Consider the following 529,099-nt stretch of genomic DNA (forward strand, 5'->3'; position numbering starts at 1 on the left):
TGACTTGCAGTGTTGGCGCTGCCCAGGCCTCCCCAGCCTCTCCAAGAGCAGCTCCCAGCTGGACCCATGCCTCATCCTCATCTGTCCCAGCTCCCTCCCTGGCTGCTCTGCGCCAGGGCCAGGCCCTTTGTGGCTCCTGGCTGTGGCCCAGAGCCCAGCAGCCTGTCGGGGCTGGGGGCCAGGCCGAGGTCAATAGTCCCTGTGCCCTGCCGCACCGGCCCTGCGCTTCCTTTATGGGGCTCAGCCCTGCTGAAATGGATTTCTGTTTTGCTGCACACACCGATCTCTGTATCCTCATCACAATAAAGATTTCTCAACCTGTGCCAGTGATGTTTTTGTGCTGTTTTCCAGACCACGGGACCTGGACAGTAGCGGAATGGAGCTTTTGGCATAAAAGATGGAAAAGGCCTGAGGAGGGATTTCCTCCTGCCAGCTTCCCAGTGCCCTGGGTTGCATGTGGAGCTGCTGTTGGATGGACAGGCAGCACTCGCCCGTGGCAAGGAAAAGCACCGTGCCCCTTCCTGGCTCCAGGCCCCTCCCAGGGTGGTCTGTCTCCCTGGAAATCTGCTAGCGCCCAAATCCCATCTTTTCTTGGCTTAGTTTTACTTTGACCTCCCTAAAGCAGTTTTGTCCACCCAAGCCATGGGCTGCAGGCCTCCGTCCCTCTGTCCTGCACCAGCTCCGCTGGCTTTGTGCCAGTGCTGTGGTCCCTGGAAAACAGGTGAAGGACACAGGGCCCATGCCTCGTGCCGGGGCTGCGCGGCTCTGCCTCTGCATGTAGCCACAGCTGCAGCTCAGCCAAGGCAAACATACTTGTCCCGGTTCATCATTTTTCTTTCAGCACACGCTCTCCCCAGTTTGCTCATTCTTACGTCTCTTAACTAGAACTTTCCTCACATTTTCCAGCCTTCCTCTGGTAACAAGATGGCCAGAATTAAAGCTAAGGCACCAGGTGGAGTCTTTAGAGGGCTGGCTGCAGAGGGACGGGCTACTGTGACCTGCATGAGCCAAAGGGGGACAGGGCTGGAATTCATATCCCTCTTGCCACTGTGGCACAGCACATTCCTGTTTGTGCGGTCCCTTCTCCTCCTGCTTCAAGGTCTCTCCGTCTTTGAACATCTGGGATGGGGGGTGGTGGTGGTGGATGATTTGTCCCAGATGTATTCGCTGCATTTTCCAGATTATGTCTTTGTTTACTTCCTGCGCTGTTTCTAAGAGCTAATGTCCTCCATTGTTTGTTTCTGCTTTCATCAGTGTCTTTTAACATGTCAGGATTTATTATTGGCTCAAAGCTTCATTAGCGTGTTGTTTTCCTAGACTGCAACGAGGGCCACGCTAGCTCAGATCAGATGTGCAGTGCATCAGCATTGGTTCCAGCTGCGCGGTGGGTGATGCTTGAGATGGATAGTTGGAGAAAGAGTGTGATCCCCCTCCAGCAGTCAGTGGTTTAGGAAACTTGTGATCAAGTGATTGCATCTGGACTTGTACAATTAATAGCCATAGATGCCCCTGTTCTCCATTAATTCGCATGATCCTCTTTTGCTCTAATTTATCTTCCATCTTCAATGAGGTAATTTCATTGTGCATTGTGTGCAAAATGATTCCTGTTAGTTTGATTTAAACCTGCTGCCTGGTTGTAGGCTGCCTCCATGCCTGTGCTATGGATAACGCTGAGTAATTCTCCAGACCCAGTAGTGCGTGAGATGCATTCTCCACCCACCCCAAATCTTGCTCATGGCACTTTTTTAGGACCTAGCATTCTGCCATCTCTTTTTCTTGTTGTTTCTCACGTCAGCGTCACCCTGTCTCCATAGGAAAGTGCACGCTTTTCCCATGTGTCCCTTGGCAGCACTGCAGCTCCAGCTCCGCCACTGCTGTCACAGGCCACTGAAAACAGCCTGGGAGGAGAAAGGGGAGAGGGAGGCAGCCCAAACATGGGGTTTGTGCGGGTTTACTACAGCCCTGCCTAATGCTCTCTGGCTGCCAAGTAACACCAGCAAGCACTGGAAAGCTGCCCACCCTTTTGGCATTGCCTGGCTTGCTGAAAGACGCGTAGCAGCGGCTCCACGGGAACCCAGCAGCCCTGAGAGCTGTGATGTGAAGGAGGCAAGGGCATTCCCACCACTGCATGGGCTGTCAGCCCTGCAAAACCCCACCAGACGTGGTGTGTTGTACAGCTGACGTTATCACTGCACACCCACCTGACTGCGCAAGCTGCTGGAGCAGCCGCTGCTACAGGGCACAGGTGCTTTGTAGGCGAATGCAACACAGTTTTCCCTCCCCTCTGTATCTTCTTTACCTTGCTCATAGGCTGTCCCCCCTCCATGAGGACAAGTGCTCAAAATGCTGCTTGCCCATCGCTCGGGCAAGAATACAGTCTCTCTCTGCTCTGCCCATGGCCCCAGGTGAGTGAGCTGCCCTGAATTCCCACATGGGAGATTTCACCAGGATATCAATGTCCTAGGGTGCAGACAAGAGACCCCATATCCAAACGAGGACCCTCAAACCTCCCCTGACCTATAAACAAGGTCTCCCTGTTTTTCTCACTGCTCCTTCTGGGAAATTGTGGCAGAAAGGTGGGCAGCAACCCAAGTGGATGTGGAGGACAGGAAGGACAGCAGTGGTGCCAGGCAGCACCGCTAGAGGCTTTGCGAGGGAAGAGGCAGCTAAAGCAACCTTTGTCACAGAGGTTAGAGCCACGCAGTGGGGAGCCACGAGAAGGACTGGTAGCTGTTGAGAACAGCCCTGAGTATGCTGAGAAGCCCATTGCTTCTGGAAGGGGAGGTGGCAGGAGGAGCTTCTTTCCAGGGTGGTCACTAGCCAGCACAGCATGCTCATGTCAGCAAAAGCAGCCTTCCTGCTGGCATGCCCAGGTGTGATGGCAAACCCTTTGGCTGTCGGCTAGAGCAGGGCTTGGGCTCTGTGTCAGAGATGGCCTACTAAACACTCGGGTCAGAGCAGCTAAACTGCTGGAGTTTTAGCCCCACGGGGCGAGGATGCAAAGCAAGACTGTCCCTGTCTGTGGGCAGAGCTGCGGGATCCTTGGGTGACTGCAGTCCGCTAGGGCAAGCGTGGATGTGGCAGAGGGATGGGGGAGGAATCAGCCTCCTCCAAATCCAGAGACAGTCTGCGTCTCTGCAAACAGACGGGGGCATTTTCGGCTGCCTGAAGGCTGTTGAGCTCTCTGCTGCTGCCCGTTGGGTGCTGGAGGGCGCTCAGCAGGCGGGCTTACACCCCCGAGCAGGGGGCTGCGCATCCGACAGCAGGCTCCGCACCGCCCCCTGCTCCCCCTGCAACCTCCCAGCTGGGCTGCCCGGGTAGGAGGGCACGGGGAGGGCGATCCTGGCCCCATCCCAATCGGGCCGGGGCGGCGGGGCCGCATCTCCCCCACTTCCCCGGGAGATGGGGCAGGAGAGCAGCCTCGGGGACCCGGGGGGCACCCACCCTCGCCTCGCCGGACTGTCCCCCCACGCGGGAGTCTCAACCTCCCGTGGGCACGGCGGCGGGGGACGACCGGGGGAGCTCCCCCCAGAAGAACCGGCCCCGCGGGGCGCCCCCCGCCCGCTCCCCGCTCCTCTCCCCCCCCCGTTCCCCGCCCGCCTGTGCGCTTGGCAGCCCCGCCGCCCTCCGCAGCCAGTTTTCCAGCCCTGCTCTTCTTCTGCCGTGACAGCCAGGGGCGCCGGGGGCCTGTTTGCCGTCCGGTTAATGAGTGAGCCGCAGCGGGGAAACTTCCCCGACGGCAGCGGGCGGCCGGGGGGTGCATCCCTGCCCCCGCTCCCGCCGCCCCCCGCCCGCAGGTGCAAGGGGCTGGCACTCGGCGGGGGAACTGGAAAGAGCTGGTTCCAGCGTGCACTTTAGCTCCTGGCCGGGAGGGAGCCGGGGGCCGGGAGGGAGCCGGGGGCCCGGAGCGCCGCCGCTCGCCGCGGGACGATGGCGCGGGGGCTGCGGCCGCTGGCGGGGGCGCTGCTCCTGCTCGAGGTGGCGGCCGCCGTCAGCTTCGTCCACCACCGCTACGAGGAGATGGTGCAGGCCCTGTTCCGCGTGCAGAGCGAGTGTCCCTATGTCAGCCGCGTCTACAGCATCGGCCGGAGCGTCGAGGGCCGGCACCTCTACGTGCTGGAGTTCAGCGACTACCCCGGCATCCACGAGCCCCGTGAGTACGGGGGGACGGCACGGGACGGGACGGGACGCGACGGGACGGGACGCGACGGGACAGTCCCGCTGCTCTCCTGCCACGCGGCGCCGTGGGGACACGGGTGGGGGCTGCCCCCGTCGCACGCAGGACTCCCGGAGGTGCCGGGGGGTTCTGGCAGGGTCCCCGGGGGCGCGTTCCCAAAGGCTGCGTGCGCGCACGGAGCGTGCCGGAGCCGCAGCGGGGCCCAGGCACGTACTTTGGACAGAGCCGTGGGTTTTAAACGCGGGCTGACGCAGGCGAGGTCGTTCCAGCACGCCAACTTCTCCGCCACCCTCTCCTGCCCGAAAGCCAGCCTGGAGCCGCAGGGAGAGGTGGCAGCTGTCCCCCGGCCTGCAGCAGCAGGCAGCGCTGGGGGGGAACAGTCTGGTCCCTGCTCCTCGGGGCTGCACAGCAGAGGTGCTGCTGAGCTCCCGCAGCTTGGGCAGGGTGCATGGAAAAGTCATAGTCCCATGGAAAACAGACGGCAGTGCTGTAGGGGTGAGCGGGACCTGCTGCTGCACACCCCCCCCCCAGTGGAGCATCCCCCCCAGATCCCATTGCACACCTTCCTGCAGCCCAAAGCATCGCTGCCAGGAGTGCCAGGCAGCACGGTGAGAGCCTTCCCACCATGATCACCTCCGTGCCAGCACGGTGCAGTGAAACCCACACAGCACCAGGGAGACCTTGGACACCCCCACAGCACATCGGGGGCTGATTGAAAGCAAGGAGTGAGCAAAGGGCACTGGCGATGCTGTGCTGGGTTTTATATTGGCAGAACCACAGCAGAGCAGCTGGGAGGGCTGCAGGAGGTGACCGAAGTCTCCCTGCCCCAGGCAGAGACTCAGCTTGACCTGCTCCTAGTCCTCAGTGCAAGGAGCCCTGGCAGCGTGGCCTTGTGGCCCTGCTTCTTGGGTGCTTCCAGCTTGTAGCATGGGAATTTGGGGAATCTGTGGACTCCTTTGAAGGCCGTGGAATGTAACTCCAAAAAGTAAAGCCTTGAGTCAGCTGGCTTACATGCAGGAATTAGGGCTTGTGTGTCCACGTGGATAAAGTTTAGGGGTCTGCGAATTGAAAAAAGCTGACAAATCCTGCCTCAGACTCAAACAAAACAAAGGAGGAGTCCCTGCTGAGACCTTCTTTTTTTAAATGAAGGCTGCACATAACCCCAGGACATTTTTATCGATTTAATAACTGGATTACCTAATTAAGTCAGTTCTCATGTCTCCTGAAATCTAACCGGGTCAACACATACTGCCCACCCGCAGCGTCCTTCACTAAGGCACGGCAATCCAAAGGTCACAGGCAACAAACAGGCAAAAGGAAAATCTGGTGCCAAAATTATAATTGTTTTAGAGTCTGTCGTCAGCACATCTGGAAACTTGGTTGGATTTTGGAAGCAGCAGGTGCCCAGCAAGCAGGGCTGCAGTGTCTTTTGCCCCAGCATCATCATGGACACTGGGGATCGCTGCTGGTGGCTGAAAAACTCACAGTGAGTCCTGAGCCCTGCCAGCCCAACATGTGTAATGATGCCCTGTTTTGTCCTTACCCTGTCACATGAAACTTGGGCTCCCTTTTTAGCTGGATTCTCCTGGTATCTTTCATCCTACTGGTGCTGGTTGCAGCCTGCAACTTGACATTTATTCTGTGGCAAGTAACTGCTTTAAAAGCCTCTGGAGCAGGGAAAGCTTAACCCCATCCCTAATGGGTGCTGCCTCTCCTTCAGCAGAGCAGTGAGTCTCTGCTTGCAGACTCTAATTTTAGAAAAGCCGGGGGCAAGAGGCCTTCTTGCTCATTCCAGAGCTGCCCAAGAGGCAGTTTGATAAGCATTCAGCTCAGCTGCTCAGGGCTTCTCAGGGCTTCCTTCCCTGACTCTGGAGGGTGAGGAAGCCCCCAGCCATCCTCTCAGAGGCAGGTGAAGGGGAGGCAGAGGGGAAACCTCTGCTGCCTCCCACATGCATGGAGTCAGTGGGGACCCTGCCTCTCAGTGAAAGAGCATAGCTCGCCAGGGGCCAGGGATTGATTTTATCCTGTGGTGGAATGAAAATCTCCTTAAAGCTTGCCGACCAGGAATGTGCCACACGGGTGAGAGGTACTGACAGCAAACTGCGCATGGCAGAGGCAGCAGAAAATGGCCTGTCCTCTCCTTCCTACCAGCAGCCCCCCGCACCTCAGGGCTGGGGGCAGCAGCTCTCCTGCCACCACCCCCAGTCCCTCTGTGCCACCTCCATTTTCCAAGGGAAAGGGCCATCTCTTGTCATTTACCGGGGGTCTCTCGGGCTTGCTGTATCTCCCTGTGGTGGGAAGGGGCTCCCCGGACCCCAGTCACAGCTGATGGTGCTGCTGCTGTGTTGCTCTCTGCAGTGGAGCCGGAGTTCAAGTACGTCGGGAACATGCATGGGAACGAGGTGCTGGGCCGCGAGCTGCTGCTGCAGCTCTCCGAGTTCCTGTGTGAGGAGTACCGCCGGGGCAGCGAGCGCGTCACCCGCCTCCTCCACAACACGCGCATCCACATCATGCCCTCCATGAACCCCGACGGGTACGAAGTGGCTGCCAAGCAGGTACCAGGCAAGCGAGCGCCGCCTCCAGCTGGGCAGGGGCCGAAAGCCCTCCCAGACGGGGCTCCTGCGGGGTCCCCTTTTCTGGGGCAGTGGGAAGGGGACATGTTTGTGGTGGGTGCTGGTGGATGCTTGCACGCCAGCCTTACCCACTGTGCTACAACTCAAAGCCACCAAAGCACTGTTAGGATGGCCAGTCCCTGCTGCACCCACCCTGTTCTTACCCCCACGATGCACCTTTGTCCTGCAGGGCCCGGACAGCATTGGGTACTTGACGGGGAGGAACAACGCCAACGGTGTGGACTTGAACCGCAACTTCCCTGACCTCAACACATTCATGTACTACAGCGGGGAAATTAGCGGGCCGAATCACCACATCCCGCTGCCTGACAACTGGAAAAGCCAGGTACCAGCCTGGGATGCTGTATCTGAAAAGGATACAGTGGTCCTTTTCTGCACGCAGAAAACCAACGTGGGCCTGCCCCTTGTTGCAGTTCACCCCTTCTTCTCCTCACAGGTGGAGCCAGAGACATTGGCTGTGATTCAGTGGATCGGCAGCTACAATTTTGTGCTGTCGGCCAACCTGCACGGCGGAGCGGTGGTGGCAAACTACCCCTACGACAAGTCTCAGGACCAGCGGTTCAGGAGCCACCGGCGCACAGTCAACACACCCACCCCTGACGACAAGTTGTTCCAGAAGGTGAGGATGGGAAAGTGTTGGTACGTCGTCCTGATGGTCCTGCTAGGACTAGCTGAGCCTTTGATTTTTCTCCATTGTTCAGCTGTCCCAGAAAACAGTGCCTTCAGTCACTGCTTCCATTAGGAAACTCAGAAACCAGCATGAGAATGAGCAAGTCTGCGTTAGAACAGCTAATGAGAAAAATGTCTGAGCTGGAGTCAGCCTTCCTGGGAAGCACAGGGCTTGCCAGAGCGCGCTGGGAGCAGGGCTACACGCAAAGCCAGACAAAGCCTGCAGCCTGGGGCAGAGGCTGGTGGTCCCCACTCAGCCTCAGAAGTCAGACATGCAATGAAGTAACTGTTTTTGTGCTGACAGAGTGAGCTTATACCAGCATCTGAACCATAACACAAGGAATAGAGTGTGCATTAGAAAATGGAAGCACCACTCTCTCTTAAACTTTGTCTTACACAAAGAACAGGCTTTGGATCCAGTGTTCCAGTTTCGACCCTGCCTTCATATCTAAAAATAAACAGCAATATTTGATAAGGGCAATAAATATGAAGATGCCAGAAACACAAGTTGCCCAAACTCTTTCCTAATAAAATTCCCCTGGTAGATGTGATATTTGCATCAGGGTTGACACCAGTTAGCTTCTGTCCTGTATTTACTCCTCCCTTTGGTGCCATTAGCTGGGTGGGAGGGCAGCAGGAGCAGGCCAGAAGCTGTCTGTGCCATCAGCAAGCCCTCAGCTTGCCACATTTCTGCTCTTCCTCCTGCTCTTTCACCTGCCTACATTTCCTAGAGGTCCTGGCCACCTCAGGTTGTATTTCACGGCAGTGAAAGGCAGGATCTGTCTCCTGTGTGACTGCCAGCCATGGTCTTTGCAGCTGGCCAAGACGTACTCGTATGCCCATGGCTGGATGCACCGCGGCTGGAACTGTGGGGACTACTTCGCTGATGGCATCACGAACGGGGCGTCCTGGTACTCGCTCAGCAAAGGTAAGGGCTGGGCAACACCCACCGCAGCAAGGCCCAGGGCTGAAGAGAGGTCAGGGGATAGGCAAGACACTTAGGGAAGGCTGATAGCACTTTTCTGGTGGTTTTACCTCAGAGAGATGGAAGGGGAAATAGAGCCCTGAAGGAGAGAGCTGGGCAGCCACGAGGGGAAGGAGCTGCAAAGAAAGGGAGCAGAGCAGTCCTGGTGGAAGAGACATGTACCAGGACACCCGGGACATGGGAGTGGGAAGGGAAGGGGCTTTGCATTCCCCTGGCCATGGCTGTCCTCTTCCAGGCATGCAAGACTTCAATTACCTCTACACCAACTGCTTTGAAATCACCCTGGAGCTGAGCTGCAATAAGTTTCCCCCCGAGAAGGACCTGGAGCGGCAGTGGATGGCCAACCGGGAGGCACTTGTTGCTTTCATTGAGGAGGTAAGGAGATGGTCCTGCGACCTACACCCCTCTCCTGCAGTTCCCAGCAGGCCCCAGCCCTGACGGTAGGGGGCCAGCAGGCACTGGGAGCACTGGGGTAGGAGGGAGGGGATCATGGACCTTGCTGGGTGCTCTGGAAGGGATGTTGGTGGGCTTTGGGGTGGCTGTTGTGTCCTAGTCCTGGGGAGAACCAGCACAGCCAGGGGTATGGGGAAAAGTGGTGGTGTCCCCAGAGCTCTGCCTTCCTCCAGCACCCAGAAATACCCTCCTGAGCAAAGGGAGGGCCTTAACCCAGCCAGCACTGTCTCCCTGCAGATTCACCAGGGCATCAAAGGGATGGTGTCAGACGAGAACAACAACGGCATTGCAGGAGCAGTCATTTCTGTCCAGGGAATCAGCCATGACGTTACCTCCGGTGGGTCGCCGATCCCCTTACGTGGTGTCCCCCTGAGAGGCTGTCTGGGTTTGTGGGAGGGGAGTGAGGCCACAGTGAGAATTTTGCTCAACACGTTTTGCTTCTGAAAAATGTTAGCTGTGAGAAATGAGCGGTGCGCAGGGTAGTGCTGCTGCCTGTGCCTGCCAGACCAGGGAGAAGGTGGGTTCACAGGCAGCTGGGCCAGGGCCTCAGGGGATGCAACCGTGGTCTAGGAAGTGAGAAAAAATGAAGTGGATTTTCTGATGTCATCCTTTCCTGTAATGGTCTGTTAAAGTGTAGGTACACTGGCCACAGGTCATGTCAGCTACTGTTTGAACAGACAGGGTAAAGATGTAGCTAAGCAGCAATCCTCTAATGTATAATCTATAGAAGGCAAGACAAGGGGGATATAGTGCTGGGTGCTGTGGGGACAAAATGCAAAAATGGAGAGGGCTGAGGAAAGAAAGAGGTGAGAACTGGAAAGCAAACCTTGTTGCCAAGGACTTCAGAGTCCTGTGTTACCTGAGAGAGAGGAGAGAATACCCTTGTACATAACCAAAGAGTAGGTTGAGGGAATAATCTGCTCAAGTATCTCAGTGTCTACCCAGAGCTCAAATACTTGATAGCAAGGGACACAATGGCAGAACAAGATGAAAGGCTGGGAGTTCAAGCCAAACAATTTTATATTGAGAATGAAGTACCACTTCAGTTGATCTGAATTGTGGTGGTTTCTCATTTGCTGGCTGATTTTAACCTCGTCTTCATAATCACCCTTCTCCAACCTGCCTGGCTGCAGAAAAAAAAAAAAAAAAAAAAAAAAAAAGCCAATATTGCAGTTCTCCAGAAGTCAGACTAGGGAATCATCAAAATTAACTTCTGGCCATAGGTCTGTGACTCGGTGGCACTCTAACAGTAAGAGTGGCACTCTTACTGTGCCAGCCAGCTTCAAGGCCATGCTGGTGTCTCCACTCCAATGTCCTGGTGGGCGCAGGATTGTCCCAGCACAGGCTCTGGTCTGACATTGCTCTCTCTCCATCTGATCCCCACTGACCTCCTAGGATGGAAATTTCTGTTGATCTGTCTCACCCTTGTGGTGAAGCTGTGCTCCCTGACACTACCAAGCTGCCATCCATGATAATTGCCCCGTGTACCAGGAGGAGTTTGGCTTCGCCATCCTTGTAGCTGTCCTTCAAGGAGCTGTGAGCAGATCCCCCCCCACCTCTTCCCAGCCAGGCTGAGTCCACCTAAGCCAAAATGCACAGGCTGACTCAGATTTGCAATTCCCGTGCAGTTCCATAGATGGGCATGCGTTCAGATGCTCTAAGTAATCCCTAACGTGCTGCTCCCTCGCTGTTGTCAGCCCCCTGCCCCCCTGTCCCTGCCCCAGCAGTACACAAAGTGCTCCTGGGGCTTTCTTGTGCAGGAAGAATCAGGGGAGCGGTAACCTGGTGAGAGATTACAACTCTGCTGGTAACACAGACGTGGCAAAACTGAATATGACAGGCATTAAAGATGCCTTCTGCATATGCAGAAGGAGTCAAACTGGAGCCATGAATGCCCTTAGGCCTGCTTCTGTGTGACCAGCGAGCGCTCAGATTTGCACCCTCCCTGTGAGAGGGCACAGCCAGCACTGCTGCCTTGTCCCCTTTCACTTGTCTCCTTGCAGACCGACCTCTGCTCCGTGGCGCTAGTGAGGCATCACTTGCAGGCTTCCTGCGTGAATCCAGCCTTGCAGGAGCCAGCAGATTTGGAAGGAAGGCCAAAAATTGTCTGGGTTTTGAAGGCTGCACATCCTCAAGGAAGGATGCTCATTAAGAGCTACTGGAATATATTTTACTCTGCAATCTATGCATCCTGAGTGCTTTCTCTTCTCACCTTGTGTTCCAGGCGATATGGGGGATTATTTCCGGCTGCTGCTGCCTGGCACTTACACTGTCACAGCCTCTGCAGAGGGCTACCAGCCCCAGACAGTGACAACAACAGTTGGCCCAGCTGAACCTTCACTGGTGAGTCAGGCTGCGTAGTCACAAGGGTGCCTCAAAAAGTCTCCTGTGCTCCTTTGCATCTTGGGCATGGGGTGAGCCCCTGGCTGGCCAGGTCTGCTGCTCTTCAGCTCTCCTCCAACCTCCCCACTTTCCAGGACATGATGGTTTAGAGGCAGTGTCTGTTCCCTGAGGCTGTGCTGTCCCCTTTGCTCTGTGGGTTTCAGTGCTCTGCTGCCATCTGCATCGTGCCTGGGATCAATCATCAGACAGGCAGCAAGAGGCTGAGGGCTGCCCCTTTTTCTGCCGAGAGCTGCCGTGGGGACCAGGTGCCAGCAAAGAACAGCCAAACACTCCTTTGGGAGTTTATCTCCTTTGGGAGATAAAGTGAAACCAGCTCTTACAATGCCCTTCTAAGTGCAGGCTGGACAACTCAAAATAGGTTATAAAAACAGTGGTTGGTCAGCCCTTGCCTTCTGAATGCAGCAGGACCTTGGGCATGGTCTTGGCTGAGGACTGGCAAGACCCCCCCGGCTGCAGCATGCTGGCACGCCATGAGCTTCTCTGCACGCACTGCTCAGGCCCTGCCTTAAATACACTGCGGTGGTTCTCCCACCCTCCGTCTCTTCATCCCACCCTACCCAGCCTCTGAAGTTCTTCCAGTGCTGCCTTTTTCTCAGAATTAGAAACCTTCTAATTTCCAGCCTAAATTTATTTATGGTCAGTTTATCCCTATTTGTTCTTATGCCAACACTATGCTTTAAATAGCTCCTCTTCTTCCCTGGTATTTATTCCCTGATGTATTTATAGAGAGCTGTCAAGCCCAGTCCTAGCCTTTGTTTTGCTAGGTTTAGCACCCTGTTTTTTTGCTTTCCTTTGTAAGAGATTTTCCTTTCACCACTGTAGGAGACAGATTTTCTGTAGGAGACAGATTTGTTCCCTGAGGGTCTCGTTTTGCAGATCTCCCCAGGTCCCTCTGCCCCTTCCCTGTTGTGACTGCATTTGTTTGCCTTGTTCCACTGCTACCCCACAGCCATTTGTTTGATCCTTTTTGGTTGGACAGGGGTTTCTTTTGTGGATTTTTTTTTTTGCCTGGATCTACTCAAGTCACTTGTCGCTGCAGGAGTGATTAAGCGGGTTTCAGGTAACAAGATGCAGTTGAGAAGGTCTGTCTGTCCTAACCATTCTGTGGATTAAACATTTACAGAAATGCAAAGCAAAGCTTTTTCTTCATTCTCTGTGAGAAAAGATGAAAAAGGATCATAGCTCAGTCACTTGCCTTTCACAGCTCATCCTCAAATCATCCGAGGACACTGCATTGCCACAAGAGCAACTCCCTATGTAAGAAATGTAGCCGATGGTTGGTACAGTATTTTCCATGGGGAAAAAAAAATATTTCCAGCTGATTTAAGCACTGAGTTCCCATTGTATCATAACACTGAGCCCGTGATTGGCAACGCTTGTCTTGGCCATGAGTTAGCTTAGAATACAGTCAGCTGGGGCAGGTCCTGCAGACCCCTGGAGCCAGCAGGGCACAGTCACTGTGTTACACGGTTGTTATTCTTTCTCCAGGTGCATTTCCAGCTCAAACAAGATGTGGTGAGGAAGCCCCCAGAGCGTAAAGCCTCAGGCACACGCACGAACAATAAAACCCTTCAGAAGAAAGTAGTGCCAAGAGCCACCCGCCGGGGGACCCAGAGATGAGGACAGCTCACTTGGCTGGGAGCTGAGGGAAGCCCTTTGTATGAGGCCTGGCTGAAGACTGCAGCCAGTGAACTTTCCAAAAGTCCAGCATGAAACTAGCCCGAATTATTAGGTTATTAAACGAGGAAGTATTTAATCCCTGAGCAAATCGTGAAGTCATTCACAGCAGAATGCGTCTGGGCTGCAGGCCCCCAGGCAGCATGTCTGGAGCTGCGGAGCTGCCCTCCTGCCCTTGTTCTAACCAGGAGAGCTCTGCTCCCTGCACTCCAGGAATCAGCTGCTACAGCCTGTGTGAGTCATTCAGGCACTGGTGCACAGCAGGGAGAATGAGTCCAGGTGGCGAGTGCTGCCCTCACTAGCAGGGCACATGAATCCTGGCGCTCATCCTCTGGGTGTGAGCACCGTGCTTCTCCCTCAGGTAAGGATGGTTGCTGCCTGCAGACCCTGAAGTTAGAGGAAGGTCAGTTTAAAAGCAGTTGGTGCTCAGCTCTGTGCCCAGCTCTGGACACAGCGTGTCCTATGCGTAGCACAGCTGTCGCTGCGTGGAAAGCCACAAGCAGGAATTCAGCATTGGGTTGTGGTGCTCCAAGGTGAGCGCCCAGCTAGTGATGTTACATCCATGTTGCTGTGCAGATGGGACTTCCTGGTAGCTCGTTTGGATTATTTATAGTGAGACAGGATGAAACGGTACATGCCGGCAAAAGCAATGGATTATCCTGTCTCCGTATGTCTTCAGATCCAAACCAGATGGCTCTCCAAAGGGTCTGCTCGCGCCAACACAAGCAATTAGTCTGAGCACAGGAGCAGCTAGGTGAGGTCTGACAACAAGCGAGTAGGAGTGCAGGACAGGTGATTTGATGGTCCTGTGAGACAGCTTGTCTGAGTCTTGGTTCCGTCAGTGTGCAGCAGGGAAATCCAGATGCATGACTGCCGGCAGTGTGCTGGGCAGGCACAGTGCAAGCCTCTGAGCTGTAATGGGGTTAAAGGTATGATCCAAGGTTCAGCGAGGTGGGGTGCTAGAGGCTGGGTCTTAAAATGCTGCTTGCCCTGTCTGGGCAGGCTTGAAGTAGAAGCAAAAGTGGAAATAAAGCTATTTCCACCCTAAAAGTATCTTAAGCAGGCAAAATCTTTCTGTCATTCTTCATATAAATAAATAATTCCAGAGGGATAAACAGTCCCAACCCATGCATCCCCACAATTTCTTTTTGTATGACTGATTATCCTGAGTTCCCCTCCGTTGCACTGGCTCTCTCCATCACTCAAGCCTCTCCAGGACGTTCCCCCAGACATCTCCTTGCTCCTCCTCTTTTGAGACTTCATCTCTGGAGAGGAACCTCTACCAGCCTACTGCACAGGCGGTATTCTGCACTTCATCCCTCGCTGTCGCATCCTCCCCCGTCTGTGCTGCAAGATGCTAGCGGCATTTTCAGCCCTAGCAGCACACACACGCCCTTGTACCTCTGCCTGCTAACAGAAGCTGTTTCTCTGCCGTGTCTGTTCTTGGAAAGGCAGAGCAAACTGTCCCTCAGAGGGTATCTAGTCAGGCTACTGCAAAACAGTGCCAGAAGCAGTATTGCATGTTACCATGGCTCTGAGTGATTTTGGTCTGCACAGGCCGGTGTGGGCCAGAGACAGTGGCCAGTTCCATGTTCATAACCAAAGCTGAATTCATATTCTTTTTTTCTTTTGGCATCTGGAAGGAAGTGAATAAGGACGGTGAGGCTGAGACATTCAAACTCTGTTGTGTCTTAACACTTCTTCCCATGGCCAAGCCCTGCAGCCTCATGCCAGAGGCTGGACCCTCCTGTTTGAAGCCTTGTGTAGGTGCACATCCATGCAACAGAATTACCAGAGGACGTGCAGAGAGGGTGAGGGAGGCCAGCCTGGCTCCATGCTGCATGCTGAAGGATCTGCTGTCACCATGCATCTGAACCATGTGCAACATACTCCTGCCCCCAACCACGGCATTAGCTCAGCTTGCCTCCGAGGACATATTTGAAGCTGAAAGCAAGGAAGGGGCTTGCTAGGGAGCAGCACTCAGCTGGGATCCTGCCCTGGTTGCACTGCTGGCTAGATCAGCCGTGTGGTCCCTGGGCAGGGGGATGGATGCGCTGCTTGCTCGGAGCTGCTCATGCCACCAGCACCCATCCCAGCATGGTCACAGGTGGCCTTGCGGAGCCTGCTGGTTGCAGGGTGCTCTCATATTGCCCTCTTGTGGTCCTAGAAAATGTAAGACCTTCTCGGTTCCCCTTGCTTTCCAGGGCAGAGTCGGAGCAGGGGGATTTCTTCTGTTTGGAACAGGACAGGCCTTCCAGGAGGCCACTGCACTCACTCTGGCAGGCTGCTGTGGGGTTGTTGGCACAGTAGCGAAGTTGGAGTCTCCATGGAAAGCTTTTTGCCCTATAAAACAGTTCCTACAAGACATAACCTTTTTGTTTTGAAAGCAACTCTCTCTGGGCTGGGATTTGTCCAGCACAATCCCCTCCCAGCTCTGAATATTTTTGTGTTGAACAGTTTGGTAAGGCTCCACTTGGCCATGGCCAAGCTCTCCACGTGAAAACACAGTTACAAAATGTTTCCGAGGCAGCACTCTGTCAAGCCCGCCTCTCAAAGGCTTGCCATGAACTTAGTCCCAAGTGTTGCAAGAAGCATGGTCTAAAAACAATGCTAAACCCTCAGACACATCTGCACTGCAATGATTTCACATCCTTCTTCCAGGCTGCAGAGTCCCAGCCTGCCTGGCAGTTCCCATACCCCTAAGCATCCTCACTGCCCTCCTCTGAACCTTTTTCTGTGGCTTGCATGAAGGAGGCAGAACAAGGGAAAGTACAAATAGCTGAACCCAAAGAAGGGTGAGGCATCTTTGCTGGGGATGTCAGCAGAGGTGGTTTGGTCATGGCCGTGACCTGGAAGGCCACAGGAGGACTGGCATGATGGACTGTCCAGCAGTGCTGAGGTTAAACAAGAGAGAGATAGAAATGGATGACTGTACGAAGAACAGTCAGTAAAATGCTTAGTGGAGACATACAGGGGGACACATTTTACAGCTAAAAATATACAATTCTTTTTAAAGCGCATAGCTTTTCCTGGAACACTGGAAAAGTTGAACTCAAAGCCAAGGAAAGGGTTGGCTGGAAGTGAAGATAGCAATGAAAAGCTCAGAGCCACCACATAAGTAATAGTGGAGGCAAAGGCAAAAGAAGAGGGACACAGACCTGCCCAAATGCATTCAGTTAGTCCAGTGCGAGAGTTATCAGGAAAAGCTGGGCGGCCTCAGAGCCCTACAGGCTTCAGGGTTTGTTGCTATATGCAAGAGTGGTTTGGGACTCAGCTTCCAGAAAAAGCCTCGCAGCTTTCCTTGGATGGTGTTATTTCTGTCTTGGCACGTATGAGTTTAGACTGATTGCGCTGCTGCCTGCAAAGGACTCTGTGCTTTTACCCAGAGGTGCCACTGTATTTACCACCCACCCTTACCCCCTGGCTGCATTTCTGTGCTGTTCCCACAGCCCTGTGAACACTGACACCTGTGCGGTCATTTTACGGTGCCCTGGAGAAAGCTGTGGAGCTGCACCGAGCTCACTCTTAACTGTGTGCAGTTCAGGTCCCCCTCCTGGCTCTTGCTGGTCACATGCTGTGAGCCGGGAGAGCTTCCAAGGAGGCTGTGCACAGCTGCCAGGTCCTTCTGCTCCTACACCGCTGGGTAAACACTACACCTCGCTGGGCAGCACTGGCCATCGTCGAGGCAGACGACTATTTCCCATTGCTACTCAGGGCTACGGTCCTCTAGAGCAGATTGGCTGTTCTTTTTGCATAAAGGATGGAGTACCCTGGCTCAAAACCTCTCAGCTGGCAAGAACAGCAGAGCTTTTAGGCTCAGAGGACAACATTTAAAACCCAGTGGCAGGGTCTGGTGTCCATTCTTCGGCTCCAGCAAAGTGCACACGAAGAACCATACCTGCAGGGAAAAGCACCCAGCTCCTTGTGCAGCCCCAGGACCCCTGCCAACAGCAAAGCGCCGTGGCAGCCTTGTGGGTCCCAGCACCAGCAGAGCAGACGGGGAGTCAGCTCGGAGCCTGTGCACGCACTAACACGACTTTTACAGCGGGGCGTGCGCCGTGCTCTGCGCACCCTGTTCCCAGCTGGTGGCAAGCCAAGCTGTGAGCTCGGAGGTTGCCATGGAGAAGTGTAGCTAAATGCACAAACAAGTGTCAAGCTGCGATATCTGCGCTGGAGGCTGAGGCTCGGGGCTTCACAGCGTGCTGCTGAGGGAGGGTATCCCTTGGGGCACGGAGGCGTTTTTGGCCTGCCAGGAAAACCAGCGCGGGACCAGCTGTGCGTGGTGCGCCCCTCTGTGTGCTGCACAAACCGGCTGCTGCCTTCTGCCGGGAGCTCTTTGTTGTTCTCCATTTGGGGGATCCTACAGCGGGGCTAAGCCGCCAGGGCCAGCTCCTCGCAGCAAAACCGAGACGGCACCAGATGGACGGTGCAGCCCCGCTCCTCAGCTGTTGCCCACGAGGCAGCGAGAGACACCCAGGCGAAGGCAGCAGTGGGGAACGGAGCCCTGGCACCAGTGGTGCCTGCGAGGCACCAACACGTTGTGGGGCAGGAGGCGAAGCACTTTGCACGGGCAGCTGCGGGGGCTGCTCCTGCTCCAGCAGCGCCGCGAGGCTGTCCCGGGGCCGTCCCCATGTCACCGGGGGGGGGGGGTCCCCAGGCTCGGGGCCTGCCCGGTGAAGCAGCTCCGGCCGCGGCCTCCCAGCTCCAGCAGGCCGGGCCGGGCCGTGCGGAGGCGGGCGGGCGGCGGGGCGGGCCGCGGGGCCGGGCGGGCGCTGGGGGCCGGCCCGGGCGGAGCCGGGCGGCCGCGGGGCCGGAGCGGGGAGCCGGGGGCAGGGAGGGGGGACCGGAGGCGGGAGCGGGGACCCGCAGGGCCGGAGCGGCCGCGGCGCCCGGAGCGGGCCGGGAGCAGGTAGGGACCCGCCGGGGGGAGCCGGGCTCCGGCCGCTCGGCTCCCCCCGCTTTGCGCCCCCCCCTTCGGCCTGCGCCTCCCCCGGCGCGGCCCGGCCCCCGCCTCCGCTGCGGCCCCTCGGTCTCTGCCCTGCCTTCCCCCGGCAGGGAGGCGGTGGGGCCGGGCTGCCCCCGCCCCGGGCCTCCCCGCAGTGCCCGGGGCCGTGCCGGCTGTCCCTGGGCACGGGGGGTGCCGCTCGGTGGGCCCGGGCCGCCCCTCGGCTGGGCTGTGGCTGGGCTGTCCCGGCCCCCCAGGGCACGGAGCCGGGTGCTCGGCGTGTGCCGGGGCTCTGCCGGCTCACCCGCTGCCCCGACAGCGTTTCGGGGGGCACAGGCTGCGTGGAGCAGCCTTTGAGCCACCCCGGTGCTTCCCACCCTGCCTTCGTGCTGCCCGGCCGAGTGGCATCGGGGTGGGGTGGCTTAAAACGTGTGTGTGCGGCTGGTGCGGTCTCGGGGTGAGGGTGTGTGTGGCAGCAGACCCGCAGGGAGCTGGCACTGCCAGCTTGCTAACGGGGAGCACCTGGTCCTGGAGAAACAGCACAGGCGTGTGAGCTCCAGCAACCTGAGCGGTGATGCTGTGATGAGGGGCAGCACAGGTGCCCACGCAGGGAGCTAAAGCTGCAGGGTGCAGCGCCGTGCCTTCCCCAGCTGCTCCTCTGCGAGCACCCACGTTGCCCGTGCCAGCCTGGGAAGAGAAACTTCCGAGAGTTTCCTCCCCTTCTCGCTCTAGTAAATGCCAACCGCTGAGCGTTGCTGCCAGCCTGGCAGCACCGCCTGGTACTCTAAGAGAGGCAAGCTGGCAGTGCCTCCTGCAGTGGCCTCGCCAGGGCATGGAGGCTGCATCCTGAATGCCCTCCGAGGGGCTGCAGCTCTGGGGCTGAGCCTGTTGCCGCAGGCTGAGCAGAGCGGTGCTGCAGCTGACCCCGTCCTTGACACAGCTTTGGCCTCTGAGGTGAAAGAGCTCCGCTGCCTTTGCTGGTGTTTGAAGTACTTCCCCCACACCAGTCCTTTCACATCTCATTCTCCTTGCACAGTACCTAGCAAGCCTTTAGTTGTGTAATACATATTGCAAGTAACATCTGTTTTGAGGCTTTTCATGTTTACATGACTTTCTGCTGAAAAAGCTCGCTCTCCCCTTGCCTCTGCCATTCTCTCCTTCGCCGCTTCCATTATGATTCTCTTTACATCCACAAAAGGTCTGAAAGAGTTTGTAGATACAGAATTTGTAGCTTTTTAGGTATTTTGCCAAATTCAGCCTCTGTACTGTGCTGGGAGACGTCACCATCATCCCCCTCATCTTGACTCACTTCTCTGGCTGCAAGTCATGCTGGGCATCGTGTTTAAATGTGTCCTCCTTGTTTTCAAGGCCCTGTATAGCACAGTTAAAGCCCACATCTCTGAGCTGGCTTCTTTTGCTGTTCTTTAGAAATCCTCTGCTCTGCCAAGGACAACATTTCAGTTCTCTCTGCAGCTGCTTCAGTTGCTCCCAGTGCCCTTTTCCCACTTTCCCTGATGCCTGACTGCCACGCCACTGCACCCACTCTGTTGCCATTCCTCTTAGGATTAGCAGTGACATTAACAACTTGTATGTATGTGTAAACATTTTAGAAAAATGTTAAATTTGCAAGGGGCTGGGAGGAATTCCTACAGGAGAGGAAAGGCACGAGCCTCGTGGCCCTGCAGAGCCCCAGGTGTGTTCGCTGCCCTGGGGAGCGTGGCTGTGTGATAATCGTAGGGTTCGCTGTGCGGCTGCGGTGTCTGTGCAGTGGGTGGCTGTTCGGACGGACTTTGTAATGCCAGTGATGTGTGCCTGGGTGGGGTGCCCTCAGTAGTGCTTAGCACTTCACTACCTTAACTGATAATTTCCCCTCAACCTCCAACAAAAATGTATTTCTAATGAATTGTAAATTCATGATGATTGCTTAATCCCGCTTCTGAGTGGCATAGCTTTTAGTTTGTTTTGGTTTTAAAACCTTTGTATTAGGGCATAAACTATATTGCTTCCTTGTCAGGAGCACTTGGAGGCTCTGAAAAGGGTTAGGGCCACATGATAGCAGGTATCAATGGAGTCCCTCCCAGGGGATTCAGCTTCTCTGGAGATAGTGAGCAGCATAGAATGGGCGTAAAGGTGAGCAAAGAGTAGAGCTTCCAGTTCAAATGAGTAATCCCCATATTTCTGCACTCCCTACCCAACAACCAAAGCATCACCGGGGACTTCTGTTCAAAAGCTGCATTGAAAAATACCGGTCAGGGTACAAAGTAAAGCTCTCAGGTGTTGAGGAATGTCCTTGTATCCCCAGTTCAACCTGTTTTGGGGACGTACTGAAGGTACAATGACTAATTTTGTGATTGTGTACTGCCTACCTGAGGGATCCCAGGCACAGGTACTGCACGGCAGAAGGGGTGCAGCTGTTGGGATTTTGTCTGGTCCTTATTCTATATTGTATTTATGTTGTATCTATGTTGTCTGGTCCTTATTCTATGTTGTATCGTTTTAGACGTGTGCCTTGGGGAGGGAGAAGACAGGACTCGGTAAGGGTGTCTGTGAAGTACATGCAGCCACTCAGTACAGTATGGCTAGAACTGGGGAAGCTCTTATCTCCTGAGCTGGTGCTCTGGCCTTTGTGTGCTTAGGGCCACAATGCTATAGATTAAGTATCCACCGCAGTGTCCTTGCTCACATGTTTTGGCAAGGTGCTCTGCTTTGCATTAAAAATTGATGCTGTGCTCAAGTTTCCAGATGACTTTCATTCGCTTGCCATCTGGCCCAACGCGAGCTCCTCTTCCTTCCTCCCCAACCTACGCCTACCCCGCACAAACCCTGCCAGCCGGCACCGAGCCGTGTCCCGCTACCGAGCAGGTGACAGCACTGTGACAGCCAGTGCCCAGCTGGAGGGAAAAAAACGTGGTTTGGGTGACTTGTGTGGTACACGCAGAGCCCCTGTGGCAAACGCCCCGAACTGTCGTACACGTGCTGTGGGGAAGGCAGAGCTCAAGCAGCCGTTGTTCTTGGTGATCCTGGATCTGGGGTTTTGCTGATCCAACCTTGGTGTATTTATTGTAATGATTTCTGTATGTCAGGTTTAAAAGGAAATGAAGCTATTTCTTTTTAAAGCTGGGAGATTCCTCATCCTCCTGGGAGCCATATGGGGTCTGGAGATGGCAGGACGTAAGAGAGATCACGTGTTTCCCACTGCGAGAAGCTCAGCAGGGGGGCTCTGTGGGATCTGTGCAGACAAACAGCGTGTTTTAACGAGAGGCTGCAGCAGTCCGCATGGCCCCGGCAGGAGAAGGCTCCTTTCTTGCACCATTAAGCCTGGTTTTGCCCTGCTTGCTGTCTTGTCCGGTCTGTTGAGGTTTGTAGGGGTGGCTCTGCAGTTTTCCTCAGTCCCTGCATTGGCACCATGTCCAGGGCCTGGCTCAATGGGGTATTGTTTGTCCCACCCGGGAATGTGCAGGCAAGCAAGGACCTCCGGGAGCTTGCAGAGCAACACGTTCTGCTCGGAGCAGGGGGGTGACTGCAGTTGGCAGCTCCGAAGGCTCCTGCAAGTGCTCAGGGTGTGCTCCAGAGTGGGCAATGTCCTGTCCTTGAAGCATGGCTGAGGACTGTGCAGGCCTTGCAGATGCAGCGGGGTAAGGAGGAAGGGAGGAGAGGTGGCCACATTTGGAGGCCATGGGGAAGTGGGAGGAACAGAGGTAAAGGGCAGGGAAAATGCCTCGGCACGTAGTTAGTGAGCTGTTCCTGACACAGTCGTGTGAGAGGCCAAGTGACACTCCTGGTTTCTGCCCTCTGCATGTTAGGTACTGCTCCTGCACAGCGAGCGCTGCAGCAAATGTCCTGTGGAAGCCAGAGCCAGCAGCTGAGCAAGGCAGAGGGTATCGCTGTTTCTGGGGGTGGATTCTGTTTTCGGTGACCAGGCATTACGTTACAGTGAGGGGAAGGAGGCGTGAAAAGACAGAGGTAAAACGCATGGCATTTTTAAATTTAAAAAAAAAGATCAGTGGCAGCGTTTGTTAATATTCTTTAATTGTTCTGTGACAAAGTTGGCTTTTGTGCACTTCTGGGAATCAGACTCCTTCCTGGCTTACTGCTTAGGCTGGCTCTCAGTTTTAAAGAGGCTGAGACATCTGCTGCACAAGAACATGCTTGTCTTGCTTGTGCAAACTGACTGTGCGTGTGGAAGCCTGCACTGCATTTTTTTTCTGTTTGGTGATGTATTAATTTCTTGGTTACTGTGCTGGTGAGTTGTGCTGCAGTGCTGCCCATCGCCAGCTCTAACAGCACTGGCTCTGAGCGAGAAGCTGAGAAGTATTATGTGGAGGGAGGCAGGTAGGGATGCTGCCCATCAGGTTTGGTTCTCTTGCTGCTAAATTTGTGGCATCTGTTCATTATTGCTCTTTATCTCATAATCTGATCAACGCTTTGGGTGTACCACTGGATTAGCTGTCTCAAAAGCCTTTGAGTCTCTCCTTTTACTGGGGCTATTAATGCTGTTTGTAATCAACCTAAAATGATCTCTTCGTGTCACTGCATTATTTTTTAAGTGCTTGAAATCCTTGCTTCAGCAAAAACGGGGAAGAGAGAACTCCTGTTTTGAAGCTACAGAAACTCGTCAGAAATCAATTTACTCATCCTTACGATCAAACAGCCCAAAAGGGCATTTGTATCACCAGCTTCAGTAGGTCTGCTTCCATGTAAGCTATGATCCTTTGAGCAAGCGCCTGGTAATAGTTCACTGTTGTGCTGGTGAGTCCTTTATTTGAGGCATTTTACCCTGTCCAATCTCAGCCACGAAGAGAGAGGAGGGTAAGAGAAATTGTCTGAGTCAGTGTGTAAATGTCTCCTCTTGGCTGCCGTGGCGTGATCTGCGCTGAAGGTCTCACAACAATCCTGTAAGTGAGCTAATAGCTCTCATTTCATTCCGGTCTGGCCTTTCATCAGCCCACACTGCACCAGACATACTCCAGAGCTAATGACAAGAAGGGGTAGGCTGTCTTCCACCAAGGTGATGTGTGCTGAGCATGCATGTGGGGAGGCTGGGAGGAGTGATTAATGCCCTGGGAATTCGCTTCTCTGCCTCGCTACACAAAGCTGTTGTGTCCGGGCACCGGGCGGGCTGCAGCTGGGCGCCAGGAACACGTTACCTAGTTTGCTCAGGATCAGGCACCGAGACAGAGACAGCGTGTTCTCAGCGGGCCGAGCTCGCCGCTGTGCCACAGCTTCATACTTGCACAGTGAGGCTCTCTTTGGACGTGGATCTGCTGCTAGGCGGAGGCAGGAATCCTGTCCTGCTCCAGCTCTGCTGCAATCTCCAGCCCTGACCTCTGCCAGGGTGAAGTCCCGGAGTTTGCTGAGTTGTGGGGGAGCTCTCCCTCCCCCTGGCTGGGAGGGATTGCCCCCCTTGGAGGTGAGAGGGGATGGTGCTTGGCCAGCAGTCAGGAGCCGTGACTCACTGGGGATCACAGGCGGAGCCCTGCTCTCCCTGCAGTCTGCTCTTCCTGCCGGAGCCCCTGCACGAGCAGTTGCTGGATGTTTTTCTCACCGGGCAGATCTGGGCTGGAGCTGGGAGAAGCTCGTGTCCACCATTAAAGCTGAGGAATTGGACTCAGTAAGTTCCCGGTCTGCAAGATGCTGGAAGGCTTCCTTTTCTAGGTGGAGGTTTGGAGAAAATGTTGGCAGTCAGCACTCCGTGGAGTAAGACAAGGCCAAGACCCTGGAAAACATAATATTTTGTGTTCGAATCATGTTACGGAGCAAGCAAGCCCTGTAAGACTGATCCACTGCTTTCAAAGACAGGGGCATACTGTCTAGACTCGGACGGACGGAAAAGGACAGCAAGCAGCCTAGTATTCAGAGGTATTTCACAGTCCCTTGCTGGAAGAGGATAGTTTACCAGGTGCTGGCCCTGGACTTTCAAGGGACAGAGTGATCTGGGAGGTGTTGCCCCAGTAGGACCAGCTTTAGGGGCTTACACTCCCTGCTGGCTGGCTGGTGAGGGGCTGGTCTGGTGGTGTATGCAGGGCAATTTAGAGAAGGATGTGCAAAAGAAGTGTCAGGTATTTCTGGAATACGGGTAAGAGTGGCCACTGCTGTCAGTGACCTGTGTGGGCTCATCAGAAATCCCCAGCAACCTCGCAGGAGAGTTTGTGTGCTCCTGGCTCTTGTCCCTGGCACTGGCACCAAGCCACCCCCGTGCTCGCTGACACTCGCATCCCTCCGAGCCGAAGCATCTGCGCTGCAGCAGTAGGGCTGTGGCTGCTCCCTTCCCTTCGTCCAACAGTCGGTCAGGGACTCCTGCATCTCAGAAGTAAGTTGCTGGATTAGTGTCGTTGTTAGATTGCTCTCTGTTTTCTGAGACACTAATCTCTGAGCTAAAGGAGAGCACTCCCAGTTTCCCTGGGTCCTCCTGTTGTTAATCTGCCGTATCTGCAGTGCTTCTGAACTCTTCTGTCCCACTGAGTTGTGTGTTTTGTCAGGGAGTGATCCTGCTTCTCAGTCCTGCTGAGGGAACATGGGCTTGTTGGGATTTTTGGGGCTGTTTCAGAAGTTGCTTAATGCTTCCTTGCCTCATGGGATGGCTCTCGGGGATTGCTTTTCACATCAATATGTTAGTAGCTGTGTTTTACTTTAAGTGCAGTTAATAGATATGTGTCAGAACAATTGCCGGTGTGCCTGCCTCTCTCAATCTTCTGTCTCGTTTGAAACAGAGCACTTTTAATGAATGAGTCCCCAGAGCTCCAGGTGAGTTAAGGAAGGGATGCTGCTGTTTTCCCCGGCAAGTAACTGGGTCCCAGGCAGCAGGAGGGCCATGTCCTCACAGTGACCATTGTAAAGGGTTTGGGTCCACAGAGCCCAGGCTGTGATCTTTGTATTCCTCAGATCACTCTTACGTTACCCCTTTGACAGAGGAAATGGCAGAAATCCCACTATAATCCTGGAGAACCTACCCTGAGGCAGCAATTTCACCTACCTATTTTTATCTGTTGTCCAGTGCGGCTGTGAAGTGTGCAGATTCAGAATATGGCAAGGGTATGGACCCTGAGCTCAGCAGGTCCTTGTGCCACAGCCACCCCACCTCACACAGCGCGAGGCTGCTTTCTTGTTTTTACTATTTCCAAGCTAATTGAGGGCTCTTCCATCTTTTTCCCAGCTCCACATGGTCATGTTTTTATACTGTTGCTCTTTCTGCCTCAGTAGGTTCCTGCTATCCTGAACTGCAGCTCTTTGTGCTCCCGATTCACTCCAGTCCATTCATCTCTTTTTGGTGGCAAAGTGCTGTCGGCTGCTGGATATTGGGCTCTTTGTTTGCTCAGCCAGCACAATGCTGGTAACAAAGGGGCAGCCTGTGCCCCAAGGAGCTCACGTGCTAGGGGTAAGGCAGTGGCGAGCAATAGGGGTGACGGCAGGAGCAGAGGTGCGGGTGGTGGGAGAGCTGGCCATGCTGGCGGCGGCTGGGGGCGGGCAGGGACGTGCCCAGGACGCTGCGGCTGCCGAGCACAAACCCGCTTTGTTCCCAGGAGGTGAGCCAGCCTGGATAAACAGAGCAGTCCCGTCAGCAGAAAGCATTTCCCTGGCCGGAGCCCCTGCTGGCGCTCTGGCTGGAAGTTTGCTGCCCCTGGGCAGGGCTGTTTTGCTCCTCTCCGTGTTAGCCTGCCCTGCTCCTCCCTCGCCGGGGCTCAGGTGGGACATGCAAAGCTTTCTGTTCATGGCGTGTGTTGCTGTGTGTTGTTGCCCTGCTTTTTCTGCTGCTAGCGAGAGACGTGGCTGCTCCATAGCCATGCTGTGTGCACGGCCAGCTCTGCGTGGCACTGGGAGGGCGACTGCACACCGTGTGCATTGACATCGTAGGGCTCCTGACAATCCTGGACAGAGGCACCTTTCAGTTCCTTTCCTGAAGGGTAAGGGAAGAGGGGACAGCCCAGTGAAGCTGCAGGGCTGCTGCTGCCTCAGTGCAGCGTGGGGCCTCGCTGGGGAGGCTGCTTGGTGCAGGGCAAAGGCGACACAGAGGTGTCCTGGCTCGGCTGCTGTGTGCAGTGGTGGCCGCTGCCTGCCCACAGAGGCCCCAGCACGCTCTGGGTCTGCCCTGGTGTCAGGGAAGTGTGGAGCTTCCTCCCCTCCTCTCGCTTCCTTCCTGACGGGAATTTGCTTCTAGATTTTTTTGCTGCTTCTCCCCCTGGTACAGCACAAACGTGTCCTGGCAGAGGTAGCCAGAGAGGCCAGATAAGGCAGGCAGGACCACAGGGGCTGCACTGCTGGAGACCCCCCCTCCTTTGGCTGCATGGGGAAAGGGCTCACTGAGCTTAGGACAGGGCCCCCTCGGTGCCCCTGCCTCTTGCACTCAGGAAAGGTTTTCCTTTCTGAGAATATTTGTGGTAATTTCAGTTTTTTCCTGCCACTAATGGATTTCCTCTTGTCTCAGCCTTAGGTACCGATCAGACCCCACGCAATGGAGGCTGGCTCTGTGGTACGAGCGGTCTTTGATTTCTGTCCCAGCGTCTCTGAGGAGTTGCCCCTCTTCGTGGGAGATGTCATCGAGGTGCTGGCTGTGGTGGATGAGTTCTGGCTCCTTGGCAAAAAGGAAGGTGTCACAGGTAAGAGCCTGCCCCTGGGTCTGTAGGCTGCCACCTGCCAGCTCAGCATCCACCGTGAGCACCTTCCCTGGCCAGTGCTTTGCTACTGGGACATGCAGGACCAGAACTGTTGTACCAGAGCTTTCACTGGGCTTCACTTGGGACTGAAGGTGCAGGGTCCCTTCCAGCTGCACGTCAGGTGTTCAGATAGCTCACTTGTTCTTTTGAGAGAGATCAGTGGTGTGTCATTCCTTGAGATGGGAGCTTCACAGCACTAGGTGCTACATCCTCTGTGTGGGACAGCCGTTTCCTGGCTAGTTTATGCGCTGACCTGCTGTGGAGTGGAAGGGGAGAGAGGAAACAGATGCAGTGAGGGTGGAAGCGCCAAGTGACCTTGTCAGTTCAAGTCAGTGGGACGCTCAGTGACAGAATCCATGTCCCCCCTGGAGGCCTGACTCAGCCCCGCTTCCTCCTTTTTGCTTTAAAACACTTTCCTGGACAAGCTGGGACCAATACCAGAGTGCCTACAGTAGTGTGCAAGTCTGCTAAACTTTCGGAAGAGCGTGAGAGACTTCTGAAGTACCAAAATGCTCTGAGTGAAACACTTAGTCTCGTCATCCTGGTGTAAGCAGCTCTTTCTCATCTCTACTGAAGTTGAGATGTGAGCTCTCAGGGAGATGAAAACCAGGCCACTTCAAAGCAGAAGCCTGACTCTTTGCTCAGCGTGAAGGTAGGGCTGCACTTCCACGCCCGGCCATGGAGATGGGGCTGCTATTGCAGCCTGGGCTCTGCTACCAGCTGTGGGCTGTCAGGCACCTGTCTCTGCTTAAAACAAAGATGGACAGGAGCAAAGGTGCAGAGGAGGGCTTTTCCCCTGTGCTCCACATAGCTGATAAATGGCACTGGACGAGTGCATGCCTGATCCCAAGCCACTGGGCACAAACTACTTCTGCAGAAATCAGCAGCGGCTTCTTTACCACAGTTTTTTCTCTCAGTGTAACTGAAGTGCTTGTTCTCAAGAGCATGAAGCTGTGAAGGAACAATAAACAGATGTGTATCATAGCTCAAAGATAACGAAACATGCCAAAGTTAAACAGAATGTCTTTTAATGACCTTTAACTCAAAACCAGCTTGCATTCCTGCCTTTCATTGGAACAGCTGTCGTAGTTTTCTGCCCAGTTTTCTAAGCTAACGTTGCAGGGGATTGAAAAAGCACTTCTTAATAGAAGCTGTGTAGGTGCTGCAGCCTACCAATAATAATACTTAATACTCTGGGGAATAATTAATGTAGCTCTGTGGCTTCCTTTCTAACAGTGTTAGGTTGTTTCCATGTACAGAACAGGAAACTCAGACATGGAAAAAGAGGTGGAGTTGGTCAAAACTCTGAAGGAAGCCACTGAAACTAGAAGCCTGTGGACTGTTGGTTCTACCTCAGGTTAATGACAGCAGATGCCAAACTGCCTAATCCTGGTGGAAAGTGCAGGGTGTCCGAGATAGGATGTCTCCAGGTTTTATTGGAGAACATGGAGTAACCACTCAGTGGTTATAACGAGTAAATTCTGGAAGTGCTACTAGCCCATAGTCCATCATTTCTCCTTACCGTGGATTGTAAAAGACAGGAATGACATTTGTAGGGGGCTTTGCAGTGGGCTCTGCCATACCCAGTCCTCCCAGGGCTAAAATCAGTAACAGGGTGAAGTCCTGCGATGGCCAGCTGTGCACAGCCCTGTCTGGTTGTGGCATGGTCGGAGTAGCTGGGCATCCTGCGGTGGGTACCATGGTGAAAGAGCTGCACGAGGTGGTAAAATGGGCAAGGTCACCAGAGCCTCAGCAGGCTCTGCCTCTGGCTCACAGATGTGGCCTTCCTGAGCGTGGCGGCCTGACTTTTGCACTGAGGCCATGCTGGGGCCAGGCCTTGCAGAATGAGGAGCACAAGGTGGATGTGCCCAGTCAGAAGTCTTGTGGTCCAGCACTAGTGGAACTCACAGTCCTCATCGTGTCCCTGGGTTGGGATTCAGGCAATGAAAGTGGAGAAAACCTGATACGTCTGTTCCCAGAAACTCTGCGGATGGTCCTGGTTGCCTGGAGTGAACTGAGGACACAAAATTTTTGTTCTCTGTTAGCTTCTAAGCATTTTAAATATGAGGAATTTCTGCCTCCCAAAACCATTCCTCTTCCACCACACTGTTGAGGCACCCTGGGTAGCTGGGGGCACAGTATTTTCCTTTAGCAAGAGGAATAGATCCCAAGGGTCTGGAAGAAGGGTGGAGGGAGTTGTGGTGAGCTACAAAAAAGACTCATTGTTGACAAATGCTTCTCATTTTAGGGCAGTTTCCTAGCAGCTTTGTGGAACCTGTGGATATTCCCCCTATGAAGCAGGGAGAAAAACTGTTTGTTTGTACCAGTGACTTCACATCTCAAGAGCCAGGGAGCTTGTCACTGCAAAGAGGTAATCTTCATTCCCTTCCTTTGCTTTGCATCTCACAGACCCCTGCTGTCCTACCAGAAGCATAGGGTGAGCCTTGGCACAGCATCCTGCCTACAGTGGCAGGGGAGAGAGGGGAGTTTTCTAATACCCCATGACATGGATCACATCAAAACCTCTGTGGACTCTTGTGTCTGTCCCTGCCTCCCTCCAATGCCAGTTTCTTATGATCTATTGTTACTCTTGAAACTCCAAATACTGGAGTTGTGTGATCACAGTAGGCTTACAGCTGCCTTTTAACTGCCCTCCAATCCCCAAATCCTAGACTTTGGGGGAAGGAAATCAAAGCTTTGGTGCAACTTCATGGCACAGCAGCTAGAAAGTCACGGAGCTATAACTGTGTAACTTAGCTATGTGTGTGCATGAAGCTGCCAATGCTTCGTGCTTTACCTTCAGTCTGTGCTCTGGTACATCCCCAGAACACACTGCAGAATGCCAGACCCTACCCACAGCCAAAAAGGACATGGGGAGGAAGGAAGAGGAGGTGAGAAGCAATCACGAGGGCAATTTTGAACTGGTGTGTCTCATTCCCTGCAGGAGACCTGGTGATCCTGGGGGGTTCCCTGGCCTCCAGCTGGCTCCAAGGCCGAAGCAGCTGGGGTTCAAAGGGCTTTTTCCCCTCATCATGTGTGCGGGAGCTGTGCCTTTCAACTCGGAGCCGTCAGCTGTCCCAGAGCGCTCTCCTGGAGGTGCCTGCCTACTCGTTGGGCCAAGCCCGGGCCCTGATGGACCTGTCTGCTCAGCTGGAGGAGGAACTGGACTTCAGGGAAGGGGATGTGATCAATATCGTTGGCATCCCAGAGCCTGGCTGGTTCGAGGGGGAGCTCCGAGGCCAGAGGGGCATTTTCCCAGAGGGTTTTGTGGAGCTTCTTACTCCCCTAAGAGCAGCAGGAACCTCAGAAGATCCAGAGCCCAGAGGGACTTGTGACACCAATGGGACAGTGGAGGTGCCCACCAAACAGGAGGAGGACAGCAGAGAAGATGGAGGGCAGGAGCCAGGGAGCACCTATGGTGTTGCCCTCTACCAGTTCCAAGCCCTGGAGTCCCAGGAACTGGATTTTGAAGTGGGTGACAGGATTCGGATTGTGGGCATTCTGGAGGATGGCTGGCTAGAGGGGGAGCTGAGGGGGAAACGCGGCATCTTCCCACACAGATTTGTGAGACTGGAAGCCTCCGACCCCTGCAGGGAAAAGGTGGGTGCTGGAGATCCCCAGGCTGGAGTCAGCTGTGAAGTAAACATCCAGCAAGACCCAGAGAGCGCCAGCTCCAAAGCTCTCCCTTTGCCAGGGAAGGATGGCAGGGACATAGAGGATGGCTCCACTGCACACCCTGTGGCTGACACCATTACGTCTCACATGGTAGAGAGGTCGGAGGGTCCTCTGGGCTCTGATCTGAGACAGCGTCAGGCCTTTCCTGACACAGGACTCCAGGGGCCACATCCCAAAGCCACAGCAGACTCCCTCCCTTCTGACTGCACAAAGACAGTCAATGGCCTCCATCCCTCTGCTCAGCTGCCCCCACAGCAGAGCAGCAAGCCTGGGCAAGCAGGTGTGTTGGAGCCTCAGGCCCTGCCCGAGCATGATGGAGACAGTCCCGCCATGCCCCAGCAGGCTCCCTGCTCCCCACCAGACACTTGCAGAAGCCAGGTCATTTCTCCTCCTAACAGCTGGACAGCACCAGAGCCCCAGGAGAACCAGAGCAACACCCAGGACTTGGATGGTTGGGTGGACAGTCAACAGGAGAAGTCCAAATCTTGTTCCTCCAGCTTGGGAGGTGCCCACGTGGGCTCGGACACCTGGTCTGGGACCTGGGGGGAATGTTCCCTGCTCACAGCTCAGGGGGACGGCTGCACGGACCTCGACTCCAAACTGACAGAGCAGCTGGCGCAGTTTGAGAAGAGTCTGTCGAGTACCGGTGCTGAGCAGGACAAGGTCTCCCGGCATTTCTCCATCTTGGACTATAGCTCAGAGAAGGACATCGTTCGTGGCTCTCCCGAGCCTGCCTCCCACGCCAAGCCTCCGGAGAGGAGGAAAGCCCTGAGGCCACCCCCTCCTCGGCCCAGCACCCTCACGACAGCCCCCGTGCCCTCGCAGCCCGGCCGCCTTCCCAAAGGCAGGTCCCTGTCCTTCTCGGTGAAGCCCTCCCGGCCCGCACCTCGGCCTCCGTCCAGCAGTCAGCGGAGGAGCCTGGCCCCTCTGCAGCTGCAGCCCAGCGCCCAGGAGCAGCGTGCAGAGGAGGGCCGCGATGACACGATGCAGACAGGAGCGGCTTCCCCCTGCTCCATCCTGCTGACGAGGATCGGGGAGGTGGAGCGAGACCTGGAGGCTTACGGGAAGACCCGCGCTGAGCTGAGCTTGATGCTGGAGGAGCAGCAGGATGAGCTGGTGAGAGCGGAGACCCTGGAGAACCTGGACTTCTGTGATTCCAACATCGAGAGCCTCAGCGTGGAGCTGCAGGAGCTGAGAGGTGAGTCTGCAGCAGTAGGGGGTAGGGGTGCTTTAGTAGGACAGGTGGCCCCTGCCACGTACAGCCCCTGCTGGAGACAGTCTTTTAATCCTTTTTTTTAAAAAAAAAAAATTCTTGATTTTGGTTGTTTTTGTAAACCCTGTGGCACTACAAATTACGGTGATTTTGCTTTGCACTTGGAGAAGAAGGCTGCCTGCTTTATGTGGGCACATTCGGACTCTGAAAACCCAAAGGTAAGATACAAAGATCAGTGCTGTTACCTCTGTTATACTTCATAATACAACAGAGAAAGTGGAAACATACATCTCCCACAGGCCCTTCCACAGCTTCTCCCAGGAGCTCTTACAGTGCTGTTCTCTTACCAAAACTCATGATGCGCAGGAAATGTGGGCACTGCGTGCGGGAGGTGGAGTGAAATGTCAGCTCATGCCTTGGGATTACTCACTCTGATTTCAGTGCCTCCAGCCTCCCACTACTTAATCAGTATTGTGGGGCCCAGGCGCCTTGCTGCAGGATCGTGTGTGATGCAGAGCACGCGGGAGCGAAGGATGATGTCAGTGCGCTGGGGAAGCGGGGTAACACGCAGCCTCCACACCAGTGGGGTGTGAGAGGGATGCTTGGAAGATTCGAGGCTTGGAGTTAGGAAGAGGCAAATCCGGGAAGGATCTTTCTGGGACACGTCTCCTGCTGTCTCACTGCTTCCTGACAGAGGAAGGTCCTGCTGAATTTGTTCATTACTGAAACTGAAAGTTTTAGGCAGGAACTAACGCACTGGCTTGAGACATCCTGCCTGTCAAGTTATCCCCTTACTAGTCCCAGGGGATTTTTCAGCCCTTCACGAAACCTGAGGAGTGAGAAGCAGCAGCCCTGGTTCTATGATCAGTGTGTCCTACCTAAGGACACAGAATAGGGCTGGCATAGTCCTGGGGGAACACAGCCCATCCATTTGTCGTCCGGGGAGCCAAATGAACAGCAGAAAGGATGTGTTCTTCTAAAATACGTGTTTAAAATGTGCAGGTTGCTTCTCGGCATGTCTTGTGTGTACACTGAAGTTACGCTAATGACCTGACTTGGGCAGGATTAGTGCTTGCCCTCCTGCAGCTGGAGCAGCAGGGTGTGTTTTAATTTTGCCTTCTGCCAGCTGGAAGCATCAGTTGTGCGTACAAGTGCTACAAGATGCACGGATGACCTCCATGGGCTCTCCTGTCTGTTCAGGACACATTGTGGTCATCTCTTGGCTTCTCATTTGAGCTTCTGTGTTTGGGGTATGGAAAACTGGGGAGTGTTGCTCATGTCCTGCTGCTCCTCACCTGTGGGTGAGGGCTGGCAGAAGGATGGGGCTCGGCAGGAAGGTGTGGAGGACAAGGTTGCGTCGCTTGGGCTCCGTGCTAGCTGCTGGAGCTGGCAGGGGTGTGGAGGCGGGGGAAGAAGGAGATCTGATGCTCAGTACCTGGTCTGTGGCTTCCCATGGTCTCACACGCACCTCTTTCCCTTCCCCGGGGATGTTGTTCTTAGGGCACGGCCTGGTGGTGCCCCACTGCACTCCTTTTCGCTGCCCCGGGGAGGCTGCTGGCTGTGGCAAAGCCGTGGAGCCGGTCTGTGCAGTGAGAGCCTCCCCGCAGCCTCCCTCCCGCCCTCTGGGCTGGTTACTGATTACCTTGGGCAGCAGGTGGAGGAGGCTGGGGCTCTGAGCCATTGGGCACAGCCCCATCCTGCTCCTGCGGGCTGGTTTCAGGAAGTGCTGCTTGCCTTTCGCCTGGGAAGAAAGCGCCGGAGCGGAGGGGAGAAACGGCACCAGCCCCAGCCGGGGCTCGGGGAGCAGGAGGACGATGTGCACTTATCCCAGGAGGAACTATGGTGTGGAGGATCCTCGGCAGGATCTTCGGCTTCTCAGCTGGGAGTATGAGGACTGCTGTGCTGCGAGGAGAGGGGACGTCACCGGGGTGGACGCGCTGCTCAGGGAGGCTCACTGGAATGAGAGATCCAGGACGAAGAGGCAGCACCCGGACTGGGAGGGAGCAGACAGAGGCTGGGATGATTATGAGGGTGAGGAGGGCGTCTCTGTGGATGAACAGAGCGTGAACGGAGACTGTGAAGGCTTCTGGAAGGAAGACGACAAGTACATGGACTGCAGGAGAACAGACAGGGCTTGGAAAGGCAAAAGCCAGGACACGGAGGATAGAAACTATGGGGTGAATGAGAGGGAGAGTGTTCAATACAGAGACTGCAACTCCGAGATGGGAGCAGGGCGGTACAGAGAGGACAGAGTACCTGGGAGGTACAGGGAGGGGGGAAGGCGGTACAGGGAGGATAGAGGCCCTGCAGAGTCCAGGGAAGGGGGAAGGTGCTATAAGGAGGACAGAGACCCTAGGGACTACAGTGAGGGTGAAGGACGTTATGGGGAAAGGGAAAGGCAGCGTAGGCAGGGCAGGAGGGGCTCTAGAGGGTACAGGGAGGAGGGAAGGCAGTACGTAGATGCCAGGGACCAGGCAGCCCAAGAAGACTTTGAGCAGCACAGGCAGCCTAAAGGCCATGTCATGCACCGCAGCGATCCAGCTGGAGGCTGCGAAGCTCCTGCGTTTGCAGCCTGGTCCTCGGGAGACAGCAGCACGAGCCTGGAGTCAGGCTCCTGCTACAGACAGTCGAGGACATGGGACGTGGACTGCGACGGCTGTGGGGAGCCAGAAGGAGCAGCCCTGGATGCTAAAGCAGAGCGCTCCAGGGTACGCACGGGCCGGCCAGACTGGAGCCACATCTGGGAGGCGGAGGAAGACAACAGGACGGGCTCCTTGCTGCAGCGAAACAGTTTCTACAGGAGGACGGCTCCCAGCACCCTGCGGCACTCGGAGTTTGTACAAACCAGGAAGGAGAAGCGAGGTAGGCAGGGAACTGCTTGGGAGTTGCCGGTGCGGTGTCCCAGGGCGTTCCTTCACCCTGCCCTAGTGCCCAGACACACTGCTGACGGCACGGCCGTGACCCTCAGCTTCAAGGAGCTTTGTGGGGCTTGCTCTCTTGTTGCAAGGTCACGAGTAGGTGCTGGGGCAGGGACAGCAAGGCTGGGAGGAGGGAGCCCACCTTGGGCCTGACCTCCCCGTCAGGTAATGGTGTGTCTGAGGGCCTGCTGGCTGCTGCGCCCTTTCTGTGTCCAGCCCAGGCACCTGTACGTGAACTGAACTCTCCCTGAGGGGGGTGGAAGCGTGGAGCAAACAGCACGGCAGCGCAGCAGCCACCTAGGTGGCAGTGCTGGAGGCTGCGGCTGGCTATCAGCTTACCAAAAAAATCTGTTCTCTGGAGGTATTTTGATTACGCAGGCTCTGCAGGCTGCATTTCTGTGCTCTCGGCTGCCCTGGCAGGGTGGGACTTTGCTTGGTTGTGTCCCCAGGGTAAGGGAAGGGAGTGGTTTTGCAGTGCCAGGAGGTTCAAAGGGCAGCTAGGAGGGGCCAGGAGCACAGTGGGGAGGGAAGCAGCCTGCAAAGCCCTGGGAGGCTCAAAATGGGGCAGGGGCTGGCCTGTGGGAGCTGCACCTGGGAAATACTGCAGGCAGCTCCCAGCTGGGCCTGAGGAAACCACACACCGTGCTCACCGCTGGTTCCACAGCAGGACAGGGAGAGAGGAAGGCTCCAGGTGTCTTCCGTCTGTCCTACAGCCTGTTTATGGCTGCAGGTCCCTGCTGTGTTGCTCTTGAAGCCTCACTGGGGCCCTGGCCAGCATCAGCAGCATGCCTCTCTGGCAAATGTGCTTAGCCCCTGTAGCTGCACTGACTCTGTGTAAGACCTCACCAGCACCTGGGAGCCTTCCAAAAAGTCATCCCACAGTGCTTGGCAGCAGACACCTTCCTGTCCTGCTGCTAGGAAAAAGTCTGCTCTGCTTTTCCCTCTCTGTGTACCTCTAGGTGCTTTTTACAATGCTGTCTGCTCTCCTAGCCGCCTCCTCCTCTCCACAGAGTAGCAGAATTCAGGACTTGGAAGCCCTGTTAGGGATGACATGGGGACATCTTTTCCACCAGCTGGGTTGTTACACTTCTCGCAGATTTCTCTGTGGTGCAGCCCAGTGACAGCTACTTGGTTAGAGCATCTCTTCGAGAGGAGGCTCAGATGTGTCTGCCTGATGCTCCAACAGAAGGAGACTCCTCCTGACATAGCGGTGCTGCTTACTCACCATCCCTCTTGAATGTTTTGCATGCTAATGTGTTGTATTTCAGCTTTCAACCCCCAACCTTTTTCTACCAAATTACAGCTTTTTAGTTGATGGTATTTTTTTCTCAGACAGGTACTGTAATTACCAGCCTTCAGTTCTACCAGTAATTTTTCAGTCTTCAGGTCTTTGTAATTAATGGTCTTAAAATACTCATGGCACAGGCTCACAGAAAGACCTGACAGTGTTTATTCTTCCCGATCTTCACTTATTTTTCAGTTCCTACTCTTAAAATAGTGGACTTCAAAGCAGCAGGAGACATCCTAGGTGGGTGTCAGCACCTTGCTGCACTCCTGTTCCTTGTTGCAGACCCCTACACATGCTTTTGCTGCAGCAGCACTCTGGGAACTTGTGCTGAGTTTCGGATGACCTGAGCAGAGTCATTAGTCCCCAGAACACAGCCCTGCGTGTGGCTGCATTTCTTATCCCCAGTAATACATTAATGCATTTGTCTATGTTAAACCTACTTGGTTTGAGTAGTTCCATCTTGTCCAAAATACCTTGGCTCAGTTAGCGACTAATATGTGTAAACCTTGTGTGTGATCCTACGAAATCATTTACTTTGAAAATATTATATAGGATCAACTCTAAATTCAGTTTGTGGAGAATGTGATTAGAAATGCTCTCTTCTCTAGATATTCTCCATTGGCAATGGGTTTTTGAGGTGCCAGTTAGCAAGGTCTTATCTCAGCTTTTGAGGTGGAAAGAAGCAGAATATTTATTTTGTATAATTTTGCTTGTCCATCATCTTATCAAGAATTTTACTCTCTCTGCTTGTTATAGAATTAGATCAGTATAAGTATTTCTTTTATCCTGGGTGGAAATAAAATTGGATTATAAAGTAGCACTTTATTCCCTCATTTAAAAAACAAAACCTGAACTCTTAATTCTGCCATCCATGGATTTGTCTTGATATCTTTCTTCTCTTCTTATTTTTCTGTACTTGAAAGTTCCCAATATCTATTGTCTATTGTATGTTTTTTCTATATTCATTCATGTGTTAGTATCTGCTGCCTGTATCGAAGAACAGGCCCAGGACAAATTTTCCATGGGTATTGTTCTCTTTCTTGATTGCATAACAGTGTTTGTTTGGATTATCTGCCTAAAACATCCTTTTAAAGAACTTCCAGTTTTCCTTCCATTTTCTCTTGCTGTTTTTGCTCACAGTCATTTTTTATTGACGTCCTGCCTCGGCGTTGGAGCCCATGATAGCAGAGGGCAGCCAAGAGGCACGTAAGGGCAGGGAAGGCAGGGACAGCCGGGAGGGAGATGGCCCAGGAGGACCATGAGAGCTTCTCACCTGTCTTTGCCAGTGAGCATCTTGTTAGTCCCTATCCTCCAAGATTTGAGCGTGTGGTTTGCTGCAGCGAGGAGCCTGGCAGAGCCCGGCAGCTTGGTGTTGTGTGCTCAAGTCCACCTGTGCCACAGGACGTCAGAGGGCACAATGGGGGAGCCAGAAGGCTCCACGTGGGACACCTTTGAGATGAGACCTCCTGGTGGCCCTGGAGAAGTGCCCCAGTCTGTTCCTGTTCAGCTCATCCTTAAGGTTTGGATTTTTCTCATTGCTCCTAAGCAGTGAGACACTGAATATATTCAGTCTGTTGCTTTTGGAGCAGTGGATATGTTGTGTTGTGGACTTACTACTCCTTGTGTCCAGAGTGAGAGTTTTCACCCCAGGCAGATCCTGCTCCTGGCAGGGAGCTCAGCGTTTCGCTCGGATTAATTATTCCCCGCCCTAGTTTCATCCCCTCTCCTCTCTTGCTAGGCAGTAACCCCTCCCCTCCTGGCGTCCACATACCTCGAATATTTGCAGCTGGTTTGTTTTGTCCTGAGTCACCGCCTGCCTCTGCTGGGCCCTGAGCCTGGGGCTGGAGTCTCACAGGCGGGTGCAGCTCTGCTCGGAGGCTGGTGCTGAGCGAGCCTGCGCGGGGCTCGTCCTCGGCGCTGAGGCTCCTTGGGCTCGGCTTAGGAGGCACGGGCAGAGGCTGAGGGTGCCCAGCCACAGCCGTAGCTGCCGATGGACAGCACATCCCTCTCCGGACAGGGTTAGCAGCCCGGGCCCTCGAGGCTGCGCCGCGGGAGCACGCGGTGACGGGGGATGCTGGCAGGTGAGCCCTGGAAAGGAGAAGTGGGGAGGCGGTGTGCCTCTCTGGGAGAGCTGCCGGGCCCTGCGGGATGGATGCAAATCCTGCTGGGTCTGTGCTCATGGATTAACTCTGCTCACAAAGTGGGGCAGGGAGCTAAGCTCTTAGCTGTGCCTGTGCTCACACTGGGAGCTTGGTTGTAAGAACTGGACGTTTTCTTGGGTTGGAAGAATATCAACAAAAGTGGCATTTCTGAGACGAGCAGCCTGAGCCGTGTGATTGTAGTATTAAAATCATGATCTCCACGGGAAGGGCGGAGGTGGGAGTGTGCTCCACCTCGACACCTCGCTGCCTGTTTGCCAGCAGATGTGTTACACATTGCCCTTGGGCCTTCTGTGCACCAGCAGGTGGATCAGCAAGGCTCAGAAGCAGGAGCAACTGGGAGACTGCCGCAGGCTGCCAAAGCAACAAAGAGAGCTCGTTTGTCACAAATAGCCCAAAAGGGACAGAGAAAAAAAATGTTGTTAGGGATTTTCCTTTGGAGATCCATGTCTCAGAGCTCATGCGAGAGCTGGAAGAGAACAAAATTAGAGTCTCTAAACGTTGTGATTGAGAACACTGTTTTTGGAAGAGTATTTCTGAATGCCCTTTTGGCATCTGTAGAGTGGGTAAACATGAATTTGTCACTGGACTGGAATTTGGTGGCTTCATTAGAAATACCAGTAGCATTCCTGTAGAGTAACGGAGACCAATCCAGCTGTGGTGTGTGTCTCGGGGCCTCCAGAACTGATGGCTTGGGTAGAGCGCTAACATTTAAATGGGAATTTGTTAAAAAAGTATTTATTAGATGACCAAAACCCACAGCTGTGAGAGAGGGTGAGTTTAGTTAAAAGCTTAATAAGCCTCATTTAGGGAATACTGCAATTAGACATATATGAAAATGTAACAAGTAAGGAAAAAGAAAATGGCAGCAATCAAAAGAGATGGTATAAAATACAAAAAGAAGAGTTTTTAAATATGACAAGTCCTGCAAATTGTCCGCATCAATCAGGTGGGAGTGCCAAGTATTAAAAAAAAATAAATCTGTATTTGTATTTTTTGAGCTCTGAGTGTTTGGAAAGAAGCAGGATGGCATTTTGAGATCATGGCTGAAGGAGGATGCTGGGCTGGTGATAAATAGCAAGAGTCATAAGAGCCGTCCTCTGCAGCTGCCTTGTTTTTAAATAAATCTTGAAGTATTCAGAAAGGGCAAGAAGGCCAGAGGGGAATTAATTTGTTTGAGTATTCGGAAATCACAGGCACAATAATGGAAACACTGACACAGTTTAAGTGGGTGGAACTGGCATACAGCATCGCACCAGGTCAGGCAAGCTGCACTAATGACCATTATGGGTTTAAAACTTGTGCAGGAAAGGTTTTAATTTTCCTTCCCCGGGCAGGCTTTTGAGACTTGCAGAGGAAAGGTGTTGTGGAGCTGGAAATCTCAGGAGTGTCAGCCAAAGCCTTGCCTCAGGGCGCCTGATTGAGGTTTTTGTGCTTGGGGTTTGCTCACTGGAGCGTGGGGAGCAGCCGTGGTGCTGGGGATCCCCGGCTCCACTCCAGTGGTCTGAAGTGGGTGCAGAGGCGTGGGTGCAGAGAGGACATTGCCCTGCTTAGGGCAGGGCTGTGCAAGGCAGGGCTGGCAGAAGAGGTGCCTGCTGCTTCTCCCTTAGCTCTCCAGCACGGAGCTGTTGGAAATGCCAGGAGCTAGGATCCAAGGACCTGGTTTACCCACAAGATCTTCCTTGCAGTCAGACTTATTCCCACCAGATAGCTACAGCTGAATGAGGAAGCACAGCAGGATTGTTAGGCAATGTGGTAAAGTCCGAGATTTCCTGTGCAAAGTTCAGGCAGGGTGGTTGTCACTTTGCATGTGGATAAATGCAAAATTCAAATCTTTGGCCGCTGGAAATTTAATCTTTCCCTTTTGAGCTTGAATCAAATTTATTTCTCCCAGGAGCTGGATTTGATGATCCTTGTTGGTCCCTTCCAGCTCGGGATATTCATGGGTCATTTCTGGCTGTTGTTGAATACAGGCTCAGTTTCAGGACTTCCCGTGGCCACCCCATGCTTTGTCAGCTCATTCAGGACGGGCGGTATCAGCTCACACGCCCACCTTGCCTTGGTTTCACTCACCTGTTTGCATTTCAGTTAACACCTTCGTGCTTCTTCCATGTTGCCCTGCCACTTGAGTTTGCTTTCCTGGAAAACAAATGACATTCCTTTAGAAGAAAAAAAAAAAAAATCCGTCTTTAAAACAACTCATTTATTGTTTCTATTTCACTACTGCTTGTGAGCTTCTAGCTGCAGAGAGCTGCTGGACATTTTCAGAGTGTTTCTTTGTCCTTTTGTTGTCTGGTGTTGGGTTCAGACTTTGAGCGCCGTGGCCCTGCAGGACACCTTTGTGGTGTGTTTGCAGAGGACCTTGCAGGGTAGGGCCTGGTCTGTAGCTGAGGCTTTCCAGATGCTTTGCAAATGCAAACAGTGAGTAAATATAAAACCTGGTGTCTGCTCCCCATCCCTCCTCACAGGCTTCTGCTGCATTTGGTTTGATAAAGCTGGCTGGGGAAGTCAAGGCAGCCATCGGTTTAGGTGATTCAATTTCCCATCCCACTTTCACACCACTGCTGGATACTGCGGTTACCCTGTGGGGCCCAGCAGCCCCAGCACCTGGAGGTGGGGAGCACTGGGGTCTGCAGGGGCTGTGCAGTGGGTGCCAGACCCCCAGATAACGCGGAGCCTCCCAGGGCTGGGGCTGGTGTCAGTGCTGTTTTCCCCCCACTCTCGGCCTGCTGTTGCCTGAGGCTTGCAACAGGAGAGGTCAGGGAGGTGGGGATCTGGACGTGCCTGTCCTGCAAAAATACTTATACAAATATAAGAGCTGGGGGCCTGTCCGCAGCTCTGATAAAATCCCGGTGAAATGCAGCAGCTGGCGATGCGTGGGAGACAGCTGGGGCTGGGGAGCATTTGTCAAATCAGCTAATTGCTGAAAACCACGGATCCGAGGCAGACCAGGCTGTGCTGCAAGGGGCTGCGGGCCCCATGGGTGCCAGTTCTGCAAAGCAGCAATTAGATGAAGGAGAGCTGAGTTTTGGGGCCAGAGCCTGGCTGGGAGGGCTCGCCAGCTGAGTTTGGGCCATGCTTTTGCTGTGTTTCTGGCTGGGGGGGCACCTGGTGTAGCAGCAGGCAGGTGGGTACCGAGTTGCTGGGGCCCAGGAATCCGCTGGGATAAAATGTCTGAACCTGAATGAAAATGGGAGGGGGCCGGGCTGGCGGGGGAGCCACAGGTGGGACCGAAAACCAGGAGGAAAACCAGCAGCCTGTGCCTGGAATAGGGAAGAGGAGGAGGGTGGCGAGCCCCCAGACGTGGGGCTCCCTGCACAGCGCTCCCCGTGTCGCACACCAGCAGTTTGCCACAGTCTCTTGTGGGGAGACTGTGAGGGGATGGTGGGCCTGGGCATGGGGCACGTCCCTGGGCTGTGCTGGGGGCACTGGGCCCTCCCTGGCCTGGCACCCACCCATGTCATTGTGGGGTGCATGCGGCTGCCCCATGCCTCTGCCCCATGCAGCCCACGTTGTCCCCCCGCCACCTGCAGCTTCGCCAGGGCTTGGCCTTGGTGCCAGCTGTGGGTCCTGGCCACCTCGATCGCACCCCAGCAAGGCTTTCCTGGCCTCGCACGAGTGCTTCTAGTCACGGTCCAGCTCCAGGCTTTGCCGCCGGCAGCCCCATTGTGGGTGCCTGGAGGCCTTTTCGGCTATTCAGATGGAAATGGCCCAGAGCTGGAGAATGGGGACCCTGTTCCCAGCCCCAGGGGAGGGGACGGCCGCCATGGCCAGGCTGCCATAGCCAGCCCCCAGCCGGCCGCTCCTCTGCTAGGGTGAGGAGGAGAGCAGGGCTCAGCCCCACCGAGAGTTTGCTGGGGCAGCAGAGTTGGGGGCAGAGGTAAGAGAGGGCTGTGCGTTGGGATACCAGTGCCCAGCTGGTGTCACAGGCCTGGGGCAGGTTTGTGTGGCTTGCAGTCTGCTGGCCCCCGTGCCAGGAGCAGCAGGGAAGTGGCCGGTGCATATTTGGATTACCACAACTGAAGATTTGGTACAGGGTGGGCAGGGACAGGCTCTGCAAGCTGTCCCTGTGCTGCAGCATTCAGCACTGGGTCCCCAGTACAGCGGTACCGGTGCTGTGAGGGCTGGTGGTGGAGGCAGGCTGTGGGAGCAGCTGTGGGCAACCTGCTGGCCCTGCTCTAACCATCGTGTTTGGCAGACTCACAGGTTGTGGGCACAGTTCAGCTGCTGCTTGTCTCCTGGCCTTGCCCAGCAAGGGTCAGGTATTGCTGGAGGATGCTGATCGTGCTTGCCTGTCTTGCAGAGATGACCCTCCTGTCCTCCCAGACACCATCCCTGGAGACGTCCTCAGCTGCCACCGAGAGTCCGGAGCACAGGATGCTGGAGAAGAGGTCCAAGGTTATTGAGGAACTGCTCCAGACAGAGAGGGACTACATCCGAGACCTGGAGATGTGCGTGGAGAGGATCATGGTGCCCCTGCAGCAGGCACAGGTAGGAGTGTGGGGGCAGGCTACAGTGTGGCACTGATGGGGTGGGGTGAGGATAGTGAGTCTGCTTTGTTCTTGGAGCAGCAAAGGAACCCACAGGGGAAATTCAGATATGTAGGGTGATTCATGTTACTCCTTGCACTCATAGAAATATCCCATTTGTTTTGGTATCCTGCTGAGCTCCCACTGTTGCTGAGAGCAAGAAAGCTAGCAGCAAGTATCACGGATTAATTTCCTGGGTAGAGCGGGGAACTGTTCTCTTCATTTGTATTGTAGGTTAAATCCATTGTCATGAGAAAGAAAATATGGGGTCCTGGCATTGTGACAGAATTGGTGGGAAGAGAGGGAGAATGTCAGGTGAACAAAGGCAAGGATGAAATTGCGGGGAAAGAGGAGTGGTGGTACACATAAGGAGGGAGAATTTCAATGCACAGTGAGGACGAGGGAGTGAGTACAGTCACTGTGGTGCGAGCAGGCCAAGCTGAGGGGCTGATGGGGAGCTGAGGGCTGGTGGGTTGCAGGAGGGCAAGGGGTGGCTGTTGAGTCTGGCTGGGTCATGTTCTCCCATCCAGGACATCTCTCTTTCCATTCCCCAGGTGCAGAATGTAGACTTTGAGGGTCTTTTTGGAAACATCCAAGTGGTGATAAGCTTCTCTAAGCAGCTGCTGTCCACCTTGGAGGCTTCAGATGCCATTGGTATGAACTCTGCTGTTGCCTTTTCTCAGCAGGCCGGGATGTGATTTGCTAGTGGGGTTGCAGAACAGAGCAGTTTAAATCATGGGAGCATTTCCTCCCTGCTGGTCCCTGTCGGTGCTTATCAGTCCACTGGTGAAGCCGTGAAGACCTGTGTTGCTCCATGGGTCACTATGTTGAGAAATGAGGGCTGGCTATGGCTCCCCCTGGCTCCTTCCCCAAAGAGAGCCCCGCTCCTCACACCTGCACAGGCAACTCAGGCCCTGGGCAGCCTGTGCCTTTGTTCCCCATGTGGCTCTCCACTGCCACTGACCAGTCACCCCCTGGAGAGATGGATCAGTTGAGGTCTCTCTGCCTGTGGTTCCTGGGGTCCCTCTGGGGATCTTCAGCTAGGGAAACAGTCCCCTCAGAGCCTGAGTGAACATGTCCTGGTGAGTTATCACGACATGCCCTTGGTGCACAGCTTCCCATTTCTGTCCCCAGTTGTCCACACCACCCGGTCTGTAGTGACAGTGAAACAGGCAGGATGTGTGGGCATGCTGAGGGTGACAAGGATGCATCCTGGGTGCTCCTGTAGCGATGTCCTCTCAAGCTGTGTGTGGAAGGGACACAGAGTGTCTCACCATGAATTCAGCGTGGTTGTGGAAGGCAAGGGGGGCCTGGAGACACTGACGTCCCACTTTGCTGCTGTGTGCAGGGCCGGTGTTCCTGGCACAACGTGCAGAGCTGGAGAGCGTCTACAGGGTGTATTGCCAGAACCATGACGAGGCCATTGCACTGCTGGAAACTTACGAGAAGGATGAGAAGATCCAGAAACTACTCGTGGACCTGCTGGATAGCCTCAGGTTGGAGCCTCTCACGGTGGTGGCCATCAGGCTGGGGTAGGGGGTTCACTCCCCAGTATCCCTGCCCCTCTGCCCCAGTGCACAGGGCTTGGGACGCCTACCTCCCCAAAGGGTCACCAAAGTAGGGAGAAGGCAGCATGCCCTGGGTTTAAGGTTCTTATTCCCCAAGCCCTGCACCACCAAGGCTGGTGGAGAAATGAGCCACTTTGCCTGCCTCGGCATCTGCCACGTCTCCAGCTGCCACGGGTCAGAGCTGCCATGGCAGCGTCACTGTCACTGCGGGAGGGAGCTGGCTGCGGGAGTGCACGCCTGCTGCACCGTTAACCTGTTGCTTTTCTTTGCTTTTTGGCACTCTGTGGGCCGGCAGGAGCCTGTACAGTGAGTGGTAAGTGCCTCCTTCCTGTTAGTCCCCGCTTGTCCATCTGTCTTGGCCTGGCTGCTCCCTTGTGACTCACCTCCCGCCACCGGCTGGGCGCATGTTTGGGGGTCCTGCCTGCGGCATGGTCGCAGCAGTGGCAACAGGTGGGCTGCACAGGCAGGTGGTGAGGCGAGGGGAGGTCTTTTGGGCTGAAAACAGGTTTGGGGAACCATCAGCTCCAGAGAGGCAGGAGAGCTCCGTGCTGGCTGCAGTCCTGAGCACAGTCTGCCTTGCGCTGCAGGCCAGATCCAGCAGTAGGGTGGTGGGATGGAGTCTGAGGCAGGTGGAGCTCTGGTACATTCAAGGCTGTACCCCTGTGGGGTCCCACAGTGGGTCTGGTGATGGCTGAGAAGGGTCCTGGCTGAGAAGAGTCACCTGGTTTGAGTGGTCTGGAAACCTGGGGCTGATCTGAAATCACTGCGGGTTCAGGAGCACGGTGATTTGGAGGTTTGGAGGTGAGGGTGGCCTGAGTTAGGAAGTACAGTGGATTTGGAAGTGTTGGTGCTCTGGGTCTGGCTGGGGTCAGTTCAAGGGGGCAGAGCTGGATTGAAACCTGTTGCATCTTCTTTGTCCCAACTTCCCAGGGGCTGCACAAACTACATTAACCTGGGCTCCTTCCTCATCAAGCCAGTGCAAAGGGTGATGCGGTACCCGCTGCTGCTGATGGAGCTGCTGAGCGCCACCCCTGAGTCTCACCCTGACAAGGCTCCGCTCACAGCTGCTCTCCTTGCAGTCAAAGAAATCAACGTCAACATCAACGAGTACAAACGTCGGAAGGACCTGGGTGAGTAGCTGGGTAAAGCTGGGGTCAGAGTGGGTGAAGTTGGAGTCTGTCAACTGCACAGTCCTGGAGGGAATCTGACCTCAATAAACTGCACCCTCACAGCAGTGCCATAAGAGAGCTGCTTTTAAAAATCTAAGCATGAGATACGGTATGCAAAGAATAACATAGTATGCATCTGACATATTTCTTGTGATACAGTGATGTGAAATGTACGCAGTTGCTGAATACATAGCCGTGAAATGAAAACAAGAACGATAAGATGAGAATATATATTTAATGTTAACATTGTGCTGATAAGGGTTCTGATTTCTGCTTCAATCTCTCTAGTGCTGAAGTACCGGAAAGGGGATGAAGATAGCCTCATGGAAAAGATCTCCAAGCTCAACTTCCACTCTATCATCAAGAAATCCAACCGTGTGAGCAGCCACCTCAAGCATCTCACGGGCTTTGCGCCCCAGGTAATTTGCATCACCTGCCAGGTACACTTACACCCTGTGGTGCCCAAGGAGGTGGTGATACCTGCTGACTCCCTGCATCCCTTCCCCAGGGAATAGTTCTCATCCAGGCCAGCAAGGCAGAGTGAGCTTAGGGTCTGAACCATCCGTCTCTGCTCCCTGGTTTGTGGGCAGGAGGCCCCACATCTCCCACTCTGGGAGGTGCCAGACTCCTGCATTGCCTCCCTTGAGCTCTTTTCTCCCACAGCTGAAGGATGAAGCCTTTGAGGAGACAGAGAAAAATTTTCGGATGCAAGAGAGGCTAATCAAGTCCTTCATTAGGGACCTTTCACTCTACCTGCAGCACGTCCGGGTGAGTCTTGGTGTGATGTGGGGCTTGCCACGTGCTGCCCCTCCTGCCTGCATGGTGCATACCTGCAGTGCCACTTGGCAATGTTTCTGCCTTCAGCCCTGCCTGGGGGTTGGCCCCTGGGGGTCTGGGCTGCCCCAGGAGTGTGAGCCTGCCCTGGGAGCCCTGTTCTCCTGAGTGGCATGCGTGGCTGTGCTGACTGCATGTCCCTGGTGCAGGAGTCAGCCTGCATGAAGGCGCTGGCAGCGGTCAGCATGTGGGACCTGTGCACGGAGAAAGGCAGCGGGGACTTGGACCAGTTCCAGAAGGTGAACCGGCTCATCAGCGACCAGCTCTTCTCCAACTTTGTGAGTGAGCCTGTGCCCTCGCGTGCTGCAGGCACCCCTCTGGGGCTCTCCCACCCGTGGGTGGCTGCACGGGTAACGCAGCCCAAAATAGGTGTGAGCACCCCCATTCAGCTCCTGCCGCCTGAGAGCTTTGATGGCTGTGGGTTGAGGTTGTGCCTTGAGCATGCCTGTTAGGCACACGTTTTTTTCAGCCCTGCCAGAAGTGTAACATCCTTTCTCTAGCATTTTCCATGCTAGCACATTTATGTAGGATTATTGTGTACTATGTGCTAGAAGGGATCTCTGGAACTCTGGTAGGGTGCCATCAGGAAGGTGGACCCTGTGCTGTCCTGGGGAGGTTGTGTAGCAGAGGGTGAGCAGCTGGTGTTAGAGGCATGTCAGGAGAGAGCACCTCATCTCACCTGCTCCCTGCATCTCTGCCCACCAGAAAGAGCGGACGGAGCGGCTGGTGAGCTCACCACTGAACCAGCTGCTGAGCATGTTTGCGGGGCCTCACAAGCTGGTGCAGAAACGCTTCGACAAGCTCCTCGACTTCCACAACTGCACAGAGCGAGCAGAGAAGCTGAAGGACAAGCGAACACTGGAGGAGCTGCAGTCTGCCCGCAACAACTACGAGGCCCTTAACGCCCAGCTCCTGGACGAGCTGCCCAAGTTCCTGTGCTTCGCCAAGGAGCTCTTTGCCAGCTGTGTGCGGGGCTACGCAGAGGCACACTGTGATTTTGTGCGCCTGGCCCTGGAGGAGCTGAGACCCCTGCTGTCGGTGGGTTCCTGGAGCAGAGACGGTGCTGCAGGCTCAGTGCAGCACTAACCTCAGCACAGGGCTTGTCCCCAAGCTTTCCCTCACTGCAGGGGAAGCTGCTGCTGCTGTTTCAGTCCCTCAGGGAGGGTTCCCATGGGATCCTGTCAGGGCAAGAGCTGCCTGATTGAGATGCAGTTGTGTGGGGAGATGGTGGAGGTGGAACTTGTGCTCTGGCTGCTTCAGGAGCAGTGGCAAGACAGCATTTGCCTGGGAGTACCTCAGGCCATAAGCCTGGGGATCGTGCAGAGCTGTATCCGGACAGAGCTGCAGATCTGAGCCTGATCCAAGTCACAGGCAGGGCTCAGAGCCCCTTTTGGCCTGGGAGTTGGCATGATCCTTGCTGTAGCTTTTGGCTACTTTCAGCAGTAGCTTCCATCTGTGACCTTGCTCTGGTTTCAGTTGCTGAAGGTGTCTGGCCGAGAGGGGAACCTCATCGCCGTCTTCCAGGAGGAGCACAGTCGGGTCCTCCAGCAGCTCCAGGCCTTCACCTTCTTCCCAGAGTCCCAGGCAGCTCCCAAGAAGCCTTTTGAGAGGAAGAGCATGGAGCGTCAGTCCGCCCGGCGGCAGCCGCTTGGTGCCTTGGTGAGTCCCCTCTGCCCCGTGTCAGGGTTCACCGGGGAGCCTGGGACACCATTCATGCCTGCCTTGTTCCTCTGCAGCCCAGCTACCTCCTGCAGTCGGATGACATCCGAGCTGCCCTCCTGGCCCGCTATTCCCCCGACAGCCTCTTCCAGGCAGAGCGCAATTTCAATGCTGCCCAAGACCTGGATGTCTCGCTGCTGGAGGGAGACATCGTGGGGGTCATCAAGAAGAAGGACCCCATGGGCAGCCAGAATCGCTGGCTCATAGACAATGGGGGTAGGTGGCTGCTCCTGCCCTCGGTGCATGCTTCGACTCCCCTCCTCTGGTCCCCCAGGCCCCTGATCTGAGCTCCTTTCCTCTCCCTCTCCGCAGTGACCAAAGGCTTTGTGTACAGCTCCTTTCTGAAGCCCTACAACCCGCGCCGCAGCCAGTCGGACGTCTCTGTGGGCAGCCACTCTTCCAACGAGTCCGAGCACAGCAGCTCCTCCCCACACAGCAGCACCACGCTGACCTTCAGCCCCAGCGGGGCAGCCGTGGCCTTCACTCAGAAACCCCTGCAGGACTCTGCCTCCCCAGGAGACCCGTACCAATCCCCGCAGACCCCTTCGCAGACGGACTCCCCCTCTGTGCCCCAGCTCAGCTCTGGTGACAGGACGGAGAGGCTGGAGGCTGGTGTGGTGACATCTCCACGCCGCTACAGCCGCCCTGAGCCAGGCTACAGCCCCGGCCCTCGCAATGGGCACCCCGCCAAAGCGCGGCTCAGGCCTGTGTCCTCCGTGGAGGACAGAGACTCCGGGCTGGAGAGCAGCGAGCCAGAGGGCAACCAGGTGAGCTCTCAGCTGCCCGGGGGACTGGGGGTGCCGAGGTCTGACCCTCCCCTCGCTTGAGTGGAGGCTGAATCATCCTGGCTGTGATGAGGGAGAGGAGTGAGGTGGGGGTTGCTCTGTTCCAAGGAGCTGAGGAGGAGATGTGCAGAGCCACAGATCAAGGCTGTAAATGGGTGGGTGGGGGCAGCTCTGGCTGTGCCTTGATTTTCTGCAAAGCGCTGCGCACACATCCTGTGCTGTGCAGCATTGAGGCTGTGCTGAGTGCCTGTCTGACCAATGCCTCCCTCTGCCCAGCAGGTCTATTACGCGCTCTACACCTTCAAAGGCCGAAACACCAACGAGCTGAGCGTGTCAGCTAACCAGAGACTCAGGATCCTGCAGTTTGAGGACATCACAGGCAATCGAGAGTGGTGGCTGGCCGAGGCCCACGGCAAGCAGGGCTACGTGCCGTCCAGCTACATCCGGAAGACGGAGTACACGTGAGAGGGGGCAGGAGCCCCTACCCTGTGCCTTGGGACTGTCGGGGGCTCTGCAGCCTCCGCTGCTCACCCCAGGGGGCTGAGGCTGTGCCTCCTTGCAGCCCTGCAGTGCTTCCAGCCCCACCACACTGGCTGCCATGGACAGGAGGAAGCGTGGGCTGGCAGGGCAGGCGGCTTGCTTGAGGGCAGGGGTGAGTTGCTGTCACCCTGTGCTGCTCAAGCCTCCTGCCTCCAGCCAGGAGCAGGGGAGCAGAGCATGGGGCCATGCCCCAGGAGGGAATGACTCAACCAAGGCTGAGCTGCTGTGGATTTAAACTGTGGAAGTCTATTGCTGAGACCCTCTTTAGTGTTAAAAGCAACCTGTGAATGCATTCCCAGTGCCTTCTCGGCAGCAGCAGGAACCTGGTCTATCCTGTCTGTGCAGGACCTCAGGGTGGGACATCTGTGCTGGCCTGAGAAAGCTGCTCTGAGGATTGCTGTGAGTAGTTCAGCTTCAGGGCCCAGCCTTCAGGAGCACCCCCATGGGTGCTGTGTCCATGTGCCTGGTCTCCCAGGGGCTGGGGCCTCTCTAAGCTTTTCTAGCTTAGAACTAGAAACCCCTACTGGGGGGTTTTCCAGGCTATTGGGTTCTCAGCTCCCAGAAGAGCCATAGACCCTGAACACCATCTTCCCTTGTCAGCACAGTGTCTCCAGTGTCCAAGACCTGCCTCTTTGCTCTAGCAGGGCTGCTCTGGAGCAGGGCGGAAGGCAAAACACAGCCTGTCCTGCAGCCTCATGTTTCGGGGCTCTGACCAGGAGTGCCTCACCTGTGCCTGCTGCAGGGCACTGGCGATGGTGCTTGTGTTCTGGGAGGGATGCAGTGCCCTTTGTGGGGTGGTGTGTCTTACATGCTGCTGCCATGTCCTGAAGGAGGAAAGCTCCCTTCTCCTCGGGGCAGTGTTTGTGTCCCCTGTACTGCTGCTCTGTAAATAAACATTTGCCCTTGTATATAAGAAGCACCTGTGCAAGTGTCAGGAGAGATGAGAGGAGCGCTTGGTGCATGCGTGGCTGTGCGAGTGGGGTGGGAGCAGAGCTCACAGACCTGGTGTGCATCTTGCAGGGCCATTCCCCTCTCAGTAGGGCACAGCATGCTTCTGCCTTGGTGTTTTGTGCCAGCTGCAGCTCAGGCACTAGTAAACCCTCGCAGCAGAGGTTATCGTGAAGATGAAGGGATTGCACTTACCTCTTCCCCTGCTGTGCTGCTACATGACTCAGGTGGGGCTGAGAGGCTTGCATCCCTCCTGCTGTTTGCTCTGCTGTACCTGTGCCACTTGATTTGGACTTCCCACGATCTGTGTCTGCACAACATCAGTGTACCAGCTTCCCCCACACACTTGCCAAGCTTTAAGCTAAACCGAGGCTCATTTAGCATACCTTAACATCAGACTTTTAGTTGGAAGATGAAATGGTTACAAGAAGTAAATAAATTATAACATCCACTCTTAGATTAAACTGTAAATTTCATTCCACAATGCTACAGCATCTCTTAGCTAGGTTCCCTTGGTACAATGAACACAAAAACTAAGACCCACAAGGGGCTGTGGTCTCCCTGCGTGATGTAACTTTCCCCTCTCTACTGCAGTAAGTTACACAGCTCCAGACCCTTGTGCACAGCAGGCAGAGTGTGGCAGCAAGGGTCACAGCTCAAGTCCGTATCTTCTGTCCCTGACAGCCAGAGAAGCCACTCTCTCCCCTTCACTTCTCAGCTGCAGAAACACAAATTCCCAGGCAGTCCAGCTGCAGGGAGATCCAGGTGCCAGGTTGGTGAGTCCAAGCAGGAGGGAGCTGCTCACCTGCATGCTGCTCCACTCCACTTACATCCACTCCACCTACAGCGTGGTGGTTTCAGTGTTCGTGATGCCAGCGTCCTTTGCCATCGCAAAGAAGATGCCCTGCTTCTGAAGGAGCTCCTCAGGGCTGTCGTACTCCGCAATCCTCCCTGCGTTCATCACCATCACCCTGGCAGCAGAGAACAAGAACACCTGAGCTCCCACAATCCGAGCCAACGGTTCTGCTGGCACCAGAACTAGAGCCCCACCAGCACACATTCCTCCTACAACCCCATTAGGTGGTTCACTTCTCAGGAGACAGGTGAGGGCTCTCAACCCTGTGCTGGGGGATGAAATGCATGTGGTGTCAACAACCCCACTCCGACCTGTTGCTGTAAAGGGTCCCAAAAATGTTACTCCCCACTAATGCATGGCCCTCCTTCCCATTCTCTGTCCTACTTTCCTGGAAGCTCTGTATATTGCTGTCCTGGGCATTGCAACAACCCCAACCTTGTGTCTGTCACTGGCATCTCCCTCCCCTTCCTAGGAGCCCCATTCCCTGTATCCCACAGTACCTGTTGCTGTCCATGATGGTGTGGAGGCGGTGGGCGATGGTAAGGACAGTGCAGTCAGCAAACGCGCTCCGGATCGTTGTCTGGATTAAGTGATCCGTCTCCAGATCTACAGCTGCCGTTGCCTCGTCCAGGATGAGGATCTTGGCTTTGCGGAGAAGGGCCCGGGCCAGGCACACGAGCTGCCTCTGCCCAACGCTGGATGAGGTGGGGAACGTGAGTTACCAGGCAAACAAGTGGTGCTGAGGACCAGCAGGGCATCTGCGAGCCCACTCGCACACGCCACCCTGACCCCACCACCAGCCGGGACATGCCTCAGCTCCTCTGCTCACCTCAGGTTCTCCCCTCCCTCGCTCACAAGGTGTTGCAGCCTCTCGGGAAGGTCTTGCACATATGTCTTCAGGTGAGCCAGCTCGAGGGCCTTCCAGACCTCTTCATCGGTGTACTGGTCAAAGGGGTCCAAGTTCATCCGCAGGGTGCCGGTAAAGAGCACGGGGTCCTGCCAGGGACAGCACAGAGTGTTCACGTCTGCCATGGCCCTTCAGCAGAGGCGATGGCTCCAGGCCTGTCTGCCCCAAGTTGGCCACAGGCTGCTCGCCCTGCTGCCTGCTCCTGGCAGGGGTGGAGGTGAGGGGATGCCCACAGGTCCTGGGCTCTCTGCAGCACCCAGGGATGGGCTGCCCAGGGCACAGAGCCAGGGGAGGCCGTGCAGCACTGGGATGTGGCTCACCTGGGGGATGATTGTGAGGTTCTGACGCAGGTCGTGGAGGCCGATCGTTGCGATATCCACCCCGTCAATGACGATCTTCCCTCCCGCAGCCTCCAGCACCCGGAAGAGGCAGTTGGTGAGGGAGGACTTGCCAGCCCCAGTGCGGCCCACAACCCCAACCTGTGGAAGCAAATATTTAGACCCGCTGGCAGGGTTGAGGAAAACAGGGCAGGTGATCTTCTCTTGGTGTGGTGGGCCTCCCTGCCCCTGCTCCACAGCATATCTCCCCTTCCCTCTTCACTCCTATGGGAAGGTGTGTGGAGCTGGCTCTACCTTGCAGCCCTCCAGCCCCACATCCAGTTAGGACAGGGTCTGTCTCCCCACGTCTTGGTCCTCTGTGCCATCCCCACATGCAGCTTTGCTGGCTTGTCTGCACCACGGACTGCCAGAGGGCCTGTGCTGGCTGCAGCCATGAACCTTGCTCCCCCAGCAGTGTGGCTTATGCAGGCTGAAGCCATGGAGTGTCAGCACACCCAGGCATGGCAGCAAGCATCTGCAACCACCACCTCCCAGACTACCTCCTCTGGTCCCTTCCCTGCAGCTCTGGAGTCCCCAGGAGCCACATCCACATCACCATCCCTCCCCAGACCACAGACTGCAACAAAGAGAGCAGAACCAACAGAATCACTAGGGAAAGAAAGGGTGCACTGCAGGCAGAGAGGTCCTCACCTTCTCGGTACTCCCAATATTGCAGGTGATCCCATGAAGAACCAGCTCCAGTTCAGGTCGGTAACGAACTTTGTAGTCAATGAACTGGATCTCGCCCTTGCTGGGCCAGCCTTGGGGAGGACGTTTTTCTGTCACCCACGCAGCCTGGGGGCACAGGAGTGTTAGGGAGCTGCACCCTGCAGTCCTGGCTTGCACCGAACTGTGCAGCCGGTGTTTGCCCACACCCTGGTCTTCTTACCTCTCTCTTCACCTTCGTGTACTCATGTACCCGTTCCACAGCCACAATGTTTGTCTCCAGCTCTGAAGACATCCGCACCAGCCAGTTCAGTGTCTGGGTCACCTGCATGGCAGCGCCAGATGACACAGAGCTCAGCAGGATTCAAGAACAACCACCTCCCACCAACAGCCGAGAGCTCACGAACACAGCCTGGGCACGAGCATCCCTGGCAGCCCCTAACTTTCCTCTCACCAGCCACAGCCCCCTTTCCCCAGCCCTTCAAAAACTTTGCTGAGGTGTCTCTGATCCACAGAGAATGTGCTCCTGCCCACGGCAGCAAGCATATCCCTCACACTGGGATGTGTGCTCTCCTGGCTTCAAACTGGTTCCCAGGGATTGCCCTCCCCAGCAGGGAGACCCCAGATAATCCCCTCCCCACGTCAGAGCTGGATGCAGCCAGCCCAGAGCCATCAGGGTGCTGCTCCCAGAAATGGAACAGAAAAAGCCTTCATTGACTCACGTTGAGGGCGGAGGAGATAGAGAGACCCACAATGCCCCCGTCCAAAGTGCCCTTTGAAATCACAGCTAGAAGTGCAGAGAAGAAGACCACCAGGCTCCCAACGAACTCCAGACGGATGGCCAGCCACCTGCACAGGGAGAACACGGCCCCAGCATGGGGCCCACCAGTGAGACCAGCATCCCACCAGCAGCCCTGCCCCTACACAGCATGTTGTTTGTGGCTAATTCTGCAAGCTCTTCCACCACATCTGGCAGTCCCTGTGTCTCACATGTAACTTACAGTGTTGGTAATGCCATATCAGAGGAACCCCAGCTACACAAACCTCACACACCCAGAACATCTACCCAGACACATACCAGCAGCAGGCAGTGCCCCCATCACACCCCCACCTGGCCTGAAGCACCAGCCTCTTCCCAGAACCCAGCAAGAGCATCACAGTCCTCAACAGCACAGACCAACCTGTTCAGGCTCTAGATACTTTATAGGGACCATACTCTACATTTCAGAGTCACCCTAAAAGGTCTCCTTCCCACATTCAGTGGCCCTATCCTAAGCTCCCCCAGTGCAGACTCTCAGAGCATGTCCAGAGATAAAGAGGGAGGACTTCAGCATCCCAGGAACCTATCTCAGGACCAGAGGCCCCTGGATGCAGAGTGCTGTGACAGAAGGAGCAAACTCACCTATTTGAGACAATCCAGGAGTACACACTTTTCTGATTGATGTCCATTGTGCTCTCATTCTGCTTTAGGAACCGCTCCTGGTGTCCATAGGCCCGGATGACAGAAAGGCCTGACACTGTCTCACCAAAGTGGGAGTAGATGGGAGACCTGGTGACAGAGTCCAGACGCCGCAGCTGGCGTGACGTGGAGATGTAGTAGCGCTGAAATGAGGGACACAGCTCAGTTATCCACACAAACCCCGGCAGCAACAAGGGTACTGCTCCGAGCAGGGCAGAAGCTTCTCTCAGGCCCCAGTTACTCACCAGCACAAAATAGTAGAAGATGCCCAAGGGAACGACAATGATAGTGAAGAATGGGGTGGCCAAGGAGATCATGAGCAATGTGCTAATGATAGCCATGAAACAGGAGAGCCAGCTGCGGAAGGACATGGGAATGGTCTCATCTACTGTGAAGATGTCCTAGAGTGTAAAAAGAAGCAGGGAGAAGCAGTCAGTGACCCCAGAGAGAGGAAGGAATCATGAGGAACACATGTATTTGTTCATCAGAAACAAAAAGCAACAGGGCTAGCTCCAGGTCCACGTAGGTGTACCCAGGTCTCCAGCTAGCTATCATCCCTCTTCTAGCTGGGTGTCCTGTTTTGGCCCCAAAACGGGACATAGTATCCAGCCATGGCCTCCCTTGCACCAAGCAGAAGAGAAAATAATTTATTGGGATCCGCTGTCCACTCTCCTGCTATTAAATAGAGCCCAGGAAGTGGTTTACCTCATAGGCAGCCGTGCACCCACCATACCCTTCTACTCCCTTCCAGGCCCTGATCTGGGCACATTTGTGCAGTGCTGAACTTCAGCAGGGATGTGCCACCACCCAATGCTCTCCAGACCAGCCAGAACGAACACCTTCTGGGGATTGTTCTCTTACCTTGGCAAACCTATTCACAATGCGGCCAGTGGGGGTCGTGTCAAAAAAGCTCATGGGCACACGCAGGATGTTGCTGAGCAGTCGCTGATGCATAATGCGGGAGGCCCGCACGGCGCCGTGAGCAGACAGCATAGTTGCAAAGAGCAGGAAGATAGCTGTAAGGAGAGCACAGGGTGGTCAGCACCGGCTTGCGTGTGACGCTGGCCCCATGTCAGTCCCTCTGGCTCATGGGACACACCAAGAAGTGAGGAGGCATCAAGATGCTCTGCAGTGACCCTCTGTGCCAATCCTGCACCTCATCTTGGGAAGCCCCAGTAACTGTGTCCCACCACAGGGGGAGAACATTAACCCTTTGGGAAGGCTGTGGGCACTGGCATCATCTCCAAACTGGTTACAGACTGCAGTCCTCAACATAAGAGGGCAACACAGTCTTCTTGGGTCAGTTTGCTCTGACTTCATGCTTGTAGCTGTACCCAGTCCAGGCAGGAGCAGGAGGGAAGGCACCAGCAGGCAGCTGGACACTGCTGGCTGCAGGCCTTGCAGGCCTTTTCCCTGCTGGGCCACATCACTGAGGTGAGCAGATCCTGTGTCCCCACACTCACCTTGCGACACCCCCAGTGCCCCGAAGACGCCGATCCGCAGGTCTCGCTGCTGCACGGGGTAGGTCTGGTTCTGGTAGCGCTCCGCATCGTCAGTCCAGGCGCTGAGCCACAGGTTGGTCCCCACATAGGCCACGTACTGTGCAACATAGCCCATGGCAACCCAGAACGAATACCCCCAGCCAACGGCACGCAGGTACCGCAGGTACATGGAGAATTTCACCTGTGGACCAGTTCAGATGTCACCACTGTGCAGCAAACCCCAGCCAGGAACAGCCAACACAGCTTCTGTTCACCTTCCCCACCACCCATGGTGCTGCTCACACACACCTCCTCCTTCCACCACCCTGCACTAGCAGCCTGTCCCCCAGCCAAGGCCACCTTGGCCACCAGCTCCAGGCAGCACTGTCCCCTTCGGTGCCACTTGGCTGCAATGGGGCCACAGAAGGCTGGAGCTGGCTTCTCTGGGCCACAGCCAAGGTCTTGCAGGACTGAGCCAGGGCATTATGCTGTCCCTCCTACCCCCTTGCCATCCTCCTCACCTTGCCAGTTTCCACAGCTTCCTTCTCGATCAGCTGCTGGCCCTTCACTTTCTTAGGGGGCTCCTCCTGGGACTTCTTCAAGGAACTGGAGCTCTTTGTACTGAGGCTGCAGGGAGGTGATGGGCACCGTTAGCCACAGGGTGCTGCGTGGCTCCTACTCCCCTGGGGGTCCACCCCTGGGCTGCGCTGGGACACCAGCCTTGGAGCCCCCTGGGATAAAAGTCCTGACGTGCACAGCTTTGAATGAGCTTTGTGGAAGCCCTAGGCATTTGCAGCCGTGAAATCAGAGCCCTTGGCCCCAAAAGCAGAACCAGCCCAGCAGAAGGAGTTTCAGAGAAGACCACAGGGTGAGGCTGTGGCACAACAATGCAAGGCAAGATCAGATGCTCTTTACCCAGCCTAGCTGGTGGTGGCAGAAGCTGACAGGAGGGCTCCCAGTCCCTTCTTTGCAGGAATCCCCCCAGTGAAGCCCCCAGGCCCCCTGATCTCCTAAAGAGCAATGCAGGAGCCAGGGGAGAGGGCTGAGAGCTCTGACTGAGTCCCCACCTGCGAACGAACTCTCTCCGATGGACGCTGGCCTCTCGCTTCAGCGTCGCAGACACCACATCATCGGGACCCTCCTCCACACAAGGCTCAAGAGTTTCATCTCTCTGCTCTTCAACCTCCTCTAAAGCAACACCTACAGACACAGGGGTGACGAAAGGCAGGGTCAGGCACTGAAAAGATCCCATGCACCAGAGATCTGCTGCACTCATCTCCATCCCCTGTTCCAGGCTCAGGCTGCATCCTCCAGCCATGCATCACTCCTCTTCCAACCCTGCTGCAAGCCCACCACAGCAGGGGGAGAAAGAAATCCACTTTGGGGGGAGAGCTGGCAGGTAGAGCAGGGCTAAAGGCCTGCACAGAGGCAGTTCCTGCTGCTGCCTTCTGCCTCAGAGATTTGTGCTAGTTAAGGAGGTGCGGGACCCAGTAGGCCACATCGCTCCAGTTTAGGAGCACCTCTCTGAGCTGAGAGATGGATCCTGTGGGGACAAACTGGGAACAGCCAGGCTTCAGCTGGACAACCACATTATCAGTGTTTGCCCAGGGCTGAGCCTGGGCAGGGCAAGCATCTACCTGACCTGGTGCCACTCCTTTCCGTAGGACTGGGGGAGCTGACAAAGACAAAATATTACCCAACACCACGCTCAAAATAAACTAAAGGATCTTTCTCATCCCAGCATTGTTAAAGTGTACAGCTTGTCACCTCATAAGACTATGGGAGCCATACACATAAACGACCTGAAAAGGCAGTAAAGCGTTAGACATCCGTTAGTGGCTGTTCACAGTAATACCTGGACGCAAATCTTTGGCAGAAAGCCCTTGAGCTGCTGGTTGTGGGCAGCTGGGAAGGACACACAGCAGCCACAGCTGGGGCCTGGACTGGGCAGAGTCAGGCCAGAGTAATGAACAGGGTCATGGGGCTTTCACAGTCTCAAGATACACACACAGCCCCTTCACCTGCCCAGTAGATTTCCAGTACCTGTGGTATTTTTCTCTGCAGCCTCCTCCTCATGGTTGCCATAGGAGTTCAGGAACTGGGCAAAGGCCCCCCTGTTTGCAAGCAGGGTGCTGTAGGAGCCGTGTTCAGACACTGCTCCTGCCACCAGCACCACGATGTTATCAACCTGGGGCAGGAAACTGATACCGTGTGTCACCAAGATCCGTGTCTGCAATAAAGCGGCACTGCAGTTGGAGGGTAGTGAGCATCACAACTCCCCCTGCCCCCCAGCCTGCACCCTGCAGGCTCTCTGTCCTCTCGTCAGGGACCTCTCCATTTATCACCGCCTGCCTGTGGGGACACAGGGCACCCCTTACTTCTCCACACCCCTCTAGGGATCCACAAGGACTCTCCCACCTACTGGAAAGCTGGGGGATCCCTTCTCTATCCCAAGCAAGCAACCCCAGCCTTCCCTGGACAGTCAACACAGTGACAGGGTCATTTCTACCTGTCCTAGTCCCAGGAAGAAGGACACGAGTGCTCACCTTCTTCTGCAGCAGTCCTTTTGGCCCCAGCACGTTCTCGAAAAGGTACTTGCCAACATGTGCATCCACGGCAGAGAGGGGGTCATCCAGGATATAGATGTCGGCGTTGCTGTACACTGCCCGGGCCAGGCTGACCCTCTGTTTCTGTCCCCCACTCAGGTTAATGCCCTGAAAAGGAAGGGACCTCTGTGAGCCCTGGGCTGGCACAGGGCAATGGCTCTTTCTCCTGCTGCATGTGTTTGCCCCACAGTTGTTCACCCCCACCTCTCCGCACAGTGCCCAGGGCTGATACCTTCTCTCCAATCTCCGTCTGGTCCCCTGCGGGCAGCAGCTCCAGGTCTGGGAGGAGGGCACAGGCCTTGATGACCTGCTGATATCTAGCTTCATCCAGCTCTGACCCAAAAAGGATGTTGTCTTTCAGCGTGGCATTCTGGATCCAGGCCTGCTGGGGGACGTAGGCCAGGGAGCCCTGGCAGAGAGACACAAGAAGAGGTTCATCACCAGGGCACCAGCCTGAACACGGCCCCCTCCCACAGCTGGTCCTTGTCCTGGAGCCCCTCTGGTACCAGTCTGGTCCCTGACCTGGGAGGCTGCACGGTCACCCAGTGCCTGCCTCGCTGCCCCCTGCGAGCCCCGCAGCCCTCTCACCTGGATATTGATGTGTCCCTTGATATTCTCCATCTCCCCCAGCATGGCTGACACCAGGGAAGACTTGCCGGAGCCCACAGCACCCACCACAGCCACCAGGCTCCCAGGTTTGATGTCCAGAGTGACACTGCAAGACAAGAGTGTGGAGTAAGCAGCACCACCAGGTCACCCCTGCACAGGACCAACACAGAGCAGAGGAGCATCTCCGAGGGGTGCACCTCTAGCAGCATTGTGAAGAGGTGACTGCCGCCCCCAGCTAACCTTTTCCAAGGAGAAAGACCCTCTCCCCACCCCTCTGACCCCACACGACACAGAGCACTTACTCTCTTATGGCAGCATTCCCATCCTGCTCCCAGGAAAATGTGGCATCCGAGAAACGCACAGCGCTGCCTGCCAACACAAAGACACCTCAGGGCTGAGGAAGCCCTGGACTGCCTCATCTCTGATCCCAACCCCGATGTCCCCAAACCCAGCCTGCACAGCCCCCAAACCCTTCTGCACAGCCCTTCACCTGGTTCCGTCCAGTTCCCACCTCCCTAGCACCATCTCCAAACTAGCTCAGCCCCTACTGCCCCACGGCCCCACTGCTCAGTGGGCAGGGTTGGGCCAGCCCATGACCCACAGGGACTAACACGGAGGTTTGCCTACCTGAAATGGGGTCGTGATGAATAGCTGAGGTGTCCATCTCTTCTCCGCCCAGGTACCGCTCCAGCCTCGCTGTCGAGACGTTGGTCTGTCACGGCAGAAGGAGGATGGCATGGCTTAGCAGGCTGCCAGGAGCCCCGTAAGCACAGCACCACATACACACAGCGCTCACCCAAGCAGCAGCCCCCACCTCTCAGCCCCAAGCCTGTGTCACACACGAGTCTTTTCCCACCCTATTGCCAGCAGAATCCTGTGCACATATCCCTGGGTGTCCAGGGCCCAGGTCCATCACACATCCAAGCCCCATGTGCTGGTTTGGATAGAGGTATCACGAGACCCTCCTGCACCGTGTGGGCACTGACCTGCACCAGGGAAGAGAGGACCAAGGGCAGCATGGACATGGGGAAGCGCAGCACATTGAAAAGGGAGATGGCAGTAAATGCCTTCTGCGCATCCAGGACGTTGTTCGGATCCACCAGTACGTAGACAGCAAAGCTCGCCAAGGACACCTGGGACAGGTAGCAGCAGAGAAAGCCACCATCAGTGTGGTTGGGTGCCCCTTTGCTCCCCCTCACTGCACTCCAGCCGAGGTTCCCCGTCTCTCCCACCCCCTCAAACACAGCCCAGGCCCAGCTCCCAGGGTGGTGCAGCTCTCCCCAGGACCTTCGGCACTCACCAGGAAGGGGGCACATGTGAACACGAAGATAGAGATCGACTGCAGGTAGGTGAAGTTCAGCAGGTCCTTCAGCTCACGTGCCCGGATCTCATTGATTCGCTTCTCAAAGGAGGGCTCCCAGGCAAAAAGCTTCAGAATCTGTGGGGCAACCAGGGTGAGCAGGTGCTGGCCTCACGGCAATGCCCACCCTCACACCCAGCTCACTGGCAGCCAGCACCTTGCTCGGAAGCCTGCTTGCCCACCACATGCCCCCTGGCTCAGAGCACTTTCCCACAGTATTCCCATTCCCCATCCTTGATTCACAGGTCACTGTGAGCCTCTGCCACCACAGCAGCATGCTCACCACTGTGGCTGTCCAGGAAATCCCTGGGATACCCTTTCTGTAATGAAAGTCTTGTTCTAGGTACCCAGGGATTCTCCCCAGCCAGCTTTTCATAAGAAAATTTAGAGACTGAGACTTGGCCACCCCAGAGACCCCAGGCCTGACAGTAACTCTGATTCTGTAGGGTTATTGGGGTGCACTGCCTCTGGTACAGTGCACCAAGGAGAGGGGTGCAGCTCCACTGCTCACCTTGATTCCATTGAGGACTTCACCCATTATTTTCATGCGCTCATCTTTGTTCTTCATGTTCCTCACCTACAAAGAGAAGAGCCACGGGTTGTGTCAGCATCTAAACCAGGCAGAGCTCACCCTTGGAAATACACCTGGGCTGCCCCAGGGAACAGAACGGGGGGGGCTCCAGACCCCAGAGAAGCCATGAAGCTGGATGTTGGCTCCCTGGGGCTCTGGACATTCTGGTAAAAAAACCACCCTGTTATGATGCAGAATCTAGAGCTTTATGTTATGGTTGGTAATATCTTGCTTTCAGTCCTCAAGGCTGCACTCAGACCTGTTCAAGTTCAGATTGATCTCACCTGCCTCCTGCTTATCTCAGGTGCTCATCTCCCCCTGGCTTAAGCTACAGCCCCCCCAGCCCAAGTCAAACTTCCTAGCCTGGGAAAGATCTGCAGCATAACAAGGCAGGCAAGGGGAGTGGGGAAAAGGAGTGGGGAGAACAAGAGCAGGCCTCTGGAGCGGGAGGACAGGGAGAATATTGCCCCCACCACTGACCTGAATGCCTTTGGCCTTAGCAACCAGGAACCCATTGATGGGGATGAGCAGCACCATGACTGCGATGCCAGCCAGGACAGAGGGGCCCAGCTCTCCCCAGAGGAAGACAATGGATAGGATAATTTGCAGGGGGGATGACCACAGCTGGTGGATGAAGTTGGCCATGTCCATGAACCTCTGGGCATCAGCAGACATCAGATTCACAGTCTCTCCCACCGTGGACTCCTTGCGGGTGGCACTGGACATGGTGAGTGCCTGGAAAGAGAAAAAAACAGTCATTGCGGGGCTCTGGGAGCAGCTTGGCAGCCAGCAGAATGACACAAAGCAGGGCACTAGCAGGCCAGGCTGAAACTGCTCCTGGTGCTTCTCTGCTGGTCAGGGGTGCTCTCATCACAGCCTGCACATGGGGAGCCAGCGACACACTGGGAGCAAAGCGACACATCCAAGGACAGGAATACCAGGGGCAGCTGCCCTAGGTGTTGCACTGCTCTGAAGAGAAACCTCTCCTTGGTCCCTGGTAGCCATCAAAGCAGTTTACCCCAAGTTGTTTGGGCAGGCAACAGATACCAGATTCCCCAGCCCAACTGGGAGAAAGCCGACTGGGTGGTGATGGGGCCATACCAACCTTCTTGTAGATGGCAGCGATGAGACTGGCACGCACGTTTGTGCCTAGATGGAAGCACAAGTGGAAGTACTGCTGCAGGCAGAGGGACTGGATCAGTGCCGTCAGGAAGAGCAGGATGGAATACAGGTAGCCTTGCCAGGCAAACGCCTCCTCATCCGACACAAAGGCGATCAGCAGCCTGGAGGGCAGAGAGGGCCATGAGACACCCACCCTCCTGAGACAGCCCCAGGCAGGATGCTCCAGACCAACAGAGGGAGAGCAGCCTCACAGGGGTAGTGACAGAGACCCTGCCCCACACAGCTGGCTGGACACACAGCAAGCTGGGCCCCCCCACCTCAGGGAGACTATTTTGAAGGATATCAGGAGCAAGATCTCATCCTCAGCAGCTGGCAGCCAGTTCAAATCTGCTCGGTTCTTCATTAAACTGTAACCCAAGACCTTCTCTTATTTTTGTCGAGGGCACAGAAAGTCACCAGGGTGTGGGACTGGGAGAGGTGTGTGTGTTGTGGTGGTGGGGTTGGAGCTGTGCACAGAGGAATGTGGTGGAGCTGGGTGCGAGGTCAGGAGAGTGCATGGACAGGGAGAGAGGAATGACTCACTTCAGCAGCTGGGGGCTGACAAACACAAGTCCATCGTGCACCAGTTTGAAAGCCACTGAGAGCAGGAGGTTCTTCCAGAAGGTTTTACCAAGAGCTTTCATCAACCAACCCCTGGGGTAATCCTTGTGAGGGCCTTTGGCCCCCTTCTTCTTCTTCTTTGGCTGCTTCTCCTCCTAGAGGGAAGACGACACAGAAGTAATTGGGTGGGTTGTGTGGCTTCTTGCAGCTGGAAGGATGCTTCCAGGACAGCTCCACAGCCCCCAGACCAGGTTATCCTGAATGAAGGAGCTGCTCGTACTGCAGACTTGAGGGTGGTTCCTGCCCTTCTGTAGGGCAGGAGGATGGAGACTTTCCTGCTCTCTCAAAAGTAAGGGGATCTCCTGAGGACTGGAAAGGCTGTGTCATGGGTCACCCCATCCTTGCCAAAGGCCCCACAGAATCACAGTGGGGAAAACCCAGCACTGGGGCTACAGGGAGCTGACACTATTCCCACAGTTGAGAGAAGGGACTTACCATCACCAAGATGTCTTGGCTCTGGGCCTTGCTCATACTATTCTCATGGTCTGGGTCACTTTCCCGCTGTCTTTTTTTGCGTTTCCGTATCTCCAGTTCTGCTTGGGCCTTCCTCACTGCAGTCTTCATGTTCTTCTCAAAAGCACCATAAATAGCCTGTATCTTGTCTTTATCTTTCAAGTCCCAGACATCCTCAATCTCTAGGGGCTTGCGATAGCCCTTGTAAACCATCCTGTGGGGCAGAGAAATCTCCCCTTAGCAAGTCTCCAGCACTACATCAGCGTGAGAGTCCGTGCTGCAAACTGAGAGCTTTCACACCCAGTCTGGCCCCGACAGAGGGAAGAATGCCAGCTCCCTGCTTCGTGTTCACACAGCCTGGTATGGCTGCAGCTTCTCCTCCTGCTCCCAAGCAGCTGGGCAACTTCTGTGCCACACGTCCCAGCTGTGGCAGATTGCTGCTCCCTGAAAGCTGGGCCCCATGCACCAAGTATCAGTGCACAGCAAGGCAGGAGGGGGCTGAGCTCAGGCTGCACAGACAGCATTGAAAATGACGTCTCTCTCTGCGCTGGCCCAGCCCTAAAGCACCACTGATTTTCACCAGCCCAGACCTCCCGTGGAGCCCTGCTCACCTGCTGTACCACTCGAAGGTGATGGAGCTCAGGAAGGAGGCTGTCACCTCTGGATTCTAGGGTACAAAGCAAAGAGAAGTGGGTACTGGGGCATCACGAGTGCTGAGAAGATGGTGTTGACAAGAATTGCCTTGGCACCCCAACCCCTTCTGGGTTTGAAACCCCAGAGGTTTCAAACAGTGCCAGCTCCAGCCCCAGGAACCCCTCCTCACAGCCAGAAGTGCCTCCTCCTTGGGGACACATGCAGGTGCCCCAGGCTGCAGGCTCCAGATCTCCTTGTGCCCCTTGCTGACATCCCCCAGCCTCACACAGGCACCTCTGCAGCCTGAGGCAGCCCACCCTGCCCTGCACAAAGCCAGCCGGGATGTGCCACCCCGAGTCCCACACCCGCTCCTGCCTGCACCTCATACCTTCTTTGTCATTTCCTTTGTTTCTGGGGCAATGTCTGAGAAGCCTGAGAGAAGGAAGAGCAGCAGCTGAAGCCCGTAGGAGATGAAGAAAAGGACAAACCGCGGCACATCGGAGATTGAGTCCTGCAAGAGTGCAGAGTCCAGGGTGAATCCTGGGGCTTGCCTCAAGCCCACCAAGCCCTCAGTGGCAGAGCATCCCCAGGACAGTGAACAAGCCAGGCCCAACAGAGCAGTTGCAGAACTTGCTCCGGTCCCTGGCTCAGCTTCCCTTCACCACCCCTCTTTCCTTCTCCCTGACCTCCTCCTGGAAGTGCAAAAGGGGATAAAATGGTCCCAGAGAGCTGATGCTTCCTCAAAGGGAGTGGGTGAGTTTAAAGAGCCATTCATCTTCAGGCCTCTTCCAGTCCCCCAAGGTACTTAGGGCAACTGGGACCCCAGTGATGCCACTGAGAGCTTGTCAGGGGGTGAAGTCTGCAGGGACTTCCTTTGGGGACAAAACCAGACTGTTGGGAAGCACCCAGCTTCCTGCCAAACCCGACCTGCAGTGCTCTCCGGATGAGGGACTGGAACGGTAATATCCCACAGAGCAGGGACAGAATCCAGAAGCAGAAAAGTATCCCCGAGTCCCTGCGCAGGCAGAACCGGCGTGTGTCATGGATCAGCAGGACCAGGAACTAGAAGGAAAATCGGTCTGAGCTTCAGGCAGGGCAGCAAGACTAGGTCTTCCCTTTAAACATGCCTTTGGGGCATGTGTCCCAGGATGTGGTCTTCTGGGATTCACTATCCTGAAGACACTCAGCTCGCTGCCAGCCCTATAGGAGCTTTGGACTTAAATGCAAAGAGCAAAGGTTTATTTCAGAAAGATGTAAGATCAAACTCCTCATAGAAAAAAAAAAAAAAAAAAAAAAAGGTCTGAAGGCACACGATACAGCAGGGCACTACTTCTCTGTTAAGAGAGTTTTAGATTTGCTGTGAGGAGTGAATATTGAGTATCACTTATCTCTGGGTGGTCCCCTCGGATTAAAATCTCTCATAAACTTGGCATGTAAAACCAAATGACATGATAAAAGAGCAATTGTTAGCAAACCGGGGTGCTATGTTTGCTTGTAAGTGTAGCTCCTAAGTTTTATGGCTTTAAGACTGCTACAACAGCTCATAACTTCTACGAGAGATCTGCTACTTCTGCACGTATTCCATCACAGCTAACAGCCTCTATGTCCTTAGTTTCCTAGAGGACACATCTCACAAATCGTTACTCATAAATCACATCTTTAATCACAGGTTTTTAATCACAAAACTTTAATCCCAAATCTTTAATTACAAATCTCTACTCCCTAGGAATTCTGTAGCACTTCACAAGTCTTCCCACAAACTTCAGCAGTTACACGCAGGAAACTGAGATATCAGAGCAGCATGCCATGGACTGATGCTCATACTGTGCTATCAGTCCTGTGAAACCCATACTCCTCCCTCCTTGACCTACACTTCACCCTACTGCAGCTTCACCCCTCAGCCCGGCTGCTGAGACACGCAGCTGGGGCCCTTGCTGCTGCAGGGCACGAGGCTGGTTATGGATGGCACAGCTGATCCCAGACCCCTTGGGAGGTTGTGCCTGCTGGAGACGTGTTATAAAAAAAAGAAATCCACAGTGTTTTGCATCCAGTTTCTGGGGCTGCCCCCCATCACTTACCTGAGGAGCAGTCAAGTCCTTTCTGATGTATCCCTGTGCTCAGCCTGGCTGCCACGTTGCCCATAGCTATGCCTAGTGAGGAGCTCTCACCACCCCATCCTGACCTGCCTGGGATCTTCCTTAAAGCAGAAAGGTCACTAAAGCCTCTAGCAGAAATATCAGCTATGGCCACAGGCACTGTGCCTATCCCAATTTTTAGGAAGCAGGAGGGAGCACCACACAGCCAGACACCCACCCTCAGCCTATTCCCTTGGGCACTTCCCATACATATTGAGGGCTGCTCCCTACCCATCTCCCCAGCTGTTTCCCTGCAGAGGCAGCTTCCCCCCATCCCTGTGCAATGGAAGCTTTCTGCTGCTCGTCCCTGCAGTCACATCCTGTCTTTCTGGTGACAACGTCCAGCTAGCGCTTACCCAGGTGGCCATGTACAGGCTGGGGTTTGTGTACCGGACAGCTGGCGGGGAGTCCGGCCCCATGTCCTCCAGAAATGCCAGCACCAGCTCTGCCACCGCCGTCAGCACCAGCAGCACAGTGAGCACCTGCGTGGAGAGGGCAGCGGTCGTGAGGGGAGAGCCAGCCCAGCGGGTGCACTGGGTACCACTGGGAGACAGTGCAATGGGGCGAAAAGCACCGAGCCCCATACAGCACTGCACCCCTCCAACCCATACCTGGCCAGGACAGCTTTCTAGGGCCATCCCACAGGAGCACTGCCATCGTTTTAAGCTCAGAGCACAAGAACCCACAGGATCACAGGCCACAACACATACCTAAGCCCTTCCTGCACATCCCAGCCCCGTTATCCTCTCTGTCCCAGATATACCTCATCATAGGCTTCCCTTTGGGTACCCCCAGCCCATTGCTCCCTCTCTCCTACACTTCCCATCCATCCATTCTTCATCTTTCTCCAACCCAGAGGCTTTCCACTCACCACCCCTTCATCCCAGGCTGCTCCAGCCTGCCCTCCGTGTCCCCCTCAGCCCCACTCCACCTGTTTGAAGATGTAGAGTTTGGTCAGAGATGATTTCCTCTCTTTGCCTCTGCACATGGGCAGGAGCTGCCATGGAGTGAAAACCCAGAGGAAGCCAAGGGGGATCCAGACCAGCACAGTCTTCTGGAAGCACTCCGGCAGGTCAGCATCTGGGCGAGTGAGGTACGAGGCGTTCTGTTGGCAAGGACAGACAGACAGGTCACTTGGGATCACTTAACCCTCACCTGACTCACCGCACAAGAGCCAGAACTTCTAGGGCTCCTACCCACAGTTTCCATCCCACTGCAGCCTCAGTCCCCCACACCCGCTCTCCCAATTTACTGCTCTTCCCTTCCACTGAGCATCCTTCCCCGACAGGCAATGGGGGCCCCGATGCAGCCACTCACCCAAAAGACAGAGCCGCAGAATTTCTCCAGGGCTGCCGACATGGCTTGGTTCAGGCGAGATGAGACGGCAGCTCCTTCTCCTCGCTCTGCCCAGTTGTGAGAGTCCTGGGTGGATACGCGGGATAAAAGTCCCCACACACCCTCAGCTGGTGTTGGGATAAAATCCCTGATGGTACTCAGTTAATTATCAACTTGGTGTCATTGCACAATGCCACAGACCAGCGCACTGACCAAAAGGGCCTCGGAAAACCTCACAAGCCCCAGGGAAGGGAAAAGAGGAAGCCCCAAGAAAGAAAAGGAAGGGAAGCTGCTGTCACAGAGCCGCCGCAGGCTCTGCAGTGCAGCATTGCACAACATGGTCACTGCTCTGAAACCACAGCCTTCGCCGGTGTACACAGACAGGCTTGTGCATGACCACAACACTGCCTTGGTGCAACAAATCTTTCCTTCCAGAACAAGGCTGCTGAATGCTGCCAGAAAGTCAAGCAAAGACTGGTGCCTCAGGAGCATTTCCTCACAGCCCCCAGCAGCAGGGATGCCCAGGACACCAGCAGCGCCCAGCCCTGCCAACCTGCCGAGTGCGGCAGCTGAGCTGCCCTCATGCTGCAGTGGCCTTTGTGAGCCCCCAGGGTCCAGGTTCCTTTTGCCACCCTCTTGCTGGCAGATCCTGGAGATTTTCCCAACTTTTCCTTTTGCTTCTCCCTTTCCCACATCCCTGTGCTCACTAGCACGCAGCTGTGGGTTACAGCAGGTGGCCAACCACAAAACCCAAACCATTTTCCATCTCTGTTCTAAGGTAACCCTCGGTACCTGAGACAGCCAGGGGACCACTCCCAAGGAGGGGGACTGCCACTAAGTCATCCCCCTCCTACTTAGACAGGGCCAGCTGGGGATGGTGCTCTCCTAAGGCTAGAACAGGATTTGCTTTGTCATGCAAGCTTTTGAGGAACATTAGGTAAAAGGGAAAGGTACAGTGACTGAAAGGATTTTGCTGTCTCATTCGTTCATTTAATAGCTCAGAAGTCAAGGGTAATACAATGAGTAATTGCTCGGGAACAGCCCCCTTGCCATCAGCAGCAGAGGAAGGTCCAATGTCTAACTGATTGGTTAATTATTATTGCCTTGTCTGATTAAATCCTCTTCAATTTCTTTATTTATTTTTTAGGAAAGCTAACCCGTGATATGTCCTCCAAGCCAGCACCAATGTACTGCTGATGAGAACAGCAACGTGATGTGTTGGACAAGAAATCACTGAACTGAATCACCTTGTGGTCCACACTGTGGTCTTTCCTGTCACTCCAGCTCACAACCTTACCTTCTGAGCAGTGTTAACTACTCTTTGGCCAACAATACCACACTTCTCTGTGCTCCCTGTTTTTACCCACGTGGTCCAACATCTTATAAATTAAATTTTCAAAAGCAGTGCTCCTTCTTGCCTGTCTCACCCGATCTGGTCTGGGAAGGAGACTTCTGCAAGGCAATCTGCAAATTAGCCCAGTCCTCGCTGCTCATCTCCCTTTCTGAGGAGTTTGTTTCTCTGCTTTGTTATGGTAAAGCACTTTGAGTTCAAAAGTCTCTTTTAAAAAACAAACAAACAAAAACCCTTCATGCAAATTGAACTGCACTCTGCATGTATGATACCAGAGGGCTGTGTCAGCAGAACATTCCCACTGAGTTACAGTCGTGCCACTGTGATAACACAGAATCATCAAATCAGTTAGGTTGGAAAAGACCTCCAAGATATCTTAATCACCACCATGACTCATGAAATCTCACAACTTAAGCCATGAACTCGGGTGTCCAGAACTACAGTGATTATATCCATACATGAAACCACTCCATGAACTCAGGTGGCCTGAACTACAGCATGAAACCATTCCTTCTGACTTTGAATCCTTCCTACTGACTGCACATCAGCCAGTGCTGGAAAAGGCTGTGACGCACACAAAGCAGCCATTCCTTTCCCAGCTCTTATGTTAAGAAACACCACGTATGCTCCTGAGATGTATTTTGGGAAACACTGATGGATCCACGTGAAAGGTGGATGTGTCCTCTGAGATGCAGCTATGTAGTTAGTCTTTTTACAGGTTTTCAACTGCCTCGTTTCGTTAAGGTGCCATGCTGCTGCCACCTTTTCAGATATTACATTCTCCTGTCATCCTCACAGACTGCATGCTACTGCCAAGATGGGCACACAACTTTGAACCCAAATCTGAAGTCTTACGCTTTGTAAGAATCTCTCTGTTGTCAGGGGGATTCTCCTCAGCTTTGTGCATTTCTAGAGAACACCAAGGAGCAAGATTAAAGGTCCTTTATCACTGGGTTTCTACTCTGACGAACTTCTCTGACACCGTTCAGATATTTTGTTGGGCATTTTGCAAGGTAACTGAAAGGAGTCTTAAGGCTTCAGTTCTGACTAGCCAACAGTAACTCCACAGGCTCTTTCCCCCGAGCACTGTCTGAAGAATAAACATATGGTTTGTGCTTCATGTCAAGAAAAGAACCTGGAAACTCCCCGAGAAAAGCCCCTTGGCTTCCCAAGGAATCTCATTATCTACTCCCTGTCCCCCTCGAGCACTCTCACTCTGTAGCCCAGGCTGGCTCCCAACTAGCTCACCTAACCAGTCACGTTGGTAGGCTTCTTCCCATTGTTTACCTCACGTGTTTATCACCTCTGTCACCTCTACGTATCGACAGCTTTTTTGTGCTTTTTATCTAGCAGCTGCTGGATTTCTAATCCCCAGCTATCCACCACAGCAGGCCTTGTCTTCCAACTGTGACTATGTTTCCCTCCCTGGCATTCTAGATTCTAGATGTGATTGTTTACTCCTTTGGTGCGGCCGGAGGCTGACTAATTCTGATGCTTATCTCTGTTCTGCTGCTCTCAGACCTAGCTGTCCTGACACATGACTAGGGTTTTAGTCACATTTTTAGCTCGGTGTTTATTTGCCATTACCTTGCCCCTGGTAAATGTTTGTGTCTCCTGTGCAATCTGCCTCACGTTACACAGATGAGCTCATGTGGACTCCTCCATTCACAGTAACTCTCTAAAAGTGACACCAAAGCACAACGTACTGAACTATATGAAATAGATCACACACTTCTATTTGTAAAATTATAAAAAAAAAAAAAAAAACACGGCAAGAGGGGAGCAGCTGCAGTGTTTATTTGACAATCACATGCAGTGCTACACAAATCGTTCTCCTCTACGTGCTCAGCTCCCTTCTTCCCCTAGTATTGCTGAGCAGCTTGTGGCCACAACATCCAGAAATGAGTCCTTTTATTTAAAATGGCCAACGCCAAGTTTCCAGCCAGGCCAGGGACTGGTCACTCAGGGGAAACCAAGGGAAGAGACGTCAGGCTTTGTCACCTAGTTTGCATCCTCTGCAGCCTGAGGACGGAAGTGGTACACATCTGTCCATGTGGCAGGGAAGACCCTGGAGTCTCATCGCTCTTGTCCCAGCACAGTTCCTTCCATTACAGGATGTTCTTTGCGATTGCATTCAGGGTCCTCACTTTGGCCACATCTGCCACCTTTATGGAGTATTCAGGGGCAGAGAAGGATGCTCCCATGGCAACGTTTGGATTTCTGTAAGGAAAACGAGTGGTTACTAGCTGCAGGTGATACAGGTGAGTGAGATACATTAAGGATACCATTTCTCCCAGTGTCAGCAGTTGCCGGAATACCTGCTAGTCCCACCCAGAACAAAGATGAGAGACAATGACAGAACGAAGAATAATTCAAAGGACAGAAAAAACAGCACCTACAGAAACTCAGCACACACCTGTGATCAAATGTAAACCATTCCCCACTGTGCACAGAGGTGTCTCCCATAGGCCTCCCAAAAGCCACACACAGCAGTTTTACAGGTCAAAGGCAACTAGACCAGAACCTGCCTTCCCAAGCACACGCACACTCACAAACCCTAGGGCAGCAGTAGCAGAGGGAATGCCCCAAGGATCTGGCTGTGCTTGGAGCTTGAGTCCAGATGATGAGCACTGCTGGATGCATACGCTGAAGAACAGAGCCAGGCATCACGATCCCAACCACAAGAGCACAATTAGCACCCAGAAAGCTGTTTGGAATTTACACCTCTTCTACAGACTTATATTCACATGAATCCAGCTTTTCCCTTACACAGGATTGCGAGAAAATAGTCAAAATATAACCAGTTACCTGAACTTCATCCCTGAGTCCCGGGCTGAGCGAGCAGAGCAGTGAAACTCAGAAACAGTAGAGCCTTCCAGAATCCTCTGCAGGTTGCGCTCCGTGATGCCACCCCCTGGTGGGAAGAATCCCTGTTTATGTCACATCCAGCACAGAAAGCACCACCACAAACCCACCATCACTCCTGGGATCTACCTGCTAAGGGATCAGTGCCATCTGCACAGAGGGGGAAGAGCCCTTGGGACAATGGAGACCCTGGTGCTTGTGAAGAGATGGGAGAAGTTGTGGCTCACACTCTCCCACAGATCTAGAACTGTCCCCAGATCCTTCAGTGAGCAGCAGCTGCAGGCTCTGAGGCCTTTACTCACAGCAGGGCAGGAGCACCTCCCTGCTGGGGACCTGGCTCAGAAAGCCCCATGAGGCAGCACAACCCAGGGCAAGGGGCTAAGGAATAGGAGCCAGAGAAAACTGGACCTGTTACAGATAAGAAAAAAACTAATAATTACCTGGCACCACCACAATTCTGCCCTTTGCCTGAAAGAAGAGAAACATGTTAGTGATACTGCCACAGCACCATGTCCCCACGTGCCATTATGTGGTAGCAATGAAAGCTTGTGTCCTGTGTCCTCAGAAAGCTCACGAATGCCACCACAGGTTATGATTCACACTCTCAACCATCTTTTTTGTCCTATTCCCATTTTGACAAAGAAAAGCAGAAAAGCCTTACAGCTGAGGCAACTCGTCACCATCTCCCACTGCCTCTATCTCACCTGACTACCCCTCATAAACATATTGCATTTTCCGAACAGGAACTGAGACACCCCAGAAGAGCCCTCACGCTGCTGCCTGTGCGAGTTAACCATAGCAGCAGCTTCCCAGCCAAGTTTCTAAGCATCAGAGCCCTAAAGAGCAGCTCACACAGGCACTGCTGTCCCAAAGCTGGGATCAAATTGCAGCCAAAGCCGTGTCCTGAAACCAACTCTTACCTCCCTCTTTTTCATGAGCAAGAACAGCCCAATCAGCCCTTGCTGCAGGAGACTTCAGGGATCCAACCCACAGGGACTTGGGAAAACAGACTAAAGCCAAACCAGAGGTGGGGGGAAAGAGCTCCTGGACAGCAGCTCCCTCACAGAAATCAGGGTTACCACACAGGAGCTGCCTCCAGGCAATGCCCAAGAAAAAGCCAGAGGAGCAGAGGTGACCCAGTGGAGCAGAGGGAACACTCACCTGCTCTGCAAGTTTCTTAATCAAAGACAATCCTTCCAGTGCTGAGCTGTCACAGCCACTGGTCAGCACACGCTCAAACCCCAGAGAAATCAGGGTCTCCAGTGCCACCTGAGGGTCATGCACCATGTCGAAGGCTACAAAACCAATGGAACAGTTCAGGAATCACTCAGCTCATTGCTCAAACCCTGCTCCCACCCCCAGCTGAGGGAAAAGGAGATGGAAAGGGTCCTTCTCCCAGCTCATCACCGCTGCAAGGAGGCACAGCTCCCGGCTATGACATCGCCCTGACAGCAGGGCTGCAGTGCTCAGCTCCTTGAACATTTCAACATTTCCTCCCCCCACAGGGCAGTGACACTGACACCAAGCCTGGACCCCCTGGACTTTTTCCCTCCTGGGCAAAGGGCACAGCCACAGCGTACTCTTGCAAAGCACACACAGCTTTCCCCCACCTCCAAAGGAAGACCAACATCCATTAAGCCCAGCTACCTCCCAGCCCCACCTTCCCATCAGCAGACCAGAAGCTGGTCCATGATAGGGCCCTGTGCCCGGTGACTCACCTCGATGAAATGTGACAGGCAGGGGACGACACGCAGCTGCAATAAGAAGGCACATGGTCAGTCTGGGCTGGTAGAGAGAGTCCCTTGTGCTAGAACCAGAAAAGTACATAAGGTAAAAGAGGAAAAACGCCTCTGGGGCCCATTCTGGGGAGCTCAGAACACTTCCAGCACTTGCTGGGAACAGCACAGCTTCAGCTGCTCCTCCTTGTCCAGCTTCTTTGGTTGGGAAAAAATCCTCTACTATTGCCAAACAAGAGTTTCTCTGCAGGAACTAAGTATGGAAGTTGTCTCATCTACCAGGGAAAAGGGACAGGACCAGTGCTCTCTGAAAGCAAGAGATATGATTTTCCCATTTCTTTCACTATCCTTAATTTCTATTCTAAATCAGTCCATAACAAACTTTGCCAATGGTGCTCAACAATTAACTAGGTAAAGGTTATCTACTTCTACAAAAAGAAACCTAACTGCCTCTTGCCCTGAAAACACTGGGCCCAGCAGAGCACCTCATTGCTTTAATGGATGCAAATGCTGGCAAGATCCCTCTCTCGTGCTGTACTCCATCCACCACTTCCATCCTCACACAAAAATCCCAGTTCCATGCCACCAGAGAAAGGCTCAGTGCTCTTTGGCTCAGAACGTAGCTAATGGAAAAGATGTGGAAGCAAATTCCTCTCTTGCTGTACGCTGAGGGTCTGGCCTAACAGTTTGTCACAGGGCATCAGGATATGAACAAAGGGCAAAGAAAATGGGAGGGAATCCAACAGTTTAAGATTCTGATCTGCCAAAGCACTTCACCTAATTCTCTCTCCTTTTGAAGCCCTATATTTGTGTTCCAGGTGGCTCCTGACTCAGTGAGCTGTTTGGGGCAACAGTTCTTGATCTGAAATACTTCTTACCTATTTAATATGCTGCAGGTATGACAATATGTGACACTGGTAAAAGGTGGAGAGAGGAGCAAGGACACAGACAAAGCCTGCAGACCAAGGCACTTACACAGTGCTTTCCACAGCATCACAGAGACCAGCACAGAACTATAACACCTGCTCACGACAGCACCACACCAAGCTCGGTATTCACAGATAGGGCTGCTCTTACCCAGCAGCGCCGTGCAGAGCTCCGTGTCGATGCGCCCATCCTCGGTGAGAGCCCCGAACACCAGCCCGTCAGCCCCGTGCAGCTTGGCCAGGCGGATATCAGCCTTCATCACCTCCACCTCCCGGTCCGAGTAGAGAAAATCCCCGCCGCGGGGCCGGATCATGACGAACACCGGGACCCGCACGCACTGCTTCACCACCTGCAGGAGGCCTGGCGGGGACAGAGAGAGGTGAAGAGGAGGGGAAAGAGAGAGAAGGCGGGTCAGGGAGGGGGTGGTGGCCGAGCTGATGGGCCTGGGGAGGGCACGGGGGGGCGGGTACCGGGGGGAGGGGGAACTGGGAAAAGAGGGAACCGGGGGGGATCCGCGTGTGGGCACGGGGCCTCACCCATGCTCGGCGTGGTTCCTCCCTCGACGAGGCCCGCGCACAGCTCGATGCGGCCGGCACCTGCGGAGAGGCAGCGGCTCACAGCAGGCCCCATCCTCCCCACCACCCCCCCACCCCCCGGTGCCGCCCCCGGTGCCTCACCTCCGCGCTCCGCGTTGACAGCCGACTCCACCGAGTCCACGCACACCTCCATGAGGAACCCATCCTCCATGCCTGCGGGGCGGCAGCGGAGCCGTCAGCCCGAGCAGCGCCATGGCGGCCTCCTCCTCCGTGCCGCTCGGGCTCCCGCCGCGCTTCCGCTTCCGCCTCCTCCACTTCCGCTTCCGGCCTCGCCCCCTCGCGGCCCGGGCCCGCGCCGGAGGGCGCGGGCCCGGGCCGCGAGGGGGCGAGGCCGGAGCGCGCGCGCGGCAGAGGAAGCCCCGCCCCCTCCCCCTAAGCCCCGCCCACCTCCCCCTTAAGCCCCGCCCACCTCCCCCGGCCTCGCCCCGCGCCCTCCCCTCACCTGCGCTGGCGGCGCGCGGGGGTCGCTGCTGGCTCCGGGTCACGTGCCGCGGGAGCGTCATGGTGACGCCCAGCTGACGGCCGGAAGCGCTCCCCTACGACTTCCGGCGCCGCCACTTCCGGGGTCGCTCGGGATGCTGCGGGTGCTGCGCGGCGCCGGGGCCGGGGCCGGGGCGCGGCTGCTGGGCCCGGTGCGGGGCGGGGGCGGGGCCCGGGCGCGGCTCCTCGGCCTCCAGCAGCAGCAGCCGCTGCCTCCCGCCCCGGTCCCGGCCGCCGTGGGGCGGTGGCTGCTCGCCTGTAGCGGCGCCGTGGCCGGGGCCGTGGTGCTGGGCGGTGTCACCAGGTGAGGGCGGCCCCGCCTGGGGGGGGCCCCGCTGAGCGGCACCGGGCGGGAGGTGGAAGCCTCGCACCTGCCTCCGGACATGGCTGTGAGGGGAGAGGGCTGGGGGTGGCAGCTGGGGGTCACTGACAGGGATTTATGGGCGTCCCCCCTGCTCCCTGCCCTTTGCCCAGCTCTGTCAGTGCTGCCAGCGGCTGTGGGTAACGTAACGCTCAGGGAGTGACCCCTGTCTGCTCGCAGGCTGACGGAGTCCGGCCTTTCCATGGTCGACTGGCACCTGGTGAAGGAGATGAAGCCCCCGAGGACGCAGCAGGAGTGGGAAGCGGAGTTCCGGAAGTACCAGCAGTTCCCCGAGTTTAAAATGTGAGCGCTCGGAGATGGGATGGGGCTGGGAGCATCGCTCCTGTGGCTGTGCAGCACTGGGAGCTCTCACAAGAACTGCAATGCCCTCTAATACCATCAGCAAGGCTAGCAGAGCCCGTCTGGTGGTGGCCACACACAGTCACCCTCCTTCACTGTCACCTCCTTCTCTGGAGGAAGGTGATCCCTGGTCGTGGGAAGCCAGACAGTGGCACCACGTTAAGCAGTTCTTTGTTTTAACACCCCTAACAGCCTGAATCACGACATGACACTGACAGAGTTCAAGTTCATTTGGTACATGGAGTACTCGCACCGCATGTGGGGCCGCGTCGTGGGCTTGGCCTACATCCTGCCAGCTGCATACTTCTGGAGGAAGGGCTGGCTCAGCCGCCCCATGAAGGGCTGCGTTCTGGCACTCTGTGGGCTCGTGTGCTTCCAGGTGAGCGCTCTGCAGCCACGGGGAGTGGATGCGCTATCTCCTGTGAACATTTCCTGACTGAGCATAGTCAAAACACTGGGGTTAATGAAAGATTTTTGGGTGGAGGAGGGGTCAGTGCTGGTAAGGTGGTTCAGGATGGAAGAAACAAGTTGTTTGACCCCTAACGTTTCTCTGACTTTCTCTTTTATGGGATGGGGGAGCTGGCTCTCACCCTCTGTTGTTTTGCCAGGGGCTGCTGGGCTGGTACATGGTCAAGAGTGGACTGGAAGAAAAGCCAGATTCCTACGACATTCCTCGGGTCAGCCAGTACCGCCTCGCAGCGCATCTCGGTTCCGCGCTGGTTCTGTACTCTGCCAGTCTGTGGACGGGGCTCTCTTTGCTGCTGCCGCGACACCAGGTACGAGGGGGTGCGTCAGCAGCTGAAGGCACAGCGTAACGTTCGGAGGGTGGGGGATGTGAAGTAAAGGAAAGGGTGTGGGGAGTGATGGTTACTTCCATTTTATCCTGTTCCTGGAAGCTTGTAGGAAGGATATTTGCTGACAGTTATGGGATGTTTCATTTGACTTGTACTGTTACGCTCACACTCAACAGTGATTAGTCTCAGAGTTCCTGCAAGCTCAGGCGGGTGTCCGCCTGCCTGGTTTAATTGATTTATGCTAACACTTGTCCAGTGGCCACTTCAGTTTCTGCACGAGGTTGGACTTGATTACTTGTGGTTCTTGAGGAACCACTGAAATGTGGCTGTGCTGTGTGTTGCCCCCTGTATCCCTCCTGTAAAATACACACCAACCTGTCAACCTGTATATGCAATGAAAGCTTTCCTCACTTGCTGCAAACAGCACTGGAAACACTTTTCCTGAATTCTTTTCACTTTGTTTTACAGTTACCCGAAACACGTCAGCTCGTGCGCCTGAGGCACTTTGCTCATGGCACCACAGCTCTCGTTTTTCTTACGGCTCTTTCAGGTAAGGCTGCTTCATATCGCTGTCCTGTCCATGGCTTGCTTCTCTCTGCCTTGTTTCCCTTCTGGCCTGCTGGGGACTGCAAAAAAAACAAAACCCACTGTGTTCTCTGGGAAAACGTCATTCCTTTCAGGGCACTTATATTCAAGATCTTCCCTTACTGGGAAGTTCTGAGCAGGGAGAGATGTGCCACACCACCTGTGTGCTGCTGTGTGATCTCTGGACATGTTTCCCAGAGAAATTCACGATCAGGCTGTGTTCTTGCGTCAGGCTGCATTTAAGAGCTGTGCCCGGGGTGCCGTCTGTACCTCATCCAGCAGCCTTGTTCTCTGCTCTGGAATTGCAGGTGCCTTTGTGGCAGGGCTGGACGCTGGCCTTGTGTACAACTCCTTCCCCAAAATGGGGGAACGCTGGATCCCAGACGACCTTCTCGCCTTCTCCCCCACGCTGAGAAATATCTTTGAGAATCCGACCACCGTACAGTTCGATCACAGGATCTTGGTAAGTGCCATCTTCCTGCTGTGTCTGCTTCCTCCCGGTTGCTTCGTACAGCCAAGCTGTCCTCTTTGGGCTGTGGCTCTGTCAGTGTGAGTGATATCCAGGGCGTCCTGAGGTCCTGAGAGCTTTGTCACCGCCTTGCTTCCGAAGAAAGAGGGAGGTTAGCACTCGTTTGTTTTTTTCCAATGTGGTCTCCTTCCTTAAGGATGTCTTCCTGCCCAAGTTACAGGCGTCATTTCTTTGTGTCTCGTTTTCCATAACATCAGCTGCAGATCAGGGTAGCCCTCGCTGCGGAAATGTCTGTGGATGTTGTGTTGAAATAAAACTTGGAAATCTGACTACTGAGTGGTGTCTGCTTCCTCTAGCATTTCTCAAGTTCCTTTACACCAACAGTGCCTTGTGGGGAAAAAAGCTCAGAGCAATTTGGATATTAAGTAACACTGCTGGCATTGCTGTGGGCTAAGCCATTGCGAAGACTGAAAGGAAGGATTAAGTGATTTAGAAGAGGAATCATCTGGTGTGGCATGTGTGATGAGATAATGCTGGGGAACTGTGGCTGAGTGGTGAAAATGAGATCAGTTTTCCAGCTGACAGCTTCCACCTTTAATTGTCAAGGTGACAGATGGAGAGAGGGCAAAAACATTGCCTAATGCATTGACGAAATGAGGAAAAGCCATTGGGAAGTAAAGCATTAATTCAGAGAAAATTGAATTCTCTGTAACTTGGGTTAAATTTCAGGGTTAACCTGGTGGGGGGCATGGGAACTCCAGGATTTGGCCTTGGCTATGAACTGTTCCTACAGTTAGTGATCACAGAATTGATTTTGCTCTGTGGAAGGTGCAGCCAAAGGCATCTGCGCCCTTTTCCTTCGGACTTTTCTCGAAGGGCGGTTGTTCCTCCTTCCCACTACAACCTCGTTTCCCTCTTTAGGGAACTGCCACAGTCACAGCCATCACGGCGCTGTACCTCTTCTCGCGGAAGATCCCGCTCCCTCGCAGGACCAGGACAGCAGTGGCTTCCTTACTGGCTGTGGCTTGCATGCAGGTACTTCTTACTCTATTTCGTTTGCAAAAGGCGGTCAAGGCAGACCCTTCCCAATCATGGAAGCGGTGCAAGATCTTCACTTGCACAAAGAGCCTGGAGCTGGGAGGTGGCACTGCTTGCACAGGCTGATGGGGAGGGTGGGAGGTCTGGTTGTGGGCCTTCCTTTGTCACATTTAGTGCTCGGTGCCGTGTCAGCAACCACCCTCACACTTGTTCCTTCCCACCAGGTGGGCCTGGGCATCAGCACCCTGCTGCTCTACGTCCCCACGCCGCTGGCCGCCACGCACCAGTCGGGCTCCCTGGCGCTGCTCAGCGTGGCGCTGTGGCTCATGGCCGAGCTGCGGAGGCTGCCCAAGTGACCGCGGGGGCCAGGATGCACGGCCACAACCACCACCACCACCACCACCATGACCACCACCACCGCAACAGCGGGGCCGGAGGTCGGGCTGCGTGCCATAAAGGAGCTGCTGTCACCCAGCCGCTGGTGTCTGCCTGCTTTTGAGGGGCGGGAGGCGCGGGCTGCGGGGCCCCATTGAGGCCGGGCCCCCCCCCATTGAGGCCGGGGCCCCCCCATTGATACCGCGGCGCAGTGGGAAAGGGGCGGGGCTTCCCCGCGCGTCTCGTCCAATGGGAGGCGGCGGGGCCGTGGCGCGCCGCGCGCTGATTGGTTGCCGTGCGGGGAGCGGAGCGGAGCGGGGAGGCCATGACTGCGCACAGCTTCGCGCTGCCGCTCGTCCTCTTCTCCGCCTTCTGGGGGCTCGTGGGCGTCGCCGCCCCCTGGTTCGTGCCCAAGGGGCCCAACCGCGGGTGAGTGCGGGGGTCTGGGGGGGAACCGGGGGGGAACCGGGGAGAACGGGGCCGGGCAGCGCGCCCTGAGCCCGCTGTCTCCGCAGGGTGATCATCACCATGCTGGTCACCACCGCCGTGTGCTGCTACCTCTTGTGAGTACCCGGCCTGCAGCCGGCCCTCCCGGCCTCCTTCCCTCCCCTCCTGCCTCCCCCCCAGCCCCGCACCTCACGGCCCCCGTCTGTCCGCAGCTGGCTGATCGCCATCCTGGCGCAGGCCAACCCGCTGTTCGGGCCGCAGCTGAAGAACGAGACCGTCTGGTACGTGCGCTTCCTCTGGGAGTGAGCCCCGCGCACCAACGGAGAGCCCCCCGGCGTCACCGTGAGTGGGCAGGGACGGCCGACGTGTCCCCGAAACCTGCGGGTGGGAGCTGCTTCGGTTTGTGGGGCCGCAGGGTGCTGAGCCCAGCGTGGGGGTGCTGCATCCGAGCTGGGCCTCAGCGAGTCGAGCACCCCCACCTGAGCTCTGTCTGGGCACAGCTCGGTGCTAACATCTCCCTTTCTTCCTCCCCCAGCTCCCACCACTGCTCCAGCATCTCCCCTCCCGTCCCAGGCAGCCCCCAGAGGTGCTGGGCCAGAGGCTGGACCCACAGCCCCAGCGCATCCTGAGCTCTGCATCCCCGCTGGCTGCGGGCAGTGCCCCTGGCTGGGATGAGGAGCTCCTGCAGGCAACAACCTCCCTGCCATCAGTCCCTGGCTGCAGCCGCCCTGGTCCCTGCTGAGGGTAGGAGAAGGGAAGGTTGGTGCTGCAGGAGGATGTGGGCTGGGAGGGGTGTGATGCGCAAGGTGCTGGGGTGTGGGGCCGGGGGCTCTGCCTGGCAGCCTGGGGCTGGAGGGGGGCCCTGTCATCTCCTGCCCCAGCAGCCAGGGTGCTGCAGTAGTGTCTAGGTACTGCCGTCATTCCTACCCATGCCCATGTTCTGAGAACTTATGGAGTTGTCCCTTGCCCCTATTTATCAGATATAACTTATGTGTATTTATTTATTTGTCTGTGTTAAGTTTGTGTTGTGGAAATAAATCCTTCTTTTAGTAAGTGATGCTGGAAGCAGTCACTTGCTTGGAGGCAGAGGAAGTCTGGGCTTTATTCTGATTGTCTCCCTTCCCCCGTCACCCCTAGCCCTGCTCTTGTGGTGAGAACAAGGCCGGGATCCTCAGCTGTTGAGGAAAAGGTGGCAGCATGTCTGCAGGGCAGATCTTATCCTTGATGCCACCTGCATGGTAGTCCTTTGGACCAGGGTCACAGATAAACCATGGCATGTGCTGTGGAAAGAGGTGGGCAGCATTATTTGGGAGGATCACAGCTGCTCAGTGAGCTCAGCTGTGCAGAGCAGCTGTTGGCACCAAGGCACCTCCCTTGCCCCACACCAGCAGCAAGTCCCAGCCACGTGAACCAACGCCAGGCAGAGGGCTGCGGGTTCACGGGCATGCCTGCAGCCCCCTGGCTGGATCTCACTCTAGAGCACAAGACAACAGCTGGATGGCTCAAGGCTTTTTTTTATTGCTACAGGAATGGTCATAGATGAATTCAAGTAAAAGTAAAGAGATTGTTTTGGTTGGTCCGGACTCCAGCCCCAGAGGAACAGGACTTGTGCTGGTGCACAGAGGGATGCAGAAGGCAGCCCCAGCCCTGAGCTGCCCCCCCTGCACCCCCAGCACAGCTGGAGTGAGGTGGCTGCCCCCGAGGCAGGCCCAGCCTGCGTTCACGGGGCAAGAACCACTGGTCCTTGCACTTAGTGCCCGATTATCTGTGGGATGCCCCATGCTTAGGAGGGAAGGAATGAAATGAAAGAAGCACAGCCTGCTTTGGTGGGGCCTTGGGAAACAGTCCCTGAGCCCTCAGTGCTGTGCCTGGGTACCGATTGAGGCTGCAGGAGGATTGTTCTGGGGAGGGGAGGCTGCGGCAGACAGCACAGCACCAAGAGGGAAGGCTCTGAGCAGGGTCAGCCCCAGCAGAGCAGCTCAGGGGAACTTTTGGCTCAGGGATTCTGCAGTAATGTTTTGAGCCCCGATGCTTGTACCAGCCTGGGGAAAGGCCAGCCTAGGCAACGGGCTGCAGCACCTCCTCATCGAGCTGCTCTGCGAACTGGGGACTGAGTCAGGATAGCCTGGTCCTTCAGGCTGCAGCCCCGACTGGGCTGCCTCAGGGAAGTCCTGCTTCTCCGAGGGACCAGCAGGGGCTGCAGTTCAACCCTGCTGTGACTGCAAAGGGCTTTTCTCTACCCCCTGCAGCAAGGTGAAGGCCAGGGGCCAAGGAATGTGAAAATTAGGACTGGGGCGAGGCTGAGAGGAGGGCTCCATTGTCCATTGGGCCGCCTCGGCCCCCAGTCCCTGGTTCTGAGGAGGAGATGACGGAGTGCGGAGCTGAGATGGTCCTCAAGGAAGCGTCCGAGCCCTGGGAGCCCAGGCTGGAGTTCAGTCCTGGTCTTGCAGGTGCAGCTGGCCAGCGGGTGCACCCCCAGGGTCACGGCCCGCCCGCCTGGCCCGGCGGTAGCAGCACCACCTTGTCCAGCCACAGCGCGTCGAGCTGCTGCCGCCGGTGGATGCGGCGCAGCCGCAGGAGGTAGAGGACTATGGCCAGCGCTACGACCAGGATGCAGGCGAAGAAGAGATAGTGGTTGTAGACGAAGGAGAGGCGCAGCCACGAGGCGTGCGCTTGCCGGATGTTCTCCTGCCGGAGATCCCTGCAGAGAGGAGAGTTGGAGTCAGGGGGGAGCTGCACTGGGTATGGAGTGCAGCTGAGAGCCCTTGTCCTGCTGCTACCCCTCCCCGCACAACCCTGGAGCTACTTCTCCTTCTCCCCGCGTTACCTGAGTGGCAGAAACCTTGTCTTGTAGAGGATGGCGCCCAGCGTCCACTGCACCTCCCGGTCGTACACCAGCTGGGCCGTGCGCAGGCTGGGGTAGTCCGGAGGGAAGTGGAAGCCCTGGTGAAGGACTTGGTACATCCAGGCTGACTTGAAGCACTGATACCTGCGGACGGCACACGGGAGCATCAGCCAGATGTGGCTGCAGGGCTGGACTCAAAGCAGAGCCCACCAGGGCCCCCCAGAGGTACAGCCACGGCCCCTTACTTCACTCGGTGCTCGTCTGCGTGTGATGAGTAGAGGCCACCGCGGAAACGTTTGGTCAGCACCTCCCACCTCTGGCTGCAGTACTCCTGGGGAAGGAGAAGTCGGCGTTCAGCCCAGAGGAACGTCCCCCGCTCCCTCCCAGCACTGTAACGGGTCGGGGCAGCGCTCACCTGGGCAGCAGCAGTGAAGGTGGGGGCGTTGTAGTAGCCCCCCAGGCGCAGCACGTCCTCGGTGCAGTAGAAGAACTCAGAGAAGCCATAAAACTCGCTGTTGCTGAAGTCAATGGGCGCTTTGTAGGCCCCCGTTAGGGAGTCCTGGCTGCTGTTGGCCCCCCCCAGGAGGGGCTGCAGCAGCTTGGCACAGGCCTGCCAGTCCCCTCGCCCACGCATGTGCAGCGTTCGCTCGCCCCTCGTCACCGTGTCCTCCAGCCCCACGGGCAGGCAGGGGTCCAGGAAGGGGGTCTCGGCGCTCAGCCCCGTCTGCTGGCCATGCAGCCTGGGGAAGAAGCGAGAAATGAGAGGTGAGGAGAGAGCTGGAGGTGGGGACGCGACGGGACAACGTGCTGAGGGAATCCCTGCTGGAGGAGGGGAAGGCAGCAGGCGGTGGCACTGATAAACCTGCCGGGCTCTGAGGGCAGCGCTCGGGCACCATGTGAGGCCCAAGCCCGTACTGCTGGCACCCCGCTGCTGCCAGCGTGGCCGTGGCAGCCGTTATCACCGCAGGCAGCTCCTGGGGCAAATCCAAGGGGGAGCGAGCGCCGGGAAGGCCCCGGTGGCTGTTTCACAACGGGGCGCCTCCAGGTGCGGCAGCAGTACCGGCTGTGGGCGTGGGTCTGGTTCAGCACCAGCTCCTCGTAGCGCTGCCGAGCGAAATTGCCCCCGAAGCCCAGGAAGGTGTTGACGTAGACGCGGTACACGTGGCCGCTGTGCTGCACGTCGCAGCCCAGGTTGAACTCCGCCAGCAGGCTCTTGGCAGCCTCCTCCTGAGGAAGCAGAGGGCAGAGATCAGCCACAGCCCCGGGTTTGCTGCCGGTGCCGTCCCCCGGCCGGGTACGCACCTGCTGCGGGGAGGAGAAAGCTCCGGAGCTGGGCACCTCGTAGGCGATCTGCAGGGAGGCGCCCCCCATGTCCAGGATCCCGACCGTGCGCTTCCGCACCAGGGACTCCGCCTGGTCCCCCAGCGCTACCGTGACCACCGCCGACTCCTCTGCAACCCGCAGCCGTGCATCAGCGAGGGGCAGCGGGGCAGCTCCTGCCCTCTGCTGTCCCCCTGCTGCCCCGCAGCAGCCTCAGTGCACCCTCCGCATGCAGGGACGTGTCACCGCAGGCAGGGCTGGTGCCTCCTCCCCGTGCATGGCGCAGGTCAGCCACCAAAGGGCCGGGCGCTGCCTGCTCCCCCACTCACCGTCCTCGTGATCAAAGCGGCCCAGGACGAAGTTGATGCCGATCCAAGCGTAGACACCTGGGTGGGACAGAAGGGGTTTGCCCCCAGGCAGAACGCAAATGCTCCCACCCACGGCTCTGCGTGCTGATGCCAGCTCTGCGTGCTCCCGGCTAGGGCACGAGGACGAGGCAGCGGAGGGGGCAGCAGCAGCTCCTACCTTCCTGCTTCCCCGAGATCACTTCTGCGTGCGATTTGGAGAAGAGGAAGTCGAACTCCAGGGGTATGTTTTGCACCAAGTCTTCCAGGATGGCAGCTTGCTGCCTGCTGGGGCACAGGAGGGGGTCAGGGGCCGGGGGAGCCCCCGAGAGCTGCTCCCCGCGGAAGCAGCAGGGAGAGGAGCGGTTCCTCTGCAGCGCGCCCCAGCACCCTCCAGAAGAAACAAACGAAAGAAGCTCCAGCTGCTCGCTCCGGGCTCCAAACCAAAGCGTTTCCTCTCGAGGAGGCTGCGAGGCTCCCGTGCTGCCCAAACTTCCCTCCCCATGGGCTCCAACCCTCCTTGAGCCTTTGCTGCTCGTTCCCGGTGCCCCCTCCGTCCTCCCTGTGGCTGTGGCCGTTCCCCACCGCGCTCACCTCTGCGGCAGCAGCCGCATGCCGGCGGTGCACAGCACGTACAGCGGCGTCTCCTTGTGCTTCGGGGCCGGCACGTGGGCGGCAGCGAAGCGCAGCAGGGGCCGCAGGTAGGGCGTCGCTCGCTCCGGCTCCGCCGCCGCCGCCACCGAGATCCCTGCGTGGGCATGGCGAGAGCCGTGAGCCCCGAGCCCCCGGGGGCCAGCCCGGTGCCGCCCGGTGGTGCCGCACGTACCGGGTTTGATCTTCTTGACCACGGGCCGGCTGCCGCGGTCCCGCATCTGGCGGATGTCCAGCAGGTCGTGCGGGTTGCCGTTGTGCGGCGGCCAGACGTAGACGAAGACCCGGGAGCCGCTGCTGCCGCAGTCCACCACCACCCCGTAGCTCAGCGCCGCGTCCTCCGTGTCGGTGGCCGCCAGCTCCTCCAGCCGCGACAGGTACCTGCGGGCACCGGGAGCGGTGTCACCCCCCCAAACGGTGTCACCCCCACCCCGTACCCCCCCGGGCACTCACCTCTCTCCCCGGCGTGGCGGCGCAGCCCAGCGGCGGGGCGCGGCGGCGGCCAGCAGCAGCAGCAGCCCCGCGGCCGCGGCCAGCCCCAGCGCCACCGGGCGCGGCCGGGACCACGGGAACGGGGAGCGGCACGGGCAGGGCACGGAGAGCCTGCGGGGAGAGCGCGGGGTCAGGGCCGGCACCGGACGAGCCCCGGGGGGGGCATAGGGTAGGGCGGGGGGTCCCGGTCCCGGTCCCGGTCCGTGTCGGTGCTCTCCTCTCACCGGGCCATGTGCTGCCGCCGCCGCCGCGCATCGCCCCCGGGGCCCCGCGGCCACGTCACCGAGCGCCCCCGGTCCCGGCAGCCAATGGGCGCCCGCGGAGCCCGGCCCCGCCCCCTCCCCCGCCGCGGCCAATCGGCTCCTCCCCGCGGCCAGGCCACGCCCCCCTCTTCGCCCCCTCCCTTCCCGCTCCCTCTTCCCTCCCGCGTGACGTCACCCGCGGACTTTCGTCCTATCGCGGCGCCCGCCCCGCGGGCCAATGGGCGCCGTCCAAATAAACCGCACGCGCCGCGGGCTCTGAGTGACGCGCGGCTCAGCCAATAGCGCGGCGCCGTCCCCGCGCGGAGCGGAACAGGCCGGCGGACCAAAGGTCGCGGCGCCCGCCGGCCAACGGGCTGCGAGCGGGGGCGGGGCGAAAAGTTGCGGCGGCCAATAGGAAGGCGGGGCCGGCGGCGGGGCGGGCTCCCATTGGGCGGCGGCGGGGCGGGGCGGGGCGCGGCGGGGCCGGGGCGGCGGCGGCGGCGGCGGCGGCGCCATGGAGCTGGGGGCGGGCGCGGGGGCGGGCGCGCGGGGCGGCGCGGAGTCGGGCCGCGTCCTGCTGCTGCTCATGGGCGGCGGCGGCGGCGGCGGCGCGGGGAGGGCGCGGCGGGGCGGGGGGGGCGCGGAGGAGGTGGAGGCGGCGCCCGGGGGCCCCGAGCCGCGCTCGCCGCTCCTCTCGCCGCCCGCCCCCGACTACGAGGCGCTGCCGCAGGGCGCCGCCGTGTCCACGCACATGCTGGCCGGGGCCGTGGCGGGCGTCATGGAGCACTGCGTGATGTACCCCGTGGACTGCGTCAAGGTGCCGGCGGGGGGGGGGAACCGGGCACCGGGCACCGGGCACCGGGCAGGGCCTGGGGGGGACAGGAGGGAGGGGAGGGGAGGGGAGGGGGGCGGGACCGGGGGGGGGAACCGGGAGGGGGAGGGTCCGGGGGTGGGGGACCGGGGGGGGTTGGGCCCGGGAGGTGGGACCCGGGGGTGCTCGGTACCGGGGGTTTATACCGGGGCTGATCGGTACTGGAGGGGTTGGACCCGGGGCTGAGCACTTTGGGGGTGATCGGTCCCGGGGGTGCCCTACCAGGGCTGCCCGGTCCCGGGGGCGCACCCCCCGTTGCCCCCCTCCCCAGGCCGCAGGGGTGACGGGCGCCCCGCCCGGGCTTTGCCTTGCAGACGCGGATGCAGAGCCTGCGGCCGGAGCCCGCCGCCCGCTACCGGAACGTGCTGGAGGCCCTGTGGCGCATCGTGCGCACCGAAGGCGTCTGGAGACCCATGCGGGGCATGAACATCACCGCCACCGGAGCCGGCCCGGCGCACGCCCTCTACTTCGCCTGCTACGAGAAGTTAAAAAAGACACTGAGCGACGTGATCCACGCGGGGGGCAATAGCCATGTGGCCAACGGTACTCGTCCCGACGGGGCCCCGCCGCCCTCCTCCGGGGCCCCGCCAGGCGCACGGGGCGAGCGGGGGCTGGGGACGGCGGGGAGGGGAGCGGGCAGGGGGCTGCGGGGCGGCGGGGAGGGGGCAGGGCAGGCAGCCCCACGGGGGTGGCGGGGCCAGGGATGTGCTAAAGCCCTGTGCTCTCTGCAGCCGCGAGCTAGCGGTGCCGGGCGAAGCGCTGCTCGTGCCTCCGCCTGCTCCTGCGCCCGCCCGAGCTGCTCCCAGGTATCCGTGGCTCGACGCAGGTCAGTGGCCAGCCGCCGGCCCCCGAGGACGGATGCCCGCGGATGGGAGCCGCCGACGGATGAGCGGGGACCGGCCGCGGCCGCGTGGGTTGGTGGTGCAGGAGCCCGCCCAGCGGGGTCAGGGCTGGTGGTGCTGTGGTGCCCAGTGCTTTTGGGCAAGTCCCGTCCTTGGCGGGTGTGCAGCAAAATGCTGTCTGGTTCCTCCTCCCGCGTGGTGCTGGGTGCAGCCACCCTCGTCCTGTGGGACCCCTGCGAGTCGGAGGGCTGGGACTGAGGGAGTCCCAGCCGGCCCGTGAGACTTGACAGACTGTCGCGCTCCTCTTCTTCTCTCTGTTGAACTCTTTTTCGGGTGGGATTTGCTGAGGACCAGCCCGCCTTCCGGACAGGAGATGGAGGCTGCCTTTGGATCTCGCCCTCCTCTGCGGGGGGACTTCCTCCTTTGCTTTGGCGGGGGACTCGGGGTCGTGGTGGAGCCCCGGGGTCTCTCGCCACCTCCTCCCCTCACATGTGGCAGTTCTTGTTTTGCAGGTGCAGCCGGGTGTGTAGCAACGTTGCTCCACGACGCGGCGATGAACCCTGCAGAAGGTAACGATGAGCCTGCCCTGCCGGGGGTCTAGGAGTGGGATCTGGCCGGGCTGCCCCCATCTCTCTGTCCTTGTTGCTCGCCCGACCCCAGGGATCCTTTGGGGGTCAGCATAGGCTGCATTTAAGGAGCCCAGTGGCTGCCACTTACAAAGCTGGGAAGTGGAGGGAATTCGTTCTGGGGAGCACAGCAAACCTCAGCTGAGGAGGAGCAGGGAGGGAGGCAAGGTTTCTTGCTGGAGCAGCAGAGAAAGCAAGAGAGACGTGATCCTTACTCTCAAAGTCGTTCCAAGTGCATTGAAACCAGACAATGCTGTGGTTAAAGCTCCTTGGGAAGATGTGATATGGCTCTAGGTACGTGGTGAGGATGAAAAAGCTGAGGGACAAAAGGCCCCTTAAAGAAGTCTGGAGAAAAGATAACTTAGGGAATGTCTGGAAGGCACCGACTTTGTTAAGCTTGGTTTGAAAACAGGAGAAAGATTTTTAATTAATTAACATCTGTGAAGGTGGCGGGAGGAGCGGGGGAGGGATAATGAGTACAGACAGCGATGAACAGGCTCCTTCCTCGTACAACTGGGAGGCTCGTGACAGCAGGCGAGTAAAGATCCGCGGTAGCAGCTGCGGGCACCACACACACGGTGCTGAGCGGGGCCGTGCCCGCAGCCTGGCAGCCCCGCTGCCAGCTCCAGCTGACCCGGGCTGTGTCGCTCCCGCAGAACCCCCTGCCGGCAGCAAGGCCTCCTCCTGCCTGCCGCTGGGCTCTGCCCCTCGGGAGCAGGCAGCTGCTTCGGCTGGTCGGTTGTCATTCCTTGCCTGGAGCTACTCTTCTTCCCCTGCCTGTAGCATTTGGAGGCGCATCGTTTTTAGCTCCTGCTGGACGTGTTAAGTTAGGGGAGGCTGGGCAGCTGGAGGCTGTGCTGGGCTCCGCTCCTTCGCGGGGGGGGATTTTGGTGGCTGTGTCGGGCGTGCTGCAGATTGGGGGTGGCCGAGGAGGGACAGGATAACACAGACCTAGAAATCTGGGAAATAACAGAGTAACTGCAGGGGGCTTCCTCTGCCTGCACAGTGGGTCGGTAGGGGCAGGTGGGGACAGGTGGGTGGCGTGGGGTGCACACGTCGGGTGGCAAACCTTCCACCTGGGCATGGGGACGTGCCCTGGAGCGGGCTGCAGGGTGTGCAGGTGGTGCTGTGAGGGCGCTGCCTGGTGCAGATGGAAATGGAAATCTGGCCAAGCCCTGCCGGGACGCCGCTGGCTGGAGCCGTGTGCCTTTAGCTCCTGAGCCAGCGTGACTGAAGTGCCGAGCGCCCGCAGGGAGCCTTCACCCTTACCCTTTCTCTCTCCTCTTCCTCTCTGCGCCCGGGTCCCGGCTGCTGCTGCTGCTGCTGCTGCCGCCTGTCCCAAGTGGTGAAGCAGCGGATGCAGATGTACAACTCGCCCTACCAGCGCGTGACGGACTGTGTGCGGGCTGTGTGGCGCAACGAAGGGGCTGGAGCTTTCTACCGCAGCTACACCACCCAGCTCACCATGAACATCCCCTTCCAAGCCATTCACTTCATGACCTACGAGTTCTTGCAGGAGCAGCTCAACCCCCACAGACAGTACAACCCAGGCTCCCATGTGGTCTCCGGGGCCTGCGCGGGGGCCGTCGCTGCCGCTGCCACCACGCCTTTGGACGTTTGCAAAACGCTGCTCAACACCCAGGAATCCCTGGCCTTGAGCTCCAACATCAGCGGACACATCACAGGCATGGCCAATGCCTTCAGGACGGTGTACCAGGTGGGCGGTGTGACCGCCTACTTCAGAGGGGTCCAGGCCAGAGTCATTTATCAGATGCCCTCGACGGCGATCGCCTGGTCCGTGTACGAGTTCTTCAAGTACATCCTCACCAAGCGCCAGGAAGAGCGTCGGGCTGGGAAGTGAGCCAGAGCTGAACCCGACTCCAGACCTGCTTCATCTCCCCTCCTGGTTTGTCTCCTGACCCTCTCCCTTTCGGTTTGGTTTGTGTTGAAGAGAGGGGGCGGCAAAGCCCTTCGGGGCTCAGCAACGCCATTTCTTGCCCGGGGCTGCTGCAGCTCGGCTCCAGCTGCACGGCTGGCTCTCTCCCGGGCCCTCAGAGATGTCCTGCTGGGAGCTGCAGCCCAGGTCACGTCCCCTGGCACTTCGGTGGAGCTGTGCTCCTCTCCTTCCCGTAACAAAAGCCTCCTCTACTGCAAAGCTCGCCCCTGCTTGGAGGGGAAGGTGAATGTCCTGCCCTGCCGCTGGCGGGGCCGCAGCTCAGCTCAGTCGCCGAGGAGGGGGCAGCGGCTCCGCCGGGGATGCTGGAGGCTTTGTCTGGCTTTTGGCTGAAGCAAAGTGTAAGCCTTGCCGTTGTCTTGTAGCACGCACACATGACGCTGACTGCCCTGGTGGTGGTGGTGGTGGGTGGGGAAGGATGGCACTTGAGGAGGGGAGTCGTAGGTTTGTTAATGTTCCTGCTCTTGACACCTCCAATAAAAACAGTTCTGCTCTATTGCCGCGTCCCCTTCTTGCTCTCGGGTGGCACCAGACCCTTCTGACTGCCCAGCACTGGGCTCTTTTTTTGTGGCTCTCCTCAGGGTGGCGGGTGGGACGCCTGGGGAGCAGCAGCGGGCAGATTCAGCCACGTGCTTGGAGGTCCTTGTGTGAAGGGCAGGACGTATTTTTCAGCAGTTTGATGGAGAAAGGCGTTAAATGGTGGAAGAAAGTCCGTGAGGAACGCAGTGCTCTCAGCCCAGCCCCCTGCTGAGTCTGTACAGCCAAGTACCCGTTACTGCAGCCCTGCGCCACTGCTGCCACGAGGCTGGATGGGGCATATCAGAGCGGCTTCACCTCACAGCAGCGAGGCCGAGAGTCCTGCACCACCCATCTGGGGATCATCCTGCCTCTCCCCTGCAGCCTCTCCCCTCCTGGGGCCGTGTGCCAGCCCCACTGGCCAGGCTGGGGGCAGAGCAGAGCCGGGCAGGGCAGCAGCCGTGCTGCGTCCCCCGCTGGCTGCAGGGTTTCATCCAGGAGGGGCCACCAGGAGGCCCCTACAAACACAGTTGCTCAATATTTTCTCTAATTTAATAATATTAAATTACCTTTTTTTTTTTTTTAAAACTGTTTTCTTAGCCATGTTGACACCGATTTCTGTTGGAGTCCCACCCAGCTTGGACCAACAAGGCGGAACCACGGGGCCATGTGCTGAGCACTGATGCCTTGCTTGCTTGTACCGCCTTACAGAGCCCACGGATCCCGTTGTGGGGTGCCGTGGGGACGCCTGGCCCCAGCGGGATGCTCCCTGCGTGCCTGCAGGAGGGGCATCCATCCCACGGACACAGACGGGCCATGCCTGGAACAACTCCCTGGAGGAAATGTGCTCACAGCCGTGGTATGTGCTGTCTGCCAGCGTCCCTGGGGGCTCGGGGCTGCCCCACACGGGGTGCTGGGGGCTCTGCCCTCACCGCTCTGCGTGTCCCTGGGTGCGGAGGGGACACGGGGTTGGCAGCAGCCCCGCGTGGTTGCGTGCCTGCCCGCTGCTCCCCGCCTGGGCTGCGGGCTCCTGTGCCCCGTGGGCTCCTGTGCCCGGCTTGTTCTGCTCAGGCAGGAGGATCTGGCGCTCCTTAAAGAAACCAAAGCCACCGGGAAGCCGGTGAGCCTCCGCTCTCCCTGTTTCAACAGCTGGGGCTTTAAGAAATAACCCGAGGATTGCAAGATTTGGCAGCCCTGCGGCTCCTCCACCCAAGAGGGAGGAATCCGAGCAGCAGAAAAGGCTGGGAGAGACCCAGGGAGGATTAGCGGGCAGCGCGGGGCTGGGCTCTGCCAGCAGCGAGGCAGCAGGAGATGGGCACGACCCAGCAGAGCCGCAGCTTCGCCTCCAGCCCTCGCACCGGGGCCATTGCAGATGCCTCGGAGGGAAAGGCACAAACACAGGCAGGGGCCGGGCGGAGATTCGTGCTGTTAAACCCCTCGGCTGCTGGAAGAGGCTCTATAAATGTCAGCGGGCGAAGGCATGAGTGAAGGTGACTGCGGGGTGAGGAGGGGCGTTTCCAGGAACAACTGCCCGCACACAGGCTGGGGGAGGGAGCGGGACCCCCGGGAAGGGGGGTATCATAACTCAGCACGGCACAGGGGAGATCTTGGCTTCCTCCCACGGGGCCACGGCCTGCCTGCTCTGCTGGGGCTTTTCCAGCTCACCCAGCAGCAGCAGGGCGCTGCCAGTGCCCGCAGAGCAGCCCCGGGGTGGTGGCACTGCAGGGACCGCAGCGCTGCAAGGGAGCATCCAGGGGATTTCCAGACATCCCCTGTGGCCAAGCCATGGAAGAGCGGAAAAATCCCCTGTCCTGCTGCTGTCTCCTTCCATCCTTGGAGCTGAACCTCTGCCCTGGGCCAGCAGCCGGCCCGAGGAGCAGCTCCAGGACCATGCATGGGCCATGGAGGGCAGGAGGGAGCGTGCCTGCTGCTGGCACTGCCTGCAGCGCGTGGAGCTGGGTGCTCCTCGCCACGAGATGGCTTCAAACCAAGCCCAGTGTGGGTGCAGTGTCAGAAACCCTGAATTGAGCATCAGGGATGCACAGGGTGTCTCTTAATTGTGCTGACGAGGCTTCCTTAGGTCCTCTGGTCACCCCCGGTCCTGCTGTGGCTGTGTGCGTTTGGGTCCATCTCAGTTGGACAGAAGTCCCACTTTTGCCACCTCTCTTCGCAGGGTGTCTGGTTGATCCCCTGAGCCCCTCTAACTTGTGGGGTTTTTCCCACTACGGGTAGTGCCAGAAACACCTCCTGGGGAAAGCTGCTGCTCTTGGTTTCTCACCGGTGATGATGGTGCTGTGAGCCCTGGGTGCAGGCTCCTGCAGTGACCAACCAGCCCCATGCCAGCACCTCCAGCCCCTGCTCGTGGTGGTGGCATCCCCACAAACACGTCCCCTGCCTGCAGCGAAGGGATTTTGCCTCCCCCTGGGGGGCTTGGCTGGGGGTTGGGTGCCCTTCCTGGGTCCAGTGACCCCTCCTTGAAGCCCCGCTGCACGAGGCTGGGCCTGTGGCCTCCTCGGCATTTGGCTGTGCTTCATGTGAAATCCCTCCTACAGCCTCTTCTGAGTAACCAGGCTATTTTTGGCCTTCCAGCGAGGGAGCCGTGCTCAGCCCATCGCAGCTCCGCAGACAACCCCATTTCACCCCCCTGCAGGATCCCCAGCCACGTCCAGCCTCTTGCTGTCCTTCGTCCCCATGTCCCGTTGTCCCTCCAGCCTCACCCTGCTGCTGGTGCTGGGTGGGGGCGAGCCCGCAGCCCCCGAGCAGGGCAGAGCGGGGCAGTGCTGCCAGCCCTGCCCCGGGTGATGGATTTGGGGGCACGGCAGCCCCACCATGGCACAAGCCCAAGCTATTTCGGGCAGCCCCCACTTGCCTTGCCAGGAGTAGCTGGAGCTGCAGCGAGACCCAGCCGCTCGCTGGGGTAACTCGAGATGCCTGAGTGCAGGCTCAGGGCAGGGCTGGGGGATGAGCTACTTGGGCCAGGGGTCTCCTCTCCCCCAGGGCAAAATGGGGAGATCCCCTCAGCGTGGCTGTCCTGTGCCTGGGGGGCTCCTGAGCAAATCCAGCCTTGGGTGCTGAGTCCAAGCCACCCCTTTGCCAGCCTGGCTCGGTGACAGAGAGGAGGGGGACATGGGCACTGCCCCGCTGCACCACATCCCTGCCTGCACCCTGCAGTACCCCAAAATTTCCTGCCCCAGCCCCTCTGCCATGGGGCAGCCGGTGCCTGCCAGCCCTGCTCGGCAGGAGGGGGGTGTCTGGCGCCTGCGGGGAGCAGGGGGGTGCCCTCACAGCCTCCCCCAGCCCCGGCTGCGCTGCTTCTGGGATTCCTCAGGGCTCTGTCAGACCCCAATAAAGTTATACAAGTTCTCATGACCCCACGGCCCTGCAGCGCTGGTAAACTCAGGAGCTGGGGCTGCCTGGACACAGAGCAGACGTTGCCCCTGGTGGGCTCTGGGAGGCTGCCTGCTGACCCCTGCTGCTGCTGGAGCAGCTGGGGGACAACCCCTGCCCGTGCAGGTCCTGGACTCTGCCGTACATCGTGGGGATGCAGGCAGGAGGGGAGCCCAGGCTTCGCCTAACAGCCTGAAAGGTAAAGCCAAGGCTGAAAACCTGCTTTGTGGGCACTTAAGAGGCCATCCAGAGAGCCACCCGTGACATCCCATGGCTGGGTCTGCTCTCACTGTGTCTTTGTGTGATGGGAACGTTTGGGGGCTGTTGCAGACCCTTGTTTCCCCGGGGTGCTCATGGCACAGGCGCTGACGTTGCCTTTGGGCAAGGCACTGACCACGTTTAGCACGGCACAGCGTGCAAGGAGAAATGCAAACCCAAGCCGTCTTCTCTGCCCCCAGCACCTTTGGGTGCCCATCAGAGGCGGGCAGCCCATCGCCTGGAGCCCTGCCAGGGGCTCTAAGGGACAGGAGCAGGGAGCTGGGCCAAAATCGGGCCGCGGCTCCAGCAGGGGCACAGCTCCCTCTGCAGCCCGCAGCTGTGAGAGGCTGCGCACAGCGCCCGTCCCCGCTGTCCTTCATGTCCTCGATGTCCTTCGCCGTGTCCTCGATGTCCTTGGGGCAGGACCCGCGGGGGCAGCGCGGTGCCTGGAGGCTGAGGGCAGAGCGGGGCCGGGGAGGGGGCTCTGGGGATGCTGCCAGCCCGGGGGGGCCGGCACCGCTTTGGGGTGGCGAAGGGCTCCCCAAAAAACCTCCCCGGCTCTTACAGAGCCAGCAAGCGGCCAGGCACAAGGACCCGTCCGGGGCTAGGGGAGGTGCTGAGCTGCCCAGCACCAACCCAAACCCAGCCGCGGGGACACGAGGACACCGGGGTGCCTGCCCCCAGCCCGGCCCCGTGCGCTTGCCGATAGGTGGCGGTGGCGGATCTCGCTTGGGGACAGGCCGGTGACAGTGTCCCAGCTGGGAGAGGGGGCGCCCGGGGGTCCCTGCCGGCACCCGCAGCCCCGGCACCTCTGCAAAGCGCTCGCGGCTTTTTTATTGCGCAGCCCCCAGCCGGCCGGGGGTGCGGGCGGCCTCCGGATGGTGGCCTCTGGACAGCTCTGTGCTGGGGGGCGCACGGCGAGGGGGCCTCCCCGGGTGGGTTGCTTCAGCCCCCTGGAGCAGCTCTGCACTCGCTCTCATCAGTGCAGGGATCAGGCTGAAAAATGCAAGAGCCCCCCCTGCTAAGTCAGGCGTGGCCATCTCGTGGTGCGCTGGGCAGGCTCGAGGAGGGTTTGGGGCCATCAGTAACTCATCCACGAAAAACAGGCAGTCCCTGGCGCTTGTGCTGGTAGGCAAGTGGTGTGAGATAGCCTTGCTGCACAGCACAGCCACTGATATTTTAATTTATTTACCTGATCCATGGCTGGCCACAGCTTTCTCAGCACTGGGGAGTGCTTGGGCAGCAACCCCTCGTTGTGTAGGCAGGGGGGAGCTCCCAGTGTACTCCCTCGGAGCACTGAGGGCTCCTGTGGGGTCCCCAGATCCCTTCGCCAAGGCCACAGTGACTGTGGCTGGGTTAGAACGGGGTCTGCAGGCAGCCTGGGCCCCCACATGTCTCGCCCTGTGCCCAGGCGAGCTCCCTGCTGATGCCTGCAAGCACACCGTGAACTGGGAAGGATGAAGTGCACGAGGGAGGAGATGACCACAGGGCTTGGAAGGGAGAAGTGGAAAAAGATGTCGGGAAGTAGAGGAAACCGGAGCACATCTGCAGTGCTCCAGAGGGAGCTGCGCTGCTCCTGTGCAACCCTGGGCAGGACAGAGGCCGTAGGAAACCAGCTGTGAATGGGGTTTGAGCAGCCCCTTCCTGGCAGTCGCTGGAACCTAGTGGACAGAGGCAAGATCTGCTCATGGGCCCATGCAAGGAGTGGACCTGAGGTCTGGTGGTTAAAGTCTGGCCTCCTCGCCCAACCCCTCCTTAGCCTTAAGCCAGCGCGGTGTTTTGGGCAACCTCAGCCCTGCCCAGCGCTTTCAGTGAATCCCTGTTTGACCGGGATGGAACAACACACGACCTCTGCCCCTTGACTATGGCTTTCTGCTTCCTTGATGTTCCTCCAGCCCTGCCACCGCCACCACAGGACCACAAAGGAGGGAGTCCCGCCGATGGTCTGCACCCCTCGTCTCGGGTGCATCCGGCAGCGCCCCGCTTCGGCGCGGGGCGCCATGGGACAAGGTGCGTCACGGGCGGGCGCTGCCTCCAGTGTGGCCACGCAGCGACTTCCCTCCATTGTGTCTCTCCTCCCTGGGCCGCTTGGCCAATCTGCGGTCTCCCACCACCTCCCTCCCACCGGCCTCCGCCGGCTGTTCCTCCTCTTTGGAGCATTTCACTTCCGCCACCCAGCTCCCAATTCCCCAGCACCGCTGGCCGCTCCATCCTCCCCATCAGCTCGGGGGTCTGGATCCCTCCCACCGAGCCCCTGCCCCCCTCCCACTCCCCCAGCCTGAGCTGGTGGGACAGCTGGGATCTATCCAGGAGCGGGGCTTGCTATGGTGGACATCCAGGAACTCCCTCCACCGTGCCTCAGCAGCCTGCAGCCAGGCTTCTTGGCATCCCTTAGGCCCTGGAAGAGCAGCAGCTGCGTGCTGGTCTGGCCCCGGGTGGGGATGGCAGGGCTGGGGAGCACACACGGGTGTCACCGGGCATAAGTGGGGTGCCCATGAGACTAAACTCATGCTTACGGCAATGCTTGGGGCTGTTGGTGCTTCGTCATGCCTGTACTGCCTGGCATTGCCTCTTGCAGCACGGCCATGGGGTGTGTGTGCGTGTGTGTGTGTGTGTGTGTGTGTGTGTGTGTGTGTGTGCCCCGTGCTCTGCTTGAGTGGCCGCGCTCCAGAGAGTGGCTGTAGGTGCGTGCATCTCAACCAGAGCCTCTGGGTGCTGCTGGGGGTGCCGTGTGTTTCTGACCATTTATCACTTACTTGGAGGGGCTGTGCTAAGCAGGCAGCTCTTCTCGCACGCCCCAACTTTGGAGGAGGTTGTTCTGTGGTTTCCGTTCCTCCAGCTTGCTCACCGAGGCGTGAACTCGCACGGGGTCCCCTGTTTTTGCAAACAGCAGTCTGGCAGAACATGGAGGAAAATGCAGCTCTTTCCTACGGCAGAGACAAATCTCAGCTTGCTGCTGCCGCGGAGGGAGGACATTGCCTATCTTTGTTCTTGGCTATCCTGTTTCTACCCACGAGACCGCGGGGCCTTAACCGCTCATCTCCGAAAGCCAAGAGCGGAGCCTGGGCTTCCTCTCCCGCGACACCTTGCTGCCATCCAGCAAACAATCGCCTGGGCGTGCCGCATCCTCTCCCAGCGCCGGCCCCGCGAAGCCTCCCGGCCGCGGGGTTGCCGCGGGACAGGGCTGCAGAGCCGAGCCGTGCCGAGCCAGGGCTGGGGCCGGAGCCTGCTCATAGCCCGGGGCTGTAGCTGCGAATTTCACCGGTGGTTTCCCAACGGTGCGCGCTTCACTCGCACGGTGCAAAAAATAGTAATAATAATAAAAAATATATATATCAGCGCGGGTGTTAGCAGCGCCCGTGGCCGTGAGCTGTGCGGTGGCGTGCGGCAAAGCTCAGGACACGCGTGGGACAGAGGGCAGGATGCGGTGGGCACCGCTGGGCAAGGGGAGGCACACGGAGCCCCCGGGCTGCTGCCGGGGAGGCTGCACACCTCTCCCGGAGCACCGGCGGCGCGGCCGGAGGGATGTGCGGGACGCTGCGGGGCAGCTCCCCGCACCGCCGGGCCGAGCCCACGGGGCTCCGCAGCCGCCCGGCCGCTGGGCCCCGCACGGCAGCGGCACGGCGGAGCCGGCACCGCCCGAGGGCTCCGCGGCGGGGCCGCGCCCGGGCCGGGACCGCGGCTGCGCTCCCCGCGGCCACGGGACGGGACGGGACGGGACGGGACGGGACGGGCCGGGAGCGGCTCCGCAGCCGGGCTTGCGGGTCTCGGCCGCCCCCTCCCCCTGCAGCCGAGCGAAACGGCTGAACATGTAGCAATAATGCCCCGGCATTCAGGCTGCCCGGCCCGGCCGGCCCTAATCAGCGGCCCGCGGACCCCCCTCCTCTCCCCCTGCGCTCAGAGAAAGGGGAACAAAACCCAGCACGTTTCTGCAGCCCCCGCGCATAAAGCGCCGGGCCTGGGCCTCAGTGGGGGGCAAAGCGGCCCGTCAATCTCGGCGCCGGGGCCCCTTTGTCCCTCGCCTCCCTGCCACACCTTTTGTTCCCGAATCCAATAAGCGCCTATTCCCGCTACCTTCCTCGGCGGCTCCTTTCAGCGCCGGCCCGGCGGCCACAATGGGCCGGCTCTGAGCTGCTCGGCCCCATTCAGCGCCTTGGCACGCTCACAATCCCGGCCCGGCCGCCCTGCCCCGCGGGCACGGCGCTGCGAGAGCCCCGCCGCCGCCGGGCACCGGCCCCGCCGGGCCCCGGCCGCCGGGCGAAGGAGGAGCGGGCGGCGGATATTGCACCTGGTTTATTGACTGACTCCGCGAGCTGGCGCTGGCAGTAACCGATACAGAGTAGATAGAGGGGCCGCGGGAGCCCCGGGCCCCGCCGTCGGCTTTTTTACAAGCAAAGCTGCTCCGCTGGCGCGGCGCGACCGGCTCCGGGCCGCCCGTCGCGGCGGCACCTCGGGGCGGCGGCGCTTCGCGGGGAGCTGGGGCAGCCCCGGCCCGCCGCTCCGCTCCGCTCCTCTCCGCCGCCGGCCCGCCCCGCGGTCCCGGGCCGACCGGGGGCCCGCCGCGCCGCCCCTCCGCCGCCGCCGCCGCCTTCGGTCCAGGGCTGCGGCGCGGCTCCCGACGGCGCTGCGGGGCCGCCGGGCCGTGCTGCCTTGTCCGCTCCCGGCCCTGAGTGCGTGCGGGCTACCAGGCCCGGATGCCCTGCAGTGCGCCCTGGCTGCAGGACGGCCCCGCCGCCGCCTGGTGCAGGGGCTGCCCGCCGCCGCCGAAGCCCCCCAGGCCGCCCACGTTCACGAAGGGGCCGGCGGCCGCGGCCGGGCTGCAGGCGGCCTGCATGGAGGCGCCGCCGGTGCCCGCCGGGTAGGTGCAGCCGTAGCCGGGGTTGTAGGAGGCGGCGTTGCCGTAGCCGTAGGCGGGGAAGCCGTTGTAGGAGTAGGGCCCGTTGTACGCCGAGCTGTAGCCCTGCGAGCCGCCGAGGCACGGCTTGCCGTCGCGGACCAGCACGGGCACGGCCACCCTGCGCGGCGGCGGCGGGGCCGCGGGGCCGCCCAGCTCCAGCGACTTGTCCTGCCGCTGCCGCTTGCACTTGTAGCGCCGGTTCTGGAACCAGATCTTCACCTGCGTGGAGGTGAGCTTCAGGCTGCTGGCCAGGTGCTCCCGCTCGGGCGCCGACAGGTAACGCTGCTGCTTGAAGCGCCGCTCCAGCTCGAAGACCTGCGCCTGCGAGAAGAGGACGCGCGGCTTCCTCCGGCTCCGCTGCTTCGGCCTCTCCGCCTCGTCCGGCTTCTCCGCCGCGTCCAGCGGCTTCTTCAGGGCGCAGCTCTCTGCACGGGGGAGCACAGGTCACGGCTGCGCCTCGCTCACGCCGGCCGCCGCCGCTCCCGACGGGCCGCACCGGGCGGCGGGAGCCCCGCGCCGCGCACCGCCCCGTGCCCCGTGCCCCGCCGCTGCGCGCCCGTCGGGGAACCGCGGCTCGAACAGGGAGGCAGCGCCGGGACAGGCACCGGCACCGTGCTTGCGAGCCGCCGGTTCGGGCGGCGGGGCCGGCCGCGTCTCCGCGCCTCCGGGCCGCCTGCGGGGGCACCGCGGTGGCACCGCAGGGCCGAGCCCTGGGGCCGCGCCGCGCTCGGAGCCGGGCACCTGCTGCCCGCCGCCTCTCCCCGGGAGAGCTCTGCCGCACCGGGCGCCGGTTGGGCCTAACCCGGCCCGTTTCTCCCTCCCTCTCCGCTCCTGAAATTTGGGAGCGGGGGTCTGATCCCAGCGGGGCCCGGTGGAAGCGCTTTCCGGGGCCGCGGAGGCTGCGAATTACCGCAGCGTCTGCTCGAGGTGCTCGGGGGACACGGCGGGACCGGAGCTCCGTGCCGACAGACCCGGAGCGAAAGGCGGGGAACGGGAGCGGCCCCGTCGGGACCGCGGGGAATGGGAGCGCGGCGGGGCCGATACTCACTCGGGTCGCGGGCCGCGGGGTCCAGCTCCTCTCCCGGGCCGGGGGCCTCGCAGGAGCCGCGCAGCACGGCGTGCACGTAGCTGTCGGTGGAGATCCGCGCGTCTGCCTGGCCGCCGGGCGCTGTCAGGTAGGACAGTTTGTCCTCCTCCTCTTCCTCCTCGCCGTCGGAGAAGCGGGCGCCGTCGGCGGCCGCCAGCAGGCAGGCGGCGGGGTGGAAGTGGTGCTCCAGGTGGTGCGGGAGCTGGGCCCCATAGTGCGGGTCCTGCTGCTGCTGCTCCAGGTTGAGGATGTCTTTGACAGAGAAGGGGGTGGAGGTGACGGGGCTCGGTAACATCATCGGGGCAGCGAAGCGAGCGGCCGGGGAGTCCCGCGGGCCCGGCGGCGCTCGGGCTGCGGCTCGGCGGGGAGCGCCGCGCCCGGTGCGGGGGGAGCAGGCAGCGCCGAGAGACGAGGGGCCGCGCCTGCTCCTGTCTAAGTTGCCTCCATTAGCCCGGCGCTGGGGGTCTGCGTTTTGTTACAGCTTCTGCAGGGACAGCCAAGGGCTCGGGAGCCTCCTCTGCCCCGGGCCGGCACGTCACGGCGAGGAGGGGCCGGGGGCCGGGGGCGGCCTCGCCATTGGAGGGAGGGGGAGGCAGAGCCGGCCCCCTGCCCGGCTCCGGCCGCCCGGCCAGAAATAGCAATGTATTAAGGCTGCGCTCGGGGAGGCCGCTTCCCCGGAGAGCGCCCCGCCGGCACCCGCCCGCCGGGGCACAGCCGCGGGCTCGGGCATCGTGCGCCGGGGTCGGGGACCCCGGAGAGAGCCGCGGCCGCCGCCGCGCCTCCCAGTGCTAAGCACGTGTAGGTAGGTAGGGACCCCCGCCCCGGCGCGCCCCGCTGGCCCCTGCCCGCGCACGGCTCGGCCCGGCCCCGGGAGGGGCGAACACGTGCGGCACAACCGGGGCCCGGCCCCCCCGACAGCGCGGGCACAACCGGCCGCCCGGTTCCAAAAGTGCCCCGCTGCCGGGAGGTGCCCGCCGCGTCCCGGGCGGACAGCAGCCATGCGACGTACACGTAGCCCGACCCTCCCCGTGTCCCCCGGTCCCCCCCGGTTATCCCGCAGGTCCCCCGTGAGAGGCAAATCACCGCCGGCCACAGCCGGCGCGCACCGCGCCCGCCCCGGGAACGCGCCCTGCTCCCCGCTCCGCCGCGGCCGGATCGGGCCCCGGAGCCCCGCCGGCACCGGGCACCGGAGAACCGGGCCGGGCCGCGGCGGGAGGGCAGCCCGGAGCCGCGGAGGAGCGGGACAAGGGCAGCGAACGCTAACCCGGGCCATTCGGCGTTTCCTTTCGTTTTCTTTCGTTTCGTTTCGTTTCTCCCGCCGGTAACGGGAGGGCAGCGGCTCCGCGGAGCCGCCACGCCGCCGTGTCGGCGGGTAACGCACCGGGCGAGCAGGGCGCTGCCCGCCGAGCCCCTCCGCACCGCGAGTCCCCCCCGGGCCCGGAGTTGCGCCTTCTCCCCGCCGAGCACACCGGCGCGGCGGGGCGGGGGGTGCCGGAGCCCCGCGGCGGGCCCCCGCGGCCCCCGGGAGCTCGAAGGGCTCAGAGCCGCCGCGGCGGGGGCACCGGGCGGGCCAAGTGTCGGGCGGGGGGTCCCGGGTGGGAAATTCCGTTGTGATTAAAATCCTGCCGCCCCGCAGGGCTCGGATCGGCGCCGAGGCGAGGCGGCGGGGAGCCGGGCGCGCACGGCGGGCAGGTGAGTGTCCCGGGACCGGGGCTGCTCGGGGCCTGCACGGGAGGCCCTCTCGGGTCGTTACCGGGCGGCGGCTCCGCCATTTACCGGCCCTGTCGGTGCCCTCGTTTCCCCGTGTCCCACCGCAACGGCGAAACGCATTTACCGGCGGCGCAGCCCCTGGCCGGGGGTGCAGGTCCCGCGCAGACGCCGCAGCTCCGGTGCTCACGGTCCCGCGGCGGGGCCGGTTCCCGTTCCCCCGGCGGAGCCGGAGCCGGCCCGGGTGCACCGGATCGCTCCCCGCCGCGAAGCCCACGCAGTAAATCTCTCCTTCCTCGCCGCTTCCCGCTCCCTCCCGGTTCGGCCGGGGGACCGGGAAACGCGCTAGCCGTAGCCGGGCCTCCTCGGGGCCCGACTCCGCGCACGGCTTCCCGGCTGTACCGGGCCGCTGCCCCGGTACCGAGGAGCGCTGTGTGGCTCTTACGGCCGCCGAGGGTCTCGGCCCGCTCCCGCCCGCCGCAGGGCCCCGCTCCCGGTCGGCGGCTCTCGCCGAGGCGCGGCGAAGGGCCGGGGCTGTGCACGGGGCCGCGCTCCCGGGAGCCCGGGGCAGGGGCAGGGATGGGGCAGAGGCAAAAGCAAGGACCGGAGCGAGACAAGGCAGCGGTGCTCGGCCTTTTGGGCCCTTTTGGGTGGACGCGGAATTAAGGGTGCTTTCCAGCTTCTGACTTTGCAGCCGCCGTGCCGAGGGCCCGGTACCGGGCCCGGACGGCTCTGCCCACGCTCCTTGGCCCCGTGGGCTCGCCTGGCGCCAGCGCGCTGCCGCCCGCAGCTGCACCCCGGACGGGCCGAGCGCCAGGCGCAGCCCGCGGGCACGGGGAGCCCGGGCGGGGCGGGACTGGCTCCCCGGGGCGGCTCGGAGGCGGCGGGAGAAGTTGCCCCGCCGGGACCCGCTTCCCTGCCGCCGCCGGGCCGGCCCGGCCGGGGCCCGCTCCCTCCTGCCGCTGCCGACCCCGGCGGGTGCTCGGGGGACGCAGGCGTCGCGGGTGGACAGGGCAGGTCCCAGCCGGGACACGACACGCGTGGCAGCACCCCCGGTGGCCCCCGCTTTTGTCCCGGCGGGGCCGGATCGGGCCCGCTTCGGCGGGCTGAGAGCGGACCCGGTTCCCGGCGGGGCAAGGCGAGGAAACGGCTCCGGCCGGAGCTCAGCGGCCCCGCACGGCCGCGCCTTGCTCGGCCCTGCCCGGGCCCATCCGCACCGGGGGGGGGGGCGCCGGGGGGCACGGCCGGGGCGAGCGGCGGGGTCCCGGTGCGGGACCCAGGGGAGGGCGCAGCCCCGGTACCTGCCGGCGGGCGTCAGCCCCGGGATGCGGCTCCGGGGCTTTCCCAAGCCGGCTGGGCCGGGGTCACCGGGCTATTAATGGTTATTTTATTTATATCATTAGCGGCGTCCCCTGAGCTCTGTTTACAGCGGGGCCTTGTTGTCCCGGCCGCTCCTGCGCTCTGTTTAGACAGGGGATTATTGTAATGGATGGAGCTCGCCGTGCGGATGCTGCGGCGGAGCCAAGAGCCCCCCCCGGCCCGGAGCGGGGGGGCAGCAGCCCTGCACATCGCGGCTGGCGGGCGGAGCCGCCCCGCACGGCCCCCCCGCCGCCGGGGCCCGGGCGCAGGCGGCCCGGTAGCACGCTGCCCGGCCCGGGGGCCTCGCTCGGGGCGATGCTATCAGCCGCGGGGCCGCTAATTGCTCCATTAGTCTCGCGGGTGCCGAGTGCTGGAGCCGGCCCCGCGCTAATGGCCGTAAACAAACAAACACGGTAATCCGGCCCCGGCTCCGGCGGGGAGCGGGCGGGGACCCCCGACGGCTGCGGGAGGGGACCCCCGGGGGCTGCGCCCACCTGCCCGCCGCCCCGGGCAGCCCCGAGCCCCGCGGGCCGGGGGCCGGTGCGGGTCCGCGCCGCCGGGAGCTGCCCCCCGCGCCCGGCTCTATTTACACAGAGCCTGCCCTTGTGTAAACGCTCCGCGCCGTGGTTTATCTCAGGGCCCGTCTGTTTCTCGTTCTCTGTCAGCAGCGCCCGGTGAAGGATGGCCCTTTCCCAGGGGCTCGGCCCTGATTTATGTGAGAACCGCAGCGCTCCGGGGACGCCCCCGCACGGCGGGGCCGGCGACGCGCCGCGGGGAGGTCGCGGACCCCGGGGCAGCGCCCGGCGGACGGCACCGGCGGTGCCCCGCAGCTCCCGGCCTCGCTGCGGCCCCGCACGCCCCGGCCACCTGCCGGCACGGCCCCGGCCTCCCCGCGGGGCTCCGCGCACCGAGCCCGGTGCCCCGACGGCGGGCGCGCACCGGGAGGCACCGGGGAGAGCGGGCACGGGGCGGCCCCGCCTGCGGCCACCGGGCCGGGACGCGCTCCCCTGGCGCGCCCGCCTTGGCACGGCCCCTGGCCCGGGATAAAGAGCGGCTTTTATCCCAGCCGCGACGCTTTCCCAGCAATGACTCCTTTCCACTCCTGTTCCAAACGAAATGCGTTCTTTAATCCCCGAGAAAGCGGACGGCTCCTGCAGGCGGAGGAGCCGGGTCCCAGCCAGGGATGCTGCGCGCTCGCCCAGCACCGTGCTGCCTTCCTCTCCCACGGCCCTGTCCTGGTCCTACCGGGAATGTCTGCACCTTTCTGCCCACTGGGCCTGCCAGTTGACACCTGCATCTGCCTCTCACCTTCCTGGGAACCCTCCTGGTTTACTCTTGCCAAGAACAACCACCCAGGCAATGCCCATTTTCTGGAGAAATATGTCACTGCAAATATTTGCTTTTTTTCAATATGTTCTTGCTCTGCAATTGGCTGATTTACTCTTGCTTCACAGAGATGTATGTTTTGGAAATATTTCCCCAAACAATACCTCAATGTGAAATGTGTTTTTCCAAGGGTCATACCAAGAGTTTCCAGTGTCCTGAGAAATGCCTAAGTTTCAAAATTGGGAGCTTGATTTGAGGGATCCAGGGTGGTGCTGGATACCAGTAGCTGTGTGTAACATTCAGCACTCAGCATTTTGGGGAATAAGAGTGGCTCTCACAAGGGTGGTGGTCCTTGCAGCAAGGGAATCTCGGTTTATTTGGACACCAAAGGGGAGGCTGCCCTTTATTTCAGACCCTGGTGGAGCTCCAAACAGGAGCCTGACATCTTGAGCTCAGTGAGAGCCAAACCACAGGAGCAGGTAAAGGTCATCCCACAACTGAAGCAATGCAGGATAGGAAATGTCAGCACCAAGGACCCCCTCCTGACTCCTTTGATTCAGCTTCTCTTGCTCACAAAGGATACGCAGGCTTGACAAAGCCACCCTGCTGCACAACACGGCCCTGCGACTGTGGACGTGCAGAGGGTTGTCAAACACCTCTTCCTCTGGAGGAGAATCTGTCATAAATCACAGTTTACCGCTCATGCGACAAGAAGCTCCTGTGCCAGGGCTGCAGCTGGAGGACACTGCTGCAAACACGCGCACACCAGCAAAACCCGCAGCCTTTGCTCTGTGCTTCGGGAGCTGTTGCTGCATGCTTGAGTCCATGAGGTTAAGAACCGGGGCTGAAATTCATCCCTCAGCAGAGGCCCAGCACGAGGCTTGCTCACTGCTCGCATCCCCAGGTCCGCGTACCACTTGCATCCCATAGGGCTTAAGTGGAGCGTAAGTGGACCCTGGGCCTTGCGCTGGCGGCCTGCCCGGCACTGGATTTCAGCTCCGAGCCCAGGCCTGCAGCTCTGATTCATGCACGTAATCCTGCTGAGGTCAGCGGGTTTCATCCTGCTCCCACCGCAGCCAGCGGGACGGTTCACACGAGAGTGGCAGGGTCAGGCTCTGTGTTTGCATGCGCTGTAGAAAATGGAACAATTCAGATTAAACCAATTAAATTTTAACAGGTCTGGAAAGCGTTTTATTACATAATAAACAGGGGGGGATTAGCCGTGTCAGGCTTTGGTGTGTGTGTACTCGCCGAGCGGATCCTTGCTGACCGCGGCACTCGGTGTTCCTCCCGGCTCAGGACCTCCCCGCGCCGCCGCCGGGGCCGGTCCCCAGACAAACACATGGCACTGTGAGCGCAGCTGCACGCTGGCTCCTGTTCCCGTCCGAGGCGTCCCCCGGAGCATTCTGGGTGCAGTGCTTTTCCTAGCCCAAGCAAAGCCTTTTCTAGAAGAAATTTCGCAAGCCGCTCCGCGGCTGTTTCTGCAGGCGTCCTTTCGAGACATGGAAAGCCTCGTGCCTCGGCACAGGCGTGTTTGTGAGGAGCGAGAAGCCAGGCTGCATCTGTGCGAGGTGCTGACACGTCTCATCTTGGAAACAGAGCCGATAAGTTCCTCTTGTTTAGGGCATCTCCCCGGCAGCCAGTCCCCACTTCTCTCGCTGCTTAATCGAGATTCCTCCGGCTGCAGGCAGGGCTTGTTCCCATGCGGGTGAGGCCATCCTGGAAATGGCTGCCCCCAGAGCTGGTAAATGTGCACCACCGTGTACACAGTGTGGCTTTGCCAGGGTGTTCTCAAGTTAAGCAGGCTTCGAAATCACACCAAATCCAGCCTTCCTTCAGCAGAAATCATGCTGCAACTTCGGCTGTGCTGCAGCTTTCCCTGGGGTGCACGCAGGCGGTGCAGAGGCAGTGGCACTGCTTGGTGCGGTGGCACTCCCGTAGGGGCTCCGGGGCCCTGAAGGGCTTCATCCTCTGAGCTGGTAACACGCCACCAGACAGCTCGGCAGCGCTGAGCACAAACACCCCACCTCCTCCAAGAAACCTTCTCGCCTACCTGCAGCCGGGGTGCAGGAGCAGGACATGGGGAACCTCATCCTCGCTGTTCCCAGTGGGCAGCCCCAGGCAGCACGGCACGGAGGGCTCGAATGGAGGGTGTTTTGCATGCCGCTTCCCCAGGCAGCTGCAGGCGAGCTCCCGGTGCCGTGGCATGTTTTTCCCTGGAAGTGGAACGGCTGCCACGGGTGGAGACTGCGGCATGTTGAGGGGAAGCGAAGGAAAACAGCTCCCTGTCTGGCTACTGTGGCTGGAAAGGTTAATTGCGGAGCGTGCACTCGGTCCGCGCACTTTTAATAAACACCCATTCTTTCGTTTTCCTTTAAAATAGTTTTCGCGTTTTGCCATTGCGGCTCATGTTGCTTCCTCCTGCGACAGCTCCTCGCCAGTGGCTGCTGCACAAACAGAGCAGCTCCTGGGTCCCTCACGCAGGCAGGCAGGTGGGAGATTTGAAGGTCTCTGTTAATAGTTTATCTCTGAGTTAGTTTAATGAATTCTCCTCGTAATTACTGCGCAGGAATTGTTAGTATATCCCGATGAATCAGAACTTTCTAACAACAACTCTGGATGAAATTATAAACTGTTTTTCTATCTTGGAGTGGAGGCTTGAGAGAGGATTCCTAATTGTTCTTGTCCCCTCTGGGGCCAGTGCCGGATTATCCCACACAGGCTCACAGGCTTCTCTGCAGACTTGTTTTTAGTCTATCAGTGGGCTCTCTGCCAGTCCTAAGAGATGGGGAACTCAGTTTTCCAGATTTAAATCCCCCCTCCACCCTTCCACTCCACTTACACCTCTAAGGAAGAGCATGGATTAGAGAGGATTTGCCCTTGTGGGGCTTCGGGTTGGGTTTGTGAAGATGTGTCCTTAAAAGCTTGCCTTTTTTTTTTTTTTTCCTCATGTAAATCCGACTCCCATCTTTGCACTGGGAATGGGCAGAAGCTGGGCCGTGCTGCTTGGAGAGCAGACACCTCCCATTTCACCACGAATACTTGCCTTCCAACGGCATTTTGTTTGCGAGGCAATGGCTTGCCTGGGAGGACAACCAGGTGGTCGTGACGCTGGTGTGCCTAGTGCCTGGGGCAGGGCATGGGTGGCACTTTGGGAACAGGACGGGGGTGACCCCTCCTGCTTGCTGTGCTTCAGGCACACATGCAAAAGGCTGGATGGGCCCAAGACTCATCCAAAACCTGTCCCCATGCTGGCAGAGCTGGCTTTCTTGGTGCGACTCATGGCTTATCTTTGTGCCTGTCACGTCCCAGTGCACTGGAGCCCATGGCCAGCCGTGTTGGGTCACCTCCACCAACACTGCCAACAACCTTTACAACGGTGTCACGCCAATTTTTGGGCACACGGACCATGGCAAAGGTGGCTGGGCGTCAGCACGGGGCTAAGGCAGCTCTTCCTTTCCCCATCCCCGCCATGGCGGGGCGGGAAGGGGCCACGCCGCCGGCCATTGCCCGTCCCGCTGACGCCTGTCTGGCTGCCGGGACACCCCGGCGTCCCCATCCCAGGCACGTCCCCAGCGCCCGGCACGGTGCCGCGGGGCCACTCGGGCCCAGGCGCCCTTCTCCAAACATCCCTCCCGCCGCGCGCCCGGTACCCCCGCCGCCCGCCCCCGCTGCCCCGTGCACCCGCCCTGCTGACGGCGGGGAAAGTCGGAGCCGTGTCCTTGCGCCGACCTTCGGCTGACCTTCCAGTAACGCTCGAGAAACCCTCGGAAAGGCTTTCTCATTGTGCAGCCCCAGGGTTTCCAGGGAATTAGTCAGCAGGCTGGAATTGTGCTCTGTGTATGTGACCCCCCCGCTCACCCTCCCACCCCCCCCCCCGCCTCTCCCATCGCTGGAGCCGGACCGGTCCAAGAGATATGTTGCCAGGGTGACAGCGAGGTGTGATGGATGGACAGAGAGTGGCTGTGGAGTGGCAGGGCCGCTGGTCAGTAACCCAGGGCTGTGTTTATAAGAAGGAAGAGGCTGTTTCCTGGAGCTAACATAATGCAGCTCTAAAAAAGGCAGGGGAAATACATCATGCGAGGAGAGCGCAGCCCGGGGAGGGGAGGGCCGCTGGGGAGCCCAGCACCAAAGCGAGCCTGCAGGTCAAGGTGCCTTTGACAGGGGCCTTTTTTATAGGCCATTTGCGTGAGAGTTCGCTGCTGTTTCTCTGCAGCCCTGACAGCGGCTCAAGGCCCAGCCGGGGATCGGGGAGGGTCTAATCTCAACCGCCGCTTTCCAGCCCTTCGGCGTGGGACCCGCTGATTTATTTAGAAAATAAATAACGCTGGCTGACTATTGTTCGGAGTGACAGCCCCCCCGCGGCAGGCAGGAGGAGGTGTGGGGAGCTGGGAAAGGACCGGGGGCTGAAGGAGCAAGGGGCTGGCCTGCAGCCCCCGGCCCGGGCAGGGCGATGCTCCCAGCCCTGGCCCCTGCCCACGCTGGGGGACCCGGGGTGTCCCCAGGACACCTCCCACAGCAGCAGAGGCGAACGGCACGGCGTGGGGACATCTACCCTCCTTCTCCATAGCCCGCTTTGGTGGGTTTCCTCCCTTTTTGTTGAATTGCAGGTGTGTGAGTGCCCGTACCTGGTGTCTCCCACAGGGTCTTGTCCCCGTGTCTGCTGTCACCTCCCAGCCTCAGCTGTGTCTCCCCTGCGGTCACCCGCTCTGTCCCGGCGTTGTCACCACCAGGGTCTGGCTGCTCCGTGCCACTGCACTGCAGGACAGTGCTTGGGCTCCTCTTCTGCAGGAGCCAAGCCCGCAGGTAGCCGTGGCACCTCTGACCCTGCACTGTCCCAGCGCCCCACTCTGCCATGCTCTGCTCGGGGAAGCCAATCGAAGCCCCAGAAAACAGCACTGGATTTTTTTTTTCCCTGAAAAAAAAAAATAATTCAACATTTTAGAAAAGAATTTCACATGCACAAACACAAACCTAACCTCATCTGGCTGTAAGTTGCAGCATTTTCTACATAGGAACAAATTGCTTCTATCGCAGCTGAAAAATTACAAAATCTTAAAAATATTTTTTTATTATTATTATTCTTTCTTCTGCGATTTTATTCTTATAGCTCTGAAATAGCTGAGCAAATGACATTGCATTTATTTTTTCTTTTCTCTTTTTCTAAGAGTGCAAACGCTTAGAAAAGTGACAGCATAGCGAAAACAAGATGAGAAAACAGAGGAGGAAATCTCATGCAAATGTCCGGCTTTCTTCAAGCAGCTTCAGGGTTGGGGAGAAAAAGGAGACAATGGAAATACAAAAACATGCTGTTTCCACATTTTGATTGAATTTCTAGCTTAAGAAACTGAACTAAAAAATCAAAATTTTAATTAAAAAAATAATTTCAAAAAATCCCATAGAAAAGTTAAATGAAAAGCTCTGTTTTCCATATAATAGTTTTCAACTGAATTCATTTTAGGCAAGAAAATTATCAGTAATTTTCATAACTTATTTTTTTACATTTTTAGTAACGATAATTCTACCTTATAAATAAAATTTCTCAATTTCCAACTTTTCAGCAAATATTTGGGTTTGGGTGCTGTCCTCACTGCTGTGGGAGTAATTTTTTATTTCAAGTGGAGCCTCATTTTTGGCTCAGATTTTTGCTTTTCCCTTTTTTCTTCAGAGGAGTGTTATGTCTTCAGTGCCGTTCAGACTTCCCTTCTCTAATTCATGCAAATACCACGTCGTGCACAAATTCCTCAATGAGTTTAAACTCGTTATTATTTATTAATCAGCAAACAATTTTTTTTTTTGCAGCCCCGCCTGATTGCTGCCTGAAAACCGCTTTCTAAAGAAGCATTTGATGAGTATTTGTATATTTAATGTTTGCATTGTTCTAAGTGACTTTTAACATTACGTTCTCTCACCCGCTTTCAGTTCAAACCGGCGTGCTCACACGCACTTACATTTGAACGCGCTTGCAGCTCGGATTTTATGCAGCTGTATTGAACGGCTCGGAAAATAAAAATAATAATAATAATAAAAAAAAATCCATATTGTTGATTTCCTTGGTTTGCCGACACATCCATCACTGCTGCAGCGGCAGCGCTCTGTGCTGGGGACTGGCCGCACCCAGCAGCCCCAGCCCGTGGCCGGGTTTTTCCAAAATGATGTTTTTTGTGAGCTCTTCTCGCTCGGTTCCCACCCGCCCCGTGGACACGGGCTGGCCGGGAGGGAACGAGGCCGGCTCCGGGGCCGTGGGGACTCATCCTCCCAGCTCTGCAGCTTAAGGCCGCCCGGCTCCTCTGCGAGCCTCCCCAGGTGGCCATGATATTTCTAAAGGACTCGTCCCCGTGCCGCAGTAAGCTCATTAGCTAATTCCCTTATTACGCGGCACCAACTGAAGCATGTATGTTTGGGTTTGCAGGCAGCCCCCTCTCGCCTTCCCCCCCCAGCTTGCCTCGCCTCCACCGCGCTCCCTTCTCTTTGTTTTAGCCAGGAAGGCGGGCTTCTAAAATTTCCCTTGGCTCGGCCATTTTGGGCGCGTGCTCATCCCTCCCTCGCCCTTCCTGGGGTGTTTGCTTGGCTCCCGCAGCCCCCAGCCAGAGGGGCTGCAGCCGGTGGTGCGGGCAGGACCCTGCTTGCCCGGCGCCTTCGCCTCCACCAAAGTGGCTTTTCGGGCCCGTTCACATTGCCCTGTCAATCTCGGAGCCCGGCCGGGCGAACGTGCTGAAGGTTTGGTTCAGACAAAGAGAGGCACGGGGCTTTCCAGGCATGGAGGCAGCAGCGTGGAGGCCGGGCAGAAGGATGTGTGGTGGTCTTTGCATTACCCCCACTTTGGAGAGGGCCCGTTGGGTCTTGTGGCTCATCGGCAAACAAATGCCGAGCACGCTGGATGCTCACCCGCCACCACCGAGCCTCTCGTCCCCAACCATGGGGAGCCCGGGGGCCTCTTCCCTCACCGCCAGCTCCGGGAGGAGCCCGGTCACAACCCCTGGCCGGGGAAGAGGGACGGACCCGACATCCCACCCTCTTCCTTCTGGGGGGCCACATGCCGCAAGGTCCACCTCGCGCCGGCGCTTTCCGGCCCTCTGTGAGAACGTACAAATTGTGGCTCCTTCATTGACTTTGAAGAATGTCCCTTTATTCACAATGTTATTTCCTTTAATCACTGTGGGGTTGCAGGAAATCTTCTTGGAAAATTATTTCAGATTGGCTGGAATCACCGTACGGTCGCAGGGATGGAAAACTCACTTGAACTTGTTTTCATTTTACCCTAAAAAGTCACTGTCCCCAGAAGGTTCAGATGAATTTGGATAAACATGTGAGTTCCGAGGATTTTGTTGTTGTTGAGCAGTTTTCTTCCTTTTTTTTTTTTTTCCCAAAACGAACCTCTGCATCTTTCCAAGTTCCTGAGCTTTACTCAAGACCAGGGGTGCAGAGTCAAAGGAAAAATGGGACATTTGCATAAACAGAATGAAGACAGGCAAATACATCATGAAGGGACATGACATGCAAGTAGAGATAACGAAGTAAGTGGCAGCTTTGGCTGTCACCTAAGAGCCACAACTGAATTTTATTCTACTTGCGGATATCTATGCTTGCCAATAGGGAAGACACAGAAGGTGTGCTCAGTGTCGACGTTCACGGGACTTTGGTTCCCTTCCTACATGAAATTCTCATGGGCAAGGGAGAGGAACACGGTCTAAATGAATGAGATCTAGATGGACGTGAGTATGCATTGAAGCAAAACTGTCTGGAAAACTGTGTTGAAAGGGGAGTTACCAGGATTTAACCCTCAGATGGGACCTGCTCTGGACCTAGGCCTGGCCAATGCTTTCATGGGATCTTCACCTTCAAGCAACGCCGGTCTGGGAGGGCCTGCAAGAGTGCAGCTCAGCTTCTCTTGACTAACTGGAGAAATCTGAAAGAAAACTGTAGATAAAAAAAAAATAAGGCTTTTCTTTGAGTTGGGGAAAATCAACTGCACACCCACTAACTGTGCATTGAGCAAGCTTGCTTGGTGGGAAGGTAGCTGGAGGTGATGGTGGGTCCCAAAGGGAGCGCGAGCCAGCAGTGTTCTGAGTGAGAAGAGCGAAGTGAGGCTGGGACATATAAACAAGGTGTTTGTGGGACACCCAGTGTAATCCTGCCTCACTCAAAAGTGTCAGCCTGAGTGCTGGGTCCCACTTTGGGCTGAGCGTCTCAAGTTATGGTTCTGGGAGGAAGCCCAGGGAAGAGCAAGAGTGATCAGAAATTCAGAAAACATGACATACAGGAGGAGGCTGAAGGACCAGGGTAGCTTAGTATCAAGAAGAGACGACTGGAGGGAAATAAGATAAAAGTCTTCAAATGCATAAAGCTCTGCTACAAAGCAAGAGATAATGGGCTATTCCTTTTTTTTTTTCAGGGTGGAAAGAACGAGAAATCATGGGCTCACCCTGCAATGACTGCAGCAAAGGAGATTAAAACTCGTTTTTCTTGGGAGCTGCCTTCACCACTAGCGGCTCCTTGTAGGCAGAGTTTAGACAAAACCTCCACCAGGAAGGGTTTGCCTCCTTCGGCGGCAGGCAGACAGGCTGGGTGACCTTTCGAGGGCCTTCCAGGCTTATTTTTTATGATTCTGTGAATACGGATACTAGAAAGAGAGAAGATCATTTTGCCTCTAGCCAGTCTATTCGGGACTGGTCCTTGCCAGGTGTGTTTTTCCTCGGCTGTGGATGCCGTCCAGGTTTCCGTCAACTCCATCAGCATTTTTGTTATTTAATCTGAAGCACTTCTTCTTCTACATTTTTATTTTTATAAATCCAGTCTTTTCCCCATTTCTGTGGTTCTTCTTCTCCTAGGAAGGTCATACAGGTCATATGCCTCGTGTGGTCCCCACCAAGCCCTGCACAGAGAGACCTCCTCTTCCCCATCCGATTGACCATGTGCCTACGTTGTGGGATCCCAGAGCACCCTAGGGCAGACCCAGCCTTGCTTGTGAATCTGTCTGGTGACAGACCCATGGTGTTGCAAGCTCCTGTCTCGCTCGTGGTTTCGCTCCCACCACAAGGCCCCAGTGGGTCATCCGTGGGCTGCGTGTTTTGCTGTTTGTAAAACAGGGCTCACAACAGTTGCCCCAGTCCATCTGCGGGCCCACAGATGTCAACTCTTCCGTGTTTACGCCAAGTTCATGCAATGTGAATTTCTGTGTGTGTACTGAAAACATGATACATTTTTACTCACGATGTTTAAGAGCAGAGTTAGTCATTAGATCACCTATTCTGATCTCCCCAAGTGCTGCATCTTATTATTCTTTTGGGATCCAAATAACTTGGGTTTTCACTCAAGCATCTGGTCTGGAGAAGTGAGGGAGCTCAGAGATTTGTCTTACTGACTAATGGTTAATCCAGCGGCTAATCAGCATTGCTCAGAAAATGAGTGTCTTATTTCTTATGCAGCTTTGTCTGGCTTTTAATTTCCAGGCATTGATTCTTGTTCTGCCTTTTTGGCTGGAATAAAAACACTTTGGTACATGGTATTTTCTTACTATCAGAGTACTTGTGCATAGCAGTCAAATTTCTTAAGCTTTTTTAAGAAGAAAACAGGTTGAGCTTGATTCTGTCACTGTGGGGTGCATTCTCCTGCCCTTGTGTCTTTTCCGTGGCTGTTTTCTGCACCCTCTCTCATTTCACAGAATAATTTTGGCCTCGGGAGCTCTGGCGGTACAGCCCGCTGGTCAGGCCTCCATCAGTCAAATTTTGGAAATGTCTGAAGATGGAGATGCCACCGTCTCCCCAGTGCTGGTGCTGCTCTCAGTTTTCAACCCACATTCCCCTCCCCTTCCAGCCCTAGTCTGGCTGTGAGGGTGCTGTGGGAGACGAAAATGGTGAGGGGAAAGGACATCTTCTGCAGGTTCTGAAATGGGGCACCAGGCCAGGCCCGGGACCTCCGTGTTGGCCCCCCTATCCAAGCTGTGTTTGGATGCAGGACACCACATATCAGCTCCTGTTCCCCATGCTCCTGGCTTCACATCCCAGGCTGCAGCTGCTTCATGGTCCTGACATCAGGCTTACATGTAGGTTTTGCTTTGACTTGGTCACAGCAGGCAACTCTGTGTCCCTGTCCCGCAGCAGGATGCCAGCAGCCAGTTCGTGCTGCCCCTCGGTCTGGTTGCATCCAGAGCCAGAGCCCTTGAGGGACATTTCTTGACAATTGGCTTTACTTAGGACAAATATTTGATCAGAGTGCTGTAGGATGCTAGGCTAAGCACCTTGCAGATATCTGTGTGAGATATCCACGGCCTCACTGCTCGCTGCTCCTTCGAAGCCGCTGCTTTTGGTCCTTCGGGCAGTTTGCGTCCACACTTCAGTCCCCCATTGAAACCTATTTGTTTCTAATTTTCGAGCAAGAATTCCTAAGAAGATCCTATTAAGACAGCTATGAACTAATAATATCTTCACCATATATGGTGCATTTCACCCTCGGTTTGTGCGCGGCTGTAAGTATATGCTGCAGTGCGTGCTGAACGCCGCCAGCTGCTTGCCACACTGCGGTTCTTACCCAGCACGGCCCCGTGCTCTGCAGGGGCCTGGGGGCTGGCCCCTTCTCCCACCAGGTATGTTTTGGCCAGGCCCCTTCTCTGCCTTTAGTGAGGCATCGAAACTGGCTGTGCCTGGTCTGTGCCGTGCTGGCACTTCTGTGCTTTCACAGCATTGCATTTCAAAGGCCTGGTTGCAAGGAGGCGCATGCATGTTACCTGCAAGTCTGGCCAAAAATCTGATGCTGCAGTGCACAAAGGAACCCTGCAGCTCTGGAGAATGTGCCGTTTTGATGCTCACAAAGGAAAAATCTTTGCTTAAACCTGGGGTACAGCATGGAAAGTGCTAGCATTATATCCCTGCCATTAGCCCTACTCAGTTTTGTTTCTTATTCTCCCATGCATGGCACCACGGCTGGGCTATTCCTCTTCTTGGAGGTGGCCAAGGCAAGAGCGACTGCAAAAATGACAGTGACATGTGCCAGGCGCCAGCAGGTCCCAGCTCCGGAGGGCAGGTACGTCCCCAGGTGCCAGCCCTGCCAGTGGGACGGTGCTGGGACACCTCTGCATGTGCCCCAGCAGGTCAGCCCACCGAAACCTGCCCAAATGTGCTGGGGGCTCTTTAATGGCCAGGCAGGGGGGACAGACCTGGTGCTTCCAGGTCTCCTCTCATGACATCCGCCGAGTCCCATTCCCGCACTAATCTTGTCATTCTATCCAAAACAATTATGGAGGGCTTGTTGTTTTTGGCACGATCCTTTATTTACAAATCCCATCCTGCTTATAGCTCATGGTTTCATTATCCTCTAGATGTTTACAGAGCTCCTTTTCTTAATATTTGTGCCATTATTTTACTAGGGACCCGGGTGAGACTTTCCAGACAGTGATTGTCTGGCTCATCCTCTCCCCCACCAGCTCTTTCTGGAGAAGTGCACGTTCCCCCACTCTTGTCTCTGCCCTGGGTGCCCTCTCTGTTGTACCTGTGCCACCGACAACCTCCCTGAGCCTCCAGCTCCTGATCATCACCTCTCCTCCGCACTGCCTCCCCTGCTCTCCCTGCTCCCAAACTTGGGATGTGGGTGCGTGTCTGGCCGTGGGAGCAGTCCCTCGGCTGGCTTTTGGCTGCCAGAGGACCGTGTCCTGGGAAGGCAGCCGGTGGCAAGCCCGACACTGGGATTTGGGGGTCATTTGCATGGCACAGAGGTGGGTTGCTGGCTTGTGCTGTGTGCCTCGCTCTGATGCTCGCTCCTGCCCGTGGGCTGTCTGTCACAGGGTCTTGTTTAACCTTCTCTGCCACAATATCTCGCAGCCTTTAATCTGTTTATCCTCGTAACCCTGCGATGAGGTAAAGCAGCGTTATCCTCATTTCAGAGGTAGGGAACCGAAGGGAGCCTTTTCAAATGCAGATCAGTGCTTAATGATGCAGAGATAAAGATTTTAAAAACATGCCCGAGACAACAGGCATGAGGCGTGTAACCGAGCTGGCTGCTTCTGCAAATCCCATTAAGCGCCTCTGCCTTTTCCAGCTCTTGTTGTCTCAGGGCAGTGCTGGCAGAGCAGCAGGGACACGTGGCAGGGCCAGGCACGGGGGTGCCCGGCGTCTCAGCCTCGGGGCCCCAAGCAGGGCTGGCAGAGGCAGCAGTTCAGCCTCCCAGGGTGCGCCGGGGTGCCAGGGGACACACAGCCCCCACACAGAGCACACCCTGAGGTGCACCAGTGCTCGAGAGCCTCTGCTGTTTTAGGACTAGGAACTAAAGCAATGGATGTATGCATTGAAATGTGAGGTGGGGAATGTGTGTGAGCACCTGCTTGGCTGAGCTCTGGCCACTAAAAGAGAGGGAGGGCGTGGGGAGCTGGACCAAAGGATGCTCTGCCCAGGAGGAGTTTCTCTTTGGTTACGAGGTGCAAGTGCTCTCTGTCCACGCAAGGCAGGCAGCGCCGCACACGCTGCGCCATGAAATGGAGAGCGAGCGATAACCAGGGGCTCGCTGTGCTGCCCCTGCCTGGGCAGCTGGTGGCTGCAGCCGAGGTGGTTAAAAGCCAAGGCTGCGGGAGGTGTTGGTGCCCCTGCGGGGCTCGCTGCAGGTCTCGCTGCTGCTCCCGGGCAATTGTTGCTGTGCTTGTGGGAATGCGGCGGCTCGGGCTGCGCAGAGGTCAGTGCCTTTGTCTTGCTGCAGGGAGTTTATCTCTGCGGATCTTGCCTGCTTTCCTGGGTCAGGCTTCACCTCCTCTGTTATCAGCAAACGCAGGAACAGCCCATTCCAGAGCCAGGCTGCGGAGGAACCTCTCGACCCCCTTGCAGGGGGAGGCACCCCTCACATCCCATCCCTCCCCTGCTGGCGGGCACCACCAGGCCCTGAGGGACGCGGATGGGACCTGCAGGACCATGGTTGCCGTCCCTGCCTGTGGGCAGTGGGCAGGGCAGTGTGCTGGGAGCAGCAGTGCCGCACGTTTTGCATGGGTGCTCGAGGTCAGAGGCGGAGGATGAGGCAGTGGAGCCGGCAGGGCCATCCCCAGCCTCATCTTTGCTGGGTCTTCCACCCCAAATATGAGGAGGGGATAGGTCTCCATCAGCAGCACCGACGGCACCGACCCCTTCTTCCCCAAGCCGCCCCATCCGTGCGCACCCTCCCCTTCCCAGCAGCTCCTGCCGGACCCCTCCAGCTGTCTCCAAAACTCAAACCATTAGCATTTCCTGTTCAAACATTTCCAATAAATAAATGGAGACATCATGCCACAAGCCCACAAGTGACCCAGAGGCGGGTCCGAGGCCGGGATGGACACGACCACCCAGCGCCCGACCCCCTGGCTGGGCGCCAGCGCTGCCTTTGTTTGAATTCCCGGGTGAGTAAGCGCTTGGCTGACGCCAGCCAAAATGCCATAAGAAAATTATTTTTTTATATTAAATAAATTGTTTTCAGTAAATCTGCTCCTACACCAGGGTCCTGAACCTACCCGCAGCACGGGGTGCCCTGCAAGGAGCCGGGCTCCTCTCCCCTGGCCATGTCCTGGCCAGGCAGAGGGACAGACGCTGCCCGGAGGGGACAGCTGGGACCGGCTGTGCCGTGGGTGCTTCCGTCCCCCCTGTCCCCAGCTGCGCGAAACTCCGTGCCTTGACACAGCGATGCCTCACCCACCCTGGGGCTGGGGATGCTGGGGACCAATAACCGAGTCCCTTCTCCATTTGGTCCTTTGCACCCTTGGGACAGCATCTTCAATGCCCCAGGGCGCTAGGCTTCATTATCTGGGTGGCTCATGCAATCACCGCAGGCTCTGGGCAGCTCTGCTGCCCTCTGCCAGCAGGTGGGTGCTTGGGATCTGTGGCTGTTCCCAGAGCTGGTAGGAGAGGTTGGAGCCCAGGTGGGGGGTGTTCTCCCTTATTCTCGGGAGCACACAGGCCTTGTCCTCGCTGCACCGAGCTATTCTCCAGCTTCCAGAGCCTGGCTTTGGAGCTAGCCAAGCTTTTCATGGTGGGAATTAGGAAAACAGTGGGAATATACCTCCCAGTAATATTTTTATAATTCTATTTTACTGATGACAACACGTCCTGAAGGAACGTGGTGTTTTAGGCAACGTTTTGCTCTTGAAATTTTCTGAAACGTTTAAGGAGGCTGAAGCACTCTTCAAAAGAGGAGATATAGATGTTCTGCTCCTGGGAGAAGCATTCGTTTAGCAGCACGTTGTGCTCTGGCACCATTAGACTTCAGAAACTGAAATGCAGTGAAACTGCTTTTTAACAGATTCCTTTGATGGAAAAACTGGGGGCACCCGCGGGGGTGTCTGGGGGCTGTGCATGGGCAGTGTCCATTCCTGGCCATGCTGGGGGCCAAGCAGCTGCCGGTGCTGGGGCTCAGCGTGAAGGCAGCAGCGGGGCCCCTTCGAGGCTCTGCTGGTGCCCCGTGGTGGGGCCGGCAGCTCCGGCTGCCTCGGGGCTCAGTGCCATCAGCACTCAGAGGTGCTGACAGACGGACCCAGCGAGGGGCTGGTGGGGGCCGGAAACTCCTGATCCCTCTTTATCTGCCCCTCGCCCTGCTCTCTTGTCTCCCCGTCTGGCCTGCTATCTCATGCTCCTGTTCCTGGAGCTCCCTGCCTGCTTAGAGGCTGTCCTCCCCATGGTGCCTGCTCACTCACCAAAGAGCCCCCCAGAGCACCAGCCCTCCGTCCCGTGCCTGCATGCTGAGCATCGGCAGTGGCAGCAGGCAGGTGCCTGGGACGGGGCTCTGCAGCAGCTGTGCACTGCAGGTTGGAGTCTTCCCAAAAGATGCCAGCTGCTCCTGGGTACTGGGTACCAGCCCCAAAACAAGCTCAGGTTTTTCCCATGGCTCTTGTGCCACCCCCGATCCCACCCTGTTGCTTTGCACACCCACTGCTCCAGCTGGGCAGGGTGCTGGTGGGGACAGGGGGGTCAGGATCCACAGTTAATGTAGCTGCCCCTAAACGCGCTGCCAGAGATCAGCTAATCTGATAATTACAGCAACAAAAGCCATTTAGACAAACCATGACCTGACCCCGGGAGCTTGGAATGAAAACATTTTACCCTCCTCTGTCTGGATCCTGCACTGAGAAAACATCTGTATTCAGAGGAGGGCTGGGAAAACGGCCCCGCGCAGCACCGGTGGGAACGGCCGGGATGCTGCCCCTGCCTGCACCCTGCCTGTGCCCAGCCTCGGTCCTCTGGGACAGGCTCCAGGCTGCAGGAGGGCAGCGGTCCCCACGTCCCTGGGGTGCCTGAGCTGTGCGGGAGCCTTGCTGGCTGCCGTGCCCCCGCCGGAGGGGCTGAGTGCGGGGGGCCGTGCCTGCGTGCGGTGCACGCCCGGGGGCTGCTTCGCTCTGGGTAAGGTGTGCGAGCCTTCACGTTGAGTGGCAGGTCCTTGCTGGCTGTCAGTCTGCGGCAGGAGATGAAGGGAGGGCTGCCTCGGGGCCGGCTCCCATGTTTCTCTTGCTTTTCCATGCGTCTTGGTGGCACCCTTTGTGTAGGCTGGGGAGATGAAAGCACAGGGCCAGAGGGATGTTGCTAACGCACAGCCACCCGGCTGCCTTCTCCTTTGTGCCTGTCTATCTCGTTCCTGCATCTGTTCCCAGAGGAGCCCCAAACCATGCAGCCGAGGGCGCGCGACAGCGGCGGGGCTGGGGGCAGCCGCCGCACCAGCCGGTAACTCCTGCCAGCTCGGTGACCCCAGCCTCGCAGGCACGGGCAACGGCACAGAGCACACCAGCACTGCTGGGCTGCCCGGCAGTCCCAGAGGGAGGGGAGCGAAACCATGGCCATTTGGGGAAAAAGCTTTTTTTTTTGTTTTGTTTTGTTTCGCTGCAAGTGGCACCGCTCAGCCTGCCCCAGCAAGTGGCTGTGCGGTGGCTTGGCACAGCCAGCTCAGCAGGCAGTGCCACTGCACTGGGAAAGAGCTTGGTCCTGTCCCCAAGTGTCCCAGTGCTCTTGGAAGAGTGGTCGGATTAGAAACCAGTAAGGGCAGCGCGAGGCCGCCAGTCTGGGGACTCCCCTGCGTTTCTGTCTGCTCCAGGAATGGGAAGCTCTCCGCAGCCTTGGTTGGCCTTTCCCCTCGCAGCCTCCCACTCACAGTTTTGGCCCTTTTGAGCCAAAAACATAACCCAGCAGAGGTGGGCTACCCCCCTTTACCTCTGGTGCTCTTGTTCTCATCTGCTGCTTCCCTGCTCATCGCCTCTGCATTAGCACTGTCCACAGACCCCAAGGAGCCCGAGTGCTCCCCATTAGGTTCGGGGAAGGGTTTGGGTTGTGGTTAGGAGTTTTATTAGGGTTAGTGTTCGCGTTAAGTTTAGGTGCTGTGCAGCACCAGGCCATCAGTGTCACCGAGTGGCGGGGGTCAGGGCTGAGCACGGAACGAGGCAGGCTGGAAGCGGGACGGGGACACCCCCGGGCCGGCTCCGCTGCTGGCGCCCCGCAGGCGCGGCGGGCTGCTGGCGGGGCGGCGGCGATGCACGGGCCGGCTCTGCCCTCTACCGTCCCCCCCCCAGCACAGCCGCGGCTGCCGGCCCCGGCGGGAGGCCGCGGTGCCGCCGGGAGCTCGCCCCCCCGCCCCGTTCCCCCCCGTTATTAACCCTGCCCCGCACCGCGCCGCGCCGCGCTCCGGGCGCCCCCACGCGTGGACACCTCTCCCACCACCAACTCCCGCCGGCGCGCCGCCGCGCGCCACGACGGGGCGGGGCCTCGCGGGCATCCCACCAATCAGCGGCGGCGCGGCGTCACCGCCACGCTGACGTCACCGCGACCGCTCCGTCCCGCCACCGTTCCCCCCTCCCTACCCGCGCCACCTCCCGGTCGGCGCCCGGCCCGGCCGCTGATTGGCGGAGGGCTCGGGGGCGGGGGTCCGGCGGCTCGCTGATTGGCTGAGGCGCGCGGCCGCCCCGCCCCGCCCCGGCGGTGAAGGTGAGCGTCTCCTCCAGAGGCCGCGCGCAGCGCCCCGCACCGGCACCGGCACCGGCCCCGGTTACACGGCCCCGCACCGGCCATGGCCGCCGCCGCCTCCATCTTCGCCGCCGTGCCGCGAGCCCCCCCGGTCGCCGTGTTCAAGCTGACGGCGGATTTCCGGGAGGACGCCGACTCGCGGAAGGTCAACCTCGGCGTGGGCGGTGAGTGCGCGGCGGGGGGCTCCCGGTTAACGGGAAGGGGGGCGGCGGGACCGCGGCTGGCGGCGGTGCTGCTGCTGCTGCCCCCCGCGGCTCGGTAGAGGTCACGGTGACAGCCTTCCCTCCCCCCCCTGCCGGTAGCTTACCGCACGGATGAGGGGCAGCCGTGGGTGCTGCCGGTGGTGCGGAAGGTGGAGCAGATGATCGCCGGTGACGGCAAGCTGAACCACGAGTACCTGCCCATCCTCGGCCTGCCCGAGTTCCGCGCCAACGCCTCCCGCATCGCCCTGGGCGACGACAGCCCCGCCATCAAGGAGAACCGGGTGGGTGGCACCGGGACCACCGGGGGGGTCACCGGCACCGGGGGGTTACCGGCACCAGGGGGGACACCGGGACACAGAGGGCACCAGGACCGGGAGGGTGCTGAGACCGGGAGGGCACCGGGAACCCCCGCAGCACGGGGGGGCAGAGGTGTGGGTATGGCACTGGGAAGGATTTGAGGGTTTTTTCTGGCCCTGGTGGGCTGCAGGGGCTGGGTGCACCCCAATGAACCCCCCCCCATCGTTACGGGAAGGGCAGGACCCCCGGGCTGTGCCCGGGATTTGTCGCAGCCGTTTTTAACGGTTGCCCCCCCAGGAATCTGGAGTCGGGTAGCAGCCGACCTTCCCGGTAATAGGCAACTTCTAGACTGGCTGGGAATCTTTGTGCCGCAAAGTAATAGGAAAAAAACTCCAGAACAGAAAAAAAAAGGCTCTAGGAAAAAAATTGAGCCTAAAGTTAGAGGTGTCGGGGTGGGTCTGGGTGCTGAAGAGCCCTGAAGGAGGGGGTTTTCCCGGTGGGGGGACGCAGGAACCAGCCTCGGGTCCCCTCGCTGGGTGCCCGCGTGCTGACGGCCAGGCTCCCTGTTGCAGATCGGCAGCGTGCAGTCCCTGGGCGGGACGGGCGCCCTGCGCATCGGTGCGGAGTTCCTGCGGCGCTGGTACAACGGCACCAACAACACGGCCACCCCCGTCTACGTCTCCTCGCCAACCTGGGGTGAGTGCCGCTGCCACACGGGTCCGTCGGTGGCCGAGGGAGGCACACTGGGGTTCCTCGGGGTGAGGGCAAACCCTTCCTCTTCTGGGTGAAGGAATTGTCTCTGTATTTTGGGGAATTTAGGGACGTACTGGAGTAGGTGGCTTGCTGGGAGGTGGAGTTCACTTTTCTGAAACGCGATTTCTCTCCCCAGAGAACCACAACTCCGTGTTTCTGGATGCTGGCTTTAAAGACATCCGAACCTACCACTACTGGGATGCCGCCAAGAGGGGCCTGGACCTCCAGGGGCTGCTGGATGACATGGAGGTGAGGACACTGGGTGTGGGGTGGGCTGAGCGTGGTCCTGTGCTGTCAGAGCATCTCTGCTAACAGCACTGTGGGTGCCCAGAGCACCTCAGCCCTCCTGCAGTGTGGGTGCTGAGCCTTGTCAGTGCGTCTGACCGAAACCCGCTCTCTCACCAGAAAGCTCCGGAGTTCTCCATCTTCATCCTCCACGCCTGCGCGCACAACCCCACGGGCACAGACCCCACTCCAGACCAGTGGAAGCAGATTGCTGCCGTCATGAAGGTATGGGCTCCTGGTGGGGCTGCAGCCGTGCTGAGGGACGGGTTGCTCTGGGGCCAGCCGGAGGACTTGCAGCCAAAACTGGGCTCTAGGGAATGGCACGAGGTGTAGCAGGGGCTGGAAGAGTCCCACGGGGCAGGTGTTGAAGGGAGAGGCTGACAGGATGCTGCGCAACTGTGCTGTGAGGATAGAGGGCTCAGAGGATGCAAGCATCCCAGTTCTGCTCATGCCTCCAAGTTTTTATGCCTAAACTCAGTGGAATGGGCTGTGTTGAGGCTTTTCATGCTGGGAAGGTCATCCAGGGACACCTGCTTTTCACAGGTGCTGGACATTACGGTGTAAGACAGCGTATCTTTTGTGTCCTGCCTTATCCTCCAGAGTAGAGTTTTCTCCTACATTTGACCATTTCTTTGCCACTTTGGTCTTCATCATTTTTTGCCCCTAGTAAAAGGAAAATCCACTAGTCTGGTGTTGCTGGGCCATGCTTCTTTTTGTATTCCCCCAGAAGCTCAGTGGTCATTTGTCCCCCAATGGGGACAGCGGGGGGTGAAGTGAAAGCTGTGGGGAAGGGGTTTCCCTCTAACACTGTTCCTCCTTCCAGCGCCGGTTCCTGTTTCCGTTCTTCGACTCGGCGTACCAAGGTTTTGCCTCTGGCAGCCTGGACAAGGATGCCTGGGCTGTGCGATACTTTGTCTCCGAGGGCTTTGAGCTCTTCTGTGCACAGTCGTTTTCCAAGAACTTTGGTCTCTACAGTGAGTGTCCGGCAGTAAGCTGGCCACACCCAGACAGATGGGGCTGGCGTGCGGGGTTGGGAAAGGGGTCGGGGGGAGAGCTCTTGCTTCGCAGCGACGCGTGGGGCCGATGGCTCACGTCTCTTGGCTCGTCCACAGATGAACGTGTGGGGAACCTGACCGTGGTGGGGAAGGACGCAGACAACGTGCAGCGCGTGCTTTCCCAGATGGAGAAGATCGTGCGCACCACCTGGTCCAACCCTCCCTCCCAGGGAGCGCGCATCGTGGCGACTACGCTTACGTCCCCGCAGCTCTTTGCCGAGTGGTAGGTGTCACCAGCAGGAGAGGGAAAGGGGAAGCTGTCTCCACAAGTGTCATGCTCCAAACCAGCTCGGTGCCTGCCCTCACGCTCTGCTTTCCGCCTGCTGCAGGAAGGACAACGTGAAGACGATGGCAGATCGGGTCTTGCTGATGCGCTCGGAGCTCCGGTCTCGCCTGGAGTCCCTGGGGACCCCGGGCACCTGGAACCACATCACGGACCAGATCGGCATGTTCAGCTTCACGGGGCTGAACCGTAAGTACAAAGTGCCCTGGTGCTGCCGTAGGGAGGGGAAAGGAGGATTGGGAGAGGGAAGTGGTATCAAGGGTGAAATGGGCTGAATCAGGCCAGGCGGGGATCTCTTGGGTACCTTGCTGGAGTTCTGGTATCACTGCCTCTGTAGCAGGGCAGGGCTGAAGCATCAGCATTTCAGTGGCCAGTGCTGGAAGTCTCTTGCTCGTTGTGGAAGATCTAAGCAGCCCTGCCTGTTTTTTGGGGGCTTTTCTGGGCTGTGGGGTTACTGCTCTGACCTGATGTCCGTTTGCTTCCCCAGCTAAGCAGGTGGAGTACATGATCAAGGAAAAACACATCTACCTGATGGCTAGCGGGCGCATCAACATGTGTGGCCTGACTACCAAGAACCTGGACTATGTGGCCAAGTCCATCCATGAAGCCGTCACAAAAATCCAGTGAAGCACAGGAACAAGCAAACTTACATGAAGTCACCAAAGTCACCAAAGCTGTAGTGTGTAGTCCATGTATTTCCGTGCTCAGAGCTTGCCTTGTCCACACCTCTTGGGGTTTAATAAAGATGGGAGCAGTAGCTCAATCAGGGATAATCATGACTTTTTTTTTTTTTTTTCCTGAAATACTCCTTGCAATATGGTAAGCCAGTGCCCCAGGAGGTGAGGGCAGCATGAGCTGCCTTGGCTCTCGTTTGACTGACAGTAGCCTGGTCTTCAGGCACTTAGAGCTGCATCTTTAGCACATCCAAATCAACTCCATGTAACTGATTGTTTTGATCTAGGCTAAGGCCAGTGCCAGTGCAATGCGCTATGGGATAACAGCCCAACAGTTGGGCTCATACGGGTTGTGAATTAATGTTACTCAATAGTATTTTGTGGAGGGGCAAGGCCGTTGCTGGCTTTCCCCTACCAATTTCTGAGCCTTATGCGAGCAAACGTTCATAATTGTAATAACTGCTTTGTGTTGCTGACAGAAAATTAAATCTCCATCTCTGAACACTACCCCTGCCTTGTGTGATATCTTCCCAGTGTTAGCAGGTTGCTGCTGGAGGAAGAGCCCACGCTGCGGAGCTGTACCACTTAGCACAGGAAAGCTCAGCACTGAAGGTGACTCCTCTGTACCTTGCTGCTTTCAGGCCGTGTTGGCCTCTTCCAGGCTGAGGTTAAAGTCTTAGCATATTGCTTTGTCTACTCTGTCTCACTCCTTGTGTTTCAAGGGTTTCCCTTTCTCTTTGCAGTGTGTCATATCTGATGATCATGGTTACTACTCAGTGGAGCACAGCCCTGTTGGAAGAGTGTAGTTTGGAGCTCCCTGTGACTCCGTGTGAAGCTGACCAGTTTCTCACGTCTGTCTTGTTCCTTCCTCTTTCTGCCACTGTGCTGTCCAGCTTGCCCTGTCTGCCTGTGCTTCCTTGCTGGATGCTGGCGTGTTACCCCACCATCTGGCCGTCTCTCCCTGGCCTGTGGATCCTTCCTGCTTCCCCTTGTCAGCACGCTGCTGGTGAACTACCACCTCCTATGGCTTCAGTGGGTTCTGCCAGCAACAGCCTGGGTTTCTGGCACTGACAAGGAGCGGGGACCATCTGCTTCTGTGTTTGCAGATCTGTTTGGGAGCTGACATTACCACCTTGATACAGCAGACTCCTGCCAAAACCCTGACGAGGAAAGGGGAACAGGGTTAGTCAGTGACAGTCACTACCGTCCTGATGGATTTTGCTTGTGCTGCAGCTTAGAAAGCAAAGGGGGAAATTGTTGTTTCCTTCCTGTCTGCAGTGTGCCTCTTGGTTGTCAGGGGTCTTTGCAACGAAGCAGAATGCCTTGTGGCCTTCAGGAATCTTCCTTGCCACTGTTATTGCTCCCCTTGTTGGACCAAGGGGACTCGTGTGCCCCGCTGTGTCTGTCCCTCTTCAATCAGTCGCTCACATCCCACAAGTCAGTGAGGCAGAGGCAGCCTTTGTGCAGAGGGACAGGTGGGGGGCTTTTTCTCCTCTTGGTGTCCACCCACAGTAGGGGTGATGATGGTCAACAGGTGACTTCCAGGGTGATTGCAGGAGAAAGTCAAGGAACCAACTTGTGTTAGTCCTGACCTCTGGCTCTACTTCCTAGAGACCTGTAGGTGTGGAGCCTGGCCCACCCGCGTGATCTGTGCTAGCACTTTGCTGCACTTACCAGGCTTCTTTTTTCTAATGAGTGACCTAAATTTCTCCTTCTCTGTGGTGTAAGCTCATTACCATTATCCCACTTACCATGGCAACAGAGAACAGATTATTCCTTTTCTCTTTTCCAAAGGCTTTTTATGTGTGTGAAAACTTCCTCTCCACCTCCTTCACCACCTCAGACGAAGCGACCCCGTTGCCTTCAGCCCCTCGGGGTCGGCTGTTTGCCAGCCCTTGCTTTCCTCTGGCCTCCTGGCTGTTGCTTTCTGCCTCCTCAGCAGGGCAGTCCCCAGGCTGGGGTACACTTAGTCTGGCTGAGGTTTTATCAGCACGGCTGAACCGTGAGATTAGTTATCTGTCAGGCTGTGCTCCAGCACGTGTACCCCACTGCTGTGTTTGTGGTGGTGGATCATTAACTCCTTTCTCCTGCCCCAGTCCTCCTCTGAGGTCTGACCCTGCCCTGCTGAGGGTTGCCTGGTGGCAGGTCTGAGGGAAGGCCTGCCCCCCCCTCCCTTGGCCAGGAGCCTGTGTTCATGGAGGGCAGGGGGAAAATGGGAAGCATTTGTTGATCTGGATATCTGCCTCCTCCCTTGGCACACGTGTGTGAGGGTTTCTGGGCCACTGCAGTGCCTCCAGCCTGACCCAGCCCCCTGGCCTAGGAGGGTGTCCATGTGCCTCCTGTACCCCCCCCCCCCTCACGCAGACAGGGAGACAGGGCCTCACTCGGGGAGAAATCACCTTTAATGCTGATATCCCCGTTGCAGTCAGCTTCTACAAAAACTACGGCCTGGCCTGTGCCCCCCTGGGGGCTCGGCCCGAGCCTCCCTCACAGGGAGGACGGGTGAGCGCGGCGTGGAGCGGCCATCCCCCCCCGGGGAGGGCTGCGGCGATGGTCAGCGTGTGCTGCGATGTGCGTGGCGCCGGGCACGGCACGAACGTGTCCTGGGGCCCTGAGCTGCACGTGGCACCCCCCAAAAAGCATCTTCTCCTGACGGCGGAGACCACGTCCGTGCAGCGCCCGGCACCGAGGGGCTCCGGGCCTCGCGGGGATGGGGATGGGCAATGATGCTGAGGGCAGTTCGGGTCGGGCCGCCCCTCCCTGCGCTGCCGCAGGGAACGCTTCTCCCCTTTTCCTTCCTCCACCTCTTCCTCGGGACCAGATGCTACCAGGCAGCAGCTGGGCGAGGGCCCCGGGGCTGCTGTGAGCTGGTCCCTGCCGCCTGGGTGGTTCGGCTCCCCCAGGGGCTCATCCTTTCTCGCCTGGGGATGGGGCCTGCAGGGAGGGGCGGCGCGGGCAGGCGGGTGGGCAGCGAGCGAGTGCAGACCTGCTGCTGTTGGACGTGAGCCTCGCGGCGGGAGACCCCCATGCTGCAGACCTGGAAGACACACGGACAGCCCCCTGATGCTGCTCGGTCCTGCGGCACCCCAACCGAGCTCTGTGGCACGGGTGCAGACACGTTCCTATCTGTGAAAATGCACGAGTTGGGGGTCCTGCTCTCTCCCTAACCTCTGCTCCATCCCTGAGGGTGGCTGGACTCTGTTGCTGCATGCCCAGCCCCTGCTCCAGCCCCCAGCTGCATGTGCCTGCATGGGGCTGCCCTTACCCATGTCGGCTCTGAGTGGGTCTTTCTGCAGCCCTCCAACTCACATTGCTTCAACAACAGCAAACTTGATTTTCTCACTCTTAAACCAAGTGCCCTCCCCCTTGCTGGGGGAGGAATACCACAAGGAGGGCCAGGCTCTTACCTCTGGTCCACGTGGGCCTCCAGCACCGTGCTCCGGCCACGCTGCTGCTCAGGTGATGAGCGGGGCGAGGTTGGAGCTTTCCTCCGGCACCTTCTCACCTTCTGGAGACTGGCGCTGCCTGCGCCCACCTGCAGCAGTGGCACCAAGGGGGCTGGGGTGGGGTTGCCCCAGGGCTGGGGGCGAGGGTGCTCAGGGACAGGGGTGCAGGGGGTCGGGGGGGTGAGCCCTACGCGCTTCAGACCTGGGCAGAAGGGCGCTGAGCACCCCGGGGCGCTCCCTCCCCGGTCGGTCACTCACTCAGCGATCTCAGCAGCCTCTTGCCCAGGGTCTCCTCGTTGCTGCTGGGAGAGGAGCCGGTCCCAGCCTCCCTGCCCGGGGACTCTGCCTCCAGCCCGGTGCCGCAGCACTCCCTGTCTGCAAGAGCCCAGCCTGGCTGCAGCGCCCCGGGGCAGCACATGGCCTCGCCGCCCCCAGGCTCTGCCCCCGAACGGACTCACCCTGCTGCTTGCTGTTGTCCTCGTGCTCAGGCAGCTCCTCCTGGATGAAGGGGATGGCCTCCATGCGCAGGCACACGGACTCGCTGGGACTGCGCTGCCCCTCGGGCCGGCTGCCTGCGGGGACACGGGGCTGGTGAGGCTGCGGGGTGGCATGGTGGCAGGGATGGGGGCATAAGCACACGTGGCAGGCAAGGGGTGTCCGTGGGGTGACTCACACATGATGCTGTTCCTCTCGTTCAGGAGGGCGGTAGCATCCTCCTTGGGTGTCTGCGGGGTGCCCCGAGTGGTCGAAGCCTTGGTTGAGTCCCTGTCGAAGGCCTCCATGTCGGGGGACTGGGGCGAGCTGTCCATGCGGCTGGCCACCAGTGCGTTCTGGTACTGCTGCCGGGTGACCTGGGCACACAGAGACACGCTCATGGCTCAGCTGGCTCTGCGGGCACCGAGATGCTCCCAGGGATGCAGGAAGGGCCGGGGTGGGACAGCCCAGCCCAGCCCAGCCCAGCCCAGCCCAGCCCAGCCATACCTTGACAAACTGGACGTCGCAGAGGATGTGCACGGAGTAGTCAGGAGTGTAGATGTTGTTGCTGCTGCTGTAGAGCTGCGTGGTGCTGCCCCCGTAGTCGTTGTGCTCCCGATTTGGGGACTCGGAGCGGTTGAGCCCACTGCACCGCGAGGGTGACCGGTTCACTGGGGAGGGCCGGGGCGAGAAAGGATGAGAGGAAAACATTGTGCTGCCGAGCAGGCTTCTGCTGCTGGAGTAGGGCCAGGGGATCCCTGTCACCTCCAGAGGCTGTGCCCTTTGGCTCATCCCCCCTGGAGGAAGCCCTCATGGGGGTCCTCTCTGTCCCCTGCGCACCAGGGCGCTGTGCTCCTGGGGCCACCCCGCCGGCAGGCAGGCAGGCAGGCACGTGTCCCCAGTGCAGGGTGTCCTACCCGACGGGAGCAGGGCTGCAGAGGCCAGCTGGCCCGTCACTCACGTTGACCGATGGCCTCTGACACGCAGCGTGATGGATTTTGTCTGGCCGGTGATTTATTAGGGAACAAAGGCAGCTTGTTCCTTGCACGGGCAATGTCACCATTTTTTTTTGCTGACTGTGCTGCTGGAACGCCCTTCTATTACCTGGCTTCCCGGAAAGCAAGCCGAGCAGGGCAGCGTGCACGCAGAGCTGTGCGTAACCGCGGTCAGCAGCAGCAAGCAGCCAGAAAACTCAGCACAAACAGCACGTGCAGGAATTTAAACTTATGGAAACCACCCAGTAAAAAAAAAAGCCCAAGCCACCTCTGGCTCCCAGTTGCCCCCATCCCTTTCTTCATGGGCAGAGGGGGATGAGGCACCTGTGCAGCTCCCTGTGCCCCTGTGCTGCCCGCTGTGGGGTGCTGCAGGGTCACTGGGAGCTCAGGAGGGCCTGGCACATGCAGGGACCCCTTCCCTGAGCCACGCACCGTTACCTGGTGAGCCAGCCAGGGAGTCCCCTCTGCTGAAGGCGAAGGTACGGGACACCGAGACAGGCACTGCAAGAGACGGGTGTGGGGAAGGACGGGGCAGGCAAGGCACAAGGAGGTGGTAAGGAGAGGGACAGGCCAAGAGGAAAAATGAGGATGAGAATTGTGCCAGCAGCCCCAGGCTGGGCTCCCCTCACCCCCTCAGCTCCCACTCTTTACACCCCCTGGGGCTGTTCTGGGGGGAGGCACTCACCGGCCCTGAGAACAGGGACACCGGGAGGGACACAGACCCCAACGCTGTGAACAAGGCAAGGCTAGGGGGGACCAGCCCCTGCCAGGCTCTGTCTGCATGGTTACAGATCCCCCTGGAGCCACAGAGGGGGCAGAAAGCATCTTCTGCCCAGCAGCCCCATGCTGGCACCCTGCACGCTGCCTGCCCTCCACTGACTGGGCTCAGAGCAGGACTGCAACACCCTGGCAGCCATCTGCCAAATAGTTTTCAGCTACTTCCAAGCCAAAATCCACAGAAAGGTTGCCCCGCAGCCTCCTCCTTCTGATCTCCTGCTCCTCCCCCAGTAACGCCTGGCTGTGTCCTCCCCTGGTCCCAAACTGTCTGCAAATAAATGTCCAAGCAGTGGCAGCAGCACCAGGCGCTGACAGAGCAGCCTCGGCCAGCAGGGAGCAAAGGTCGGGGCGATAACACTGGCACTTGGTGCCCAACCCTCCCGTGCTGTGCCCCTGCTCCAGGCCAGCTCTCGCCTCACACCTGCCCTGGTCGCTGACACCAAAGATAGCCAGGCAATAAAAAGGTTACATAACCAGGGTTAATTAACAACAAGTGGTTAAATGCTGAAGGGTTCATGTCCGCATTCCCTGTTGTAACCCGCTACTCACGCTCACGTTTCTGTGGGGTTTGGTGCAAGCTCTGCACACCCGTGCCTCTGCCCCTGCCTCCTGGCTCAGGGCACACACAAGAACCATGCTCGTGTCCCGTGCCAGGTACAAGTGCACCTCCCATCACCTCCCATCAGTCTGAATTCAGCGAGTTCTGACCCCGCAGCAGAGCCAGAGCTGCTCTTTTGGGGTGCGAGCCCATCGCCCCTCCAGCCGGAGAGGTGTGGGAGCCCCAGCCTCTCCCAAATACCTACGCAGGAAGGAGGACCCAGCCAGGCTGCTCACTTTCCGCACGTCGCTATCTGAAATGAGAGTTGAAGGTGCATGAGTCGCAGAGGAAGTGTCCCATGTGCCATCCTGCCCTGTAGCCACGTCCAGCTCCATCTCCCAGCCACGGAAGCGAGGGCAGGGCTGGAGGGGGCCTGCAGAGCCCTTACCCGAGGAGACGATGGCCATGATGGCAGGGACGCCGTAGTAGGTGAATGCCCCGTTCTCAAACCGCAGCCCTTCCTTGCCAACCTCCACCTCTACTTTTCCCTGGAAGGAGGAGAGAAACCTGCTCAGACGGGGCCCCCCACGCCCCTGCCCACTGCCCCACTGTGGGGTCCCTGCCACCCTACAAGAAGACAGGAATTTCTGCATCCTTTACAAACCCCAGAGCCAGCCCTGCTGCAGAAGCAGCCAAGAGCAAGGCGAGATGGGCCACCCCGTGCCACCACGCAGCAGGGGGCTCCCCAGCCCCTCTGACCCAGCACCTGCAGGATGAGAACGAAGTAGTCGACGGGGCGGTTGCGCTGGTAGAGGTAATGCTCGGCAGCCTTCTTGTTCTTACGGTCGTACTTGAGCTCCTGGATGACGTTGGGGTGCTTGAGGAGCCGCAGCAGGATCTTCTCAGAGAGGTAGGGGGACTTGAAGGGCTCCACTTCTACAGGGGAGGCACCACAGGCTGGCTCAGCGGGGCCAGGACTTTGTGGGGTGCCAGGAACTTGCCACCCCCAGAGCTGAGCAGCCCCCTCCCCACAGCACCAGCACCCCCCTGCACAGGGGAGCCAGACACAGACCGTGCTGGCAGGGCAGAGAGAAGCCTGGGGTGGACCAGGCAAGCAGAAATTGCTGCTGGTGGTGGGAAGCTCAAACGAGGACCAGCTCAGGGGTGCCTGGTCCTGCTGCAGGGAGACGCAGGACCCCAAACACCCGCTGCTGCGCATCGTGTCGCACATATCCCCTGGGGCAAGGGTACCTGTCGCCATGAACCGATGCGTAGCCAGAAGGAGCTGGGGGGAGATCTTCACCTTCATCTCGCTGTCTGAGAGCCTGAAGATGGAGAAGTCCTGGGGCTTGCGGCCCCGGTGGGGCACACGCTCCTTTTTGCGGTTGTCCGCTGTGGGCAAAGAGTGGAAGTTACCCCCAGAGGCCGGCAGCACCCACGTGCAGAGCTCGTCTTGCTCATGCTGTGGTGGGGCTGGGGCAGCAGCGGGGTGGACAAATAGTGCTGGGCAACATGGCCCCAGGAGCAGCTCCCTGGTGAAGCACACTTCTGTGTCGGGCATGAGTCTGATGCTGGTCTGTCTCAAGCACTCAAGACTCCCTAGCATTTGACCAGCATCTCTCCATCGTTCTCGTCTTTCCCACTGCCCATTAAGTGCTCTGGGGAAGGACCGCAATTTGCTCTGGCCCATTTCCTTCCCATATATCTGTCTGTGGGCTCCCACCACCGCAGTAGCTGCTCTGGGACACTAACTGTACAGATCCGTCTCATCCAGGATCTCGGACTTGATGATCTCCTCAATGACATCCTCCAGGGTGACAATGCCCATCACCTCGTAGAACGGGTCTCCTTCCCCTTCGTTGTTCACCCGCTGCACGATGGCCAGGTGGGACTTCCCTGCGGTGGGAGAGCAGAGCAGTGAGACCCCCACCCCGGGGGAGAGCACTGAGACCCCCACCCCACGTGAGGTATCCCCAGCACCGTGGGCTGGCAGGACAGGGCTGGGTGGGGGGCACAGCCACACCTTGAAGCAGTTCCCATCACCCAAACCCACCCCGGCTGTGCTAACCCCGGAGAAGAAGAAGAAGAAGAAGAAGCCATCAGCCACTGTCAGGCTGATGCCTTGGGGGTGTCACAGGAGTCTGCCCAGCTCTTCTTTGGGGCTTCTTGCCTTCTTTAATGAGCAAAGCCCCCTGTTTAGCTCTTTGGCAGCCTCTTGTGCGTACGTTGTGCCAGCTGCATCTTGCTTACCCACTGCCTCGCTGGCACGAGACAGCTCTAATTGAGGAAGGAGACAGTGTCCTCCGACAGAAAGGTGAGCGTGTCCTTGGGCTCTACTGGTTTCCCTCGTCCTCCTGGTGTTTTCTCATTCTGTTGTTAATTATCTTTCCTACCAAATTGCCAGGAACAGCTCCCCCACATCTTTCTATCCATCACTGTCTGGACCGATCCGAAAGTTTTTCTTAAAACGCAGGCAAAGCCTCCAGCTCGGCTGAACAGCAGCTGGTTTTAATGCAGAAATGCATATGTTTGTTTGCAGCTTTCAGCTCGGCTCCTGCCGAACTCTTGGGTGAACCATCTGGATGGGGAGGCTGAGCCCTTTTCAAGCAATTGGCTTGCAGCTGAACGTCTTTTCCAAACCCTGCCCTGAGAGCACCCCGTTACCTTACACAGACCGGGAGCAGGACCTGCCTTCAGCTGCAGGGATGGTGGCTCCTGCTCAGAAGCCACCGTGTCTCTCAATCACAATTTCAGCTTCCTCGCTTGCCCTCAGTAAGCTGGCAGCTGTGCTGACACATTCTCAGGCTTCTTGCTTTTGGCATACTTTAAACATCACTATCTGCTTTCGTGTGTCCAGCTCTGCTCTCTGTAAGCAGTTTTGACTTGTTCAACTTCTCCCTTCCCTTATTGTCTGTTCTGATTTACGCTCCTGTTCAACAGCTTGACTAGAACCCAACTCCCAAGCCCTGCACAACTCCTGGGTTTCCAGCTCAGATGTCACCTCAGACCTGCCAGCTCTACTTACTGTGGCTCCCGCACATTGCAGCAGTGCGCACAGGTTCTGGACCTCTTCTTTTGCTGAAAACACTAAAAATGTCCTTCATCAGCACCACATCCAACAATTTCCCCTCTGTTTCTTCTCTGTTTCCCTGGCGCTAGCCCTGCACAAAGCTACCCCTCCTATGGGCACTGCAGGGCCCTTGGGAATGCTGAAAACACCCTTTTTCCCCCAAAGATGCAGAGCTGAGCTCCTCAAGCAGCAATGGTTACCTGAAAGGGGAGCACTTCCCTTGTGCCTCTGCATCTGCTTCTCCCATTTACACCTGGGCCAGGGGACAGGACCACTATCTGGGTACAGGAATGCAATGTGGGTGGGCTCCTGCCTACTGCAGAGGTTCCTCCTCACCCGCTGGTGACTTCTGCATCCAGGGCAGCCTGGAGCCCCACCAAACGCATCCTTCTGGGGAACATGCGACCTTCAAACAACCCTGCCCTGGATCCGAGGCGAGCAAACGCTATTTCTCAGACGAAGATCAGCACTATACATTTCTCACAGAAAAAAGCTTGGGCATTTTCCACAGTATAAATTCCCTCCTCCTCATACCAAGCTTTTATTGCAAGATTTCAGAGAGCAGCTCGCTGCCTCCCACGCCTACAGAATTAGAAATGAGAACATAACATCACCGCAAGTAGCACTGTTGTTCTTCCCATAAAGCTGGAGATGCATTTTACAAAACAAATCAATAGCCTCAGGGCACTGAGAATTCGGTACGTTCTGCTGGCCAGGCTATTTCCCTCACCTCACACAAGGGTTTGTGCACGTTGTCTGTGTGGCGGGTAATAAAGCAACTCGACTCAAGACTTAAAAAGCAAAAAGAAGCAGAGTTGGCTGCAGCACAGCAGCAACAGCTACGTTTCATCTCAGCAAAGTCCAACTTTCGAAAATGACTCCTTTGCCAAAACCCACTCCCAAACACTGGGGCCATCTGGTCTCCTCCAAGTCCGCGGGTGAGCGAGGAGAGGGGAAAAGTTATTTCTTTTGGCTAAAAGCTTGTTGTTAATGACATTTACATGCAACCCAAAACCACCAAACCCTTACAAAAAGCTTAGGTGCTACTTAAAGGCAGTCAGAGAGTAATGGAGGCAATTCTTTTTTTGGCCAAACACCTACATCGACACTGTAATTACTCTAGGGCGGCCACAGAGAAATGCGATCCCAACCCCATGCTCACAGAGCAGCAAATCAGATTATTTAGAAATAACCTGGCACCACCGTGCTGGGAGGAGACCCAGGGCTTCACCACACTGGGGGCAGAGCCAGGAGGGCTGTTAGAGTGCTCAAGGGTTCTTTATTTTCACAGAAAATAAACACTCAGAGCCACGCTATAAACCCTCTGGTTTAGGTTTCCCGGCTAACACCCACACTAGAAGCAGAGCAGGTACCCAGAAGTGGAAAGTGGCTGCAACTCATGTGGCTGCTCCTGCCCCACAAGGAGAGCACTGGTCTCAGCCCCTGCCTTGCCAGCTGATGCTGGTATCACAAAAATGACCCACACCTCCCTCCCAGCCAGACGGGAGCACTTCTCACTGCTTCCAGCTGCACCCACCTTGCCTCTGATTCCCCCCCGAGGGACCCGATATCACTTTCTAACTGCTGCCCCCACACCTGCCAGGTTCTGCATCTCCTCCCATCGCTCTTTTAAAAGGCCTTTCAGGAGGGCAGCAAGGTGTGCCAGCACTCTGGCTGGGGGTGCTGCTACATGTGGGGGTGTTTGCCTGGCTGTGGGCTGCTGTGGAGCAGGTATGAGGGCAGAAGTTGGGTAATGTTTTGAGGTGGAAGATGTGTCTGAGAGAAGGAGGGTGGTATGGGGATGCAGCTGAGGATGGCAGAGGGTGGCAGTCTCTTCTCCAGCACCACCCTGCAGGTCGGCTGCAGTGGGAGCACAATGAAGAGCAATAAATCACTTAAACAAAACAACAAACTTGATCTAAACCAGCTTTAAGATCTGTAAAACTGATTCCAAAAACTGTGCTTTTGTAATTGTTGCTTGATAGCTCCAGCGAAATGAGTTATAAGGGCGAGCTGTTCCACTGCTAGCAGGCTGTCACATGCAAATTTTACAGGGAGATCACTGCTGCAAGAAAGCACTGGGAAACTCTTGAGAATCAAAGCCTTGGCTTGGCAAATGCTCAAACAAATGGACAATTAACTTTACTTGTCTGAATAGCTCCAGTGGCCTCGGCAGGACTGCTCTCACACAGGAAGTCCATAGGTGATTAAGTGTCTGCTCAGCACGGGATACAACTGTGCTGAATTCTTTATGAGCCACACAAAATCTGCTCTTCTCAAACAACAGCTTCTCTGGAAAGTTAATGCCTCAAAATGCAAAATTACAGAGCTAATATAAAGAGCTGAAAGCTTCCGGAAGGAGCAAGTATCCGAACAGATATATAAAGCTTTTATACCCATTTTTAGGAGCCTTGGGTTTTGCTGGTACCTAAATGACCTTGGGCTCATAGATCCACCTCAAAGCATCCTCCCCAACGGGAGAATACAGTCTGAACACATGGAAATGCCTCTGCTTGTGGGAAAGAAAGTGCTGTTGGCTGCAAATATAGCCCACACTACTTCCTTATCATTTCTTTATGTAGGTGCTCTGCCAGAGGAATGTTGAAGATGCTTCAGTCATGTCTCTTGTTCCACGTGATGAGCGCTCCGAGTACGAAATTTATTTTTGTGAATTTTACTGTGAAGTCTAAAGCTGTTCCAATGAAATCAAGGTACAGGCACAAGCCACAAATAATTTACAGCTACAAAATGGAAAGCAAAAGAATAGTAATTGCTAAGTGAATTGGATTCAAGAAACAACTACAATGCAACTAAAATCTGCTCTCCGTGTGCTTCTCATCAGAGCTCTTCTCTGGGCTGGGGGTGCTGCCAGCAGCTCCGTGCCTCTCTGCAGACTTGTATCTGAACTAACTGGGGACTCTGAGCTGAAAACTTTGAGTGAGAGTGCTCTTGTGTCACCAGGCTCCTGCATTGAGTATAAAGCCACGCGTCTGAGGAGCTGTTCCATGAGGCAACACATGTCTGTACCCAGGCACCAGGGGGATGCCCAGCAGGGCTGCAGGGTGCCTGGCTCTGTGGGGAATCAGCCCTATAAAAGGGGAAAACCACGAATCCTAACCTAATCCAGACTTCCTCAGGGATGAGAATTTCATCTGCTTGCTTCTGTCTTTGTTGGTGTACAAAAGCCTTTCTCAAACTCCGCTGTGGTGCTTTTCCTAATCCTAAGAAAAACTGGGGGAAAGAGGGGACATAAGCTATTTGGAGTAATTGATGGCTTATGGCTGACAACAGATGAGGAGGGTAAGAGGGAGATTAGACCAGACACAGAGTCTCATCTTCCCTCTGCTGTACAAGAGGGCTCTGCCCTCCTGGCTCTCAATCTGCCTGTCCACAAATGCTTTTCTTGCATGTTCCTTGCAGCTAGGGAAGCGTACGAGGGTGTTAAGACTCAAGCTAAAAACCCACGCATTTCCAAAAGGCTGATTGCAAAACTTTTCCATGGTGTCTGTAGCATGGAACACTTCATTCTTTCCCACAGCTCCCAAGAGGCCCAGAGGGCATTGGGCAGCTGGGTGCCTCTCCCGAGGACACAGCTCCCCTCTGGCCCTGCTGGATGCCTCCCCAGGGCAAACTGGTTTCGGGTTTGCTAGGGCGGGGTGTAGCAGCACAGCATTTCACACAATGAGACTTAGCATGGTGTTTTGGGGAAAATTGAAGTAATGTTTCAGGCAGAGACGCAGCGTGAGTCATTGAAACCATCTTTTGTGTATCAGCACCTCACCCACTCCCAGCCTGGCGATCGCTGCTCAGTGCACGTGGATGGGACGGGTCCTGGATGACAACGGGCTCCTCAGCTCGTACAACTGGCTGCAGAGGGCAGGGCTTCATCCCACCAGGATGTCCGAGACAGCAACAGTCCCACTCGCAAAAATCTCCTTCAGGTTGGTTTAAAGCTCAGGCCAGCTTTGTGCTCGTGGTGACTGCGGGCTCGGGAGGAGGGCAGTAAGAAAAGCAGCTGAAATGGGACCGGTCCCCACTCCTGGCAAGCCTGAGCACGGCACCTCTTCCAGCTATGTTCGATTTGTGGAAATCTATTAATAATAGAGGTTGTGGATTGTTTTTTAAGAGCAAAGCCAGACCCTAGGGCAAAATTGTCCTTGACAGAACAGGCTGTTTTCCCTGCTAAGCCAGGAAGCTTGCTTTTGGAGAACTGTCTTTTAGTGTCTTTTAAAAGACACCAAACCACTGAAGAATGATTTGAGTTGCATCTCAGTCTCTGGCCTACTGTAGAAAGATGACTGTAAGAGCAAATTTCCGCCGTTCCTCTGACAAGGGAAGGTTATTTGCTGAAAGGTACCACTTCTGAATATAGAAATCCCCCCAGGAAATGTGCCAGCAGAATCCATAAATGACTTAATAGGCAGAGACCGTGACTTCCCAAAGGCACACAGGGAACAAGGCGGTGCACCTCAGGGAAGTGCTCCCCGTGGAGTTACACCACAGGGCTGGAGGTGCACCATGCATTGCTTTGGTTATCTTCTGGGGGTGGAGGGGAAGCAGACTGCATTGCATTGCCTGCAGCATTTCACACTGAATGTGTGCATAAACCTTTCCTTCTAGTTCAATTCTCCTCAGGTGAAGTTTGTGTTACTGGGACCTCATCTGCCCCTCTACCTTGCCTTACTTTGTTAAATATGGTGCAGCAATTTTCCTGGTGTATGAGGTAACTCCTCCTGGGAGCCTAGAATAAAGCCAGGTACTCTGAGATGACTGAGGAGATCAAGCCAAAACCGCAAGCATTTCCTGCCATCAGCTGGAGCTGCCCCACGCTGCTGTAATGCCATTTTCCAACACAGCTTTAGCAGCTGACCTGTGCTCTCAGGCTGCGAGTTGAAGTCCAAGCTGTTCCTCTCGCAGGCCAGCTCTCCCCTCTGCTGCTGTTTGCAACCTTCTCTGGGTTTGTCCCAGTTCCCACCAGTGCCCCCAGTTTAACCATCCTTCTCCGGGAGACAGGCATCAAAGGATGCCAGGAGCAAGCTTGTGAAAGAGCAGGTGGGAAGGGTTTGGACACATCTCTGCTGTGATGGGGCAAGAGCTCACAGCTGCTCTTGGGCACTGCAACCACACCAGCTCCCCAGGTACTACTGAAGCCCGTGCTGCTGTTTTTATCTGGTTTACACGTTTTTGGAAATTGGATGCTCCAAAGGCCAGAAGTGCCCTTCCCCAGCCCCATGGCAGGGTAATTGCACCTGCCCCAACCCCAGCTCAGGAAAAAGGGGGACTCTGGGACTCTGCTGTGTGTGGGTGAAACTTGAGGCAGACATCAGTGCGTCTGAAGGGAATTGAGCTCAAACACAGTTATCTGTGGGCATACCTAGAAACTAATGCAGGAAAACCTCAAACCCTGTTTGAAGACTGGAAAGGGGGAGAAAACTGGTAATCTTCATAGCTAGGACAGCACAGTGAGAGAAAAATGCATCAGGTAAACAAGGCTAATGCAGCATGATTGCAGAGAGTAGGAGGGGAGAGAGAAAAGGGAAAGCGCTAACGGAGGTGTAAGCAAGAGTCACAAAGTGCTGTATTTAATCATACTCTGACATTTCCAGTAAGAACAAATGTTTGTGTACTATGGCAAGGAGCTCAGGCAGTGAAATTGAATGTTACTTACGCATTATGCAAAAAATGACATTATAGGCACAGTGCATGTGGCAGAACATTAATCACTAGTGAGACGCAGATCCTGAAGTATATACTGCTATCGAGGAAAGAAAGATACAAAATGTGATGGGTATTTTGTATAAACACTGCAATAACCCAAAGAAATAAAGGATACAAAAAGTGTTAATCATGGGAGAAGGAAAAGAAATCTAGAAAGGTCGCTCTAGAAGTTTGTCACGAACCTGGGGACCTGGTTAGCAATGCCCATCATTAGCAGAGACTTTAATTTCCTAGAAAGAGACTGGGCCTTATCAGTGGGAGCAGTTGCTGTCCTGCTGACACCTTGGATGTGTGAAGTGATGAATGCCTTCATTAACCACTCACTGAGCCAACAAGCAAGGAACCTGCTCACTAATTAGAGGTGTCACAGAAGACCTGGCCACGGAAGGCAATCTCGATTGGATCAAGTGAGATATTTTAACACAATTCACATGGACACAGAAAATGAGACAGTGATTAAGATTCTTAATTACAAATGGGAAATCTTTATTTTTGAAATTAAATAGTCAAGTGAACTGGCCTGAGACAGCAGTGGATGTGACTGGAGGCAGCTGGGAGCGAACATCTGTGGTGGAGCAGGAGCTGAAGCAGGAGCCTGTGCTGGGAACTGGGAAATAAAAGTTTAGGAGGGGTTCAGGCCTGGGCTAGGGGTGGACATCTACAAATATGAGGTACTGGGGGTAAACAGGAGGTCTGCAAATAGCGGAAAGATTAATTGGAAGAGAACAGCAACACCCAGGGATAAGAAGATGTGGGGGAAGAACTGGAATTGCTAAACACCAAGCTGAGTTAGGTTGTAAGGCCAAAAGCAAGACTTTTCAGTCATGTGATTTAAAGAAACACAAGGAGAAATGAGATTGGAACAGAAAGAAGTTCTAGGGACAGCTCTACGTGAGTGCTGTAGCAAAATGCCCCAAAAGACCGTGATGGCAAACAGATGTAGGGGAGGAAGAACCCGAAGCAAATTGCTGAGAGTTTAATGGAGCAAGGCTGGAGAAGGCTGGAAAGTCTTCATTTGGGATGAAGGCTAGTACAGGGCAGCGGAAGGCTGGTAGCAAGGCTTGTTAGTGTGCCTGCCACTTGAGGGAGTGACACACACAAAGCATCTTCAGCTAAGAGGAGGAGGGGGAAGGAGGGTAAGCAAAGGGCAGGGAGCTGAGCAACCACAAGTCCATTTATATAGATCTATTGATCCATAGGGTACCAGGCTGTAAAACAAATCTGGAAGGAAAAGTATTTGGATACATCAAAGGAAATCGGATAAAGTGCAGGGGAAGCTGACGAGGAGACTGTGCCCACCTCGTCTGATGTCTTTGGTAACAGCTGACTCTCTAGGCAAGGCAGAGGCAGTGGGGATCTCACATGAACTTCAGTGACATTGTAGCATCATGCAGGAAAACAGAGTTAAGAAAGAACTGCAAGGCACATGAGGAACTGGGAAGAGGAGACACTGCTGGTTGTGTTAAGAGAGGTATTGGGGGGAGGTCCTGTAAATCATCAAGGTCAAACACAGAAAGCAATCGTAATGCTTTTGCTCTCAGCCTTGTTATTAAAAACAGGGGTTTGCTGATTTGCACCACATTGGGAGTCCCCAGTTGTACTGCAGGACAGAGAGGTTGGGTGTTTTGTGCCACACAGAACTCTCCCTGCGATCCTTCTCGGTGCTGGGGACGACTCTGTGCATCTCTGGAGAGGATGCTGACCTGCATGTTTCTGATGATTTTCCCAGTGTGCAGGAAACATCCTATCCCCCAGTGACCCCTAGCTCCAAAAACTAGCATGGGGATGACTCACAGAGAGGCTCCTCTGTATCTGGGATGGACCAGATTGGCCCTTCTCACATGATCGGCTCTGCTTGCAGCAGAGAGGCCACAGGCAGCCGGGGAGCCGAGTGTATCGTGCATTACATAACGCAGGATGTCACTGCTGCAGCCATTTCTTAAAGGTTCACGCACCGTGGTATGACGTACCGAACATCACGCAGCAAAGCGCCTCACAATTCCCAGTGGGGAAAATGCGTGCTGTGTGTATTCTCAAGGTAGGGTTAATGAAACACAACTCTCAGCCTCCGCTGGAGCTGCTGGCAGCTGCTGCATTATTAATAGCATCACAGCTGCAGAGAAAGTAGAGCTTGTTCTAAGGGTTTAGGCTTTTTTTTTCCTCCTTTTAACTACTTGCATGGAAATACTTTCTAGACCTGCTTCTCACTGCTAAGCTGAAAATGTGAGAGCAGAGTAATGAGATGCGATCTCCTGCCACAAAATCCCCCATGCAGACGAGAGCAGTGAGTGCTGCCCTGCCCAGGCAGGGATGCAGGGCAGGCGCTGTGCCCCGTGCCAGCCCTGCTGTGACATCAGGCCCTGCGAGCCAACCTCACCTGTGGGACAGCAGCCTCCGGGGCTGAAGGTTCTGATGGTATCCGTTAACATCTCAGGCATGGGCAGCACTGCAGGCCCTCCATCCGTCCACCCAGGGGCTGGTTCCCCAGGGGACAGCAAGGTCACCACCACAGCAGCGCATGCAGGGCCCGACTCCCCCCAGCATCCCCGGTACCTGCCAGGTCCCACCACGAGGTGATGCAGGGTGGGCCATGGAGGGCTGCTGATCAGGGACCACTGGGGGTGCAGAGGGGGCGCAGGGCTGAGCCTCACCCTTCTTAAACTCCTCGAGCAGCGTGTCGAGGCGCGTGTCGTTGAAGACGCAGTGGAGCGGGCGGCGGTAGAAGCGGGTGACGGTCTGCAGTGGGGTGCAGTCATCGGGGTCGACGAAGGCCAGGTCCTTGACGAAGAGCAGGTCGACGATGTTGTCACGCCGGTCGCCCTCGTAGACGGGGATGCGGGTGTAGCCGGAGCGGAGGATCTCGGAGACGGTGGCAAAGTCGAGCACGGCGTCGGCACGGAGCATGAAGCAGTCGGCCAGCGGCGTCAGCACGTCCTCCACCACCTTGGTGCGCAGCTCCAGCGCGCCCTGCACCATGGCCAACTCCTCCCGCACCAGGTCGCCGTGGGGGCCGGCGGCGCGCAGCGTCTCCAGCAGCCGCTCCCGCGTGGAGAAGACGCTCAGCTCCTGCCGCAGCGCCCAGTCCAGCAGCCGGCTGAGCGGGTAGCAGAGGGGGAAGGCGGCCAGCATCAGCAGCCGGGTGAGGCACAGGGTGCGCGACGCGATGGCCAGCCCGTGCCGCGAGCACACCGAGTAGGGCAGCACCTCGCCGCCCAGGAAGACGGCGGCGGCGCACAGCAGCACCGGCAGCCAGGGCGCTCCCCGCGGCCCTCCGGCCGCCGCCGCCGGCCCTCCGCCGGGCAGCGAGGCGCAGAGCCAGCCGGCCAGCGCCGCGTTGGCCCCGGCCTGGCCCAGCAGCAGCGTGCACAGCAGGTAGGTGCCGCCGCCGCCGCGCACCGCCTGCACCCGCCGCGCCTGCTCCCGCTCGGCGGCCGAGCCGCTGTTGCGCAGGACGCGGAGCTCCAGCGGGTCCAGCGACAGCAGCGAGAGCCGCAGCCCGCTGAACAGCGCCGACAGCCCCAGCAGCAGCAGGGCGCCCAGCGCCCGCAGCCAGCCGGCCTCGGGCAGCGGCAGCAGCCAGGCGCCCAGCGCGGGGGCTGCCGGCCGTACCCGCAGCAAGAAGCCCCCCGCCGCCCCGTGGTGCGCCCAGGCGCGCCCGTCCCAGGCGCACAGCGAGAAGAGCCGCCCGCCCGGCGCCGCCGCCGCCGCCTCGCCCTTGCGGGGCTCCCGCACCCGCACCTCGGCCAGCGCCGAGCCCGCCGCGCCCCCCGAGCGCAGCGGCCCCACCACCTCCACGTCCGAGGCCCAGGCGCTGCGCTCCCGGCACCGCTCCGCCGGGCCCCGCGCCCCCCCCGCCGCCGCCGCCCCCGCCGCCGCCTTGCCCCCCGGCGCCGCCGCCGCCTCCTCGATGAAGACCAGCCGCGGCTCCCGCTCGCCCGCCGGCCCGCGGCTGCCGTTGCCCTCGGGGGGCGGCTGGAAGTAGAGGCGCAGCAAGAAGCGGCTGCCCTCGGCCGCCTGCACCGCGCCGCCCTCCAGGGACACCCGGCCCGGCGCCGTGTCCTCGGGCCGCAGCCCCAGCAGCCAGGCGGCCCCGGCCGGCGGCCGCGGCGACAGCGAGAAGAAGAGCAGCAGCACGGCGCCACGGCTCCGGCCCCAGCCGCCGCCGCGCCCCGGGCCCGCCGCCGCCATGCCGCAGCGCCCGCCGCCGCACCGGGACTGCAGCGGGGAGCCGGCGCGGCACGGCACGGCACGGCACGGCACGGCGCGGCACGGCGCGGCACACGTGGGCCGGGGGGGCGGGCATCCGCCGCGCCACGTGCGACCGGGAGCCGGCGGGAGGAGCCGCGCTGCGCGGAGCCCACGCGTGGCACGGGGAGGGTGGCAGCGGCAGCCCCCCCGCTCAGCCATCCCCGCTGCGGGCGGCCCCTGGCCCGGCTGTACCGGGGATGCCCCGGAGCGCAGCCCCGCTCCCGGAGCCGGGGGAGCCGGCTGGTGCGGGGCTGGGGGCTGGCTGCGCCCCCCCGGCGCTCAGCGGCTCAGTGTCCTCGGGAGAGCACGGTGGCCTTGCCGAGGGATTCGCAGCCGGCATCCCCCTGCGGTCTGCTGAGGCCCGAGCGTCTTGCTTTTCAGCTTTCATCTCTCTTCTTCCTGTGGGAGGCATCGTTATTATTGGTTTTTAATGGGAGAACAGCTTTAAGTTTGTGGTCTTGCTAGGAAACAAATGTATCGCTCTGGAACAAACATTCTTGTGCCTAGACCTGATGGAGAGTGTGGTATGCAAAAGTGATTTATCAGCTTCAGAAGTATGTGCTGAATATCCCCCCCATTTACTTAAGGGGTATTAACTCTTGCTAACAAGTCACCTAGTGCTGGAACTGTTGTGTCTTCCCTGGACCACCACCCAGGACAGCCTTGAAGCAGAGGCTCAGGAACTGGAAAGAGTCATTTGCTTACATCTCTGACAGGCTCGCTAATGGCAAAGCAAGAAGCTAGTCAGAAAACATCATGGAGTTCCCCCCAAATTATTATTATTCATTATTATTCCTCCCCACTCTGTCGTTCCAGGGAAGGCAGCCAGATCCACAGTGACCCAAGACACAACCTGCATCCTTCTCCACCCTGCTGTAGGTCTGATGGAGAAGCTGAAGCCCAGACCACCTGCAAGAGCCACTGCCCGTGTTCCTGGTGCCAGGAGAGAGACTGGAGCAGAGAGTGTGTGACATTAGCACGTCAGTGCTGGGGACCCCCCTCGGAGCCACAAGAGGCTTTTGCTGCCATGGACCTGCCCTGCGGCCCCACCATCAGTTCCTCTGCCTTCAGGCAGAGCCAGGCAGCCCTGCCTTAGCTGCGCAGGGCCGAGTGAGGGATTTATAGGAGGTGGCTGGTGGGGTGAATCAGTGCTGACATTTAACAGCGCTGCCTCCTCCTCACACCCATGAAAATGGGCCACTTTGTGCGTCACTATGTCAGCAGGCACACAGGCATGAGGAGCTACCGGGGAGACCTGTGCTCCTTGCTGTGCTGGGAGAAACTCTCCCCCTCTGCATAAGAGGCAGCTAATTTATTTTTATTTTTTTCCCAAAATTGATTAATTCCCTGGGATTTCATGGGGGCTCTGTGCTGTTTCACGAGCTCTTGCTGGTTTTCCCTTTCTACCTCCCTAGCTCCAGTGGAGGAGCACTGTCTGGTGCTCTACCCGGGCATGACTTCCAGAGGTTAACTCGTAACCTCCTTTACCAGACCTTCCCCTGGGCTGAACTTGTACCACCCAAGGAACAAATTTCATAAATTGCCCTAAACAATACCCAAAGGGACAGGGAGAAGTTCAGTCTGCTCCTGCCTTTCTGTGTGTGAGTGCTGGGGGTGAGCACATGGCTGCTCCGTCCCTATCATGGCCATGTGGGAACCGTTGTCTGACACTACCCCATATTTTTGCAACAGCAGGCTGTCACCAGCCCTGAAATGTCCAAAAACCTTATGCTGAGAATATTATAAAGACAATTTGGTTTTGTGCACCCCTGTCAGCGCTTTGTGTCAGCGTTTGGAAGCTAGGTACCTGTGTCAGTGGTTACTCATCCTTATTAACCTGCAGATTCCCGAGGGATTTCGCAGTGTAGGAACTGACGGCTGCGAACTGCGGGGTTCCTTTTCTTTAGTTAAGTAGGTGCTTGGGAAGCGCTCTTGTCCGTAGTACCCTGGTCGCCGGAGATCCTGAGGCGGCGGGATGCACACCGCTGCTCTGGGGGAGCGCACGGAGCCGTGGCACTGCGGGAGGAGGAACCACAAGGTGGCAATCTCTCTCCGTGCTTCTACTGGCAAAATAACCCTGGGACGAAAAGTCTCGGGCAGTAACGCGGTAAGGCTGCAGAGGCGGTTGGTCACGTCTTGTATTTTCCATGTGCGCTGTCAGGTTTTCTCTTCCGTACGTTTCTCCCTTTAGGATGAAGCTCTCAGGCTCGAAGAAGTGGCACTGGAGGCTGCTCTTTGGTAACTGCTCCATCCTTTGCCCCCAAGCGGGCAGCAGATGCAACTTGTTAGATCGCTAACTACCAAGACTGCTTGTGTGTGTGTTGGCAGAGCTACCGTGTGTGTTGGCGAGGTAGTTTCCTCCTTCACTGGCGGCACTGTCTGTGGCAGCTGCTCCTGAGTATTGCTAACCTCACATTACACTGCTGCACGGTATAGTCGTGCCAGGATCCTGCTTCATGCAATGAGATGCCTCTGCGGGAGCAAAATAACCCTGGAGCTTGGACCAGGCAGTGACCTGCAGGCTGGGTTTTACATACAGTCTGGAGCAGCCTAGGAGGCAAGGGGGCTGCGAAACTTTTGTGGCAAGAGCTCAACTCTGTGCAAAGATGTGGAGGAGAAAGAATGCTCGGTTCGGGGCGAAGCTGCCCTGGTCCTGCAGTCTCAAACACACCATCTGTTGCGATGAGCTGCATCTAGCTCAGGACATAGTTGTGTTCCTGCCAGATGTTAGCTTACATGTGCTCCATGTAAAAGTAAACTGGTGCGAAAGCTGTGGTCTGATGTGCTTTCAGTAGGATTTGACCTGCATAAGTGACGACGTGCTAGCCAGCCTCTCGCCGAGAGGATGCACTCCAGAAGTTGCAGGTGTGTGGCTGGAGCATGTTCAATGATTCAAGATAGGAAATATCTTCCAAAGCTCAAAATAAGACAAAACAAACTGAGCTTTAGCACATGCTCAATTGATTGAGTCTTTGGCAAAGTATGACATGAATTTCCAAGGCTCTCACTGAGGCCTGTCCTGGCTGCATCCTGCCTCTTGAGTCCTTCGGTGAGCACCATGTGGCAGCCCTCGTTTTCTTCGAACACTACAGTCTCCTCCTTTTACCTGTTCTCTGTTGCGACATTGCTGTTCAATTAGCAATAATGACCTTCTCCCTCTGCAGCTTCTGTGCCACAGCTCTCAAGGTCCACGACCCCTGCCTGTGGGGATACCCCTGATCACAGCTGTCCTCCTCCAGCTCTGACAGTGCAGGTCCAGGAGGAGGAGGGAAGCATGGATATGGGGAGTTTGGTAAAGCCCCTTCAGATCAACTTGACTTTGAGGTCTGAAGTCAGAGTCCCAGAGGCTGTGGGCTGCAATTCGCTTCCTTCCTGGTGGAGGAGAGCCCAGGGGGTCTGGTGTCCGCTGGTCCTCCAGAAAGGGGCGAGGAGCCACTGGGGGACTGCTGGTGGGGATAGAAATGTTAGCAATTCCAAATCGTGATGGGAAACAGAAGGAGTAAAGAAAAGCTGGATTTTTCTTTCTTTTTTTTTTTTTCTTTTTTTTTTTTTTCTTTTTTTTTTTTCCTTTTTTTTTTCTTTTACTTCCCCCCACAGAAAGTGGGAAGAAAACTAGCAAGCACATAGCTGGCTTCTCATGGAACATGTCTGCAACGTGATTGTCACTAATGCTCTGCAGCCAGCCAAGAGAAGATACTTTACCCAAGTAAGTGAAATAAGCACTGAGACGTGGGATATATGATAACTTCTGAAGCAGAAGGAATAAGACCCCAGGCAAGGGAGCTCCAATTTTTTCTTCTTTCTGAGGCTGTGGTGTTGAATTAACTCCTTTTCTCTGTGTCCTGGACATGGTTACTGCAGGCTTGCAGAGCTGTACCCAGTCTTCTGGATGTTGACATGTTAAGCGCTTGGTTTGCGATAACCAATTTTCCCCTGAAATGATACCAAAAGGTCTGCTGTTTTGATTTAAAGTGTTTTCCAAGTATTTTGGTTAATAGTTAAAGACAGTCCACTCCAAGAGAATCTAACTTGGGGAAGCCATGAAATTTAATTCATTTCGGCAACTTAAATATATAATCAGGGACATATGGTAATACTAAATACAGGGGGAAATGTCATTGTTCAAGTCAAATTTCTGCATTCAGTCAAAACCCAATAGTTGTAACACCAAACTGTACTTTCCATTGTACAGGAAATAAAGCATCATTTTTTCAAAGCAAATAGACATGCAATTGCATGCCTATTATATTGCTTATATTGCTTTATTTTTAGCTTTCTCCATGTTGCTGTTACTAAAGGGCTAACAGAAGGGAAACTGGGGAGAGAAGAAATGATACAACACCCAGATCCTGGTAGAAAGGACAAAGGAGATGCCCGGATACGTGCTCTTTCCTTGCAATTGTTTCTAGCTGAGAGGTTACTGTGCTAGGGACACCGCACTCCCCCTGCAACCTTTCCCCTTGTTTCTGCAGACCTGCCAGCATTGAAACAGTGCTGAGGTGAGGCTGTGTTGCTGCAAGGGTTGTGGAAATACTTCTCATTTCTCTTCGTCATTGTGCAACTTTTTTCTCCTGCCCCCTTGCTCCTAAGATGTGAGAAGGAACTGTGTGGTTGTTGATGGTCAGTGGGAAGGATGGGTTTGTACCAGAACCACGTGAAGCTGCAGGCAGACCATGCTCTTGCATGGCTGGAGAACCCCAAAAAGATCCTCCAGATTATGTAATTCAGCCTGACATGTGATGCTTGCAGACCTTCCTCTCTCCACCACCACCTTAAAGAGGAGTAGGTCAGGAACTTAACTGTTGGTTTTGAAATTTGTATGTTGAAATTATTCCTTTTTCTGGATTTATTTTAGAGCTTTCACTGGAGAATGGAAGCAGCGGGTCAGTCTGAGGTCTGTCCAGCATCAGCCCATTTTCTCATGGCTCCCTTAGCATACCTCAGCACCTGCTGGCCTTCTGTCCTTGTTCTGTGGTGCTCATTTTTGCCCATCTGATCCTCTTCATCTCCTGAGTTCTTCCTGGGCATCCACTGCTTCTACACTGCCAGCATTTCACTTTGCTCCTCCTTCTTCTACTTGTGTGCTTTTCAGTCACAACCCATAGTTCTCAGTGGCTCCTTCTCTTGCTCTCTAGCTGTGAGTTACACACTTTTCTTCTGATTTCCCTTTGCAGACCATTGGTTTGGAGATTTGACACAGCTGATTTTTCCCATCTCTGTAGCAGGGCAGTGTTCAGTTGTCCTGACAGAGCTGCAGAATCTGGTGGCAGAGGTGTCATAATCAGACAGTCACAGAGGACAGAGCTTTACAATTTTATAATTACCTGACAGATTCTGATTGTTTCTGCCTCCCTGACCCCAGCAGTGTCTTTGACTTGAGAGTGTTTTGGCTGCTGTTTCTTCCTCTGAGCTCCTTCTCCTCGTTGGTCTCCGCACACAGCCCCTTCCTCTTTTTTTTGTAATTGACTTGTTTGCTCCTCCAGCCTTGCACTTCATCCATCTTCCTATTTCCCCTCTCTGATCTACTCCTCATGTCCGCTTCCTTCATTTTTGCTGCTGGAATGTGAAGCATCTCTCCAGAAAAATATAAGGTCTCTGTGAACTTCTACCATCCCCCCCGTATTCCCTCTTCCTTCACCTCTATCATCTCCTCACAGATGGTGGGACAAATACTTGCTTGTGTTCATTCTCAGGCTTGTTAAATTGGCGTATTCTCCTCTTTTTCTTTCACATGAGGATGTGAAATGAGGATAATTCTACCCATTTCTCTGCTCCTCGGGGCTGGGCTCAGTTTGAGGAAAATGTTTATGAGGCTATTGTGATCTTTGGAGCGCTGCAGAGCTACGGGTCTCCTATTGTGTTTGTCCTCTATCTGCTTGGCTGTGACGAATTGCTGCCACATTTGCTTCTACTCAAGATATGAAAGACAAAAGCTAATTCAGACCCAGCCGTTGATTAGCACAGGGATATTCATGGGTCTAAAGGGCATCTTCTGCCAAAAGGCAGTGTTACTCGTGGAGAAGATATTCCCAGTCATTACCCACTTTTTTTTTTTTTTTCTCCCCTTTTTTTTGTTTTGTTTTGTTTTGTTTTTTCCTCCTTGCTGAAGAGGCACTGGGCAAAAGGGATTTCTGGCTGCTGGGCCCAGACAGCACCTGGTTCCACCACCTCCAGAGCAGTTCTCACAGCTTTGTGCAGTTGGTGCATCTCAGCTTTCAGGATCCTCGGAACACCTGTTGGAAGTCAGACACTTTGGGAGCTTGCTCGTTCTCTCCGGAGACAGATCTGCAGGGCTGAGGTACCCTGGGCTTGCCAGAGTATTCCTGAAACCATGCATCAAATTAGGCAGATGAAGGAAAAGAATAAAAACAATTTATTCTAGCAGAGTACATGGTACCAAGCTGCTCACAGAACTGTGAATAAAGTTAGAAAACAAGAAAAAAAAAAAAAAAAGACTTCAGCAGCAGCTGCCTAAAATCCAACTTCAGTCCTTTTGTATCTCATGCATCTTTCTGTGGCATCTGTGTGCCCCAGCCAGGGAGAGCCCATGCACTGGTGCCTCTTTTTGGTTCCTGTCCTTTTTTTTAAAAAAATATATATATTTTTATGGGGTTCTTAATTAGGCAGCTACTGGGTCACTAATTAACTGTGCTGTGGCTAGATTTGGAGATACCAGTTTATGCTCCTTTCACACTGGCAAAAACGCAAAGATGGCATTGCCAAATGTGCTTTTCCTGCCCAGGTGGTGGGTTTTGATTGATGCCTTGCCTTTTGCACTTATGGAAGGAGGAAGCTCTCTCAGTAGGCTTGCTTTCCCTGTGCTGTCGCTCAGCTCCCCAGCCAGCCACTCGTCTTAGCCCAGACAGATGTTTTTGCTTGTTACAGAACTTCACAGAACACCTCCATTAAAGAGTAATGCACGGATACTGCATTAAATCAAGCAATTGTCTTCTGCCTGCTCGCTCAGGTTAGACGTGATACATCAACACGCTAGAAAATTGTTTCAGCAGTGGAGTTCAGGCTGTGCAGCACCCACCTTTGGGCACTGGTAATTTTAGGAGGTTGCATTCCAGACATTAAGGCTCTTGTGGTGAAAATGATGGACACAGCGGTGCAGAAAGAGCAAAAACCTCAATAAAAAGAATCTGCTGTGCTGTTACGGGGTCTGATGACCACATTCATTGTCCTTGCTCTTCTCAGAAATTGTCTGGGGAAAACAAGTAAGTCAGGCCATGGTACAGGGCAGGCATTTAAGAGTCTGAAAAGAAAAGATATTTTGGTAAATTATCTATGGATAGCGTTCTTTACTTTCACTAGCTGAATTTTCTCCTTGCTGGCTTCTTTTAGAGCATCCATAACTCAGGTTTACTTGACAGCACTACAGAAACAGACGTGGCTGATATCTTGGGAATCAAAGACATGATGATTTTTTTTTAAAAAGGCTGTCTAGCTTGTTTTTATTCTTCCTAGCCTAATGGAGGTTTGTTTGGTACAGCACATCCTCTGATGATAATAACTTTCATCATTTATGAGCAGACGTTTATTTTCTAGCGAGCTAAAAATGTTCCTCCTAAGGAGGTTTTCCTATTTTCTTTTGGGTCGATGTATACAGCCAGAGATCCCGGTTTAATTTTTCTTCTTTATTTTTTTTTCCTTTCTATTTTTTTTTCTTTCTGTATCAGCCCTGAAATCCAAAGAGGTTTCCTTTGCTGAAAGCCTTCAGCAACTGATCAGATCTTTTACAACATGCACTTTCTCAGGCAGTAGCTGTGGAAAAGTGAGGAAAAAAATCGCAGTAACTACCTATGATAACAACGTTAAATGCACATTTAAGTGTTTGTGAGCTGTGACTGACTGAAAGGGTGCCAGACATTTTGCAAATATACACAAAAAGACAGGCCCCTGCTCTAATCGGCTTATAAATTAGAAGGAAAGTACATTGGCAAGAGCAGAAGAGATGATATGACATGCTTTAAATAGTTTATTGGGAGCTGGAGAATTGTTGTTTATTTGGTGATGTTGGGAAAATATTTAATGTGCTTTGGTTAAACTCTTTATAGAAATGCTTCTCCTCCCACAGTTTTCTTTCCCAATGACTATTCTGGAGATTAAAAACAGCAAGTTCAGAGTAGATGGAAAATTGAGAAATGTATTTCCAAATGGCCAAAACCGCGAGTAAATCTTTATAGATAGGGTTGTATTTTTTTTTTTTTTTTTTTTTTTAATGCTAGCCAGGCTTTCTAAAGCAATTACCGTAATCCAAGAAAGGAGCGGCTCTTCGAGCCCGAGCCCCTCCGCCGCCAGCCGAGCCGCCCTCTCTCCCTCCCGGGCTACCGGAGGAACAACCGAGCCTCCTCCCTCGCCGGTAGCCGGGGCTGCCCCGACTGCGGGCTCCCGGTGGGCTCCCGGTGGGCTCCCGGCTGCCCGTGCCTCCGCCGGCCGCAGGTGAGCGGCGTCGGGAGGGCTTCGACGGCGAGCCCCCGGGCGGTGTGCGAGCCGCTGGCAGCCGGGAGGCTTTGTGTGCTCTGCTGCTCCGTGCCGCCGGGGCCGGCCCCGCAGATAAAGCACTTCCCAGCAGCCGCAGCTTGTGTTCGGAGCGGGGAGTAAGTGCGGGGGACGCTTCGGAGTAAACACGTTTCCCCTCCGAAGCGGTTTGTTTGTAAGGGAAAAGGTTAAGCGGGGTAAATTGTTTTCTTTCTTGTCCTTCGCTGCAGAACGGGTTCGCGTTTCGTTTTAAAACACAGCCGTGCTTACCAGGAGGCAGGACACGAAATTTCGGCCTGCAACTGCAATGCTTATTTGACCAACAAATGCCACCGGAGCTTTGCAGATGTCTTTTGATAATACGGAAAACCAAAACAAGATAAACAAACAAACCGAAAGATTAAAAACAAGGAAAAGCAAGGCGATGGTTCAGAAACTCGTGTCCCTCCTTGGCGGTGACCCCAAAACCGAGCAACTTCTGGAGGCTCCATGTCCCGGGGTCGGTTAAGTGCTATTGAAAACTGAAGTTGTTTGCAGACGAACACAAATTTCCAAGCTTAAATTGCCTTCTTCCTGTCCCGGGATGCCAGGGCTTTGCACAGCTGAAATTGCACAGCCCTTTCCCCCGGATCCTCTTACTTCTATAGCGCTCGAGTCCCCGCTGCTCCGCGCCTGGCGCCGGGGCACCCTTTGCTGCTTTTTGTCACCGTGTGCGCGCCCGGCGGCCTCTCCTGGGCTGCTTTGGAGCCCGGCCGCGTTCACGGGGCCGTTCCACGACAAATCCCATTTTGTGCATTTCCCGTTAAGCCCCAGCGGAGCTTCCTGCCGGGGAACGGGGTGCGTGGGGGGATGCTTCATCCATCCCCCCGCTACTTCTCAGCGCACGGGCACTCCATGCCCCCTCCTTGCTCGCCCCCGGCTTTTTTTTCCACGGGGCCCGGGACACCGGGAGCAGGCAGCCGTGTGTGCCCGGTGCCCTCGCACCGCTCGGCCCCGCCACCTCCGGACCCCCCGGCGCAGGGGTGGCCGCAGGTGGGTGCCGGCTCCCCCGGGCCGGGCCCGTGACCAGCAGATGGTGCTGCGGGCTCCCGCTGCGGGCGCCCCATCCCCGGGGGCGCGGGGCCCCGACGGCACCGGGAGCTCCGTGCGGCCCGCACCGGGCCCAGCCCCTCTCCGCGGCACCGGGGCCCTGTGAACCGCCGGGGACCGGGGCGGACCACGCCGGCGGCGGAAGGCCCAGGTAGGGCGCGTTACGCGGCCCGAAGCTCGCCGGTTGTCGGTGTGCGGGAGCCCGGGGCTTGCCCGGGAACCGGCAGCCGGCAGGGCAGGATGCCCGCTTCGGACGGGCGCACCGGGAGGTAAGGCATCGCCCCCGGGCAGCTCGGCAGCCCCCTGCCCGGTGCACCCAGCGCCGAAACCTCCGCTGCGCACTGAGCCCGGGCCGTTCCGGCCCGGTACTCGGCGGCGGCTCTCGCCCCGCCGCCCCGGTCCCGCACGGGCTGGCACCGGAGCAGGGAGCATCGGCGGTCCCGTCGAACCACGCTGCAGTTTCGGGCGTCTCCGCACCGGGAGCATCTGCGTGGGTCGGCCACCGGCGGGTCCAGAGGGCGGCCAGGGGCTCGATTCCCCGGGGCCCGGTTCCCCGCGGTGTCCGTGCGCCGGCTGAGCCGAGCCCGGATATCCAGCACGGGGGCTCCGGGCTCCCGCCGCGCCCGTCGGGTCCCTCCAAACCGGCAGCGCTCGGTCCCGGTTGCCGCAGCCCCGCACGAACTCTCCCCGCGGCTGGTGCCTTTAGGGGTGACCGGTTCCCCTCTCCCCTACCCGGGCCGCCGCCGCTGCCTTACCTCCTGCTTACAGCGCTGGGCGGCTGCGCTCCGGTCCCGGTGCCGAGCTCTCCGGTGTCTCGGTGTCCCGGCTACGGCCCGGTTCTGCGCGCTCCGGGAGCTCCCGCGGCGGAAAGCGGCCGCCGGTGCGCGGCGGAGCCGGGTCAAAGCGAAAGCTCGGTGCTGGAGGCGTCTTGGCGGGCCGGCGGGCCCCGAGCCGAGGGGGTTAAACCAGGAGCCTCCCCTTACCTTCAAAAAGTTAAAAATGTCTGGAGCCTGCATCTCTTAAAGGGGCGGTGCTGGCTGCAAGGAGTCTTGGCACCGGCTGCGAGAAAGGCTGGTCAGGGGCGTGAGTTCCCCTCCACCAGCACCAAAACATTGCAAAAAAAGGCAGAGCGCCCCACACTTTAGATAAGGACAATTAGCCACCAGCGAGCCCCTGCAGACAGCGAGTTAATTAGGGGTTTCCTGCTCTCCGGCATGCCCTGTCCCAGCTCCTGCCCCCCCGGGCTCTTAGCCCTGATGGCACCTGGGCTGGCCCTCATGGCCACCTTCTCGCTGCCCTCCCAGGCCGGGGACAGGAGAGCGCTGCCGGTGGAGAAATCTCCAGGTGTGAAGGGAAGGACTCTCATTCTCCTTGATGTCAACACCAAGAGCCCTGTCAGGATAATCAGTGAGAATTTCCTCTCCCTGCAGCTGGACCCCTCCATCATTCATGATGGCTGGCTCGATTTCTTAAGGTAAGGCAGGAGCCCCCCGGCGCCCTCCCCACGCCGCCCGCGGGGCGCCCCGGCGGCCTCAGCCTCCCAGCCCCGCCGGGCTCCGCGCTGCTGGCGGCGCTTGTTGTGACGGAGGGAGCGAGGCCATGGTTTCCATTAAGATGCACATGTTTGCAATGGAGAAAGCATTTCGGAGACTTATCAGTTATGACTGAAAAAATGTCGTGCTCCCCTCGCTCCAACAACCGCCCCTCTGCAAAAAAAAAAAAAAAAAAAAAAAAAGCACAACATGGGGCCGAGGCAGCACAGGGGAAAAAATAATATATAAATAAACAACCAGCAGCAGGAACGGGGCCGCCTGCCGAACCGAGCCGAGCCTTGCCCAGGTCCCGACGGGCGGAGAGCGGGGGTGTCGGTCAGGTCTTCAGAGCCCGGCGCTCCCCGGGACTTCCAGCCCCGCGCTGGGGGCAGAGCCGGGCTGCAGCTGCGCCGAGCTGCCGCGGCCTGGAGGCGCTGGGACGGCCAGAAAGCCCCTTCCCTCCCTGCTGGGTAAGTCGGGGAGGCAGAGCGGGGCTCCGCACGCCCGCTCCGAGGGTCCCGTCGGCCGCCGCCTCCGCCTCGCTGCGCTCCTCCGTGCCCGCGGGACGGTCCGGCACGGCACGGCACGGCTGCGGGGGCGCACCGCTGCCTCCGCCACGCCGCTGCACTTGTCCGGGGGGTACCGGGAGGGGGGCACAGCCGGGTCCCACCGACCTCCGAGCCGCCACCAGGCGGGGCGGCCCCGCTCCCCCTCCGCACCGTTTTGCCGGCGCAAAGCCCCGCAGCCGGGTGCAGCTACGGGGGTGCCCGCTCCGCTCCGCTCCGCGCCGTGCCGGGCCGTGCTGTGCCGTGCCGGGCAGGGCGGCCGAGCCGTGGCGAGCCCTGGATCCCCACGGCCAGCGGGCCGGTGCGGGTGCGCGTAGGGCCGGGCCGTCCCGCAGCCCCCTCAGCCCCCTCTCTCCTCTCCCCAGCTCCCGGCGGCTGGTGACCCTGGCGAGGGGCCTGGCCCCCGCCTTCCTGCGCTTCGCGGGCAAGAGGACGGACTTTCTGCAGTTCCACAACGTGAAGAACCCGGCCAAGAGCCGCGGCGGGCCCGGACCCGATTACTACCTCAAGAACTACGAGGACGGTGAGCGGCGCCGCGGGCCGAGCCGCGCCGGGCCGGGCCGTACGCGGGGGGCGGGCGCGGCTTCGGGGGGCTCCGGGGGGCTGCGGGCACCGTGCGGCCCCGCTCCGCCTGCCCGGGCTCCGTGGCACCGGCAGCGCCGTGCGCCCAGGCGGGGCCGTGCCGTGCCGTGCCGTGCCCGGGCGGTGCTGCCCTCCGGGCACCGTGCGGGGGATCCTCCCCCTTCCCTCCCGTTGCCGGAGTATCCGGCGGGGGCCAGTCCCGGGGAACAAAAGGCCCGCAGCGGGGAGCGGGGCTTTCCCTGTCCCCCCGGTTCCTTTTGCTCCCGCACGGCACCGCAAGCCGCAGAGGGACCGGACGGTCCCCGGGTCCCCGCGGGTCGCGCCCCGCTCTGCCTCTGCACCGCCCTGCCCGGAGCCTGCGGTGCTCTCGGGGATCCCTGCCTTTCCCCGGGGACCCCGGCGTCGTTCCCGTGTTTCTCCGCCCGGGGATCCCCGCCGCACAACCGGGCTCGGTGGCGGCTGGGCCGCCCGGTCCCCGCCTGCCGCCGCCGCTCGTCGGTGCCCGGTGGGGTCGCTCCCCGCCCAGCCCGCCGTGCCACCGCGGCTCTGTCCCAAATTCACTCGCTCCCGGCTTTCCTCTGCTCCCTTCCTCCCCGCTCTCGTGCCCTCCTCCCCGGCGGCTCTGCAGCTGCACAAAAGGTTTTCACCTTTTGTGGCCCTTAATTCGCACAAAGAAACTTGGTAGAAAAGTCAGGGCCGAGTCTCCATCCTCAGGCATTTATTTTAAGAAGCAGAATACCATGTCCGCATGCAAGAATTTATTGATTTTTCTCCGTTGCCTTTTTTTTTTTTAAATAAAATAAAATAAAAATCTTACTTATGACTTAGAAAAATTAGCTGAAGATATTTCCATAAGTAATTTTGAAGGCCAATTAATGCCAGACAGATCCCAGTGGGCAGTTCTGTGGAACAGAGGAAGTTTTGCAGAGATCTAGTCAGCAGCACAGTGCTGAATGGAAAAAGCAGATGCGTTTGCCAGTTTTCTGATGGCTCTCCCTCCCGCTGTTCCCCCTCATAACGTCTGATCTCGGCGAGGTGAGCGTCCCTCTAGTCCCACACGCAGGCAGGTGGGTAAGTCTGTGTGCTCCTTCTTTTGCCTGGTCTCTGACCCGGAGCAGTCCCGATGTTATAACTTGTTTTACTTTTCCTTCTCGTAACAAATCTCCCGTGAAGGGTTTGTTGTAAGCTCTGCCTACTGAGATGAACTTCTGGAGCAATTGCTGACCAACCCTGCCGCAGCCACCTTGGATAGGAGGAATTAAGTGTAGCGCATAAAACCGTGGATGGGATTCATACAAAACATTTGTAGGAATAAATTTTCCTACTTCAGCCCAAAGGTCAATTTTTCAACAACTTGCAGGAGAGAACTTACACTTATTAAATGTCTTCACAACAGCTTTCATGTTAGGGAAGGACTGAAAGCTTTTGTGTTTTTTTTTTTTTCAGTTAGCCTCGTGGCAATAAAGTTGAAATGTAGCAGTCCTTCAGAATGAAGCTTCTCATAGAAGTTGTAACCACAGGTCTTAACTTTTCATCACTTAAATATGGAACAGAACCATTGCAAATGTGGGTGAGGGAAGGAGGGGACACATGTGGTGTGTATCAAGCATCAGTGTAAATCAGAAAGGTGTGGTAAAAGGGATTTCCTGCCTGGAAGCAAAGCTTTCTTATTTGTTCTTAAGATCTGTGTGCAAACTCCGGGGCTAGAATTGCTAGTAGCTCTCATCTTTTTGTGCTGAGGCTGCACCGAGTGCTTCACTAGAGGGATCCAGTTCTCCAAAATGAAATCCTGATGCCACTGCAGCTCTCTGCCCCACTGTACTGGATCTGAGCAGCCATGTTCTCCTTTCGGAGCGCTGCTCTGGTTTTCGTTCCCTCATCTGTGGCTTGTCCGGGATCTGCTTGGGCTCAGGGCATGCACAAACGTGCAACCCTGCCCTTGCTTCGAAGAACTTGAGAGCTGAGCAGGCAGCACAGAAAAAGATGGCAATCAGTATCTGAGCATGGGGAAAGCCAGCAAGCGCCCTGCTAGTTCCCTTCCCCCTCCCCGAGTTATCTGGGGTGATTTGGGTTGTTTTCTCTGTGCGTGTGCTTTTGTTCGGCCAGCAACTATTTTCTGAAATTTCTTGTCTAAGCTTTAGTGGCATGGGTGCGGGAAAGAATTTATGGGGCTTGGTTAGTTAAAAAAGAGAGTGATTAAAAGAAATCTGTGAATGTCCAAGCCTGACACATAACCTTGGTGATTTTTAGTGGTGTGACAAGTCATAGCTCAGTTGTTTTCTGCTTTGAGCAATTGTCTCTTTTCACGTTTGTCCTGTGGGTGCAGACAGACTCCAGGCTTGTGAACCCAGAGCCTGTTCTCTCTTTGCAGCCCCCATGGATGTTCCCGTGCTTTGTGTTTCCACATGGCCCGCACAGAACTGGAAGGGAAGCGCACATCTTATATTCCTCTATCTCCTTGCAGCTGCAACAACTCAGTAATGTGCAGGGCTGAGAGGAGAGGCAAAGGGCATGCACACAAGGCTGCTCTGAGAACTAGCAAGCACCTTCTGTGAGTGGTGCTCACGCTGCACCTCTGCTTGCTCATGCGCTGCCTGAATGCTCTGGCTGGGACATTCATACAGGCAGCAGCAACAGGGCTGCATCCTTCATGGATGCTCTGCACCATGACGATGCTTGCTAGACTTTGAATGAATCTCCAGGCAGGGATCTTTGCATAGCAAATCCTCCTCTGCTACCCCACTGCCCTCCAGATCAGGTTCCTCACTGCTGCCTTGGATCGTTTTTCAGTCCCTGTAGTGCCTCACCTTTCTGATGATCTGAAATTTTCAGAGGTTCTCCCAACTCTTTCCCTCTGTGTAAACTTACATTTATTTCCCTTTCAAACTGTTAAAATCGTGCACACCTCCATCTTTTGAAAATTGCCTTTACCTAGGTCTTCCTTTGGGTTCACCTGCCTTTTTCCTTTTCTCTCCCCCCTGTAACTGAAGGGCAGAAATACACCTTATAATTGTACCTGGTACTGGTGCTTTGGGTTAGGAAGCACCACCTCCCACCCTCAAACACATGCAGTGACAAACACCAAAGTGTACCCATTCACTTCACAGAGCTGGACGTTTGTGTAATTTTTGGAGGCTATATATCAGGAGTAGATGCATTAGGGATCAGCTTAGATGGTACCTTCTTAGGGTGTACCTGGAGGCCCCCTGATGCACAGGTGAGGTGCCAGCACAGGTCAGTCTCCTGCCTTGCCTCCTCAGCTCTGCAGCTTTCAGGCAGGCAAATGCCACTGGAAAATTGCTGGTGTTTGGCACAACAGACCCAGCCCTTAGCAGAGTGCTCTGTAGTGCCTTACAATCCTGGTTTCATCTCCTCTTCATGTTCAGCCTCTTCAGTGGGGCTGGAACAGCTGGGCTCAGGTCCATAACTGATATGGATTCACCAGTGGTAATTTAGTGGTTCAACAGCTTATTCTACAGCCTTGTATTCTTTCCCTGAGAGAGTGTGGGCAAATCCAAAGATTATAGTGGTTTCTTTTTGCTTGTTTCTAAAGTATACTTCATTTTCCTGCAGTAAAGCATTCCCTTTAGGCTTTGGGGTCATTTTTTTCTTTCACAAATTCTTCCTGAAAGCACGGACCTGGACGCATTGTAAAACACCAGGTGTGTATGGCATCCTTCCTTTGTAACCCCGAGCAGCCTCACCCCGCCTCAGACCCGTCATGTCTGGGCAGTTAGGGTAACAGGGCGGTGAGTGATCTGCAGCGGCAGCTTGCAGTGCCCACAGAGAGGGCGTGTGGCAACTCGTTTCGGCGCTGCATATAAAGCTGGCACAGAAATGCCATCACCTGGTGGCAGATTTGTTCATACCTGACAAAGGAACTTGTAAAAGCAGGTGCCTGTGAAAAATGGATTAGGTGCACCCTAGGGCATGGGGTTCCCATTGATGGCAGCATGTCCGTATGTATCCCCTGAACTTTGTGGAATATCACAAGGTTATCTAAATTTTCTGTTACATTAAATCCCTGTGCACAGTGCGCACTGGGTGGCTGCCATCCCGTGTAGCCCATGCTTTGCACAGTCAGTCTCTAAGCCCCCAATTTTGGGGTATGACATTGGCCTGCCTGATGTCTGCTTACAATAGAAAAACAGTTTATCATGTACCAAGCTCTGGTACCAGGAGGTGGGGCTGTACTGGGGACTTTTTGACACTTGCTCAAGAGGTGCAAGGTTTTTGGCCCAAGAGATTTGCATCTCCCTTCAGTGCAGCTTCTCTCTGTGTGCCCTGCTGAGTTTGTTTTTCCTCACCAGCTGTGCTTTGTTAGCTGGAGATGCTTCTCTCCTGCCACAGGCACACGTCTGATCCCTGGGCAGGTGGTTTGGAGAGCTGGTGTCTCTTCTGTTGGTTCAGCAAGGGGTGCTACAGGTGCCATCCTAATCCTAGAGCCTGTTCTGGAAGCTCCCCGCTGGTGCTATAGCATGAGCCTGGTGCGCTGAGGTGAAGCCTCCTGTCCTCAACTGCCTCTTATTTCGAAGCCACAGAGACCAGTTTTGGACAACCTGCACTGACATAAACATTGCTTAGAGTTTCCCTCTGTGCATATGTGCTGTAAAGGAAAACTCAAGGGAAAAAGAGGAGTTTCTTGTAACTGAATTTTTTTAAGATGTGTTGGCCCAAGTGCATGGCCTCTGGGACTTCTTCATCCTTTCACAGCCTATTGGGGGTCTGTGGCTGAGAAAAGACCAAAGGACACTTGCCGCACACCGACAGTGCGGCCCTGTGTGGGTCGTGGGAGGGAGAGGGGAAAGGGAGCACGTATACATGCTGTAGGTAGTGCGTAGGGAAAGTTTTGGAGCTGAAGTGCATATGGACAACACATTTCAAAAATACTCTCTTAATTGCTGGTAAGTTACTTCCTTCTATTTTATTTCCTTTTTTGGAGAGGATACAGGGCATCTGGAAAAATGGCCAATTACCACAAAAACCTGGGAAAAGACATGTTCCTTATGCCTTCCATACTAGTCAGGAGATTTTGCCATATAGTGCGGGAAACCTTGTGCTGTGCTGTGTAATCCTGGCTACTGGGTTTTGTGGGCATCCTTTCAGTCTGGGATCCGCTCCTTCAGACAGCTTTCTATACCTGGCACCACACCTGAGCTTGGAGGTTTGTTCAGCAGGGGGATTCCACCTTCAACCCGTGCCAAATCTGTATTGCACAGGCTGCTTCTAGGATGCTGTGCTTTTAGAATATGTGTGAAAGTCTTAGGCATTGTGTTGAAAGGAAGACAGTAAGCTGCTAACTGACCTGAGGATTCCTTTATATTCTTTCAGCATAAAATTGGCATCTTCTACCTCCTGCACTTGGGCTTGTTAAAGTTACTCCTTTTGCCAAGTGGCACTTCCCTTCACCTGGACCCCAAGTTCTCAGGGTCAAGGATGCAGAGGTGTGTGCCAGCACGCTGCTGCTCCTACCTGCCTGCCCCTTCTGGCATGTTCCTGCTGTCTGCTGGATCTGGAGCCTGAATTTATGTGAAGAATCAGTTCAGGCCAGACATGAAAGGCAGAGAGGTGGTTGCACGCCAGCTAGTGCAGCTGCCTTAACCACGTAATGTGTGACCGCAAGTGCTAAGAAAGGAAAGAGTGCAGTGAAAGGTAGGACTGTGGCAGCATCAGTCTTGGTCAGATTAAATTTGACAAAACTGCCTCCTGAACCTGGTGAAGGTCATCCCTAGGGTATCTGCCACCAAAAATGTTGGTCCCCAGTGCCTTCCTTTTGCTCTGTGCTGTGTCCTGCTGCTGCTTGCCCTGCTGGCTCTGGCACCTTTCTGATCATCTGCCAAACCAGCAGAACACTATTTTGGGAAAATAAGGCACCTGTTTTTTCTGTGGATTTAGTGAGCAGGATGATGAGGGTCACCGGGGGTATGAGGACAGCAGAGCAGTGAGGGTTATTGTCTTGTGGCTGGGATTGCCGCTTTGGCTCCACCAGCTCATAAAACTGCTCTGAGTGCAGCAGGTGTATCCCAACGAGCTGAATCATCCTTTTGTCCCCGTAAAAATAAACAAACAAACGAGCTGTCCTTTACTCAAGGAACCACCTTCTGTTTCTGATCTCCCAGAGCACCTGTTTGTCTGCCTGTGTCCCTCGGCAGCTTAGGCATCTGTCCTCTCCGAGCTCACAGAGGAAACAATTGCTTTTTCACCCTCTGAGTGTTTAAAACACAGCTCCTCTGGGAGGCTCGCAGCAGCTCAGGCATTGCAAGCACTCTGTCCCAAAGACCAGCAGATCCTCTGACGGCCTCTGGTGCTCTGGGATTTGCCAGGCTCTTGTAGAAAGCTCCACATCTTGGTGGGAGCTCTGCAGCAGCCTCCTGACTGCTGGGTCCCAGGGGCTGTAAGCACAGAGAGAGATCCACAACCTGCTCTGCATGGCGGGGGCTTCTGTGGAAGGAGCCCCCATGCTTAGCTGTTTCCTGGGAAATAAAAAACAGCCACAGAAATCACCTTTCATGAGGTAAGGGAGATACCTCTGTGCAGGAGGTGCTTCCGAAGATCGACTGTCTATCGCCATTTTTCTTGTAAAATTTCAAACTGTTTTGCAAGAATTGTGAATGAAAATTGCTTTATAACTGCAGGAAATGGCGCAATCAAACAATGAGATCCTGATTAGTTAGCCATTTGCTGCTATATGGGTGAGACAAAAGATTCCTGTGGTTATATGTTTCATTGTTTCTAATAAGCATCCTAAATTCTCTAAAAAACATTACTTTTTTTTTTTTTTAAGTTCTGCATTTCCTTCTATGCTACATCTTCTCATGAATTAGAAATAATTCATGCAAAATAATGTGAACAGGGGAAATGCGTGCGACTTCCTATACAACTGGGTTCTAAATTGGCTGTTGCCATTCGTGGAAAATGTTTTGAATTTATTATGGATTGTTCTCTGAATGCACTTAAGGAAGTATAAAGCGAATCACTGTTAGGAAGCATTAGGAAAGAAACCCACTGAGAGCATTCTTAGGCTATAAGCACGCTGTGCTATGGTGGGACCACACGAACCCGTGCAAGGAATACATCTGTGTAGGATAAGGTGATGGAGGCAGTCAAAATCACAGCTTTCAGACACAGATATCAGTGTATTTTCAGCTTGGGAAAAATGACTGATGATATGATAAATGTTATGAACTCAGAGGCATGCAGAGAAGACAATTTGGGAATAATTATTTCCTTGCTTTCATTACACAAGAAATAGGGAGCATCCAGCGGAATTATTACATATAAAACAAACAAATATGATTTTTTATATAGTGCGAAATAACTTGTGGAACTCATTGTCAGGGAATTTTCCCATCTAAAGGAAAGGAATGAGACGAATCTGTCAGAGGATTGCCTATTGAAGACAGGCACGATGAGGATGCAGCTTCTGGCTTGAGAAATCTTTAGGCTTTCCACATCGAAGCCGTGCTCCTCATTTCGCAGGCAGTGGGCTCTTTATGACAACTCCGGGAGACCAATCTGAGCCTCAGCGACTTCACGCCAGCCCCGGGGGCAGGCGGCTGGCTCGGGGGGGGGCCGCCAGGAGCTCGGCCGGTGCCGGGAGCTCCGGGCGGGGCAGGGGGGAGCTGTCGCGGGGACCGGCCGGGGGGCGATGCTGCGGGCGGCTCCGGGCAGCCGCAGCTCACCTGGCCGCCACACGGGTGTGCTCCCGGCATACCGCATGGAGGCTCCGGGGCCCGGCACCGCGCCGCCGCCGCCGCCTCCGGAGCGGGGACCCGGCGGAGCGGGGCTGGCCCGCAGCGCCCCGTCGGGGCTGCGCCGCGGGGACCCGCCCGGGAGAGCCGCGCCGAGCCGAGCCGTGCTGAGCTGGCCAGGGTACTGACCCGGCCCGGCACGGCCCGGCACGGCCCGGCCCGGCCGCTCCCTCCCGAGGCAGAGCTGCCGGCTTTGGAAACCATTTGGCGTCCTCTGGGGCTCCCACATCTGGAGTTCTTCTCTCGCACTTCTGGCAAGAGACGCTTGGTTTCTTGTTGTGCTGGGTATTTTTCTTCTCTTCTCTTTTTTTTTTTTTTCTTAATTTCATTTCGACTTTTGGTGTTTGTTTTTATTGCGGCTCCACATTCCAGAAGGCAGTGTCCAGTTTGGGGACTGCCCTGCCCAGCGTCTCCTGGGGGATCCTTCTCCTTCTCCTTCTCCTTCTCCTTCTCCTTCTCCTTCTCCTTCTCCTTCTCCTTCTCCTTCTCCTTCTCCTTCTCCTTCTCCTTCTCCTTCTCCTTCTCCTTCTCCCTCTCCTCGCATCTCTCCCCTTCATTTACTTTCAGACTTGTTGGCCATGGGTTCTTTTCCCTGGGTTGCTCTTGCTGAGGTTCCCCTTGAGCTTTCACAGTGGCTGTGCCCTGCCAGCCCTCTTCCCTCGATGCTGCTGGTCTGTGACCAGGCATTGAATCCTTTGAGGAGCCCTCTATCCCAGGCGTCCACCCAGCATTTAATCTGCAGCTATGATGAGTGTGGGCTTCACCTCTAGCTGTAGGTCTTGGGCAAATCTCTTGGGCCTTTGTGCCTGAGAAGCAGGGACCACCAAATGCCTTGTTTCTGCTTCTTGCACTTTTGCAGTGGCAGCTTTCTGGAAACCCCATGAAGCTGACCTCCAGAAGAGTGTCCTCACTTTCCATGCTCTTCACAGCTCCCCCCTCACCACATCAGCACTCAGCTTCTGTAAAATGACTGGGGATTTGTCTCAATGGGGTTTGCCAACCCCATGCTAATTCCTATTACAGCAACTTCAACACCTAAGGACAGGCACCCAAACACTGCTCCTGCCCCTCATTTCTGGAGACAGTGCATGCAGGGCTGTCCCTTCCCCAGCGTGTGCTTGTTGTGACCCATGGTCCCCAAAGAGAGGGGTGGGGGTGTCACACAGGACTGCTGCCATGTCTCCTTGCACTCTCCAAGGTGCTGCCTTGGCCTCTGACCACAGCGACAGGGCCCCTGGTCCCAGGCCACTGCTTCCTCCTTTTGGGCCCATGTGGGCTCTGGGCTGGGTTTTAGGAGCAGCAAAAGCAGGCCCGAGCAGGAGCGCTGTGTTCTCTGAATGTGGCTATGCCACTGCTGCAGGACCAAGAGCTCACCTCGGCACCCTGCAGATCTCTCCTTCTTCACAGTTACTCTGATCCAGGAAGCTTTTTGTCCCACTGGAGGAGACATCAGTCTGCCTTTTCACCAAACCCATCAAAACTACTCTGGGGTCTTTGCAAACCTCACAGAAATGGCTTGTCCTCTCCAAATCCCCTTGCTGGATCTCCTAGCCTTCAGTTCCTCATCATCTGACAGCAAACAAGTCAGCAGGTTGGCCAGGCTCTTATAGGCCCCCATGGCAGGCCTGGAGTCCTGCTCCTGCCTGGTGTGGAGGTGAGCTGCGTGTTTGTCCTGACCCACAAGGCATGACCTGAAGAAATTCCCTCCATCCCTATAGGGAACAAATTTGTTTTGGTCCAACGCAGATAATGTGGCCTCCAGCCCTCCATGTCACCCTCGGAGGGGGTTCTCTGTCAGCCCAAGGCAGAGTTTGGAACCTAGGTTTGCACAGCCTCAGGCTTGACACCTTGAAAGACAGGAGCACAGCTATTGGAAACAGCTTCGGTGTTTCTTGATGTGCATAATGATAATGGAGCTGGAGAACGCATGTGGAGCAAGAAATGTCTCTCTTCTGATGATAAGCTCCTTCGGAAACTTCTAGCTAGATGGGAATTAAACCAAGGAAAGGGCAACCTTGTGACGCAAAGGGTGACCTCATGCAATGCAATGGAAGGACTCCAACTTCCATCACTCCTTATCACTGCTGGCTGCCTAAGGTTTTGTAAGAATTCGGTACAACATATGGTGCCTGTGGATCTGAGCACATTACAGTGTTCCTTCGATCAGAAAATGGTCTCAAAAAGACTGTTTTGTACCCCTGCCCTGTTTAGAGACCACATCTTATTTGATTCTTGTTCTCCCCTGCTATCCCCAGCTTTTCATTTCCCTGGCAGGTGAGTTGTTCTAGGAGAGGGAATATCGCATTCTTATTCCACAATATGACTTTAAAAATGCTCATATGAAGAGAAGGTAATTGTTAGGTAAGCTTCCTGCCTTCTGAATTGGATGTCAGGAGTTAGAAGTGTGTAGAGACCTGTTCAAAGAGCCATGCTGAGTGAACTGCAGCTGTGATAGCTGCAGTGAGGATAGATAGGGCAAGGAAAAGCCTTCTTTGCTGTCTTTGTCAAGCCATAGTAAATGGAAGATGGGGGTGACCAGAACAGGATTTAGTCTTTTCTCATTATTTAGTATTAAACACACCAGTAACAGCGTCATAACATAAATATTGTTGGGAGACATTTGTACTTTCTAGCAAGGGAGGGGTCGTAGTTGTAAGAGCTCAGCTGGTAGGCAGGTGATGGATGGAAGGGGTGGAAGGCGGTGTGAGCCTCTTAAAGTCAATGACTTGAACTTTCCGTGGGAGAAAAGGAGACCTGAGCAGAGGAGTTTCACTGGATAGGTGGATCCAAGGGGTTTGGACCCTTTTTTTTGGGGTTGCTCATGCTGAGTGATGGTTGTGTGGCTGTCATGTTGGCTGGTTCTGATCCAAGCGTCTGGTGAAAATGAAAGCTGAGGTTTGGCCATCTCCCTTTTTTCTTTCCCTTTTGCTGTAGACATTGTTCGCAGTGACATTGCCCTGGATAAGCAGAAAGGCTGTAAGATCGCCCAGCATCCTGACATAATGTTGGAGCTACAGAGGGAAAAGGCAGCTCAGATGCACTTGGTTTTGTTAAAGGAGCAGTTTTCAAACACATACAGCAACCTCACACTAACAGGTAAGGCTGCAAGACCAGCTCTGGAGCCAGGAGCAGTGGCTAGTTCTTGCTAACTCACAGGTGTGTTAAAACCCTCGGGTGCTTCACCTCGGTATGAATCAGCATCTCGCTGGCTGCCTCCCTTTCTGACCACGATTACTGGGTTCTGGGAGGGAAAGGATCTGCAGGAAATCATGGTGGACTCATAAGGCCTCTGCAGCTGGCACCTCTGCAGACACTCCAGATTTGGTGCCTCTGGACAGAAGGTTTTCCACAGTCTGACCTAAGCAGAATACCACAGCACGTGAAGTGCTGGAGAAATCTCCCTGCTAACTGTTCGTGTCGGTGGGGCTGCAGCAATTACTAAATTTGGAGTCCTTTAAGCTGCAGCTGATTTTTTTATTTTTTTTTTCGGAGCATGCACTTTGTGTGAACCCAGTAAATATTAAAGAGCAAATATAAAGGGATAATGGCCCAGACAGAGCTGAGAGGATACTCTTTTTCTGGCAACTGTTTGTATTATCCAGGGAACACAATCTCAAAGGATGGAGGAGACTGCCACATTTTGGATACACATTTAATGGTGCTTGTAAAGGACTGATGTCTTCAGGCAGTGAGTGGGCAGAAGGATGGGATCCCAGCAGCCAGCAGTGTCCTTTAATAGCTGTTCTTATCACTACAGCTGGATGAGCCACAGACGATGAGAAGGAGGAAGAGGCTAATAAATCAAGCACGATCCCCTTCCCCTCTTGCTGGGTCCTTTCCTGCGGAAGGCAGGGAGGCATCCCATTTTTACGGGAAGGAGGGCCCCGCGCTCCGGCCGGGGGGGTGCTGGCAGACCCCGTGGAGGCCCCCACAGCTGGCTGGGAGAGGCAAGCGGGTGCTGCGCAGCCTCGTATCCAGCCCCCAGCCCTAAGCCAGCACGGGTCCACGTCCTCCCCTGTCCCTGTGAGCCCTGGCACCCCTGGGGACATCGGCTGTGCCGACCTCTCAGGGACCCCCCCGGGGGAGGGGTGGCTGTACTGGGGCTGGCAGGGGGCTCAGCTCCGGGGGCTGGTGGGCACTGGGGCCAGGAGCGTGGCTGAATCGCATCATTCCTGAAAGCCCAGCATTTAAATGGGATCCTCAGAGCCGTTTCTCATTCCCTGTAACGTAATCCACTTGGCTGTTTATTCCCAGTACAACTGCTGGAATCAACATTGTCAGCTTTTCCCCTGACAACTTGCTTACTTTCCACTAAACAAACTTCCCTCGAGAAGAGAAGCTGCTCTCCCCTATCCTCCTTCCCTCCCTGCTTCAAAAGCTCTCAGGCATTGCTCACATACTTTACGGAACCTGCGGAGCAGAGGTGCTACCTGGTTATCAGCTCAGCTCTTAGCCTTTCCAAGTGTGTTTACAGGAGAGTTCACAAGGTTTTAGCTCCAACTCTCTAGGAGGGAGAGAACAATTTCGCTGTAATATTACCCAAAGAACTATTTTAATGTCCTTTAACTCCCTTTGAATGTGAGCAGAGCAACTTCATAATTGTTATGAAGTTTAATCTTTTATTTCATAGACATAGTCTGAGAACATGGACTCTAGACAGCTAAGCATAATATTTAACTGGAACTCTACTAACTTGTGTAAATATTTCCCTTCTCCGTGATGGATCTGGTGTTTGGGGTGGGCAGAGGGGGTTGTACATCTGTTGCAGAAGGGCATTCCTTACCTTCAAAATTCAATCAGCCAGAGTTTGCTTAAGGACTTCTTTTTGTCCTGCACAACGTGTTTGTACGGTGCCGGAGGAAGTCCCCAGGTCGGCAGCAAGGTACACGAGGAGAGGTTCAGGAGCGAGGACACAGACCTGTTTTGGGAAGGGATGTTGAAGGGGATGAGTGAGCAGGGATGGAGCTTCTGGGGGATCCCTGAAGACGAGGGTTCTCCCCTGGAGGGCTGCATCCAGGAGTCACTTGGTCTCATGCAGTGCATGCACTGTGGGCAACCCTGAGCAAGGGAATATTCAGCCCCAAGCCTCTCTGTAAAAGGGGCTCCTGCTCCTGCTAGTTCCTGCCATTCTTCAGTTATACCAAAGGAATGCAAATGGAGTGTTGTGCCCAAAGTCATGTGAGAATACTTACTCCCATACCGCAAGCGTGGGCAAGTGGCATTGGCATCACACTTCCATGCAGTATCCCAATGTCTTTAAGAATGAAAGATCTTAGAATGGGAGGAGCATGATTCTGCAGTCCCCGGGGCACTGATGCAAAGCAGGGGCTTTTCCAAATACAGTCACCAGTTGCACATAGTCCCCAGCGGGCTCCCTGTCCCAGCCACCAGGCAGGGTTGTGTCCTTGCAGCGGGAGTTGAGCTGCTCCCAGCAGCAGGTACCTCCAAGGTAAGAGGCTGTCTTAAAGCAAAATGTGCTTTTTGTGCTAAGACACAACTGAGACTGAGTGAAACCAGGCAGTCTTTCTGGCTCTTGTTCCTCTAGGAACACATGTTGGACTCTGGCTTAGGCCACTTCAATTTCTCTGGACAAGTATGAGCTTTCCTCTGCTCCTGTCTGCAGGCTTTCTCTTGCATCTTGCATTTGTTTGCTGTACGTGATCTCTCCAGGCTTACCGAGCCTGCCTGCCTGAGATGAGTGATAGTCTTTGATCCATGACAGCGCTATTTAAATGCTGTATAACATTTTGAGGCTTATTAATCTTTGCTGCCTCCCCGTGCTGCTCAGAGATAGGTATCTCGTTTCACACGTCAGCATCTCCTGTGCTGCCGGGCCAGCCCGTGGTGGAGCAGGGAGGGTGCACAGAGTTGCCTGCCCTCTGGAAACCACTGCTTGCAGCTCAGCCCTTCCCTACAAACACCTCTCTGCTTCTGCCCAGCCGAGCTAACCAGAGCAGGAGGTGTTTCTTTTATAGCCCCTATCAGCCGGAGTGCAAGTTGCAAGAGTCACAGCAGGCTCCCTTGCTTTGCAGCCCTCAGGAGAAAAGTCCAGGTCACAGTGAGGGGATTTTGGAGCCCTGGTGACCGCACAGCATTGTGCTGTTAGTGTGTGAGGTGTGAGGAACTGCCCCAGGGCAGGGAGGCTCAGTGCGTGCAGGTCTTAGTGGTGCTCTTGGGGGGAGAGTGGAGCAGTAGCAGGCAGAGCTTTGGCAGATTAAGCCTGAAACCCTCCATCTGTGGTGCCAGTTTGTGCTGGGCTGGTGTCCTGCATTTGTGCTTTGAAGAACTGGAGATCTGCACTGTCTGCACCACACAGACTGGTTTCTGTACTGCTATTAAGTAAAGCCTGTTAAGCCTAATGGAAGAGGGAATTGCACGGGAGGTCAATAGACATATGTGAGAAACTGTCCCCTCCCGTATTTGCATGAAGTGTTAAGTGTAACTGAGCTTCCCAAGATACAAGGATGAACCATAAATAGTACACTTGCCTTCAGGAGTTCCCATCCCAAGGAAATAAATAGTGCCCCCCTCCTCATTCTGAACAGCAGAAAAGCATCTCTTTCTGCTCTGCCTTCTGGTCGAAGCTGCAAAGCAGATTATTCCCTGCACCAGGAGAACAGTGCTGACAGCTCTCCAGCCTGTCCTACCACCCCACATCTGCATCGGGAAGACAGGAAAACAACCGCAGGGTGTGTGGTGGGAGCCCCCCACCCTGCCACATCATGAGACACAGCCCCTAAAGGCAGGGAGCAAGAGAGGAGACAGAGACCCTCCCCAAGGTACACAGAGCTCCTGGCCCACCACACGTGTTCCCACGCTACTGAGGGCTCTCACTGAGCCTCTTCCAGCCCCACCGAGAGAAATATGCCATATTTTATGCATCAGTATGCCTTTATTGTCTCCTGTGATGATGGTGAGAGCCCTGCTTGCTGCAGCAGGGAATTGCATGGCTCAGGTCAAGCACCTGTGGCTTTTGTGTTTCCTGCACATGTGGGCCTCCCCTGGTGGGCAGCAGTTCTGTGATTCCTGCTGAGGGACGTTGCTTTGGGAGATAGGGGTCCTGGAGCAGGAGGTGTTGGCAGGGCCCACAGCCCTCCTGTGGGGTGCTGGGGGGTGCTTTGGGGGCTGGCATTGCAAGGGGCTGTGCAGGGAGTGGGGCAAGGGGCTGAAGGTGCTATAGGTGCCTGTCTGCCAGACAGAAAGGCTGCTCAGGTTGTTTTTTGGTACAGTTTCCCCAGACATACAGTTTTATCTCAATTTATAACCAGCTTCCACGGAGGACACCCTGTGGGGCTGGAGGGGGGGGTTGTGAGACTGGACCCAGGAGGGTCTCTGGGCTCCTTGCAGAGGTAAGTGCAGCTTTCTTCCCTTTTTGACACCTTATTTTGGACCAGCCTGAACATGATGTGATCCACACAGCAGCTCTGTGTATCAGCGCTGTTTTACAGGGTGCTGTGGCAGGGTGCTTGGTGCTGTGCTTGCTCCCCCTCTCCCACTTTCTGAGGCTTGGTAACGGGCTGGTTATTGACTTCAGATCAAGCTGCCTGCCCTCCTCTCCATCACAGACCATGATGGTGTACACATAATCCACAGCATCATATAAAATAGATCTGAAAAGGACCTCAAGAGGGCATCTTCTAGCCTTTTCCATGACAAATCAGCTGTACCTGGTTCTGCTCACAGAAAGGTGTATAAGGAGAGGCAATGTTGTTTATCTGACCAGCCAATACTGTTGGAAAAGCAGACAGACTTCTGGGGGCTCAAACCTTTTATCAGAGCTGACACAGGAAAAGCAACATTCAAAGCTAAATACACATTGAAAACATTTTTCTTGAGTTCTTCTCATTGATTAACACAACTGGGGTACTGGTGGAGGAGTCATGCCAGCAAAAGGGAGGCAATGACATTGTTAGCTCCAATGGGGGAGAATATAATTGCCTTGAAACAGAAAGATTTTCCAGGAGAAAGGTTCAGAAAAGCTGTAATATGTCATAAAAGTGATATCTGTACTGGGGCTGTAGATAGTGACTGGCAGAGTCCCTTTTGAAGATGGCTTGCAGGTGTCTTCGGAGATGTCAGCATCAGAGCTGAGGGGGTGGTGCTGGCAAGCACACCACGAAAAACATTCTCTTGTAACCAAGTGGTTTTGTGCCTTTATCAGCTGTTTATATGAGCTCATTCTGAAATGAAGTGGCTGTTTGTTTTCTCTACACAGCTTTCCGAGGGCATTTGGTGTGTGGCTGAAATATATTGTGATCCCGGGCGTGTGTGTGTGAAGCCAGCAGGCTGCAGGGCTCGGTGGCAGGGCACCAGCATTGCGCTGGGTTCTGGGACATCCTCATTAACAGACTTAACTGATGTGGCTTTTAATCTTAAGCCTCCTGCAACTGAGAGTCCATACCCCGCTGCAGCAGTCAGCTCTAGGATGTAATTATTTATATCATTGTGTGGTTGAGGTTTCTAAAATCTCTTGCTTCGCTTTAGGCGCGTTACACCATGTCCTGTCCCTGTGGACAAGCAGAGCCGCATACAGTGCTCCTTTCCTCCTTGCAGAAATCTCTTGCATATTTGAGGCTTGTTATCATGTTTCCCCTAAGACTTTTGTTCTGCACGCTGAACGACTGCCTTTCTTCTGCTCTTTCCTCATGGCCATGTTATTTTCAATTTGAATGACACATGCGTGGCTGATTCTGCCTCTTGAGGTCCCTTTCAGCGCTCTTTAAATTTTTTGTGGTTCTTGTTTGCTTGGTGTCCCTTGGGCTCTCTCCACTTGGTCTGGGCTTTTTTTGAAGTGTCTTGCCTTGAAATGAGCTGTGTTGTGCCGAGCTCTTTCTTGACTGAGAAGAGCCACAGGATTATTTAATGTCTTCTGCGTGACACTCCTGTCTGTGTGCCCCTGTACAATCGTGGATTTTATTGGCATGGTACTGCTTGTTCATGTCTGCATTTTTGTGTACAGTTTCCCAGCCAGTTGTGTGTTCCCCGTATGGAATTTCATCTAGACTCTATTTTCCTAATTTGCTAATTAAAACATTATACAGAACTGAAGTTAAAGCTTCACTAAAGTAAAGGTATATAACATCTGTTGCCTCTATCTCACATATGAGACCCCTTTTCTATGTCAAAAAGAAAGCAGGTTGGCTTCACATGGCATGGCTATTACTTCCAGCCCTTTCTCGCAGATGGGTTGTTTGATGATTTGTTCCAAATTTTTTTTCCAGGAATTGAAGCAATGTTGACTGGCCTGCAATTTCCTTGATTTTTCAACCTGTTGAACATAGCCACTTATATTTGCCATTTTGCAGTGTTCTGAAACCTCATTTGTCTTCCTGAAATTTTCAAAGATAGTTGCTGACGGACCTCAGGCCCATTTAGAAACATCACATTTAAGTAATCTTTCTTCTGCTCCTTCTCTACTATAGCTCACAGTTGAACTCTGCTGCTTTTAATTGCGTTAACTCTGTGGTCTGTTATCATTTTGCGTGAAGTCTGAACCAACAAAAGCCCTGAAACATTTCAGCTTTGTCTCCGTGCACAGCTCTGCAAGTTGTTGGCTATTGTGAAATACCTTTCTTGTGTCCCAATTTATACCTCTCTGCTTCCTGAGACAGCTGCAAGCCACCCCCCTGGGACCACTGCCTTCTCTTACCCTAATTAGTGGTTTTACAACTCATTGTGTGCTGACGGTGTGTGTGTGTGAGAGAGGTCAGGAAGGTGAATCTCTTTTTCAGGTGACACTCTCTAGTCTGTTAAACAACACTTTGGCTTTCTCATTATCTGTTTTGGTTATTTCTTTTGTAACTGTGGGGAATGTGACTTCTTACAGCATATTTAGCATTTATTAAATTCGATTTACCATCCTATTTAACAAGCCTCATAAGAGAAAATATTTTATAAATTGTGTATCTCATAATGTAACTATAATTGTTGATTTTAATATGTAATGTCATTACCAGAACCAGCTTTTTCTGGGTGCTGTGTGGAGAATAAAGAAAACACATAAACCTAACAGAAAACAGATTTCTGTGTGAAGGGGGGAGGGCTGACACGCACTAACAGCTTCAGGAGGGCTTGTGGCGTGTTCAGTGGCATAAAACCATCTATTAACCTTTTCTCCCTGCTCAGGAGGTGATGAACTCTTTGGTCTGTCTCTTCCCACTAATGTAGTTATCAAATGTCTCCTCGTTACCGTTCATGATCCCTGCTGTGAGCAGTTTCTTTTTGAACGCTTGGCTCTTTTCTTTGTCCCCGTTCCCTTGTGCCCTCCCTTTGTACTCTCCCATACCAGTCTGATGCAGCTTCCACTTCTCCTTCGTGTGCTGCAGGTCATTGGGGGTTTCTGATTAGCTCTCATCATACCCCTCTTCCCCTCCCAAACTTGCATTTGTTGCCTTATCTGGCTGCATGTTTGCAGAATACCGTCTTTCCTGAGCTCCCTTTTCCTTCAGCGTGCAATCCTGCTTGCCAGTCCTCGGAGCAAGCTGCAGCTCAGCTCACAACAGGCTGCTTTTATTCTTACTTTCCCTCCATTCCTAACGAGTACAAACACCCTCATTCGGAGTGCCTTTCTCACATTGCTTTCTACCTTCGTACTTTTGCTGGTTCTTTGTTGATCAGAAGCAAATCTCGAGGAGCCTCCTTTCTAGTGCTGTTCCTGTCTCCTCTCTCAATTTTTTCCTCGATGCATTCCAGGAACTTGATGCAAGACTGTGTCTGATGTCTTCCTTTCCCAGCAAATGTGTGGGCAGTTAAAGGTCCCTAATTACCAGCGGGTTCTGTATTTCAGATGCTCCCAATAAGCCCGTGCTTCTGATCTCCCTGATCGTGTAGCCTGAAGCAGACCCCCAGTGTGCCAGTGTCTGGGCTCCTTCCACTCTTATGTTACACAGAGTTTTTATACCTGCCCTCTGCGTGACTGAATTTCACCCCTGCTTTTTTTGCCGGGCCCCAGGCTCATCCAGGTCTTCTCATGGGATGTTTCTTGCTCCCTGTGCTGCTGATGGCTTCCCTCTCTGCCAGCCCTGGGCCCAGCTTTGGCTTCCAGCCACAGGATCCTGGGATCTTGCTTTGCCTCTCGCTGCCCCGTGCAGCGCCTACGTGCAGCACTCGGGGCACTCCTTTGCTTTTCTCTCTTCATAAGTAGAACAGATTTGGCTCCTCAAGCTCTGCTTTGCAAAACTCCAGTTGTAGCTCCTCCTTTGTCTTGTGGCCTTGCAGGACAGACTTTTCCATCCTGTCGATACGAGCTCTGTATTGTTTTCCCGTACGTGTATTATCTTGCACTTGGCTGCATTAAAGCACGCCTTGCTGGACCGTGGCCATGCAGCCATACAAATCGGATCGCAGGGTGAACGCGGTCTGTTTTGTTCGTTATTTACTAACCTGCTTGTGCTATCTGCACGCTGCCTCCAAGGATTTTATATTTATCTAAATGATTGATAAAAACACTGAGTCATGTGGGGTCGGAAGCGAGCTATGAATGTTTTTGTCGTGTCAGCCACTTCTTGCCATCTACTTATGCCGAGTTATTCTTATTAATGCAAGTTCTTAAATCAACTTGTAACAGTTAGATGGGACTTCATTCTGTACGATGTATGTTGGCTGGCAATTAGTTGAGACATGAATATAATGAATTATCGCTAGATTGTCAAATTAGCTTTTAATTAATTTATCTAGGTCTGATGCCAAGCTGACTGGTGGCAATTCCCCAGGCAATTAGCCTGTCCTGCTAAATACCAGCACAGGGTTTGCACTCTTCTACCCATCTAGAATTACTTGGCATTCCAAGATTTATTAAAAATTAGCGTCAATGGGTCAGAGATCTCCTTAGCATACTCAGAGGTGCAAATTATCCAGGGCGGATGACTTAACTGTGTTTATCTAAAGCAGATGTTATCTAACACATCTCTCAATTATTAATAAACTGTGAAGTACATCATCTTATTTGTTCATCATCATATATTTTCCTCCAAAACAAAGTGCTTATATTTATATTTTTGTAGCTTAGTCAGTAATTCTATCATGTGGACAGAATAATGGACCTATATCTCTGTTCATGTTTCCCTTTCTTTTATATTTAAATTCCCACTAATAACTCTGCAAGATATTATATTTTTCTTCACATCTTTAAATACTTCGTAAATTTTCTACACTTCTGAATTTCTAATTGCTTGATATTTCTTTAGCTTTATAATTGTAGCTTATTTTGTTTGCTCTTCCAGCTGTCTATGCCACTTTTTAAGGATGGGTTTTCATCCAAAATTCTCTGCTTTTTTTTGGTGCTGGAATATGCTGCTTTTGGCCATCTAAAACACTTAAAGTTTAAATAGTCTTTTATGCAGTTTTTTGCCCTAATCATTTCCTTATAGAATTTTTCTCAGCCTGGAGAAGCTGAAGCACCTCATGAATGTATTTCTGGATGGTGTTATGTTCAGTGTGCCCAGCTTCACTAGCTCTTCTCCAGTACCCATTTGGAGCCAAGGCTGCCTCTATGGACAGACTGTGTGCCAAGTTCTCCACAGTTTAAAAAATAAATTTAAAAAATCTAGCAAACAGTGACACAGCAACAAATCGTGCCGCAGTCGGAGGAGTATCACCAGGTTCAACGCTCCAGCCACCATCCCAACATATTTTCTCCCCGAGAAAAATAACAGGACCGGTATTTATGTGCTGCTGGAGAGCCTTGCAGCTGGAAATCAGGACTGCATGTCCGCGGGGTGGTTGCCTCCTCTGTGGTGTACAGGATGCATCTGACGGCCCCGTGCTCCGTGGCTGGGCTCAGACGTGGAGAAAACAGGAGAAGGGAGAGGCGTGGGGGGTGAGGAGCTGCAGCCAGAGCCGGGCTCCTGCCTGTGCTGCTCGGTGGGGGCACTGCCTGCTGGTGGGAACGCGGTTGGCTTCCCAGGATCTGTTCTCCGGTTGCTCGTGCTAACCCCTTTTCCATCTGTCCGCTCATTTATTATTTACTGCTTTCTCTTGCTCTCTTCATTAGTGGCTCCTGGTGCTCCTGGCTCAGGATGGGGGACGTGAGGGATGCAGCGAACACCCCTGTACTGCTGCTCTGCCCGCGCCCCTCGCCATGGGGACAGGAGCCTGTGGCATGCACTGTTAATCAAATTCTTTAACTCTTTTCCAAGTTGAGAAAAGGGTCAAAATCCTGGAAACAGGAGGTTCTCCAAGTCCCACCCGCGGTCTGCGGTCTGCTTTTACAGAGGCTCATGCTGGGGATGGGTGCGCCAGGGGTGGGAGACAAATGTGCGAGCCTGTGGAAATGTATGCCCTGCACGGCTGAACGTGGTGGGAGAAGAGCGAGGCTGCAAGGTGTTCAAAGGAAACTTTGGATCTCTTTTTACTTCATTAAGTTTTATATTGTGTTGCTGTGCCAAGAGACACAATCATTGACTTTCTTGAAGAAATAAGAAACTCCATGAATTTAAGTACTTTTTTTCTTTTCTGTTGAGAAGGTGGCAAAAGCAGACGTTTTGTAGGAGAAACTGAAACCAATTCAACTATAATTCTATTAACTAATTAGGGTAGCCCTGGAAATGGGGCTGAGACTCGCAGTCCTTTTTTCTTCTCTTTGCTGGGGCACTCCAAGAGTCGGATCACCTGGGGAAAGCATGTTTAAGAAATACCAGATGGTCTCTGCGATGCTCCAGCTGTGGACAATCACTCCCAGCCAGGCAATCTGCCTTGCTGTCGAAGCCCTCTAAAACTGTGCTGCCCATTTGTCATGCTTCTCCAATTGCAGCGCTCTGGATAGCTTCTTTTTTCCCTGTCTGGCTCTTCCTTTCCAGTTTTTATCACCCACCCCCTCCATGAGCTAATGTAGTAACATCCCTTCATTGGCTATAAATCCATTGAAGAGCCATATATAAAATATTACTTTGTTAGGGAAGATTGGGAAACATCTGTTTTTTACCCATAAGAGTCAGTCTCTACTTGTCTCGTATGACGATGTGACTATTTATATATTTGTAAAGTAAAAAGAAAGAGAAAGATGGGAATCCTAGAAACAATTTGAGTGGAGCCTCTAAATGGAGGAAACTGATTCAGCTCAGGGATTTGCTTGGAGGTTAATGGGAAGGAAAAAATAAGGAAGGTGGGGAACGACACAGTCCAATAAGTTGTTTAGATGTCTGACAAAGTAATAGTTGTACCAAATGCAGAAGGTCCTTCTGGAAACCTTTTGATGTTGGATAGCTGTTGCTTGTCACTCTCTGGCATGTACACCCACAGTCTCGTTGGGTGGGTAATCCTTTTTATGTCATCTGTACAGAGCAGGAACCTGGGCACAGTGACAGCCCTTGGGTCAGAAGGAGGCTGTAACCACAGGTGTTTGTGTATAGCAGTGAAAGTGGAAATTGTACCTCCGGAGGCTCTGCGTTTAGGTGGGTACAAGGGGCAGATGCCCTTTGCCCAGCCTGCTTGGCACTAGTGCCTGGCAGAGCAGCCTGATTTTGTGCACATATTTGGGATAGTCTGTGGTTTTATATATATATATATATGTATATATATATATATATATATATATATATATATATATATATATATATGTGTGTGTGTGTGTGTGTGTGGTTATATATATATGTTTTTTTTTGTTTGTTTGTTCGTTTGTTTTTTTTTTTTTGTTTTTTTTTCAGTTGGTTCTGTGTGGTGCCAGGAGTCAGACTCAGTGATCCTTGTGAGCCCCTTCCAAGTTGGTGCGTTCTAGGATTTGACATGTATGTCATGATTCTACATGCGTGGCACTTAACTGATGTCTCCATGCCCCTCGCCAAGTCTCTGTTGCCCTGTGAGGCTGGCATACAGGAACCAAGTGCTGGAGCTCCTCGTGATGGCTGATCTTCCACACTGCTCTCCTCCCTTCCAGGCTGGGTTCAGTGCCCCCAGCTTCCCCCTTGCTGCACACACATGAGATCCCACTCTCAGGTCTCTCATCCCCAGCGTTACAGGTTGCCACATTGATTTGGATCCAGCTCACTCCTGTGGGGTGGCAATGCCCCACAAAGGACATTCTCCTCATCCTACCCACCACCCCTGTACATCCCATGTAACCTCCACAATGAACAGCTGCCTGCTCTCTCCTCAGCCTGTCCAAAATGCAACTCCATGTTCATCTCCCTCATTTAGCACTCTTCTGCCTTTCCCACAGGGCAGCATCTTCTCCGTGGCCCCATAACCTGCTCCCTCTCCCCTTTCCCTGCACAGCAGCTGCAGTGCTGCCGGGGCTCAGCTGGATCTGATGGATATTTGCCTTCATCATAGCCTCATGGCCCTTCTGCTGGACTCATGGCTTTTCCTTTCTCATCCTCCCTGTTGTGCTCCCTGCTATCATGCTGTGCAGCCTCTCTTCCTAATCAGACCTTGGGCCCTCTTCTCCCTGCCTGGTTGGTGTCAAGCTCTGCTCCAGCCCTGGGCACTGGTGGAAACCCCACATGACACCACCTCCAGCTGGTGCGGCTCCCCGCTAATGCTAGTGATGAGTATAAGGCTATTTTAAAACTGTAAGATATTAAATAGACATCACTGCTCTAACACCTGCTGTATCTCTGTGCTCTCAGTGCCAAAGCCTTCAATTAAGTCGCATTTTGTGTCAGGGGACTGGGGGAAAATCTGCTGCCTGGCTCTTGCAGGCTCCTGTTGTTAGCCAGCTCTGAGGCTGGGAGTGGTATCTGAGTTTTACATGTCCGTGTACTTTGATGCTGGATGTAAATTGGGTCTTTACAGGATCAAAGAGTACAGACTGTATTTGTGAGGTGGAAGTGGTTAATGAAAAGGAGTTGGAGATCTCATGTTGATAATGAAAAAGGAGATGCTGCAAATAGCAGGGTGGGCATGGGCAGCAGTGGCTGGGAGGACAGGCTCTGTTCCTCCCTGTGCCCAAAGGGAGCCCTGGAAGAGTCAATGGGAAGCTTTAACTTTGGAGATGGCATTGGTGAGGCAGTACTGAGCGATGAGTCCAGTTCTCCTGTCCATTTTACGGAAGAAAAGATGCTGTTGAGTTACAGAATATTCAGAAAAGAGCAATAAATGTGACCAAATCCTGGAAATATGGAGTTGCCGACAAGGTTCCAGTGAGATTCATCTCCTTATTTTGTCCAAGGGAAAATTAAAAAGTAACTTGATCATAGCGTACAAGCACCAACAAGGGGAAGAAGGAGCTCAGAGCAAAGAGCTTGAAGTGTTAGCAAGGAAAGGCACAAAGAGAACCTATGATTTAAAGCCTTGTGCAGGACAACCCTGGGCTAATAATGTGCAGATTTATAATGCTGAGAATAAATGTTGGAACACTTCTACCTAGGTATGAGGTGAATTAACAATCAGTCAGCCTTAAATCAAGGCTCTTGCTGAAACTGTTTCAGACAGAAGTTATGGATTTGGTGTGGTAATTATTAGGTTAGCTCCTCTAACCCCTATCAAACAGGAAGCAAAACTATGTTATATTAATGGCCCTTTCCATTCTTATAATCCGAATAAATGTGTAACGTGAGTGTGCCCATTAGAGAAGAGCTGATCACAGTGATTTGTTGCTCCCTGATACCCAACTGAATTAATTAGCCTTTGCTAGCAAATTGGCCAAATGGGCCCTTCACCCTGCAGGGAATGATGCTGAGGTCAGACTATGGTTATTGTTCTGGCTGAGCAAGGATGTGAGTTTAGCCCCTGCCTAGGCCAAAACCTGTCTGGCCTTGGCATCACGTGCGCTCCAAGAAAGATCAAGTGTATGTCTGAGTTGTTTGGCCAGAGTTGGCTGGATTTAGGCAAGCTGAGCTGCTCACTGTTGCCATAATGTCCCCCAGAGAGGAGCTGATGGGCTGACCAGGACAGTGGGGTAGCAGTCATCCTGCCATCAGGTCCTTCCCCAGACCAAGATCCAGAGCCCAAACAGCTGAAATGCAAGAGATTCCCCAGGAGGGGCCTGTGTTTGATACAGTAGTCTTTATTTTCCTGCTTTATTTTAAAGCTTGTTCATTCCACAGGAAAAAAAAAAAAAAAAAGATTTAGCAGATATTTCATTGAATAAGTGTAGTAGAGCTACTTCTGAACTTTGGTGTCCAAAAGTTCATTTATGATCTTGCTATATATAAATTCCCAGATCTAGGGTTTTGACACAGAAATAGTCTTCATTTGATAGAATGCTACAAATTCAAGTTTCAGAAATTATCCTCTTGAGCCATCTCCGTGGTGTTTGGCACCACGACAAGTCATTAGTCAATCCTGAAATAGTCATCAAGCAGAGAAACAGCTTATTTTATATACTGTTTCTTAGAGAGTTAAATATTTCCACATATTCAAGCTCTGATTGGAGTCTTGAATCCTTTCCAAATGTTCAACCTGTAAAGATATTTGAGAACCCCAGGACTTCGACTCTTTCCAAAAAATGATAGATTTCACTTGAATTTTCACAAATGGAAAACCACAACTCCCCATAGCTGCAAAGAAGCAGCTGTCATACCAGGTATGGAGTATGAGAAAACACTTTCTAAAAGCTTCAGGGACTTCCCATTATCTGGAAGTTTTTAGTGCTCTAAAAATTTGTGAAGAAAATAGTGGTGTTTTTTTTTTCAGGCACAGCGTTGCCTCAGATAATCGGCTGCACCTGTTTGGAAGCAGCGCTTTGCGTTGTTCCTTATGTAGGCTGTTGCACGTGTTTTTGTTAATTTTTCCTAGAAACCCAAGTGTCAACAAATCGGAGCCTGCGCAAAATCACTAATTGGTGTTTCTGAAGCACTTTGCAATTGGAAGTCTGATGTCTGGAGCAACTGAAGCAGGCTTCAGAGTTTCACAGCTGAAACCCTGAGGTGTGGGGATACAGGCAAAAAAATAAATAAAAATAATAAAAAAAAAAATCAGTAGCTCCAGATAAACAGCTCCAAACCTAGAGCTGCTTTTGTTGCTGCTGCTATTCTTGTGTGGTTTTAATTTAATTTAATTTATTTATTTATTAATCTCGATTCAGAAACTTCAAAAGATTTAGTAATAGTGGGCTTCCTATAGGAAGGGTAAATGTTGGGGGAGATTCAGCACAGATATGCTAGAAAAAAAGTTGGGAAATGAGGGGTTAAGGCACGATGACGTAAATCGTTGTTCTGCAGTTAAAATAATAGTGCTAGGATAATTCTGGTGTTGGGGCTTCTGCTTTTATTGGCTGATAGGTTGCCAAAACGTGTGGTGTTCTGAATTGGTAAATGATTCCTATTTATAGGACAGGTGTCTTCTGAAGTCCTGAGTTCAGTCTGTTCTGTAATCCCAGATCCTGTTTCTGATCTGTTTAATAACGTGTGACAGAAGACGACAGGAACCTTACAGGCTGAATCGGGCTGGGAATGTTTTTAATTTAGCTCTGCCCAGCAGAAAGGACCGCTTGCTGCAAAGGGTGTCTTTTTATAAGGGGCTTGTCCTTCTAAAATTCATTTTTGGACTTATTTCATCTTGAAACATGTTGTTGTTTGGCTCATTTACATGCAGCCCAAACACTGCTGAGTGTGCCAGCCTCCTTTTGCCCTGACTCGAGAGGAAAATGCTTTCTACATATATTATTTTTTGCACATCTTTTCTAATGTTCATGGGAAAAACAGTGCACTTGCTTTAATTGGAGAGTGTCTTTTGCAAACATCAGTAAAATGTGGTCCAAGGGGCTAATGAGGAGCTCTGAGCATGGAGAAGGGTGATGCTTTCATGGGTATGTGGTGGACAGCCCTGGGAGAAGGGCTGAGGTGTGTGCAAATAATCCCTTGTTTCCACCAACGTCTACGTTAAATAGGTTTAGGATACACAGTTTCATCAAACAGGGGGTTGGATTAGTTGCAATTATTTATGTGACTGTCAAAATGATGGTGGCTTGTGAGGAGCAGCTTGCTGGGGGCTGAACGCTGAGGATGCCGTAGTGCCAGAAAAGGGACTGGGTCTGGGGGAGGGGGCCATGAGAACTGGATGGGAGGTTTGGCTCCTCTTCAAGCTGTTCCTTAGTCTTCTTGGCCAGCTGGTGTGAGATGTTATGTTTGTGTTATTTCTGGAAGTCCCTGGGGAGCTGGGAGTAACTCCGTGCCTCCTGTTCCTCTGCGCAAGAACAGGAGGGCAGTCCAGGAGCAGCACGAGCCTTTGCCTTCACCCCCTGGATGTCGCAGGGTTTGGCCCCGGTGGTGCAAGCACAGAAGGTGTGAGGGGAGGGCTGCAGGCTGCTGTGCTGATCTGTGGTGCCCCTGCCTTCCTCCACCGCCTCCATCTCCTGGGCTTCTTTGGTTTTCATCCAGCCATCTCTCCGTTTCCCCAGATGTGTCCTGCTGCCCAGGCAGGTTTGGGGGGATTCAAGCACCGCTGCACCCTGCAGGCTGGATGTCGCATGTCCAGAAACTCTGCACGGCCACACGTCTGGGGAGCCCAGATGTGTCCGCACATGCGGGAGTCCTGAGCAGCTGCCAAACGCCTGGAGATGTAAGGAGTGCCCGCATGCATGGGAGCCCTGAGCTGCTGCTTGTCTGGGAACTGATGATGCCTTCTTGGAACTGGACCCTCTTGGGGAGCCTTGGATGGACCAAATGTGCGTGTGTTATACAATTGCTCCTAGTGTGCTTGAAGGAAATGCAAGATCTCAATGAGGAGCTGGTCTGCGTGTGTCCAAGCCCAGCACGTCCCCAGCGGGATTAGGCTCGCTGCACATGCACAGCCTGCTCCATACAGACATGCATGCTTGAGAAATCCCAGCCAGCTTGTGCTAGGCCTTTATGTTCCCTTCTGAAAATTGGGTGTTTTCAATCAGAATCAGTAGGAAGGCACTCTGTCATGTCCTGGCTTTGAGGAGGCATGATCCTGGGTATGTCCCGAGCCTCAAACTCTTTTTCCATGCCAGTGCTCTGTGATTACTTACAGACCATCTCTGTCCACTTTCTGTGCAGGTCCCTGCAGGGGTCTGTGTGTTCCCCTCCTCTTTGCAGCAGAAAAGAGCCACAATGTTCACTCCTAGCTCTGAAAAACGAGCAAAACTGCTTTGCTTTTCTCGCTGTGTGGTGTGCCGGGGCTCCCGTCAGCTATGGCCAAGGCACCAGCCGCTCATTCCCTGAGTCCCCCTTCCAGGGGATGAAACTCTCGGGATATTCCCTTCTTCTCCAGGGGAACAGATTTGTTTTGGCATTCGCCCTCGTGTGCACACTCCCCCTAGTGAATTCCAGGGCTAAAAAATCGTGTGGGCTTTAGGCGAGAGCTGCCTCGCTTGTCATTTAATGATTCCACCTCTGAACTGAGACCTTGTTCCTTCCCTTGCTGCCTTGACGATATCTCATTTGTCTTTTCTCCTTTTATTTAGTTTTTCCTACATTTTTCGCACATTCTGTAGATTCTCCTGCATTCCAAGTGTCTTATATTTTCATGCCTCCTTTTATCTCTCTATTCATCTACCCCAGTATAGACAACAGAAATGCTAAGTCCACATAATCTGTAGAAAGCATGAACCGGGTTGTTAGACATTTTCCAAACATTACACTTCATGGAAATATTTTCCTGTAAGATGTAGAAATGAAACAGCTGTCTCCCGCTCTCTCCTGGGCTGTTCCTGTGCAGGCTCTCCTGCTCTCTGAATTTACAGCACCATCCCTTGGACAAGTGACCAATGGCCGGCTCCAGCCCGCTGTATTTATGATGTGCCGGGCGGTGGTTAAGACGGTGCTGTGTTTACGCAGGGTGATTAACGTACCACAAGACACCCAGGGCAATGTTTGCAGAGCAGGGAGTGTTTTGCCAGCTCGATTGTCACTAGGAGATGTGGAGCAGGTCATGGCCGATGGCTCACTGCACACCCCTCTCTGTATGAACTGTTGGCAGTCAGTCTCCTCCTGCTGGGCTGTGGGACGGGCAGGGATGTTCCTGACTTGTGCATCCTCCTTCCTGCCTCATTCTTCTTGCCCTGGGCTCCGATGAGTGATTAAAAACCCTCGAGCTCCTGCCAGGAGCTCGCTGCTGGTGGAGGGAACAAAATGAAATGGGTTCCCCAAGGAACCCAGTGCGCTGGGTGCTGGGGCTGACCCCACGGGGTCCCTGCCCACCTGGACATGCTCCAGATGCCCCCTCCTAACTCCACTACTTATTCTGCCTATGCAACGTCATTTCAGCATGCTGCTGAAGGTGTATTGATTTGCTGAAGGTAATTATTTCTTGATTGTAATGGCATTTTTTGGAAGTTTAATGCATCAGCAGAGTTTTCTGTGCTGAGAAGGCCGATCAGAAAAAAAAAAAAAAAAAAAAAAAAAAAAAAAAAAAAAACGAAAGAAACCGCAGTAAAAATGATTGGGCTGAAACAAGCAATCTTTATCTCCTGGCCTCTGTGTGGAAAGAAGTAGAAGCAGGGCTTTTTGGACAGAAGCGTGAACAGCAGTGTTGGTGTGAGCTAGAGCAGAGTGCGCTTCTGAGCAGATGATGGAAGAGGAGAGAAATAGCGAAATTCGTATGTTACCGTCACCAAAGTGAGCAACCAGAAAAAGAGTAGGAGGGACCAGAAACTGCTTGAAGACTCGCTTCCCTCCAGCATTTTACTGGAAATAAGAGAGCAGATACTTGCAGGCAATATTCCAAGCTCAGGTTATATCTTCAGAGCTTGTTTGGAAAGAGGATTTTTGGCTACAGCCCACCCTCAACCTGAATGACTGGGTGATACCACAGGGAAGAAACCAGCAAACAGTAAACTGTAATTAAATTTTGGCATTTGTTGACTGTGCATCCCTTATACTACTATCTCATAACTCTCCATACCATAATTCGCTGCTTTTAGCTTTGACCTTGATATTATCAAGCAGAACTGCTCTTACCCATCAACACTGCCCACTGAGAAACTTGATGCCTATGGGCAGGATGGGTGCTCTGCTCCTGTGGGAGGACTGAATCCCTGCAGAGGTACCTGGTTGCTCTCCAAGCCCCTGCCTCCCAGATGCACTGTGGACTTACGCTTTGGGAGCTACTGTGGTACATGCACAGCAAGGCATTAAATGGGCTGTGCAGAACATCTCTGGCGTGTCAGAGCTGCTGTGTGTTTGCAGCATCCCTGAATTGTGTGCCATGGACCGCTTCCTACCTTTCTGTCTTCACCTGTATCATATTTATATAAAATGGCATTCTCTGCATAAAGGCTTTTTCTTCTTAATTTCTATGGCAATACTTCAAATAACCGAGCTCCTCTCAGTGGTGGATGCTGCACAGAGGAGCAGGTTGTGTCAGGACTCGGTGCAGGTGCATCAAGGTTGAATAACTGGTGGTGTTGCCCATATGTTCAGGGTTGTCACAGACACCAACGGATACCTACATGTTGTTGGAGTGTTTTTTTTTTTTTTTTTTCTTTTTCTGGGTAGCCTGCAGGGCTTTTCATATCTTTGCCAAGTGCTGTTGTGTTGTCTCACTCTTTTGGGCATGACACAACTCTTGGCACAGCAGCCTTCTGTGCTTTGCCCTTGCAAAGACTCCAGAGTTTTTCCCTGCAATGTGACTCAGAGGGGTACGTGAGGGCTTCCAACACTATGAATGTGCATGTGGACAGCATGAAGGGAAAAAATCAGGTCACTTACCAGTGCCAAACTCTGCAAAACATGCTGCAAAACATGCTGTTCATGTGCACCTCAAGCACTTCCCATCCCTCTTCTCTGCCCTGTTTTCCCCTGACCTCTTGGGGTGGGAAGAAATGAGAGACGCTGGTGATGCACACTTTCCAACTATTTCTGGCTGTATAGATCAGCTGTGGTTTCTCACCTACCTGCTCACCTTTTTGGGGCAGTAGGGGATGTGTGCTGTTCAGCGTGCACAGATGGCAGTACTCCCCCAGCACGCTGGATGGGAGCATATCCAGCCATGCCAGGGCAGCTTGCCCACACGTTAGCAGTCCTCAGCACGGTTCTGGCCATGCCAGCCTGTCTTTTGCAAGCAATCCCTGGGTGTGGGATCGTGGCTGGAACATTTGGCCGCACAAACTTATTTTGGAGGCTGTTAGATAATTACAGTAGACATGGGCTATTTGGTGTAAGTTGGGCTTGGTGCCAGGAATGTCCCTGGACACTTACCAGCACAGACATAACCTCCCTGTCCTACCCTCATCCATCTGCTGGAGACCTCCTCAGGACTTTGCTGAAGTAGCCTGCCTTGAAGAAGCAGGATGCAGCACGTTTTATTTCTGAATTTGGCTGTTTCTCTTGTTTCATAAATCCCAGGTTTGCTCTTTCCTGAAGGGCCAGGAAAGCGCAGCAGGTCTCTGGCGAGGGTGGACCTCAGACAGGTCCTGGGTGTCTCTTACAGAAATACATTTGTGATTCAGTGCTCCTGCCTGTAACTCAGCACTGAAAAGCTGTGGGAGGGATTTCTCCGATAGCTTCTGTTACAGGAGAGTGTTCAGTGAAAATCCCATCCTTTGCCAATGTGGCTTGTGCTGGATGAGGCTGCATGCAGAAGGGCACGGGAGGGAGGGCACTTGGCTTGTCTGCATGTCTCTGAGCACCCTGGATGCTCTCCCACAGGCTTTGGGCTTTGCAGGGAGGTGGTTGGAGGTGTAGCCTCCCACTTGCTATGGCTTTATGGACATCCCAAGTGGCTTCTAACTTGGTCTGTTTGCATGAGCTCTCTGGAATTTTGTGGGTAGGAAGTTCCTGTTTTCTCTGGTTTTTCTGGAGTCTCCTCCAAGTGCATGATGATCTGCTGGCTGTTGTCCGAAAGCTCATGAGCTCCCCATGGCAGCAAGATTTGGAAGTGGACAGCTTTTCAATTTATCAGTTTTGGATAGAGGAAAAGAATAATTCTCTAAGTGTACACGTAGAAATAGGAAAACTCAGAAGAGGCAGCAGAGCTCTGGCAAGTCTCTGGAATTAACAGTCCCGTAGTTCAGCATAACTTGGATGTAACACTGCTGCTTTGACCAGGGACTGTGGCTGTGGATGTGTCCCTGCAAGGAAGTGACACCAACTAAGGACAGTTTTTATATTGGGATGTAAAGTGGGTTACAGACTTCATATTTCTTATTTCTTGCATTTGAGGAATACATTGCTGGATTTGAACACAACCACTGTCAACTGCTATTAAAATGATTTTTCAGAACTTTCCTGGACTTAAACTCACTTTGTGAAGGGGGGATAGCAGGAGGATCAAAGGAAAATGCTCAAGTATATGACTAATCTGAAATGAATATTTCGATCCTAGTATTTCAGAGCAATTAGCAATAATACTCTTCTGGTTGTTTACTGACTATACGAAAAAAGAAAAAGCATTTCCTTCTGTATCTGTTTCATGAAACGTTTGTAACTTGCCTTATCTATGTTGGTATCAAAAACATCATATGTGGCACTGCCTTAATGACTCCTGGGTTGCCTACAATGTCTTCAAAGGAAAGTGTATTCAGCTGTTGGAGATGCTTATAAAGGAGCTAAATTAATCCCTGTTCCTGAGCTTTGCAAAATAGGTTAAACCAACATGCAGTGCTCATGGATATTATAAGCTCAGACATGCATGCAGTGAGGCTACTGAATTGAGAAATAACTGTTGGTTACTGTTTGAGCAGCTTACTGTAATTATCTCTTTATTTTCTGTGTACATTTTGTCAGGCAGAGATTATCAGAAAACTTAAAATGAGCTTAATACTGAAATGTACTGTTTTGCACAATGGCTGTTTGTGCAAAGCCCAAAGTTTCAGCAAAAGCCAAACATGAATGGAGAGCAGAACTTGAGAATATGTAACACAGAGCACACTAGTGTGTTGAAAAGTTGGGCACAAGAGTTGCTCTTCAGTACAAACAGCCAACCCCTGTTTCCACTACCCTCGGCAAATGTTTATTTGTTCCCAAATGCTTCGTCTTGTATGACTAATGAATTTAAAGTGTTCTGAAAATGTTGGCCTCACAGGGCACTTCAATACATGAAAAAGCTTGTGCTTTATGTCTCGATACTAATTCTTAACATTAACTTTTTCAAGTCCTGTTCCATGTACCTTGAGGGGCTCTCACAGGTTGGGAGTTGGATTTGATGATCCTTCTGGGTCTTTTGAACTCAGGATATTCTGTGAAGTTAGTTCTGTGCCACATTTTGTCCATGCCTGATGGCAGGGTGAGTCGTTGACTCGTGTGACTTGGTGCTGCAGCACCAAGACATCCAAGAAGTGTTGGGTAAAAGTCAAGAACGTGTGCAGCCACTAAAAGAAAAACGCATGCATTTTGCAGTGAGTGTAAAACAGATGTTTTTTATCAAGTGTTAGTGCCAGGCAGAACTGGACCCAGGTACACCACAAGGGTTCTACAACACAGGAGGAGGAGAAACAAGCTGGAGAATGAAGGCACTTCTTGTGTTAGGCTCAAACTTTGGCATCCCTTTCATTTTCTAGCATAGTGACTATCTGCTGCTTCCCTCTCATGCAACTTACAACGGGAGTAGCTGCTGAATTGCCAAGTGAAGAACTTGAGACTTGATATCAAGTTCTTCTCACAGTGCTGCTGTTGGTACATGGAGGGACTGCTCTCCAGGGGAACAAGGGCCATCAGGAGCAGAGACCTTAATGTGCATGGCTTTTCTCCTGCATTTTGGAAGCGTGTTGCAAAAGACATGGTGAAGTCCATCTGTGCAGTGCCTCCAGCCTAAGTATGTTTGGAAACCCAAACTGCTATGGAAACGACTTTATATGTGATATTCAGCCCATGTAAGTGGTGTTTAGAGGGCTTGTGTCCTGGGAAGAGTTGCCCAGACCACAGTGCCTCTTCAGGTCAAACCACCACACCTGAACCTCAGCGCTGTGGTCTGGGGCTGCAGATCTACCCTTAGAAGTGCCCTGTGGTGTGCAGCCTAAGGAGAAGCAAAAGCCACTTCTCGTTCTCAGGGGATGTGGCAGAGGGGTTTTGCCTCTTGGCTGCAGCTCTCCCACCGCAGCAGAGCAGTGTGAGCTGGCTGTGAGCCTGAAAGCCCTCCTGGGTGAGCCCAGGACCAGACGTGCCACTGCCCACCCCACAGCTTGCTCCCTGGCCAAGCTGGGCAGCACGCTGCCAGCACCGCTGCCCGAGCTGCTTGGGTCTCAGAGGGGCCTCTGGGGCTGCTGGAAGACAAACGAGTCCCTCCCTTCATCCTCCCCCCTGGAGCATCCCTGTGATTTATGCGACTCCGGGTTTTAGCTCGTGTTTACTCTGCGGAGAGCCTGATGGCTTCTCTGTTTGCCTTGGTGCTTGCCTTAGCACATTGTTCTTGCTGCTGACAGTTGTGCTGGCCGCGGCTCCGCACTAGTTTTATTTGGAAAGTAGCAGGAAGCAGCGAGGAAGATGGCAGTGAGGAAGATGTTGCAGGTGGTGCTGCTGGCTGGAGCTCCTGCCCCATGCAGGCAGCCCCCACCAGCACTGCTCAAGGGGGAGCACAGGGGTGAGGGAACTGAGCAAGTTTGAGATGCTTGGGGCCTGACTTTAACCACCTCCTGGCAGGCAAATCCCCCTGGGAAGCGTCAGGCTGCTGGAAGCAATGGTTTGGAGCAAAAAGAGAGCTGAGGGAGGTGGGGTACAGCCATGGCACTGCATTAGCAGCCCACAGGTAACACACGTGGCTCTGCAAATGGGAAGGAAAGCACAGGGGCTTGCCAGAGGCTCATGCTGGTCTGGTGGTTTTTCTTTTTTTTTTTTTTTTTTTTTTTTTTGGCTCTTTAAAAGAGGACAGAGCTGGAAAAAGAGCCAGGTCTTATGCAAGGCTGTGTGGATCAGTGATTTCCACTGGGGCTGGAAGGAATTCCTGAATTCCCCACGGGTGGATGGGCTTTCTGCTGCTGGAGGTGCATCTTGAAGTAATATGTGGCTTTTGATGACACCTCAACACTTAGTAAATTTGACCTTTTCTTTCACGTGCCATTATGCTGCTTCATGTGGTTGTGCAAGCAGCTGTCACGTCGAGTCCAAACTTCACATTTTTGGGCGAGGAACACACGCTCCTCCCAGCTGAATGGTGATGCTACCGATGGCCGGCTCTTCCCCACCGCCTCGGAGGTGGGAGGTCAGTTGACAGGAATTCTCATTCTCTGTCATCCAGAAGGATGGCCATCCTTCACGCCAAGGCAGCTTTGGTTTATTTTAAGGTCCTTGTACATGTCGAGCCATGCAGGTGCTCAGTCCCTCCCAAGGCACTTAGTGCTGAGTATGGTGTGCTCTTTCCTGGGGTGGCTAAAGAGTGCAGGCTTTTATAAACACTGCCAGAAAGGGCTCTGATTATACGTGACCCTCCCCCCTGCTTTGTGTCATCTCATTCATCTATTAAGTGAAGAACCCTGTTTTGGGAACAGAGTGAATATAGAAATTACACAATGAAATGCATTTTAATGTTCAAACAACTTCTTCTTAATATGAAAACAACCACTTGCCATTTATTTTTCATGTTGTGTTGAGTATTTTCAGGCCAGCATTGAAACCAGACTGGTAATTTTGTCCTCCTTAATTTTGGCACCTGTAGCTATTTTAGAACTACAGGCTGTTTTCTGTGGCTTTACTGCTCTGTAACTCAATACCCTTTTAGGACCTTAATGCTGCCATTAGTAGCAAATTGGCCTCTATTCTGAATAAAACTCTTTATTACATTTGTTTGCTTAATTTTTATTAGAGAAGGACTGCCCAACAACTACAGGGGATGGGTTTCTTTGAAGATAGAGGAGCATGGCCTGAAATCCCTCTCCCAGGGATGAGCAGGAATTGACTTGCTGTAGGACTCTGCTGTTGGGGGGGGTCCCCAGGGTGCCTGATGAGGGCAGGCTCTGGATGAAGGGGCTTGCAGCTCCTCCTGTGTTTTGGGGGGAGCTGCCAGGTTCTCCTGCATCCTCCCTGGCTGGCCTTGGTCCCCCAACCTCCAACAGGGCCAGGAGAAAGGTGTTAGTGCAGGAGGCCAGCAGGAAGGGCTGCACCCAAGGGTGCCAGCTAGCACGGCTCCATCCCACTGCTGCTGGCCACCAGGGTTGCTGCAGTGGTCATGCTGAGCCCCTTCAGCTGGGGATGATGGGACAAGCTGGGAGCAAGCAAATCCAGCCAAGTCTCGCCCCTCTGCTCCACGTGTTTAGTTTTACAGGTCTGTAGCACACGCAGACAGTTAGGGCTTTTTCAGGCAGACATCTGACCGAGAAGGAGCGTGTGGTGCCTGCCTACGCCGGGGCGCTGCCGAGTGCCCCTAGCACAGCAGAGAGCTCACGCTCGCTAATTTCCAGCATCCCTGCTTGCCTAGAGGGGAGAAAAAAAGACCTGAAACCCAGATGTGGCAAAGTGTCTGCCATGTAATTACTGCTCCAGCCTCCTGCTCCCAGCCCTGGCTCTTTGCAGACCAGACGAAGGTCTGCCTTGCTGTTTTAAGGTCCTAAGTGAACGCTCTGCTGCTGGTGTTCGCGAGCTGTCCTGTATGCTCGTGTGATTTCACTACTTCTCCAGTTTCTGTCGTGACAAGTAATCCTAGACACAGTGTCCAAAACCTTCCCTGTAAAGCTGCGGGTATCAGTCACAAACGCTAGAAAATACCCAGGCCCATGCGACCTTAATTCAGTTCCCTTGCATATATGCATTACAATAGTATGTGATCATGTAATTAAAAACTATTGGCTTGGCAGGACCTTGGCGTATTCCTTGTGCAGCACAAGATAGAGGGCTGCAGGAGGAGAGGGAATGTTTACTTGTAGTTAAGGCACTGGTGAGGGATGTGGGAGAACTGGATCCTAACCCTGGCGCTGTCACAGGATTCCTGTGTGATGCTGGGCAGAGCTGGTCCCCTGCGTCCGCAGCGGGTGTTGAACTGAATTATCAGCAGCTCGTGTACTAGGCTTTCCTAGCTCTTGGATGTTCTGCTTTCCAGCCCAAAAAAAACTCGTTAGTGTCGGTTATTTGTATAAGATATGAATCTGAATAAACATATGTGCACACAATTGTAGGGAAAGGATGAAAACCTCTTATCAAGGTTTTATCCCAGATTATTTCCTTCTGTATCCACTCCAGAGCCCATGAATGAGGCTGGCTGTTCTACTGCTAGAGCTGTCGAGCTTTAAGGGCTCTCTGTGTCCAATTAAACAGTAGCATATCTCTTGAATATTAACACATTAAAAGCAATATAGTTCCAGCAAAGAAATCTGATCCTAATTGGCCCCGGAATATTTTATTTTCCAAACTGAGCTGTGAGCCGTTAAGCTTCCCTTTTTAAGACTAAGCAAACATTAGGTTTTTAGGGGAAAGTCAGCCCAAGGAATGGGGGGAAAATAGACTCTTAGCCCCTACCTGTCAATCTTCCATTTTCCAGTGCTTTGCCCAGAAACAAGCACAGGAACTAATTGACTTCTATCCCATTCTGTCTTTTTTTTTTCTTTAACATAGTGACTCAAATTAAAACAAAGATAAAATTCCAGGGGAAGCTGGCATTAATCAGGGTTTGGATTAAATTAAATTAAGTGCTTTTTATTGAACTCAGCAGTATTAGTTATTAAAACCAGAAGGCCTTTCCCAACTAGTGTAAAAAAGCAAACAATGACTCATACTGTGGCATAGATTTTATTGGGGAATTAAAATGCTCATTTTCTCTTATTCTTTCCTCTTTTTCCTTTTTCCTTTTTTCCCCCCAACTTCAGACAAGCACATGTAAACAGACAGGGGGGACCAGAGGGCTTGGTGAGCCTGTGCTGGCAGCCCGCAGCCTGGCAGGCTGTCATTGCTGGCACTGGGGCTGAGGTAGCCGAGTGATACTGCTGGTGCATGGGGACACTTCCCCAGGTCTCCCATGCCCTTGGCGTCAGTGTGCAACTCGTACCTGATGCAAGAACCAGTCCTGTGTGGTGCTGAGCAGAGCTCTGGGCACTGTTTAAGGGCAAGCAAGGCTTGCTCAAAGGCAGCCTGCTGAGGTGTCCCAGCTTTCCAGCATCTCCCCTGCTGAGGGTATGGAACATGTGGAAAAAACATCCATGAGTGTGGGGCTTGTGCATGGCTGGGGCAGGAAACCAGGCTAGGAAAAGATGCTCCAGAGTGTATACAGCTAATCCAGTTTGCCCCAACACAGCTGTGCCTGGCAGTCCGTAGAAGATGGGTTGTGTCCTGGCAGAAGGAGCACAAACACCATCCTTCTTTCCTGAGAATGGAAATCTGGGTAATTATGAGCTGATCATTTTGACTTTGATAATGAGGAAGATGCTAGAGAAAATTATGAACTAATTTAAAAGCACTTTGAGGATAAGATGACAAGAAACATCGGTCTAACCTAGACCAGTCAAGAAAAAATTTGTTTTCTGTTTTGACATCCATTGATCTGGGGAGGTAATAGTAGCTGTGATATATTTTGACTGTGAGGCAGCATTTGTCTCATAAACAATCCAAGGACACTTGGTTTGGATGAAATTTCTACAAAGTGGATGGAAAAAACATATTCAAAGAATAAGTACAGCTAGTTTTCCGTCAAACCGGGAAGAAAAATCGTGCAGGAAGCCTAAAGGGACTAATCCAGTATTGTTCAATAGCTTCATTGAATTATTTCACTTTTGCTGTTCAGATTCGGTTCAGAGGGGTTTCAAACAAACATGTCTCCTTTGATCCCTGGTGGCATGTGTGAAGTGTTTGTTAATGAAGACAGCCAAGAAGGGTGAGCTGTGCCCATCCCTCCCTGCCAGTGGGGCAAGGACTGCATGAGACGCTGCGGTTCCTGACCGGGACAACTTTGGGGTGAATCCTGCCTTTCAGGGTCATCTGGCTGTGGAGTGGTTGATGGAAAACTATGTCTCTTTGGTCTCAGGCAGGTTTGTTACCAGCACGGGGGCAGTGTGTAAGAGGTTACACCATAGCTGGCACAGAAGCATGCCTGGCAGCTAGGGAGCTGCTAGGAGCTTGGCTTTTGTGAGCCATGCCTGACTTTTGTTGTCATTTTTGGACTATTTGCGGGTATTGCAAATGTGGATTGCTTTTAGCTAAGCAGGGATGAGACAGGAGGCTTGCTATGTCTTGCTGTAGAGGAGCACATCTGGCGAAAAGCCATCTTTGTGTATCTGCCTGCACCACGATGATGTGTACGCATGTGTCCCGGGTGTGTACACGAAGGAAGAAAATGTTTAAGAATCCGTGCGGTGCAGGAACGTGGGGCACCTTGTGTCTGGATTTCGTTTGAGGGAATTAAGAGCTGATCCTTAGCTGGAATATGAATCAGATCTGATTTAGTCTGTGTTAACTGAAAGAGGGTGTGTGGTGTGCATAAGCCGGAGTTCAATGTAATGTGGAAAAGTTTGATCCAGAGCTCTGGTTAGTTTAATGCTTGACTATTCTACCTATTTTAGTTCTGATTCAAAGTTCAGCACTCCTTCTCGCAGGCGGTTGTTTGCATTAGCAAAGGACGTGTGTGACCAGGGAAGGACCTTCGTGCAACCAGAGATCTGCGAGTTCAGAAGAAATTAGTGCTTGGGTTCCTAATGTTTGGTCTGTGCTGCTAGAGGGACCTGAGCTTTCCCTTCACCCTGCTGCGGTGATGGGGGGTGGAAATTAATATCCTGCAACATCACATCAAATCCCCAAATGCATTCATAGCACTGGGTTAGTAATCCGTAGTTTTACAGGCTTTTAAACTCCTAATATACTTCAGATATTTTACATCCTCCACTAAGTCTATTGTGCTATATTGAATATACATTAAGAAAAACTCCTGTGATTAGTTTCAGTACCTTTTGATATCTAAATAAACACTGACTGAATAAGAATATCTATATCAAAGCAAAAATTTTCAGAATAGTTCAAAGAAATATAATTTAACTCCCTTAATATCTCCTTTAATGGGAAACCTCTCTCATTACAGTCATTCTTGGCTTTTAGGGTCAGGAGGCACTAACACAAAAATCTTGTCTGTCTTGCATAATAACACTGAACAAAAATTCTTATTCAGAAATTCCTACTTAAAACTCCCAACTCCTGGTGAACCAGAGCAGATTTTATTAAAACTTTCTATTCTTGCATTAAAAAGATAACATGTGATGGAGAATCCTCCACAGTGTAGATAAATTGTTCCAATGATTAACTGCCTTCAGTGTATGTATGTATAAAAAGGAGGCTTATTTCTAGTACATACATTTGTCTTGCTTCATTCTCTGTGTCTAAAAATTGCTCTGGCTTTGATAAATTAAAGTGTAACTTATAATTAAAAAAAAAAATCTTTTTAACATATTCCGGTGGTTAAGCAGTGATTGACGCACTATCTGTCACGAAAATAAATTGAATAGCTTGAAGTTCTTTGGTGTCTCACTGTGGAGTAGTTATGCCAGCTTTTCTAGGAGCAAAGCCATCTTCCATTCATCTGCAAATTTCCCCTTGTCAGAGCCAAATTGAAAGCCCTCATTTCCTGCCCCAAGGAGGTCTAAGTGAAAAAGAAAGCGAGACTTGACTTTTTTAAAAAAAAAAAAAACTAAATATATGAATGTATAATCTATAGGCTGTCTTTTGTGTGGAACATTGAAATTTTCCAGGGGGTTGAAGGATTTGGGTTCATACAGAGAAAATTTCAACCACCAGGTCAAGAAGGGGCACACGAGAGGACGCAGCCAGGCAGCTCTCCCCGTGCACCACCTCTTACTGAGTCCTCAGCAGCCGATGAAGATGCTTTACTCAAAATCGGTGTTTCAGTTCCTTTATGGAGGTATTTTAGTATTTTCCATGTCCTTGTCCTGAAGCTGTGCACCGGAGGCACCCGGAGCTGGGCTGCCAAACTGCAGGGCACTGCCCCTGTCCCCGCTTGCCCAGCTCTGCACACAGCATTTGTGTTTTTTTTGACACGTTGGCTCAGCAGTGGAAACATTCTGAAGAATCAGCTATAGCTGGGTACTTTTTTCTTATTTTCTAATGACCATGAGTGTATAAAAAGTCCAGTTACACAACAACACCTTTCTATAGCCTACACACTTCCACCTCCAACCCTCTCAATTTTCTACCACTCCCATATTTGCAATTTTCCCACAAAAACAATATTAAATTTAATAATACAGCTCTGTCACAGACAGCATTGCAGCAGGCTCCCCTGGGAGGTACCCTGCAAAGCCAAGAAAGTGTTGCTGGGGATGTGTACCCCGGTCCTAATTTCATCATCTGTGGCAGTAGAGCTGGGCTGCAGAGCCCTGTGAGTGGTGATGACAGAATGTGCTCAATACCAAATCTCATAAAGCTTGTGCTGGAAGCAGCCAGGGACTGGAACCAACACAGCTCCCCTCTGCTGGTGGCTCAAGTTTTCTGACTGAGGATATCCAGGGTGGTTGCAGGAGCAGTCCCTGACCTCTAGCACCCACAACAAAATGATTCTGAACCCCCCCCGAGACCAGCCTGTTTCACTGCACCATCTCCCCAACTCTGCTGGTTTTGGAACTTTACTGGGGCCTTTTCTCAATAATGAAATAAAATAAAATAAAATAAAATAAAATAAAATAAAATAAAATAAAATAAAATAAAATAAAATAAAATAAAATAAAATAAAATAAAATAAAATAAAAATAAAATAAAATAAAATAAAATAAAATAAAATAAAATAAAATAAAATAAAATAAAATAAAATAAAATAAAATAAAATAAAATAAAATATAAAGCCAAATTGATAGTCAGGGTGTTGGTGAGGCTCATTTTGACATTCACCTACAGCCTCCCCTCCTTCTGGGGCTGCTTCTCCCTCCCTTTGAGGGGTCTCCTGCCCCTCTCACCTCTGACAGAAAGCCGAGCAGGAGGCGTGCAGAAACGCCAGCACAGCACCTCCAGCTCGCTGCTAATTGCTGATGGGGCATTTCTTCCCACGCCTTCATCTTGGAGCTCGGGGAGTTCAGCCAGCCTCGTGGCACCCACAGTGCCCCTCTGGTAATGAGCTCCTCTGCTTAATTACAAGGGGGATGAGCAGGGGGGAAGCTCACACGGGTGCGAGTTAACATTTCTGCTTTGTGATTTCCCTGCCCGGCTCTGCAAGCCCCTGCACCTCTGCTGGTGCTGCGGCTGGAGACATTCCTCTGGCTCATCCCACGGAGAGAAAGGCTCTGCTGTGGGAACCTTCTTAAGCTCCTTCACACACATGCCAAGAATTAATTTAGCTTTTTGCTGTAGCCTTATCTTTTTGCCTCAGCCATCTACTGGCTCTACAGACTCTCTGGCAGGCTTCCTCCTTTTGATGTACTTGAAAAAAAAGCTTTTATTAGTTTTTAAGGCTTTAGTAAGTTGTTTCTTAAAATCTTTTTGACTTGCTTTATTATGCTTTTACATTTAATTTGCTGGAGTCTATGCCTTTTCTGTGGCTTTTTTTTTTTAGGCAGTCTGTGTGGAGCATTGCCTGGGGAAAAAAGCCTGCTCCTCACCCTGCAATGAGGTGGTTCTCAGGGGTTCATTTTCCACATAATGTCACAACCTGCCTTCCCTTCCCCGTGATCAAAGAGCCTCTATTCAGATATCTCTTCTGATGAGCGCTGTCCCTTTTCTTTCACTTCCATCCTCAGCACAGGACGCTTGAGGGGCCCATGTAGTACAGGAGAACGTGCTATTAAAGAGCCTGGTGTCCCCAAGCTGGGTGCAGGAATGCATCCTGTACATCACCTCCCCTCCCGTAGCTGCAGCCTGCTTTCTCCACGCTGGAAACTGATGGCCAGGATGATTTAGTGCGGCACCAGTACGTGGAGGTCACTTCACAAACAAACCTTCAGTCATTACTTCTGTTCAGCCAGACAGACCAGCCACGTGTTTCTCTGATGCAGTCTGACACTAATTAACCTTTCAGGAAACCTCTCCGGAAAAAAACCTTGTAGTGGACATCAGTTACACCGATACCGTGCGAGCAGGAGGTGCTCGGCTGCTGTGGTTTCTGCTGTGCTCCCTGCGGCGCCCCACTGACCCCACTGCGGTGCAGGGGATGGCACATCTTGCTCTGATTTAATCAGAGTTTAATCCTCTGCTCTGTCAGCGTAGGGAAGTCCCCACTTCCACAATGGCAATGCCTAGCTTGGGTCACATCCATCCCCTCCTCCATCAGCTAGGCAGGGTGCCCTGCCCTGGCAGATGCTGATGTACCCACCTTGAGCCAGCCGTGCCCACAGCTCCAAGCACCTCGCTTAATTTGCCCATGTATAGCTGCTAATGTGCAAGTGCGTATTGCTAATTGCTAATATATAAGTACATCTCCTCTTTCCTTGCAAAGATAATTATTTCGCCATTCGCTCAGACCTCTCTGAACGAACCGCTGCTGGTTTCTGGATTCATGCATGACATTCGATTACCTTTTCATAGGCATATCTTACTTAGCTCTAAGTGCTATTAATGGCCATAAAATTATCCAGCCCTGAAACAAAGTAAAAATGCAATAAAAGCTTTAGCCTCAGTGAGTCCCTGAGAGCGTGAATCCCGCAGAGGGGCTGTGTGTCACGTAGCCACTTGTTCCCTCGGGGCAACCCTGTCCCAGAACCCAGAACTGGTTACAAGCGCTGCTTTAAAAGGCTCGTGTGTGAGTTACCTCATGCGTTTGGGCTGCTCACATTGCCTTTGTAGCAGGGAAGTACATGTGCTTTTCTCCTTGTTGGACTTGTTAGTACCCTGAGCAGTAAATAGAAACAACCTGGCAGTTCTTCCAGCTAGCTCTCGCTGTTAGCGATGCTCCTGTAGTCCCTCTGTCCTTGTTCGCGAGCACTGTGAGGCTGAGCTCCTGCTAAGTGAATTATCCAACTTCAAAGCCCAGCTGCTTTGCAGCAGCAGGGCTGGTGGATGGTGTTTTTATTAGCGTTCACATCACGTTTAAGCCACTTTAAAATGGCAGATTTAAGTTCCAGAAACATGAGGTTTAAGGGGTTTATGCTTTGCAGAAACACTTGACTGGGACCTTGCAGGGCAGATCCACTCTGGTGGCTTTCTGTAGGCTCAGCGCAGCGCCGTGTGCTTTGGCATGCCCTAACTTTGGTGCTACCTCCTGCCTGTGTGCAAGGCTGGGACCCCCCTTGGCAGGGGCTGTGCATGGTGTGGGTTCCTCGGAGTGGCTTCTCGAGGGACAAGCACCTCCAGCACTAATTTGGTGCCGTTTGGGGATGTGCTGTTTCATCTGCCAGCTCTTGACATAGAAACCGTGTTCCCTTGTAGCTCCCTTCTTGGGTACTGAAGGAGCCCAATTCCCACTGATGGAGGAGTTTATGAAAAAAAGTTAGATACAGCCAGTGTTAAGGCTGGGCCTGGGGCCCTGTGGTTTTCTATCCCTCAGGGGTTTATCTCACTGGAAGCACAGTGTGATGGAAGAGAGGAGAGAGAGAATAATGCCAGGTTTTGTGGTGTGTCCTCATTTTGGCTTGTTGCAAGTACAGACAAACACCCAAATACACCATGTGCACTGTGGGGATGTAGCTGCCATGGTGCCTCTCATCATGTCAGATGTGCAGGCTGCTTGCTTGCTCAGCATTTGGGTGCCCTGGTGTGTAACTAACCACAGACAGGAGATTTTATATGCTCAAAAGTAAGCCAAGCATCATATACAAAGGAGCCTGTCTCCCTGTTGCAATTCAAGTGTGACAATGTCTAGGGATAATGATGATGGGAAGGGGACACCTCGGGCTGGTGGTTGCAGTAATGGCTAGTGGCTGCTTGCACACGTGGCTGCTGCTGCAGTTCTGCTGGGGAATGATGCACACACAGGGAGGTTGTCATATTCTGGGGAGAAAAAGAAGGTTTTATTGTAAATAACTCCTGATGGGTGACAGACAGGTGCAAGTCTTGGGTAGGAATGCGGAGGGGAAAAACTGATAGCTGGTACAGATGTTCATCACCAGAAAGCCTGTGATAAGATGAAGGGGTAGGGGAGGCTGTGTGCAAATACGAGTCTCACACTTGAGGGAAAGTGGTGCTTGCTCAGCTGGAAAAAGTGCACGCATCCATACCTAGAAATTAGCCAGGAGCATCACCCACAAGAATTCCATCCCTCTCAGGGTGCTGGTGCCTCCTGGTGTCTGAAGGAAGTGTTTACTGAAGCAATGTAGAGGAGGATGCCCTGACCACTTTGGCTGTATTAATCTCACTGCTTCTTTTAATTAAAAGTCATGCTAGAAATTAAAATAATTGGCCTGTCCCTGCCACCACACCTGATTTTACAATCACATCTGTGTGTCCCTGGCACCTCCCTGTAGTGCTGAGGAAGGGCTATGTCAGGGAACGCAAGGGCTTCTCCATCCCTAGCCCTTACACCCTGTCTGTATAAAAGATACACACAAAAGCAGCTCCCTATTTGTATTTTTTTTTTTTTTTTATCACATGGTGTTTGACCTCTGCTTTGACAAGAAGAAGGCGCACAGCTCTGTTACTCTGATTTTGCCCCTGTTTCTTGAGTGGCTTCTTTTGGAGGTCCAAGAGAGCCTGTGAAAGTTTGATGGCAGCGAGATCCTGGTGACCCCTGCGTCTTAGCCACTCTCCCTGCTATCGTGGCTTTTTTTCAAGCAGCTGAGAAAAACCTTTTCCAGAAAAGATTTTTCCCACAACCTGCCAATTCTTGTCACTTGCTTAATGACTAAGTCCTTGCAATAAAGTGGTGGATTGGCCAGAGTTAAGTTGGAAAGTGCAGTGAAACTGAAGATGCACAGAACCAATACCATAAGCATGTCCTAGCCCAGGAGGGGACCCCCACTTCTGTGCAGTGAGGACCCAGCAGTGGGCTTGCAGCCCCTCTGCATGACTTCTCCAAGGGATGTAGGACAGATGTGGTGAGCGGTGGAGAGCCATTGGGTCTGGATTATCACCAGGCAGGGCTTAAGTGGCACATTATTTCGTTAACCTGCCCGACCCCATGGATTTACAGTGGTGGGGCAAAGGTAAGAAGTGGTGAAATGCACTGGGGGGTTGTGAGGCTGGTTCATCAGCCGTTGCTGCTCTCCCAGGACTGAAGTGCTGTGTCTTGGTTTCCCCTGTTCTTCTGACTGCTACTCACAGCAGCAATAAGTGATCTGGTCCTTTTCTAACCTCTTTCCCCCATTTTCCCAGCCCTGCTCCCCTTGAATGGCCACTGGAATATTGTAATGTGCTTCTTGTCATTACAGCACACATGACCATGATGGAGAGCTGGTCATTTTAGTCCGCTCTGATTCCCTCATTAACATTTCTGCTGTACACCACAAAGAGACATGGATAATTGGGCAAATTATAAATCACCATGTGCTGTGGGAATTGTGAAATGTATTTTAACACCCAGGAATCCCATCACATAGCTGATGGCTTTGTTCCCATGTTGACAGCTCACAACAGATTGTTTGTTCCAGCTGCCCCAGCTCCCAAACCCTCACATCACTGCCTAAACCCTGTACCAGGAAACATTCAACCCTTCATTGACTGGGCAATAACATCATAAGTGGATAGGAAATCTGGTGTACATGTTTTACATTAAAAAAAAATAAAATAGATTTTTTTACAGTTCAGAGTTTGATGAAGGTGTCTCTGGGAGGTACCTGGCTCTGGCTATGCACAAGGTAACCTAGATGATGCGATGACCTCTTCTGGCCTTCGTAAGCAATGATTTGTCCAAGGATTAATTTCTGTGCATTGACGTGTGAAGCATTCACGTGAACAGGAATGGGGCTTTAGATGTTGCTGACATGGAAACCTCAGCACTCCGCAGGCAGTTTGGTGCCGTCTCCAGTCTGCTGTCCTCATTCATTTCTCCCTCCCCATGCACCAGCTGAGGCACGTATCTACTAAAGACGAGCAGTTTGCTATTTCACCTGGATGTGTGCAGGCAGAGGGTGCTCTGTGGGATGGAGAGAGACTGACTTGCTGTGTGGAGGGAGCACCTTCACAAACCCCGGCAGCTTGGTGTATCAAAAGGAAGCCCAAAAAGTTACTTGATTTATGTGTTCTCGGGGAAGAAAAAAAAAAAAAGAAAAAAAAAAAACTTCATAATTTACTGCAGAGTCTGTTAATCTAATGGCTAGAGGCAGAGCAAGAACGAGAGGCTGGAAGCCAAAACCAAAGAATTCCAATTAGAAATGGGACACAAATATTTAACTGTCTGCATAAACTACCTAAGAAGGGGAGATGGGGAGGGGAGAGGACAAAAAAAGGTGGCTTCTCTTCTTCATCTCGTAATGCTTTACATTCAGTCTGGATGCTTTTATAGAAAACACTCTTCAGCCAAATTTGAGTTATTTGGCTCAGCACATGGATAAGTGGGTGAAATACTATAGCGTGTGATGTACAAGAGGTCAGACAAGGTGAGGCGATGGTTCCTCCGGCTTCAGAGCCTCTCAGAAGTTTTCGCATGGCCGGAAGGATGAGGCCACTTAAGGTGTGAGGCTGCGACTCCATCTGTGCTCTCCTGAGGCAGGCGGAGGGGCTGCGTGCGACCCTGCCTCTCGTTCCTCCCAGCTTGGGAGAGGATGCTCTGAAGAGAAGCTAAAGGTTATGAGTTTGGAAGTCATATATAAAGCTGAATTCCCATGTTCTTTTTTTTTTTTTTTTTTTTTTTTTTTGCAACCAGCACTTAAGCCATGCGTGATCCAGCCCCACAGATGAGTTTGAAATGTTCCATCATGTTTTCATTATTTGTTTAAAAGTGGGAATTGTCAAGATCCCTTTTGCTTTAATTACCTGACACTGCAGCACTTCAGAACGCCTTTTTACACTCTCCAGAACGTGCCCCTGGGATGGGACAAGTCTGAATGCTGCAGCAGATGCTTTCAGAAGAAAGTTGTTGGCATGAGTGGCTGAAAATAGAAGCTTGTTTACAAGGCTGGTTTTGCATTATCAGCTGTAGTGCTCCAATAATTAAGGCTGTGAACTTAATTAGCTCAACACTCCATAATTCTCTTCCCCCTCTCTTGGGGCTTGTCTGCATACAGTTCTGCACTGCCTCAGCTTGTGCCGGGAACATCTCTATCCCGGGGGGCTGCGTTCTCGTGAGTACCACCTTAACTGCCATGAATGCCGTGCTCCAGTTTGGAGTACACAAACCCTCCGTAGGGCTTTCTAGAGAGTCCATCCCTGGATTATTTGGCTGCTTTTATTAAAACCATACAGGCAGAAGTACCGATCTCAGCTGAAGCATCAGCAGAACTGAATGATGCCATTGTTACTACTGATTGAAAGGGTGCTTTTGCACTGGCTTGAAACTTGTGTCTGTTCTTAAGTGGAAAATGTTTCTTAATGCTGAATAATGTAGTAACATTTCTGGCCAGCACCATCTTTTTGACAATGAAGCATTGCCACGCGCTTGAAAATGGACTGAGGCTGCCACTTTCACCTCTCGCAGCTGGGCTGGGTGGCTTCAGAGCAGGACCCAACCCTGGGCAGGGGGTGGCCTCCTGCCCAGTCCTGTCCTCAAAATGTCCCTTTCCCAATAACCCCATCCCCATGTGCCTAAGCACGTCCCATGGATGAGACCGCCCCACCGCTGGGCATCGTCTCCCGTGCATTTCCTGATGCTCAGAGCCAACCCACGCACAACTGAGAAATGTTTTCCCTCTCGAGTGCATGAGCTTCGGCTGTTCTGACTATCCTGTGTGTGCGTCCTTCCTGTTTGGACAGATATTTGATACATACACCTCAAATGAAGAGGGCTGGATGTGATTATAATACACAGTCAGGCCACAGGCATCCTTTTTTTACTCAGTGCCCCCCCAAAGTGAATCTGTGGGGTTGTAAGGATATTTAGGGTGTATTATGCAAACTGTTGAGTAATTCTTTAACCAGTTTAGATGCAGAAGGAAAGATGCAAGGTGCTGAATGCTCACATGTGCCTGCCAATAGCATAGCCAAGATTTGCTGAGGTGTTTGCTGTTTCTACAGTAGTATCTCAGCATAAAAAAGTTGAACCTCCCTGATTTATTTGGAATTAAAGTTGGTATGCGAACTGATCAGCTTTATCAAAATACTTGCATTTTTTAAATTCTCTGAACTCTCAGGATAACTCATGATCCAAGTTAACATGTAACATTAACATTTTCCCTTAATTACAGGCTGTAATGAAAGCCTCCCTCCCAATGGGTGCACAGCTCTGGACCCAAGGTGGTTCCTGGTGTGGGATGAGCAGCTCTGGGCAGAGCAGGATGTTTCCTTTGGACATTTGGCTGTGCTGAGGGTGATGGCACTCCTGCAGTGTGTGCTGTCCCATCTCACCCTTGCTCATGTACAAATAAAAAAAATGTATTTTTTCTACTCTTAAAAACAGCACTTGCATAGCTAGAATGCCTTGAAATTCAAGGTAAAAGCAGCTATTCATGTGCAGTTTTTCACGAGCCTTGTTGTTAAACGGTTGCGTATGACGTGGTTGGCAGAACATCAGCAGCTGAAGCAAATGCTCTCATACTCGCTTCTTTCTCACCCATATTTGCGTTGTGCAGGCTTTTTGCTGAAGGCTGCCTGTGGGCACAAAGCTGGGCTGAGCAGATCTGTCCCTGTCGGTGTGGTGGGGAACAAAACAACTTTGCCTTCCACCTTGTCTTTCGTTCTGCTTCCCGAATGCTCCAGAGTTAATTGCTAGCAGAGGCAGAGGGTAGGGAAGAGCCATATGCAAAGGAGGGAAGGGATATTTTCAGCTGGGACCGAGACAAAGACAAAAGCTGTGAAGAGCAGCGATACAGACAGACGGAGCTTTCTGGCCTTGCGTTGGGGAACGTTGTTGATGGGACCGTGAAACTGTGGGGTTGGCTTGCCAAGCGGGAAAGAGAGGGCAGGTCCAGGGCTGTTATGCTACACAGCGCAAAGACAAAGCTTGCTGAACTTATAATGGATAATTTATGATGTAACTCCTACAGCAACGGAGCCCCTCCATTTTGTGAAACAGAATGTCCTTTAGAAAATATTTGCGCTTAGCTCGTACACGCAGATACAAGGAAATTCTTTCAGGAGGGTTTGAGTCTAATAAAACGGGAATGTGTGACCTGGCCTGCAAGATTATTTGCCCGGTTTTATCCCTTTGTTATTATTTCCAAATGTGGAATTCTCATTCTTCTAAAATTCTGCAGGTGAAGCTAGGCCAAGAGAAAACAATGGTCTCAGCAATTAAAGGAACACCTATGGGGGCTGCGAGGAGGCGAGCGGCAGGGGCGAGCGGCCAGCACTGCGCATGCTGCGGGGACATGGGGACATGGGGACACATTCCTGCCAGTGCCCTGCCACCAAGGCAGGACCTCCACGTGGGCTGGGGCACATCACTCCCAGCCCTTCTCAGCGAGCAGATGCATTGCTTCAGCCAAAAAAGAGCGCAGCTTTTGGCTTCGGTGCTCGGAGATGTGATGCTCACAGATGGTCCGGTCCCCTCCCCTCGCAGGATGCATGTCCCCTGGGGCAGGGGTTGTGCCACCTCTATGTGCCTGCATTGTAGTGTCAGGGTGTGTGTGACGCTGAGGACGGGGATATTGTAAGCACGCTGCCGGGAAGCTCCGGGGCTGCTCTAACATTTACAGTTTTACCCACCAGAAGAGCTCCATTTAAAAATGTGAGTGTTCCCACTTCTGCCTGCCAGATACTACAGCAAGAAGAACTGGATCCTTCAAGTGCCTCCTTGTTTTTAGTCATAAAGCCAAATTTGGACGGCAACATGTAATATTTGTGAAAGGTTTCGTGTTGGCTTTGAGGCACAGATGTGGTGGGTCCTGCTGCCCAGTGCTAACTGGTGGCTGCTGGGGCTGGCACCAGCCGTGCTTGGTGTGGGGCTGCAGCAGAGCTGCGGCTGCGGGATGGGGAGCAATCAGGATGAATGCAATGACTATTTTCTAGAATGTAAACACCCTTGCAGCTTAATGGCTCTATTTATGTTGATGGAGATCAGGAAACACACTTTGTTATTTTAGTCTGAATAAGCTCATGCAGATGGTAAGCAGAAGCAATGTGTTTGGAGTTTCTGGTGTTCTCTGACAAGCCAGGTTGCACATGAGTGTGTTAACCTTGCCTTTGAAAAGTGCTTGATTTTATCAGCTTGTTTACCAAACTGTCACAACAAGGCATAAAACCACAGAAGACTCGCATGCTGATATGAGAAACGTGCGTGTTCTTGGTAGCGGAAGAGGAATAGGAGCTCTCTGCTCTTTGTTAAGTGTGGTAACAAACCATTTTTCCCCCCAAACCACGGAGCGAGCTGTCGGCCAGGGAGCTGGGGCAGCCCCGCGGCGAGAGGAAGAGGCTGCATACGACAGATTGCTCTCCTCTGCCGCGGCCTCAAGGCTCTGCAGATGCGCGGGGTGGGATTTGTCAAGTTGCTCTAAAAAAGCCATTCGCCTCATATCGTTTGCCGGCGCCGGAGAGTCCCCAATTCCCTCCTGTGCCGGCAGGCCCACGGGCCGACCGGCGTGGTGGCTGCGGGAGCCGAACGAGTTAAGTTGCTCTGGCTGTTCCAAGTGGGAGCGAAGAGCCATTGCAAAATGTTTTCCCCCCGTTGGCTCTGCGTGTTGTTTTAAAATTAAATTGGTTCTGGTTAGCAAACAAGAACAGGACGACAAAATTAAATTTTCTGAGGAATGTTGTGAATCCTGTGTGAAAAATAAACCCCAAAACGTTTTTCCCTCCCGCGCTCTCCAGCGTGCCTTCGCCCTTCTTTGCCTGCCATCCCTCTCTCCATTCCCTTGTGGGCATGCTGACCACCCCGTGGATGTTAAGGCTAGTGTCCCTCTGCTGAGGAGCTGTGATTAACAGCTGTGGGAGTTCATGGGACCCAAGACACCACGGCTTGGCTGATTGATGTTTTCTTTGTCCCCTCTACTTATTGTCTTGCGTCTTCTTTTCTTGCCCCTTTGTTCTCGCTGGTCTCCCGTCCCTCAGAGGGATGCTGTTGCTCCCTCTCCAGCAGGTGAATACTGTGTGGGTCCAGAGAGTAGTTCAGACACGTAGAGAACATGGTATTAATTTTGGAGGCAGAATTAGACCTATAACATATAACTCAGCTCCATACAGATGTCTACCGCAGGCCATCTGCAATGCTTCAGTCTCGCTGGAGTCCAGCACAGGCTCTGCACTGGAGGAGCTACACCCACATAGGGCTCTGTGATGGACAATACAGGCTTCTCCTCGTCTGCTTCCATCTTCCTTATTTATTTATTTATGTGCAGATGGAAAATCTTTGACACAAATTGGCACTCCTTAGATTCTGTTCCTCTGGAAAGCTCCTGCAGTTCTTAAAAGCTTCTCCTCCATTTGGTCAGCCCTGCAGGCATTCAGTGTGCACTTCATAAGTCATTTCTCTAGTCATTGCTTCAGTATTTGTGTCAAGTCTTCTTGGATCTTTATTTATAATTTGGCGTGGGTTTGTTCTGAGGGCTCAGCACACTTGCTGTTTTGTGTGAACTAGGACATCTTGCTCTCAGACTTTTAGATGGGACAGCAGGTTACTCCGAGCTGAGTTTCGTCATGCTCATGTTGCATATGAAGTGCTGGGGCTGCCGTTGTTTCCTTGCCGTTGCTATTGCTTTTATTCATGAAGTAGGGATCCGGATGTCCTGCAATGCTGAGTGCTTCCCTGCGGCAGTGCTCTGCCCTGCACCTCGGTGGCAGAGCTGCCACCAGATCACATCTCTGTGATGGGTGCCTCTCATGCTCTTCCATTTTCTCTGCCCACTTGCTGCTTCTCAAACCCTTACTTTCCCTAACAGAGGAGGCACACTGGGTCCTCTGCCTATGGTAGAGATGTGGAAGGAAAGTGCCTCCTGGTCTCTGTCCTGGTGAAGGCCATGGAGGGCACCCTGTGAAGAAGCGGTTTTCACACCACCAGCAACTGGGCTGCGAGATGGCTAAAGTCTACAGGGATTCAAAGACTGCTGGAACAAGGTGCATGGTTGCACCTCTCACGCTCTTCTCATGCATCTGCTCTTGGCCATTGCTGGGGACAGGAGAGGCCTCGAATGGCCCACTGGCATGACATGGAGCTGCTAAGGTTGAGCAATCACAAGAGCTTATCTGATGGGGCCAGGCAACAAGGTCTAAGAGAAGAATAAATGTTTCTCAAGGCAGAAAAATGGATTGGAGAGGCAGCATGGGCCTGCCAAAACCTCACTTCCAGGTGGCACGTGAGGACGGGCACCCGGCCCACATGCGCAGCGTTGCTGGGGCAGGGCCATGTGTTGGGCCTCATGTCTGGAACAGGCCTGTGGCTGTCGTGGGCAGCCAGGGAGCACTCCTCCTTTGCCATCAGACCACTAGAATAAATAAAACAGCTCCACTTATGCTGGATGAAATCAAGTCCTCTGGATTGTGGCCTAAACACGGTCAACAGCTCCTCTGGGCCCTCGAGCTGCCAATAGCTTGCACCTCCTAGCGAGTCTGTCCTTGGGAAGGAGCCATTAGAGGCTAAGGAAATTTTGCAGATCTCCATCCTTCAAGAAGTGGGAAATCATCAGTGATAGGACTTGCAGCACCTCTTGTGCCAAGGAACGGGGTATGCAGGAAATGCACGGATTAGAAACCAGCTCTCAGTGCAGTGCCCCAGGCAATGCCCTCCTGCAGCATGACTATCAATAGCACTGCCAAAACTCCTCCAGGGCACAGCAGAGACTGGGTTTCCCTTCTGCTCAGACCTTTTGGTGATTAGATTGCATGAGGGTGAGGGGCCATCAGCAAGCTGATGAGGCTTTCCAGGCCCCTCTGATAGTTACAGGCTTGTGTTGCATTTTTTGTGCCAGGACTTGTGTATGCTGGAGTGCCAACGAAGCTCACCAGAAAAACATAATCATTAACCAGGGCCTGAAGCATCAGTTTGATGCTCATCAAGCTGCCACATTCTCTTCTAACACAAGTGCTGAACTTGAGACTTCTTGATTAGATGGCCAAAAAGGCTCAAAATGTAGTTACCTGTTTGTGTGCACATGCAAACGAAATATTTCACATCCCTTCTTCAGCCACTTTGTGGCCAGAGATTTGTTGCTCAGCAGTGCTCCACCACCAGCTCTTGATGGTGCTTGGCCTGGGGGTCAGTGCTGCTGGGAAGAGGCTGGGGCTACCAAGTTTGTGGCCACTGCTGCCCTCATCCTTGCACCCTCCAGTTTCTTTCCAGGAGGCGCTCCCTGTGCCTGGCCTCACCTCCTGGTTCCTGTCCTTTCACCTTTTTTGTCCCCTTGGTGCCAATATAGCACAAGAGCACATTGAAACCCAGGTTGGCAATTGCAAAACTGTTTTGAGTGTTTATGGTTTTATCCTATGATCTCTGTTTAAATGGGAATTCCTTATGCTAAAGTTTCAGACTGAGGGCTTGAGGAGATGACCTGAAATCTGAGTGAGAATCTGTTGAGTCATTTCTGAGTGCTGTGAGCATAAATATATGTTCCAATTCCAAAAGTGTAACGTTTATCAGCTGTACAATAATGCACAGCCAGCCTCGTTTTGCAGGATCAGGCTTCCAGCATCCACAGACCTCAGCAATAAATGGAGCAAGGTCATTGCTAAGCTGAAAAATAAGTGCTTTTGAAGCATTTCCTCCCAGGACAAGCCCTAGTCTTTTCTTCCAACTTCCAACACCTTCCTTTCCACTCAGAGCAAGATTGTAGCATTTCTCAGATGCGGAAACTTCCCCGTTCTCTGCTGTCAAAAGTTTTCAGCCTTCCTTTTTTGTCTCCCTTTAATCTTCCTCGGCATGCCATGGTGCGTTCATCTGCCTTTCGCTGGGCTCACCTTTTCTTGCACTTCCCTCTCCTAATGCTATCCACATGGTTCCCATTTAACCAAGGTGAGAGCCAGTGGGCATATCCCATATGTGATTGGAGAGGATGTGGTTCTCAGGTGGAGTTACTCAATTAGAGATCGCCATGCAGTTTTAGGGAATATATTTTAATAAGTTGATTTTATTATTTTCCATGTATTTATTTTTTCAGCAGAGATTATGCAATATTCAGAAAGATAACGGTTTACTTAACCAGTGACATAGTTGCACTTAAACCCTGAGAAATTTTGCTTCTTTAGATCAACCTTTATCCCCAAGAATTGTCTCTAAATGCCTTCTCATCTGGCTGGGGGCAGAATCCCTTTCAGAGGCTTAGCGGTGGTTATTTGTTTAGTTGAGAAAGTTTAAAAATCTGACAAGTACATTGCAAAAATCTCAGATCCCTCTCCCAGAAGGCAAGCCAATGATACCATTAGCTTAATCCAGCACCTCATATACTCAATTTTAATATGACTCTAGCTCCAGAATATGATGTATTTTCAGTTGGAGGATTTGTGTTGCAGTAGTAAGAGAGGAGGAGGAGGAGGGAGGGCAGTGCTGTAGGTCACTCGGCAGTTGGGTACACAGACGTGGTAGGAAACATGCAGAGGGTCTCTCTGGAAAAGAGCTAACATAAGTTCTGACATCTAAATCCATTCATTGATTGCAGTAACTCATGGCAGAGCCTTTTGCTGTGTGTTCAGCTGAGCCCCAGGTTTCATGGGTGAGCTGTGCTCCCGTCTGCCTGTTCTTCCTGCGTGACTCCCTGCGTTTTTGACAGCCACCTCTAGCCACAATGCTTGTACAATTAATGGATGGTGTCTGGAGCTACCGTCCTGGCAGGCTGCGCAAGCACCCCTCTCCATCTCCACAGAGAGCGGGGATGTGCTAACTAATGCAGAGGAGTGGTGCTGGCAGCAGTGGCTGTTGTGAAATGTAGCATTCAGCCCATCCAAGTCCACGTCTTTGTAGCATCGATCTTCAGGGCTGGCTGGCTTTGGCTTGCCCTCCAGGGAGATGGAGGGACACAGACCCCTACAGAGTTCACCCAAGACACTTTGGGTGCTTGCTTCAGCAGGAGTCATGCCTGTTCTTCCCTGCTCACCTTAAAAGGGTGAAGAGAAGCAGCTCAGCTGATGACATCTATTGCAGTAAAGCTGGAAGAGATGCATTCCCCCTGAAATGCTGGCAACCTGTGAGAGGAAGCAGAGGGTATCAGGGAATGCATCTGTGTCCAGAGGAGTAAAGCAATCAGTAAACTCCAAGCGTATCAGGAGTAAAGCCATTTCAGTAAAGGGCTGAGAGGGCAGCATTTATTGCAAGAGGGAATGCTGATAATGGCAAAATTCTCAGTGGAAATGCAGAAAAAGTATGTATTGGATAAATATGAAACTTCTGTGTTTGGCAAAACAATCTCACACAGACTTTATAGTGATAACTGAGCACTTTGTGGTTTAGGTATCCTAACTCGTATTTCATCTGTTCCTTCCCTCTTCAGATCTGCTTCTGTTTCACAATTAAAATTAACTTGATTAACTACCATATCACAGTAATTTTTTTCTATGAAAAGCAAAGGAAAGCAAAGAGCTTTCTATATGTCCATACATTGTTTACTATTTTGCATTGAGTTATGGGTTGATATTTTCCTGTTTCTTCCTCTTATTTGTATTTCCAGGGTATTTTTTGCTGCTCTTTGTGCTGCTTTCTCCCCTGGACCCGGAGCACAGCTGTTGCCTCTCCATGTCTCACTGGTTGGGAAATGCTGTCTTAAACTCCCTTCCCCAGAGATCCTCTTGACCTGTGCCCTGAATTTGTTCAAATTTGTTGGTTTTGTTTTTGTGCTTTTTTTTTTTTTAATACATTATCTTTAATCCATTCTTCTTGTTCCTTCACCGTCTTAAATTGCAGAGCTTTGTGGTTTTGTAGGCACTTTCACTCAAATTTGCTTCCAGTTTTGGACTATTAATCAACTTTCTGTCTGCCTCTCTGTTCCTGGGGACATGCAAAGAGTCTGCTTCTCACCTCTGCTCGAAGCCCAACGTATTCTTCATACACACACAAAACAAACAAACAAACAAAAAACAGAACAAACAAAAACAACCAAAAAAAACCACCCAACAACCTCCTGTTCTGTTCTTCTGTTTCCCCTGCAAGTTATATCTTCTTATGCCTATATTGCCCTTCAATGTGTTTCCATGTAGTATGGGTGAGGCTAAATGTTGTAGTTGTATATGAGGGCTTTGAAGCCTTCCTGCTTATTCTCCGTTCTCCTGGTTTTTATGTATAGACATAAAATGTGATCAAAAGGCTGTCCTGGTATTCTCACTCTGAGTTTCTCTCTGATCCGACTGCAATTTCCCTTTCCCCCAACCTGTACTCTAAGCCTTGGTTTTAGGGCACCCAGCAGCTTTTGTGAGTGGCTCCCCTCAGACCCAGTTTCCAGTCCTGCCGGGTTGGAGGGCATTACCTCAGTGCCCTCTCCCTCCTCACACAGACACGACTTTTTGCACTCCCTCTGTCCTCCCTAAGCACATCAATATTGTTTCATGTGATCCTAGATGTCAAGCGCAGTGGAGGTTTGCTGACGTAACTTGGTAGGACTTGTAGGACAGCAAATAGCCACCGAACTGGTTGCAAAATTGGAGAACTTGCCATACTGTGAAGATACAGAAAAGCTGCAAAAAATACTGCTTAATGAAAATATAATTAGGTGTGGCTTGCTCTTAACATTGAGCTACCCCAAAGAAACAAAATCCTAGCCGGCAGTGGTACATATAGCAAGATCCAGTCACTAGGATCAAGACAAGTAAGGCTGGACTAGAAGCCAGGTGCTTATTTTGATCATGGACATTAAGAAATAATTGCAACATGTTTATGGGGATCGGCCGATTTCCCCAGAACAGTTTTTAAGCCTGTAATGGATACTTTTATGAAAGCTCAGTTCCGTCCTGCTGAAGCACCGGGTTTGACTTCTGCACTACTTGCATGCTCCCTGGGCTGCCTCGAGCAGGGCGTCAGGCTCGTGACACCGGTCTTTTCCGGCCTTCTGTCTGTGCCTCAAAAATCGGGTTCAGGCTCCACCCTGTGTGCTCTGGTACAAGATTCCCCAAAGATCAGCTGGGGAGAGCTCCTGCCAAGCCGGGTCCCTCCAGCTGAGCCGTATCTGCCGAGCCCAGCCGCGGCGCGGAGCGGAGGAGCAGGAAGAGCCGGGGCCAGTTCCTTCAAATATTTTACAGATTAAGACCGGGGTCTGGGATCTGTGGGAAGGCAGAGGAGTTCACAGACCCCAGCGGGTTATGGTCCTCGCCGCAGCGCTGGCGGCCCGCGCCAATAATTGCTGTCTTCCCCATCCATCCAGCTTGGTTGTTCGCTATCGTGTTCAAATGCAATGACACTTCGTAATGTGGACAAGCCCTCTGACATTATTTTAGTGCAGCTGGAGGCATCTACTTTAGCCTTGAAAATGCCTCTTTCTTGGCAGTGCTTTGTGTTTATTATAATGCTGTCTGTAATGTGCAAAAGTACATTTCTTTTTTAACTTCCTTCTTTATGTACTAAAGAGTGTGGTTTTAATTAAGGATTTCAGATTGAAACATTTCCGGTTTTATGCGTTGTTTTTTGGTGGGGTGGTGTGGTGTTTTTTTGTGTAGTTTTTCTTTTTTTTTTTTTTTTGCAGGACAGTTTTCAGTTAAAATGTTTTAGAGTTTTGAAAAATACCAGATGCCCAGCTCACAAAGTGCGCGAAGAACCCCAGTCACTCCCTCTTCCTCCCGGGGAAATCAGCTGCTCCGCTGGGCTGGAGCGGCTGGGGAAGGCGGATGGGATGGCAAGAAGGGGGTCGGCAGGCAGGAGACGGGCCAGGACCAGGGCTGGTTGTTTGCAGAGGTGCCTCGTGCCTCAGGCTCCATGCACAATAGGAAATGGAGATTCAGGCTCATAAAGTGCGAAACAACCTGATTTTTCTGAATTCTGGTTTATCCCTCTGCATACGTGGAGATGGTGAGGGGAGCTGGGCAGGCGCAGATCCCTTACAAAGGGCAGAGCATCTCTGCTCGCTGCCTGCCCCTGCCATCCAGGCAGCCCACAGGGATGCAAGGCCAACACAAACAACCCGTAAAACAACACAATTCACAGGAAAAAAAAAGGAACCAAACCAGGTTTTAGCCCTCCTGGTGGTAGAAGAGCTTAAGGATGTCCTACAACGCTCCCAAAATTTTAGAAAACAGCAGGCAGTGAAAATTCTGTTCAAAGCAGGGTGCTTGGGCCAGTCCCATGATTTGGGGGAATTTGACTCATGATTTTTCCATGTCGGGACTTGGCAACACTGAAATCCTCGGTTTGAATTTGTTCCCGATGTGGTAGCTAAAGCTTCCTAATGTGGCTGTCGAGTCCCACTCTCCCCGGCCGCGGGACGAGACGTAGGGAGCTGAGTGTGGAACTGCGCCGTGGTGGCTCCGCGGATGCTGCTGGGTGGATCTGGCTCGCGTCCCTGCACGAGGCTATTCCGAAGCGAGCTGTGCATCTGCCACATGACAGCAGATCAGGCAGTGAAGCAAGAGCGTGATATTGGAGCTGCCAGCCTGGTTTACAGGAATGTGTGGTCTGGATGCACAGCTTGCCCAGGTTAGGCGTTTTGATGGGATTAAATGAACATTAAAAACACACTTGATACCTGGGATCAAGCATGCCTGGGATGTTGCTCAGCACATGCTGTGGCTCACTATTTAGAAGAAAGCACTGAAAACATCCATCCTCTTGATACAGTGATAGCACGTAAGGCACTGTCAGGAAAAAGCTTGTGTAAAGAAAACCTCAGCCTTGCAATGATGGCACCTCGGGATGGTGATGTAGGTGCACCTTGGCTGAGCAGCTTTGTGCAGGGAAATGGGTCCCCATGGTGTCTGCAGCACCCAGCATCACAGCAGGAGGTGGGTGTGAGGACAGGCACAATGCTTGTCCCCGTGTTTGTCCACACCACACAGGGACAGTGGCCATGTCATTTAAGCCCCCCGTGTCACTTACAGCCCTGTCCCCCCCATGAGGTGGCAGGGAGGGCACTCGCTCCTCCCGTCAGCCCTCCCCGTCCACCCCCAGCTGCCTGCCTATTTGGGAGCCTGCAGATCGCTGAGTGCTTGAAGAGCTGACCACTTCTTGCCTATTTGGGAATGCTTTTAAATTGTTCCAGAAACTGCTGTTTGTTGATAAATTGGGGTGATCGTGGAGAAGTGTTTTAGCTAAACTGTGTAAAAGAAGGAATGAGCTGCAGCGCAGCACTGCCAGCTGTCATTGGATTTAGAAACACACATCATAGATTTTGCTGCTTTTCAGACAGCTGCGCTTATAGCTGCTCTTATAGCCATATAAAACAGTCATTCTGTCAGCAAACGTTCTGGCAGCCGAGCTGGGTTATATCTGCACTTGTGTTCCCAGCACCGGCGCCTTCGCTCGCCCTGCGCCCGTAGGTGAAGCCAGGGGAAGGCAGATTTGTCCCACGGGCTGTGACAGCTCCCCAGCACCTGCGGGGCAGCTTCATGGAGATTAAGAGAAAAACACCACCCACACAGGCAGTGGTAGCACTTTGCTGCTCCCTTGGTTATTAGGAATGGGTGTTTGCTGTTCTTATGGGGTGTTTTGGGGTGCTTTACCCCAAATCTGTGGTTGATGCTGAAGATATTGGCTAGCTGGAGGCCAGATTTACAGACCCCAGCTTGCTATAGCAGTGCTTGCAGAGTTCAGCCCTCCGTGGTCCACCCCATTTGGACTTTGGAGCTCAAGCTGAGTCCCAGGGACCAGAGTTAGATTTTCAGAAATTTCTTTGAGGGAGAGGAGGTTGCACTGGAGCATCAAATTTGACATTTTTAACAGGAACAATATTGCTTTGGGTAAAAACCTTGTTAAGGAAAGGCTTCCTGCATAACAGACCAGCTTTAAATGCCCACTCAAAGTGGTGCTTGTATATTTCACATCTATTTTATTAGTTTTCCTTTATATGAAGTTGAAAGACCTCAAGCAAAATATCCTAACTAAATGAGGGAGCAACTCCACAAGTGAGGCTTGAGAGTGAATTCTCATTGCACACGGTGTTTCACACCAGTCCCTTGTGCAAGCAGCGTCAGAAATAAGTGCAAGGCAGGTTGGTGCTGCCTCTTGGTGGGATGAGCTGCCTCCTGCAGTGACCCCGGGGGGCCCAGTGCCGGCACTGCAGGGGACGCTGAAGATCTGTGCCCTTGTCTTCTCTGGAGCAGTTTCCATGGCTAAGCTCAACGATTTGAGGTAGTGCTTGTGAACAGGTGGTGACCACAGCCTCATTTTCTCTTGCTCTGGTCTTCTGCTCTGTTCAAACCTGTAGCCTTCTTGCTGCCCACCTCTAATTCTCTCTGAATATTCTGAAGATGTTGGATTTCATCCTGATCAAAAAGGGAAAATGTCTTAAATCTCCAAGTTATGCAGCACAGGAAAACAGCTTTCCTAGCTGTAATGTGATCTTGGTTCCTGCCCAGGCACCAGGCTGGAACAGAGGGTTTGGAAATTGCCCCTCTGGCCATTATCTGAGCTTTACAGCACTTTGAGATTGAACCCAGATCCCACATCTCTTCTGAAGCTCCATGTCAGTGTACACTTGTTCCTAGAAACCATTACTGTCCTGTGAGCTCTTTACCGTGTGAGGATGGAAAACAGAGCTATTCTGCTCATTTCAGCTCCTTTTTGCATGAAGGCAGAGCTGAGGGTTCATTCTTTTTTCTCACCATCCGAGGATTAAGCCCAATCCTGACTGTTATCCGACCTCGATACCATTTACACACTGAACCCGATGCCTACGGCTTTTATCTGAGCCCTTACAGCATTTGGAAGCAGGCCATGCCCCTTGTCTGGTATCAAAAGCATTATATTAATTTGGGATTCATTCCACAAAATGAGGCTGTCAGCCAGACTCCTTAGCAATTGGATATTGAACCCAGACCTCGTGGTTGTCTTCCAAGTTATATGCCAGCTGGGAACTCAGCCCACAATCCATGGCTGCCAGCCAAGCTCCTTATTGGCGAGAGATTGACACCAAGCCCCCAGACTGCTATTTCTGTACGGTGCTGTTATGGACTAAACCTAGCTCACGTGGTCAGCATAATCACCTCTGGATTGGCAACGAAATAAAATATCTAGTTAAAGACTTGAATGAATATCGAGGGTCAATGTTCAGCTGCTTAAAGACCAGGGATGATGACAACAATTCCCTTGGAACAAAGCCCCCTCGATACTCCGGGGGGAATAGCCCCAGATCCCCCATCTGTCATCCAGCTGGATGCGAAATCCAGCTTCTCATTAACACACAGCGCGCAGCATTGCTTTACTGGCGGGCAGCATTAAAGCCGGTCCCTTCAACTTCCAGGTATTCCTCAGATGGGGTTAAAGCAGATCCCCTTTCTGTAGCACCGTGAGGCTCTGCCAAAGCACTTCTGGTGGCTCAGAGCAGACCTTCAGCACTGCACCTTGCCTTGGGATGCGCTCCCCACTGCCCTGGGTGCAGCACGCCTGCGGTGCTTGCTTGCCAGCAAGGCAAAGAAGAAGCCTGGGTGGTGAGATGAGAGCAAGGGGTGGTTCTGCACACCTCCATGCTCTCTGGGGGACACCAGGAGCTTTGCAAGGTAGAGGGAGCATTTCAGGTGAAATGTCCGTCTGTCTGAGGCGAGCAAACTTTTCCCTCCTGCCAGCAATTTTGCCTGGGAATTCTTGAGCATCTTTACACCGTGTGGTTTTACTGCATAGCAAAACGCTTCAGAAGACTGAATTAAAACCAAACAGCTTCCCAGCTGGGATGGTCATCATTAGAATGCAATTTCCAGCAACTGTGTGGGTTTCTTGGTAGCCTCGAAAGCTTTAAAATTCGCTTTAAGCATCAACTTTGAAAGGATAGTTGAGTATACAGCTTGAATAGAAAAACCTTCCTGTGATTGTGTGGATCAAGCTGGATGTTATGGTGTGTACGGACAGAGGGGATGAGGCTTTTCCTCTGATCTAGTGGTGGTGATGAAGGCTGCTCTGTGGTGCTCTAACTGTGCACATTGTGAACAGGGGGGGAGGTCTGACTTCCCTGTCCGAAACCTTGCCATGCCCGGGGACGGGAGCCATGGGAAGATTTCAAGCCAGTTTTGCAGACCTCTCCCATGGGGCTGGTGTTATTCTGATTGCCTGTTACATATCTTCTGATTCATATTTATTCACTAAGAAAACATCAAGTCCTTGCCACACACATGGTTTTCTGAGGACTTTAAGCCTGAGAGAGCCAGTGCAAATGGGATTCAGCTGGCTATGGTGGCAATTTATTTGTAAATAAATTTTCCATGTGCCCACTTGTTCCTCTGTCAGTGGGAATACCTTTCTTTTTCCATTCATCGTTCTCCCCAGCTTACTCATCTCCTGTCTGAACACTCTGTCCTGCCCTTCATGCCCCCCTCCTTGCAAAGCTGTCCGTGGGCTTCTGTTTGCTCTTTGCCAGGTCTTTCCCAACCCCTTCACAACGCTATCTCCTGCGGGGTGCTGGAGGGGCAGGGGATGCTGCTGCCTTTGGTGCTGGCATGAGGAGCCTGTTGCAGGGATGCTCCAGGCGTTTTCCAGAATTTATGGGTAATGCGGAGCTGAGCACTACCCGTGATTAGTTGAAATCGTTATTCCTAGAACTGCATTTCTTTGCTTTATAAACAGAAGGTCTCATCTGTTGCGCATTTGCTCGGTCTCAGCACTCCCTCTGTGCTTTCTCAGCTAACCTGAGGACGCGGGGAGCGCGGGGCGCTGGCACACGCTGTGCCTGCGGGAGGTGGTGGGGAAGGAGGGATGGGGCAGACGTGGTGAGCAGTGGGATGGAGCAAGAACAGGCTCTTCTCCCCCATCCTCTGGTTGGCTTCCCAGGGTTATGAAAGCCCCCAGCGTGTCATGCCGTGCCATGCCATGCTGTGCTGTGCCCCCCACCCCTCCACCAGGTCTCAGCCTCCCCTTCAGTGCACACACAAATTTCCACTTCTGCTGCACCCTGCCAAAGCAGAATTCCTGAAATAGAATAAAAAATGTGGAAGACTTTCAAACCCAGAGATTACTGAACTGTCCCTCTTACCAAAAGGCAGTCAAGGCTATGTTCTCTATCAAGTCTCCAGTATAATGTTTAATCCAGTAACTGCGACTGGAAACGCTTTCCAATTATTTTAAACTGCCAGAGATGTTTTAATACGCCTCAGATTTTGTGCTGGCATGCCACAGAGTTAAGTGCCATCCATCCATCAGAGAACATTAAAATTTAGCCCAGTGTAAAAAGGAGGAAAAAGGGAAACGGTCTCATAGAACGTACTTGCCCCATGAGCCCCACCACCATTTCTGGCCTCACAGACACCGCCTCCTGCTTTGTCCCCCTCTGAGCAGGGCGAGAGGTCCGGGCAAAGGGCCAAAATCTCCAGTTCCTGTGCAAAGCTTCAGCTGAGGGCAGCACTGGGAGCAGATCTTCACTCATTGCCAGCCAGCCCCATGCTTTGTAGGATGGAATTCACTTTCTAGATGTGTCCAGGCCTCTGCAACCAAGGATGTAAAGGGTCAGCAAGGCCCGAATAGCTTTTGAATTCCCTTTGTGCTCATGCCATGAGGTGCAAAGCTTCTGCCTGCTTGTTCCTGCTGCATGCTGCTCAGCATAGCATCACGATGGCTACCTGGGACCACTGCCTTGGTTTTCAGGTCTACACGCTCAGAATTGGGTGTTTTAGTGCTTTTCTTATCCTGCTGTGTACAGGTTTCTTTACTTTTTTATTTTTTTTCCTTATTCCCTCTGAGTGTGTGCACGTGCACCAGGCGGAGGGGGAGAAGGGGCAGCGAGAGCATCGTATAAATCCAGTTCTGCTCTATTAAGATTCATTCTGGTACAACAATGGCTTTCTCTATTGAAAAGCTTTGTGAAAGCCTTGCCTAATGATCTGTTAGCTGGGGAAAGGTTAAATTCCTGGAAGATTTTCTGTGTTTGATGAAGAAAAAATGGTGCAATTATCCAGAATTCAAAGTGAGCTTTAGCCAGCTGTTAATAATACTGTGATTCTTCGTGTTCTCATTACTCAGAAGTAACGTGGCCATCCCTAGTCATGGCAGTAAAATATTTATAGCCATTTCTTTTGGCCCTGTTTGTACTTACAGAGGGCTGGACATCACTCAAAGTCTACTAAATATGCTTCTTGTTGTGCTTTAGCCACCCATGACAGAGCTCTTCCCACCTAACTGCAGCTGAAAGTGATGGAGATGTAGAGTGGGGTGGCCAGCTGAGGTGGGACTGAAGGGCCTTTGGGCAACCTAATGGTTGGCACCCTGTACCAGCAGGGCATCAAGGCTCTGCAGAAGCCTCCAGAGGAGCTGGTGCTTCCCGATCTCCTCCATCCTACAGCAGCCATCCAGGGTAAAGGAGATAAGTGGGCTTGAGACCTGCCTGATGGCTCAGATAGGACTTGGAGATGTCTGACAGTGTTTCCAGCTCTCCGTGGCCTTACCGTGCTCTGCAGGTTGATGCATGCTAGGAGAACAGTCACGAGAGAGCTGTGTGTTTCCCCAGCTCTCTGCCCTTCTCCGTGGAGGTTTCCAGCCTGGGAAGTCGTGGCAGAGCATGAAACACACGTGGCATCTCTGTGTGCAGGCGCGCAGGAATGAAACAAGTGTCATGGGGAAAATATCATTTCACAGTGGCAGGGCCTGGGCTGGGTTGAACAGCCGGCTTGTTTCCTCTGGTGGATGCATGGAAAATCAATTCCCAGTCCTCTGCAGAGACTCCTAATGATGAACAAAATTCCTCCCGTAGCATTTAAGAACCAGGGCTGTTCTGCACAGTGAAAAGATTTCTTTTTTATCAGGGGAGCTGCAGGTGACACCTTTTGGCTGTCTTTGTGTTGCCATCGAGGTGTCTGTCTTATCCTCTCCATAGCAATTCCATTTCAAGCACAGCTTTTTGCCTGGAGGTCTGAAGTAAATGAGTATTAAGTAACTGTATCTGTCTCTAATCCACTAAACATCCAGAAAACCAGCTAATATGCCTAAGCCAGCGGGATAAATACATTAGGTTAATCTAACTCAGCTACTTTTCGCTCAAACAACCAGTAGCGTTTAGGAAAAAAAAGGCTGTACGAGGATTATTTATTTTCCACATTTTTCCTTTCTTCTTCCCATGCCTTTGCTGTGATCCATTAAACGCTAACCACTCGGCTAACTGATTTCCCTGACCCCCTAAAGCAAAAATCAGCTCATTCATCTCAGACCCTGGGGACTGCCCCACGTTTGCTGAGGCTCTCGGTGGCCAGGAGAGGTGACGGGCTGAAGGCAGACGTAGGGCTGCGTGTGCTCGTCCTGCCTGGTGCAGAAGGCTCACGGCTGTCACCGTGTCCCTCGTGCCGTGGCCCAGCTGTCATGGATTGTCCATGGTCTCCTCCTGTCCTCCCCAGGCTCTGCAGAGGTCTGCTCCAAAAGGGCTGCTGGGCAGGATAAGCAGAGGAGAAGCTGAACCTCCCTTGCCAGGAGCAGATGAAAAGGGACGTTACAAAGTCCCTTGACTCTGGTAACACAGCCCCTAGCTCCGACACGGTGGTGGAGGGCATCCAAGTGTCGTTCAGCCCATGCTGGGAATCCTACCCCGGTCCCAAAGGTCAGGTGCATGTCTGTGGTTACAGACTTTGCAGGGATGGCATCTGACCCTGGCTCAGCCACACAGAAGCCGAGGCCTGACGGACAGGAGGATCGTTTGAACCTCCCCGGATCTTGCTTTCCTTTGAACTACAAGCTGTGTTTTGTTTCTTCCCAGCCAGGTCTCTAGACAAACTCTATAACTTTGCTGACTGCTCTGGCCTCCACCTGATCTTTGCGCTGAATGCCCTGCGCCGAAACCCCAACAACTCCTGGAACAGCTCCAACGCCCTCAGCCTGCTGAAGTACAGCGCCAGCAAGAAATACAACATCTCCTGGGAGCTGGGCAACGGTGGGTTGGGAACGGGGAGCCCCGGGGCGCAGCACCCCGCAGCAGAGCCCTGCTCCCTTTGGAAGGGGTGTTGGCAGGTCCTGGGATGCTTGGCCAGTTGGTTCAGAGGGATTTGGAGGTCCCTGCTATAAGGCAGTGCAGTGCTAGGACAGACCTGGTTTGTGTTAGAACCTCAGCTGGAAGTTTGGGTCAGTTGGTATGAATAAAAGAAATGTTCCTGCTGCCCCAGAGGTTGGGGACAGCTGGTCCTGGGGCGGGCAAAGCAGCAGCTGCATGGATTTGTAGGGCAGCTGCTGTGCCAGGGGTGCAGGCACCCCATGGGGACAGGGGAATGACACCAACGTGCAGGTCCCTCACCCAGCCCACAGCCTAAGGGTCGCAGGAGGAGAAGCCCCACAGCATCCCAGCCCCTCCTGGCTGCTCCTGTGTGACAGCACGTGAGCGCTCTCCAGCACTGGGGATGGGAGAGCAGAGCTGGCAAGCCGTGCCTGTCTGTTCTCGTTTGCCCAGAGCCCAACAACTACCGGACCCTGATCGGCCGCTCGGTGAATGGCAGCCAGCTGGGGAAGGACTACATCCAGCTGAGAAGCCTGCTGCAGCTCATCCGAACCTATTCCAGGGCAAACCTCTACGGGCCGAACATCGGGAGACCCAGAAAGAATGTCATCGCTCTCCTGGAAGGGTAAGTGAGGTTGCTTTGATCCAGAAGGGACCAGAAAGCCCTCCTGGTGCCCCTTGCCAGGCAGACATGCTCTTCGGCTTCCCAGCAGCTGCCAGGACAGCTCAGCCAGCTCTGCACCAGGGGCTTGGGGATGTGGGTGTCTGCTTTCACAAAGGTCCCTGGTGGGATTTTGGGGAAATTACAGACAGAACGAGGTGCCAGTGCATATGTTGGCTCCTGGACACTTCACTCTTCCCATTTGGCAGCTTCTTCTCCCTGTGCTTTCCCCATCTGTGTAGAGGGGGAGCCTGTGGCACCCTTCTCTGATGCCCAAGCCCTCTGCTCCTTCCTAGCCCAGACAAGCCCCACAGAGCAGGGGACAATGCGTGGCACAGAGCCACTGTCACAGCGTTATTTCTCATCATTACTCACATTGATTCTGACCGGGCTACATAAACTGTTTTCCCAACTGTGGCACAGAGATTCAAATCCCTTTCACCAGCAGAGTTCATGACCTGTCTGGGACATGCCCTTTTCTCCCCTCCCGCTGTCCCTCGAGGAAAGGTTTGCCTATCATGTTGTACCTGGGCACCACTCAGTGCTGCGGTGCTGCTCCAGCCAGCACGCCCCAGAATCAAACCCCTGTGATTCCCATTGGTGATTCTGACCCTCAGGCTTTAGATTCTTGGTTTATTTTCACCCCTTTAGGTAAAAACGGCACTCAGGATCTGACAGAGATGCTGGGAGGTGGGTGTGCTGTCTGCTTAAAGAAGTGGGTAGGAAAACTGGCAGGTCTTGGGTGTCGGGAGGCTGGAGAGAAGAGTGAGGAGAAGGAATGGTGACAGAGGGACTCAGACACCTGGAGGTGACACTGGACAGCTACAGGAACCAGGGAGGTGTGGGAGCCTGCTGGCAGCAGGAATTTGGGCCGTGGGGGCTCGAAGACCATCCAGCAGAGGGGAAATTCCCTGCAGGACTATAAACAGAAACTCCAGCGCAGAGGGCTGGGCAGGGGGAGGTGTGGAAGGGGCTCTGCTGGGAGCAAAGCTGGGTCTCGCATTCATTAACATCTGCATGAATGATCTGGCAGAAACAATAAGCAGCACACTGATGCGGTCCCCGGCGAGGCAGGCAGGGAGCGAGGGCCAGATTTTCAGCTCTGCTTCAGCAGCACGAGGAGCCCCTGACGCTGGTTGGCCCAGCTGCGACACCAGCATCCCTCGTGCTGACAGCAGCTCCGGCACCACGGCCCTGGACACGCTGATGCCACACGGGCACACCGCTGGCTGCAGCCCCGAGGGTTAGCTCAGGGCGCTACGAAGAGCTGGAGCAGCCTCGAGCAGCAGGAAGCCTATTAGCGCCAGGAGGAGCGGGCTGAGGAAGGGAAACAACGGGGATGAGAGCCAAGCGGCTCTCTGAGAAGGGGAAGGGACCCAGGAGCGGGGCTGTGGTGTGCCATGGGGTGGGAAGGATGGCAGCAACCCAGCCTCGGATGGAAGGGAAGGAGGTGTATGAGAGGTAGGGTGTGAGCTGGGTGGAGGGGGCTCTCCAGACCCCCACGCTAGTCTAAAAGAGCTGTAAGGAGCACACCCGTCCTCTGAGCTGCATGCTACTGCCCCACTGCCATCCCTGCCTGCCAGGGTGACACTGGTTCCCATTGCTCAAAGTGCTTCTCTCCCCTGTGGGACATCCTCGCGACCCTGTGGCAAGCAGCATGTGCCTCCACAGCCTTAATTAAATGGCAAATTAAATGATGACACAGGGTTAAACATTCATTTGCAGTATTCAGAACCAGAGTTACAATAAGACAGACAAAGAAAACCCAGTGCCTAAGCTGCTTGAGAGCCTGAGCTTTGCTCCTAGCAGCTCCCCGAGGTCTCTTCAGTACTCTGGGTTTGTGCTACCGAGAGCTGCCTGCCTGCTGCAGGAGCAGCACAGAGCTGGGATGTGACAGCCTGTACCTGGAGCTGGCACAGCCAAGGCGTGCCCCTGGAGATCCTGGGGGAGCCCAAAAAGCCAGCAGGCAGGAGAGAGGAGGAGGAATTTAGGAATTTAGGTATTTTATTTTTAAAATGTGGTCAACAGCAGAAGTGAACCAGCTAGGAAGAGAGAAGTCAAATCGAAGATTGTGATGTGAGCACTAAGGCTGGAGATGAGACACCCCCGTGCAGAAGACAGGATGGGCGGCTGGCTTGCTGGGCAAGCAGTGTCCTGTTACATAAAGTGCAGGAGTGAGTTTTGGTGGGGTGGAAATGAGCTGAACTGGGAAGGGAGAGCTCAGAGAGAGCCAGGGAACGGCTGCCAGCAGGAGAACACAGAAGATGTTCTCCAGGGAAAGCCTCCAGAGCTACCTGAAGTGCTGAAGCACCCAGAGAAAAGTCTCACTGCCAAGCACCACATAAAATTACATTTCCCTGTTGCTGCAGAGCTCCTGCACCATCCTGTCCAGGGCAATGGCTCAGCGTGGCCACAGTGCCAACTATAGTGCCAGTGCCACCGCGGGCTGCCCCATCCTCCAGACCAGCCCCAAATCGCTGCCACGGGGATGGGCTCTGCAGTGCCAGAGCACTGCTGTGGCCCTGCTGCACGGGAGGGTAGGCACCGTGTCCTCTGAGTGTGCAGGTGCAAGGGGGAATTTGTCCAGACCCAGCTCACGGTTGAGTTTGATGAGGTGTTAATTAGACCATTCATGCAGCCTGAGCTGTCGGAGAGCAGACCACCTTAGCTACCTACAGGGTCTGTAGGTACAGGCATCCCAGAACTGCTCAGAGTTTGAAAAAAAATAAATAAATAAGTAAAAAAGTGGGATTTTAAGGAATTATCATAGATTTTAACAGCAGATCAGGAATCAGACATAAAGGTTAACACATCACTGAATCACAATTTCAGTGCTGGAAGAGCAGAAACATGAGGGAGAGCTATTAGGAAGGAGAGACGCTGGCATATGTTAAAGCTCACGACATTTGGTACAGATCTCAGGCTGACGTGTCTGAACAGATACGGCTGGGGGTCTTGTCATTTATTGTTCCTCAGCTGGAGGAGCCCAGTCTCTACTGGACGCTCACAGGCTTTGACTTGTGACCTCTGCCGTGGCTAGAGGTGCGGTGGCAGGAGGACAGGGGCAGGCAGGCAGAAAGATGCTGCTGGTGGTGGGGTGCCTGGTGGGTTATGGGGCATGGGAGCACAGCACGTGGCTGTGGGACACACCTCCTCACCCTCAGCCCTGCTCCATGCATCCTCAGATAGTGGGTTTCAGGAAGAAACACGGGTATTTGGCCTGTCCTCTTGCTGACAAGGGCTTCTTCCTTCTCTGCCACGTAAGCACCGCAGCTTCACCCTTTTCCAAACTACAGCTAGGCTTGTGGCACAGGCTGTACCAGGATATTGAACAGGTCCAGAGCAGGAATTTTATGCAAAAAAAAAAAAAAAAGCAAGCCACAGGACAGGAATTAATGATACAAAGGGAAGGACACTGCAGTGTAAACTCAAATTTGGGTAGTGTTAAGCTTGTGAATGAAGGCATTCATAAATACATTGAACTGAGACGTGAGGGATGTGATGAGGCATTTTGCACCTGGTTTTACAGCAGGAATGAAGATCTGAGATATAAGCAAAGGATCTAGCTGTTGCTTTTTCAGGGGGAAAGATTCAAGGCAATTTCTGTGACTCAAATTTGATCTGGCTGGCAAGCCAAAATCTCTGTCACCTGTATAGGGAGAACGAGCTGGTAGGAAAAGACATAAATGAGATGATACCGCTGCATAGGTACCTGGCGTACCTTCATCCCGGCTGCTATCTACAATCTCGGTCATTCAATCTCAGAAAAGCTGTAATGGAACCAGAAAGGCAGCAGAGAGGAGCCAAGGGTGTGCGGAGGTGTGTGACGTCCGCCACGTGAGAGGAGATTGAGTGGGCTGTGCTTTCTCCTACAATTCAGGCAGCGGGTTGGGAGGAAGCTTTGGAAGGCTTTGTGACACGGCGTGCATGGCATTGCAGGAGTTGTCATCAGTGTGAGATCAGAAAGGGACTGGACAAACTGATGGTGGGGATACGTGCCGGTGGTGTGGTGTGATGCAGCCCCAGGAGCCCTGGGGAGCAGACCGTACAGCTGGGTGGTGCTGGCCCTGTTGGGTTTACCAGAAGGGTGGCAAGGCAAAAAAAATCAGTGCAGACGGGAGCATGCTCCACTCCAGGGCCTGACACTGGCCCCATTTTCCAGAGCTGCTCTTCTGGTGCCAAAGCCCTGGCACAGTTTGCTTTCACAGTACTCCAAGGAGTAAGAGATGCAATAAGCCACGTTTGCAACGTCCAGCCCCGGGAGCCGGGACATGCTGAGCCACCTGGGGGCTGCGAGATGGTGATTTGTCTGCCTCGTGCAGCTGTATTCTCTGTTACAGGATCACTTTTTTATTTTTTTTTTTTTTTATGTCAAGGTTGACAATCTGCAATTACCTTCATGGGAAAGAGATTTCCAAACGCAGATGGCTCTTTAATGTATCAGGAATAAGCCTAGGAAGTTCCAGTGGCTGGAGGCTGAAGCCAGACACATTCAGATGAGGAATAACACACTTGGAGGCTAATTAACCATGGGAGCAATTTGCTTAAGGTTGCAGTGGGTGCTCGGGGACTGGCGAGCACTGGATCAGGACAGGAGATGTATTCCCGAGACGTGCCCATGCTCAGATGCGGGTTGTGAGATGCCTGGGGAGGTGCTCTAAGAGGTCAGACCCGAGGTGAGGTTTCACAGCACAGAGGTTTGGGGGCAGAGGCAGTGCAGCAGCCCTCCTGCCCTGTCCTCGTGCCTGCCCTGTCCTCGGGGTGCTGCCCTGTGCCACACCAGCAGTTCCTTTCTGGGCTTCCAGCTGCTCTGGGTGTCTGGTCTGAGCCCCACCAGATTTTGAGGATGCTGAAACTTGTTGGGATTTCTGCTGTGTGGAAGCCCAACCACATCGCATTATCTGGGGTCGGCCACCCCGCGCTTGTCCCTCTGCTCCTAGGGGGTGACTCTCTGCACATGCACCGCGGCGTCGGTCGGTGCTCGCAGAGCCCAGGCTCGGGAGGATGGCAGATTTACTGCACCAGCACGGAGCATCTGGGCGGCACATGTGCAGGGGAGCTGATCCATGCCGGAAGCCTCTGGACCGCTCTGCCTGCGTGGTGCTGCACATGTGCGCATCGTGCGCTCCAGGAAATCCCAGGCAGGCGTGTGCCAGCACTGGTCGGACTGCAGGGCTGTACGGAGCTTCACTGGCCTCAAAATCCATGGCTCGAGCAGTACAGGTGCTAGAGGAATAAAGGGATTACTAACATCTGTATTCCTGAGCTGCAGATATTCAAGTACCTGTGCACCGCTTGGTCTCCACCTGCCCCAGGCTTTCATCTCCAGCCCCAGCAGTACGGCTTGTTGGCTGTTGAGCTGATCCCGGTTCCCTCTGGAGGGTAGAGGCCAACACCCAAGTTGTCTGGGATGCCCCAGGCACAACTCCATCATTAAGGCAGGGCCCAAAGCTTTAGCAGGACATTTTGGTCTTTCTTCTGTGAAAATATCAATAAAAAGGCAGAAAAAAAGAAATGGGAAAAAAAAAATCCAGAAATCAAAATTTGAGCTAGATATGCATCTTTTACGTTAAGATTTAAAAGCGACTAGAAATATTCAATTTATTTCACTCTTATGGAGACAGGAGAGGAAAACTGAGCAATCCAGGACCTTTTCTTTGAAGCCTTTGGTCTGCAGAATGCTGCTTGTGTCTTAGAACAAAATTTTCCCAGGAGCTTATTAACAAGAAGTCAATTATTTTCCTGGGGAGATGGGGCAGGCAGAAGTACTGCTTCTGCTCCAGGGGTGCTGGCCGTTATTGGGGGGTTGCTTTGCTTTCAGGAGCAACCCTGGGAACTGACAGCCCCTGCCCTGCTGGGCAGCGGGAGCGGCAGCACATCAGCGCTATTACAGCGTGTTATTGTTTTTCCATTTCTAATTGTGTCTCTTCCCTCCTGTCCACAGGGATTTATTACCTCTGCCTTTGCCAGTGTCCTCTTCTGCTTCACAGGGTCCAGCTGCCCTTTTGTCCCAGCCTGTAATTGACCATCGTCATTAATTTAAAGTCGGAATGATTGTTTCCGAGCTATATTTAGGCTGAAGTTGCCGCTCTTGTTTCAGACCTGATTAGAGGCTCGTGTGCTGCAAAGCTTGCTGCTGTTCCCTGCCTCGCCAGCTGCTCTGATCAGAGCTCTCCCCTCTCCCCACAAACCTTCCTCTTCCCCTCCCATCCTCGTTGCAGGCCTGGGGGGGGGGGCTGTGGGACTCGCTGCTGTCTTCAGAGAGACCCCCACCTGCCCCAAAGCAGTGCTCTGCTCACTACAAGCATTTGAATTAAATATGATTTATTCTTTCAGTTAAAGGATGCACGGATCTCATCGGAAAGGATCTGACCACACCGTGAGCATGGTGACCATCTCTGGGATCCTGCGATGTAGGATGGGCATCGGCTGTTTTTGCATTGCCCCTGTGCTTATGGACGCCTGTGACAACATTGGGCTTATTTCCTTTCTTCCTCTGTTTCCCACAGGTTCATGAAAGTGGCTGGCAGCACGGTGGATGCTGTTACCTGGCAACAGTAGGTATTCACCATTCCTCCTGCTTTCCTGCACTAACCGCAGCGATCTGACCACGTCCAGGGCAGGACTAATGGGCTGGCTGGGTGGGGAAGGGGGCAGATAGTGGGAGCCACCTCTGCTGTGCTTGCACTGCCTTTAAATAGGAAAAGGAGGCACTGCCCCTCCTTCTGGGGCCTCTGGAGCAAACAGAGGAGGGCATGTGTCCACCTCTACCACTGTGCATGAGGCAGAGGCCCAAACCACCTGCCCGCAGGAAACCAAGCCCTGCTGCGGAGCGCTGCATCCACAGCTTGGGGTGCTGGACGGGGTGGGGAGGAGAGGGAGGGGAAAGATGCACGTGGTGGATCCAGGGGACTGCCTGGGAGCCCTTTTCCTTCCTCCCCATGACCATTGGCCCAAAGCTAAGCTGGGGGCACTCTCCTTTGGAAGCAGAGGGCAGGGTGAGACCCTTTGTTTCCTAAAAAATTGTATTTGCTCTGGTGCTTTGGGCACAGGAGCTGGGGTCTCAGTTCCCGGGTGGGTCCTCAGCAGCCAGCACTCTGGGGGTACTCAGGGGGTTGCTGGAGCAGAGCAGCATGGCAATTCAGGGCTCCCTGGCCAGGGTGCAAAGGCATCTGCTCCGCTCCTGCAGATCCCATTTGCTCTCACAAACCCATCTGGAGACCTGCAGAAAAGAGCTCGGAGGCTTTTAAGACACGAGGATACCTTGTGAGCGCACCCGGGGTCTCTGTGCCATTGCGTGAGCCTGGGAGCCTCCTGCAAAAGCAACGTCTGCGTCTCAGAGTGGTTTATGGCCGTGGGGCCGGCTGGCACCCGGCAGGTGCCGTTCCTCGGGGAGCTGGGGCCGCGGCGCCGTGCCGTGCGGCTTCCCTGCAGCAGCAGCAGCTCGGTGCGAGCGGGGCAGCGGGGTAGCAGAGCTCTTGGAGCAGGATTTGTGTTACTTACAGGCTCACGCTGTGCAATGATGATCTATGTCTCAGCTGGGAGTTTGCTTTTCATGATTACACGATGTGCTGATCGCATTTACTTAGTCCAGGAATTCGCTTGCTGAAACGGGGCTTGATGGCTGGGCCAAGCCCTTGGATGAGCTGCAGGAACAAACGTCCAGCCTTCGCGCAGGGAACTGCCCGCACGACGCCTTGCAAACCCTTCCTGGCAGGAGCAGGGCAAGGTGCAGCAGGCAGGGCGGGTGGCACAGCCCCTGCAGGCAGGCAGAGCAGCCAGGACGTGGCATGCTGAACGCTTCCACGCAAGCACGGGAGCTGCTTCTCCCCCGGCCCGGGTTTCCAGCTCGGGAGGGTTGCACCCGTATGCTTTTGTGAGGACTGGCAATGGCCACGGCTCCAATCTGGGCTTCTGTACTGTTTATGAGTAAATGTCAAAACAGTGTCTCATCCCTCTGCTCCAAACAGCAAAACAAAACAAAACAAGGTCCTTTGTATCCAAGAAGAAAATTATTAGCAGGAAACTGAACTGCTGTCTAACTGCGAGCACGAGCCTTTCTGTTCCAAACCCTAGCGTCCTCCCGGGATATTGGTAATAAATTTGTCAAATCTGTTATTCCTTTGAAAAGGTTGTGCTCCATCCAGAGAGGGAATTGAGTGGGGAATATGTTGCAGGGATCCCTATCATCTGTGCGAAAACACACGACTGTTCCCTCTTCTTGAAATACATCTGACGGAGAAGTGACACTGGGTGTAAATAAGCAGACTTGCCAGCCTTTCTGAGTATGGTTTCACTTACATATGTAACTCAGCATGTGTGCCTCCCTCTTCAGAAGTAATGTGTTGCTGGAGAGGGATGTGTGAATGGCTTAGAAATGCTCAGGGAATTTCCACTAGCAGAGGGTGTGGCAGGTGGGACTGACAGTGGCTCGGAGAGCTTTGGCGTTTCTCGTGCAATTTAGCTTGTGTTTGGTTAGGAGTAAATGCTCGGTTTATTGCAGACCCCCTCTGCCTCTGGAAGCACGTTTCCACCGCTCAGAAACCTTCCCAAAGCTGTATCTCCTCTTGGCTCTGCTCCGGAGCTCGGTGTTCCTGCACACGTTCAAGATTCATTGCCTCCTTAACCTGCAGCCGTGCCTTGGGCCCGTTCCTGTGCGTGGCTGCGCGGCTGGTTTTCCATCTCAAGTGCTGTGCAGGGCTCCAAGTTCGGCTAATTTAATGGGTAAATTCCCTTTGTGCAGCACTCAAATCCCCATTAATTGTGGGGAAGGTAAATGCTCACGTCTCCAAAGCCAGTGGACAGCCGTCCCTTTAGATAATTTGGAGAATACCATGTTACCTTCCAGGATGGAAACTCACCCACGTTGTATGGCAAAGCAGGGGTGCCAAGCACACAGACATGCGTGGGATGCTACTTAAAGTGCTTTAATTGGGCTGGGTTTGGATGACATCCCTTCTGGCCTCGACACGTGGAATATTCAGGCAGAGATGCTCCCGAGGTGGCAGCGGTGGCAGGACCCGTGTCCCTCTTTGGGGAGATGCTCAGGGACGGGGCCACCCGTGTCGGCAGAGGTGTCCCGGTCTGGTGACAGCCGGGTGTGATGCTGACGGCCGGGTTGGCCCCGCTCGTGTCCCCGGCAGGCCCTAATTCCGAGCAGACTCTCCCCGTAGCGGCAGGCAACAAAGTAGATCCGGAAATTCCTGAGCTTTGGGAAGTGGGCTTTAATGTAATTAGCTGCAACAGAAGAAGAGGTCAGATAATAGGGGCAAAGGTTTCTCTTTAAAATGAAAGGGGAGGTAAATGAAACCAGCTGCCCAGGAGCCAGTGCACTGCCTTCATTAAGTACGGTTCGGTGCTTGTGGTGCCAGCAGAAAGCTGTGGATCCTTCCAGAAAAGCATTGCAGGGGTGGCAGGGCAGGGGCGTGCTGCCAGCCCCTCTCCGGCACCGGGGCACCTCCAGCTCAGCCGTGCCCCGTTGTGCTCCCTGCAGTGCTTTTTGGTGGGCTGCTGCCGTTTCTTTGCTCCCAGGCTGTGGCTGCAGCCAGGTTTTAGGGCCAGGCACGGCGTGCTGGCACAGGCCATGGCTCACCCCATGGCTGGGGCCTGCCCACGATGCTGTGTCTGCCTCCGGGGCGATACAGTGGGGCCTCCCCCAGCACGCTGTGCTGAGCCCCTCCTGGGTTCCTGTGGTGTATCTGAATGGGGTTTTCCAGCAGCGGGGTACCCCTTGCTCTGCAATGGGCTCAGCTCTGTACAGCACACCGATCCCTGGGACACCCAAGGAGGCTGCACGTGGCCCTTCCTCAGAGATATGTCTCATCCAGACTTTATTTGTTCCATCCCTCTTTTCCTTAGCCGGCCCTTGTATTCCTGTGGATAGATAGACAGCCTGTCTGCGGGGATGGAGCATCGAACTGGGGGCACACTGAGCCAGCCCTGAGTGCAGCCGCACTACCTAGTGCTCCCTGTACCAGGAGAAACCACGTGCTCTGTGCCCGTGCATCCTTCAGCGCCAGCACCAGTTCCATGTCATACCCAGAACCCATCCATCAGCCCGGGCTGGAGCTGCTCTGCTTGTCCCTGAGCCTCCAGAGACCTCGTGCTGCTCCGGGGGGGGACCTGACCATGCATCTCCTTTGGCCTCAGACCTCAGCAGGGGGGCTGCAGCCCTGGCGCTGCCCCTGCCCCTGCCTGTGCATGGTGCTGTTTCTGCTGCTGCTGCCCGGGGACGTGCTCGGCAGCGCCGGGGCTCTGCAGCTGCTGCTGGCGGTTTCGAAGGTTGGAGCGTTGTGGCTGTTTGGGGTTTTTTTTTGTTTTGTTTTGTTGTAAGTCAAGTGCACTGAGTCATTGTGAATATCAGAAAAGCTGCAGCCTGTGCTCTTGGGAATCATCCACGCCTAACGCTCGCTTCTTCTGCTTTGAGGATCTGTCGCTTGTTTGCGTTCTGTGCAGATTTCTGTGCTGCCCTAGCTGACAGCTGAGGTTCTCTAAAGGAAATGCACTAACATGCCACTAAGCCCACAGCCCGCAGATGACCTCTCTGCCATCAGTGTCCTTCCCTGGTACCAAAGCAGCGCAGACACCCACACCTCTCCTCTCACAGGGCTTGTGCAACTGGTGCCATTTTTCCTCCTAACCAGTTTGGAGGTGTTGAAAGGACTTGTTTTTGTCCCAAAACTTGCAAGGCAGATCTGCAAGAGGTCTCTGGCGATCTCAGAGAAATCCTGGGACTGTCTCCAGGCTCCATGTAAAAACCCAAAGCCACGGTGCTGCCCTCCTTGCTGCCCCGAGGGGCGAGCTGTTAGGTTTCCTGCGACCAAAGCAGGTTGATTTCTGCTTTTCATCCCTGCACCAACCAACAATTTCTCTGTCTGGTTGATGCAGGTGTGAAATAACTGTGAGTAACTCTGCCCCAGGGCTTAAAGGTAAAGCTGAGATCTTGTCCCCTGCTGGCAGCAGAGCTGTAGGTGAGAGCACACCTTGCTGGAGGAGGATCCGACCAGAGGGTGCCAGCTTGCCTTTGGTTTCTGAGGGTCTCTTCTGGGCTCTGAGATTGCGTTGGTTTTACAAGCTGAGCCCACGGGCTGAGGTCTCACTAACTCCATCCTCTCCCACTTCACACAACCTCCCTTTTACAGCCCTGCAGCCAGTTTTCAGCCCAGGTGATGCATGTTTTTTTTTTTGTCCACAGCAGTCCAAAAAATCGTTTCTGTTCAGTTCTTAAGTGCTGTAGTAAAATCCAAACATCTGCCATCCCCAGAGTCCACTGCTTTGTAATTTTGTCTTAAAAAGTGATCTCTGTAAGCCCCCTGGCTGCCTGCTGCTCAGACCCGCTGTCCTCTCGGCAGTCAGCAGCTCGGTGAGCGATGGCAAGCGCTTCCCAAGCCCCCCACCCGGAGATAATCTCTGCCCTTGCAGTCAGCACAGATGTGCCAAAATTTTCTTCCCTATTTCCCCCTGATACAAAACTCTGGGGTGAACCCGGGGTCTGGCTGGCACGATCCTGACTTTCTCTGCGGGACACAGCTGGAACCACGCACCTGGGAGAGGATTTGCAGAGCAGACCTTTGGTGTTTAGGGCATCTGCAAGCTGAGCTGTAATTCGTTCCTGCTCTGGGCTGGCCAGTGCTGGCTGCTCTCTCCCTGCAGCCCTGCACAGCTCCAAGCTTACCCTGTTACCTATCACTGGGTCGGAGCAGTGAGAAGCAAGAATCCTCTCTGAGCATTCATGCATGTTGCACGTGTGCCGTGTGCTCAGGCTGAGGCTGATTTAGGCTGCAGCATCCTTTGGGGGGGGGGCTCCTTCCTCACCTTCCTGCACCCACGTAGAGAGGGGTTTGCTGACAGCGTCTCTGCAAGGAGACATTGCTGCTGCCTCTCGTCTCTGCTGCTCCTAGTCCTAGAGAGACAGCAACGTTCAGCACCAGGCTGTCCAGTGTTCACAAGGGTCTCGCTGTGGGTGAGGTGCTTGTCACAAGGGAATCACCCTGTGAAGGAGCAGGCACCTCCTGAAAGGGGAATCTGCCTTTCTTCAGACCCCAGGACACTGAGGGCAGCATGCAGTACGTACCCACCTGTCTGCAGCAGCATCACCCACAAGATGTGTTACCAAAAAGCCCAGCTGCACTCTTCTGTGTTTATCTCCAAGCTCTGAGCCCTGAGGAAACCTCTTTGCCATTTTTCCAGCTCCAGTGCCAAGGGCGGTAGGGCAGCCCATAGCAAACCCCCCTACCGCTCCCCAGCGTGCCCTGAAAACACCCATGGGGGCAGGTACAGGTGCTGTAAGGTCCGTGCTCCATCACCTCCTTGCTGAGGTGCTGTGCAAGGGGTGAAGGACCCACATAACTCAGATTAACACTAGCCCCCCCCAGCCACTGTCATCCCCCTGCTCCTGCGTCACCCGGCATGGCTCCGACGTGCGCCGGGGCTCGCTGCTGCACACTGCGGATCCGGGAGGAGGAAGTTCACAGAGCTGCTCTTGCAAAAACCATTTATCAGCCAAACGGCTGTCCCTGGGGTGTGTCAGTGCACGCTGCAGCAGGCGTCCTGGTGTCACCAGCAGCCCCTGGGACATCTGCAAGGGGTGCCACTGCTCCTTGTGTGGCAGCAGAGCTGCCAGCCCCGGACACTCACACAGGAGCCTCCAAACAAGGGACGTTTGCACCCCAGGGCAGCCTCCTTCACCTTATATCCCGGAGCCAGGAGCCAGTACTGAGGCATTTCAAAGCCTTCCTCCCACACTTGGAGACAGCTGATTCAGATTATGATTGGCAGCACTAGAGCCGTGTTTTATGTAAGCGAGCACATGGAGAGCAGGAACCATCCCGCTGTATGGGAAGCGCTCTGTGCCATTTCCAGGCCAGCAGGGATCCCTGCAGGAGCAGGACTTCCCTGCAGCATCTGCAGGGTGGATGCAGGGCAGGACGCTGCCTTTCTGCAGAGGGGCACACGGCTGTGGGCTGTGCTGGGATGGAGAATGAGGAAAGTACTGAGCAGGGTTTGCACTGGTGCCCTGGATCCCAAGCCTGTGGACCCCAACATCACCAGTCCTTGCTCAGAAACACCAGCAGGGCTTAGCCAAGAGGCTGCTGGTGCTCAGAGCAGAAGGGAGCGCAGTCTGATGGTCTCCAGGAGCAATGTCAGTGCCCCCGTCTCCTCCCAGGGTGCCCTGATCTTCCTTTTTCCAGTGTGTCTCAGAGAGTGTTTTGCTGTTAGGGATCCTTCTTCTTGGTGTCTATGCAGTGATCTCCTAAGGGGCCCTTCATTTAAGCCTTTAGATGTGTATCTCCCCTTTTGACATCCCATAAAAGCAATCTTCCTGGTAACAAGGAGGCTGGCCCTCTTGTGCACGTGTTTTTTTGAAGCAGAGGGGAGGGTGCTGGTCCTTCAGCAGCCCTGGGTGCTGTCAGTGCTCTTCTGGGTGTAGCTGCTGCTGGAGGAGCAGGGGACAGAGCACCAAGCCTGCAGAGGGGAGCCCAGGAGCTCCTCGGTGCATCCTAGGAGTGCTATCACAGGCACCGTGTCTGAGAGTCCCGTTCTGTGGGCTCTCAGTGCAGAAGGTGCTGCAAAACCATTGGTGTTTTGCTCCTGTCCCTTTGCATTCTGCTCCCAGCATCTCTCTTTCACCAGCAATAGATAAGCAAAACTTCCCGTGGTTTCTGCAGTGTGCAATGCTCCGTGTGCAGGGTGCAACCACCTCACATCCCACTCCAGACACCAAAAGTATCCGCTAGACGTGGGCACAGCCAAAGAGTGCAGCAGGGTCTCTCCTGGAGGAAAAAAGGCTTCTTGGAGCAGGACAGGAGGATGTGGGCTGGGGCAGAGCTCCTGCCAGCGGTCTGATTCTCGCCTTCTTTTTTTCCTTCCAGTTACTACATCGATGGCCGGGTGGCCAAAGTGACCGACTTCCTGAAAACGCGCCTGCTAGACACGCTGTCCGACCAGATCAGGAAAATCCAGAAAGTGCGTGAGTGCAAAGGGTGTGCACAGCGAGAGGCCACGTGCCCACACTGCTGCAGCTCAGCACCCCAACCTGGCACCGCTCAGGGCCCCGTGGGGCTGGCACAGCACCCAGGTGCTCGTGGGGAAGGATGGGGGCAGCCAACAGGAGTGCCCAGGGATGGGAGGGGAGATGGGGCAGCACCACGGCCAGCCCCGAGCAGGATGTGTAGGGTGTCAGGAGGGAAGGTGTGCCAGGATGAGGCAGGACGTGTGGGCAGGCGCTGCTGTGCAAAGCCTTTCCAAAGCAGTCCACTCTCTGGAGTCTTCCACCCAAAAAGGGAGCAGCATATAGAGTGAGTATCCTCCAAACCGTGCTCCCCAGGAAGAGGAGAGGACCAGGAGGAACCAAATCAGCCAGGTGATGACCACAGCCTTGCCTGCAGGGCAGTGGCTCAGGAGAGGACTCGTCCTGATCCCTGCTCTCTGCCCGTGCATGAAGCACTGCTTGCGACGCTGACTGCTGCAATTCCAGGGCGATGTTCGCTAGCAGAGAATCACGGTCACTATGAACAACTGTTTTTTTCCCCCAATGATCGTGTTTTGACTGCGTTATAAAACCCAGCTGTTGCTGTGTCGCAGCCCGCAGCCCTGGCTAGCGCAGCGCGCAGCGAGCCTTCCCGTCCCCGCCGGCCAGGGGTGGCTCCGGCTGCAGCCCCTGTGCATGGGACGGGGGCTTCGAAGGGTCCCTGCTTTGTCTCCTGTAGGCACCAGGGCTGTGGCCTCGCCAGCACAGCTGCCAGTCCAGTAGCTAATGAGGAACGCGTATTAATTGGGGAGGTGATTAAGGACTAGGGGACATGTCCGTCCGCCTCTCTTGTCTAGGTTTTCATCCCATACCAGTCACCACGCTGCTGTAATTCCTGCAGGGAGAGACCATGGGATGAGTAAACAACTCGAAGAGGCCCCGGGAAAGGGGATGTGATGGTCGGCACAGCAAAACTGGGGGAGAGGAGCTGCTTGCCGAGTCCTCCAGCACAAGCTGGGAATCAGCGCGGCATGCGGGAGATCCCCCCATGGCAGGGAGCATGGGATGGGCATGGGGGCGAGCACGGGGCATCACCCCACCCTGCTCCCACATGGAACCAGTGGCACGTGTCCCATATTGGCTATGGAGCCACCACGGGGAAGGGCAGGAGACAGCCAGGATGCATTCATGGGCAGCTGAGTGGTGACAGCCCAGCAGGACGGGGCACAAGCCCTGGGGGTCCCTGGTCCCCATCCAGCCCCCAGCCCGCAGCAGCGAGGAGCTGCCCGCCAGCGGGTGTGGGAGAGGGAAGGGCTCTCTCGGGAATGCCAGTGTGGCTGAGCGAAAGCACAGCGCTGGGTGCTAATAGCCTCCAGCTTGGCTTTGAGTCCGTGCATCCTGCCGGGGCTGATTAGAGCAGCTGGGCTTGTCCACTTCCCTGTTTTATTGCTTCCTCTCCGACTGGGGAAGGTGGCGGGCTTAGATAATTACAGGCAGGATGCCAACACCTCTGGGGCTTCAGTCAGGGATGTCGACTCTCGCAGGCTGTGAGTGGGAGGCAGCCCAGAGCTGGCGTATTTAACAGCTTTGAGGGATCCCAGTCCATCCAGCACATTCCAGCGCTCCTCACTAATGGGGCAGGATCCGTCAGGCTGCGCGGCGCGCTCCTCGGGCCGTGGGGCTTGCAGACATCTGGCTGCGGGAGCTCGTGGCCCGGCCTGGAGAAGCGGGGTTGTCAGAGAGGAGAGGGTTTGTCGCGTGGTGCCGCAGGTTGTTCGGGCTGGGAGAGGGCAGCTCCTGCCACCTGCGCTGTGTCGTTGTGCCCAGCATCTCGCTGGGGCTCTGAGGGGTGGCAGCGTGCCTGGATATGGACATCCCAGCTGTGCCAGGGACCCCGCAGGTGGTGAGGTGGTCCCTGCTTAGCTCTGGTGCTGCCATGCTTGGGGACAGCCACTGTAGTTCCCACCATGCCTTCAAGAGGCTCCAGCTCTTGCCCATGATTCTTGAGCCCTTGATGCTTTCATGCTTGGCTGTGGTGCCGTGTCCCATGCTGCAGAGAGGGTGTGGGTGCTCCCATGCTGGCAGCCACATCCCCTCCCATCGCACGCTGCCCGTGTGCCAACACACCGTGCCCACCTCGGACATAGCCATCCTGTGCTGGAGACAGCAAACCCTGCCCTCCCCCGGGCACAGGAGTGAGGTCTTGTGCTTGCCTTTGTGTCTTGCACAGGTCGTGAACACCTACACACCGGGCAAGAAGATCTGGCTGGAAGGCATTGGCGCTACCTCGGCCGGAGGCATGAACAACCTCTCCGACTCCTACGCGGCCGGGTTCCTGTGAGTACCGCCCGCTCCCCAGCACCAGGGCGCTGCCAATGGGGGGGTGCTGCAGCCGGGGGGTCAGCCCTGTGCCCGGAGCCCCCCTGCACACTGCTTCGTGCCCCAGCAGCAGCCTGGGTGCTGCTCTTTTCTCCGTAGCATCCCTACGACCTGTCTGCCCCGCTGCTCTGTGGGTGAGGGGGCTGCCGGGGACCCCACAACAGTACCCCCAATGTGCCCACAGGGTGTGGGAGGGAAGGGGAGGCTGTGACCTGAGCTCCCCAAATCCGGGGCTTGCACCCCATGGCCTTGCCACCCTCGGCCAGCTCAGGAGCACCCGTGCCCTCTTCCCACTGCAGCCCCATGTCCTTGCATGCGTTCACTCCCTCCTTTGCTCCCTGGGCATTTGCATCTCTCCAGAGCGCAGGGTGCAGGCTGTGGTCTGGAAACCATTTTCCCCGCTCCCCCCGGCTGCAGGTGGCTGAACACGCTGGGCTTGCTGGCCAGCCAGGGCATCGACGTGGTGGTGCGGCACTCCTTCCTCGACCACGGCCACAACCACCTGGTGGACCAGAACTTCAACCCCCTGCCGGTAGGTCTGCCCGGGGGCACTCGCAGAGATGCGCCCTTCTCCTTGATAGTCTTTTTTTTGGGGGGGAGGGAATCTGTTTTTTCTCTTCCTTGCGCAAAGAGCAATGTGTTGCCTTTGTCCCCGACCCCTCTCGCAGACGCCTGGCTTCACCACAGAGAGATCCAGGGCACAGCTGAGGATCCACCTCTGCTTGTGGCCTGTTTGAACTCGGCTCGCAAATGAATTTTTCCAGATCCGTTCCGTTCAGTGTTAATAGGAGGCATTAGTTAATGTCAAGCGCAGCATGTTGGAGGCAGATGGGGGAGCGTTGCCGCTGTGCCTGGAACTTCATCCAGTGCCCAGGGCTCGGGAGCGTGGCAGGGAGGATGGTGACACCGTGGTGACACCAGTTAGGATGGGAGACAAGGAGCAGGGCACAACGGGGACGGGCTGAGGGACAGCCCCAGGCAGGTGCACGCGGCAGGATCAGTGCCAGCCCCATTGCTGGCCTGGGGACAGCAGGGTTGGAGCCTCAGCCCCCACTGCAGGGCTCTGAAATGGAGCTGCAGGGCACGCATGGCTTCACGCGGGGCAGCAGCTCTCAGCAGTGCCCTGCAGCATCCCTCGATCTTCAAAAACTCCTGGGCAGCTGGGGCTTCCCATGCAGAGGGTGCTAATAAAGAAAGCATATGCAAAAGTCTTTTAAAAGCAGCAGGTTTCCTTTTCATCTGTTTATTTTTTTTTCCTTTTTTTCCCCCTTTGGTCTAGTAAATCCCCCACCTTGTAAGCGGAGAAGCTGGCAGGGCGGCTGGGTGCTCTGCACGCCCCGGGAAGGAATTTATGGGGTTGCTGCAGGGCAGCGCCAGGGGAGGAGTTCAGGGAATAAACCCCGGGCTGGCAAAGACAATGAAGGTATTGAGAGTAGATCGTGCTGTTGTTTTAAAGGCAGTTTTCCCAATAAATTAAACACCCCTCACAGCCGCTTCCTCACTCCCCCACATGCTTCAGAGCAGATCCTCTTCCCACCTCGCAGCACCGTGCTCTTGTACAAGTGCCAGTGCTGCTCCCCAGGCCCCTTCCCATGCTTCAAAAGAGCCACGAGCAGGTGCAAATTGGTGCTGGGCTTCAAAGCTGCAGACATGAAAAAAGCCCAGCGAGACCAGACCGTGACCTGCACCGAGGCGCAGCGGCTGCAATTTTCCCGTGGGAGCTATCAGCGGGATGAAAGCGGCTGGATGTACCTGTGCGGGGTCACTGGGCTCTGAAACCCAATCTGGATGTACCTGTGCGGGGTCGCCGGGCTCTGAAACCCAATCTGCCCGTCAGCGGCCGGGACAAAGGCTTTTCCACCAGCAGGCTGGGTGTGAGTTAGCTGGCTGCTGAGAGAAGGGCAGCGGAGTTTCGGGAGCAGGTCACCCCGGGTGCCCAACCACCCTCTCCAATGGGCTTCTCTTGGGACTATTGGGGTACTGAACAGGAGAAACAGGCTGGCACGAAGTGCCTGGACAGGGCACGGATGAGATCAGCCTGGGGAATGTGAATGCTTCTGCTGACCTTAATGCGGCTGATCTCAAGTGCTTTAATGCCTTGTTATTTCTGAGGGAATTTGTTCAGCTATTGGAGAGCTTTTTCTTCTTGAGCGACCGGGGCAGCCAGCCGTAAAATAATCAGGGCTTGACTGCGTGGCACGTGCTCGAGAAGCCCTTCACACAGAGCCCCTGTCCCGTATGTAAGGCTGCACGCACCTAAACCCATCCGAACGTGTGTGGGAGCAGGGAGTGGGGGGAACGAGGGCAGCAGCCCGCTGACATTCACCCTTCACAGGGCAGTGAGTTTGAAGAGCCCGTCTGGCATTTAGTGGCTGTATGCTCATTTTAGGCACACTGTGTGTAATGCTTCCCCCATCTAATATCACTCTGAAACAGTCCCAAATGATGCAAAGCATTTATTCCATTGCAAAGCCCCCCCAGGTAAGTGCGAGCTCTCTCTTTGGGTTGTTAGAGCAGGTTAAACACCCTTGTAGATGCTCCTCCATGTAGCACCCCCCTCTTTTTTACCCATCCTTAGTGCTGATTCCCGTTCCCTTAATGCACAGGGAGAAGTGCTGTGAGGTTATAGCTATGTGTGGAGAAGTTGGGGCATGTTTCTGGGTAGGGCCAGAGCGATTCCAGCCCCACGGAAAGGCCAAAGCTGAAATCCTGACTTACATCTCCCAATAACGTGGCTCCTCTCAGACCTTCTCCCAAAGACTGTAGGTGGTGCGACACTTGGCTCTCCTGCCTAAAGCTTCCTCTCTGTCTGTAAATTTAATACACAGCATACGGAGGCGTGCGAAAGGCCCCAGGGCTGGCGGGGTGAAGCGATGGCAGAGGCTGCCTGCTCAGCTGTGGCAGCAGCAGACAGGGTAATGCTGTGGGGGAATTGATGGTGTCCTTGGGAGAGCAGCGCAGCGCTGCGCAGTGCTCTGCCTGCCGGGGCCGGGATGCTGCGGGTGATTTTTCACCTCCTCTGCTTAGCCCACAGGCACTCGATGGGGAAGTTACTGTCTGTCCCCCCGGCCAGAGCCTCTCCTGCCTCGTGCAGCACAGGAGGGAGCCCCCAGCCAGGGCTGTGGGGGACGCATCCTCTCCCCCTGCACCCAGCCTGGCCCCGCTGCCCCGTGGCCGCGTGCACCCACCCCAGGGCGAAGCGGAGACCCAGCATCTGGGTCCTGCAAATGCTCCCTCTCCCACCTCCCAGCCCCACCAGCTGGCTGTGGGGCCGTGGGGCTCAGCCACACCACGGCACTGACCCGTCTGCACGCTCAGCACTGAGCCACCCCGCTGCCAGGGTCCAGGACCCTCAGCTCGGGGCCGCCCAAATGGGGCCGCGTGGCGCCGGGCGCTGCACAGGCAGAGGGGAAGGCAGCGTCCCAAGGCAGGGAGTGACGGAGGGTGGGGAGAGGGAGCTGGTCCAATGGAGCTCGCACACAGATGGAAGCTGTTCCTCAGGGCCATAAATCTGCAGCGCGGGTGTCTGGCACCCCCATCTGCCCCGCACACTGGAGCACGGGCTCTCGCGCGAGCGACGCCTGCAGACAGGGAAGGGACGGGAGATGCCTCGTGTGGGACGTGGGCTCTGGCTGCGGGACCAAGGGATGAAACCCCAGGCAGATCGAGTGCGAGCGAGGGAAGGGCTCTCCCAGCACAGCTCCGGCCAGAGAGCGGTCCTCTGATGGGCAGAGGGGAAATGGTGCCCTGCAGACATCCCCAGCGAGCTCCCAAACCACGGGTGGGGGCTGCCCAGTGCAGGTCCGAGGGGCTGAGCACCCCTCTGCTGCCTTCAGCCCTGTGCCATGTGCCAAGGACTGCAGCATCCCCTGCTCATCCCCGCCCTCACTGCACTCAGTCTGCCAGGACCTCTGAGCCTGCTCTGAGGCTCCTTTTATCTGCAAACAAGGAGACAGATTTAAAGCGCTTACTCTCTGCTCGCTGTCACATTGGGTTAAGGGGCCTTTCCCTCTTCGTGCGCCATAAAAAAAGCCTCTGAAGTGCGTATGCTTGGACTCTCAAATGCTTCAAAGCCACACTGCTGCTTGCAGCTCGGCCCCCAGACGCTGAGGCTGTGGGACACGTGCAGCGAGGAGCCCCTCTGTGCACAGGCTGTGCGCCCAGCCACCCCGTGCCACCCACCAGCGGGGACAGCGAGGCGCTCCCCAGGGCAGTGCACACTTGCCAGCAGAGCAGAGGGAAGCAGCGTGATGGGGAAGAGCAGCAGAAGAACAGAAAACAGCAAAACAATTTGCATTTGGTTCCCAACACATCTGATCCTGCAGCTCGGCTCCCTTCCTGCTGCCTCCATGGCCTGGACCCTGTTAGGGAGAGGTGATGACAAAGAGGGGTCTGGCTGCTCCTCCAGATGCTCTGCTGGCCGGGAGGGAGCTGCCTTGCTAGGAGACAGCACACAAAGGGCAGCGTTGACCAAGGGCTGCTTCAACCATGCCCAGGCAGTCTGTCCCTTCTGTGCCATCAGTTTTCAGCAGTGGTTCCCATGGCTGCCACATGGATTTTGCCTTAACGTCAGCGTGTGGCCTTTTCCTTTCCCTAACCACGAGGAGATACTCAGCCTGCAGGGGTGGACAGGAGCCAGCCTGAAAGAAGCCCCCATAAGCACACAGGGTGGGCAAGGCAGCTGCAGCAGCAACTCTCCTGCCCCGTGGAGATGCTCCAGCCCTGGCCAGGGCAGCTGGTGCCCACCTTCTCCCCCCTGCCCCTCAGCAGCAGGGCGCTGGGCGAGAAGCACCGTCCAAGAAGCACGCCGAGGACATGTGCAATGTTAAAAGCTGCATCGGCGCAGCCGTGCTGGAGCAGCGACCAGCCGCGTCTTGAACAGGATGCAAGGACCTCCGCAGGGAGAGAGCTCTGGATGCTGCAGATCCTTTAATCTAGTGGAAAAAAGAAAGAACGAGAACCACTGGTTGGAAGCCGAAGCCAGACAAATTCAAGCTGAAAGTAAGGGTTGTTAACAGCGCGGATGTTTAGCTGCTGGAACGGGCTCCATGGGAAGTGGCGGCTTCTCCACCCCGCCAAGCCTCCCGAACCACGGTCACTGCTTCCCTGGAAGGTGCTTTTGCCAAAAACAAGCCATCAGGCTCAGCAGAGGGATGAAAGGGCGAGCTCCTCCGTCCTGCGAGGTGCGGGAAGCCAGATCCCTTATCTCCGTGAGGCTGCTTGGGCTGTAACAATGCTGATCGTGGTGCAGGAATGGAGCAGGCTGTGGAAACCTGAGCATGCCTGAGGGACAGAGGAAGAGGTTGGATGGGTTTAAAAGAGGGAAGAAGCAAGGGGAAGAGGAGAAAAATGTGAGTGCTGATGGTGATGTGGGGCAGACTGGGCACCGTGAGGTCAGCAGTGTCCATCTCAGGTGTCCAGCTGCCTCTGCTGCTTGCAGAGGGGCTGCAGGTCTGGGACTGGAGTTTTTAGGCTATGGCAACCTCTTCTCACGTGTGCGGAGTGCGCAGTTGGACACACTCAGACAGGCTGTAAAGCTGCTTTGCTGCCTGTAGGACAGATCACAGGGATACGCTCCTGCACCCCTCGTAGCGGCCCTGGAGGCAGGAGGATCTGGTTAGCAGCTCTGTCTGAGGGGCTGGCTAATCAGCCACATTTCCAAAAGCTTAAGCTTCTAAAAGCTCCTGCAATGAATTAAAATGTGCAAAGAGATAAAGCGGGACCCTCTGGGCTTTCTCTGTCTGGTGGAAAGCTCTCGGGCCTCCGCTGGCCCCGTGGCACTCAGAAGACGTGGCTGGCCCGAGCCCCACAAATCAGCCCGCGTGAGACAACGGCCCTTCCTGCCCGTAAATCAGCCGTCCCGGCCAGGAGACCTCCTGATGTGCAGGGCGGCTTTGTTCAGGTGCTCCTCGCCTGCAGCTCCAGGGAGGGCTGTAGCAGCAGCACTGCTTAATGGGTCTGCAAAGTAATTAAAGCAAGAAAGCTCCCTCGGATCCCCGGGGACTAATAGCGGACCAGATTCCTTTCTGCTATTCCTCCTCTAACGTTACAGCTGGATAAATGGCTCACAGCAGGAGCCCTCGGCAACTCCAAAACCCCAGTCCTCCCCGCGGTGGGGCTGGCTGGAGCTGAGCACTTCTCCGGACGTGGCCGCTCCATGCAGGGCTCCCTGCACCAGGCTCCGGCGGCTCACTGCAAGGTGGCAGCATTGCCAGGGCATGTGGCAGGGGAAAAAGCCACCCTGGTGGCCACCAAGATGGGCTTCAAGACCAGCTTCTTCCCAAGTTGGTAACCATTTGAACAGAAGAGAAAAGGAGCCGTAGCCGCAGGTGCCCAGCAGCCCCGATGGGATTTTAGTTGGGGCTCGCTCCTGTAAGCGGTCGGAGCGGCCCCAGAGCAGCTGGGGAAGTGCCCGCGCCCAGTGGTTTTGTGTTCGTCATGCTAGGTGCGTGTGCAATTCATCATCCAAATACTCAGTGTCACCAGCTCCTGGTAATTTATTGCAAGGAACATGATTTTGGCCCCTGCTGCAAGCGGGCTTGCGATGACGCGAAAAGCTGCAGCTGTCTTCAGCGCTTCCCTGCAGCAAGCTGGATAGCTCGAGCTCCTCCGGGTCTGCAGAGAAAGGCTCCTCTTCCAGCCCCTGGGTCATTTTTCTGGCCCTCCTTTGAACTCTCTTTGGTATTTCCACATCCTTCTCGAAACACAGGTTTCAGAGCAAGGTATCGCTGCTCTCCCTCTCCTCGTGCAGGTGCTGGAGAGCCTTACTGTCTTGTGGCATCTGCACGTGCTCCTCAGCTGCACCCGAATCTTCAAGGGTGGCCACCAAGTCCCCATGGAGACACTTTGAGTCCCTGGCCGTGGCCTCCGTCGCCCCCACAATTTGTAGGCAAAGGCAGCATCTCGCTGGTGGGAATGTGCAGAGGAGGCGAGAAACCCCACTGGGCTGCTAGGGAGAATTCAGAGCCTGAGCTAACAGGTAGCTCGGGGCGCTGAACTCATTTATTTTCAGCTCACGACCGTGGGGCTAAACACCGCGATCTGTGTTCACCTTTGGCCTTGCCATAAACCCGGGTAATTACTCATCTGTAACGACGCCTGCTAACCAGCACAGCTCCCCGGGGAGCCCTCCGTGCGCCAGGCGCTGCTTATCCTGCCAGCAGCACGCCCGGGCAGGGTGAGCAGCCTCCCGCGACGGGGGAACGCTGGCAGGCACCAAACCTCGGGTGCACAAGTGATGTGCTCACCTCTGCCCACACCCTCACCTCCCCCCTGGGGCCCTGGGTTTACAGAGGAAGCGCTGGCGAGGCTGGTGTGGCACAAAGCCCCGTGGTTTTGGCCAGGAGCAGCGAGAGATGGGCAGGAGGAGGCTTTTCCTCCAGCCCTGTGGCTAAAGCTGAGCCAGCAAGGGGAAGTGGGTTTGGACGTCCCCGTGCTGGGACAGGCGGCACTGCTGGCACGGAGCAGCCTGCTCCAGCAGGTGGGTGAACTCTGGGGGTGCTCCCACAGGCTGCACCCAGGGAAGAAGCGTGGCCCCGCTTGCACACCACGCAGCAGAGGCTCCGTGTCCCCGGTGTCACCCGCGGTGCCTGGAGCAGTGGCAGGGACAGAGCCCCAGCGACTGCAGCCTGAGACTGCCCCTTCCCTTCCCACAACCCTGCTTCATTTACCGCACACCTCCCAGCTTCTGCAGCGGATGAGTGGGGGGCCCTGCAGACGGCGGCCGCCGTCACTGCACAGCCTCGCCTCCCTCCCCGGGGCTTGGGGCCCATCCTGTGTGCTGAGCGAGGCCGTGCCCTGCGGGAAAAAATACTATGTGGTGACGTAATTAAAGGCTGCATCATTAAGGCATGTGTGCAGGGGCTCAACGTTTCCCATTTCTTGAGCGCTTTGGCTTCCCCGCGCTATGGTCATGGGTGCTTAACTCCAAGGGAGGATCGAAAAGAGGAGAAATTCCTCTGGGAAATGGAGCGCCCTGAGCAGTCCCCAAAGTCAGCGTGCCATCAACGTAGCTGGAGAGCATGGGAGAGCTCTAGGGCTACAGAGAGTGGGGTAGAAGGGGACCTGTGTGCTCAGTGAAGGCACGGACTTCATAGACATCATCGTCCAACATGTGTGCAGTGTGGGTCTGCAGCTGGGCTCTGTGTGGGTCCATGGGATTGTGATATGGCACCCACCGTGCTCCCCTCGGAGCCCCACAGCCCAGCCAAAGCCAGGCTCCTTTAGAGAACAGTGGTGTCTCTTTCTTGGTGTGGGCAAAGCCATGTATTCCTTCCTTGATCTCCTTCCCAAATACTGCTATGCCATTTTGGCTTGATCTGTGCAAAAAAAAAAAAAAAAAAAAAAAAAAAAAAAGCAGATGTCTGGCACAGAACATTTTCACCCAAACAGCCCCAAACTCTGCTAGGCTGCAAGCGGGGAAAGCAGCCTGTCCTGGGCTGGTGCTGCTGACTGTCCCCTCTGCCCCGCAGGACTACTGGCTGTCCCTGCTCTACAAGCGGCTCATCGGACCCAAGGTCCTGGCCATCCACGTGGCCGGGCTCCAGAGGAAACCCCGGCCGGGCAGGGTGATCCGCGACAAGCTCCGCATTTACGCCCACTGCACCAGCTACCACAAGTAAGTTGGGATGGGGTGAGGGGGCCTGGGGGCTGTGGGGGCCAAGGGGAGCCCACGCCTGGGAACGGGGACGGCGGGGGACGGAGCGGTGGCTGCGGGGCAGCCCCGGCAGCAGAGATCAAGGGGGTGGATTTCACGAGGGGCCCCCCAGTCGGTCGGGTTACCCGCCTGGCCGCAGTGCCGGGGAGCCCGGCCTGGTTATTGTTTCGCTGATAAGGGCTTTCAAAGCGCCCCAGCGAGCAGGGGGGAGCAGCCACCTCCTCCGCAGACACAAGTTGCTATTGTGGAGGAGGAGAGGCTGTTTCTTTACACAGTCCAGATGCTTTCAACATGCCTCCAGCTCGGTAGGAAACCTTGTCCAGTAACTGACAGGTGCAAAGTGCTTTATAGCCTTTGTTTGGGGCTGTCTGATTAGGCAGGGACAGAGGATCAGTGTCTGGAGCTGTCAGTTCAGTGCCCGGGGCAGCGGGGGCAGACGCCACTCGCGCACAGAGCTCCCGTCCGTTCTCAGCCTCCTCCTTGCGAGGCCCTGGGGGGCTGCCCCGGGACCACCACCCCTGCTGTGGGCACCAGCACAGCACCACCTCGAGCTGTGCCACCCCTGGCTGAGGAGAGCAGGGGATGGTTGGAAAGGTGTCACGATGGGGAGGTGGCATCTCCCCATGGAGGGGCAGCCAGGGTGGCAGCATCCCATGCAGGTGGCTGCAGAAGGCTGGTTCTCACACAGACACCCCCAAGCCCTTTTCTCAGAGGTGACACCCCCAGGCCACGTGCCAGCACACCCCTCAGCTCCCGCTCTCCCCTTCGCAGCCACAACTATGTCCGGGGGTCCATCACCCTTTACATCATCAACCTGCACCGCTCCCGGAAGAAAATCAAGCTGGCGGGGACGCTGCGGGATAAGATCGTCCACCAGTACCTGCTGCAGCCCTACGGCAAAGACGGGCTCCACTCCAAGTAAGTGCCACGCTTACGGCTGGCTCTGCCACCGCCACCCCGGCCCCGATGCCCTGACCCTGTTTTGTCCCCGCAGGTCGGTGCAGCTCAACGGGCAGCCGCTGGCCATGGTGGACGATGGGACCCTCCCCGAGCTAAAGCCTCGTCCGCTGCGGGCCGGCCGCACCTTGGTCATCCCCCCGCTGACCATGAGCTTCTACGTGGTGAAGAACGTGAACGCGCTGGCCTGCCGGTACCGATAGCCCACGGCGCAGAACGGAGCCGGCAGCCCCGCTCCTGCCCCACGCACACCCCCGGGACACGCTGCCTCCTGGGCAGCCCGCACGGCCCCGCGGGGGCTCCGCACCGCGCCCTTCGGCCTCGCACCCTTGGACGCCCTCCTCCTCGGCAGCCTCTCCCAACCCGTGGCCAAAAAAGCTCCGCTCTGCCCGGCCGGAACCGCTGCGACGGCGAACTGGGGGGGGCAGCGGGGCCGCAGCGAGAAGCCCCGGGGCTCCCGGGGAGGGCTGGGGGCCGGGCCCCGCTCCGGAGGCGCCGTGGGCGGCCAGCCCAGCGCGGGCACCCTCCCCGGAGCCTCGCAGCAAGCGCATGGAAGCAGCTCCCTCTGCTGCCGCTCGGCCGCTGCGAGCGCGGCCCGGCCTGGACCAGCGCGGGGATGCTGCGGGGATGCTGCGGGGATGCTGCGGGGATGCTCCGGGGATGCTCCGGGGATGCTCCGGGGATGCTGCGGGCCGGCCCGGGAGGAGGAGGCTGCCGGCTCTGCCCCGGGCCGTGCGGGCAGGGCTCGGGCCCACGGCTGTAAATGTTGGTAATTAAATTAATGAGGCCCGCAGCGGTGAGCCCGGAGGCAGGGGGTGCGCGCCCCGCGGCGGGGAGCTCCCGGCCCGAGCGGGGCTGGCGGAGCGCTGCCCGCCGGTACCGGGGGTGCGGGCTGGAGCAGCCGGGACGCACCGGGACGGGACGGGACGGGAGGGGTAATAAAGCTGGGCTGTCCACCGCCACGGCCTCTTCTGTCCGCGGCGGGGCGGCAGCGGGGCGGCACGGAGCATCCCGGGGCGGCACCGGGAGCGCCACCGGGAGCGGCACCGGCACCGGGAGCGGGGCACAGCCGGTCCCGGCCGTGCAGGGTTACGCCGGGCCACCGGGGGCGCTGCACGGGTGGGCGCGGCGGCCACGGGCGGCGGAGCAGGAAGCGGCGCGGGGCGGGCGGAGCCGAGGGGTCCCGGTGCTGCGGGGTCCCGGTGGCACGGGGGGGGTGGAGGGGCACCATGCGGTGCGTCCTGATCGCCAGCAGCGCCGCCGAGCTGCTCTTCTACTGGGCTGATGCCGCCTTCCTCCGACGGCTCCAGCCGCCCGCCGCTGCCGCCGTGCAGGTGGGGCGGGACGGGACGGGACGGGACGGGGATGGACGGGACGGGACGGGACGGGACGGGGGGCACCGGGGGCAGGGGCAGGGCGCGGAGCTGGGCTGGGGCAGGGGGTGCGGGGGTCCCGGGGTGCTGAGCCGGCCGTGCGCCCCAGGGCCCGGCGGTGGAGGACAGCCTGAACACGCTCTTCGCGCCCCTCATCATCTCCTGCACGGCGCTGCTGGAGAAGCTGTCGGACACCTACACCTGCTTCAGGGCCGAGCACGGGCAGCACCTCCACGTCCTGCACATGGTAGGGCAGGGCAGGGCAGGGGGAGCCGCGGAGGGGGGCGTCCAGCCCGGGTCTGACCCCGCTGCGTGTTGCAGTTTGGGGATTGCTTGTACATCGCGGTCAACGGCGACGGGACGGAGAGCGAGGACGACCTGCGCAGGACGCTCTTCGTGCTGCGGCGCCTGGTGGAGGCTCATTGTGGTCTCGTCACGCTCGACTCCCACCTCATCCGCAAGGAGTGAGCAGGGACCACCAGACGGGGCGGGCTGGGGCGTGGGGGTCTGGGGGAGCTGCCAAACGGGGCGGCTGGGAGCACATCTCATAGCTGAGACCCTCCCGTGCAGTGGGATCCCTGCCTGCTATCTCCTTGCTGGGCTGGCGTTTGGGTTTGGGGGTGTCCACCTGGCCGGGGTGGTGATGTCCCACGCATGGCTCATGCTCTGAGGCCATGGCAGGTTGCGGCCGGTGGATTCAGAGCAGCGGGAGCGCGTCTGGAGCCTGCTGCGGGGCCTGCTGGAGACCTACCTCCGCCTGCGAGAGGAGGACCAGAGCTTTGCCGTGGAGGTACCGTGCGTTGGGACCTGCTGGTCACAGCCCGGGGATGCCCCCCAGGCTGGCAGGGTGTGATGCTGCGTGGGGTCCCGGGATCTGGGGCAGGGTTCTTTGTAGGGAGCCCCCCAAGCCATGGGGTGCACGGGGGTAGGGAGCAGCCCAGGCCTGCCCTGGGGCTGTGTGGCTGGGTCTGGGGGGGCTCAGCCCCCTCCCTGCCATGCCACAGGCCGTGGAGCGGCTGATCCACCCCCAGCTGTGCGAGCAGTGCATCGAGTTCCTGGAGAGGCAGGTGGTGCAGTACATCAACGCCAGCCCCGAGCGCGGCGGGGATGAGGTGGGCCATGCCTTCCTGCTGGTGCACACCAAGCTGCTGGCCTTCTACTCCAGGTGCGCCCAGCCCCGGCCCCACCGACCCCCCCAGGGCGGCTCACCACCCCTCCTGACCCCTCCGTTTGCCGTTCTGCAGCCGCAACGCCAGCTCCATCCGCCCTGCCGACCTGCTCATCCTCATCCTCCTGGTGCAGGACCTGTACCCCAGCCAGAGCGCCGAGGAGGAGCTCAGCCCCCAGGTGCTGGGCAGCGACCAGGGAGCCCCTGGGGGGCTGACATCTTGGGGGCCAGGGCTTGATTTTCTTCCTCTTATCTCGGAAGCCTGAAGCAGGGAAGGTGTTGCCTCAAGGACCCAAGAGAAGCAAGAGCATCCCCGTGAGCAGCCCCGGCTCCCACGGAGCTGCAGAGAAGGAGTCAGACGATCAGGTGAGAGTGGGTGGCTGCCCCAGGGCCCGGCACTTTGGGAGCTGCAGCGTGGGATGCTGGCGGAGCGGTGCCTGCAGGGCACGGCTGATCCAGCCCCTCCTGGCTGGCAGGACACAGATGATCTCTCCACGCCCGAGGTTTACTACACGCCCCAGCCCTCGCCGGGCAGACACAGCACGGGTGAGTGCCTGGCTGGGAAGGAGCCATGCGCCGGTCCTGCAGCCCCACAGAGGGTTTGGGGAGGTGTGGGGGGCTGGCAGGGAGGGCAGAGCGGTGGTGTTCCCTGCAGGCAGTGAGAGCTCGTCCGAGAGCCCTGAGCCAGCGGCTGCTGGGGATGCAGACTCTGCGGATGTCCAGGTGAGCGTGGGCAGAGACTTGCTCCCGGGTCCGTGCCTCCCCAGCCTGGCGTGGTGCTGTCTGCTGCCTCTGCTCCTCGCCGCTTATCCCTCACGAGCAGCCTCCCCTCTGTGTGCTGCTCTTTCGGGATTCCTGGGCGCTTCTTTTGCTGCTGATGTTTTGCTGTGTGGCCCCTCCAGCTTGCTCAGTTCGGCTGTGCCTGGCTGCAGCTCTCAGGACGTTGCTTCTGCCCCCATGTCCCTGCAGGAGGTTCTGGGTTGGTGCGGGCTGTCTCAGGGGGCTGAGCATCCCTCATCTCTGCCCAGGTGGCAGAGGACCTGCTCCAGACCTTGGAGCCCCTGGTTCCTGAAGCTTCAAACCCCAGGAGGATCTTCCTGGATGTCAACATGCGGGACGGCTACTGCCCCTTGCTGCCCCACACCATGCACTGCCTCCCGCTCTGGCCGGGCATCTCCCTTGTGCTGCTGACCAAGGTGAGCTGTAAGGTGCAGGCAGCGGAGCCAGGCTGGGTCCTGCCTCACCCCTCTCCCTCTTCTCCAACAGAGCCCTACGATCCACGTGGCCGTCACCTTGCACCAGCTGCTGGATGGGTTTTTGCTGCTGGAGAAGAAGCTGGAGGAGGGGCAGGAGGTGGGAGCCCCCCGCAGCTTCCCTTTCCTGGCCGAGCTGCGGCAGCGCATGGACAAGTTTGTGAAGAAGCTGAGCGGGCAGGACGTCCAGGTGGGAGCGGGGAGGCAAGGACCCCGTCCTTCTGCCCCACTGGCCAGGCGCTGAGCCCTGTCTCTGTAGTTGCAGAACGCCTGGCTGGAGTTCAAGAACAAGATCTTCTCCCGCAGCGAGCCTGGGAGCAGCCTGGAGTGAGTACGGGGTGGCGGGGGATGCCTGCAGCCCCCGGGGATGTCCCTTTCGTGCTGAACACAGACCAAAAACATGTCCCCTTTGTCCCCCGGCCCAGGCTGCTGCAGGCTGTGGGCACGGTGAAGCGGCAGCTCTGCTCCGTGTACCGCCAGCTCTTCCTCAGCTCCGCCAGCCAGAGCCTGTCACAGGGCCTGCGGGACCGTGCCCAGAAGCTGATGAGGTGAGGGGGGTACCCGCACCCCTGGGGGGCTGCCCCACAGCCCCGGGGGGGGGTCCCGGCCTCTCACCGTGCCTCTCCTTGTCAGGGAGAAGCTGCTGGACTGGCGGGACTTCCTGCTGGTGAAGAGCAGGCGCAACATCACCATGGTGTCATATCCCTCCCCGCGCCTCGGCAGGGCCGGGACCCCCGCAGGGAGGGCGGAGGTGGGCATGGGGGCGAGGTGAAGGCGGTCAGGGGGGGCTTCCCCGAGGCCTGGGGGCTGTCCCGAAGGAGCACCGAGGTTGTTGGATGCCCTTAACCGGCCCCACGTACCTGGAGGACTTCCCTGGCCTGGTGCACTTCATCTACGTCGACCGCACGGCGGGGCAGATGATGGCCCCGTCCCTCAGCGTGGCGGAGAGATCCAGCTCGGAGCTGGGCAAGGGGCCTCTGGCTGAGTTCGTCAAGAGCAAGGTAGGGGCAGGATGCGGCCCGGCAGCGCCTGAGCGGGGCCAGCGCTGTGCAGGCTGCTGGGGCTCAGCCTGCGGGTGCCCCTTGTCCCCCAGGTCTGGTCCCTGGTGGCGCTGGCCCGGCGATACCTGCAGAAGGGCTACACCACCCTGATGCTGCAGGACGGCGACTACTGCTGCTCCTACTTCCTCTGGTTCGAGAACGAGCTGGTAGGAGGGGTGGGACGGGGCTGAGCCCCTCTCACAGCACCCCGGGCCCCTCGTTCCTCCCCTCCCCGGTACGGGCCTGCCCTCTGCTGTCTTCGTCCCCAGGGCTACAAGCTGGAGGTGATGGAGGTGCCCGTCCTCTCCGACGACTCCGCTCCCATCGGGATGCTGGCAGGAGACTACTACAGGTCGGCAGCCCCCAGCCCTGCTGCTTGGCACCGGTGTCTGCCCTTGCTGGGACGGGGCAGCGGGGGGGTACCCGGGTGGTACCCGTGCTGAGTGCCACGCAGCCTGGGGCTGCAGGGATGTCCTTGGCAGGGGCTTTCTAGGGGAAGCTGACCCAAAAGGGGGTGATTTTGCAGACCCATCCCCTGCAGGCTGTGCCATTCCCTGCAGAACACCCCAATTTCCCCCCCCCCAGGAAGCTGCTGCGCTACTACAGCAAGAACCAGCAGGCAGAGGTGGTGAAGTGCTACGAGCTGCTGACCCTGCACCTGGGCATCATCCCCTCCGAGCTGGTGGTGCAGCAAGCCTGCGACTTGGCACGGCGCCTCTGGGAGCCTTCCCGCATCCCCCTGCTCTGAGCCGCCCCCGGGGCCGGGATTAAAGCGGGGTGCGGACGTCTGCTCGTGCTGCTCTTTCAGGGGGTGCACGTGAGCTGGGTGCACGGCCTGGGGGTGGCCACGTGCAGCCTCCCCGTCCTCGGCCAGGGCTGCGCTGCCCGCCTCTCCCCTCCCCGCCTGCTTGGCTGGCACCCAGCAGCCTCCCGGGACGGGCCGGGAGCGGGGCTGAGAGCTTTTTGGCAAATCACGGCCTTGTTGAAAAGCGCGTTTCCAAAGCAGGATTTATGGCGTTGGCTTGGCCCCGCTGCCTGGCTTTGGCCGGAGAACAAAACGCTGCAGCCAAACCTACGCGGTGAACGGCACGGGGTGCACCCCGTCCCCCCCCCGCGCCCCTAAATGTGGGACTGATGGGGTCAGGGTCCCCAAGGGATGGGGTGCACGGGATGCAAACTGTGCCTGCGTGCAGCTCCGGGGCACGGCGGGGCCGAGCTGGGCAGCCAGCACGCGGCAGAGCCCAGGCAGCCCATGTGCTCGCCAGACACGTCTGGTGTCGGTGCACGTGCGAGCCCTCTGGGCAGGCACTGGTGCTCCCCCTGCACAGCTCCAGGGCCGTGCAGCCGCTGCCCCGTGCAGCTGGGGCTGGGCACTGTGGGTCGGGGAGCACTGGACTGCAGCAGGGCCTTTGCCCCATCCTGCCGGGCAGGAATTTGCCCCGCTGAGCACAAGCTGTGGGTCTGGAGCCAAGCCCAGCCCCAGGCTGCCCCTTTCCCAGCTGCTCCGGGGGGGCTGAGCTGCCGGCAGGATCTGGCCCTGCACACTGCCTCTCCCCAGCCTCCCTGCACGCCCCAGGCAATGCTTGGCCGGGGCTTGGTGCCTTGCTGTGGGCACCGTGTCCTGCCCAGCCTCCCCGCAAGCCCCGGGACGCAGCGTCCGGCCCTGCGCCAAGGTGTCCCCTGCCCTGGGCCCCCTGTCCCCTCCCCGTGCCGCATGAGAAGTGTGGCCGTGGAAGCAAAGTCCAGGAGCTGCAGGCACTGTGTGGAGATGGCGGCCGGGCTCCCTGCGAGGCTGGGCACGGGCTGTGCTGCCCACAGGCTGCGGGGACGGCGCCTGGCTCACAGCGGGGCCGCAGCACGGCTGCAGCAGGAGTACGATGCGGTGGTGATCGGGGCAGGTAACACGGGGTGAGGAGCTGGTGGGGATGGGGTGGCCCCCAGTGTGCTGCTTGTGCCAGGGTGCTGCATGGGGGCTGGCACGGATGGGTGCGTGCTGCAAATCCCCAGAGTGCTGCTGGCTAAGGGGTCAGCGCAGAGATGGGGGATCTGTCACCTTTGTCACCAACCCTGCCCCATTGGGGCCCAGGGATGTAGGGTTGAAGAGAATGCTCCCAACAGTGTCCAGAGCTTGTTATTTGGGTGCCTGTGTCCCTGATGTGGGGGGATGTGCTGTGCCATGGGGCTGTCCTGGCTCAGCCGGGCTCAGCTCCCCTCCATCTCTCCTTGCAGGGCACAACGGGCTGGTGGCAGTGAGTACCGGAGGCAGAGCACTCACCCTGGGGATGCTGTGGGGCTGGGGAGGGTCTGCAGCAAGAGCAGGGGCTGGGGGCTCCTGGACGGGTTTGGGAAGTGGTTGGGGAGGTGGTTGGGACCAGGAGGACGTGCCACATGCAGCACGGTGCCACGCTCCCCGCAGGCTGCCTACCTGCAGCGGGCAGGGCTGCGCACGGCCGTGCTGGAGAAGCGCCACGTGCTGGGCGGCGCGGCCGTCACCGAGGAGATCGTGCCAGGTATCCCCACGTGCCCTACGTCCTCCTGGCCCCTGCCTGCCCCCTTTTACTCCTCAGCACCCCGCATCTTCCAGGCTTTAAGTTCTCCCGGGCATCCTACCTGCTCAGCCTGCTGCGGCCGCAGATCTACAGCGAGCTGGAGCTGCAGGTACGGTGCCCGTCCCCAGCTGGGCCACCAGCACCTCCTGGCACACGGCAGGGTGACACTGTTGCCTCTGTGTCTCACTGCCCTCCGTGTCTCACAGCGGCATGGCCTGAGGGTGCTCCCGCGGGACCCCTACTCCTTCACCCCGCTGCTGGAGGACAGGAGCCCGCCCCGCTCCCTCCTGCTGGGGCACGACATGGCCCAGACCCAGTGGCAGATCGCCCAGTTCTCCCAGAAGGATGCTCAGGTACCGCAGGGAGCAGGGCAAAGCAAAGCCCCGAGGAGCTGCCCTGCCCCGTGGAGCAGCAGGGATGCTCGTGGTGGGGTGTCCTTTGCACCCAGCACAGCTCAGCCCCTTCTGGCCACCTGCTGTCCCCTTCCAGGCTTACCCTGAGTATGAGGCATTCATGGGGCGCTTGGTGGCTGCCATCGACCCACTGCTGGACGCCCCCCCTGTGGATACAGCTGCCCTGGGGCAGGGCTCCCTGCTCCAGCGGCTCAGATCCCTGCGAGCCCTGCAGCCCCTGCTGCGGGCAGGTACATTTGGGATCCCCTTGGCAATGGCTGTGTGCCTGCACCCGGGCTCCTGCCTGGCCTCAGCCCCACCAGGTGCCGGTGGCTGTGTCCTGGTGCTGCCATGCAGACCCCAAAGCTGCCTCTCCCCACAGGGTTGGCACTGGGACGGCAGCTGCCCCGCTATTACGAGGTGCTGACAGCCCCCATCTCCAAGGTGCGTGCTGGCTGCAGTGGCACGGAGCCACCCTCCTGGCACCCGCTCCGCATCCCTGCGTGCCCACAAGGTCCCGGCTGCAGCCCAGCCCTGAGCCCGGCTCTCTCCTTGCCTCTTGGGCCAGATCCTGGATCACTGGTTTGAGTCAGAGCCCCTGAAGGCAACCCTGGCCACCGACGCGGTGATTGGAGCCATGAGCAGCCCCCACAGCCCTGGCAGTGGGTGAGGGTCCCGTCCCCTCCCTGGGGCTCACGGCCACGCCATCCCCTCCAGGCCACCCCGCTCAGCCCGGCGTGTCCCCAAGGCTTGCCGGAGTGGCTCAGGGGCTGGGTGAGCTCTGTCCCCATCCCTGCAGGTACGTGCTGCTGCACCATGTCATGGGCGAGCTGGAGGGGCGGCGCGGTGCCTGGGGCTACGTGGCTGGTGGCATGGGGGCCCTGTCCCAAGCCATCGCCCGTGCAGCAGCCAGCTGGGGCGCACACATCTTTACCGAGAAGGTACCGGGTTTCTGGGCACGGGGACCTCCACGGGCTGCCCAGTGGCCCCAGGGAGAAGCCGGGTGAGGTGCTGGCCCCTTCCCCTCTGCCCAGGCCGTGAGCCGCGTGCTGCTGGGCAGGGACGGGCAGGCGCAGGGCGTCGTGCTGCGGGACGGGACGGAGGTGAGGAGCAAAGTGGTGCTGTCCAACGCCTCCCCCCAGATCACCTTCCTGGAGCTCACCCCCCAGGTATGGGGCACGCGGGGCCACCACAGGGCTCGGTGGGCTGTCACCCCCCAGCTGGGCTGCCCGGTGGTGGCCCCATCACCGCGGTGCCCCCGTCCCCCTCCAGGAGCAGCTCCCAGAGGACTTCACCCGGCGGATCCGGCGTGTCGACACGCTCTCCCCCGTCACCAAAATCAACGGTAGGTACAGGGGGCTGCCTCCTCCGCCATCCCAGCTGGGGGGCACACCAGCACAAGGCTGCAGGGCTCCCCAGGAGCCTGCACCCCGGTCTCCTCCCCCCATCCCAGTGGCAGTGGATCGCCTGCCCAGCTTCCTGGCTGCCCCCAATGCCCGCGACGGCCAGCCCCTGCCCCACCACCGGTGCTCCATCCACCTCAACTGCGAGGGCACCCACCTCCTGCACCAGGCTTACACCGAGGCTGCTGGCGGGCACCCCTCCAGCAGGTAGGAGCCCCCCCGCCTCGCTCCCTGCCCGTGGTGTCCCGGAGAAGGGGCAGGACAGCAGTGCTGGGGGATGTTTGGGGTGGCTCAGTCCCGCTCCCACAGGCCTATGATCGAGCTGTGCATCCCCTCGGTGCTGGACCCGGGGCTGGCCCCGCGGGGCTGCCATGTCGTGTCCCTCTTCACCCAGTACACCCCGTACGAGCTGGCAGGTGGGCAGCCCTGGGATGAGCAGGCTAGAGATGCGTATGCAGACACGGGTACGTAGCATGTGCACGGAGCCAGGTAACGCCAGGAGCGCTGGTCCCTGCTGCAGGCACAGCCACCCTCGTGCTCAGGGGCCGGTCACCATGTCCCCTGAGCTGCCTGCCAGTGCCTCCATCCCTCCCTAGTGTTCGACTGCATCGAAGCCTATGCCCCAGGCTTCAAGGCGTCCGTCATCGGCAGGGACATCCTGACACCCCCGGACTTAGAGAGGGTCTTCGGGCTGCCCGGTGGGGTGGGTACCGTGCAGACTCAGCACTGAGCACAGCAAGCGGCCAGGCACAGCCCCCTCACTCAGCCCGGGCGCCGTTTGCAGAACATCTTCCATGGAGGGATGTCTCTGGACCAGCTGTACTTTGCCCGGCCAGCACCATCCTACTCGGGCTACAGGTCCCCAGTTCCAGGCTTGTACCTGTGTGGGAGCGGAGCACACCCTGGTGAGCAGGGCTGGGAGCTGGGGACACCCCGAGGGGCTGCAGGAGGAGGGCAGGGCGCACGGATGAGGACAAGGGGAGCACAAGGTGTGAGCTCTGCTACTCTCAGCCCTGGCGGTGAGGCAGAGCAGCCCCCCTGGTGCAGCCCCCGCTGCTGGGGCCACTGCTCCCTGTTTCTGCCTTGCAGGAGGCGGCGTGATGGGAGCAGCGGGACGCAATGCAGCCCGGGTGGCTCTCGGGGACTTCAAGCACCTGAGACAGCAGCGGTGACGCCAACTTCACCTACATTGGGATGTGGCTGCAGTGAGCCCTGCTGTCCCCAGGCAGAGCCTGCTGTCCCCACCTTGCTTCCCACCACTGCAGCGGGCCAAGCACTGGCAGCAGCACCCCCTGTGCGTGTGGGGCAGGCTGCTGGGACCCAGGCCGACCCCCTGCCCAGCCCACCCCCCCCGTTCCCTGGGCATTGTGGCACCCACAGAAATAAACACAGCCAGGGGCTCCGCATTTGGTGCTCTCCCCATGGTTTTTCAGCTCTTTGTATGGGGTGCATTGGTCCTGGGGTGTGAGCACGGAGCCCACCCCATGTCCCCCCAGCATGGGCTGCACTGTGCCACCTGCACTGCTGCTGGTGCAGCCCCTGTGGCCCTGCTGGAGGGGACCAGAGTGTCAGGGTGAACGGGGACAAGCAGCCCGGCTCAGGCAGCCCACGCTGGGTGTGCCACGCGCTGCCCCGTGCCGCTGCCGGGCGCCGCTCGCAGCAGATGACAGAGCTCACATCCTCTCCCTGCCCTCTTCCTCCCGGGGACAATGCTCCCGATTCAGCTCCCAGCCTCTCCTCCCGCCGGGCCCTAAATACGGCGCTTCCGGGCTGCTCTGCTGCACCTGAGCTGGCTGAATCAATATTGACCGGCCAGGAATAGGCCCGCAGCCCTCTGAGAATAGCCCCGCACGCCCGCCCGCTGCCCACAGCTTCCCGCGCCCGGGGCTGCCCTGCTGCAGCACCGTATTTTTAGCCGCCGCAGGTGCCGGTGCCCGGCGAGCCCCGAGGGCTGGGCTGGGGGTGGCAGCGAGCAGGGGATGCCCCCCAGCCCAGCAGGACACGGTGCCGAGAGCCCCTCGGAGCCCCCCCTGCTCTCTTCTCGCTCCCCCCAGGAGCAGGGTCAGAGCTGGGAGCAGGACCCAGGCGGCCCTACCCGCCTGCAGCCATCCCCCGGGGGCTGAGGGGGGGCTCCTGGCCGCACACTCAGGCAATTGAGCTCCCAAACACCCAGACACCGAGAGCCGTGGTGACTCCGTGAGTCACGAGCTCCGCTGCTGGACCCAGCCCTGCCCTTCCCCAGGGCTTCCCCTGGCCGCCGTCCCGTGGCTGCAGCACAGCCCAGCCGCTGCCCCGTGGCCCACATGGCCCCCCCGTGGCCCCAAATCCGCATTTTATCCTCCCCGGGCACCCCCAGAAGATGCCGCAGCACATGCCGGCAGCCCAGCCGAGGCGCAGGGTTGGGGTGAGGGTGCCCCGCGTGGGGACGCAGGGTGCCGGGGGGGTGCCGAGGGCCCTGGCGGGACGTGGCGATGAGCTCACGGGCTATTCCCGGCCGTGTTGTTCCTGGCTCGTCCCGGCAGGAACCGGCTGCTTTAGCTCCAAACAAACAACCCGGTAGCCACCGGCACATTCCTGGCCAGCCGGTGGCCACGGCCGGGGCAGAGGCGCTTCCTGTTTATCCCCGTCCCGCGGCGGGGCGCAGGCGGTGGGGTGCCCCAGGGGCTGGTTTGGGGGGGCACCCCCTGTCTGTATGGCTGGGGGGATGAACACCTGGGGACCCCCACAGCCAGCCTGGCTCAGGGACAGCCCAGGTGCTGCCCCCTGCCCCTCACAGCCTCCCTTTGCTGGGCTCAGTGCCCCCCCCCACGTCCTCGCCCACCCCATGTCCAAGCACCCCCCCTCAGCCACCGCGTGGGGTGTGGGGTGTCCTCCTGGGGACCCCCCCGTGGGACAATTTGCCTCCTCCAGCACAGCCGTGCTCTGCCTGGCTGGGGGCCAGCCCCACGGTGCAGTGATGCTGGGGGGGGGGGCAGCCCCAGCTGGGGGTCCTGGCTTCATCCTGAGTCTGAGGGGCAGGCTTATGATGGGGGGGCTGTCCCATGTGTGCTCTGCACCCCCCAAAATCTGCTCGGGGTGGGCATGGGTGGCTTTGCCCCAGAGTGGCAGAGTGGGGCTGGGGGGGGGCAGGGTGCAGGGCTGGCCTCTGGGCCCTGCGTGCGGGGGGGCTGGGGCTGGGCTGGGCAGCGTGGGCCCCCACCCGGGGCGTCCCACCGCGCCGCACCATAAAAGCGGCAGCAGGCGGTGCTCGGAGGCAGGAGAGCTGCTGGAGGCCAGCAGGAGCCAGCACCGCGTCCCCACGCCGCTGCCTGCCCCGTATCTGCCCCGTGCTGACACCCAGGGTGAGTGCTGGGCTGGCCCGGGGGGGCTCGGGCACCCTGGGGGGCTGGGGGTGCAGGGGGAAGGTGCGGGGATGGGGAAAGGGCTGTGTGCCGGATGGAGAGGGAACAACCCCTGCATCCCGCACGGCATGGGGTCGGGGATGCCCCTGCCATGCAAGGGGGCACCGCATCCCCCCCACACCACGCTGCTGGGGCACGGGGGGGCTGTGGGAGCACCCCACCCCGCTGTGCTCCCCAGGGGCTCAGAGTCGGGCTGTCCCCAGGCATCCCACCACCAGGAGCTGCGATGGCGATGCCGGCTGGTGCGAGCCCCATGCTGCTCCCCTTGGTGCTGCTGCTGTGCCGGGTGGTGCCCGCTGCACAGGAGCCGGGGGGGCTGCAGCTGAGGCTGGCGGGGCCGCGGGGGCCAGCCGGGGAGGGCCGGCTGGAGGTGCTGTACCAGGGCCGCTGGGGCACCGTGTGCGACGATGGCTTCGATTTCCACGCGGCCACCGTGGCTTGCCGGCAGCTGGGCTACACCGCGGCCATCACCTGGACGCACAGTGCCACCTACGGCCAGGGGGAAGGTAAGGGGTGGCTGGGGGACACGTGCGTGGGGTGCTGAGGGGGTCCCACCAGCGGTGACCCCCAGCCCGCATCCGTCCCCCCAGGCCCCATCTGGCTGGACAACGTGCGGTGCGGGGGCAGCGAGTCCTCCCTGGCCGAGTGCTCCCACAACGGCTGGGGCGTGAGCGACTGCCACCACGGCGAGGACACCGGCGTGGTGTGCTCGGGGCAGCGCCTGCACAGCGGCCCCGACACGGCCGCAGCCCCTGGTCTGCTGGGAGAGGTGAGTGGGGACCAGGCGCCCACTGGGATGGCGAGGGGCTGGGGCAGGTCCCATCATCTCCACCCTCCACCCTGTGTCCCATCCTGGACCCCCTGTGCCCACCCCGCAGGCACCGGGGCTGAGCCTGGAGGAGGTGAGGATCAAACCCATCCTGGCGCGGGCCAAGCTGAGCATGCCGGTGACGGAGGGAGCCGTGGAGGTGAAGCACAACGGGCGCTGGAGGCAGGTGTGCGACGCCGGCTGGACCAGGAACAACAGCCGCGTGGTCTGCGGGATGCTGGGCTTCCCCCAGGAGAAGCACGTCAACACCAACTTCTACCGGTAGGGAATGAGATGAGCCGTGGGGCAGGGTGCCAGTGGGCTGGCGGGACGTGCCGTGGGGCTCCTGGGACGTGCAGCTGGGGCATGGTGGTCAGTAGGGTGAAGGGGGGTGCCAGGGAAGGGGTGCGCTCACGGCTGGGTGTGTGGGGCACCTGTCCATGCCTGTGCCCCCTTCCCGGGGGCTTCAATGGGGACAGAGCTGGGCTGGGCAGCAGCCAGGATGCTCCTCAGCCTTGTCCTGCACAGCGTGGGTGCAGGCACAGGAGAGGAAGCCTTGTGCTGGGGCTATAAATACAGCCCATAATGAGCCCCTGCCGGTGCCAGGCATCGTGCTGTCCCACTGGGGCACAGCTCCGGTGCGGGAATTGCCACCAGGGAGAGGGCCCCAGCATGCCATGGGAGCACCCTCCAGCCCCAGCTGCTGCCGTGGGGTGCTGGGGAGGGCAGGGGCACGGGGTGGGGGTGCTGAGCCCCCCCTGACCTCCATCCATGCTCCTTGCAGGAAGCTGTGGAACATGAAGCTGAAGGACCCCAGCTCCAGGTAGGGCCTGGCTCTGGGCAGGGGGCACCTGCAGGGGAGCCTCTCTCCCCCCGAAATACCTCTGATCCCGCTCCTCTCCCTCGGCAGCCTGAAGAACCTGAGCCAGAAGAGCAGTTTCTGGGTGCACCAGGTGCAGTGCCAGGGCACGGAGCCCCACCTGGCCCGCTGCCCCACGCAGCTGGCCCCCCCGGCCCCCCGCCAGCACGCCTGTCCCCGCGGCATGCACGCCGTCGTCAGCTGCGTCCCCGGCCCTGCCTTCCAGCAGGGCAAGGGCAGGGGCAAGAAACCTCCCCGCAAAGCCTCCCAGGGAAAGGTGAGCCCCGGCACGGCCCCGTACCCCCTGAGGAAGGCTCCTGGGGCCGGGCAGCACCCGGGCACCCCCCCTGCACCCGCTGATGGGGCCATTCCCCATGCCAGGGGCTCCCCGTGCGCCTGCGAGCGGGCGCCCACATCGGCGAGGGCCGGGTGGAGGTGCTGCGCCACGGGCAGTGGGGCACCGTGTGTGACAAGCGGTGGGACCTGGCGGCGGCCAGCGTGGTGTGTCGGCAGCTGGGCTACGGGACGGCAAAGCAAGCCCTGGTGGGAGCCCGGATGGGCCAAGGTGAGGCGGGAGATGGGGCAAGGAATTGGGGCACTGCTGGGCTCGGAGGTGCGCGGGGAAAAGCCCTCTGCGCACTGCTGGGGTAGCCGGGGGTGTGCAGGGGGATCCGGGATGGGCACAGGGGCAGGAGCACCCATGTCCCCCCCCTGCTTCAGGCCTGGGCCCCATCCACATGAGCGAGGTGCGCTGCACTGGCCATGAGCGCTCCCTGGGCGAGTGCCGCTTCCAGGAGGCCGAGCAGAGCGGGTGCCGGCACGAGGACGACGCGGCCGTGCGCTGCCACGTGCCCCACATGGACTTCCAGAGCCAGGTCAGTCCCTGCCTCCCCGACAGCACCCGCTGAGCCCCAGCCCCATTGCACAGCCCCTGCATCAGCACCCCAATCCCCCCGCCCAGTGTGGATGCTCCGAGCGTGGCCCAGGGTATGGGGACAGGCAGAACCACCCAAACCACGCTGGTGTAGGATCCTCAGGATGAGCCAGTGGTGAAAGTGCTCTCATGGGAGGAAGAGGAAGGTGGAAGGAAGGCTCAGCTGGATGGATGGTGCTACTTGACCCACTCCCAGGGGCCTGGGGGGCTGCCCCACGCTCCATTTCAGCCCCTCTTTGCCCACAGGTGCGCCTGGCCGGGGGGCGCAGCCCCGAGGAGGGCGTCGTGGAGGTGCTGGTGCCGGTGCAGGGCAAGCTGCGGTGGGGCGCGGTGTGCGGTGCCCAGTGGGGGCTCAATGAGGCCATGGTCGTCTGCAGGCAGCTGGGGCTGGGCTTCGCCAGCCATGCCCTGCAGGTGAGTTGGATCCCAGCACGAGGGGTGTGCTGGGATGGCTCAGCAGCTGGGACGGGGCACGTGGGGACATGGTGACAAGCCTTGGTGGCAGTGCCGGGGAGCTGAGGGCTGGTCTGAACACCGTGCTCCCCCCTGCCCAGGAGACCTGGTACTGGGCGGGCAGCCCCGACGCCTCCGAGGTGCTGATGAGCGGGGTGCGCTGCTCGGGCACCGAGCTGGCCCTCCAGCAGTGCCAGCGCCACGGCCCCGTGCACTGCCCCAGCGGCGGGGGACGCTTCTCGGCGGGGGTCAGCTGCACCGCCTGTGAGTACCTGGCAGCCCACAGGGCGCCCGCCCTTCTCCCGGGACACAGCCCTGCGTGGCCGGGGTGGCGCAGGCTGGTGGCCACCAGCTGTGTCCCCACCGCTCCCATCCGTGCCAGACGCCCCGGACCTGGTGATGAACGCGCAGCTGGTGCAGGAGACTGCCTACCTGGAGGACCGGCCGCTGGCGCTGCTGTACTGCGCCCACGAGGAGCGCTGCCTGTCCCGCTCGGCCGACAGCATGCAGTGGCCCTACGGCCACCGCCGCCTGCTGCGCTTCTCCTCCCAGATCCACAACCTGGGCAGAGCCGACTTCCGACCCCGCATGGGACGGCACGCCTGGACCTGGCACCAGTGCCACCGGTGGGTGCCCTGCGTCCCGGGGCTGTCCCTGCGCAGGGTCAGGCTGGCCACGGGGGGACCTGGCAGCCCCGTTCCCCCTGCCCAGGGCGGGTGCCCTGCAGGGCGCTTGCTGGGCGCCGTCCCTCCTACACGGCCCCCACCCTGGCAGAGGCTGGCCCGCCCGGGGTAATTAGCAGCGTCCAGGCCGGCACTGTCATTAGGGCTTTATTTGGCTGCAAGGCTGTAATTTGTGCGGAGCCGCTCGCCTCTAGGTGCTGCCTGCTCCTGGCTCGGCGTCGGGGCTGGCCGCACGCTGCCCGTCCTGCCCCGGTCCCTGCTCACCCCCTGTCCCCGCAGGCACTTCCACAGCATCGAGGTCTTCACCCACTACGACCTGCTGACGCTCAACGGCTCCAAGGTGGCCGAAGGGCACAAGGCCAGCTTTTGCCTGGAGGACACCAACTGCCCCGAGGGTAGGTGGCAGCTGCAGGCAGGGCACGGGGACCCCCCCAGCCCCTCCGTTCCTCACGTCCCCCCCCCCATTGTCCCCAGGGCTCCAGCGCCGCTTCGCCTGCGCCAACTTTGGGGAGCAGGGGGTGAGCGTGGGGTGCTGGGACACCTACCGGCACGACATCGACTGCCAGTGGATCGACATCACCGACGTGCCGCCGGGCAGCTACACCTTCCAGGTACAGGCACGGAGGGGCTGGGGGGGACACAGGAACAGGAGGTGAGGGCTGGGGTCCGTGGGCACCACCAGCACTCTGTAGGTGCACGCCACTGCCTGCTTTGGGGTTTCTCCTGGCCACCCACGTGTCCCCGTGGTGGTGTGTGTGTGGCAGGCACGGTGGCACAACCTAGGTGTCCCCAGCCGTGCTCGTTGCCCTCCCCAGGTGGTGGTGAACCCCAAGCACGAGGTGGCCGAGTCGGACTTCTCCAACAACGTGATGCGCTGCCAGTGCAAGTACGACGGGCAGCGCGTCTGGGTGCACGGCTGCCACACAAGTAAGGAGGGTTGGGGGCAGAGGGGGGGCAGTGGGAAATGCCCAGGATAAGGGTGCCGCAGGTCCCAATCCCCTTACCACCACCACCATCACCCTCCCCAGGCGATGCCTACGGCGCCGACGTGGTGAGCGAGCTGGAGCGGCGGGAGCGCCTGGCCAACAACCTCGTGTGAGCCCCCGCCTCGCCACGCTGCCCCCCCGGCACCCGGGGGCCTCCCAGCCTGTGTCCCGGCCGCGGCAGCACCCGACTGAGCTCAGGGACTCGAAGCCTTCTGTATTTATTGATGCTGCCGCAGAGGATGGGGATGAGCATCGCAACCAGAGGGGGACCGAGCCCTGTGCCGCCAGCAGGACGCACGGGGGGGACCCCGGTGCCCCCCAGGATGACTACCTCAGCCTGCCCGCCTGGCCCCACCGCCCCCCCGGGCTCAGGACGGGCCCTGGGCACTGCCACCCGTGCAGCAGTCGCGTCCTCAATAAAGGTGCTGTGCAATGGGACAGGGTGCTGTGTGGTGGCAGAGGGCCACGTAGCCAGTTAGCAGCCCAGCCCAGCTCCATGCACGTCCCCTCTCCCCGCTCCTTCCCCTCCAGGACCACAAAGCTGGGCCCTGCAGGGACAGCTCCTGCCCCCAGGCGGTCCCCTCCCTGCCACCCAGGGCCACCAGCCCTCCTGCAGGCTGCGTGGGGCCGGTGCCAGGCGGCTCCGGCTCCCTGCCAGCAGTGCCCGCAGGCAGGGGCACCCTGTCCCTGAACTGCCTGACCCCGGGAGCAGCACAGAGCAGCACAGCACAGCACGGCCAGCTCTGCGGCAGCGCGGGCCGGCAGCCAGCCCACCGGCCAGCCACGGCTGCAGCCTGTGCTGGGCTTTCCCAGGCTGTTCCTGGCAGCTCCCCGACCCCAGAGCAGCCCCGGGAGCAGGGATGGGGTTGCGCTGCCCCTGGGAGCTCTCACTCCTCGGGGCAAGGTGGGGACAGAGGGGACAACGTGCCCCTGCTCCGTTTCTTTCCCCTGGGTGGTTTCCAGCATGTTATTTTTTTTAAGGATATAAATGGGCATCCCACCTAGCAAGCCACCGGGCACTGCCAAACGTCCACTCTGCCCCATCCCCATCCCAAACCCCATCCCCATGCCCCCGGCTTGCACCAGCCTGGGACAGGGGGGCTACGAGCCCCTGTTCTCCCCCCTCAGTGCCAGGACAGGCTCCACACGTGCTGTCCCCGCACGTGGAGGACCACAAGTGCTGGTAGCCCTGTGGGATGTGGGCGAGCGAGGCCCGTGGCGAGGCGCGTGCCGCCGGAGGCTCACCCCGCCAAGGCTCCCCCTGCTCCCCGCCGTGCCGGGGGAAGATGCTTTCCGTGTGAGCGCATCCTCTCATCCAGAAACTTTCCGCTGGCCCAGCCACCCGGCCGCTCGCTGCCAAGAGCCGCGGCCGAGACGGTTCCCAGCTGGCAGCAGGGGCAGGCAGCCACCGCCGCGGGGTCACGACCAGCTCCTCCGCCACCCAGCTGGGGGACAGCCAGGGGACACGGGGTGGCTGCCACGAGGTGACCCAAAACACACAACCCGCTGGCACGGGCAGCGGAAAGGCAGCAGGAGCACTCCCAACCTGCTGCTGCGGGCACGAGAGCCCCCCAAGACAAGGACCCTGAGAGTTTTGGGGGCTGCGGGGCAGGCTCCGTCGGCAGCAGGGGTGGTTTTAGGGTTTTGATGCACCACAGCCCTGGGAGAAAGGCAGATCCGTGGGGCAGGGCAGGAAGCCCCCCGCCGCCGGGCCCAGGTGCGCAGCCCACATCACAGCCCCGCGCGGGGCCGGGAACAGGGCTGGGGTGGGAACGGGGCCGCCCTTCCCGCAGCCCAACAAGGGCCCCGCTGTTCGGGGCCGTGCATGTAAACAGGGGCCCTGCCAGCACATTCCAGCCCTTCCCTGCCCCTCCTGCCGCTCACCCACCGCCCCGCAGGGGGGAAAGCCCCTGCAGCGGCTGGGGGATGCGGCACACACGTGGCACACGCCAAGGGAGATGCAGGGAGGAGAAGCTGGGCACCCTGCGCTGCTGTGTGCCCTTCTCAGAGGCCAGGCGAGGCAAAATAAATGGCATTTATTAGCAAAATAAAAGACACTCTCGTTCACAAGGCCCGGTGTGGCCGTGGCTGACCCGCAATGCGTGGCCGGCGCTGTCCCCGCCGAGCTCCCCGCATCCCCCTGGCTGCCACCACAGCACCAGGGGACCCTGTGCCGGCAGGATGGGCAGCACCAGCTGGTGGCACCCAACGGGGACAGCGCTCGCACGGTCCCAAAGAGCCCTCGAGCACCCTGTGGCCATGCCCCAGCACCATCCTGCACAGATCCCATGGGGCAGCGGCAGGCACAGCTCCATCCCCAGGTGCCAGTGCCCTGCCTGCCCGCAGAGAGGGGCTCAGGCCCCCGGCGGCACCTCCAGCAGGGCTGAAAGCGAAGGCAGCTCAGTCCCGGCCTTCCCACGCATCCTCCCGCTGCTTGTTCTCCAGCCGCTTCCTCTCTGCGGGGACAAACTGGGTAAATCCCGAGCCCCCGCCACCCCCCAGCTGCCCAGGGCTCTTCCCCAGGATTGGGAGAGAACCCCAGCAGCGCAGGGAGAGGCTCCCGGGGGCAGAGCTCACCCCGAGCCTCCTGCAGCTTCCTGCGCTCGGCGTCCCGCTGGGCAGGGGTCTGGGGGCTGCGCACCCCCAGGGCGCCGATCACCAGGCGCCGTGCCAGGGCGGCCGACGTTTCGGGGCGCTCCTTGGCCGGCTGCAGGTAGTCTGGGGGAGAGCAGAGGGGGCGTCAGCGTGGGCACACAGCCAAGGGGCTGGCACGGCCCCCAGCCCAGCCAGGGCACCGGGATGAGGGTGCTTGGCACGCTGGGGGTGCCCCCACATCCCCACTCACCGGCGTACGCCCTGGCCTTGGCTTTGGCCGCCCGGGTGCCCTGGGACAGCGGGCGAGTCTTCACCATCAGGTGCTTGGTGCTGAGGGCATCGCGTGCTGCGGGGAGGGTGGCGCATTGCCAGGCAGCCCCACACGGCCATGGGGCACGGCTGAGCCGAGGGGTGCGCCCAGACGGTGCCAGGAGGGGTGTCCCCCCTCTGCCCTCCCACCCCGCGGGCTGTTTGGAGCAGTACCTGTTATGGGGCTGGAGAAGATGCCCAGGGCGTGCGTATCATCCACCCACTTGATGTCGAAGCCCTTCTTCCTGCCGGAGAGATTGGGGGTCAGCAAGGCACCGGTGCTGCCAGTGGGACCCAGCGCCGAGCCCGCAGCACCGGGCAGAGCCACAGACTCACTGGTAGCTGCAGAAGACACGCAGCAGGTCCTCGGTGCGGAAATCCGGGGGGAAGTCGTAGATCTCGATGACATGGGGCAGCTCGTCATCGCTGAGGTCCGGCGCGGCCGGCTCGGCCCCGTAGTAGTCGAAGCGGGGCTCCTGCAGGCTCTGCCGGCGCTTCTGGCCCCCCGAGAGCTGTGGGGTGGGAGAGGGACGGTGCTGAGCGACCCCAGCACCAGCAGCAGCAGCTGGTGGACGGCCAGCACTGCCCAGGCTCTCGCCCCTGTGCCACACACCAGCCGTGCTGCTGGATTAACAGCAGTGGGACTTTGGGAGCCAGCCACCGGGACGCTCACACCACGCGGTTGCTTTTCCCATTAGGAGCACCCCACCATGAGCACGGGGATCGGCGCGCCCCGTGCCACCTCCCCGCACCGCCGCCTGCCAGACACCAGCAGCACCACGCCGGGAAAGCCACCGCTCCCCCAGGGAGCCAGTTCCACCGGTTAACTACCTGCGCCGCTACCAATTTATGCCTTATTTCTAATTTGAATTTGTCTGGCTTCGGTTTCCAGCCGCTGGTTCTCGTTCTGCCTCTCTGCTGGATTCAGGAGCCCCGGGTCCCAGGCGTCCCCTCCCCGTGACAGCACTCGCTCATGGTAATCAAGTCACTTCTCAGCCTTCGCCTGGATAAGCTGAGCGGGCTGCGCTCGTTTAGTATCTCACAGCGGGGCATTTCTCCAGCCCTAAAAGATGACGGCTGTAGCTCTTTTCTACCTCTCCAATTTTTCAACCTTCACTTTAAAATACAGGCATCAGCCTCCCACTGCCGGCTGCACAACGCGGCGGGGGCACGCAGCCACCCCGCTCCCCTGTGCCCCGGCAGCACCAGTGCCAATGGGCCCCCCCAGCACCACTCGCTGCCCCTCAGCTTCCCAAAATATGCGGTGCCAGGGGGAAAGGGGCTGCGGCGCGCTGCGGGGGAGCAGGCACATAACTCAGCCGGGTCCCCAGCCCGATCCCCTGAGCAGTCGTAGCGCAGCGCACCACGGCTGGAAGGTTAGAGTCCATAAATCCCGGGCAGCTCAGTCAATAAAAAGTGCTCGTTCCGACAATTTTATGGGGAAGATGGATTCACGGCAGGTGAGGGGGTGCCGCCGGGCCGGCTGGATGCCGGCGGAGGGGAGAGCTGAGTTATGGAGCTTGCGGGACAGCCCAGTGCCGCCGGGCAGGACCGTCTCCTGTCGGCCAAGTGGCTCAGCTGGCTGGGCTCCAGCACCCCTGCCCGCTGCGGGGGACACGAGGCAGCAGGATGAAGCCCTGCCGTGATGCTCGAGGGAGCAGGGCACTGGGGTAGCGCCAGGCGCCGGGCTGATGATTGGAGAGCCGGAGCGCGGAGTGCCGGCGCGGTCCCTGACCTTCACAAATCACCGAGTGTGGCGGGGCAGCAAGGACTGGAGCCGGCTGGCAGCCGGGCTCAGCTGCACGCCAGGCACGGCCCAACAGGTCCCCTGCCCTCCCCTGGCACTGGATAGGCTCTAGGGATTGCTGGGGGACGTGGATGGCCAAGGCAGGACATCCCAGGACGTGAATTGTGTCTGCCATGGCTCGCTGCTCTCCGAAAACCCATCCCACCCTGCTTACACTCCTGCTCCAAGAGGTGAGCCGGAGCAGCACGGAGCAGCTCCATGCAGGTGCTGAGAGGTGCACGAGCACACTCAGGTGCCTCAGCCACCCCCCTGCCTTGTGGGGACGGATTTGGAGAGCTGCTGCCAGCAGCACGCAGTGCCCCAGGCGCTGTCCTCACCCCACGGCTCCTCGTGCAGGGCAGAGCCCCGGGGAGGCACAGCAGGGCCCCAACACACCGACACCCGGCTGGGGTTTCGCCTCGGGAAGCTGGTGGAGAATCCAGCAAGGCTGCAAGGAAATTGTTCCAGCGGTTAATTACCCTCCGTGTTAAAAACGTGCGCCTGGCTTCGAGTCTGGCTTCAGCTGGCTCCAGCTTCCAGCCAGTGGATCTCGTTATGTTTTTTCCTGCTAGATTAAAGAGCCGTCTGCTATCAGAAATCTCTTCCCGACACAGAACGTCATAAATCTTGCTCTCTGCCGGCTATCCGCAGCGCATAAGGATTCAGTTATGACGAAGAACGCTACTAATTTTCTTGTCCTTTTAGTTAATTAACAACAGCTACATCTCCCCAAGAGCCCGAACCCTCCCCGAGCAGGCGCATCTGCCTCCCAGCAGCTCGGAGGCATCGGGAAGCGACCAGGCTCCGAGAGTGGAGGGGGAAATCGGCAACTTTTTATGGATAAATCCCCTTTTCAGGTCCTTTTTCACCCATCAAGCTCCCTGGAAAGGCCAACCCAGACTCAGAGCGAGTGCACGGGGGGTGTAACAGGGGTGCTCCAGAGCTCCTCAGAGCCAGCACTGGCGCTGCGTGGCACAAACTGCCCGCAGCATCCCACGGCCACACCACAAAACGGCACGGCCACGTCCCCGTGCAAGCCCAGGGAACACCCTCCGGAGCTAATCCCATTTCTGCACACCCCTATCATCGGCACCGTCCGCCTCTCGGAGCCCTGCTCTCAGCGAGGGCTGGACATTGGTTTGTAATATTAGTGCTGTTTGTTACTTTGGGTCCATTAATGTCATTGCGAACATTACCAGCTTTACGCCGCTGATTTAAAATGCAATAATGGATTTCCAGGCTCATTGCAGAAGCCGAGCTTTCCCTGCGAGCGGCAGGAGAACGGCACGGCTCCCAGTGCAAGGCAGCTAATTGTAGTAAATTTAGGCACACGCTTACAGGAGGCTATGGTAATGAGCCACAGCTGATTAAGAAGATGTAGTTTTCAGGAAACTTCACGTTGCTATTTCAATGGGAGCCCATACGTCTCAGCCCATTTCTTTATTACCAGCCCTGCTTTCACCAGGGTGCAGTTGCAGTTTACGGCTCTCGAGCACGTTTTACTGGGTGCACTTTATGTACTGCAAAGGGAAGATCCCCCCCAGCCTTCACAGGGCCTCGCTGGCACCGAGGGACAGGACGGGAATGGATCCAGGCAGGGGCGAGGAGCTCCTGGCAGCACCCTCCTGGACTTTTTGGCACCACTCGTGCCCTTGGGGGGTGGCTGGAAGTGCCAGCAGGCTGCACGGCCAGGCAGCACCCCAAGGACAGAGCTCAGAGCCACCCCCTGGCTGTCCCCACGCTCACCGACTCGCCGAGCTCACCTCTTCCAGCAGGCGTGGGTCCAGGCAGTCCCCGTCATCGTTGAAGAGCGCATCCCAGCTCTCCTCGCCGCCCGGGCTGTCATGGCTCTGGGTCCCGGTGCTGGCCTGCCCTGGCTTTGGGGAGCCGCTACGGGGACCTCCCTCCTCTTCCTCCTCTTCCTCCCGGTGCTGCTGCAGCAAGTCTTCATCCTCATCCGCCTGTGCCTGCTCCTCAGCCCAGGTCCTGGCCGAGAGCTGCTCCACACCGCGGCACAGCAGCTCCAGGGACGGCGGGGCTTCGTGGCTTCCCGGGGGAGCCCCTTCCCCGGCGCCACTCTCTGCCCCCGACGCGCTGCTCCCAGCCCCGGTGCTGCCATGGGGCGCAGGGACTCCCTCCCCAGCGGCATCCCCAGCACCGGCAGCGCTCTGCTCCTTGCTGGGTGGCAGCTGCCCCGTGTGCTCTGGCAGGAGCTGGGCTGTGCTGCCTGCGCCCTGCCCCGGTGGCACCAACTCGGCACCCACGCTGCCCCTCGAGCACCCAGCCTCGCAGGCAGCTCCTCCTGGGGCAGCCACGGCGCTGCCTCCCTGCCTCTCCTCCTCCTCCCCAGGGGCACAGCTCTCGCTCTGCCCTGCAAGGAGAGACACCCCATGCTCCTTCATCTCCTCCTTCTGGGCCTCCAGACCTTCACCCTCACAGCTGAGCTGGGGCACACTGCCCGGGCTGCCCTCTCCTGCCTGCTCCAGGGCACCCTGTGCCGAGCACCCGGAAAGGTTCGTGCCCAGCTCCGGGGTGCTGTCCCCCCGATGCTCCGACCCGCCTGGCTCTGTCCGACACACCTCACTCGGCGGAGCTGCCGTTGGGCTATCGGGGTCACCCCCAGGCTCTGGGGTCACCCCTGCAGCCCCAGGCTGGGCACCTTGTGGGGTCAGCGGGTCCAGCACCGTCCTCATCACCCCACAGCTTCGGTCCCTGAGCCCCACATCCTGAGATGCGTTGTCCTGCCTGCCCGAGGGCTGGGCAGCGCTCAGATCCAGGCTTGGCTCCTGCGCACTGGGCAATGCCTCCGGGCCCTCTGGGCTGCCTCCCGGCTCCGTGCCAGCCTTGGAGCCCCGGCTGTGCGTGCCTGGTACCCTTCCATCCCCGGCGGAGGCTGCCCGGGGCTCCTTGGGGCGAGCGCCCACCTTGCTCTCTCTGCCAGCTGCTCTGCCCACGTGCGTCCTGGCCCCGGGGCTTCGCCTCTGCCCCTCGGAGCCGCCCCGGCCGACGTCCAGCACCGGGCGCTGCTTCTCGGGCTCCCGGTGTTTCACAGCCGCCTCCTGCGCCGCCCTCTCCCGCCGCGCTTTGGGCACGTAGAGAGCCATGTCGGGCTTCCTGCGGCGCACCCGGCCGCCCTCCGCCTCCGGCTGCATGGTGCCACCGCCGCCTGCAGAGGAGAGAAGCGTCAGTGCCACCCGCATCCCGGCCAGCCCCCGGGCCAAGCAGCACCGGAGCGGGGTGGGCAGGTAGGAGGCAGACCCAGCGCTCCCATCCCTGGAGCACCAGGAATTGCAGCACGGGGACGAGGGGCAGCCAGCGACCGCGTCGCGCACGGAGACGGAGCTGCAGCGGGGACCTGGCACACGGGTGTGAGAAGAGGAGCTGAGATGCAAATACTGAAGGTCTGGCCGAGCTGAAAGGCAGCCAGCAGAGAGGCAGCCGTGCTGCCTGCAGCGCCTCGCAACCGGCAGGACTCGCTGCTGCAAGGACTGGCACAGCCAGGGGAGCTGGGCAGGGGACTGGGGCTGCCCACGGGGCTGAACACAAACCCACAGCCCCACAGCATCCCTGGTGCCAGCACGCTGAGCAGGTCGGGACGGGGACATCCTGGCGAGGAGCCCTGGCTGTGCCAGGCTCCCGGGCTGCCCCATCCCGGCAGAGATTTATTTTTCATCATCTTTGGCACAACCGGGCGCGCCGCTATCTGCCAGGCCCCGTGCCCCTATAAATATGCATCAGGCAGCGTTTATGGAGACGGATGGGGTGGGGGGCTGCGCTGGGGCTGAGGGGAAGGCAGAGCGGGGCCGGGCCGGGGCCCCGTGATTAATCACTGCCCACTCTGTTTAGGGGTATTCATCACGGGCCGCTGTCAGGTAAATCACTGGAAAAACACCTCTTCAGTAATTAATGTGAAGTGACGGATGGACAGCCCCTGGGCCCATTAATCTGGAACATCAGAGCCTACCGAGATTATGAATGTCAGGATGCATAAACTGCCGGCGGATCAATAGGGCCAGGAATCCGTCCAAGGCTCTCATTTCCGCGGCACCTCCGGTACATTAGGCTCCTCTCCCCTCCCCGTGAACCACGCCGAGCCTCCGGGACGGGCGGCCCCGGCCGGCGGTGGCACGCTCGGTGCCCGTGGCCCCGCTCGGAGAGCCGGCGGTGCCGGGCAGCCGTAGCGCACCGTGCCCTGCAGCTGGCCGGGAAGCCCATGCCTGCTGGATGGACAGACAGACAGACAGACAGACGGCTGGAGGCAGCGCTCCCCGCAGAGCCCTGGCGTGATGGATGGGTCTCTCCCGGCTCTCACGAAACCGCCAGCAAGCCCCGGCACAGGGAGACGGAGACAGCAGGCGGCACGGCAGCTTCAGCGGGGAAACCACCGGCAAAGACCTGGCTGCCCCCTGTTCACACCTCCCAGCCCAGCACGGCCCCCGCTGAGCGGGGTCTCACCCCACACCTCAAGGCTCAGCCCCACTGCTCCCCGGGAGCCGTGCTCCGTGCCCCTGCCTGCCCCATGGGAACTCGGTGCGGGGCAGGCGGGGGCACCGGGGCGCTGCTGCCGCCACCGTTTTTCTCGCTGCAGAAACATATGCAGTGCCTGTCATTTTTTTTCCCTTCTTTGATACACTAATTTTGCTGGCAGAATGGTCCCCTTTATCTTTATCGACTGAGAAGGAAGCAACGCGTCCTATAAACCGTCCAAGCTCTGGGTCGGTCATTTTTCAGCCCCGAGGCGTTATACATTTTCTCACCGAGCAGCAGCCCAGCCTAGCCGTGTGCCGGTGGGGAGGGGGCACCGGGAGCCCCCGGCCATCAGCATTTTGGCACACGCAAGGCTGTCTAACACACACTTCCTCAGCAAACACCTTCCAGCCACGTCTGCTTGCCCACGGGGAGCAGCACCCAGCTGCGAGGCCACACGGCTGATGCCGTTTCAGAGGCACAGCCATGGGGCAGGGGGCATTTTATAGCTAAAAAATAGGGAAAAGAGCTTTCTCCACCACTTGCCTCGCTTTCAGGGCTGCAGAACTGCTTCCACTCTCTCCAAGAGGGAATTTCCCCAGGGGAATGCCCCCAGCAGCCAGGCCTGGCAGACAACGTGGCTGTGCCACCACACCAACCGTGCTACCTACGCCCTGTGCAGGAGCCCAGGCGTTTGGTGCTGCTCCTGCTTCCCTCCACCAAAGGGGGCTGAGCCTGCGGGGGGACTGCTGAGCCCCACCAGCGCTGCTCCCCAGCAGGAGTGAGGATTTCCAGCCCCAGGATGCTGCCCAGCAAGGGTGCTCTCCTTTCCCTGCAGCCACCGCACGTGCCAGCGCCGCTCGGGGAGCACAGCCAGGAGCAGCAGCGCTCCACGCACATCCCAAGTCACCTCCAAGAAAAGCCCTCGCACGCAGGATTTATGGGCTCCTCGAAAGCTTGCCATTCACCTTGCCTCACCCTCCAGAGCAGATGGTGCGGCATTAGCCAGACGGGCGGTGCTGGGAGCATCCTCTCCCTGCGCGGCCGCGCGCTGCCGGGGACGAGCGGCGTCCCGCAGCCATGCAGCAGGCAGCTCCTGTCCCCGGGCACATCACGCAGGGAGCTCCAGGCAAAGCAAGGCACGAGCACAGCGAGGCTGCAGCAGCCCCCAGCAGCCCCCCAGGGACACCGCAGCACAGAGGGCTTGTTTTTTTTTTTTTTTCCCTCCTAAGGGCAGCGCAGCTCCTGCCCCCAGTCTATTACACACTTCATCAGATGCCACGGCCACGCGTCACCTCCAACTGATTTCACGCTCCGGGAGGCAGAGCACAGCCCTGGCTGCAGGTCTCATTCACACTACGCTGGGCAGGGCAACCCCACAGATCCCAAACTTGGGGACCAAGTCACCGCTCGCCCTGCATCTCCTCTCCCCTGCACCCTGCGGGCTCGGCTGGGGCGCACGAGGCTCCGGCACGAGTTTGTGAGGTCTGAGCAGCTGCTCGGGCACCGTGCCGGCCCGTGCTGCTCCTCTGCAACCAGCGGCACCGTGCACGGGCAGCGCTCCTCTCCTCGCTCTCTTAGGGCCATGCACGGATGCCGGGCTGTCGGGCTCGCACGCAGCGTGCCAGTTCCTGGAAAAGTTGAAGTGCCACCCAGCGCCCTCCCAGCAGGCTGCCTCATTTCCTGGCAGGGCGCTGTATTTTTAGCCTTCGAGGTTTCTAATTCCACTCAATCCATACTGCCATCGATAGAGCACATAACCTTAGAGCCTTGACGGCGGGCAGGGAACGGCAACACCTCGGGGGCCGCGGCTGGCAGCGCTGCTCGGGGAGCGCCCCTGGGGGACCGCGCGCAGCCTCGGCGCGCAGCTCGCACGCTGGCAATGTCACTCTTTACTGCCTGCCGCAGCTCGGGTGAAAAAAATCCTACAACTACTAATAAAAACGAAGCTATGAGGAGATTTTAAACAGCCCCGATTAGGAAGCTCACCTCCAAGTGCCTGCTTGGTGCACGGCGCTGGCACCCCGGAGAGGGAACAGGGGCTGCCCGTCCCCACCAGCCACCTCCCTGCGCCCTTTTAGGAAGCTGCAGTGCTTCCCAGGTATCTCCCATCACAGATTTCAGTTGTTCCACACCTCTCCCCCTCTAAGCAGAGCTCCAAGCCAGCAGGACGGGCTCGTGCAGCAGGTGCCAGGGCCACAGAAGGATCTGGGTACCTGGCAGGGTGAGGCTGGGCTGCCTATGGGGTGCCACGCGATGGCACAGAGCCACCGGCACAACGCGACACCAAGCAAAGCGCCCCGAGAGCGGGGGGCTGCTGCCCACCCCACTCCGTGCCCTGCTCCAGGCACGGCACCAGCCACGAGCCACGCGAGGAGACAGCGAAGTGCCGACAGCAGCGGGCTGTCAAAGGGAAACACACGGGGAAAAGGGAGAGATTTCAATCGCGCCTCTCGCTCCCGATGCTCCTAGGAGATACCTGGAACAAGAGAAGGGGGACGTTTCAGGCAGGAGGTGATTTATAGGTCGATACCGTCCCTCAACAGCTGCAGGGTTAAAAAAAAAAAGGATAACACAAAAGCAGAAGGAGTTAGTAGGCGAGGGGGTAGGGGGATACGAAGGGCTTTCCAAATATACCTGGGCAGGATCAGCACAAAAGTGAGCAGGGCTATAAATAAATAAGAGGGGAGGGAAAATTAATGACGGCTCAAAAATAAAGATGACTCAAAAGGGCAAAACTGCCGTTTTTAACCAGAAAAAATGCAAATGAGGCAGGGGCCTCCCAAAGCCAGCTGCAGGGAAGCAAAACCAGCGTGGCCGGGCAGCGCCGGGCACCTGGACACGGTGGGACGCGCCCAGACCCCCACCCGGGACGCACCGGGGGCACGGTGGTGGCAGAGCCCCAAAACCGAGCCCAAAACACCGGAGCCGGGTGGCACAGGCACAGCACCAGCCCCCGCTGCAGGGGGGACGGAGCCCGGGGACGCCCCCACGGGGGGCTCCAGCCCCGCAGGGTGAGGAACGGGGCCGAGCACCATGAGCTATAGGGCAGGGAGAGCTCGGCAGCCACCCGGGCGCACCGGGGCAGGGGACAGGAAGGGGACAGCGGGGACGGGGACGGCGGGGACGGGGCAGGGGGCGCCCCCCCGGGCCGCTCTCGCCCCCGGCCGGCTCCCCCCCGGTGCCCGTGCGCGCAGCGGGTGCCGCCCGTCGGGGGCCGCCCGTCGGGGGGCTCGGCGCGGGCGTTACCGGTGGCCTCGCCGGGTCCCCCGCCGCTCCCCGCCGCCGCCGCCGCTTCCGCCACGCCGGGCCCGCCCCGTCCCGCCGCGGGGTGCGCCGGGACCTGTAGTGCAGCACCGGCACCGCCCCGGACACCGCCACCCGCACCGGCACCGGCACCGGCACCGCGCCGCCGGGGTGCAGCGCGCCCGGGGCGCACCGCGGGGACGCCGGGGACACCGGGGGAACGACGGCAGCGGGTGGCACTGCTGGCCCGGCTGCACCTTCCCCGTTATGGGGGCTCTGTGTCACCCCGGGAGCCCCCCGACGGTCGTCGGTGCTGGAATTTTGGGCGTCCGTGGGCATGGGAACAGCGAGGGGCGAGTGGGGTGTGCTGCCAGAGCTGTGCTGGGGGACAGCGGGACAAGGACATGGGGACACAAGGACATGGGGACACAAGGATATGGGGTGACAAGGACATGGGGCAATAAGGATACGGGGACAAAAGGATATGGGGTGACAAGAACATGGGGACACAAAGATGTGGGGTGACAAGGATATGGGGCAATAAGGATATGGGGACACAAGGATATGGGGACACAAGGACATGGGGTGACAAGGACATGGGGCAATAAGGACATGGGGCAATAAGGACATGGGGTGACAAGGATATGGGGTGACAAGGACATGGGGACACAAGGACATGGGGTGACAAGGATATGGGGTGACAAGGACATGAGGCAATAAGGATATGGGGACACAAGGATATGGGGTGACAAGGATATGGGGTGACAAGGACATGGGGACACAAGGACATGGGGTGACAAGGATATGGGGTGACAAGGACATGAGGCAATAAGGATATGGGGACACAAGGATATGGGGTAACAAGGGCATGGGGTGACAAGGACATGGGGCAATAAGGACATGGGGACACAGGGATATGGGGTGACAAGGACATGGGGTGACAAGGACACTGGGTGCCAATAATGTGGGTACACAAGGACATGGGGACACAAGGACACGGGGTGACACGGACACGGGGTGACACGGACATGGGGACACAAGGGCGCGGGGCTCCGTAGCCATCAGGAGCGGTGGGCGCAGGGCTCCCCCTTCCCGCAGCGCTGCCCGCCGTGCCCCGCGGGAGGCTGCCATTGATTCCCCATTAGCTTTGAGCATCACGCAGGCAGCGGGAGCGCTGCTGGCTGCAACCAGGCGCCCCTCGGGCCGCATCCTGCCTCCTGCTGCGGGGTGCTCAGCGCCTCGGAGGCCCAGACGAAGGGGCGGAGGGAAGCAGGGAGGGAGGGAAGGAAGGTGTCTGCGCTGGGCTGCGCCTCTCCGCATCCTGCCTGGGGTTTGGCGTGGAGCGAGGCCGATAATGAACGCGGCCCCGGCGCTTGCACGCGTTCGCTGCCGGCGTGGGCGGCAGGGGAGCACACCGGGGAGCGGCACAGCCTCGGCTCCTAATGAGGCACCGCCACCGCCGAGCACTCCCGAGCTGGAGGGACGGGGCGCACGGGGACCGGCTGGGCTCTGCTGGAGGCAGGGGACAGCCCAGGGGACACGGAGCTGCATGCCGGCCCCTACGTGCCAGCACAGCCCACAGGGCTCAGCGCCGGGGGCACCTGAGCACCAGGACCTGGTTATTCCATGCTGGGTGGCAGGCCCAGGCGATGATGCCTTTTTCCTTTTATTTCTCTCGGTTTGGGCACAGCGGGGAACAAGGAGGCTCTGCTCCATCACCGCAGCCCTGCGGGATCTCTGCTGGGAGCTGAGCAAGGCAACCCCTGGGCAAAACTCTCACGTGTAGGGCCATCCCTGCCAGCCACGTGGCCACAGGGCAGGATGAGGAGGGCTCACACCGAGCAGGGCCACCCGGCGCCCCCCGGGAGCAGCCCCAGCCCCAGCCCACCATGTCCCAGAGGGGACCGTGGCCCCTCTTGCAGGTAATCGATGGCAGCAGCTCCTGATCGCTTTCATTATTATTATTTTCTTATGCATGTGCGCGCAGGAGATTTATCGCCAGCTACGGAGGCAAAATCAATTATTCATGTTATAAATTAGAAAATGATTTATGTTTGTGGGAGGCCGAGCAGCGTGGAGCCCCTGGCCGCGTGGGAGCTGGGTTTGTCTGGGAACGGCACCAGGCAGCCCCTGCCAGCACTTCCCAGGCCTCTCCAGCTCTGCTTTGCCCGGGGCGTCCCTCCTGGGGTACCCCCACCCCACCACAGCACCCCGCAGCACCCAGTTGAACCCATGCAGCCCACCCAAAAAGCCTAGACTGGGCTTGCCTGGCTGGGGCAGTGCCTGTTCCTGGGTGCCCCTGGCTGGATGTTGGGGATGCTGGGGACAGCGGTGGCCTTGTCTCCCTGGCCGGAGCGGCAGGAGGATGCTCCGCAGGCAGTTTCCATGGCAGCAGCAGCGTGGTCCAAGCGCTGCGAGGTGTGGGCTGCAGGACAAACCCCCCCTTGCTTTCCCCTGCTGGAGACATCCTCAGGTGTCCCCTCCTGGCGTGCTCCTGCCTCCCGCAGGGGACACTGTGGCCCCCTCCAGAGTGCCACAAGGGGACAGGGACCCCTTGTACTGTCACCCTGCCTGCGCCAGGCCCCGAGGCTGGCCACCCCAGCATGGGGCTGCAGGGCTTTGTATGGCCGTGCCCCCACTTCTCCTGGGCTGGGGAGTTCTTAGGGGTCCTGGGAGTCATCCCAGGTGGGGAGAGCGCTGCTGGGAGCTGCAGCACCCCACGGCTCTGCACCAGGGGTCCCAGACCCCCACCTGCACCCCAGCCCCGGCTGCCTGGGCATCTTAACCCCCCCGCACAGCTCAGGCAGCCGGCCGGCCGCTCTCCGCTGATAGCGGGGCTGCCAGAGAGCCTGGATCTGAAGCTGCCGTGCCTGTGCCTCCCAGGGGACGGCAGAGCGGGCCGGGAGCTCTGCCTGCCTCTCCTTGTCTCTTCATCTGCAGCTGCGTCAGCCGGGGCCGTGGGGAGGCACAGGCTGAAAGGAGCAGCGCGGGAGAGAAAGGGGCTGTCGGCAGCCCCAGATCCGGCTCCGATCAGAGGCGAGTTGTGCATCCAGCTCCTGCACACAGCATCCTGTGCTGCACCGAGCCCTGGGGACGGGAACACGGAGGAGAGGTGGAAACAAGGCGACCTCGGCTCTGCCCTTGCTCCCTGAGCAGCCTCTTCTCCCCCAGCCCTGCTGCTGGTCACCCACCCATGGCCCCAGAGCTCCCGTGCGCTGAGAACTTGCCAGCTGGGCACACACATGGTGCATTACAGCAGGGGGGGCTCCCCACAGCTCCCTGCCAGGCTGTGAGCAGGAGGGGCACCGAGAGCCAGGTACAGCGCAGAGAGCTGCCAGGACGACCCGTGACCCCTGAGCTGTGCGTGTCGGGCTTCTTGTGGGAACACCGGGCAATAAGTGGGTCACGCTGCGCAGCCGGGAGCTGGCACTGAGCTCCCACCGTGCCGGGGAGCCCAACCTGGGCCCACGCTCCCCTGAGCACCCGGCTGATTTATTGCTGCAGAGCAAGTGCTCGCGGAGTGCTTTTGATGGAGAAAAGCCCTGGGAGCTGCAGCGGGCACACGGGGGCACAGGGGGGCACACGGGGCATTGCCCATCACAGCACTGTGCGCACGCACCCCAGCTCTCCACGACGCCTGGCCAGGGAGCCTGCAGCAGCCAGGGGAGGGGACTGCGGAGAGCTCGGGGCTGGGGCAGATTAGATCTGCTTTGCATTATTGCACCAAACACCTGGGGACCCGGCGGCTCGTGACAGCGCTGTATAATGCGAGGAAGCAGCCCATGGTGCGGGTAGGCGCCGGTGCTGCCGGCGGCTGGCGGGCAGGGAGGCGATGGGGCTGCGGACCGGCAGCCCTCACCCTGCCCCTGGGAGCACAGGTCTGGCCCGGGGAGGGGAGCGGGGCTCTCCTGCTCCCTCTGTTCTCCGGCACATGGAAAATGAATGGGCAGGGACAGCAGCGCCTGTGCTGCAGGAATCAATACCGCTCCAGGAGCAGCCTGGGTGCTCCTCCCTGCGCTCCCCCGGGAGCCTGCCCCCGAGCGCAATCTCCCTGAGCAATCGCTGTTGTCTCCTTCCCTGCACGCTCCTGTTTGCCAGCCTGCTCAGCAGGACCGTGCCTGATGGCCGTGCAGCAGTGTGGGGGTGTGGGTGATGACCCCTGGGCTGGGGAGCGTGCTACCTGGGCAGCCCGGCTCTTGGGAAACGGGCAGGACAAGCAGGAGAGATGCCTCAGGGGGACACGGGCTGTGCCTTGGCCCAAATTAGCCCCTGTTGTCACTGTCACAGCCCAATCTGATGTGGCTGTGGTCCCTAGGAGGCACCCAGGATGCTACCAGGAGGTGCCTCCTGCCCGCCAGCAGTGCCTGGGTCTCCATCCACGCACGTCTCACCCGGTGCTGGCCATGGCACTGCCACCCATGGGTGACAGCCACTGCTTTTGGTGGACCCTGATTTGAACTGATCCATCTGCGGGACCCACCTGGAGCTGATAAATCCTGCAGGAGCCCTGGCAGAGGAGGCTGAGCGGGGCAGGGCGCACATCTCCCTGCCTCTCCACAACTGCACGGCTCCTCCGATGCCCCACGGGTCCTGCCAGCCCCAGCTGGCTGCCGGCAGCGCCCAGCTTTCCCCACAGCCTTCGTATCCTTTTCCCCATCCGGGCACAGCCCAAGGCCTCCACCCTGCTGTGCCCCCCCCAGCCAGGCAGCCCCATCCCCGTGCCCCTTTATGAGGACCCCATGGCCCTGGCCAAGGAGAGCTGATGGGCCCAGGCCCCATGGGTCCCTCCCCAGCCTTGTGTCCCCTCTGCTGGCACGGGGCAGGGCGGTCCCACACCTCCTCCATGTCCCCAGGTGGGACAAGCCCGGCTCATCCAGGGGACAACGTCCTGCAGGGGACAGGGGCTGCGTCTGCCGCCAGTGCCCTGCCCGAGCCCCCGCAGGTAGGGAGGGAAAGCAGGGACAGGCACGGCGAGGCAGGAGCCGATCGCGGGCAGATCCGGTTACAGGCAGCACGGGGCAGAGAGATCGGCAGAGAACAGCAATGCAGCAAAAAGGGCTTTTAGTGATAATTAATAATTAACATTTCTAATGATGTCCCGGCGACAGGAAGAGTCCGCGTGGGGACCCGGGGGCACTGCGCACGGGGACAGGAGTGGCTGGGGGACGTGCGGGTCTGGGCACGGGGAGAGCCAGGGGCAGGGTGCTGGGGCACTGCCTCCGTGCCCTGCTGCTGCCAAGGGAGCACGGCAAGCCCGTGATGAAAGGGACTGGAAGACGAGGCAAAATGCACCTTGGGGTTGACCTGGCCCCAGTGCTAGCACCTCGCCAGGGGCTGCCAGGCTGGCTGGCAGGAGGAAGGGACCCAGGGTGGGCCGTGAGGATGCCACGGGTGGGAGGCAGCAGCCCCTGTGCTCCTGGGACAGGCGAGTGCCGTGGGACAGTGACAGGGAGGGGACAGCAGGGAGGAGAGGCACGGAGCGAGGAGCCTGCCAAGCGTGGGCATCCATCACCCACAGGCTGTGAGCCACCGTGAGAGGGGTGCGCAGTCATGGGAGAGGCAACAGCCATCCTAGGAGGCACCAGGAGAGGCATTGCTGGCAGGGCTGGGGACTCGCTTGTGGCCCTCTGTGGGTCTCAGGGACCTGTCCGTGCTGGGAGGAGAGGAGCAGAGACGTCGCAGGGCTGCCGGGGGAGGCAGAGCCCGGGGGACCCGCAGCGGGAGGCCGGCAGCTCGTGCACGGCACGGCGCAGGCTGCGGGGGAACAGAGCGCTCACTATAAATACATCAGCGGGGTAAACGCCAGGGAGGAGAAGAGCTATTTCAGCTAAAAGACAACATTAGCACAGGAACAACTGGGGATAAATTATCCATGAATACATTTAGGGTGGAAATTAGACCCTCGGAGCGGGGAGGTCCCAGCACAGCCCCCTCCGGAGAAGAAAGCGGGGCCAGGAGCCAGGGGCAGCTCGGCAGCCGAGGGATCCTGCAGCGTGCTGCTGGCGACATCATGCGCCCTCTTCTACGGTCAAAAAGCAGCGAGGGTGCGTGGTGAGGCCTGGCAGGCTCTGCCCGAGCTGTGCTGGCAGCCACGGGCCGGGGCAGGGGATGCAGCAAGGAGCAGTGTGCATGCAGCGTGCAGGGTGTGTGCATGGTGTGTGCGTGCTGGGTGTGCGCACAGGCTGCACGGGTGCTGGGGCACTGTGCTGGGTGCTCACCGGGCTGTGTGCAGGTGCCTCAGCCTTCGCGATGCTCCAAAAAGAGCAACGCCAGCCCCAGGAAAGTGTCCTGGAGGACAGTGCTCGGAGTCAGCATTGCTCTGCTCACCTGCACCCAGTCCGTGCTGCACCACCTGGGGTTTGCTGGAGGGGACACACTGGGGGGCCATGAACCCAGCTGGCCCCGAGCTGATTCCCGTCCTGCTGGGGGATGAGCCACCAGGCACAGGGCTGCAGGGAGCCAGGGGATGGGTTGGCAGGGATGGGACGAGCACCCGAGGGCCACTGGTCCCAGCACCAGAAGAAGAGAGCCTCCCCGAGCCTGCCGGCAGCCCTCCGTGGAGCTCAGGCTCCCTTCCCCCCGCAGCATGTCTCGCTGCCGCCTCGCTCTAATTTCCTGTCCATTGTCCCCAGCGCAGGCAGGCTCCGTGCTGTGCGCCCTGCCTCGCCTCCCCGGCACAGCCCGGCTCATCTCCTGCCCACCCTCCACTCCCCTCTGCAGCTCCTGGGTGCTCGCCCGTGTCCCCAGCCAGCACGGGGCGCAGGGACTGGAGCACGGCCACCACGGCTGTGGTCCTGCTCTCGTCCCCCCAGAGAAATGTCCCAGCCCATGGGGAGGGTCCTGGGGGGCAGCAGGTATCGGGGGGCACCCTGCAGCCCCACACACATGCCCCAGCCCCATGTGGCCGGTGCGTTCACAGTCACGGCGTGCTGCAGCTGGCTTGCTGCCTGTGTTTGTTTTCTGTACCTGCTGCTCGCCAGGAGGGTGTTGGAAGAGTTTGTGTGAATAATTAGCGGGGTGGTTACCAAACCGGGGACGAGCTAACGGCTCAGCGGGGTGCTGGGCTCAGGCGGGTGCTTGCCCCGAGTGCACACACGTGTGCAAGGCTGCAGGCACAGCGCGCCCACAGCTCTGGGGCACACAAGGACACACGAGCACAGCATTGCACGCACGTGTGCACACTCACACCAGGTTTGCCTGGCATCCTGGCCTCTCCACGGTGAACACTGAGGGCAGCAGTGGTTCCTGCCCCACAGCAGGTTCCCACACCTGGCCACCATCCTGCTAGCCGCGGGGACCCACTGAAGGCATCCGTGCAGAAGCCCTCTGCTCAGGCAGGCACCCTGTGAGAGGGTGCTGGAGATACAGTGGAGGTGTACTTGATGCTCACGTGGAAGCAGCACCGTGGGAGACAAGCACCGGGACTGAGAGCTCTCGAATCCAGCAGGGAGAGGAGAACTGGGACAAACGGGCAGAAGCTGCAGCCAGCCACGTTCCGGTGAGGAACAAGGGGTTCAGCAGGGCACAAGAGCTGCCACTAGAAGCAGCCCAGACCAGTACAAGTGCTGTGGCTGCAGCCTCAGCTGCCTGCGGATGTGCTGTGGTGGGGTGACCCAGGCAGTGCCCCAACAGTGCTGTCCCCATCCCTGCCACAGCCCCTTTCCACATCGGAGAGCTCTGTGCCCAGTCCCACAGTGGCTGCTGGTGAGGTTTTGGCAAGTCCGTGACTTGTATGGTGGAGATGGGGCCCCTGCCACATGCTGCCCAACAGGGCACAGCTGCTCCAAGCCCCCCAGGGAGAGTGGCAACAGCAGAGTGGCACCCACGGGCCATGCAGATGAGGGCATGGGGAGGATGCTGAGTGCTCAGGTGCAGCTTCAGGGGCTTCCCTGTCACCTCCCTGCCTACAGTCACACTGCCCTTGTCCCCAGGGCAGAGGGGACAGGGCAGATCTATCCCTCGTCCCTCACCGTGCCCTGGGTGGAAATCCCCGTGGGGGCTGCCTGCAGGGGGGGGCTCCGCTCCTGAGCACTCGGACCTGTGCCCCCGGGGGTCTCGGGGTCAGCAGGGTGGGATGGGATGGGATGGGATGGGATGGGATGGGATGGGATGGGATGGGATGGGATGGGATGGGATGGGATGGGATGGGTCGGGTCGAGCCACCGCCCCGTGAAGGTTACGAGCCACACTCCCGGCGCATCCCCCAGCGGGTCCCCCCGTAATATTTCGGCTCCGTATCGAGCGGCGCTGCCCGGCCGTGCTTCCACTGCAATTTCGGGCAGTAAATCAGCGCGGCGCAGCCCCACCTCCCCGCTCTCCATTGGCAGCGGCGCCCCTCGCCCCGCTCATTGGCGAGCCCGCGGCCGCCCCGGCCCTACATAAAGCCCGCTCGGGCGGCCCGAGCCGTCGGGAGCCGGGCGCCGAGGAGCCGGAGGCGGGCGGCGAGGAGGGCGCTGCGGGATGCGCTCCCCCCGCCGCCGCCGCGGGGGCACCGGGCAGCCCCCCGCGCCCGTGAGTAGGGGGCGCGCCCCCGCGTCCCGACCCCGGGTCCCATCCCCGGTAACTTTGTCGGGGACTTGGGGTGGCGAGGGAAGTTGGGAGCCGGTGTGGGGAGGGGGCGCCGGTGGGCTTAGGGGGGTGGGAGAGGGGGCGTGGGGTGCGCGGTGGGGTTGGGGGTGCTGGGGACGTGGCAGTGGCGAGGGGCAGAGGGGAGAAAGGGGGAGCCCCTCTCTCGGGGGTATTCCCACCGGGTGGGGGGCGTGGGGAGAGGGGTCTCGGTGTGTCTGGCTGTGCGGGAGGGGGCTGGTGGTGATGCCCCAGCCAAGCCCCCCAAGGACCCGGTGTCCCCTCGGGCTGAGCTCCGAGGCGGAGGTGACTGCTCGTCTCCACACTGCATTAGCTGCTGCTGGCTGAGCCCCAGCGTGCCGGGTCCGGCGCTGAGGAGTCCTGCATGGGAGGGGACAGGGACAAGGATGGGGACAGGCAGGAGCTGGGGGCTTCGGGCCCCTCGGAAGCACCCCTGGTGGGATGCGAGCCTGGGCCGGGGTCTGCAAGGGGGGCATGGAAGGGAGCAGCACCGAGCCTGGCCCGGGGCACATGGCTTCAGCTGGAGTGTTGGCACTGCAGGGTCTGGGCTGCTTGGGGTCGAGGTGCTAGGGAAGGGGTGCTGCTGGCATCCCTGAGGTACCACGGCCCCCGTGGGAGAGGGGCAGCGAGTCTGCAGGTCACCTCCCGGCCCTCCTCTGCCCTGGGAGGCACAGTGGTGGCAGGAGGGGCAGAGCCATGTCCCTGGGACACGGGGCACTGCCGTGGTACCGTGTTGTCACCGCTCTGAGGTGCCTTTGGGGTGTGATGGGGCCCTTGTTTTGTGGTGTCACGCAGTGTCAGAGCAGTGCTGGTGGTGGCTGTGGCCCGGGATGGGATGCTGCTGCAGTGGTGGGGCGTGACACCGCTGGGACGTGCGGCACGGCAGGCGGCGATGCCACGGTGGCACATGGGATGGGGTGGCCGTGCGGGCAGCCAGCTCCTGTCCCCCTGTGCTGAGGGTCACGGGGACGTGCATGGGGAGCCCTGCGGGTATCATCACCCAGCTGTGGTGAGGGGTTTGTGGGGTGCGACCCCCTGCCTGGTCCCACACACCCTGCTGCTACCCTGTCCCCAGCCCATCCTCATGGAGAGGACAATGCATGGGGATGGAAGGGCCCTGAGCCACGTCCCTGCCATGGAGCAGCTGTGGGGCCAGCACCCTGTCCCCGTGTGGGCACCCATGGCGCTTCCTGCCATGCCCCCATCCCCCTGCTCCTCTTCCCATCCTCCGCAGCTCGGCTCGGTGCCACCAGGCTCCGCCATGCAGAGCAAGGTGCCCTGGGGTGACCGCAGCTCCTGGGGTCACCTTGCCTCCAGACACCACGCGATGAGCCAGGGTCAGGACACGACAGGACTGAGCTCAGTGCCAGCTGCATGAGCAGGGCCTGGCATCCTCAAAGCCCTGGTGGAGGCTCCTGCCATGCTGGGAGGCACGGGGCCTCTCCCATCCGCCAGAGGAGCTTGGATCTTCCTCCCTCTTTCCCAAAATGGCCTGGCTCCGGGCCGGGCAGCCCCCACCGTGGCACCCAGCACCGGATCCGTGGGGAAGGGCTCTTTGTCCCCAATCAGGAGCATTGTTTCCTCCTGGAAAAGCTCCATCCAACTTGGAGGGAAGCTGTCTGCAGCTGGATGGGGTGGGGGGGCACACGGGGAGCGGGCCAAGCTGCGGAGAGGGGGAGCTGGAGGGGAGGCAGAGCCTTGCCTGGGGACAGCCACCCACCCGTCCCTGCAGGCTGGGGACAGAGAGAGGGGCTTGGGGTCACAGGGCAGCCCTGCAGCCCTGTCTGTGCGTGGGTAGCTTGTCCTAGTGAGCCCGGGTGGGCTGGGGGGAAAAAACTCCCTTTCCCTTGCTGCTGGACACCCTGCTGCTCCTGGGGAAGTGGGGACAGCAGCCAAATGGCACCACAGAGCCGTGTCCCCTGCTGGGCCACCCAGCTGTCCCTCCAGACCCTCCTGCTCCCAGCCAGCTCACGGGACCGTACCCATTGCCGGGGATGTGCAGCTTGCTGCCACTGGGGTTTTGTCCCCCGGAGGGGACTGCCTGCCCCATGGGTGGCTGTCCCCAGTGCCACCTTGCTTGTCACCTGCGCTACAGCCAGGTCAGAGCCAGCTCCAGAAGCTCCGCAGCCCTGCCAGCAGTGCTGGCAGCCACAGCTCTGCGCAGCCCGGGTTAATCGAGCCTCTCCTCCCGGCACCTCCTGCCCGTGGCCACATCCCTGCGCACACACACACCTTCCCTGCCAGCCGGGGGGAGCTGCCCCCGCGGGGTCCCCAGGAGGAACCGCACCAGCCTGGGCAAGGGGAGCCTGAGGGGAGGCCTCATGGTGGCTGCGGCTCCTCAGGAGGGGAGCGGAGGGGCAGGCGCTGAGCTCTGCTCTCTGGGGACAGCGACAGGACCCGAGGGAACAGCATGGAGCTGGGACAGGGGAGGGGCAGGCTGGGGGTTAGGGAAAGGGTCTGCACCCAGGGGGTGGTCAGGCACTGGGATGGGATGCCCAGGGATGAGGGCGCAGCACCGAGCCTGACAGAGGTCAAGAAGTGTTTGGATGACTCAGGTGTACGGTCTGATTTTTGGTGGTCCCGTGTGGAACCAGGAGCTGGACTCAATGATCCTTTGGGGGGTCCTTTCCAACTCGGGACCTTCTGTGGGTCAGGATGGGGAAACTGAGGCACACCGGAGTCACCCTTCTGTGTTCCCGTGGCCTTCCCAGCTCCGGAGGGTTGGCCGGGCAGGGCGCAACCTCCCCAGCCAGGTGACTGCCTGCTCCCCCTGCCGAGCCCAGCACCAGATCCACATCTCCTCCTGCCGGGATCCTGGGTGCCCGCAGCCCCTTGGGGCAGGGCGAGCCGTGGCTGAGCCCAGCTTTGTCAGCACCCAGTCCCTCCCATGGGATGTGCTCCCACGGCCCCGCTCCCAGCCCCACACTGCTGGCCCGAGGAGCCCGGAGGGTGAGCAGCAGCCAGGCAGGGCTGTGCACATGGGGGGCTTGGGGCTGGAGAAATGAGGGGCTGTGGGATGGGGGGCGAGGAGGGGAGAGAGAGCAGCTCCCGTGCGAGGGCAGAGGGGGGCTGAGGCTCCACGGAGCGGGGAGCCCACAGGCTGCAGGTCTCCCCCAGGTGCCCAGGATGCTGGCGCTGTGCCTGCTGTCCCTGGCCTGGCTCAGCGAGGGCTCGCAGCGCAGCGAGCCCATGTTCACCGCCGTCACCCACCGCCTCCTGCCGCCCGACTATGACAGCAACCCCACGCAGCTCAACTACGGTGTGGCCGTCACCGACCTGGATGCCGACGGCGACTTCGAGATCGTGGTGGCGGGGTGAGTAGGGGCACCCACACACGGCGCCTTGGGGACAGCAGGATGTGGTGGCCCCGCAGGGACAGGAGCTCCTCGCAGCACCATGTCCCGGTGCTGGCAGCATCCCTGCTGATCCCCTTACTTGCTCAAACTCGGTTTTCTCCAAAAAAAATCTCACGTGGTGCCCAGCTGAGCACTCTGACTGTGGAAGGCTTACAGCTCTGCTAATCCCCATCCCCTGCCGAGCCCCTCCAGCCGGCAGGAGGTGTGCGGTGCCCCGGTGTCCCTGCTGGCAGGGCGTCTGCATGGGGTCTCACAGGTGCCTTGAGCCCCGCTCTGGGGCTAGGTACCCTCTGCAGGGTGCTGGAAGCTTCCCAGTGGCCGGGTCCCACCCCGCAGCGCACTGCCAGCGTGTCCCCGAGCCAGCTCGGCTCCGCTGACAGGACTCAGCGCTCTCTGGAGATTCGCTTAATTGGCTGGAGGTTTTTTATAGCCCTTTAGTGGTGTGATGGCTCGGAAGGGCTGGCAGGAACCGGGGAGGCAGGAGCCGTGTGCTGCGCTGCCCCAGCATCAGAGCGGGGCTGGACGCGGAGCAGCTGCTGCCAGCGGGTCCCAGCCGTGGGGACAGCGACACGGGCTGGGTGTGCATGTGTGCAGCACGCTCCTCCACGAGGGAGGCTTGCACACGCACGTGCCCTCACCTGGAGGGGGGAATCCCTCACCCGTGAGCCCTGCCTGGCTGTCCCTTGCTGGCACAGGGCACCCACATGGCCATATGCTGCTGGGTTGGCTCAGGAGCCTGCTGCCCCTGCGAGGGGGGCTCATCCCTGCAGGGACTGGGGGTGTCTGCCCAAGGGAGCACCAAGCCTGGGCAGCTGGGGCTCCCCGGGGGTGCACAGGCCACTGCTGGCAGCCAGCGGTGGTTTTGTAAGCAGCAGGGCCCGTTGTGTAACTTGTTTACTGGTGTGCAGGGCGGGAGCAGGGGGGAGCCTGCGGGGCGCAGCGTGCCGAGAGGATTTGCCCTGCGTGCTGCCTGCCCTGCCAAAGGCTGCAGGCAGGGACCTGTGCCCCATGCTGCTGGGCAGACACGGGATGCCCGATATGTACTGGAAGGGGCCCAGGCTGAGCCCTCCCCGTGGGCAGGCAGACCCACATCTGGGTGCTGAGGGCAGCCTGGGTCCCTCGGCCACCACAAACCATGCAGGTCTTTGCCATGCCCACTGTGGGGAGTGCGCAGTGCCAGGGGACACGGGGACAGGACAGGGGCTTTCCTCCTGTCCCCTACCCCCGGGGACCCATCTCCTGCTTGCACCCGCAGGTACAACGGCCCGAACCTGGTGCTCAAGTACGACAAGGCGCGGGGCCGGCTGGTGAACGTGGCGGAGGACGAGCGCAGCTCCCCTTACTACGCGCTGCGGGACCGGCAGGGCAACGCCATCGGCGTGACCGCCTGCGACATCGACGGGGACGGCCGCGAGGAGGTTTACTTCCTCAACACCAACAACGCCTTCTCCGGTGAGCCCCGGCAGGGGGGAGGCTCCCGGCACGGCTGCCCGCGACCTTCGGCGCGTGAGGGATGTGTGCGGGCTGGAGTTAATTTCTCAGTTGAGTGGCTCCATTGATTGATGGCAGCGCGGGCGGGACGCGGAGCCCGGCCAGCTGCTGAGTCAGCGCTTCCCGCTGCCCACCGCCCTCCCCGCGGCACCCCGAGAGGGACAGCAGTGTCCCCTCGCCGCTGGGGATGCGTGCTCTGGATGCCGTGCTGCCAGTCCCGGTGTGCCTGGCAGCAGCCGTGCCCTCTGGACAAAGCCAGGGGCTGATCCTGCCCTGCTGGTGCTGTCCCAGCTCCTGGGGGTGCCCCTCTTTGGGAGGAGACTTTGTGCCCCAATCTGGCACCAGGCACCCCAAGAGCTCCCCGTGTCTCTGCTCCAACCCAGCTCTGCCCTGTCCCCATCCCACAGCAGCAGATGTATGTCCCTGATTCCCCCAATTACTCAGGCTGCCGGCACACCTGTCCCTAAACCCGGCACTGCCACGGCACTGTGCCGGGCAGCACAGCTCGCTGCCTGCGCCTGGCACCACGGCGGTTTCTGCCTTCCCAGGGATGATCTATGGGGCTGTGCCCTGCTGAGACACATTTTACCTTAATGAGTTGTTTCTTCTCTCCGTCTCCTGGTGGCACTTCAGAGCCACGGGAGCTCTCACAGTGCCGTGAGCAGGGGGCTGGGATGCTCGCCTCGCCATGGGGCTCCCCGCACCGATCCTGCTCTCGGGGAGCAAACTGGGATCTGGCACCACCAGCTCACGTCCCAGGGGGCTGCACGCAGGGCTCGGGGGGGGTGATGGCTGCGCAGCCCCCTGACCCGTGCTCCCCCAGGCATGGCCACCTACACGGACAAGCTCTTCAAGCTCCGCAACGGGCGCTGGGAGGACCTGCTGAGCGACAAGGTGAACCGGGACGTGGCCAGCCGCTTCGCCGGCCGCTCCGTCGCCTGCGTGGACCGGACGGTGAGCAGGCAGGGCAGGGTGGCCAGGGGGTGTCCCCCATGTCCCCGCTGCCCAACCAGCCCCCGGGACCTCTCCCCTCGCGTGGGCACTGTCCCCATCCCACCCTTGCCAGGGCTGAGGGTGTCCCCCCCTCCCAGCAGCCGGTGGCTGTCAGGGCTGCGGGCGCCTGTCCGCGCGGTTGCCGCTAGCTGATAAACGCGCCTGTCGAGGTGATTTATGTTCCTGTCACCTGCTCTTTCTTCTTCCTCCTCCCCCAGCAGTTTGTTTCCAAACGATTATCGCTAAATCAGGGCCCAGCTGCTGCTGCACGGGACAAGGAGGGCGGTGGGGACGGGAGGGAGGGGGCACCCGCACCACTGGGGAGCTGGTGGGACAGGGTGCCCTAAACTGGAGAGTGACAAGGTGGCCGTCCCCAGTCCCATGTGCTTTTAGCCACGGTCTCACCCAGCCCTCACCAGGCACTGCTGCCCGTATGCCATGCACCCAGGCCCTCTGAGAGCTCCCAGCCCCACAGCAGGGAGGATTAAGCCCGACCCCATCCCCGTGGGCCCAGGTTTTGGCCGGGAGGAGCAGGGCGAAGGCGCAGGGCGCGGGCGGGCGCTGAGGCGGTGCCGCCGGCCGCAGGGCTCGGGCAGGTACTCCATCTACATCGCCAACTACGCCAGCGGCAACGTGGGCCCCCACGCCCTCATCGAGATGGACGTGGCCGCCAGCGACCCTGCCCGTGGCGTCGTGGTGCTCGTGGACGTGGCCGCCCAGGCGGGCGTCAGCAGGTACACAGGTACGGAGGGGACAGGGCACAGCCCCGTGCCATGACCTGTGCCACGCATCTGCCTGCCTGCCCCGTTTATCAGCAGCCCCACAGCCCATGGGAAGGAGCTGTGGGACCCCCCCATGCCTGCTGACCCCCCCGTGGCATCCGCAGGGCTTGGGGATGCTGGCAGAGGTGTGTGCCAGCCTGCGCCCCGTGCCACCACTGGGACCGCCGCCGTGCCCCGTCTCTGTGGCGGTAAATTGTCACTAATTAGGAGTGTTGTCACCATGGCGATGGCAGTGATTAGGTTGGAAGTGACACAAACGGCTGCCAGCCCCAATTAGCTCCTGATGAGAGGGACTGAAGGAGGGAGATGGGCAAGGAGGGGGCGCAGGGGGTCCCAGGAGCACCGGGACTGGCACAGGGGCATGCACCCTGCTGGGGCAGGGCGGCCCCCTCACCCCTGGCTGCTGTCCCCAGGGGGCCGTGGGGTGGCCGTGGGCCCCATCCTGAGCGACAGTGCCTCCGACATATTCTGCGGTAACGAGAACAGCCCCAATTTCCTCTTCCACAACCGGGGGGACGGGACGTACCGGGACGTGGCAGCTGCCGTGGGTGAGTAGGGGGACAGCAGGGACAACCCCGGGTGGAGGGGACACGGGGACCGACAGCCCCGCTGACTGCAGGGGATGGCTGATGGCTGAGATTGGGGACCACAGGGCCACGTCCCCAGGGGTGTCCCGGGGAGACAGCAGCAGGGAGGGTCCTGTCTCCCCGTCCCCTTGCTGCTCGCAGGGCTGGATGACCCCTACCAGCACGGACGCGGTGTGGCGCTGGCCGACTTCAACCGCGACGGCCGCGTGGACATCGTCTACGGCAACTGGAACGGGCCGCACCGCCTCTACCTGCAGGCGGGGGCCCCCGGCCGCGTCCGATTTCGGGTGAGGGCTGGGGCTGCCGAGCCCTCGCTGCTGGGGACACCCCAGCTTCACCCCGCTGTGGCTCCGAGCCCCGCTTGCCAGCGGCCTCCTGCTCGCCGTGCGCGTTGGCAGCCCCTGCCCGTCCCTTGCGCAGGACATCGCCACCCCCAAGTTCTCCATGCCGTCCCCCGTGCGCACCGTCATCGCCGCCGACTTCGACAACGACCAGGAGCTGGAGGTTTTCTTCAACAACATCGCCTACCGCGGCTCCTCTGCCAACCGCCTCTTCCGGTAGGGCCGGGGGAACGAGCAGCCCGCGCCGTGCCGCTCCCCGCCGCTGGCACACAGGGGACCCCCGCTCAGGCTGTGCTCGTAGAAGGAGCCATGCCTGAGCCCTTCCCCGTGTCATTACCAGCTGCGGCGGCCGTGCCTGCAGCAGCCCCTGGGGTCCCTGTGCCGCTGATCAGCAGCCGCCTGGAAGCTTGCTCGTGGCTCCCACTAATTGTGGGGATCGATTCCTCGCCGCTGCCTGGTGGCTCCCCCTCGCCTCACCGCTGTCTGCCTACCCACTCTGGGTGGGGGGGGGGGGGTTGTGGGGAGCTGGGAGCCCCTGGAGGGGTTCTCCAGTCCCCAAGGGTTGTGGCAGTGGTGGGGGATGTGAGGTGCATGGCCAGTCCCTCAGCCACCAGCAGCACCCCTGCCAACCCCATGCCCTCCAGGTGCCACCGGGGCTGTGACCTCTCTACCGAGCTGCTCCAGGGAGGAGCAGGCACTTGTCCCCCAGCAGCTTCCAGGCATGGGGACACGGGGGCTGGCACTAACTCCCCCTCTGTGCCCGGCAGGCTCACCCGCAGAGAGCACTCAGACCCCATCGTGGAGGAGCTGAACCCAGGGGATGCGCTGGAGCCCGAGGGACGGGGCACGGGTGGGTCCCCAGCTCAGGGGTGGCTCGTGCCGGGGTGTGCCTGCCATAACGTGCCCTCATAACACAGCACAACCTGATCCTGTCCTCACAGGGGGTGCAGTGACAGATTTTGACGGCGATGGGATGCTGGACCTGATCCTGTCCCATGGCGAGTCCATGGCGCAGCCCATCTCCATCTTCAAGGGCACCCAGGTGAGTCAAGCAGGGGCTCCTTGCACCGTCCCCCCTCCCTGCCCCCTCTCCTGGCTCACCCCCTGCCCATCCAACCCTGGCAGGGCACTGCCAACAACTGGCTGCGTGTCATCCCCCGCACCCGCTTCGGGGCCTTTGCGCGGGGGGCCAAGGTGGTGCTGTTCACGCGGCGCAGCGGCGCCCACCTGCGCATCATCGACGGCGGCTCGGGGTACCTGTGCGAGATGGAGCCCGTGGCACACTTCGGGCTGGGTGAGCTGGAGAGGTGTGAGGGGGATAAAACCCCGACAGCACCCCCAGGCAGCGGCCAGCTCTGCGTCCCCAGCACCCAGGGACCAGCTGTGGGAGCAAGGGGAGGATTTTCCTCTCCATCCCCATCCCGGAGGCGCCCCGCTAACAGGCTGCCCGCCTGCAGGGCGCGACGAGGCCAGCAGCCTGGAGGTGACCTGGCCCGATGGCCGTGTCCTGGTGCGAGCCGTGGCCAGCAGTGAGACCAACTCCGTGCTGGAGGTCCCCTACCCCCCGGACACAGAGGAGCCGCTGGTGCCCACCCCGCTGGAGGTGAGGGCTGGCTGTGGGGCGCAGGGGGAGTTTTGAGGGGCAGGAATGAGGGGCTGGGCTCTCCCGGTTCCTGCCCCATCCCGGCTGTGTCTGCTTCTCCCCCAAACGCAGTGTGGGCAGGGATTCTCCCAGCACGAGAACGGACGCTGTGTAGGTGAGTGGCTGCTGGGGACGTGGGCAAGTGGCACAAAGGATGGAGCAGCGGGGATCAGGGAGCCACAGGGCTCGTGCGTGGCTCCATCCACGCACAGGAGGAGCCAGGGGGCTACCGGCAGCAGCTCCCAGCCCACATCCTTCTGCCTGCAGACACCAACGAGTGCACGGAGTTCCCCTTCGTGTGCCCCCGGGACAAGCCCGTGTGCATCAACACCTACGGCGGGTACCGCTGCCGCAGCAACAAGCGCTGCAGCCGGGGCTTCGAGCCCAACGAGGACGGCACGGCTTGCGTGGGTGAGTGACGGCGGGCACCAGCCTCCCCCAGCCCTGCAGCGGTGCCCCCAGATGGTGCTGCACCCCCCGATGGTGCTGTGCCCCTGCCCAGGGCCCGGCCACCTCCTGCGCCCCGCTGGGCACCTGCCCCATCACCCACACCCCAGCTCCGTAGCTGCTCGTCTCCGTGCCCGCTGGTCCCACACCTCCCCCCCAGCTGCCACTGACTCCCCTTCTCTCTCTCTTTCTCTCTTGCTCCTTCTTTCGTTCTCTGTGCAGCTCAAGTGGCCTTTTTTGGGGGATACCCCTCTGCCGGGAGCTGGCCCTGGCCCCCCCAAGGTGCCCTCCTCCCTCTAGGCTTCGGACTCTGCCTTTGCCTCTATGCACTTTAGCCCCTGCCCGTAACTCGCCAGAGCAGCCTTGGCGGAAGGACCGGCCGCCCTCTGCCTGTCTCTTCCTCTCTCTCTTTCTCTCTCTCCATGTCGAAACCGCCCTGCAAGCGCCGGCTGCGCCGTGCCGGGGCGGCCGCCTCGGGAAGGGCAGGGGAAGGCGGCACCTTCCCCGGGACAGCAGCCAGGGAAAGCAGCCCCAGCGCTCCCCTCGCCTCGCCGCCGCCTCCCCGGCGCTCGCTTGCTCCGTCGACTTGATACCGTACCATGTGCCTGCTGGTTTGGCCTGCGACGTGTTTGCTTCTCCTGTCCCCGCTGCAGCGGGGGGATCCCCCTCCCCGGCACCGCCAGAGGAGGGTCCCCCCAGCCCGGCAGGGGAGGGACCCCCCCGGTTTGTTTTTTAACGTATTGACCCCACTGTTTGGAGTCGGACCCTGCTCAGTCTTCCAGCCCCAGTCCCGGAGAATCCCCCCAATAAACTGTACCCTGTCTATTAACTGGGCTCTGGGAGCACCCCCTGGCCTTGGGGGGAGGCTGGCAGGAGATGCCTGGAGGGTCCCCCTGGAGGGTCCCTGCTCCTCAGGGCTGTGCTGCTTCCCCTCGCTTCTCCCCCACCTTGCCCATGGGTGCTGCTCCCCAGGGCTTGCAGGACTGCAGCCAGCTCTGCACCACCACCCCCAGGACACCTGCATGCTGCTGCTGCTGCTGCTGTGGCTTCTCCCTGGCTGTGGGTGGATGCTGCCAGCCCCCCCTAACCTGCTTCTGCCCCCCCAGCCTCCCTGGGCATGGTCCTGTGCAGGCTGTGCCTGCTGCCACCCGAGCAACCCCTTTCCTGTGGGGATGTGTCCTGCTGGGGCTGTGCTGCTCCATCGCTCCCTTTCCTTTTCCCCCACGCTCACCCTCCTTCTGGGGCTGCCCCCACAGCCTGCTCGGTGCTCCCCGTCGTGCCAGGGGGTGCCCAACCCCAGCACAGCCCCCGGCATCGCTCCGGCACAGGAGGAGGCAGGGCAGGTGGCGGGGATGAAGCGTGAGGTTTATTGAAGGGCTCCATGCAGGGTGCCCCAGCGGGAACAGCGGGGCTGGGGGCCCCACGCGCACAATGACCGAGCTCAGGGGGGGTCCTGGGGGGCAGAGCCCTCCCCCTGTTGCTCCAGGAGAGCCACGCAGGCTCACTTCCACCCTGCACCCACGCAGGGGCTCGTCCCATTCCCAAAAATCCCCACCTGGCCCTTCCTTGCAGCCGGGGTCCCCACAGGCTGAGAATTGGGGTACTGGGGGCAGAGGGGGGGGTTCTGCAAGGTGCAGGGAGCAGGGCACCCCCGATGCAGGGGGGTGAGGGGCGCATGCGGGATGTGTGGGGGCAGAGGAGGGCTCAGCAGCAGGAGCAGGGAGCTCGCTGGGGACGGCACGGGGTCGGGCAGGCAGCGGGGTGCTGCCGGAGCATGTGGGGTGCGCACAGCACCGACACGCAGACGAAGTGGCACTGGGGCAACGGGCCCGTGGCACCAAGAGCAGGGCACCCCGGGGGCACAGGGCGAAGCCCCCCATCCGGGGCACTGCAGGCACTGGGGCGCTGCCCGCTGGGGCTGCTCGGGGCGGGGGCGGCGGCGCAGAGCACCCCGGAGTGGGGGCTGCGGGAGCCCTTTGGCACTGGTTTGGCTCAGTGGGAAGCACCTGGGACGCCCTAGCAGCAGCCCCTGCCCGCAGCGGGTCTGAGCAGGGGCAGAGCCGCTGTGGGGGGCACGTCGCAGAGGGGGGGAGCGGGCAGCCCCCGGGCCCCCCCCGCCCACCCACCCACCCACTCTGGGCTCAGAAGCGGGTGCTCTGGTAGTGCAGCCTGCGGATTTCGGAGAGGCCGCTGTCCCGGCAGTACGAGTCCCTGCAGGGACTCTCTGCCAGTCACCGGCCCCCCGCGCCGCCCCCCCCACCGCCGCTGCTGCTGCTGGAGCTGCCGCTGCTGGAGCTGCCGCTGCTGCACCGGTCCTCGTAGATGGAGATCTCGATCTGGGCACTGCTAAGGACCAGCCGGGGACACGGCAGCCACACACCCACCGCCCGACTGCCCACTGTGCCCCCCTCCCTCACCCTCGTGCCCCCCCAGCGATGCCCTCCCCACCCCGCCACCCTGCCACAGAGGATACAACCCTCATGCCACGCTCCAGGGGGTCGGTGAGCAGCAGCCCCCGCGGTGCGTAGATCTTCTCGTTCTGCTCCTGGATGTACTTGGAGATCTTCTTCAGGACCTGCTGGTGCACAGGGGCATGCTCAGGGCTGCCAGCAAGGACACCCCAAACAGCCCCCCCCTCCAGCTCCCTGTGCCCTCCCCTGGGCATTGGCACCTTCTCGTAGTGCGTCTCCATGCAGAGGAAGATGAAATAGGCGGTGGCGCAGGCCAGGCACCCCTCCAGGTACGAGCTGCCCCCGATCTTCTCCGCTTCGGCGTAGAAGCTGTTAAGAGTTTTCACGGTCTCCTCGAAGAGCTGGCGCTCGATCTAGGGCAGAAGCTGCAGTGAAGACAAACCTGGCCAGCAGCTGCCCCCTGCGCTGTCCCTCCCGCTCCCTGGGGTGCCTCGGAGACCACTTAAACCTCTCCTCCCTGCTCAGTGCTGTCTCAGCTCCCTGGCCCCTGCATGCCAAGACCTGCTGAGCCTCCACCAGAGCCTCCCGGTGCCTGCAAACCCCAGGCAGGGGGGCAGTGACAGCTCACACCCTGCCCCAGGCACTGCCCAGCAATCCAGCTGCATTGGCTGGCTCAGGGCCTTGCAGCACCCCATGCCTTCAGACCCCTCTCCCAGCCCCCAAGCCCCACAGGACACCGAAAATAGGGCACCCCCCCCCCCACACACACACACACACACACACGCCACTGGGTTCCCTACCCGGCTCTCTAGCTCGGGGGGGAACTTTGTCTGGAACTGGCACGTGGTCCCGTCGCTGTAGTCCCGTTGCACAAAGACCTTGGTGGCCAGGGACGCGCTGCGCCGCAGCTCCTGCAGGCTGTGCACCTTGGGGGGGGGGCAGGGGGGTGAGCCGGGGGGGCTGCAGCCGGGGAGAGGGTCCCCAGGCAGCAGTGCCATATCCCCAGGGAGCCCCCGGCACGGGCCATGCGCTTGTCCCCGTGTGCACCGGCTGCTGCGTGCGTGGTGTGTGTCCCCTGGGGTGTCACAGGCGGCATGGGGACAGCCCTCGGTCCCCAGCAGCTTCCCAGCAGGAGGAGGGCAACGAGCTGAGCAGGGGGCCGCAAAAGCAGGTCTGCAGTGGCCGTGCAGCGGGGGAACGGTGGCACAAAAGGGACCAGCAGGGCCCGGCCAGCCCTGGCACCCCACACGGGATGAGAACCCACAGCAGCCCCCTAGCCATGGGTCGCAGCGGGGATGGAGAGGAGGACGGCGGTGCCAAGGGCATGTCGTGCCCCTCGTGCAGCGTGCCATCGCCTCCTGCCACCTGCCCCACACCGCACCCCAGCCCCGCACGGACCCCTCTGGCAAGGGCACCCCGCGCCGACCCCAACCCCGCACCCAGCCGTGCGCGCAGACCCCAGCTCCCAGCCCCAGGCGGGTCCCATCCTGTCACCCCCCGCACCCCGGCGACCCCAGCCCCGGGCAGTGGGGCAGAGTGGGTTTCGGTTCTGTCCCCTCCCCGGGGCCGGTCCCCGCCGCAGCCCCGCACCGGGCGGTTCCCGCACCCACCTCCGTGGCCATGGCGCGCCGTGCGCCCCGGGCCGTGCCGAGCCGTGCCGCGCCGCCCCGGGCCGGGAGATGGAGAAGCGGAGCTGTCCGCGGGGCCGGGCCGAGCCGAGCCGAGCCGAGCCGAGCCGGGCGGGCGGCACCGGCGCTGTCCGCGGTGCTGCCGAGCCGAGCGGCGGAGGCGGAGGCGGGCCCGGCACGGCCCCGTGTGCGCAGCCGCCCGGGCCGGCCCCGAGGCCGTGGGGATGGGCGCCCGCAGCCGTCAGCGGGGAACCCCCGGAGGAGCCGCACCGCCCCGGGGGGGGCGCAGGGGGACGGGGAAACGGCTGCCGGGGGGGTGCCGCCGGGGGTGCTTGGGGGTGGCCGCCCTGGGGAGGGCGCACGGGGCGCTTGGGTGGCTGCCTTGGGGAGGGTGCGGGGGGCGTTTGGGGGGTGGGTGCCCTGGGGAGGGTGCTGGGGGTGCTTATGGGGCTGGCTGCTGTGGGGAGGGTGCTGGGGGGGCCGGCAGTGGGGCTGGCAGCCCGCCCCGCCGGGGCGCGTTGCTGGGTGCTGCTCAGGCAGAATTTGTGGCTGTGGAGAGAGAGCTGCGGTCACGGCGCAGGCAGACATCAAAGGGGAGCGCTAACGAATTCCCTGTTATCTCTGCACGGTGACAGCTCAATTAGAGCCAGGGGAAGGCAAACGGGCAGAAAACAGGCGCTGTCCCCAGAGGAGGAGGAGGGGGTGGCGCAGCAGGGAAGTGGGTGAGGGCTGGTGGCCGGGGGCTCAGGGCCTGTGAGGGACAGAAGGGCGGCCAGCCTGTCCCTCGGTGCTTGGGGACACCGGGCAGGGTGCAGGGTGACACAGCCCTGGCAATGTGCACACAGCTGGGGACGGGCACACAGCTGGGGTTGGCACATAAATAGAAAAGTGCACAGACACAGCTGGGATGCGCACACAGCTGGGAATGCGCAGGGACACAGCTGGGGATGCTCATGGACACAGCTGGGGATGCGCACAGGCACAGGCGTGCACCCACCCTCATGCATGCACCCACCCGTGCACCCACGGGCCCAGGCTGGCACACCCCGGGGTGTCCCCGGATGCCCCCAGAGCCAGGTCCCGCTCGCCAGCCCCTTCCCGTGCCACACCACGTCACCGCCTGGCAGCGGCCGTGCCAGTTTCCATGGCAATGTGTCCCCTGCCAGGAGATGAGGTTCGCTCTCCCACGCGGTGGCGAGGGGCCGACAGCAGCCAGGGGGGGCCCAGCTGTCCCTGCCGCCCCCAGATGCATCCCCCGGGCTCTGCCCACCTGATGCACCCCGCGGTGCTGCCGTCCCAAGGGAGCTGCCGTGCGGCCTCACCACCTAGCACCGAGCCTTGCCCAGCATCAGGGAGCTGCCCCATGGCACTGCCCAGCCCCACGCAGCCCCCTAGAGCCCCCCAGGCCTGCCAGACCCCCCCGCCTGATGCCCCACCGTGGGCTGTGCAGCTGTAAGCAGACAGCCCTTCTCCCCCCACATTGCCAGGGGGCTATTTTTAGGCTGCCTGGCAGCAGAGGCGGGCACGGCTGCTGCAGGAGCTGCCTTTATTCCTGATATTCCTTGCTCCAGAGCCCTCCGCCCCACAGGACAGGGGTGCAGGAGCAGGGGGTGCCACCACTACGTCCCCTGGTGCACGGAGCTGCCCCCCGGCCACAACCCCGACCTTCCCGTCACTCCTGGCACGGTGCATGTGGTCCTTTAGAGGGGACCCCCCCGCAGCCCCATCCTGCACCGAGCCCCTGCCCATCTGGGGGTGCAGAGCCCCCTCCTCAGCCCGCAGCCACCCAGCGGGGCTGTCTGCAGCTCCTGGCTCCACTTCAAAGGGATCCGGGGCAGTGCCAGCCCTGGCAGCTGCCTCGCACGGTGCTGGAGGGGCTTGGATGAACAGCAAGGGGGGGCCATGAGCTCACTGCCCCGCCAAGGACAACAGTGACATTTGGGAGGCGAGGAGGATAGCTGATAACCTTTCCCGGAGGCACCAGGTGTGTGGGTGTGTGTCAGCACAGGGGGGGACGTCCCCCACACCCCGAGCCGCCAGCAAACAGCTCCAGGCACCCCAGTGTGGCCCTCGGTGCGGGAGGTGCTGCTCCAGAGGGACACCGCCCCAAACTGCCCGCAGTCTGAGCACCCCGAGGGAGGTGACACCGCTGTCCCCAGGGCTGGCCGTGCCCACCCGAGAGGTGTGTGGCCAGGGGGGTGCAGCACCAGGTCCCACGCACTGCTGGCTCTGCAAGCAAGTAGACAGGGAGGGATGCGGTTTGGGCAGGAGGTGCCCAAAATCATGGCCCAGCTTCTGCAAAGCTTCCTGCTGGGAAGTCAGGCTGGGCAAGGGCTGGCTCCCACACCTCCCCTGCCCTCTGCACAACAGGACAGGGGGGCGCAGCGCTGCCCGGAGGTCCCCACGTCCCCAGAAACAAGGCAAGGGAAGGGGCTCACCCCCCGGCCTCGTGCCCAGGGGTCCCCACGCGGTCCCTGCCCCATCCCTGCCCCGCACGGGGCCGGGGGTCGGGCAGGCGGCACAGAGCGGCACACACACGGCTCTGTGTGCTCGCAGGATTTACGAGCCGGGGCAGGAGCCGCCGAGGGGTTGGGAGGGCGCCAGGGCGGCCGCGGCCCCGCAGCTGTGCCCGGAGCGCTGCCAGCCGCATTCCTGGGGCCGCGAGACAAGCACCAGTGTGTGTGGGCGCAGGGCAAGTGCGTGGCCACCGCCGATCCTGGCCACCCTGGGGGTCCCGCAGCCCCCCCAGCGGCTCGGTCACACCGTGCCCCCCCTGCCCTCACCTCCTTCCAGCACCCCACTGCGGGGCAAGCTGGGCAGGGCCCCATGCTGGGTGCAACCCGGCACCGGTGCCTTTATGGGGGAGCAGGGCAGGGCCGGGGGCAGCCCCCCTGCAGGGCACGTCCCCTTACCGTGTCCCCGTGGCCGGACGTCCCTGGGGTCCCCACCGCAGAGGGGGCAGCCCCCATAGCCCCCGTCCCGGTGGCAGTGCCGGGCAGGGTGACCCAGGCGGTGGCGGGGCTGGTGGCCTGGCTGCGCCGAGTGACAGGAGCAAGTGTCAGACCTCCGGCCCTCTGCGGGGCCTGGGGACGTGGGCACGGGCACAGCCTGCGCAGACAGGGCGTGGGGAAGGGCAGCACCATCCATCCACACCCCTGGGAGCTGCCACAGCGGGAGGGCAACAATCCCAATCCCATCCCATCCCATCCCATCCCATCAATCCCATCCCATCCCATCCCATCCCATCCCATCCCATCCCATCCCATCCCATCAATCCCATCCCATCCCATCCCATCCCATCCCATCCCATCCCATCCCATCCCATCCCATCCCATCAATCCCATCCCATCAATCCCATCCCATCCCATCCCATCCCATCCCCCTGGCACGGCCCCCCAGAGCTGGGACACATCCCCAGGAGCAGAGGTCCCTCTTCCCACCCCAGTCACTGTCCTTTAAGCATGTTTTCTTTTTTTTTTTTACTTTCGGTCCCTATGAAGACCCTTTGAAGCCCAGCCTCACTGCCAGGAGGTGACTCAGTGGCTCTAATAAAGGCATCATGACAGACGGGGGGCCCAGGGGCTGGCAGGGAGCCCCTTGTCATCCCCCCCCCCGCCACCCCCAGACCCACCAGCCAAGGCTGCTCCCCGGTTAGGGCTCGGGGCAAGGCTCAGCACCACGCACGGGCACCGCACGCCCCCACAGCTCCATCCTTCAGGCTCCCAGCCCTGCCCCTGCAGCTCCTGCTCCCTGGCCCCTTCCCAGCGGAGCGCCCACAGCAATCAGCTCCCCGCTGCCCTGCCCCGGGCCATCCATCACCGGTTAGCTATTTCCCATCACCGTTTATCCCCAGACAATCTCACTCCTCCTGGGACAACCCGAGGCTTCCAGCACCCTCCCTTCCTGCTACCGGGCAGCCCTGATAACGGGGCCGCTCTATCTTATCGTGCTCCCGGTGGTTACACATTAACGGTGCCATCCCCGGGGCTTGGCCCAGGAGAGCCAAATTCAGCCCCAAAGCAGGCAGCGAGCATCCCTGGGGGCTGTGGACCAAGGCACTGAGCCCAGCACAGTGAAAACAGGCAGGGAGAGTGGGCTGCAGGCACAGGCACAGCGTGTGGTGAGGCTGCCAGCACGACCCCATAGCAGATGGCTCCCGGAGGGGTTTGGGGACCGTCCCTTCCCAGGGCAAAGGGCAGCTGCTATCTCCTGCCTGCAGCGGGCTGTTTGCTCTGCCACCCATTAGCAGAGCGCCTTATCCGGTGGGCAGGGGCTGGGGGCGGCACAGGGGCGCTGGCCAGGCTGGGGCATCGATCGTGGGAAGGGGAAGGGGCGCCCCAGATAACCCCTGCAGAAAAATGGGTTTGTAATGGGGTCCTCAGCCCGGCTCCCCCTGCTCAGCCCATCTCCGAGGGGATGGGGGAATGTGGCCCCATCCCGTCCCGCTGGGCTCCGGCTCTTCCCATGCCCCAGGCACCAAAAGTGCCTGGGAAAGGGTCTGCATGTCCCCCCAGCCCCCCCATCCTGTCTCAATGGGGTGCCCCCGGGTGACATAGGGTGACAGAGAGCTCAGATCTGAGGAAGGGGACAGAGCAGGAGCAGAGGCTGCAGGTGGCACCCTGCATGTGGGTGCTCCAGCACCATGGGGTCCCCGGGCTGTCCTGCACCCCTATCCCCTGCACCCCGCACCCCTACTCCAGGAGGGTCTGCCCAGGGGAGGGGGACAGGGCAGGAACCAGGGTCCCCCACCCCGTGCCAGGACCAGACAGGCTGGGGACGTGCTGGAGAGGGAGGCACGAAGCACCCTGGTGCTGAGCCACCCTGCGGGGGCACCCCGAGCAGCGCCGTGCGCCCACCCTGTGGTGCGAGGCAGGGCTGGCGGCGGGGAGGGAGGGAGAGTGGCCTGGCGTGGGGCCGGGGGGCCATGCCCGGGGGGGGCCAGCAGCAGGAGCAGATTGGCTGCCGGCGAGGCCTGCGGGCTCCTTTGAAAGGGCGGCGTGGGAGGCGCCTGGGGAGCAGGCAGCAGGCAGCAGGCTCGGTCCCGCTCGGCACGGCACGGCTGCGGCGATGCCACGGGCGAGCGTCCCCACGAGGATCACGGGCACGGCGCTGCGGGCGCTGCTGGCGCTGCTGGCGCTGCTGGCACCGGGCAGCGGGCAGCACTACGACTACTACGGCTGGCAGCCCGAGAGCGTGCCCCGAGGGCGCTTCTACGGCCGGGAGCCGCAGTGCGTGGACATCCCGGCCGACATGCAGCTCTGCTACGACGTGGGCTACAAGCGCATGCGGCTGCCCAACCTGCTGGAGCACGAGTCCATGGCCGAGGCCAAGCAGCAGGCCAGCAGCTGGGTGCCCCTGCTCGCCAAGCAGTGCCACACCGACACCCAGCTCTTCCTCTGCTCCCTCTTCGCCCCCGTCTGCCTCGACCGGCCCGTCTACCCCTGCCGCTCGCTCTGCGAGGTGGTGCGCGACTCCTGCGCCCCCGTCATGGAGTCCTACGGCTTCCCCTGGCCCGAGATGCTGCACTGCGCCAAGTTCCCCTCCGACCACGACCTCTGCATCGCCGTCCAGTTCGGGAACAGCCAGGCCACCCCGCCGCCAGGTAAGGGGGCAGGGCACGGTGACAGAGGATGGGGACACCACGTGGGGTGCCACCACGGAGCCCCCATCCCTGCTCCTCTAGGAGCACAGCCCCCGGGGGGCAGCAGCCCTGGCTGAGCACCCCTCGCTGCCTGCACAGAGCTGCCCCAGGGCAGCAGGGAGCGGTGCTGGGGGTGCCCACGGGAGCTGTGTCCCCTCACCACGTCCCATGGCAGCAGCACAAAGCACCCAGCCCCGAGCGCTGCACCTGTGCTGCCCCCTCGCACACGCAGGTTGCTGGTGGCTGTCCCCTCGGGCAGGGAAGGGACGTCACCCAAAGGCACACCAGGGTTGGGAGCAGGCACTGAGGGTTGTGGCACCCTCCGCCCCGCTGCCACCCTTGCTGCTGCGCCCCAGAGCATCGGCAGGGTCACCCCGCTCCCCATCCCTCGTGGGAAGCGGGTGCTGGGACTGGGTGCCCCCGATCACCTTGGCACAGCTCCCGGGGCTCCCTCAGCGTGTCCCCACTGAGCTGCCCCCGGTGACCGCAGCTGGTGTCACCCCACAGTGTCCAGGATCTGCACGCAGTGCGAGATGGAGCACAAGGCGGACGGCATGATGCAGCAGATGTGCTCCAGCGACTTCGGTGAGTGCTGGGATCCCCTGCCCCAACACCCCCTGCCCCCCACAGCCCCAGCTGCCCCCAGAGCAGCCCAGGTAGGGGTTTGGCCAAAAGGCACCGCTGTCCTGGGACAGCCCCATGGGGACCCTTCCCTTGGACCCCGTATGTGATTTGGGGTGCCTCAGAGATAGGGCAAGTGTGGGGGACAGGCAGAACGGGGCATCAGGCAGTGATTTCCCCCAAGACCCTTCATCAGGACCCAGCCCCAGGGACTTGTCACACCCCATCCCGCACAGACACCTGCCCCCAACCCCAGCAGTGCCCCCAGCACCCCCCGCAGAGCCCCCCGGCTGTCCCCACGCAGTGGTGAAGATGCGCATCAAGGAGGTGACGGAGGAGAACGGGGAGCGGCGCCTGGTGGCCGCCCAGAAGAAAAAGGTGCTGAAGCTGGGCCCCCTCAAGCGCAAGGACACCAAGAAGCTGGTGCTGCACATGAGGAACGCGGGCTCCTGCCCCTGCCCCCAGCTCGACAGCCTCGGCGGCAGCTTCCTGGTGATGGGCCGCAAGGTGGGCGGCCGCCTGCTGCTCCTCGCCATCTACCCCTGGCAGAAGCACAACAAGGAGATGAAGTTCGCCGTCAAGTTCATGTTCTCCTACCCCTGCCCCCTCTACCACCCCCTGCTCTATGGGGCCGGGCAGCACTAGGGCTCTGCCCCGGGACTCCTGCACTCGCCCTGCTCCGCACCCCTGGGGGCACCCCAGGACCCCAGAGATCCCCAGCTGCATTCAAGGGAGCCTCAACCTGCACCCAGGACCCCTGCCCCCTCCTGAACGCCCAGCTCTGCACCCCCAGGACCCCTGCCCTGCCTCCCTGCTTGTTCCTTGGCTGCCCCGAGACCCCAACCCCCTGCCCAGCTCCTGATGACGTGACTCTGACCCTCAGCCTTCCCCAATCCCTCCTCCAGCCCCCCAGAGCATCCCCATCCCATGTCCCCTCCCGCAGAGCTCGTGCCCCAGCCCTGGATCACCCCCCCCTCCCTTTTCCAGGGACCCCCCCCAGCCAAGGCAGCTCCTTGCTGCCCTCTGTGCCCGCAGACTGCCCCCCAGCTCCCACAGCCAAGTGCCTGGAGGTGCACGGCCACTGTCTGGGCTTCCCCAGCCCTCCCATCCCAGTCAGCTCAGTAGGGCGGAGCCCACCTCCAACCCAGTCCCGCTGCACCCCACATCCCCCCATCCCAGCCTGACCCCCCCCAGTAAATTATTCTGCCTCGGAGAAGCCTGGGTCCTGCTCCCTGTGGTTCTCGGGACCCTGGGAAGCAGGGGATGGGGCAGCCAAGGGTCCTGGCTCAATCCACAGCTCCAGGAGCCGCAGAGGGCTGGGAGCTTTGGGGTGCGCACAGGGAGGTTGGAGATGCTGGATGGGGCACCCCCATCCCCGGGCACCCCCAGGGCGTGGGTGCCAGCAGAACCCCAGGCTGGCTGCTCGGGGGGCAGCAGGGTGCCCCCGTCCTGCCCCAGCCCTGTTTACCCACCTGCCCCACACTGGGGCACCGAACCCGGGGTGTGCTCCAGCCCCGCAGCCAGCAAGGCGCAGGGCGCAGGGGCAGGTGGGTTCTGCTCTGGCCAAGGTGGAAAAAAACAGGGGGAGAAAAACTCCACTATTGCTGGGAGGTATTTTCCGCCCGAGGCTGCCGAGCGCTGCCGTAGGAATGAACAGCAGCAGCTATGTGAGAGCAGAACGGGGAGGGCGCAAATAAATCCCCCCTCCCGCAGCCCGCGGTTATCTGTAGCCCTCTGTGCTTTGCGTCACCGAGCTCCTCCTGCGGGGCCTTTGGGCACACATGGACACGGCCCGCGTCCTGCCAAGGGCTGGCTGCAGGAAGATGAGTAACTTCTCCCTGTGCCCTGGCCCGAGCTCAGCCCCCTGCCCCAGCATCCCCCCAGCACCCCCCCAGCGCATTTTGGGCACGCAGAGTTCAGCTTCTCCCCAAATTTCCCCAGGGCAGGGCTTGAGAGAGGGGTCCAGGAGCCCAGAGGCTGCCCCACACCATGGGGTACCCCAAGACCCGCGCCCCCAGAGCATCCCCCCGCCGTTGGGTGTCAGCCCGGGGGTGGGGGCACTGCCAGCCCCGGGGCCCGGCCCCCCCGGGGAGCTGCAGCTGGCTGGCGGGGGGCCCGGCCGCGGCCGTTCCCAGCTGCACAGCAGCCAGGGTCACATTCCTGGGATAGCTGCGAGCTGCGCTGTTGGCGCAGGGAAAGGTCACCCTTGTGCGGGCGGGTGGCTGCCGGGACCACCGCCTGGGCAGGGCACAGAGCTCGCCCCCTGGCACCGGGATCAGGCCCTGGCACAGCCAAGGAGCAGCCCCCAGCCCTAGTGAATGGGAGACACACAGGAGAGGAGCCAAGGCTGTGGAAACACAAGGGAATGGGACGGTTTTTGTAGGGGCAAGGCGAGGTCTGGCTGGTGGCAAGAGCTTTATTGGTCATCCCCTACGGACACAGCCGGTACCTGCAGCAGAAGCAGCAGTCACTACGCACAGAGCAGCACCAACGCGGAGGGCTCTCGCCGCAGCCCAGCCCTCGCTGACCCTCGGCTACAGCCAAACGGGGAGGGGGACGGGGGCTAAACCTGAAGGCAGCGAGGCCAAGGAGCACGGGAGGGATGAGCCAAGCCAGGACCGAGGTCACGGCTCCTGGGAACGCAGGCAGAGCTCCGACTTGATCCCAAAAGCAGCCACCCCACCCCGCACAGCGCTCAGGCTGCTGTGCCCCTGCCAGGAGGTGGAGGTAGGGCCAGGAGGAGGGAGGACGGCTGCTCCATCACTGGGCAGGGGCCCGGGAGCTCGGTGAGCGGTCACTTGGTGAGCACCTGGTTGCACAGCGCGCACACGAACACCGTCTCCCTCTGAGCCTCCGGGGCTGGGAACGGGGAAATCAGGTGTCAGGCACCCCGCTTCCACCACAGCACCCGCTGAGGGTTTGGGATCGCAGCCACGACCTGCTGCAGACCCCTCCCTCAGGGGTCAGAGGGGGCACACGCTGCCCCCGCCTCCCCCTCCCACTCACCCGTGGCTCCCATCACGGCCTTGGGAACTTTGAAGGAGCAACACCTGGAGCAGAAGCTGTTCCCACAGTTACTGCAGCTCCGCTGGGGAGAGACACGGGTGGGGCATTAACACCAGCACCGGGAGCTGCCCAGCGAGCTCCAGGGCCAGGGCACTGCCAGCAGCATCCCCGGCTGGAGGGGAGAGAGCCCTGGTGACAGAGAGGCAGCCAGAAAACAACAGCAGGACAAGGTGCCCAGGCATGCAAGTATGCTCTAACACCACAGGAGAGCACTGCAGCCACAGGCTCCGGGAGGTTTACAGACTGCAGTTTCCTATGCTGTAATCCTGGAGGGATGCAAGCTCCGGAGACTGCCAAATACGCATCAGACTAACCCAGGAGAAAGGGGAGGGAGCCCTGAGGCTGGAGGTGAGGAGGCAGCAGGGAGAGAGCCATCAGTACCCATCTGGAGCAGGGATGAGGAGTGCTGGGAAGTGCTCAGACAGCCACAGCTAAACCAGGGCACAGAGCAGGCGCCTCGCACGGCAGCAGCACGTGCGGGTGAGCCCGGGGCAGCTGCCCAAGGCACAGAGGCTCCCTGGCAGCAGCCGGTATGTGACAACACCCAGCACTTAGCTGAGGTCACCCGCTGCCACGCCGCGACCGAGGGCAGCCGGAGCTGCAGCAGAAGGGCAGAGCGAGTTGTTCCAGCCGCTGTCAGCAGCTGGCTGGGGCAGTGAGGAGAAGCCGACGACTCACCCTCTTCTTCAGCACCGAGAAGGTGGCTCCGCAGCCCGTGCAGCTCCCTGGAACAGACAGGGCAGGCTCAGGCAGGGCTCTGCTCCCTGGGACCCCCCACGCCTGCTGTGAAGACCCCGCCAGCCCTGCTCATCCCAGGAGGGGTGCGAACACCCCCTGGTGAGGGGGAGGCTGCTGGAGGTGCCAGCACAGCCCCCCCTGAGCTGCGCCTCCCCCAGCAGTGCGCGCCCCCAGCCTCACCAAAATTATTGCTGGGGTAGCGCTTGCGCAGGCGCTCGGTCAGGCGCGACACCTTGCTGCGGATCACGTCGTTTTTGCTCATGAAGCCGTTGTCCGGGAGGCTGAGGTCGAAGTCTGCTGAGCACTGAGAGCCCTCGTCGTCCTCCTGCGCAGAGCAGGGGGGCGGTGGGGGCTGCGGGACAGCCTGCCCCCAGGGACGGGCAGGAAAGCAGGGAGCTCCCTGGCATCACCAAACCAAACCAAACCAAACACAGGCTGCCAAGAGCTGACACCCCCTGCACAGCCCAGCGAGGCGCTACTCACCAGGACCAGCAGCTGGTTCTCCTTCCCCGCAGCATGGGACAAAAGGACAGGCAGTACAGGTGGAGCCAGGCTGAGAGGTGCCTGGCCCCGTTCCTGCCCTCCCCAGCACCGACCCTGCTCCCCCCCAGCAGCCCCCTGCCCCTCTCAGCCACCCTATAGGGCCAACCCGCCCCCCGCCAGGCCCAAACCTCGATAGCATCCTTGAACTCTTCATCGGGCTCTGCCTCCTCTGCCTCCTCCACGCTGCCAGGGGTAAGGTCCTGCAAGAGATTCGGAGTCCTGCCCTGCCCCATCCCTGCCCACAGCAAGACCCCCGCCCCCAATAGCCCCCCAGCAGCCCCATAGGGCGAGTCCCCAGGTGGGGTGAGGCTGTAAACACGCAGTGGGATTGAGCCAAGACCCCAGCAGCGCAGGGCAGCCCCTCGGTAGCTCGGGATGCGCTCTGAGGCCAGGCACACCAAAGCTGCCCATGGGCAGAGGGATGGAGGCACAGCCAGCCCTGGTGGCCCCGCAGCCCCCACCCCACACGCCCCAGCCCTGCCGCCCCTCACCTCCGTGCTGGTGGGCGTGGGGGTCCGGTCCGGGGGGGCGGCAGCAGGCAGGGGCTCGGCAGGCTCCGGGGCACTCTGGAGGGGTTTGGTGCCCAGACACTGCTCGATGGAGGCCTTGAGCTCCTTCATCACTGGTGGGAAGGGACCAGGGCTGGAGCCAGGGGCATTCCCCAGCCCCCAGCCCCCCCGCCCAGCAGCTGGCAGAGCCTCGCAGGGGGGCTGTGAGCACACAGGAGCCTTCCCTGCTGTGCCCTGAGCCCCCCCTCTGCCCACACACCCATCGGGAGCCACTGGGCTGGGGACAGGTCCCATGCAGAGCCCCACACAGGGGCACTGGGACAGGAGGAGGGCAGGGAGCCCAGCCCCAGGGGGCCTCCCCCCAGCCCCCCCCCCCACGCAGACCCCCTCCGGGGAGGGCTCTCACCTTGGTAGAACTGGGGGTTGCCCAGGAACAGGGTGCTGTTGAGGATGGCCATGACCCAGCAGAGCGGCAGCAGGTAGAGGATGCAGACAGAGCCCAGCAGCGCCCCGTAGAACCTGGGATGAGGCAGATCAGTGCCCCCGCAGCACAACCCCCCCTTTCCTCTGTCCCCCCTCCCCAAGCACATCACTCACAGCCCCCCAGACCCCTCCCCGATCTCCACGCGGGGATGCCCACCGCGGCCCCACTCACTGGGAAGACACAGCGGGGTTCTCCCAGTACAGCACCCGGTGCGCCGCCTCGCAGCTGCAGCACAGCGCGCTCAGGAAGCCCTCCAGCTGGATCAGGCTGCAACGAGACCCCCGGCTCACGGACCCCCCCCCAGCCACCGGGACAGCGTGCGGCCGGGCCACCGGGCACCCCTATAACCCCCCGGTGGGGAGCGATGCCCGGTGGCAGGGGACACGGTGGGGACACTCACAAGCCCTTGACCTGGCTGAGGGCCTCCTGGCGGGACAGGCGCACGCTGCGCAGCTCCTCCCTGCGCACGCTGTGCCTCCTGCTGCGGGCCAGCTCCCGCTGCGCCGGCCGGGCACGGCACGTCTCCTGCAGGTAGCCCAGCACGGCGGGCAGCAGCACCAGCACGGCCAGCACCGAGTACCAGGCGGCTGTAGGACACCCCGTTACGCCCCGTTACGCCCCGTTATACCGGGACCAGCACGGGGAGCACCGGGGACCCCCCCCCCTACCCACCTCGGTCCAAGGTGAGCAGCAGGAGGTTGATGCCGAGGCAGGCCAGCAATGAGCACAGCGGCCGCTGCCACCTGCAGGGGGGGATGACAAGGTGCGGGGAGGGGCGGGCAGCACCGGCAGGCACCGGCAGCCCCCGGCCCGCCCCGCACCTACCGGAGCAGGCAGCGCACGGCCTGGGCGGCGTCCCGCAGCGGCTCCAGGTACAGCTCCAGCCGCCGGTAGCTGCGCACCAGCCCCAGCAGGTCGAAGGCGGCCGCTTTGCCGGGGGGCGGCTCCGGGGCAGGGGGCTCGGTCCCGCCCGGCACCGCCTCGCCCCCGCCGCCGCCCCCCCCCGCTGCCGCCGCCGCCGCCTCCTGCATGGCGGGAGCCTGCCCGGGGCGCGCCCTGCTGCCGCGTGACGTCACGCGCGCGGCGCCAATGGGAGAGCGAGGAAGGGAGGAGGGGGCGGGGCCACGCGCGGAGACCCCGCCCCCGTGAGGGCAAAAGGAAGGGCGGAAGTGGCGTCGCGCGGCCACCGCCCCGCTCCCGGTACCCGCCCTGCTCCCCCCTCCCGGTGCCGCCCCCCCGCCCCCAGTGAAGCCCAGACACGCAGGCAGCGCCGACAAAGCCTTTATTGGGGAGCCGAGCCCGGGGGCTGCGGGGGGGACACGGGGGGGACGCGGGGACCGGGCGCGGGGACCGGGCGCGGGGGGCACCGTGCGGGGACCGGCCCGGGCACGGGGCTGCGGGGCCCCCCCCGGCAGCGGAGGAGGCGGCGGGCACGGCCCCGCGGCGCAGGGGGCGCGTCCCCGGCAGGCGGGGTCGCAGCCGTGCTCCCCCGACGCCCCCCGGTTCCGTCGGGGCTGCTCCTGGCCCCGCCGCCGGTGTCCTCCCGGTGGGTCCCGGTGGGTCCCGGTGGGTCGGGGTCGCCGCTCCCCGCAGGGCAGAGCCGGAGCCGGGGAGCTGCGCACAAAAGCCCCGTTGTCCCCGGGGGCAGCCGGCTCCAGCCCCGAGGGCAGAGGCATTCAGCCCCCCGCCCCGCCCCGCCCCGCCCTGCCCTGCCCTGCCCGGGGGGCGGCAGCCGCTGGAGGCTTTGGCGGCGCCGGAGGCTTCGGTGCCCGGCCGCTGAGCGGGGCAGGGCGGGGGCACGGCCGGGGGGAGCTGTGCCAAGCATCCGGAGCGGGCCGCGGGTGTCTGCGGGGCGGGGAGGGGCTGCGGCCCGCGCAGTTGCAGGAAGAAAGCAGACGTGTTCAGGCTGGGCAGGAGGAGGGGCCCGGGCTGGGGAAGCCGAAATCTCAGCCTCCATTAGAGAACAACAACACAAGTGCTGGGCACGGCACGAGGGGCTGCCGGAGGGCTGGGGGGGGCTGTGCCCACCCCTGCCCCTCGCTCGGCTCCTCCAGGCCGGGCTCCCTCTCCCCCTGGGGGCAGCGTTGGCACCCACCTGAGCACGGGGCGTCTGCGGGGCCTGGGGCAGGGGAGTTGGGCAGGGCCCCGCGGGGCTCCCAGAAATCAGGGTCCCGCTCGAGGGCATCCCGTTCGGGTCCTTCGACTCGCCTACGTCCGTCCATCATCCTTCTGTCCAGGGGTGCGAAAGGGGCCCGAGCAGCAGGCGGGTGTCCACGCTGTCCCGGCGGGACGTGGGGGAAGCCGTGCTCGGGGGAGGCCTCTGTCTGTCTGTCTGTCTGTCCACCCATCCGTGCGGGAGTCTCCGGAGGAAGCGCAGTGCAGGCAGCCAGGAGGGGCCAGGCGGCGGGGTCACGGTGTCCTGAAGGGGGGCTGCGGTCCGTCCAGGCGCGGGGAGGAGGGGAGCTGAGCGCCGCGGGGTCTCAGATGATGTCGCGTTGGTCCCGGCAGCGCCGTGACAGGCAGTAGAGCCCGGAGAAGAGGTACAGGCAGGCGGTGATGGCCCCGCAGATGGAGGCGCTCAGGTAGGCGCCGTACAGGCACTGCTGGCTGTAGCCCGGCAGGTTGCAGTAGCTCTTGCGCCCGGCCTTGTAGCCCATGATGCCGGTGGCGGCCGCGTAGAGCCCCACGGCCAGCGCCAGGTCGTGCAGCAGGTTGGTGAGCAGCCAGCGGGAGCCCAGCCAGGGCACCAGCGCCCAGCGCCCCAGCAGGCTGAGGCCGAAGAGGGCCAGGGTGAGGAGCCAGACGAGGACGGCGGCGAAGAGGGCGAAGTGGGCCGCCCCCTCGTACTTGTGGGCCGCCACGGTGACCCAGAAAGCGGCGCCCATCACCAGCTGCCCCAGGCGCAGCAGCCCCAGGGGGCTCCGCAGGTAGGCGCGGTGCAGGCTGAGCGAGCCGCGGGCCGGCGGCCCCGGGGGCGGCGGGGCGGCGGGGGGAGCGGTGCGGGCCATGGCGGGGCCCTGCCTCGCTGCGGAGCGGCTCGGGCGGGACTCAGCGCCCCGGCAGCGATTCGGGCCGCCGGCCGCTGCCAAACATCTGGCGCGTAGCGGTCCCCCCGCGCGGGGCCTCTCTCCTCCTCCCCCGCCCCGCCTCCCGACGGCCCACCGGACGCCCGGGGGCCTGCCGCTGCCCGCCGCCGCCGGGCGGGGTTCGGCCGAGCCCCTCCCGGCCCCTCCCGTCCCCTCCCCTCCGGGCACGGCCCGTTCCCTCCCTCCGGGCCCCCCCCCTCCGTGCCCGTCACGCTTCCTCCCTCCGGGCCCGTCCTATCCCCTCCCCGCCCCTCCAGCCCCGTCCCGTCCCCTCCGGTCCCCTCCCTCCCGTCCCATCCCGTCTCATCACGCCCCCTCCCTCCTGTCCCCTCCGGTCCCGTCCCATCCCCTCCAGCCCCATCCCGTCCCGTCCCGTCCTGTCCCTCCCGTCCCGTCCCCTCCATCCGGCCCCGTCCCATCCCCTCCAGCCCCGTCCCGTCCCGTCCCGTCCCCCCGGTGCCGGCGCGGGGCCGCGGGGCGCTGGCGGGACCCCGCGCGCCGGGGTCCCCCCGGTGACGTCACGCGGGATTCCCCCTCGGAGTGACGCGGGCGGGCACCGCCCAGGGGCGTGGCCGCGCCCCCGGGGGCTCCCCGCCTCCCTCGCCTCGTGACGTCACGGGCGCCACGTAGCCCACCCCTCCGGGAGGCGGTGCGGCCACGCCCCCCTGGGCGCCGATTGGTCGGGGCGGCGAGCGGAGGCCGCGGATTGGCGGAGCGGCGCGGGGCGGGGCGGGGCCCGGCGGGTGAATGGAAGGGGCGCGCGGCGCGGACCCCGCGGCGGGGAGCGGAGCGCAGCGGGACCGGGAGCGGCTGCGGGGCGGGGGCACGGGGCAGGGGCGGCCGCCGCCAGGTCTGGGCGCGGGGCCGGCGGGCACGGGGCGGCGGGGGGAAAGTGGGGCACGGCGGGGCGGGACGGGGCGGGGCGGCGGGCACCGGGCACCGCTCCGAGCCGGGCCCTCCGCGGCCCCGCACGGTACCGGGGGGGGTCCGGTGCCCGGTGCCCGGTGGTGCTGGGCGGGCCGCGATCCGCGCCGCCTGCCGGTGGCGGGCCGGGGCCTGCCCTCGCCTCACGCCGCCTCTCTCCGGTGCCCGCAGCGGCCGGGGCCATGGGCACGCCGGCCTCGGTGGTGAGCGACCCCCCGGGCCCGGCGGCGCCCGCAGCCCGCGGCCGCAAGCGGGCCTCGGGCAACATCTTCCAGGGCGTGGGGCTGCCCCAGCTGCGGAGCCTGTTCCGGAGCGGCGGCGCCGAGCGGCCCGAGGAGCGCGCCCGCCTGGTCTGGCGGTACGGCGGCCAGCGGCGGATGGCGCGGGCCCTGCGGCGGCTCCGGCGGCGGCGGCGAGCGGCCGAGCACGGGCTCGGGACGGCGGCGCTGCGGCGCTTCGGCCGCCTGCGGTAGGTGCGGGATGGGCCGGGCCGGCGGGGGGAACTTGGCCGGGCCGCGCCGCCCTCACCCGCCGCTTCCCCGCAGGATCACCGAGAAGGAGCCGGAGCCCGGCGGCGGCGGGGCTGAGGCGGCCCCGGGATCCCCGCAGCAGCGCTGAGCGGCCGGGCGGCACGGGAACCGGCCCCGGGGGGCTGCGGGACGGCGGCGCTGGCCAGGCTCGCCCCCGACGCTGAGTGCACGGGACACGAGGGCAATAAAAGGGGGCGGAGGCGGCTGCGACCTGGATCCTGGATCCCGGCTGCTGCGCTGGACCCGGCTCCACGGGATGCCCCCCAGCCGCTGAGACAAGGAGGAGGCCAGGCGAACGGCAGCTCTGTTATTCAGCCGGTTGCATGGTTTAAATACATTACATACATTTCTACAGTGCATTAGAACAATACAGGTTGGGGCGGTCGGAGACGCAGCCAGGCCTGGCTGGGGAGCTGGGGTCTCGCCTCCGCTCCCCCGTGCTCGCAGCATCCTCAGCACAGCCGGGGCCGAGCCCCCTCCGCTCCCAGGAGACAGGTGAGCTGCCTTCCCCTCCCAGCCCCCCCAGCAGAGCCCCAGCCAGCCTTCGTTTCCCTCCCACCCCCCCCCGAGGATGGGCAAACAGGGCAGCGAGACCCACCCCCAGCTCTCCTCAGCGACAGGGAAAGCCACAGCTCAAGGCAAGCAGACGCAGGCAGCAGCCCCGGTACCGTTTTATACAACACAGCTCAGCAGCTTCTGGGGAGAGGGGATGCTCGCTGCCTCGCCCACCCACATCAGGCCCACCAGATTGTCAGCACGGGGGCAGCCAGGAGCCTGCACTGGTCCTCATGTGCTCCCAATACCCTCATTCCTGCGTGGCTCCCACCCCATAACAGAAAGAGCCAGCTGTCCCCTGTCCCCAGCAGCCCCCCCATCCCTAGATACAGCAAGGCTGGAGCCATGCTGGCTGGCCCGAAACTGGCTGCACAGCAGCCAGGGAGTTGTGCTGGGAGCAGGGGCAAAAGCCAAGCAACAACAGCTGTGGGGACCTGGTGGGATGGATGGATTGGGGTGAGGGCAAGGCTGCTGCACCCCTACACTTGGGTTGGGCTAGGCTCCAGCACCTCCCAGAGCCGCCTGCTCTTCAGCAGGACGAGCCAGCACCTCTTTCCACTTAGTGTCAGAGCGTACCCAAGCCTGCCCCGGGGAGCAGGCAAGAGCAGGATCCTCCTTACATCCCCTCCTCGAGCCCCCAGCCAGAGAACAGCCGTTCATGATGGTCCCTGCTGCACCAACAGGCAGCAGGAACTCCCCCTGAGGAAAGCAGCTTGCACGGGGTTGGGGCAGAAGAGAGAAAGTGAGGAGGAGAAGAGCACGCTTTTGAGAAAGGGGAGGGCAGTACAACCCACTCCAGGCCTTCCCAGCCCCGGAGCCAGCGGCAGGCACAGCGGGGAAGAGGAAGGCCGGCAGCTGGTGCAAAGGGCTGGACGGATCCCGGCCTGAGCAGGCGTGCTGAGAACCGCATGCAGGCCAGGGAAAGGAGGCACGGGCAGGATCCCAGGCACGCTGCAGCTCGCAGCCACCTCCCGCACCTCCCCCTGAGCTCCTCCCCAGGCAGGGCTGTACGCACACCACGCAGCTCCAAGGGAGCCGGAGCGGGACCGTGCCCAACCCGCCCGGCTCCTCCGCTCCAGCTGCGGGTTCCTCCAGCCACAGCTGCTCGCTCGACCCAGAACATCAAATCCCAGCCACAGGAGCGGCCCAGCTCCTCTCGCAGTGCCAGTCCGAGGCAGCTGAGCCCTGCCCGCGGCTCCCACGGCTACCACCACGAGAAGAAAGGCTTCCTGCTCTGGAAGCTCTGCGTGTAGGACTCGCTGGAGGCGCGCTGGTGGGAACGCGCCGTTTCCACGATCACGGGTGGCATCTGCACCAGGTGCAGGGGGCTCTTCCCGTCCTTCAGCGCCTGAGTCAGGTTCAGGATCTGCACAGCACAACGGAGTGAAACCTGAGCTGCCCCACCAGGGAACAGAGCTGGTGCTCCAGCACCCCCAGACAGACAGACAGACGGGGTGAGGCTCTGGAGCCTCACCGATTTGCCTTACCTGGCCTCTCATGACAGCAATCTGCTTGTGAAACTGCCCCCTGTCAAAGCCAGGGTCCTTCTGCAAGAGAGAGAGACAAGAACATGGTAGTATCCACCCTCTGTCCCACACTACCCAAGAGGTAACTATTTCCCAAGCAAGCTTATCCCCTCTTGTCCCATAGGTTTCCTGCTTCTCCCCAAAACTTTATCTTCAGCTCCTGGCACTGGGATAACCTTGCTATGCTTTGGCCCAGAAATTGTGTGAGGAGCTCAAACACCTTTCTGTCCACCACTGCCTTGACAGGGAACCCCCAGCACCACCCCTGCTTTTCTTCCTCCCAAGCTACCCTCAGCCTCTCCCCAGCTCACCTTGAAGAGCTCATACAGATCTTCCTCCAGGTCTTTGACAAAGTTGGGATCTGAGATCTTGGGGAGAATCAGGTCCTTGATCTCCTGCGAAAAAGGGATTTTGGCCTGGGGCAACCATGCCCAGTAGAAGGGATCTGTGGGAGGAAGCACAAGACATCAGGGTCAGGGAAGGTGCAAGGTGACCTCGGGGACAGAACCCAGAACCACCTGGGACACAAGGTCCAGCGCCCACTTCCTACAGCCCCCCCGAGGCAGGGGGGTCTGTGACCCTGGAAGGGTTGCAGAGGAGCAGCCCAGCCACTGCCTCTTCCAGCCCCTGAGGAAGATACCCCCAGGACAGACAGCTGGGCAGGGTGCCCCAGCACAGCCTGAGGGACTCACATGCTCTCCAGGAGTCCGGGTGCTTCAGAGGAAAGGCCAAGCCATTGTCTATAGCAGCCAGCTTGATGATGGGCTCCTTCACCACCACCCAGTCGCTGTCCTGGAAAGCAGCAGAGCACCAGTTACAGGGCAGGCCGCCCAGCAGGAGTGGCCCATCTCCCACTCCCTGTGATCAGGCCTCAGCACGCCTGGAATCCCAAACCAGCAGGGAAATCCCCTCCCCATCTGCCAGCTGGGGGAGCAGGCAGCCCCACAGACCCCTGCCCAGGAGGAGCTGCTCACCCGCACGCCCGCGCTGTCCAGGGGACAGTCGTACTTGATGAGCCAGTTGTCGTTGCCCCGGTCTGCAGGGAGAGAAGAACAGCTGTGGGGGCCTGCCCCTGCCAGATAACTCCTCCTCTCACCCCGAGGCGAGGCAGGTTTATGCAGACTTCAAGGCCCAACCTCTGCCCCCGAGTCCTTGAGCTTGCAGCAGGCCTGGGAAGCCACATCAACCCCCACACAACCTGCCCTGGATACTACAGAGAGGCACAGAGCCCCAGCTCTCAAGGGAAAGAGAGGGAGAGGTCAGCTTGTGAGCCCTGGAGTGCGCCTCAAACCCATTGCAGCCTGGAATGGGCTTGGATACAGGTAGGATACAGCGGCACTGCCGGGTGCTGGGTGTCCCCAGATCCTTGCAGCTGGCAAACATTCACCCCAGCACCTGGGCAGGTCCCAGCTAGCTCCAGACCTCCTGGAACAGGACGGCCGCGGTGGTGCATAGCCACAGAAGCCGCACTCCATCCAGAGGCAAAGCCATCTGGCAGCAGGCAGGCAGTGCTGCCAGGAGCTCTGGGCACCAGGAGGAGATGCCAAGCCCCTGCCTGGACTTGTGCACGCAGGAGCAGGCAGCTGGCCCTACCCGTGTTCCTGATGATGTAGTCCAGCACCACCAGCCGCTCGAACTGCAGCAGCAGCTGCCGGTTGGTGTTCTCGGGGAGCGGCTCGGCCTCAAAGCGTCGCAGCCAGTAGTCGGCGTCCTTGTAGCCTTCCACAAAGAGCTGGAAGGAGCCCACCTGAGGCGAGGAGAGGCCGCGTTACGGAGGGGTGCGGAGGCTGGGGGGGCAGCCACAGGCGCGTGCAGGACCCGGGAGCCCTACCTTGGGCGGCAGCCCGATGCGGTTGAAGCGCTGCCCCACTTTGGGCACCTTCTCCAGGGCCAGCCTCTTTCCTCGGGACTTCACCCTGTCGATGGCACTGTAGTTAAAGGTCTCGCTGGCCAGATACACCACCTGGGGGGACAGGAGCACAGGGGTCAGCAGGGACAGCTGGCAGTTGTCACAGGCTCGTTGACAAAACAGGACGCAGCGTTTTGCAGGCTCTGCCCTGCACGAGGCTCCCCGAGGCTTGAGCAGGAGCAGTCCTGGTCCAGAGCTCAGCAGGGCCACGCGACGGGGCACAAGCAGAGCCGGGCAGCCAGGTGAAAGCCTCCCCAGGACAAGGTGCCAGCAGCCATCCCCTCACCTTCGTGCGAGGAACGATGTTGAGTTCCAGCTTCTGGTCCACCAGGCTGGCGCCCGCCTCCGACAGGTAGCCCTGGTTCAGGACGAGGCAGTCTCTCCCGAAGCAGCACGGGCAGCACAGCTTCTGCAGCCACTTGGTCCACTTGGGGTTCAGCTGCCCATACGGCTCCTCGTTCTTGGGCTTGAAGACGCCAATGATTTTCTGTGAGCAGAAAAGAGCTGACGCTCAGGGCTTGGCAGGGCCAGGGCACTCACCCTGAGCCAGCGTTTGGCAGGGCCAGGCTGTGCCCTAACAGCACAGCTCAGCCAAGCCCACGCTCCCACAGTGCCCAGCCCTGCTGTGCCCTTCCCGTCACCACCCCCACGTCCAGGAGATTCCTCCCGGGGTGGGAGAGAGCCTGGGGACTGCTGCAGCCCCCCACTAAAAGACACCACCCCTGAGAGCAACTGGGGACAAAACACCCCAGGGTGCTGTGAGCAGTGCCCAAAGGCCTTGCAACCCTCTCACCCCGCTCCTTGTCCCACAGGAGAGTGCTGATGATGCTGTCCCCTGGTAAACATTCCTCCATCCAAAGGTCACTGGGATGGGGCCAGGGGGAACTGCTGCTCCCTGCCTCCATGCAGGGGAGTGGAGGGGGACAGGGCTCCCTGGCTCCAAAACCCATTGAATGGAGCCGATCCCAAACTGGCTGGAGAAAACAGGGCTAAAATAGAAAGCAAGCTGGAGAACCTTAGCGGAAAACAAAGTTTTGTGATGTGGGACCCAACAGAGGGGCTTGCTCTGTATGTAAGAGGTCACAGGAGGTCCCAAACAGGTACCCCCACTGCTGTGAGGGGCTCGGAGGCCCCGTGCTAGGCACCGTGCTGTCACCAAGCCAACTTTGCCAAGCCACACAGCTGAGACGAGGGCTCAGGGTAGAAGCGAGGCCGCCTGCCCCTGGGCCGGGCACCCCAGGGGTCTGCACAGCAGCCCGGGCTCACAGCCCCCTCGGGATGACTCAGCAGCACAGGAGCAGCTCTCCACCCCAAGGGCGGCCAGCCCCGGACACAGTGGGTGGCACTTCCCCTAGCCCAGCTCTTGCCACGGCATGGAAGCGTGACACGTGTGTCCCAACACCCCGGTGGGGCAATCCCACTGAGCCAGGGCCAGAGGCCAGCCCAGGGGAGGTGGGAGCTAGACTGTGTGTCCTGGGAGGGAGGCCTGAGGGAAGGGAGCAGGTCAGCTGTCCCACGGTCACACAGAGAACCCCTTCTGCACTGGCAGAGCCCGAGGGGACAGACAGGCAGTCCCCTTATCAGCCCCACAGAGTCTGCCAACGTGTCCTTGGGTTTGAGCCTGCCGGGAGCTCTGGCAGTGCGGAGCACGGCACCGTGCGGAGGGGTACAGTGGAGCGATGCCAGTCCTGGAGCAGAGAGCGGAGCCTGAGAGCACGGCGCCTGGGGAGCAGCGCTGGCAGCGGCTCGCTCTGAGACCCACACAGCACAGGGCTGCGGCTCCTCACACGCATCCCCCAGCAGCCCCCTGAGCTCCAGCCTCGCAGCCCGGCCTCCCGTGGGGCCGACAAACGGGGCTGCGAGGGGCAGATCCCGGGGAGCAGCAGCGGGGAGGAGCCGGGCGGGTCACAAGACGCCGGGCCCCGTGCCGATCCCGTGCCCGCGGGCCCGGCCGGTTCCCCCCGGCTCCCCCCGGTTCCCCTCCCGCTCCCCGCTCACCCCCTGCGGGTCCTTGACGAAGTAGCTGCCGCTGGAGCCCTGCGAGATGCGCTGCGGGAAGATGCCGCGCTCGCTGGCCAGCTCTGCCCGCCGCACCACCTCGGCGAACTCGGGGTCCTCGGGGAACTCGTTCCGCTCCCGCTGCGCCGCCAGCGCCGCCTGGGCCTGGGCCTGCGCCGCCTGGGCCTGCGCCTGGGCCTGCGCCTGGGCCGCCGCCGCCGCCAGCGGGCCGCGGGCTCCGCGCTCCAGCAGCGGCTGCCGCTCGCGGTCGCGGCCTCCCGGTGAAGCGGGCGGGGAGGGCGGCGGCGGCGGAGGGGCGACCACAGGGGGCGGCGGGGCGCGCACGGCCCCTCCCGGGAGCCCGTAGTCGGGGCCCTGCGCCCGCTGCGGGGACACGAGCGGGCTGGTCTCGTCCATCCCGGTACGGCCCGGCCCGGTACGGCCCCGCCGCAGCGCTTCCGGCCCGTCACGGCGCCATGGCGTCACCGCCCCGCCCCGCACCAAGATGGCGGCGGCCGGCCCCCAGCGGTGCACGGGGAGGCCAATGAGAGGCCGCGTTGCTAGGCGTTGCCATGGGGACGGCCAATAGGGAGCGCGGATGGACGCGGGGCGGCGGGGCAACGCCCGACGGGGCGGTGGGGAGGTGGGGAAGGGAGGGGTGGGCCCGCCGCCGCCCCTCGGCGGGACCCCGGGGGGGCGCGGAGCGGAGCGGGAGGAGGAGGAGGCGGCCATGACGCTCACCAAGGGGTCCTTCACGTACTCCAGCGGGGAGGAGTACCGCGGGGAGTGGAAGGAAGGTGCGGGAGGGAGGGCGGGGCGGGGCGGGGCGGGGTGGGACGGGATGGACGGGACGGGTGGGACGGGACAGGGTTGGACGGGGGGTACGGGAGGGGACAGGAGGGGACAGGATGGAAGGGACGGGATGGGATGGGATGGGATGGGATGGGATGGGATGGGATGGGATGGGATGGATGGGATGGGATGGATGGGATGGGATGGGTGGGACAGGACAAGATAGGGTGGGGTTGGACAGGACAGGATAGACAGGACAGGATGGATGGAACGGGGCTGGACGGGATGGATGGGATGGGACCGGGTTGGACGGGGGGGTACAGGACAGGACAGGAGGGGACAGGATGGATGGGATGGACAGGACAGGCGGAACGGAGCTGGACAGGGCTGGATGGGATGGGATGGGATGGGGTGGGATGGGGTGGGATGAGGTGGGATGCGGCTGGACGTGATGGGACCGGAGGGGATGGGATGGGGCTGGATGGGACGGGACAGGACAGGGTTGGATGGAGGGTACAGGATGAGACGGGATGGATGGGACGGGACAGGACGGGATGGGATGGGACAGGTGGAACAGAGCTAGACAGGACAGGATGGGATGGGATGGGTGGGACAGGACAGGATGGGATGGGGTTGGACGGGACGGGATGGACAGGATGGATGGGATAGGGCTGAACAGGATGGGTGGAATGGGACAGGACAGGACGGGATGGACAGGTCAGGGCAGGATGGGACAGGATGAGACGGGGCTGGACGGGATGGGACAGGATGAGACGGGGCGGCCGGTGCTGAGCCTGCAGGTGCGGGGGTGGCTGCTCCCCACCGTGCCAGGCCGGTCCCGGCTCTGCTCCACTTCTCACCTCCTGTCCCTGTTTCTGTCTCTGCCCAGGACGCCGGCACGGCACCGGCCAGCTGACGTTTGCCGATGGCAGCGCCTACGTGGGGCACTTTGAGAACGGGCTGTTCCACGGCTGCGGCGTGCTCAGCTTCGCCGACGGCTCCAGGTGAGCTCAGCACCCTGCGGGGCCCGCCCTGCCCTGCCCTGGCTGTGTGCACCCCCCCGACACCCATCCCTGTGCCCCCCGTGCAGGTACGAGGGGGAGTTCGTGCAGGGCAAGTTCTGCGGCGTCGGCGTCTTCACCCGCTACGACAACATGACCTTCGAGGGCGAGTTCAAAGGCGGGCGCGTGGATGGCTTCGGTGAGTGCCCGGCACCCCGGGGGGGTCCTGCTGCTGCGGGATGTGCAGCCAGGGGCTTGTGCCCACCCCGGCTCAGCACGTCCCGCTCGCCCCTGCCCTGCTGTGCTGCCCTCCCGCTGTGTCCCACCCTGTCTGCCCAGGCCTGGCCCCCATGTGCGCTGCTCCCGACCCCGTGACTCCCGTCCCTTCCCTCCTCAGGGCTCCTGACGTTCCCCGACGGCTCTCACGGGGTGCCCCGCAATGAGGGCTTCTTCGAGAACAACAAGCTGCTGCGGCGGGAGAAGTGCCAGGCGGTGATCCAGAGGGCGCAGAGCGCCTCCAAGTCTGCCCACAACCTCACGGCGTGACGGTGCCCTGGCCCCACGGGGCGGCAGGACCACGGCGCTGCCAGCCACCCCCCCGGCAGGGCCAGGGGTCCCCCTGCCACGCCGGGCAGGCCCCCGTGCCAAAACCCTGCTGGTGGGAGGACGGACCCCGCTGCCCCCCACCCAAGTGCCCCAGGGCGGCTCTGAGGCCGCCGTGGTGCCTTCTCCCTCTGCCCGCTGCCCTGGTTCTCCCCACAGCCCCCGCTCTGCCCCCAGCTCCACCAGAGCGGGGCTGGGGGTGGCATGGTTGGGGCTGCCACCGTGCCACGGGGAGCAGGGCGGGTGGCTAGGGGCCAGGGCTGGCTCCTGGCCCCATTGCCTAGGGTGCCTATGGGGCGGGCAGCGGGCTGCAGCACGTGCCAGCGCCTGGCCTGCTTTTCCTGCCCCGGTCCCCAGGCAGGGTGGCACCCCGGGGCCTGTGCCCTCGGCGCTGGGTGACACGGTGCCCCCGAGGGGCTCAGCCTGCCCAGTGCCTGGGGGACATCCCCACCAAAGGGGAGCTGGGTGAGGACGGCGGCGATGGCAAGCGAGGAGCTGGGCAAGGGGCTAGGGCAGGGCTGCAGGGGGGGCTCTGGGCTGGGTGGGCAGGGATAGGGGCATGGCAGGGGTGCAGGCAGGGTGCGCGCAGCTCCTCACCTGTCCCCACGGGTGTCCTCCCCACCCAGCTGAGCCCCCCCGCCGCTCTGTGCCCCCACCAGCCCCGTGCCTTGCTGCGCCCCTGCCTTGTGCTGCCACCTGCACGGGCCTCAGCGGAGTAAACCACGTTGCCAAACGCCCGGGCTGTGTGCTGCTTGCTGGGGGCAGGAGGGAGGCTGCTTGCACGGGCACAAACGCAGACACGGAGGGGAGGCAGCGGGTTTATTCGTGGTGCTTTGGGGGGCGGCAGGGCCAGCGTGGGCTTCCACACCTCGGGGCCACCCAGCCCACATGGGGACAGCAAGGGGCTGGGGGCTGCAGGCCCTGCTCCCTGCAGCTGGAGCCCAGGGGGGGTTCTCCTGGGGGCTGGCGGGGCTGGGGGCACACCCAGGGTACACAAGGGTGGCCACAGGGTGCTGAGCTTTCTCCCCACCAGCCCTGTCCAGCAGGAAGGAGTGAGATGGCTCTCTGCTGGCCACGATCCCGGTGTCCCCGCCACATCCCCAGCTCCCGGTGGTCCCTGGTTCAGGAAGGGGCAGGGGGAGGCGGCGCCGCGGGGCCAGGTGCTGGGCGCTCACAACCAGCCGGTGCTGCTGAAGGCGCCCCTCAGCTCCTCCACCTGGGCTGGGCTCAGCGGGGCCAGGGGCGCTCGGCAGGGCCCCCCGTAGTACCCGAACCACTCCATGGCCTGCTTCAGCCCCGGGATCCCGAACCGGCGGGTGACCTGCGGGGAGGGGGGCGCACCAATGCACCCGGGAAGGGGCCACGCGGGTCCCCGCTCATGTAGCATCCCTGCAGCACAGCAGGAGCCACGCCACGGTGGGTCGATGCCCCTGGGAAGGCGCAGCGATTCCCTCCGTCACCGCCTATAAATACCCTGCAGGTCTCACGCCGGGGCTGGGCGGGTGCCCGGTGCCAGGGCACGCGCTGTTCCTGGCACGAGAGGGCTGGCATTTCCCACCCTGCCGCCTCCAGCCTGGGCTTGGCTCCCCAGCCGGGCGCTGCGCTGCCCACCCAGGCTGCCCCGCACCCCCAGGGACCCCCATCCTCACCCCCCCAGCCCTGTAGGACCCCTCACCCCCACCCCGCAGCCGTGCCGGGGGGTGCCGCCCGCTCACCGCCGCGTTGGGCTCGATGAGCCGGTGCTGCAGCTCGCGGGCCTCCTGCCAGCAGCCCTGGCGGCACAGGCTCTCCAGCTGGCACAGCGGGGCCCCCAGGATGTTGGCGAGGGCGCAGACCCCCCCTGAGGCACCTGGGGACGTGGGGGCAGGTTGGCAGCGAGCTCCTGGGCGTCGCTGCCCCTCGCCTCGCTGCGGTGCCCCCAGGTGAGCAGCGGCACCTACCCACGGCGTAGCTCGCCAGCAGGAAGCCGGCTGATCCCGCCAGCACCTGGAAATCCTCCTGCCGCGTCTTGTGCACGATCAGACCCAGGCGGGTGATCTGGGGAGGAGAGGTGTCCCTGGGGGCGCGCATCACCCTGTCCCCACCGTCCCCACCGTGGGGTCCCGGGGGTGGCTCGGGGACGGGTTTGGGGCCAGCCTCGGCTCCCCCTGCCTCACTCACGTCCCCGCCGCTGTCCTTGATGCCGATGACATTGGGGTGCTGCGCCAGGGTGAGGACAGCCTCCAGCGGCAGCTCCAGGCCAGTGTTGGCAGGGACGCTGTAGAGCACCACGGGGATGGGGGACGCCTCGGCCACCTGCGGGCAGCCAGGCGGAGCTGCGGGTGGGATGGAGACACGGGGGGACCTGTCTCCAACCCCACTGCCCCGGGCAGAGCCCCGGGTGGGCAGGGGGCACGGCTCACCTCGGTGTAGTGCCGCACCAGGGCGGCGCTGCTCATGGCCCCCCGGTAGTAGCAGGGCGTCACCACCAGCGCGGCGTCAGCCCCAGCCTCTGCCATGCTGACCGTCAGCTCGACGGTGGCCTGGGTGGCTGGGGAGGCGGCGGAGGGGTGAGGGACGCCCTGTGGGGATGTCCCCCCCGTGCTCCCAGTGCTCCCCACACTCACATTCGCAGCCGGAGCCCGCCAGCAGCAGGCGGTCGCGGGGCAGTGCGCGGCGCACACAGCTCAGCACCTCCAGGCGCTCATGGGGGGCCAGGTACGGGTACTCCCCGGTGGAGCCCATCACCACCAGCCCTAAAACACGAGGCAGGTACCCGAGGGGCTGCCCACCACCCCGCAAAGCCTGGCTGGGGGCTGTGCACAGAGCGCCGGGGCTGGGGGCTGCGCTCACCTCGGAAGGGGATGCTGGCGTAGCGCCGCAGGTTGGCCTCCAGCTGGGCATAGTCCACCTCCTGCAGGGCCGAGAAGGGGGTGGCGAGGGGTGGGAAGATGCCCCCGAGGTCAAGGGTGGGCTCCGGGCCGGGAGGGGTGCTGAGCCCCCGGCACTGCCCGGGGGCTGCCCGGCACAGAGCTGCCAGGGCCGGCCGGAGGGGCGAGATGAGGCGGGTGCTGAGTGCCATGGTGCTGGGTGCTGCGGCCAGCCCGTGCCAGCCACCCCTCCGAGGGGGGTTAATGTTTGACGGGGCACGTGAGGGGGCTGCGGCCCCACTGGGCAGGCAGGCAGACGGGGCTGGGAGCAGATGAGCTCTCTCCTCCTGCAGGAGGAGCCTGCGGAAAGAGCTCAGCACCTCTCCAGGTGGGCTCCGGCTGCACCCACTGCGCTTTCTTGCACCGTGTGTTTTGGGGATGCACTGTGGGGCTGGTGATGCCCCTAATGTCTGAGCAGCCCTTGATGGTTTTCCTCCCCCAGTGTGCCCAGGCGGGGCTGCGAAGCACCACAAACAGCACCTGGGCATCCCGCAGCCACGAGCCCTGCCACCGAGCCACTCGTGTGACCGTCCCACGGGTGTCACCACCCCCACGCTCGGTGTCAGGGCACCCCGCAGCCCCTCCTGGCCCCACCACCTCCCTGGGGCAGCCTGCCAGGGCCAAACTCTGCTCGCTGCTGGCTTTATTAACACGGCTGACTCAGCTGGGTCCCGCTCCTTGGCGCCGAGCCCAGCCCCGGTCCCTGCCCGCTGCCATCACGCGGGGACCTCGGCCTCCCCCTGCGGCTGCTCCTTGGTCTCCAGCGCCTGGCGCGTGTCCGTCTGCCACTGCTGCACCAGATCCGTCGGGGTCTTTCCAGCCTGAGAGCGCGGGCACAGGGTTGGCACCGGGGTGGCAGCGAAGGGCGCAGGCACCCCCGTGCCCCGCGGCGCCCACCTGGTTCCTGGCCATCATGTCGGCCCCGTGCAGGATCAGCATCTTGATGATCTTGTAGCGGCTGAGGCGCGTGGCGTCGTGCAGCGCCGTGTCCCCCTCCTGCGGGACACGCAGCCTGGCTCCGTGCACCCACATCCCCTGGGGGGGGGCACGGGGATGGTGCTGGGAACCCCCCGAGGTGGAGGGCTCCTCCTACTCACCCTGTCCGGGGAGTTGATGTCCACCCCGCAGTGGATGAGGTGCTCCACGATGTCAGGGTGCCCCGTGCGGGTGGCCACGTGGAGAGGGGTGCTGAGCAGCTGGGGTTTGGGGAGGGACACACAGCAGAAGGGATCAGCACCCCCCTCCCTGCTGTGCCCCCAGCACAGCCCCCTCCCCGGGCTGCACCCCCCTCACCTTGTCCTTCAGGTTGAGGTCTGCCCCGCGGTCCTGCAGCAGCTTCACGGCGTCCAGGTGCCCCCCCCGGCACGCCCAGTGCACGGCGGTGCAGTCCAGCTGGGCACCCAGAGCCGGTGTCACCGGGGGGGGCACCACCACCCCGTGTCCCCCCCAACCCTGGTTGAGCCCATGGCCACCTCCGCCCTGTGCCCAGAGGCTCACCCGGTCCCTGAAGTCGACGGTGGCCCCGCTGTCCAGCAGCTTCTGCAGGATGTCCGTGTGGCCCTCCAGCGAGGAGCGGTGCAGGGCGGTGCGGTGGAACTGGGGGGCGAGGTGGCGCGTTGCTGGCTGGCTGTGCCCCCCCCCCCCCGTGACCCGAAGCACACCAGGACGCCCCGTGCTACCTCGTCACACGTGTCCGGGGAGCCACCATCCGCCAGGAACTTCTCGATGACGCGGATCTTGCCCTGCACGGCGGCTCGCAGGAAGGTCTCCGGCTCCACGGGACCCTCCTGAGGGCAGGGCAGGGCAGGGCTGGGGCAGCGGGGACAACGAGGGGGCCCCGTGTCCTGCTCCTCCAGGGCACCCCGGCTTTTTGGGACCCCCCTTCACCTACGATCTCCAGGGGCTCCGGCGGCGGCGGGGGCTCGGGGGTGGCCGCCCGCTCCTCCCGGCGCTTGCGGCGCTGCTTGCGCAGCTCGATGAGGCGCTGGATGCTCCCCACGTCGATGATTTCCCGACGCAGGTCCACCGAGCTCCTCCGCACCCGCTCCTGGCCCTGTGGGGACACGCAGCGCCCCGCTCATCCCCGCTGTGCCCTCCCGCACCCCGCTCCCTGCTCCCAGCCCTCACCTTGATGGCCTCGATGCCCCTGTTGCGGGGTCCCTGCCGCTTCTCCTCCTCCAGCTCCGGGGTGCTCATCCTCTCCACGGCTGGTGGCTCTCGTGGGCCATCGCCCTTCATCCTCTGCAGGGACACGGGGGGGCTGCAGAGCCCTGGGAGCCTGGGGCAGCCCCGGCATCCACCCCCGGGCACCGCTGAGGTCCCCGGGGTGGCCGGCAGCCTGCGGCACCCACCTTCTCCTCCTCCTCCTCCTCCGCCAGCTTCTGGTCGATGAGCTCCTTGGCCTTTTCCACGTCCAGCTCCATGGCAGCTCCGTGTGCAGCCCCTGGCAGGATACGGCCTCTCCTTCTCCTCCTCCTCCTCCTCTTCGGCACCGCGGGCGCTGGCTCCCGGTGCTGCCGGTGGCTGGGCTGGCGGCGGGGCTTTATGCCGCCGGCCCCTCCGTCCCCGCTGCCCAAGGGCACCGACAGCTGTGCCTGCTCCACATGACTGGGGCAGCTTAGCCATGAGCTCACCCTGCTGCTTTCTGGTGCCCCTGGCTCACCTCCTGCCAGCTCTTAAAGCAACCCACAGCCCACCCAGCCGGCTGCCCGGGACCCCCACGCCGGGCTGGGGAGACCTGGGGTGCGCGGAGCCCTCAGGGGTGCTCCGGAGGCTGGATGGAGCTGGGTCATGGTGTGTGTGAACCCACGGATCCTGAGCCCGTGCCACCCATCCCGGGCAGCCGGGATGCTCGCGGCGGCTCCGTGCTGCTTTGGAGGATGACCTCAGGGCCGGAGCATCCCGAGCACCACCTGGTCTGCCCCCCGCACGTGGGGCTGTGGGGCCGGCAGGCAGAGCCCGCAGCTGTTCCCGCTGCCGGGGACATTGCTCAGCCCCCCGGGATTTTACTTTCCCTTTTTGTAAGATGAGGCCAGCGTGCCCCGTGCTGGGACAGTTAATGCGCCGGGACCTGGCCATGGGACCGGGCTGAGGACAGGGGGAGGGACAGATGGGGACAGGGCACCCTCCCAGGCACGGGCAGGTCCCACGGCCACCCCCGGGTGCCGTGTCCCATGGGTGCCACAGCCTCGGGCTGCACAAAGGAAAGCGCCCGTCACACGAGGATGCCTGGGGACAGCCCACACATGGGGCCAGCCCCCGCCTGGCTGAAGGATGAAAAGGCTTTATTGATAAATACACAGGCTATGTACAGAGGGGAGACATCTCCGCACAGCCCCGCGCCCCCCCGGCAGCGGGATCCCGGCCTCGTGGCCGGGGCTGGCGGGTCACAGCCTCTCCCCGAGGGGCAGCCCCACAGCGGGGCCCCCCGGCACACGTCGGTCCCACACCATCCACAGCAAATTTGTGCCCGTGCCTCCAGCCCGGCGGGGCCACCGCGGCACCACGGCCCCGGGGAGGGGACCCGGTGGCTCCGGCAGGGCTGGGACATCCCTGAGGTGCCCCCGTGCTCCACTTTGGGACGGGGCCTCCCTGCCGGAGAGCTCAGTTCCTGGGCGGCAGGGGCTGGTTGACGATCACCTGCACCACGAAATCCTTCTGGATCTTGGTCTCCTGCAGCCGCGTGCGGTCGGTGAGCAGCTTGCCCGAGAAGAACCAGCGCTGCCAGGCCAGCTCGATGCCCTCCTGCGCCTGCAGCTGCTTCTTCAGCTGCCCGATGGTGTCGCCCATGCTGGCGCTGAGCCGCAGGTCCTTGCCGGTGGAGAGCCGCACCTTGAGGGCGAACTCGCGCCGGGCGCTGGGCAGGGGCTCGGCCGCCTCCGCCGCCTCCTCCTCGCCCCGCTCCAGGATCAGGTTGACGGGGGGAGCCAGGCAGTACACGGGCAGCTGGTACCGGTTGCCCAGCTCGTCGTAGCACTCCGTCAGCGACCCTGGGGACAGCGGGGTGAGTGACCGTGCCCCACAGAGCCTCCCCATCACCTCCCCGAACCTCCCCGGCTCCGCACCCCGATGTGGCCTCACCGTGGGGCAGGGTGATGCTGGCTCCATCCAGGATGGCCTGTGCCAGGCTGTGGTCGTTGGCCTCCACGGCGTAGGCGGCCGCCTTCAGGGCGTCCCAGATCTCCTTACGGCCCTCGAAGGCGGGCGCCGTGTCCCAAAACTCGTCCCGCTTGCTGCGCAGCTGCCCGTCCGTCATCGGGTAGTCGCTCTTCCACTTGGGGCGCTCCTTCTTCAGGGGCTCATTGCGGCCTGGGGGGGTGGCGGCAGCTCAGGGAGGGGCTCTGAAACCCCAAAATCCAGCCCCTAATGCCCAGGGAAGGGCACCCTGCCCCATGGGCTGGTGGGGACCCCACACACAGCACTGTCTGTCCCAGCCCCCGGCACAGCAGCTGCCCCCCAGCAGCATCCCTCGCCCCCAGCAGGGAGCAGGGCTCTCCCCACTCACGTTTTGGGGACAGGGGAGGATGGGCTGGGGGCCAGCAGGGTGGCTGCAGGGCCCTTCGAGGCAGGGCAGTATTTATAGCTTGGGGAATTAGCCAGCAAATAAGCCGGTGTGCCAGAGTGGGAACAGGATTACGGGGGCTGAGCCACAGCCCCGCAGAGGGGGGGCTGTGACTTCTGGGGCGAGCACACCGGGATGTCACCCCGGACAGTGGCAAAAGCCCCTTCCCAGGCTGGCAGCACCCCATTGCAGCGGGGGACAAGGGTGTCACCACCCACGGGACCCCCAGGATGGGTGCTGGAGATCCCCACGGGGCACCGGGCGGGCTGGAGCTGTGGGGCAGCCCCACACCAGGCTGTGTCCCCGTGGGAACGGCCCCGTGCTGCCAGCCCCACGGCACGGCCGGACGCGTGGGGCAGGAAGGAGCTGTTGTCACTCCCAGCCGAGCTGGGGACAATGAGTGACAACAGCTCCTTCCTGCGGGGCCGCCAGCCGGCACCGCTCCTGCGGGGGGAAGGGGGGAAGTTTGGGATCCCGGCTGCGCAGGAAGGATGCTGAGCGCCCACCATGGGGCAGGGCGATGCCACCCGTGGCTGCTGGGGACAGCCACCACCCCCGGGAGGCTTGTGGGGGTGACACGAAGCACTACACGAGTTTTCTCCATCCAGGACACGTGGCACAGGGTCCCCACGGGGCACAGGACAGCGCAGTGCCCCCGAGGGCTGGTGCAGGGCGCTGAGCATCCCCGAGCAGGGTCGGGCAGCACCGTGGCTGCGCTCACATCCCCGAGGAGCGAGGGCAGGCGGTGCCGATTCAGCAGTCCCGCTGTGGGGCCGTTGGGATTTGCAGCGTGGCACGGCAAGGTCAGGGCCAGCACCTGCCCCGGGCACCGGGCAGCACCCGCCGGCACCACGGCACAGCCTGGACTCCTTTGGGATGAGCTTTGGGGCTGCAGCGGGGCTCCCGGACCCCAGGACCGGGCAGAGGGGGGCGCAGCAGCATCGGGGGGCTGCGGGTCCCCATCGGGGGGCTGCGGGTCTCTTGCTGCCGCCCAGCCCGGGCCCTGCCCCGTGCCGTGCTATTCCCGGCCCGTTGTGCAACCCGGTGCCCGCGGGGGGCCCGGGGGGGTCGGGACGTGTCCGGCCGCCCACGCGGGGCCAGGCGGGGCCGGGCCGGCAGCCGCACCCCGACGGCACCGGCACCGGCACCCCCGCGGCGGGGCTGCTCCCAGCGCCTCGTGCCCCGACGTGGGGGCCCTTTGGGGTCTCTTTGGGGTCTCTTTGGGGTCGCCAGCACCGCCCGGAGCCCCCCCGAGGTGCCCGGTCCCCCCCCGAGGAGCACCGCGGGGCTCTCCGCTCCCGGGCGGGGGCAGTGGCGCACCGGGCTCCGTCCCGTCGACCCTCCGGGTGCAGCTCCCGGTGCCCCCCCGAGCATCCCACATCCCCCGGACACCGGCACAGGGCAGCAGGGCCAGCACAGCCCCCGGTGCCCCACCGCGGACACCGGCAGCCCCCCCCCGGTGCACCCCGGTGCTCCCGTTCCCGGCCAGCCCCGACGGGGCGCACGGGGCAGGATCCCTGCGGGGCCCGCTGCCGCCCGCCCAGCCCTACCCAGGGCCCGGCTCCCGCACCCGGGCGGCACCGGGGGCGCTGCCAAACCCCTCCCGGTACCGGCGGGGCGGCCCCGCCGCGGGGACACCGGCAGCGGAGCCGCCCCGAGGGCACGTCCCGGGGTCCCCCCCGGTGCCCGGTGCCCGGAGCTCGGTGCCCAGCCCCGCTCACCTGCTCTCTTGCGGGTGCTGCCGGCGGGGGGCCGCTCCCGGCGCTGCCGCCCCACGCAGCCGCCCATGGCGGGGCTCGACGGCGGCGGCGGCGACGGGGCGGGCGGCTCGGCATGGGGCCGGGCCGGCTCCGCGCTGCTCCCGACCTGCGGGGCCCCGGCGCCCTGCAGCCGCCTCCGCCCGGCTCTGAGCACCGGGGCCGCCCCCCCGCTACCGCCGCCACCGCCCCGCCCCCACAGGTGCGCATGTGCCCGCCCCGCCGCCGCCGCCACCGGCGCCGCCCTCGTGCGCGAAGCCGCCCCCTCCCGCTGCTTTATGTCCCTCGCGGGCCGCCGTGCTCCTGGCGGAAGGAGGGCGGGAGGAGAGGGAAAGAGCGGCGCGGGGTGGCTGTGCGCATGCGCCGCGGCTGGCTGAGGGGAGGGGGGCTGCGCATGCGCGCGGCGGGAGCGGCGGGCGGGGTGCGGGTGTCATGGCGGCCGCCGGAGGGGGGCCGGCAGCGGAGCGGCTGCAAAGCATCGTGAGGGGCGCCGCGGGAGGGCAGCACGACGGGGCCGCGCAGCTGGCCGCGGGTACCGGGCGGGGAGCGGGGGGCGGATAAAGGGGATGGGAGGGGGACGGGGATGGGGGTGGGGGGGCTGCGGGCACGGCCTGGGCCTGGGGTCTGGGCCTGGGGTCTGGGCCTGGGGTCTGGGCCTGGGGCTGGGCCTGGGGCAGGGCCTGGGGCTGGGCCCCGTGGGGTTGGGGGGGGCCCCCTGGGGCTGGGGGCGAGCTGTGGCCCTGGGCTGGTGGCCGTGGGGTGTGGGGTGCTGAGGGGCAGGGGCTGGGGGTGGCGGAGCAGCAGCACGGGGGGATGCGCAGCAGAGGGGGAGGTGGGAGCCAGAGCCTGAGGGGGAGGGGCTGGGGGCTGCGGGGCACCTGAGGGGCAGCAGCACGGGGAGGGGTGCGGGGGTGTTGGGGATGGGGTGAAAGCACAGCTGCAGGGGCTCAGGGGGGTAATTGGGGTTTTATAGGGTTGGTCCAGAGCACGGGGTGGGGCTGGAGCTGTGGGGTTTGGTAGAGGTGCCAGGGCTGCTCTGGGTCAGGGAATGGGAGTTTGGGGCACAGGGTGGGTGAGCTGAGGGGAGCGCGAGGCTCGTGCTGCGCTGCTGTGGTTTCTCCTCTCCTGGCAGGGCTTGGGGCGTTTGGTTTCCTGGGATAATTTTCTTTCCGCTCGGAGCAGCGGTGTGGTGGCTTCGTTACGCTGAGGAATGTGTAGCTGCGGGAGGATGGCTTTTTAAGGATAAGGCAGCACGTTTGTCTTCCTACTCTTCCTTCCAGTGGCTTTGGCACTTTGTGGAAAGGGTTTGAGAGGGAAGGGCTGCATCGGCTGCCTTAGGGAGAGGAGCAGCTTGTTGACCCACCCCGAGATGACCCGTGGTGGGAAATGGAAGGAAATTGGAGGAAATGAAAGGAAATTCACTAAGCTGGGTGACATTCACAAGAGTTGCACAAAGCCCCTGACATGTTTGAGACAGAGCGGGGAAACAGAGGCAAGGGCAGATAACCTTACAGCTGCTGTTGTCGCCCCCGGTCATGTTACAGAAGTGCCTGGGGAAGGCTTTGTCTGCTCAGAGCCACGCAGAGAGGAGCCGTCCCCAGCTCCCGCCCGCCGTATGGCACCTGGGGCACACCGACCTTGACAAGCCCCCACCTCGGGCCCTGCTGACCTTACGCAGAACGCATGTCAGAGAATATTGCGTTGCATCCCGTGTCCTTGAGCGAAAGGGGAGGTTTTTCTGACCTCGTGGCCTCTGTTCATTGTTGGCGGAGGCATGGCGAGCTGCTTGTGCGTGCTGCTGAGCACTGAATTAGGTGTGAGTTTGGGAGAAGGGCTTTGGTGCTGTCACAGGCAGCTCGGGATGCACAAGTGTCAGAGGAGGCTGAGGTTGTTGGTATTAAACAGCAGGGAGAGGGGAGGTGCTGTAGCAGGGATCCATCACATTGTAAGGGACTGGGGGAGACAGGAGGAGCAGAAAAGGTGCAGAAATGGTGTGTGGCGTGTGGAAGGGCGGGGGAGGTGTCAGGGAGGACACAGGTCCCTGCGAGCCGGCAGCGGTGCTGCTGCTGGGGCTGCTGTGGTCGCCTCGTGAGAGGCAAAGCCCTGTGGCCTCCCGCTCCCCGAGAGCAGGGCGAGCCCGCCCGCTGCAGCAGAGCGAGGGGCTCCTGCCTGCAGGAGCACAAAGAGCCGGCTGCGGGCAGAGCTCACGCTTCGCTCCTTCCTGTTGAGGTCACAGGCAGCTCAGGGGAGGCGCTGCTTCGAAAAGGCAGCTCCGTGCTCAGACCTCCTGTGGGGTGGTCGAGGGAGGAGGCACGAGCAGTGTCCCCTGCCACCTGGGGTATGGGTTAGAGCTGCACCGTGCCTGAGCACGAGGCTGTGGGTGGCAGGAGAGACCCTGCCCTTCTCCAGGGCTCCCCTAGGATGCAGCCAGGCCTTAGCAAAGCCTCCCAGGGAGTGACTCTTCCCCCAGTTCAGCTGCAGGAGCGTTGGGGCAGGAGGGGAGTGAAGCAACCTGGCCGGGCTGAGTCAGAGCTGGAAACAGGCTCCAGGAGTCCCGGCGCTGCCTTGCTGTGACCACAAAGCCGTGTTTCTCCGTGCCCCCAGCCTGCAGGGAGTTTGTGCAGGTGTTGCTCAGCGCAGAGCCGTGGCAGCTGGGTGTTTGGGAGTGTCCGGGGCCGTTTGGTTTGGCCGCTGCCTTGTGAACAGTCTGATTTCTTGGGGAGCATTGGGGGGGTAGCTCTGTGCCACCTCCTGGTTTGTCCATGGTGCACTTCCCAGCCCCTGGCCCCAGCGCAGTGCCTAAGGGGGGGTCAGGGAGGCCCTGGCTCACTCCCTTTGCCTCTTTTCTGCAGGGGTGAAAGATGGAAGCTGGACTGTGCTGCAGCTCGTGGAGGCGCTGGGGTAAGGAGACCGCAGGGGACATTCCCACGAGCAGAAGTGTGCAAGCTGCCAGCTCGTGCGGGGCAGGCTGGCTGCAGTCAGTGCCCTCGCAGGACAGGGGAGCCATTTGGGAACAGACAGGGCCAGAGCAGCCCACGAGGCTCTCCCGGGGCGGTGGGAAGGTGTTGTGGTGGGCAGCGAGCCCCAGAACACGTCGCAGCTGGGACAGCTCCTGCTGGGGACAGCCTGGCTGGGGAGGAGGAGGAATCAGCTCCCCCCGAGTGCCATCGGCAGGGCCATGCCCAGTGAGCAGCACCCTTCAGCTTGTAACGTGCTCGTTTGGGACATGCCTCCTGCTCGTGTCCCCACTCACACCAGCTCTCTGGGGTTTTTGCTGTGTGTGGGGCAGGTTCTGCTTGGAGAACACAGATCCTCGGACGCGAGGGCGAGGCATCCAGCTGCTGTCACAGGTCCTGCTCGAGTGTCACTCCCTGCTGCAGGAGAAGGAAGGTAAGGGCTGCTCTGCACCCCACACTGGCTGCTGGTGGGCTGGGGGCCCTGAGAGCCTGTCCTGCACTCAGCAAACGGGTTGCTTTAGCACCATGGCAGCTCTGCGTGCATCTCTCGAGGGTCAAAGTCCAAGGAGGACACGGGGCCTCACGCTGCAGCCTGTGTGCCACTGCCCTGACATGATTTGGGTCCTGTGCAGGGCCTGGCTCTGCAGCTGGTGCCCCCGGCAGTGTGTGGGTGTCGCGTACCCGGGCGTGCTCAGCGCCACGTGGGAGGCCTCGGGGACACATCTGCACGTCAGGATCCCCGTGTGGTGATTCAGTGCAGGAAAGCCATCGCTCACACAGCCAGTCACGCCGCAGCCCTCGGGCTGCACGGGTTGGCTCTGGGGGACCTCTGTGGCCTGGGGAGGAGGGCAGATCAGTGTGAGGGCGAGAGCAGAGAAGAAGATGGGGGTGGGAGGGGAAGATGCCCCACTCGTGGAGGTGAGGAGAAGGTTTGGTTGTGTTAAAGGCCTCAGAGCAGCTGGCTGGCAGCAGGGAAACCCAAATAAGTGCTGCCAGGCCTTGAGCTGGACTGGGGGCCTTGCTGCTGGGTCACTGATCCCACACCAGCAGGCTGGCAGGAGGGCAAGGGAGTAGTAGGAGAGGCAGAGGAAAGGAAGGATGGAATTAGAACATGCTGGGCTCTACCTAAGTCTCAGACTGGTGCTGGGCAGAGGGAGAATATGCCCAGAGCTGCTGCTGGAGCTGGAGCCAGGTGTGGTGACCGTGCTGGGGCTGGGTTAGCAGTGCAGCAACAGAAGGAGCTGCTGAGGTTCAGGGGAACACACCGGGTTAGAGCCAAGCCCCGGGAGGGGAGCTGCTGCGGCACGGCCGCCAGCCTGTCTCCCTTCGTGGCCCTCCTCACGCAGCTCATTTCCCAGGCGCTGCGTCAGGCTGCCTGCCGGGGGGGGACACTTTGTGCGGCGGCCGTGGGCGCAGGATGCTGCCAGCCGGCTCTTCCAGTCCGCTTCCTGCCGCCGCTCCCCAGGGCCGGGCCGTGCAGGCGCCCGTGGCCGTGACTCAGGCCCCAGGAACGTGTTGTGGAGCTGAGCGCGGGGGAGCCGGGGCTCCTGCCCCACCCCGTGACATCCTGCAGCCTGGGCCAAGCGGGCGGCTGCCGCTTCCCTGCCCGGGGCTGCAGCCACGTGTCTGGGCAGGCTGCACATGGCCCGGGTGGCTGCAGCACCTCCGGAGGCGGGTGCTGCCCCGCTGCGGCCAGCTGTGGTCCCTCACGGGGGGAGGGAGAAAGTGTCAGCACCAAGGGAACACAGAGATGTTCTCGCTGCTCGCCCAGCAGCTCCTGCCAGGGTTAACGCACCACGGGGTCTGTTTCTCACAGCGCTGCACCTGGTCCTGTTCTACGAGAACCGGCTGCAAGATCATCACCTCGTGATCCCCTCAGTGCTGCAGGGACTCCGTGCGCTGGTGAGCTCCTGTCCCACAGCACAAGGATGGCTCTGGGGGGTGTTGGGGGTACAGCTCACGGGTACGAGCTGAAGCAGTGTTGGGCAGAGACCAGCTGGGCTATCAGCTCCTGCCCCGCAGCATCACCCTGTGTCCTGTTCCTGCTGTCCCCTCGCAGGGGGTGGGGAATGCTGTGAATTTCTGCCCGGTGCTGGGGCAAGGACACTCTGCGTGCCCTGGGGGCAGCACAGATGACAGATGTCCTGTCCTTCCTCCTCTGTGAGGGTGACAAGCTCCCCCAGGGCAGGAGAGGGTCCTGCAAGTACAGAGTCATCCTTCCTATTGCTTTTCTCTTCCTGTTCCCAGAGCATGTGTGAGGTACTAGCCCCAGGGCTAGCAGTATCCGTGCTCAAAGCCATCTTCCAGGAGGTGCACGTGCAGGTGAGCAATGTCATTTCCTTCCTCCTGTCCCTGTTCTCTGTGTGCCTGGGGACAGCCCGCCTGCTTTAGGACCGAGCACCTGCAGCAGCAGTGCAGCGTAGCACATCCTCCAGCAGCAGCAGTGCTCCTGCAGAGCTCAGGCAGCATGGCTTGCTGCAGAGTGAGAGGCAGAAGGCAGCTGAGATTCCTGTTTGGCCCTTGTCCTCTCCTGTACCAGCCCTAGGGGGATCATTTCCTTTTTTTCCATTCTCCAGGCAGTGTTTAAGTGGCTCCAGCTCCCAAATTCTCCATCTTAAGGCTGTTTATGCTGGCAGGCCTTGGGCAGCGTATGAGCCCAGGTGTGACTGTGATAGGGTGCCCATTTAGTGATGGTTGCGTTCAGGTGCAGATGCACAAGCATGTGCACGCTCTGCACGTGGTATGTGGGACCTGCACGCCCCAAAGCAGCAGTGGAGCTGTGAGGGTGCTGCCTGTGCATGCCTCTGGGTGCTGGGTAGCAGTGCTGCCTGTACGGGGGCCTGTTTTGATTCCTCTGCTCCTCCCTCCAGTCCCTGCTGCAGCTGGACCGCCACACAGTCTACAGCATCATCACCAACTTCATGGGCACCAGGGAGGAAGGTGAGGGGGCAGATGCCAGAAGCACTCTGGGGTTGTTTGGGCTGGGAACGTGGCTTGCTTTCTGCTGCTCAGAGGGCTCTGTGGCACTGCTTGAGGAGAGCTGGACGGGCCGTGGGACTGGGGAAGCTGGGCTGATTCCGTGCTGTGTTGGTGAGGTCTCGTGTCCTGCACCTTCTTTCTGCAGAGCTGAAGGGCCTGGGGGCTGACTTCACCTTTGGCTTCATCCAGGTGATGGATGGGGAGAAGGATCCCCGCAACCTGCTGGTGGCCTTCCAGATCGTGCGCGATCTCATTGCCAAGAACTATGCCCTGGGTGAGCCTGGGCCTGCAATGCAGAGCCAGTTGGGGGGCGGAATTGCTTCTCCTTGAACTGTTGGAGGGATGGCTCTTGGGTCTGAGCAGGGCTCGGTGTCCCTGATGTGATTTAGGAGCTGCAGAGCCAGCCTGTCACGGCTGCTGGGCAGAGCTGTGCCTCCCTTGCTCAGCTAACAGCTCTGCTAACACTGACCTCTCCCTGCAGGTCCCTTTGTGGAGGAGCTGTTTGAAGTGACATCCTGCTACTTCCCCATTGATTTTACTCCAGTGAGTGAGTCTGCCCCGTGCCATAACCCCTTCCTCCTGGTGTTTTCCCAGGGTCTCGTGTCTCCTCCAGGGACTCGGAGGAGAGGATGGGCAAGGGTCTGAGCTGGGCAGTGCTGTGCTGCCAGCTCTGGCACCCAGGCCAGTGCCAAGCTGCCTGTAGGCTGGCCTTGCTGCTGCCTTGCTGGAGATGAGGTGATGCAGCCTTGGCTGATGTTTCATGACCTTCTCTCTGTGCTTCCAGCCCCCCAACGACCCTCATGGCATCCAGAGAGAGGACCTGATCCTCAGCCTCCGGGCTGTGCTGGCCTCCACACCCCAGTTTGCTGAGGTAGGTGGCTCCTCGGGCTCGTGAGCACCATGCCTGAGCACAGGCTGCAGTTCCTGGTTCTGCAGCTCCCAGAGCAGCTCTGTGGGAAGGGAACAACTGGGACCAGGAGCCTGCTGGTAGCCCTTGTGTCCTGCCTGTCCCTGGGGCTGGGCACGTGGAGGGTGACACCCTGGGAAGGGGCTGCCTGTTGCACGTCTCTCTCTAGCTCTGCTCTCCTGGCAGAGGCTGAGCTTGCAGCCCTGCAGGGCCAGGGACAGTGTGGCACAGAGAGGGCTGCCTTAACCACCTCTTTCTGTAGTTCCTGCTCCCTCTGCTCATTGAGAAGATGGACTCGGACCTGCAAAGTGCCAAGCTCGATGCCCTGCAGACTCTGGTAAGGAGGGATCCCCCACTGCTCACACTGGCCTGTGCCAGCAGTAGTTCCTCTCCTGTGTCTGACAGCCAAAGACTCTCCCTTGCAGAGCCTGGTCCACATTTTCCTGTCTCACAGCGTCCCTGCTCTGTGTCCTACTGGTCCTGAGGTCTCTCTGATCCTCTCTCCTGTCTCTCTCTCTTGCAGACTGCCTGTTGTGCCATCTACGGGCAGAAGGAGCTGCAGGAATTCCTCCCCAGCCTCTGGTCATCCCTGCGCAGGGAGGTGAGTGCTGCAGGGCCCCTAACAAAGGCAGGCCTCAAGGGTCCCATGTCTCCTACCAGCCCCTGCCAGTGGTTTTGGACAGCCCAACTGAAAAACAGGGCTGGGGGGACAGGCCACCCCTCCCGGTGTGTCATGGGGCTTGTTGGCTGTGTTGTTAGAAGCACCACTTCCTGCGTGCTGCAGCCTGAGCCCTTTAGCCCTGTGTTGGGAACATGAAGCCTGCAGCCGGGGTCAGCACCACGCGCTGCTCACCCCACGTGTCTCCTGCAGGTGTTCCAGACAGCAAGCGAGAAGGTGGAGGCAGAGTGCCTGGCTGCACTGCACGCCCTCTCCGCCTGCCTCTCCCGCTCCGTGCTCAGCTCAGACGCCGAGGACCTCCTGGACTCCTTCCTTAGCAGCATCCTGCAAGGTAGCTGGCTTGGAGATCTACCCTGCCCTGAGCAGCCAGGCCTGCGGGTGCTGCCAGGCCTGCAAGCATCCTCCTAGCCAGAGATGTCTGCCTCTGTGTTCTCTTTGAAGCCTGTTTCTTCTCTGTCTGGGTCTCCCAGCTAGCATTGGCTTCTGAGGGAATTCTCTCGAGGGAATTGGCAGTAGGAGGGAGGAGAAGAGAGGGTACAGTAGGAAATACAAATCGGATTGAGTTACTTCCCTTCTAGCTGGGACTGGGGAATCCAGTGCTGTGCTGTGTGCCTGGAGCTGGAGGCAGCAGCTCTGCCAAGGAGGCCGTGCTGCAGCTCAGAGCCGTGCCCCAGCAGCGAGTCCCGGCCCAGCTACCAGCTGTGCCCTGCACGCGAGGCAGGGGCGGTCCTGCTGGGGTGGCTGACACGCAGCACATCTCAGATTGCAGGCACCATCTGTGCGAGCCCGATATGAAGCTGGTGTGGCCGAGTGCCAAACTCCTGCAGGCAGCAGCGGGTGCCTCCCTGCGCTCCTACCACCGCCTCACCCACAGCGTGCTGCCCCTGCTGCTGGAGCAGTACAACAAGCACTCGCAGGTGAGGGGCACCCCGGCCTCGTGGCACTGGGCTGAGATGCAGCTGGGTCCCAGCAGTCACGGTGAGCTGGGATGTGCCTTTGTGTCCCTGCAGAGCAGCCAGAGGAGGACAATCCTGGAAATGCTGCTGGGCTTCCTGGAGCTGCAGCAGAAATGGGGACATGTGGAAGAAGGTGAGGCTGGTCCCTCCGGAGGTACCCACATACCCCTGCTGTGTCCCTGGGGGCTTCTGACACTGCCCTCACCTTCCCCTACCCTGACGGAGAACAAAAGCTCCTTGACTTGGGGGCAGCTGTTGTGCAGCCCACCTGGCTGTGCCAGGGATCCTGCATGGGTGTGAACAGACAGGGAAAAGAGTCTGTCCAGTGCCGCGGGGGTGGCTTTGCTGTGACAGCCAGATGCCGGCAATGACTCTGTTTGTGCCTCTGTCTGCAGATGAGAGCGCTGTGCTGTCCCTGCGAGCCCCAGTCTGTTCTGTGGTGTTCTCAGCATTGACAGACCCCAGCGTGCAGCTGCAGCTGGTTGGGATCAGGGCGCTGACCGTCCTGGGCTCCTTGCAAGGTTGGTGCCTCGCTTCTCCTGGGGAGGCAGGGGGAGGTGTCACCCCGTTCTGGGAGCCGTGGGACACCCTGGCTGGCCACCTGTGCTGCATGTAGGCACACAGGAGCAGTGGCAGCACTTCCTACCCAGGCCATGATCTCTAGGGACACTCGATTTCACTCTCACCTGTTCATGTTGGGCTCCTTGTATCTCTGGAGTCTGTACTGCAGTGTTGCTGATATCCCAGACAAGGGGGGAGGACACTGGGATCTTTGTCTTTGGCCGAGGGCATGATTCCTCTGCGGCTCTTGTTCCAGGTTTCCTGTCTCCCTCTGACCTGGAGCTGATTGTGGATCACCTCATCCGGCTCGCTCTGCACGAGGAGGATTCCCAGAGCAGGTGAGGGCTGCACTCCAGTCACCCACACTCTGGGAGGAGGAACAGAACTCGTCTTCGCAGAGAGGGTCTGTAGAGGCCTCTGGGTGGAGGCATGGGTGTAAAAGCAAAGGGGTAAAGCAGTGTTTTGTGGTCTGTAAATCAGAAAGCCTGGGCCTGCAATGCAGGGGGCTCTGCACTGCTAGCCAGTAGTGTGGAAAAGGCAGATTGCTGAGAAATGGGTTTCTGGAGGCACCTTCTGGCCCAGATCTTTGCAGCTGCTGCACCAGCAGCTCAGGGTTTGCATTGCTTACGTTCCCCCCTCTGTGCTCTTCCCTCCTGGCAGCGAAGCAGCGATGGAGGCAGCTGGGTCTCTGGCCCCCATCTACCCAAAGGTCTTCTCCGGGCGCATGGTGCCCAGGCTCGGGGAGGAACTGCAGTCAGGTAGGGGTGGTGGTGGGAGGGGAATGATTCTGGTGCTGGGGTGCAGTAGGGAGGCTGTGCCACACGGCACGGGTCCGTGGCTGTCCTTGGTGGGGGATTCTCAGCACAATGTGATGCTGGCACCGGGAGGGCTGCGGCTAGGGACTGCAGCTGGGATTGCCCTCGAGGAGCTGCCCAGCCATGGCAGGGAGCCTTGGGCTTGGCTTGGGGTGGTCCTGTGCTTCTGCACCCCATCTACCCTGGTACGGGCTGGGTCCTGAATGGCCTGGGTGCCACCCTAACGCCCCCCTGGGGTGTGTTTTCCCCTCAGAGCGGGAGGAGGAGAGATCCCTGGACCTCCGCTCCCTGCGGCAGCGCTGCCTGCAGGCCCTGGCAGCTGTGTCCACGCACACCAGCATCGTGAGGGAGACCGTCCCCGTCCTGCTTCAGCATCTCCGGAAGGTGCAGAAAGGTAACGCAGCCTGAAACAGGCAGCAGGGCACCGTGTGTCTGAGCAGGAGCTGGGTTTCTTTGCTCGTGGTGGCAGCCCTGGGATGCTGCTGGCACCGACGGGGTGGTGTGACAGTGTCTGTGCCCTGCAGGGAGCGAGGCTGGCAGTGCCCAAGAGGTGATCTCCGTGTGCCAGAGCCTGCACCGCGTGGCCCTGCAGTGCCAGCAGGACGCGGAGGGCTGCTGGTACTTCCACCAGGCCGTGGTGCCCTGTCTGCTGGCCATGGCCGTGCAGGCTGCCATGCAGGGTAGGTGCGGGACTGGAGCCCGGGAGGGGCCGGCAGCGGCTCCCTGAGCTCCCGGGGCTCTGCAGAGCGCTGCTGCTGCCACCCGCCGGCAGGCGCGGGCACTGCGGGCCCTGCTGCCCCCTGCCAGGGGCAGAGCTGCAAATTTGCAGCACCAAATCCCTGCCCTGCTGCCTGCAGAGAGCACCCAGCCGCTCCTGGGCAAGGCGCTGCTGGAGGAGGACGTGCTGGCTGCCATGGTCCCCGTGATCAGCGCTGCCACCACCCACCTTAGCCCTGAGTGAGTACTGCTGGCGTGGGGCACGGCGCAGGCTGCGTTCCCCTCTGCTGCTCCCCAGGGGTGGCCCCGTGCCTCTGGGGAGTTCTGTGGTGATGCTCCCAGAGCAGCACTTTGCAGCGTCTCCTTTCTCCTAGGCTGGCTGCCCAGAGCGTGGCTCACGTGGTGCCCCTCTTCCTGGATGGAGAGGTTTCCTTCCTGCCCCAGAACAGTTTCCCTTGCTCCTTCCAGCCCTTTGCGGTGCGTAGGGGGCACTGAACAGGGGCAGGAAGTGAGGATGTGGGCGCAGGCTGCCAGCAGGGGCCGTGGTTGATGTGGGCACTGTTTTTCCCCCGCAGGAGGGGGAGTGCTTGGAGGCACAGAGGCGCCTGGTCGCCCTCCTCATGGCCTTTGTCTGCTCCTTGCCTCGTGATGTAAGTTGGGGGAGAGAAGGGTCCTGCCTGAGCACCGTCCTGCCCAGCTCCACAGCAAGCTCCGTGGGCAGAGGAAGGGACAAGCTGTGGCCCCAGGCTGTGACACGCTCTGTGTCCCTCTCAGGTGGCGATCCCCCAGCAGGAACGCTTGCTCCGGGAGCTGCTGGCGCTGAGCTGCTCCTGCAACTGCCCCTTCACAGCCACCACGGCCGCCAAGTGCTTCGCAGGGCTGCTGAACAAGCACCTGGCGGGTAAGGGAGCCGGGCAGGGCCTGGGGGTCCCCGCACAGGGGTGGCAGGGAAAGGGCTCAGCCTGTCCCTTCCACATCCCCAGGGCAGCAGCTGGATGAGATCCTGCAGCTCGCGGTGAACAGGATGGAGCCCGGCCTCGCAGAGGGGCCACACCGAGAGCAGGCGCTCACCCTGCTGCTCTGGGTAAGCAGGGTTCCCCCCTCTGTGCTCCCCCCTCCACGGGGCAGCATGGTGCTGACTCCACTCTGCCCACACAGGTGACCAAAGCCCTGGTGCTGCGCTACCACCCCCTGAGCTCCCAGCTGACAGACAAGGTAGGCAGCGGGGAGGCCGGGTGCTCCCCGAGGAGCCTCCTGGCCGCGGGCACCCCGTCCCAGCGCTCTGTCCCTCGCAGCTGCTGGGCCTGCTGGGCGACGTGGAGCTGGGCCCCGCTGCGGCCGACGGCTTCTCCCTGCTCATGGCCGAGTCCCCGGACGTGCTGCACAAGGGCTGCCACGCCGACGTGCGCATCATGTTCCGCCAGCGCTTCTTCACCGACAACGTGCCCAAGCTGGTGCAGGGCTTCCACGGGGCTGGCCCCGGTGAGAGCTGGCCCCAGCCCCGCCACCCCCTGCCCCCTCACCCAGGGGCTCGGAGCCGGCGTCCTCTCCTTCCTGCCCGTAACCGTCTCTGCTCTCCGCAGACGTGAAGGCCAACTACCTGAAGGGCCTGTCCCACGTGCTCAACCACCTCCCCAAGCCCGTGCTGGTGACGGAGCTACCCACGGTGAGAGCTGTTCCCAGCAGGGGGACCGTGGCGGTGCCCAGACTGCAGGGTTGGGAGCTGCTCACACCTCCTGTGTCCTTCCCCCTACAGCTGCTTTCCCTCCTGCTCGAGGCCTTGTCCTGCTCGGACCGCGTGGTGCAGCTCTCCACCCTCAGCTGCCTCCAGCCGCTGCTGCTTGAAGCTCCGCAGATCATGAGCCTTCATGTCGACACACTGGTCACCAAGTTCCTCAGCCTCACCTCCAGCCCCGCCATGGTGCGTGCACCCCTCTCCTGCACCGTGCTCTCCGTTCCTGCGCCCCTCTCCCCTCCGTCCCCTCACCCCTGTGTGTTGCAGGCTGTCCGCATCGCCGCCCTGCGCTGCGCCCACGCGCTCACCAGCCTGCCCACCATCGTGGTAAGTGCTCCTGCTGCCTGCCCCTGTGTGCAGGGGGCTCCCGGGGGGCACCCAGCACCCCGGCACTCTCACTAAGAGCAGTTTCTGTCCTACAGCTGCTCCCCTACAAAGCCAGAGTGATCCGGGCACTGGCCAAGCCCCTGGATGACAAGAAGAGGCTGGTGCGGAAGGAGGCGGTGGCAGCACGGGGGGAATGGTGAGCGGCTGTTGCTGGAGCTGGGAAGGAGCTGGGGTGGTGGGGAGGTGGCTCAGCACCGTCTCTGTCCCCGCAGGTTCCTGGTGGGGAGCCCGGGCAGGTGAGCACCCCGCATGCCCTCCCCGTGCTGGCTGACAACCTGACGGGCCTGCTGCCGCCCTGCCAAGCCACACAACTGACACCACAGGCACAGCCTCCCCGGGAGCTGGTACTGCCTGGAGCGTGGGGGCCAGCAGACAGCAGCACCCCCCCATCTTCCCTGCACCCATGGGAGGGAAGGATTTGTGCTGCTCGTGGCTTGCCTGCAGCCAGGGACAGTGCTGGACAGACTCGCCCTGCGTGAAGGGAGAGGGCAGGCCTGTGCACACGGGTACGGTGCACAGCGGCCCCTCTACAAGAGGAATAAACAGCTGTTTTGGTAACGCTGTGAGGGATCTTGGTGCAGCCTGGGCTGGGCCTCCAGTGCCCTTCCCCTTCCCTGCACACCCTAACTCCTCCTGGTGGGGAGTCATCATCCTCCTGCTCCCAGACTGCTGCGCCCCCCACCACAGAGAAGAGCCGGGCTCCTTAAAAACAAAACAAACAAAACCACATTTATTGGATGGTCTTAAAAAGTGCCTGGGGAGCAGGTCAGCCATCGTCTGCCCCCAAGCCTGCTGGAAGCCGAGCTGGGCCCCTCGTGCAGAGCAAGGGTGGTGCCTCCAGCTCTGCCCCTTCCCCGGGGCCGCCCGCAGCCCCCGAGGTGCCGCAGAACAGGCGTTCAGGTACCAACCAAGTGCAAAGAGCTTCCCGGGGCTCTGTCTCTGCTCAGGCTCAGCGGTGCGTGCCAGCACCCGCCTGCCAGCAGCCCCCCGGGCCAGAACAGAGCCAGGGTGCTGGGTTTGGGTCCCCTCGTGTTCCCCTGCCGGTGGGGAGGGCCGTGTCTGCGGCACCCAGCCCTCAGATGGCCAGGAGCGGCACACGCTGCTCGCGCACGCAGGGGGGCAGCTCCCAGCTCAGCCCCGTTCCGTGGGGCAGGTGAGGAGAGGGCAGCAGGACACGGGTGAGCCAGTGCCTGTGGGGAGAGAAAGCTGAGGGCTCAGGGCTGGGGAGCACAGCATCAGTGAGGAGCGTGAGCCCGTGTCCCTCAGGTGCTGTGACAGCTCTGTCCTGCTCGCCCTCAGCACCACCACCCGCTGCTGAGCCACCACCTTCCCCAACAGGGGCTGCCCTGGGGCTTTACCTGGGCACATCCACTCCCAGAAACACCTTCCAGTTGTCCCAGCTGCCGTAACTGTAGGGGTTTCTGAACACCTGCACGTTAGGGAGAAGCACATCAAACCCAGCTCTGCCCGGCTGGCCCTCCCGCCCCGGGGGCTGCACTCACCTTGCCTTTCTTTTGCAGCCGCTGCCTCTCCTTCTTGTTGATGTGCCTCTCGATGCTGGTTTCCCCGCGGGTGATGAGGGCAGCGTGCCACAGTGTGAGGGCACCCAGGGCCAGTGCTACAGAGCTGGGAACAGCAAGGCACAGCGGGTTGCACCCAACACCTTCACTGCTGTCAGGGGCTGGGGCTGCCTTCCTCAGCCTCCAGCAGGGCAGGGATGGCTGTGCTGGAGCCCAGTGTGGCCCAGGGGAGGTGGGGTGCAGGGCAGCACCGAGCAGGCTGCCCTCTGCTTCCTGCAGCCCCCTGGCGCCCAGCCCGTGCCCCGTTACCTGCACAGCACCCAGAGGTACACCACGCTCTTGTGGAAGGCTCGCTGGCGGAAGGAGAAGGTGGGCGGCGGGGTCTGGTAGTACGTCTGCAACAGGACAGAGCAGGGGGGTCACCCAAACTGCTCGACAGCCCGAAGCCGGGCAGGGATGGCTGTACCCTTTGCTGATGCAGGGATCAGGCAGCTGGAGAGGGCTGGAGCCAGAACCAACACAACAGCCAGGGCCATGGGGAGGCAGCCTGAGACAGCCACGAGACACAGACACCGCCTGAGAGCTGGCACGGGAGTGACAAGCAGGGGGTGGAGGCAGGGGGCAGGTCCCTGCACCACGCAGCGGGGATGCTCAGGGGAGAGGTGTACGCGCTGCTGCTTCCCCAGGAGAGCAGGGCCTGAGCAGCACATGCCAAGCAGCTGCTGCCACCAGCCGAAGCCCCTGGAAGCTCAGTGCGTGGGGAAGCAGCCCCCTGACTGCTGGAGGCAGCGCTGCAGCGGAGCTGCCCGGCCAGCCCGGCTCTGGGACCCACGGGATGAGCACGGGGGCTGGCGCTGGCTGCACCTTGAGAGCAGGACCCAGGCTGCAGGGCAGCTCTGCTCCGCGCTGCCTGCAGCAGGGATGTCCCACCTGGTTGGCAGCCACCTGCAGTCTGTCCTTCTCAAGCAGTTTCATTCTCTAGGGGGATGGAAAACAGGGCACCAGTTACGTGGCTCCGAGGAGAGGGCTCTTTCCCCTCAAACCTCACCAGAGCAGGGCGGCGCGGACCTCGAAGGAGGAGGGAGGAGGGGAGCAAAGTCACTACGCCCCCGGGGCTGCTCCAGCCCTGTTCTGCAAGCTCAGCCCGGGGGGCCCAGGCAGCCTCTGTGCACGCTAGCGCTTCGTCTGCTGGGGCAGAGCAGGGGCTGGGGCTGCCCACTCACCTCGATGGCTGCGTAGGCGTCCCGGAACATGTCCCAGGCGCTGATGCTGCAGTAGATGCAGCCCATGGTCATGAAGAGGCAGAAGGAGAAGAAGTAGCGGTGGTTGTAGTGCCCCACGCAGTTATTCAGCCAGGCTGCCCCTGGGGTTAAAGGTCTGTAACTGCTGCGGGTCGGCCAGTCCAAACCCTCCCCGCGGGGATCAGGCTCCCAGCACCCTTCCCTCCCCGGGCTGGGGTTTGGGGAGGGGAGTGGGGCAGGGAGAGGGGGAGGAAGCGGGGCTGGCTGCCCAGGAGCTAGGAGGCAGTGCAAAAGGATACGGCAGTGGTGGTCCATCTTCAGCACGCACCTGGGAGAGAGGAGAGCAGCACAAGCGTCAGCTCCAACACCAGCACCGTGCCCAGGAAGGGGCAGCCACCCCCCGGCCCCTCACGCTGTGCTAGGGCCAGGTGAGAAGCCAGTAGAGCAGAGGGGAAGGGGCTCAGCCCGCCCAGCACACGGCAGGGAAGGAGACGGGTGCTGGCCCGGGCAGCCCTACCTGTTGCAGATGCTGCAGTGGTGGGTGCGAGCCGGCTTGGGGGCGATGCATTTCCTGCAGATGGAGACGCCGGTGACATCGTTCTTGGCCTGCACACAGGTCAGAAGAGGGGATATCACCACGCTGTCCCCTGCTCCTCGTGATCCATGCCTCCCCTGCCTCCCCTCCCGGCACTGCCCGGCCTCCAGGAGCCCTCAGGGTGCTCGAGGTGCTCCCAGGGCCCAGCTGTAGCTGGTGCCTGTTGGTGCCCACCTGCGGGGGGTGGCCGGGTGAGGTGGTGATGGCCTTGTAGTAGTGGAAGACGATCATGATGAGGTTCCAGTGCCCGTAGGTGAGGTGCCAGCAGATCCAGGCAGGCGTGTAGGTCTGCAGGATGAGGGGCAGCAGGCAGATGTACACAATGGCCACGATGGAGCTCGTCAGCCCGATCACCAGCGCCACGAATACCTGAGGGAAAGGGACCTGGGTCAGCGGAGAGGGCAGCATCTTCTCCATGCTGCTCAGGAGAGACAAAATGCAGGCACAGGAACAAAGCAGGACCCACACCAAGGCCCCTGCTCCTTCTTTCCTGGAGCAGCACAGCTCACACCCAGCCCTAAGACCCAGCACCCCCCCAGCACTCACCACGCCGAACCAGCGGGTGACGTGGTCCACCAGCCAGTAGACCGGCTCGAAGAGGGAGTCGAGCACCACGTCGCTGTTGGTGAAGGAGTTGTAGAGCAGGGAGCGGAGGCAGAGGCGCCCGTAGTGCCAGAGCTGCCCCGCCTGCCGCAGCAGCCCCAGGCGCCGCCGCCGGCCCAGCCGCAGGCACTTGAGGAGCAGGCGCATCACCGCTGCCAGCAGCCGCTGCCGGCTCCTCATCCCCGCCACGCCGTGCCTGTGAGGAAAGGCTGGGCGTGGGCAGGATGCCCCTCACCTGCCGGCCTCGGGGAGGGCGCAGAGCAGCAGCAGGGGGAGCTGAGCCCCAGCTCTGCCTGGCCAGGCTGCGAGGCTGCGTCCCTGGGGCAGTTCCAGGCGCAGAGTGGGGGCCGTGGGTGTCCCAGCCCAACGTGCCTGACCTCAGCTGCTCCCTGGTCCCATCTCATCTTTCCCGGAGGAGAGGGGGCCGGGGAGCGACACGGAGAGGCTGACTCAGGGGAAACCGGAGACAGCGCGGGCACCCGGGGTGCTGGGCCCGTTCCAGGGCAGGGGAGCAGCAGGGATGCTTGAGGAGTGGGGTGGTCCCAGCCCCAGCACGTCCCCACTAGCTCGGGAAGGGGGGAGCCCTCTCCTCACCCCAGAAGGCGGCACCTGCACGCTGCTTCCCTTTGCCTCGACCTCTGGGCCAAGCCATAGAGGCTACCCCACGTTCATCCCAACCTCACAGCCCCACTCCAAGAATCCCAATTAGGATAAGGCCAGTGAAGGAGAGCCCCGTGGGCAGCCCCTGGTGAGGTGAGTCTGCACACCCAGTGCTCGCCTTCCTGCTCAGCCCCTCGTCCCACTCAGGAGCCGTGCTGCAGCCAGGAGGAACCCGAGCCGGCCCAGAAATGAGGCAAACGATCTGCGGGGTCGGGACCCCAGGCTCCGTGCAGGCAGGGCCATCAATATTAACCAGCACAACTGCCCCGGGGTGCTGCCAAGGCACGCTCCGGGCCGGGGCCGAGCGCTCATCTCGGCGCGGTGCCAGTGTCAGTGCTGCACCACCGAGCGCGCCTGGAGGCAGCCCCCAGCCCCAAAACCACCCCTGTCAGCTGTGCCTGTGCCCCATGAGCTGTGTGGGGCCGGGCACGAGGACGGCAGCCTGCATGCACCGCCGCCACCCAGGCTTCCACATCCCGGGGGGAGGTGGCTGAACCCCAGGGGGTTCCCTCCCTGACCGACAGCAGCAGCCGGGCAGGGCACCCATGGGGGGGGAGCAAAGCGGGGACAGGGCAGCGCCCCCCTGCCCCTGCCCAGCACCTGATGGGGCACCCAGCACAGCCGGGACCCCCCGCAGCCCCTGAGGGGGCACCTGAGAGCGGCCAGACCCCTGCCTGCCCCCCAGCACCCATGGGGGCCCCCCAGCACCCATGGGGGCCCCCCAGCCCTAGGGGTCCCCCAGCACCCATGGGCCCCCCGCTCCCCTAGCCCCATGGCCCCCCAGCACCCCCAGCCCCATGGGACACCCCCAGCACCCATGGGCCCCCCCAGCACCCCCAGCCCCGTGGGCGCTCAGCACCCTTGGGCCCCCCCAGCACCCTTGGGCCCTCCCCAGGCCCCCTCAGCCCCCCCCAGCCCCATGGGGCCGCCCCAGGCCCCCATCCCCATACCCCCCCCAGCACCCATGGGGCCTCCCCATACCCCCCTCCCAGCCCCACGGTCCCCCAGCCGCCCACCTGCCGCCCCGTCCCCGCCTGCCGCCGCCATGCCGCTCCCCCCTCCGCCCTCACGGCCCTACAGCGGCGCCTGCGCGCCGGGCCCCGCCATTTCCCTCCCCCCCCCCCACACCCCATAAACACCCCACAAACTACAACTCCCAGCGCGCACCGCGCTCCCCCTTCCCCCCTCCACCCAATGGCCGCGCCTCTTTCATCCCCCCCTTCCCCCCGCAGCCAATAGCGCGGCGGCTCTGTGCGGGCGGCGGCAAGATGGCGGCGGCGCGGCGGTACTGCGTGCCGGGGGAGCGGCTGTGCAGCGCGGCCGAGGCGGCGGCGGGCAGCGGCACCTACACGCGGCGCGGGGCCGTGTGCGCGGCGCTGGCCGGCTGCATGCGGAGGGGCGGCGGGGACGGCGGGGGGCCGCAGGTGGCGGTGCTGAGGGACGCCGAGGCGCAGCTGCTGCCCGATGTGGGCGCCGTGGTCACCTGCAGGGTAACGGGGGGGAACCGGGAACCGGGGGGTAAACGGGGGGGTAACGGGGGTAACGGCCCCGGGGTTGTTCTCTCGCCCCCCCAGGTGTGCAGCATCAACTCGCGCTTCGCCAAGGTGCAGATCCTCTACGTGGGCTCCACGCCGCTCCGCTCCGCCTTCCGCGGCACCATCCGGTGAGAGGGGGGTCCGGGGGGGGCCCGGGAGCCGTGCTGGGGGGGGGCCGGGCGGCTCCTGGCACGGGGTGAGGAGCGGTGGGGGCCGGCCCGGTGTTGGATTGCTCCTCTCGCCTTTTCCAGGAGGGAAGATATCCGAGCCACCGAGAAGGATAAGGTCAGCGGGGCTGCCGGGAACCCAGCCGCCCCCCCTCCAGCCCTGCTGGCGCTCAGCCCACCCCGGGGCTGTCACACACCACCCGTCCGTGTCCCCTCTGTCACACACAGGTGGAGGTGTACAAGAGTTTCCGCCCCGGTGACATCGTCCTGGCCAAGGTGGTATCCTTTATTTGCCCTGGGATCGGTATTTTGGGATTCAGGGTCCGTGCAGGGAGGCCTTTCCCTTAACCCCCCCCCCTGCCCAGATCTCCCTGGGGGACGCGCAGTCCAACTACCTGCTGAGCACGGCCGAGAACGAGCTGGGCGTGGTGGTGGCTCGCAGCGAGGCAGGTAGGGACCAGGAGCTGCTGAGGCAGCGCCCAGAGCCAGCAGCCTCCTCCCTGCCCCGTCCTGCCGAGCCTGGCGTGCCGTGGGTGGACACCCAGGGCTGCCGGGGGTGGGAAACGCCAGGGGAAGGCGAGCAGCCCCCTGACAGACAGTGCCCGCAGGGGTGCAGATGGTGCCCATCAGCTGGTGCGAGATGCAGTGCCCCCAGACGCACACCAAGGATTTCCGCAAGGTGGCCCGCGTGCAGCCCCAGTTCCTGCAGACCTAGCGGGCCCCTCGGCCCCCAGCCTGCACCCCCGGGGGCTGCGGGGGCCCTGCAGGGGCTGGGCTGTGGCCAGAGGGTTCCTCCAGGCAGCTCCGTGCGTGAGAGGCTGGGCCGGCAGGGTGGGTTTTATATTTCTGCTGTAGGGAATAAATCTTTTTCTGAGAGCTCTGCTTGGTTTTTGTCCAGAGGGGTTGCTCTGGCTGCCAGCAGCCCCGCTGACCTGGCTGCTGCCATGTCCTGTGGGGTGCAGGGGTCAGGAAATGGCAGGAGAAAGGGGCACCAAGAGGATTTGAGGCCAGTGCTACCAGCACAGGCTGCGGCTGCGCTCGTCCCAGGGCTGTTATCACCGCAGGCCATGCCTGCCTCACGTGCCTGTGGGGCTCGGGGAGCACCACACCCCAGAGCCAGTGAAGCCCAGCTGAGCAGCGGTGAATCACTCTGCTGTGATTGCAGAGCCCTGCTTTGCTCCCCGAGCACCCTCTGCAGCTGCAGGGCCCCAGCAACTGCCGCACAGCAGCCACATGGTGGAGCCGGAAAGGAGGCAGAGGGCAAGGCAGGAGCCCCACGTGGCCCAGCAGTGTGAGCAGAAATCACCACCATTTATTGCATATTAATCTTTTATTGAACCGGAACAAGACAGCTGCTACTGTTGGACAGTTACATTGACCCAGTGCACGGCCAGGCTCACTACACCAGCTGCAGGGGGAGGCCACGGTGACGGTGCCAAGTACACGGCTGTGGGAGGGGGCACAATGGCATCTAGGCCACCACCACGAGGCAGCAGGGCGAGGGTGGGCTTTGGCAGCGGGAAGCACGTGGCAGATACAAACTCCCAGACAACGCGCTCCCTCCTTTGTCCAAAGGCAATAAATTAAAGCATGGGCTGGCAGAGCTAGGCCCAGGTTCGCAAGTACCAGTGCTGGGTGCATCCCACACAGGAGCACAGTGGGGCACGTGCCACAAACCCACCCGTGCAGTATAAAACAAACTGGTTTTCACACCACGCTCCCGCAGGGGGAGAGGGCACCCATCCCGCTCACTGCCCATGCTGCACTCCCCCCCACTGCTCCTGTCGGGCCCCTGGAATAACTAAATCAAGCAACAGAACTACAGTAACAGTGACAAGAACTGCAGGGGAACAAAGCAGAGAAGCCAGGCACGGCAAGGAATCACGCAGAGCATCCCCCGAGGGCTGGGAACAGAACAGAGAGGGGTGCGGGTGCTGCCTGGCAGAGTGAGGGCTCCCTTTCACACCAGACCCCCGTGCACGCAGCCCCTCACCCCCAGGCTGCCCGCAGAGGGGAGCCTGGTCCAAAGGGAAGGGGCCAAGTCCTGGGGAGCTGCTCCCTGCTCCAGCTCTGCAGCTCCAAGTTCCTACGGCTGTGGGGTGTGCACAGAGGGGTGGGGACAGAGGGGGGGACAACTCTACTAACTCGCTAGCCTGCGCGCCTGGCCTCACTTCTTAACCTTGCCCTGAGCGGCCACGGCCTCCATGGCCTTGCGCACCGTCTCCTCGTCCCCCAGGAACTGCATGGGCTTGATGGGCTTCAGGTTCTTGTCCAGTTCGTAGACGATGGGGATGCCGGTGGGCAGGTTCAGCTCCATGATGGCCTCCTCCGACATGCCTGCGGACACAGGGGCTGGTCACCCACGGGGAGTGCAAGGGAGAGAGCCCTGTGTGCACAGAGCGGGGGCTGCCCTACCTTCCAGGTGTTTGACGATCCCCCGCAGGCTGTTGCCGTGGGCTGCGATGAGCACTCGCTTGCCCTCTTTGATCTGTGGGACGATTTCCTCGTTCCAGAAGGGCAGGGCGCGGGCGATGGTGTCCTTCAGGCTCTCGCACGTGGGCAGCTGGTCCTCCGTCAGGTCAGCGTAGCGCCGGTCCTGCATTAACAGCATGTTCACACCATGGCCCCACACCCCCATGCACCAGCAAGGGGTAAATCCAGGGGCAGAGCAGCACAATAAGGTGGCAGCAGAGCCTCGTGCAGCAGCTCTTGGCTCGAGGACCTGCTGTGCACGCACAGAGCTGGCTTGCAGCTACATGCCCAGGAGAAAACACCTTTGGGATCTGCCTCCAGACTGTGTGGCTACAAGCCCAGCTGGGGGACACTCACCGCAGCCTCTCTCCCCAGAGCAAACAGCAGAGCGCTGATCACGGGGCTAATAATTAACAGCTCCCCTCGCCTCGGGGCCGTGCCCTGGGTTCATCCTCCCCGGGCATGGCAGGGGAGGGGAGGTCACGGTGTCTCACCTTGCTGATGGTGCTGTAGAAGGGGTGGTCGGACTGCATGGGCGGCGGGGGGATGTCGTAGGAGCGGCGCCAGATCTTCACCTGCGCCTCGCCGTGCTTGGCGGCCGTCTCGGCCTTGTTGAGGCCGGTGAGGGCCCCGTAGTGCCGCTCGTTCAGGCGCCACGTCCGCACCACCGGCAGCCACATCTGGTCGATGGCATCCAGCACGGTCCAGAGGGTGCGGATGGCCCGCTTCTGCACCGACGTGAAGCAGATGTCGAACTCGTAGCCGGCATCTGCAAGGCACCGGGGGGTTAACGGGGCGGGGGGGGCGGGGAACCGGGCACCGGGACGGTTGCGTAACGGGAAGGGATGGGGGGGGGGGCACCGGGATGGGCTGTACGGGGGGAACGGGGCCTGGGGGGGGATATTGGGGACTGGGAGGGGATAACGGGGAGCGGGGGGGGGGGATAACGGGACCGGGGGGGATAACGGGGAGCGGGGGGGGGGCACCGGGGGGGTACCGGGAGGGGGCGGGGGGGTACCGGGGACAAGGGGAGGACACCGGGGCCCTGCCCACCGCCCCGAGGGGGTGCGCGGCCGGCTGAGGCCTGCACGGCGCGGCCCCCCCGGGCCCCGTTACCGGCCCCATGGTGACGGGAAGGCCCCGCCGCCGTTGCCGTTACCTCTGAGCGCCTCCCCGCCGCGCCTGGCCTCCTGCTGCCCGGCGGGGCTGAGGTCGGCGTCGTACCAGCCGCTGAAGCGGTTCTCCAGGTTCCATGCGCTCTCTCCGTGCCGCACGAGCACCAGCCGGTAAGCCGCCATGGCGCCGCCGCCTCCCCCTCCTGCCGCCGCCGCCGCCCGCCCGCGACTGCCCCGCGCCGCCCGGCCCCGCCCCGGGCAGTGCCCCGCGCGCATGCGCAGCCCGGCGCGGCGCCCGGGCCCTGCCGCACGTAGCGCATGGCGAGCCCGCGAAGGGCGGCGCGACCTTCGCGCCAGTGACGTCACGCGCCGTAATGCCGCGAGGCGCGGCGCGCTGCAGGCCGTAGCGACGCGAGTAGAGGCGCATATAAAAATCCCCCCCGCAGTGAAGGAGCGTGGTTGTAAGGGGCTGAGAGGGGAAGGCGGACACCGGGAAACGCGTAGCGAGCTCCTCGGGGCGCGGAGCCGCCCATATTTCACCCCCCAATGCAACGATAGTAGACGGCGCCCTTTAGCCTACACTACCCACTTAGGTCACCCATCCAGGCCGCAGCCGGGCTCCACCCTGCTTAGCTTCCCAGCCGCGCCCCGCCCCTGAGTAACCCGGCGCTGCCTCAAAATGGCGGCGTGCGCCGGAAGCGGAAGTGTAAGCGGTGCCGGTGCGGGGCCGGCATGGCGCGGGGCAGCATGGCGCGGTGCGGCCGGCTGCGGCCCGGGGCGGCCGCCAAGCTGCGGCGCTGGAGGAAGGGGCACAGCAGCGACTGCAACCCCGATACCCGCCGCCACCGCCTGGCCGCCAGGAGCCGCTTCTGCAGCCGGCCAGACGGTGAGAGCGGGCACCGGGGGGGGAACCGGCACCGGGGGGGGACCGGGACTGGGGGCACCGGGGGGGGGTGGGGGGGTGCTGCGGGGACCGAGGGGGCACTGCCGGGACCTGGGGGTGCTGCGGGGATCTGGGGGTGCTGTGGGGGCACGGGGGGTACCGGCACCGGGGGGCACCGGGGAGGACCGGGAGGGCACTGGGGAAGACCGGGGGGGCACCGGGAGACACCGGGAGGGGGTGGGGGGTGCTGCGGGGACCGGGGGGGCGTTGCCAGGACCTGGGGGTGCTGTGGGGATCTGGGGGTGATGCGGGGACCCGGGGGTACCGGCACCGGGGAGGACCGGGGGGGCACCGGGAGGGTGCTGAAGGGGCTGGGGGGGTCTGCTGGGGACCGGGGGTACCGGGAGGGTACCGGGAGGGTTGGGGGGCACTGAGGGGGGGCTGCATAGGGCCCCTGGGTGGGGGGAGGAGGAGGAGGAGGAAGATGAGGAGGAGAAGGAAAGTGAGGAAGATGAGGAGGATGAGGAGGTGGGCAATGAGGAAGAAGAGGATGAAGATGATGAGGATGAAGGAGGAGCGGGGCTCAGTTGTACCGGGCTGACCCCGTCCCGCCCCGTGTCCCGGCAGAGAAGAGCCGCCTGACGGTGGATGCAGTGAAGCTGCACAATGAGCTGCAGGGGGGGGCCCTGCCCATGGAGGAGGAGGAGGAGGAGGGAGGAGGTGGGGGTGAAGCCGCCACGGAGAGGTCCTCGGGCACCTTCCTGAGCGGGCTGAGCGACTGCTCCAACGCCACCTTCAGCAAGGTGCAGCGCTTCTGGGAGTCCAGCTCCGCCGCGCACAAGGAGGTACTGGGGGGTACTGGGTGATACTGGGGGTCCCGGGGGTGCCCGTTACACCCCGGGCACTGACAGTAATGCCCTGACAGATCTGTGCGGTGCTGGCGGCCGTGACGGAGGTGATCCGTGCACAGGGGGGCAAGGAGACGGAGACGGAGTACTTTGCTGCGCTGGTGAGTGCCCAAAAGGGGTGACGTGCTCCCCACACGTGCACCGGGCATCCTTCTCCTGCCGAGGTGCTGTCGGGCTGCTCTTGGATTCCCAGTCCCTTTCCCCCAGGTTTTGGGAAGGGCTGGGTCGGTGCAAACCCTATTTCTGTTCCCAGATGACCACGCTGGAGGCGGTGGACACCCCGGAGTCACTGGCTGCTGTTTCCTACCTGCTCAACCTGGTGCTGAAGCGGTGAGAGCTGCCCCCGTCCCGGCAGAGGGCTGGCACTGCCCCCTCAGCAGGCCGGGTGCGTGGTTCCCTGTGTGCCTGCCAACCCTGCGCTCCTTCCCCCTGCAGGGTCCCGAGCCCGGTGCTCATCAAGAAGTTTTCGGACACCTCCAAAGCCTTCATGGGCATCGTGTCCTCGCAGGCCTGCAGCGGCTCCACCTCTGCCCTGCGGTGGGTGAGTATCGGAGAGGCAGCAGCAGCAGCTGTGTGGGGCTGGGTGGGTGGTGAGGGGGTCTCTGCGGGGTGGTGCTGATGTTGCTGCCCCTCCCGTAGGTCCTGTCCTGCCTGGCCACGCTGCTGCGCAAGCAGGACCTGGCAGCCTGGAGCTACCCTGTCACCCTCCAGGTCTACCACGGCCTGCTGAGCTTCTGCGTCCACACCAAGCCCAAGGTGAGTCCCCAGCGCCCTGGGCTGTGCCTGTGCTGCCTCCTGGGCTCATTTTGGGGGCTGGCTATGCTCCTGGTGCTCCTACACACCTCTATTCAAACTTCCCCAGGTGCGGAAAGCAGCTCAGTACGGCGTGTGCTCTGTCTTGAGGGGCAGCGAGTTCATGTTTGGAGATGCAGCCCCCGAGCATCACCCAGCGGCACCCTCCACTGCCAAGTTCTGCGTGCAGGAGATTGAAAAAGCTGGAGGTATGGGACAGGGGGTGTGTGGCCGAGAATGAGGGCCCTGAGGCATGCAAGAACGGGGACTGGAAGGGAACAGCACGATGCACAGTGCTCTGTGTTGCTGTGAGAGGAGCTGCAGGGGGCATGAGATGATGTTGGGATGCTCAAGGTGTTTGCAGAGCCCTCTGTCTGTTCTGTTCTGCTCAGAAGCGTTTGGGGGAGGGCATCAGTTCACCCCACGTCTGTGGGTCAGCCCCAGCTCTGCCGTGGGGTCCCTGCGCTGGGCAGAGCTGTGGTCACAAGCACGGGTGCTGCTCCGCTCCCCCAGGCGCCAAGGAGGCCACCACCACCCTGCACGTCCTGTCCCTGCTGCGGGACGTGCTGCCCTGCTGCCCTGCGGCCGCGGTGAAGACGTGCTGCGAGACCCTGCTCAGAGTCATGACCCTCAGCCACGTGGTGAGTGTCCCCATGTCCCTGTGTCCCCGTGCCCGGAGCTGTGCCGGGCTGCAGGACCTGGAAATGGCAGGATCTGAGTGTGGAGCACCCCAGGGAGAGCCGGGGCTCGCTGGCCTGGCTGCTGTGGAAGAGGGAGGCTGCCCCGCTGGAGATGGGGCTTTCCCATGGGGCTGGGTAGGGCAGGGCCCATTTTGGGGCACGGAGCACAAAGGATCTGCCCTGGAGCTGCCCTTCCTGACCCCGTGTCCTTGCAGCTGGTGACCGCCTGCGCCATGCAAGCCTTCTACAGCCTCTTCAGCGCCCAGCCCGGCCCCTCCTGCCTGCCGGCACAGCTCAACGCCCAGATCATCACCGTGAGTGCGGGGTGCTGCGGCGGGGAGGGACGGGGCTGCTGCCACCTCCACCCTTCCCAGCACCCCTCTGCTCCCCCAGGCGCTGTACGACTACGTGCCCAGCGCCAGCGACCTGCAGCCGCTGCTCACCTGGCTGTCCACCATGGAGAAGGCGCACGTCAACCTGGGCAGGTGGGGAGAGGCCGGGGCTGGGGCCGGGCAGGGGAGAGGCCGAGCTCTGTCTCACCGGCCTCCCGCCCTTCCCCAGGCTGCAGAAGGACCTGTGCTGGGCTCACCTGCCCCGGCTCTTCTCGGCTGCCATGAACTGCTTCCTGTCCCCGCACTCGCAGGTGGTGTCAGCTGCGGCGCAGACCCTCGAGGTACCGACTGGGGACCCTTCTCCCAGCCCGTTTTGCTGGTGCCGAGCTGCCCTGGTCCTTGCTGGTGGCCAGGCTGGGGTCTCTGCCTGGGGCTGGCCCATCGCAGCCCACCACCAACCTGTTTTTACTGTGTTTGCTCCTGCAGAACCTCCTGACCGAGTGCGTGGCTCCCCACATGGACGAGCTGGGCACCGTCACTGCGTCGGCCCCAGCCCCTGCCTCCTACCTCTGCAAGATGTTCAGGTGGGGGCTGCGGGGGCTTGGAGAGGCCATCCTGGGGCTCCAGCTGCTGCCTGGTCCCCAGCGGGGCTGGCAGGCCATGTGGCACGGTGCTGGGTGCATCCCCATCGCTGTCCCTTCCCTCCAGGTCGGTGGAGGACGGGCTGACGTATCGCTTCCACGCGGCATGGGACGAGGTGCTGCAGGTGCTGGAGATCTTCTTCGAGTCGTGCGGGAAGCAGTGCCACCCCATCATGAGGAAGGTGAGCCTGGCAGGGAGGCTGTGCGGGGTCAGCCGGCCTCTGTGGCCCCTCGGTCACCTCCTGCCCTGTCCCCGCAGTGCCTGCAGTCGCTGTGTGACCTGCGTCTCTCCCCGCACTTCCCCTACACGGCTGAAGTGGACCAGGCGGTGGGGGCTGCCGTGGCTGCCATGGGCCCCGAGGTGCTGCTGGAAGCCGTGCCCCTGCAGATCGACGGCAAGGAGTGAGCGCAGCCCCCAGCAGTGGGAAGCCGGGGCCTGGGGGCACCACGGCTGCTGCTTTCCAGCCCCGCTGCCTCCCCACGGTGCTGGGCACAAGCTCTGGGGCTGGTGCTGGCAGCACCCCGTGCTCCCCCTGACCTGTGCGCTCCCTCCCCAGGGAGAACCTGGATTTCCCCCGCAGCTGGCTGCTGCCTGTGCTGCGGGACTACGTGCAGGGCGCACGGCTCGGCTTCTTCACCAGCTACTTCTTGCCTTTAGCGGCCACCCTGAAGAGCAGAGGTGAGGAGGGGCGGTGTAGGGGGGGGCTGCAGTGCTCTGCTACTTCTGCCTCTCTGCTCATCCCTCCCTTTTCTTTCACAGCCCTGGAATTTTCCCAGGCTGGGAAGAGCCTGGAGTCCAAGATCTACGACACGCTGCAGTGGCAGGTAAGGAGGGGTGCCTCCCCCCCTTGCCATGGTATATCCACGGTGCCAGGCCGGGCGGTGGTGTCCTGGCCAGAGGCTGCCCGCCTCCCCCTCCTTCCTGCACCTTCCAGGTCTGGAGCCTGCTGCCCGGCTTCTGCACCCACCCCACGGACGTGCTGGGGGCTTTCAAGGGGCTGGCACGCACCCTGGGCATGGCCATCAGTGAGCGCCCGGACCTCCGCCCCACCGTGTGCCAGGCCCTGCGCACCCTCATCCACCGGGGCTGCGAGACAGGTTGGGGGCTCTGCTGGGGGTACCGGGGGGTCCTGTGCCCTGCAGCGACCCGCTGAGGGCAGGGGTGGGGGCTGATGGCCCTACTGATCCACACCGCCCCCTGTCCTTCTCACCCCAGACGCGGAGCGAGCAGAAGTGGGTCGCTTTGCCAAAAACTTCCTGCCCATCCTCTTCAACGTGTACAGCCAGCCCCAGGAGGAGGGCAGCAGCAGCACGCAGCGCCGCTCCGTGCTGGACACCGTGCGTGCCTACCTGACCATCACCGACCCGCAGGTGAGCGCAGGGGCACCTCGTGGTTTGCCTCGTTTCATGGGGAAATGGGGAGGCTCTGCGAGGGAGCCCGCAGCAGGGGAGGGATGGGGCCAGGACCCTGCTGCAGCATGCCTGGGGGCTGCAATCCTGAGCCCCGGTGCCCGCGGGGAGCAGGAGGGGGAGTCCTGACCGTGTGTCTGCCCTGCAGATGGTGTGCGGGTTCCTGCAGAAAGCCAGCGAGAAGCTGACCAGTCCTGAGAGCTCAGAGTTTGCCAGGTAACGCTCGGGAATGGTGCTACCAGGGGATGCTGCAGCACTGGGGGCACCCAGGCTGTCCCATGTAGGACCTTCCACTACCGTGCATCAAATGGGACTCGAAAGCAGAGTCCCAGTGTGGTCGTGGAGTGCTGGTGACCCTGCAGCTACCTACCTGCTCACCCCTCTCTGCTCCAGGCTCTCCCTCCTGGATCTGGTGGTGGCAATGGCTCCCTACGCCGACGAGCAGTCCCTGGGCTCCCTGTACAGCACCATCCAGCCTTCCCTGCAGGTCAGCAGGGGGGCACCTTCTGCTTGCTTCCACCCCGTAGCCGTGCTGCAGGACGGGGGCGCAGGGTGACGCCGTGCCAAGGGGCCACCCTGACGGCGGTGCCGCTGGCTGTCCCCGCAGAGCAAGGAGCGCAGCATGCAGAAGAAGGCGTACCGGGTGCTGGAGGAGGTGTGTGCTGCTCCCCACGCCCCCTGCCAGGCCTTCGTCCGCTCGCACCTGGAGGAGCTGCAGGCAGCGCTGCTGGACTCGCTCAAGAGCGCGGCATCCCCGGCCAAGAGGGTGAGAACCAGAGCTGCTGCGGGCAGGGGCCGGGGCTGCCTCCCTGGGTCTCAGCACCGGGCTGTTTCTCTCCCCAGCCGCGGCTGAAGTGCCTGTTCCACATCGTGAAGCAGCTCTCAGCTGAGCACGAGCCCTTCGTCACCGCCCTGGTCCCAGAGGTGAGCGTGGGACCCGGGGGCTCGCGGCTGAGGTGTGTGTGAGTGGGGCTGTGACCCGCTGCTGTGCCTCCAGGTCATCCTCTGCACCAAGGAGGTGTCGGCGGGGGCCCGCAAGAACGCCTTCGTGCTGCTGGTGGAGATGGGGAATGCCTTCATCCGCTTCGGGCCCACTCCCCAAGGTGAGCGGCTGCCTCGGGCTCTGATCCAGGCAGTCAGACCCATGCCTGGCCCCAAAACGGGCCAGGAGGGCTGCGGGGCACGAGGGGAGCAGTTCCTGAGTCACTCCTCTTTCACAGAGGCCATGGAGAGGTTCCTGCTCCTGGTGTACGCGGGGCTCACAGGCTCGGTCACCATGATCAGCTGCACCGTGCTGGCGCTCACCCGCCTCTTCTTCGAGTTTAAAGGTGAGGGGAGGACATGTGGGGCACGGGTGTGGGGCGCAGCGGGGCCGGGCACGGGCTGAGCCCTGCTGTGGTCGCAGATCATATGGGGCTGAGCGTGGTGGAGCAGCTCCTGCAGAACGTCTGCCTGCTGCTGGGCTCCCGCACGCGCGACGTGGTGAAGGCTGCCCTGGGCTTCCTCAAGGTCGTGCTGCTGCTGGTGGACACCAAGCTGCTGGCCAAGCATGTCCAGACCATGGTGAGTGCCCAGCACGAGGGGTGGCAGGGCAGAGCTGCCTTGGGGACCGTGCCCTGCTCCTTCCTGGGAGCCGAGGGGGCACAGCCTTGGTCCTGGTGGCAGAGAGGGCAGCGAGGGGGCTCCTCTCCCAAATATTGGCACGGATTTGCCCACAAACCAAGCAGGGAGACCTCCCCGCAGCCCTGCCTGCGGCACGCAGGGATGCAGGGAGGTGCGGGAGGGTGTGAGGCTGTGGGGCTGTGATCTCAGGGGTGTCTGTCGGCAGCTGGAAGCCGTGGGGGCCCTCTCGGATGACATGAGGCGCCACTTCCGCATGAAGCTGCGAAACCTCTTCACCAAATTCATCCGCAAGTTTGGGTGAGTCGGGCGCACGGCGGCTCCTGGGGTGGTGGGAGGGCTGCCTGGAAGCATCACGAGAGGCCTGGGTGCTGCGCCACAGGTGCTGAGGGCTCTGTGTGCTCCCCGCAGCTTCGAGCTGGTGCAGGGGCTGCTGCCAGCCGAGTACCACAAGGTGCTGGTCAACATCCGCAAGGCTGAAGCCCGCAGCCGCAAGCAGCGAGCCCTGAGGCAGGCGGCTGTGGAGACAGAGGAGGAGGAGGAGGAGGAACCAGCTCAGCCCCGAGGAGACAGGTAAAGACGGGCTGAGGGTGAAGTAGAAGCAGCCCCAATGCAGAGCCTGCTGTGGGGCGTTTTGGGGTCTGCACCCCCAGCTTGTTCCGTTTCCATCGTCCTCTCTGCCGTGTGCCCAGCATGGATGAGATCCTGGCAGACTCAGAGGACTCGGAGGACGAAGAGGAGGAACGGCAGCGAGGCAAGGCGTGGAAGAAGCAAGCACGGCAGAAGGGGCAGGCGTGGCTGAAGGAAGGGGAAGAGGACGAGCCCCTCAACTTCCTGGACCCCAATGTGTCCCAGCGGGTGCTGGGTGAGGAGCAGAGCCTTTGGGGTGGCTGGGGCTGGGGGTGGTGCATTGCACGGGGACCCTGGGCTCCGTCTGCTCTGGAAGTGAGCCTTTCTGCAGCCCCTGACCCATCTCTCCACGTGCAGCCACCGAGCCAGCCCCCAAGAGGTCCAGAAAAGTGAAGCACGACTTCCAAGTGGCTGAGGATGGGCGTCTGATCATCCACGACGAGGAGGAGGAGATGGAGAATGATGGAGCTAAAGGTACTGTCTGGGCTGGCAGAGACTATGCTCAACCTGCTCTGGCACTCCCTGTGTTTTTTTATCCTGTCTGTGCATCCACGGGAGTTTGGGGGAATGTGAGCCGACTGGGAGGAACACAGCCACCTGTGATGGTTCGGCAGGGGCTCCCTGCCCTGGAGGCTGACACCGTGCAGGGGCTGCCCTGTGCCTTGCCCTGACCCCCTTGTTTCATGCCGTAGGTGTGGATGAGGAGGTGGCAGACGTGCTGCAAGACGTGGGCCTTCGCACTGTGAGTGTGGGGCGCGTGGTCCTGGGGAGGAGGGGGGTGCCCGAGCTGCAGCTCTGAGCTGCCTGAGAGGCCAGAGGGAACACGGGGCACACACCAGCTGCTTGGAGGGGACAGGAGGCTGGCTTGGGACAAGGGGTGTGCGTGGGGGTTGTGAAAGGCCTGTGGGAGGAAGCAGGAGGTCGTGGGTCCGTGGGGGGCAGCGCTGCAAGGACAAGGCAGCTGCAGGGACCCCGTGTCCTCCTCCTGCAGAAGAAGAGCCAGAAGCGTCGGTTCAGAGAGGAGGCAGACGATGAGGAACCAGAGGCTGGGAGCTACCCTCAGTACAGAGGTAATTAAATATCACATCCCTGCTCTGCGGAGACCCTAACCATGTACCCTCTGTGCTGGGCTGCTCCAAGCCAGCTGGAGCGGAGGTCTTTGCTCAGATGAAGTTGTCATGGTTCTGTGCTGCTCTCCTGCCCTCGCACCCAGGAGCAGGAGGCAGGAGCAGCTCCCCCAGCCCTGTTTTATCCCAGCATGGGAACTGGGGAGGGGGGAGCTGTGCCCGGGCAGACTCTTCCAACACACACGCTCCTTCTTTTGCAGCTGGAGGCTCTGGGATCCACCGGCAGCTGGGCAAGGAGCCAGCCTTCGGTGCAGAGTACAGAGCCAAGGTGAGGGCCCCAGGGGTGGTGGGGCCTGGGGAGGGGAGCCTTGGGCTCTGCTGGGGCAGGCTTGCTGCAGGTCTGGGGGCAGGAAGCACTGGGGGCATCTCTGCTCCAAGAGGAGCTGCCAGCACACGGTACCTCTAAAAATCTTGGCCCTTGGTGGCCGGTTCCTGCTCAGCACTCAAGGCAGGCGCCTGGTGCTGCAGCATCACTTGGGTGGGAGTTCAGTCCGAGGGCTATGCAGTATTGTTTTTGGGGTGACCGTGTGCTGGGGTTGTCCAGAAGGGGACGTAGGCATCTCCCTTTGTGCTTCATCTTCCTCCACGTCGATATCTCCCACAGAAAGGCAAAGGTGACGTGAAGAAGAAGGGCCAGCTCGACCCCTATGCCTACATCCCCCTGAACAGGGCTAAGCTCAATAAAAGGTGAGACTGGCTGGGAAGGGCATGGGGTGGGGAACGGGGTCAAACCTGGGCCTGATGCTGCTCGTTGTTGTCATTTTTTGTGGGTTTGGGGGCTCCCTGACAGCACTGCTCCTTGCAGAGCTTGGAGCAACCTTGTGGAGGGGCTGGCTGTGCCCCATGCCCACATTAACATGGCCTTTGTCCCTTTTCTCCCCCCAGGAAGCAGGCGAAAATGCAGGGCCAGTTCAAGGGCCTGATGAAGGGTGCCCAGCGCGGGGCCAAGGCCGGCCGCAAGAGCCACCTGAAGAACCGGCGCCCCTGAGGAGGTTTTGGAGGCTTTGCCTGCAGGTGCCAAGGCCTGGTAACACCCTGCGACATCAAGGAGCCGTGGGACAGGGACTTTATGAGTGGAGACCCCTTGGGAAGCCACCCTATGGACTCATGGCCTGAGCCCTGCCCTGGAGGAAGGTGCTAGGTTGCAAGGTGCAGCTGTGTGTGTGTGAGAGCAAGTAATGTGATGAACTCCCTGTATTGATAAACACCCCTTGTTCACACCCGGCCTTGATTTATCTTCTCCTTCCCGTGAACACTGCCCTCAGCACATCCCCTGAGGTGCAGCTGGTCCTGGTGATGGGACCCCGCAGGGCACCAGCACGGTGGGGCTGGGGGCTGCCAGCAGCAAGGCTGTGGCATGGAGAGCGGCGAGGGGGCTGGCTGGGAGGAGAAGCCAGAGCTGGTGGGAAGTCCTCTGCTGCAGCCCGTTTCCTTGTATAACCCCTCGCTCAGCACGGGGTGACTTTCCTGGGCCATCCCTCAGCTGTGGGCTCTGTGCCACAGGCGCTGTGCCTGCTCTTTGGCTGTCACAGGTTTCTGCCTCTGCTTTGATCAGTTCAGCCAGGCCTGCTTGCGAGGCAGGAAGAGTTTGTTGCATTTTTCTTCTAATTGGCTGAAAAGCTGCTGCTAACCTCCCTGGCTGGCCTTTTGTCTTACCTGTGAGAGCTGTGTGGGCCTTTCCCCTGCTCTCACCACCTCCCCACCAGCTGCACCCAAGCAGCACCAATAACCCCGAACCTGCCCCAGACATCTCGGGTTGGCCTAAGTATCAGTTTTCACTCAGTTACTTCTGCACCGAGCCCAAAAGATGGGGTTTGGCCAAAGCATGCTGAAGAAAAGAATGGAGGTGAGGACAGTGGCTGGAGGGTACAGGTCCCATGGCTCATGGTGCAAAGAACACGCGTTTGTGAACAGATCTGGCTTCCCTTTCCTCTTCTGTGTTCAGAAGCCTTTAGTCTTTTGTCATTTCATGTTGTGGTAGCTTATGTTCTGGAGTTGTAACGCTTTTCAGACTCCTAACAAGCTAAACGGATTGTGCTTGTTCAGCCTCTTACTGCAGGCTGCTTGCTGGAGGCTGCAAATCCAGTTTTGTGGCTCTTCTCTGCTTTTTGTTGTTTCATGATCCCTTTAAAAGCTTGAGGGGGAGGCCTGGCTCCTCCATCCCCTGAGGGCAGGACATGGTGGGACAGACGGGGGTCACCTTCCAAGCCAGCCAGCACCTGTACCCTGTGGCTCTGGGCCTGCTGGAGCCATCTATCTTCCTGCTCTCTTCTCTCCTTGGAGACAGAGCCTGGAGAAGGCTGTAGCTAATTCATTTAACAGCTCCAGATTACTCACTGTATTGTTCTTCATTTGCATGTTGTTGCTTAAATTAGTGCACGCCTGCGTGGAACAGAAGAGTTTCATTAGCACAGAGGATGGTGTTGCCTGAGCCGGTGTCCAGAGAACAGATTCTTCCACAACAACATCTTGTTAATCAGCTAATTAATCATGTAATGCAATAGAAACCCTGGGAGAGGAGACATCATCCTGCCCGGGGGGGGGCTGGCTCTGACTCAAGCCCCCTCCCCAGCAGCAGCTGCCCCTGGCAGGGGAGCTGCATCCCAGGGGAGCCCTAGGGCAGCCCTGCTGTGGGGCAGGGTGAGGGGTGCCACGTCCCCCTGCGAGGGACAAATGTGCCCTGGGGGCTGTCCCCTGCTGCATCCTGCAGGGCTGGGCCCTCGCACACTCTGAGCACACCGCAGTGCCCTTGGGGCTCCTTGCTGGCACACCTGGGCCTCCGCAGTGCGAAGATTTGGCACACAGCGAGGTGCAGGGACGGGAGAAACCCTCCTGGGGGCGGTAGCATGAGAGGAACTTGGTGTTTGTGCCGAAATGAGTGGCAGCGAGATAATTAAGTGCGGAGGTTTAAGATGCCAGGGGACCACTCCAGCTGAAATCTAGTCAATTAAAAAAAAACTGTCAGATTAATTTCCAGACCCCTCAGCGTTCTGATCTACCCTTTCACTTACTGTTCCTAAAAAGTGTTTTTTTCTTAACCAAAAGCTACCTGAATGCTGCATGTACTGAGGGTGCAGGGGAATGGGGACTGTGGCTAGGGGCAAGGCAGGTGCTTCACGCAGCATGGAAAAAAGGAAGAAAAGTGCTTGTCTGTTGTTTCTTGTCCTAGTATTTCTCCTTAATGGTGAACAAAGGTTATAAAACGTTCCTGCAGAGACAGGAGCTGGGGTTTATAGGGGTAGGCATTGGGGTTTATGGGTGCTTCTGCAGCACAGTGTTGTCTCTGCAGGCCGGGGCAGGTCCTGCTGCACAATTTGCTTATAAACCACATTTTAAAGCTCCCTTAGGAGGGCAGCCGTGTACATTTTGATACTGAATGCTAAAATTTGGGCTGCCTGGTGTGTGGGTACTGAGTGCTACCACCACAGCTCCGCGCACAGCCCCAGGCTGGCAGGTGGCGGCCCTGCAGGCAGCGAGCAGCCTCCTGGCCCCTGCCTGGCGCCGTGCGGGCTCCCCCCACACCCCCAGCCCCAGGGGATGCTCAGCCCCGGGCAAAATGGCCCTCACCCTCCTCGCCCCTCCACCTCCCTCCCGCCTACAACTCCCAGCGTGCCCCACGCGCGGGGGGGCGGTATCCGTTGCGCCGTCGCGCGCGTTCGTTGGCCGAGTGCTCGTTCGAACCGACCAACGGCGGCGGGGCACCTTTGCATTCAACCAATGGCAGGGCGGGATCCAGGAAGGGGGCGGGCCCGCGGGTGGCGCGGCGGGCCAATGGGGAGGCGGGGCGGCAGGTATGAGCTGAAATGGCGGCGGGAGCGCCGGCAGCCGGCGGGAGGGGCGGCCGCAGGTAGGGGCTGAGGGGGCGGCTGAGGGGAGAGGTGGCTGGGGGGAGGCTGAGGGGAGGCTGAGGGGAGGGCTGAGGGGGAGGCTGAGGGGGGAGGTGGCTGAGGGGGGAGGTTTCCTCTTGGGAACGTGGTGTAGAGCCTGGGCAGCGCTGAGGCCGTGGGCACACACACAGCTGCTGGGTCCCAGCCTCTCCCTGCACTTCTCAGGTCCAGCCTCGCTCCCTGGCTCTTGGCCTTTCTCACCCCTGCGCTAGGTAATCACATAAAGCTATCTAGAGTTCCCTCGTATTTTTTTTTGTTGTTGTTCAGAAACCGCAGATAGCGGGGAATGCGATAAGCTGCTTAGATAATTGCCTGCCAGCTGGCTAACAAAAACTTCTAATATGTTTGCTTTTGGCCTGCAAACCTCTAATAATTTGGAGTCTGCCCAGAAACATCCTTTCTTCTCCAGCGGTAGCGTGGCAGCGCTGATTTTGCAGAGGCCGCGCGTTCTCGGGGGAGCCAGCATTGGTTTCCCGTTTTGTTTTAGCTGGAGTTCAGACAGGATGCTGGAATGACTCCTTGGGGCTTCCACAAGGGCATTCTGCAGCCCTGCGAGCTGTGGAGGAGCGGGCTGCATCCAGCTTGTGACATCCTAGCCTGCCCCAAATCCCCCCCTGGCAGGCTCCCGCTCTGCTGGGCTGGGGGAGTTGGTTTGTTGGTGCAGCTCCTGCCTCTCTGTGCGCCTCGTAGCCCCGGCCAGATGTCAGCGGCTTGCTGGAGGGCTGGCACGTAGCCAGGTGAGCCTCGTCGCCGCTCCAGCTTGTGGGATTTTTACACATCTGGAACCGGGGATGCGGCCCCTGCCCCACTCCGTGGGGTCTGCGGGGGCTTTCTGGTGAGAAGGGCTTTGACATCCTGCGCTGGATGTGGGAGGCAGCAGTCCTGGCAGGTCCCTGCCGTGGTGCCAAGTGGTCTGCTGAAAAACTCAGGTCTGCGGTGCGGTGTTCCCAAAGCAAATGGTGTGTCAGGAAAGGGAAACAACAAAAGAGATGCATCGTGTCACGGTTATAGCTACACAGAGAAAGCTGCACCAGCTTCTGCTTATACAAACCCTTCCCATCTGGGGTGGGAGCTGGCAGTGGTCACGGGTGTTTTAAAGTGTATCAAAGGACTTAAAATTTAAATGCTGGAGGCTTTAAAGGAACAATCAAGCTAATTTCAGCTCATCCAAGGGGCAGCACCTGCAGCACGTGTGGGTACGTACCATGGCAGGCGGGCCTGGCTGGTGTTCACCCTCTGATGACAGCCCCTGCTGCCTGTGCCAGGCTGTCCCTCAGCCCCAGGACCCGGTGACCTTCTCCAAGGCGGGCAGGATGCCTCTGGGCGGTGGGAAGGGGCTGCAGGGGGCTCTCAGGCTGCCTCGGCTCGCTCCCCAAGTCCCATCACCCTGCATGACGTGTCTCGGACCCGCTGCTTTGTGCGCAGCCCCACGCCGCCCTCGTGCACAAGCTGGCTTTTCTCTAAACGTCTGCAGCGTGACCTGATTATTTCCCCCGTCCTTCCTCGCCCTCCTTTTTAACAGTGCCTCCAGAAAAGCTGGCGGAGTTGAGTTATCAGTCACGCTGACTGATAGCACTGCCTCTCCTCTTGGGATTCCTCCTCTCTTCCGTCCCTCCAGCATTCATTTCAGCTTTAGCCCTCTGAAGATGGGGTAGTGCCTTTGTTCTGTGTTCGTACAGCACGGAGCGCAGCGGAGTCCCCAGCTGTGACTGAGGTTCCCAGTGCCCCTGCGATAAAAGTGAAAGGAGCAGTAATGAGGCGAGGCAGCTGCTGCCTGAAAAGGCTCCGTTTTGGTGCTGGCTTCACTGAAACCGTGATTGGATCTGAGGCTGCTCCTTTCGAGCTGCTTCCTGGAGGGGCTTACATTAAAATAAAGACATTTACAAACTTGGTACCACATTGAAAGGCAGGAGGACAGGGTTGTTATTTATTTAGAGCTGTTAGGCTGCGCTAGGGCAGACGCACCAACTTGCAAATCCCTCATGCAAAATCGTGGGGTTTCGGTGTGTCTGCAGAGCCCTGGGCGCGCTGCGGGATCACCTGCTGGGTGAGGAGCGCTGTGATGAGCCTGCAGCTCCTCCAGGGTGCCTTTGAGTTTGTCTTCCCTTTCAGTTTGTCTCCTTTTAGGACCAGAAGGCATCCGGATGCTCTGATGTTGTGCTGGCGGCCGATTGAAGTACTGCTTCGGCCACATCACAATCTTCCTGTGGACCTTCTGAAAAATGCCATAAAAGAATTCACTGAGGTCAAACTCGGAGAAAATCACGCTGTAAATGTAAATTTCCCGACGTTTCCCATGTACAAAGCTGTCTGGCCACTGCAGCCTGGCTCGTACCGCGTTGCGCTCCCAGCTTCTTCCAAGGCACGCTCCCCCCAGCCCTTTTATCCTCCCAGGTAGGTCTGCCTGCCTCAGCTGCGCACCACAGATGTGCAGCTGATGTTGCCGAGGCCTTTGCTGAAGCAGGATTTGAATCTGTGGGTTGCAGCAGGGATGTGGACGGCCAATTTACCCCATGTCCGAAAGATGGCCGGGCGTCGCCTTAGTTGCAGGTTGTCCAGCACAGGCTGCTGGTGCATAATAGCAGCTTTGTTCCCCGCCTCCCTGCTGTTTAAATTGTATATTATTATCTGATTCCCGTAGCCAAAAGGCTGATTCGCTCCGTGTTAGCTGTTTGGGGGTGAAGAAAGCAAAGCAGCAATTAAAGCAGGCGGTGTTTGCTATTATGGCTCGCTCGGATTAAGTCTAGGAACAGCGGTCAAGGCTTGGCACCCGCTGTGCTGCGTGCTCTGCACCCATCACAAAGGGCTCTTTGCCCTCGCGGGCCTTACGAGCACAACCCGAGGCAGAAACTGTGGCGTGTTTTTCTTGACATTTCTCGGAGGAGGATCGGTCACCCCGGGAAGAGTTGCCGTGCTGAATGGGAGGGCTGAATGTGATCTTTGTTAGGCTGCCCTGCGAGAATGTCAGCCTGGAGTGCAGTCCTCAAAACACCCCGAACTGCGGAGTCGCTTCCCATGGCCCCGCAGTCTGTTCCCTTTAGGGATCTTTTATTTTTTATTTATTTTTTTTTAACGTAGGAAATAATTTGTCTGCTCTTCCTTTTGTTCTGAAAGCGTTTGCGCATAGCTCCACTCCGCTTCTTTCATCTCGTGGCGGAATCTGGGCTGGCTCCTCTCGGGCTCCGGAGCACGGCCTTCAGCCAGCCTCAGTAATTGATTCCTTACCCCGGCAGGGTGCGGGAGCGATGCTCCTGCTCCCTCCCCGGGGAAACACGAGCCTGCATCCATCCCGGCTCCCTTTGTGCTCAGCCAGCCGAAGAGGCTCTCGCTCTCTGTGTTCCCTGGCTGCTTATCGCGCCGCGCTCGCTGCTCGGCGGTAGCCTGCCTGTTTCTCAGCCCAAAGGTTTGGTTATTACACGGGGAGATTTTCCTCCATTATCTGCCTTATCCTCAGCAGCTCCTTAATCCCGTTACTCCTCCGTGGTGAGGCTCTGCTGTGGTGTGAGGGAGGTGTTCGCTTTTTGGTGACACCGTGCGAGGCGCACAAAATGGCACCGGGGATGGTTCTGCCCACCCAATTTGGCACATCAGCAGCCTCCAGCTCTTCCCCAGCCAGGCAAACACGGCTAATGCTTGCCCCAGAGGTACCCCTTCCTTCCCTGTCCTGGCTCACGTTCTCTTTATGCTCTATTTCGTGCTGCTTGCATCTGGTTCTGCCTTCACATGCGTGGAGTCGGAACAATTAAAATAAAACTGCAAAAGCTGCTAAAACAGCAGGTCTCACCTAGCCGAATGCAAGCGTGCTTCCACGCGAGCTAATTTGCCTGCTTGCAAAGCTCCTACCCGCAGGTTCAACCACCAGGTTCTGCCACTTAAAACCTCATTTTTGTCCTCGTTTCCAAGACATTTCCCCGGATGGGCTCTAGTTACCTTAGGGATTAATTGATCCATCACGATTTTGACCTCCTGCGCCATCCGCTCCCCATGAAATGATGGGGCTGTCATGCCTGAAGGAAGAAGGCCGGCCGTGACAGACAGCTTGCTTTGTGGCTTGCCCGGGATCACAGGCTTCACTCCGGAAAGATGCGAGAATGGCAAGAAGCTCGGCACAATGTAGGGCCCATTTTTTTTAATCTGCTGTCTTAATCACAACCCTATTAGTACAAGGTTTTATTATTCATTGGGATTTGACTTTATTCATGGGATCAGAGAGGAAGCTACATGTATTTAGCCCTTTATTTTGCCTTTCGACGTGTCGGAAAGCGATCCGAGCTCACGGCAGCTAAAAATACATCTCCACTTGCGAGCTAAAGGACAAAAAATAGCGAAAAACCTCCCTGAATAACTGTTTGTCTCCCCTTTGCTGCTGTTACATAAACTGAGTGTAGGCAGAGTGCATCCATCTTCCTTTTTTAAGGGGAAAGCAGCAGATGGGGCACACGGCTCTCCGAAGGTTGTGGTGTGCGCGGCACCGAGGATTGGCAGGGTTATTGTGCGGGGGGCCGGTGGGGGCTTCAAAAACGGGGGGGGGTGCTCCGCATTTCCATTTTGATTAGCAATAATGGCACAAAGGCAAATTTTCCGTGCTAATAAAGTGACCTCTCAGAACGAAGTGGCTCCTTGCAGCACCACAATGAGGGCGCACGGGGCTGGTCCCAGCTGCGGCGGGCGGAACGGGAGCGGGAGTGCGGCACATGGTGGCACAGCCATTGTGGCAGGCGGCAAGGGACGGGGCTGTTCCCAGCTCGCAGGCCGTCTTTAGCCTTTGGAATTATCTAAAAGTGGGAAAGGCAGGGGCTGGGAGCGTCTCAAGCAAGGCTCCTGGGCACAGGGCTGTGCGGCTAGGGGACGTCGGTATTGTCCCGCTGGTGCCGCTGCTGGGAACGCGTTTGCACGGCTTTCTTCATGGCAAACCCATAGGTTTGGGGCTGCTTTGTGGACCCCTCTTAGATACAGGTGGAGAGCACTTAATGCCGCGCCGCTCCTGATTCAGAGCCCCGGTTTCCATGTAGGAGTTATTTGCCGTTAAACTCCAGCTACGCAGCCTTTGGCAAGAGACATGAATCAATTTGTCCAGCTTTTCTTTTCTGTTTTGTCTCTGCGTGAAGGCTGATGCCCAGTGTGTGCCAAGGGGGCCTTTCAGCCCCAATAATGCGCCCTTGTGTCTCGTAGCATGCGTGGGATTTGCATAGGCTGTGCTGGGACAGGCAGGTTTCTTTTGTTGCTGCAAACAAGGAGCAAGTTCTTTCCCCTGTCTCTGCTTCCTAATGCCTCTCCAAAAGCTCTCAGCACTCATGTAAGAAATTTACTTTTTTTCTATTTCTTTTCTCGCAGTAAACGTGGCTAAACCTTGAGCAGCCTGAACGCCGGCTGCGCAGAGGAGTCCCGCCAGTCAGCTCTAGCTGACGACATTGTTTGATTTCCTTCCTCCGAACCGAGCTGTCTGGTGGCCGGGGGGCGCAGACCGTCCATGCTGCTCCATGTAACCGCTGTGGGGTATTTGCAAATCCTCCCTGTGGGGAAACAGCGAGCGGGATCACTGCTGGCGGGGTCTCTGGGCCTGTCCACCCGCTACTGACCCCGCTCGGGGGCTGCGGTGCCACGGGAGGAGGGGTGGTGGGGCTTGGGGCTGGCACTGCTGGTGTGTCACAGCCCCGCGTGATGACACGCGAGGATGATCGGGTTGATGGATGGCCGCTTTTTGGCAGCTGATGCGTTTTCGGTCCTGATTTATGGCGTCGAACAAAGTGCTGAAAAACGCACTGGGAGGTGCTGGGGGAAAATGTGGCCCCCAGTTGGAGTCGGCAGCGTGCTCCCCAGGCCGCTGCGAGCGGTGCAGCTGGGAACCTTGCGGAGCTCTCCGAAATGCTGGCTGGCCTGGCAGCCTGCCGCGCCGTCTGCCTCGCAGACCTGCCTCCCCTCCAGCCTCCCGAAGGAGCCTCAGGCATCCACGGGGAGCGCTGGCAGGGGGAGAGGGGTTTGGGGGGGTTCTCACGGCACAAGTGCTGCTGAGCGCCTGGTGTCCCGTGATTTCAGCGCATTTCTTTCTCGAAGGAAAAAGCTGGTGGGGCTGGAAATGTCAGCGAGTGAAAGCAGGCAGTGTGTGCGAGCCGGGCAGTGGGCAGCCTCCTGGGACAGGGAGGCTTTGCAGCTAAGTGGGACATCGTGGCAGGAGCTTGTGACTGGGGATTCGTGACACCAATCCTCACTTTTACTTAAAAGAGGGAGAGGAGAGGCAAGGGAGGTGCCAGCCTCTGGGCACGGCTTCAGAAGTGTGCGAGCCTTTGAGACAGTGGTGGGAAGGTGGTGATGAAAGACCTAGAGGTAGGTGGAAATCAGGCTGAGTTCAGCGTGAGCATGGTGAAGAGCTGATTAAACCGGGATCTCTTTGATAGCTTTATTTTTAGACGTGGGCAATGTGATTTGCCTAACCTCTGCCAGGGCTAAGTACCTGTTGCAGATAACCCTCGGCAGAGCAGCATCTCGGATGCATCCCTTTTCCCATGCCACGTGAAAAGCTGTCGAGCTGGAGAAGGTGGGTGGCAGCAGAGAATTGGGAGGTCAGATTAAAAACAGCCTGAAGAAGAGGCAAGAGAGACGTGGAGCTCCTGGAGCGAGTTCAGTGAAGGGCTGCTAAAATGGCTAAGGGATGGGGGCATCCCATATGGGGAAGGGCTGAGGGAGCTGGCCCTGCTCAGCACGGAGAAGAGGAGGCTCAGGGGGACTGCTCAGTGTGTATCTGAACGGAGGGTGTCAAGGGGATGGGGCCAGGCTCTTCCCAGTGAGAAGATCCTACAGAACTGATCTCGAGTGGCTTGTCCTAGCTCTGATGGGTTCACGCTTGCTCCAGGCTGGGAGTGCACAGCTGGGCAGTTTTTGTGGCTGGTGGACAGCAAAAATGTTGGCAGCTTGTCACCTGGATCCCTAGCAGTACTGTGAGCCAGTGCTGTGACAAAATCATGGTCCTAAAAAGAGTCCCAGGGCAAGGCGACTTCCTATTTGTCACTAGAAAGGTAGTGACATTGGAACAGCAACGGGAACTGCTGGGTGTGAGCTGGCCATGATCATATTTAGATTGAGATTTAGAATTTCAGGCCACCGGGAGAGAATTTCTGGGAAGAAATGAGGCAGCACCAAACGTATTTATGACTGATAGTGGCAATTTGATGTAAAATGTTGGATGTCATTGCTGCCTGAGCTAGGAGGATGTGGATGCAGTGTGTTTCTTTGGTTGGGCGTTATCATGTGCTGCGTATTTGGCCATCACACCATGGAGTGCCAGGCATGGCTGTGTTGTGCAAACAGCCCAGAAATGTTTTAGCTCCAAAGGGAAACGTAACCACACGGTGCTGAACGCTCACCAAAGACAGACAGTACTGGTGGTATAGACTGGTAGCTCCTGTGTCAGCAGATGTCTCCTCTGGGGCACACCAGCTGGCTGTACAAGTGATGAGTTGCTTTATTTTTTTCTCCTTCTCTTTTTTTGTTTTCTAGTGATGCCATCTGCAACCTTGTCATTTGCAATGACTCCTCCCTCCGCAGCCAGCCCATCATCTTCAATCCTGACTTCTTTGTGGAAAAGCTGCGCCATGAAAAGCCAGAGGTGTTCACAGAGCTGGTTGTCAGCAACATCACCAGGCTCATCGACCTGCCTGGGGCAGAGCTGGCCCAGCTCATGGGAGAGGAAGACCCAAAGCTGCCTGGGGCAAACAGCACAGCTTCGGGATTCTTTCGTTCCTTGATGTCTTTGAAACGCAAAGGTGAGCATGGTGTGACATCTGGCACCCACCTTCAGGGTGATGCTGGCAGTTATCCTCTGTTACCCATAGTTTACATAACTCCCAGCAGAGACCTGTTCTTCTGAGCCTGATACTGCTGGTGGTGATCCCTGGGGATTCCAGCACAAACCACAGAGATGTGTTTGTGTCCCTGTGTGCTCCTGGTGCAGATAGCACAGAGCTGGAGAGGTGTGTCTGAACACACTGCAGGTTCTTCCACGGCATGCCAAGGTGGCTTTGTCTCTGCATGCAGCGTGCTTGACTTTGTCTGTGGCATTCCCTGCTCTGTTTTCCTTAGCTCGTTAGCTTTCTTCATGAGTGAGTATTAATAACTCTTCATGAGTATTAATAAAGGTTGAGAACATCAGGTTCTGTGAAGAATGGTAATGCCCAGGTTTTCCAGACCACTGACTTTACTTGGTGCCTGCTGTCTCCTTCAGTTGCTGTCAGAGCTGTCTTGAAGGTCTTTTCTGTACAGCTCAAATCTATAAACCGGGTAAGAGCCTCTCCAAATGCAGCTCTGATCCACATCCCAGTCCCAGCTGTCAGTGGCGAAGCTCTGCTGCCTGGCTCTGCTCAAGCCCAGGTTCAGCCTTCGGAGATCATGCTTCTGAGGCAAGCACTCAGCTCCAGTTTTCTGCATTTACAAAACAGTAGCCTCAGCCCCCTTCTCAGAAGTCTGAGCTTCGCTTTTGAGCAGCACAGTTGTGTTTGGATCCTCTCCCGTTCACTGGCTCGCATTCCTGCTTGGTTTTGTTACATCTTACAGGGTGTTCGAGGTGTGTATGTGCCTTCTCCCACCTCCGCCCACGCTCCGAGGGGATGCTGGTTCTCCTTGTAGGTTCAGTGAAGCCTCTCTCATCTAGACAAACTACCTCCATCTGGGCACCTCTCACATCCTTCTGTCTGCCGTGGTTTACTAGCTAGACCAGCTGGCTGCTGGCAGAGAAGCTGTGGGTAGCTGCCTTCAAATGCTGGCAGCCTGGGGTTGGACATTTCTAATTCCTTTGAGCAGTTCTGCTACTGTGAGCATCTCTGAGAAGGGAGGTACCAGTGTGTCTGCATATGGCCTCTTTTGTCTTTTATTTTTGTCCTTTGTATAGTTTCCATCTTGTTTTATCAGGATAAGCCCTGCAGCTCCATTGCTCAGGCTGAATTTTCTGGTGCTGACTTCTGCCCTGCACCCAGAAGGAGCACTCACCCTGGGCTGGACAGCACCGCAGGGGAAAATCAAGCACTGTAAATCAAGTACTTCAGCATACTTAGGTGAGAAGTAGTGAGTATGGCCATGATTTGCCTTGCTGCTCCAGAATAACAGGTCTGTACACTGTCCCCAGACTGCAGTTAGACTGTGCTCGTACCTGTGCTGCTCCTGCTCTTGTTCCAGGAGAGAGCAGGACACCTGATGGTCAGACACTCGTTACTTGGAGCAAGCGAGTACCTGAGCCGAATGGTTTTCTTAGGGCATAAGAAAACTTCCCTGTTCTTGTCAAAACCTCCTAGCAGCGGTTTGTGAGCCCTCTCTAGCTTTTTTTAATTACCTGTACTCTGCTGGAGCACTGCTGTTGCCTACTTTTCAGACCTGACACCTCCTGCTCGCCCTCTCCCTCCAGGAGCTATGCCTTTCCCCACTCAGAGCATGCCCTGGCCATGTGTCCCTGCAGGCACAGCTAGCAGATGTTTCCAAGGCTGCTGGCTGCGCTCCCAGGCTGCAGTGGCAGTGTCTCCCTCCATTGACAGATCTGTCTGTGAACTCCCTGGCCAAACTCTGAGAAAAAAGGGAGTTTGTGCCTACGGAGAAAATCAATTTTGTGTACTGTGTGTTTCATCTTTGAGCTATCATTTGTTTTCCTTCGTGTTATAGACCAGCTAGAACAAACAGGTTTTATTTCTTCAAAGCCAGAGGCCAAGGACCATACTGCTCAGAGCTGATCAAACTGCAAATACGACTTCTTTGGGCATCAGGAAACTCAATCTCATGCTTAGCTTCAGAAGCAGTCGTGCCATAACATCTAAGCCTTTGTAACTCATCATCCATTCTCCAGGCGCTTCTTTCAAGTTTCTTTGAGAATCAAATTCTCATTCAGATATCAGCTTCTGACTTCAAAAGTAAATCGAATCTGTCAGGCTTGTCTCAAGAAGATGTATTTTCCGCTCCTCTTCCTGGCCACTATTGATTCTATCTGTTGAATGTCTAATGAGTTTAGTTTTCTTCAAGGACAAGAACCTTTTTGCCAACTGTTCTCTCCCTCTGCACTCAAGCCTTTCAAATCCTACGTGTGGATCAGGAGGTCACATTGTCCTTTCTCCTGCAAGACTGGAGCATGTGCTTTATCAGAGGGAGGTCAGAAAGTTCTTGATTTAACAGGAGGCTGGAGTTCCTGGTGACTTACCAGGTATTTCAGAAGTCCTGGAAGAAAGTGGAACATTCTTTAGGCGGAATAAATTTAGTTGTGCAGGAAGGCTGCTGGAGAAGTGCACGGTGTTAACCAGGTCGTTCCCACATGCTGTGAACATCAACACCACAGAACAGTAAGATCTGAAGTACAGCAGACCAAAGGCAAGTCACATCCCAATGTGCTATGAGGGGGAAAAAAAACAAGGCAAAGCTGGTGGGGGGAGAACTTCTGTCAGCCCAGCCAACGCGCTGCCTGGATAGCTTGCCTGTCAGTTGCAACTACGAGTAGGAAAATTCTCAGCCACAGAAAGCTGGGGTGGAAGCACCCAGCCAGCCCTTGGAAGTGGCCAGTGCTGCCAGGCTGGCGGTGGAGATGGGAGGAACATTCTTTTCTTTAATCTGCAGGCTCTTTGAGGCCTAAGCGTGAGGGCAGGACAAACCAGCTGTGTACCTGGGTCAAGTTCTCAGCGCCAGGCAGCACGTGCGGTGTGTTCTGTGCAGCTCTTCAGCTGCCTGTAGCCAAAAACTTTGTGCATGGGAGGGAAGGAGTGGTGCACAGGGCTGTGGCTGCTCCTGGTGAAGCCTGTAGGAGTTAGCTGAGCTTTCAGAGGGACAGAGCTGGCTCTGTGCATCTGGTGGAAAAAGCCTTTCACCAGCAAGACTCCATTTGTTAGAAAAAAAATACCCTGCTTGATAAACACTTACTGGGAAGTCCTCCTCTGGACAGAGCAGTTTTCTGCACTAGTTCGGCAAGTACCTGTCAGTTAAACGTGCTTCTCATCTAGTGCTTCCTCCCATGCAAGTCTCCTTCCTTTCAGCTCAGTTGCTGTTCTCTTCCTTTGGGGCTGGAGCCTGCCCCTGCTGGAGCTGTGGGGTTGATCTGTGCCAGCTCCAGCAATCCTGGGGAGTGAGAGGAGCTGCTGGTGCTCCTTACAGAGCAGGGCCCAGCTCATTGCTTTGCTGCTCTCCCTTTTTTCTAGTTCTTCCTTGCTCATCCTTCTGATACTTTGCACTTTACTTGGGGCAGCTGACATGAAAAAGATTCGCCAGATTTAGGAATTCTGGGGATTACCCATCCCTGTAAAGGAGGCCAGCATGAGCCAGCTGGATCATGCCTGCTCTCCCCCCTCGTGCCTGTTCCCTCTCCCGTAGTCTTGTAGTTCTCTGCTCCGCTCCATGACAAGTCACAGTGAGGATTCAGCTGGGCTTTGCTTCCCAAGTGTGGAGTTTGCCAATGTGTCAGGCACCTGGGCAGCCCAGGCTGTCACACCTACACTTCCCACGCTGCTGCTTCCATAGGGTCCAGGCTTGCGGATGATGTGCCCTTTAAAACTGAAGCATCTGTTCTGGTGTTGTTTTCTTTTCAGGAGCTAGAGAATGTTTGCCTTAGCTGTTAAAACCTTAATTAAGCTGAGGTAAGAAGCAGGATGATGAAGCTCTTGTAAGTACAGCATGGTGAGATAAAGTGACTTAACTGGGAGTGCTTGTGAAATAACACCTGGGGGGGGTCCTTGTGACCTTCACCCTTAGTATTTTGGGGCAGTGGTCTTTGCATGCTGAGATCCTGTTCTGTGGGGACCAATCTGTGACTGCTGTGCTCTGTGCTGCTTGAACATCTCATCTTTTGTTCTGCAGAGAAAGGGGTGGTGTTCGGCTCACCGCTGACAGAAGAAGGCATCGCGCAGGTCTCCCAGTTAATCGAGTATCTGCACAAAAGTGAGTGCTTCTGTCTTGCTCTCTTCCTGTCCCAAGGGGTATCTGGCCCACCTCAGGTCTCTGGTGCAGGCAGGGTGGAAAGCTCCGAGTTCTCCAGCAGCAGGAGCTGTGGGCAGGACTAGATGGCTGTTCCCCAGAATTGCCTAGCAAATAAGCTGATTTATTTCGCCTTCTGCACATATTCTTTTTGCTTATGGGAGTCAGCGTGAAGTTGTGGCTCTTAATACAGCTCACTGAGGTTTGCTGTCAAGCTCTGGAAAGAGAACTGGTGTAGTAAGAGGATGGGAATCAGCCTCTGAATAACTGGTAGCCTTTTTTCCTCCCCTCTGTTGAACAGATCTACGAGCAGAAGGTTTGTTTCGGGTGCCAGGCAACAGCATCAGGCAGCAGATGCTGAAGGATGCTCTGAACAGCGGTACAGATATTGACCTGGACTCTGGCGAGTTTCATTCCAACGATGTGGCCACCCTGCTTAAGATGTTCCTGGGGGAATTACCGGAGCCCCTGCTGACACACAAGCACTTCCATGCCCACCTCAAAATTGCAGGTGAGTGAGCAACAGAAGAGTGATGAGCAGAGGGGATGGAGCCAGCCTGCTAGGAAACTGGTAGTGATCAAGAGCTGCATGCTAGGCTGTGGGAGATCCTGAAATGCAAATCCTACGTGCAGGGTAAGAAGGAATCGTCCTGCCATCTCCACCTGATGGTGGAAGGACTGGAGCTGAACACCCTAAGGAATCAGACCAGGCCTGCCTAGCCCAGCCCTCTCTCCAGCATAAGATGCCTTCAAGAGCAGAGCCTGCATGGGTTACCTGGGTCTCCATCCGTTTAAAGCCTGGGGTTTCCTGAATTAGGGAGTACTTAAAAACCATTATTACTTAATGGTTAATATAACTTAATAACTGAGCATGTGCTTAATAACCATTATTTTGAACTACCTTGACATTTGGGTGGTCCTATGTGGAGCCAGGAGCTGGACTCAGTGTTCCTTGTGGTCCTTGCCAAACCAGGATATTCTGTGATTCTGTCTTATGTGAACAACCTCCATCGTGCCTTCAATCCATCAAAATTCTTAGCAACTGTGGGGTTTTTTGGGAGATTGAGACGTCAGGTGGGGAGTCTGGGAGCTGGGGAGGGATACAAAAGGCGAAGAGCTGTGCAGGAGTTCAAAGGAGACCTGCATGTGAAGAGGGAAGGGTAACTGGTTGCAACAAGCCTGCCGTCGGAGGGCGAATGCATGTCCTTCATGTTCAGCCCTGTGATTTGGCAGACTTGACGCTGTTTGATGAGAAGGGAAATAAGACCAGCACTCCGGACAAAGAGCGCCAAATTGAAGCCCTCCAGCTGCTCTTCTTGATCCTTCCTGCACCCAACCGCAGCTTACTCAAACTGCTGCTGGATTTGCTCTACCAGACCGCCAAGAAGCAGGACAAGAACAAGATGTCTGCCCACAATCTTGCCCTCATGTTCGCGCCCCACATCCTGTGGCCCAGAAATGTGAGCAGAACCTCGGTATCTGTTGGTGGGATCTTGCAAGGTAGAAAGCAGAGGCTTGTCAGGCCTACAGGGGAGGAACCAGGACGGGCAGGTTGTGCTGATACCATCAGTGGTGTGAGGGCTGGAGGCCGGGATGGTGAGGTGGTGCTGTCTGCCAGGACTCGGTCCTAGTGTTCAGTCCAGACCCACCATAGGTTTCATTTCACAGTTGTTGCTTTGTCTTTTTTTCAGTAAAACCTAAAGCACAGCACAAACCTGCTGTTACGAGTAACAGCTCTGCACAAACCTTGCAGATATCTCTCTGTGAGGTTGCTTGTGCTGTGGGTGCACTGTGTGGCCCCTGAGTTGTCTGGGTGGCCAAGGTTGTAGGGTCAGCTTTCCTCTCAGAGCAGTGTTGGCTCTCTGAGCTCTGCTCACTGGTGTGCTGTGAGCCCTGCCTGCCCCTCTCCTGCTGAGACACTGTCTGTGTCTGTACCCCAGAATCAACAAGGGCAGCAGCAGAGACAGTTCCTGCTTTCCTTCTGACAGCTGTGCCTTTGTGTCCCCTTGCCAGGTGACAGCAAATGACCTGCAAGAGAATATCACAAAGCTAAACAATGGAGTGACCTTCATGATCAAACACTCGCAGAAACTCTTCAAGGTAAGTTTGCTTTGGGGTCTTGCTCTCCGTGCACCTTCTGCGTGAGACTGAATGCCCCTTACCCCTGCCCCCTGGGATCTGTCTGGGTATATTCTGGGTGCTCTATTCTGAAGTGAGAGCAGGATTTCTGCAAGAAGCTGTTCCTTTAGTGAGAGGAAGCCTTTGCTGGGTGTGCAGCCCAGGAGAAGGCAGCCAGCTGGGAGGTGGCCTTTGTGCCTCGGCAGGTCAGCAGCACGGTGCAGTGTAATACCACCCTCTGCTGGACACCCAGCACCTGCTTCCCGCCTGGGAAACCTGTCTCCTTGGGGCAGTTGGTGACCGGGCTCCCTCGGAGTTCTGAGAGGGAAGGGAAACTGTAGGGGCTTGTCCTGGATGAGTGCTGCCTAGAGCTGCGTCCCTAATACAACGGCTCACTTTGTTGTGGACTTCTCTGCGAGTGGCAGTCAGCCTGTTGGTGTTACAGGCACAGTCTGCAGTCATGGGCATCTCAGCCTAGCCCAGAGTGTGATGCTGTGGTAGGACAGGACCGCAGGGCTGTCTGTGGGTCCTCCAAGGAGGTGTTACTGCAACCGTCTGTTGACTTCCTGGTCACTGTAGGCATCTACCCTCTGCAGAGAGACTTCCCAGAAAAAGTTTCCCTTCTGCCCTCTTTGTCCAGCTCAGAGCTGGGGGCATTGCTTGGACAACGCTTCTGTAGAACCCAGCTCTTGTTCTGTTTTCCTCTGGTGTTGGCTGCATGCATCAAAGGGAAACTGTGAGCAGGGACTCCACTGAGGATATGAAATCCCATTGTCTTGTTTGCCCTAAGCAGCAGTGTACATGTGTGGTGTGGTTGCAGAGCAGCTCTTTGTGGGGCTGCCCTTGCCCCACAGCCCAGCACACTAACCATACATATGGTATTTTCTCTGCTCGTGTAGGCCCCAGCATACATCCGGGAGTGTGCCAGGCTGCACTACCTGGGATCCAGAGCCCACACATCAAAGGTAAGGCCAGCAGTTTGTGCCCTCTGTGAAAGGGCAAAGGCTGTGATGCTACAAAGGGGTCTTTGTGAGTGAAAGAGACGGAAAGCAAACGAAGTTGTGCAAGAGGATCTGTTAGAGAACAGGACGGAGGGAGCCATATGGCGTGGTAGTGCAGGCAACTGCATTAGGGAAATTGGGCAGAGCTGGAGCATCTGTTAATCAAAAGCACGGGGAAAGCTACCAGCACCTCTTTAGCAGCAAACCTGCTCCCTGTGCCCGGTACGTGCAGCACCTGCTCCTGCACGGGGTTCTGCCTTCCAGACAGATGCATCTGCTGCCACGGCCAGGCTGCTCGGTAGAGGGGCTGGGATAAAGGCTACCTGCTGCCACTGGGACAAGGGGTGGCTGCGCCTCTCCAGCAAGTGCTTCTGTCCCTCATAGCTGCAGGACAGGGACAAGGTGTCGCCAGGAGCTGCACTGACTCTCCTCAGGCCTGGAAGGGCTCCTGCAGCTGGCATCCGGGAAGGGAGGGAAGAAGCAATGGGGTCACCTTTGTATTGCTGTCACCTCTTCCTGGCACGGGGCCTGCTGGTGCAGTGCTGCTGCAGAGGGGTAGGGAAAGCACAGCCCTGTGCATTCACTGGGGTGAGGCAGCTCACGAGACTCTGCCCAGCCTGACTCAGATGGGTGGCTCACTTGGATTAAAGCATGGCAAGCGACTGCTGTCTCCTCTTTCCCAGGATGACCTGGATTTGCTCACATCTCCTGGCTCCAAGGAGCTGCAGCCCCTCAAGCCTCAGAAGCGAGGCCGCCTGGACTCCTGCCATCAGGAGGAGACCCAGCAGCGCACGGAGGCGGCTCTGAGGGAGCTCTTTCGCCATGTCCACAATATGCCTGACTCTGCAAAGAAGAAAAAGCTCATTCGGCAGGTAGCATGGGGAGGACAGATCTCTTTGGGGTGTGCTTGTCAGCACAATTCTGCGTGTAGGGCCTGCTTGAGAGCCGCTCCTAGTCCTGGGCAGGCTGGGGAGATGGGTTCTGGGCTGTGTAAGGGGCAGTATGACCTCTGTGAAGGCAGGGGAGGAGGAAGGCTATCCTGGATGTGGCTGACAGTGGAGCTTGCTGCACCAGGTTGTGCTGTGAGCTGCTTTTTGAGCCAGGGATGTGCCAGCCAGCAGCTCCCCAGTCCTGATCATGGCCTTGTTGAGCTTCCTGCCTTGGGAAGGGAGAAGTCCCTTCCTCTTTTGCCTGCAGAGAGTGGGACGAACTGGTTTCAGGTGAGCATTCCCAGCCAACCTGCTGCTCCACAGAGACTGGGTGACATGGCCAGCACCTGTCCTGGCTGCTAGCCTCCAGCTCCTTTTGCTTCAACAGCTAACCTGGTAGTGAGCATAAAGCAGCCTTGCACCCAGGCTCCCTGTAGTCCTGTGTGGGAGGCGTAACCTTCCTTTTTCTTCTCCCAGCACCCACGAGCTGCTCCTCCATTTTGGGGTGTGGAAAAGCCGGGCAGAGGTTTAGCCAGAGGGCAGCATGCAGCAGCAAAGGGCTGGCTTAGCTGTGACAGTAACCGTGCTAAGATGCTGCCCTCGTGTTTCCTCCTAGTTTAACAAGCATCCTTCAGCTCTCACTCCTGGCTCTGAAGCAGCCACACCCCCAGCACCACGACGTACCCGCTCGCGCTCCTTCAGCGGCCTCATTAAGGTAAAGGCAGCCTCTGAGCCCTGCTTTCTGCTGTGAGTTTCTGATGTTGCGCTCTGCTTTTGCTTTGCCCTGGCTTGAATGATGCCCTCGAAGGCAGGGACTGTTCAAAGTATTGGCTGCTAGAGAACACAGGTCCACTGAGGAGAGAAAAGGCAGCACGGTGAGAATAAGCCTTGCTAGTGTAAAGCGTAATCATCCATGAGATGCTCTGCTGAAACACTTGGCTGTAGGAACTGTGCATCTTTCTGAGAGCTCGGTTGCTTCCTGAGATGAGATGAGGACCGACAGGGAGCTGGTCATGTAGTCTAGCTTGTTAGCATAGGTGTGAGCACACTGCGGGCTGCCCTGCAGCAGCATGTACCTGCTTCTGACAACCTGGGCTCCTGGCCAGCCCTTCTGTCAGCTCCCAGACTCTCTAGGAGCAGGCAGGCTCAGGCTGGTGGCATGGTGTTTCAGGTGGTTCTGCTTTGCAGTCTTTGTTCCAGCCTGGCTTCCTGTTTTCTTTCCCAGCATCCAGCTGCTTATCTGCAATGCATCCTGCTCCTTCCCTTTCTTTTCCTCTCTGCACTCTAAGCCCTAGCCAACGGCCCTCTCTTCTTACGGCAGAGGAAGGTTTTGGGAACCCCAGTTATTGTGGAGAGGAGGAGCAGGGACACCACCCCGGAGCCCAAACGAGCCAGCAAAGAGAACATCCACCTGGTAAGAGCTGCTCAAGTTGTGGAAGGGAGTTTGGATGCAACTCAGGCAGCCATCTGAGTGATCCGGGGGGCTGCTCGCTGTTCTCTGCTCAAGACAAGTTTTCCAAGTTTCTTCAGTGTGATCAGATAAGGCCTTGGGAAGCTGCTGTGGGGAGAGCGGTGCAGGGCTAACTAGGGCACCACCAGGGCATGGGTGGCAGCTCTGGGCCTCCCCTCTAGAGTTGTCCCTCTGGGTTTATCTGCACTGCTGCTCTGGGGCATCACTTGTGCCCACTTACTCCTCACATCCTCCCTCACACGTTGCACGCAGCCTGCTGCCTGCAGGTAGGGCTGTCCCCTGAGCCAGACAAGGCAAGAGTAGATTTGGGTGGCAGCTGCTCTCTGGTGGTACAGGTAGCTCCCAGAGAAGGCTGTGGATGATGCTTCATTTCCTCTCTCTGCTCCTATTCCCCTATCTCATCCAGTTACAGAAATGTGGATCTCCAGCTCACATGTCCCAAGCAAAACTGAAATCTTTGGAGGGCCGGAAAGAGGTGAGAGAAACAAATGCACGTTTTTCCCATGAGGGAAGAACCTGGCCTGCTGGGCTGTGTGCCTGAGGGGGATAGTAGCGTGTCCCCCTCTTCCTGCTTGGTGTTCTGTGTCTCAGGCTGTCGTTCTTTGCTCCAGGACTCCTGTAGGCGCATGCGAGCCCACCTGCTTTCCAAGGACTCCTCGTCCCTCTGAAGGGCTTTGCACCGACGCACGGGTGGGGAGTGCCCGGCCTGGCAAGCTGTGAATACTGTGCTGCACTGAGCGGGGAGCCTGCAGCCCTTACCAACACTCCAGCGCCCGTGAAACCGGACCTTGGCAGAGGCTGCAGGGACTTGTTTCCTTCTGTACATAAATCGTATTTCATTCTACTCTGGGGCAAACCACTATCTAACCAAAACCTCTGCAGCATGTCTGACTTACCGGCTCTGGGAAGAGCTGCTTACAAGGGGAGCCCTGTGCGTTGTGGGGCCCTGTTTTACTCCCAGCTTTCTCTGCAATGTTGTGAGACTGTGTTCTTTGCTCTTTCTGCTCTGGGTGTTTAACGCTTTGGCTTGGTTTCGCTTCCCTCCCTCTGTCAGCAGTGTGAGCAGCAGACTCCAGCCTTTACCCGCATCCTGACATTTCACCGTGCCTCTCTGGAGCCGTGCCCTCTGTGCTTGCTGGGATCTCTGCTTCCTGCGGGGTCCCTCTGGCCTTGTCCCTGCAGGGCTGGAGCGCACAAATGGTACCGAGCACAGGAGGGGCCAGATTGAAGAGGAGAGGCTCATTTTCTCATCACTGTTTCACACGGAGCTGGAGGCAGCCCTTGCTCACTGCCTTCGTGTTTCTGCAGTGCCATGCTGCTGGCTCTGCCCGGTGAGCAAGGGGTGGCTCTGCTTCGTGTTCCCCAGGGAGGCTGAGAGGAGCAGGGCTTATTTTTGGGGACAGGAGGCTGGCAGAAGCTGTTGGGGCAGGGCAGCCTGTGGATGCTGGGGTGGCTGGGGCGGGCAGTCTGGTGGTTGTCTGCACAGCACAGCAGCAGTGTGAGAGGTGTGGGAGGGCTCCAACCATTTGTGATGTGCTGCAAATGGTGCCAAAGGCTTTGGCTCAGACATTTGGATGGCTGGTCAGGTGTCTGGCTGATTAGTCATTAAGTGGGGAGAAAGGGCTGGAGCCAGGTTGGGCTTTTTGCCCTGAGCTGCAGAAATGAGCTGACACCATCTAGATCCAGGATAACCCCCCCACCACAGCTGGCCAGTGTCAGCTGTGGGGTTAAGCTGGAGTGCTCCAGTAAGCCAGGCCTGCCAAGTACCTGTCTGCAAGCTCTCTGGGAGGAGACACACAGGGTCACTGCTGTGAAATAAAGATTTAATCAGTCAGGGAACCGTCTAAATGCTTCTCAGCCCTTCTTGGTGAAGCAAATAATCTTTGGAATCCAATTATAATTGTCTTCTAATCTTTAAGAACCAGCAGCCGGCAGGAGTTAGAGCTCTGTCCTTGACAGCTCTCCCAGACAACTGGTGGCAGGAGGTGTGAACATCGGGATGCGAGCAGGGACTTCAGTCTGAATGGCGAGAGCTGTCAGAAGGGGCTGTTGGAGCCCTGAGCAGCTTAGCTGGAGTTAGTCATGGGTTTGTACTTGGATTTTTATTTTTTTTAAAGAGCTACAAAGCCACGTGCCTCATGCTGCAATGTCCAGAGGGATGTTGCTGGTGTTTTATCGGGGTGCCTGTCCCCAGCCTGACCCCAGAGTGGAGCAGCTGCCTTGAGAACGTAGGGGTTAGCGGGGCCGTAGGTGTGGGATTGTGAGTTGCTGGTGTTAGGAGCCTCTGTCACAGCAAGGAACGAGCTCTGGTTCTTCAGGGACTGGGCAGGCGAGGATGCTGTCAGGAAAGGCAGAGGCTGTTTGCTGTGGTAGCCGTACGTGCTGTTAGGATGTGTCTGTAATCATTCCCTCCAGAGGCTCAGGCTGTCTTTGTGCTCCTCTCCGAAGGGCACGGTGTGTTTGGCTGAGCCAAAGCCCTGCTCTGTTAGCAGAGACCATAGAGGCGGTCGTGGGGTGAAGCTTTTATTCACCCCATCCCTCCTCTCCCCCTTGTCCTGGGCATATTTGGCTGTATTTGTTTCTGAGGACGTTGGCTTGAAGGCAATCTCACCCCTCACGCTAAATACACCGCTCCTGTACAGAGGGGAGGGAAGTAGCTCCCCTCTCCGGTGCCACCCCCCGATGCTTCCTCCCAGAGCAGCCACTAACTGTTCCCAGAGTCTGTCATTTCCAAAGTACTTTTAATCTTTCTTCTTATTTATACATGCCGTGTGCGTTCCCATTCAGACTGCTGCCTCTCGGTGTGTTCATGTGAAAACCCCATATTAAATGCTTTTATTTTTAATGGTTTTGTTGAGCGGCTTAAGCGGTTTCTCTGGGACCGTGAGGACCTGGCGGTGCATCCGCCTTCAAAAGGCAGGCAGTGTCTGCTCAGAAACCCCAGCGCTGCTGTCCCTGGAGTGCGGAGACGCCGCCTGCCTGCAGCTCTGTCCCCCCGTGGCACTGGTGTTTGTTCCCCAGGCGGGATGTGAGCGCGATGCAGGGTGCCCGGGCAGACCGTCCTCCCCTGGAGGTTGAAAGTTGGGCCTCTTCCTTTCCTGTCTTCCCTCCTGCTGTCATCCAGGGTGATGGGAAATCAGGTTTACAAAGAGCACTTTATATAAATAATGGATCAAATGAATACATTTTTCTCTGTAGAACCCTTCCTTTCTTGGCTGCTGAGGGAGGACGGTTTCTGCTCGCATTTTTGCTTCCTCCTTAATAATGGTGGCTCAGATTTTTATGCAGATTATTTCTCTGTGAAGTTCTTCCACATTCGCAATGCCCTGGGCTTGCCTGCCGTGGCTCAGACGCTCATTAGCATCCTCGCCGTGCAATTGAAAATGAAGCAGGAGAAGCGAGCGGCGCGGCCCGTTTGAAAGCAGCGCTGCCTTCCTGCGGGGTGAGCTTCCAGCACAGCGTGCTCTCCTCTGGGGCTGCGCTCGGGTGGCAGGGGACTGGCGTGTCCCATCTCCCTGCGGCACGGGGAGCAGCAGCAGGTGGACTTCTCCGCGCTGGGAAGCGGGGACGGGAGTCTGGGGAGACAGTTCTGGTTTTGAAAGTGCTGAACAAAGGGATGCAAAAACTCACAGGAGCTGTTTTGAGTGCTGCGAATCCAAATATCGCCTCCCTGATAGCACCGAGGCAGCTGTGATTCAAAGCGACAGCGTCAGCCTGCTTACACAGTTCTGGAAGTGAATAGTTTTCAGTCCCTGCAACCACAGCCCCAGCACTCGGCTGCAGTCATCAGGACCAAACGCTGGGTGAAGGTGCATCCTTGGAAGGGGATCTTTCAGCTTTCGGGGTGTTTGGTTTGGCCTGTCACCGCTCCTGCACAGCAGTGACATTACAAAGCAAACAGGCAGCACTCATCCTTCCTTTCATTAAACAGTTTTTATCTTCAAGTGCACTGCCCAGACTTGCAAATAAGTTCTGCAGACTGTCACTGCTATCTACATCAATTTTTGCAAGTTGTCTTGATTTTCTTTTTTAAACTGTTCTGCCCTGGTTCAGAGATGGAATAAGATGTTTTTTCTCTTGAATTATCATGTGTGGCTGGGAGCTGTCATGCTGCTGCTGTATCTCACTGCCTAGGGCAACGATGTAGACACAAAACACAAGCACTGCTAGCGATAGATGTTGGCACCAGCCAGACCAGTTATCAGGCTTCACAATCTCATCGGCTTGGATTAACTAATATTTTTTCACGGAGTGAATAAATTACCATGTTTAGTGCTGTTTGCTCATCTCCCCTGTGAGAGCTCCACGCTGGAGCTCATAAATTGTGTAGGCGAGTAGATGTGGGATCTCTGGACCAGCTCTCAGGCCCCATCCTGCACACATTTGGGATGTGGGGGTGTCCTGGGGCGCTTCTCCTCCAGCCCTGCTCTGCTGTGCCCCACCAGGGCTGTCTGCAGCAGAGCGAGAGGGGGCTGGCAGCATGTGGAGCAGGACAGACCCCTGCACGCCTTGGGGCTGGCGTGGACCCTGTGGTCTTGGGGACCTGCTCTCCTCCCTGCCTGCATCTGTCATCCTTCAGGGCCAGACCCAGGCGCGCAGTCCCTTGGGCTCATACCTCTGGGTCTGCAGCTCCTTTTTGCAGCAGCAGCTCCCTGAAGTGCCTCCTCCACCGGGTGCGGATTTGAGCGACGCTGTCCTGCACGATCTGACTGTGTGCAGGGCTCTTGGAGCTGCGGCTTCTGCCTCCGCAAGGGCTGGGGAGGACGCAGAGGAACAGCTCAGCAAGGCAGAGGCTGCCTGCCACTGCGGCAGCACAAGGAGCCCGCGCGGGCACGCAGCTTATTGATTGCATCCCAGCGTGGGCCCAGCCGCCAGCCAGCCATAAATATGGAGCAGAGGGAAGCTCGTCTGCACCCAGGGTGTCTTCATTAATAAGATCAGGACAGAGCTGCTGCCTCCCTCATCCATCAGGCTGAGACACTCGTTATTTTCAGGTTAGATGGTTTCCCAGCTCAAGGGTGTCGGTGCAGAGGGGGATCGCAACAAAGCAGAAGGGATCGGTGGGAACAAGCCTTCTTCCTCCAAAAACAAAGCCCAGCGTCTCTGCTTACCCTGTGGCCGGGGTCATCAGCTGAAAGCCCACCTGCTCCTACGGGGAGGCAGGGTTTTATGGCAGAGGCGTTGCAGTTTATGGCACCACGGAGAAACACGCTGGATGCGCTTGGCAAAAGCAAATAGCAAGTTACTCTATTAAGCAGTAAATCATCCCTCCAACGCATCTTCACTGAGGAGGGCTGAGGGATGGCTCCAGGCAGAGCGAGCAGGGCAGAGCGCGTGTGCATGCGCTGCACGGATGTGGAACAACCCCTACATCTGGGGACCCCGAGCCCCCGGTCCCACGCTGCACGAACAATAGTGCTCCCATGTGCGAGGCGCCTCGCAAGCACCTCCTCGCGTGTGGTTTATTCGAACCAGCTTGCTCCCAGGCTGCTGCTGTGTCCAGCCGCGCTGGGAACAGCATTCCCCAGCTGCGCCCGGGCTGCTCGGCGCGAATGTTTTCCTTGTGGGCCAGAAGTGGTTTTGGGAAGCCGGGCTGCGGGGCTCGGCCCCCTCCCGCACTCACGGAGAGATGCTGGCCACGTTTGCAGGGTGACGCCGATGGTGCCTGCCAGGGAGCCGGGTCTTATCCCTGGAGACTCACCAGAAAGTGCCTCCTCAGCACGCCCAGCCCTGCCTGCTGCTGCTGCTAACCAGGCGAGATTTACTGTGATCCCAGCGGCCCCCGGCTGCCCGCCCCACTCCATAATAGACCCATCAAGGGCATTGTCGGCTGCGCACGCCCAACAGGTGCCGTGGCGGGGCCGACACGCCGCCCGCTCCAAACAATGCCTCATCCTCTGAAGCCAAGCGACAAAGGCAGCCTGCCCTCCCAGCACGAGCCGGCCGGCTGTGACAGCTGTGGCCACGGATGGCAGAGAGGTCCCCGGGGGATGTGGGGCAGCCGGGGGTCCCGGCACGTCTCCAGCCGGGTCCTGCAGCCGCTCCCAGACTGGGTGCGTTTGGGCTGGTGGAAGAGCTCAAAGCACAGCCCCGGTGCAGACCTTCTGGTGGCGATGCAGGGAGTGGGAGCAGGCTCTGGGCAGGCACAGAGGCTGTTTTACATGCACCAGCTCTCAGTCCTACCCTGAGCAAATCCTGCTTGCTGGAAGAGCCGCCCGGGGGCTGCTGCGTGCATGGGAAGGACGGGAGCGGCGGATGCTGGCTGTCTGCAGCTCTGTCCGTGCCCAGCACGCAGAGGGGCCAGGCGGGTCAGCAGCGTGCCGTGGCCCGTCCCGGGTGGATGGAAGTGGTGCCCGGGTGCTGCCCTGGGGGGGTTGGCGTAAAGCTGGCAGCAGTTTTTGTTTGAAGCTTTGTAGCTGCTTCGCATCTCTTTGCACGACAGGTCTGGCGCGTACCCTGGAATCCTTCCCCAGATCTTCCCATGGAAACTCCTCTCCTGCAAAAAAAAGCTTCTGCTTCATTTTAACCAAACCCAGAGCCCATCAGACGATCCAGATGGTCTCTCTCTCTATCAAGCAGTTTGGCCCGGATCCCGGTGGCAGACGGCAGGACCAGGCCTCCCCTGATAAAGAAAAGTTTGGTTTTTATTTTTCTCCCTGCTCCTCATCCATATTCAGCGGCACCCTGGGCCTTTCCCAGGCAGCTGTTGCTCTCCGAGGCTAACACCAGCCCGTGCAGCGTGCTCGGGAGCCTGCAGCATCGCCTCCCAAATCTTCATCTGCGCCCGTTTCGCAGCGGTGCCGCCTCCCTCTCCTCCTCACCAGCCTCAGCCTGTGCTGGGGCTGCTCCCTGCCACACAGGCTGCAGCCAATGCACCACAGGCTGAGGTTTTTGGAGGGGGGCTCGGTGCAAAGCCCACCCCCTGCCTCTCAAGGCTTGCTCAGCCCTGGCTGTGCTTGCAGCCTGGGAAGGGGATTGTTTTTGTAACCAGAGCAGCTGCAGAGGGGTTGTCTGCGGCTGTCAGCACAGCTCAGCAGGATGCTCCGTGGAGCCGGGTGCTCGCTGCGTGGCAGGAGGGAGCGAGAAGCTCCGGCAGGAGGAGAGGAGCCAGGGTACCCTCAGGATAACGACCCTGCCAGGACCACAACCCTGCTGTAAGCGAGCCCAGCAAAATCCCTGGGAATTGCCCTGGGCAAGGGGCTGCAAGAGATGGGAAACAAGATCTCTCGTCATGCCCTGCCTTCCTGCAGCGTTAGAGGCAAAGGGCAGCTTAGGGAGAGCCGGCACAGCGCCTGCAGGGACACCATGTCCCCTTGGGGGGACTCTGCCTGGCTGCACAGCCCCTGGGGCAACAGGGATTTGGGGAGGGAAGGAGCGGGAGCTTTGGGGAGCACAGAGCTGCGAGGAAACAGCCTGCACCCCCAGGAATTCAGCCGAGGTTGACCAAGGGCCCTGTGGGTGCTCTGCGGTGCCATTACCACCGGGGTCCCTGCAGGAGCCCCCGCCAGAGCCGTGCCAGCGCGGGGTCAGCTCCCAGCCCCCGGGAAGCTGCTCATCTTCCTCGCTGTCAGGGCTGCTGTGTAGCAACAGGGAACAAACCCCTTTCATGCGTCCCCGCCGCTGCTTCCTCCCGGGACCGGGGCCAGAGGAAGGAGATGTCACGACAATGCAGACAGATGATGGGAGCCGGCATTTGGGACGGGGAAGGGCTGCTGATCCGCGCCAAGGCGCCCAGCCCCGTGTGTGCGAGGGGGTCCTTGCTGCAGGGGTCCCCCAGCAGGCAGCTCTCTGGCTCTGGGTGAGGAGCTGTGGAGCACCGCACTGATTTAAGAGCTGCTCCTGGCCCCGGGACCTGCTGCCAGCCCTGCAAACACCCTGCTGGCCGGGGGAAGGGGTGTGCGGTGGGGTGTCCGTGCTCATACACCTCGTCTCCTGCTGCTGGAGCAACCCGACAGGTCCCACATCCCTTCCTTCCATGGGTTCCTCTCCAAGGAGAAAATCTGCAGCGGTTGCTCCAGCAGCCAGGGCTCTGTGGGCAGCTCGGCAAGCTTTGCTGTGTGCCTCCACGACTCAGCTCTTGGTATCGTGGGGTTATGGCAGCGTTTCGGGTGCCACTAATAAATAAAGCAGGTGCCTGGCCCTGCTGGTTGCACTCCTGCTTTTCATTTGGAGACCTCCGAGGAGAAAATGGGTGGCACCAGAGCGAATGCAACTCTCTCATTTCTGGGATGTCAGCAGCCTGGGGCCAAGCTCACAAGATTTTTTGTGTTTGCTCATGTTTTGCCTCGAAACAGGTACATTTTGCCTCTTGGATCCTGGAGGATCAGCCACAGCCACATTCACGCTACTTTATCTCCTGAGCTGCTCCCTTGGGGTGGGAAAGGAGCCGGATCACGGGGGGGGGCACAAGAAGGACGCCCCCACCCCATACCAGCCCCCGTGCTCTCCCACCCAGCCCTGCCCGGCGCCCATTTCTCCCCTCGGGGCTCAGCCCCCCGACGGCTCCGCGCTCGGGGGCCGGGCTGGGTACCCGGGGGGGGGCTCCGTGAGAGGCGGGGGCTGCTGCGGGGCGGGCAGGGCGGTGGGGAAGGAGGAGCCAGCGCGGAGGCAGAGCCTGGCTGCGGGATGGGGCGGCAGTGAGGAGTGCCGCCGACGGGGCTCTCGCCCCGCAGCCGCGCCGTGCCGAGCCGTGCCCAGCCGCGCCGCGCTCCCCCCGGTGATGCTGAGCGGCCCCTCCGCTTAGCGCCCCTACGCCCGCTGCCATGGCGGCGACCCCGACCCCCGGGGGGGCGGCGGGGGTCCCGGCGGGGCTGCGGGTCGCCGCCTGGCTCCTGGCTTGCGCCGCGCTCTGCCGGGGCCCCCCCGCCGCCGCCTGCCCGCCGCTGTGCGCCTGCAGCGGCACCACGGTGGACTGCCACGGCACGGCCCTGCGAGCCGTGCCCAAAAGCATCCCCCGAGGCACCGAGCGCCTGTGAGTAGCCAAGGGGGCTCCGGCAGCCTTTGTCCGGGGGGGCATTACCCAGGGGAGGCTCGGAGCACGTCGGGGATGGAGGTGCGGGAGCCCGGAGAGCGGCCCTGGGGAGGTTGGGGGGAGGTTTGGGGGCGTTTGGGGAGGGCAGCGCTTGTGCAAATTGCCGGGGGGCTCGGGTGCGGGAGCCCGTCGGGGGGTGCGTCCTGCTGCTGGGGTCCGGGCGGGGGGCGTGGGCAGCATCCCGCAGTGGGGTGCCCCCCTGCTGTCCCCTCCGCCGTGGGGTGCGCCCCGTCGAGGTGGGGAGCGGGGTGTGTGTGCCGCCCCCCCCCATCCGTGGGAGGGATATGCGGGGGGTCCGGCTTGTGGGAGAGCCCCCCGTGTGTGAGCTGGGGGAGCAGAGCTGTGGGGGGGTGCTGCAGGGGGTGTTTGTGCTGGTGGCCATGGGTGGGAGGTGGGAGGGACCCCGGGCAGCCCGCGAGGCGTGGGGCTGTCCCCACGGAGCACCCACGCAGCTGGAGGGGCTGCCTGGGGGTGCCTCCCCTCCCCAGCCCGTAGCCGTGCTGGGCACCCCTTTGTCCCTGGGAACCCGCCTGGAAATGCTGCTTGGGTTCCAGGAATCAGCTCCTGGCCCCCCACTCTCCCCTGGGGACCCCGCAGTGAGACCAGCCCCCAGCCCTGTGCCACCATCTCCCTGCTCATCAGCCCCTCCGGGGTGGTCTCTGGGTCCCTAGGCTGGACCCCCATGGGGAGAACTTTCCTCCTGTGGGGCACAGATGCGATGTGCAGGTGTCCCCAGCCTCTCCTCTCTGCTCAGGGACAGTGGGTGCATGGTCCCAGGGGCCACCCTGGAGCCTGCTGGCACCATGCCTGCCATGGGATGTGTCCTGGGCACACGGCGCTCCTCCTGCCCCAGTGCCGTGCCTCACCTGGTTATTGGGGTGTGAACGTGCCCTTTGCTTGCGGCTGGGGACAGCAGGCAGGGACAGCAGGCAGCCTGGCAGGGTGGCAGCTGCCTGGGCTGCACCCAGCGCGCGGCGCGGGGAGCTCTGCAGGGCACCGCTTTCATGGAGTTTTCTCTTCTCCCGCCATAATTATCCTCCTCCAAGCAATTACTGCGCACAACAACAACCAGGCGGCTGCGGGCTGCTGGTTTGCGAGCTCTAGGGCCGTGGCACCCTGCCCTGCATTCCCAGAGCTAGGGGAAGGTCTGCACAGCAGCCCTTTGGGGAGCACCGTGTGCCCCGCAGCAGCTGCTCCCGGTGGTTTTGGGGGTGTGGGCAGCGAGCCCCCACCTCAGCATCGCTCAGACGAGCTGGTGATCCTGCTGCTGGAGGGGACAGACCCCTGGGGGGGTCTTCACTAGTGCCCCACGGGGCATCTCTCCCCTCCGGCAGCTGGTCCCAGTCGCTGTCCACCGCCCTGCCTCGCCTGCCCGGTGCTGCGTGCCCGTCCCCCCGGGTGACGCCGGGTTCCCTGCACGTTCACGCAGCTGCTGCTGCAGGATCTGCCGGCGGGGCTGAGGCAGACGTGCTGCTCCCTCGTGGGTGTTGTCTGCTGGATAACTACTTCCAGCTTTGTTGCACGCCCTCGCAGGTGCTGGAGGGTGTCTGCGCGCAGCAGGTCCCATCCCCAAGCAGCGCGTTCATGCTGGAACAGCTCGTAAGCGAGTTCAGGTTCTCCATAAAGCTGCAACCTCGCCTCCAAGTTTTCCCTGCTTAACAGAGCAGGGGCAGCTAGCAGCTGCAGGGCAGCCCGCGGCACGGACCGGGCACAGCTCTCGCTGTCCCCGAGGGCTGGCTTGCTTTGGGAAACCAGCGAGCCTTCCCCCGTGCCCTCCCTGCCTGGCTCTTTCCCAGCCCTGGGATGTGCGGCGGGAGCGGTGCCAACCTGGCAAGGGGCAGCGGTGTCTCTGCTCTCGTGCTGCCTGCCTGTTGCACGGCCGCAGCCTTACGCAGTGCTTGGAGGCACCAGGCTTCCTCCCGGCCATCCTGCAGTGCCCCACAGCTGGCTGAGACCCGGAGGGGATGGTGCACAACCTGCAGGCACTGCTCTATGGGCTGGGGCAGCATAGCCCGGTGATGAGGTCTGAGCCTTTGAAACACCCCCATTTCCTTCGACAAACAGGGATTATTTGCCTCGCAGAGTCACTGGTCTGTCTGTGTTTCCTGCAAGCACTGAGCACTCGGCACACGCCAGCACTCCCTGCTCAGGGGAGGTGACCGTGGGCTCCGGTGTGGCTGTACCCCTGGGGTATGGGGTAAGCTCCTGTCCCAGGCAAAGCTCTCCCAGGTTTTGCAGCTCTGCAATTTGGGAGAATCGCACACCAGAGAGAAACCATCAAAGGTCTTTTCTAGTGAGATACGGAGGTGGGGACAGCTCCCCAAGGTGACGTGCCCTCCTGGCAGTGCTCCAGAGGGTGGAGGTGAGGCTTCCCTGCACCGGGGCAGCCAAGTGGTGCCCGCACCCCCAGGTGCACTTGCAGCAGGCACGGAGCAGAGAGGTTTGTGCTGCAGCAAGGGGGGAAGCAGCAAAACCCCTGGGAGCTCGGCACAGTGCCTGTGCCTCCGGCAAGCAGGACAGATAGAGCAGCTCCTGGGGGCATGGTGGGCAGGACGGGTGACAATCCTCCAGGCTACTTTGTCCCTGGAAAACCCACCTGGAAATGCTGCGTGTGGCACCGAGGATCAGGTACCAGCCCCCCCCAGCCCACCTGGGGGCTATCTGCCCCCGGCAGCCCCCCGAGTCTCAGCTGCGGGGGGAGAGCCGTGGGAGAAGGGCACGCTTCCCTTCCCTGCCTGCTTGCTTGCTTTTCTTTCTTTCTTTGAAAGCGCCTCTGAGGAGCAGACTCCCCTGTCGGGGAGCTGGGTAATTCTCCCCGTGCCAGCAGGATCAGTGCAAATTCACCGCCGGCAAATGGCTGCTTCCAGCGCGGCTATTTGCTAATGGGGCCTGAATGCAGCCTGATTGCCTTGCACTCGCAAGGCTCCTGAAGTTTTCAGCTGACAGCTGAGAATTGCCCCGCTCACCCCTGTCACCACCTCCCTGTGTGCTGGGGGGGCTCCAGCAGCACCAGCGCCCCATTGCTGCGCCCCCGTGGCTGCCCCTCGGAGCCTGGCGTGGGGCTCCCGGCTGAATTGCTCCCCCAGCTCAGGACCTGCCCGTGCCGAAACGGGCCCCATCTGGAAATGCACCCCCCTGCTGCAGCTGGGGGCTTTTGCATCCAGATCGCTGGCAAAGAGAAAGGGAGCTGAGCTCCAGCCTTCGGGAACGGGCGCGCGTGCTGCCAGGGTGGCTGCGGCTGCGAGGCTGGTGCGCTGCGTGCCCATCTGCTGCCGAAATTACAGCAGCGAGCTCTTGTTTGGAGAGCGCTTAATTCATGCACGCGCCTCTCCCCGAGCTGCCTGAGCAAAATGTCTTGCGGCAGCCGGGCTGGTGCATGGCCGCAGCGCTCGTGTGTTGGGCACCAGCCCTCGCTCCACATCTCCTTGGGGTGCTTTGGGAAGGCTCCTTTAGGAAACACCCTGGGGGGGCCAACCCCTCCTTCCCCAGGGTGCCTGCTGAGGTTTTGCTGTTCCTCTGAGCGCACAGGGGGCTGGCTGCAGGTGTGGGGGAGCGGGCAGGCTGCACAGCCCCAGCACAAGATGCGGGACTGATTTCCAGCCAGGGCAGTGCTGGGATGACCCCACAGCCCGCATCTTGCCCGGATGGCTGGGGTGGCACAGGGCGGGTGCGGGGGAGGGAGCCCAGCCTGCCCAGCCCAGTGCGGTGGCTTCCTTGGGAGCCTTCCCGGACAGAGGAAATTTGCAATTCTATTCCAATTTCTCCCTTCAGCTACGTCCAAGGCAGATGCTGTCTATATATCACCATGGTAACGCTGCGTTCTCGCTCTCCGTGGAATTGCATGCTGGAAAAATATTAGTTTAAAAAACTATGTCGTGTTTGTATTGACTGGGGCTGAGGCTGATAGCGCAGGATCTATTGTCCCCCGGTTGGGAAAAGTCACCAGTAACAGGCAATAAAGCCCGTCGGATTGGCCTCTGGTGACCACTTCTCACCCCGCACAGCAATTGCTTCCCTATAAACCCTTCCGCGGCTCTGTTTTATTGCATCCTTTAAAACAGATATTTTTGCCTTCAATGCGCTGCCACTTTGCTCCTCCGGGGCGATGCATTGTGCTGCCGGCGACTCCTCTGCGCCGGGGTGGGAGCGAGCAGGGAAGCAGCTCCTGGCCCTAAGCCTCGCTCCCTGCCGTGCACTCGCAAATGCCTCGGCTGCGCCCCGGTGCGCTGGGCACCGCGGTGGGGTGGCCGTGGCACAGCACCCTGTGTACACCACGCGCCCCCTCCAGCTGGCTCGTCGTGGCACCTGCATTTGCCCCGAGTTTCACGCTCCCCACTTCATTGTTCCCTTCCTTTTCCTGATGAATCCTTAGCCAGCAGCAGCGTGGGGCAGCCAGCGCTGTGTAAAATGGAAGGGCTGAGGATGCTCGAGGGACCCCACGGGGAGCACGGCCAGCGGCACGGCGGAGCAGAGGGGATCCGTGGTGCCACCGAGGTGGCGCAGGAAGGGGCAGGGTGTCCCATGGGGGAAAGGGGGATGAGCCTGCCACCCCGTGCTGAGAGGGGCTTTGTCTGTGGCGGGGCTTCCTCCAGGAGAGGTGAGGTGGGCGAAGGAAGCCCTGCCTTTGTCTGACATCCACATCCTTCATGGTTCCCTGCCCGCTCCGGTGGTGCTTAGCGCTGCGTCTGCGAGCCCCTTTATGTTCCCTGCTACCAAAATAACCTTCCGTAGAACCCAAAAGGGAAAACCATTTCTCTACGTATTGTCTGAAGGGCTATAAAAGCAGCTGTGCATTAACAGTGGCCCTGTCTCGTGGGACACCAGCCCCACGTTCCCATCCTGCTGCTGGCCCCGGTGCCAGCTCCCGCGGCTGGTGGCCGGCCCTGCGCAGGAGGCGGCGGTGGCAGGAGCTGAGGTTTTCCTGCCCAGAGCACGAGGCTGCAATTAGCAGCGTGGGCAGGAGTGGTTAGGTGACAAGGTGGTTATTAGGTCTGCGGCACGGCTGAGGTGACCTCGGTGGCGTCAGCGCAGGGCGCAGGGCCGGTCCCTCCGGGTCCATCTCGGGGCTCCAGCCTCCGAAGCTTTGCTGAATTTCTGCTTTCCTGGTGTGCATTTCAGATGCACTTGCTGCTCAAAATAGCAGAGGCGAGTGTCCTATGGGGGAGAGAAGCTGCTAGGAGGAGGAAGAACAGAGAAAAGGGAAGATTAATTTTTCAAGCGATGCAGCCGAGGAGCAGCCCTCGGCACTGCGAGTGGGAGAGATGCGAGCTGCCGGCCCCGGCGGGGGGAGCCCAGCGAGCGGGGAGCTGGGGGAGAGAGGGGGGGCACCGGGCAGCACACCCATGCCCCAGATAATTTGTGGTGGGAGGAAGCCCCAGCTCCAGCATGGGGTCCTCCAGGGGACCTGGAGCTGGGCTGAGCAGGCACTGGGGTCACCATCCCAAAACCCAGCAGTTGGGGTGCACTCGTCCTGGTGCCCCCGCTGCAAGCTGCTCCGGGAGGGGTGAGCAGAGGCTTTGCTGAGGGTCAGGATGGGTTGGACCTTTCTCTGCTGAAGGGGGAAGGATGGCTCGTCCGAAGGGGACACCACGGTGCTGTGCGAGGGGCAGGTGCTGCCTGACTGCTGGCGGCTAATGGCTGTGGCATGAAAGCCCCGGAGAGAACTTAGGAGGAACAGAAAAAGCCTTCCCGTTGCGCAGCGCCCCTGGCACGATCAATGCTGTTTGTAGCACTTAAAAATTTATCGTGATGCTAACCTGCTTTAGTACCTCATAAAGGCTGACAGAGTGCCCTGTGCTCTGGGGGCCAGCGCCGCGCTCGGGCTTGGTTTCCCCTCCAGCAAGGAGCAATCACCCTGCGAGGAGCACAGAGAGCACACGGCTGCTCCTGGGGCTCCCCTTTTTGGATACATCGCCCTGCAGGCTCCTAGGAGGGTGTCTGTGCTGGAGGCCAGAGTGGGAAGGAAAAGGAGGAGAAGGTGCTGAGCCCCTTGTGCCGCTGTGTCGGTGTGGGTGCCCAGTGCCTCTCCCCAAACAGAGGCAGCAGCATCACCTTGCAGGGATGGGGTTACCCCAAACACGCTCCTCGGGCTCTAGATGTGGTGAGCTCCCCTCCGTGCACCACAGGCACCAAATCCCCAGGGCTGTGAAGCTCCAGGCCTGTTCTGGGACCCCGTCGCATTCAAGCAGCTGAGTGAAATCTGGAGGAGACTTGAGAAATGCAGTAAAAAGTATAGGATGAAAGGTTGCAGCTGCTCTGTGCCCCAGCGCCGAGCACAGGGGTCAGTCCGGGGTCTGCTCCTCTTCGGCGTTTCCATTAGCAGGACCGTGATGGAAGGGGAGCTGCCTGTGACATTTGCAGATGACACCAGGCTGGGAGAGAGCCACGTGTGCTGGGGGACGGGCTGAGGTTTCAGAGTGGGTTTGGGGAACAGGAGGAGCGGTCTGGCCAAAAGGATGCAGGAGCCTGGGGGCTGGGGGGAGGTGTCGGGTGGGAGGCAGCAGCAGGGATGTGGCTGGAGCACGACCCAGTGGGTCCTATCCTGGAAAAATGGAGAGGATGGGGGCTGCATGTGCCAGGGGGTTGCTGGGGCTGGAGGAAGGGGGCTGCATGGGCACGGGAGCAGCGTGGTGGCCACGGATGGGGCCCACCTGCAGCGAGAGGGGGTCAGAATTTGGAAATGGTCTTTGTGGCAGGAGGGGTGAGATGCTGGAGATGCCTCGGGCTGTCCTGGGAGCACCACAATTGACTTCTCTGCCTCGGTGGGGGAGCAGGGCTCAGCAGACGAGTGCAAGGGCGGGAGCCGTGTGCGTGCCAAAAAGCTGCTGCTTTGTAACGCAGCACAAACGGGCTGCGCTGCCCCCACAGCGCTCCCCTCCCCTGCTCCTGATAAATCAGCGCCCAGGGAAATACCGCTCGTGTCGGCTGCGGTTCATCAATTACCCCGCAGCCCTTGCACTCGGCAAGTTTGTCACAGAGTTGGTGTAGCTCCCACCCCGGAGAGGGAAAGGGGACATTCCTGGGAGTGGAACGAGCCCTCCAGAGACGGGAACCGAATTTCAGCCCAGACTACGTGGATGTGGTGCAAGGAAGCCCGCTGCATCACCCAGACATCCCCCCCCACTGCAGTGGGATGAGCGTGCCCTGCATCTGGGCTTTCAAATCACAGCCCAGCAGCAGAACCAGGCGGGTCCCCAGCCACACCAGCCCTCAGAGGCTCTGCTGCATGGGGCAGGGCAGGGGTTGACTTCTCTGGGAAGGGCTCGGCGGCGGCAGCTGAGCCGCAGGGAGCCGGGGTCTGGGCACAGCAGAGCGTGATTTATCTCCGCGAGGAGCCGAGGGGGATTTGGAGAGGGAAAAAAACGGCCTGAAGTTAAATAGCAGGGTTGCCTCGGCATCCTTACAAATAAGCTGTACCTGCTGTTCGTTCCCATCTCGGCTGCAGAGGCCATCATTTACCCGAACAAAGGCACGGGGAGATGCCGAGAGCAGTTGTCAGGGAGCGCGCAGGGCGAGCCCCCGAGGCAGCGGGGCTGCGCGGGGGCCCTGGGACACTGTGGCCTTGGGGACGGCCACCAACCCCACCCCCAGGGCACCCCAGGGTGCTCGGGGGCACATGGGGAGGATGCTGCGGGCTGGGTGGGCAGCAGCATGCTGCACCCCTGCGTGTGCTGGAGAGCCTTTGGGTTCAGGAGGCTTTATCCTGGCAGAGGGCAGGTGCTGGTTTTGGCACGTGGAGGGGCTGTGGGAGGTTTCTGCCTGTCTGTGCTCTGCTTTGTGTGCTCTGCCTCTCCAGCTGCTGCTCCTGCCCTGGAGTGCTGGTGCCAGGACTCATCCCTGGGCTGGGCAGTGTTCGTATCGAGGCCCTGCTCTGCTCCATCTGCGGTACCAGGGATGTCCCAAATTCCACGTACACACCGCAGGTTGTGGTTTAACATACATCTAGAAGAAGGTGATGTGAGGTCCTGCTGGGAAATCACCCTCTCCAGGAGCTCACGCTCATGCTGTCACCTCTTCTTGGCCTCCGATGCGGCCCTGGGGACCTCCCCGAGGCCATCTGCTTCGGCACAGACCCTTTAGGACATTTGGGGAAAATCACACTCGAAGCAGGGGTTCCCCCCTTCCCTCGGCTGGCCCCAAGGATGGGATCCATGGGGAAATGGGCACCCACACCCAGGCACAGAGGTGGCAGCCCCCCAACATGCATCCCCAGCCCTGCTGGAGCCCGGTGCCGTGCGGCGCAGGCAGGGCGAGCCGGGGGGGCTGCGGAGCCCGAGCGTGGGTCTGGGTTTAATCGCCGGGGCTGGGGAGCCTCTATTCATTCCCCACTTGCATTCATCTGTGTCCTAGTAACGTGCCCCCCCAGCTCCCTCCCGACGCAGGCACACACACGGCTGGATAATGGCAGGAGCCCGGCAATCTCAGGCGCTGAATAGCTGTGTAATTATGGGGCTATAACGGCGAGCTGGAACTCATTAGCCATTATCAGCCGCTGCACGGGGACAATGGCAGCACCCCGGGGTGCGCGGCTGCGCGGGCTGTACCGGGCGGCCCTACACGCTGCTCGACGCCTCTGGGGCCATCCCGACACTGACCCCGTACCCTGCTATGGCCACGGAGGCAGGCTTCGGCTAGGGGTGGGTGCAGTGGGCTTTGGGCCGGCTGGGCGCACCGTGTCCCGGTGCCGAGCGGACCCTGGACAGGGCAGCAGCCGTGGAGGGAGGAGGATTTTCCTTATTTCCCCCGAGAGGTGGGTTATAGGGACTGACCTGGCTCGCAGAAGGGTTACAGAAGCCCTTGAAGTGTGCTCATCCTACAGGCATGTGCTTTAGAGGTGTGAGGTGGCTGAGCACCAAACCCATCCTCATGCATGTGGGTGACCTGCAGCGGAGTGCTCGGAGGCACCCCGCTTCTCCAGGGGCCAATTGTCGGCTTTCTTATTGCCCCTGCCCTCTCTAAGTGGCTCAGTGAATTTGGGATGAGCCCGCCAGACGTTTGCTGCATTTCCCTGCAGGGTGATGTGCAGCTGGGCAGGCAGGGACACGTGGGGATGGGCAGATTGGGGACCAGGACAGTCCCTTGCTGCTTCGTGGTCCCTGAGCGATGCCAGCTGGCGCACTGAGGGCTCAGAAATGCAGTGGCCACTGCTGTCCTTTGGGCTATGCCTTTCTGGGGACTGTAGGGCTGCAGTGCCCGGCTGGCTCCTGAGCTCTTTCCCCCTGACCTCTGCCTCTTCTCTCCCCAGGGAGCTCAACGGCAACAACATCACACGCATCCACAAGAACGACTTCTCCGGGCTGAAGCAGCTCCGTGTCCTGTGAGTCCCCAGCAAGTGGCACGCTCAGCGTGCAGCCCCCTCTGGGGGGCTAAGGATGGTGCTGAGCCCTTTGGAGGGCACCTGCTGGTGGGGCTGGCAGGCATCCACAATGGTCTGGAGTGTAGGGTGGGCTTCCAGCGGGGAGAAAGAGCTTGGGTAGGGTTGGGTTGGGTTGGGTTGGGTCGGGTTGGGATGGGTTGGGGACCACTCCTCCAAAAGCCAACCCTTTCTCCCTGTGTCCCTCTCCGCAGGCAGCTGATGGAAAACCAGATCAGCATGGTGGAGCGCGGGGCGTTCGATGACCTGAAGGAGCTGGAGCGGCTGTGAGTGGTGGGCGCGCAGGGGGTGGCACGGGGGGGCAGTTCTGCTCCCCGCGGGCACTTTCTGCCTTAACCCATAGCACGTTGGTGCTGCATGACTTCAAACAGCATCGCTGCTTCACAGCGGCTTGGGAAGCAACCCCATCGCTGTTCCTACAGATCTCAAAGCCCTTTGTGATGCTTTGAGGTGAGGGGCAGGTTAAACACAAATCAGTACCGCCGTTATCAGCTGTGCCCTGTGTGTGAGCCGGGGAGCCCTGAGCTACAGTTCAGTACTCAATAAAACAGCTCAGCAGCTTAAAACCCCCGAGCTGCTCGAGCAAACATTAGGAGCCGGGCGAGCAGCAGGTTAACAGCGCAGTTAAGCAGCAATCAGCAGCTAACAGCTTGGAGTCCTGTCTGCATCTAATTGCAATATTGTGAGTAAATCTATTAATGCCCAGTTGGCTCCCATCACCTGGAAGCGTGCGCGCCGGAGTGAGCCAAAACTGTGCCCGGGGTGGGGCTGGCAGCTCTCCTCCCCAGCCCCTGACCCTTTCCTCCTTCCCCACAGACGGCTGAACCGCAACCAGCTGCACGCCCTGCCTGAGCTCCTCTTCCAGCACAACCAGGCTCTGTCGCGGCTGTGAGTACCTCCCGGGTCCCCTGCCCGGCTGTGTGTGGGGCTGCTGGGGGGCTGGAGGGGCAGGGGGGTTTGGGGGGTTGTGTTGGTGTTTAACAATGTCCTGTAAGTGCTGGTGGTTCGGGCTGGGTGCTCTGCACCATACGGAGAGGACGCTTGCACCACGCAGGAGCAGGGCATTTGGGGCCAGGACGCGAGGTCTGTGCGGGTGGCATCCTCCATCCCCGCTTCCCAGCTGGGAACTGAGGACGTCAGGTCCCCACTGAGGCAGGAGGGGGTAAAATAACCAAATGGGCCAGCATGCTGCCAGGAGAGGCACAGCAGTGCCTGGGGCAGGCTCTGGAGCTGCTCTGCCCCGGGGGGGTGCTGCGGGTGCCAGGAGTCGGTGGCGGTGTTTAATGAAGGGTTAAAGCGCCGTGTGGGTTGCCAGCGTGGGATGTGTGAAATGGTGGACGAGTGCCAGCGATGGGCCTAGGTAATGGCAGCTGATCGCACAGGCGTTCAATTAATTATCAAATGGCATTTGTTGAGCTCAGCTGTGCCGTAGCGTGGCGCCAGCAAAGGCCCATCCTCCTCCAGCCGCCCGTTGCGCAACAAGAACGCAGTGGAGAGAGTTATTTTACAAACAGACATGTTTCCCTTTTCATCTTCCCTGGATTTTAGCACTGGGCTCTTTCAAGAAGTGGCTCATCATGGAGCTGGGGACGTGCCCCTCGCACCCCTCCGTGCGGGTGGGCACACACCAGGCCCCCCCTTTTGCTGCGCTGTCGCTTCCCACCCCATGGTTTGGTGGTGTCAAACCTCTTCTGTCTCACCTTAGAGTTGTCTTCTGGCCATCTCTGCTTGCACAGCACCTGTAGATGGGTTTTGATTTATTATTTTTTTTTTGCAATCTGAGATGGGGTGAGTGGGCTTGGGTCCTGCAGCCCCCCAGCAATAGGTGGTGCCGGTCCCTGACAGCACCGGCTGCTGCGCTTGGGGACCACCAGGGACCTGCCTCCGACTCTCCTCGTGGCTCCCTTCTCCTGAGGTTCCCCAGGACAATTTGGGGGGATGGCAGGGAAAGGGGTGCCAGTGCAGACCTTGTCTAGACGCCCCGTCACGCTGGCTTAGCAGGAGGTGAGATCTGAAACCGCGCTGGTGCGGCGGTGCGGGAGGTCACAAGGACACTCTGAAATTGCTGCAAAGCCGGCTCGGGCTACAGGGATATGAGTCAGTGGGGAACAGGTTTAAGCTAAATTGAAATCAGCTCTGCTCGAGCTGAAATCGGAGCCTCTCCACCAGGCTTCGTGCTTATTTAACTGCTGAAAGGGATCTGGGGTGGCCGGTGCCCCCTTCCTGCCCCAGCGGCTGGCCGGGACACCGTGCGGGATGGGACGGGAATTGAGAGCTCTTACAGGGTGCTGTCCCCAGACCATTCCCAGCACCCGGTGTCTGTGCCAGCTTCCCCGTGCCCTGCCCACCACATCCAGCCCTGGTGTGCATCTCCAGCTGGGTGACAGCCATGCGATGGGCTTGCATTCGCAGGGATCTCTTGTGGGCACGCAGAGGAGGACCTTGGCTCGGGTCAGGATGGAGAGAGGCCTTTTCCGCCTCCTGGGTCCGAGTGTCAAAACCTAATCCACTCCGGTGGTGCTCTGCGGTCTCCTGGCCCTGCGCGAGCTGCAATTAGTTACTCAGATCCAGGCTGCAAAGAGCATTTGTGCATCAGGATAATGGAACGGGCTGGGGGTGAACCTGATCCGCCGGGGCACAAATAAGCTGGGGAATGGCAGGAGAGGGCCAGTGGAAAACGAGCCTCAAATGAGGCCGTGGGGGAGGTGAGATGCCTGGAGAGGAATGTTTCCTCTTGCTACTTGGGCATAGTGGGCTGACGCCTGCCCAGAGCCTGTCTCAGCCAGCGACGGCTGCAGTAAATGCATCCAGAGCTGGTGCCCCCTCCTCAAGGGAAGGATAGCACCTGGGGCTGCTGCTGCCACAGCCTGTGGGCTCAGAAATTGCCTGAAAATTTGCGATTTCAGTGCACACTGAGTTCCCTTCCTGCCATTCAGTTTGCCATTGGGATGGACTTGCCGCTCCGTCCCCATTTGGAAGTGTAAGGGCTGCGTCTGGGGGCTCCATCCTGCCCTGGGTGCCCCGGGGCTGAGCCTGGGGGCAGGAGGCAGCGAAGGGGCTGAGCCGGACCCACAGCGGGACAGCAAGGGGGGGCTGCACGGCCTCCCTTGTTGACACCCGCCGTAACGAGCGGGTAACTCATTAAGCAGTGCCGGTGGCTGGAAATGGCGCTGATCTGAGGCTTTGCCGGGGCGCGCCTGACCCAGGCGACCCCATCTCAAACTGGGTTTAATTAAACTGTCAGCGCCGGACGGAAGAACAAAGCGTGGCGGGCCCGGGGGGGGCTCGGCTGCCCCCGCGGCGGGCTGGGGAAGGGCACGTCTCCTGTGAAGTGGTGAGCTGATAAAAAATGCATCTCGCCTTGCACCGGGGGAATCGGCCAGGCACGAAGGTGACCTCTGCTATCGCACTGCTCCCGGTGCGCATCTCCGCTCAGCCCCGCTTGCTTCTGCCGTTCTCCCGAGCTGGTGGGAGCTGTTTTTCCCCTGGGAAAAGCCAAGCCCTCGGGTTTCTCCCTGCTCCCTTCAAACCTTCCCCCTGAATCTGTATTTAAGCCCCTTTGGGGGTGCTGGGTGGGGAGATGAGGAGAGGGGAGCCCGGGGTGGCCGAGGCAGCAGGGTGAGAACGGAGCTGCTGCGGGTGCATCATCAGGGAGGCAAAGCCGTGGGCTGTGGCAACGTGCTGCCAGCAGCCAGGCCGGCTATAAATAACGAGTTTCCTCCCAGGGAAGCCGAGCTGGCACAAGGGAGGAGAGGAGCAGCGCTCAGCACGGGCAGCTCGGAGCATTTCAGATGCCGGCCACGGCTCGTCAGACCCCTGCCAGCAAAAACGCTGGAGGAGCTGGTGCTGCGTCCGTGCTCGCCGCCAAGGCTGGGGGGGAAGAAAGGACTGGCAGTCCTGCTCCCTGTCCGTCTGTCAGGGCAGCAGCCAGCCTCCTGGGGCTCCTTGGAAGCGGCGTTAACATCTCAATCAGCACCGGTGGCTTCCCGAGGCAGAGCTGGGGACATGAGGGATGCTGTGGGAGCTGCGGGCGCCTGCTCCTAGCAAGGTGTTCCTCTGGTGGTCAGAGCCTGCAGAAAGCAGCAATGCTGTCCCTTTGCTCCCATCTGGGGGCTGGGAGTGACAGCAGGGGTGAGCCAGCCCTCCCTGCACCGGGGGTGTTTGAAGCTCTGGGCGATAGGGGAGCTCTGACCTGAGTCCCCAGCACCGCCGCGGGGTGCTCAGGTACGGGAGGCTGCATTACAGCGAGCTCGGGGGCAGGTTCCTCACCGCCACCCCTGCATCTGGCCCAAAAGCAGCCCCATTGCCTCTCTAAAGGCAGGCAGGAAAAAAAAAAAATCGAGTGGTGTTAAATAACTCGAGAAAATGCAAATGACATCCTTCAGAAGGAGAGGACCACAAGCAGGCGGGAGGAAGCTGTGAGCTGCATAGTAGCAAAACAGGGTGACAAGTGAAAAAGGAGCTGTCGGGGGAAGGAATAACAAAGCAGGCCCCGCTCAGATGGGGCTGGCTGCGCGTGGGAGGTGTTGCCTGCGAGACTGTGCCAGTGACCGCTCCTCGCGGCGCTGCTCGGGGAAAGCCCCGGGTGGGAGCAGGAGAGATGGAGAAGTGCTGGGTGGGATGGAGAAGCACCGGGTGGGACAGGAACATGGGCGAGGGGATCGCTGGGTGGGTGGATAAGCGGTCCTGTGCCCCGGTGCTGGTGCCAAACGTGCGCACGGGCAGGTTGGGGTACACAAGGGGGGTGCTTTTCCCCCGGCACAGCACCCCGGGGATGTTTCCTTCGTGCTTGCTGGCAATCCTGGCGAGGCGGTGGGCTGGCTCTGGCTGCGTGCCGGCTCTCCCGTGCCAGACACCCGCCCCGTCCTCCCACACCGCTCCTGCTGGGGCTTTGGCTGAGGCTCGGTGCCTCCGGTGAGGTTTTGTGCTCCACGCCTCGCTCTGCAGCCGGGGAGCTCGGCGTGTGCCTGGGAACCGCTGCGTGGGAAGGGGCCCGCGGGCACGGCACGGTGCTGGCGTCGGCACCCCACGCGCATGGAGCTTTGCGCACAGATGTGGACTCCCTGCAGCCCTTCTGGGGTCCCGCAGCACTCACCCCCTCCGTCCCCAATGCCTGGATGTGGAGCCCCGTTCAGGAGCATCCCCCTCCCCTCGGGCACCGCGTCCCCGCTGTCACCGTGCCCAAGTTGTCCCCGCGGCTGTTGTCCCCGTGACTCCGGGTGCCGGACCCCCTCGCGCTCCCCGACAAAGACCCTTCTGTCGGGGACGGAGCAAGGCAGCGCGGGGCTGGGGGGGCCGGGCTGGGACGCGTCCCCCCGAATACCAATCAGGAGGAGGGGGCTGAGGGGTCTGTGCGAGGCGAGACCCCCCCCCAGCCGGGGAAGGGGGGATCGGGGAGGGGGAAGAGAGGCCCCGCCGCAGCCCCCGGGAACAAAGAGTCAGTGTGGCTCGTGACAGCTCTAAGGAAACGCGGGGAAACAAATGCACCACTAATAGGTGGGGAGGTGACCGCGCAGGAGACGCTGCCAGGCGGGCGGCTGGGGGGCTGCGGCTGCACCAGGGCATTTCCCCAGAGATTCCCACCCTTGCCACGCTCGCCCCTCTCCTGCCTGTCTCTGGGACCCCCCTCCGGCCGCTGCTGCGTGGGACACCTGCCCCGTGCGCCCTCATCCCTGCTTTGGGTGCACAGCTTGGATTTGACTTTCCTAAAGTTATTAAGGCATAGGGTTTGGGGACGAAGCGAGGGGCTGTTTCCAGCTGCTGCCCCTTCTATGTGTCATTGTCCCCTGCAGAGCATCACTGCCCACCTCCCTGCTCCAGCAAACGGGAATTTGCAACCTGCATTGAAACACAACCCAAAAATCAAGGGCTGATCTTCCTAATGCTGGGCAGCGGTGCTAATTGCACGGGGCAATGACATATTCCAACCCCTCCATCCCAGTTTATCACCAATATGCCCTAACCGGCCCCCCACCCACTTTTGTTCCTCTGAAAGAGTTAAAAAAGCACTGGAAGAAGAGCTCCCTTTGTCTGTATATTTTGGTGGCAGAATAAAAACATTTCCTTCCTCCTGTTTTTACGGCTCGGTTAGGAGAGAGGTTCAAAGTAATTTCAAAGAATCGTGAGCAGACTCATCCTCCGGTAATTTGATTTCCAGGACACGAGGGAAAGAAGTCTGAGGCGGTGATTTTAAAGCAAATTGTAGCTGGGTACCCCCGCACACGTATCCCCCAGACGTGGCGATGTGCAGAGCTGCCTAATTAACCCGCGGGTCCCTCGGGTGGCGTTTCCCAGCACGGAGGGGCCTGGGGGCACTGCCGAGGGGAAGCTGCCCCCACCGCTGGGGGGTCCCGGCACGGGGTTGGGGAGCCCCTCTCTGTGGGTTTAGGGAGGTGGGGGCTCATCTCCCAGCTCCTCCTCTGTGTTAAACTAATTATCATCCCGGGCTTATCCCCACTTAACCAGCGAGACACAGACATCTGGGGTCGGGACCCCCACCGCCCCGCAGCAGCCTGGGGATTACAGGGTCTTCCCCATGGCCTCCCCCCCTCTCCGTGGTTTTTGCACCCCCCCTTTGCCCCCTGAGGCTCTGGTCCCCGTTTGTACTTCCCTTCAGGACAGGAAAAGCTGGATTAATTTTTACTGCTCCCGGGGGAGCTGTTTGTAACCGAAGACGTCTCGCTGTCTTCTTGTCTGCAAACAGGGCAGCAGGGCGCAGCTGGGGGGTCGCAGTGGGTTCCTTGCCCCCCCTTCTCCCTCTGGTGGGAGAAGGAGTTTGGGGCAGAGCTGCCCGGGGAGCAAAGGAGTTGCTGGTGAGACGAGCGTGGCCATCCTCCGAGTGCTTGGGAAATGATGGCTCCGGGATCCTATGGAGGATGAGCAGAGAATTAAATTAAACTTTGATGGAAAGCACAGGAAACGCTGCTTCCAGCCCCAAAATACCACCTCACCTCCGAGCCGGGAGGGGAATCTCCATCCCCAGACCCCTCCCACACCAATCTGGGACCCAAAAATCCTGGCCCCGCATCCCCAGAGCCCTCCCATCCCTGTGGGGGCTTCGGCACGGCGCTCAAAGGGGCTTTTGTCCTGCTCCAAGCCCCACAGGTGGGTGGGCGCTTCCCCCCCTCCGCTATCCAAATCCCGGGCTTGGGATGCTTTTTCCCAGGGGCCACCGTGATGCGATGCGGGCTTGCGGGGTCGCCCAGGCAACGGGGGCCTGGGGATGCATTTTTTGGGGTTGGATCCATCGCGAGACCCTACTGGGGGATTTGCCAAGGGGGCTCGTGGTCCCCACTAGCCGCAGACCGGCACGGACCCAGCAAAACGCGCGGCCGCGCGTTTTGCTGGGTCCGTGCCGGTCTGCGGCAGTGGCTATTAAAGCAAGAGCGCAATTACCACCAGCGCTATTAATTACTAATCAGCGTGGTGGGGACAGAACCGGGGCACCGTGCGTCCGGAGGCATTTTCCTTCTCCGTGCGCTCCGGCTCACTCGCTCTCTTCCCCGTGGGCGCAGCAGCGCGCGGCTCATTCCTGCAGCCCCGCGATTTCACAGCATCCCCGCAGCCGGGTGTTAATGAGATTAGAGCCCAGCTTTGAGATGTCTCTCTCCATCCTTCGCCATCCAATTACACAGCCCGCGTGGTATCTGATTGCCTGCGAGAGGGGAGGAACCGTGGCTGGCTGGGACAGGAGGATGCAGCTGGGCTTTCTGGGTATCAGCCCCGCCGTGCCGAGTGGTTTTCTTTCTTTTCTTTCTTTCTTTCAGTTTTTTTTTTCTCCCCCCTTGGCTTTGAGCTGCTTCGTTTGGCTTTTTCATCGCTCCTCGAGGTGGCGGCTGGGCAGAATTTGTTTAAATTAACTGCTTGAATGGCAGCGTTTGTGTGTGTTGGTGGGGGGGAGCTCAGACAGCACCAGAATGGATGAGGGGGATTAAAGGTGCCTAATGGCTTCCAGATGGGCATCCCGGACTGGGAAACAGCCTCGCAACCCCAACCCCAGCTGGGGGCGAGGCGGCTGGGGCTGGGAGCCGTGATGCTGTGGCAAGCGGCTGCTCTGAGCTCGTGCCTGCGGGGACGGGGTCCCCTGGGCTGCCGGCTGCCTCTCGGTGCCCGGGGCCAGCCCGCAGATGCACCAGGAGCCTTTTAGAGGTCACAAGGCTCCGGGCACGCTGGGCTGGGGATAAACACAGCGTGTGGGTCCGGCTTTTGGAGGTGCCACAGCTCCGAGGTGAGCTGACAGTGCAAATACAACCGCGGCAGCACCACCGAGGCAGCAGTTTGTGCTGGGGAGGCTTGGTTATAACACGAGGATCGATGATATTTAGCCTTTTGCACCCCCGCCTGGGCTCTGGGGGTACCTTGGGGCTCAGTCACGAAGCTGAGCTCCCCTAAGAAGCTCAGGCTTTGAGCTTCTTAGGGGATCGGGCTGCAGAAGAGCCCCTCGGGGCTAAGGGGAAGGAGCCCCGCGGGGTGCTTTCTGCCGACACGCCGTCTGCCCCCCATCCTGGCCCAGGCTCGGTCCCCCGCCTCTCGTTTCCTTCTCCAAATATTGAGAGAATAAATAGCGTGGCCGCGCGGGGACGTTCCCGCGTCCCCGCCACACAAGCGCCTCTCCGCAGAGCCCCGCGGGTGGTGACCCCGCATTCCTCAGCCCGAGGGCTGACCGGAGAGAAAGCAAATCCTGGCTGCGCCGGGGGCCTCCCCAGCACACGCTGCCCGAGAAAAGGGGCTGGAGGGGTGGAAAGGTCCCCAGCCCCGGCAGGGATCCACAAACCAGGCTCTGTGCTGGGGTGGCACGAGGTCCCGGGACCCGGTGTGACCCTGACCAGGAGCAGTGCCCAGGAGCACCAAGCTCTGTGTGTCAGGCACTTTGTCACCCCGGTGGTGACAGCGCCGTGGTGCGCGGCAGCGCGTCCCCGCGACACGGAGCTGCCTCCGGCACGACACCGATCCCAGCTACAGCACCGGCACGGGCGGCAATCAGGGAGGAATTAAGGGATAATTAATGCCAATCCACACGGAAAATTGCTCTCGTCAAACAAACCCGATATCATTTTTTTTGATGAGCTGACAAATTGGGTTGATAAGTAGCGACTGCGCTGACATGATATACCGAGACTTCGGCAAGTCATTTTACTCTTGCCTGAAGGATATTGCCATGAAAACATTAATATTCTGCAAAATCAGTGTAGCATCTCTGACAACGTGATTCACTGGCAGGCTTCACGGGGAAATTGTGGCGGTGGCATCACTGGCAGCGTGCTGGGGGGCTCTGCTCCTGCCCCACCATAATTCCTGGGTGGTTAAACTAATTTTTGCCAACACTTTGGCTGCTCCTCGCCTCCATTTCTCACACCGTGCCTTCGTGCGGGCACAAGGTGAGCGCTGTGTGAGCGATGCAGCTGGGGAAGAAGCCACCTGCAGCGACACGGAGGGGGATATTGGGGCTGGGTTTGGGAGGAAGGCGTGCTGATAGGTGAAGGGAGCGGGGCTGGGGCTGCCAGCGGGACACGGGGCGCACGGAGCAGCCGGGGGCACGCGGCTCTGCCGAAACACCTGTGCTGGCAAACAGCCGCACGCGAGGGCTCGCATCTGGGAAAAAAATGTAGGTCACGGCTACGAGACCGCGAGCGGCGTCTGGGGACATGGTTACACCGAAAAGGACTTAGCAGCCAGCTCGTAGCCCGCTCCTTGCTCGTTGCAGCTTCGGGGGTGAGGATGAGCAGAGCAGGGCTGGGGGTCACCATGCGGGAGGGCTCCCCCGAACCATGCTGCTGCCTCAGGGCCCACGGGACAGGGATTGGGAAATTAAAAAGTGCGCGGAGAGGAAGTGCAGTGCCATGGGAGGTGTGGGAAAGCTGCCTCCCCGTGCAAAGAATGAAGTGCTCGGCCTATTTAGTGCGTGCGAGAGGAGGTGCGGAGGGGATTTGCTCAGCGCCTCTGCATACCTGCATGGGGAGAAGCCTGATTGTACACACCTCATTAATTTTTTTTAACGGGAGATAAAGAGAAAAAGCATAAAATCGTTCGGTAGCTGGAGGCTGAAACCAGACAAATTCAGACTAGAAATAAACTTGGCTTTTTCAGCGCTGTTAACCGCCGAAGACTCAGCGGGGGAGAGATGGACGTGATGCCCTTTGAAGCACCAAAGGAGAGCGTGCTGCTTTCCCCCGTGGTCAAAACGGGAAGGGACAGGCCTGGAGCAGGTCCCCAGGGCCAGCTCTGTGCCTGGGCTGCGTGGGCAGGGGCATCCCAGTGGCTGGATGTCCCCTGCCCTGGGTGGCACAGGGGTGCATGGTCTGGGTGATTTGGTGGCTGTGCGCTCTGGGGTCCTGCTGTCGCTGGGAGCCTGTCCCTGGATTATTGTCCCCAGGTCCTCTGGGGACAGCGTGTGCAGAAGGAGGGGTGCAGAGGGAGGGCTCCCAGCACATGGGTGCAGCCCTGGTCCTGTGCCTGTCGGAATTTCTTCGCACGCCCTGCGAATCTTTGTGCTGCTGGTTGGGTTTTGTGCCTTTTCTCTTTTTTTTTTTTTTTTTTTCCACCCCTCCAGCCTCTCCAACAAAGACACTTATTCTCCCCTTGCGCCCCGGGGATTTACACAGAAAGCTCACCCTCCTCACGGCGAAAGAAAGGCCGGCAGAGGAAGCTCGCCCCGAGTGCGCTGTGTGGCTCTTTGTCTGCCCTTTGTCACGCCGCCGCACAATGCGCGGCCACGGCCACCCACCAGACCCCAGGCACCCAAGGCGCCCCCTCGGAGGGGCAGACGCCCGCATCCTGCCCTCGGTACGGGACTTTGGGATGCTCCCCTGCACCACCCAGGGCACAGCCCCGTCCTTTGTGCTGGGGAGAGGGGAATTTGGCAGGGAAAGCCCTGCCGTGCGCCAGCAGCCCCCCGAGGCTGAGTGCTGGGGGGGGGGTCCTCCCATGAGGGGCTTCCATCATCCCGCTCTGACGGCTTTTAACATGCTAATGACCCTCTGCAGGGCAGGAGCAGCTCTGTGTAAAACCCATGTTCAGCCCTCGGTCATGGACGTTTGCTCGGAGACACGTTGTTAAATATTTATCCAAGCCGCCTCCGCCCCCCCCCTGCAACACGCATTAACAATAGCGACCGCCCCGGCCCCTTCCCCCTCGCCGGGGACATGTGGCTCCCAGCTAACGTTATCGTTTGTACCTGTGAATTATTGATAAGGGATAAGATAGTCCTGGCAGCGAAAAAACAACGAGGGGCAGGGGCTGTTTGCGGCGCAAATCCTCCTCCTGCTGCAAAACGGGCAGCGGGACCCCCTCCCTGCTGCTGTGCTTGCCTTTGTGCCTGGCAGCCCCTGTCCCTGCGCGGGTCCTGTCCCCTCTCGGTGACCTGCACCCTCCCCGTGCCCCCTGCTGCCTCGGGAGGAGGCATCTCCCAGCCCCGCAGATGGGGTTTTGCAGGGGGAGCCTTCCAGCTGGCAAGGCTCAGGGGGGCTCAGGAGGTCTCGGGGCTGGAGGAGGGAGAGTGGTGCCTGGATCCGTGGCCACGGACACACGCTGTCCCCAATCTGTCCCTGGATAAAGGGGATGAGGCTGCTGAGCCCCTGGAAAGCAGCGCTGTGGGCTGCAGCCCTGGGAGGGATGGGTCCTGTGCTGGCTCAGCGCTGGGGCTGAGCAGAGGGGCTCGGGGTGGCCGTCCCCAATATGCACAGGGGACAATTTGTCCCGGAGAGCTGCTCGGCCAGCCCTGCCGTGCCTGGCTGCCTTGTGCGAGGCGCAGGGATGCTGCTCGGGGGGCTGCAGATGGCTTGGGGGGGGTCTTCTCATCGCTGGCGTGGGCAGATTAAAATCCGGGTGCCTTTTTAAGCCAGCCCAAAGCCTGGCTTTGATGCACTTAGCCCCTCAATCCCACCGTGTGCAGCATTAGCGTGCACAGCCTGGCTGGGTTTGGGGTCTCAGGTCTGCATCCCTCGGCTGGGAGTGCCAGGGGCAGGCAGGGGCGCTGCTGACAGCCGCAGCAGGGAAAAGGGTGAGCGCAGCCCAGCGGGTGCCTGGTGCTGGCACCGGAGCCATGGGAGCGCGAGCGGTCTCCTCTCCCCACTGCCCTTCCTGCTCCCCGACTCGCCCCCGGTGCGCCGCAAAGGCAGGCCGGGCCCCTCAGACACCAACTTTGAAGTGTGAATTTCAAACACCCCGCGAGTCTGTGGGCAATTACCCGGGGTTTTTTTTCCCTACCTTCGCTCCCAGCCCTCTCCCTTGCAAGCCTCCTGCTCTCTGCTCTGCTTTTTAGGGGAAGAGCCCGGCCCCGGAGCAGCCACGGTGCTGCTGCAGCCCCTCGGCATCCCACGGCCCCCAGCTCCATCCCCGCTGGGAGGACGAGACCAAACCCAGCTGTTTGCTGGCCAGAGGGGTGCGATGGGTGCGATGGGGACCTCCGGGTGCCCCACGGGGTGGCTGGGGCACTGTGGGGTGCTCGTGTATGGCTGGGGCTGTGCAGGGGCTGGCCCCAAACCCATGTGCTGTGCAAGGCAGAGGCAGGCGGCGTGTGTGAAATGGGCTTCACACGACATCAAATGCGCTGCAGCTGGGTGGAAATTGCCTCTCCGAGCATCTGAGCAGCTCCCCGCTATCTCCCCGTGCCTGCCCGTGGTGCTGGATGAGCTGATAATGGATAAAACACCCCTTCCCCTCCGAGCTGCCGTGTCTGGGACCTCATCTCCGTGCTCGTGGACAACGTGCACTGATGCTCACCCAACCAGCTCGGGGCTCCCTGGCATCCCCTCTGCCTCTGCTGCCGTGATCATACCGGGGGCTTTTTGCCCAGGGGCTCGGAGTTTCTGGGCTGCAGCCTTTGTGCTCCGCGAATCCCACACCCTAATGATGAGCTCAGGCAGAAGGAAGGGCCCTTCTCCCGATTCACATGAAGCCGTGTCCCGGATCCCTTCCCGGCCAGCAAGACGCATTGTTCCCTGGCGGGATTTCAGTGGGAGCGCCGGCTAATTTGCAGTGTTTTACATACCTAATATGTTGTCAGAAATGCTTTTAAAGCCCTATAATATTTAATTAGGAGGCGGCTTTCGGCGTATTAGGCGGGAACGGGTCCGTCTAATTACTTACTGGTGATTTCATACCCGGGAACGTAATTACGCGAGGTACAAGCTGGAGGCAAGCTCCCACGTAGGCACCCGGCCCCTTTGGCAGGATCTGGCCGTGCCCCCTCGCAGCTTGGGGCTGCTGCTGCTTCCCGCCAGGCTCTGACACCTCCTTGAGATGCGCTTGTCTCCAAACCCTGGTATTTTTAATCTTGGAATCCGACAAAATGTGAATCATCCAAGAGATGTAGGAGCGGGCAGAGCCCTTGGCAGACTGGGGTGTATTTTTAGCCTGCATGCATTGGAATTTGACTGTTTCTTAGGGAAAAAAAAAAAAAAAAGGATTTCGGCTCTGAGCACCCAGCTCTGCCCCCCAGGGATCCCCAGTACCTGCTCCGCATTGCATTGCCCAGCCTGAAAATAAAGGGGCTGCGACCCCTGCCCTGTGCCCCCCTCCAGGAGCTGGGGGGTGCTGGAATGGGATTGTGCATGGAACCAGGACCTGGCAGCCGATAATGATGCGGGAGTGTTAATGCCTGCTTGAGCTGCTTGAAATGCGGCCAGGGATGCGTGACGTGGCAGAGATGGGCACGGAGGAGAAGCGGTAGCAGTGTGCATGCTTCTTTCTCCGGCCCCCCTGTGCGCTGCGTGCTCTGGCACAGCGCAGGTGACAGCAGCGAGCTGCTCAGCCGCTGTGAAGCGCCTGCAATTGTAGAGACCTCCTGGGGAACGCACAGCCTCTGCCTGTCAGCTTCCTGGGGGGCTGTCAGAGCAAACTGGACGCACGGATAACCTGGACGCTGGCCATCCAGGCACATCCGAGGCTGTGCCCCACCTCGCAGCCAGCCGCGGGCTCTTGGGGTGCCCAGACCTGACATGAGATGTGTTTGGAGCAGAGACAGGCCACGCATTGCTAGCCTCAAAGCTAACTAACCCCGTGGCAGCTTACAGAGGGTCAGGGGCTGCTCCATTGCTCTGAGGCTGTGTGAGCCCCCCAGCCACCTGTGGGCTCCATGCAGGGGGCTCTGTGCCCTGCAGGGTGCTGCTGTGCCCGCTCCACGTGTGGGGATGAGGCGAGCACCCAGGCGTGCTCCTGGCACCTCGTTTTGTTTCCCCAAAACAAGGAGGAGGGGTTGGACGCAGGAGGAGGTTCGTGGGTGGGAATGTTTGGTGGCCGGAGGGCTGCAGCTGTGCTGCCTGCAGCAGGTGGAGGCTTTCTCGTGGTGTTTGAGTGCCAGGAGTGCTCCTCCACGGGGAGCCAGCACGGCTCCTGTCCCTGTCCCTTCTGGCACAGCCCCCACCGGGTGCTGCCCCCCCAGACCCACCTCGGTTCCAGAACACCCTCCAGGTCAGAGGGTTTGCTTCAGCCCATGCCGGAGCTGGGAGCAGGGTTTGGAGCTGCCATCCCATCCCGGGAGCTGCAGGGTGCGAGCCCCTGGGCAGCCTCACACCTCTCCTGGCCAGGCTGGGACAGCCAGGACATGGATCTCAGCTTGGTTCAGCCTCATTCACACCTGGGAGGAATCCAGGAGGGCCGGCAGGGCTGGCTTCACACTTATTAGCAATTAAAACCCTCAGAGGCTGGGAGTCAATTAGCTCTGAGCTCAGCAAGCCTTGGGACGAGCCCGCTAATGAGAGGTGCAGCCAGCTCCCCGCAGCGCCGGGGCTGGCTGGGCAGGAGAGCTGTTTGCTTTTCCATTTGCACTTTGGAGGAGCGCTGCCGCATGGAGTCGGGGTGTTTCTGCTGCTGTGAGCTGCTGGATGCAACTTTCCCATCCCGCCGGAGCCCGGCATTGCTGCTGGGGGGGCAGGCTGCAGGGAAAGTGGAAGAAAACCACACCTGTGTGGAGGTTTTTGCAGGGGGTTCCTGCTTCTAGAGGACAGGACGGAAGGAAAAGCATGGAAGGAGGGAGGAGAGCAAGCTTGCAGGGTGCAAGGGACGTGCAGGTGGTGAAAAGCCTGGATGGATCCATCTGTCTGCTGGAGCGCAGGGAGTCTCGGCCACGCAGCAGGTCCCTCTGCAGGCAGCGGGGCTGGGGCAGGCGCTGTCACTCCCTCGAGGTGTTTTGGTGTGCCAGGGAGTGGGTGGCGATGCCTGGGCCTGGTGTCCCGCAGCTAAGGAGTTGCAGGAACAAAGGGACGGCGTGGGGAGGGGGCGGCCACAGGCACGCGGGGTTTGCAGCTCGTTATTGCGCTCGTGTTGCCATCAGAGCTGCTGCTTTTAACTTGTTTCCCTCTCTGAAGAGGCTCCAGGGTGGGTGGTGGATGCTTTATTCCCCCTCCCGCCCACCCTCCCCTCTTTTCTTCGGCCAGCTCCTCCTGTTTCCACAACATCCCTCCCCGCCGAGCAGAGCCCCGTGGCTCTGGGTGTGCAGCCCACGCGGGACCCGCTCTTCCCTGTGCTGTGCCACCAACACGTGCCATCCTCTTGTCCCTCTGCAAGGACTTTCCTTTAACCCAGATCTGCCCAGCTCCTGGGGCAGCAGGACCAGGTCCTGTGCAGGATCAAAGCCCCGTGTTGGGGTGCAGGGATCACCCCCAGAGTTGGCACAGGAGCAGGTGATGGAAATGTCACCGTGCGCCCTGTCCCCGCTGCCCCTCCGGCTGCAGCCTCTCTGGCTGCAGGTCACGGTCTCCCCAGCGCGCCGCGAGCTGCGGCACCGGGAGCCAGGAGGATAATGAGATCTTAATAGTCCAATTATATTCCATCGATTTACTCAGCACGTAATTGTTGGCGGCTGGGGCCGCCTGATGAAGCGCTCGCTCCGGCTGCCAGCGGGGCCGGCTCGCGGGAGGGCTGTGCCGCGGCGCGCAGGCTGGATGCTCCTCGCAGCTGCTCGCCCTTGAACCGCGGCAGGAGCAGCCCCTGGGACCCCAGCAGGGGCAGGGACAGGCAGAGATTGGAGCGGGGACCCTGCTGCGGCTGGGCGGGGAGAGCCAGCATCGGGGTGACCCCGGGTTCGCTGTCCCTCCACTGTCATTCCTGGGGGACCGTGCCGGTCCTCCCTCGCCCTGCTTGGTGGCAGCAGGCGGTGCACAGGCTCCTGGTGACCTCGGGGGTGGCACTCTGAGGCAGGGACGATGCAGGAGGGCGGTCTGCCCCGTCCCCCTCGGCCAGCGTGGCAGCTGGGCTGGCGGAGCCCATTAAAAATCGAAGAGCCTGACGTAATGCTCACACTGCGGGAGCACGAACCCGAGGTGGGGACAGGGGTGGGTGGCACGGTGGGCAAAACCCTGCCTCGGTCCCCAGCTCCACGCTGGTGCAGCTGCAGGACATCTGTCCCCAGCAGCAGCAGCTCCCTGGGGGGGACCAGGACACCGCCTTGCTCAATAGTGCTGTGGCCCTCGCTTGATTCCTCCGGCAAGGTCTCACCCAGCACAGCACCCCACGGCACTTACCCCAACTCACCCTGGTGGATGCTGCCAAGCCGGGCTGCCCGCTGCAGGGAGCTGCAGCACGGGGAGCACCGTGTCGGGGGCTGCCAGGCCCTGCCAGCACGCTTGGCAGGCAGCGGGGGGCTCGGGGGACACGGGGCCAGCCCCACTAGGAAGCGATTACCTCCCCGCTGCGCCCGGCCCTAATCCCCTGGCGGCGCACGGGGAGCCAGCTCTCCGAACAAGGCTCAATCAGGTTAAAGTGTGAAGTCGGGATTAGCCGGGAGAATGGGAGCGTGGTGACAGCCCCGGCCTCCCCGCCTGGCCGCTGCGGCCCCCTCCCGCCCGCCGGGCTCTGGCGGCGGAGATTAAGGCTGCCGGGGTTTGTTTGCCTGAGTGGGCTCCCCACTGGGAAGTGATGTCGAACACTTTTTGCTCGGGCGCCCCGCTAAGCGCCGGGCAGGGCAGCACGCCGGGGGGTTGGCTCCCGCTGCCGAGCCCCTGCCAGCCCCGAGGGGGCCGTGCCCCCCGCCTGGCACCGCGCCGGGGCTCCCGGCTCGTCCCCCACCGTGCCCTGCTGCGAGGGCACCGCCTGCTCCGCGGCACGTCCTCGTGTCGCACCAGCCAGCACCGTGCACACACCGGGGTCTCTCTCGCATTTTGGGGGATGAGATCCAAGGAGGTGAGTCTCCAAAACCCCGACCTGCTGCATCAGGTGCTCAAACACCGATGTCCTGCCAGCACATGGCTCAAGAGCCCGTCCGTAAGGCGCTGGGAGACGGGGAATTGAAGCATGCGCCCTCCCCATCTCGCAGCCGTGGGCTGGGGACGGTGGCTGCTAATTAGCAGGCATCTGCTGGGCCAGAAAGCCCTCCAGGAGGTGAGAGCGGGGACAGAAGGTGTCTGCGATGGGGCCGGGCCAGGAAGGGGTGGAAATGTTCCTGGGGAGCAAGCGGGGGCCCTGCTTTGCAGACGGGCTGCGGAGAGCCTGAGCCAGACTGCGCCCGCTGAGCGTGGGAGGTGCGAGCTTCTCAATTCGGGTGAGCGGGTGGCTGCAGCCCCCCCCGAAGGGCTCACCCGGGCTGTGGGCAGTGCAGGCATCCAGCTCTGCCCTCTGGCACTCACGGGAGGGAGGCTGCACAGCCCCACAGCCTGCTCACCCCTCCTCATCCTCCCCCTTCGCACCCCCAGGATGATCGGAGCCCTCTGCGCCCTCACCGTGCAGGGAGCCTCGTGGTCCCTGTGGATGGAGGAGCTGTGGATGAGCCAGCTGCTTGGGCATCTTCTGGGTTCAGCAACCAGGAGCTCCTGAACTTGAGGTCTTAGGAAAAAAACCTAGAAGCAAAACCAGAAAGGACAGCCAGGGTGTTTGGAGGGGTGCGAGGTGGCGCTGGCACAGCCGCCGAGGGTGCGGGGAGCCGTGCGGCGGAGCGAGGAGAAGCCGTGCCATCTGCTGTTTCCTCGGCGCCAAAGTGTAAAGCAAACATAGCTGGGAGCGACGAAACACCAGGAGGGAAGGGGCCGGGCCTTGTTCTAACGCCGGGGACTGAGGATCCCGCAGGCAAAGCATGTGTTTGTCCTGTTGTCGTCAGCTGGGTAACCGTGCCGGCAGCGTGCGCGCGGCACCGGGGCCTTGCTGAAACCCTCGCATCCAGCGTCTGTCCCTCTTGGCTTCGGTACCCCCAACGGCAGCACCTCATCGGTGCCTGCCATGAAAAGCTGTGAAGGGGAGAAGCCTCGTGGAGGAAGTTTTGCAACCTCCTCGCCGCGTTTGCCTCAGGAGCTAGAAGCGAGCAGCCTGCAGGCAGGCACCGGGATTTGCTCCCCGGGCACGCCAGGGCTGCAAGTGGAGACACACGAGCGAGGTTTCGGCCTCCTGCCCTAAAGGATGCTGGAGCAGGGCTCTGGGGGCGTGGGGCTGGGAGCAGGCAGTGCCGGTGTCTGCTGAGCTCACAGGGGCTCCTGGACCCCGGGGTGGCAGAGGGAATAGCAGCACGGGGCTCAAATCTACTCCCCGGTGGCCAGGTCCCCACTGACCGCTGTGGCCGTGGACCCTGAGGTTGGGGTGGGCTGAGCTGGTGCCCCCCGAGCCCACTTTTTGAGAGTTTTGTCCATCACGGTTGTTAAAAGCCAGCCTGGGCGCACGCAGGGCATCCAACCCCCTGGTGCGCAGCGCGGGTGATTGCACGGACGGTGATAAATTACTGACCTGATTATGGGTGCCCTCTGAAGCGCGGGGCAGGCTCCATGGGAATGCCCGCTGGAGCCACTGAGTGTAATTACCGGTTAATCAGCAGGGACCTGTAATTATAGCAGTCACAGGGTATTTAAGCGCTGAGGGTTTTCCCAGAGCTGTGCCCTGCTGCTCTGCTCATCGGAGCCAGGGGACACCAGTGCCGGGGAGCCCCAACCATGTGCAGCCCCCCTGGATGGACCCAGGGTCACCTCGGTGTGGCCAGTGGGGCTGCAGGTCCCTGGGGGCCAAATTATTGTTGTGCAGAGCCCCTGGGGCATCCCTGGTGCCGTGACCCTGCCTGGGGACACACTGATCCCACGCAGCACCGTGTCGTGCAGGCACTGCTCATTTTCCTTCCTGCCTCCTTCTCCCGCAGGGACCTGAGCGAGAACTTCATCCAGGCCATCCCCAGGAAAGCTTTCCGCGGGGCCACCGACCTCAAGAACCTGTGAGTGGCAGCAGGGCTGGGCACGGGCTGGCACGGAGGAATTTGGGGTCAGCGGGCAGTACGGGGAGCCAGCCGGCGGCTCTGCGCTGTCCCAGCAACGCTCCTGCTGCTTTCTCCCGTAGGCAACTGGACAAGAACCAGATCAGCTGCATCGAGGACGGTGCCTTCCGTGCCCTGCGGGGCCTGGAGGTCCTGTAAGTGGCCAGGGGGCAGCTGCAGTCCCCAGCCCACATGCCCTCCCTCTCCTCTCCATCCATCCCCAGAGTGGGGAGTGGGTGGGTGCCGCTGCCCCCAGGGGTTGGTGCCACCCAGACCATCTCACACCCCATGAGCTGCCCCCCTCTGCCTTCCGCAGGACCCTGAACAACAACAACATCACTTCCATCCCCGTGTCCAGCTTCAACCACATGCCCAAGCTGCGGACCTTGTGAGTGGGGGGGCTGGGGGAGCAGGAGGGGACGGAGGGCTTGGAGGGGACACCCCTGCCGTCCCCCAAGCGAGGTGGCCTTGGCAACGCGGGGAGGTGCCCTCAGGTTCCCCGTGGCTGCCTCCGCACCCTCTCCGTGTGCCTGTGGCCTTTGAGTCGGGGAAACTGGGGCCGCCAGAGCTCGGGGTGGTGGGCAGGGGGCATCCCACAGCCTCTGACCCCCTGTCCGCCCGCAGCCGCCTGCACTCCAACCACCTCTTCTGTGACTGCCACCTGGCCTGGCTGTCGCAGTGGCTCCGCCAGCGCCCCACCATCGGGCTCTTCACCCAGTGCGCGGCTCCAGCCCAGCTCCGCGGCCTCAACGTGGCCGAGATCCAGAAGAATGAGTTCAGCTGCTCCGGTGAGGGGGCCGGGGAGGCAGCGGGCACCGGGGTGGGGACACGGATGGGGTCACAAAGTCTGCCCCGTGGATTCAGCCCATCTCCGCTGCCTGGGCTCAGCTGTGCGCCACGGGCTCCAGCCCTGGTGTGGGGACACCACGGGGACACCCGCACCCTGTCGCTGTGACAAGGGGGTGTAAATCCGTGCCCTCGGGGCTGTGTGCCCTTTGTATGGGGTCGGGGCACAGTGGGACCTTGTGCACCCGTAGCTCCGTGCCACCAGACTCCCTTCCTTGGGGAGGTGCCACCCTCCTGTCCCAGCCCTTTGCAATCCCCTTTGCTTCCCCCCCCCCAGGACAAACGGAGGGGGCACGTGCCCAGCTCTGCAGCTTGTCCTCGGGCTCCTGCCCGGCCATGTGCACCTGCAGCAACGGCATCGTGGACTGTCGGGGCAAGGGGCTGACGGCCATCCCCGCCAACCTGCCCGAGACCATGACGGAGATGTGAGTGTGGGGCCGTGGTTATGGGGACCCTGCAGTCACTGCGAGCACGGGGTGGCTCCAGGCACGGGGACACGGGGACAGAGTGCCCCTATGGGGCAGAGGGCCTTGCCCTTCTCTCACACTGCCCAGGTTCAGCCCTGGATTTAGCTGAGTTAAACATGTAAATAGAGAAATAATCTCCTTAGGGGAATCCAATTACGGCACAAAGCCCCTGCTGGGATGCGAGGCATGCGAGGCAGCCGGCGCCCCCAGACCCAGGCTGCTGGGGGGAGGAGGTGCTGCCCCAGCCCCCTGTGCTGCCCCCTGCCCTCTGTGCCCCCCCCCACATTGTGGTCCCCCCCACATCACCCTCCCTGCTGGAGAATGCCCTGCCCACAGGCAGCAAGTTGTCCCCAGGGCTGCTCCCATGGGGTGATTTATTGCGAGCCTGGGGTCTTGCAGCCCCCCCCAGCCCGTGCACGGGGTGCTGGGGCTCAGCCAGCCCCGCAGCCCTCACCTCTCCTCTTTCCTATTGCAGACGCCTGGAGCTCAACGGCATCAAGTCCATCCCCCCCGGCACCTTCTCCCCCTACAAGAAGCTGCGGAGGATGTAAGTGTGGCCCCCGACCACCCCAGCACCCGAACCCCACAGGCCACTGCCGGGAGGACCCCAGCAGGAGGACGGGGATGTGGGGTGAAAGAAAAATGGGGTGAGGCCACCTTGTCCCTTTGGGTTTCAGAGACCTGAGCAACAACCAGATCTCCGAGATCGCCCCCGACGCCTTCCAGGGGCTGCGCTCGCTGAACTCGCTGTGAGTGCCCGCACCGGGGGCACGGGCACAGGGTGGGGGTGGCACCCCTGGGTGCTGCCCCGTGCCACCCCCACCCGACCCCTCACGCCCCCCTTTTCTCCAGGGTGCTGTACGGCAACAAGATCACGGACCTCCCCAAGGGCGTCTTCGGGGGACTTTTTGCCCTGCAGCTGCTGTAAGGCTCCGGTGGGATGCTCCGCGGGGACACTGGGGACATCAGTGCCATCAGCCGGGGCACGGCACAGGGTTTTGGGGTTTGCTACATCCCCCAGCCTCACCTCCTGCCTTCCCCGCCAGGCTCCTCAACGCCAACAAGATCAACTGCGTGCGGGCGGACGCCTTCCAGGACCTGCAGAACCTTTCGCTGCTCTCGCTCTACGACAACAAGATCCAGAGCCTGGCCAAGGGCACCTTCACCTCCCTGCGGGCCATCCAGACCCTGTGAGTGCCCGCGGGGCTGCGGGGCGGCATCCCGGGGGGATGCTGCAGCGGGGTCCCTTTGTGGTGGCAGCAGGAGCCGCCAGGAGGTGGCTGCTGGTCACCCGCTGCCCTCGGCGCAGGCACCTGGCCCAGAACCCCTTTGTCTGCGACTGCAACCTGAAGTGGCTGGCGGATTTCCTCCGCGCCAACCCCATCGAGACCAGCGGCGCCCGCTGCGCCAGCCCCCGGCGCCTGGCCAACAAGCGCATCGGGCAGATCAAGAGCAAGAAGTTTCGCTGCTCGGGTGAGAGGCGTCCTCGTCCCCCCCTCCCGCAGCCCTCTGCCCCGTGCCGTGCACTCGCTGGTGCTGATGTGCTTTTTCTCTCTGCAGCCAAGGAGCAGTATTTCATCCCAGGTAAGAGGCAGGGGTGCTGGTGCAGGACCCGGAGGCCTGGCCCTGCTTTTCCCTTATTTTTTGGTTGCTGGGGTCTGGGTGCTGCGGTACCAAAAGCAGCAGGGAGCCTCAATCGTGCCATTACCCCGTGGGCACAGATGGCACCCACACTCCCAGGACAAATATCCCTGCGGATAATGCCCCCTGTGCCCCCCCGTTGGGCACACAGGGGGCCGTAGGTGCACATTTCGGACTGGCTGGGGTGCGGGGGGAGCGTGGGTGCAGCCCCCGAGCCCCTGCCCTCGCGCAGGGACGGAGGACTACCAGCTGAACAGCGAGTGCAACAGCGACGTGGGCTGCCCCCCAAAGTGCCGCTGCGAGTCCGGCGTGGTCGAGTGCTCCAACCTGAAGCTCACCAAGATCCCCGAGCGCATCCCGCAGTCCACGGCCGAGCTGTAAGAGCCGCTGCCCTCCCCTCCCGCGGCCGCAGCCTCACCGGCGCCGGGTTTCGCTGAGGGTTCGGTTTGTGCCAGGCTCTTCGCAGCCACCTCCTGAGCTCTTTTCCCTGCTGCCCACCCCAGGCGCTTGAACAACAATGAAATCTCCATCCTGGAGGCCACCGGCATCTTCAAGAAGCTCCCTCATCTGAAGAAAATGTGAGGATCGGGCAGGCACCGCCCTGCTGGGAACACCTGGGGGTGGGAAGGCGCATGGGGTCCTGATGTTGGGGCGTGAAACTGGGGGCACCCCTGCTCTCATGGGGTGCTCAGTGGGACTCACGGTGGCAGGGCAGAGCCCCCCTGTCCCAGCCTGCTGCTTGCTCCTCCCTGCAGCAACCTCAGCAACAACAAGGTGTCGGAGATCGAGGACGGGGCCTTCGAGGGGGCCGCGTCCGTCAGCGAGCTGCACCTCACCGTCAACCAGCTGGAGTCGGTGCGCAGCGGCATGTTCAGGGGCCTGGACGGGCTGAGGACCCTGTGAGTCTCCCTCCACCACGGGGACAGGGATGTCCCAGCTCCTTTTGCCCGTGCCACTGGGCTGGTGCTGTCGGCATCGCTGTGGGGCCAGCTCGGGAGCACCGTACCCAGCCCCTGGCTGTACCCAGAGCTGGGGCTGGGCTCAGCTGCAGCCCTCGGGGGTGGGCAGAGGCTTCTCCAGCCACCCAGGTCCTTCCTGCGGTGTGCACAGCCCGGGCACGGTTATTAGGTGCCCTGATCCCCCGCAGGATGCTGAGGAACAACCGCATCAGCTGCATCCACAACGACAGCTTCACGGGGCTGCGCAACGTGCGCCTGCTCTCGCTGTACGACAACCAGATCAGCACCATCGCGCCCGGCGCCTTCGACACGCTGCAGTCCCTCTCCACGCTGTACGTCGGGGGTCCCGGGGTGCTGCCCCCACCCCGGGGGTGCTCACAGACCGCTTGGTGGGAGGTGGAGGTGGATGGGAGTCCCGGCCCCTCGGCTCTCCATCACACCGGGGGTGCAGGGGGTGCAGCAGACCTTGGGGGGCTGCCCCGGGTCTCAGGCTGTGCCCCCCCGGCTCCATCCCGTGTGCAGGAACCTGCTCGCCAACCCCTTCAACTGCAACTGCCAGCTGGCCTGGCTGGGGGACTGGCTGCGCAAGAGGAAGATCGTGACGGGGAACCCGCGGTGCCAAAACCCCGACTTCCTCCGGCAGATCCCGCTGCAGGACGTGGCCTTCCCCGACTTCAGGTGTGAGGAAGGTAACTCACAGCCCCCCGCCCCAGCGCCGTCCCCGCTCCCGTGCCAGCCACCAGCACCCCACGGCCAGCTGGGGTCCCCCTGCCCCTCGGTGCCCTCCCCTAACGATGCCCCAGAGCTGGGCAGAGGGAGTGGGTAGGGAATGTGCGTGTTGAGAGAAAAGCCCCTTTTTAAAGAAAAATTAGAGCAGCTTTTCAGCCCTTTGGAGAATATTTACAAACGAATCATCCTCCTCCAACTCGTCACAGCCCACAGCGTTGTGTCCTGCGCCTTGCCTGGCGGGGTTAGATAACACAGGGCTGTCCTGGGGCCGCTGCTTGCCCTTCTCTCTGCATTCTCTGTGACTGCAATTTTGCCTGAAAATGGCAAAAATCAGGGCAGCCTTGAGCTGTCCGTACACACCCATCCCAGTTCGGGTGCAGGAGCAGGACTGCATGCACCCCGGTGCTGCACCCTTGCTCTGGGGCGAGGGGAGATGATGGGTGCGGGTGCTGCGGGTGCCAGGCACCCAGCCCAGCCTCGCGGGGTGCCTGCGGGGTGCCCCGCCGTGCCCTGGTGACACTGTGGCCCTTGTGTCCTGTGCAGGTCAGGAGGAGACGAGCTGCATCCCGCGGCCCCAGTGCCCTCAGGAGTGCACCTGCCTGGACACCGTGGTCCGCTGCAGCAACAAGCACCTCAAGGCCCTGCCCAGGGGCATCCCCAAGAACGTCACCGAGCTGTGAGTGCCGCGTCGAGGGGCTCCCTTCATCCTCCACCACTCTGCTGCAGGGTTTCTGGGGTCGGGGTGCACCCCTGTCCTGCCTGGGGGCAAAGGGACCGTGCCAAGTGCCACCCCAACACGGGGCTGAGCCCCTCTGCAGCCTCAGAGCCCCCAGGGCTGGTGTGCAAGGGCTGCTGTCACAGCGCAGGGTCCCCAGCAGCCTGCCCCGTGCACGGGCTGTGCACATGCATATGCATGCCACCCCCTCACACCCCTGCTCCGTCTCGCACCCCCCTCCTCTCCCCACATCCTCCTCTCTCGCACTTGCCTTGCGAGTGCTTGCGGCCGCCCACGCTGGCGGCGGGTGTGTAAAGGCAGCACATGTCTGCCTCACACACACTGCCGGGGAGCTGCCCCCGGGGACCCCCGTGTGGGGCCCGTGGGTGTGCAAATTCGTGTGCGTCCCGGCTCCCCGGCAGCCGGGGGGGTCCCGAGATCCCCGTGGGTGCAGGGAGGGAGGTGATGCTGGGGTGCTCCTGCAGCCCAAAGCCCATGGGGGGCTCGGCGCAGAAGTGGGAGGGCAGAGGGTGCTCCTCGGCCACCCCAAGGTGCTGCCCTCCTCCCTGCAGCTACCTGGATGGAAACCAGTTCACACAGGTGCCCGGGCAGCTCTCCACCTTCAAGTACCTGCAGCTTGTGTAAGTAGCCAGGGGCAGGAGCCCCAGCGGGCTGTCCCTGTGCCGTGCCACCCCCAGGAGGGCAGGGATGTGCGCGGGGACCCGGTGCTCTGCCCACCACATGGGGACACAGCACCCTACAGACATCGGAGCCGTGTGGGTGGGTGGGCAGCCAGCGGGGACGAGGCAGGGCTGGCCCCAGCCCCTGGGCTCTGTGTTTTGCAGCGACCTGAGCAACAACAGGATCAGCTCCCTCAGCAACTCCTCCTTCACCAACATGAGCCAGCTCACCACCCTGTAAGTGCGCTCCCCGGGCTGCGGGGGGATGTCCCTAGGGGACCCCAAAAGTGCCGGGGGACACCGGGATCTCCCCCTCCACCTGGATAAAGGGGTGGCTGAGCTGCTGGGGGTGCCAGGGGGCACGACGTGGGTTGGCTGGCGTGCCTGCCGTGCTGTGGTGCCCGCCGTGCTGTGTGGCCTCCTCCTTCCCTTGCGCAGGATCCTGAGCTACAACTCCCTGCAGTGCATCCCGCCGCTGGCCTTCGAGGGGCTGCGCTCCCTGCGCCTGCTGTAAGTGCCTGCCCCAGCCCTGCTCGCCACCCCACACTGTCCCCACATCCCCCTGTCACTCGCAGGGGACCCAGAGGCGCTGGGATGACGGGGCCCCCTGCTCTCCGCAGGTCTCTCCACGGCAATGACATCTCCAGCCTCCCCGAGGGCATCTTCGCGGACGTCACCTCCCTGTCCCACCTGTGAGTGTCTCCTGCTGAACGCAGGTTTGGGAAACCTGCAAAAGGGCTGTCTAGGGGTCGTGCTGCTTCCCTTTCCCCTTGGGCTGGTGATGGGAGTAGCATTTGCAGGGCGTACCAGCGCTGTGCCAGCCCTCCCCGCACTGAGAGCCCTGGTCCAGGCGTGCTCGTGCCACATCTGCTGTGCCGTGGCAATGTGTTTGCCGCTCTCTGTGCCAGCAGCTGGTCCTGCTCCTGCAACCTGGGGCATCCGAGCTGCTCCTGCAGCCTGGGATGCCCTCAGGAAGACCCCCTGCCCTCGCCACCCCTTCCCCTCCGCCTTTCCCTCCTCCTCGCCGTCCTCCTGCAGCCACAGCCCTGCACAGCCCCGCTGCCGCCGGCTCGTGCCGCTGCTGCCTCCTCAAGGCCTGGCACCTCTCCTGAGCACAGCGTGCACCGTCCCCACCGCCTCACGCCCGCCCTGCTTCTCTGCCCCCACTGCTTGCCCCTGCTGCAGCGCTGGGAGATTTTCCCCTGCTTTTTCCAGGCGTGGCAGACAAAGTGCCCTTCCCTGCAGCGGGATGGGGGCTCAGGGTGTTTTAGCACCAGGAGCGGGGATGTGGGCTGGGGGAGAGGCACCGCAGCCCTCGGGGCCCCCAGCTTTGCCCTTGCTTCCCCCGCAGAGCCATCGGGGCCAACCCCCTGTACTGCAGCTGCAACCTGCGCTGGCTCTCCAGCTGGGTCAAGACCGGGTACAAGGAGCCGGGCATCGCCCGCTGCGCCGGGCCCCCCGACATGGAAGGGAAGCTGCTGCTCACCACCCCCGCCAAGAAGTTTGAGTGCCAGGGTGAGCAGCGCCTGGGCTGCCTGCCTGTCTGTCTGTCTGTCCATCCGTGCCCTCCGTGGGCGAGCCGGGCTGCCTCCTGCTCCGTGCACGGCAGCGATGCGCCGTGGGCACGAGGGACACCGGCACGGGGAGGATTTCATCAGATAGGGCTGCTTCTGTCCCCTTGCTGGGGGCAAATCCCTGGTGACCGACCAAGCACGGCCACAACCCCGCTTCCCTCCCCGCAGGGCCCCCAGCCCTGAGCGTCCAGGCCAAGTGCAACCCCTGCCTCTCCAGCCCCTGCCAGAACCAGGGCACCTGCCACAACGACCCGCTCGGCTCCTACCGCTGCACCTGCCCCGCCGGCTACAAGGTAGCGTGGCCCTGGGGTCCCCAGCTGGGGGGGGACACGTCCCTGCGCCCTGTGGGGTCACAGCACGGGGGCTCTGCACGCCCGCAGCAGCCGGGGGGGGACAGGGCGCGGTGCCACGGCCCCCTCCTCGCTCCCACCGCTCCCTCCGTCCCCAGGGCAGGGACTGCGAGGTGGCTCTCGACGGCTGCTCCTCCAAACCCTGCGCCAACGGCGGCACCTGCCAGCCCCAGGAGGGGGAAGGAGCCGGGTTCAGGTGAGTGCTGGATGGGGTGACCTTAAAATTCGGGTGTTGGGGCAGCGGCATGGAGCTCCAGCAGCCCAGGGACATGCGAGGTGCTTCCTTCCTCTGGGACATCACTCCTGGAGACCCGGCACCTCTGTCCCTCTGCCGGGCACTGGTTGCAGCCGTGGCACAGGGCAAGATGCGGCCCTGGTCCCGCAGCCGTGCCCCTGCCTAACCCTTGCTACCCCGAATGCTTGAGGCTTTTCTGGGAACTGGGGCACAATTAGCAGCCAAAAATAGCCGCTGGGCTGCAGGTGGAGGAGAGCCATGCAGCCTCCCGGCCTCCTGTGCTAAATGGCCTCTCTCAGCCCGTTGTCTTGGCAACTCAGCATCCTCACCGAGCGCCTGGCCGGGCTGCACCGTGCCGCTCCCCGGGCAGCTGCAGGGCAGGGGTGCGCAGGGCCCTGCTCCCCGGAGCCCCCATGTGCACGTGTGCTCTGTGCCAAGGTCATGTGCTGGTGGTTTTGGGGGGATCACCCCCAAAAATGCTGGTTTCTGCCTTGTAGGTGCCTGTGTGCAGCGGGTTTTGAGGGCCCGAGCTGCCACGCCATCAGTGACCCCTGCAAGGAGCACAGCTGTGAGAACGGGGGCTCCTGCGTGCCCGGGGCCACCAACTACACCTGCCTGTGCCCTGCCCGCTACACAGGTAACTGCTGTGGGAGCCAGCTGGCCCCACGGCCTCACCATCCCATCAGCGGGACGTGCCCCGTGTTTTTCTGGGGTCTGAGGCTGTCCCCCGAGGCCTGGAGCCATGTGGGGACCCGTCTGGGTACCCCCCAGCACCTCCTTTCTGCCCCACAGGGGATTTCTGCGAGCAGCCACCAGATTTCTGCTCGGCCGAGCTCAGCCCCTGCCAGCACGGCTCCACGTGCATCTCCACCAGCCAGGGGCCCAGGTGAGCCCTGGCCTGCATCGGGGTTTATTTTGGGGGGGCTGCAGCTTGCAGGGTGGTGGGGGGCAGCGGGGAGGGATGCTAGGGAGTCTCAGCAGGGTTGGGGCTGCCCCAGGTGCGAGTGTGTGCCCGGCTACGTGGGGAGCAACTGCAGCGAGGACTTCGACGACTGCCAGGACCACCGGTGCCAGAACAACGCCCGCTGCGTGGACGAGGTGAACGGCTACTCCTGCCTCTGCACCGAGGGCTACAGGTACCGCCGGGGGGGTAACGGGGGTGTCACCGCGCAGGAGGGACCAGCCCTGGCCACCACAGCCAGCCATCCCCATCCCCGTGGTGTGGTCCCCAGCAGGGACCCCAGGGCAGGGCTTGGCACCTTCACGTCCCCCTGGTGCTGCTGGCAGGGCGGGTGGGGACCCCAAGGTGGTGCCAGCACCCCGTGGGGTGTGGGGTGATGGGGAGGGAGCTTTCCCAGCCCCGTGCCCAGCGCGCCCTCGGCCCCGCAGCGGGCAGCTGTGCGAGATGCCGCCCCGTGCCGCCGGCCAGCCCGGCCCCTGCGAGCGAGCCGAGTGCCAGAACGGGGCCGCCTGCGTGGAGCGGGGCGCCCGCGCCCTCTGCCAGTGCCTGCCCGGCTTCGGCGGCCCCAAGTGTGAGAAGCTGCTGAGTGTCAACTTCGTGGACCGTGACACGTACCTGCAGTTCACCGACCTGCAGGACTGGCCCCGGGCCAACATCACCCTGCAGGTGAGGGCACGGGGCCGCGCAGGGCGGCGGGGGGAAGCTACGGGGCGCGGGGTCCCACCTCTCCCACCCCCAGGTCTCCACGGCTGAGGGCAACGGCATCCTGCTGTACAACGGCGACAGCGACCACATGGCCGTGGAGCTGTACCAGGGCCATGTCAGGGTCAGCTACGACCCTGGCACCCACCCCAGCTCGGCCATATACAGGTACCGGCCCCTGATCCCCACAGCCCTGACCCCGTTGCGCGGGCACGGTGCCACACCGGGGGGACAGGGGTGACACAGCCCTCCTGCCAGCGCCGAGACCATCAACGACGGGCAGTTCCACACCGTGGAGCTGGTGACCTTCGACCAGATGGTGAACCTCTCCATCGACGGCGGCAGCCCCATGACCATGGACAACTCGGGCAAGCACTACACGCTGAACAGCGAGGCCCCGCTCTACGTGGGAGGTACGGGGTCGGTGGGGCGGTGCGGGTGGCAGGGGGTGGCCGGGCACACGGTGACAGCCCCGCTCTCCCCAGGGATGCCCGTGGACGTCAACTCGGCCGCCTTCCGCCTCTGGCAGCTCCTCAACGGCACCAGCTTCCACGGCTGCATCCGCAACCTCTACATCAACAACGAGCTGCAGGACTTCACCAAGACGCGGATGACGCCCGGCGTGGTGCCGGGCTGCGAGCCCTGCCGCAAGCTCTACTGCCTGCACGGCATCTGCCAGCCCGCCGGCGCGCACGGCCCCGTCTGCCACTGCGAGCCCGGCTGGGACGGGCCCCACTGCGACCAGCCCCGTGGTGGCCCCTGCCAGGGGCACAAGTGAGTGCCCCCACCCTGCTGGCTGCCCTTTGGCCATGCCATGTCACACCCGTGCCGTGCCATACCCGTGCCGGTGCCACCGTGCCATGCGTCTCGGTGCTGTGCCGTGCCACGCAGCAGGCACCTGATGGCTATGGGTACCCGCAGGTGTGTGCACGGGCTGTGCCTGCCCCTCGACGCCCTCTCCTACAGCTGCCAGTGCCACCAGGGCTACCAGGGTGCCCTGTGCAACCAGCCCGCCGCGCCACCCGACCCCTGCCGCCTCCTGCCCTGCCGCCACGGCCGCTGCCGCCTCGCCCCGGGGGGGCAACCCACCTGCGAGTGCCACAGCGGCTACACCGGGACCCTGTGCGACCAAGGTAGGTGGTGGGGCAGCAGATTCCAGGCTGGTGGTGCCGGGGGGACCGTGCGCCCTGCTGAATCCTGCTGTCCTGCAGAGCTGGAGTGCCGGGGGGAGCCAGTGCGGGACTACCACCAGGTGCAGCGGGGCTACGCCATCTGCCAGACCACGCGGCCGGTGGCCTGGGTGCAGTGCCGGGGTGCCTGCGGCGGTGACGCCGGTGCCGGCTGCTGCACCGGGCTGCGGCCGCGGCGCCGAAAATACGCCTTCGAGTGCAGCAACGGTGCGACCTTCGTGGAGGAGGTGGAGAAGCCCAGCAAGTGCGGCTGCAGCCAGTGCCTGTGAGCGCCGGGGCTGCTGCGGACACCGGGGGGGCCGGCGGGGAGCCCCCGGCACCAGGACCTTGCTTTGCCCCGCGGCCACGGGCCAGGACGTTTCCGCAGCCCCGTCCGTGTTTCTTGGAGGAGCCCGGCCAGCCTGGCGGGCCCGGAGGAGGGTAGATGTGTTGCATCTAGAGGGTTGGAAAAAAAAGAAAAAAGAAAAAAAAAAAAAAAACACAAACAAAACAAATGTGTAGATAGAGAATTTTTTAAGAACTGCAGCTACACAGGTGGGAGCTGTGCCCGGCTGCTCTGCCCCTGTGCCTCACCTCCCCTTGTCGCTGCCTTCTCCCCTGTGGAGAGGAGCACGTGTCCCCTCTGCGTGTCCCCCCCGAGCAGCCCAGACCCTTGTGTCCAGCTGGGGGCTTTCCAACACTTTGTGCTGGACCTGGTGCTGCAGAGCCTCGTGTGCCACCGCAAGCCAGTGCTGGCAGGGGGCCCGTGCACCACAGCCAGCACCCCTGGGTCCCAGCAGCCCTCCATAGCACTAGGGCTGGGGTGCTGGAGCCCAGGGTGCTCCAAATGACCCCAACTCCACGGTAGCAGCCCCTAGGGACAGGCAGACGCCCTGTGGTGCCCGGGGGTGGGTGGCTCAGTAGCACTGGGGACACGAGCAGGATGGACCCAGGAGCACTGAGCAGGGGCACGGGCAGCAGGGTGCAGACACCCATGGGGGTCCTGGCCCCGCTGTGCAGTGCCTGGTGCGCACTGACACCCTGCCCCATGCACACTGGGGGGGCACAGGGCACCGGGACCCTGTGTGTAGGGGGAGGCGGTGCTGCCCCTACCCCATGTCCCCAGCCCTACCTGCTGGGGCAGGCTGTGAGCCAGGCCAGCACTGTGCCCTTAGTGCTGGGGGGACCTTTGGTGGACGTCCCTTCGGAGGCTGCTGGCACACAGGTTTGCGATGCCGTTTGCCAGGGCTTGAGCCTTACGGATGCTGAAGGTGCCTGAGGCCGTGGTAAGCTTGGAAGTGCCCCAGCTGCTGGCACAAGTCCCACCAGGACTCAGGTGGGAGCTGCCGGCAGCAGCTCTGTGAAGCCAGTGGTGCCGGAGGATGTGCTGGGTTGGCACGGCACCAGGGGCACCGCGCACACCCCAACCTCTGCAGCAGCCTTGCTTCTACGGCTGCGGGGACCAAGGATGATGCGAGCCCGACCTGGGACCCCACACACCTCCACGGCAGGACATCACTGTGTCACCCAGGAGGCCCAACCCCTCCCAGGGCTGCAGCCCCGATTCTCTCCACCGCATCACACCAGCGCGTTGGCCTCGGATCCGCACGGGGTGCAGCCAGCCGATGGGTGCCGTCACCGTCCCCGCTCAACGCTGGCCTCCAGGACAAGCCCTGCGGGGACGGCGCTGCCACCAGCACCCCTCTGCTGCACGGCGGAGCCGGGACGCCTCTCATTTTGCCCGTGGCCCGGCCGGGGCTTGGTTGTGTTGTGTTTTTGTTCTTGCTGTAAGCTAACCGCTAAAGTATCTCTTTATACAGAATACTTACAGATTCTAATATATATTTGTATTTCATTTTGTTATAGTATTTTTATATGTTCGGGGTCAACAAATGCTGTTTTCTTTTTGTTTACAGATGCTACTGGGCAGGAAAATGACGGTGGCTTTGTTTGGCCCGTGGGGTTTGTGTGTGTCACTGTTGAAGACGCTGGTTTGTACTAGGCTGGGGAGGGCGGCGCTGAGCATCCTTTCGCTGGCAGAGGCTGTATTGTTTTAGGAGATGTTCGGTATTGTCTATGTTGTCTTCCACGTGAACATGACATTGATTCATTCAGAGCCCCAGCCTCATCTTTCGGGGGGGGCACCACGGGCTGGGCACGCGAGGCGGTGGCACGGCGTGGGGACAGTGTGGGCACAATGGGGCCCTGCAGCTCCTGGAGCAGCCCTGGTCCCGGTTTTGGGGCTGTCCCCCTTCTCTGGGGACAGGCGGGGTTATTTGTACAAACAGCCAGCCCCGCAGCACACGGCCGTGCCACCAGGCAGGCGCCAGGGGCTCGCACTGCTCGGGGTGAGCCGGAGCACGCCACCCCGCTCCTTCGCCCAGTTATCACAGCAAAGCGACTTTGATATCAAAGAAACGTTTAATAAGCTGCAATAAAATACGGACCTTTAGAAAGCTCATAGGGTGAATATCAACAATGGAGGAATAAAAGAAAACAAGGTGGTGGGAGTCCTTGAGGAGTTCAAATCTGAGTCAGGGACCTTTTACCTGTAACAAGAACACAGCTTCCTCGATAGTCTAGTCTGAAATAAAAGACAGGAGCACAGAGTTCACAAAATGTCAACATTTAGAGAGTTGATACATAGTCAAAGTTCAAATGACCCAGCTCTTATAGCTATACATATTGATTTAAAGCAACTTAATATAATTTTATTTTTTTTTTTTATATATACACTTTCAAAGGTTCGTCAGGTGAGGTATGTAAACATTATCTAATGGAAACCCCTCTCAACATTTCCAACCAATAATTCACAGCAGACAGTTCATTTTCTCCGAGCAAGACGCAGAACTTCCCCATACCCGCAGCGCACGGGGACGCGGCCCCCGCGCAGTCACCAGCTGCCACCTCCCATCGCTGTTCTGTCAAGTTCACATTGGTTAGGCTCAAACATACAGTACCGGACAGGAGGACTTTTCAGATCAGTGTCTAAAATTCATACAGGGACAAACAGAGGGACAAGACTCTCCCAGGGAAGCAGACACAGGTGAAGGAAAAACGTTTGCTATCGGGGTGGAACTAATATTGAAACGCTGAGTATCTTAAAGAGAAAAAAACGCACTGGGTTGGTGGGTTTATTTTATTTCATTACTCTTTTTTTTTTTTCTTTTTTCTTTTTTTTTTCTTTTTCCACATAACTGTTCCAAGGGCGAAGGATGCTTGGGGTTCGTGGGAGCCCTGCAGGGCCAGGAGCCCAGTGCACAGCCCACCCTGCCCCCCGAAATTAGGGAGCTGCCACCACAATCGCGGGGCTGACCCCGCTCACGGGCCGGGGCGCAGCCAGGGCGCACGCCCAGACAAACGGGGCTAAAAAACCAAAACACACACACACAAAAAACAGCAAGAAAAAAATCCACGCACACTTGGGGGAAGAAAACGAACACGCAAACGACCTCAACACCCCTAGAAGGAGAATAAAAACTGCAGAACGGCAAGCAGGCAGGCAAACGGCCTGACGGAGCTGGCTCGGCTGTCAGCAACTGCCCACTCTGCCCCAGCCGTCCAGGGGGCTCCGGGGGTCGGGCAGCTGCCTCTCGCTCCTCGAGACCCCCGTCTCGCCCATCAGAGACCCCCACAACCCCCCCAGGCCCCCCGGTCATCCAAGCAGACATTATTACTACAAATCTTATTGCTTGCAGCGCCCCCCGCCCCGGGGACCCCCGGCCCTCCCGGCCAGCCACGGCAGCTCGCCGCCTCCCCGTGGCCTCCGGCCGGCTCTGACATCATCAAAACTGAGATGAAGAGTTAATGCTTCAACGCTGATGCGACACAAAAACCAACCCAACACCGCCACCGTCCCGTTCTCCCCCCTCCCCAGCCCCGTTCCCCCCCATCCCACCCCCCGCCATAAGCCAGCCCTCTGGTCGCGGCAAGCTGCGCCCCCCGGCACGAGCTGGGAGACCCCCCCGCCAACCAACACCAGTCAGAACAAGAACCTGTGGAAAGCCCATGAAATAAATATATATAAAAAAACAACTATTTACAATATTAGATCTGTGAGAAGTGAGAGAAAAACGCTTTTTTTTTTTTTTTTTCCTGCCCCAAAAGCTTAAAAAGTAGGTTAGCATCCTGCCGCCTAGCACAACACTATCTTACATGGCACCTACACATAATATATATTCACATTTCATTTTAAAATTAGGTACTCTTACAAACAGACTTAGAAAACATTGGCTAGCAATGCGGTCCGAGGGACCGGCGGGCGAGCCAACGCCGCGAAAGCCGCCCGGGTGCCTCTCGACGTCTCCGGCCGCCCCGAAGCTGCCAACGTGCCCTGAATCAAAACCGCCAGCTGCCCCCGCGGCCCCCGGGGAGGGGTGGAAGTGCTCTCGAACCGGAGAGGGGTCCAGGGGGAGGGAGGGGACGAGGAGAGCCGGGGACCGTGATTTCCGCTAAGCCTAGGGGTGATCTTAATACAAACAAGAACTCCTGAGAACATCTTAGAACAGATGGATTCATTTCACAACCACCGAGCTAAAGGATGGGCTGAACGGACGCTACAACACACGGGGGACGCGCGCGATGCCAGGGAACCATACCCTCATGGTTTGCTCAAAAACCTACAGCTACAAGAAAAGCGTCAAGGGCATTCCCTGGGGGGGGGAACCGGCCTGCCCCTGCCTCGCTCGTGCACCCTCCGAAGGCAGGACCTGAGCTGCAGGACCCCCGGGACCGAGCTGGTGGCCTTGGGCGATGGGAAGGGCAGAGCCCCCACACACAGCCTCCCACCACACGGCTTTCAGTCTCCTTGAAGCGGGACTGCAGCTGCCAGGCTGCAAGAACACGAGCTGGAGAGAGAAACTGTCCATTAGCAAGTCTTAAGAGCAGGGCAGCAGTAAATCCGTGTCCTTCTGAGACCGCCTCTCCGGTTCCCGGGGGGTTCCCGGGAGCTGGCAGAGCTTTTGGAAACACCGGCGGAGGTTTGCGGAGGTGCCGGCGAGCGGCTGGGACACGGGCCAGGCTGTGCTCTGCTCGCTGCACGCAGGCAGGAGGCTGAGCTGCTCCCCGCCACGGGGACGGGGTCACCTTGCTGTCCTGGCCCAAGGGGACGACCAGTGACGCAGCAGAGTTTGCTTGGAAGAGTCAGCTTCTGCTAGGTAGCGCCTGGGAGAACGTGTGCTGCGAGCACGTAGCACGGCAGCGCTTGCAGAGCAACACGGCCACACGCTGCACCCGTGTGGAAACGAGCTCATTAGTGAGGAATACAAACACCGCACATCTGGGATATACAGCACGCACCCCACAGCAGAGAAACCGACCGCAGGGATGTCCCTGCTGGACGGCTGACAGGTGGAAGGAGCCGTCCTGGGCTCAAACTGCTCTGGATGCAGCCCTCGAGCATCACGGACACATGCCTGGTACATAAATTTTGACTCAGCACAGCAAACCTAGCCAGGCCAGCCCTTTCTGGAGGCCGCGTGAGAAGAGCTCCCAGCCACGTGAAGCGTGAAGACCCAGAGCTGCCAAGGACACGGTGAGGGAGAAGATGACCGAGCAAAGGAAAGAGGGGACCCGGCAGAAGAGGGACACCAAGGATGCCTGTGGAGATGCAGGGCTACAAAGATGCTGCTCCTGATCTACGGACGGAGGAGCTGGGATGGAAAAGAGTTTCAAGAACATGATCAGAAGCCAAAGGGGCAGCAGGGGTAACAGCACTTGGCTCCTCCTGAAATGAGGGAGTGAGCGGGGTGGCACGGAGCGGGAGCGCAGCGAGGCCGTGGGACTGAGGAGGGCACTGCGGCGGTGCCCGCGGGCAGCTCTGCACCTGAGCAAGCCAGGACGCAGCGGCTGCCCGCACGAAATAAGGCAATAAATCACGCTGCTCATTTCCTTCCATTCATTAAGATCGTCTGCAACTCCCCGTGCATCCATTTCATTGCGTAAAAGCTGCACTGACTGGAAAGGCGCTGCTGTAAGGCAGGGGCCACGCCTCAGCAGCGCTGCTCACCGCGTGCCTCACCGCGGGACGGAGAGAAACCAGCAGGGCACGGCCTCAGCCACGGCCAGGGGCAACCGGCTGCAAGACGAAGGCTGTTGGGAAGAAAAGGAGCAACAGCTCACGTCTGAGCACTGAAGAAGAGAATGGAGCTACCCAGGCAATGCCAGCCTGCCAGGTGGCCGCCTCGCACGCAGACCCGTTGATCTGTTAGGAGATTAAAGCATCGCTCCTTCCTGCCCCAAAATAGAGCACTCACAGCAGCAGGTGCGAAGCGCGTTAAAAGCAAGGCTCACTGCCTGCAAGACCTGGAAGCTACAACTGGTGTCAGCACGAGAACGTGCACAGGAGGAGAAGAAGGGCTGGGGACAGCATCTCCCGAGGGCAGAGGCAGCAAGGAAGGCAGGCTGGCACGGAGCTGGAGTTTCCTCCGAGCAGGAAGCCTCAAGATGCTTTTCTAGAGCTGGGGAGCATCTGTGGCTTGCTAACCCAAGCGACTGCACCAAGCTGCAATTCAGAGAGCTTGTGATACAGCACCGGTGTGCCCTCCTCAACCTGGGCTGGGGCATGGCCACAGTGCTGGCTGCAATAACCCAGCCACAGGCGATGGCTGCACATCACCCACCCCTTCCTCAAGTCAAAAGCTGTAATTTCGAAATTAAAAGGAAGAGCCAGCCTCCTGCCGCCTCACCGGGTGCCGCGTGGCCCAGGCTGCTCCCAGTCCCCAGCATAACCAAGATGTGCAGCACGCACACACAAATCACACACCTCTGCCTCCTCAGCAAGAGGTACAGAAATTCAGATTTACACCTCCTAGGCACAGCCCAGCTCCTGTTACAACTCAGTAGCATCTTCGCACAGATTTTGGGAGCGTTACCCTTCGAGTGGGAAAGCCTCAGCTTGCCGAGCCCTCCAACATCCCCAGGGACAGGCAGAGCTGCTGGGTCAAGGCCACCAGAGCTGGGATGAGCTGCTGGGGCTCCGACCACGATGCCTACGTGGTGCCCAGTGTGACCAAAGCCAGGCCAGCACCACCTCACTCTGACAGCTTCGTGGAGCTCTCATCCTAGCGCGGCTCCTGCTCCCAGCAGCGCGGACGATGGAGAGCAGGACGCCCGCATGTGCCAGTGGAAGGCAGTGAGAAATTAAATCCAGCACGCGAGGGAGGAAATTCCGAGGGAGAACGGGGGCTCAGGCACGCCAGAGCCGCGGGTCTGTGCAGCAGCTGCCCCAGCGGAGGAAGAGGAAGATGCGGATGCAGGCAGAGAAGCGAGAGGGAGAGAGAACCCGTGGGAAAGGTACGGAGCAGTCATCTGACCGCCAGCAGTGCCCTCCTGCCTCACACCTCTCCTAAAACGCTTTTAACCCTTTTCTGATGGAATGTTTGACATATGTAATCCATGCAGTAAAAATTAAAGTAACAGATAGCTTTGTATTAATCTGTACAGGGACTGACAGGCTAGATTTAATCACTTCATCACTGTTCGGAGAGTTAACTTACTCTTTCATGATTCAAAGGAAAGGTAAAGGATTTTTTTTTTTATATCAGCCATTTCATAGAAAGAGAAAAACGTGCAGCAGACTCGTGCGTGCCAGCGCTGGGGAAGGGAACACCTGTAAGGGACCCGGGGTGCTCAGCAAAGGGCGTGCGCATCTCCAACGCCTCGCTCCGTCCTCTGTACTACGTGGGTACCACAAAAGATTTGAAGACAATTAGCTGCTTTCCACAGGATTTGGGAGCAGTGTGAGACGTGAAAAGCAATGCCCCTTGCAGCGGTGCCACCACGGGCCTTGCTGCTCTCCGCACAGGAGGCTGACGATGGGATTCACGCAGAGACCTCGAGCAGCAGCAAGGTGCAGGCAAAGCCATCGAAACACAGCAGCCCCAGCTGCTGAGCACTGTGCTTTGGGAACCAGCTTTCTCCAGAGGCCAAGCACCGAGCACGCTGTCAGAGACCACGAAACCAACCTGAGCGCAGCACGGTGCTGATGGGGAAGGATTTGTGCCCAGCAGCAGGGCACTGCGGGGCCGGCCCGTGCCAAAGCCAGCAGAAACGGAGACGGATACAGCCCAGCACGCCCCGTGTGCCCCAGGGACCGGGCAGCACCTCTGCCACCGTGCTGTGACCGGGACCTCCCTGCCCCACGGCTGTGCGGGGGGAGCGGGGCCGGGGGCCAGCAGCAGAGTCACTGGGGAATACTTGTCTGCAGGTAACAGGACGGGACACCAGCAGCTGCCACGAACGAACCGACGGCTGACAGGTTCACCTTTCTCTCCCTCACTGATGGAAAATGAGTTTTGGTTTTGCTTGAAATGCCACTAAGAAGACAGACAGAAGTAGGACGCTGAAGGAAAGGGAAATGTTTGCGTGCACCGAAAGGCTGCCGAAAGCTACTTCATGTGCACAAAGGTGGTTTTCTTTCTGCTACAGTACAAGTGCTTGTGCCTCAAGTATAAAACGCAAGCCTCCAAATCACACAGACGAGCTTCTTATTTTTATTTTTAAAGTGATAAATAAGGCACTGTACTTTTAACTAAAACTGCCTGGTTCCGAGGTCAAAAACCCAGGGAACGTTCAAACTGCAGAAACTTCCTTCTGAACAGCAGAGACAGACAGGCTGACCTCTTCTCTGTCCGAGACACATCTCCTGATGCCTAAAATCACGGGCGTTATCCTGTAACTGCGGATTTTTAAAGGCTTGCTACAGCTTATAAAAGCAGCTTTAGTTAATGCATGGTAAAGGGTTACTACTATACAACAGTTTTGTACATGGCTACCGGTTCTTCGCTATTTCGTGTCCAGGCGCGAGCGCTTGCTGTGCGAACAGTCAACTTTCGCCCGCAGCTTCCTCTTGCCCTGCGCCCCGCTGCTCTCCTGCATCTTCTTCATGGACCTCGTCAGGGTTTTCCCAGCGCCGGGCTTCTTGTTGGCCATCTTCTGTGACCGCGTCGAGGATTCCCCGAGGGGCTTCTGCCGCGGGGACTTGGCCAGCTCCTCGTGGCCGGGGGGCAGCACAGCCCGCCGGCTCGTGTTCTCCTTGCCCTTCCGCACGGGGAGCCGCATCTTCTCCAGCTGCCTTTTCGGGGCTCTCTTCTCTTTCAGAGACATTTTCTTGGCAAGCTTACTGCTCCTCTCCACGGCAGCTTGCTTTCGGGTGGCGGGGGCTTTGGCGCTGACCTCCGAATGTTTTATTTTACCGGCCTTCTTGGCCGGCAGCTTGTCCTTACCGGCAGAGCCGGAGCGCTCCTGGGTGCCCCCGCTCTCCTTCAGTGTCCTCTTCTTCCTGCTGAGCTGCGGGTCGGCCCGGGGCGAGGGCTCCTCCGGGCACCTGCCCTTCCCCTTTCTCCCCTTCCCTGCTCCATCCATCGCCGGGGATCGAGCCGGGAAGGCGTCAGCTTTGATCTGCAGGGCCAGCTTGGGAGACATCAGTGGGTTGATGCACACGCTCTTGCGGCTGGGCTTGCTCTCCAGGGCCGGCTGCTCCCCGGGGACGTCGCTCCTCCGCTCAGCCCTCGCAGCACGGTGCTGGGCCCGCAGCTTGCCCCGCAGGTTGGAGTATTTCCGCAGGATGCGGGTGCTGGCCTGAGTGGGCAGGCTGGGGGTGGGCGCCACGCTCCGGTCCTGGCTCGCCTCCTCGGGGCCGGCTTCCGAGGGAGACGGCTGGCCGGCCCCGACGGCTTCTTCGGCCTCGGCTCTGTCCGCGTTCTCGCGGATTTTGGCCCACAGCTTTTGGTTCTTCAGGTTGTTCCGGGCCGGGGTAGCGGCGGCGAATTTCTTGAGGTGTTTTTTCAAGCGTTCGGCCTGCAGCGAGCTGGGGTAGAGGCCGGAGGAGGAGTACTTCTGCATGGGGACCTTGATGGGGGGGATCTCCCCCGGGAGACGGGTGTTGAGTTTCTTCACGATCACCAGAGACCTGGTCTCCGTCGTCTCCAGGAACCACTGGCAGATGTCGGACAGCTTGAAGGCCTTCATAAACAGCATCTGGACGGGAGACAGCTTCTGAACTTCCAGCGACCCTCGACTTTTCCGTGTCCTCTTCTTGCTTTTCCAAATCTCCTTCAGCTTGTCGGCTTTGTTCTTCACCTTGGGGGTTGGCTGCACTTCTTTCTCCAGCTGAATCCAGCCCTTCTGAACTTTCATGTACTGGGCATTGAACTCGGCAATCAGCTCCTGGTTCTCCTCTTCGGCACACCACTCCATGAACTTTGGTTTGCTGTCAGCCAGGTCTGCGTCCTCCAGCGCCAGGGAGTCGTCATTCCCTGAACTGCACTCGTCCCGCGGTTTGGGGATTGCTTGCATAGACTCCTTCCCTGGTGTGCTCTTTTTTGCAGTGTCAGTGGGTGCGGGCGTGTGTCTTAAGTTATAAAACTGCAGGGCTGACTTTTTAGGCTTCGCAGCCTTTGCTGGAAGATGCTTGCTTCCACTGGCCCTGCTGCTGGGACACGGAGGCGAGCTGGCCGCTGGCTCGTAGCTCTCCAGCTTTCCCGTGTCCATGGCGCTGTCAGGGCTCTCCTCCTCCTTTGCTCTGGTACCACCTGGCTTCACCTCTGCTTGCTCTGCATCGTCTGCAGGCACGCTGCTTTCTGCGGGGAGGAGGATGCTCGTCTGCTCAGCATCAGCCTGGACACACATCTCCAGCGTCTCGCCTGGTTGACTCTGGCCACCTTTAGCAGGGGGGTCGTCTTCAGAGGAATTTTCTCCCTCTGCCACAGTCTCTTTCGCTAAGATGCTCTTATAGGTCTGTCTGGTAATGACACCGCTCTCCTCACCTGGCTGCTGCTCAGTGATGCTCTCCGGAGCCTGGCCGGTGCTCGGCCCCTCGCTGGTTTTGAGCAGTGTGGTATGGAAGCAGTCGTTTGGGAAGTGCACGGATGCTGCCCCGTCCAGCTGCACTTCTCTCTTGAACCGCTTGGCGCTGGGACTCTTGGAGAGTTTGATCTGAAGGCAAGGAAGCTGCACGGAGCTGGAAGAGCCAGCGTCCTCAGCGCTGCCCTCGGCAGGTGACTGGGACTGCTGGCTTCGGAGACGCCGGTCGGACGCCACGAGCGTTCTCCTTCCTTTCTTTCGCTTCTTGTCTAAGCTGTCTTTGGAAGAGACAGAGTCTTTGTCTGCTGTTTCCAAGCCATCGGGTTCAGGCAGCATTTCCCCTTCAGCAGGCTCTTTTTCACCCGCCGGGCTGTTGTTCTGCACTGCCTCCCCTTCTGAGACCGCAGGGAGGGCTGTGCTGGCTGGCACAGCCTCCTCTTCCTCGAGGGAGCTGTCACCCAACACGCCCAGCAATTCAGCTTCTGGTTCAGCATCAACACTTTTGTTCACATCCACACACTGGAAGGCGGCAGGGAGCTCTGGGGGACAATCCCCGCCCTCGGTGGCAGGGGGCTGCTCGGGAGCCTGCAGGTCTGGAGAGGGCGGGGAGGGCTCTGTGGGACGTACCCCGCAGGGCTCTGCTCCGCCAGCGCCTGGAAGCTCAGCAGGGTCCCTCGGGCCAGCATCGGCCAGGGGTGCTGCGTCTGGAGCAGCAGAGGGCTGCAGGGGAGACCCCGGCTCTGGGCTGGCAGGGAGGTCTGGAATAGTTTGCACGCCCGAGCCTGGGGAATCCTCCTCCCTGATGGCTGCTTCAGCAGCAGGAAGGGCAGCAAAGCTCGCAGCCTGCACGGCACCGCCGTCTTTGGAGCCGCTGTCCCCGGAGGAATCCACGCCAGCCTCCGGGGTGGCCGTGTCCCCGGCTCCTTCGCTGCGGGGGGAGCCTGGGGGCGGCGAGCCAGCCACGCTGTCCTCCTTCTGCGGGCTGGGAGGAGCGGAGAGGGAGAACAAGGGCACGGCCACGGCAGCTTCCCGCGAGCGCAGCACCCGCATGTCCCGCGGCTCCCGCTGGACACAGCCCAGGTCGCCTCTCGCTTTCGTCTCTCTGCTGGCCGGCGCTCCTTTGGCCAGGAGCCTGAGCGAAACCCTTTTCTCCCCGTCCCGTCCCGTCCCCGATGACCCACCCCCTGAGAGCACCAGAGCCGGCTTCGTGCTTACGAGCGCCTCTGTTCGCAGTGCCGGGCTGCCGCCCCGCTCCTCCACCCGCGAGCTTTTCACCAGGGTGCGGACGGTCGGGAGCTCGCAGCACTCCCCGTTGAAGAAATACCCCCGCGTGCTCTTCCTCGCCGTCCTGCGCGACGACACCGAGCGCTGGCTCTCGAAGTGGCACTCGGTGATGGGCTGGCTGATGTAGACCACGTCGCACTGGTTGTCGTAGTCGTTGATCCTCAGCCCCGAGGCCTTTTTGCTCTTGCGGGAGGACCTGAGGGAGGCCGCCTTGGCGCGGGGGTGCCCGCCGGGGGCCCGGTGGGCGACTGGCGCGGTGCCGGCGGGCAGCCAGCCCTCTTTGGATTTGTCGAGCGGGCCCTTGTCGGCTGGGTGCAGGTGGCAGCCTGCCTTGCCCTTGGCCATGGCGTGCAGGTGGTTTTCTGGCTTTGGTCTCGCGTCTTGTTCTTTTGCGTCTAGGTCCTGGTGCAAAGATGCTTTCGAGCCGCACTGCAAAGTGTTCTCCTTGTCAGCTCGGCGAGGGGGGCTCACTGCGAAGCCGGGATCCCAGGGCTCTTCTGGCAAAGCTCTGAAGGAGCTCTTCTGGGAGCCCAGACAGCCGTCTAAGCTGTCCTCGCTGCCATTCACATTCGCCACTTTGACAGAGATATAGCCTTCCACTAGGGCCTTACCTGCCATCTGCTCTTTATTGTCCTCGCACTTTCTGACACCAGCTTCTTGCTCGTGTCCGGCAACCTGCCCTTCCAGGCTCTTTGCAGCGTGATGGAAATTCAAGGAGGAAGAGTTCAACGTGCTGAGGTATCCTTGGGTGGAGCTGTCCTTTGGGCTGGCAGAACGAAGCCGAGCAACGGGAGGGTCAGAAAAGTCTCTTCTCAAAGCAGGGCTGGGGCTCTCCGCTCTGTCCGTGGATTTCAGCTCTGTGGGCTGCTTCGGGGCTTGTCCTGCAACATGCAGGGAGCCATCAGACCCCGAGTGTCCCGGCTCTGAGGAAGAAGGGGGCCTTGATTCAGTACAAGCAGCACCCTTATCCTGATTTTCAGTGCTTCGCTGGCTACAACCAGAGCCACAAGTGGAGGCCTCCATGCTTTCGGATTCGGACGACTGCTGGCCTTCAGAGTCCGGTTGTACTTCAGTGTATATGTCGTTTAGCACGCGAATGAATTGCTTCTGGTGGTGTGTACACAGTCTGACCATAAACTTTTCCAGTGGAGACTTCGGCTGATTGTTAGAGTCTATTGCTATTGTCTCTGCTGCATCCTCACTAGAGAGACAAAGAGAGAAGCAATCAGTAACACGTCCCCAGGAACAAAAGTTTATGCTGCAAAACCAGAGCAAGCCTTCTCCTCCCACCCAGGCGTACCACGCGCCTGATCTCCAGGTGAGATCAAGCACCCCGTTGTCAGGAGGTTGGCAGCTACCCCTTTGGTTCCCAGCACACACACACAGACGAACGCACACTGCTGGCAGGACACAAACTGCACTTCCATTCATCTCCCACTGCTACGAGACCCGTAACTGCACTTCTGCCGAGGGCTCCCTAGGCAGCACTAGTGTGTAGGCGCCATGTGACACGCTCCGAGCAGACCTGAACTTCCTGGTGAGGATCAGATTTGCAGCATGCACAGGCCCAACACTTCTGGGACACACTGGAACAACTGCAGGCGTCTGCGTGCTCCATCTGCACACCGAGGATCTGTGGGAGCAGCGCAGCAGCCCAGCTGGGCAGCCAGACACCTCGAGCTGCTGTTACGTCTGCAAATTCTGCTTCCTTCTAGGCAGCAGAAGGAAGAGTCTATGGCAAACTGAACATACCTGACCCTCCTCTGTAATCAGAGAAGAAAATTTGGAGAGTTCCCAGGCTGCAGGACATGCATGCAGCAATGCACCTTCCCGTGCTGCAGTGCCTTGTAATTTGCACTGACCTTTGCTTTGCTGCCATTTAATGAACTCGCTCTGCAGCTGAGGGTCTGACTGGCAGCTTGCAGTGGTCACCCAGAAAGTGCAGCTCCACAGCACTGCTGCATACAGTATTGCTGCCTCTTGCTACCTCTTTAAAAAGATGATTATCATTTACCTGCTTGGCACAGGCAATTAGGACTTCTTGGTGGAGAGGTTAAGGGATAATTACCCAGTGTTTGCACAAACTTATTAGGAGCGCAGTGCCAGGCTCTGCTACCCAAACCGTGCCCATTCCCAGCAGCAGCACAGGCAGTTCCCTCCCCATCCCTGTGGGACCTCTGCCAGCCCTGTTTGGGACTAACAGCTGCACTTTGCACCTTGCTGCCCTCCGAGGAGCGAAGCAGTTCCCCCTGCTCCCCTCACCGGGATGACTCACGGCTCCCACGCACGGGAAGGGAGGCTGATGAGGCTCATTGACCCCTGCTGGTGAATCACCCCTGCCAGCTACTGTGTGGCATTTCAAGGAGGATTTTGGCGAGGTGCTGCAGCTCCCGCGGACGACTGGCGGGCTGCACATCTCGCCCAGCACTGGCGGCCAAAAATCCAGCAGGAGGTGGGCAGCCGTGTCGGCTGCCATCCCTGCTGGAGACCGGCTGAGGCTGACAACAGAGAGGGAGGAGAGAAGGCCAGGGACGTGGGATGGCCGTGCTAGGTGGCAGCCTCTGTGCTGGAACTGGCCTCTGAGAGGTCTTCCCCTGCTGCTTGCTCCGTGCTGGCTCGCTGCTGGCTGGGGACTGGCACTGCCTTGGAGGCACCTCCAGCAACCTGGGGGCTGCTCCCAAACTCAGCAAAGGCCAGGAGAAGGCTTCTGTGGATGGCTCTGGGCATGGCCACTTGGCCTCCTCTTCACCCAGAAATGCCAGGCTGTCGCCAACAACCTGCTCCGAGCATCTGCTAGCCAGACCTGCGCTTTCCAGTCTGCCCAAATTCAAGCTTTACCCTTCAGGCCTCTTGGGCAGGGTTTTCCCCAAACTGCCCAGAAAGGCCAAGCAAATTACGCTTGGCGAATGTGCTCCAGCACCTCCTGAACGTGGTGCTGGGTCAGCAACAAGCCAGCTCCCTTCACTGCTGCAAGCTGGCAAGCGTGCCCGCTGGAGCCGCCACAACTGCTCCTGCCTGGCGCTGCCAGCTTGCAACGCCCAGGGTGAATTTAAAATAAAAACACCCAGGTACACCCTGGCCCCTCTCCAGAGCCCTGCATGGGAAGGGTTGTGCCAGAAAGGATCCCCGCACAGCCCAGCTCCTCCCCTCGCCCCGCGGGTAACAATGGAGATAAAACTTTCCCCGCGCCACCAGGAAGGAGAAGAGGAAGGGCTCGGAGGCAGGTCACCGCTCGGCTCCTTCCCCCCGCGGGTGCATGGCGGCAGGTTTCCCCTTACCTGCCCCAAATCCCAGCTCCGGGGAGTGGCAGCCATCTTCCCCGCCAGCCTGCATTTATAGCCGCGGCCGCCGAGGTGCGGCCCTGCCCGGCCCCCCCGCCGCCTCGCAGGGATGCCGGAGGACGGGGAAGTGGTTGCTGTCTGTACATTGAGTCCCTTCTCCCAGGAGAGAAGGCAACAAGGTGTGTGGGGCTGGGGGAGACCCGCATCCTGCTCACACCATGGCGGGGACCCGCGCTCCCCGCTCCCAGGGCCTCAGCCTGCATTGCCCCCTTGCTCTCACCGCCACCCTATTGCCCTGCCGTGCTCCAAGGAGTTAATCTGAGAGACACGCAGCTTGTTAAGCTGTAAATTTGAAAAACAGAGATAAATATCTTTCCTGCTTGATAAAGGAGGTGCCTCCATTAAGACTCAATGCCCTTTGTCCTTAGAAGACCCATCTTGCCCTCAGCGACACCGTTCGCCAGCTCTGCAGTCTCGTTACCTGCAGGGCTTTCTGTTTTGTCTCACTGGGCCCGAATGCGGACCAGAGTCCCTCACATTGAGCTCATCTGCTCCCTCCTCAGCTTGTCCCTACGTGGGTGCCTTGTTTTTTGGGGTAGCAGAGGTGCACCAAGCACAGCCCTGAGGTGCCTCCCCAGGGAACCATGCCAGGCCCCAACCAGCCCCTCAGTCCTGCTGACAGAGGCACAGAGGGAACCGAAGACCAACAGGGAAACACAGAGGATGGGAAATGAAGATGTGCTTTGAAAGAGGGAGAAAAATTGCACCCCAATCTGCAGCTTTTCCCACAGAGTCTGCGAGGGGGCAGGCCTTGCCCTTTGCAGCCACCGGCCTCACACGCTGCCTACACCGGGCTGTCGTGAGGGGAGCTCCCACTCGAGCTGCACCACAGCGGCCTGGTTCAGCCCCGCTGCCTGGTCTCCCATCACCAGCAGGACACACCTCGGTGTCCCAAGGGCATCCCAGCACCCGAGCCACCCCCCAGACCCAGCTTTCCCAGGGCTGCCCCTCTCCCTGCTCCTTCCCTGCCTGTCACGGAGGTGTCAGAGGAATCAAGGGGCAGGAGCTGTCACAGAGACACACGGGGCTGTTGCTACGCGACCGTCGCGGTGCAGCAATTAACGCTCGGAAAACGTGCTGTGCTCTGAAGCTATTTGCATAGCTGCGTGCTGCAGTACGTCTGTTTGCATTGTGCCGCCTCTGTGTAGCGGAGCTGCAAGCCAGCCCTCCCCCAGCCCCTGCTGGGGGGCACCCAGGGCTCCCCACAAAGGCTGCGGGTGACGGGGCCCCGGCTTTGCCTGCCGTGACACCTGCAGCACAGGCAGGTATGGGATTTGCAGCCCTGGAGGATGGGGGGAACACTGAGACATCTGGATTTCAGCCTGCGCTGCCCAACGGGTCTGCCCCCCTTATGGGGCCAGCTCCTGCTGCGCTCCCGACCCACTCATGGGGTTACCTCGCCTCCCCTCTCCCTTTTAAAGCCCTGCGGGTGCCCTGCCTGTGATTCCAGAGTGTATTTTCAGGGGGAGGAAGGAGAGGAAGAGGGAGAAAGAGAGGGAGAAAGAAAGCAGCTGTTTCACACCAACCTACCTGGAACGCCGGTCTCCGAAAACCTGTCAATTGCCAACTGCAATCTTCTGGTTTGCCCACCCCAAGTTTCTCACTATTGAACATGAAGCCTGTGCCCTTTTTGGGTTTCTTTTTTTAGCCCTTGAACGTCAGTTTGATGGATTATAAGTTTACAGGTATGTTTTGTACCTCAGAGGCACAAGAAGCAGCAGCAGAACAAAAGTTCAAGGCTAAGTGTTTCTGTTCCTTTCAGACCACTCTAAGCACCAGGATTATAGTTCTGTAAAAGAAACAAAACGTAGCTATAAACTTATAAAATCCAATTTAGTGTTTTTACTGGGATGACCTCTCCCCTCCCTCTCCTGCTGTCACACAGCCGACTCAGCGCCAGCCGGCCGAGCCTCGCACCACCCCAAACCAGCGGGGCCTGGAAATGTGGGATCTGGGAAATGTGGGAAATGTGGGATCTGGGAAATGTGGGTGACTATGGAGGAAACCGAACTTGTGAGCGATGCTCACCATCAGCTGGACTCTAAAATGCCCCTTTGGTGTGACCCCGTGCACAACACAGTGCGTTCAGCTGCCTTGGTGGGAGCTCCATCCCTTGTGGTGGGAAGGCTGTTAGGAGGGATGGCTGAGGAGGAGCAGCCCCTTGAGAGCAGCTCGCTCAGTGCTGAGCCCTGCAGAGCTGGCAGGAGCACCAGCACCAGCAGGGAAAGGCGTTGAGGATGGCACTGCATCCTCGAGCAGCGACACCGAGCCAGGGGGCTGCCCCAAATCAGCATCCCAAGGCAGGGCGGTGAAGGGCAACCCATGCTGCATCTCCCCTGCTCCGTCACGGCATCTCGCTCAAACCATCGCCACGCTGAGCTGCACCAAGGCCTCGTGCCTTGAAAGGTGGAGGGGGAGATGTGTTGTCTTCTGCTGGCACTGCTCTGCCATGCAGCCGTCCCTCGCAGGGGCTGCTGCAGCAGGGTTTGCTGGAGCTCACCCCTCAAAGCCCCCAGTTAAAGGCTGATACTGGATGCACCGGTTTAAATGACGGTATTTCGATCAGCAGAAATATGCCTGGCACCTAACACTCCCCACACAGATGAATGAGTCCCTTCACACCTCTGCGGGTGCTACAGGAATTCTTGCTGCACTGGAAAAAAATAGAAAAGCAGCACGGGAAGAGCCGAGGCTCCACACAACAGCTAGCGAAGAGAAAAGCATTCTTCTTCTCTAAATTAAAAGCTTAAGTTGTGCAAAGCACAGCCAAAATAACTATGGAAATATCGCTGCGGAGTTTTCAAGGCCCCTGAATTTACGCTGTCCTTGGTGACGTGCTTGGGGATTTATAAAGCTTGCGCTTCAGCTGAAAAGCAGGAAGTAAGAAGTTATAGATGGGTTTTGTTTGGTTGGGTTTTTGTCAGCTGCACATATTTGTCAGTGTATCCAGGTTGTACAATAAGCCAACTGACTGGATAAACAACAGACCTCCATTACAGATTCAGACTTTTAACCCTTCAGAGTAGTGTCTTTTTTTTTTTTAAGCATTTCAACATTTAAAATAACCTTCTCCCCACCTGCAGCCAAATAAAAATCAAACAAAGCAAAGTTCGTTTTACATTAAAAAAAAAAAAAAAAAACACTCAAATAAGTCTATCATTTTATTTTCCTGTCATTGCTTCCTCCACTCCCAGCTTTCCCAAGTAACTAATCCAACCGTATTCTGCAGTAGTTCATCATCACTGGTGATACTCCTAATACAATATTTAATGACTAATTAAAAACCTTACCATTCAACTATTGCTTTAAAACCAAGGGAAATTTATCACGTTGGAAACATTATTCTACCTACTAGCTTTAAAAGACTTTCCAGAATTGTCCTTGCTCATTTTTCTAATTACCAAGGACATCTGGGATCTTCCCTTTAAGGAAAAAAAAAATTACCATGAGTGTTTCTCTCCGAGGCAGCACTCGCAGCATCCTCCCTGAGCTAGGCACGCCAAAAGAAGACAGCACCAGGAGACAGATAACAAAAGCGTGCCGGGCAGAAAGAGTTCCCACAAGGTTTTTCACAGCTTTGCACATGCTTTAAGGACGGCAGCACCCAGTTAAGGCAGGGAAGAATGAACCACAGGTATGGCTCCTGAATACACGCTGACTCTGAAGCTGGCATTAGGAAGGTGTATGGCCTCTTCTTCCCTGCTTCCAAGCCCACTGTAAATTAAGGCTTGTAAGCAGGATATGGTGCCCTGGGACAAATTGCATCTCACCTTACTGTTCTGCACGTGTAGTGGGGGTTCGGCTGCGCTTGTAGAGCGGCAGCAAGCAAGCAGAAACCCCAAATACAGCTGCTGCCCCCTCTACAGACATCACCAGCGCCGGCTCTGGCAGGCACACACGGCTATGCACAGCCACTGTCTGCTTCTAGAAACCTGCAAGGGTCTTTAAGGCTGCAAATACCCCAGATAAATTCTTTTCTCCCCCAGCATGGATGTGGAAAAGCAAATGCAGCAGCTAGGTAGAGTGCTGGGGCTAAAAGCGCTCAGCACCGCCAGAGCTTGGTGGGATGCATCTGGAGAGCAGAGGGTGCCTTGGGTGCAATTAACAGACGTTGGGGGATATGACCCCATTTCAGATAACCTGGAGATGCAGCTAATTGGGCCTTGGATAATCAAGGCCGCGCTGTTGCCAGAACCAGTGTCACGACTCCTAACAGCAGCGCTCCCCCCGTGCCGGCGCTGTGCCCACCGTGTCGTGCAAAAAATGCCTAGCAAAAGGGGAAGGAGAGCTGTGATACCTCTGATCTGCCAGCTCCGGCCCGAGCAGCCAGCTCCGGGGCTGATGCAACACTTTGGATCGCTGCTTGGGAAATAGGTTAAGGCACAGAAAGCGGATTTCACCCCCGGGACGCCCGGGGGACGAGGCTGTCGCAGAGCTGATGGGCTCGGCAAGTTCTATTTTGAAAGTGGGTTAATTTAGCTGCCATTCAGCTCCTGTTAAACGATGTAGGTTAATTTTATAGTCAGATAACTATTAAGAAACCAAAACATGCGGCAGGAAATGTCTCTGCCGCGTTCCAGCGGGGAGAGGCTTCCTCTGCACTAATGTGCCCCCCTTCCCCTGCAGCTCCAGCCTTCCAGCCTTCCCTTCAAACTCTGCACATCCCTCACATTATCTCCTTTTTTTTTTTTTAACCCTTGCTATTACCCACTAGTGCAATTCCTCTCCCTTATTCCCCTCCTTCAGAGTCTGTTCGCCTCCTAAAAGTTCATCTCGGTATCCGGTATCCTGGCTCACAGTTATTTTTCCTTCTTCATTTATCTCTTCACACATCCCAGTGCTAGAGGAAGCCTAAAATCCAAACCTTGTCCAACCATAGCTAGAGGTCGGACAAAAGGGTCCCATCTCCCCCATGGAGCTCAGATTTATCCAGCTCCAGGGCAAACTGAGGCAGGGAAGCACACCTTGTTTAGCATGCAATGGGCTATCACTGCGAACGTACCAAGCTTTCTTCAGGGTTATTTATCATATTTAGAGCCCCCTCGATTTTGGCAGTTCACCCTTTGTAATTGGATGCCGCAGTTTACACGTACTTTATCTCTGCAATTTTCCTCCCTGCAGCATAACGATAGGTACTGCTTGTTTCTCCGTCAAAGGATGGCGAACCATCAATTGCTTGTTTGCCATAAAAAATAAAACAAAAGGAAAAATCCATCTATCAACAACTTATGCCTCCAAAGGAACAGATCCTCTGGAAAAACCCGCGGTGACTCATCACTCCTCACGCACACGAGGACGGAGTGAGACCCGCAGAAAGCCAAAACCCCAGAGGTGCCTTCGCCACTTGTGTCTCTGCGGCTTTTGCGCCTCGCCGCTGCCACGGCTCCCACCGGCAGGCCAATAATTCCCTAACCTTCCCGCGGTGAACTGAAGTGATGCTGACCCATTAGCACACGCTGCCCGTCAAGCACTCGCAGATCCCTTCTACCGTAGGCGTTTTTTTTTTATCGTATTAACAGTAAGTGCACTACACGAGCCCTGAAAGCTCGGAGAAATGAACTCGCACTTAACCACACGGTGGTAATGATGGTGCAGACCACAATGCTAACAGGATGTCGGCGTTTTTACTACGGCTTCACTGTATGCGACCAGGAAAATACAGAATGAGACCATCACCAGAAAACACGGCAAAACCACCGCAGCAAAACCCTCCTCGTGGTGACCTGGGCACTCAGGCAGCAACTTCAGCACCCAAACCACACGTTCCCTGGGGAGTTTTGACCCTCTGATGGTCCTGCTGAGGCCTCACTGTCCCTATCAATCCCACAGGGAATGTCCTTTTTTTTTTTTTTTTTTTTTTTTTCACAAGGCAGCTATAAGAAAACAGACAAAACAGCCAAATCCCACACCTCATCCATCTGCTCTTTGCCAGCACCAAGTTGGAGCCAGGGCTTTTGTCGCTTCATGCTAGGTTACAGAGACGTGCAGCTTTAGCACCAATTATTATTCCTAATTTAGGAATGAAATCAGTAAAGGCGCTGCAAGGCATATTTATTTTAAATCCAGGGTTGTGCTATTTTTGCTTTTTTTTTTTTTTTTTTTTCCTGCAATTTGTAACCCGCTCTACACTCAAACACAAGTAAAGGCACCAACATAAGGATTTCAGTGGGTATAGGAACAGAGGCTAGAACTAACGAGCAGCCAAGCAGGCACAGCTACTTTACACGCTTGTGGGTGCCAGTTAGAAAGAAGCCAGCACAGGTCCTGAAACAGGAGCAAAAATCTACTGCTTTTTGGGTGTCATAACTGAATCACAGCCTCCTAAAGCTCTAGCTAGCAGTGAGGGCACGTGGCTGTCACCACGGTCCAACGAGACCTTTGCTGTTGGCGAACAACCCCCATTACACAGCAAGCCAGCTTAGCTTTCAGCTCTCAGGCTTATGTTTGATGGTGAGAAATGAAAAGAAAACTTGCACTGACGTACAAACAGAGTACGTTTGTTTTGACAGGTTCTTACGAAAAACCAGAATCCTACAGGGTCTTTTTCTAGCATCTCCTTTAAAGTCAAGTAATTTGTTTAAAACCACTGCTAACACCTCAAACACGGCCACCACTTGCTTTAAAGTCCTGAAAGGCATCTCACAGAAATACCACACCTGACCACAGCACAACACCAGAAGAAAAAAAAAAATAACAGAAAAACCAGAGAAAACACACCACCACCTTCACCTAAAAGGGGAACGTGATGGAAACACCAAACTGAGTCCTGCTCGCCGCATGCTGTTAGCTATGAGATGTGTTTAACTCAAGAAAAAAAACACTTATAAATGCAGAAAGCCTCAATAGTATGCTGAGCAAGTCAAAAAAGGGATTAAACCATACACTGTGAGGGTCCCACCGCCTGGTGAGGGAACACCATGGACATGGGGTCACCTCTGCCAACAGCAGGAGCAGCATCGCGTGGTGCCAGCTTTCCTGCACAGCCAGGGACGAGGCCACCAGCAGCACAGCCTCACAAGGGGTATGGCATTTGCCAGCAAGCACCAGGTTTGGGTCACAGCTCCCGGCACACATCAGTGGTACATGAGGAAGCCACTCCACGCATGCACTCATCACGGGGAAGCTGCTCAGCTTCTCCTAGCCTCGATATTTTTCCACCGCGCAGTCAGAATAACTTTTAACAATTGGTGTCAAAGCCTTCATCTAAAGCTCAGTGACAAGAAAAGCACAGCCAAAGGTTTGGTATTAAGAAAGGAAATCACAAAAGCCCCTTTCAAAGTCAAGAATGCCATTCCAAAACAAGTCGGGCGAGCCCCTCGCTTTGTGCGCTGGGCAGGAGGGATTTGGGACACGTGATGATGGGATCTGGGGGCACGCCAGCCAAAAAAACAAACCGCGGCGGGTTTCACAAAACCGCCCGTTTAGCACTGCAGCTCTTTACAGGCAGTTTGCTGATAACCCCACAGAGGCAAACCGCCCCTCTTTTCAGCACGGGGGCTGCCTAACCTGCACCTGGGGCAGCAGCATGGCAAGGAGAAGCGATACAAGCACCAGCTTTGACCTGGCCAGCCTGGAGGCAGCAGCAGCAGCAGCAGCAGCGGTGATAAGGCAGGAGCCCTGGCACGAGCCGGGAGCACGGTGCCAGATTGGCAACAGGCTCATGCAGGTGGCTGCTGGCACCTCCGCCGTGTCCTTCGCCGTGCTGCTCCAGCAGGATATGGCCTGGGACCCCGGCTGGTCCCGCGGGACCTGCAGCTGTGTCTTGGCACAAGCAACCTTGCACTTTTAGGCAGCCACACTTATATTTCTGCACTCTGAAACATACCGTAAGCGTTCCTAATTTTAGCTGAGCTTTTAAACGATTCCTGGAGATTTGAGCCGTAGCCATCTCGCACAGAAATCTGCCTTTTTTTGTATCGCGCACCCAGCAGCACCCCTGCGGAACTGCAGCACAGCTGCAGGTGAAGAAGCAAGAGATTTTAGACAAGTTTTTGAATGCCATCTGTAAATTTTGCTGCTTCAAAAGCGACTCGTAAAGATGAGATGCAATTGAGTGCTCCCTCCTCGTGTTATCTGAAGTCAGCTTTCAAAGGTTATCTTGTCTGTTGTTTTTTTTTGGTGGGGGGAGGGAGTTGGGTGAGAAGAAACTTATGAATTAATTCACGGTTGTGAAGTCATTCAGATTTCTTCTGCGTTTCCCACTAGACAGCTGAGGATGTGTTGGATCTTAAATCACAGAGGCTGCAGCCAGGGAAGCAGAGCAGAGGAACAGCAGCGCTCCCACACATGGTATTATCCGAGATCCTTCCAGCAGCGTTAACATCTTTCCAGGTGCCTTGAGAATAACTATATTAAAAAGATCGTCTTTTATTTTAATCCCTTTGCTATCTTTGTTTCAAACCGTATATTCCCAGATTTGCCCCTACCATTACAAGCTCTGCCTGTTGGAATTACTTTGCCTGTCGCTACACCTTCGCTTACCCTTTATGCCAGCAATGACAGCATCAAGAAGTTTTTTCGGTGACCTTCTCCCATGTGTGAATCACATTCATAAGCAGGTCCCCAAAACTGCTGCTCACCCCTCGCTAAAAGCCCCAGTTTAGCAAATACCCATTCCTGGGCTCGTGCCAAAGGGCGTGCAGCAGTTTGCAACCGGTCGATTAAGAAATCAGCGACTTGCTGAAAAGTCTTGCTGAATGAGGATTTAAATCCTCCTTCCCCCCCCGGGCCCACTTTTGTTGTGCCTCGGGGACATGAAACAGCTCAGCCTGATCGGTCTCACTAAAGAAACCGAAGAAACCCTCGCACTGCAGCTCTCTGAGCTCAGACTGAGGACTCTCTTCTGTTTGCCCAAGGAGGTGAAGTTGTGATACTTGGCAATTTCCTTCATTAAAGCAGCTTCACTCGCACAACCTAAGTGAAGAAGGGGCTAGACTCGATGAGGCTTGTGGGTCCCTTCCACCTCGGGCTATCCTGTGGTTCTGCGAGAGTTTGGGGTCCGTAGGGTGAAGGGCCTCACCAGCTAGGGTTAATCCCAGCGCCCATGGGTAGAGACCTGAAGCTTTTTGCTCTTCCCAGCCCAGGAAAGCTGGAAAGCAGCAGAGCCTCTCATCTCCCATATGCTGGCATAGCTGGATGGCAGAAAGCGACCTGAATCCGAAGGGTTTGTTATTTCAGAAGGCTCTGGCAGGTTCGGAAGGGGTGGATGCCTCTTCAAGAGCAAAACGGAGCAGCTCAGAACCCATCCTGAACCAAACCAAGCCGAGGGAAATAAGCTAATTATGTTTATTTTCTACTTCTAGCATACAGCATGGCTGCTTCTTTCTGCAACATCCTGTGCCTTCTCGTCATTGCACATATCTGTGCTAGAGAAAACTTTAAAATTAATTTGAGGCTTTGTTCCTTTAAGCTGAACAACTTCGTCTTAAGTGCGAGACCATCAGCGAGTCCTCCAGGCAAACAACAAAAAAAAAAAACCCTTGGTATTTCTGATAGTCACAGGACTAAAAGTGTCGATTAAAAATGTTCTGGGAAGAGCTTGCAATGTGTAATACACACCGAAGAATGGCAGATGGGAATATGGTTCATCACTTTCAGAGGCTATTTTCAAAGATTTGACAGATGCATTCAGACATACAGAAAAGATATGATAAATGCTAGTTTACAGCACCAAGCTTTTGAGTTATTTACACAAAGACTTACTATTCCCAAACTAGTGTAAGATGTAGCCCCTAATCATACCAAGTTTTTATTTAGATGATATTTGCCAAGTAAAGCTAAGCCAGCGACAGCATGAGGCTACCTTAGCATTTCACTTTTTAATACCAGGGTTAGTATACGAGGAATACAATAGTCAGTCTGTAGTGTAATAATCAGGTATCTTTACCAAAAAATGGAATTGGAGATGATGTTAGTAAATGCAAACTCTACCTACATTTCAGCAGCACAAGCTGAGGAAAACACTTGTCAGGAAAAAGAGGAGCCTGGAGCAGACAGGCTGCAGCACTACGTGAATGTTCCTGAAGCCAGGAGATTCCCACGTGCTGCTCTCAAAATCACCCTAGGACTGAGCCCACAGGTTAGCAGAAATGCCCAAACCCACGTGGCCTCCATTACACACCGCTTCCTGTAACCTACTTTTCAGCATTCAGCATTTAGCTATCAATAATGCATGACGTTAAAAGTAGTTCAACCCAACACCAAGTGGGGTGGGCAGAAAGGGAAGGGGGGCTGCAGCAGGCAGCAGCTGGAGCGTGGTGGCACCGCTCAGCCTGCCCCGGGACCCGTGCAGGACAGCGGGGCTGGAGCCTTCCCCGAAAACCAGGAGCTGGGGCCGTGCCCCTGTGTGCAGGGGGAGCTGGGGCTGCAGGCAAGCAGAGCACTGCTGTGCAGGGAGGCAGATAGCGTGAGCTTGGTCCAAGCTCCTCCGGTAAGCAAGGCGCTGCTCCCAGGGGAACAGGGTTATTTGGGAGATGGCAAGCGAGCCAAATTGAGCCGTGCAAGGCAACGGTAAAGGTTCCCAGCTAGGCTTTTATTTGCAGGGTTTCTACCTTGGCTCATTACTAAGTGCTCAATGAACAAGGCTACTTTTTCCCCCCCTCCCCTCCCGAGACGCTGTTCATTCTTCACCAAATAAATTATTTACCATGAGAGAAATTAAGGTGGCCAGTAGGGAAGAGCGAATTAGAGTAGGGGAGTTCACGAGAGCAGGCTGCTGCAAGGCGACATTTCAGCTCTCGCACACATTCCCTTCCCAGCTGCTCAAGCAGCTTCCTCACCAATCCTAATCACCAACAAGGCACGAAGGGAGCGCATCGACCCCAAAGCTTGAGCCTCCAGCCAGAATTTGTTTCACCTGCTATTTTCACTTCCTCCCCTGGTTCTTTATTCGCAGTAATTTGCATTTCAAAACCTCCGATTTACTAGTGCAAGCGTTTAGGAAGCACACTAGAAACAAGAGAATGGGAACCCCTTCAAGTTTTTCACAACAAAATTTATTAGAAGAATAGTGGTTTTGAAAAGTCTAGCATCCAGTGAAAACTACCATACACAACGTTACAGCTGGGAATGTGTTTCCAAAATGACATGGTCAAATAATACAATGGAGCCATTAAATCTTACACATGCACAACAAGAGAATTAGCGCTTTGACATACAATGCAAAAAAATAAATGGACCACATGAAATAAAAATTTAAAAGTACTTATCACATACATTAAGACACAGCTTATTTAGTCCAGTCAAAAAATCAGAACTGCATTAAAAAAATTAATGTAGTGCAATCAAACCAAAAACCTTAATTTGTGATCATAAGTGCTCTACTACATAAAACATTGATCATAGCAAGGAACAAAAAATTCAAATCACACAGTACAAAAAAATCTGTAAATAAATATAAACTACAGTACAAGAGAAATATTAAATTATACAATTCCGTCAAACTGTAAACAGTATATTGAAATGAGGTCCATAAGAGTAAAGGGGGGGGTTCCTGTTTTTTTCCCATGACACTTGAACTTCTAGAGGTCAGAGAGAAATGCCATTTTCCATACTCTTCAAAGACTATGGGTTACATAAATAGAAAGAGAAGACTTTTTAGATGTAAAGTGTCAAATAATAAAGCAGAGGTGTTGCTGACTTGCGACTGCCAACAGATTCCTGCGAGAGCAGAGCAGCAGATTTTATTTTGAAGTTTCACCTCCCTGCGAGCGCAGCACGGAGGCCCATCACTACAGATGTTCAGTGCCAACACGTTTGGAATTAGCGCTCAGCATCAGAGAGGAGACACCTGCTGAGGGCCCGGTCCTACCAATTAGGTGGAAGCGATTACGTGCACCGTTACCAACTCGGACCTCTGCTGATTATCTGACAGGTTTACACGCTTGTCATACAAACACCAACTTTGGCAGAACAATTACTAATAAACTCAAAGCACTCCCGGCCCATTGGTTTCCATCACAGTGGCCAGTGCACAGAATTCTCTAAGGACATTGCATAACTAGAGTGTAGAGGTCAGACAGCCAAGGACCCGTGCTTGAGGTTAGAAGTAGTTATGGTGAGAGAGAAGCAAGAGCCACGTTAAGAAGCTGCCTCTGCCGGGTACAGAAGCAGCTGGGAATGTATTTCTTTTTTAGCTGCGCTGGCTAGTAGTGGCATTTTAAAATATATAAGTTTAAGATAACATATATACTATATATGTATATAATATAATACATATTATATAATATACATAGGAATTTCTTACAATACATACCAGGAACCCCCACGCGATCTGCTCAGTAGTAATAACTGAATATACAGAATGCCACTATAAGTGTCTGAGGCACTGTGTGCTGGAGAGTAAATATGCAGCTTTAAAATCCGTTTGGCTGAGTTATACCTGGATACCTGAACTGAGTTTTAAGTTGACATTCATCAAGGATGTGCTATCAGCACGTCAAAAGAAAAGCAAAACAAAATACAAGTCACTGCTAGGTTTAAGAAGAGAGTACAAGTACCTGAATTGAGTGAGGATAGTGTGTAAACTGTCCCTGAGGGTTTTTAAACAGTGTGTGTACAAGTTGGATTCCTAAGAACATTAGTTTAAACTTACATTGCGGACTGATAAAATACCAATGTCTGACAATTTAACAAGTGGAGGTTAGAAAGAGTTATGAGCAAACACTCAAAACATATTTTATACATTTTAAAGCAGCAGTAAGCTGCTGTAAGCATACATCCCATCAGTACAAGCAACACGTGGGACTCAGATAAAGGTTTCTATTTGCAAAAAGCCCATCATATATCGATAAGTAAAGAATATTCACCTGCTAAATTAGAATGCACCTAGTTACAGACTAGCAATTCAAGATTAATTTTTTTTAATCAAATACTTTGCTATACTTTGCTATTACATACTAAAATCCCTTAAGCTCACTAATGCTGGTATTCTAATCTATTTTTTTTAATGTTCCCCCTTCATTTAAGAAATATACCATTCCACAACTTAAACATTAAGATCCATTTTCAGTCCTCAGATGTAAAAAGCATGTCAATGAGTTTATATTAAAAATTTACATGGTAAAAAGGCTTGAATTTCAGCCAGAGATTCTAAATACTACTCATTCCCTGAAGGCATAAGGGAGAAAGAATCCCTACCCATTTTTCTTGTGATATATTTTTACAAACTGAACATTAAACAATGGTCCAAAATGATTTTTCAGTTTGGGAAACTTCCCTTTCCCTACCCACCATCCCAGATTCCAAATGTCAAGCCCTGAAATGGCCTCCTGAAATGACCAGTTAAAAATATCAGGCATGTATACATCCCCTGCCTGAACTTCAGAATATTTTGTCATACTACTCTTGAAAAGACAGATTAGTATCCCAAGAGAACTTGTAATCTGACCTGAAAAGCTGTTAACGATCCTAGATTGTACGTTTAAAATACCTCATAACCTGAAGACCAGATTTAATTAAGACTCTGGCGTTGTAACAGAAAAAGTGCTGCAGTTATTTATCCCTTTTCTGGTACTTTAGAATAGGTCAGACAAGTGCTTTTTATACTGACAGAAAAGTTTACATGCTTTCATGCAGGCATAAAAAATAGTATCTGCAAAAATATTTGAGAAATGTAGCACCAAGTAGTTGATACTGTATTAGTAGCTGTAGTGGTGTCTTCATTACTTCTGAGTAGGAAAAAACATTAAGACTGTATATTAGGTAATAACTAGAGAAATTACTTTCTGGCATTAACATTTCCTGCTCCAGTCAGAATGAAGTCTGTGTCCTAATCCCTGCTCCAACAGGTAGAATTAGCATCTCGAGTACTCTGAAGCTATACTTACCAATTAAGTAGAGACAAGCATAGGGCAGGAAGGGGGAGATGTTTGTTTTTAAGAAGGTGAATGAAATACCCTGGGACAGGCTGAAAAAAATCCAGCCTCCTAGTACTTAGCCCAGGAAAACTGATTTTGCAATTGGGGTAAGAGATTTTTGTGAGGATTAGAAAAAGCTCTCTAATACAAAAGGTTTTCGTGACGATACCTGAATATAGGCATAATTAAATAGGACGTGAAGCCCAAATCTGCTGCTGTAATACTGTTAAAGAGACCTGGCCCTAGTCAAACCAAAAACAGGAGAGAGATGGACACTAGAATGCTGTAGTTTTTTCCTGGTCTATGTGGAGTGCATCTATGAATCATTCCGAGTCTACAATCTCTCTCTGTTTAGCAATCACCACAGTACTTGCAGTGGTGACACCCTGGATAATCAGAAATTCATAACCATAGTGAATGTATTTGCTACATCTAACAGAACTAGCAGTGCAGATTTTCAGGTTTCTGAAGGTTCTAATCACTGAGTTTTCAAAATAATTCAAGACCAAGTATTGACCTCAACAGTACCAAGACTAGTCTCGAAACAATTTGGGTATAGCTTCTAAAACCGGTATCAGTCAGCATTACCTACTGGTGCCAAGAAAAAGCAGTATTGACCTAGACTGAAGTCACATTTAGTTTTTGAAACATTTGTGGGGAAAACCTAGAAGTTTCTGATGCCCCTAAAAGGGAGAAGCAACCCTTCAATCCTACCTCTAACATCTGGCAGAGAATTTCAGATATTTCAACTATTGTGACAAAGCTTTCAGTACAGGTTAACCAATATGCCTTCATAAGCGTTTGGACTGCAATAGGTGCATGCATTCTCACACTGAAGAGTTAAAATTTCGTCTTCACTGAAAGAAAGAGCTCTTTACACGACAAGATGTTGCCACACTGTTTTTGAGAAACAAGGGAACGGCACAGTGTTCCCTTCACTCCTTGGACACCGTGTTCTTCTCCTAAGACTCAAGGACATCTTAAGAGCATTGATCCAAAGTAAACTGAAAAGCAGCACGATAACTCCAGTTTTGCCTGTATAACAATCGCTGCAGACGATATAAAAAGCAATTCAGTCAGAACTAAGAAGTTGTTCCAACCTATACAAAGCTTACTCAACCCTAAAGCCCCTGAATCATATTGCCAGTTCCTGCGAATTTCTGGGGGAAGGCAATGTACCCTCGGGTCCTTGTGAAAGAAATATTCAGACTAATGTCGGCCTGCCACTAGTAAAAGCACAGACTGTTCCTTGCCTGCTCCTAACCAAGCTAAGCACACCTGCAGTTACCTTTCGTGTTTAGGAATATCCGTGAGCACTGGAAAGCTCCAGAAGGAAGGTGGCACAGGAATTGTTAGAGAACACAGAAGCTGAAGGTGTTCCCTTACTAGAGGCACTACCTTATCTCTACACCTGCATTTGTTAACACATTTGTTTTCCGAATTCAGTGAAAATTCAGGTCTAGCAACAGGGCTGGTAACGCCAGCATGGAATTAGGGGTTCTGCAGCAAGAAGAAAGCAAAAGGCATACCTGCATCGCCTGGGCAGCAAATTCTGCTTAACAGGAAGAAATGAGAAATCCTAAAGGGAACTGCCTTGAGCCTTCAAGAAAGGTTAGCGAATGACTGAGAAAAAAGTCTTCTGACAGAAATCAAAGCGAGTCCAGATACGTGTCCCTACAATACCTGACTGGAAACGTTCAACTCGATAGCTGTACTCAAGCATTACGGCCACGATAATGCCTACAACACTGTGGAATGAGGATCCAGCTGGCTGAAAGTGAGGTAATAGTTTGTAATAGGTCAGAGTTCTAAAAAAGCACTTTTACATCTTACAAGTCCAAATAATAATAAAAAAAGGACACATTTCATACATGTTGGGCTTTCTCACCAGAACTGTACGATAATTAACTCCACACCAGGACCCCTACCACACTAAGCCTTACTCATCTTCAATTATATGCTGCAGCAAAGATTTACCAAGCGACACCTAAACTTCAGTACAATATGAAACTTGAACCTTAAAACTTTATACACACAAAATATAAAATTACTTTTCTAGGATGGGGGTAGGGGAGAGGGATTCTCCTTCATGACACTTGGACTGAAAAACTAGTTTTCAGAGACTGCCACAAATATTATTCACAGTTTCTTGCTGTCAGGCTTTTTCAGCTACATCAACGTAGTACACAACAATACTGTTAAGTCCAATAACTACATCGGATGGACGTTCTCGGGAATAAGAGCAAACTAGTGACGAAAAATACCCGAAAGGCCTCCTCCTATCGACGTCTCCATTTTTACAGGGTTGCGGTTTGTCTACGTTACGCGTTAATGCCATCTCAGAAGAGCAGCAGAAGAAAGATTTTAAACCTTATCTCCTGTCCAAGTGATCCAAGTAACATAAGCATCCACTTACCAGAAATAACATGAGAAACAAGGCTTTTGTCACAAAGACAGCAGTGAACCACACCTTCCCACACCAAAATATGGTCAACCAGGGATTTTGGCCATGCAAACTGCTGGTCAGCAGAAAATTAAGCATGCTAATGGACAAACATTAATTCCAATCATATATTTAAAATGATCCCAAATACTACTAGTTAGCTACACTGAAAGCGCCTGTAAAAAATATGTAGTGAGAACTGAAACAAAATCTTAGTGATCACTGCAGCACTTCGAGTGATACTAGCCTTACGTGATGAATCACCTCAGAGAAAATACATTAGATGGGACTTTGAAACAAAAAGTTAACATTAAAAGGTGCACCTGAATATTACAGACTAAATTTACAAAACCTACAATAAGGTAAAATATATATCTTTTGAATATTCAGCAGCTTTTTTTTTTAAATTTGTTTTTATTTTTTTGAGAGGCTCATGAAATTTTTCAAAGGGACCACTAACTAATCTCAACCATGCTTCACAAAACAATAATGGCTATTTTATATTGCAGTTACCAACGTAATGCAATTAGTGCTTAAAAAATAATCTACACTTTTTTCTTTTTTTTTCTTTTTAAACAGAGACCTTTGGAGGAAATATGGTTGTTCAAAAGCTTCTCGAAAAAGAAAGGTTACCTGAATAATAAGTTATCACAGATCAAGTGTTGTGTTTAAAAGCTTTGCAGACGTGAGTATTACAATCTTCAGGTCTCAGGACATTTAAACTGAGAAAGTTACGCGTTTGGTTTGTTGGTTATTTTTTTAAATCCACTTTCTAACCAAAGCAAATAAAGAGTACTCAACTTCTCACTATCTATTTACAATTCTTAGCCTACAGTCTGAAATGACAAGACAAATTCTCTTTTAAAACTGCAGCATTAAAGGGTAGGCACACCATTCTTCTGCTGCACGATTGTCACCCACTTAAACATACACATACAAAATATTTAGGTTAGTAAAATGAGCACTCCACGTACACTACAGTGACAAGTTTTCATAAAACTCAACTCATGTTGCTTAAATAAAGACAACTGCAAAAGGTTAAACCTCTCTGAACAGTAAAACTGTGTTAACTCTTTTTTTTTCCTGTGTTAAACTTGCAAACTTTCTACCATAACCTCCAACAGCAGATGAAACCACACGATTAACTGCACCTTTATTGCAATTACCAGCTAAACTGGAACATATTGCAGAGTTTATATACTGCTACTGAGCTTCAACTGCTTCAAATGCCGCAACGACAACTAGAGAGCTACGAGGAACCAGGATTTTGAGTACTAAAGCATATTTAGTAAACAAACAAAAAAGTATACCTGGGGCCAAATGCCCGGCCCGTTTCAAGAATGAGCAGTGCATATTTAAAACGACAGCAATGGTGTGCCTAACCTTTGAAAATATGAAGTTACTGGGGAGGGGGAGAGGCTAATAGCATCAATTGTTCCAGAATTCATTCAGCATCCCTAGGACTAGCTAAGGCCATCCTCCCGTGAACTTGTAGAAACCACTTTCAATCACTGACATCACTGAATGCTCTCACACAAAAATTCCAATGCTTCTTTTGGTTGTGCAACTGGGAAAAAAAGCGGTAATTCTAGCTACCTTTTGCACAAATTAAGACCAAATTGTTTCTACCTGAAGAACCAGCAATTGCGATTTGGTCGTACTGTGGTAAGTCCAGTAAGCTCCACCTAGTTACTGACCACTCCCGCTGAAAGTATCAAAGATAAAAGTTCTGTACAAAAACTTATCCTGGATCTCCATATAACGATACAGATATCATTAACATTTGGAAAAAAAAGAAAAAAATATTTGTGGTTTACGGAGTGCTTTTACGGTGTTTAAATGCTTATTCTAGCATGTGCTAAACCACTATCAAAATAGGTTAAATAAAAACAACACCCAAAAAAAAAAAAGCAGGACTTAGATTATTTCCTGCTACTGGCAACTGTAATATTTAAAAAGGAAACACCCATTCATCGGGTGTTCGACCCTGACTGTATTACAGATAGATATGATGCAGAGCCTGAGTTAGATCAGGCTACCAGTGTTTTACTTCTTCCCTGAACATTAACAAGCTCCTTCACTAACGTGGATATTTGGGCAGACTACTGAGGTTGTAACGTTTGAGATCACTGTTTTGTGGGCTTTTTTTTTTTTTTTTTGCGCAAGATCACAGTAGTTTGTTACACGTATCCCCCCCCGTCCCCAGATTAGAGTCATTTAAACTAGTTGTTGGAACCACATAGTTTAGTAAACTCAGAATCAAGTCTGTAAAAAGCATAAAGGTCACAAGAACCATAGTTCTGTTATAATGAGGCATACCCTAATACATCATTTAGTGTACCCTGACTGCTCCTGGCCATGAGAAGCTTGTCTTCCGTGAGATAAGGCTACATCCTCAAGCAGGTGAGTCAAATATCACCCTTCAAAAATATCAAACAAAATTACAGCAAAGGTAGTGTTACAAATAATCAACTGACATATTCTGAAGGTAGTGTATGTAAGTTTTCCCTCCCCTCCCCTCCGGGTGAGCACTAAGCAGACAGCGAATGGTATGTTTAATTTAGAAATAAAATAGCGGAGAGCCTAATTAGACCCAATTGATTATCCACCAAATAAACAAATCTCCGAGTTCGAGAGAGGTACCATTCCTAAGTAGCTTGATTTAGCTTAAATCTTTCCATCAACTGGATCAAAGAAAAGGAGGGGGAAAAAAAGATTACTGAAACCTTTTGTAGAACGACAGTCTGATTTTCTCAGTCAAAAAAGCCTGGTTTGGAGAGACTATCAGTTTAACAAAGTGGACTTATTTCTCTAAAGGCAGAGAAGAAAAATTCCAACAACAGGAGTTCAGGCGGGCTGTACAGGCAAGATGTCCACTTCCACAGATCTGCATTCTTTATGAGGTAACTCAACTCTCTATTACAGAGAAACATGCAAAAGGCAAAAAAAAAAAAAAAAAAGGGGGAGGAAAAAAAGAGAGCAGGGTAGTGGGCAGGTGAAGGAGGGAAACTGCACCATACCAGGCAAGAAAAAAATTTACAAATGTGACATTCAGAGCACACCTTTCACCTGTGTCCACGCAAGTCTATGCTAGACTGCAAAGGAAAGAACATTGCAGTCAGTAGGAGAATCAGGTGTGCTCAATGGTGGTTGAACTATGCAGTAGTGCTCACCCAGTTTGCAAAGTAATTGGCACTCTACAACATCCCTACTCATCTTTCAATTCATTCGCACTTTGTGCTGCTTCTCCCTGGGGATCTAATTCAATCTTTACTGAAACATCCTGCCCCTCCGACCTCATTAATTTCATTTTTTTCTTTGGAGGGTTTTTCAAAGTGCCCAGCCTCTCTTTAACTTTGTACTCCAGTGTACTGTGGGGGATCCCATAAATACTCTGAGCTTTGGAAACGCTCATTTTCCCGCTCATAACCACAGAGATTGCTTCCTCCAGTATCTCGCTGTTGTACTGTCTGTATCTCCCTCTTTTCTTCCTAGGTTGCTTGGAGCCAGGATCTCCCTCTTGATCTGAGGTGGGATATGGCTGTCCAGAGGTAGACTGCTCAGCATCTGAGCCCCAGGAATCTGGTCCAGCATCCAGCAAACTTCTCCTGTTTTGTTTTGGAAGGATAGCCCTTAACTTTTTGCTAAGCGCGCTCTCCGTTTGTGAACCCATTACCAAAGAGCTATAGCTGTACTGGTCACCAGTGCGGGACTCCCAAGAAAGGTCCATGCCTCGAACTTGTGGTATCTTTAAATCCACAGGAGACGAATGGCTCACGTCCTTTTTCCCATCCTGTTTAGTTTGAAGTGCCATTTTTTGAAAGGCAGAGTTTTCTGTAAGAAAAGGAAGGTCACTGATGTTGCTGAGTGCACCATTTCCCCTGAATTTCATGCGGCTGAAATTGAATTCGTAGTGTGGTTTTGCCCAAGAAGCCTCCCTGGATAATATTAAGTGCTGTCCATGATTCTGTAGTCCAGATGGCCCATGGCTGGCAGCCGTAGAAAACTGGTTTCTGCTCAGCAGTTCTTCACTAATCTGGAGTGATCGAGCCAGCGGTACTTTAAGAGATGTAGAGTGGCCATAACCTTCCCTGGTTCCATCCTGCAAGCTTCTTGGAGGTACCCCATCACCACTCTGTAGTCCCTCTGGATGGTGCTGGCTGGGTCTCCCAGGTCGCCTAATTGGATGGAAGGAAACTGATGTGAGCAGGACTTGCACAGGTAGGGAGGGATGGGTGAGGGGGCCACTCCTTTATTAGAAGGCCTTGCTTGGGTAACATCACTTTTTGTGTTATTTATTTTTTTCTCTAAATTTTTGTTTTAATTTTTAAATTTTGTTTTTGTTTACTAAGTCTCAGCATCAGTCAGTTTTAAAACTTGTTCACAAAAAAAGAGAAGCTTTTTGGGCAAAGAAAAAAATGAAACCTGTTGGCTGGTCTCTGGTTGGGTTCACAAATTCTCGGAGGAGAAAAGACTTCGCGCAAGCGTCTGAAAATAGCACCTTAATTACAAAGTAGTAGTCAATCGCCATAGATCTATACACAACTGTGTTACTGGTGTGACGTTACCACTAAACAAGTACAGTAATAAAAGAGTAAGCCAAAAATGCAACATATTCAACATGCAAATATGACTGATTGGCTTGACTTTCATTAAGCACCAAGTATGAAAGCTGGGATACTGCAGATCACAAAGAAAAACGCTAGACTTACCAAATTGCTCTCTTAACAACTAAGTGCATATATACATGTCCCTGATTCTCATTTGACACACAGCACAGCATGGCTAGGAAAAAAACTCAAATACAAAGCTATGAACTTTAGTCCAGACCAAGGGTTAGTAGCAGAAAAAACAGTATGTTTTTTTTTTTTTTAACCGTTTTCCTTATGTCACAAGTGTTCTTTATGACACAATGTACTACTGCAGATAAACACGTGTATTTTAATATTTTGCTTGCTTAGCCCCTCTGTAGTAACTAAGTCACACTGGCCAGCAACTCGTTGCAAATTCCACCTCCAGACCCTCCCATGTTCAACATACAGCCTAACCAAGCAACTGGGAAGCAATTGAGTTTCAATGCTCTGGGAGACTTTGCTGGTGTGAAGCCCTCTAGATAAATCAGCGTTACTTAAGGACAGAGTGAATACTACTGAAAAGCTACATTAAAGTCACATTTCGATCAGGAAAAAAAAGCCTTTAGAGCAGACATATCCGCTGAAAGCACCTGGCACGTAACATGCACAGCACTTAACATGTATGCTGCTAGCTCCTCTCCAGGGTGCGATAGGTCACAGCTGGAGTACCAAGAGTCAAACTGGATTCAGACCCAAATCCAGAGAAATGAATAGCCTGCTGTCCCACAGAACTTGGTGCATATTCTCTGCCCCTTCTACAGCATGTGTTGCACGAGAATGCACACCAGTGTTTGTGCCTGAAGAAAGGTGATACTGGCAGCTAGCTACAACAGAAGGTCACACCTGATGTCCTTCAAGCTGAACAGACTAAACCTTCATTTAGCACACACCTGTACAAGCAACTACAGGTGCCAGTGTACAGCATCCTCTCCTGACCCACAGAACTGGCCAGGACAGAGCCAGATGCTGGCCCTGTCATCCCTACGTGTGGGACTTCAGCCCTCACTTAAGGCACAAGCAAGGGAACAAAGTTTGCAGCCCTGGTGGATTTTGTCACCTTCATAAGGAAATAAAGCTAGAAACAGAAACCTTTTCTGAATTGAAAGAAGAGCTGGTGGGCAAGGTTTGCACTTAAGAACGGTGTACAAGTATTAAGACTAACTGCTAAACAAGGACTGAAGTATTTTATTAATAAATATATTAAATGAGAAATGAAATCTTGAAAGGGGGAAAATCTGAGAAAGTAGTATTTTTCCAGATAAATGCAACAGTTAAACCAGTTGTTAGCATTACATGGGATTACATGGGTGGCAGTGGGGTGTTAGTTTAAGAATTCACATCTTTCATATGCTTTTGTTAAGCTAAACCCAGCAATTAAATGGTAGTTTATACCACATACTGCTTCTGTACCTCACTAATAAAAATATTCACGGTAGCTTCAAGATAAAGTTCTCCTGTCAACACCCAAAGTCCCTTTTATTCCCAGTCAACCTCTCCAGTACATTTATCTCACTCTTAAGAGTAAAGGGTTTCTAAATGTATGCAAACTGTGACCATTATAAATATGAAACCTAAAAGTAACTATTGATAGCATTCTTTCACACCTTGAACTAATTAAGACAAGAGTAGTACACCATGTATTTTATGTTTTTTTTTAAAAACAACTAATTCGGTGCTAAAATGCAATCATAGAAAGTCATACCTAGAATTTTCTGAACTTCTAGACTTCCCTCCTTGCCTGTCCCTCCCCACAACCCTCTTTTTTAAGCTGTGGTTCATGCTAGGAAATATTAACAAAGAACATGCAGTGATTTAAATCAAACTCATCCTGGTTCATCATCCAAATCATTGCTACCCATAAAATAAACCTGTTAGTTAACTTTCCCCTAATTGAAGTGAAATGTAAATTATATCACAAAGACTCCTCAGACATTTAACTGAACTTGGATCTCCGCTGAATCCAAGCAGCAGCTAATGGAAAGCTCTGTGGCTAAGCATTAACCTGGCCAAAGTAACAGATATTAGAGTTCTTTACTGCAATAAACCTGTCTCAGTTTGCAACAATTCTTATTTGGCAGGTGGGATGAAGGTATTTACCAAAGGCACAAGCTGAAAGACACATTACTCCAAAGGGTTAACACCAAAACTAAGTTAAAATTAACATAAGATAAACACATATTTTTAGTTTTTTTTAAAAAAAAAAGTTTTAGAAGATCATAGTAAGTTGCTTTCTCTTACCCATTTCCTGGAGTACTGGAGCACCCTGGAGAATGACTCAGAGAGGTGCTGCCGGCACAAGGACTCTTCTTAGTGGATAAATCAAGCACGCCGTCTGTAGAGATGAAAGAATCACTTCAGTGTTTGAAGAAACAGAATCAGCCTTGCTGTCCCTTGACAGAATCACTCCTTTGGGCTAAAGTCATATTTAGCACACAACATTTTAACTTTGTTTTTACACGAGTCAAGATTTGGATTTGTTCATAGTTTGGCTTACAAGTGAATTCAGCATTGTCTCCAGAAGTCAGAACAAAATTTAGCATCTGTTTACAAGAGCCAGAGAACAAATGACTACCTACAAATGACAGCTCAGGACGCAAAGCAGGCTGAGCATAACTAACCTTCAGCAGTCCCAAAACAAAACACTCTTCAAACTCCTGATACTTTGGGGACTTTAAAATTGCGTTTATTATATATACACAAATCAGTGTTGGATTATTTATATATCTATTTTAAAAATGCAAATAAATGCAGGAAAATTAATGTGAGAATTTCGTATTGGAAACTCACTTTTGAATGAACCCACAGGCACAAATGCAGGACTCCTCACCTGGCAGCTAGCTTCATCCTTTTTTCCATGTCTCCGATGGATCCCTACTGGCAGGGCTGCCAGTAGGAATTTCCTCTCTACCCTGTCATTTTACTGCCTCCTCTTCCATATACTAAACAGCTTTTCCTGCTCGACTGCTTCTTCCATCCTGCCCCGGACACAGTGACTGATGGCACTTCCTTGTGCTCACCCATGCTCCTCTGAGCCCTTACGTAAACCTCTCATTTCTAGGCAACAGGAAAGGGAGTCATTTTTTTTATTTTTTTTTTTGCTAACAAAGCCTTGTTGCCATTGCACTGAGACATAAAATTCTCATCATTTTAATAAGGACAATATTGTCATAGAAGCAGCCCAGCCACCTGAAATTCCTGGAAACTTTGAGACAAGAAATTTATGGGGCTGAGAGAAATGAAACCTCAAATGAAATGGGAGCTAAACTAGAGCTGCTTGCTCACTAACTCAGGTAAGTGCCACCAAACACAAGAACAACCTATGATGGCTTTCAGATTGCCTCGAGTTCTCATTTGATGTATGGAGAAAAAAACAAGAGGATAAACAGCGAAACAGACCCAGCTGACAGAAAGCTGTTCCACCCACTGCATCAGGGAGCTCATCGAAACCCAACCCGAAGCGAGCAGAGTTGGAGCCTTCCCTCTGAACACTGATACCCAGCTCGGGATACAGTGACCGGCTCAAGTGGCACCTCCTTTTCAAAAGGATGGCCTGAACAGCAGGCTGCTGGAGGTGCTTCACCCACCTTCCCTTCAGAAGAGGGGTCATCACCAGTTATATATCCTGGAGGGCAAGCAGGAGCAGCCTCACGCCCCGAGGGAGAAGCTGACAAACTAGGTTCTGCCCCTCAGTCCTTGAGAACAGAAACATACCAAAAAGCACCACCAGTGGTCTTCCACGACAGCCTCTTAAGCCTCTCGTTAGCAAGTCTGGCAAACCCCCTTCCCAATTACATTAAATGTAAATTGGAAAAAAAATAATTACATCAGCAAACAGATCCCCGCAGAAGTTAATATGCACATGTTCTAATTCCGTAACAAGTATAATGAACATTATAAATTATCTCGGAGCTTTTTCGTCTCTAAAGAACAGTCCGTGTATATCCTTTCTTCTTCTCTACAAAACCCTCCAATTAAAAAAAAAGCAAAACACCAGAAGCAGAACTAATTCTCTCCTTTACTCTTTCAGGGAAAGGCTTCAAAATGGGAACAGTTTAACATTTATAAACATGCATGCAAAAAAAGACACTCGTTAATTACATTTATTATAACATTAACTAGAAATAAAAGCCTTTCAGCTAAACACAGAGGGCCTCCCTTTCAAAAGTGCCATATAACCTTGCACTGCAATTTGGTAACTGACGTGTGGCGACAACTTGCAATTATAAGTGTAATAAGTGTCCAGATGTCCCATCGCAATATTGTCAGACACCAGAAATTGACCTTCTTACAAGAGACTTCATAAACTTCAGTTCAACAACAAAGGATAAAGTGAAATTTACAACTATGTACCAGCTAGCTACAGGTTTTGCTTTGGTTGTGTTGTTTTTTTTTAAGGCATCTTTTCAACTCGAGGATGGATAGCCTACCTTGTATTTAGTAGCATGGTTTCAGACATTTATTAACACGTTTCTAAAGAAGGGTAAAGAGGCTAAGTCCAACGCCATCAGTAAGATAGCTTCTGACAACTTCTATTCCACATTTGCAGAAAAAAACACCACTTGCATACTCTAATCACTCGCAGAATTTGCTTGTTAAAAACATTTTTTGATGGAAAGCAAGGTTTTCACTCTAAAACAAGCCCTGCAACACTGTTACAAGTTATTCAATCTGTGCTTTGCTGAACAAGTCTATTTTTAAGGTAGAAAAAAATACTTTTCCAAATGCACAAATCAGGAAGTTTTGGACAGTTTGCGGTATCATTTTTGCAGCTTTCACAAAGCAATTTGTAGAAAAATTTAAAAAGATACTGCTTTAATGCTACAACCACAAAGAAAATAAATGCCATCAGTCCTTCAGTCAGAGTCTGTACTGATCTTCAGAAAGGAGACAATTTTCAGGACCACATGGTCTTGTCTTACCAGCAAGCGTGCAGCCTATTTTGACAGACTGTTTCTCATAGCTCCCAGCAGCAACAGCACATCTGAACCCAGAGGTTAGAGTATGTCCTGCCTTTTACCCTTCTTCAGAAAAATCACTCATGCCTATCAGCCTACATCCTTTCAAGATGTATTTTCTCTGCCAGCCTCATCCAGCTGGTCATTATTTTATTGTAATACATCTAACGCTTTTCCACTTCACATTTTACGTAAAATTGCAAACTTCTACTCATTTGTTTGCGCAACAAGAATGCCATTCATGGATTGCCACAGGATGCAAGACACTGGTAAGAGTCCTACCTTGTTCACTAGGTTCTGACTGAGACTTTCTGACAGTAAGGTCCAGAGGTGAGTCTTGGTCAGCCATGAGAAGTTTGCTGAGCACAGGGTTCTGAGCAGTTGCAGCCGTGGGAGAGGAGGCGACCAGAGATGCTTTCAGCAGGCTTTGGTTCTTTGTGCTATTGGGCTGGCTGGAGTCCTGAGTAGAGCTATTTTTTGAGGTATATTCAGCAGCAAACTGTCGGATCATTCGCTGCATGATCTCACGGGCCACTAGGGGAATATTGGGGTCAGAGACCCTAGGACTGTCTGCAAACATTAGAGATTGTTTTTTTAAGGAAGCACTTTAAGTAAAACAGATTTTACATTAAGTCATTGTTTATTTTAAAAAAGTCAAGGATAAATTAGTTTCTGTAGAATATGTATTTAAGTCTTAGAATACCTGAACAAGAACCAGTGCTAATTCTGGTACAACCTTCCCAAAATAACAGTTTCCTATGAGAGCTATAAAAATCTCATCTTTTGTTTTCCATATATCTGGCCAGACCTTTAAAAGGTGTGAAAATGGAAAAGAGAGCTAGACCCATGAAGAGAAGTACCAAGTAATGAAGTTCATTGCAAAAACATCAAACAGGTTATTCAGTGGAAGAATTGAATAACTTACCTGCAACTACAGAAGAGGAAAGGGGGAAGAATAGAGTTGCAGTGGTCCCCTATGAAATTACTGGGAAATAAAGCCCTATATTTCTGATTCTTCAAAATAATTCACATGAAGATCAAGCGTCTTCCATCTCATCCTATCTACTGCTACACTAAAATGCATCAGATATTATTCAAAGAATTTTCCCCATACACAAAAAGCAAGAGGTGTCAAATTAAAACTAATTCTATCTCTAGAAGACCCGCTAAAAATTCTGGTATGGAATGAGAAATGGAACAGGTAGAAGTCTACCCCCACCTTTTTTTTTTTTTTCATGAAATAGCATATAAATACAAAACTATCTGGAAATATGGGCAACACAAACATATTCAAGTGAATTACTATTTTAGAGCAGTAGCAATTCATGATGTCAAAGTAAATCCACAGCTCCTACATCACAGATTGTGTCTTACAACTTCCTCCCAAGCATTGATGTTTTTTTCTGGCCAAATCAGGGTGTTTTTTTCCTGTTGATTTTTTTTTTTTTAGGTTCCAGAAATGGCTCAAAAGGTTTGATTTTCTACTTCTGGAAAAGCATTCAGAGAAAATTGTGCAGAAGATGACCAAGTAAATCTAAAATCCACACTCAAAAAGGAACAACAGAAAAGTGTGTTGTTTTGTTTTTATTTTTTGAAAAAGATTGCCCAGGTTGAAAGGCAATTTATCAAGATTGAGCTATTAGAAACATTTACTAAATCACCTGTTGGATATTAGTGTTAATTTGTCTTTTGCCACCATTTTTGACAAAAATGCATCAATCCAACAACCAGCTTCCAAGTTATCTATAAAAGCCGGCTGACACCAAGGTTTGAGTGTGGAGCTGCTCACAAAGCAGGGAGCCACAGCAAGCAGCTGCTCTGTTTCTTGATGAAAAAAATCATACTGAACACCTTTGAACACCTATTAAGCCTGAACTCCTTCCTGTTTGGGTCAGCTTTCTAAATCTAAGATCTTAGACAGTTATGATGCATAATCTTATCTTATAGGAATGGTATCTTAGAGGGTACAGTAGCTGTAAATTTCTTGGCTGTGTATGCAAATAGTTAATCATTTTATTGGGAAGCTTATAGGATATTTGTTTTTATTGTTGCTAAGCACGTGACACACCAAAAGTTCTAATAAATCATCAAGAGACAAGCCAAGCTTAAATTTAGGTGTTTATATTCTCACCTTCTTCCCAAGTGATCCATAAGGGCGAGCTGTAACAGGGAAGAAGCACGGAAACTTTGTCCAGCAAGTGTGACATTTCTTCCGTTTTCTAAGCTCTCAACACGTCCTGCTGAAGGACATGTGAAAGGCTCTAAGAAAGCCTAGAAGGGCACAAACCACTGTTCTGATCACACCGATGCCAACTATTTGGCATGTGCTTTTAATGTCTACATGTTGCAGCATGAACGCTCTGCGTAACTTACATTTTCCAAAGAATAATGCCTTTACAGTGCCCCCACATTCACCTGTACAATTCAATAGTGCTTACAGCTAAATTTATTTCCAAATTCAGGGAGAAAACATTGTGCATGCCTACAGCCATGCATCTTTCTAATCTGCAACTTCAAAGAAACAGCACAGACCAACTACTAGGGCTTTCTAGTGCTGCTCAAAATAAATTCAATAATTCAGGACACTAATTTTTGAAGCAGAAGGGTAGTTACCTAGACATTAAAGGCTTCTTGCTCAATAGAGAGTCTGAATTTTAAATGTCAAGAATTAAAGCTGTTCAAAAGCGAGTGCAAAATATTTGCTGGTGCCTCTGCAGTGTTACTGGAAATCAACAGAATGTTTATTTTGATTCCAAGTATTCAGTTTCGTTGAAAAAATTAGCTAAAGTATAGAGATAAATACAGCCAACATTTACCTACTCTAAGTTGCCTACTAAAGTAGCGCATCTGAGCTTTAAAGCCTCAATAGCCTTTGTGTGTTTTATCTATACTGAAATCTTAAAAGGGAAGCACCAACTGAAAAAGGTATGATTTCATTAAACCATGAGGAGAAGGTCCTATCCTGCCCCAACGTAAAGGTCTGATCAAACAGCTAGATACTACCACTCTGCTTTCACTGCAATTATGAATATTTGATAGAAGCATTAGTGAGTCGGAGTGCCATGGGCACAAAGCAGAGCAAGTAGATAAGATTAATGGACAGTAAGCCTGTTCAGAAAGTTTGCTGATACTGCTCGTTGTCTATGTGTGTTAAGCACATGAGTTCGTGTCCTTGACATGTAATAGGCATGCATCCGTTCACAGAACATCTGCACGTCCCCCAGTCCACAGGGGCTACAAAATACCAGCCTCAAATGTTACTGGCAGTGAGGATGGAAAGAAAAAAAATAAATAAATTCTGGCCTGAAGCCAGGAGAGCCGAGTACCTCTGAGCAACGCAGGAGCATCTGAATTCTACCATTCTTTGTGTCCTCTTTGGTATGACACTGCCTGGGGATCTCATGGCAATGGCATGAGTTAAAATAACCTTTTAAGCAATCTAAATACAGCCAAGCTGGACAGTGATGCATTAAGGATTCGGAACTGACTTCCTGCCAGGCTCCTTCCCCTGCCTTATTGCTCCTGCACCAAGAACAGCTCCGCCAGAGAAAAGAAAACAAGAGTATATTTAAAAAAAAATGTCAGAGATTCTTAGTCATCTGAAGCGATTTCAATATCCTCATTCCGTGTATCTGACCACAGAGAAAGCGTTACATTATTTTCCTTCCAATAGGAAAGTACGCCGTTCGCATGAAACGCACACAGGTCACACAAAACTTTAAGCTCAACATTAAAGGGATGAGATATTTAACAAAACATTTGGGAGTGCCGAAAAGGCATTTCCTCACAACCACCATCACCACCAGAAAACTGAAGGGGAAAAAAAAAGTGTGTATATATATATATATATATATATATATATATATATATATTATTTTTTTTTTTTTTTAAACTGTTCTGGATTTAAAGTGAGATGGGATAAATTCAAAAGCAAAAGGAAACATTAACCTTAAAAGAAAAAAGCCACTGAAAAGACAGACTTGGAATAAAAGCATTATCTGAGCTATCAGTAGTAATGCAATAACTATCCCTCCTACCATCCTACATGCTTGTATATTCCACGCAATTCATCATACTACACAGTTTGTATTTATTCATTTGAGCCATAAAAGAAAGGCTAAAATACTGTTATCTGCTTTAAACACCTTTAAATATTTTGGTCACTGTGAGGCTGGGCTGAGAACTGGCTACAGCAATTTCTAATTTGTTAAACTGAAGCCTTCATTGTCCCCCAGCAGACAGGTTGGAATTACTGATTTGGCAGATTTTCTCACACATGGGTTAGACTGATAAGTACAATGCACTTTCACTCAGGATGCACTTGGATGCAACCTCCAGATTCCTGTTTCTCAGGTTGGCAGAAAACAGTGAAATGAGTTTTGTGCCTTCTTAAGAGTGCAGTTTAACTGATGTAACTCTCCAGAACAGATTTACAGTTTTCCAACACTGAGCTACTATTATTGCTCTCAGCATATTTTATAGTACTGATTTTCCAGGTCTTTTGCTGATCACTTTTTGAATTTTCCATTTACACCCTTCTGCACAACTCCAACTATATTCTGTGGATTGCTGGGGTGGGGGTTGGAAATTGCCACAGACCACAGTGAGAAGACTGCTGACCTCCTAAAAAAACACCCTGCGTTAATACAGATCCCTAAAATTAACAAATTTAATGAAAACAAGAAAATCCCACCTACCATCACCACTCCCCCTTCTTCCAGATAGCCCAGTCACCTAAACGTTGGCTTCAGAGGAGTTCTGCTGGGTAAGAACCGAGTAATTCCTCCAAAATTGTAAGAACACTAGCGTTCTTGTGTTGAGTTTTACTTTAGGGTTAAATGTATTATGCTCTCTTCCTCTTTCCCAAGACCACACTGTTGTACTGCTACGTTATTTAAGAATCCATTTGCACTCATGGTAAATACATACAAAGAAGACAACTGACAAATAGTGAACATGCAATGACAACTTGAACATCTGACTTGGTACCCGAATCACATACAAAAAGACAAGCAAAAAGGCAAGAGATATCATTTCCAATCCCCCCATCAAAACCAACCTTTTCTGTAAAAGACTGCATTGAGGAACTCTTCCGCTTGCCTTTCAAAACGAATGATTTTTGCTTGCTCTTGTCTAAGCAGAGCTTCTTGTCCAGCTTCCGAGGCTGGCTCATCCAGACTGACTAAGTGCTCCTGCAAAGATATTTAATATTTGTAAGATCTTCCTGACTCCAAAACGAAGAAAGTTCCTTAGGCATTAACTATTTTACTAAATTCAAAGCTTTGTCAGACACTCAGCACAGAGGTGAATCTATTTAAATTGAGACTTGAATTTTGACTACGCCAGAACATCCTGCTTTGCCTTGGTTTCCTGTCGTAAATGCAGCAGAAGACTGAAAGATTTGATACCATTATAGGACATAACAGCCCAGCATAAAGAAGATTTAGATATTTTACCACATCTGGCTGCAAATCACATAGCTAACATTTGTTCTTCAGCTATTACTTTTGCTTCCGTAGAAAAGGAAACATCGAGGGCAAAATACAGAAAAAAATCACCTTAATTTACACAGCTTTCATCCCAATTGAGCAAGAAATGACCAAGCATTGGTAACAAACAGGTTCTTTGTGAAGAGACTTAGCAGTGACTACTTTTAAGTGAAATCAGCAGAAATTCACTGCTTACAACATCCGCAATGAATTAAAGTTCATTCTTTCAAACAAGCGGAAGCAACTGAGTTATCTCAAATATTTCAAAACGGGTCTTTTAACTAGGATCATTAAATCCTGTGAGATGCCAAAATAAATTACCTTTTTTTTTTTTTTTTAAATACAACTCGAGAAACTAGAAGACAATGGTTACAAAAATCCTGAATGCCTGGATTTCCCCACCCATCCTCCTTCCTCGTTTCTTTCTCTTCAATGCCTTATTCCTGCTCAGGAGAATAATCCCTTTCGGGGCCCTTTCCTCCCACTTTCATTTTAAGCAATATTGAAGTTACCTGTATTTACCTACTGCAGGAATGCATACACAACCACTCTTTGGGTTTAGGGAGTGTTTTGTTTTGTTAACCTTTACATAGTATCAGTTACCATAATACCTTGGCTGTAACTGGCTTTTTGGCCTCTAACGTTCGAATTGATTTCTGATTCCTGTTCTCGTGGGGCTAGGAGGGAAGGCGAAAACTGGCAATTCACTTACAGTTCACAGTAAATGAAAGGAAGACAAAAAAGAAGTCATTCTTAATTTTGTAACGCCTCAACTTTGAATAGGTTTAATGAAACGAGGTTACATAATCAGCCTACAGTAAATTAACGAACGCAGCAGTCACATGAACGACGTGCAAAGGGTAATAATATGAACCAGCGTGGACTCTGGCCTGGCAACATGGGCACACGCTGTGAGATTTGTAGTGTAACAGCTTCCAAAACTTCTCCGTCAAAAATAAGGGGGAGATACTCTACCAGGCAGTAGTTTGTGCTAAATCAAAAGGCGAGGAGCATGCAATGACAGAGGTGAGCAAAGCACGCTCGCCACGAAGGCACCGTCCTGCAGAACTCAAGCTCCCCAAGTGCCTGATGCTGGTTTTTGTATCACCGAATCCAGGCTTGCTCTTAAACCTACCGGTTCCCGTAGTAAAGACTAGTGCTTTTGACTCTTTAGGAGACTGAACTTGAACTGGGTGGTTAACTACAGAGACAGCTTCACTCCTGTGCCAGGTACACCTGTACCTGGTGCTCCTGCCCTTCACAGGCACTTTATGAACACGTTGAACATGCAGTTACACTTTTCCCATACTTCAGAGACATGAAGCATCAGTACAGGATGTCACAATGAAAACAGAGGTGGAAAGTCAACCCAATATTTTTTCTAAGTTATTCTTTAGGCGAGACATTATAGAACACGCTTGCTTTCTGTTTTTCCAAGCTGTGTTTCCACGTCCAACAATGTTGAGTCCAGAATTTGTCCTGCCATCCCCCTTCAGCCATGATGAGGATAATTGCAAACCCAACTCAGTTTGTGTAAAAAGGAGACATTTGTGCAAATTAACTAACAGCAGACCTAATCTAGATGCTGCAGAAGCTTTAGCACAATCACTGCAATATCTAAGCATTTAAAACAAATTTTTTTACTTTTGTTTTACTTTAAAGGGAAATCTCTGCAATCTGATGGCACAGATTTGGATAGATAAGATCCATTACAGTTAATTAGCACCCTCTGGCTAGGGCACCACAAGCCATTGCAAAAAAAAAGCTCTCTTTCAATTCAAAGGACAAACAAGAGAATTGGGGAAAAAAGGCAATATTAAGGCAATATCAGCTTGATGTGATACTCTGCCCTTTGGCAGACTATAACTCTGGAAGAAGCCTAAAACAAAAGTAATCCTCATCCAACACAAGGCATCTCACATTTTCCTAGTACTTTTTGCAATTAAGACGTTACACAGCAAGGATCACACCAACCTCAGTAGAAACTCTATAGAAACAGTTTGGCAGCAGCACGCCTCACCATGAACAAGTGTACTTGTGTTATTCATGTACAGGTAACACATGAAGAGCACAATTTAATTGACCTAGACTAACCAAAATTGGACACTTTTTACATAGAGAAGGAATGATGAAAATAGAGATAGCCCGGAGAAAAAAACACACCTGCAAGCAGCTTACTCTGGTGAATGGCTGAGTAAAGGATCATTTGATGTGCATCCAGGAGAACAGGGGAGTAGCAAGGGAGCACTCTGCCTAGTTCTTACCTCTCATACTAAGGACTATGCATCTTTCCTTGCTAGTTTTAATTATTGTCCAAGAAAACAGAAAGTAAAGGAATAGTTATACAAAGTCAGATTTAACCCTATGCACAGGGAAAAAAGAAAAAAAGAATCTTCAGCTGCTCTCTGGCATCTTCAGATCAGTATTGACCACATAAGACAAAATTTATGAGAAAGATTTCTGCTTACTGCACTTTTAGGTTTTCTTATCACTTGTGTCAAAGTTATTCCAGCAATTTTTGCAGCTGGTTAACTCCTCAGAGAAAATTCACAAGCTTTGACACTAATTATTTGTGATTATTATTCAAAGTCTACTTCCAAAAGTCTTTTTTTGTTTGTTTGTTTTGATTTTCCATCATTTTCCCCAACAAACATTTCTATCTGCTATCTTCAGTCTTATCCTCTCACTCTAATCCAGAATCATATCAAAGTTTTCAGTACCCCCACGCAGGTAGCAGAAATGAATATTGCTGAGAGACCACCTAATCCTGGACATCCCAGTCCTGTCAGTACTAGGGTTGGATCCACACTACCCTCCTTGCAGGTAGCATTGATACAGCAAACCCAAACTCTAAATTGTTGGTGTGAAGACAGAATATGAGATCATCCCTACCTATCTTCCTGCAGAAAACACAAAGAGGCTTCCCACAGACCACCTGCGGCTGTCAGGCCAACACAGGGTCCCGAGGACACAGCATGGGCTCCCAGCCCTCCCAAGGCAGGATCAGGAACATTTCAGCATCCCTAGATTGCCTTCTCCAACACTTCCTTGTACAGTCTTTTTAACTCTTAGCCAGTGCACAGTGGAATATTATTTTCTGTAGACGAGTCTTAAGCACACCTGGGACACAATGCCTTCCTTATACGTTCAGGAATAAACCTCAGCCTGTCTTAAAACAAAAACAGACAAGCAAAAACCCCACACCAAATAAACAACAGAAACACAACCTAGTCATTCCGGTTGCTTGTGCTTCCACACTACTCGTTTCCTTTCCACCTCTCTCAAAACACTATGTCCAGCTGAGGCTTCACCAGCACTCGGGCAAGAGAAGAATTTCCTCTCCAGGTATTAAGACAAATGCCTCTCTTGATAGATCCCCCCCGAACAGTTGACTGCTGTTACAGCGCTATCACGTTTCAGACATCTGTAACTGGTGACTTGACAAAACAGGTTTCAGTCTGTCCCATTTCTCAAATTTGTCAAGATCATTTTCAATTTTGTGCACGCCATTTGAAGCACCTGCAACCGTTCCCAGCTTGGCATCAGCTAAAAATTCAGATGGTTTAATTACTTTTAAGACAACCCTCACTTACTGAGGACACGAGCTTTTATAGTAAGAGCCAGTATCGAGTACTGAGTTCCTCATTAACCAAGATGACTGATTTGTCAGATTTATCAAACTCCAAGCAAATTTAATTTAACTGATCCATGGATATTGAATATCATTTATTATCTATAGTAAGAAAAATCACATTCAGCTGAAATACAATATGCTTACATTCACATTTACACACAAGCAAAGCAAACCCAGCCGGAGATTATCGCCAACAGCCTCTTTGGGTTTTAGCCTCAATATCTAATTATTTAAAGTCATCCAATAAAAAATTGCCACTATCAATGCTTGATTTTCTCCTTTAAAGTGATGAAATCAACTAAAAACATTTTAAAGCATCTTGCAGCACACCTAAGATTTCCATACACAGTCTAAGACCTTCCAAAGCAATCAGAAATCGTAACAGGTCTGCAACTTCAACTCATTTTCAGACAATTCCTTTGCCGTCATCAATTATTCTATGAGTTAATGCTTTAAATGACAGAGGTAGCTTCTCTCCAGATTATCCAGACAATGAGAACTGAGCTGTGTGGAAAGTGGCTACGTTGCTCCACAGCGAAAGGACATCGCATTCAGAGGCTGTTATTATGACTAATCATAATCAAATAATGGCATGATATTAGCTTTAGATGTTTAAGGCAATTACTTCCAAGCTTTCAAAAATATCCAAATTGTTTGAGAATTCAGAGTTCCTCTGATACGACTCCTTCACACGCTGTACACCACCACACATCTTCACAATCAGGAGAGCTGTCAGAGGCCCTTAGAGCAGAGCTGGGGTATTTTATGGTGCTTCAAACACCAGGCTCACCCTTCTGCCATCAGCAACGGGAGGCTCCAGAACACCTTCCAGAAGTCATTTTCTCTCTTGCTATTTTTATAGCTTAAATATATCTATAAAATAGTTAATGTGCTTAGAGTATTATCCTTCTTGTTCTGCTCTCACCAACTAATGAGATTAGAGTTGTTCCCCTCCCCTTTTATTTTTTTATTTAAACAAAAAGTACAAATTCCTTTATGCAGCTTTAGACAGCTGCATTTTTTTCTCCAAAGGAATATACTCAAATTAAGCCTTCTTTAAAGATTCATTTCCCAATTTCCTCTTATTACTGCTGCTTTTCTCTGACCTTATCTATCTGCATCTTTTTACAAAAATATCTGGAAGTAGGCTTGAGCTTTGCATACTAGCACGTGGCAGGCAAGGCTACTGCCTTTGACACAACCATTTGAGATGGAGCCACAGATTTCTTCCGCAGTCACAGCTCTGTCAGTTTTCTTAACAAGCCACACTGAAAAATTAAGAACCATAATTAGGAAGTCAAATATAGTTAAAGTTCAATCCAGCTGAATTGATAGATCTTATCTGTACCACAGCCTTTTAGAGGGAAAAGGGACAAGACAAATAAAACCAACCACACGTCTTAAATCTTCCCCGAGAAGGATGAAGCCCAGAGGGAGCTGGGAATTACCACATTTGCAGATTAGCCAACTGAGAGTTCACCGGGTTTGGCCCCACCGAACGCGATCTGTTTCCTTTCACTGCGAGCACGCCGCTGGAGCTGCTAACTTTGTACTTTGTCGCTCCGTGCCCATGTGTGCCCCTGCACACAGACACGTGCTGATGGCCTGCTGGCAGCTCCCGAGCTAACTAGCTGCTCTCTCTGATCACACAACTCAAGCTATCGTGCTGTTGTGTTTTGTTTTCTATGATGGAAGAAAAAAATCCAGTTTCTAAAAGCTTTACAGAACTGCATACAACCCTTTGGATATGGGCAAAAATGTGTCTGGGAGATTTTAGCTCCTGACTCGGCATGTATTTTACTGTCTTTCTCAAACGGACACACTTAAGTCCATTCCTCTATCAAAAACCATCTTGTATTTTGACTGGCAAAAAAAGAAATCCATGCATTTGCAAGTAGATCTACTGCTACAAATAAATTAATCTCTTCAGAATACTTCAGCAGATGGCTCCCCATCCTTTGAAGAACACATGTAATTGAATCTGATTGCTTGTAAAAGCAAGAATTAACATTGCTGAAAGGGGTGGGAGAGTAAGGGCAGTTTTCTTCCTTAAGCAGCTCTGCCAATAAACCAGCCAGGGCCTCCAACTCTCATCCTGGAGTCCAGGACTTAGTTCCCTTTAAACACAGCTACCGGTCTCCTAAGTTACAGGTCATTCTGAGCAAATGAAATCCCAATAAAACACCAAAGATTATTCTTGAATTTGTTAGACTGAGTACCTACATACCACTCAAAGGTGAGAACTGGGTACAGAATCATCTAGGTTGGAAGAGACCTCCAAGATCACCTGGTCCAACCTCTGACCTAACACTAACACCACTAGTAAGCTAATTATGTCACTAATCTAAGAGGGAGTACAGGTAGAGGTGTGCTCCTTGGAAAACGCCAGCCACAGCTATGTAGTGTTACAAGTTTAGCGTCTGCATTGCTCCCAGCTGCAATATCAGTGATGTGCCTTTTAATTCTGTAACTCACCACCACACAAGCAGAAACCCAATCATCCCATCCTACTTGGTTCTCTTCCTAAAAAGGAGAAGGGATGCACATCAATAACAAAAATGCAGAATAGAGATTGAGGCACGGAAAACACAACTGCAACCATGTTACATACAGGAACAGATGGGTTTTAACAGTTTTAGAAGCTTGAACCTGCAACTCCCTAAAAAGATGACTTAAAGGTATTATTACAGATGTTGAATGGAAGATATTTCAAACCAAACTGGTACCATTCCGAATTTATTTCAGTCCATCAGCTAAAGACTGTCCATCATTAGGGTAAATCAAGTTACAAACTTTTTTGTAACAATCAAGTCTTGGAGGTTTTATTTCAAATGATGATGTTAAACCCACACTATTTGAGGACCCCCATAAGAGAGCCATATTTAACTTCATATTGCATCTAATGACATCTGTGATGGCCAGCAATGAAGCCATTTAGCAGACCCACACAGGAAAGGAAGCACTCCCACCACGCTATCTCCCATAGCCAACACACGAAGCACTCACTAGGTCTCAAAGGAGCCATATTCCTCCCTCCCTCACTCCAAAAAAAAAAAAACACAACGGAACTGATCTAAAGGCTGGGGGTGGGCAGGAAGAGAGGAAAGAAAAATCCCATGTACGCCAAAGCAGCTCTGACAGCTCTGGGCCCAGCGTGAGGAGAATCACCAGGATTAACAGAGAAGCCACAAGTCTGATGGGAATGGACTGGCTCACCCTTTTTTCCCCCCATTCCTTCATCCTCGAGACAGCCAGTCATTATCTGGCCGTGCAGCAAGCAAGCCTGTGTACAGAGCTCTCTTTGCTGTCTCTGTTTATCAATCAGCTGTAAGAAAAATAGCTGAAAGAAGCACTTTTGGCTACCGAAGTGTAAAACAACAGGAATGGCTTGGGTTCTATTTATAAAAACTATTCTACCAAGCCCATGGTGACTGACACTAACATTTACCTTTGTTAACTCACATTTGTCTCTGGACAGCCCCAAATTCACAGCCTCCATCCCTTCACCTTTTGCCTAACGATGCTGCACACCCCTGCTGCATTCTGTGTCGTTCTGAGCACACAATCCTAAAATCTCTTTAGACCCTGATGCCAAAAACTGCTCCTTGAAGCAACGCTGGATGGGACCACACCTGCATCTTTCTTTTGTCCATTTAAAAGATCCCAAACAGCACAGTCGGGAACCGGGTGAGGAACCTTAACTACCTCTAGCATGAAGAACACATTTCCAGTGCTCAGTGGCATAAAGCCTAACCCAGTGCACTGAAAATATAAATAAATAGGGCCTATGAGGATGATGAAGTCTTTTTAAAGATCCACCCATACTTCATTAGATTCTCCCAGCCTACAACGAGGCTGACCAGCCCGTAATACTTATTTCTTAATAAATTCAACGTGTTAGCTAGAACTGTGCTAAACACTGAATTTCACCTTTTTATGAGATGATTCAAGTCAAACAAGACAGGACTCCTAGCGTCACAAGTATACACAAAGCTTACCTGCTGTCAGTGTCAATGAAGAAGTATCACGCCTTACACCTGTTCTAAACGCAAGCATTCCTACCTCTCCTCCCAGTGCCTTAACAAACAGTGTGACACAAAAATAAGCTCAGATTGGCAACACAGCAAGTACCGGTGTCAACAAGGAGGTACTTCCTTCATGAACAAAGCTATGGTAGCTGCTGCAGAGGAAAGGGTGCTTGTGGTTCTTTTGTAAGCCTACAGAGAACCACTCTGCACAGCCTGTTACGCTGTGCAGGAAGTAGTAGTAGGGAAAACTTCTTTTGCTGGCACTCTTAAGACAGATGACCCTTCCTGCTTGTGCTATAGAGCAATCATTATTTCAACACATGGGCCGAGCAACAATCATGTACAGCATGGTAACCTTTGTTTTATATACAGCCATAATCTGATTAAGAAAACAAACTAGAGGTGAAAATGTTGGCAAAGCTGACTTGTCCGCATTTAGGGTGAGACGTGGTTATAAACAAGCACGATAGAAAACCTGACATACACAGGAGCGCTTTAATAAAAGGATATGGCCCACAGGGAAAGAGATTCCAAGATACAGAACAAGACTCGAGGTTGTTAGAAGGGACCGTATTTCCATACTGAAGATAAGCCCAGGGTCTGGCTGTAGTAAACATACACAAGCCACAGCTTGGCTCCCTTGGGAAGAGTTGCATGATCACAATAAGATCACTTACAAAGAACTCAAAATTCAACAATCCACAAAACAAATTAAAAAAATACAGAAAGAGCTACTACACATACACAAAAAAAAAACAAACCACCACACCTTCATCACATACCACAAAGGAAAAGTTGCAGACAAGAAGCAAGTCTCTTCATTAACTTGAATTATTTTAATTCAGAAAGCCTTTTTCCATAGGAGGGGAAAGGGGAAGGAGGTTGCAGGTTTTCTATGTTCAGTTAACTAGGAGCAGCAAACTCCCTCCCTTTGTCCCTCCCCTACAACTACTAGCTTCACACATCTGCATTGTTACCTTCACTTTTTCTCTTCTCAGGCAGCAGAAAAGACAATTTTCATCAAAAGACCAATCAGAAACACCTTCAGGCTCACAGTCTGTAAATCAGAGGAATAGCAGATTACTTCATATTCATAAACCGCGACACAACTGGAGCCAAAAGAGAAATGCCGAATTAAATACCTGTTTCACAACATTCTTGCCTGCATTCTGAGGATGCAGGCTTCGTTTCAGCCATATTTCCAAATCCCCAGATTACCAAACTGTATACATTTTATCTCCGCACAACAAATATTTTTTTTCCCCGAGCACTGCCAAATACACTCCCAGCTACATAAAGATGAACGCACACTCATTAGTAATTTTAGCCAATATGAAACTAACTGTGAGCACTGCCTGGGGGAGGGGGAAAAAAGCACAAATCACCACGGTAACACACATTTTCTAGAGGCAGAGCTGGGGCTGCTTCTGTCATTAGAAATGCAGAACAAGATACAAACATAGAGATTGAATACCTTTAAACAAACTGAGATCTTTTAATAATCCAGGTCCAAACAGGCCTTCTAGAATACTTTCAAACCCTAAAAGCAAATAAAAGAATTGTTAGCTTTCTAGATTATGTACGTCACTCCAAGAATATTCACAATAGCAGTTCTATATTTATCTGTTCCAAGAAGAGAGCTCAACGTGTTTTCTCTTAGTATTACAAGATGCATGGGTCAATTATGATGACTGAACTACTGGCAAACCATAGCACAGCCTAGAGTCCACTGACTCCTGCACTTAGCTAGGTTAAAAACAAAGAACAGCATGACATTGAAATAAACCATTTTGAACAGAAAACAGCAAGTTTTAAGTCCTACAATGAGCTTCACAACACCAGGGAAGTGCTGTATGAAAAAAAATCTCTGGCTTAAGCCTCCAAACTTAAATACGGTACGCTTCTGCAATTAAAAACAAATACTAAGTAATAATAATAATGCATTCTTCCATCTCTGAGTGGCATTCAGTTACAGTTCTGAATTTCAGCAAACGTTAGAATCAATATTTTCTGAAGAGTTACAGGTTTGAAGAGAGAAAATTAAAAGGAAAGGGATTCAGCAATGCCGTGCCCCTAAGGAACCAAATTCTAATCACTACCCTGCTCATGTCATAGATCTGCATCTAAAATACACACTCTGATTTACTCCAGTGCCACGACTTATGCCGCACTTAAAAAATAAATCTAACCAATTTTATTTGATCCCAAACGAGGAAAAACCTCCACCAAAATTACTGCCATTATTTGGAAACGTTAAATCAATATTACACTAAACTCCTGCTGGCAGTAAAACCTACAGAGCTGTTAACTACCCGATACGGTGAGAAGCCAGGTTAACAAGAGGGAAAATGGAAAGTACAAAGATTATTTTAAGGGGCACAGACAAAGTCCACCTGCTTATAAAAATGCATTCCCATTACAATTGGGATAAAACTCAACTGTCACTCGCTGCTTTTCCTTCTCCTCCCCCCCTCGCCTTCGCCTTGTAGGTTTAGTAACAGTTTGCACGTAGCTCAAGGCAGCTTCTCCTACTTGCCTGGATCTTTGCGAGGTAGAAGAAAAAGGGATTTTCTTACCAAATGAAAATATGGCTTTAAATTTAGAGAAAAATGCTTGGGTGAATCAGAAACAGATAAAAGGGCAGTTTCAGGTGGTTTTACAGGGGTTTCTTAAGCTAAGTGATTGCATACTCTGAAGGAAATCAATTATTGCACTGCAAACATGCAATAATTGTAAAATAACTCAGCCAATATACAGATCTAATACCACTGTTATTGCTTTTTTAGACAGCAATCTTGTCTTCAAAGGGAAAGACAAGCAGCATTATACCCCTCTGGGTGTCAGCAAGAGTTTCGGTGCACTAACATCACTGGATACGAGATGTAGGACCCTATAGAATTCGTAGCCTGCAATATCACCGCAGCAGCCAAAGCACTGCCAGAGAAATAACATCATCCTTGAACTAATGCCTATCTGAGGCTGACACTAAAAATCTAATCTCAGGAAGCACTGAATGGAGAACAAAAAAAGTGTGAAAGGCCGACGGTGAAACAGCAGCCAGGAGTAAATAGAAACAGGGAAAATATCAGTAAACAAGGTGGAAAAGGAGAAAGCGGAAAAACATCCCGTTACACAGCACCTTGTCAGGCAGGGAAGAAGCACTGCCTCCAAAAAAAGCCAATTCAGGCTTCAGGAAGTGGCAGGAACAGTGGGAAAGGGCCGATCAACCTGACCTAGAAGAAAAATGGGGAGAATCAGGGTATTGACCCATAGGTTTATAACGCTGACCTTTTTATGGGTAGCCACCCCTCAGATTTTGTACCTGAAATTCAGCTCTCAAGCAAAACAGCTAACCAACCTCATCCTTTCTCTCTTTGTCAAAAAACAGCATATATATAAATAAATAAAAATTGAAAGAGCTCAGAAATTTTACTCAAACTCACCAGTCTTAAAATAGCAACTGCCAGTGACTCATGCCCCACGGTTTGCCATGCATGCAATTGCACACTGAAGTCCCTGCCAAGTTTTACAGCTTGGATATTGTACAATCATAGTTTGCTAGCCCACTGTTCTCAGGGATGCTAATGCCACTCGGTTTTTATTAATATTAAATATTGGATTTAGCAGTTGCATAGCAACAGCAGAACATCTTATGTGCAATGCTTGACATTAAAAAAGGCAAATAAGGGAAGTATGAATGTATTCAAAAATTATACTAAAGACTGGTAAGAACTGCCACGAAACCAAGCCCTACTCCCCCTAAATGCAAAATGCAATGCAGTAAAGACAATATGAGCCCTGCAATGTAATATTCAGTCATTTAGGACTCCAAAAGAGCAACTGTGTACTGTGTACATTTAATCATGCATAATACATTGAAAACAAAATCTTGAAAAAGGAGCTGCCTACTTTTTATAGTATTTTTTCTCTCCATTGTCACTGCTCTTAGAAGCTTGAAAAGAACATTTCTTTTCCCACCGATTGTCCTTTTCCCTTTGGCAGATGATATTTTCCTGCATTTCAAATGGAACAGAAATTAACATGGCTGCCTCTGCTAAATTCCTGTTTCTGTATTTCTTCTTCTGTATCTCAGTGTCTGACAGTTCGCAGCAGCTGAAGAGCAGGGCTAGTGGAAAAGTTGCAGGAACAACACAATTGGAAGAGGAAAAGGGAGTGAGATGCCAATATTTTAGAGGCTTCTCTTTTAGATATGTTCTTCACAATTAAAGTAGCCACACTGAACACTTACAATGTTACTGTTGACCTATAAAAGGGAAAAACATCTTTTGTTTTACATTAGTGTAAAAAATTTATAAGAAAAATTATTTTTCTAAAACAAAACATCTGCAAAAAGCTTAAAGAAATCTCATCTCAGAAGGCTCTCCAGTAAGGGAGGAATAAGCAAAAAAAAAAAAAACAGAAAGAACAAAGAAAATCCTTCGTACTGAAACAAGGGTGGAGTACATTCTTAAATTCACAGCTTGTTACATGTTATTTACTATTCCACAATTATTAGCTGCAGAAGTAAAGCAGCATTTAAGAAACATTATTCTCTAAAACATGCTCTGACAATCAGAATATGGATGTGCCATTTTTACACTAAAAGTAACAAGCACAGAAATTCAAACAAAAAGAAGAGTTGACCATTCAGTTTTCTGCAGGGCCAAATTTCACTACTTTTATCCCTGCATCAAAACCGTTTTATTTTCACCTTTTCTGGCATTTTCACCCTCCCTTCTGAAGCCAAATAAATCCATAAATATAAGCTTAACCTGTTAACCAACAAACTTCACCTAAAGATGGTTTACAATTTTTCCCACTTTTAAAAGCAGGAATGCAAGATTTTCAGATGGGAATGCCTTTCTGGACTGCCATTGACGCTGTTTGAAACGCAAGACTCGTGACAAATGTGTTTTTTCCCCCCTGCAACAGCACAGCTCAAACATGTTCTTTAACACTTCCTACATAATTCAGCCCTAAATGCACGGCCAGTCAAAGCAGTAAGGCACGTAGCACTTACTGGAAGTCAAATCATTGAGGGTAGTATGAAAAGAAGGGCTATAATCTGCCTTTACTATTTGGTATTACATAGATTGTTAAAGAAGTCAAAGAAAAAGTTTAATACATACAGCCAGGGACCTGAAGGGGGAAATGAACACATACCTGTATCAACTCTTCAGGCCGGCTATTATCATTTTTAACCTGTGACTAGCAATTTGTAAGCTAGATCTCAGTCTACGAAACCACTGCCCTGGCTAGTATTCAAGTGTAGTAGGTCTTCCAGTCCAATTCCTACTGGAAAATAAGGCAACTAATTCCTCAGCGTTTATTTACAAGAAGCAGGCCAACATACAGCAGCTTGGTCTTCAAAAGGGCAACTGCAAAAAGCTGAAAGTTGAGTCAAATCATTAAGACACCAGCCTCTTATATCTTTTGTAGAAATTCCTTAACTACTACCAACTTTTTACTAGATAACCCAATGCATCATGAAAAACCTGATCTGTTAATAAAAAATAACGATGTGGCAGTGAAAGCACAAAGAAGAGATAACAATCCCCTGGAGCAGCCGCTGGATTCAGAGCAGAGACCAACTCAAAACCCAGAAGCGTTCCAAAGGCCTAGGCAAAGTGATGCACGTGGTTTTAAGGTAAGCAAAGATGAAGCCAAAAAGAAGGCACTCGATATGCATATTAACTTTACAAGTCTATAAGAATACGGCAGTATGTTAACGAACTTTCAATAGAATGGCACACTACGCTATTTAACAAAAAAAAAATCTATGACAGTTGTTTAATGTTCCTAAATTAATAGTCTTAAAATATTATGGAGATTATTTTAACTCTTATTTTTTTACTCAAAAAAGTATTTTCAGTAGTGTTTAATTCCATGAAGTCGTGGAATACTCAAAAGTCCCGGGGGACTGGAAAAAAGCTATCCCTCTGAAATATCAAAACATTGAACAGATGAGTACTCAACTCAATAAAGGCTTCCGAAAACAATGGAACAGCTCAGAGAACTTGCCTACTGTGGAATTAACAGCAGAAAAAGTGTCAATCAACACGGACTTAAGAAAAATATTTAATTTGACTGTTATGAAACTGAAAAGTTTGATTAGCAATAACAGGTTTAATACAATATTTTCAGATAAGTGTACCACTTCTGGCCTGGTGCCACGTATTTTGACTAGAACCAGCCAAAAAAAATAAGAACGGGAATAAAAATTCAGCCCAATACGCACGAAACAGATTAGAATTGATTAAGTGACAGTTCCTGAAACATTAGCATCAATGGGGAAACCACTGCCAGTGGGTACTGGCTCCTGGCCCCAGGCCATTGAAGGTTTCAGACTTGGAGGAAAGCAGTGGGTAAGGCTGCAGGAGATACGAAGGCAGGAAGAGCAGCAAAGAGAAGAGGGGCCGGGTCGCTCGGGATGCTTAGCACAGCAAATGCAGCCAAATACTGCTTCGGGAGGCTGGCAGGGGAGGCTAGAGAAAGCCACAAAAGAAAACACATCTAGGAACAGGAAAAAGAGCTTCTCAAAGGCATCCCTTGAGCCAGTGGCTAAAACTGGAAGCTGGTCAGACTCAGCCTGATGTAAGATAGTTTGACAAGGGCACAACTGAAAACAGAAGCGCACCACCAGACCAGGCTGGGCTCTGATTCTCAAGAAGTTATTAGGGGAACTCGGGCTGGCCACCAGCACCTTCTCCTCATCCTCTCCCCGGCTCTTACACCCACAAAATCAGGAGCCTCCTTACAGAGCAGGAGGCAGCCACTGCCGTCCCATCAGGTTTTTATTGGATTTCTCATGCCTAGATTTTCTGGTCAAGATCGGATATATTTATCCACAGCTATGGGATTTGAAGCAGGAATTAATTCAGAAAAATCCTGCAGCCTCTGTGTAACACGGGAATTCTGTCTCTTTTAGGACAAAAATCTATTAAACTTGAATGTTTCAGTCACAGGCATCTTAATAGAAAGGCAAGACCAAGCAACAAGGGAGGAAAAAAAAAAAGTCACAGGACAGTTATTAATATAAACCAAGTCTCAGGACATCCATGCAATTATACAAGTTGTGAACATTCTTTTATTCAAGCAGCAAAACAAAAGAGCTTATCTACCTACGATGAGAAATCTTTGAATGGTGCCAAGTTAGATGACTACAGGTGAGAACAACTTCATCTCAGCTTCCTGGGGAACAAATGCTGAAAATGCCCATCCTTTTTCCAAAGAGCTCATGCTCTTGTGAATGGAGCTCCACTGCTCAGGGGCTTATTGTAGCATCGCTGCTCCAGAGACAGCAGCAGCTTTGGTAAACACAGTGGCTGTCCAGGGACCGTAAATAGCAATAACCTGGTGCTGTAGGATACAGACAAACACGTGGAGAACAGCTACCTACTGAAGGACGGTGAGATAGGAACTGTTTAAAGGAAGAACTGGTGTAACCAAGTCCTATATGGCAATACTTAGCTCTTCTACAGCGTTTTTCCATCAGAACACAAGCAACTTATCAGGCTGTTCCTCAGCACAAGAAATGGGAACAGATCTCTTCATTCTGTCAGTATTGCTACATCTCACTGTTTACAACAAAAGAAAAGAACCATCCCTCAAAAAAAAAATAAATCCCTCAAAAAAAAAAAAAATCCCCCAAAGCAGAAGTGATAGCTTATAAAGCCTGTTTCCAGAGCTCAGAACATAGCAAGGCAAACAGCACAGCACGGACCATCTCCTGACTCTTGCCAAAGGTTGTTTTTGTTTGGGTGATTTGATATCAAGATGAGAATCTCATTAAGGCGTGTAACCTTATCTCCAATCAAACATCTCTGCAGCAGAGCTCACCAAAAGCCGAGGACTTCCCAGTGGCTGCCTCAACACCACCTCGAGACAGAGCAGTCGCCCTGGCAGGCTGAGCTGTAATCTTCACGGGGATTTGCAGGGGTGGGAAGAGCCTCCGAGCTGCAGATAGCACATCCCTAATCTGGCTAGCCGATCAGGCCAGGGGTGGTGGGCTTGTGTTGTACAATTCAACTCAAGATCAGGAGGTTTATTACATGACTAACTTTCACTGAGAAGAAACTACCAACCAGCCAGAAAGTTTATCAACCGATTAGAAGAGCTGAACAGCCCAAGAATGAGCACACTCAATAGCACAAAACCACCACGGACGTTTGTATAGAGACCCAAATATTTCTCCAACTCCAGGCAGTTTTTTCATACCCTGAAGTACTGAATTATTTATTGCAGGAAAAAAACACTTGATATTTTCTTCCTGTTGGAGACAACCTGTTAATGCTTCACTGCCAGGTGAAGTTACGGTGACATTAACTACCAGCATTTATCCCCATACACCACACTCCCCCAGCCCATGCCTAAGAACAGCCTTGCAGTAGATGGAACTGAGCTGTCCAAAAAATACCTTCCACGATAGAGACTGCATTTCCAGCAGGGTCACTTTGCTGCCCCACTTCACTCCATGGGCACCGATCAGCCAGAGTCAGGTGTGCAGGCAGGCACAGGCTGCCACGAGGAGGGACAGCAGAGGCCCAAGTCCATTTGGACCGTGCAGAATCCCCCTTTGTCCCCAAAGAGCTGGGTATGTGGAAGCACAAGATACGGGTGATTTCCACCCCAGCCTCAAGAGATACGAATTAGCGTGATGCCAAAGCGTGCTAGAGGTGTGGGTTGAACTGGCTATTTGTTTTATTTCACATCCCAGCCCTATTTAAGCAGGTTCCCTTCTCCCAGTAACTTGGTCCTGCCCCACATCATTCCATCTCCAGTGCATCCACCCGGTGAAACCAGACCAGCTGAAACAATTCAGCTAAAACAGCCCAGAAAGGGGAGGCACGAGCTGCTGAATCCACTTAAACACAGGACACCAGCAGAAAAGGCGTCTACTAAGCCACAGATACGATCTGGTGAATTCTTGGAGCATGGCTCAGTTTCACCTCCTTTTTCACAGGAGGTCGGTTATGTATCAGCATTCATTACTGCCGCAGCTCGATGCATTACTCTTTCTTTTTGGTTCTCCGCTAATTATATACAGTCCCTTGCCATCTCTACCTCTACGACAAAGGCAGAGATATTCAAATGCATACAGGGTCTGCAAAGCGCAATGGAAGTGTGATTCTCTTTAGGAAACTAAATCTAGTTGCATCACTTCCATCATTTAAAAATCTGATGCTGTCCAGGAAACAACAGACCTGTGAAAGTTGCCTGAATGCTTCTGAGCTGAGACATGCACATACTTGGCTGACCTGTACGGTAAGAACTGCCAAGGGCCTTTTTGCTCTTACTTCTGCCTGTAAGAGCCTACCTGATGTTCCAGAAACCTCTGACATAAGCCATTACATAATAGTCCAAACGAAAAGAACTCCTTCTGACTCCAGCTAACCAACAACATCCTCAAAATCCTTGTGCATCACAAGAGTATCACCACTTTATTGTTTTTTTAAGTTTCACTACACTAGCAAGTACATCTAGATTCCAAGTGAGAAGCTAACAGTAGAAGAGAAGGATCTCAGTCACAGAAACAAAGCTCAATCTTGACTACGGTGAATATGAAGTATGCCTGGCATTTTAAGAAGGCTTCCCAGAAATTCTGGAAAACTATCTGTAGCCTTTTCAGATGGACTGCTCAGTTTTGTCTCAACTGAAAGGCAGAAGTGATCATCTATGTGAAATCAGTGGGTGTCCCAGGCAGCTAACACCAATGTGGAAAAATAATTAGAACAGGGGGCAGGATGGAAATTATGCCCCTTAAATTAAATAATTAATAATAATTCCCCCCCCCCCAAAAAAAAAAAAAAAACAAAACAAAACACAAAAACACAGATCTGTACACATAGGGAAGTATCTTAACTCTGAAAGACATGAGCATAGAATTCCTACTGGCTGCAGAGCAGAGCACAACAACTAATTGTCACCGCAGAGGTTACATTTGAAAATCCACCTGAAGTGATGCACTCGTGCATCCCCAGTGCAAGGTGCAAACACACGGCGAGCACTGCTAAGCCTAACAGCCCACTCCAGCTTTACACGACAATAATAGCAAAAGCACAATGGTACAAAGGGAGCCCACAATAACTCTTGCATACAGCGCTGAAGACACAGCTGTATTGTTACTTTTATGCCAGAAAAATTAAATGCTAGCAGAAATACCCGCTCTTGTCCTTCATTCACACCTCAGGTTATGCCACAGTAATAAAGAAACTGCAGGCCCCGATTTTCCTCTGGATGCAGAGAAGCATAAGCACAGCTGCTGACAACTTTATAACACAAGATTATAGCAGCAAAACAATTTGGTGCTGAAATAAATTGTGGGAACTGAAATTGCCAGATGTGATGGAGCATTACTCAGTGTAGACTAGGAGCAGTGAACTTTCTTTTTAAAAAAAGAATAACTACACACAGATGCAAGGAACTTGCAGTAAAGAGCTGTGAAACGGTCTGACCTTTGGTGTTTGGGGGAAATTCTCCTCAAGGAGAAAGTGACTGATAAATCTCTTACTTCTAATGCCACGTAACGTTTGCCATCATTTCATACAGCAATTCTTTGGATCTTACTAACCTCTGAGCTCCAGCTACACATCATCAATTCCATAAGCTGTGCCTACAGATGTGCTTCACAGGAGAGGGACCCCGTTTCTTTAGGGTATTTTGCGTACAACTATATAACTGGGGTTATGGAGAGCTTTTCTACTTCCTGCACAGCAACATCAGACAGAAGAAACATTGCTTAACATCAGGCATTTCTATCCACACTCTTCCCTTTTCACTGGCAATACAAACAACCATACAAGTGCATTATTCTGTGCAGGAAGAGTCTCCCTGCATAGTTCAGTTATACCAACAGGAACAAGTGGCAGGACTAAGGACAGCACAGACACCAACAGTGCTGAAATCAAGACCTCTATCTGACTTTACTCTCAGCGTGTCTTTCCCTTATTGAGATTGGAGGCAGGCATCTGAAGTTGGTACTGGATCAGAACTCAGAAGGCATTCTGATCATAAGATCTACTCTGAAAGACATATTCAAAACAAAAAGTCATGGGATTAGGGTTGATGCAGAATAGGACAGACAACATCTATGACAGCAACGCAGGGTATCACTAGTAGGTCTAAACATCTTTTCTTGGTAACTACAGTGAATTTAGTGTCTACAGACTTTTTAACAGCTTAAATTGCTCTTAACCAAGTTATATATACACAGTAATTTCAGCTCCTCCTATAATCTTTAAGTCCTGCCCAAATCAAGTAGTTGTGTGCAGCTTTTTGACACTGCTGAGTCTTCACCTTCTCCTTTACTCCAATGTATTATCAGTCTAATTCAGGAAGTCAAACACCATCCACTGCATTTGGCTTGAAGCCATAATACTGTCCCCCTCACAAATTTACTTTTCCTTCTACTTGAAGCTGGTTGCTTGAAAGCAACGTGTGTGTTCTGAACTGAGAGAAGACAGCAGTCCTGCACTTTCCGTGCACTGTTTCTTAGTGTCACCAAATTACAGCAGAACCTCTGAATATGTTTAATAAAATCACGGGTTTCTGTTCAAGAACAACAAACTGTTACAGAGACAAACATCTGCAGGTCAGCCATCTCAAACAGAGCTTTGTTCCAGTTTTACAGTCGGTATGTCAATAAAGAGGTCTTCGCAGACCAGTCACTGCCTCAGGTCTGTTCACAAATAAGGTCCCTGTTCAGGATGTTCAGCAGATCTAAAACTGATTCTTTGGTGGCAAGAAAGAAGACAGAGAAAACACTCAGCCTTCTAAGAAACTGCCTACCACAGATCCTTTGTTCAAAACCTGAATTCAATTTTCCAGGTAATCTACACACAAAGCTTCTCAAGCCTGGCATTCCACACCACGTTGTATTGCTGAATTCAATGGAGACAGAAACACCACTAACAACTTCTATATGAAGAAACAACAGAAGCACTTCACAGGTTTGAGTGCTGCTTTGCTAGAAAAGCTTCAGCTTTTAAGATCAGGGTCACCGTCCACTTGTATTATATCCAAAGCAGCTCTTTTTGTAACTTCTCAACAGTCCTTTCAGAAAAGAATCTCATAAATGGATTTCCTAATCCATGGCTAGGAATTGCCAGCAGTACAACTGTATAAACAGCGAAGGAATTTGAAACAAACTGTGCTTCTGCGGGTTACATGCAAATCATCTGGCTCTAAAGGGCTGAGCCTGGAGCAGCACCACCAGATGCTCAGAGCTACAAAGCAGGCTGACACTTTGCAGCTATCTTCCCTTTGGGTCCTTCCTTCATCCAGAGATCTTCATATTTGAGTTTCATTAAAGGGAGGAGCATCACGCACACGTAACGAACAAAGTGCAGCACTAAGTGAACAACGAATGGCCAATGTGAAAGAAACCTGAATAACGATTTCATGTAAGCAGCTTACTCTCCACTGCTGTCAGTCTTATGCCTTCCATCCTCTGAAGGTTATTTCACATAGAGCTGACATTTTTTTAAAGCATTCTTTGATACCAGAAACATCCCCATGCTCAAGGAAAAATCAGACTTCTGGAACACGTTGAGCTTCAGCAGATTTTGTAAGATTTAAATAATCAATAGCACTCAATGAAGCTCAAATTCCCTTGAAAAGCCTGTAAGCAAACCTAACAAACTTGCTTTTCTCTAAAACCACAGGAATAACACCGGAAGGGTGAGCAAAGGAACTAACCACTAAAAGACAACAAGACACCAGAGTAAGCATTACAAAACACTGCACTTCCCAAGCACAAGGTCTTCCGAGAACATCTGCCAGCAGCAGCAGCTCCGCCAAACAACTGCAGCCTTGCCTAAGTTCATTACCCACACACGGAGCCGGGCAACAGAAGTGAAAACCTAAGCACAGAAACTGTAAGCAGTTATTTTAAAATGCTAGCCAGGAAGATTGATAAGAGCTTTAATGGTGGGAATTTGAGGCACGTGAAGAGAAGGGTCCTTTCGTTTAAAAGGGGACAAGACTGGAAGCACGTGGGAAAACTAAAGGCTGCAGGGGAACCTGAGGAATCCACAGCTGGACAACAAACACTGCCATCAGCACCCAGTGCACTTCGACAACTTAAAGAGTTGCTTATAGTAGTGTTTCAATCAATAATTCAATTAAATAGTCATACTTGAATACATGACACACTCCAAGAGGTGATCAAGTAAAAAATACATATTTTTAAGATAGCACATTGGTTTAATTCTGACTTCTTTATCATCAAACTGGTAATTACCCCCAGCCAATTGCTTACATACCAGCAAGCATGCAGTGTATTTTGCAGTAACTATACAATCACAAAACACATTTTGAAGGAAGCTGCACTACGATTTCTGCAAAAATAGCTTAGCATAGGGTTTTACTCTTCTAGACAACTGCTTCCTTACGAGTACCAGAATAATGTAACCTGTGATGCAAGGATTAAAAGATAAATAAATCAGCGTACAATATTTTACATTTAATGCAAATATTTCTACAGATATTTGGCTATTTCAAGTATTTAAAAATCTCTCCTAGGCTTATATTCATTCAGTCAGAAGTCTGAAGCAGTCTTTCATAAATATCCTGAACACAGCCTAAAGATTTTATATGTTCTTGGATTAACCTACAGTTAATCTTATTAGACAAAGAGCCAAGATTTTCAAGAATGAATGCTAATGCTCTAACACTAAATAACCCTGGCTCGTTTAGAAAGCAACCCTGAAATTTTTCCTACTCCTGCACCCATTCTGAAGTCATCAATAAGCACTAGTCAGGCTGTAGAAAAACCCTCTCTACCAGCAGGCTTCTGAATATGCATAATGCCAATAAAGCTAATTACATTTCAAAAATAATCTATGTGCAATTAAGATACTGGCAACATTTTAATGCAAAAAATTGTTTAAATATACTAACATCCTAGTCTTGGGATATCCAGTCAAGCTACGCAAAGAGATGTGTTTGTCCCTTGCATACTCCCAAATGTGGAAGTAGGATCAGAAACTGGATCTGGAAGAAAGGGTAAACAGCATGTTAGTCAATTCACAGAGGATACTATGTTCGGAGACGTTGCAAACATTAGTGAAGACAAATATGTCAATGACCTAAAGAGAAAACAAAGTTAGTTTTGAAACATACACGTCTCATGTAAAATAACTTCAAACACGCAATGGAGAGGAAACACGGGGGACAGGGGAAGAAAGAGTAAAATGAGAGAAACCCAGGAACAGCAACAGCGGACAGTCAGCTGAGTATTTGCATTGAAAAACAGTTCGGAGTTGCAGAGGCATCAAACAGAGCAGGGAAATTAAAGTTCTTTCTACAGTCTTTGAGTCTGTAACAATAGCCATTTCCTTGCACAATTGCCAGGGACTGAAAAATTCCCCTTCACTCCCAGCAAGTAGAAAGCTCTTCTCAATGGCAAATCAAGTTCTGCAGGAGGTAGGGTTTAATTTTTTTTTAAGCAAAGTTAACATACGGTTAGCATAAGCCTACGCAGCAGGTTCTTCCAGTACTTCTGCTGCTCGTGGCTTTGTGCAGAAACAGGAGGAAGCTAACAAAATGAATCCATTTTTACAGGTGCAACTCAACCTTGTATTGTTCCCATTTATTCATGTGGTCCCTGAGAAAAGAAACCTAAACAGCTAGTTCAACTCCTCGCAAAGAGAGAATAAAAACCCTTCACTTCTGCCTTAAAGTTACTTTTCTGAGGGTAATGACATCCACTCATCCGTCGGGAGCTGGCTGCACCATCCAGCTGGAGGGGCAAGCGGGAGGAGGAAACAACTGCCTCTGCCTTCAGCAAGCCTGCAAGAGATTTCCCTCTCCCCCACGCCCCAGAAGTTCAAATGCAGCAATTTAAGTAACCAGCGTGTGTCTTTGAGGATTATCGAGCCTCTGCTCTTCAGAAACGCTTCCAGGCACAAAGTATGAAACATTTATTCCACTTCATTCCCAAATAAACAGAGCAGGCTAATTTTGCAGGATTTGTTATCCTCAGTAACGAGGCTTCGGAGAAGCGGCCGTGTGCTTTATACTCAGGGCAGTCCATGGATCCAAAGTGGAAAGGAAGGGAAAAAAACACCACCAAAGAACAAAAATCTTTTAATAGATGCTTATTTCTGCCCGTGATGCTGCTGCATCTCAGCACAAGCTCTAGCACGGAGGCCTGCACTTCAGTTTGCACATCGCCACAGCAAAACAGGAGGTGCAGGTTTTCTCTTTCCTCCTCCTGACAACTGCTGAGCTAAGGGATTTCTGAAAGAAGTCACCCTGTGGCACCCTACACCTTCTGCTTGTGGTGTGCTGGCAAGAACAAAGAACCGATCCCTACCAGTTTTTCTCATCTTTGACAGACTGGTCGGTCCTGCGTGTTTCAGCCGAGTTTCCCACAGCACGTTCCCAGGCATCCCTCGAGCCAACCCCAGATGAAACGCAGCTTTTTAAAACATTACAGCACTGCCTTTAAGTAGCTGAAGTCGTAGAGCCAGCACAGATCTGAGAACCACGTGGAAGAACTCAGCGTTTCAGGAAGATGCAAGGCTTTGGACACGACAAAAATCTTTTCTTTTGCACACGGGGGCATGGGCAAAGCACCTCTGATATCCCTTTTGAAGGGGTCAGTGCCAGCAGGAGATAAAGCTCATGGAGGCAACCTCCAGTCAAGCCTCGGGATTCAAAGCACAGCCTCTTGAGCATCCTTTCAGCACTAACAGCAGGTTTCACAGCCCTTCCCTTCCCTGCCCCACCCCTCCTTGCTATCTCTGTACCATCTCAGCTAGGCTTGTGCAGGTTGAGGAGACTGCATAAGTAAGGACGAGTGATCCCTCCCCTTTAAAAAAGGAAAGCAAACCTCTGCAGGTTCACCTGACATAAAAACAACTGTTCAGGGTTAACAAACTATCCCAGTAGTTTACTCCTGCTTGGAACCAAAGCCCTAAATGCTGTGGAAATGCCAAATCCCCGCAGCAGGAGCCCTGATGAACATGCATCCTAACTGGCTGACCACACAAAGCCCAGTCCAAGCCTCCCTGACGCTGACACTTTGTGATCAGCCCAAGCATCCTCTGAGGCTGGGGCTGTTTCTCAGGAAAAAAGGAAGATACGGAACTATAACAAGAATGATGCTCAGCAGCCTGGTGTAACGCGGGGTCCATCCGTATTGGAACTACTCTCAGAAGGCTTCCATGGTTAGAGATCTACCATCCTTGCAGTCTGGGGAGGACACTGACCCTAAAGAGCCTGATTCTACACCAGTCCATCTCTCCCACTTAGATCACCAACCTAAAGGTTTATGTCCTGGCAGCGTCTGTTGCTATTTCCATAAAACCTAAATATGCAAATCACCCAAACAGGTAAGCAAAACCCCTCCCTTTCAGCTAACATTAAAAGCGTGTTAATTCCCCTCCTTTTGGGTTAGAGTCAAGATTACCATTATTCTGTCAGAATTTCTCATTTCAGGCTGCTACAAGCCCCTGTAAGGGCATACACAGTGAGAATTCAGCTGGTTTGATCTCTAGAAGGCACCTTCTGTTGACAGCAACTAATGATGATTCTAATGTCTCCATTATAACGTCAGTTTATCTGTAATTTTCTGTTAATTGTATTAAAATTAACGCACTGGATAAAAGATTTATCTACTCACTGGAGACATAGTGCAGCTCAAGGTACGCTCACCAGCAAGGCAGCATCAAGAGCAGAACCAGGCTTGCCTAATTGAGTGCTTTAGAGGAGGGAAAAAAAACAAAAACAAAAAACAAGAAAACAACAGCAGCAAAATAAATGTGCACGAAATACATTGTGTAAGCTGCTGCCCATGAGAAGCAGAGTAAGACTACTCAAAATTCCACAACTGGCTTCTCTGAAGTTACTAGAGGACGGATTACTGCAAACTGAAGGTTACTGTTAGGAGGAACCCCACCCCGCAGCACGTCCTCAGTGTTTTGAAGCTACGATTACTGATTACCTGGCACTTTAATCCGTGACAAATCCACCTCTCCACTGACAGGGTTGATCCCACTCATCCCCTCCACCCCCCAGATGCTCCCTCGCTTTGCATTTGCGCGGCAACACGAGGAGATGGGTCGGGGACCAGCCAACACACCCCGCACAGCGCGAGGGCACCAGCACGGAGAGGGGAAGCCTCGCTGCAGCACCTCCAGTTTATACCGGGATAAGAACTGCTCCGTAACCGGGAGCTGGGGTTTTACATGAAAATCCACTTCTCCTGACTACATCCTATTTCCCTGTGGTAGAACAAAGGCCCTTCCCGAAGGATTTTCTGTACTGGGCAGCGTTAAACATCTGTGAGCTTCTATACTCCTTAAATAACGAAAAATTGGGATTTGTCAGAGATTAGCATCCGAGCTACTACCCAAACCTGGAGCTACGATGAACGCAATGCACATTTTCACAGCTCAGCAAAGGCTGTAGGTGGACTCGCAGTTTCTTTAAAATCATGCCGAAATGCATTATTGCAGTGTAGTGCAGGATGACTCAGGTCCCTCTCCCGTCATTAAAAGGAGAGGAAAAAAAGTTGTACCAATTCTTCTTGTAGCACCTTCTACACACATCAGACATTAAGTTTAGGATATACCAGCTTGAATCGGTAAATTCTGATTCTTTTTTCCACTACAACAGTGATTTTACACAGAATAATTTCATGCCTTTTCAAAAATCTGTCTCACTACCGAATTGCTTAAATTGCTGTGATGCAATACAGTTAAAATTGGATAACCTGATGTTTAACTTCATTCTAGAAAAAGAGTAACTCACAGCACAAAAGCCAACAGTGGGTTCTATCAAGTGATCTTGAGGATTATTTGCTGATGCAGGTTTCCTGAAAAAAGGGTTCTCTGATGCATGTTGTCTAGGCAAATCTCTTCAGTTCATGACTTCAGGGTTAGGACCGCATACTTTTAGAATAGCTTTTGCCCAGGTTATTTCTAGTGCTTTGTATGCTAAAGCAAACCAACCAAACAGCAACACCACCACAAATACACCACAGAACCTGTCTACCTTCCCTCACCAGTCTTTCCTTAAACTCTGTCCCCCAAATTTTATGCTAAAAATTTAATAAGCAGCAGCTTCAAAAGGACTTACTCCCTTATCCCTCATGGGAAGACAGCAGTTGCTTACCTGAAACTGTTTTGCATCTAGAGTGTGAACTATTTTGTCTCTCTCTCAAAAATGCTTTAAGATTTATCTGGAAGGCTATTGGAGTTCAGTACTTCACAATGAAATATCCATGACTGCCCCTCAGGCAACCTTGAAGTTTGGTTATGTTTAGCCCCATCCGACAAGGAAAAAGAATGAAAAAAAAAAAAAACACCAACCCACACTGCTAGAAACATCTATTTAAAGCTTTATTTTTCAGCAAAATCTATTTTGTTGCTCTGGTTGGCCTTGCCTTTTTTCTCGTCTCTGGGTTTCACAGAAACACCTCTCAGCTAACTAGCTATGCCACTCAGTATGGTGCTGACAGCCCACTTAGTCCAGAAGCAGAACAACAAAATCCTTTGGTCTCCTTGTTTTAGAGACACCTTTACATTCCCTCAGGGGATTCAAGCCAGGCGAGTAATTGTACAGCTATTAAACTCTATCTTCTCCTTTTCTAAAAAGCATTCTCTGCAAAGCTTTAGCTTTATGCTAAACTTTGGAAAGAGACCTGGTTTTAGAGAGCTATTCACCTTCCTTCACCGGCTCCTAGAGGAAAGACTCGGGGCTGTTTCAAGGCTCTGATGTCCCGTTATCTCACATTCAGCTGGCTGTCCACCTCCCCTCAGGCTGAGCCAACGGGGAGGAGCCACCTGAGCAGCAGAATGCATCACCAAGGAGATTCCAAGTCTGCAGACAAGCATTCGGCATGTTCTCTCCAAAAACGACAGCAAGCTTACGACTTCGGTGAGGCCACTGGAAGCGGAAGATCTGCTGCACCGAGCCACGGGCTGCTCCTGAAGATCAGCAGGCATCGCTCACGGGGACTGCCCCAGGCACTGTGGGGTCCCAGGCACACAGCCCAGCCTAGCCCAGGCCCCTCACTAACCTGCCTTTGGGACCCAGATGGCAAGCAGAGCCAGAACCATGGGTGGCAAACCACGCTGTTCGGAGTGAGAGCTGTTATTTTTAAAAGAAAGCCCTGACAAGACTCTCCCAACTATGCTATAAATTCCAACACACGACTGTGAGCCTGCCAGTACAAACCAGCTCCGAAATTAGCTCTGTGCGCTGCTTGTGGACAGAGCCACAAAAAGCCTTCGAGGCAGCACCATGGCAAGCTCAGAGCCAAAACCTGTCTGCTTCAAAGATGAGATCAGGAGATGTCCCTCCTTTCTTCCCCCAGACAGAGCATGGAAAACCATTCCTCATCCCTCCCAGCCAGCCAAAGCCCTCCATGGTTCAGTTACGAGGTGAAGGACAGACAGGAAAGGATCTCAAGCAGGTTTTAGGGTTAGGATGCTGAAATGCCCAAGAGCACGATAATCGGGAGAGGAGCATTACTTGGGAGGGAGCATCTCCGCATTGTTTTTCAAAGTAGGTTTAGCTGTTTCAGTCCTGAAGAACCCAAATGAAAAGTTTCCAAATATAACTGCTTACTTTCTGAAGTTTGTGAGGTGTCATCACAAGTGCATTTAGCTGCTAAAGTTCATCAACATGCCAGTAAGTATAGACCAACAAAGCTGTGATTGACTTCTCCCCACATGCCTTCCCCTCCACCATCTCCCATCACGTATAAGCTGCATAAGGCATCTCCCATCCCGGTAGTCCCCGGGCTACCAGGGGTTGAGAAAACGTGAAGCCCTCTGCGTTCTTCTTATTTGGAGCAGAGAATTCAGTTCAAAGTACAAACAGCAGGAAGATCTGAATTCAAGATGAGTCACGGGCCAGCAGATGATTTAGGAACAAGTACCAATCTGTTTGCTACAGCCAAGGAGCGCAGCCTCCGTGGCAAAGTGGACTACAGGTCTGCAACATCCTTAACTTATGAAGTCAATTTTTAATCTAATTTGAAACTGAGTAACTTGCGGAGCAGAGTAACCTCTGAACTCTATATTCAATTTTGTACTGCAATTGCACTCAGTCTGTGACCTCTGCTTCGGTTCTAGTAAAACAGAGCGAGCTACAAGAGTGGCTGGGATGAGTGTTACCTGGGCTCTGACGCCCAGAAGAGCGATGCACCAAGCGACTATCACTGCTTACTGTCCTTCCCATCCCTGGATCATCTTTTAGTCATTAAAATAAATAAAACGGATTGCCTTTCTGGTCTTGAGGGCATCAATCTGTTGTTTCAGGGTATGTGCCAACGCTCGGCACTGACATCAGTTTATGCTGATAACCACGTACTCAAGGTTCCCTTCACAACCAGAGGGGAGTGGTAAGGAAATCTTCAGATCCAACACAAACTCTGTAGCAGGTGTTTGGCCTTCACGGCAAGGTTCTTGAAGAGAAAAAAAAAATATCTGAATGCAGGGAGTGAGGCACTTAAAACAGACTTACTTGATGCCATTTGAACCTTTTTCCAGAAATTAGCTTTCAAGCTGAAGCCTTCCAGGGCTAGTTTCTTCTGCAATGTACTTTTTTTTTTTTTTTAAATAAAAATATACTCTTAAGTAGGTAGGTATGAAAAGAGAAAGGAAAAGAAAAATCCAATCCTTATCTAATAGCTGTCTAAATATCATCTTGTACTCCTTAACACCTACAGCCACTTTGGAAAAGAAAACAGCCTTTGTTTACAAATCATTTAGAGCAGTAATTTTCTAACTGTGGGCTCCTGAAAAGCGTAAAGACCCCACGCAATTTAAACTCCTGGCAATAGGCTTGTTTTTCCACTGTTGTTTCTTGCCAACTCCAGGTTGGAAAGAAATAAAAAAAAATTTAAAAAATCACTGATCTAAGAGAGCCCTGGTAAAACAAAGTTCCTCTCTCAACAGTTCAGGCTTGTTCAAGAGATAAACACAGCATTCCTGTCAAATTCAAGTGTGCATACCCAAAATGGACCTCAGCCTGGCCTGTCTCAACTGCACACTGAAGTCATCCGCTCCCAAGTCACTGCACTTCGCTCACGGAAAACTGCAGAGGCAAAACCAAGTGCACAGTTCATGTGAAAAGTTCTCAGAAATACTGTAAGATACAAGAACTGGGTTCTCAGAGCATCTCACCGTGCAGTTCCAGAAGATTACAGTTTTATTACATTGTGTGAGTGCATAACGAAGGCAGGAAAGCGTAAGGAAAAAAGTGTGCAGACAATAGGTAAGTATTTAGTCAGAAAAAATCACTTCCTATTACACTTGCTGTAATTTTGTCCCCCAAGTCACAATAACCTACATATTCATGGGAAACGTTTTCAGGAAAAAAATTACCTCCCCACCCCCAAAAGACTTTGACACTTCGTTTTCACAAAGGCTCAGAACAGGTCCTACACAACGCATCCTGAAGCGCAGATACTCATCTAAACCCGCACACAGCCAACATTTCACGCTTAGTTCTTCCCTCTGCACTTGGGAGTTCTTCAGTCAGTCTTGTAATTTTCTGAAAGACAGTAAGCTACAGATGAATGTAGATGAATGACAGCCACCGAGGTCAGTGAAACATTTCCCTTGCAGCTCAACACGGGCACAACTTCTCCAAAGGGCTCCTAGAGCCAGCAAGGGACACTTCACTTGCTGCACGGTGAGGTCAATTAGATTGAGAAACTATCATCTAGAGAAAACTGTGGATGCTTTTTCTAAAATAAGTTGTCCTTGCTGCCTCAATCTCATACTCAAGTTCTCCTAATGAATTTAAAATACTAAACAAGAAACAAGGGATAAGGTAGCTACATCCCTCCTTTTCTAAAGGCTGTACGTGGATTCACTGCTTTAAGAAGATTGATTTTAAGTTTCCTTAGGTCAAAAAGGGAAATTATTTCCATGCACTTCTGTTCTCTTGATTTTGCAGAATAAAATGGAAGTTATTAGGTGTCCACCTCCGCAAAAACTTCTTCACACAAAGGAGACGATGGCACATTTTCAGAAACGCACCAAGAGATCAGGATAAAGCATCGCCTAGAAAGCTGCTTTCATCGCTTTTGCCATCATTATGAACCCTAACCCAGAAGACAACCCAACTTGAGGCAATGTCTGCTGTCTCACCTACCTCCAGCTTGTTCAGGAAACTGACAAGATAACTACCAAATAAATGAGTGCACTAAGAGAAGGGCAAAATCCGAGGCAAAGTCACTCTGCTGTGAGCATTTAAACAAAGCTAGGAAGGTCTAATCACAACCCGTTCTGTGTATTCCAATATATTTAAGAAGCCCAAATCTGCAGGACACAAGGCACAGGCTAGGAAAGGGCTCTTCTGCCCACAAGCCCCCCTGGCTGAAGGGTACCAGCACATTGCTCTGACTAACCTGAGGCTGTCCCATGACAAAGTTTTAAGCAGTTCCCTGTACAACAGCCAACAAGAGGCTGCTGCACGTGAACAGCCCCAACACCACAGCGTGCTGAGGAGAACAGGGTGAGGAGCATCAGTGCGCTGTGCTGGCCTGGGGGGAGCATTGCAAGGAATTGCAGGCTGAGGGGTGAAACTTTCACATCCCTTTGGTAATATAGCCAAAGAGAAATCAAGAAGTGAAGCACTGTGTAGCTGGACTACCTGTTCCTCTTCCTACCCTGTCAGTTACTCCACTTCCGAAACACGAGCACCGCCAGCCTGCCCCAACAGCAGCTGAGGGGGGAGACAGGCCACTTGTGACAGACTGACCTTTGCAATCCTCCAGCCAGATATCAAGATGCCACACTAAGACATTAAAAAAAAAAATGTTCAAAGAGAACCAGGAAATTTTTCATTAGTAAACTCAACTCAAGAGTTAAGATTGCCTGGTGGCCTCTGATGTCTTTCCACGCTGCTGGATTCAGCTTCTGAAAGCTTCCTTTGTTAATGAATACTAGGCTCTTGTCCAGTCCTCTTTTCTCCCCCTCTTCTCCCTCCCATAAAATATCATGGTCCTCAGGGCATAAGGAGCATCCTTTGTCTCCCTGCAAGTCTTCCCTGTGCAGCCACTTTGCTGCTGCTTCGAGAAAATGCAACAGGAGTACCATCTTTTCTCTTCTCTCCGAGAGTGGAAAAATTAAATGGAGACATCGTCTAATAGCAATTTTACTACAGAGGAAGTGATGTCCTGCAGAAATGTTGAAACACCATAACCTCCACTTCATCCCTGATGTGCAGGCAGCGCTGATGTGTAACTTAAATCTCCCACTCAGCTTCGAGAGCTGAATTTCTGTCAACTCGCCATGAAAGAGAACATGCCACTACTACACAGCACGGAAGATGGACTAAATCTGAGCTAAAAGGTAAGTGCTTTGAAGGCAAACAAACAACAACAAATCACGAGAACAGCACATCCTTCTTCAAGAGAAAAGGAAAGAAGCTGAAGCTCTCTTTTTTCCCCAAAAAGAATCTGAGGCCACATGGATGTATCCTGTAACCCACAGGACTTCAAAGAAACAGGCATGAAGCAGGTTTCCTGCTCCTGTAGGCACACACAATGCACGCAGAAGTTAGCAGTTACTCACTGAAAGGCAGCAGAAATGCATACATACGTGACAACACCAGTCAAACAGCCTCAGCTCTTCATTCTTCACCTCTCCATCCCCTGTACATGTTGTGGGGGAAAAAAAAAACAACAAACTGATTGCTTTCCAGCCAGGTCTAGGCAGGGCACCGATTCACCAGGCAGCCACGCAAGTTGTGTGGGCACAGAGGGGACTATTTAAGCCAGCTCAGACAGCACTGCTGTCAGCCATAACCACTGCCTGTACTGCAGTTACAAGACAGAAGATGAGAATCAAAGATCTCACTGGTGCTGGAAGAGGCCATCCTGTTCTCTGCTCTGCTTCCCTTCAGCCCATGGATGCGATTCCATCCGATGCTTCAGATGAGCTCCTCTGCTCACCTCATGCCTGGATGAGATGATTCAAGATACTACATGCCACCAGATGACTGGCTGCTTTTGCAGAGTTTTCTGTCCATTTTAGGAAAACAAGCACTGCCAGCCCTTCCAGCAAGGGGCAGAACCTAGATTGGCCCTGACCTTCCCGTCCAACCTCATCCTCAGAAAATCCTGAAGTCCTTGTATTCATCAGAGAATGAGGAGAAGCCATCAAGTAACCTTGTAGAACCAAGGCTTCATATTCTACCTGGGAACATGAATGCACAGTAGGGTGAGGTGGAGAATTGGAAAGTCCCATATAAAACACTGCAGCCGTGTCCTCTCCACACCAAACCAGAATGAGATGGCTACCTCTCCTTAACCCTGCTAAATGCTTGCCTTTCTAGACCTTTGCCTAAACTGACCTTTACTGAGTTTTCTCTTTGGTATTTTACACTAGCCACTAAAGAACACAAGTTCTCAGACAAAAACCACATGACAGGACTTGCCTGAAAGTAGACAGCCTAAGATGGCAGAGCATTAAGACGTTTAAGTACTGTGCAATAAGGATTTAGACAACCGAGCACAAGAGCAGGGATTTCGTACCATCCATCCTTAATTAAAGTGCACTTGTTGTATTTCTGTACCTAACTGTATTCACATTAATAGCCATATATGGCACAAACTGCCAAAAACGGCTTGGAGAATTTAAGAAGCCCTACAGATACTCTTTTTAAATGGTGCCATCACCTCAAAATTGGAGATCTGTAGAATCCATCTATGCATTCATATACAAATTCTACAAAGCCTTTACCTACATGGATTTGGACTATTTGCTGCACGCGCAGCCTGGATTATTGTAATTCATTTTGAGTGCTATGAAAAGTGGACGAACTCTAACGTCGTCAGCTCTTAGTTAAAAATTAAGTCAAAAAAACGTTCAGCCTGCAGGAAGCGTAGTGTCCCAAGAAGGAAACCTCCCACCCTGCAGCGACAGCTATTACTTTATACAAGTTAAAATAGATTTGCATTGAAATGCCAAACAACCCTGGTGATTTGGCCTAATCCAAAATTTCATCTCGCGTCCATCCGAAGAACGCAAAGCGATGATCGAGGTTGTTGAGCACGCTTTTGTTCGGTTGGTCCCATCCCTAGCAGGGTTCTCTCCATTTGCAAGCAGAGAAACAAGTGATTTCAAGGGATTTGTGGAGAACACCGGAGGTATCTGAAACAGATCTAGATGCATCCCCCGCAGTTCAACTTCTACTACTGTTCTTCAGATGCCTACCACCCTTCCGTGCACATTTAAAGTAAAGCTAAATATCAAGCTGTAAATTTCATTCCTTACAACTAAAGATTTTTAAGTGACAGCTGCCTCAATTTTTTTTTTCCTGGCATAACTGTCATAAAAGGGTAATTCTCCCTCCCTGCATTCGTGCTGCCAACAGACAAAAATGTGTCTAGACCAGATCTTCTCGAACAAGCCTTCAGCTACCAGCAAGTTGCTGTACAACAGATTTATATTAATACAAAGCGCCTCAATCGCTCAGGTTGGAAGGGACCTTGAGGAGAGATGATCTTTAACTCACAAGCTGCATCTACGTTGTATGCAGGATGAGATAAGGCCAATAGTACCACCTGCACGTTTACTGGGGGCATGGGGACAGAAACCAGCTTAGAATAGCTCTATATTTAAACTTTTACTTCAGCCCAGTTTCTGCTAACTTGTTTTTTTATTACTGTTTTCCATCACCATCAGGGCTAGAATGACCTTTCTTATTTTGGATCAAAGAAATACGATCTGCCCTTTGAACTAGAACTATGTTAAAGACTTGGAGATTCAAATTGCTTCTAAAACAATGAGATAACGTGGCTAACTGTTCCATATTTTGGAAGCAGCAGCTTACTCATATCAGCTGTAATACAGGCTGGAACTAACCCAAGTAATCATCAAGATAAGAAAATGCAATAAAGATTTCAGAATTATTCCCTGTTATACACCTTCTCTTGATTAATATTAACTTCTAATACTTCCTGTTGTCTCATATTTCTTCCACGGAATCCACACTTTAGCCCTAAGTACCTGAAGTCGTGGAAGACCACCACCATTCAACAAATCAGCATGAGGATCAAGAACCTGGGTCACGGGATTTCACCAGCAACGATTGCTTGGAACAAGTAAATATCTAAATGGGAATCGTTTAGCTGATTTTACTTCTGGGCTGCCAAAATAAGCTGAAGTAATCTCTGAATGAAACACTGACAGAGCCCAGGGTTGGAAAGCTGTTGTGGATTTTACAGGTTTCCCTTTTTGATCATTTTGTCCCAAAAATCAGGATCGCTGCTGAAGGAAACTAATACATTGCCTTTCTCCCTCCCCCCAGGGGAAGTTCTCATTCAGTCAGGGAGTCTCTTAAGAGTGCTGCTAATATTTAACAACGGGCCAGGCATCACCAGCTAGTAGAAACGCACGCGATCACCTGAAACTATCAGTCTAGTAAGCACACAGCACCGCAATGCTAGTACTGCCTGCGTAAAAGCAGTTTCAGGGATCTGTGGGCTCTCTTCCCTTTAAACTCCATTTCTTATCTGATCTCGCTAACCATTTCCAACTCAGCGAGTCACTGAAGCCTGGGAGAGATGAATAGACAAATGTTGAAATAAATACATACCAATTGTATTAAGAAAAACCCACAGCCACCCACACTCATCGCTAGGCACCTGCATTTGGCCACTAAGAAAGATGCTAGCCCTCGAGATTGGCACAGGGAGCACTTGTATCAGCATCAAACAGTTATCATCTAGCAAATCATGCCTCTAGAATCAAAGTACTACGGGGGCATCGAGACACTGCTCACCCCTCCTCTGCTGCCTACGCTGTGGTTCAACAACCCACTACGCTGTGCTGTGAGAAGAGCTGAGAAGCCCTTCACCACACTTCCCTCCACCTCTGGGCACAGCACGTTGCTCCCTCTCTTACATCACTGCAGCAGCAGAACTGTTTGTGGACTTGTTCCTCATCAGCTGTCCCATCCCTTGTCTTAAGAAAAGGGAAAAATGGGCTTGAAATGCATGTCGAGGACAGGTTTCAGCCAGATCAGCTTTCTGAGCCACCTCCCACAAAAACCATGCTGGCACAACCGAAGATGCAACTGCGTGACAGTTGGGGATGATCTGCATCTCCTGCTGCGTTCTCACTCACCCTTCCACCAGCCATGCATTCTCGCCCTCTCCTGTTTTTGCTGGACCCCACAGAGAGCCAGTGCAGAGAGCTAGACTAGCAGAGAATGCTTCTACTTCCCCCAAAAGGATGACAATTTCTGCTGGCACAGCTCCCCTGCATTGGCTCACTGTGGGCAAGGGCTGTCCTGCAGTCCTCCTGTGGTTTTGCTCCCCTTGGGAACACGAGCGTAGTTTGACAAACTGTCATGAAGCCACAGCCCAGCCTATTGCAGAAACAAGAGGGAAAAGTGAATTACTTAAGCCATTTTTATTGCCAAATGCACTAGTTCAAACCACAGGCTTTATGTTTTCTGACTACTGCACTGTGTGCAATTAGCAGGACTTTCCAGGGAATGCTGCTAACAGAGAATCCCACGCACCTCAGGTTTACTGTCAGAACTAAATAGGATGAGGTATTTCTGACCTAACTGGAATTGTCCCATACTCTACTTCCCCATATTTACCTTTCAGTATTTTTTAGAGGAACAAATTCTTAAGACCTCTAAAAAACAGACGACACAAAAAACAAATGTTCCCTCATTTAACAGCTCGACTTCCGAGCCTCCAGCAACACCATCAAGCCACTTAAGACAAAGTGGTATTTGGAACAAGGAGTTAAGATAACAGTATAATTCCTGCTGATATCCTGGACTAGCGCAATCAGCCTTCAATAATTCTGGGAAAAAAATTCAGAAACAAAAATGGGTAACAATTAACACACTTATACGACCTAACAATTTATGCAAGAATCATACTAGGAATAGGGCAGGTCCCAAGACCTCATAAAGCTGATCAATTTGAGGTTGAAACTATTTACGACACAGTGCCATCAAGATAAAAAGTCTCATAGCACTGTTAAACTTTGGACTTCATTTTATTAAAAATGTTTTTGCACTTTACCTCCAAAAAATCCCGGTCAACTCTGTGCTTAACAGCTCTCAGGGTACCTTTTGTTAAACACACACGCACAGAGGGACTTCCACAGAGTGAAATCCTTCAGAGACAAAAATTATATCAAATAATTTGGAGGAAGGGATAGAGGAGAGAGCAACCCCCCGGGAGCTGGTTATTTAAATGGCTTTAGGGAGTGGATCAGGGTGTGTATGAACGATGGAGGGAGGGTATTTGTTTTAAGTTCTAGCGCTTCGGGTTGCTAAGAACTTTAATAACGTAGCATTTTCCTCAGGTCTGAAGGTTACACAAACTTCTCTAGCTACCCACGATTTTCCCAAATAGCAGCCTAATGAGCAAATAATTCTTGCGTTTCACTCCAGCCCGAGATCTCCAACAGCAGCTCTGAAACTGTCATTTTTTTCCCCTTTACTCCTCGTGGCTAGGCTCTGAGCAGCAGGACAGCAGTGCTGGAGGATCCCAGGACCCGAGCACAAAGCAGCAGGGACAGAAGGGAAGATGAGATGACACGCTGCAAGCAGGGAGGGCAGAAAGGACTAGAACAGGTGATCCCCAGCAGGCAAGGTAAGAGGAGACGTGAAAAGGAGACAGAATTAAAATAAATCCAGCTCACGTAGAGACGGAAGCTGACAAGACGCTGCTAACAGAGCAACGCTAGCAGCTAGAATCAGAATTAAACCGCATAAACTGGGTCTAGAAACATCACCAACCAGTTGGAAAGAAAAGCCAGCGCCTTCACGTGAAGAGGCCGCTTCTCAGCAATGCATTGCCCTTGAATTGCTTTCTGCTCAAAACCAGCTAATTGCTGGCATTCACCTGGAGCTAACCAGCATCCATCGCACACATCTGCATCACACCCCCTAACGCGCTTCGCTGTGGCCAGGAGCCGACCCAGCAGCGCTCCCAACTCCTGCTGCCACCCAAAACGGCGTCCTCAATCCCCAACAACAACCCGGGATGCTGAGCTAACCGCCAATAAGAGGTTTAACTCCGCGCACAAGGCACCGAAGTGAATCTGCGAGCGTTATTCCCGATTACCTACGCCGAGCAGCCCCCGGCAGCTTAGGGCCGTATTTACATATTTAAAAATAAAACCAGGCTCGGGGCTGGGGTCGAGGGAGGCCAGGGGAGGAGAGGCACGGCGTGGGAGATGGCTGGGGACGCCGGGCCGTGGTTGTCGTCAGACCCACCTTGCACCTACGGGATGCCCGGCCTAGCGCCGGTGCCCCGCCACCCGCGGGCAAGGCCTCGGCTTCTCGCTGGGGAGGAAGAAAAAAGGAAAAAAAATAGAAAATAAAAGGGGGAGAGAGCTCTTGTTTGGAACGGAGAAAGTTGGCGCAGCGCGGGGGGGCCGTCGGCAGGCTTCTCGGTTTTGTTTTGTTGTTTTTTTTTTTTTTCCCCCCCTCTAGAAAAATAAATCAAGGCGAACGCCCGGGTGGCGGGGAGCCCTGCTAACAACAGAGGCGCACAGGAGAGAGAGAGGGGAGAGGGGGGGGGAAAAATGGTAAATAAAGGGAGAAAAATAATCAAATAAAATACAAAATAAAGGGAAAGGGAAGCACGCATCCTTCCAGCCTCAAACCCACAACTTTCCCGGTGCCCCCCCCACCCCCCCTCACCCCCCCTCCCACCCGCTCGGTGCCGCCTCACGGTGGGCCCGGGGGGGGGGTGGGGGTTTTGGGGGGGGGCCGGGCGGTGACAGGCGGGCGAGGCCCGGCCCTGAGCAAGTTTTGAAGGGGCCGCGGGCCGGGCCGGGCCGGGCCGGGCCGGGCGCTGACAGGGGCCGCACAAAAGGGCAGGACCCCCGGCCCCGCTCCCTCCCTGCCGACAAAGGGCGGGGCACGGCCCGGGCCGGGCCTCACGGCGGCGGCGGCGGCGGCGGGAGGGGATGAGGTGAGGGAGAGGGAGAGGGAGGGGGGGAAGGAGGGGGGGCGGTCCCGCAGGCCGCGGAGCCTCCCCGGTGGAGCCTCTCCTCTCTCTCCCCTCCCGCCGCCTCCACCGGCTCCGTAGGGCCCGGGCCCGGCCTCCCCGTCGCGCCGCCGTCCCTCACCTACACAGTGAATGAGCTTGTGTCGCCACGAATCGAGCTGGTGGCGGACGCCGCGCCTCTCGATGGAGCACTGCTGCCGCCCGCACGGGCTCGCCATCTTCTGGGCGGCGGGGCCGGGGGCGGGGGTTGGTTGGGGGGGGGGGGGGTGGGGGCGGCGGCGGCGGCGGCGGCGGGCACGGCCGTGTGAGGAGAGGAGAGAGAGGAGAGGAGAGGAGGAGGGGGGGGGGCAGGGACGGGAAGGAAGGGCCGCGCGCCCGAGCCGCGACACGCCCACCGCGGCCCCGCCCCGCCCCGCCCCGCCCCGCCCCGCTCCGCCCCGCCGGGCCCCGCCACGCAGGCGCCGCCCGCCCCGGCCCGCCCCGCGGCCCGCCCCGCCGCCACCGCCCCGCCGCCGCCGCCGCGCGCATGCGCGGTGCTGCCCGCTCGCATGGCGGGAGGGGGGGGGCACCTCACTCCTGAAGGGACATTGCAACATGAGGGGGGTCTGGGCCCTCGGGGGATATCTCACACTTAGGGGACATCCCACCACTAAGGGGTCTGTGTGCCCCCACGGGACATCTCACACCTCAAGGGACAGCTCATCCTGAGGGGGCACCCCATCCCTGAGGGGACATCTCACACACCTCAGGGGACATCTCACACCTCAGGGGACATCCCACCCTAAGGGGCACCCCACCCTGAGGGGTCTCTGTTCCCTCAGGGGGCATCTCACACCTCAGGGGACATCCCACCCTGAGGGGACAGCTCACCCTGAGGGGTCTGTGTTCTCTCAGGGGACATCTCACACTTAGGGGACATCCCACCCCTGAGGGGTCTGTGTGCCCTCAGGGGACATCTCACCCAGGGGACATCTCACACCTCAGGGGAAATCACACCCTAAGGGGGCACCCCACCCCTGAGGGGACATCTCACACACCTCAGGGGTCACTGTTCCCTCAGGGGACATCTCACACCTCAGGGGACATCCCACCCTAAGGGGGCACCCCACCCTGAGGGGTCTCTGTTCCTTGAGGGGTCTGTGTTCCCTCAGGGGGCATTTCACACCTCAGAGGACATCCCACCCTGAGGGGGCAGCTCACCCTGAGGGGTCTCTCTTCCCCCAGGGGACATCTCACACTTCGGAGACATCCCACCCCTGAGGGGCTTGTGTTCCCCCAGGGGACATCTCACACCTCAAGGGACAGCACACCCTGAGGGGGCACCCCACCCCTGAGGGGACATCTCACACACCTCAGGGGTCACTGTTCCCTCAGGGGACATCTCACCCCTCAGGGGGCATCTCAGCCCTCAGGGGGCAAACCACCCCTGAGGGGACAGCTCACCCACGTCTGTGTTCTCTGAGGGGACATCTCACAAACCTCAGGGAACATCTCAGCCCTAAGGGGACACTGGTCCTTGAGGGGACAGCTCACCCACAAGAGGTCTGTTCCCTGAGGAGAAACCTCACCCCTGTGGGAGCGTCTCACCCTGAGGGGTCTCTGTGCCCTGTGGGGGCATTTCACCCCTGAGGGTTCACTGGTCCCTGAGGGGACATCTTGCCCCTGAGAGGACATCCCACCCCTGAGATGTCTTTGTTCCCTAGGGGGGGGGGTCTCTGTTCTTTGGGGCGATATAACACCCCTGAGGGGTGAGACATCTTACCCCTGAGAGGACATCCCGCCCCTGAGAAGTTACTGTTCCCTGAGGGGACATCTAACCCATGAGAGGACTGCTCCCTGAGGGGACATCCCACCCCTGAGGGGACATCTCACCCTGAGGGGACATCCCACCCCCAGCGGCCACACACTTTTCTGCCAATAGCCGAAATCTCCTCATCTGCTCTGAGGTGCAGTTACAGACACCCGGCCCGCTGGTGGCCATGGCTAGCAGCAGAAGTCACTTTGCCCGCGACGGGCAGAGGCCTGTCCACCAGAACCACCGCCTGGATTTTAGCGGTGTCCATCCACCATTCCACCTCAGACCCCGAGCCAGAAACCTCCCCCAGCCTGGCCGCAGGACCTGTGGGGCTGATGATGGAGTAACACGATTTCTGCTGGCACATGGCTGCAGTGTAGAGCCCAGGGGAAGGGAAAGAGCTGCTTGGTGCCATGTGGCGCTGTGTGGCCAGCACCAGATCCCTGCACGCTCAGAGCACAAGCTCGGAAAGGCGAAATATCCCAGCCCAGACCCTTTCCTCCTTTCACGCCGGAGGAAACACCTCCCCTGCATTACATGGGTAAAGCAGGCGGGAGGGATTTGTAACCACAACTTCCCAGCAGACGCTCTCCTTCCTCTGCTGTCAAGTAGAAATACAGTTGGGTAAGCAGCAAGGCCAGAGATGAAACCCGGGAGTCACGACCTGCATTCCCCCACCCCAACCGCCGGCATCATTACCCTCCCTCCCGTGACCTTGCCAAGCTGCACGCAATTAGGGACTGGGAAAGGCGGAGGGGTCAGAGCCGGCTGTGTGGAAATGTGGTAGCGGGGTGATGTCCCCGATGAGATGTTTCCTGTGGAGACGGAGAGGTGTTTGTGCCACGATGCAGGGGCTCGGAGCTTCAGGCAGGGGCTGTTGTGGTGTGGGCCGTGACTGCAGGAGGGTGTTGTAAAATGCCAGCACAGGGCTGCGGTTATCTGACACAATCCCAGTGTGCTTGGCCAGTGGTTCCTGGCAGAAATCCAACAGGAGTGTCAGGGTGAGACCTCCCAACGAGCAGAAAGGAGCCGTAGCCCTGGAGAAGCTGCGAAAGAGGCCAACGGCTGCTGGCCTCGCATCTTATCAGCCCAGATACACCAGGCTCAGTGCCTGCCCGCTGCGTTCGTCACAAGAGCCTTCCTGCAAAGTCTCCCTCACCAACTCTCTCTTGCTCTGATGCCTGCAAAACAAACGTGGTGGCGGAGAGCTCGCTGGCAGCATGGTCGTTGGCCATCAAGCTGTTCCTATCTCATTTCTTCTGCCCTCCACTCACATCCCTGCTGTGACAGGCAGCTGGGTCATACGATGCTGGTCTTGGATTTATCCATCTCCACTTGAGAGATGGGTTTCTTGCGAGCGTGTCTGGGTTCTTACTCCCACCATCTCCTTTCCCAAGGCTGCCCCACATTTCCCTCCCCAGCAGCCAGTTCCCCAGCCCACCCACACAGCACAGGAGCTCTTTACTGACCGGCTTTTCTCCCCTGCCCTCCACACACAGCCTCCATGTCCCTTTCCTAGCGCGGACAAGCCAAATTTCCATAGTTCCTCCTTCTGTGACGGTTGGGCTCTTGCATCTGATGGGCTTTGAGCATACTTTTCTTGAGCAAGCACCAACAAAATCACACACACGTTTCACACAGCGTGCCTGCCCTCTGGAGAGGGCACCTCGCCTGAAAGTCACAGCCTCTGACTTTGACTCGTGAGCCTCGGTGGCTTTAAGCGTTTCAGCTGTGCCTTTGCAGCTCGCTCGCTGCCCTGCCTGTGGCTGGAGGTGAGCACTCCCACGGCGGAGCTAGCAGGAAGGAAGCGTGTGCTGGCTGATCACATCTCTCTGCGGTTATAGTATCTCTAATCTTGACCCCCAGCTTTTATTAATAGAGAGCCGCAGTTTTGTTCTCTGTCTCTCTCTTTTATTTTTATTTTTTTGGGTCTAGGAAGAAAGGATTGCAATGGTTAGACAGCAAACTCTTAGAGGTAGCCTGAGGTTTCTGTTCTGCGCTGGTGCAGCACTTACCAAAAAGCATTTGAGCTGCTACTGGGGCGCGTTAGAGCTGTGGTCAAACATTCGGTAAGCGAGTCAGAGGTTGAATTTGTTTTCAAAACCCTGCTGTTCCCCAGCGCTAATCACAGGCTGCTAGTGTGAAAAATACCGACGGTTTGGTTTTCTAACCCACTGCCAAAGAGGAAGAGGATGAGGAAAGCATGAACTACAGAGCTAGGGGAAGGGAATGGTCCTGTAACCTAAAAAACGGTTTCATTCCACAGGACTCCTGTGGGGAAAAGCAAACAGAGGGTAAAAGTCCACTTCAAAAAGAGGCAGCGACATCTGGAATCGCTAGCCAAAAGTTTTGCGCTCAGAAGGATGGAGAAGGGCGTGAAGAACAGCGGGACTGGCCATGGGACAGCCAGCCAAAGTGATGGCAAGGTGGCAAAACAGCCACCAACATACCAGGCAGATCCCACCTGATCCCAAAGTTAGCTGGATGGTGTCAGATACGCCAGAACCCGTACCGTGCTGTCAGACACCTCCGGACAGCGTTGTTCCAGCCAAAGTGGATGCACGGTGGTTTCGGTGCATCGTCCCAGCAGCCCTTCCTCTGCTTGCTCCCGCAGATGTCTCAGCACAAAATCCCAAGCTGGGCCGGGGCTCCAGCCTCCCCCCGCTCCCCGCCAGACGCGGGACGCGCTGCAGTAGGAGCGTTGTTTTCCCCCTGTTTCATGGTGGCTCCCCTTTGATGTTAATTGTTTGCAGGCAAAGCTTAGCGGAGAGCGTAGCTGTTCTCTGGTTCATCTGCTGGTTACTACTGAGCTGCCCAGACCAGTGGAGAAAATGCTTTGATGTTAATGAGCTGCAGACAATTTCACTTAACACCGAGCAGGGCCTGGCATCTCCGAGGTAAAACTTCCAAGGCAGATGCTACAGCAAGTCTCTCCAACATCCGTTTTGCCATAGGAACAGAAAAGACACAGAAAGGCATTAGAGCAGAAACCTGTCTTCTCACCAGGCCCTGCACCACACCTGGTATTCTTACAGCCCCAGAGGTGCTGGGAGGAAGGAGAAATGAAAAATGGCCCCATGAAACTCCAACGTGATTACGGGATTCAGTGGGAACAGGATTTAACACACACCTTCCTGAACTGCCTGCCCCTCTGGTCCTGCAGCATGAATACACAGAAATGGGTGACGGGTTTGGGCTACAAGTTGCTGATCTGCTGAGTCTGGCTGCTGCGTGGCTCGCAGCAACCCCATACTGAAAGTAGCACCTTCTGCATCAGCACAGCACACCTCTGAATGAAACAGGCCAGCTGCAACGACGTGAGATGTGCACAGGCAGTCTCGAACTATCCTCTTACATCAATGGATTTCCCAGAGAAACATTTCTCTCGAGACCTGCACAGGCAGCACGCGGCCAAGTGCGTGCACACCTGAGGTCAGCAATGGGGTCCTGCGGCAGGAGCCAAGCCTTTAGAGCAGGTGAAGGTGCGGGGCAAAAAAGAGCTCTTGGATGCGATGCAGCTTCCCCGGTTTCAGAGAATCGTGTGCCCTCGCTAGGGCAGCACCTCGTGAGCTCGAGGAGAAGCTGGATCAGAGCTCCTGCTGCCGAGAGCTGCTCTGGGAAGCAGCAAGAGGCAAGGAAGAAATCTGCCTGGTGGAAATGTGGGAACCTCCGCTTCAGGAAGGTAGCACCCAATCCCAAGTACGAGGACCAGTGAAAAAAAAAGGCACAAATTCAGCTTTGTAGCCCTCTGCCAGTCAGCAGCAAAGCGTATTTACCACATTATGGAAACAAGGTTTTGAGTGAAGAAGCAAGCAGCCCGGTCCTCTGGGGAGCCCCCAGCCAAGCAGAACCGAACGCAGGCAACGCCTTGTCAAGTGGAGCAACAAATGAGACCCCACCGGAGGTTAAGGAGAAACATACCTTGTTCCGAGGGACTTGGCTTAACTCCAATGTACCGCCTTTGTTAAATGATTTAGAGTAACGAGAGAGAGACACAGTCTGCTCAGTTTTCTCGCCAGGACAGGATAGTTCCCTGCAGCAAACTGGGGATCACAGGGGTAAAACAACGCAAGCCAAGACTCAGTGCTTGTCCCAGCCCTGTTCCAGGGAGGATCTCACACAGATGTGTGCGTTCGATCCTACGCTAAAATAACGTGTAAAAAGGTTTTTGGTATTGGTGTGTGTGTGTGTGGTGTTTTTTGTGTGCATCTGGTTTTGATGCTGTTATTTTTACCTGGAATTAATGTGAAATCATAGAGGAGACTGTGATTGATCATGGGCCAAAGAGGGAACGCTGCAGTCTGGAAAGCTTAACCAAGTCTATGGGAAGGAAAATTAACCTTTGACAAGGCATTCAGCATTTGCTGTGCAGCAAGAGTCACTTCTAAAAGTCAGTCCATCCCTGCAAAGCTAACGGGCCATGCCCTGACACCATGGATCCAGCCAAACGTCCAGCATGGTGCACGAAATGAGGCTGGCAGACCAGAGGTGGTAAAGCTGAGGACAGCACAGAAAGGAAGGGAAGGAAAATATTGGGCTTTACCCTGCTGTGCAGCAGGCTGCAGAACACCATGGAGCGCACACGGGATGGATAAAGAGGGCCACAGTGAGATCCCTATTGCTGAGAGCTTTATTGTCACACGTAACAGCAGCTCCACTAGAGAAAGGCAGACTATTAAAGAGATCTTCATTGAGTTTAGGATGGAATTTAGTACACAGGACAATATGTTGTCAGTAATTGTAATATTAGCATAAATAGAAAATAGATTTGGGAGGTGGACAGGAGTAAGGTGGGGTTTACAGCCGGCAGTTTATTGCCATTAAAGGGATAGGAAATCTGGAGGGGGGACTAGAAAAGATCGCCTTTGTAACAAAAGGAAGGGAACATGCAGCAAGGTGAACACTAGGTCAGCTGGTAGCTGTTTGTAGGGGATAAGGGAACATTCACCTGGAACCAGAACAGAGCTGGAAGTGCCCTGCTGTCTGCAGCAAACACTACTTGAGATAGCTTTTTTCTTTAAGCAGAGAGAAAATGTAGGTAATGCTATACCTCCAAAAGTCTCCGAATTTTTGTTTTGTTTAAAAAAAAATAAGAATGAGGGTATTGTAGAAAGATAATAGGTAAAAACCCTTCATTTACACACAGATGCTCTCAAAATCCAAACAAATCCACACAAAAGTCTGAAGATGAGCGTTTGTGATGAATACAAAACTGAGTATGTTTCCATGCTGGATGACTCTGCAGGGTTTTGCAAGTACCCTTAAGGAAACAAAGCACGGGATCACAAGATACCTTCCCCTCAGGCTGCGGATGGGGCGGGATCTGGTACCCTCAGTGAACAGACCCCGGTCAGTTCTGTGCTCCTTGCTCCAACACCTCTGTGTGCACTCCTCTGTGTCTGTGGTCACTGCGGAGGTGTGGGGAAGGTGCCGGAGGCTCCGTGACAAACACTAATTGCGACGATGCTTGCTCAAGAATGCTGAAGCAATTCAGATATGAAATCGCTGAATTATCTGATGCGGTGTGCAGCCTGCTGCTTCAGCAGCCCTTGGTCGTCAAGAAGTGAAAAGTGGCAAATTAAATAAATAGAGACCAAGGAAGTGAGGGCATGATTTCCATACCTATCAACCTGGCAAGAATGTGTACGGGTATATAGAGGGAATGTCTTCATACACACTAAGCTGATCTTAACCAGTAAGGATCATAAAATGCTTCTTGCCGTTGCCAAAGATGAGGAGAGGGCATACAGCTGGCAAGTCTCTTTGCCCTTCCCCAAGGTGATGGGAGTTTTATTTTCAGTAACAAAGGGAGATTCAGCAAACCGAAATAGGGGCTGGTTGGAGGAAGACAGTTTCATACAGGAAAGCCCAGAGCTAGACATCGAACATGTGAATTCTATTTTTAAAAAGCAACAACATCAAAAAAAAAAAAAAGTCAACGTAAGATCTTGACATGTTTCAGGAGATTGCAAAAACAGCAGCTCGAGGCACGAAACCACAGAAAATGATTCAGGCTACCAGGACACCATTTGCCCATGTTCCAGAAAAAAAAAAAAATAAAGAAAAAAAGATAAAAGTAATCTGGGATTTTGTTTAAGCTAGCAGAGAGCCTCCAAGCATTGATATGTGTCTAAGTAATACCAAGCACACGCTATTGACCACCTGATTAGGACGGTGAAATGAAATACAGTCGGAGCAGTTGGAGAGGTTGTCGGGGGAGAAAACATAATAATAACGGGAGATATTACCCCCATGTCAAAGAATGATGCAAAGACGGTATTTTTAGCCATCAACAGTTCTTAGAACGACCACTCAGAGGAGCCAAGTGGAGGATGAAGTC

At 57.1% G+C, this 529,099-nt stretch overlaps 36 protein-coding genes and 1 long non-coding RNA gene across 63 annotated transcripts; 20 read left to right on the top strand and 17 right to left on the bottom strand.

The window, feature by feature from the left end:
• The first annotated feature begins 3,641 nt into the window (after positions 1-3,641).
• On the top strand, positions 3,642-13,076 carry CPN1 (carboxypeptidase N subunit 1). The gene is made up of 9 exons (XM_068688640.1): positions 3,642-4,153; positions 6,536-6,732; positions 6,980-7,135; positions 7,247-7,429; positions 8,296-8,407; positions 8,700-8,839; positions 9,155-9,254; positions 11,142-11,260; positions 12,809-13,076. The coding sequence occupies exons 1-9, from the start codon at positions 3,931-3,933 to the stop codon at positions 12,938-12,940; spliced, it is 1,362 nt and encodes a 453-aa protein (XP_068544741.1). The 5' UTR covers positions 3,642-3,930; the 3' UTR covers positions 12,941-13,076.
• A 4,690-nt stretch (positions 13,077-17,766) lies between these two features.
• DNMBP (dynamin binding protein) lies at positions 17,767-49,906 on the top strand. Of its 7 annotated transcripts, none has more exons than XM_068688202.1 (17): positions 17,767-17,906; positions 26,365-26,536; positions 28,842-28,964; positions 29,538-31,466; positions 42,150-42,337; positions 42,930-43,029; positions 43,724-43,871; positions 44,239-44,256; positions 44,874-45,073; positions 45,401-45,531; positions 45,776-45,880; positions 46,096-46,224; positions 46,652-46,984; positions 47,423-47,605; positions 47,683-47,881; positions 47,978-48,432; positions 48,727-49,906. In XM_068688202.1, exons 2-17 carry the CDS (start codon positions 26,392-26,394, stop codon positions 48,913-48,915), a joined length of 4,575 nt encoding a protein of 1,524 aa, XP_068544303.1. In that variant the 5' UTR covers positions 17,767-17,906; positions 26,365-26,391; the 3' UTR covers positions 48,916-49,906. The 7 variants fall into 7 exon arrangements, with proteins under 7 accessions (XP_068544303.1, XP_068544307.1, XP_068544308.1 ...); XM_068688206.1 differs by having other exon boundaries at positions 48,730-49,906; XM_068688203.1 differs by lacking the exon at positions 17,767-17,906 and adding an exon at positions 21,326-21,905.
• A 408-nt stretch (positions 49,907-50,314) lies between these two features.
• On the bottom strand, positions 50,315-67,310 carry ABCC2 (ATP binding cassette subfamily C member 2). The gene is made up of 32 exons (XM_068688201.1): positions 67,151-67,310; positions 66,765-66,938; positions 66,190-66,315; positions 64,626-64,760; positions 64,087-64,209; positions 63,677-63,732; positions 63,048-63,279; positions 62,535-62,707; positions 61,936-62,113; positions 61,311-61,565; positions 60,771-60,836; positions 60,200-60,337; positions 59,886-60,032; positions 59,527-59,611; positions 59,202-59,268; positions 58,879-59,005; positions 58,523-58,699; positions 58,231-58,398; positions 57,728-57,914; positions 56,752-56,884; positions 56,206-56,311; positions 55,667-55,886; positions 55,065-55,219; positions 54,449-54,604; positions 54,147-54,346; positions 53,467-53,593; positions 52,968-53,069; positions 52,730-52,873; positions 52,022-52,180; positions 51,624-51,790; positions 51,295-51,489; positions 50,315-50,909 (listed from the first exon to the last, which is right to left on the bottom strand). The coding sequence occupies exons 1-32, from the start codon at positions 67,190-67,192 to the stop codon at positions 50,780-50,782; spliced, it is 4,650 nt and encodes a 1,549-aa protein (XP_068544302.1). The 5' UTR covers positions 67,193-67,310; the 3' UTR covers positions 50,315-50,779.
• Positions 67,311-70,294: 2,984 nt separating this feature from the next.
• Positions 70,295-75,226, bottom strand: CUTC (cutC copper transporter). 3 transcript variants are annotated; one of them, XM_068688212.1, is made up of 9 exons: positions 75,086-75,146; positions 74,725-74,796; positions 74,584-74,643; positions 74,198-74,407; positions 73,103-73,138; positions 72,546-72,679; positions 71,825-71,852; positions 71,328-71,433; positions 70,295-70,739 (listed from the first exon to the last, which is right to left on the bottom strand). In XM_068688212.1, the coding sequence occupies exons 1-9, from the start codon at positions 75,144-75,146 to the stop codon at positions 70,628-70,630; spliced, it is 819 nt and encodes a 272-aa protein (XP_068544313.1). In that variant the 3' UTR covers positions 70,295-70,627. The 3 variants fall into 3 exon arrangements, with proteins under 3 accessions (XP_068544313.1, XP_068544314.1, XP_068544312.1); XM_068688211.1 differs by lacking the exon at positions 70,295-70,739 and adding an exon at positions 70,764-71,165; XM_068688213.1 differs by lacking the exons at positions 70,295-70,739; positions 74,584-74,643 and adding an exon at positions 70,758-71,165 and having other exon boundaries at positions 75,086-75,226.
• COX15 (cytochrome c oxidase assembly homolog COX15) lies at positions 75,219-79,204 on the top strand. The gene is made up of 8 exons (XM_068688210.1): positions 75,219-75,427; positions 75,665-75,787; positions 76,037-76,223; positions 76,453-76,620; positions 77,107-77,188; positions 77,532-77,686; positions 78,614-78,727; positions 78,955-79,204. The coding sequence occupies exons 1-8, from the start codon at positions 75,219-75,221 to the stop codon at positions 79,084-79,086; spliced, it is 1,170 nt and encodes a 389-aa protein (XP_068544311.1). The 3' UTR covers positions 79,087-79,204.
• Positions 79,205-79,278: 74 nt separating this feature from the next.
• ATP6V0E2 (ATPase H+ transporting V0 subunit e2) lies at positions 79,279-80,638 on the top strand. The gene is made up of 4 exons (XM_068688215.1): positions 79,279-79,534; positions 79,621-79,668; positions 79,765-79,894; positions 80,088-80,638. The coding sequence occupies exons 1-3, from the start codon at positions 79,431-79,433 to the stop codon at positions 79,856-79,858; spliced, it is 246 nt and encodes an 81-aa protein (XP_068544316.1). The 5' UTR covers positions 79,279-79,430; the 3' UTR covers positions 79,859-79,894; positions 80,088-80,638.
• Positions 80,639-81,046: 408 nt separating this feature from the next.
• ENTPD7 (ectonucleoside triphosphate diphosphohydrolase 7) lies at positions 81,047-85,638 on the bottom strand (the record flags this gene model as incomplete). The annotated part of the gene is made up of 11 exons (XM_068688209.1): positions 81,047-82,253; positions 82,380-82,541; positions 82,643-82,728; positions 82,813-83,137; positions 83,458-83,624; positions 83,700-83,848; positions 84,047-84,103; positions 84,243-84,346; positions 84,656-84,809; positions 84,888-85,093; positions 85,166-85,638. Coding segments are annotated over 11 exons (2,103 nt in total), but the record flags the coding sequence as incomplete, so codon positions are not given.
• A 307-nt stretch (positions 85,639-85,945) lies between these two features.
• SLC25A28 (solute carrier family 25 member 28) lies at positions 85,946-90,235 on the top strand. Its single transcript, XM_068688393.1, has 4 exons — positions 85,946-86,263; positions 86,632-86,860; positions 87,672-87,728; positions 89,129-90,235. The coding sequence occupies exons 1-4, from the start codon at positions 85,961-85,963 to the stop codon at positions 89,644-89,646; spliced, it is 1,107 nt and encodes a 368-aa protein (XP_068544494.1). The 5' UTR covers positions 85,946-85,960; the 3' UTR covers positions 89,647-90,235.
• A 7,943-nt stretch (positions 90,236-98,178) lies between these two features.
• On the bottom strand, positions 98,179-100,372 carry NKX2-3 (NK2 homeobox 3). Its single transcript, XM_068688231.1, has 2 exons — positions 99,846-100,372; positions 98,179-99,222 (listed from the first exon to the last, which is right to left on the bottom strand). Exons 1-2 carry the CDS (start codon positions 100,180-100,182, stop codon positions 98,582-98,584), a joined length of 978 nt encoding a protein of 325 aa, XP_068544332.1. The 5' UTR covers positions 100,183-100,372; the 3' UTR covers positions 98,179-98,581.
• Positions 100,373-121,157: 20,785 nt separating this feature from the next.
• GOT1 (glutamic-oxaloacetic transaminase 1) lies at positions 121,158-125,282 on the top strand. Its single transcript, XM_068688230.1, has 9 exons — positions 121,158-121,389; positions 121,528-121,709; positions 122,298-122,421; positions 122,615-122,727; positions 122,884-122,988; positions 123,587-123,737; positions 123,876-124,041; positions 124,148-124,290; positions 124,589-125,282. The coding sequence occupies exons 1-9, from the start codon at positions 121,269-121,271 to the stop codon at positions 124,726-124,728; spliced, it is 1,245 nt and encodes a 414-aa protein (XP_068544331.1). The 5' UTR covers positions 121,158-121,268; the 3' UTR covers positions 124,729-125,282.
• Positions 124,782-154,658, bottom strand: CNNM1 (cyclin and CBS domain divalent metal cation transport mediator 1). 5 transcript variants are annotated; one of them, XM_068688217.1, is made up of 15 exons: positions 154,370-154,658; positions 145,849-147,484; positions 142,445-144,440; positions 132,758-132,901; positions 132,257-132,397; positions 131,772-131,941; positions 131,454-131,553; positions 131,271-131,318; positions 130,129-130,191; positions 129,203-129,366; positions 128,895-129,072; positions 128,680-128,793; positions 128,480-128,596; positions 128,183-128,310; positions 124,782-127,812 (listed from the first exon to the last, which is right to left on the bottom strand). In XM_068688217.1, exons 3-14 carry the CDS (start codon positions 144,198-144,200, stop codon positions 128,231-128,233), a joined length of 3,075 nt encoding a protein of 1,024 aa, XP_068544318.1. In that variant the 5' UTR covers positions 144,201-144,440; positions 145,849-147,484; positions 154,370-154,658; the 3' UTR covers positions 124,782-127,812; positions 128,183-128,230. The 5 variants fall into 5 exon arrangements, 4 of the variants coding, with proteins under 4 accessions (XP_068544318.1, XP_068544317.1, XP_068544319.1 ...); XM_068688216.1 differs by having other exon boundaries at positions 145,849-147,487; XR_011098219.1 differs by lacking the exons at positions 124,782-127,812; positions 145,849-147,484; positions 154,370-154,658 and having other exon boundaries at positions 128,181-128,310; positions 128,424-128,596; positions 128,680-128,789; positions 142,445-144,246.
• LOC137859290 (uncharacterized) lies at positions 147,614-150,494 on the top strand. The gene is made up of 2 exons (XR_011098222.1): positions 147,614-147,747; positions 150,151-150,494. It is a non-coding gene; the product is annotated as an uncharacterized lncRNA (long non-coding RNA).
• Positions 154,659-154,694: 36 nt separating the features above from the next.
• On the top strand, positions 154,695-250,226 carry HPSE2 (heparanase 2 (inactive)). 2 transcript variants are annotated; one of them, XM_068688228.1, is made up of 12 exons: positions 154,695-155,088; positions 156,078-156,235; positions 166,980-167,141; positions 222,415-222,588; positions 223,099-223,270; positions 229,816-229,863; positions 237,178-237,271; positions 239,506-239,612; positions 240,072-240,186; positions 248,126-248,271; positions 249,082-249,228; positions 249,305-250,226. In XM_068688228.1, the coding sequence occupies exons 1-12, from the start codon at positions 154,829-154,831 to the stop codon at positions 249,468-249,470; spliced, it is 1,749 nt and encodes a 582-aa protein (XP_068544329.1). In that variant the 5' UTR covers positions 154,695-154,828; the 3' UTR covers positions 249,471-250,226. The 2 variants fall into 2 exon arrangements, with proteins under 2 accessions (XP_068544329.1, XP_068544330.1); XM_068688229.1 differs by lacking the exon at positions 166,980-167,141.
• A 187-nt stretch (positions 250,227-250,413) lies between these two features.
• Positions 250,414-254,889, top strand: HPS1 (HPS1 biogenesis of lysosomal organelles complex 3 subunit 1). Its single transcript, XM_068688225.1, has 18 exons — positions 250,414-250,601; positions 250,750-250,887; positions 250,962-251,104; positions 251,322-251,430; positions 251,645-251,805; positions 251,885-251,987; positions 252,070-252,174; positions 252,285-252,354; positions 252,464-252,531; positions 252,837-253,004; positions 253,075-253,251; positions 253,321-253,388; positions 253,487-253,609; positions 253,695-253,759; positions 253,917-254,062; positions 254,155-254,268; positions 254,371-254,453; positions 254,687-254,889. The coding sequence occupies exons 1-18, from the start codon at positions 250,497-250,499 to the stop codon at positions 254,847-254,849; spliced, it is 2,109 nt and encodes a 702-aa protein (XP_068544326.1). The 5' UTR covers positions 250,414-250,496; the 3' UTR covers positions 254,850-254,889.
• Positions 254,890-254,920: 31 nt separating this feature from the next.
• Positions 254,921-259,928, top strand: PYROXD2 (pyridine nucleotide-disulphide oxidoreductase domain 2). Of its 4 annotated transcripts, XM_068688223.1 has the most exons (16): positions 255,039-255,999; positions 256,331-256,350; positions 256,518-256,611; positions 256,686-256,759; positions 256,857-257,003; positions 257,140-257,293; positions 257,425-257,486; positions 257,611-257,708; positions 257,842-257,983; positions 258,077-258,211; positions 258,315-258,387; positions 258,496-258,652; positions 258,755-258,909; positions 259,042-259,148; positions 259,230-259,350; positions 259,535-259,851. In XM_068688223.1, the coding sequence occupies exons 1-16, from the start codon at positions 255,258-255,260 to the stop codon at positions 259,615-259,617; spliced, it is 2,364 nt and encodes a 787-aa protein (XP_068544324.1). In that variant the 5' UTR covers positions 255,039-255,257; the 3' UTR covers positions 259,618-259,851. The 4 variants fall into 4 exon arrangements, with proteins under 4 accessions (XP_068544323.1, XP_068544324.1, XP_068544322.1 ...); XM_068688221.1 differs by having other exon boundaries at positions 259,230-259,928; XM_068688224.1 differs by lacking the exons at positions 259,230-259,350; positions 259,535-259,851 and having other exon boundaries at positions 258,462-258,652.
• A 1,700-nt stretch (positions 259,929-261,628) lies between these two features.
• LOXL4 (lysyl oxidase like 4) lies at positions 261,629-267,007 on the top strand. The gene is made up of 15 exons (XM_068688220.1): positions 261,629-261,786; positions 262,050-262,352; positions 262,437-262,615; positions 262,725-262,936; positions 263,439-263,477; positions 263,565-263,790; positions 263,895-264,078; positions 264,234-264,388; positions 264,694-264,861; positions 265,002-265,164; positions 265,283-265,526; positions 265,863-265,978; positions 266,058-266,194; positions 266,399-266,510; positions 266,612-267,007. Exons 2-15 carry the CDS (start codon positions 262,073-262,075, stop codon positions 266,680-266,682), a joined length of 2,286 nt encoding a protein of 761 aa, XP_068544321.1. The 5' UTR covers positions 261,629-261,786; positions 262,050-262,072; the 3' UTR covers positions 266,683-267,007.
• Positions 267,008-268,590: 1,583 nt separating this feature from the next.
• Positions 268,591-279,072, bottom strand: R3HCC1L (R3H domain and coiled-coil containing 1 like). Of its 2 annotated transcripts, none has more exons than XM_068688226.1 (7): positions 278,976-279,072; positions 273,023-274,425; positions 269,810-269,985; positions 269,648-269,718; positions 269,415-269,510; positions 269,147-269,287; positions 268,591-269,025 (listed from the first exon to the last, which is right to left on the bottom strand). In XM_068688226.1, the coding sequence occupies exons 2-7, from the start codon at positions 274,409-274,411 to the stop codon at positions 268,970-268,972; spliced, it is 1,929 nt and encodes a 642-aa protein (XP_068544327.1). In that variant the 5' UTR covers positions 274,412-274,425; positions 278,976-279,072; the 3' UTR covers positions 268,591-268,969. The 2 variants fall into 2 exon arrangements, with proteins under 2 accessions (XP_068544327.1, XP_068544328.1); XM_068688227.1 differs by lacking the exon at positions 278,976-279,072 and adding an exon at positions 278,206-278,270.
• An 8,284-nt stretch (positions 279,073-287,356) lies between these two features.
• CRTAC1 (cartilage acidic protein 1) lies at positions 287,357-297,672 on the top strand. 3 transcript variants are annotated; one of them, XM_068688234.1, is made up of 15 exons: positions 287,357-287,483; positions 290,676-290,872; positions 292,170-292,366; positions 293,229-293,359; positions 293,984-294,140; positions 294,594-294,728; positions 294,909-295,054; positions 295,188-295,324; positions 295,876-295,958; positions 296,050-296,150; positions 296,234-296,402; positions 296,566-296,711; positions 296,823-296,865; positions 297,018-297,161; positions 297,420-297,672. In XM_068688234.1, the coding sequence occupies exons 1-15, from the start codon at positions 287,433-287,435 to the stop codon at positions 297,530-297,532; spliced, it is 1,950 nt and encodes a 649-aa protein (XP_068544335.1). In that variant the 5' UTR covers positions 287,357-287,432; the 3' UTR covers positions 297,533-297,672. The 3 variants fall into 3 exon arrangements, with proteins under 3 accessions (XP_068544335.1, XP_068544336.1, XP_068544334.1); XM_068688235.1 differs by having other exon boundaries at positions 287,401-287,483; positions 290,665-290,872; XM_068688233.1 differs by lacking the exon at positions 287,357-287,483 and adding an exon at positions 290,335-290,507.
• Positions 297,673-298,589: 917 nt separating this feature from the next.
• Positions 298,590-304,350, bottom strand: GOLGA7B (golgin A7 family member B). Of its 2 annotated transcripts, none has more exons than XM_068688244.1 (5): positions 304,149-304,350; positions 300,409-300,534; positions 299,869-300,021; positions 299,671-299,772; positions 298,590-299,533 (listed from the first exon to the last, which is right to left on the bottom strand). In XM_068688244.1, exons 1-5 carry the CDS (start codon positions 304,203-304,205, stop codon positions 299,429-299,431), a joined length of 543 nt encoding a protein of 180 aa, XP_068544345.1. In that variant the 5' UTR covers positions 304,206-304,350; the 3' UTR covers positions 298,590-299,428. The 2 variants fall into 2 exon arrangements, with proteins under 2 accessions (XP_068544345.1, XP_068544344.1); XM_068688243.1 differs by lacking the exon at positions 304,149-304,350 and adding an exon at positions 301,219-301,500.
• A 1,404-nt stretch (positions 304,351-305,754) lies between these two features.
• On the top strand, positions 305,755-309,194 carry SFRP5 (secreted frizzled related protein 5). The gene is made up of 3 exons (XM_068688246.1): positions 305,755-306,838; positions 307,385-307,462; positions 307,803-309,194. Exons 1-3 carry the CDS (start codon positions 306,304-306,306, stop codon positions 308,141-308,143), a joined length of 954 nt encoding a protein of 317 aa, XP_068544347.1. The 5' UTR covers positions 305,755-306,303; the 3' UTR covers positions 308,144-309,194.
• Positions 309,195-310,155: 961 nt separating this feature from the next.
• ZFYVE27 (zinc finger FYVE-type containing 27) lies at positions 310,156-313,913 on the bottom strand. 2 transcript variants are annotated; one of them, XM_068688236.1, is made up of 12 exons: positions 313,664-313,913; positions 313,511-313,581; positions 313,239-313,425; positions 313,010-313,105; positions 312,761-312,873; positions 312,337-312,467; positions 311,974-312,045; positions 311,786-311,806; positions 311,483-311,627; positions 311,243-311,289; positions 310,505-310,586; positions 310,156-310,357 (listed from the first exon to the last, which is right to left on the bottom strand). In XM_068688236.1, the coding sequence occupies exons 1-12, from the start codon at positions 313,867-313,869 to the stop codon at positions 310,293-310,295; spliced, it is 1,236 nt and encodes a 411-aa protein (XP_068544337.1). In that variant the 5' UTR covers positions 313,870-313,913; the 3' UTR covers positions 310,156-310,292. The 2 variants fall into 2 exon arrangements, with proteins under 2 accessions (XP_068544337.1, XP_068544338.1); XM_068688237.1 differs by lacking the exon at positions 311,786-311,806 and having other exon boundaries at positions 313,664-313,911.
• A 190-nt stretch (positions 313,914-314,103) lies between these two features.
• MARVELD1 (MARVEL domain containing 1) lies at positions 314,104-316,156 on the bottom strand. The gene has a single exon (XM_068688250.1). The coding sequence runs from the start codon at positions 315,844-315,846 to the stop codon at positions 315,319-315,321; it is 528 nt and encodes a 175-aa protein (XP_068544351.1). The 5' UTR covers positions 315,847-316,156; the 3' UTR covers positions 314,104-315,318.
• Positions 316,157-316,635: 479 nt separating this feature from the next.
• AVPI1 (arginine vasopressin induced 1) lies at positions 316,636-317,730 on the top strand. Its single transcript, XM_068688251.1, has 3 exons — positions 316,636-316,774; positions 317,020-317,317; positions 317,394-317,730. The coding sequence occupies exons 1-3, from the start codon at positions 316,672-316,674 to the stop codon at positions 317,464-317,466; spliced, it is 474 nt and encodes a 157-aa protein (XP_068544352.1). The 5' UTR covers positions 316,636-316,671; the 3' UTR covers positions 317,467-317,730.
• On the bottom strand, positions 317,672-323,873 carry PI4K2A (phosphatidylinositol 4-kinase type 2 alpha). Its single transcript, XM_068688238.1, has 9 exons — positions 323,367-323,873; positions 321,655-321,855; positions 321,291-321,422; positions 321,053-321,206; positions 320,434-320,495; positions 320,152-320,251; positions 319,771-319,904; positions 319,421-319,480; positions 317,672-319,299 (listed from the first exon to the last, which is right to left on the bottom strand). Exons 1-9 carry the CDS (start codon positions 323,781-323,783, stop codon positions 319,138-319,140), a joined length of 1,422 nt encoding a protein of 473 aa, XP_068544339.1. The 5' UTR covers positions 323,784-323,873; the 3' UTR covers positions 317,672-319,137.
• Positions 323,874-324,003: 130 nt separating this feature from the next.
• Positions 324,004-326,498, top strand: MORN4 (MORN repeat containing 4). Its single transcript, XM_068688248.1, has 4 exons — positions 324,004-324,163; positions 325,048-325,162; positions 325,249-325,358; positions 325,557-326,498. The coding sequence occupies exons 1-4, from the start codon at positions 324,097-324,099 to the stop codon at positions 325,703-325,705; spliced, it is 441 nt and encodes a 146-aa protein (XP_068544349.1). The 5' UTR covers positions 324,004-324,096; the 3' UTR covers positions 325,706-326,498.
• A 66-nt stretch (positions 326,499-326,564) lies between these two features.
• Positions 326,565-328,877, bottom strand: HOGA1 (4-hydroxy-2-oxoglutarate aldolase 1). The gene is made up of 7 exons (XM_068688239.1): positions 328,595-328,877; positions 328,369-328,497; positions 328,165-328,292; positions 327,923-328,057; positions 327,703-327,799; positions 327,478-327,611; positions 326,565-327,083 (listed from the first exon to the last, which is right to left on the bottom strand). Exons 1-7 carry the CDS (start codon positions 328,821-328,823, stop codon positions 326,934-326,936), a joined length of 1,002 nt encoding a protein of 333 aa, XP_068544340.1. The 5' UTR covers positions 328,824-328,877; the 3' UTR covers positions 326,565-326,933.
• Positions 328,878-329,297: 420 nt separating this feature from the next.
• ANKRD2 (ankyrin repeat domain 2) lies at positions 329,298-331,879 on the bottom strand. The gene is made up of 9 exons (XM_068688245.1): positions 331,023-331,879; positions 330,799-330,912; positions 330,563-330,724; positions 330,351-330,458; positions 330,169-330,267; positions 329,965-330,063; positions 329,769-329,867; positions 329,569-329,667; positions 329,298-329,492 (listed from the first exon to the last, which is right to left on the bottom strand). Exons 1-9 carry the CDS (start codon positions 331,092-331,094, stop codon positions 329,388-329,390), a joined length of 957 nt encoding a protein of 318 aa, XP_068544346.1. The 5' UTR covers positions 331,095-331,879; the 3' UTR covers positions 329,298-329,387.
• A 235-nt stretch (positions 331,880-332,114) lies between these two features.
• UBTD1 (ubiquitin domain containing 1) lies at positions 332,115-335,184 on the bottom strand. Its single transcript, XM_068688247.1, has 3 exons — positions 334,954-335,184; positions 332,752-332,979; positions 332,115-332,660 (listed from the first exon to the last, which is right to left on the bottom strand). The coding sequence occupies exons 1-3, from the start codon at positions 335,018-335,020 to the stop codon at positions 332,275-332,277; spliced, it is 681 nt and encodes a 226-aa protein (XP_068544348.1). The 5' UTR covers positions 335,021-335,184; the 3' UTR covers positions 332,115-332,274.
• Positions 335,185-335,363: 179 nt separating this feature from the next.
• MMS19 (MMS19 homolog, cytosolic iron-sulfur assembly component) lies at positions 335,364-348,240 on the top strand. Of its 2 annotated transcripts, none has more exons than XR_011098224.1 (31): positions 335,364-335,521; positions 337,842-337,890; positions 338,279-338,379; positions 339,763-339,848; positions 340,194-340,268; positions 340,817-340,886; positions 341,071-341,199; positions 341,407-341,468; positions 341,710-341,796; positions 342,095-342,169; positions 342,356-342,433; positions 342,704-342,842; positions 343,274-343,428; positions 343,522-343,600; positions 343,863-343,988; positions 344,285-344,366; positions 344,689-344,786; positions 345,097-345,237; positions 345,368-345,523; positions 345,701-345,800; positions 345,935-346,037; positions 346,136-346,210; positions 346,335-346,461; positions 346,544-346,644; positions 346,719-346,775; positions 346,856-347,042; positions 347,144-347,226; positions 347,317-347,481; positions 347,563-347,622; positions 347,704-347,818; positions 347,895-348,240. XR_011098224.1 is itself a non-coding variant. In XM_068688232.1 (31 exons), exons 1-31 carry the CDS (start codon positions 335,422-335,424, stop codon positions 347,920-347,922), a joined length of 3,075 nt encoding a protein of 1,024 aa, XP_068544333.1. In that variant the 5' UTR covers positions 335,364-335,421; the 3' UTR covers positions 347,923-348,240. The 2 variants fall into 2 exon arrangements, 1 of the variants encoding a protein (XP_068544333.1); XM_068688232.1 differs by having other exon boundaries at positions 347,718-347,818.
• Positions 348,241-348,737: 497 nt separating this feature from the next.
• On the bottom strand, positions 348,738-353,438 carry ZDHHC16 (zinc finger DHHC-type palmitoyltransferase 16). Of its 2 annotated transcripts, XM_068688241.1 has the most exons (11): positions 353,318-353,438; positions 351,585-351,837; positions 351,213-351,407; positions 350,961-351,049; positions 350,743-350,771; positions 350,426-350,559; positions 350,133-350,180; positions 349,512-349,597; positions 349,185-349,308; positions 349,041-349,111; positions 348,738-348,872 (listed from the first exon to the last, which is right to left on the bottom strand). In XM_068688241.1, exons 2-11 carry the CDS (start codon positions 351,819-351,821, stop codon positions 348,758-348,760), a joined length of 1,128 nt encoding a protein of 375 aa, XP_068544342.1. In that variant the 5' UTR covers positions 351,822-351,837; positions 353,318-353,438; the 3' UTR covers positions 348,738-348,757. The 2 variants fall into 2 exon arrangements, with proteins under 2 accessions (XP_068544342.1, XP_068544343.1); XM_068688242.1 differs by lacking the exon at positions 350,133-350,180.
• A 98-nt stretch (positions 353,439-353,536) lies between these two features.
• On the top strand, positions 353,537-354,879 carry EXOSC1 (exosome component 1). Its single transcript, XM_068688258.1, has 6 exons — positions 353,537-353,791; positions 353,876-353,964; positions 354,088-354,121; positions 354,232-354,282; positions 354,369-354,453; positions 354,612-354,879. Exons 1-6 carry the CDS (start codon positions 353,570-353,572, stop codon positions 354,716-354,718), a joined length of 588 nt encoding a protein of 195 aa, XP_068544359.1. The 5' UTR covers positions 353,537-353,569; the 3' UTR covers positions 354,719-354,879.
• Positions 354,880-355,314: 435 nt separating this feature from the next.
• On the bottom strand, positions 355,315-357,834 carry PGAM1 (phosphoglycerate mutase 1). The gene is made up of 4 exons (XM_068688256.1): positions 357,635-357,834; positions 356,970-357,244; positions 356,419-356,599; positions 355,315-356,340 (listed from the first exon to the last, which is right to left on the bottom strand). Exons 1-4 carry the CDS (start codon positions 357,771-357,773, stop codon positions 356,171-356,173), a joined length of 765 nt encoding a protein of 254 aa, XP_068544357.1. The 5' UTR covers positions 357,774-357,834; the 3' UTR covers positions 355,315-356,170.
• Positions 357,835-358,026: 192 nt separating this feature from the next.
• RRP12 (ribosomal RNA processing 12 homolog) lies at positions 358,027-367,833 on the top strand. Its single transcript, XM_068688252.1, has 34 exons — positions 358,027-358,476; positions 359,101-359,318; positions 359,399-359,482; positions 359,635-359,711; positions 359,817-359,922; positions 360,021-360,137; positions 360,244-360,382; positions 360,687-360,814; positions 361,069-361,167; positions 361,247-361,338; positions 361,415-361,526; positions 361,672-361,769; positions 361,894-362,008; positions 362,086-362,228; positions 362,384-362,505; positions 362,587-362,651; positions 362,762-362,924; positions 363,043-363,197; positions 363,385-363,452; positions 363,630-363,723; positions 363,844-364,002; positions 364,080-364,160; positions 364,234-364,339; positions 364,457-364,564; positions 364,642-364,799; positions 365,065-365,156; positions 365,268-365,429; positions 365,549-365,721; positions 365,844-365,960; positions 366,179-366,228; positions 366,478-366,556; positions 366,814-366,881; positions 367,218-367,300; positions 367,499-367,833. Exons 1-34 carry the CDS (start codon positions 358,323-358,325, stop codon positions 367,599-367,601), a joined length of 3,888 nt encoding a protein of 1,295 aa, XP_068544353.1. The 5' UTR covers positions 358,027-358,322; the 3' UTR covers positions 367,602-367,833.
• Positions 367,834-370,352: 2,519 nt separating this feature from the next.
• Positions 370,353-390,792, top strand: ARHGAP19 (Rho GTPase activating protein 19). Of its 3 annotated transcripts, none has more exons than XM_068688254.1 (12): positions 370,353-370,460; positions 377,995-378,260; positions 382,312-382,392; positions 382,730-382,939; positions 383,662-383,888; positions 384,442-384,528; positions 385,446-385,511; positions 386,231-386,419; positions 387,093-387,191; positions 387,798-387,890; positions 388,354-388,422; positions 388,559-390,792. In XM_068688254.1, exons 1-12 carry the CDS (start codon positions 370,417-370,419, stop codon positions 388,613-388,615), a joined length of 1,488 nt encoding a protein of 495 aa, XP_068544355.1. In that variant the 5' UTR covers positions 370,353-370,416; the 3' UTR covers positions 388,616-390,792. The 3 variants fall into 3 exon arrangements, with proteins under 3 accessions (XP_068544355.1, XP_068544354.1, XP_068544356.1); XM_068688253.1 differs by lacking the exon at positions 370,353-370,460 and adding an exon at positions 372,606-372,894; XM_068688255.1 differs by lacking the exon at positions 370,353-370,460 and adding an exon at positions 375,675-375,796.
• Positions 390,793-396,544: 5,752 nt separating this feature from the next.
• Positions 396,545-438,654, top strand: SLIT1 (slit guidance ligand 1). Its single transcript, XM_068688261.1, has 37 exons — positions 396,545-396,918; positions 406,223-406,294; positions 406,546-406,617; positions 407,168-407,239; positions 425,400-425,471; positions 425,594-425,665; positions 425,827-425,898; positions 426,135-426,298; positions 426,634-426,781; positions 427,299-427,370; positions 427,501-427,572; positions 427,676-427,747; positions 427,870-428,013; positions 428,133-428,296; positions 428,384-428,407; positions 428,697-428,841; positions 428,968-429,042; positions 429,220-429,363; positions 429,612-429,755; positions 429,946-430,112; positions 430,696-430,828; positions 431,440-431,508; positions 431,713-431,784; positions 431,986-432,057; positions 432,168-432,239; positions 432,899-433,062; positions 433,290-433,414; positions 433,570-433,667; positions 434,204-434,343; positions 434,499-434,592; positions 434,705-434,842; positions 435,096-435,333; positions 435,407-435,537; positions 435,628-435,782; positions 435,855-436,143; positions 436,291-436,502; positions 436,581-438,654. Exons 1-37 carry the CDS (start codon positions 396,710-396,712, stop codon positions 436,826-436,828), a joined length of 4,626 nt encoding a protein of 1,541 aa, XP_068544362.1. The 5' UTR covers positions 396,545-396,709; the 3' UTR covers positions 436,829-438,654.
• Positions 438,655-438,940: 286 nt separating this feature from the next.
• On the bottom strand, positions 438,941-453,718 carry LOC137859311 (uncharacterized). 2 transcript variants are annotated; one of them, XM_068688260.1, is made up of 2 exons: positions 453,497-453,718; positions 438,941-449,826 (listed from the first exon to the last, which is right to left on the bottom strand). In XM_068688260.1, exon 2 carries the CDS (start codon positions 449,757-449,759, stop codon positions 445,323-445,325), a length of 4,437 nt encoding a protein of 1,478 aa, XP_068544361.1. In that variant the 5' UTR covers positions 449,760-449,826; positions 453,497-453,718; the 3' UTR covers positions 438,941-445,322. The 2 variants fall into 2 exon arrangements, with proteins under 2 accessions (XP_068544361.1, XP_068544360.1); XM_068688259.1 differs by lacking the exon at positions 453,497-453,718 and adding an exon at positions 451,904-453,474.
• Positions 453,719-462,938: 9,220 nt separating this feature from the next.
• On the bottom strand, positions 462,939-521,254 carry LCOR (ligand dependent nuclear receptor corepressor). Its single transcript, XM_068688262.1, has 7 exons — positions 521,086-521,254; positions 492,480-492,545; positions 491,983-492,062; positions 482,914-483,046; positions 478,137-478,424; positions 475,138-475,231; positions 462,939-472,443 (listed from the first exon to the last, which is right to left on the bottom strand). The coding sequence occupies exons 1-7, from the start codon at positions 521,180-521,182 to the stop codon at positions 471,474-471,476; spliced, it is 1,728 nt and encodes a 575-aa protein (XP_068544363.1). The 5' UTR covers positions 521,183-521,254; the 3' UTR covers positions 462,939-471,473.
• Between the last annotated feature and the right edge of the window lie 7,845 nt (positions 521,255-529,099).

This window comes from Anas acuta, chromosome 7 (assembly GCF_963932015.1).
Source record: "Anas acuta chromosome 7, bAnaAcu1.1, whole genome shotgun sequence".
NCBI classification, from domain to species: domain Eukaryota; kingdom Metazoa; phylum Chordata; class Aves; order Anseriformes; family Anatidae; genus Anas; species Anas acuta.

Coding starts and splice junctions, on each gene's coding strand:
- CPN1 (XM_068688640.1), top strand. CDS start 3,931: ATGGCGCGGGGGCTGCGGCCGCTGGCGGGGGCGCTGCTCCTGCTCGAG. Junction 7,430..8,295: donor ACGACAAGTTGTTCCAGAAG/GTGAGGATGGGA, acceptor TGGTCTTTGCAG/CTGGCCAAGACGTACTCGTA. Junction 9,255..11,141: donor CAGCCATGACGTTACCTCCG/GTGGGTCGCCGA, acceptor CTTGTGTTCCAG/GCGATATGGGGGATTATTTC.
- DNMBP (XM_068688202.1), top strand. CDS start 26,392: ATGGAGGCTGGCTCTGTGGTACGAGCGGTCTTTGATTTCTGTCCCAGC. Junction 26,537..28,841: donor CAAAAAGGAAGGTGTCACAG/GTAAGAGCCTGC, acceptor TTCTCATTTTAG/GGCAGTTTCCTAGCAGCTTT. Junction 48,433..48,726: donor GCGAGCCAGAGGGCAACCAG/GTGAGCTCTCAG, acceptor CCCTCTGCCCAG/CAGGTCTATTACGCGCTCTA.
- ABCC2 (XM_068688201.1), bottom strand. CDS start 67,192: ATGTCGGCAGCCCTGGAGAAATTCTGCGGCTCTGTCTTTTGG. Junction 64,761..66,189: donor GCCTGTACATGGCCACCTGG/GTAAGCGCTAGC, acceptor TTTTCCTTCTAG/TTCCTGGTCCTGCTGATCCA. Junction 56,885..57,727: donor TGCAGAGAAAAATACCACAG/GTACTGGAAATC, acceptor CTGTGTCTGTAG/GTGTTGCTTTAGAGGAGGTT.
- CUTC (XM_068688211.1), bottom strand. CDS start 75,146: ATGACGCTCCCGCGGCACGTGACCCGGAGCCAGCAGCGACCCCCGCGC. Junction 73,139..74,197: donor GCTCTGCACGGCGCTGCTGG/GTAAGAGCAGCC, acceptor TTCTTATTGCAG/CTGCGTGTCGTCCCCTGCCT. Junction 71,434..71,824: donor CAGAATTGTGGTGGTGCCAG/GTAATTATTAGT, acceptor TCTTCCCACCAG/GGGGTGGCATCACGGAGCGC.
- COX15 (XM_068688210.1), top strand. CDS start 75,219: ATGCTGCGGGTGCTGCGCGGCGCCGGGGCCGGGGCCGGGGCGCGGCTG. Junction 77,189..77,531: donor TTTTCTTACGGCTCTTTCAG/GTAAGGCTGCTT, acceptor CTGGAATTGCAG/GTGCCTTTGTGGCAGGGCTG. Junction 77,687..78,613: donor AGTTCGATCACAGGATCTTG/GTAAGTGCCATC, acceptor TTCCCTCTTTAG/GGAACTGCCACAGTCACAGC.
- ATP6V0E2 (XM_068688215.1), top strand. CDS start 79,431: ATGACTGCGCACAGCTTCGCGCTGCCGCTCGTCCTCTTCTCCGCCTTC. Junction 79,535..79,620: donor CCCAAGGGGCCCAACCGCGG/GTGAGTGCGGGG, acceptor CTGTCTCCGCAG/GGTGATCATCACCATGCTGG. Junction 79,669..79,764: donor GCCGTGTGCTGCTACCTCTT/GTGAGTACCCGG, acceptor GTCTGTCCGCAG/CTGGCTGATCGCCATCCTGG.
- SLC25A28 (XM_068688393.1), top strand. CDS start 85,961: ATGGAGCTGGGGGCGGGCGCGGGGGCGGGCGCGCGGGGCGGCGCGGAG. Junction 86,861..87,671: donor CAATAGCCATGTGGCCAACG/GTACTCGTCCCG, acceptor CTTGTTTTGCAG/GTGCAGCCGGGTGTGTAGCA. Junction 87,729..89,128: donor GGCGATGAACCCTGCAGAAG/GTAACGATGAGC, acceptor GCCTGTCCCAAG/TGGTGAAGCAGCGGATGCAG.
- NKX2-3 (XM_068688231.1), bottom strand. CDS start 100,182: ATGATGTTACCGAGCCCCGTCACCTCCACCCCCTTCTCTGTCAAAGAC. Junction 99,223..99,845: donor CCCCGCGGCCCGCGACCCGA/GTGAGTATCGGC, acceptor TCCCCCGTGCAG/AGAGCTGCGCCCTGAAGAAG.
- GOT1 (XM_068688230.1), top strand. CDS start 121,269: ATGGCCGCCGCCGCCTCCATCTTCGCCGCCGTGCCGCGAGCCCCCCCG. Junction 122,728..122,883: donor GGCTGCTGGATGACATGGAG/GTGAGGACACTG, acceptor CTCTCTCACCAG/AAAGCTCCGGAGTTCTCCAT. Junction 122,989..123,586: donor AGATTGCTGCCGTCATGAAG/GTATGGGCTCCT, acceptor TCCTCCTTCCAG/CGCCGGTTCCTGTTTCCGTT.
- CNNM1 (XM_068688217.1), bottom strand. CDS start 144,200: ATGGCTGAGCGGGGGGGCTGCCGCTGCCACCCTCCCCGTGCCACGCGT. Junction 132,902..142,444: donor GCTCGAGGAGTTTAAGAAGG/GTGAGGCTCAGC, acceptor CTCCCACCGCAG/GGAAGTCCCACCTGGCCATC. Junction 131,319..131,453: donor CATGGCCATCGTCTCCTCGG/GTAAGGGCTCTG, acceptor CTCTCATTTCAG/ATAGCGACGTGCGGAAAGTG.
- HPSE2 (XM_068688228.1), top strand. CDS start 154,829: ATGCCCTGTCCCAGCTCCTGCCCCCCCGGGCTCTTAGCCCTGATGGCA. Junction 167,142..222,414: donor CAGCAACCTCACACTAACAG/GTAAGGCTGCAA, acceptor GTTTCTTCCCAG/CCAGGTCTCTAGACAAACTC. Junction 248,272..249,081: donor CACTGCACCAGCTACCACAA/GTAAGTTGGGAT, acceptor TCCCCTTCGCAG/CCACAACTATGTCCGGGGGT.
- HPS1 (XM_068688225.1), top strand. CDS start 250,497: ATGCGGTGCGTCCTGATCGCCAGCAGCGCCGCCGAGCTGCTCTTCTAC. Junction 250,602..250,749: donor CCGCCGCTGCCGCCGTGCAG/GTGGGGCGGGAC, acceptor CGTGCGCCCCAG/GGCCCGGCGGTGGAGGACAG. Junction 253,252..253,320: donor TGAGCGGGCAGGACGTCCAG/GTGGGAGCGGGG, acceptor CTGTCTCTGTAG/TTGCAGAACGCCTGGCTGGA.
- PYROXD2 (XM_068688221.1), top strand. CDS start 255,258: ATGGGGTGCACGGGATGCAAACTGTGCCTGCGTGCAGCTCCGGGGCAC. Junction 256,000..256,330: donor TGCGGTGGTGATCGGGGCAG/GTAACACGGGGT, acceptor CTCTCCTTGCAG/GGCACAACGGGCTGGTGGCA. Junction 257,487..257,610: donor TGACAGCCCCCATCTCCAAG/GTGCGTGCTGGC, acceptor CTCTTGGGCCAG/ATCCTGGATCACTGGTTTGA.
- LOXL4 (XM_068688220.1), top strand. CDS start 262,073: ATGGCGATGCCGGCTGGTGCGAGCCCCATGCTGCTCCCCTTGGTGCTG. Junction 265,527..265,862: donor ACCTGGCACCAGTGCCACCG/GTGGGTGCCCTG, acceptor CTGTCCCCGCAG/GCACTTCCACAGCATCGAGG. Junction 266,195..266,398: donor CGGGCAGCTACACCTTCCAG/GTACAGGCACGG, acceptor TGCCCTCCCCAG/GTGGTGGTGAACCCCAAGCA.
- R3HCC1L (XM_068688226.1), bottom strand. CDS start 274,411: ATGCAGCCGGAGGCGGAGGGCGGCCGGGTGCGCCGCAGGAAGCCCGAC. Junction 269,986..273,022: donor ACCCACGCCTGCTGGAAGAG/GTGAGCTCGGCG, acceptor CCCACCCCACAG/CTCTCGGGGGGCCAGAAGCG. Junction 269,511..269,647: donor CTTCTCCAGCCCCATAACAG/GTACTGCTCCAA, acceptor CCCTCCCCGCAG/CACGCGATGCCCTCAGCACC.
- CRTAC1 (XM_068688233.1), top strand. CDS start 290,451: ATGTGCTCCCACGGCCCCGCTCCCAGCCCCACACTGCTGGCCCGAGGA. Junction 290,873..292,169: donor TTCGAGATCGTGGTGGCGGG/GTGAGTAGGGGC, acceptor TTGCACCCGCAG/GTACAACGGCCCGAACCTGG. Junction 295,325..295,875: donor TCTGCCAACCGCCTCTTCCG/GTAGGGCCGGGG, acceptor TGTGCCCGGCAG/GCTCACCCGCAGAGAGCACT.
- GOLGA7B (XM_068688244.1), bottom strand. CDS start 304,205: ATGGGGGCTGCCCCCTCTGCGGTGGGGACCCCAGGGACGTCCGGCCAC. Junction 300,022..300,408: donor CCCCCGAGCTAGAGAGCCGG/GTAGGGAACCCA, acceptor CTTCTGCCCTAG/ATCGAGCGCCAGCTCTTCGA. Junction 299,773..299,868: donor TGGAGACGCACTACGAGAAG/GTGCCAATGCCC, acceptor GTGCACCAGCAG/GTCCTGAAGAAGATCTCCAA.
- SFRP5 (XM_068688246.1), top strand. CDS start 306,304: ATGCCACGGGCGAGCGTCCCCACGAGGATCACGGGCACGGCGCTGCGG. Junction 306,839..307,384: donor CCAGGCCACCCCGCCGCCAG/GTAAGGGGGCAG, acceptor GTCACCCCACAG/TGTCCAGGATCTGCACGCAG. Junction 307,463..307,802: donor GATGTGCTCCAGCGACTTCG/GTGAGTGCTGGG, acceptor GTCCCCACGCAG/TGGTGAAGATGCGCATCAAG.
- ZFYVE27 (XM_068688236.1), bottom strand. CDS start 313,869: ATGCAGGAGGCGGCGGCGGCGGCAGCGGGGGGGGGCGGCGGCGGGGGC. Junction 313,106..313,238: donor CTCAGCCAGGTCAAGGGCTT/GTGAGTGTCCCC, acceptor GTCTCGTTGCAG/CCTGATCCAGCTGGAGGGCT. Junction 310,358..310,504: donor GGCCGTGATGGGAGCCACGG/GTGAGTGGGAGG, acceptor CCCCGTTCCCAG/CCCCGGAGGCTCAGAGGGAG.
- MARVELD1 (XM_068688250.1), bottom strand. CDS start 315,846: ATGGCCCGCACCGCTCCCCCCGCCGCCCCGCCGCCCCCGGGGCCGCCG.
- AVPI1 (XM_068688251.1), top strand. CDS start 316,672: ATGGAAGGGGCGCGCGGCGCGGACCCCGCGGCGGGGAGCGGAGCGCAG. Junction 316,775..317,019: donor GCAGGGGCGGCCGCCGCCAG/GTCTGGGCGCGG, acceptor CGGTGCCCGCAG/CGGCCGGGGCCATGGGCACG. Junction 317,318..317,393: donor CGGCGCTTCGGCCGCCTGCG/GTAGGTGCGGGA, acceptor GCTTCCCCGCAG/GATCACCGAGAAGGAGCCGG.
- PI4K2A (XM_068688238.1), bottom strand. CDS start 323,783: ATGGACGAGACCAGCCCGCTCGTGTCCCCGCAGCGGGCGCAGGGCCCC. Junction 321,207..321,290: donor GCATCGGGCTGCCGCCCAAG/GTAGGGCTCCCG, acceptor TCCTCGCCTCAG/GTGGGCTCCTTCCAGCTCTT. Junction 320,252..320,433: donor TGGACAGCGCGGGCGTGCGG/GTGAGCAGCTCC, acceptor GCTGCTTTCCAG/GACAGCGACTGGGTGGTGGT.
- MORN4 (XM_068688248.1), top strand. CDS start 324,097: ATGACGCTCACCAAGGGGTCCTTCACGTACTCCAGCGGGGAGGAGTAC. Junction 324,164..325,047: donor CCGCGGGGAGTGGAAGGAAG/GTGCGGGAGGGA, acceptor GTCTCTGCCCAG/GACGCCGGCACGGCACCGGC. Junction 325,163..325,248: donor AGCTTCGCCGACGGCTCCAG/GTGAGCTCAGCA, acceptor CCCCCCGTGCAG/GTACGAGGGGGAGTTCGTGC.
- HOGA1 (XM_068688239.1), bottom strand. CDS start 328,823: ATGGCACTCAGCACCCGCCTCATCTCGCCCCTCCGGCCGGCCCTGGCA. Junction 328,498..328,594: donor CGCCAGCATCCCCTTCCGAG/GTGAGCGCAGCC, acceptor CTCGTGTTTTAG/GGCTGGTGGTGATGGGCTCC. Junction 327,800..327,922: donor TCAAGGACAGCGGCGGGGAC/GTGAGTGAGGCA, acceptor TCTCCTCCCCAG/ATCACCCGCCTGGGTCTGAT.
- ANKRD2 (XM_068688245.1), bottom strand. CDS start 331,094: ATGGAGCTGGACGTGGAAAAGGCCAAGGAGCTCATCGACCAGAAGCTG. Junction 329,868..329,964: donor ACCTCAACCTGAAGGACAAG/GTGAGGGGGGTG, acceptor CCCAAACCCCAG/CTGCTCAGCACCCCTCTCCA. Junction 329,493..329,568: donor ACATGATGGCCAGGAACCAG/GTGGGCGCCGCG, acceptor CCGCGCTCTCAG/GCTGGAAAGACCCCGACGGA.
- UBTD1 (XM_068688247.1), bottom strand. CDS start 335,020: ATGGGCGGCTGCGTGGGGCGGCAGCGCCGGGAGCGGCCCCCCGCCGGC. Junction 332,980..334,953: donor CAGCACCCGCAAGAGAGCAG/GTGAGCGGGGCT, acceptor CCACCCCCCCAG/GCCGCAATGAGCCCCTGAAG. Junction 332,661..332,751: donor CAGCATCACCCTGCCCCACG/GTGAGGCCACAT, acceptor CGCTGTCCCCAG/GGTCGCTGACGGAGTGCTAC.
- MMS19 (XM_068688232.1), top strand. CDS start 335,422: ATGGCGGCCGCCGGAGGGGGGCCGGCAGCGGAGCGGCTGCAAAGCATC. Junction 337,891..338,278: donor CAGCTCGTGGAGGCGCTGGG/GTAAGGAGACCG, acceptor TGTGTGGGGCAG/GTTCTGCTTGGAGAACACAG. Junction 343,601..343,862: donor ATGGGGACATGTGGAAGAAG/GTGAGGCTGGTC, acceptor CTCTGTCTGCAG/ATGAGAGCGCTGTGCTGTCC.
- ZDHHC16 (XM_068688241.1), bottom strand. CDS start 351,821: ATGAGGAGCCGGCAGCGGCTGCTGGCAGCGGTGATGCGCCTGCTCCTC. Junction 349,309..349,511: donor TACCTCTGGGTGCTGTGCAG/GTAACGGGGCAC, acceptor TGCTGTTCCCAG/CTCTGTAGCACTGGCCCTGG. Junction 348,873..349,040: donor CTGGGAGTGGATGTGCCCAG/GTAAAGCCCCAG, acceptor CTCTCCCCACAG/GCACTGGCTCACCCGTGTCC.
- EXOSC1 (XM_068688258.1), top strand. CDS start 353,570: ATGGCGGCGGCGCGGCGGTACTGCGTGCCGGGGGAGCGGCTGTGCAGC. Junction 353,965..354,087: donor GCCTTCCGCGGCACCATCCG/GTGAGAGGGGGG, acceptor CGCCTTTTCCAG/GAGGGAAGATATCCGAGCCA. Junction 354,283..354,368: donor ACATCGTCCTGGCCAAGGTG/GTATCCTTTATT, acceptor CCCCCTGCCCAG/ATCTCCCTGGGGGACGCGCA.
- PGAM1 (XM_068688256.1), bottom strand. CDS start 357,773: ATGGCGGCTTACCGGCTGGTGCTCGTGCGGCACGGAGAGAGCGCATGG. Junction 357,245..357,634: donor CGGCGGGGAGGCGCTCAGAG/GTAACGGCAACG, acceptor GGTGCCTTGCAG/ATGCCGGCTACGAGTTCGAC. Junction 356,341..356,418: donor GATCGTCAAACACCTGGAAG/GTAGGGCAGCCC, acceptor CTGTGTCCGCAG/GCATGTCGGAGGAGGCCATC.
- RRP12 (XM_068688252.1), top strand. CDS start 358,323: ATGGCGCGGGGCAGCATGGCGCGGTGCGGCCGGCTGCGGCCCGGGGCG. Junction 360,383..360,686: donor GGAGATTGAAAAAGCTGGAG/GTATGGGACAGG, acceptor CCGCTCCCCCAG/GCGCCAAGGAGGCCACCACC. Junction 363,198..363,384: donor TGACCATCACCGACCCGCAG/GTGAGCGCAGGG, acceptor TCTGCCCTGCAG/ATGGTGTGCGGGTTCCTGCA.
- ARHGAP19 (XM_068688253.1), top strand. CDS start 372,653: ATGTTGTGCTGGCGGCCGATTGAAGTACTGCTTCGGCCACATCACAAT. Junction 372,895..377,994: donor CAGCCCTTTTATCCTCCCAG/GTAGGTCTGCCT, acceptor TTTGTTTTCTAG/TGATGCCATCTGCAACCTTG. Junction 385,512..386,230: donor CCAGAGCCCACACATCAAAG/GTAAGGCCAGCA, acceptor CCTCTTTCCCAG/GATGACCTGGATTTGCTCAC.
- SLIT1 (XM_068688261.1), top strand. CDS start 396,710: ATGGCGGCGACCCCGACCCCCGGGGGGGCGGCGGGGGTCCCGGCGGGG. Junction 426,299..426,633: donor GAATGAGTTCAGCTGCTCCG/GTGAGGGGGCCG, acceptor CCCCCCCCCCAG/GACAAACGGAGGGGGCACGT. Junction 431,785..431,985: donor ATGAGCCAGCTCACCACCCT/GTAAGTGCGCTC, acceptor TCCCTTGCGCAG/GATCCTGAGCTACAACTCCC.
- LOC137859311 (XM_068688259.1), bottom strand. CDS start 452,169: ATGCAGGCTGAGGCCCTGGGAGCGGGGAGCGCGGGTCCCCGCCATGGT. Junction 449,827..451,903: donor GGAGCTGGGATTTGGGGCAG/GTAAGGGGAAAC, acceptor TTGTCTCTCTAG/TGAGGATGCAGCAGAGACAA.
- LCOR (XM_068688262.1), bottom strand. CDS start 521,182: ATGGCGAGCCCGTGCGGGCGGCAGCAGTGCTCCATCGAGAGGCGCGGC. Junction 483,047..491,982: donor TGAGAAGAGAAAAAGTGAAG/GTAACAATGCAG, acceptor ATATCTTTGCAG/GAGCACTTAGTCAGTCTGGA. Junction 475,232..478,136: donor GTCAGAACCTAGTGAACAAG/GTAGGACTCTTA, acceptor TCATCTCTACAG/ACGGCGTGCTTGATTTATCC.